Source organism: Equus caballus, chromosome 16 (assembly GCF_041296265.1).
Source record: "Equus caballus isolate H_3958 breed thoroughbred chromosome 16, TB-T2T, whole genome shotgun sequence".
Taxonomy (NCBI): domain Eukaryota; kingdom Metazoa; phylum Chordata; class Mammalia; order Perissodactyla; family Equidae; genus Equus; species Equus caballus.
In genome coordinates this window covers 22,509,786-23,086,501 of record NC_091699.1, presented here as the reverse complement: position 1 = coordinate 23,086,501, position 576,716 = coordinate 22,509,786, and the positions used below count along the sequence as shown (strand labels likewise).

Here is a 576,716-nt window from a genome sequence, read left to right as displayed (position 1 = left end):
CGCGGACATGGCACTGCTCACCGGGCCACGCTGAGGCGGCGTCCCACATGCCACAACTGGAGGGACCCACAACGAAGAATGTACAACTGTGTACCGGGGGGCTTTGGGGAGAAAAAGGAAAAAAATAAAATCTTTAAAAAAAAAAAAAAAAAAGAATAGACACTTGTTTTTCTGAGTGCAACGGTGAGAGTAAATCAAATGATAATGATGCAAGTTATTCCAAATAAATGAGGACCAAAAGACTTTGTCCTAATTCTATTAGGAATATAATAGCTTGTATATTGACTTTAGTTGTGCAGCCACGATTGAGAGCGAAATGCTAAAATCACGTGATATTTGTGAAAGTGTGATGACTAATCAAAACTTAAATGGAGCATATATATATCATAAATAAATAAGTTCAAAATCAAAGGATTCTTTGAAAGAAAGGGCGTTGAGTTAAGAGGTAATAGAAGCAGATGCCCAATATATCACATATAAATATTAGTGCTTCTCAGCTTTTTTTTACGTAGCCCTTCAGGTTGCTAGGACTAAAACACCACATAGAAAAATGCTTGCTTAGAAATGTAGGTGAACCTAAGGCAAAGAAAGTAGCTCAAATACCACTTTTCAATGATACAACAGCCCCACATAGCCAGGTGCTAGCCAATGATATGGAAGATCAACTCATAGAGCAACTAAAGCCAGTCAAGTATTTTTCATTGTTACTATGGCCATTTTTAAACTATATTTGTAATTTTTTTCCAGCTTCACTGCTGATAAGCACAACTAGGTCTGAGCTGCGTAAAATTCTAAGCTGTCAACATTGTCAACACATGTGATTTGAAATTTAAATTTTGTATATGAGTGTGTTCAGATGGCACAGCGCCAATGACAGGAAATGTCTTTGGAATAGCTACTCAGATTAAGGAGTATGAGCCAAAATGTAAATCATCACACCACTTCCTTCACTGAGAAAGTTTTGTTACACCAAAAAAAACATTCGATAGAATTAAACAGTGTGTTTAGTGACACAGTAAAAACCGTGATTCATCATAAAAGCTAATTCATTTAAACCTTATGTTATTCCCTTTTCTTATGTAATAATATAAAAATACTTGTATGTGGAAGTACAGTGGTTATCAACAGGAAAAAGTCTATAAAGAATATTTGAACTCAAAAATGAACTTCTCGTGTTGCTGCAACATAAGAAAGCAGGTTCGTCCCAACTTTTTAAGGATGTAAACTGAACAACCAGACTTCCTTATTTGTCTGATATTTTTGGTATTTTTAATTTTCTTAATATTTCCGTTTCCTTCTTTCCAGAGTAAGAAGGAGTGCAACATATTTTTTTTACGGTAGATAAGATCAAAGGACAAAAACAAAATTTAAAAGCTTAGAAGTATATGACATGTTCTATAACTCAATAATTATCAATAAAACATGTGATGATCTTGATGTTGTACTAAACACTTCTACTTTGATAAAATTTTTGACTTTCAGTTTTCATTAAAAGGAGATCCATTCATAGGAAATTTATGTATTACTTTCATCGATTTAGCTACAACTTTAAATAATCAATTGTTAGAATTAACTACTGATGAAAAACTGAAGATGAATTTTGAAAATATAGGATCACTTGCTCAATTCTGAGTAAAATTTTTAAATGAATATCCTGCGCTTGATGAACTTGTTTTAAAATCTCTTCTTACATATCCTTCAAAGACTTCTGTGCTCTACTAGAGTGTGATCAAAACAAACCATAGAAACAGTTTAGACATACATTATCTCCTGTAAGTAGCATTACCATCAACCTAACCAAGATTAAATAAATTAACAAGCAAAAGCAAGTCATGATGAATTTCAATACAACAGACTTATATTGAAAATGTTAAATTTTGATATACATGGTATTCTTTCAAAGTGGGCATATAGGCATTTAATACAAGGAAACACTGTTTCACTTATAACATTTTGTGTAGTTATGATGGTGGAACAACAAAAACATATAAATGTAATAGAAATCCTCTATGTCAGCTGTTCTCAAACTTTTCGGTCCCTTTACACTTGAAAAATGATTGTGGATCCTGGACCACGATTTAAGGACCACTGCTCTATATTTATCATCTGGACTTTGTATCTTGTATGCCTGTTTAAATTTCATTTTTCTGATAATTTGGTTTTACTGCATTTCACGAAAGTATTGGTCTGCGAAAGACTGGAAATTTTTTGAAAATCTGATTGTTTCACCACAGAGAGTTTGAAAAGAATTGCTCTAATCCAACCCTGCATGACTAAGTTAAACATTTCTATTTTAGCACTAAATGATTCATCAGCCACTTCATTTGACAAAGGAAGTTTATTACTATTACATTGAAATATTATATGAAAGTCGAGATAACCTAAAATAGCTCATTAAAAACCAGGTATGTGAAGAAAATCATCTAAGTGCTCTTAACCTTTTATTCTGTTAATTCATGGTTTCAAAATGTCAAAATTAAAAAGTCTAGCCTCTTTAAGAGGTCAAATATGTGTTTTTCATAGCTGAAAGAATGGAAACAACCTATATGTTCCTCAACAATAAAGCAAATTATGATGTATCCATATGACAGAATACTACAGAGCCATAAAGAATGAGGTAGTTGTGTGTGCTGATGCACAACCATCTCCAAGATATATTAGAAAGTATAGAAGCAAGTTACAGAAGAATATGTGCTATAATCCCACTTATATAAGAAAAAACTAAGGCTGTGTATATATAGCTCTATGCTTATATGCAGAGAATTTTCTGAAAGATTCACAAGAAACTGGGATCACTGGTTGCCTTCTAAAAGGCTGGGGGATTAGATTTTAGAATGGGAGGACACTTACTTTTACTGTATGCTCATTTGTTCTATATATTTATGCATGGGCATTAATTATGGGCATTTGATTTTAAAAAAGCTAATTAATTTTATAAGGTGAATTGACAAATCTTAAAAAATAAAGAGGTTAAATTAGAAATTGAGAGAAAATGCTGCTAAATGAAGAACCCTTAATGAGAGCACAAACATTTACTCAGGACTTTCTCTGAGTCAGACACTATTTTCAAGTTTGGACAACTGTATTACATAAAGAGATATGACAACTAAAGGTAATGTGTGATCCTTGATTTGATCCTGGATCAAAAAAAATTCCTCTTTAAGAACGCTGTTAGGACAACTGGGGAAATTTGCATATGGACTGTATATTTGATAAGAGTATTGCATCAATGTTAAATTTCCTGAGTGTGATAACTATTCAGTGGTTATATGGGAGAATGTCCTTGCTGTTAGGAGATGAAGTATTTAACTGAAGTATTTAGGGGTACTGTGACGATATCTAAATTATTTCAAATGGTTCATTTACAACTGAAAAAATGACACATAGTTATCATACATACATATATGTATAAATATGTATATATATGAGAGAGAAAAAGAGTAAACTAATGTGGCAAAAAATGTTAACGATTATTTAATCTGGGTAAAGGTATACAATTTTTCATTATAGTATTCTTGCAACTTTACAGTAAGCTTGAAATTGTTCAAAATAAAAACTTGGGAAAAAGAAAGAGTCTTCCTTCCAACTTTCTCTTCCATAATTGAGTATAAAAACCATTAGATGGAACTGACTGAGCAATCAGATGTCTGCTTCATGGGGTAAGAAGGTGTTAGAGGAGAAAGAAGTAGCAAGGTCCAGCATGAGGTGTGGAGCCCAAAAGGGGTAAGAAGAGAATCTTCATTGGTGGAAGAGGGCAGCAGCAGTGCTGAGAGATTGGTTACATACAGAAGGGATTGATCAAATAAGTAAATAGACAGAAGATAATGGGAGCCAGATTTCTCACTGTTGGAGAATAGATTATAAATGTGGAAAGGGAAAAAAACAGTGAACCTTCTTGTATGGAACAGAATTGGGAGTATCGGTATAAACTCGTGGCTTTCAAGATAGATAGATAGACAGACAGACAGACAGAGAAATAGATAGATGTATATATATACGGGTATACACATAAATATATTCACGTATATACTTCCTATCTCTGTTCACAGAAAGCCCTGGGAACAGTCATATCCCAAAAGCAATGATCACATCTAGACCCCATATCTTGGTTTAAAAATATCTTTCTCCACTAAAAGAAACCAAGACTCCTTGGAGAAATGGCTAATTATAGGCCTGTAGTAGGAAAAATACAACACAAACACGTAATATCTTTTTTGTGCTAGAAAATAAGTAAGGGCTCAAAGAATGATAGGGATATATCAAGAGAATACAGAAGCCAGTTTGAAGGGGGCTCCTCATAGCCACATCTGAGAATAAATATAAATAATGACGGTAATAAAGTCATTAATCATTAAAATTTAAAAATAAGAATCCATGAGATTATACTTACAAAAATAAATAATGAATAAATCAAAAGGATATTATAAAGCTTTTTCCAACTGATGAACATAGAGGAAATAACGTCATTAGAAAATCACTATTTTTCAACCAACATAATAATAATTAATTCAGCCAAAAAATATCCACTGATGCTAAAAGCAGTGGATAAAAGTTTGATGAATAATCAGACATTTACATAGTTTCAAAGCGCCTGCCTACAAATATTTATTGATTACAAATGAAAAATGAATAACTTTCCAGTGGAGACATTTGGCAAATACTATCTTAACCAAGAGACCAAGATTAACATTACCAATAATCCAGCAAATTGAAGTCAAGCACCACCTGATGGATGCAGCAAGAACATAGGATTGGTTCTGTGATATTCCTGACCAAAAGGCATAACCTATATAATCATAAGATAGAATCATGAGAAAACATCAGAAAACTCAAATTGAAGGACATTCTACTAAATAATTGATCTATAGTCTTCAAAAGTGTCAGTGTCATAAAAGTCAAGGAAAGAAGGAACTATTCCAGATTGAAGGAGACTAAAGACATATGACAACCAAATGCAATGTGTGATACTAGACTTGGTCTTTTTGCTGTAAAGGGCATATTAGAACAAATAGGAAAACTTGAATGGAGTCTGTAGGTTGGATGGCAGTAATGTATAAATTTTAACGTCCATATTTAAATGGTTATATGATAGTTACAGAGAAGAATGTCTTCCTTCGTAGGAATTACATAGTAAAGAACTAAGGTGATTGGGCATCCTGCTGGTAATTTACTCTCAAATGACTCAGAGGGAAAAATCTGTTTGTCTATTCTTGTAAATTTCTGTGTTTGAAATTATTTGGAAAGAAAGAAAGAGAACGGGGAAGAAAAACTAGAAATAAGAGATAGACAATTCTTTCAAGGAGTTTTATTATAAAGAAAGGAGTCAAATAAGGGAACAGAGGACTGGGTATTGGAATCAAGAGAGGAATTTTTAAATAACTCATTTTGAAAACTCTCAAACATACAAAATGAGAATAACAAGACAAGCCCTTGGAACAACTTCATTTTCCCCCCAAAACTCTCCTTCCATTTTTCATATTATTATTGCCTAATATTTTAGTTCTACAACTTTTGATTTTTAATTATGAAACGCTTCAAACAGAAAAATATAACAGATACACTATAACAGATATCTCTGTACCTACCACTAAGACTAAAACAATGTTAACTTTTTGCTAAATTTGCTTCTCATCATACTCTTCAAAAAAAATCATAAACACTACAAAAACTGTTAAAGTTCCACCACCTTCTCCACCTCCATCCTTCTAGAAAGTGTCATCATAAAGTTGATGTTTATCTTTCTCATGCCTATTTTGGTGCTAGTATTACACATATATGTACTCATAAACAGTATAAAGTTAATAGAGTACACTGCTTTTTAATTTATAAAAATACCAGTTGCCAATATTGCCAAAACTTTTGCATTTTGGTTTTTACCTCAATAATACTTATGTTTTTAGAATTTATCTGTGTAGACAAGTGTTTCCTACTCTTTTTTCCATTACAAATAGTGTTACAATAAATCTCCTAGAACGTTCTTCTACATGTACCGTACATGATCCACATACAAAAATCCGTTGTATTTCTATACGTCAGCAATGACTATCTGAAAATGAAATTAAGAAAACAATTCCAGTTAGCATCAAAAATGGATAAAATATTTAACAAAAGAAGTGCAAGATTAGTACCCTAAAAATTACAAACCAATGCTGAAAGAAATTAAAGACCTAAATAAATGGAAAGATATCCCATATTCATTGATTGGAAAATATAATATCTAGATTATTTAAATCTTTGTGACTTTGGATTTGCCAATGATTTCTTAGATATCTAAGAACTTAAAGCATGCAAACGCAAAGGAAAAACAGATAAACTGGATAGCATCAAAATTTAAAACTTTTATACATCAAAAGACACTATCAAGAAAGTAAAAAGACAAGCCACAGAATGGGAGAAAATACTTGTAAATCATATAACTGATAAGAGTCTAGTATCAAGAATAAAGAGCTCTCGGAGCTGGCCCAGTGGTGTTCATGCACTCTGCTTCAGGAGCCTAGGGTTCATGGGTTCAGATCCTGGTAGCAGACCTACACACTGCTCATCAATCCATACTGTGGTGGCATCCCACACACAAAATAGAAGAAGACTGGCACAGATGTTAGCTCAGGGCCAATCTTCCTCAAGCAAAAAGAGGAGGATTGGCAACAGAAGTTAGCTCAGGGCCACTCTTCCTCACCGAAAAACAAAAAAAGAATAAAGTGCTCTCACAACTCAACAATAAAAACACAAATAACTCAATTTAAAATGGCCAGGGGCCAGCTCCGTGGCCGAGTGGTTAAGTTTGCGTGCTCTTCCTCAGTGGCCCAGGGTTTCACTGGTTCAGATCCTGGGCACGGACATGGCATCACTCATCAAGCCATGCTGAGGTAGCATCCCACATGCCACAACTAGAAGGACCCACAACTAAAAATACACAACTATGTACCAGGGGGCTTTGGGAGAAAAAAAGGAAAAATTTAAAAAAAATTTTTTAATTTTAAAAATAAATCTTAAAATGGCTAAAAGATTTGAATAGACATTTCTCCAAAAATGACACACAAATGGCCAATAAACACTTGAAGGTGCTCAGCATCATTAGTCATTAATGAAATGCAAATCAAAGCCACAATGAAATACCACCTCACCTCCACTTGGATAGCTATAATCAAAAAGAAAAAAAAACTACTATGATGTTATATGCCAATTATATCTCAATAAAAAAAGATGCTCAACATCATATGTCATTAGGGAATTGCAAATTGAAACAACGATGAGATATCACGTATACGAATGACTAAAATCCAAAACACTGACAACATCAAATTCTGGGGAGAATGGTAGCATAACAGGAACTCTCGTTCATTTCTGGTGGGAATACAAAATGGTACAGCCACTTTGGAAAAAATTTGGTGGTTTCTTAAAACATTAAGCATACTCTTGCCATACAATCTAGCAATCATGCTCCCCAGCATTTACCTAAAGGAGTTGAAAACTTAAGTCTTCACAAAAATCTGCACACAGATGTTTATGGCAGCATTATTCATAATTGCAAAAACTTAGAAGTAAGATGCCCTTCAGTAGGTGAAGGGATAAATAACCTGTGGTACATCCAGACAGTAGAATATTATTCAGGACTAAAAAGAAATAAGCTATCAAGCCATGAAAAGACATGGAAGAATCTTAAATGCATATTGCTAAGTGAAAGAAGTAAATATGGAAAGGCTACATACTGTATGATTCCAACTATATGACATTCTAGAAAAGGCATAACTATGGAGGCAGCAAAAAGATCAGTGGTTGCCAGGGATTCTAGATGAATAAGTGGAACATAGGGGATTTTTAGGGCGGCGAAACTATTCTGTATGATATTGTAACAGTAGATATATGTCACTATACATGCATCAAATCCTATAGAATGTACAACACCAAGAATGAACCTTAATGCACCAGCCCCAGTGGCCTAGTGGTTAAGTTCGCTGTGCTCCACTTCAGCAGCCCGAGTTCAGTTCCCCAGCATGGACCTACACAACTCATCTATCAGTGGCCATGCTGTGATGGTGGCTCACATACAAAAGAGAGGAAGATTGGCAACAGATTTTAGCTCAGGGCAAATCTTCCTCAGCAAAAAAAAAGCAAAAGAAAGAAAAGAAAAGAAAAAGAAAGGAAAAAAAGAGTGAAACCATGGTCTTTAGTTAACAATAATATATTAATATTGGCTCATCGATTGCAACAAATGTACCACACTAATGCAAGATGTTAATAATAGGGGAAGTAGGGGACAGAGGGAGAGAGAGTGTATGGGAACTCCATTCTTTCTGTCCATTGTTCTATAAATCTAAAATTGCTTTAAAAATTAAATCTATTAATTAAAAAAACAAAAACAAAGCAGGAGACAAGGGGCAGGAATACAAATAAACCTTCCTGAATATATATAGAAAAAAACAAAACAGGTAATAAAAGTGTTGACAAGGATGTGGAAAAAATAAACACCCATACATCACTGGTGGGAATGTAAAATGGTACAGCTGCTCTGGAAAACAGTTTGACAGTTTATCAAAAAATTTAACATAGTGTTTCCATATGACCCAGCACTTCCACTTTTGGAATTGAAAACCTATGTTCACACAAAAACTTGTACACAAATGTCCATAGCAGTATTATTCATAATAGTCAAAAAGTGAAAACAACCCAAATGTCCATCAGCTGATAAATGGATAAACAAAATGTGGTTTCCATACAATGGACTATTATTCCATAAAGAAGGCATGAGGTACATCATGACAAATGCTAAACATGGGTGAACTTTAAAAACATTACGTTAAGTAAAAGATATTAGACACAAAAGGCCACATGATGTATGATTCCGTTTATACGAAATGTCCAGTATAGACAAATCCACAGAGACAGAAAGTAGATTAGTAGTTGCCAAGGGCTGGGGAGAGGGAAGGATAGGGAGTGACTTGATTACTAATGGTACGGAGTGGGTTTTGTTGAGGTAATGAAAACTTTCTGCCATTAGACAGTGGTGATGGTTGCAGAACCTGGTGAATATATTAAAAACCACTGGATCATACCCTTTAAAGGAGGTGAATGGCCTAGTATGTGAATTATATTTCAATAAAATACATAGGAGGTATACTAGATAGATGATAGATGGATAGATAGATAGAGACAATGGGCCCTTGGTAAAGGCTACAAAAAAGTAATAATAGTAATTAGGGCTGGCATTTTGTACCCTGAGTAGACATCATACTAGTCAATGAACTTGCTGACTTTACCCAGTATTATTGGTTAAGGGGAAAGAGCATTAGATAAATCTGGTGTGGTTGGGAGACTGTCGGGTGAAAAACGGCCACCTCTGCTTCCAATCTGGAGTAACCAGTTCCTAATAAGTATGAACAATGGATCCCTTTGTTTGTCCAAGAGTTGGTCAGAGAAAGCAGATGCAACAGGGAGTTACGTTCTTGTTGAGGGTCATCACAGCACAGGACAAAAAGATACCAACTGGGGTCTGCCAGAGAATGTGATGGTGTCCTGTAAGGGACCATTATTGCCTGGGGGACATTAGACTTGAACATACTTGAGAGTGAGACATTTGTCAGTAGAGCCTGCTGAAGCCACCACACTTCCAATGGCGCTCGCTAACTAGAACTGTTAAAGCCAAAACATTGTGAATTAGATATGAGACTGAGGTTTTTAAATGAAAAGGACTAAGCTTTAAAGAAATGGAATGAGGCTGTTCTAACAACAGAGAGTGCCTGCAAAGCTACGCAATTGAGCCGTGACAGCATTCTCTGTGGGAGGTGGAGGTTCATCACGGCAGAGCTGGGGGCAACAAATGCAAAAAAACAAAACCATTTTGTGTTTACACCCTGAGAGGAGGCTCATAATATGAACCGAATTACATATGCCACCTCTGCAGGCTGGAAGATAATTTTTTAAATGGGATCACTTTTTCCCAGCTCTTAGCTTTATTTAGAGAGCCCAATTCCTAAGATTCTCAACTTAAGTATGCATAAAAATTAGTGTACCAGATGGTATACGTCAAAAACCTGCGTGTGCTATCCTCTACGAGATGTTTTTTAAAGATTTTTAAAGGTAATTTTGACAGTAGCTTAAAGATAGCTTTAAAGAATCCTTAAAGTCATATTCTTTAAAGAATGTGACTCAACTGTAGTAAAAACATATACATAAGAGATGACAATAACCACCCATCAAAAAGAACGGTTCGAAGAGGCATTTCATAAACACACTGCTAATGGAACCGAGGATCTAGTCAAGGACACCTCAGGGTTTTAAAAAAGCTTTAGGTTACTTGATTCTCTTAACTTAGGTTTGCTTAGTCTATACTGTGTATTACGAACTATTGGGAATTCAAAGATGAAAGACACAATGCCTGTCCTCAAGTAGCTCAGGGTCTAGAGGTACTTAAAGTACCTTAACTTAAAATTTTTAACAAAGCAAGATAATCTAATAGAGAAAAGAAGAGAGAGAGCACAGAGGCAGGAACCCCTCATGTGGGAGGAAGGCCAGGAAGGTGACATCTGAGACTAAAATGTAAAAGCTTGTGCATTAGTTTCCTGAAGTTGCCAGAGAACGTACCACAAGCTGGTTGGCTTAAACAACAGAAACTTATTGTCTCACAGTTCAGGAGACTAGAAATCTAAGACTAACTTGTCTGCAAGGCCACACTCTCACGGAAGGTACTAGAGAAGGATCTCTTACAGGCTTCTCTCCTAGTTTCTGGGAGTTCCTTGGCTTGTGACACCACAATTCCAATCTTGAAATGGCCTTCACCCTGTGTGTGTGTGTCTGTGTGTCTGTATGTCTGTGTGTCTGTCTCTATGTCCAACTCCCCCTTTTATAAGGACATCATATTGGATTAGGACACATCCTAATAACCTCATTTTAACTTGATCATCTGCAAAGACCCTATTTCCAAACAAGGTCACAGTCCCAGGTACTGGGGGTCAGGACTTCAACATTATTTAGGAGGGGGACACAATCCAATCTACAATAGCTTATCAAGTGGAAAAGCAGGGAATGAGAACTCTGGGCAGGGAGACAAGCACGTGCAGTGGAGCAGGAAAGAGGAATTGCGTAAAATGAGGCTGGACAGGTAAGAAGAGCCTAGATCATGAAGAACGTCACATGCCTTTTGAAGTTTATCCTCTGTGCAGGTGATAGAAGCCACAGAATGACCACTCTACTTGCAGCGTGAAGAATAGACAGGATATACTAAAGAGACAGAGACTATTTGTGAGGTTATTGTAGCTTTAATTCAGGGAACAGATGATGGAAAAGGGTGACTGCACTATGGGAGAGGGAAAAGGAGAAAAAGTGACATTGATTGCCCACCATGGGCTCCTAACTGTAATTACCTCACCTGATCTTCACAGGAACCCTATGCCACAGGAACTGATACTTCCATTTAGCCAGTAAAGTAACTGAGACCCTCAGGTTTAACCCAAGGTCACACACTTAGTAAGCAGTAAAGCCAGAACTCAAATACAGGTCTGTCTGACAAAAAAGCCAAAAAATCTAGGGGATATGTTTATAGTTCAGACGTGAGGGAAAATAATTAAAAGAAATGACAATTAGAAAGATTCAGAACAGTGAACTTTGTGGGGGGAAATGGGGCAAGGGAGAATAAACAAATGTATTTACACAAAGAAAAACTGGAAGAATTTACAAGAAAAAATAAAAGTTGTTACCTGGCAGGTAGAGAGTAGGGCGCACAGAAAGAAGAAAAGTAGGAGTGAGAACTTTACCACCCAGTTTTTGTGTTATTTTGACTTTTTTATCCACGTGATCATACTTCCTTTCCAAAAAGCAGCATAAAATATTTTATAAAGAAAGAACAAATCCAGTAGAATAGCAAAGACAAGCCAGAATGCAGAAGATTATATGGGTACTTAGAAGCTGGCTTTGTTGCCTGATTTGTCATTATCATTACACATTTTATTTAATGTTGTTTAAAGCAAAAAGACAACATCTTTAAAGACTCCATGGAGGTTAAAAAGACAACTAAGTCCAATAACAATGTAGAAAATTTAGAATCAATAATCCTTATTACCATTTTGTAAAACCACTAATCTCCATGAAACATAAAATCAATGTACTTATCTAGCCCATAGAAAAATCACATTCAAATGAGTTTGGCGGTGAGGGGGGAGCTTTATTGCAGTTTTACCAGATGTAATACCAGACCACTAATAAGATTCTTAAGATACAATATTAAGAATTAAAAATCTTCTTTTTTCTAAGGAAGATTCGCCCTGAGCTAACATCCGTGCCAATCTTCCTCCATGTTTTAGTACATGGGCTGCCGACACAGCATGGCCACTAACAGAATAATGTAGGTCCACACCCAGGAACTGAACCCAGGCCGCCAAAGCAGAGCACACTGAACTTAACCACTAGGCAATCAGGCCTGGCCCAAATCTTGCTTTTCGAAGTGAAAAAAGATACAGAGGGAAAGGACGTACAGTTAGTGCACTGCTGTTGTTCGTGCCTGCCCATTTGATTGCCACTCCTAATGACCCTGATACAGCAGAGTGAAACCCTGCCTGGTCTTTTTCCGCCATTCCCTCACCTTCCCGTGCTGTATCAGACAATGCTCCAGTGCTATTCAAAGGGTTTTTAAGGCCAATTTTTCCGGAAGTGGGTGGCCATGTCCTTCTTCCTAGTATGTCTTAGTCTGGAAGTTCCGCTGAAACCTGTCCACCATGGTGACCCTGCTGGTATTTGGAGTACAGGTGGCATAGCTTTCAGCATCACAGCAACACACAGCCACTGTAGTATGACAACAACAGATGGGTAGTGGGGTTCCCTAACCATGAAACAAACCAGGCCACAGTGGTGAGAGTGCCGAATCTTAACCACTAGACCACCAAAGGCACTGTTATTTTATTTAATTTCTACAGTCATTAATTAGAAGTAAAACTTAATTCACACAAACCTTCCACAATTTCTCTACTTCCCAATTCTTGCCTTATCAGAGCAAAGAAATAGAACTACTTGGTACCTAGAGTGGGAGAAAATCCTTATGGCAACATGAATGGCTCTTAAACCACAGTTATTACCATTTCAACCCTTTTATAATAAGTGGCACTTTCAGTGAAAATAATGACACCCGCAGAAGAGTGGAAGGTGAGAGAACTGTTGCTCAGTCAGTTCTTATTTAGAAAAAGATCTTAAAAGAAAATCTTATTTTAATACTTAAAGCACTTCTCCTAAAATAAGGTGTCTGGGTTTTGTCCTGCATCAATCATGTATTCCTTTCTCCCGTGACTGCTTTGGAAACATAATATGTCCAAACATACTGCCAACCAAGCTCCAAAAATGCTTTTATTGATTAGATACTCTGCCCAATGAAAAATTATTTTTTATTGGAAATGGCTGTCAGAGCTATTTTTACAGCTCTCCTAAAGGCTCAATCTATAATCATGTACTACACTTCTCTACTCTGAGAACGAAATGAATTAGATGACTACCTCTTTTCAGATTGCATATTATGCCATTTTAGGAGCTCAGACTGCAGACCTGAAAGTAATTGATGTTCTGCATTTGGAGTCTTTCCCTTGAGGATCTTTAGACTCTTAGAGATAGAGAAATTGCTAAGGAGAGAAGGTTTGCAAATTTGCTACAAGTTGTTCCTTTTAGTTTAAATCTCTTCAGGAAAATTGCCCCCACATTCAACTTCTGGAGGCAACAATAAAGTCTACAAAACCTCATGGAAAAGGAATTTCCACACGCCTATTTGCATTAAAAGACACAAATAGCACCTCTCTCTTCTTCAATTCTTGTCAAAAGACGTATATATTCGACTGGAACTGTCTGTCTGTAGGATGAACTGAGGGGTCTATAATGTTAACCCCCTCTCCAAATACTGTCTCCAAACCATCTGAAAATTTAACATTAAATATTTGTTCTTTATTGGTTAAAGCTTGGCCTCTCCTGAAATTCTTTGTCAAAATTCAAATAGGAGTGAAAGGTTAACAAATTATCCTAAATAACTAACATCTTTGTGGGAATCAGTACATTGGCTTATTTCTAATGTGAGAATAGAGTAAATGTTGAAGGGAGAAAGCATAAGATAAGTCTAAGCACTGGGCACCACCTAAAGAGGGCAGGGGTAGGTGTTACCCACAGGAAAGGGACCCTAGAAAAAATAGCAAAGGGAGCTAATAATAGAAAGTGTTAAAAGAGAAGTAAAAGTACAAGAAATGGGTTTGCCCTCATTTTTCATTTTGCACACAGATGGCCCAGCTATCAACTTTCCATTACCTAGATGTGAATGATCCACTTTAAGTACTCTCTTTGACATATCTTTCACTCCAGCGTGTATTTTCTTGCCACCAAAAATGTCTTTAAGCTGCTCCTCCAAGGAATTCACACTAGTATCAACAATGGTATCAGCAATTACATAAAATTAAAAAACAAGGACGGGAGACAAGTCTACTGGAGGGAAAAATAGATTCCAACACAAAATTTAAAGAAGCAGGGGTCATGTGTTATTTTAGGTCATCTGTGCCATGGTGCTTCTAAACGAAAAAAAGGTAAGAGAAAGGGATTGTTTAATATATTGCTGTTCCTGTAAATGGAATAAATATCTTAAGAAGCAAATGCTACTTCGAATACAAAGATTTAACTGATAACTTTCATGTGGACATACTTTTGATAGTGGATTTGCTAAGCTTTCACTTCTCATGTGTAATACTATCTTCTAAGAATCACCTGATAGTCCTCTTCTCTGAAGTAAAATGAGGCTTGCTTTTTCGTCTGAGTAGAACCTATCACACTCTTAGAACTCCATGAGCGAGAGTCTCATGTCCCTTAAGGTACCAAATGAAGGAGCTGCATTATCTCTTTCAGATCTCTTGGGCACAACTGTAAAATTACTCCTGTAGTCATGGTCAAATTACTATTTTCGATAAGACAACTTATACTTAAAGTAACTTGACCTAAAAACATTTTCTCTTCCAAAATCACTAATAACAAGGACTGCATAGAATATTTGCATTACTCCTAGAACTGTACTCAAAAACGAGTATCTTTCCAAAGCATTTTTCAACAAGGACTACTTAAGGGGCCAGCCTGGTGGCATAGTGGTTAAGTTCACATGTTTGCTTTGGCAGCCCAGGGTTCACAGGTTCACATCCCAGGTGCAGACCTAGCACCACTCGTCCAGCCACATTGTGGTGGCATCCCACATAAAATAGAGGAGGATCAACACAGATGTTAGCTCAGCAACACTCTTCCTCAAGCAAAAAGAGGAGGATTCGCAACAGACGTTAGCTCAGGGTCACTCTTCCTCAAAAAAAAAACAAAACAAAGGTCTACTTAAAATAATGAAGTGGCTAAAGCCAAGCACCAAAATGTTAATGACGGTAATTGTATGTGAAATGACAAGCAATTTTTCTTCTTTGTGATTGTGTGGAGTTTATGAATTTTTCATGATGAGAATACATGATCATAATAAGGAAAAAATATATATGGTTAATTTCAGTTTTGACAATGAAATTTTCAAAACAAAACTAGTATCTCTCAGTGAATGTAAATTGTATGTTATTAACTTCTTTTCTAGTGTTTAGCATTTTCTTCCACATATTTTATTTCCTTGTGTAGATACAGCATAGATTACAAGCTCTCTGAGGAGACATTTTGGGTCTTATACAGATCTGTACTCTCCCATGGTGCCTCATAGTGCCTCATATTTGGTAAGTGATCAGTACCTATCTGAGGAATGAATGATACTTCTAAGAATGCAAAAGGTTAGAGCTGATATATACATCTAATACACACCATAACTGTTAAACATTGAAATACTTCTATACTGATTGGTAAATAATATATCACTTATGCAATAAGCAGAAAAATTAATCAAGAATATAAATCACAATTTAAATTCATTAATTCAAGCTAATTGTTAGGGCACGTCATGAAAATAAATCCTAAATGGGCCTGCCATACTAGTGAGAGATAAGAACAATTTGTAGCATCCACTTCTTGGGCCCACATCACAGCCTGCAGCAAGAATATTCTGCACATTCTTTTTTTTTTTATTAAACAGGGAAAGATTCGCCCTGAGCTAGCATCTGTGGCCAATTTTCCTCTTTTTTTTTTTCCTCCCCAAAGCCCCAGTGCATGGTTATATATCCTAGTTGTAATTCCTTCCAGTTCTATGTGAGCCACTGCTGCAGCATGGCAACTGACAGTCGGCTGGTGCGGTTCCCTGACTGGGAAAGGAACCCAGGCCTCTGAAGCAGTGAGAGCGCCGAGCTTTAATCAAGAGGCATCAGGGCTGGCTCTGCACATTTTATGAGACACCTTAAGAGCATCACCAGTGTATAATATTCCCAAATTACATAATTACTTCTATTTCTAAATTGGTTAGTTTTCTTCTTTTGTTTTATTGTCAGTGCATTACCATTCTTGTGTAAGTAATAAGTGTACAGTTTTTCGGTACTTATAAATGCAAGACTTTATAATAAAATATTAAAAACAAATACTCAGAATAAAAACTAAGCTAAAAAGACTAGGATAGTTTCTTAATGTTCCTTTTGAATATCATAAACATGAATTTTTTTAATCTATAGGAAAACAAAGCAGAAATCACATTAATAAAGAACCAAGGCTGGGAACATATTCTAATACTGTACAAAGTGATAACAGCCTAGAATGTCTTTTGATCTGAGCAGGAATCAGTGCAAAGTGAAACAAATTTTTCTTCCAGAATGAAAAATGACTTACTTGAACAAAAAGTGATTGTCTTATTTTCTTAACAAAATGTTGAATAAAAATATGCTCAAAAGTGTTATTGTTTATAATTCATCTTCATCAGAATAGCAATTATGTTCTGTTAAAACCCATGGTACCAAAAGAAAAAATACCATCAATGACGAAAACATAAAAGAATGTTACAAATAAACTTCACACACTAAAGTATTTAAAATAATTATAAGTTCAAAAGATATTTTATCAGTGTCAGTGAAGCAAATGAAAAATATTAAGATCCATCATAACACTGTGATATCATAACACAACACACATTTAGAAAAAGAACTGCAATCATTAAAAAAAACACATGTAACACTACGTACTATAGATATAAATCATCAAGTATTTTTAGACATGGAATATTCACACAAAACTTAAAAAAAAAAAAGGACATTGCTATGGGTGTATCACTGTGATCCAGATTTAGGTTTTTACTTGTAAACAACGTATCTATTGCAAATGTTCTCAAAGAGGGGCCCAGGGACCTCGGGGATCCCTGAGACAGTTACAGGAGGCTGCAAAGTCAAAGTTGTTTTCATAATAGTACTCAGACATCATTTGCCTCTTGTAACTCGCATTCTCTTACAAGTTTTTCCAGAGGTTGTGTGATGTGTGATGACATCATCTCTCTGACAGCTAACGGAATTATGTGCTTGAGTATTCCTGAGTTTTTAAGTGTTCTCAGTTTTCATTTCTCATGTGTTAAATATTGCTAGATATAACCACAGAACAAAAATGTTTTGGGATCCTCAATAATTTTTAAGAGTATAAAGGAATCCTGAGACCAGAGTCGAGAACCACTGATCTAACAAAATGAGAAGTTAACTTTTTAGAATCAAGGCAGTAAAACATCAGTCATTAGTAACAAAGCTTTGAATGTTATATATTACACTACATATGAAATTTAAAAATTCTGAATACTGTTTTTTGTTGAATATGGTTTTTGTTGATTTTGTGGAGCTGGGAGGAATACTATCTGAAAGAATATATCAAAATTATTTAGTAAGTTCTTAAGAAAATGGTTTCAATGAATAATATCTCATAAAAATCTTACTGGATTTTTATAGTGTAATTCTAGGGAGAAAGTTCAGAATTTCAGCCAAAATTTTCCAGAAATTTTAATTTGAGGCTATCTAAGTCAGCATGTTCAACTACCTCTGGATGATTCAAGAAAAGGGATTAATCAAGTTCTCACTATAATTTTTTCTTATATGCTTTCTATTTATTATCATACTTCAATATGCATCATGCAGAAAATTATATAATATATCTTAAGAGCTCAGAATTGAAAAAAATGAAAAATGGAAGAATATTTAGGCCTTGATCACCAGCATCTCATAGTTCTAGAACTGTAAGATCAATTTGGAAATTGTATCAAACTTTATTTATTCACCTTGATGGAAACTATGAAATGCAACAATTAAATCTAGGAAGTAAATTGTTTTTTTTGGAGATTTGGCTTTAATAAAGAATGTTCTAGCAGAACTCATTTTAGCTCCTTCAGCTAAAGTCTCCCATTATTATAGTTAACATATTATTTTGACAACAATGAAAGTGATTTATAAAGCTGAAAAGAGAATAAAAATGAAGAAATATGATATACCACTAGAAATAAAGTGTCAGTTTCAAGAGAATAACCATTAAATGTGAAAATGCATTGTTTTTTGATGAGAAAAGTGAAAGACATAATGAACTTTTTAAGTTCTTTCAATTTATAGAATTCTAAAACTTGGTCAAATGATATTTGCTAAGCTCCATGGACTAGAAGTGATCAAAAATGAAATTAAGCCAACTTATTAAATATGACTTTCCAATAAATTATTTTCATGATTTACTTGATAACATTGATATTGAATATATAGAAATCTCGGATGGTATTACAACAGTTAGAAAAATTAATGTAAATTCTGCTGGTTCAGCAGAAAAAATTTAGACCATGAACAATATCTTCGACATGAATAAAATTCTCTATTTATTTAGATTAGAAATCAGTTCATTGTTTTGGAAAACAAACTGGCACCATCTACCAAAATGTAAATTGCATGACATCTTTTTGTCTAATAATTCTACTTCTAGGATTTAGACCAACGAAATACTCTCACTTATACAAAAAGATACATGCTATACACATAGGAATATTTATTAAGACATCATTTATAATATGAAAAGCTATAAACAACCTAAATTCCACCATTAAGGAAATAGGTTAAATAAATTATGGTAGATACAGCCAATGGAATTCTACGCAAACATTAAAAAGAATGAGGTAGTCTACAGGTCATATTAACATAACATGATTCCATTTTGGGGAGGGGAAAAAGCATATATGTATATATAGATGTTTCTATATGCAATGAAAAGTTTTAGAAAATAACTTTGAGATATGGGATGGAAGTGAGAAGGAGAATTTTGGTGTTTTGCAATAACTGAATTTTTGCAAGTATATATCACTTTTTATTTTATGGAAAGAAACATATGTACATGTGCGTCAGCCACTAAGACGTTTTCTATACACCTATTTAAAAAGTCTGGAAGTTCTAATACTACAAAATTAGTAATGATTAACAAGGGGAAGGAGTAGAATTATGAGTGATTTTAACTTTTTTCTTTCTGTTTATCTCCTTTTTCTAATTTTTCCACACTATGTATAGAACACTTGTAAAATTAGAAAGTACTAAAATTACTAAATATAATTTTTAATGAAAATATTAGAAGTCTCTCAGATACACTGACTGAAAAGGCAAGATGCAATGTAGTAATATGATCTCATTTTCAGAAAACAGTGACCCTCCTAGCCTCGTATATTTGAATAAATTAATATGTATATATGTCTTATAGAAACACATCCTTTCAAAATATATAAGAATACATACTAGGTAATATCTGATAGGGTTTGGGGAAGTAGAGGGAGGAGGTAGAGGAAAGCTAGCAGAAACAGAAAAGATACTTTTAAAAATAGGTGTATCATTAAATTTGTACATTTAGATAAAATGGAGGAAAAAATACAAAAGCTTTTAAGAAAAAAGGCCATTAAGAAACAATTTTTTAAAATGATTTAAACTATAGGTTGCCAAACTGTTTTGATTCATGGTGACCTTTAATATCTGACTAATTTTTTCAAGACGTCCCTAGGCCAGAAGAAATACATAAGAGCTCTGTGAGATCCAAACAACTTAAGAACTATTTATGTCTCAACCACTTAATAGCCACTTGAAAGGAAAAGTCACATAAATTGAAAAAAGATTTATTTTATTCTTAACCACATTTACTTATTAATGGCATGCCTGTGCCTCCTGGTCACTGCACAACTTCTCAAACCTTGGAATCAGGTTGAACACTGTCACTCTCATTTCCTGTTCCACTTTTTTTTCCTTTTTTTTTTAAGATTGGTACCTGAGCTAACGATTGTTACCAATCTTCTTTTTTTTTTCCTGCTTTTTCTCCCCAAATCCCCCCAGTACATAGTTGTATATTTTAGTTGGGTCCTTGTAGTTGTGGCATGTGGGACGCTGCCTCAATGTGGCCTGATGAGCAGTGCCATGTCCACGCCCATGATTCGAACCCATGAAACCCCGGGCCACCAAAGCAGAGCGTGCAAACTTCACCACTGGGCGCCAGGGCTGGCCCCTCCTGTTCCACTTTGATTGTCGCTGGTGCTTGCTTTGTATCACAGTAATCACCAAAAACCCAGCTTCACAAAGATATGACCCAATCAAAAGGAATGGAGCACGATCTAATGTTGAAAATGTGAACTCTCCCAGAGCTAGTAATTTGCACAGATGTTGAGTATCACTGTTTCCCTTAAATATCCTGCAGCACTCCTGTGAGTTCCCTTTGGTGCCCCAAGGCACTTCAGTGCATTTTGGGAACAACAGATTTAAAGCATAGAGTGCTTTTCCTCAGTCAGTTCTGCATTAGCAAGTTGTTTGTGCTTTAAAAATTCCATTATTATCAACTAAGCAAAGCTTAAAGCAAATTAGTAAATCCTCTAGTATAGGGAAATAGGATGTTTTTGAAGCCTTTCTGATAATTCATGGATTTGGATAATTCATGCTGCTGCTCTGACAAATATGCTTCCTTTTCTCCTCATCTTCTGAGTTCCCTTTCCCAACTCTACAGTGGCTTGAAAAATTTAAAGATGATTCCATGTAAAAGCAAAATAATGACCCCTGAGATTTCAGGTACCTGCTATCTTCAATACAGGTCTACGACCATTTAGAACTATCTCACCAGAAAACACCTAGGGAAGGTGTGGAATATACAATGATATAAACCAAGTTCTTAATTGTCTCATTGTTGATGCATAAATATCACTTTCCTAAACTCAGTGAATATACCTGAGCAGTATGCAAATAGTACTGACAAGTGGAAAAACTACGCATGGACAGAATTTCCCTCTTGGCATAACACAAAAATATCATTAGCTTTAGGCAAAGAATTAAGATGCAGAAATTATGGTTTTGTGTGTCTTTCCACTCAAAAAAATAAATATTCTAAAGCCTTTGGGTGGATGTGGAAGGATTCTGAAAGGATTACTATGATTGACCTCCATCCCAAAACAGCTTTTCCTGTAGGGTTAGCATCTAGTTAGTCCCTCTAACCTAGCTTAGTATTGCAATATAATCATCTCACTCAAAGACTAGAAGTTATGCAGCCCTCTATTTGTAAATAAAGTTTAATTTCCACCTATCAAGGAAGATGGTTTTGGAACTTTGCAAACTTCCTTTTATTTCACTCCTTCCTTATTTACTGTTAATCTATGAGAATCAAGAAGGACCTCATGCCTACAGACTGTTATTGTTCTTTCTACCAACTCTATCTCATTATTCATTGCTATCCAGCTTTTTACGCTACAGTACAGAGCATAAGTTTCTCCTGGTGGGCTATAATGGCATCACACTCAGAGTGAGGGCTATTTTAACCTTACTCCAGTCAAACCAGAACTGAAGTAGATTAAAAGCAACTGAGGGGTTGGGTGGAGATGGGGAGGAGGATCATGAAAGAAAGGCAGCCTGCAAAACTCAGACTGGAGGTGAAAGAGAAGCTGGAGGCGAGGACACTCTCACTTGGGGATGGGGGCAGGAATCTCCAGATCTCCTCCCCAACTTAGCACTTAAAAAGCAGTTTCCAGTTCCCAAAATGCATCCCACATTTCCTGCCTAATTAAATCTTCAGGCCTGTCCAAAGAGACCGGTATTATTATCAGGTGAAGAAACGCCATGGGAGAGCAAGGACCATGTTGGGCCACTGTGGTGGTAACTGGTCACTTACAAATGGTGTGTTGGGGGCATGTTCTTGTATTACTGCTCCAACATTTAGAAACGTGAAATAAGACTAGAAAGAACCTACAAAACAGGGCTTAAGCTCTGGCCTTCAAGCAAATGTGTGTCTTAATTACACCACTTCTGTTCTTGAAGATTTGCTGGGAAGCACCACCCTCTACATTCACCCTCCCTCCATTACCCATTCCAGCGCTTCTTCTGCTATTGTAGACTAGATTTACCATCTGTGTTAATTTAAATCCATTTTCTTTGGTATTATCATCCATATGAAGTAAAATGCATGGTTGTAAAGTTTCTAGCTGGAGCACTCTATGAATTAAATGACCATTTAAAATAGCACCTAGCACAATGGCCAACACACAGCAGATGCTCAATAAACATGTGTTCAGTGATTAAATGAACAAATGCAAAAAGTGAATATTTCTTATTGTAAACGACCCCAGCATCAAATAAATTGTGTCATCAATAAAAACAACACATTTTAAAACTTGTGCTATAATTGATCAATAGTTGCAAAAATGCAACTATTGGCAGATCTAGATATAATGAGATCCAGATACAAAGCATAATAGGCAAATCATGACTGGCACACTGTAGTCATTCAAATCCAGTGAATGAATTTAAATTATGTTGATTTTGGTTTTTCAATCATAGTGAAATTTAAACATACCAAATTCTTAACTCTGAGACAAATACAACATGTTCCCAAGTTTAGTATCTCTGGACAGCATTTTATATCTTTGTCAAATTTATTCACTGAGTCATCTTAGAATTCCAAACCTACTCAAGTTATACCTTAAACATGAATTTCTCTCAGATTGTATATAATCTATCACATCACAGCAAAAGAAAGCATTTCAATGAAATTCCTCATTGCAATTCCTACAACCATTTTTGAACTCTCTGCTTATTTCAACAGAGAAAAACTTCTCGTCCAATTTATGTAAAATGGGTATTTTATCATTTCCATTTAAGTGGAGAAAAGGATAGAGCTATCCCTCCACCTTGTGGACCATTAGGATATTGCTGCTTCAGAGCCAAAATCATATTTTAAAAATGAGTAGAGAACATTGAACAGTGGCTGCTCATGCTTTTCCCATCCCCTCCAGCTCTTCTGTCGCTAATTCCACATCTTCAAATCTTAACCATTCCTCAAAACACTGTTTAAATGTCCCCATCACAGAGCCTTCTCTAACTGCAAATTAAAATTACACAAGACAGCTAAATGAAAATGTCTCTCTGTTCTAAACTTCTATGCCACCTTATACAGTTCCTCTTTTTTTCTAGTTGGTCTTATCTCCCCTACTGGGCTATTAGTATTTTGAGCACATGCAAACAATCACCATCAGTGGTATACTGAAGCTGGCTCATACCTGCTCTTACCGATAGTTTAACATTCAGAAATTTTGCAAGCCAATTGTTAAACTGTTAGTAGCTTGAAATAGGCCATGGTAGGTATATTTACACAGCAGAAATTGGGAAACACTACAAATCAAGACACTTTCAAAAAAAATTTACCAGCTTTAACTTCTCCACATCTCATTTTCTCTACATGTAATATGCAGCGAGGAGGGGTGGTGATCACTCCTGCTTCACAGGGTTGTTCTCAGGATTAAGTAGAATAACTGATGTAAAAGGCTTTGTCTAGTGTCTGGCATATAGTATGTGCTCACCAATACTATAATTATTCCCCATACCCCAACACAGTGCCTTGCAAGTAGTAAATCCTCAATATACTCAATTGCTAAATGACAAATAAAATCAAGAATTTTAACGGGCAATTTTAAGCTATGTTAACACTGATAGTAGTCCCAGGTTAACAATAGGACAAACCATTACCAGAGACATAAACTCTTTATTTATAAATAATCCAGATGTTTTCTTTCTTTCCCTCTTCCTGCTCTAAATCAATCTCTCTCTAGATAGATATGTGGGTGGGTAGGTAGGTAGATAGATAGGTAGATAGATTTGTCTATAGCTATATCTATCTATATTTTTAGAGAGAGAGATCTATATAGAGAGATATCTGTAGATAGAGATTTGGATATAGATATGGATATAGATCTTTGTCTCCTTGTGCATTTCTCTCCCATCCTGATTCACTCTAAAGTGCCTTCCTTTCTCCTTCCTCTTTTCACTTTATTTCATAATGCAAAATAAATAATTTATGCCTCACTTTGTTCCAGAAAAGGTTTGCAGTGAATAATAGATAACTTGGTTTCATGTTTAGCGAATAAGCATTTTATGTTTCTCCAAGGGAAAAAAATGAAGTAGCTTTTTACCACCTCTTTCATTGATCCCATGCTCCTGTTTGATTGGCCCTTGGCAGAAAATGGGTTCTTTATATTGACCTTTATGGAAAGACAAAATTAAGTTTCCAAGTACAAAGTTGAAAATCGAATTGCCGTAAATTCCTGACATTTTCCAAAAAAGGAAGCAAGAAATGTCCTTGTCCTTTAAGGCTGATGTCACTCTCACATCTCTTCATCTTTCTCACCCCAATCCTAATATGGTATTTCTTTATATATAAGACTGCTCCAGTAACTACCTATGATTAAGATCTGCCATAGCTTCATTTACTCACTAAAAAACAAAACCAAAAAATTCAAGCAACTAATTAGTTGCAAAGACAGACTTATGATTTATTCCAGATGGTTTGGAATAAAATTCCAATTGTTCAAATTTAAATTTAATCATCTAAAATAAAACTTTCCTTCCTTATCTATTAATTAGCACAGAGATTTTTTTAATGGAGAAAAAAATAAAGTATTGGATAGTAAAATCTCTAAGATGACTATTAGCCCTAGAATATACAAATTCTGTCCATGATCATTTCTGGTTTAAAAATACTAGGCTGAAACAAATAGCATGTCCACAAGGCAGTGGTTAAATGTAAGGCACTTTGTGTAGTGGAATATCTACTTCAGTGTTGGTCTACACAGTGTCCTTATCCAAGAACACATGGATGACACAGTGTGTGACAAGAAGGGGCTTCCTCCAAGAAGTGGAAATAAGGTGGTGAGTCAGAAATTAAAATCCCGACTAAACTGAAGGCATTTATAAGATGAGGCAACATATTGTATTTGATTCACTTCCTGGTCACTTCCAGAGGACACTGTCAAATATGATTCTTTTTCCCACCAGCTGTCACCACCAAGTTGACTATACATTGTATTTTCCCTTCGTGTTTGAAAGCCAGACCGAGAGCAGAGGGCTGGACTCAGTGCCAGAGCAAAGGGAAGATGAAACTGGTTGTTTCACGTGAAGAGGCACCGCCAGACTTCATTAAGGCAAAAGTCCCAGCAGCAAATACCTACAAAATCTAGGGTCTGGAAAGCATCATCGGAACTTATTTAATTTACCAAGTGAAAACAAAACAATCCACTTTGGGGAAAACTTTATTTAATTTACTAAGAGGTGAAGAGAAGACTCACATATTTCATCTCCAGTGAGAAGTGGTTTCCCATGTCATCAACCCTGTAATTTCCGGGCTCTGTAAAAAAGAAAATTATATTCCTTTTCTTCTAAGCTGAACTCACAGGTGAATTTCAGAACATGAAATTTAATCTTCCAGAGTTGAAATTTTACTAAAGCAAATAGGTTTTAAAATATTTGACTAAAAAAAATACTGCAAATTAAAATTACAAGGGAACAGCTAAATGAAAGGTGAGACTTTCCTACTGAAGAGATTAAAGCTAGAATCAGGATTACAGAAGCGAATCAGAGCTGCAAGATGTGACCAGTCATTCACTAACCACACAGTGTAATTATAACACAAGACTGAAAGTGGAAGAGTTAGAATTAGAACGACACTGAAAAAACTCTCCTACCATTGCAAAGAAAGTTTGATCTCCCGTAAAAATAACCTTTTGGCCTTCCATTCTGAAGCTGAAAAATTCTAGAGTTCAAAAAGCCACCTATTTTGCCTCTCATGAGTGGCACAGGAATAAAGTAATTTGTTGCCTCCATTTACTTATTAAAAATGCCTGAAAAATAAAGAGAGTAGAACTAGAAATCACTTCTACAACCATTCATAAATTGGTGTTTTCCCCTGCATTTTTACTACTACTGAGAGAGACACACACACTCATATATGCAATAGGTTTCTGTTATCCAGCCCCCTCTCTCAGGTAACTCAAAATTAGTAAAATGATAGGAATAACAGTTGACTGTCACAAGGCAGGGTCCTCAGTAGCCTAACAGACTGCTCTCAGGAGTCAGGCTCCAGGATTGATACCCAGCAGTGAGATCAAGATTTCTTTTGAGGCAGACTAATTATGCTGATTGTCTTTTCAAAGCCCAATGGCGCAGCCCTTAAGAAAAACATCTCCCAAGTTATATAAGGTTTCCCTACGTAAACTACCGTACTTTCAAATAAGAAGAAAAACTGCATATATTTTTTAATTTCATGATTTCTAATCCTTTACTTTCTCTACAGCAGCCAGAAGAAGGCAGTCTCTGAATATGGCTAGAGCTTGGGGACACAAACGGTGAGAAATTTTGTCTTCAGAGAAGCAGAGTTTCAGACCTGGGCCCAAATCCCACTCTATCACTTATACATGTGCGATACGTGAAACAACTGACTTAATTCATCTGAATGTCAGTTCCTAGATGGGTGCAATAGAGATAATATCACCTACTTGTTGAAGCTGTTATGAAGATTAAATAAGAAATGTATGTAGTGTTTAGTAAAGAGTCTAGAAATGTGCTGTCCAATACAGTAACCACTAGCTATATGTGACTAGTTAAATTAATTAAAATTAAATAAAATTTAAAACTCAGTTCTTTACTCACACTAGCCATATTTCAAGTAATCAATAGTCACATGTGGCTGGTGGCTACTGTATTGAACAGCATAGGTACAGAATATTTTCATCATCACAGAAATTTTTGGACATTCCTAGAGAATATAGTAAGTGCTCAATAAATGTTCATTTGATCTGTCTGGCATTTTTTTCCTCCTCTTCATCAATTTCCCTAAGTTTTCAGGCTGCCCAAGGTATCTCATTCTCAGGAAGGAAAGCAATATGATAAAATATACAGGGGCCGGCCCCGTGGCCGAGTGGTTAAGTTTGCGAGCTCTGCTTCAGTGGCCCAGGGTTTCGCTGGTTCGGATCCCGGGCACACACATGGCACTGCTCACCAAGCCATGCTGAGGTGGTGTCCCACATGCCACAACTAGAAGGACCCACAACTAAAATATACAACTATGAACTGGGGGGATTTGGGAAGAAAAAGCAGACCAAAAAAAAGAAGATTGGCAACAGTTGTTAACTCAGGTGCCAATCTTTAAAAAAAAAAAGATGCATGTGTTTATCACTTCTTCACTCCTAGGAACATTGGAGTTCTGAAAGAGCACTGCGCTCTTCGACATCAGTCTTTGCAGCATATTTTCAAATGCCATGTCTGACCAGGCAAGGGAAACAAAAGAAAAAAAAAAAAAATGGGAGTACATCAAACTAAAAAGCTTCTGCACAGCAAAGGAAACCAACAAAACGAAAAGACAACCTAACAATTGGAAGAAGATATTTGCAAACCATATATCTGATAAGGGGTTAATATCCAAAATATACAAAGAACTCATACATCTCAACAACAAAAAAACTAACAACCCAATTAAAAAATGGGCAACAGATCTGAACAGAGATTTTTCCAAAGAAGATATAAAGATGGACAACAGGTACATGAAAAGATGTTCAATGTCACTAACTATTAGGGAAATGCAAATCAAAACTACAACGAGATATCACCTCACGCCTGTCAGAATGGCTACAATTAACAAGAAAAGAAATAACAAGTGTTGGAGAAGATGTGGAGAGAAGGGAACTCTCATACACTGCTGGTGGGAATGCAAACTGGTGCAGCTGCTATGGAAAACAGTATGGAAATTCCTTAAAAAATGAAGACTAGAACTGGCATATGATCCAGCTATTCCACTGCTGGGTATTTAGCCAAAGCACATGAATACACAAATGTGTAAAGATATATGCACTCCTATGTTTATTGCAGCATTATTCACAATAGCCAAGACTTAAAAACAACCTAAGTGCCCATCAAGGGACAAATGGATAAAGAAGATGTGGTATATACACAATGGAATACTACTCAGCCATAAGAAAAAGATGAAGAGGCCACCCCAGTGGCACAGCGGTTAAGTTTGCACGTTCTGCTTCAGTGCCCCGAGGTTCACTGGTTTGGATCCCAGGTGTGGACTTATGCAGCACTTATCAAGCCATGCTATGGCAGGGGTCCCACATATAAAGTAGAGGAAGATGGGCATGGATGTTAGCTCAGGGCCAGTCTTCCTCAGCAAAAAGAGAAGAATTAGTGGCAGCTGTTAGCTCAGGACTAATCTTTGTCAAAAAAAAAAACAAAAAAAACAGACAAAATCTTTCCATTTGCAACAAAATGGATGGATCTTGAGGGTATTATGCTGAGCAAAATAAGTCAGAGGGAGAAAGTCAAATACCATATGATCTCACTCATAAACAGAAGATAAAAACAACAACAACAACAAACAAACACACAGATAGAGATTAGATTGGTGGTTCCAAGTGGGGAAGGGGCAAGGGTAACAGGGGTGACTGGGCACATGTGTATGGTGATAGATGGTAATTAGTCTTTGGGTGGTGAACAAGGTGTAATCTACAAAGAACTTGAAATATAGTGATGTACGCCTGAAATTTATATAATATTATAAACCAATGTTACCTCAATAAAAAAAAATAAAATAAAAGAGTACTGCAGAGATAAAGCAATGCTTACCACAAAGGCGACAAGTTCTAATGATAGGGATTTCAGGCATTGCAGTTGGGCGTTGGGGAGGGTCTTTTTGGACTATGAGTGTGGAGAAAGAAAAAGGGTCTCCACAGGACTCCTCAACTCATACCTAAAGATCCACCTACTCACAGAAGGGACATTGACTTTAACACATTAATACTTACTGAGATAATGAAAAAGAAAAGGGCCTTTTCTTTTGAAGAAGTCTCACACCAAATTTTTCCTGGTTGAAATATCTAAAAATAAATATAAGTCATCAACATTCTTCCAGAGATACTTTAAGCAAGTTAGTCTTGGGCACTGGAGCAGAATTCTTTGCATTAGTCTTTTTGTTTCTTTGGTTTCATTTCCTTTCCCCCTCCAAATGTCGGAATTGGAGCTGGGAAGGTAACAGTGAAAATGCTGATTGGGGTCTAGAAGTTGCAGGAATGTAGAATCATAAGAAGCTGAAGTTTAATGTGATCCCCCAAGAAGAATTCTGGTCTCAGATGATACCTGGGGGTATCTGGTGAAATTATCCTGTAGACCCTTGTAGATCTAAGCTTAAATGTTCTAGGCAGATTTCTCTGTAACAGGACATTTATGACTAAACTTCAAAGGATACACGTCTTTGCTTTCAAAACTACAAGCAGAAGAGGCTGGCCCACATGCCTTTTTATAGACAAGAAGGAAGATCTAGTACTTTCTAAAAATCATGACATTCTGCTCATAGGTGGTATCCTTCTAGGTAATATGCAAAGTTTCCTTCCCAAGTCAAAATGAAAACGTGTGAACGCAACTCCTTGAAAGGCTGTGCCTTTCAAGATCAAGTTACACACAGAGCAAGTCTGTTCTTACAGCCTTGGTAATAGTATTTGAATACACCTGGTAATAAATTTGATATGACTTTGATGAGTGAAATTAATTCCTTGCTAGTGACATTTCAGGTTAAATAAATACATAATTCTCTTCTTTCAGCTCTTCACCTATTACCAAACGATCCCTATTTGACTGCATACCATGATGAATTATTACTCTATAATTATCAATCCTGGTTATTTACTTTACAATTAAAGTATTACACTAACAATATTCAGATTGTGATTATATCATGATGTGTTTTGTTGTCATATCAACAGGGGAAATTATAGATTTCATTAAACTACAATGCAATGAGAAAAACATAGGATAAGACGCAAGTTTTTTATTCTGCTGAAAACATATTACTAGCAGTCTAAACACAAAAAACATAAACTACCGTCTTTTGGAAAGCATAAATAGCACTGGATCATAATTTTGTAAAACACAGCTCTCAAGTTATTTTAATCAATTGGCATATTTTTTCTTGTTGCAAAATAATCCACATGCCACACACTTTGACATAAAATTTCAGCTACTAAAAAGACATTTTTTCCATCCAATTTACTTTCTATTTTGCTAGCTTTTTAGCTAGCAAATCGGTGCATTTTATGTGCAATATAACTATTAACTTTACTACTGTATTATTATCCCTTCCACTAGATAGAAATTTCATATTTTTTACTACTTTTTTTTTTAAGATTGGCACCTGAGCTAACAACTGTTGCTGATCTTCTTTTTTGTTTTCTGCTTTTTCTCCCCAAATCCCCCCAATACATAGTTGCATATCTTAGTTGCAGATCCTTCTAGTTGGGGCATGTGGGACGCCGCCTCAACGTGGCCTGATGAGTGGTGCCTTGTCCACGCCCAGGATCCAAACGAGCGAAACCCTGGGCCGCAGAAGCAGAGTGTGCGAACTTAAACCACTCGGCCACGGGGCTGGCTCCTTTTTTACTACTTTTTCTTGTACATTTCTATTCATATTATTTTGGGGAGGCATTCTTTAGTGAAGACATATCAGAAAGGCAAAGTGTGAAAAAAAAACATAGCTTACAAACCTTTAAAATGAACAAAAACTCATAGACATCGACTAACTTCTGTACAGGGCATAGTAGCTGATTATCCAGCCCACACTTTCTAATAATAACAATGGTAATAATGCCATCATAAGGTGAATGGTACCTTCACTGGTTAAAATTCTTTGACTAAAGTAACAGAAACCACACTGACTTAACCTAAACCCAAAGGAAGAATTTGTTGTAAGAATACAAATATGTCATGTGAATCAAAAAGGGTTGGGAACCAGAAATGGATAGGTTCAGGAACTAAGAAGTCCTTTCTCCTTGTCACTTGTCTGCTTTATTTTTCTCTTGGAAGACTTACTTTTCTCTCCTTTCCAGCAATATACTGAAGAAAGCTACCTCTCAGCTCCCAAGTTGTAAATACAGTTTTAGCAGTTTTCTGGTCTCAACTACTCATCAAGAGAATCTGATTGGCCTAGCTTGAATCAGTGTGCATCCAGAGGTCAGAAGCATGGGCCAAGGCTTAGGGGTTGTGTAATATAAACATGACTGCCAGTGAGCCCAGCCCACAGGATGGCCTGTGTGAGGGCTGGCATCTTCTCAGAAGGGAAACAGTTAACAAGTTGAGCAAAAACTGCCAAAAGCATCAACTACTATGCTTTGTTCTCTTCAAAATGATTTAATTTACATAATCTTATTTGATGAGAGGATTCAGTGCTTATGCTAGGCCTACTTAATATCAAGCCATGATAGTTATTATTGGAAAGCTAAGATGCTGTCATTAACACCAATAAATACATAACTTCTGCTGATTTTAGACCTTTCATCACTGGCTAGAAAGTATATCCCAGATTAAGCTCAGATAATGTTAGTGAGACTTTGATGAAGGAAGGGATTCTGAAAAAATCATGCAGAACTTCATTAAAACTGGGGAAAACACATAAGAAAAACATCTCAATTAAAGGCCATTTTTGTTTAAAAAAAAAAAAAAGGGAAGCTCATATACTCACACCCCAGAATTTAGCCAAAGATAATTGAACCTATAGAATGCTAGAGATTTACTATACTGCATTATTTTCTTTTTCATTAATATTTCTTTATTACTGCTCAGATTAGTTTCTCTTCCACCAGTGAAAAAGTCAAAAGAAATGTGAATAATCAATGTAATATTCAGGTCCAAGGCTTATTTATAGAAGTCACCTTGGGCAACTCATTAATGTTCAGGGATACCTTTTTTTCACCATGTAGCTATAATGGTTTTCAGAACAAATTTTGAAGACCTAGGCTCCTGGTCAGTGAAGAGCAAGTATCTAGAGAAAATAAGATAGGTTTATGAGACCTGGAAAAGATGGAAAACTGACTGTTTGGCACTCCAAAGATTGGTTATATCAGCCTGCAAACATCCTCTCATTATTTTTTTTTTTTTTTTTTTTTTTTTTTTAATTTTTTTATTAATGTTATGATAGATTACAACCTTGTGAGATTTCAGTTGTACATTTTTGTTAGTCATGTTGTGGGTACACCACTTCCCCCTCCGTACCCTCCCCCCACCCCCCCTTTTCCCTGGTAACCACCAATCAGATCTCCTTCTCAATATACTAATTTCCACCTATGAGTGGAGTCATATAGAGTTCGTCTTTCTCTGACTGACTTATTTCGCTTAACATAATACCCTCGAGGTCCATCCACATTGTTGTGAATGGGCCAATTTCGTCTTTTTTTATGGCTGAGTAGTATTCCATTGTGTATATATACCACATCTTCTTTATCCAATCATTAGTTTCTGGGCATGTAGGCTGGTTCCACGTCTTGGCTATTGTAAATAATGCTGCAATGAACATAGGGGTGCAACGGACTCTTGAGATATCTGATATCAAGTTCTTAGGATAGATACCCAGTAATGGGATGGCTGGGTCATAGGGTATTTCTATTTTTAACTTTTTGAGAAATCTCCATACTGTTTTCCATAGTGGCTGTACCAGTTTGCATTCCCACCAACAGTGTATGAGGGTTCCTCTTTCTCCACAACCCCTCCAACATTTGTCGTTCTTGGTTTTGGATGTTTTTGCCAATCTAACGGGGGTAAGGTGATATCTTAGTGTAGTTTTGATTTGCATTTCCCTGATGATTAGCGATGATGAACATCTTTTCATGTGTCTATTGGCCATATTCATATCTTCTTTTGAGAAATGTCTGTTCATGTCCTCTGCCCATTTTTTGATCGGGTTGTTTGTTTTTTTGTTGTTAAGCAGTGTGAGTTCTTTGTATATTATGGAGATTAACCCTTTGTCGGATAAGTGGCTTGTAAATATTTTTTCCCAATTAGTGAGCTGTTTTTTTGTTTCAATCCTGTTTTCCCTTGCCTTGAAGAAGCTCTTTAGTCTGATGAAGTCCCATTTGTTTATTCTTTCTATTGTTTCCCTCAACTGAGGAGTTACAGTGTCCGAAAAGATTCTTTTGAAACTGATGTCAAAGAGTGTACTGCCTATATTCTCTTCCAAAAGACTTATTGTCTCAGGCCTAATCTTTAGGTCTTTGATCCATTTTGAGTTTATTTTGGTGTGTGGAGAAAAAGAATGGTCAATTTTCAATCTTTTGCATGTGGCTGTCCAGTTTTCCCAGCACCATTTGTTGAAGAGACTTTCTTTTCTCCATTGTAGGCCCTCTGCTCCTTTGTCGAAGATTAGCTGTCCATAGATGTGTGGTTTTATCTCTGGGCTTTCAATTCTGTTCCATTGATCTGTGGACCTGTTTTTGTACCAGTACCCTGCTGTTTTGATCACTGTAGCTTTGTAGTATGTTTTGAAATCGGGGATTGTGATTCCGCCGGCTTTGTTTTTCTTGCTCAGGATTGCTTTAGCAATTCGCGGTCTTTTGTTGCCCCATATGAATTTTAGGATTGTTTGTTCAATTTCTGTGAAGAATGTTCTTGGGATTCTGATTGGGATAGCATTGAATCTGTATATTGCTTTAGGTAGTATGGACATTTTAACTATGTTTATTCTTCCGATCCATGTGCAAGGGATGTCTTTCCATCTCTTTATGTCATCGCCTATTTCTTTCAAGAGAGTCTTGTAGTTTTCATTGTATAGATCCTTCACTTCCTTGGTTAAGTTTATCCCAAGGTATTTTATTCTTTTCGTTGCTATTGTGAATGGGATAGAGTTCTTGAGTTCTTTTTCTGTTAGTTTATTGTTAGTGTATAGAAATGCTACTGATTTATGCACGTTAATTTTATACCCTGCTACTTTGCTGTAGTTGTTGATTATTTCTAATAGTTTTTCTGTGGATTCTTTGGGGTTTTCTATGTATAAGATCATGTCGTCTGCAAACAACGAGAGTTTTACTTCTTCGTTACCTATTTGGATTCCTTTTATTTCTTTTTCCTGCCGAATTGCTCTGGCCAGCACCTCCAGAACTATGTTGAATAGGAGTGGTGAAAGTGGGCACCCTTGTCTTGTTCCTGTCCTCAGAGGGATGGCTTTCAGCTTTTGTCCATTGAGTATGATGTTGGCTGTGGGTCTATCATAAATGGCCTTTATTATGTTAAGGTACTTTCCTTCTATACCCATTTTACTGAGGGTTTTTATCATAAATGGGTGTTGGATCTTGTCGAATGCTTTCTCTGCATCTATTGAGATGATCATGTGGTTTTTGGTTTTCATTTTGTTAATGTAGTGTATCACGTTGATTGACTTGCGGATGTTGAACCATCCCTGTGTCCCTGGTATAAATCCCACTTGATCATGGTGTATAATCTTTTTGATGTATTGCTGTAATCGGTTTGCCAAAATTTTGTTGAGGATTTTTGCATCTATGTTCATCAGTGATATCGGCCTGTAGTTCTCCTTCTTTGTGTTGTCCTTGTCAGGTTTGGGGATCAGAGTGATGTTGGCTTCATAGAATGTGTTAGGGAGTTCTCCATCTTTCTCAATTTTCTGGAACAGTTTGAGGAGAATAGGTATTAAGTCTTCTTTGAATGTTTGGTAGAATTCTCCAGAGAAGCCGTCTGGTCCTGGACTCTTGTTTTTGGGGAGGTTTTTGATTACCGTTTCTATTTCCTTACTTGTGATTGGTCTATTCAGATTCTCCATTTCTTCCTGATTCAGTTTGGGGAGATTGTAGGAGTCTAGGAATTTGTCCATTTCTTCCAGGTTGTTCAATTTGTTGGCATATAGTTTTTCATAGTATTCTCTTATGATCTCTTGTATTTCATTGGTATCTGTTGTGATTTCTCCTCTGTCATTCCTGATTTTATTAATTTGCGATTTCTCTCTTCTTTTCTTGGTGAGTCTGGCTAGGGGTTTGTCAATTTTGTTAATTCTTTCGAAGAACCAACTCTTTGTTTCATTGATCCTTTCTATTGTCTTTTTTGTTTCAATATCGTTTATTTCTGCTCTTATTTTTATTATTTCCCTCCTTCTACTGACTCTGGGCCTTGTTTGTTCTTCTTTTTCTAGTTCTGTTAGGTGTCGTTTGAGGTTGCTTACGTGAGCTTTTTCTTGTTTAGTGAGGTGAGCCTGTATTGCGATGAATTTCCCTCTTAGGACTGCTTTTGCTGCATCCCAAATGATTTGGTATGTCGTGTTCTCATTTTCATTTGTCTCCAGATAATAATTGATTTCTTCTTTAATTTCTTCAATGATCCATTGTTTGTTGAGAAGCGTGTTGTTTAGTCTCCACATTTTTGCACCTTTCTCTGCTTTTTTCTTGTAGTTGATTTCTAATTTAATAGCGTTATGATCAGAAAAGATGCTTGATATTATTTCAACTCTCTTGTATTTATTGATGTTTGCTTTGGTTCCCAAAATATGGTCAATCCTTGAGAATGTTCCATGTGCACTTGAGAAGAATGTGTAACCTGCTGTTTTTGGATGAAGTGTTCTATATATATCTATTAGGTCCATCTGGTCTAATTTTTCATTTAATTCTATTATTTCCTTGTTGATTTTCTGTCTGGATGTTCTGTCCATTGGTGTTAATGGTGTGTTGAGGTCCCCTACTATTATTGTATTGTTGTTGATGTCTTCTTTTAGTTCTATTAAGAGTTGCTTTACAAATTTTGGTGCTCCTGTGTTGGGTGCGTATATATTTATAAGTGTTATGTCTTCTTGGTGGAGAGTCCCTTTTATCATTATATACTGTCCCTCTTTGTCTTTCTTTATCTGTTTTGCTTTGAAATCTACCTTGTCTGATATTAGTATAGCGACACCTGCTTTCTTTTGTTCATTATTAGCTTGGAGTATTGTTCTCCATCCCTTCACTCTGAGTCTGTGTTTGTCTTTGGGGCTGAGGTGTGTTTCCTGGAGGCAGCATATTGTTGGATCTTGTTCTTTGATCCATCCTGCCACTCTGTGTCTTTTGATTGGGGAGTTCAATCCGTTTACATTTAGAGTGATTATTGAGACGTGGTGGCCTACCACTACCATTTTGTGTCTTGTTTTCCGGTTTTCTTCAGTTTCCTTTGTTTCTCGTCCCATGGTTTAATCTGTTCTGATGTAGAGCTGCTACTCTCTGTTGTTGTCCTTCTACTTATCTCCTCTGCTCTTGGTTTTGTAGTCCCTTTCCTTTTTTGGATTTTTCAGGAATGAGGGTTTTCCTGAGGATTTCCTGAAGAGGAGGTTTTGTGGCAATGAACTCCCTTAATTTTTGTTTATCTGGGAAAGTTTTTATTTCTCCATCGTATTTGAAGGATATTTTCGCTGGGTAGAGAATTCTCGGCTGTAGGTTTTTGTCCTTCAGATTATTGAATATATCATTCCACTCTCTTCTAGCCTGTAAAGTTTCTGCTGAGAAATCTGCTGATAGCCTGATGGGGGTTCCTTTGTAGGTTAGTTTCTTTTGCCTGGCTGTCCTTAATATTTTCTCCTTGTCGTTGACTTTTGCTAGCTTCACTACTATATGCCGTGGAGTTGGTCTTCTTGCATTGATAAAGTTTGGAGATCTATTGGCTTCTGTCACCTGAAGATCCATCTCCCTCACCAGATTTGGGAAGTTCTCAGCCATTATTTCTTTGAATAGGTTTTCTGCCCCTTTCTCCTTCTCTTCTCCCTCTGGTATACCTATAATCCTTACGTTGCATCTCCTAATTGTGTCTGATAATTCTCGGAGAGTTTCTTCATTTCTTTTAAGTCTTGCTTCTCTCTCCTCCTCTGCCTGCAACAATTCTATATTGCCATCTTCCAAATTGCTAATTCTTTCCTCCATATTATCGGCCCTACTGTTCAGAGCATCTAGATTTTTCTTAATCTCCTCTATTGTGTTCTTCATTTCCAGTATTTCTGTTTGGTTCTTCTTTATCGTATCAAACTCTTTTGTGACATAGCTCCTGAACTCGTTGAGTTGTCGGTCAGAATTCTCTCTTAACTCAGTGAGTATTTTAATGATGGCTGTTTTGAAGTCATCTTCATTTAGGTTATATATCTCATTTTCTTTGGGATTGTTTTCTGTGTATTTGTTACTTTCTTTCTGTTCTGGAGATTTGATGTATTTTTTCATATTGCTTGATGATGTTGATTTGTGCCTCCGCATGGAGATAGAGTTTAGTTGCTCCTTTCACTTGTTTCAGCTGCTGCGGTGGGGGGAGCAGCTGTTTATACTTCACCAACCAGGAACCCTGTCCGTAGTTGCTAACTGGGCCTGGGCCCCTCTTCGTAGCCACAGTGGCCCTTTGGATTCCCTCCTCTGCCGTGGGGGCTGTCACGGGGGGCTTCAGACTGCAGGTGCCTACTGTTGTTGCCCACCTAGATGCGCTCTCTCCTTGGGGTCTGCAACGGTGTTATGGGCTTTTCCAGCGGCCAGGGGTGGGATCACTTTTATTTGTCGCTCGGTTGCTGTCGGCACCCACCAAATCTCACTTGTCCTCTATGGGTCGCAGGAGAGCTATTGGCATCTTCTACAGTCTGTGTTTAGTACACCTAGCTATGCTGCTTTTGCCCTGGGGTCTTCCAGCCTTGTGGCTGGCGGCTGGGTGCCTTCTACTGGTGCTGTGCAGAGGCTTTCCCTAAGGCTTCTGTGAGCCTGTAGGGTTTCCCCCTAGGCTACTAAGCTGGGTCTCTGGAACTCTCTCCAGCCCCAGTCCTCTCCGAGATCTCCGGCAATCCCTAGCCTCACCTGGTGGGCAACGGCAGCTGGGGGTCGCCCCGCCCTCTGGGCTTCTCTCCGGGCCTCTGCCGGGAGCTCTGAATGCTCAGCGTGGCCCCTCTGCTACCGGCAGACAGAGAGTTTTGTCTGCTGCCCGGGCGGAGCTCCGGCGCTTCTCCACCGGATCCTCGGACCCGCCTTTGAAAGTTCCCCCGCCCCGGTCCTCTCCGAGATCTCCGGCAATCCCTAGTCCCACGGGGCGGGCAACGGCAGCTGGGCGTCGCCCCGCCCTCTGGGCTTCTCTCCGGGCCTCTGCCGGGAGCTCTGAATGCTCAGCGTGGCCCCTCTGCTACCGGCAGACAGAGAGTTTTGTCTGCTGCCCGGGCGGAGCTCCGGCGCTTCTCCACCGGATCGCCGGACCCGCCTTTGAAAGTTCCCCCGCCCCGGTCCTCTCCGAGATCTCCGGCAATCCCTAGTCCCACGGGGCGGGCAACGGCAGCTGGGGGTCGCCCCGCCCTCTGGGCTTCTGTCCGGGCCTCTGCCGGGAGCCCTGAGTGCTCAGCGTGGCCCCTCTGCTACCGACAGACAGAGAGTTTTGTCTGCTGCCTGGGGGAGCTCCGGCACTTCCCCTCCGGGTCGCCGATCCGGCCTTTGAAAATTCCCCCGCCCCGGTCCTCTCCGAGATCTCCGGCAATCCCTAGTCCCACGGGGCGGGCAACGGCAGCTGGGGGTCGCCCCGCCCTCTGGGCTTCTGTCCGGGCCTCTGCCGGGAGCTCTGAATGCTCAGCGTGGCCCCTCTGCTACCGGCAGACAGAGAGTTTTGTCTGCTGCCTGGTGGAGCTCCGGCGCTTCCCCACCGGGTCGCCGGACCCGCCTTTGAAAGATCCCCCGCCCCGGTCCTCTCCGAGATCTCCGGCAATCCCTAGTCCCACGGGGCGGACAACGGCAGCTGGGGGTCGCCCCGCCCTCTGGGCTTCTCTCCGGGCCTCTGCCGGGAGCTCTGAATGCTCAGCGTGGCCCCTCTGCTACCGGCAGACAGAGAGTTTTGTCTGCTGCCCGGGCGGAGCTCCGGCGCTTCTCCACCGGATCGCCGGACCCGCCTTTGAAAGTTCCCCCGCCCCGGTCCTCTCCGAGATCTCCGGCAATCCCTAGTCCCACGGGGCGGGCAACGGCAGCTGGGGGTCGCCCCGCCCTCTGGGCTTCTGTCCGGGCTTCTGCCGGGAGCCCTGAGTGCTCAGCGTGGCCCCTCTGCTACCGACAGACAGAGAGTTTTGTCTGCTGCCTGGGGGAGCTCCGGCACTTCCCCTCCGGGTCGCCGATCCGGCCTTTGAAAATTCCCCCGCCCCGGTCCTCTCCGAGATCTCCGGCAATCCCTAGTCCCACGGGGCGGGCAACGGCAGCTGGGGGTCGCCCCGCCCTCTGGGCTTCTGTCCGGGCCTCTGCCGGGAGCTCTGAATGCTCAGCGTGGCCCCTCTGCTACCGGCAGACAGAGAGTTTTGTCTGCTGCCTGGCGGAGCTCCGGCGCTTCCCCACCGGGTCGCCGGACCCGCCTTTGAAAGATCCCCCGCCCCGGTCCTCTCCGAGATCTCCGGCAATCCCTAGTCCCACGGGGCGGGCAACGGCAGCTGGGAGACCTCCGTGCCCACCGTGTCTCTCTCTGGGACCCTCCGGGCGCCCCGAGCACCAGGCCGGGTCTCCCCGCCAATGGCGGGGAGAGACTCTCCCCGCGGGCTCAGGTGTGCAACTCCAAAGTTTCCCTCTGCGTTTAGGAGTAATTGCGGGGGGTTTAAGTAGGGTTCTGGTCACCTGTTTCCACCGTCGCTCCTCTGTTGTGTTCTCGCTCCTGCCCTAGATGTGTGTGGATCCTCTGGGGGCGTCCGTTGGAAGAAAGCCGCTTGCGGGTACTAGGCTGCCCGTCGGGGTCGGAGAGTTTTCACCTATTTCCACATCCTCCCGGAGGAAAGTCCGTCCGCCTTCCGATGTATAGTCGCGTGGGTGTCTCAGACGTCCTGAGATGCTGTCTGGATATCCTTTGTCAAGCGATAAGTGTCCAAATAATTGTAGACTCGAAGGGCGAGAGACAAAGAGGACTACTCACGGCGCCATCTTGGAAGAATCCTCTCATTATTTTAATCTCACACTATATAAAATATTTTTGGATCTTTCACCAGCAAGATAAAAACAATTAAACTGAAGGGCTGACATGAACTGAATATTTTATTCTGGAAGCACCATCACTGACAGTTTCAGGAAAAAAAAAAAAACAGAATGGATCTTTCAAAACATTTTTCCAAAGGGCAAACAATATTACCAAGAAAGAGTCAAAAATAAAAACAGCATAATAATCCACAAATATAAAAGTGTGGTTCTCCTCATTGCTCTTATAATTCTTTCAAAACATTCTTATGGGGTCGGCCCTGTGGTAGAGTAGTTAAATTCGTGCACTCCACTTTGGTGGCCTAGGGTTTCGCCGGTTCAATCCTGGGCGCAGACCTAACACCACTCATCAAGCCATGCTGAGGTGACATCCCACATAGCAGAGCCAGAAGGACCTACAACTAGAAGACAACTATGTACTAGGGGGCTTTGGGAGAAGAAGGAAGAAAAAAAAAGAAGATCAGCAACAGATGTTAGCTCAGGTGCCAATCTTTAAAAAAAAAGAGCCATTCTTACAGTTCTTATTAATTTCTGGATGTTTATATTTATTTATTTACTGGTTTGGAAGCTGTCCTCAGGCACCATGTCTTCTTCATGGGTACATTCCCCAAACTGGTAAACATAGTACTGTGCATGTAATCACTGTTTAAAAACTTTTCTTAAAATGAAAGCACTTCATGTTCTTTGGATATTTGCAAAATTTCTTCATTGTTTACAATTTCTGAAAAATCAAAGGAACGTGATCTCCAGCCAATCTGAAATTACTCTTTCCTATACACACCTTTCTCTTTATCCCTCTGCTCCTGCTGTTTCTTCTGCCTGAAACACCCTTTCCTAAATCCTATCCATTCTTCAAGGCCTATGGCAAATAGCCCATTCTCCATGAAGCTTTCTAATCTCCCCAGCTAGAAGTCACCTTTCCCTCAGTTGAAGTTCCATAGCACTCTACCTGAACCTTCCTCACATCTCTTAATTACACTATAGCCAATTGTACTACATAAGTGACTATCTCGTTTTTTAAGTAAGAGCAAGTACACAGCCATGTCTGATAAAATATTGACCAGGGGACTACCGTAAAGCCTGTGGCTCCCATGGAGTGTAAGGCTCCTAATTCAGGATGCTCTCACACCCTATCAATGGGGATCTCTTCTCCTTGCACTTGAGCCATCCTCTGGGAAGACAAAGAATGCTCTGAAGCAACATTGTGACCCGCTGTGTGACAGGTGCAGTCACTATTTCCACAGAAGAACATCTGCAGCCTCTCTCCTGAGGCTGTGGCTCCTATCCTATGACCTTCAAAGTGAACCTAATGCCAAGTGTGGCCTATGAGAGTCCTACAATCTGAACGTTTAGTCGAATCTAAAATGTCCCTTCATGAGTCATTTCAATAAGCTTTCAGGAACCTTATTATGGAAATTAAATGAACTAGTGCTTGTAAAGTTCCTAAATGGTTCTAGCACATAATAACAATTCAATGAATGTTAGCAATTGTGGCCCATGGTCAGAAAATGGCCAAGTAGAATCATGAATGTAAGCATGTCTGATTCCAGATCCTATGCCCCATTACTCTTTGGTACTTTCCTACAGAGTCAACTTCCCACCTTCCCATCTAAATGGGCTCTCAAAAACGTGTTTTTATATTAAACGTGTACTTCAGCGCAAAATTAAGTGACTGTATTACCTCTTCATGAATACACATTATAAGCCTGATCTCAGTGTCTATACCCTATTTGCTATGGACCAAATGTTTGTCTCCCCCTAAAGTTCGTATGTTGAAGGCCTAATGTGATGGTATTCATAAGTGGGGCCTTTGGGAGGTAATTAGGTCATGAGTGTGGAGCCCCCATGGTGGGATTAGCATCCTTATAAGAGGAGGAGAGCTAGCCCTTTCTCTGTTTCCCCCAAGTAAGGATACAAGGACAGCCATCTGCAAGCCAGGAAGAAGGCCTTCAGCAAGACCCCAACTATACCGGCATGCAGATCTCTGACTTCTAGCCTCCAGAACTGTGAGAAACAAATGTTTGTTCTTTAAGCCACCGAGCCTATGGTATTCTGTCATAGCAGCTGGAACTAAGACACTATTAATGCCCGGTACAACTTATTATAATTATCTGAGGAAATGATGATGAACTATTGGTGTAAAGAGTTTCTCCCCTCTTGGAAAACTTAAGTGAAACACTCTGGAAAGACTTGGAGGGGCCAGCACCATGGCCAAGTGGTTAAGTTTGCGCGCTTCGCTTCAGCAGCCCAAAGTTTCACCAGTTCAGATCCTGGGCGCGGACATGGCACTGCTCATCAGGCCACACTGAGGCGGCGTCCCACATGCCACAACTAGAAGGACCTGCAACTAAGATATACAACTATGTACCTGGGGGATTTGGGAAGATAAAGCAGAAAAAAAGAAAAAAAAAAGATTAGCAACAGTTGTTAGCTCAGGTGCCAATCTTTAAAAAAAAAAAAAGACTTGGAAGAAAGTCGAGTCACTAAAAAATGCTGCCATTGAAATGGATGTAAGAAAAGTATAAAAGACTAGGTGAAAAAAACAGATCATGAACTCAGATTGCTTCACTATCTTCTAGTTCCTGCCCCACTTTGAAGACACCCAAAGTAGAACTCAGAGCAAGCATGACATGGAATTCTAATCAGTAGATCCATATACAGAAAAAGACTTGGCCCTATACTAAAGACTTACAAATAAATGTACCAAGATTATTTAAGCTAAAACAAAATGTTCCTTTCTCTCTCTGTCTCTGTTTCTTCCCATGTATACATAATTTTTATGACTTCAATAGTATACTATGAGTATACTAAAGAGCTGCAGGGACAAGGAGAAATGGCTTATATAGTAAAATGGAAGCACAAAGAAAAGGGTAACCAAGGCTATAGGAAACAGGGTTAGGAAAGATATAGAGAAGGGAACACAAGCTGAGTGGACAGACAGTATGAGGAAAAGGCACTGGAGACACAAGAACAATGCGAACAAAGGGACAGAGGCCCAAGTAGTACGGCTTGTTGAGAAAAATCTGAACAGAACAAGAGGTTCAAAACAGAGGCCAAATAAATAGGTAGGGTCTGGCTCTTCAACGGCCTTATAAGCCAGGATTTTGAAGGTGGACTTTGAGAGAAACATAGAGCAAACAGAGGATTTTAAGCAGTGCAGTATAACAACTGGATGTACATCCTCAAAAGATCACTGTAGAAGCAGCGGTAAGGGTGATCTGCTGGTTTGGAGTACGTCAGACTTGAAAAAAGTTGTTTTAAGAGTCCAAGCAAGAAAAGAGAGCCTGAGACTAAGTGAGAAGAAATGAAAATGAAAAACATGATGAAAGCAGAATCAACAAGATTTGGCCAGGAAGTTCTTAGCTATGGAGGTCTAAGGGCCTCGAGGAAGGAATACAGGGAAACGCTTTGGTTTGTTGCTTTGGTAACTCTGGAGATCACGAACAAATTATTCTCCCAGTTTATTTTAAAGGAGAAAAGGATGATTTGCAGAAGAATAAGTCAACTCAGGTGATTTTGAGCTTGAGGTGCATATAAGACAGAAAGTAGAAATGTCCAATAATTGGTTGGATATCCAAACCGGAACTGAGAGGATATGCAAACCGGATATCCATAACTTCTGGGCTGGAGAGGGATGACCTAATACTTTATAGTATATAGTAGTATTTTATATTAGTATTTGAAGCCACGGGAGTAGGTAGACGCTGTGACTGAGGAAGCCCGGAGGAGGTGAGAAAAGGACCCGGGGCAGAAATCTGAGTGACACCCACCCACATAAGGATACTAAGGAGGACAGTCTGCAAGAGGAAAGCGCACCCAGGACAGGGGCCCGCAGAAGCTGTGAGGACTCAGGGTTTCAAGTAGAAGCAGCAGGACCATCGGGTCAGAGCGCTCTGGCAAGGCTGAAAATATCCCCCTGGACTCAGCAATTTCGAGGTTATCAGATTGCTTTGCCGAGCAGGGTTTGTTTTTTTAGGGAAGGGGAAGCCGATAGGGCACAGATACCTGATCAGGGAGCAGGCGTATCCAACACGCATTCCTTGCGGCGCCCTACAAACCCTGTAAGGTTACTGGGCCGCCTGAGCGCGAACCCTATCACACGTCAGGCAACCTTCAGGCAGGTTTCTGGTCTTTAGAACCCGGTGTGCATTTCCCCCCGCAGCTTAGAGCGCGCCCCTCCCCCACTCCGGCGACCGTCTAAGCCCTCGGACACGTGGACAAATGCCCCGGCCTCCAAAGCCCTCCCTGAGGCTCACAGGAAAATTTAAAGTACTTCATTATGTGCTCCCAAAGCTTTGTCCGTACCTTACAAGGTTTTGCATTATTTGTTGTGCTTCTGGCTCAAAACAAACAGCGAGCCAGACCAAAAAGTTAAGGAAACGTGAGGGTCAATGAAGGAGACGCCCTCACAGGCCACTCGTCAAAGCAGAGAAAACAACTACGACTCCCATAAGGCAGCAGGGCCGCGGGATCCACGACTCCCGGCATCCTCTGCGAGGCTCAAGCTAGCCTAGGTGGTAGGTGTGTCGTAACGCGGCGAAATGTCCGCTAAAGCCGTGGAGCAGTGGCCTTGCGGGATGGCAGCGCGTGAGGAGAAGGCTGAGGCCCCGGAAGATGTCGCGCGCGGCTTGGAGAACTTGCCCGTGAGCGCGTGGCCCCCGGGGGCGTGGCCAGAACCCTTCCAGGTAGGGGGCGGGGCTCAGCCGGCGCGAGACCTGCGCGCAGCCCCGGGGGGCGGGGCCGGCATCATTCTGTACGGGGCGGGGCTAGGCGGTCACGAGCGCTGCGCGCGCAGCCTGAGGGCCCAGGCTGGCGCCCTTCCAGGTAGGGCGAGAGGCTAGGTGACCCCGGGGTTCTGGGTGTGCATCTAGCCCAGGCGCGCGTTTATGTCTGTGGATGACTCTCATACTGCAGGTTGTCTCCAGAATTCTCCATCTTTTCACTTGCCTTGTCGCACAGCTATTTGCGCGCGCCGGTAACTCTTAAATGCACAGGTTTTGATCTTTTTCTATTAATCTTCTGTAATGACGTTAGCAAGAGTGTTTCTCTTTTCTGCGCATGGACTGGCAGTTCCCTCTAGGGCAAAACCAGAGGTGTTCTGAGGTCCCTTGGAAAGCGGCCTGAGAACCTGTCTTTTTGTTCTGGTTCTGACAACGGAACTCATTCAGGGATTGGGGCAAATCAGTTCGCCTTGCGGTCTTAGGTATCTCCTATGTAACATAAGGCATGGGGCCTATTAAGGCATCCTAGCTCTTGGAGTCAGACTTAGTTGAGGTCTTCCTCAGGCTGTGAGTGAGCTCTTGGGCAATATAAACTAGCCTCAGGTAAGCCTTGAAGTTCTCCCCAGTACGATTAAAATAATAGTACCTGTCTCCGGATTGCTTTGAGAATTACAAGTAAAATACAGTTGTTGTTTTGCTGAAAGAACTCAAATGTTCATTACTGTTATTACCTCAAAGCCCTTTCTGCTTTCTCACCCCTCTGACCTGCGTGTTGCCTAAGGAATAAGGAATGACCAAAAAAAAACAAGGATCTTAGAGTGGAAAAAGCCCTGGACCTGGAGGTGGGAGAGCGAGGTTCAGGGCTTAGCCATCTTAGCTATGTCTCAGAGCCTGAGTTTCTTCCTCTACAAAATGAAAATAGTTAAAAATGTATAGCCCATTTCACATCCTTTATCAATATTGAATTGAACCCTAGCTGTCCTTCCTTCTTCCTAGGTTTGTTATGGGGATCAGATGAGACAATAGACTCAGTAGCAGTTCTCAAAGTGTAGAGCAGGATATTAACATCAGAAATGGTTGTTTTTGCTCAAACTGCCTTAGGCAGTTTATGGTTAATAATACGGTTGCCTGGCACCAAATCAAACTCTGATCCCTAAAAGCTTATTCAAGACCAAACATTGCCGAATATCAAAAACACTGATATATGTTTTCTTTTTTTTTTTAAAGATTTTATTTTTTATTTTTTTTCCTTTTTCTCCCCAAAGCCCCCCGGTACATAGGTGTATATTCTTCGTTGTGGGTCCTTCTAGTTGTGCCATGTGGGACGCTGCCTCACCGTGGTTTGATGAGCAGTGCCATGTCCACACCCAGGATTCGAACCAACGAAACAGTGGGCCGCCTGCAGCGGAGAGCATGAACTTAACCAATCAGCCATGGGGCCAGCCCCTGATATATGTTTTCTTTATTCAACAAATAATTGAGTGCCTGTAATGTTCTAGGCACCATGTTAAGCTCGGCATAGAAGATAAAATGGTGACAAGATACACCTCCTGCCCTTGAGTTTACAAGTGCCTATGGAAAGCACTTGGTTGCTATAAAAAGCCAGGGAAGCAAACTTTGTGATTGATCCTTACCTGGAGCTGATGGGCATAAGTGAAAATCAGGAGTGTAAGACTCAGTTTCACAGTGTTCTAGCTGCCTGGCTATATGCACACCTCTGGGTAGAGTTGGAGCTACAGAAAGAAGACAAGATCCCTTCCCCAAAGAGCTTATAGTCTTACCAAGAAGATAAAACATGCTTGAAACATTTAAAGGACAAGCCTAAAAGTGCCTTCAACTAGTTTGCTTCCATGTATTCATGGAGCACAGAACCAGTCTTATAAAAGGTCAAAATAGCTTGCTTGCCCCATACCCTGCCTTCACAGGCAAATCCGCAGGTAAGAATTTAGGCATTGTAAAACTCAAGGTAAAAATAACTTTGTGTCTAGTCTGCTTTGGGGTACTGGGTGAAAAGGCAAAAAGAACATTCAAATGTTCAGATTGGGAACAAGCATATCATAATGCCATCAGTGTTGAAGGCCAAGTAGAAAATAAACTGATTTTCTTGAGCGTAGAGTTGGATCTAACCATTTTTCAGGTCACTGAAATCAGCTTCAAACATCCTTTTTAAGATTTCAACTTGGCCTTGACGAGAATTATCTGGCTCACAGTCTCCTAATAGCTGCTTGGAGCAAAAACAAACTCATGGGGCTAGAGGCCAAGTACAGAGATTCTTGTAGCTGGTGTTTCAAAACAACCAAAAAAGGAATGAAGATTTTCACAGCACTTCCTTAAAATTCAGAATCAAGTCCTAGGTTTTAAGCCCAGAGTTTTATGCAGTGTCATATTTTAGTTTCTGGGGCTTCGATACAGAATGTGCTTAAGAAAAGTCAGACTTCCAATCAGAAGTTATCAAGAGCTGCAGTCAGTCAATCAAAAGCTACTTCTTGAGTGCCTGCTCTGTACCTAGAACTATGGATAGGAACCCCACCCCTACCACCATGCCACACCCGAAACCTCATGATCATGTCTTTCCTGGAGACATATATTTGTTAGAAAGATAAGACCTACGTATTTTGTATAACTAGAGAGTCCTACAGTCTATGCCATTTAGATCCCAAAGTTCATGCTATTCATGTAAGTACAGGTCTAGTTGAGAAAAGGGAGAAATTGTGGATGAGAATAGCCAAGGAGGTATATTTGTTCTTCCACATGCTGTCTCCTGTTTCTATTTTGGCTTCTTGGGTAAGTTAAGTTTTATTAAAAGAAATTGTCTCTTTTAAGTTTTCTGTCAAATTTTCCCTGTTTTATAGTTGCTAACCCAAAGTTTAGCAAGTCACTTCCCTAAGTCACAATGCTAATAAGAGCCTGGCTCTGTATGTGTCTCCTTTGGAACATTCCATGTTCTGCATCAAGATGTTCTCCGCTGCTTGCCTAGTGTTGCGGGCCACAGTCAGTTTTCCTGTATGGCCTCCTGCACACTGCTCCAGTCTCACCTCCCATTTGGAGACCTCATTGCTCATTGGCCATTTATTATCTTTGATTAAATTTTCCAGCCATTTCCTGCCACCATTCTCAGCTTCCACTCTGGGTGTATCAGTCAAGACTTGTTTGTTTGCAAGACACATAAATACAACACAAACTAACCCAAGTGAAAAAGGGAAAGAATTGCCTCACATAACACCAAAGGCCAAGAGTGGTGACTATAGGCGTGTCTGGATCCAAGAACTCTAATAGTGTCATCAGATTATTTCTTTCTACCACCTACACCCTTCCCTCCTCTCTGCTCCCCTTTCCTGTGTATGGCTACACACTCAGTAGGTCTTAAGGGTGTGGCAGAATTTGGGAGTGCCACATGAACACTACAGTTTAGCAACCCAAGTAGAAAGAGAATGCCTCTTCCCTAATTGCTTCAGCCAAAGTTCCAGAATTATATTTCATTGATCTGGCTTAGATCCCTGCTCACCCTGTACTCCCATCCAAACTACTGAGACGAGAGTGGGAAGGAAGAGTTGGGGTGCTATTATCAGAAGAAAAGGAATGGATGCTGGGTAGGTAAAAACATATGTCCTCTGTGGTTGCATCCCTCAAGCTTTGATCTCTCCTTGGCTTGGGGTAGGTACAAAAAACCTCAGGGTAACACCCTTTGGGGATCAGTTTGGTCCTGGGCTTTGTACCTGGAAGTAGGGTAGAGATTATGGAAAGAGTGTTACAAATGGGGAGCATTTACCCTCAGGTCAGCTGGCTCCCAATTTGTAACAAGCTTTCCATTAGCTTTCAGATACTCAAAATTTAATGGTTTGCATAGCATATCAATATTTGAATCATGTCAGTGACAGATCATACCTGAAAAGATGGATAATTACATAATCATATATTAAATTAGACCATGGTTTTTAAAAGATTATTCTTTAGGGGATGGCCCTGTGGCCGAGTGGTTAAGTTAGCACACTCCACTTTGGTGGCCCAGGGTTTCACGGGTTCAGATCCTGGGCGCCGACATGGCACCGCTCATCAGGCCATGTTGAGGTGGTGTCCCACATAGCACAGCCAGAGGCTTCACAACTAGAATATACAACTGTGTACTGGGGGGCTTTGGGGAGAAGAAGAAGAAAAGGGAAAAGATAAGAAGATTGGCAACAGGTGTTAGCTCAAGTGCCAATCTTTAAAAAAAAAATAAGATTATTCTTTAGTACAGCCATTTTTCTAAGTCAAGTAAAATATCTTTCTGGAATGGTATTTTGTTAACCTTTTGTGGAGGAGAAAATGGAAACATGGACCTAAAATGATTTGTGATGATTATTGGTATCAGGGTCAATGATTACACCCATGAAAGGAAAAAACAAATGTCCTCTTTAAACAGAAAATTTTATCCAGAAGTTTCTGTTATCCTTTGGGAGGTACCTGCAGCTCATTTGGGATTAGCTACCATTTGTAATCTAAATCTCTAAAGGATCTTAGATTGTGCATCAAGTTTAAATTGCAGAATTTAAAAATACATATATATCACTACGTTCTCCAAAATCTTTTTTAATTATATAAGTAAAAATAAGCAAATAAAAGGATTTTTCCAAACCTATCCACGTGCAAATAAGTTCCACAAGGTAAGAAAACTGCAGTCAGTCACACTTGATTTTAAAAGGAATTATCTGTGTCAAAAAACTCACTTTAAAGTTTAGTGATTTCTATAGTACATTAAAAATATGTGCGCCTTTAAGACCAATCAATTTAAAAGAATTCTTCATGAAAAGTTTAACAAAAAGATAGTAAGATCTTCATTTTACAAGTACTTCTTAAAATGTCTCGATAACCATTTACATTTCAGCGATGACTTAAAAGCTGGAGATGGATTCTGTATGAGACAGCAGTCATTGAATTTGAGTGATAGAGCATCTTTTTCTAAGCCATTCTTTATCCCGTTAGGACATCTCTGCTAAGCTGAAGCTGTAAGAAATGACACAAACAGGAGAAGCTATTTCTGCTCTCCACCCCCAAATCACTTTTTAAGCAGTGTTGGCCTTTCCCCACAGGTACTCCCACTCATCATCCTCCTCATCTTTCACAAGAGGATGTCAATCCTTCCCTCAAGCTCAGCGTTTTTAAAGTATAGGGTTTTGCTCCTAACTGCAAAGCTCCACCAAGGCCTCCTCGGGGAGTGTAAGTACATGCTGTTCAATACCTTTCGCTGGCTTGGCCGGGAGACACAATATTAATGGAGGATTGACTGAAAGATATGAGGTTGGAACATTCCTCTAGGTACTCTAAAATCTGTCCCTGAATTAAAGGCTGTGCGACTGGTCCCTCAGAACTGCTCTTACTGACTTGCTGTGGCAGCATGCCGACAGCCGTTACTGAGGCTCAGAAATGAATGAAATGAAAAACAGCCCATGAAACGGCTTCCTGGAAAAGAATGGTTTAGGATGCACACATTGGTGAAATTTGTCTCTAGTCTCTGTATTGAAAAAAGTCAGTGCTTCTGAACAGTGAGGTGGTTCCTTATGGGCAGCGCAAACTATGCATCTGAGTGTCTTTGACCTGTTTGAAGTGGCTGCTCTCAGGCAGAGCCACATGTCCACTCTACTTAGACACATGTTAGTGTGTCTAAGCTCACTTGACTAGCTTGCTGTCATCTTCCCCTTTGCCTTACTTTTCTTACCATTGTTCATTTATCTCACTTCTTTGTAAGCCTCACTAAATCTTTTATGGAACAAAGCAAGTAAGAATAAATGAATTAGATTCCATATAAGCAAGAATTATTCCACAAATAAGGAAACATGCTGGGCTCATGAGAGAGACTTTAATCTTCAGGGTTGAAAATAAGCTTCATTATGCCAGTAAGGAAATACCCAGAGGTCAGGCTCACATAGAGATTTTAGACCTAGGACTTCTTTTTCTGTAACATTTTATAAATGTAACATTTTGAAAATACAGGGATATTTAAAAGACTGAGAAACTTTTTCATATTATCCCTTTCTTTAATAAGAACAGGATTTCTTACACGTATACAATATAACTACAAGTTTAAATACCCATTAATATCTATGTAAGAAATATAATTTTTGGAATTCTGTCTGCAATTTTTTGGCCAAATGCCTGTTTTTAACATTATGAAGACTCAAATAGAACTATGAGGTAATAGTGTTTTTTTTAAAACATGAGAGAATATTTAAAAATTTAAATAATCTTCATGTAAAAAATTCTTTAAAAAAATCAATGAAAGACTCTCTTACAAAGGCCATTTTTCATTGATTTATCATTTATGACTTTCTTATTCCCGAAAAGAATCTGAGGGAACTCACAATAAAACTACATATACGTGTTTGTAGTATCAGATAAATGTAAAAGAGATCAAAGGCCAAGGAGAGAACACTTAACTGCATTCAGAAACTAAATCCAGCACTGATTTTCCTCACATCCAAAGCTAAGACAAAAACAAAATGGTTATGTAGGTTTCAATTTTTAAGGGAAAAGAATACATATTTTTCCCATTGTAATCCTTATATCTAAAATGAAACCACAGAATTTTAAATCTTAAAAATTAATTTTATTCTTTAAATTGGAAAGAGATGTTGTCAGACAATATTTTAATATAGAATGTTTTGTCATTTTGTTTTGTTCTTTTTATGTGTTAGAATTAGGAAGTGTCTCAGCCAAAAGCTGCTTGAAATATATATGGAATCTGTGACGTGTCCTGCTGACTTAAAGTACTTCTATTTTTTGCAGTATACTCCTGATCACGTGGCAGGACCCGGAGCAGACACTGATCCCACTCAAATAACCTTTCCTGGATGCAGTTGTCTCCAAACTCCCTGCCTCCCTGGGACCTGCTCCTGTCTCCGTAACAAGGAGAACTACGATGCTAATTTACGCCTCAGGGCCATAGGATCGGAAACAGAGCGTGCCGAGCCGGTTTTTGAATGCAACATCCTGTGCCAGTGCAGTGACCAGTGCAAGAACAGGGTGGTCCAGCGGGGTCTGCAGTTCCACCTCCAGGTGTTCAAGACGGAGAAAAAGGGCTGGGGACTTCGCACCTTGGAATTTATACCAAAAGGACAGTTTGTCTGTGAATATGCTGGCGAGGTTTTAGGATTCGCTGAAGTACAGAGAAGAATTCAGTTACAAACAATACACGATTCGAATTACATTATAGCGGTCAGAGAACATGTTTATAATGGGCAGGTAATAGAAACATTTGTTGATCCTGCCCACATAGGAAATATTGGCAGGTTCCTTAACCATTCTTGTGAGCCAAACCTGTTGATGATTCCTGTCCGAATTGACTCAATGGTACCAAAATTGGCACTTTTTGCAGCCAAAGACATTTTGCCAGAAGAAGAGCTTTCTTATGACTATTCAGGAAGATTTCTTAATCTAATGGACAGCAAAAACAAAGAAAGACTAGGTAATGGGAAACCAAGAAAACCTTGTTATTGTGGTGCCAAATCGTGTGCTGCTTTCCTGCCTTATGACAGTTCACTGTACTGTCCCTCAGAAAAGCCAAACGTCAGTTAGGAAGGAACAGCATAGGAGAAACATGTCCGGCCTCGCTCAGTGGCTGAGAACGAGAAGGAACCGAGCATGCTTGGCCCAGCCCCTGCGGCTTCCCCTCTTACCAGAGACTTCTCCTGGAGGTACAGTTCTGCTCTGTGGTATGCAGCTGGCCCCTCACTCTAGGGGAGGCCCGTGATTGTCCAGCTCTGTCTCTGCCTGGCTGTGTAACTCAGGAATGTGGCAAAGATTACAAGTTGTCCAGCAGTACCTCCTCTCCCCTTCTGTAATGGAATTCCTAGTTTTTAACTGGGTACATGACCAGCCAGCTAAAAACTGGGCACTGTTCATGGTTAGATGTGGCTCAGGGATTATGTTCTAGCTAATGGGATATAAGCAAAAATGGTGTGTCCTTAAATGGAGATGTCCCTGTCTTATCCTCCTCTTTCTTCCTGTTGGCTGGAATGTATACATGATGGCTGGAGCTCGAGCATCCATCCTAGACCCCAAGATGACTTTGGAAAAAGAAGCCACACATAGCAAATCAACAAAATTGAAAGGAGTCTGAGCGCTACATACTGCGGAACACTCTCTCAGTGCTGATCTGACACCTCTGGACTTTAGCTGAGAAATAGTCTCTCCCTCATTTATGCCACTGTTATTTTGAGGTTTCTAGCATTAGCATTGAACCTAATCATAATGATCCAAGGAAACCTTGTGGCTGCATAGCTAAGCCCTGCTTTCCAGTCAATTTTATCAGTAATAAAACTGATAGTTTGATTTCTGTCTGTCTGACTCCTGCATCTCATTTCTCATTTGTTTCTAAACACAAATCAAGGAAAGGGCATGACTATCACCTGTGAAAATCCTAATAATTACCACCAATAGTGAAAAATAGAACCATGAGAATGACTTCCATGTATATAACCAAGAGTCATAAAAGGAAACAAATTGTGAAATTTTCACTACACACTTGGCTATACTCTGAAGCTTGTGAATTTATGCTTCAAAACCTCAAACAGCCTCACTTACTCATGTATTAGTAACATAAAAATAACCCTGTCAACACCACAGAAGGGGGTGGGAGTTTTATAATGCCATTTAAACTTCTGGATAGGTAAACGTCTCTAGCTTCCTTAAAGTAAGGATGTTGCAAACACAAAGTTACTATGGAGGTTTATTAGACTTTTTGAAAGCTAAAATAATTATTTGGGCCCTATATTTATCTTTTAGTACCCTACGACCTGGAGACCCTGCACTTTAAAACTTATATCATAGGGACCCATATTATATATAACACTCCTGTATGATATCATAAGTAGGATAGTTGTACACTTTGAATGGAATGTATGGTATGTAAATTAGATCTCAGTAAAACTGTTAATAAGTATGCTAGGGTTTGCATTTTCATATAACATTATTATCTGGAAGGGTTCCATGTGAATAGAAGATGCTAGAGTGCTCATAAAATGGCCCAAACCACCAATGTGCAATGTCTAAAACAGAACAGATTTTTCTTCCAAACTAATCATTTCTCCCTCCCAAACTTCTTCTATAACTGATTTCTCTGAAGCAGTCCTGCTTTTTCTAAGGCAGCTTGTATCCCTCCTTTCAAAAGTCTTTTCCTCCTCACAGACTCTTGTAAGAACTAAGCTACTCCAGAAGCAATAAGGAGAGGGTCAGCAGGAAAATGAATGGCTCCCTGTTTGGTTCTACAGATACTCTTTCCTTCTTCCTTTGGCCCTTTCTCTATTGACTATCACTGTCTGTGAATCAGAGGTACAGAGGACAGCCTCCTTAGGAGGCATGGACGTGAGCAGCACCCTCCATCTTGGTGCCTCTGCCAGAGACAGAACTCAGTGAATATAGACCCTCGGAATGTTTTGTATTCATGCACAAGTTTATTCTTAAATAGCACATAGTCTTGGAAATCAGATTCCTAAGGTCAAAGTTGAAGACTCTATTTTTCCTAGGCACTAAGTTATAACTGCATTTACTTTATTGCCATGTTCTTAAGAATGTTAACAGTTCTACTTTTGAGAGCAAACATTAAACAATATACTTCTGCCTGACTATTATCCTAATATATAAATCTTTTACAATTATAAGTTACTATAAAATCAGAATTTTAGGGGCTGGCCCCGTGGCCGAGTGGTTTAGTTCACGTGCTCTGCTGCAGGCGGCCCAGTGCTTCGTTGGTTCGAATCCTGGGCGTGGACATGGCACTGCTCATCAAGCCACACTGAGGCAGCGTCCCACATGCCACAACTAGAAGGACCCACAATGAAGAATGTGCAACTATGTACCGGGGGGCTTTAGGGAGAAAAAGGAAAAAAATTTAAAAAAAAATCTTTAAAAAAAAAAATCGGAATTTTAAAAGATGCATGTATCTTCATGCAATTAAAACATTCATGAAAATTGGCTTTGAAGTCAATTTCCACTGACTTCATTAAGAATGTGAAAATGTGTACCTTGGAAACTGTTTGGGCCCAAGAATAATAAAGATCATACTTGGAGAACAAAGCTTTTCAAATCCTCTTTAAAGAAGGAATTTTTTAAATTTCAAATTAATATTCACAAAGTATCAGTGGCTGCTATTTGTTCTTGACTAAATGGAAAATTTTGCCTTAATTGAAATGAATATTCAGAGATTTTTTTCTTTTTTCCCCTTGTTTTCAATATTAAGCCCCAGTGCTGGCTAGCTCTGAAGCATAAGACAGGAGTGGATTTAGTTCAGCAACAGGAGACTAACTTGCATAGAACAGAGGATTTTATCTTAAACTCAGGAAGGTCTTATTTAAAAAAGGGGGGAAAATCCCCCCAAGTTGTTTTTATTCCCTTGAATGTTAAAATAGTGTTTTCTTTGTGTAACATGTTCCTAATTATATCTCTGCCACTCTCCAGGGTGTTAGTGTTGAGCAAGTTACTCAGCCACTCTGAGTCTGAATTCCCTTTTCTGGATATAGCATTATTGGGCAGATCGAAGGAGTTAACTCTTATAAAGCATTTAGAACAATGACTCAGCACTAGGATAACTATAATCAAAAAGACAATTGGGGCCAGCCCCATGGCATAGTGGTTAAGTTCAGCACGCTCAGCTTCGGCAGCCCGGGTTCACGGGTTTCGATCCCAGGCATAGACCTACACCACTCATCAGCAATGCTGTGGCAGCGACCCACATACAAAATAGAGGAAGACTGGCACAGATGTTAGCTCAGGGTGAATCTTCCTCAACAGCAACAACAAAGGAAACAATTACAAGTGTTGACAAGGAGGTGGCAAATTGGGAATCTTCACATATTACTAGTGGAGTTGTAAAATTGCACAAGTACTTTGTAAAGCCATTTGGTTAGTTCCTTAAAATGTTAAAGTAACCACATGTCCCAGTAAATCTGTTCCTAGGTATAGACCCAAGAGAAATGAAAAGATGTCCATACAAAAACTTTATGCAAATATTCATAGTGGCTTTATTCATAATAACCAAAAAGTAAACACAATCCAAATGTCCATCAACTGATGAATCAATAAACAAAATGTGGCATCTGTACCATGGAATATTATCCAGCCATAAAAAGGGATGGAGGGAAAATAAAAGCCATGGCCACATGCCACAACACAGATAAACCTTGAAAATATGCTAAATGAAAGAAGCCAGACATAAACTTTTACAGATTGTAGGATTCCTATTTATATGAAATATCCAGAATAGGCAATTCCGTAGAGACATAAAGTAAATTAATGGTTGCCAGGGGCTGGTGGAGAGGGAGGTATAGGAAAAGATTGCTAACGGGTACAGGGTTTCTTTTCAGCCTGAAGGAGTGTGTTTTATGTTACATGAATTCTATCTCCATAAAGCTATTCTAAGAAAAAGAAAGAAGACGTGTGCCTCTCACTTGGAAACTGGTAACCTGCAGCTCTGAACATTGCTCTCAGGAATAACACTATTCAGTTCCCAGAGAAATGCTTCTCCACTTGCTTTAGGCCCTCGAAACACAACATGACTGTGCCCAATGCTGTGATCGTAGCCATTACCACCATCAGAGATGGACACTGCTTCCCAGTGCAGCGAGATTTTGAACATCAGAAGTTCTTAGTCTGCTAAAAACATAGATGAATTAACTAACTTGTCAGAGCCTTCCTCTCAGATAGCATGAATGCAAGTCTTGAATAACAAAGTATAGTTTCCAGGACCAGCCTGGTAGTATAGTAGTTAAGTTTGTGCGCTCCACTTGGGTGGCCCAGGGTTTGCAGGTTTGGATCCCGGGCACAGACCTACACACCACGCATTAAGTCATGCTGTGGCAGCATCCCACATACAAAATAGAGGAAGATTGGCACAGATGTTTGCTCAAGGCCAATCTTCCTCACCAAAGAAAAAATAACAAAGTATAGTTTCCTTGAGTGTTGAATGTCAATTTTCTTGTTTCTCTTTCTGTTCCAGTTTGTGGTTCCAGAGGTACTCAGGAATTAGCACAGTATTTATTACAGTTGCACATGGAGACAGAAATATTTTGCAATATTAAACAATTCATATTACTTTTAAAGTTGTAGATGTATGGGTCTAGAAGCTTGATATTGGTTCTTCACATGACCTCACACTACTTGGTTCTTCTCATTACACTACATTTAAGAGGTAATGAAAACGGCAATATAAGTGATAGCAGTTTATGTGATGAAATTAAAATATTCTGCAATAATAATTCATTCAATGTGATCTCATTACAATGTTTGAACATGATAAGTAAATTTCATGATTTATTTTCAACTCTGTCTCAGCAGAGTAAAGCTTTCTCAAACTGAAATTAATTAAAAAAAAACTACCAGAGAGCTACACTGACTTAAGAAAGATGGTCTCATTTGGTATCATTGTTAACAGAACACCAACTATGTGAAAAATCTTGTTCATAACAAGACAATTTATGATTTTACTGAAAGGAAAACAAGAAAAATAGATTTTTTGGAATAAATATGTAATAATTTATGAATCAGATAGGTCGTTATTTTATTATCCATCCAAACATTTCCAGGTCAGTTGGATGCCCAGGCAGGAGCAAGGATAATTAAATTTAGTCATATTTGATATTCTGCCAACTTTTGGTCAAATAAAAACCCTAACTTTATACATGTTTTCCATTCTTGTGGTTATGAAAGACATTTTTGTCGAAGTAGGAAGATAACTTGACTTATAACTTTTAAATATTTCTAGATATTGCCTGTGGCTCTCCCGCAAGCTGTCCTGGCCTTGATGCTTACAAGGAAGGGAAGGAACTAGCTTCCCTGGCAAGGCTGTTATGGGACTCAAATAAAATAATGAATTTATGTAAGCTAAGTACCATATAAATTTAGTTATCATTACAGGCATATTTCTGGTTTTACACTGTGCTACACAGAACAGAACACACAGCATATCATCATAGAAGTTGTCTTTGGTTACATCGAGATTCATTTAGATTCAATCAGATTCTATATAATGGTAGGCCTTACTTGGTGGTAAAGGTTGTGGATGTATTAGAATAAGCTCCCGAAGGAGGTCTCTGAGTCATTTACATAAAAAGATACCTGTCTTTGATCATTTAAGTAGAGCCAAAATTATAAGCAGAATCTGAAGAATATCCTTGGAGTTCCCTTTTACCTTATGACTATTTGGGACTTCCCTGTGGTGATAGAAATCCTCCCTATTCTTGTGTAAATTGTTACTCAGCTAATAGCATTACTACCTCATTGCCCAAAGCTATGAGTCATCCCTAACTCTTCCTTCTCCTGCCCACAGCTAATCAATCACTAAGTCCTATAAATTCCTTGCCTTACACAACTCTCAAATCTGTTCCATTTTATTCACCCAATATCTTTTTATGCTGCGCTTCTATCATTTCTTCCCTGCACCAGCCTCTGCCTCCAGTCTTGGCATCTCCACATAGCATTCTCCACCTTTAAACCCCTCAGCAACATCTCATCAAATGAGGATGGAGCGCAAACCTCCTAACATGACCATAAGGCCCCTGCCTACCTCTCCACCTCATCTCTCACTCTTCTCTTTTATTTCTCTGAGGTCCACCTGGAAAAGCCAAGCTCTCTCATCCCTAGCCTTGACAGTGGTGTTCCCTTCTGGAAGAAGCATAAGGAGGCAGGTTGGTTAACTTTGCCTTCAGAGGGCATCAGAAGACGTAGGGGGTGAGGGGAGAAAGAGAGAGAGATGTTTTTACTTTAAATTGTTGTTACCCTTGCTTTCTTCGCAGAATACTCTGGATTTTCTTCATCCTGATGTCTTTCTTGGATATTGTTGGGATGTCTTATACTCCATCTTTTATGATACTTTGTTTACATGGCTGCTAGACAGCTAAATTAACAAGAGAGCCAGCAACATATTCTATTTCCCTGTCTCTTCTTCCTGCCTTCCCTCCTTCTGTTTCTGTTTCTGGCTATCCATCACTTCCATCAGTCTGCTGTCTCCTTGTCCTCACTGCCACATACCTGTTGTTGAACAGGGAAAATACAAATTATGTGATCTCCTGGATAACCATCCCTGCCATGTACCACTTTGCTAACTTTTCTTAGTCCTCTGTTCCAGACATATTCAAGGTTCCCTGCTTATTAGTGCAGCCAATTACAAAGTGCTGATGCCACTAATTCCAGCCCCACATGTCCCACAGCCTCTGCTCACTATGGCCCCCTCTGACCAGCCCACACTCCACCCTCCCTCCACTTGTTGACCACTTTTGTCCTTTTTCCTAAACTGCCATCACCTTGAAGCATTTGTGTATAGTAAGTGGACACAGAAAACTGCTACCAAACGAATCTAAAACCTATTTCTCCTAGCTTGTATTTGAACATAATTGAATCCCCTTGAGTAGAGCTTCCATTTGCCCTCAAGGAGTTTTGCAAAGTGGGTTTGTTTTTGTTGTTTTTTTGGAAATGTTTGCTTGCTTGCCAATCTGTTTCTCCTGTCTTCCCTTGAATGTAACCTCTTGAAAATACCTCTTTCCCCTGCCTGCTTTAGTAACCAACTCACCTCTTCCCCACCCCATCCCCAACCGTAGACTCATTGGTATACATCCTTAACTCTTTCGAAGGTGGAAATCAAGGACAGCTCAAAGACTAACCCTTGATCTTCAACAGACGTCAGACCCTCCCGCTATCCTAACTTGCCTTGCAAAACTTGCTCCCAATTTTTTGACTAGTTTAAAACAGTTTTAGCTACTAAATTGTTGACTATTTTGCCTAGTAAGAGTAATTTACAATAAATTAATATTTACTATCACCATCCTTTCAGAAAGACAAGCCATTTTAACACAGAGAAGGGGGGCGCATAATCACTTAAAACCTCTCAGCAGTTCTTAAAATGAAGTCAGTGTAGCTTATAAACAACATGACACCTTGCCCTCATGTTTTCTTTGCAAAGACCAGCACTTGGGAGGTAGTTCTGGTTGAGCCACCTGGTCACCTAGTCAATTCTGTTACTCATTCACTCACTCACCAATGTCTGTCAAGTATCTGGTACACGCTAGGTGGTGTGAAGTCAAGTCTCTAAACTTATGGTTAATTCAGCAATTGTTCCTGAGCACCTACTATGCTACATTCTAGAGAAATCCGGACCACAAGCAACCTGCATTCTCAAAGCATTCGTAAGCCAATAGGCAAAAACCCCAAAAAGTTAGAGTGAGAGGGTCCTAACTTAGGGTCCATGTACTATGCCATACTTTACCAAAACCCTTTACTTTAGTATGGGGGTGCAAACTTGGCATTTGTGTGATTCATTTGTGTCCAGCGCCCCTATTAGTCTGTAAACTCCTTGAGGACTGGGACCAGGTCTGCTTTTGCTCACCAGTGTCTCTCCAGCACTTAATGGGTATTGTTGAATGATTGAACTAATAAACATCAGTGTAATGAACCTGACATTACCTTTAGGATCAAGTCCAAACTCAACTGAAGCACCTTAATGCCTTCCGCAATCTACCTCTTCAGCAAAACCCCACTGCTCCCTTCTCATTCTATGATCTAGCCCATCTGGGTCACTCTCCATTTCCTAAAAAGGCTGAAGATAAATTTGGCTCATGCTGCTTTCCTCCCTCGGGACAATTCCCATCTCCAATCCTTCCACCCCTCCCTTCATTGCTTATTGACTTCTTTCCCACCTTTCTTTAAAGTCTCAACTCAAATCCCATTTCCTCTGTGCAGCACTGTGAGTAGGTTCCCTGGGAAGCATACTCTGAGAGGAAGGTTGGAGTGCAGGAAGATTGTTAACTGTTTGGAGTAACCCCTGTGGAATGGAAGGAAAGGAAGCAGACTGGGCAAAGGGGAAGTTGGGCTGCAATGAAATTTCAACAAAGATTGCAGCCAACCCACCGGGAGCTCTGAAGCTGAGGTGGCCTTTCAAGGTTTCTCTTCTCATTGTAGTGAGAGGTGGGGCTTTATATTCCTGCATCAACCAGTCATTGGATGCAGACCGCCTCTGGAAAGGGGGCACAGTCTTGGGTGAGAGGGCTAACAACACTCCCAGCAGCTAAAGGAAGAAAGTCTTCAGTCCTTCGGGGGGTCTGGGCAGTGTACATAGTGTTCACTACACCAATGTTCTCAAATTCTAGCACCCATCCACATCATTCAGGGTTACTTGTTGAAACACGGATTGTTTGGCTCCAACTCCAGAGTTTTTGAGTTAGTGCATCTGGGGTGGGGCCCAGAGAAGTTACATTTCTAATAAGTTGCCAGGTGATGCTGATGCTGCTGAGCTGGGAACCACACTTTGAGGACCACTACACAATACACTGTAACCACGTAAAGCCCCAACCCATGTAATTTCTAACCACTCACATTGCACTTACCACTTGCCGCCTTGTGCTGTGTTATTTGTGTGTCTTTTTCTGAGTCACATTCTTTTGAGGGTGCAAAGCTCCATAGGCCATGTGGTGGTTTATGTTTGTTATGGACTGATGTTTGTGTCCCACCAGAATTCATACCTTGAAGCCTTAACCCCTAATGTGATGGTACTGGGAAGTGGAAGCTTTGGGTGATAATTAGGTCTAGATGAGGTCATGAGGGTGGGGCTCTCATGATGGAATTAGTGCCCTTATAGGAAGAGGAAAAGGTCTCTCTCCCTCACAAAAAAAGGAAAAGATCTCTCCCTCTCTTTCTCTCTCTCTCTCTCCACAATTTGCACCAGGTAAAGCCATGTGAGCACACAGAGAGAAGGCAGCTGTGTAGAAGCCAGAAAGAGAGTCTCACCAGACACTGATCCAGCCAGCACCTTGATCTTGGACTTCCCAGCCTCCAGAACTGTGGTAAGTTGTTATAGCAACCCAAGCTAACTGAGACAATATTCTTCATGAAAGTAAATGGAAAGCCACTAGTGGAGTTTGAACAGAATGGGGACGTGATCATATTTATATTTCAAAAAGAAATGACTGTAGTTGGGAGAACCGACTGAGGTTGGGGGACAGAGAGTTGTTGTCAGAGAGGATTCAGGTAGACCAATTAGAAGATTGTTTATAGTGGCCCGGGGAAGATCTGCAGCTTGGACTATAGAAGATGGAGAGAAAGGGAGGGATTCAAGGGGAATCTGGGAGACAGTAGTGACAGGCCCTGGAGATGGACTAGCTGCAGGAGATGAGAGAGAGGAGAGGTCAAGAATGACGTTGCTGTTTCTGGCTTTGCAACTGGATGTGCTGAGGCACCATTTCCTGAACACTGCAAGAGAAACAGCTTGTAGGACACCAGGCTTTCAGATACAGAGTTCTGAAAAATTTGAGGGGGTTTGTCTATTTCCAAAAGTATCAAGTTGCACATGCTTAAAAAAAAACATAACGTTAACTTGCTTCATTTTTCTTCTTCCACATAAACTCGATTTTTCTGCACAATATTCCCAGCGTGAGGAGATGTATGTGCTGTAGCTTTTGCTTTCAGGAATGCTTCTTTGAATATTTGACCATCAAAAACCAATTTGAAGTCTCATAAGAGAACATCCTGTTCTGAACTTGCTGTACCCAAAAAAAGTGACAACAACACATGGGCTGGCGTTACTGCCATACAGTACATCAGCATCTTGCCAAGTTTGTTCTCCCACCTCAGACACAGCTCTGGCCATTCTGATGACAAGATAAAAAGGAGAATAATAAGAAGAATGACATAAAGGAGAATACGGTCAAACGGAGTAGCCGTTGCGATTCAATTCAAGCACGCCTCCTATCACGAAGCAGAGGTGCTTAGAACAATGATACTTCTGGGAGGTAAAGGGTATTTTGGTTTTTTAAAAGGAATTTGTTTCCCATTTAAATCAGTTTTTATTATTCTTTCCCATTAAAGTCAGTTTTTATTACTATTATTATTTTTGTAGAGAATATGTTCAAATGTTTTTAATTTTTATTTAATATGTTAGTGTTTAATATTTTGCGGAGTATATTTTAACATGAGAAGGTTTTAGAAAATGAATGTGCCTCATATTACCTTTATATTTGCTTCAAAAACATAAATAACATTCTGTAGTAACTTTTAGATCTAGCCTTTTATCCCACTTTGTGGTCTTTTCTTTTTTTTTTTGAGAAGTAATTGACATATAACAATGTATAAGTTTAAGGTGTACAATGTGTTGATTTGATACACTTAAATACTGCAGTAGGATTATCACCATAGTGTTAGCTAACACCTCCATCACATCACATAATTACCATTTCCTTTTTGTGGTGAGAACATTTCAAATCTACTCTCTTAGCAACTTTGCAGTATACGATACAGTTCTGTTGACTATAATCACAATGCCGTGCACTAGCTCTCCAGAGTTTATTCATCTAAAGCCTAGACGTTAACTTTGAAGATTTAGGAGTCTTTTTCTTGTCCTGCTGTGAATGAATATATAGATTTTCTTTATTTTTTCATTATTATACCAAATAAAAATAGAGTTTTAAAAATTTCAGAAATTTTGGGGACTTAGAAGGCTAAAGCAAGGGAGACTTTTTGGCACCTGTTATTTGAAATGCTTTATGGTCTAACAAGCATTCATTAGGCATTTGTTACTGGACAGAGATCAAATGGATTCACTAACATTTTTAAAATTTTTATTTCCTTTAAAAAGACAATTTCTTTACCAATACACCTATACTTTTGTGGCTGGTTAGAAACCTTCTCCACCTCCCCCGACACTGCTACAAAACATCAAAGGTGATAACAAATGTTATTCACACTTTTTTTTAACTAAGAAGAAATTCAGTTGGGATTCTCCAATTGCAGTTTCAGCTTATTCATTTATAAACAGTGCCACTCTGAGGACGTATAAGGCAAAAAGTAATAATTTATCCCTTACAAAGCCAACTTGATTATAAGAGTCTTGCAAACATTATGGGACATAAAAGTTCCAAAGCTCCGAGTCCATACTCCAAAACTCATAGGTCCCAACAAAGCGAGCACTTGCCAAGGGTAAGGAAAAGGCCACACACCATCGAGAAGCTGCTAGCAGGCTGACTGTAGGTCCTCAGTTCCAGGGACTGTCAGAGACTCAGGTCATTTAGCCAACATTTATACAGCACTCATTACATACGAGATATTGTTTAGGTGCTTCAATACTACAGTAAGCTTTCTGTTGGTGTTGTTTTTTAAAGGTAATATAAAGCAAAAACTACTCAGTTTTATGTGGCTGGTTTCAATTTTGGGTTTACTTCACCCAGGGACCCCAGTCATAGAATTCTGGAGTGGAAGGGTCCTTAAAGATTGCAAAATGAGAGGTGGACAACAGGTCTATGCCAACGGAGGCGCACATATTTTTTAGTCTTGCCTTCCTCCCAACTGGTTTTATGTCATTCCAGAAGGGAGTCAAGAAATAGAGCCTAAAGCAGAAGCAGCACCCACTAGTGTTTCCAGTAACAGGGCCACCAAGGTGGGCACTCTAGTGACTCCTAGGAGCAACTCTCCCAATCTAAAGTCTCCAGGTAGAATTTTCCTGACAACCCTCCTCCTTTCCCCTTTAGGAGAGCTCAAGTAATTCAAGCTCTCAGCTTACAGATAATGCAAAAAAGCTCCCAAGAGGTAGGAGGCCCAAGAGCTCAGGGGGTGAAAATGAGGACTTTGAAAAGTATCTAATCTCAGGCCTCATTTTAGCTCTATTCACTTAGTCTTCTGAGGGCAGGGCTCAGGACTCAACAAGCCAGGCGAGGTCCAGGGACCAGCTCCGAAGACATCAATGGAGTAGGGGGATGGGGGAGAGGAGGCTGATGAGACTAGATAACATGTGAGGTTCCTGACCTTCAAACTATGATTTTTTAACTTTTTTAACTAAGAAGAAATTCCTGGTGAGGTCAGAAGCATCCCCAACCAAGCCATAAGTAGGAAAGGTCAGAATTATTAACTCAAAGAGAGGCTCCAGATCACCAAACCACAAGGACTATGACATGGTAATTACAGGCAGTTAAGAGATCACTGCGGGTTGTGGGCAGGGGTGGGGAGTGGAAACAATTTACTCCTGAAGACTGATTTCATTAACAGTAAGTCACTTTTGCAGACAGGAGTCATTTGCGATCAGGACTGGACCAATTAGCAGACCCCGGGGTACTATTTCAGCCACAGAGGGTGGGGGATGCTCTAGTGCTGAGGCCAGATGAAGACCTCAGGTTGATTTCCTTCATCTCCCCTGACAACGATCCATGAATTCTACAGAAGAATGTCCCCTATGCTGAGCTACCTTGGTTGTTCTCAGATTCATTTTAGACAAAAAACCATTGAAAAGCTGCAGATTCACCGCGCTTGGGAATGTAAACTGGTACAGCCTTGTTGGAGGGCTGTCAATATCCATCACAATTCAAAATACCCATATGCTCTGATACAGGTGTTAGACTCCCAGGAATTTATCCTACAGAAGTCTCTGCACAAACTGGTAAAGATAGAAGCAGGTACAAATAGGTTTATTGAAACTTTTTTTTAACAGTAAAAACTGAAAATAGCCCAACTATTCATCAAAAGGGGAATGATTAAATTAATTGAACTTAATTAATTCTACTATTTTAAAAAGAGCTAGACCTATACAGCACTTTCATGAAGTGTACAAAATATATTAAGTGAATACTATTTATAGCATGATTCCATATTTTTTATAAAAACCAAATATAAGTTGTATATATTGTATATGATTTCTGTGTGTGTATATATGTTATTATTTATAAATCATCTGTATTCGATATATAACAATACACACATGTATAATATATGTTTGTAAATGCACAGAAAAAAGTCTGGAAAGATACACTAACTGTTGATAGTATTCACCTGCTGGCACAGATTCGGGAGAAGAATAGAACTCAAAGAATGAATGGCTTCTAAGGATACTTTGCATATTTTTTACAGTTTCTAGGTTTTAGCCTATACATTTTATTGCTCTTATAATTAAAAAAAAAGAAAAGAAAGAGTTTTCTAATGAAACTTGATGGATGGTCATGAATAAGATAATTATTAATAAAGGCAGTAGAAATTCAGAACATAATCAGAATAAAAAGATGAGAGATCCTTCCAGAGCCTCTCCTCCCTTCTGCAGGTTACATTCTCCGTCTCCATCTCCTCTCTAACAAGCTAGAGATTGGAATGAACAAATACTTCCGAACAATATTTTTCCTATGGAATAAAGGTTTGCATGCCCCTTTTCTATCCCCTCCTCCAGCCTTCCTAAATCCACAGTACCCCTAAATAAAGGTTCTCCAACTCTGGGGGTCATTTGTACAAAAGCAGCAAAAACCAAAAACAATCTGGCCACTAGAGGGGGAACATTACACATGAAACCATTTTAAGTTGGCACTTCATAGGAAAACATGCCCACAGATGGAGGTACAAGGGCTGGCTCCAAAAGAGATTGTCCAAAGCTAACAGCCCACAAGCAATAATCAGTGTGATTCAGCCTTTGGCTTGCCCAATATGTCCTGCAGCAAAAGGTTTCGTTAATAAATAGGAAATTACAAATGTGACTGTGGTTCTCATATTAGTGAGGTTTTTTCCTTCCCCGCTGAACTGAATATTTACAAATGGTCTGGAACAGAGGCAAATGTTGAGCTGGAAGCTGCCCTGAAACTGTGTCTTAAGAAACAATGCCCAGTTTTTAGTCCAGCAGCAGAGTTAGGAGAAGAGAGTGAGAAACTTTAGTCTAGATTCACAAAGACGAGGGGATTTAATCTTATCAAGGAAGCCTTCCCATGTGCCTTCTCAGAATGCTATTTAACAAGCATGAGGGACGCTATGCCTTTCGTTCTTCACACATGATCTCAGTTGTCTTTATCAGCTGTATTCTTTTCATGGATTCGAGCCTGGTACAAATGAGCTGATAACGCACCTTTTGATCTTCATTACTTCCAGCGGATGAATGTTTCCCATAAACCCAGCCTTCTCCCACCTCACCCCTAAAAAAAAAATCCTCTTCTTTATGGGAACGTAACCATTTTGTAAAAAGAAACAGCACATTCTGGGGAAACAAAGGATGTGATGAAATCACGCCTTTTGAAAATATGTAGTCTTAACCTTGGATATCTCATTACCATATTGGGAATAATTACGGCATCGACTTTCAAAGTTTGGAATGGATATAAAACAGGTCAAAGGTTTACACACACGTCACCCTATATGACCATTTTAACCCTCCTGACTCAATTCTACCTTTTCTAGAAGTACTTCCACTTAATTTTGAAAATCTGAAGAACAAATAGGTTTAGTAACTTGCCCCAAATCGCAATACCAGAAAGCAGTAGGACAAGAATTTAAAACCTAGACAGCCTGGCTCCAGAGTCCACGCTCTTAAGCAAGAGTCCATTCTACCTCCTGGCTCTTTGTCTTCTTTCTCCTGGAGGCTCTCTCTTGCCCCAGTAATCTCCCTCGTCAGTCCATCTGTCCTCACCCCAAACTCAAAATAAAACTGCGGGTTTAATGATATAGTAGACAGAACAGAAGTCACAAAAATGGTGTTGAGTCCTGGTTCTGCCTCGCTCCGCCGCGTCGCCTGGGCACCTTGCAAGCACTCTAAGTCCTGGTTTCCAAGAGCACACTGGAAATACCCAAAACAACCGGTTCCTCCAAGATTGCCTGCAGATTAAATTAGATCACGTACATAAAGCAGCCAGCACCGTGCCTGACTGACTAAGGGGTGCCCAAAATTGCTGGCTGGAAGACAAACCAGCTAAGAGAAGACGTAGAACAGTCACAATTTACAGCAAAAGGAAGACAAAATTCCCTAGGAGAAAGTGAGCTGTGTCATGAAAGTAACACTTTGACCCTTCTCACTGGCTTTATAATACACCCACCATCTGAGGGGTCGGACATTGGTGACATGCAGGGTCCCACCACCATGTCACTTTGAGCAGGGGGTGCAACAGTGGGGGATCTTATACTACACGTCCCTAACATTGCAAAGCCCTTTTGGGGAGTCCTTCAATATCGAAGTGATTCCAACCACAGGACTATTTAGGGCAGTCCGTGCACAGACCTGTTTTCAGAGGACCTGGGTCCGTTATCACTTCTGCATTTAATAGGTCTTCTGAAGTGGAAAGCAAGGCAGTGCTTCTTAACAGTTCATTTTACTTTCTTTTGTGGTCATTTAAACTCAGTTCTTCATGACCGTCTTCAGAAGAGCTAGAGAAGGGCTGGTCACTATTCCCAAGACAAATTCAGTCACCGTCAGACTTTGCTTTTCTCCTAGATCAGGAGCTCTCAAAGTTTTTGCTCTCTGGACCCCATAACACACCTAGAAATTACTGAAAACCCCAAAGAGCTTTTGTAATGTGCGTTATATCTAGAGACATTTAGCATATTAAAAATTAAGGCTGGGAAAATTTTAAAACATGAAAATATACAAGCTTATATTCTATGAGCGATCAGGCTATATATCATGTAGTCTCTGGAAAATCCCACCTCACACTCATGAAATAATGAGAATAAAAAAGGCAAATAGCATCTTAATATTGTTATGAAAGTAGTTTTGACTCAACCCCCTTCAGGGGTCTTGGAGATCCCCAGGGTCCCCAGACCGCACTTTGAGAACTGCTCACTACCCCGATCCCTACGAACACTGTCTGCCAAACCCTAAACTATTCTCCTTTGGACATCATCTTGATTTTTTTTTTTTTTTGAGGAAGGTTAGCCCTGAGCTAACATCTGCCACCAATCCTTCTCTTTTTTGCTGAGGACGACTGGCCCTGAGCTAACACCTGTGTCCATCTTCCTCCACTTTAGAAGTGAGACGCCTACCACAGCATGGCTTGACAAGCGGTGCCATGTCTGTTCCCGGGATCCGAACTGGCGAACCCCGGGCCGCCGAAGCGGAACATGCGAACTTAACTACTGCACCACTGGGCCGGCCCCCATCATCTTGATTTTTAAATCTGGTAATTTATGAAGTTAGAATTATATTCTGGACCAATAATCTCACAAGAGGACTAAATGAGACGGAAAAATTTAAGTGACTAAGCAGAATTAGCTAAACAACTATTCTCTAAAACCGAAAACAAATTAGCCTTAAAAGCACCACAGAAAACATTAACAGACTGATCAACATATTATGGGCCAACAGACTGCCCTCCTTTTGTTTTCCTTCTTTTTAATTATTGTTATGCCCAAGAATGACATTTTCATTGGTATTAAACCAGCAGAGGTTCTTTGTGAGGTGGATTCAAGAGGAAAAGCTTCAGAATTATACAACGTATGTAGCCATAATCAGATCTAATTTTCCCCTTGAATGAGAATTCTGTGGGACAGATGGAGCATATAGTATCAGGGCATTTTCAAATTCAAGTATTAACAGAGGTTTGGGGATCAATTATGTGAGCTCTTTTATTTATTTGTTTATTTTAACGTTTGACGTAGAGGCCAAGTTCATGCTTTTATGTTCAGCCTCTTCTTCCTTACTCTTAGCCCATGATGCTCTCGGTTCCACAGCTGTAAACCCTGGCTGACCAGAACCATTGTGTAGCACCTTCCTGCTCTTCTGCCTCTGATAATCATACTTATAACAGGAACAAATACCTAGTAACAAGCACTTACCCAAGTACTTTGTGCTAAACTCTTTACGTTTGCACTATTTCATACCTCTCCACAACCCCAGAGATGGGTACTCTTACTATCCCCATTTTACCTGAGAGGACATTCCTTGCCTAAAGCTCACATAGTTAAGTGTGTGGCGGGGTGGGGATATGATCCCAGACAATCTCATTCCAACGCTCTCTTCTCACAATGCTAAATGGCTTTTTAAAGACAGCAGCTGAAGAGATTAAAGGGGCATCTTTCCAAGTCATTTAAAAGTAAATAAATCAAATTTTATTTGGCAAGTGTCTGGAGCAGAGAAAAATTGCACACTTCAAAACAACAACCACAAAGGGCCCCCTCACAAGCACCAAACCAAATGCAGGTGAACCTCTTATCAGTGCCCCCTGACAAGGACCGGCTTATCTCTTTTCCCCTGATAGTCTGTTAGCTGGTTTCACTTCCCCCTTAGCGTTGATTCAGAGCTTCTAAGGTTACCCTATTGAGGTGCCAAGCTGACATGTTGGAAGAGAGTTGCTCTGATCAGTCTTCCATTCCCTCAGCAAAGAAAACAAGGAGTTTGTCAAACATGGCCCAAACCCAGGGGCGGGAGAGAAATCCTATCCGACCTGCAATTATTCTGAAATGGAATCGCCTTCTTGCCTGACAACTGTGACTAATTCCAAAGGCCCAAGCAGCCTTCTCATAAGGATGACTTGGGGGTCAATTACCATTTGGGGGCAGATTAGAATCTGATCTAAAGCTGAAAGATTCCAGCCCTTCATGCTAATCTTCTGAACTTTCCAATCCTAAATAGGGCAAGTTTCAGAAAAGAGCATTTTTCATTTTATAGCCTACCTGAATATTATCTGTAATAAATTTGCTTAATCAAAAAATTAATTAAACTCCTGCTCCTAACTCTAAATATAAGAGTCAGAGGAAGGAAGCAGTCCTGGCAGCTGCCAAGGCTCCATCTGAGGCTCTTGGAGTTAATCATTTCTATGGCGTTTTAAGTGTTTGAAAGAGCAAAGGCCTGCTTTCACGGATAGCACGACTGATTCTGGCAAACCTATAAAAACAAGGCCTGCTCTGGGGTAGTTTGTATTAGAGAGAATTAAGTTTTAGTAAATGAAATGAAACTAATAGTCAAGAAACTGACCTTTCTGCTATTCTCTGATACATGTTAATCTGCAAAATTAGTAAAGAGTAGCTAAAGTTAATGAAAAGGGACTGTGAATGGCGCTGCTGAGATTACCTGTGGCTGTTAAATGATTTTAGGTGGCATGGGGTGGGGATGGAGGAGAGGAGGCTCAGAAGGCATTTCTGGGTAAGGTGATGTCCTTGGGCAAGCCATGGCCCTTTCTCACACTTGGATATTTCTAAATAGTACATGACTTACTTGACCAGTCATTTTTCAGATAGAAAAACAAGAGATTTTGTGCTCCACGAAATGCATCAACTTTTCATAATCTAGGTTGAAAAGCAGCACCCCATAAGCCCAATCTGGCTGTAGAAGCAATTTATTAGGTCTTCACAGTGTTTGGTTCTTGGTTTTTCTTTCTTTGGTGAGGAAGATTGGCTCTGAGCTAATATCGGTGCCAATCCTCATCTATTTTGTATGTAGGACACCACCACAGCATGGCTTGATGGGCAGTATATAGGTTTATGCCTGGGATCCGAACCTGGGGACCCTGGGCTGCCAAAGCAGAGCATGTGAACTTAACTGCTATGCCACAGGGCCGGCCCCTAGTGTTTGTTTTTTTTCAAATCTGAATTGGTTGCCAATATTAAAAACTCAGAAGACTTCACATGAAAATGCAGATATCCAGCTACTCTCAGAAACTGGCCGAATGAGCAACTCTGGGCTCACATTTTTGTATGGCTGCTCCTTTAGAATGGGCATCACTCACACTCAGCCTGCATCTTGCCTGGCCCCTGTTCCCAGGGTCTGTACCTCCTGTCTTCCTCCTCAGAGCTGGCCTGCAGGTAACTCTCTTATGAGAATATTGCCAATGGTAAGGTTAGTATTTGTTGGAAGGAAGGAGGGAAGAAGAAATGCATGCAAAATACCACCTTATAAAGAAAAGAATAAACCCCACACTAGTCTCTTATATGAACTATCTGAAGTCTCAGAACAGAAAACACCATATTTCTATCTTTCTTTTTTTCAAAATATTCCTTTCAGTAAGTCAAGCATGGATTTTACTACATGCAACAGTTCTATGTATAGCTTGAAAACATCACCTGTTTTGAAAAGGCAATTAGCAAAGGACTAGAATTCTGAGCTTCTCATGGACGAAAGGCCCATTGCTTTATTTTATGTCAACAACAGAATTCTCAGTAAAGAAGTTTATGGAAAATAGAATTTACCAATACACTAGTTTGGAGACAAGACCCCACCACACCCCAGCCCCAAATCAACACTTACTAAAATAAACAGCATCTTCCATTTCTTTTTTTCCTGAAAGGTCATAGGGACAACAGAGTTCTTGGCCAAAAAAAAAGAAGGGGTAGGGGAGAAAAAAACCTCTCAATTAATGCAAATCTGTATTCCATTTTAAGCTGTAGGCTGATCCAGGCAAAGTTTGTGGCATCTCTGTAATGTGATATTTTCCAAGAAGGAAATGTCACTCTGGACCACCACCACCATCATGCCCCATCCCCTACTCCCTTCTAATCATGTTTACAAGGCTTTAAAAAAGAAGATATGACTTGCTTCCCACTCATCCCGTCATGTACACCCCTGAAAACAAAGTAAGATTGTTCAGGATTCAAGACCAAAGCCAATCTGAGAACAAACTTCACATTCCCTCCACGCCTTGATGGGGCAAGAAATAAGAGTTAAAAGTATAGACCCCATATAAGAGCTCCTGAAAAAAAACGAAAAAACAGATCTTCAATACTGGTATTGGCACATCAACCAAATATCTGTTTTGCTATAATATGTATTTCTTTAATTTAAGAATAGCTCATAAGTGATTAGTAAACAGAAAATGGAGGACAGAAGTCATGTCAGGGCATATGCAATTTGAAACATGTTTTAAAACAATTGGGGTGAACTTTCTTGCAATTTAAGAGAAAACCTTAGCATATATGAAAACCTTCAGAAAAAAGAAATTAAAAATCCTATGGATGTGCAAGTAATGGTTTATTTAGTGGTTTCAAGAATTGCCACCCTTTCTACCAGGTTAATTAAACTCTCTGAAAAGCTGAGAGTTCAGATAAAGATGCTACAAAGATACTGCCCCACCCCCCCCCCAAAAAAAACATTTGATGAAGAAGTCTACATTCCAATCAGATCTTTACTTTTGATGGAAGCGGTCTCCATTAAAAGCAAATGCCAGGGACAGCCCCGTGGCCAAGTGGTTAAGTTTGCGTGCTCCACTTCAGCAGTCTAGGGTTTGCTGGTTCAGATCCTGGGTGTGGACCTACATGCTGCTCATCAAGCCATGCTGTGGCGGCATCCCACATAGAACTAGAAGGACTTACAACCAGGATATACATCTGTCCTGGGGCTTTGGGGAGAAAAAAAAAGAGGAAGATGGGCAACAGATGTTAGCTCAGGGGCAATCTTCCTCACCAAAAAGTATACCTTAAAAAAAAAAAAGGCAAATGTCATCAAGGACTTACATCTTGGAGAAGGAAGAAGGGACCCCGGGGCTCAAGGCTGCAAAGGACTGGCTGGCTGTGATGCCGGCTACAAATGCCATTGGAGATTTAATTGAGCTACTAGTTTTATTAGAATAGTTATTATTTTTGTTAGTGCTCTGGTTACAAAGTTCCTTAAGTTTTGAGTCATCTGCCCCAGCCTTATTTTTCCCCTCTATCCCCTATTTTTTATGTGCAATTTTGCAGGTGAGGTTTCTCAGGAATGCATATATGGCATTAAAGCTGAAATTATTATACAGCCATCTTGGTGGTCTGTTCATAAGTCAATATGCAATATTATAAAGTGTAGTGGTGAGGTGGCTGGATTTTGGGGCACTCTTTAGTTGCTAACCTGGAAATGTGGTTCTTAAACAAAAGCCTTGTTAGGATTTCTTTTTAAATGCTTTCCAAAATTATGCTGCTGCTAAAAATGCAGTTCTAAATACTAAACCAAGGGGCAAGCCCGGTGGTGCAGTGGTTAAGTTCACACGTTCTGCTTCGGTGGCCCGGGGTTCGCTTTGGATCCCAGGTGTGGACCTAGGCACCACTTGGCAAGCCATGCTGTGGCAGGCATCCCACATATAAAGTAGAGGAAGATGGGCATGGATGTTAGCTCAGGGCCAATCTTCCTCAGCAAAAAGAGGAGGATTGGCAGCAGATGTTAGCTCAGGGCTAATCTCCCACAAAAAAAAAAAAAAAAAGACTAAGCCAATACACCCCCAAAAATATTTATGCCATAAAACATTAATTAGCAAGAAGAATTCCAAATATATACACTAAAAATATAACTATGTAAAAAAATATAAGCAGGTGGGAGGTAACAGTAAAAACAAAAACTGTACTTGAGTAGTGGTGACTTTAAGAATAAAATACCTTATTTCCTACATCAGCTTTTTCAATTAAGTGAATGCTTTTTTGGTTTGTTTTGCTTGGAGTTAATCATCAATTGGTAAGAGTTTGTAGAGAAACATTTTATATCCACAAAATAACAGATTAACAAATGCGGCTAAACACTTTAGCAACATGACTATTTTTCAAGACATGTTTTTTTTTTTTTAATTTTATTTTTTTCCTTTTCTCCCGAAAGCCCCCCAGTACACAGTTGTATATTCTTCGTTGTGGTTCCTTCTAGTTGTGCCATGTGGGACGCTGCCTCAGCGTGGTTTGATGAGCAGTGCCATGTCCGCGCCCAGGATTCGAACCAACGAAACACTGGGCCGCCTGCAGCGGAGCACGCGAACTTAACCACTCGGCCACGGGGCCAGCCCCCAAGACATGTTTTAATGTTAGGAGGCTATGTATGAAAGAAGCAATCAAGTGTTAGTCGAACACTTATGAATCTTATTTCATAAGTTCATGAGAATATTACTTACTTTTTGAACAACCAACATAAAGACAACCCATTTCTTTCAAATTACCCATTAGAAATGTCTTAGGGGTCTTCAAGGACTGAAAAATCAGGATGGGATTCTGATGACAGGGACCTCAGGTTGAAAGCCATCACTCTAAAACAAGAGGCTTACCTGACATGTGAAGCAGCTGCCGGGTTGTACAGGACCACCAACAGAGGCAGTGTTCTTGTCTCTGACTCATCTACTGAGGCACAAAGAAGCAAGGTCATAATCGGGTTCCCAGCAGAAGAGCCTTGGGTTTTGGAATAAAAATTCCCCAAAACTGCTCAAGCATCAAAGTTATCAAGTAGCTAATGGACATGAAAGTTTCTAGCAAACAAAACACGTACACACCACAAAGTCATTTCTTTTCTTTTTCTTTTTTGCTGAGGAAGATTAGCCCTGAGCTAATAACATCTGTGCCCATCTTCGTCCACTTTATACGTGGGTCACCACCACAGCATGGCTGACGAGTAGTGTAGATCTGCACTCAGGATCCGAACCCGTGAACCCAGGCAGCTGAAGCAGAGTGCGCCGAATTTAACCACTACACCACGGGGCCTGCCCTACAAAGTCATTTCTTTAAAATAAAACACAATGGAGGGACACAGAAAAAAGGAACCCATGAGAGTGAAGCCTGATTTAGCAGATACCAGTTTATTCTATATTATGCATGATTCAAAGCATCTGATTTTCCACAGCCAACAAGATTTCCTACTTCCCTATTACAAAACACTGTGTACCCTGAATATAGTTAATTCAAGGTTCTCATTCTTTTCTCCTACATCTAGAATTAAACAGGTTTCTCTGTTTAGCCCACATTTCACATTCACCAAAGGCTTTGGGGAAAGGGGAAAACTCGGCTTATAATTGCCCCCCTGAACCAAAGGCACTTAATGTTAAAAGATAAAGCACAGTAGAATCACCCCACAGACATTCCTGCGTGTTCAGATTGCTGAACTTGAGTGCACCATCACTGGCCCATGTGGGATTCATCATAACAATGTAAAAGACACTGATTTCCTTGAAAAAACAAAGTGCAGTATGAATATAAAGACTCATCACCAGCACCCCACTATCCTCTTCTGAAAATAATACACAAGAGAACTCTTATCTTACATGATTAGTATCACCAAGGTTCACACATGGAAAAAAATAGCTAAAAAATAATCTGTCATAAATTCTCACTATGAAATCACGATAGAATCTGATATACTCATAGAATTTGGGAGTTGGAGTGAGCCTCAGACATCATGCTGTGCATCCCCTCACTCGATAGATGAGGTCACTGAGGCCCAGGAAGGTCAAGTGTGGGACCCTGGGATCTGACCCTGTGGCAGACCCCAGGCAGAAGGTAGGCCTCCTGCAGCCAAGCTCAGGGTTCCCTCCACGCCCCTTCCTCTTTAAAAGACTCTCAAAGTCAAACATGGCGATGATCTCCAGAGATGCACCACACAATAAAGCGCATATGCTGATGCAGGTCAGCGATTTGGTCTCACAAGGCAGTTCCTTTGGCCACCGGGCAGGTATGGAACCCACCTCGGGGTGGGAATTCACACGAGGTTGTTCAGCGTTCTGAGGGAAGCCGAGTGCAGGGTCGACACGACTTCTTCTTGGACTCGGGAAGGCTCTTCTTGGTTCTTAGCCCGAGGTGGGCAGGCGGTCGGCTGCACAGCGGAATCCCAGATTCGAAGCAGAGCTGTCAGGGGTATTCTGGCTTCGAGCAGCACAGCGGTACCTATAGCAGTAGGACTGGGCAGAAAGAAAAAGAAAGGTCAGCGCTTTCAGACTCTCAGCTGAAGGCTCTACCCTGTCAGATGCATGTTGTACCCAGCACCAGCTGTAGAGAAGTTGCCCACCTGTAGACAGAGCTTCCCCGACAAACACCCCTCACACACACTGAGCATGCATGTCTTGAAAGGGCAGCACATTCAGAGTTCGCCACATGCTATGCAGTGTTTTACCCTATAAACATAGATATTGTACAAAGATGTTCGTGTCAGCATTACTTTTAACAGTAAAAAAAAAAAAGTAACAATCAATAGTTACATAAGTTATGGCATATCTATATGACAGACTAGTAAAAATCCATTAAAAATCATAAAACCATGGAAAATTATGTTTTGATGTAATATTTCATGACAGGAAATTTTCATGATAAAATGTTAAATGAGAAAGTCAAAATACAAAACTGTATATGTGGTATGATCTCAATCGAGATAATTAGGAACACCAAGTAAAAAAAGACTGGGAGAGTCACAATGCACTACAATATGAACAGTTGTTAATCCTCAAGCAATGGGGTTTCAACTTCACACAATAAGTACAATTAACTTTTATAATTTGAAAAGTTACTTTTACATTTAGAATAGTATTTGACATTAAACCAAGTGACAAAGGTAAATGGCAATCGAGCAAACAGTAACTAAGACCAACATTAATGTATTATTCAACATCCAGCAGACTGGCAAAAATTAATCAGCAAGCCTATAAACACCAAGAGTAGGAAAGGCAGTGGAAAACATTTTTTTAATACATTGCTTTTGGAGTGTAAATCATACTAACTCATAAAGATATACATTTGTGGGGGTGGGATTTGTTTTCTGTTTTACTTTATAGGAGCAGAGTAGAACCATGTGCACAAACACACACAGACATTGAGCACCCAGTACACCCCAGGCATGTGCCAGGCACCTCCACCTGTTATTTTATTTGATCATAACAGCCCAGAGAAATTGAATGAGTTACCCAAGATGACAAAGTTGTTGTTAAAGGAAGCAGAATTTGAACCCAGATCTAACTGCTGCGCTTGCCTCGATAGCAAGATTCTAGGCTCCTAGATGGAAAAGTATCACATCTCATGCCTCTTTCCCAGCCCCCCATACACTCGTCCTGCACACACACACATACTTGCACAGATAAGAAAGCCTAACACATATCCAGGGCCACCTACTATGTATTCAGTGAATAACCACAGATTACTTAATTCAAATACTTCAAAAGCTTCCATATTCCAAAAATAGCCATGCATGGAACCCTTATGTCCTAGGACTGCTCTTTGATCCAAAATAACAGAGAATGAAAATAAACTAATTATCCTGTGTACCATGAGCATTAACTCTGAGTTGGCTGGTGAAACTCAAGTCCCTGCCAGCTGGTTAAAGAAACTGCACAGAGAATCATGTAGAATAACTTTGGAACTCATAAAAAAGAGAGAATTTGGTGGGAGGGGTGGGGGAATAGGTCAGCGCAAAAGAGGAGTTTTTTTCCCCTTAATTCTTATTATTCCCCTTTCTCTCACAAAAGTTGAATGTTTCTAATCTTCATAAAATTATCTCTAAAGCTAACACAAATTCTTGGGAGCACTTCCACTATAAAAAGAAAGACACAGTGCTTTGTCTTCTATAGATAATGAAACTATAGCAACCAATTTTCTCATTTTCCCTGTGGCCAGTGAGGAATACACCATATTACCAATGTTCAGGCAGGCAGAGGCAAGATGAATAAGAAATATGCCTGAACAAATAATTTTAAAAAATCAGTCACGTCTGCTACTCCCTGTGGTCAGCATGCAGTGGAAGCTCTAAAATGAGTAGAGGGGACCATGCAGGAAGACGCAGTAGAAACCTCGTTCCACGCAGGGCCGATGCACTAGGCTGCTGGGAAGCAACAGTGCTTTGGTTACTCCACAAACCAAGCTCCTATGGAGAACCTAGGGCCCATGCTCCCAAGCGTGTGTAGTGAATTCTACACTAGAGCAAGAGTTCAGTTTAGAGGGAGGCAGGCAGGCAGACAAGGACATCCTTGTCCACAACTGTCCCACAAGTGACAACAACAATCAAGCGTTTCCTGATTCCTACTGTGTACACCCGGAGAGGAAACCCGAGGCTAGGCATGGTCTTGTCTTGCTGGAGATCAGAGGCTGGTTGAGAAAACAATGATTTCACATCAAACAGCTACAAAACATGCTAGGGTTAAAACATTTTGAGGTTATGACTGATTCAGATAAGAACCCATCCCTTGTGGAGTGCCCGAGTCTTTAGGACCGCCTTTTGGAAGGCAGAACTTGGCTGGGTGGGATTTACATGATTCTGGCAGCGGTTCTCTGACTTGAATGCACATAGGAATAGCCTGGAGAGCTTGTTTAATACATATTCCTAGGCCACACACCTAGAGATTCTGATTCAGTAAGTCTGGCGTGGGGTCCAATATGTATTTCTAACAAGCTTCTCGGTGCTGTTCATGCTATGGGCCCATGGGCCACACTTTGAAAAGCACTGATTTATAGGATTCAAAAAAAAGGAAAGAAGGTATGTTACGTTGAGAAAACAATGACATCAGAGGCTTAAAAACAGAAAACTTCAGAAAGCTTAAGAGGATAGCAATACCATGGCCTGATCATGTCAGAGCATGGTTTATTTATTCATTAAATACTTGAGAGCTTACAATATGCTAGGTGCTATTCTAGGCATGAGGGATACAACACGGAACAAGACAGACAAGGTACCTTTATCAGGTACCTTACATTCAACAGGGAGTAGTCAGACAATAAATAAACTGATAAATCCAAGATTGTTTCTAGTAGTGGTCAGCTTGGAAGAAAATAAAGGAGGACTGAGCGTGACTAAGTGACTACTGTAGATAGGGTGGCCTGGGAAGGCCTCTTGGGAGACGACACATGAGCTGAGTTGGCCAAAGATTTGGAGAACAAGAATTTCAGGCAAAAGAATGATTGGTACAAAGATGGTTAATGCCAAGAAGCAGGAAAGGTGGGTAGATAAACAGGATGAACTCATATTATAGGCTATCTTCTCAACAGAAAGAGGAATTTGGACTTGATTGATACAAATAGAAATCATGACAAACATTTTGCTAATTTGCTCAAAATCCAAGACTCATTAGCTATTTAACCTCAGGCAAAGCCTTTCTGAATCTGTTCCTTCATCAATAAAATGGGGCTATTAATGGAATAATGTCCAAATGCTTCACCTTATCTTTACATAAAAATAGCAAAGCACTAGGGGCCAGCCAGTGGCATACTCCACTTCAGTGGCCCAGGGTTCAGATCTGGGCTCAGACCTACACACCACTCATCAAGCCATGCTGTGGCAGCATCCCACATACAAAATAGAGGAAGACAGGCATGGGTGTTAGCTCAGAGACAATGTTCCTCAAGTGAAAAAGAGGAAGATTAGCAACAGATGTTAGCTCAGGGCTGATCTTCCTCACCAAGAAAAAAAAAAGTAAAGCACTAGACACGTGGAAGGCATTATAACTGTTACTTTATAATGATCATAACACTCTTAATTACAGAAACGAACTTTGCCTGTCTTATCTGACCTCTTTGGGTTAACCTGCTTCCTCACTAAAACAAAAGCATTAACCAGCTTCTCCACAGGTCTTAGAGATCTTGTGTTGGAAAGATGATAATATCCCTGCCAGCATCTGAATGTGGATATACATTTACTACATAAACGAGAAAGTTATTTGCTACATAAATGGGAAAGCTGAGGGATATCTCTGGAGATAAGGCATAGGACTGAGGTCTTTGTTGAATGGTGTATGTCTATATGCAACTTATCTCTCAAATTACATAACAAACTATTTTAAAATAAGTTGTTCATATGCCACAAAACACAGGTTGTAACAACTCAGACAAACTGTGCTTGCCTGGAGCAGTGTGTTCAGAAGGATTCTGAGGCTGTGACATAAGATAGTAGAAAAGAAATCCATGATGTATAAGAGATTTTTACTATAGCTATATTTGAAGACATTGATACATACAAAATAATTCCATTTTGGAAAGAAAAAATAAAAGTGCACCAAAAAGTTTGGTAGAATACTATCAACAGTTTTCTTTAGGAAGAAGAACAAATGATTTTTATTTTCATTTTTATGTTTATTATTTATTTTCTCATTTTTATGGAATGAAAATGTTTTGTTTGTATAACAAAAAAGCTTAAAATCAGTGACAACAGAAGAGCTAGTCCTTTATTAGATCATAGCAGTCCCTAAAACCTTTCATTAACCTAAATGACTATGAAGAACTAAACCCTAAAAGCAAGTCTCACTACAAGTTGGTGTGGAGAGATTTGGACCATCATATGAGAAAAGTCAATTCACATCATCATTCCATTTCAAATGCTTTCATTCACTTAGCAAACATTTATTAATAAGTAGTTCATTTTAAATTCCAAAATGGGCAACTAATGGAAAACGTAATTAAAGAGGTTAATGGCCTAATTATAAATGCCCTCATTACTGTTTCTTTTGTTCCAACTCTACTTTTAGCACGAAAAATGGTTATTAATGATATTAGCTCTTTGAGTGGCTGAAATATGGGTCATTCTATTAATTAAGAACAGACGTAGGGAGAAGGGTCTGTTTTAGCCCTATTTCATCAAAATGGCTAATTAAGGTGTGAAATTGATCTCAATATCTGTGTTAACAATGTGATCCTGGACTCAGGAACAATCGATTTCAGAAAATGACTTACCAGCCTTGGGGCTTCAAAGTCAAGCAAAAAAGGAATATGGTTTTTATGACAGGAAGGTTTTTAGGGATAAAGAGAAGTTTTAAGGTAACTATAGTTGATTATGAACAAAATTATTATAGAAAATCACACAGCAGAACTCAGGTGTCTTGACTTCTCATCCATTGCTCTTGCCACTAACACTAGATCAACACCTTTTGCTAGCAATCCTGGTGTAAAATGGCAGGGGGGTGAGGATTTCCTCAATGCTGTTGGTTGAGCTAAAGACCCCAAGGGGATTAATCTAACAATATTCAGTAACAACTAATATTTCTTGAGTACTTACTATGTGAATGATCAGAACAAGTTCACATGTATTAATTCACTTAATCCTCCCAATAGTCCTATGAAGTAGGTATTATTAGTATCTGTATTGTTTAGATGAGGAAAAATTGAGGCACAAGGATGCTAATAGTGTGCCTAAGGTCACATGCCTTATAAATTGTGGATCCAGGATTACAGCCTTTTTAATCCCATTCCAGAGTCTGTGCTCCTAACCTGACGTCACGTTGCCTCATAGTTTCTCTTTCTATGCCATCATCTCCTTATTGAAGCTGTACTTTGTATGGACTTTCAAAAAGTTATGAATAATCATCAGTTTACTTTAGTCATGCAAAATGGCCCTGGCCCAAGGTCAAAAGTCTACCTTCTAAGCAAGGTGATTTTTTTCAAAATGAATTATAACATTATTCTTTCTTGCTTTTGATTGGTTTCCTTTTATTGATTTTCACCTATGCCATAAGAATCATTTCCTGGATTCTGCCTATCTAGTTAGAAGTTCATTAGCTGGTCCCTTATTCAAAAGAGAAGAAGGGGAAAAATAGCTAATTATAATAAAGATGAAGGTTAAGGATGATAGTGTTAGCAGCAAATGACTTTTACGGAGTCTTTACCATGAGCTAGACAGTGTACAAAGTGCTTATATATTTTGGTCCATTTATTCCTCAGAAGAACCTCAGAGCAGATGCAATTATGATGTGCATTTTACAAATGTGAAAACTGAGGCTTAGAAAGGTTAAGTAATTTGCCCAAGGTCATGTACTAGCAAGGAGCAGTTACAGAACTCCAACCCAGATCTAACTCCAGAGTCCATATCTTAATAATTTAGTTATAGTTGCCACTCTTAATCTTGTGGAAAGGATAAGCACTCTGAAAGTAACTCACAACCAACACTGTGCTATTTTTCTGACCTCAAGAAAATAACTAGACTAATGTTAAAGACCCACATCATCTACAATTAACTTGACCAAGATCCTGGAGCTGCTGTTTTTCTCTGGGAAATCCTGTGTATTCCACTCAGTTTTGTCACTCTGCTATTATCTCTTCTAGAATATTCTATTACTCTGAGCCTGACTAAACCTAGTCAGGTAGACTAGGAATAAAGATGTGTAATATAAACTCTGGATCAACCACTAAAATTTTAAAACAGAAAGTTATAGGTAATAAACTAAAGAAGAAAAAAATGGAGTAATAAAAAATACTTAATCCAAAAGAAGTCCAAAAAAGAGAGAAAAAGAAAGAAAGAACAGATGAGACAAAGAGAAAAACAAGTATCAAGATGACAAATTTAAACCCAACCATATCAATAATCACATTAAATCATGTTAAAAGCCAATAAAAAGCCAGATATTATGCCAATAAATTCAACAACTCAGATGAAATGGATAAACTCTTTGAAAGACACAAACTCCCAGAGCTTAATCAAGAAAAAACACATAATCTGCACAGCCCTGCAGCTATTAACTAAATTAAATTTATGGTTACAACTCGAGGCACCAAATAGTTTCCTTGGGGGAATTCTATCAAATATTTAAGAGCTAATGCTAATTCTACACAAACTCTTCCATAAAATTCAAGATGAGCGGGTATTTTCCAATTCAATCTATGAAGCCAGTGATACCCTGATACCAAAACCAGATAAGAAAACAACAGATCAATATCCATCATGAACATAGACACAAAAGCGCTCAACACTTTTAGCAAATCAAATCCAAAATATATAAAAAGGATTAAGTGGATGTATTCCAGGAATGCAAAGATTGTTTAATATTTGAAAATTAAAAATATTTGAAAATTAAAAATCAATGAGTGTAATTCACCATATTAACAGACAGAAAAAGGAAGACCATATAAACATTGCAATAGATGCAGAAAAAGCATCTGGCAAAATCCATACCCATTGTGGATAAAGCCTCTGAAAAAGCTAGGAATAGAAGGAAACTTCCTCAAGCTGATAAACAGTATCTTTGGAAACACTACAGCTAATATCATACCTAATTTTGAAAAGTTGAATGCTTATCCCCTAAGATTAAAAATGAGGTAAGAATGTTTGTTCTCACCACTCTTATTCACGACTACACTGGAGGTTCTAGCCAATGCAATATAGCAAGAAAAATAAATGGCATCCAGATTAAAAAAATAATAAACAAAATAGTCTATATTCACAGATGGATGACCACCCATGTAGAAAATCCAATAGAATCTACAAAAATATTACTAGAATAGATGAATTTAACAAGGTTGCAGGATATAAGATAAATATACAAAAATCAACTGTACCATATAAATGTATTTATTAAAAACATCTATTATGTTAACAGACATTTTAAAAGAATAAACTAGGAAGCTTGTGAAAATACAGGTTAAAAATAAGCAAAAAGTATGAAATGTTCTTAAAGTAGACACATCCATATGCATGGCATTGGGAGGTTTTAGTGTTCGTGCTTAAAATAATTTTCACAACCTTCATTTTCACCATTTACTCTTACGGAAAAAATCTTCTGGTCCTCAATTCTTACAGAGCAAATGAATTCCCAATTAAGAAAAGTATCATATGTAAGAGACATAACTGATGGCAATTAAGGTTTTGAGATTCATCTGTTTTTCATGGAAGTCTGGTTCCCCAGCATGAGGATGCAGATATACTTGTAGTAACAGCTTGAATTAGAGAAACAATCTGGGACTAAAAACTGATATGTATATGAACATTTAAATATACTGGGTGACCTGGGGCAATGTTTTTAACGTAATATTAAAAGTAGAATTTTAAAGATAAATTTGTGTACATCTTGTTATAAATGTAGGTGTAAGGCATAAAGTAAACTCAACTCCATGAAGTTCCACCTAAGTCAGTGGAGTGGATTAAAAATTCTAAGACATGCAGAAGACAAACACACTACAAATTCACACATATACGTAATCTAAAGAGATTCTCTTTAGGCCAGTGGTTTCTAAACTTTGCTGTATGTTATCATCACCTTAAGAGCTTTAAAATTCTGATGCCCAGGTCACACTCCAGAAAAATCAAATCAGAATGAGGCAAGTGGGGAAACAGGCATCAGTAGTTTTTATAGATCCCAGATGATTCTAATGTGCAATAAAGTTTGAGAACCACTGCTTTAGGGCAAAGTTTGACAATATCTCCATTATCAAATTAGTGACTTAATTTGGAGCCATTATAGGTCATTTTAAGTCTCTAACTGCCTGGATTGAATGAATTACCATGGGTGCTTCTTGCAATAACAATCTGCAAAATGCCATTTTTGTATAGTGATAGAAAGACAGAAGCTGAAGTGCTGGAGACACTAAAAATATATGCTCTGAAGGAAAAAGGGAGAGTGGTGGTATTTGATTTCCAAATTCCTTATAACGTTTACTCATGGAACACTGAGTCACTCCGACTAACCAAGAACAGCCAGTTCTGATTCTGAAATCGTAGCCCAAAGAACAGAAACACTCTCTGAAATTGATGCTTATTTCACAAAGCGGATACTTATACCTACAACACTTGGGATGTTTCTATTAATGTTATAACTCTCCCTTAATCTCAACAGAGAACCCAGAAATTTACAGGAGTCTCAAATAAATTAAGGGTGTGCTTCCAGACTTACACGTTGGAAAAGTATATAGCCCGCCCTGGTTCACGGGACACAAAAGGTCTCTCAAAGGGGCCAGATTTGACAGATGGAATTTGGTTAACAATAGGTCATTCACAACCTCTACTTCTTGGGCCACTTTTCCTCATGCCTGTGCTCAAACTTCAGATGATTATCCTATTTTTTTTCTGGCTTTGATGGGGATAGGTATGTACTAGCAGAAGTAGATGGGACATTTTGGGGCTACTGTTTATAATGGATCCATAACGCTGCTGTTAGAAGACAAAATCAGAGTTTAGTGACATGACTTACCTTATGGCACATGTAGGATCCACCTTTCTTCACCCGGTCTTTCCCAGAAGGGGGCCCTTTCTGTGGATGAAAAGAAGAGAACTCATTAGTCCAGAGAGTACAGGTGCTCTTCACACAGTAGGAGAGTCCAGTTTAATCCAACCAGCTCTCGCATGGTTGCCTAAACTCTCCACATGCACTTCTGCCCCTGGGCCATGTACCTGCATCCATGCATCCTCCTGAATGCCCACCTCTCCAAATCCTACCCACCCTCTAGGGTCCAAGTCAAGTTCCCACTCTTCCATGAAATCTTCATGACTACCATAAGCAATCCTGCCTCTAAGCCCCTATAGCATTTCTTGCCTAGATGACTAATAAGCTGCTTGGCAGCATCTCTTAAATCACCTTCTCATGCTGATATGCAAATTTATCCTGTGTTATAATTGGCTTGCTCAACTAGACTGGCAAGCCTCCTTGAATTATGTTTTTATAATCCTAATGTGCAACACCTAAAAAACCCTTTGCTGACTGAATGAAGGAATTTCCTTTTCTGTTTTTAAAAATTTTTTTGTCAGGTTTATTGAGGCATAATTTACATACAGTAACGCTTTTAACCTTTTTAATTCTTTTTAAATGCACATTTCTGATGACTTTTGACAAATATATAGTCATGTAACCACTACCACAATGAAGATCTAGAATATAGTTTATCTTTTTCAAAAAGATTTATATAGTGCTTACTATGAACCAAGCATGGCTCTATGTACTTTGCAAATATTAACTCATGTAATCTCTGTAACAACTTCCGAAGTAGGTTAAGCAAGTGGCGGAACGAGGATTCACACCCAGGCAACCTGGCTCCTGAGTCCACTGTGTTCTCAGTTTAGAGACTAGGAGGGCAGGAAATTAGGTAGTGCCTAAAAGAAGGCAAGAAGGAAGAGTGGCTATCGCTGTAATGAGAACTGGAGCCAGAAACAGCAGCCAAGAGGTAAGACTATTTCTTCTAGGGAGGGCTCTGGACAAAGGTACAATGGAAATGAACCCCTTAAAGCTTTAGTTGCCAGAATAAGAGCTTCAACATCAGGTAAGTCATGCAAAGAGCATCTGAGAGGTACCAATAAACTCCCACAAACCTGAACGGCATCAGGTAAGGTTGTGGGCGATTTTGTATTTCCTTTGTTATTCAGAAAAACAACCACACAGCTGTGCTCTTTGTTTACTGAAAACAAGAGAAGGTTGGACAATGCCCCTCCTATCTTAGTTTTCCCTTTTCTTGTCAACCACCTATTGTCAAGGGCCCAGACATAAATGGCAGAAGTTAAAAGAACCATATTTTCTCCAAGAATGGCTAACACACTGATTTGCAAGTGTTAACGATGTGGGCAGAAGTTCATGTTTTCTTCTAAGCTTTTCCAGGAAACTGTCACAGACCAAGCCACTGGCCATTCTTCATTCCCCTGCAGGGCCACAGTATTTCCATGGTCTTAAATGCTTAATGTTATACTAATAAACCTACTGATTATAAACGGGCAAGCTGTAAACGTGAAAAGCTACACGTAGAAATAACAACTAACAGCACAGCTTTCTTCCTAGGAATATCTGGAATCTGACAGACATTGCATCAGTACTTGTTGGGTGCGTTTATTACTCTATAAAAGTAAGACAATCACTAAGAATTCACTGAAGCAGAAGTGAAAGCATTGATAACTGTGTAGCTATCCCACACAATGGTTACTCTCCTACATTAAATTTTTTGCTTGGGAATTCTTGTATTACACTGCTTCTGGCAGTTCTCCATGTGCCATGTTACAATGTGCCAAAAGACAGTTAAATGCTGATTAAAGTCTCTCATAGTATCTGCTATCATGCAAGATTTTTGTAACTAGTTAAGATGAGGTCATACTGGATTATGGCGAGCCCTAAACCCAATGACTGGTGGAGAGGACACAGAGACGCACACAGAGAAGGCCACGTGATGATGGAGGCAGAGACAGGAGTGATGCAGCTACAGGCCAAGGATCACCAAGGATTCCTGGGAGCTGGCAGAAGCTGGAAGAGGCAAGGAAAGATTCTCCCCTAGAGACTCTCGAGGTAGAATGGCCCTGCCCAAACCTTGATCTCAGACTTCTAGCCTCCGGAATTGTGAGAGAACACATTTCTGTTGTTTCAAGCCACCAAGTTTGCAGTAACTTATTATGGCAGCCCTAGGAAACTAATCCAAGGGATAAATGTCTCCGTTCTATTTGTTAAAGAAAGGATCGATGAGCAAAATTAATATTGCCTCTCATGATCAATTTGTCACTGCAGGTTAAAACAACTTAAGCAGCTACCATAGGTAGTGTCTGAATACCTCATCTTCCTGCCTACATATCTCACAAGAAAAGAGGCAAAAGTGCCCCATGACCTCAACCACCAGTACTCAAGAGTCTAAGTAAAACACACACAGGGAACATAGGGACTCTGCCCAGAAACAGGCAAGAAGCCACGTAAATTTTTTCTCCAAAGGTACCACCACTCCAAACTGCTCTACTCCAAGACACCAAAATACTAGCAGGTCTCTACTGCTTGGATGATTGCAAGGAACAGCAAATAACACAAGTTTCTAAATGACAGCCCCAATAATCTCAGCTGAAGTTCTCAAGAAAAGAGATAAAGATGCAATGCTCTGAGTGTTAGTGCAGGGAAATAGACCCTCATTTTAAATACCCTGGAAGGCATGAAAGTCCTAAACGATGAAGCAAATTTACAGTAGATGCCACAGAACCAAGCATCAGCAAGACCGGTTTGTTGAAGGGGGAATAAGCCTGCAGGAAGAGGGGTGACCAATCCGCTCAGGGCTGCCAGGACACTTCCACAGGAGCATCAACAATGGCACTCTGTGTGGTCAGGAGAGACACTTCCGTCTCCCTCCTTGCCATACCCAACACAATGACAAGGAAAGCACAAGAAGGGACAGAGAATATGACAAATTTTCATCAATCAGCAGAGAGTCAAAAGCACTACTTTTAAATATGTTATTTGATGCAATCCATAGTATGGAACACTAAGCAGCCATTAAAAAGAATAAAGCATGTTAAAAAAATATGAGGCACTTCTTTATGAGTATTGTACTATCACTTTCACTTAGAAAATAACACTGAATCCAGCATTTATTCAGATTTTCTGATACATTGTGTACCGATGGGGAGTTGGTTACCTGGAGGGAGTGTCTGCACCTGGGGGCGCAGGAGGGTGCCATATGGCACAGAGCACGAGAAAAGCCACACGGCTGTTCCTTGCCCGCTGTGCACTCATCTATATCTTTTCATTTTCACTTTCATTTTCATTCAGTCCAATGTATTGTTTGATTTACCTTGGGACTTCCCTTGTGACTCATGGATGATTTAGAACTGTGTTGTTTAGTTTCCAAGTGTTTGGAGATTTTCCTATTTTATTTCTGTTATTGATTTCTAGTTTGATTCCATTGTGGTTAGAGAACACACTCTATTACGATACGATTTTTAAAAATTTGTTGAGGTTTATGTGATGGTTCAGGATATGGTCTATCTTGGTATATGTTCCATGAGGACTTAAAAAGAAAGGATATTCTGCTGTTGTAGGGCAGAGTGTTCTAGAAGTGTCAATTAGATCCTGTTGGTTGATAGCATTGTTGAGTCCTTCTATATCCTTATTGATTTTCTACCTAACTATACTATCAATTCTTGAAGGAGACCTTAAAGTCTTCAACTACAATTGCAAATTGGTCTGTTTCTCCTTTCAGTTTTATTAGTTTTTGCTTCATATGTTTCAGTTCTATTCATTGGGGCATACACATTTAGTATTACCATGTCCTCTTGGTGGATTACTTTTATCATTAAAGAATGTCCTTCCCTGACTGGTAATTTTCTTTGCTTTGAAGTCTACTTTATATTGTATTAATACAGCCCTTCCTGCTTGCCCTTGATTAATGTTTGCATGATGAATCTTTTTCCACCATTTTGTTTTCAACCCACTTATATCATTATACTTGAAGTGAGTTTTGTGTAGACAGCATATAGTTAGATTACTATTATTTGTGTGTGTGTGTTAAGAAGACTGGCCCTGAGCTAACATCTGTCACCAATCTTCCTCTTTTTGCTTGAGGAAGATTGTCCCCAAGCTAACATGTGTGCCAATTCTCCTCTATGTTTTTGTATGTGGGATGCCACCACAGCATGACTTGATGAGCAGTGTGTAGGTCTGCACCTGGGATCCGAACTTGCAGATCTCAGGCTGCCAAAACGGAGCATACGAACCTAACCACTACACCACTGGGCCGGTCCCATACATTATGTTTTTTAATCCACTCTGCCAATCTGTCTTTTAATTGATTTATTTAGACGATGTACTCTTAATGAAATTATTGATACGACAGGATTAAGTCTGTCATTTTACTTTTTGTTTTCTGTCTGTTCTCTATGATTTTTGTTTCTGTTTTCTTTTTCCTGCCTTCCTGTTACTTGAACTTTCGTTTTAAGAAATTCATTTTTATTTACCTAGAATGCTCTTGAGTGCATCTCTTTATATAGCTTTTTTAGTGGTTGCTCTAGGTACTTATACATATATATATAAAACTGTGATAAGATATAAAACTTATCAGTCTACTGGTGTTATTTTACCAGTTCCAGTGAAGTATAGAAAACTTACCTCCCTTTAGCCTCCCTTGGTTATAATTCTATGAAATATTTCCTCTGAATACATTTAGAACCACATCAGATAATGTTATAATTTCTGCTTTAACTATCAAACAAAATTTAGAAAACTCAAGAGAAGGAAAGCCTATGGTATATACCCATATTTTGCTTACTGTGTTCTTTCTTCCATTGTGATGTTCAAAGCTTCCTTCTTTAATCATTTCCTTTCTGTTAAGAGAACTTTCTCTAGCCATTCTTTTAGGGTAGATCTGCTGGTGACAGATTCTCTCAGTTTTCTTTCATTTGAGAATTTCTTAATTTTCTCTTATTTCTGAAAGATACTTCGCTAGGTAAAGAATTCTGGGCTGGCAGTTCTTTCCTTTCAACACTTGAAAAATATGGTACCCTTTCCTCAGCCTTTTATGTTCTCTGATGAGAAATCCACTGTCATTTGCATTGGGGTTGTTTTCCCTATAGGCAAGGTGTCATGTTGGCTGTTTTCAAGCTTTCTGTCTTTAGTTTTCAGCAGTTTAATTATGATGTGTCTTGATGTGGATTTCTTTGGGATGATGCTATGTTGGGTTTGCTTAGCTTCTTGAATCTACAGATTTAAGTCTGTTCCCAAATTTGGGAAGTTTTCAGCCATTATTTCTTTGAGTATTCTTTCAGCCCCACCTCTTTCTCCTCTCCTCCAGGACTCCCATAACACAAATGTTAGCTCTTTTGTTATAGTCATATACATCCCTGAAGCTCTATTCGTTCATTCATTCATTCATTCGTTTGTTCATTCATTCACTCATTTATTTTCCATTTTCTCTCTGTTGTTCAGATTGGGTAACTTTTTTTTGTTCTAGTTTCCTGTTCATTAATTTTTTCTTTTTCCTTCTGTCCTTTCCATTCTGCTGTTGAACCCATTCACAAAGCTTTTATTTTGGTTATTCTATTTTTCAGTTCTAAAATTTGTATTTAGTTCTTAGTTATAACTTCTATTTTTTTCTGAACATTCTATTTTTTTCATTTGTTTTTAGGTTGTTTCACAAGTTTCAAGGTTCATAATTGCTCACGTGTATTTTTATCATGGCTGCTTTAAAATTTTTGGTGGATAATTCTAACATCTCTGTCATCTCAGTGTTAGCATCTATTGATTATCCTTTTTCATTTAGTTCCTTCATGGTTCTTGGTATGATGAATCATTATTCAATCAAAACCTGGATATACTTTTGTTATGTTACAAGACTCTGGATCTTATTTAAACATCCTGTTTTCACTGACTTTCTCTGACACCACATGGCAGGGGAAGGGAGGGAGCCATCTCATTACTGCCTGGTGGAAGTAGAAGTTCAGGTTCCCCACTCAGACTCCACTGATACCTCAGGAGAGACTCTTGTTTCTTATTGCTGGATGGAGGTGAGTTTCGGCTCTACAACTGGTCTCCACTGACACCATGGTGAAGGTAGCCTCATGATTGCTGGGCAATGATGAAAGGCCTGGTTCCCTATTTGGCCTTCTCTGACACCACCCTGGCAGAGGTATCATGGCACTTCAATAGAGCCTCATGAGGGTGCAAGTCTAGGCTCCTCATTTGGCCTTTGCAGGCATGACTGGGGATACAGTTTTTTCTGTGGTGTTTGGCTGGAGTAGAGGGGTTACTGACTGGGTTGGTGGCTTCTTCTGCTCCAAGTCTGGGATATATGGGGCAAAAAGAAAATCCATGGAACTCACCACCATCTCATTCTTAAGATCCCAAGGTCTGCAGCTACTCTGTCTTCTTTTCACTTTTCAGCATCTTCTTATGTTTCTTTTATACATAGTGTCCTGAGTTTTAGTGGTATTTAGTGACAGAAATAGGGAAATGTATGTCTACTGCATTTTCCCAGAACCAGAAATCAAAGCTCCTTCACCTTCATTTTTGAAGGATAGTTGTATCGGATATAGAATTCCTGGTTGATAGTCATTTGGTGATTTTTTTTTCCAGCACTTGACTATGTCATTTTACAGTCTTCTGGCTTCTATGGTTTCTTTATGAGAAATCAGCCATTAATCACATTGTTGTTGCCCTGAATGTGATGAGTTCTTTTTCTCCTGCTGCTTTCAAGATTTTCTCTTTGTTTATCAACCATGTGACTATGTTTTGTCTAGGAAGATTTCTCTTTGTGTTCATCCTAAAGTTCATTGAACTTCTTGGATCTGTAGATAATTTTCATCAAGTTTGAAAAGTATTTAGATCATTTCTTCAAAAATATTTTGAGGGCCAGCCCCATGGCCAAGTGGTTAAGTTTGCACGCTCAGCTTCGGTGGTCCAGGGTTTCACCAGTTCAGATCCTGGACACGGACATGACACCGCTCATCAGGCCATGCTGAGGTAGTGTCCCACATAGCACAACCAGAGGGACCACAACTACAGTATACAACTATGTCCTAGGGGGCTTTGGGGAGAAAAAGAAGAAAAAAAAAGATTGGTAACAGATGTTAGCTCAGGTGTCAATCTTAAAAAAAAAAACCATTTTGTCCCTTTCTCTCTCTCCTCTCCATCTGGGATTCCCATCACACATGTTTTGGAATTATGTTGAGATGCTCAATATTGTCACACAGGGCTTTGTTGATTTTTCTCCAAATCTTTTTTCCTCTCTGTTCTTTGGTTTGGAATTTTCTCTTGATTTACCTTCACATTCACTGATTCTTTCTTCTACCATTTCTAATCTGCTATTGACTCCATCTAGAAAACTTTTCATTTCAGTTATCATAGTTTTCGATTCTAGAAATTTCACTTGGTTCTTTTTTTATCATTTTCATTTGTCTGTTGTGATTCTCTAGTTGTTGACTCACATCATGTGTTCTAATTCTTTGAATACATTTTCCTTTAGTTCTTAAATATAATTATAGTAGGTGCTTTTAGGTCTTTGTTAAATCCAATATCTGGGCCTACTCAGAGTCAGTTTCTCTTTATCTAACTTTTTTCCTTAGTATGGCTGACACTTTCCTGTTAGTTTGCATGTTTATTACTTTTTAGGTGAAAACTAGACATTTGGATTATATATACACACACCCACATACATACACATACCTACATCTATATAAAAATATATATCTCGGGGCCGGCCCCACAGCCAAGTGGTTAAGTTCACGAGCTCCGCTTTGGCAGCCCAGGGTTTCACGGGTTCAGATCCTGGGCGTGGACATGGCATCACTCATATTGAGGCAATGTCCCACATGCCACAACTAGAGGGACCCATAACTAAAAAATATACAACTATATGGGGGTGTTTGGGGGGAAAAAGCAGAAAAAAAAAAAAGACTGGCAACGGTTGTTAGCTCAGGTGCCAATCTTTAAAAAAGAAAATATATATATATCATGCATATATATACCATGTATATATATATATATATATATATATATATACACGCCACACATGCACACACACACACATATATATACAAAAAATAGCAACTTCAGAATCATTGTGTAAGGTCATATCTCTAATATATTGCTTAATACACACACACGTACACAAGTAGACACACACACACACACACACACATGCTAGTAGTTCTACTTCTGATTGAACCATGACTGACAGAGTTAATAGCTGTTGAAGCTGAGTTACAGTTACGTTCTCTTAACTCTTACTAATTAGCATTTCCATAACAAAATCCTAAAAAAAACCCCATATATTTATATATGCTAGTGTAAGCATAGACTATCTTTATAAAAGGATTCACTAAAGAACTATTGACAATGTGGCCTAAAGAGAAAAGAAGGAAGGGGTTGAAAGACAAAGCTAGGAGTTTTGTACCTTTTGAAATTCACATTCCTGAACTACCTATTCATTTTTCCAGTGAAAAAAAAGAAATGCATTAACTGCAATAAAAACTAAAATGCTCTGGCATGTATTGGTCCTGCTTCAGTGACACTCAGAAATAACACTTTATTGAAGCTTAAAAAAATCTTTTATTTTGTGTATACTATCTCCTCATTATAATCAATTCTTACTACTAAATAGCACAACACATTTCTCAAAGCAGGGAATAAGAGCCTCTGTATAAGGAGTGACCACCACATCGTAGACTTTCCTGTTCATACGCATCAGCCCTTTAAGAATCAAGTAAGTGAGGGATCACTCCACTGGTATTCAGATGCTAGCTGCTAGCCTTTCAGCTACTGTCAGTGTGGGCAGCTTTGGAAAGACTATTTGGTTTAAAACTCTTAAGACTATTCCTTTTAACACTAAAGGGAATCAGAGCTAAACAGAAAAGGTGGGAGCAGTGGATTTACTCCTGGATGACAAGATCCAGGTTGTTCGAAATCGGAAGATGCCTTTGTGATCAGCTAGTCCAAAAGCTCCCCATCTGAGCTCTTTGGATCTGAGAAAACAAAATGAGATCTCTTGAACTTGTTCAAGATTTCAAAGAGACTTTTTAAAGACCTCATACATTTATCTATGAAAAAGTTGCTCTGGCTAACCAAATCAGATGTTTTTTAGGCCCTAGTCAGTCCTTCCTATCTTATTAACATCATTTCTTAACATCACCTGCTACCATGAAGCCACAGGACAACAAATTTTTCATGTCCTCCAACGAGACACTTGATTCTCTCTGCCTAATATGCCCAACCCCACTGTTCATTAAACTCTTATTCATCTTGCAAGATCCACTTTGACTGCTATCTCTTAATGAAGAGCACGGGCTCTGGAGTCACATTACATGCCTGGGTTCAAATCATGGCTCTGACACTGACTGTGAGAGAGGTCTAATTAGGTAACCCCTCTATGTCCCAGGTTCCTCCTCTGTAAAATGGAGATGATAACAGTACGTACTTCATTGGACTGATGTAGGGATTAAATGAGCTAATGCATACAAAGCACTTAACAAGTAATAAACAATAAATACACAGTTGTTGTTGTTGTTGTTACTACTACACATTATTAGCTCATAACTAACTCAGGTTTCCCGAAGATGGCCATTAACTTAATAATCTAGGTGTGGTACATAACTCCTAAAATTCCAAAACCACAGAGATCACTGATCCAGTTTTCCTAAGGACAAACCCCCAGACGGAGTCCAAATTCTAATAAAATAGCTGACATGTTAATAACCTTGTAGAAGGAAGACAGACTATTGCATGTTGCAATGAAATTCACATAGCTAGTCACAGTGTGGAGAGGCTGTCACCACAGCATCACTTAGAAGAGCATGAACATTTTTAATGTAAAACCAACACAAAAACATTCTGGGGGCCATAGAAAGAGTAGAGTGAACTTCACCCCAAGAAGCTTTTAAAAGTCTGAAAATGTGATTTGCCTTTGCACTACTTTCTCTCCCTTTGCCAGGTCCAAATGATGCACAAACACCTGAGGAGAAAATTGAAATTCCTTTTTTTCAATTTGACAATGGTAGCTAGCCTTTATTTAGGAACATTTCTGAGGAGACCCAACAATCCTATGAATATCTTAAAGTGTTTTAAACATTATTTTCATCTACAGATTAGGTACTGCTTAAGACAAACCAACGATAACAATAATAGCTTTGAAAAAGCAATGGACACCCAAAGATCATACCTACTTCTCACTGAGCCTTCCTCCATTTCATTACACTCTATCCAGCTGCTCGCCAGAATCCTGAGGAGTAATTCTCCATTCCTCCCTCTCCCTCACCCCCATGTCCAGCTGGTCTGATTAGCTCTACCTCCAAAGCTGATCTCTAATTGATGGTGGCTCATTATCTCCATGGTAACCACCTTGGTCCAAACCACCATTTCTCACCTGGATTATTACAAGAGCCTCCTAACAGGTCTTGCAGCTTCCAGAATGGTACCTAGTAGGAACACAATATATATTTGTAGAATAAATAAAAGACTATGATATTGTGAAAGAAGCCAGACAAAGAAGAGTACAGACTGTATGATTCCATTTATCTCAACTCTAAAAAATACAAATTAGTCTACTGTGATAGAAGGAGGGTTAGTGGTTGTTTGGGTATGGGAGGCAGAGGGGCAGAGTGGAGGGATTACCACTGGGCGCTGGGTAACTTTTGGGGGATGTACATGTTCACTGTCTAGATTGTGGAGGTTTCATGGATGTGTGTGAGTGTGTGTATATATATATATATATATTTGATCAGTTTATATATATATGTGTATATTCATATATCTGTTTATATACATATATATCTCGATCAGTTATATATATATAATTTGATCAAATTTATATATACAGTTTACACATATACAATTTGATATATATATTTATATATATAAACTAATCAAACTGTACACTTTAGATATGTGAAATTTATTGTATGCCAATTGTACCACAATAAAGCTGTTTTTTAAAATGAAAATAAACAAAAAAGCTGTGGTATTTTTAATAAAATATAAAGTGTGGCATTTGCTTCAAATAATCCAGGGGAGGAATGGGAGCGGGGATGAGTGGGTAGAACTATAGATGAAAACAAGATTAGCCGTGAGTTGATAATTATTAGACCTGGGTTCTAAGGACATGGGAGTTTAATGCATTATTCTCTCTACTTTTGCATACTTGAAATGTCCTATAATAAAAACAATTTGTGTCTGTGTGTGTGAGGAAGATTGGCCCTGAGCTAACATCTATTCAATCTCCCCCTTTTTACTTGAGGAAGACTGTTGCTGAGCTAACAGCTGTTGCCAGTCCTCCTCTGTTTTGTATGTGGGACGCCACCATAGCATGGCTTGATAAGCAGCGTGTAGGTTTGGGCCCAGGATCTGAACCTGCAAACCCCAGGCTGCCAAAGTGAGAACTTAACCACCACACCACCAGGCCAGCCCCAATAAAAACAATTTTTAAGTTAGCAGATAGAAAATCATAAGCCAGGATAAACTACAAGAAGAAAAACAACTATAGCTTCCAGAGCTAGGAGTCAAAGACTTCCTTGGAAGTTTAAGTGCAGGGAAATGTGGAGTTTAAAAGGACAGATTTTATTTTAAACGCTATACCCCTGAGAAGCACGTATGTTCCTGTAAGAGCTAAGTCATCTTTGCCCTGGTTGGCTAAAAGCTGGGCTCTCTTGCACACTTGACTTCTAGTGAAGTCTTCAAACTGTCAGATCACCCGGGCTCCCACGGGAATGGGCCCGGCAGCCTGAAGTTTAGGATAAAAAAGAAAAGATCTTGCCCATCTGAAGCACTCCCTGCTTGCTGAAGTGGCATCCTTGTTAAGTCACCAGGTACTACGGCAATGGGCAGCTCAGAAACACACAAACAGGAGCAGCATTTTATCTTCTTTTTCTTCAAGCTTCTGCTCACGTATCTCCTAAAAGGAGTCTCATTTCCATCACCTTAACCATTTTTAAGAAAAGGAACTCTCTGCCTACCTTTGTTTAAAGCATACTAACTCTTATCATCTCATTTGATCCTCACAATAACCTTAGGAAGCAGGAAGTATCATTATCCTCATTTTAAGGATGAAGAATAATGAAACTGATGGGCTGGCCTGGTGGTGCAGCAGTTAAGTGTGCACGTTCCACTCCGGAGGCCCAGGGTTCACCCGTTTGGATCCTGGGTGTGGACATGGCACCACATGGCAAGCCACGCTGTGGTAGGCATCCCACGTATAAAGTAGAGGAAGATGGGCATGGATGTTAGCTCAGGGCCAGTCTTCCTCAGCAAAAAGAGGAGGATTGGCAGCAGATGTCGGCTCAGGGCTAATCTTCCTCAAAAAAAAAAATAATAATAATGAAACTGAGAGAGACAAAAGAAATGGACTATCCAAGGTCACACAGCTAGCAAGTGACAAAACCAGGCATCGAGGTCCATCCATCTCTCTGCCTGTCCAGCTGACTACCTTCTAGGTGTAGAAGCAACTCAGACCAAGGTGCATAAGTGAAAAAAAGTCAAAATCCCAACAATTCAGTTCTTTTTACCCAATGTCAAACATGACAAAGGATTTTAAAAGTGGGTAGATGAAACCATTACTTCAAATAAAGCATTTTCAATTCTGTGTGATTTTATTTATCCCCTAGCACAAAGACCAATGAAGAAGAAACTGCAATTAGCTTTAGACATTGCACGGGGAGAGGAAAAGGAAGGTGACGCCCAAAGAAAGGTCAAAGAAAGAAAAATAGAGATCAAATTGGAAAGAATAGCACATTAAACACACAAACCAAATTAACAACCCCCGCAGAATTTTCTCTGTAAAACCAGCATGCCCTGTGTGGTGATTATCCTGTTAGTGAAATGAATGAAAACAGTCATTTCCTCCACGCTACTTGTTTCACCCACGTTGGGTTAAAAAAGAAGGGAATTTTCAAAACTGTATTAAACTTGCTCACACTGGGATGGTTCTCCATTTTCCAATAAAAAAATGTCACTTTCATAGCCCAAGGTCTACAGTAACAATTCTTGCTTTACGAGTAATACATAAAACCTGGTATTTAAAACACCAATTTCAGTTGTAGCAGCTAACATTTACTGAGCACATACTATAATCAAGTATTGTTTTTAATGTTTTTAATCTGTAAAGTGATCCTTTGACGTAGGTTCTATTAGTGGTAGGGCAACCATATAATTTATTGTCCAAATACAGATGCTTTTGGGAGAGAAAGGGGAGCTATCAACAATCATGCCAGGCACAGGCATAAACCAGCAATGTTTGGACACCCAATCATTAGCCCCAGGTTGCAAACGGAGAATTGAGGAACAGAAAGGTAAAATAGCCTATCCAAGGTCACATAGCTGGCAAGCCGAGGAGCCAGGGTTCAAGCCCAGGCCATCTGGCTCTGGGCTCACACTCAGCCACTCTGCCATGGGCACCTTGTGAGCTGATATAGTATCATATTTTTTAAATAAAGCATTCCACTGTTCCAGCTTGAAGTGCACAAACTTTTCTGTATTTCACAAGTTCACTGCAAGAAAATGGCTAAAACCCAAGGAGAACTGTGAGTCAAGAGTTTGTATTTTTAACAATAAAGACATTCATTAGCTTTTGAATAGAGTTGAAATATGTCCCTTGTTAGATGTGCTTCTCCTAATGTACTTCTCTCAGCATATGGCATGGCTTATTTCACTTAGGAATAAATATACATTTAAAACAGCAACACCTACCAGTTAAACAGACATCCATACTTAGACTGGTACCACAGATGCCTTCAGTGGTGCTGGCTCAAACCCCACTAGGTTTCTGGGTCGCTCAACCTCATACCATGGAAGCAACTGTTCCATTTCATAGACCTGCTTGTAAAGTCTCATCTTCTCTTGTGTATTACTGGAATGGTTTTCAAAAACCTCCAAGGAAAAATTATGCCCCAGAAATAAAGTGATACAGTTCAACATTTTCCTTTCACTGCAAAATAAACTATAGGCATCATAAAACCTCAATGAGCCACCATGTCAGGTAGGTAGAAAGTGTTTTTGTTGTATATATGAGACTGCTTGTAGACATGCTTCATAAGGCAACATGATGTTGGTGTGTTTCACATTATCCTGTTTCTTGAGTCCCTCAGTGACATCACTGTCCTTTGTCTTACAGTTCTTTCTGCATCTTCCCTCAGACACTACAAGGCTTGCTTCATCACTCCATTTGGTGTCTCTGTCAAGTGACACTTCACCAGAGAGGCTAAAAGATCTACCCTCCCTCCGCCCCCATCACTATCTCCGCTTACCCACTATCTCCCCTTCTTCCTAGCTGTGGTATCAAAAAATACATATTTGGTTTTGTCCTTGGTTCCTGGAACAGAGCTCGTGAAACTCTTGGAATGTCCTGAGCGAGGACTGTCTTTCTTTTCTGGCTATTCCTGAGCTTTATCCTTTATAATTAACCAGTAATCATAAGAAAAATGCTTTCCTGAATTCTAGAGTGAGTTGTTCTGGAGAAGTGCCAAACCTGAGGAAGGGATCATGAGAACCCTCAAATTCATCGTCTGCCAGGCAGAAGTGTGGCTGGACTGGGTAACCCATTTGCAGCTGGCATCTGAAATGGGGGCAATCGTGTAGCACTGAGCCCTTAATCTGTGATGTCTGCGCTAACCCCAAGAGTTAGTATCAAAACCGGATTGAACTGCTCGACACCCAGTTGGTGTTGAAGAATTAAATGTGGAAAAATGGCACGTATTTGGTGTCAGAAAAAACCACACATTTGGTGTCAGAATAGTGCCAGAAAAAACGAAGTACACTAGCACTTAGCACCTTGTGACAAACCACAGATTGATTTCTTTCTCCCACTAGAAGGCAGGCACCTCGACAGCACCGACTTTGCTCTGTTCACTGCTTTATTGCTGGAGCCTTAAATAGTGTCTGAGATTATAGATATCAATAACTATTTGCTGAATTAGTGGATGATCACCCTGAACTTTAGTTTCTATGTAATGACTCTTAGCCAGAGAGTAGAGATTCAGCAAAGAAAGGGGAGAAAGATAGAAGGAAGAGAAAGATGGGAAAGGTCCCTGTGGTACAATGGGAAATACATATTTAATCTTTGTACAGGCTCCTGTTACATAGCTCGTAAAACCCTTAGAATCTCTGGAGTGATGAGTGTCTTCTGTGTGCTAATAAGATGGCTGGTAGTTAAAGGTCCCTAGAGAGCTTCAGGATGGAGGCTGGTCAACCAGAAAGACCAATAATAATGACCAGCCTCCCTTAGTAGTGGGTTGGAACTTTCAGCTCCACCCTGACCTCCAGGGAGGGGAGAGGGGCTGGTGATTGGAGTTAATCACCAATGGCAAATGATTTAATCAATCATACCTACGTAATGAAACCTCCATAAAAAACCCTAAGTGTTGGGCTTGGAAAGTTTCAGAGGTACTACCAGAATGGTAGTACCTCTCAACTTCATGGGGACAGAGCTCCTGTTCTTGAGACCCTTCTGGACCTTGCCCTATCTACCTCTTCATCCAGTTGTTCATCTGTATCCTTTATAATAAACCAGTGATAGTAAGTAAAGTAACTTCCTGAGTTCTGTGAGCTGTTCTGGCAAATTACTGAACCTAAAAGGGATGTTGTGGAAACTCCTGACTTTGAGCCAACTCGGACAGAAGTGGGTACTCTGGGCACCCAATACTTGTGATTGGCATTGAAGTGGGGGCAGACTTGTGGGACTGAGCCCTTAAACCTGTGGAATCTGATGCTAAAGCTGGGTGGTTATGTCAGAATTGAACTGAATTGCAGGACACCTAGTTGATGTCCAGAGAGTTGAAGAGTTGGTTGTTGGTGTGGGAAAAAACCATACACTTGGTGGCAGAAGTATTCTAAGTAAAAACAGTTCAGCCCATTTATGATTCATCAATATAAAAGCACAAAATAAAAAGTCCTGAGCTTAAGATCAACTGTGAGTAGAAAATAACAGTGAAAAAACTGCAGAGACCCAACAGGATGAGCCAAGGCAAGGGAGCATCACCAAGGAGCCACTACACAGGCCAAGAAGGTAGGAGAACCAGCATCTAGTTCTGGCTCTGTCACTTTACTCTTGGCCTGAGTTTTCTCATTTGTGAAATGCGGATTCTGCACTAGAGACCTTATGAGGCCCACCCTTCATCATCCTTCTACACGAGCTGGTGGATACATCCTCAGATCCTTCCATCTTGAAGCTTCCCCATCCCAATCACTTCACTTCCTCCAGGGATCCTTTCCACAGATCCTTGCCAAGATGGGAGATAAGCAACTATAATTTTCTTTCAGGTGCCTCATTCAAGGACCTCAACTTTTTTTAAATTGTGGTGAAATACATATAACATAAAACTTACCATTTTAACCACTTTTAAGTATTAAGTACATTTAGATTGCCATCCAATCAACATCACCACCCACCTCCAGCACTCTTTTCATCTTGCAAAACTGAAACTCTATCCATTAAATACTAACTCCCCATTCTCCCCTCTCCATAGCTCCTGGCAAACTTTCTATCTCTATGAATTTAACTGCTCTAGGTACCTCATATAAGTGGAATCATACAGTATTTGTCTTTTTGTGAATGGCTTATTTCACTTAGCATAATGCCCTCAGGGTTCATCCATGTTGTCACATGTGTCAGAATTTCCTTCCTTTTTAAGGCTGAATAATATTCCATTGTATGTATATACCAAATTTTCATCATCCATTCATCCATCGATGGACACTTAGGTTGCTTCACCTTTTGGCTATTGTGAATGCTGCTGCTATAAACAAGGGTGTACAAATATCTCTTCAAGACCCTGCTTTCAGTTCTTTTGAGTACATACCCAGAAGTGGAATTGCTGGAGCATACAGTTCTATTTTTAATATTCTGAAGAACCACTAGGCTGTTTTCCATAGCAGCTGCACCATTTTACATTCCCATCACAGTGCATAAAACTTCCAATTTCTCCACATCCTTACCAACACTTGTTATTTTACTTTTTAAAATAGTAGCCATCATACTAGGTATGAGGTGGCCAAGGGCCTCAACTTTTACAACCACACTATCCAACTTCCAGGCAGGCAGGAGAGAGAGAAGAAAAAGCAGTGAGGTCGAGGAAAATGGTTAAAACTCTGATCTCTACAATGGTAGATACATACGATCTATTTAAGAGGCATGGGCTATAATAATTGTGAAAAGAAATAGTAGTTTTTCAATACAAGGCCATGAAACATCTGGGTGCTGAAAACTAGTCAACCTAAACACAGAAGAAGCAACTATTAAGAGAAAAGAAGTAGCACACTGCATTTCTGCCACAAAGAACTAGCTTTCTCATCACCTGCAAATAGCCATATACTGCTAAATGAAATTTGTCGTCAAATAATGCAGATGGTTCTTTAATTTCAGAAAGCTTAATATGCTAACGTACAACACAAAAGAACATTCACAGTCTATCGAATCCTGGATGGATTAGTTCTAAAGTACAGAGAAATCAGTTTGTTTCATCCTAAATAATGCATGGTATATAGCAGCAGCAACCTAAAGAAAGGTAACTTCTGGGTCAACTGAAACCAAGCCACCAATATGGCAGGGTACAGACCACATTTGCTGAAAGGTTTGCTCCAGACCCAATCACTTCCATCTCTCAGAACAATGATGTAAAACTGTTCAGTCCTGCTGGCAAAGCCACATATGGCTCTAAGCATTGCTTGAAGTGAGAAAAATAAACACAATTTAGTCTTCCTAAGGATTTCATTTATCACATTCTCTTATACTCACAATCTTCTGTGTTCTTCAGTGACAACTCATTAGCAAGTTATGAGAGTAAAGCAATTAGCTGATACCAAATGGTATTTTTAGTTAAACATTCTTTTCAAAGAATACTTAAAGACTTTCATGATTTCATTTTGGATGTTCTGAAAGTGGACAAGGGCTAAGTGCCCAATTCTGGACGTTCTGCTGCTTCCTTAGAAGCAGTATTTATAACTGCAGGCTACTAGATGACTTATCCCCTTTCCACATCCCTCAAAAGGTCTAGAATAAACGTGGATTAGGTTTCAGAATGAGACGTCATTTCGTAGCTTGTTAGCTTATTGTATTTAAATTTTCATTACACCTAAAATACAGGAGTCATAATTAAGATTTAAAGTGCTTACTACATACCAGCCACTACACTAAACATTTTCTTTGTAGCATCTCACTGAAACCTCTCAATAACTCCACAAAGGATACTACTATTTCCTCACTTACAAATGAGGAAGCTGAGTGAGAGTTTAAGTGACTTGTCCCAGGTTATTTAGCTAGTAGGCAGCGGAACTAGGAAACCAGGTCCAACTCCAAATCTGCATGCTTTCAATCATCATGCTATACTTCCTTCTTACATATCATTAAATACATATGCATGCATATATAATTAGATGCATTTGCTTGACTCCTTAACATCTGTAAGCTCCAGGAGTGCAAGGGGATCGTGTGTGTTCTGGGATATCCAGAACCCAATAACACGAGTCTGGCATTCAGTAGACTGCCAGTGAATTTTGCTGAATGGATAAAAGTATATACTGATAGAGAAATCACACATGTGGATATGTATATACCTCTATTATAAATGTGTCCACATAACCAGATGAAAAAAAATCCCCAGAATAACCTGATAAAAAAGATGATTTAACTGTTCTATTTTTCTCTTCTCAATAACATGGTTTTATTTCCAGATCCTTAGGGAAAGAACAAATGAGTCACACTATAGCATAGGGAGTCATGAAAGGTAAAGCTATGGAAATGGAAAATGACATTACATTATTTTACAGTTCATTAACAAGTCAAAATGTTAGGTACAAAAATCGACTTGCCAAATCAATAATTTTTAAGAACAGTTTAGTGGAAATAAGAGATGAGAAAGGTAAGAAGGACAAGAAACTGACGTAAAATCTCAAGATATAAAAAACCATAGGCATAATTCACTGCCTCTCCCGTGCTTTTGGAAGAAGCTACTGCATGACACAGCAATTCACGTCTTAAATTTATCTTTCATATTTATAACACTTCCTGAAATTCCTGACTTAACGTATGCAGTTTGTGATAAAATACTACAAGGAAGTTAAGTAGCCTTTCACATTTTGTATTTCAAATAACATCTGGAGTCCAGCACAGCGGACAAGTCTCGAGATCAGAAGAACTAGGATTCAGTCTTGACTCTGCAAATCAAACTCAAAATCTGGGGCAAAGTTAAGACCTCTCTCCACTCCAAGAATTACCATAAGAAATGAGACTAAGACCACATGCCTCCTTTTGCACAATCAGGAATATTTGGAGGATGTGAGAAATAAAGAGAGACAGACAGACAGAGAAAACACTTTGAGCTCTTCAGCGGGGGGAAAAGCCTCTATAAATGTAGAGTATAAGCACTTAGACTTGACTCCTCACAAAAGCACTAGGCAGTCTGGGTAAAGTCAGCTGTTACACAAGGATGCAAGGTCTGAGGCATCTCTCTTCTTTAGTAACCCAGAACACATTTTACACTAATAATATAGAAAACTAGAGTGGAGAAGGGCCTGGGGGACCGTCTTCAAGTTGACAGAAACCACACTTTTTCTTCCCAAACAATTTGTAACGATTCCACTTCTGATTTAGGAGTGCAGTGAGAAAACTTTACGAATACGGACTATTGTCAGTGAAAACCTGTAAATAGGAGAATTATTCTGTGCGTTGGAAGATACATGTATGTTAAGTTAGCCTTTGTTGACTGCCAAAGTTGATGAGATAGAGGCCTTAGCTGAAAATGTTAAGCATAGATTAGGGGCTGAGATATTAATTGTAATACCAAGAAAAAAGTCTGTCCAGGGAAACCTCGGAGTATGAAGAAGATGGGAAGGGAGGCCCCCAGAGGTGGAAGACAGGATGCCATGCCTGGTTGAGAGGGTTTGGCCCTGGAAGCACTGCCTAAGCTTATGGCTGTCAATTCATACCTCAAACCACACCAAGACAGGAGATAAAATCCTCAAGCAACTGACCCATAATGGTGGCCTACTTCCACCTAGAATTTGGCAAGTACCCCTCCTCTGCCCAGCAAAGCTGCTCAGACCTGGCCTGTCAGTTGTGGACCCAAATAAATAAGGGAGCCAAGTGACAGAGACTCCGCAAGCCCTCCCACTCTCCTTTCCCCAAGGCCCTTTCCAGGTAAACAGAGGTACAAGGGAAGGAATAAACAACCTTTGAAAGGAAACCAAAAACCCAGGCTTTGGTTCTGACTCCCTAAGCATCAGTGGGGCAAAAACCATGAAACCTTACCATGAAAGTAAGGAACCATAATTAGGGATTTTGAAATTCAAACTCCCTGTAGGCACACTATTGGATGTTTATGTCTGCCCCTAGCACAGAGCAAGCCCTCAGTAAATGCTTATTAAATAAATGAAAGAAAAATAACACAATCTGGTCTAACAAACAACACGAGGAAGTGCTGAAGGGGAGAGGATTTTCAAGAAGGAAACATTCTGACCGAGAGGTGCTTAGAAAAAGAGAGCTAGCTTTCGTTTACAGAGTGCTTACTATGGGGCAGGCACAGTGCGAAGTGCTCTAACCTCTTCTTAATCCTCAGAACAACCCAATGTCCTTAAATTTTATTGTTCCTCCCATATTATAGATGAGGAAACAGAATCAAAAGATGTCATCTCCTTCCTCCAAGGCCACCATGCCATCAAGTAGCAGAACTAAGATGTGGACCTAGGTCTGAATCATTTTAAAACTAGTCCTCTTAACCATGTTACTACCAGCTTCCTCATCCATCTTTGCCTACTTTCCAAGCCAGCACCAGACCCCAGGGCACTTGTCCAGATTTACTGTGCCCACGAATGGCCTGCTACATCCCTCGCAAAATTTACAGATGAAGCACTAAGCCGAACAAGGGAGAGATGACTCACCTACAGCCCTACAACATTTTAAAGCTAAATCTCAGATGGAAACCCAGGCTACCGGCCTCTGCTTTCATCACGTAACAACGGTTCTGGTATTCAGTGCAGCAGGAAGAACTTGACTAAGGACAGCAAATAACCACATTAGCAGACTCTTCACTCCTTCCATTTAACGTTTCTGTTATAACCCCAACCCACCTTCTGCTACCACAATCTTAGAACACGTGGTTCTCCCTTCCCAGGAGTGCCATACACTGTGACAAAAGATAGCTCATAAAAGCCGTTTTATTGAGCATACCAAAGGAAGCAAGACAATTTACAAGTCACTCTCCAAAGCCCCTAGCCGCTGAGCTAACAGAAATTGTTTAGGCAGTTCTAACACTCCCATGAGGAGGGAAAGAATACACTGCAGCAAAACTGAAAGAAACAAGGGCACGAGTGCATGCACACATACAGACATGCACACACACTCTCCTCTCACTGCTTTTACTTTTACTTCGAGCATGGAAAAGCCACGACACTTCAGGACTGAAGGGCAAGTTGAGGGCAGCTGTGGCTTAGGATACCGATGGCTAGACATTTACTTCAAGAAACTGAAAGCAGGCATGGTACTGGTACAAAAACAGGCACACACATCAATGGAACAGAACTGAAAGCCCAGAAATAAAACCACACATCTTCGACAAAGGTGCCAAGCACACACAATGGAGAAAAGACAGTCTCTTCAATAAATGGTGTTGGGAAAACTGGACAGCCACATGCAAAAGAATGAAAGTAGACCATTATCTCATGCCATACACAAAAATAAACTCAAAATGGATCAAAGACTTGAAGATAAGTCCTGAAACTATAAAACTTCTGGAAGATAATATTGGTAGTACACTCTTTGACATCGAACTAAAAAGGATCTTTTCGAATACCATGTCGTCTCAGATAAGGGAAACAAAAGAAAAAATAAACAAGTGGGAGTTCATCAGACTAAAGAGCTTCTGCAAGGCAAAAGAAACTAGAATCAAAACAAAGAGACAACTCACCAATTGGGAGAAAATATTTGCAAATCATATATCTGCCAAGGGATTAATCTCCATAATACATGAGGAACTCATACAACTGAACAATAAAAAAACAAACTGATCAAATAATGGGCAGAGGATATGAACAGGTATTTTTCCAAAGAAGATATACAGATGGCCAATAAACACATGAAAAGATGTTCAACATCACTAATCATCAGGGAAATGCAAATCAAAACTACACTGAGATACCACTTTACGCGTGTTAAAATGGCAATAATCAGTAAGACTAAAAATAAGAAATGTTGGAGAGGGTGTGGAGAGAAGGGAACCCTCATACACTGCTGGTGGGAATGCAAACTGGTGCAGCCACTATGGAAAACAGTATGGAGATTCCTCAAAAAACTAAAAATAGAAATATCATATGACCCAGCTATGCCACTACTGGGTATCTACCCAAACAATTTGGAATCAACAATCCAGAGTAACATAAGCGCCCCTATGTTCGTTGCAGCACTATTCACAATAGCTAAGACATGGAAACAATCCAAGTACCCGTCGACTGATGATTGCATAAAGAAGATGCGGTGTGTGTGTATATATATATATATACATGTTCACACAATGGAATACTACTCAGCCATAAAAAAGACAAAATCATCCCATTTGCAATAACATGGAAGGACCTGGAGGGAATTATGCTAAGCGAAATAAGCCAGTCTGAGAAAGACAAACACCAGATAATTTCACTCATATGTGGAGTATAAACAAACACATGGACAAAGAAAACAGTTCAGTGGTTACCAGGGGAAGGGGAGTAGGGGGCAGGCACAGGGGGTGAAGGGGAACACTTACGTGGTGACAGTCAAGAAATAATGTACAACTGAAATCTCACATTGATGTAAACTATTATGAACCCAATTAAAAAAAGAAAAAGAAAAGAAACAAAGCAGCAGGGAGAGAAAGGACGAAAACCCTTTCTCCGCTTACCAAGAATTTCTCAAAAGGCTGTGCCCTGTCTTTTCTTATGTCTGGATGTCAAGGACCTAGCAGAGTGGCTTCTCCAACTGCTGCCATCCTTTCTAAGGGCGCCTCCTTGGAGAAGGCTTCCCAGCTCCAACCAGCAGAGAGCTGGCAGAGGCTCCCACCTCAACTGTATCAGCAACAATTCTCAGCACAGCGCCTTCTGACTTATCTATCACTACCCAGCTTCTCCCGGGAACTCCAGCTTCCTAACAGCCAGGCCTGTCTCATGCCTCTTACATTCGCAAGAACAGATACAGTCTGATAACACAGGAAGTCCTCAGCAAACGTGGGCTGACCCTAGGGCTGCTGGGCTCTGCTATGAACCTTGTCCCATTCACATTGTATGAATGACAAAAACCCAGCCAAATCTGTCGATTATAATAAGCTGGAAGGGACAGCTACTACCATAAATCACAGCACTGATAGTGGCAATGATGTTTATAAGCTGTCTCTCAAGGTTGAAACCCATAAAAAATTTGAATTTGATGGTGAGAAGAGATAGGCTCTGCATTAAGTTTCAAAATGCAGCTACAAAACATAAAGAGAAAATTCCAGAGAGTTTTTTTTAAACTACTTTTTAAAAAATAGCTGCATACAAAATAGCTGCATAGCAACAATATTTGGGGAGTCTTGGCCTAAAATCAATATATACAGAGGACAATAAGATAAAAGGGATAAAAATAATACACAAATAATAAATTAATTAATTAAAAGGGAACTTTTATTTGGCTACAAGCTGATTAGGGGCCAACAATGAGAGGCTGCTCTTCCTGTTGCTGCTGCTGCTCCTCATAATAACAGTACTAGGACACGCAGGAGTAGTATAGTACTAATAATGATTAAAACAGAAGCTGTCATGTACTGTGTGCTTGCTATCTGCCAAATACTATGCTAAGTGACTACAAACACTCTCTCAGTTCCTCACAACTCTACGAGGCAGGAATCTTCATCTCCATTTAAGAAAGAAGCAAACTGAGTCCCAGAGTAGTTAAGTGACTTGCTCAGGGTCACACAACCGCTAAGCCACAGTTACAGCAACGAAATTCAAACCTAGCTCTATTGGATTACACTGGCTCAACTCTTAACTGCTAACACAATCTGAGACTTGATGAGAGAGAATGATGCAAAAGGACAGCCTTACTATTACTGGTACCTATCAGGGAACATCTAGAACATTGTGTATAATTCTGGGTGCCATTTAGAGAAAGGGACTTTTTTTTTCACTCCTGTTATTCAGAGGAATGTAACCCAGGCTGCCCCAGATTGGAAACCAAGTTATCCAGAATGCAGCTGAAGGGATGGAGATGCTTATCTAGAAAGAGAAAGGCAAAGGAACACATGCTGTGACTCTTTAGGTATCTGAAAAGCTTTCATGTACAAGACAGAAAGAAGACGTGTTCTGTGTTCTCACCAGCTCCAGAATGAGGACCAGTGGGTTGAAGCTCCAGGGAGGAATATTTTGGTTGGCCATAGGAACCTTCAAATGGTGAGAACATCTGATAACACAACATGTTGCTCTAGGTGTTAGAGAGTTCTTGCTCCCCAGCAAGTTTTTAGCTAGAGGATACAGGACCGCAGCTGTCAGGGATATCAATGAAGCGATTCCTGCGGGGATAGAGGCTGGAAGTTTCCATTTCCCACCTTTAAGATCCACTGATCCTCTAAACTAAGAGAGGAGGCCATGATACATTTGAGTGTCCTGCTCTATTTGCTCAAGAAGAGTCAATCGTGATAATGTGAAGCTTTGAAGGTAATTTTATTGTGAAGTAGAAATAGTGTTTTTACGATCTTTGAATAGCAGTTGGAATTAGCATTCACTCTTTTCAAGCAAGAAGCATGTATTCAGAAATATGTTTCCAGGATCTAAATATCTGAGCCATATACATTCACGCTTACTTCTATTTCTCAATTGTTTTTTGTTGTTGCTGTTTCTGGATGATTAATCTCGCTCCAGAACCACAAAGAAAAGTGGCAATGGATAAACATTAGCTCTTCCTCCAGGAAAATTTCCATCTTCCATTAGGGGGAAGAAGATAAAATTCTTTTCCTAAACATAGTCCCAGGAGGCTGACATTTTGATCACCCTGCCTTCCTCTTAGCACTTTACTAAGTACAATTTGCAACTATATTAACCCATTATCAAGTTTAAGTCAACTTCATTACCACTTTCATGCCTTCTTCATTTTGAATACTAGGTTACTTCTCCATCAAACTAATTTATTCACATTCATAAAATGTGCTCATTAAAAATACGTGAACGAAGGCCTTATAGCAGGTAATAATTATCAATCAACTCCTCCTCCTAGCACTAAGTACTCAATGAATGCTTGCTGAATTGATGAGGCTACCTATGGGGTAGTCAATGGGTGTAGCAGTCCCAACTAAGGACAATGTGATATTTGCTGGGTTTTGCCAGGCTCAGACAAGGGCAGTCTCATGCCTGCCATAAGGCAGAGGAGGACCAGGAGACAGGCTAAGCAGGAGTCTACCATTTTTGCTGCACACTGTTCTACATTATGTTGCACATACTACCATTTTGTAGCACATGCAGTGGTGGAAGGCCAGAGGAAGGGTTATTAGGAAGAGAAACGATCAAGTGTGGTGTGTAGAAGATGGACAAAAGTAACCCAAGTCCAATCATCCAAGGGCAAAGAAGTCCGAGCAGGACTGATAAGGTCAACACCTACCAGCATGCTGTACATGCTGACCTCAGGTCAGAGGGCTGACCAGTGTGCCATGTGCGATGGGCAAGGGCTCAGAGGAGTGCCCTTCAAAACAAGCAGAGTACAAACTCTGCAAACCATGGAGGACAGACAAGGAAGGTGTATAACCTCCCCGGTCAATTCTATACAATGTCAAAACAGCCTCGTGAAATAACACACTTCCCAAAATGTCTAGAGCTATACAATCTAATTATACAATCAAATTCCACAATGACAAAAACAAAACAAACAGAATCTTTGGCTAAAAGAATTTGGCAAGCAGCAGGGATTCATTCAGAGGAGGAATACTTTTTGGAAACTTTATTCCCACTGGACCTTAAGGAGCCATGAAGCACAAGTGAGTTTTTCATTGTAAGGATGACTATGTGATATGCCACCAAAGGCTAAGTATAGGAAGAATACCAAGCCCTCATTATTTATAAATACCACTTCTCCTCTGCTTCCAAAGGCCAACATTCCTCATTAACTCTGCTCAGTAGAAGCATATATTATCTGAATTAGGTAGCCAAAATGTAATTCAAACAAAAATAGTAAACAACAACAAAAGCACTTTTGAGGAATAAAGTAATTTCACATACAACATTATCAAATTTAATTTCACAATAATTTTATGAGATAGGTATAATGATTCCCAATTTGTAGAGAAGGAAACTTAAGATATATTCTAAGTTTAGAGGGATTCCTTTAATATTAAGTAGCAGAGCTATAATCCAAGTTACTTTGACAAATTCCAAACTGGAGTTCTTTCCCTTAGAAAAAAAGCTGCCCAAATGAGACTGTGTCCCTCTAAGTTAGAGTGGGAAGGATATTATAGATCACTCCATCCTTTCACCTAACACACTATTCACTATGGATGGTACCTGGATAGTGAGAGCGAATGAGTATGCAGGTATGGGAAATTAGGAAGCTATATAAGTCCATACATTCTTTTACTGAAATCACTACATACTGCCACAGATTAATATGGGTCTTGGGGTTAAGTAACTGAAAAGGAAAAAAAGCACAAATCATCTTTTTTTTGGATTATTTGCTTAAAAAAAAATTTAGAAGCCGTAATGGCCACACTCCAGATGGTGTCTGTTGAAGGGGTGATACATCTTAAGCAGCTCTAGAAAACACATACACATGCACGTGAGCATGCATGCATGCATGCTCCCCACAACCTCCTACCAGCTAAGACCAAACCGACCCTCACTTCGTACAAATACCTCAGCCTCTCTCAGGATTGTGTGTACAAAGCACACAAGGTGTTTCTACCACTTGCTTTTGCCATAAATGACTGCTGAATAAAATAAACACTAATGATTAACTTTTGCTCCCTGGAAGTCACTGAGTAAGAAAAATATATTCTCTAAATAGCCTTTGCATACAGAGCACTAACCTTTTCCAAGCTTTGCAAAGAAGTTTTAAAATGATTTGTCATTTTAAGTTACTCTTGAAGCTAACATATATATATAACACTGAAGAGGTCAGTTCTTGGGTTGAAATGTTTACTAATCACATGGATATTTTGGTTCAAAACTTTCCCTGAAAATGTCTGCTTCTATCCAGCCTTTCCTTTTGAAACACCTGGAATATGAACAATGATCAAACTCCCTCAACTCTAGGTATCTAGAATTGGCTTTACAGGACCAACGATTATGTACCAGGTTCTTTGCTAGGCACAGGAGATAGAGATGTCATTAGGGAAGGAAGGCAAAGAAATTAAGACCTCAAAGAAGGAGGAGTTTTAACCAGAAGAGGTGAGAACTACCATAATTGCGATGAACTGCAGAGCTCAAATCCCAGAGAGAAGGTAAAGTCAGAGAAGTGAACCTGTTTTCCCTAGAAGCCTGTGAATTCAAATGGCAGTCGCTATAAGGCTGAGAAGCTGAACAGAACTTTCAACAGACTCATGGCCTAAGGCAATAAAAAATTGGAGTTCAGGGCCCTTCAAGGAAGAAGAGTCATGGTAAAACCCCCAGACTTTTGGTTGGCACACTAAAGAACTACACCCAGACTGGTCTCCACAGTGACTGAAGTTCAGATTCAAATAATCTCAATTCCTGACTGAAATAAACTAATCTGAAATAAAAGTTTCCAGAAGCAAAGGTAAATCCTCTCTAGAGAACGTTCATACTATCCAGATCTCAAATATTCTCTACAGTTTTTCACATACAATGTCTAGTACTCAATCAAAAATAACCAGGCATGTGAGAAAACAAGAGGTAACCAAAAACTAAGAATGACAGACACAGAAGCAGATCAACAGGGCAGCTGGATATCAGAGTTATCAGATGCAGACTTTAAAACATGACGACTAAAAAATCACAGTGAGGGGCCGGCCCCGTGGCCAAGTGGTTAAGTTCGCGTGTTCCACTTCAGAGGCCCAGGGTTTCACCGGTTCGGATCCTGGGCACCAACATGGCACTGCTCATCAAGCCATGCTGAGGCGGCATCCCACATGGCACAACTAGCAGGACCCACAGCTAAAGATATACAACTATGTACCGGGGGGCTTTGGGGAGAAAAAGGAAAAATAAAATCTTAAAAAAAAAAAAATCACAATGAGATAGTACTATACACTGACCAGAACAGCTTAAATTAAAAATATTGATAATTCCAATTGTTGACTAGGAGAATAGTTTTTGTCCCTTTTCTTTGGTTAAAAAAATACAGTAAATACAGTAAACTGTTAACATTTTTTAAATCTAAATGGTAGGTACATACATATCTGTTATACTATTTTCTGTACTTTTCTGAATTTTTGCAACATTTCATAATTAAAGGTTCAAAGAAGAAAAAAGAGTATGGCCAGAGAGAAACAAGCAAGGGCTAAATTATTTTAGCCTTTGAAGTCATGTTCAAGAGATTGTACCTTATTCTTTAGACAAGAAGGAGCCACTGATGGATTTTGAACAGAGGAGTGACAGTATTCGATCTGATCTCTAGAGAGATCATTCTAGCTGCATTAGAGCCAAGAGAGTGAAGGCAGGGGGCCCAACTGGGAGGCTGATGCAGTAACTCAGATGAGAGAGGAAGGAAATGAGGGAAAGTTGAAAGATTTGAAAGATGGAGTCTGAGTTTTCTAGGGCATTGGGGTTTAGTTCTCAAAACTGTTGAATTTCACCTGAGTCAAATCAGGAAGCAAATGAGGCCACTGTGACAAAGAGAAACCTAAAATGAGAACAATTTGTAGAGTAAGAACAACATCCAAGATACAGCCTGAGATGGGTGAAAACAAGAAAAATGTGAATTTTTCTGCAAATCCTTAGAAGAAACACAAGCCGTTATAAAACTGAACGCTAATAAGCACTCAGCTCGACAACAGATGGCCAGATAGATACATTCACAACTTGCCAGAATTCTGAAGCCTTGTGCACCCCCTTCCAAACATGCAGATGCTTTGATCTGAGGGGAAGAAAATTCTATTTCTGGTTCTGACAGCAAATACCAAGTCACATCTTGCCAGTAGAGAATGGTATCTCCCAACCACAAACCCACCAAGAATTTCACAACCTTAGTCTCATTTTGGAGAGATGGACTGTCTTTGACCACTACTTCCACCAGCCCTGCCAGAAAGTACAAGGAAAATGAAGGCGGAATGACAGTTTCTGAACAACTCAGCTTTTTCATCTGCACCCAAAGAAGTAGATCTGTGTCTCTAGATTATTCATGAGCAGCCCACGTGTTATTCTGTAAAGAAAAATCATGCATATCAAACAAATTTATCCCTACATTCTGAAAAATGGCCTGAGGCACAGAGTCTGACAATTTCTTCAATTACTCTGAGCTGTTTAACTCTCCGAGAAGAGTTGAAGAATTAGTTTCCTTTATTATTACCCTTTGTGCTTTTTCAAAAGGTTAAGGTTTAATATTAAGCATATCAAGTTCCCAGTCTAGCTGGTTTTGATATAAATATACATTCTTGGATCTGACTTATGAATGTCTAGTTTGCTAGAGATAGGATTTTTATGTGGTATTTTTCCCCCAATCTGTTCACGCAACAAAAAATATTCAGAGACATTCTTTTTAAAGGAAGTATTTTCCACACAGTGTCTCAATTTTTGTATATTCTGTTGAGAGAGCTTGGCTTTAGAAACAAAGCAGTATACTAGCTGCATTCAACATTCTTCCCATACCAAAACAGGTACAACTTAGACAAACATGGTTGTCTTAGGTTCCTAAGGCATATGACGCATTGAACTGACATACTGCGGAGGTCAGGAAATAATCACTAAATGATTCAACTTCCTGACTCAACATTCACTCAGAAAGTACCCTTTCTCGTTTTCTCCAAATAACGCTCCTGAATCAAAATTTCAACCTATGAAAACTCAGGCAACCAGATGCATGATAAATATCATCTAGCCGATCTCACTAATTATTAATAAAACATTAATGAATTTTGCATAGTTATTTATATATCTCACTCTGATCAAATTTATGAGATGAAGATAATTTCTAAAGTTATAGACAGATTCCTCAAATAATTATCACCATCACAATCCAGCAGCACATAAAATGCTCATAGACACTTTTATACAATGCTTTAAGTTAAGATAAGAGACGTGTTTAATATCCCTTTGGGGAAATTCCAAGATTAATTTCAAGAGTATATAAATACTCCTCAGAAACACAAGAAATTCTTGCCACAGACTGCCCAGGGGATGGATGTAGCCTTTTCAGACTATGTACTCTGAGAATGATACTCACTGGGTTAAGCGTCTCTTCAACAGAATGGTGAACAGTCCACCAGTCTGAAGTCCACTCCCATGCATTCCCTACTATATTGTATAAGCCATAACCATTGGGAGGAAAGGCATCAACCTAGAAATAAAAAAAGGAAAAATGCTGTCAAACTACTCACCTTGTTTAGAAAACCTCTTAGGTACAGAATTGCACTAAGAGCTATAACTTCAAAGTATGAATATTTATTTTCATTCCAACAGTCTAAATATAATTTGGCCAATGTAAATACAAAGAAAGAGACATTTTTTGGCTTTGAGTTCTCAAAGGAAAAGACACTTTTTGGCTTTGAGCTCTCAAAGGAAGTTTAAAAACCTAAGGAGAGTTTATATTACATGTAGGAAAGCCAGTGAAATTATTCCTAATAGAGAGACTAATAGTGATCATAAATCAAATCTGTACCTGATGGGAAGGGTGGGGGTTGATGACACTTAGACCTTCAAAAGCATAACAGGAACATCCTATTAGACCCAATATGAGTCTTGTCATCAGAACTGAGCTACGCTGCCCACACACTGTCTTTTAGCCCTGAGAGACCCCAAGCCAATTCTTTCCTCTCCACCAGCCCCCTCCAACTCACCATCTTATCTTTAAGCCTCAGTCATCATCATCAAAACACTGAGGGGATTTGTTTTTATAAAGAAATGTGAATTCACTATCTAGCATATTTGTAAGGGAGGGTTTGCAGTCTCTGGAATCTGGAAGTATGAGGCAAAGTGTACACGTGCTTCAGCAAGCAATTATATCACATTCCAAAGGCAGGTCAGACAGTCTGCCACATCATATTGTCACAGACACAGAACCAAAGCATAAAGCTTTTATAAGAAGGAGGATGGGGAGGGGAGCAAGAGAAAAAACTTTAAACAATAGTACATGCAGAACAGTTTTGTTATTTTAGTGACAAATTTTTTTCCAACCTTTTTTAATGGAAATGCTCAAACATAAAGAAAAATTTCATTTTTAAAATTAAAAAAATCAAGTTATCCTTGGGGTTTTCAAAAAATCTTTTTATAAATTCTTATTTTTTCCCATACTAATGAAGCAGGACTTAAGGAATGAATAAACTAAAATTCATCTCTATTTGCCTTGAAGAAGGTTTCAGGTCTTACACATGAATATGGAAACATCTGAGACCTGGGCACTTCAATTCAGAGCACTTCAGTCAAAGTTATGAAGCTACTCCAAAAAGAACTTACTCTGGATAAAGTAGAAAGCTGAAAAATTTTACCACTCTGCTTCCACACTCAGCATCCATTAAGAAAACGGCAGTACTTATTGACTGGTTCATTCAGTAATTCCACGCATGTCAACTAAAGGCAGGAAGGGGTTCAATGACAGAAGACATCGAAGAGCTTAATGAGGGAGAAAAGAAGAATATACCAAAAACAAAAAATCCAGTTCTTAAAGGCAGAGTGGGATGAGTAGGGAAGAGTGTGAAAGAAAATGCTGCAGAAATTCCCAAGAGGGAGAGATTTCTGGCTGGTGTTGTATCCTCCACAAAAGCAGAAGTATCTCTTGGGAATCGAGGTCAGAGTTCAAAGATTAGAGGGACAGTAAAGGAGGGGAGGCCACAGGCATAAACTGTTCTTTCAAGAATGTGGAGATGACCAGAAAGAGCAAGGTGGGATAATAGCTGGAAGGAGTAGGAAAGAAAGAAGAAACTTATTTGTCTCAGGGAAAGAAGGGAAGAAGCCGGGGTGCAAGAGCAATTAAAGATGAAACAAACCTTCTGGAGGAAGCAGCCCTTTCCCAGGTTTCTGGAACTCTCAAGGCAGTCTGCCTGAGGTCCTCTTTATGTGCCAACACTCAGCAGCTGTTGCACACGCAATTTAACCTATCTGGTCCTGTTAAACCAGAAGATGAGGAAATAATAGTATCTACACAAAGGTTTGGGGTTTTTTTTCCCCTTTAAATAATTTGATGTTTAAGTGAGGCAAAATGTGAAGGTCACTCCTCCAAAACTACCATATGTGAGCATGCCACTAAGGAGAATAAAAATTGTAACTGCTTATTGTTACGTTAATCACACTAACCAAAGCTTCCGTCCAGGAACCTCAAAAGGAAACAAATGCACAATATATGAAAAATACTTCAAACACACTTATTTTCAGGTGAATGAGCTGGTAGGCATTAAAACCAAAACACACTAATAACTGTGTAACAGCAGCCAAGCAAAATATGAATCCAATTCTTTAGGTTCACTGTGGTCAGAATAGTTTGCTCAGTTTAAAATCAGATCGGAAATAATAAAATACATAAAACAGCAGGTGAGGGAGCTATTTCGTTGTGGTCCATCCCATCACTGAAGCTGAATTCCTGCTCTCCGCTGACCAGAGAATGTGGACACACAGGGCAGCTGAGGTGGACTTGAAATGATTCTCTGAGTAAACCGCCCCAATTAAAGACAGAGATCTTGTTAAATCTCAATCAAACACAAGCGGAAGTGGCTTGCTGCTGCTTTCTCCTCGGGTCTTGTTTCTCAAATTGGTTCTCTGAGGGCTCCTGGTAACCATTCCAATTTTGTCTCAGGAACTTCCACGGCAACTTCTTCAGGAAAGTTCTGTTAAATATATTCCAAGTAGACATCTGCTAAACTCCCAGTTAAATGTTCTAACTCTAAACATCTGTAAAGTGTCCTTATTTCATATGGAATTTTGTGTTTTCTGAAAAGGTGGACTGACTTGAGAATAAATGACTACTTTCCTTGGAGGCTTAGGCACTTAATTAGTGATATGAAACTCTGCAGCAGTAAATGCAGTAAAATATTCATACCTGTCCAATATAGCCTTCTTGTGGCCCTCTACTAAAACTGACAGGCGCTTATAAAATGTGTCTGGTCCATCAGAAGCCCACGCCTTAAGCCTCAAGGCTTACTGCAGTGGCCCTACTTCTCACAGCCTAGCATCCCTGAGGGGGATCCAGGCTGCTGAGGTGCTTCTCGTACTAGTCTCTCTCATGTGTCCACTGCCAAAGAAGGTATGGGCCCATCACTCCAGGGCCATCCATGTTCAGGGTTAGTGCATCACAGGTGAGTTGTTGACCACTCCTTAGCAGTGTGTAACACTTGGACAGCCACTGTCCTGCTGTGTGCATCAATCAACATCTTTGCTAGGGTCTCATGGGCAGCCTCCCCATCAGGCACCTTAACTGATACTTTCTGTTCATCCTGCAGCACCAGTTCTCAGGACCAAAAGTGGCCCACGAGGTACCAGCTGGGCTTCTTACCCATATGAAGTTTGAGTTTAGTCCCCAAGACCTCTAATCACTTGTTTTACTGAATAAAACTATGTACCTACAAGAACACCAGTATCCTGAAGGAGACTTTGGAGGAACCAACTACAAGATGATCTGATTAGTCCTTTGTCTCTACTGAATAATGCATCCTTTTCCCTTTGGTCTGTCGTGGTTCCTTTATCACATTCCTAATGCATATACACAGAATTTTATATGCACACACATATTCACTCATATACCCATTTAAGGGCTACATATCCTTATGTAATTTATTTTTTACATTAATTCTGCCAGAAATAAAACTATAATGCTTTAACTACGATAGCTCAAAATATTTTTAAATTTCTGGTAGACCAAGTGTCTCCTTACTCTTCATTTTTTCCAAAAATGTCTTGATCTGTCTCTCTCACTTGTTTATTATTTCAGTTGAAATTCTGGAATCATTTGGTCATGTTCTAAATAATGTATCTGTGTTACATTTAGAAATCAACTTTGGAGGAACTATTTTTGTGTGAAACAAAAATACAAATATCAAAAAAAACGACAACTATTTGAAAGACTGTTGAAAGAAAATTATTCTCTGTAACAATAGACCCAGTGAGGTGCTGTTTCCCCACCACAGGACTTCCTTCCTCACTGTACTGAGAGAAATGAAGTGTCTTTAACAGTGCCTCAGTAGTGTATGATTTGCTCGCAGAGAACAGTGAGAGAGGAGCAATCGCGCACTCATGGAGGGAAACACGCCACAGGCTCTCCGGAAAACGATCTGGCCACACACCTAACACTCTTACCAAGAAAGGTTTCTAGCCTTTGACTCATTGATTTCACAGCTGGGAATCCACCTTAAAAAAATCATCAGAGATACAATCTTATGTTTATATTCAAGACGTTCATTGGTGTATTGTTTAGAAAAAAAACAGATATAACCTAAATTCGCAACAATAAGAGGTAAATAAATTAGGGTTCATTCGAATGACAGGTTGGTTACCCAGCTGCTCAGAGACAAGGTATTTGTGGAGAACTGTTAATGACAGATAAAATGTTCCTGTTATTAAGCAGGGAAAAATAGTAGGATTTTAAATATTGTATTCAATATGACCCCAAAGCAATATGTAAAAAATATACAGGTACGTATACACCGGAAACACATATGCTGACATGTATGCTATTTAAGAGCACGGGCTTTGGAAACAAACCGACCTGGTTCAAATCCCAGCTCCACTGCTTTCCAGCTGTGTAACCTTGGGCAAGTTAATTAACTTCTCTGTGCCTTACAGAGTTGAATGGACATTAAATGAGGTAATTCATGCTAATGGCTTAGCACCATGCCTGGCACACCGTGAGCACTCACTACCCACCAGCCATTATTAGCATCAAAACGAACAGGAGGAAACACACCAAAATGCTAACAAGGGTTATCTCTGGGCAGTCGAATTCCAGATCTTTCTAATTTTCTCCTTTATACTCTTCTTGTTTTTCCTAAGTTTCTACAATAAGTATTATGGAATCAGAAAGAAAAATGTGTTATAAAAAAGAACGCTTGATTAATTATTAGTATCTGCCGTGTGCGGTAGTGGATGAACGCAAGAAGTGGCAACACTGGTCAGGGAGTGAGCAATGCCTTCCACTCATTTCTACTCATTTCTCAGCCCTCTGGGGCTGCCGTCCTTCAGACGCCTCGCTACTCACAGGCGCGGTTCCTCGGAAGCCATCCTCTCCAGTGTTGGTCACAGGAAACTCGCCCTGCCAAATGTTGGCATAATGTTGGCCTTTCGGCTGCAGTTTGTTGCCCCAGGGGAAAAGTCTGTCAGAAGAGACACAGGCATCAGCCTGTCAAACAGGCACAGGCTTCTGGATTAAAGTCAAGAGAAGGAATGCAATGTTGTTCTGAGTGAGCTATTTTTCAAAATTTTTAATATATAAATAAACAAAGCTTTTAATCTGGATTTTTTTTTTAACTTCCACATAACTAGCTCATGTCAGGTTCACAACAACCTCAGTCTCTCCCGAGTACTCAGGAGGCCTGAAATAAATGACATAACTAAAAGAAGGCCTGATAGAAGGCTGGGAAAGCAGACATCATTCGGGACTTATATGGTAGCAGGATCGGGCACCATCACGCCACACTGTTTTACACAGCCTTCGCTATTTTAAGGAGCCCTTCCTAGAAGATGTGACCCAAACATGAGTTTTCTGCCTCGTGGCTCTAGAAGCTGAGAAATACCGCAGCTTCAGGGGATGCTGAAAATAAGGAAATATGAAAAGCAAGGCAGCCTGCCAAGAGGCTCTAAGAGGACTGCGTAACACCAGGGGGCAGAGTAAGTGGAGCTGCACGGAGCCCACTTCACCAGACTCTTGGCTTTAGGGGGCTGTGAGGGGCTGGTGACCACGCGTCAGTGTCTCCTAAGCACCATCGTGGAGAAGAGGAAGGCCCAGTAAGAAAGAGCGGTTGTTGCTGCTGCTGTTTTAAATCAACTTTCTAACCAAATTCAGTTCCACAGATTTAGAGAAAGGTCAACATATCGTTGGGCAGGATGAGACCCACCCCCCTCCAGTACCTATTTTGCAGACCTCCGCGACAACTGTATTCCCACTCAGCTTCTGTGGGCAACCGCTTTCCCGCCCATGCACAGTAGGCGACGGCATCGTTCCAGGAGACATGGAGAACGGGATGATCAGGCCTGGGGAAGAGCGAGAGCAGAGTGAAGGGGGCACAAAGTGGAACGGGAACTGTGAACCAGCTTCAGCAAAGCACCCACTATCACCTTCAGTTCACTCTGTGACACTGAGTGGTCCTGGTCCCCAACTCAAGCCCCAGCCATGTCACATCTGTCACCCTCCACCACAGGTTTCTCACATCCCAGGCTCCCAAAAGGGTTATAATTCCTCTTGGAACTAGACTCAAAACATTTCTTCACTTTGCAGGCAGGCCTGGCCCCCCACAGAATCTCAGCTGGTACTGTGGATGTGGAGATGCACCCCTCAGATCCCCCTTTAAGGAACGAGTGCTGTTCCAGCTGCTGGGAGTGCTGTCGGCAGAAGCTTCCAGCTGTCGGCTCCTTCAAGGCTTTCCCACAGCTGCAGACAGCCCACCTCAGAGCCATCAATGATGAAGCACAGCAGAAGCATAAAGGCCCAGCCATGTCGGCACCCGGCAGCTCAACCCTACGGGCCATGTATACCCCAGAGCTCTCTGCGGGATTGGCTGGGACTCACCGGGCCTGCACTGTGGTCTTGGCATCTCCCTCTACCCAATCCTGCTTCCTGCCTACCCTTCCATAGGTATGGATCCCTAACAAATATTCTGCACACCAAACTCTATCACAGTTTCCTGCGATACGGTTATCTCTGTTTCCAGAGAGCCCAAGCAGTGATACTTGGCTTTACACTTCGCATCTTTCTACTACAGATCAGCCAGCTGTATTTGCCTCACTCTAGCAGACTCCAAGTAAGTCTTTATTTTTTCTAAGGGTATAGAGGAGTAGGAAAGGTTAGGGGGAAAATTTGACAATAAGAGGATATACACATTTACCCAGCACCAGATAACTTTAGTACCCTGTTTACTCTTTTTCAAGTAGACCACACATTCCTAGTCCATTCCTTAAACATCTTTGAATTCCCTACAGTAATTACACCGTAACTTTCATTGATTCTTTCAACAAATGCTTACTGAGTATCTATTGTGTGCTAGTCACTGTTTTTAGCACTGATAAGAGATGCACTTTTCTCAGAAGATAGACTCAGTCAGTGGATAAAATACATTCCCCTCTGGGTTTTTCTTCTTCCCTTAGCTTTTTCTTTCACTATTACATTAAGGAAAGAGGGGCTGCCCCGTGGCCAAGTGGTTAAGTCGGCGCACTCGGCTTCAGCGGCCCGGGGTTTCACTGATTCGGGTCCCAGGCGCGGACATGGCACCCATGCTGAAGCGTCAGGCCATGTTGGGGCAACGTTCCACAGGGCACAACCAGAGGCACTCACAACTAGAATATACAGCTATGTAGTGGGGGGCTTTAGGGAGAAGGGGAAAAAAAAGAAAAGAAGATTGGCAACAGTTGTTAGCTCAGGTGTAAATCTTAAAATAATTAATTAAGTAAGTAAGTAAATAAGATATTCATTGGGAGCTAAGAGGCCCAGTCAACTTGTGGTACCCAAGAATCCTATGACTTTCTGCCTTGCAGTCTATTTCCACCACAGTGGCTGCCAACACAGGCTTTGAAAGACTTCTGACATCTGTCAAGGGGCATAGCCCTAAAGCTGAACTTAATGTGCTTCCAGCTCCCTGACAATGAGGGCAATAACCAGGAATGTTGTCAAAAATAGAGGCTCAAAAATCCCGTCTGAAAAACTGGGTTAGGAGAACAGTTTTCTTGGGCTATTGAGATGCTGAGTCCTGACCCAAACCTTTCTCCATCCCCAGGGCTTAAAGTGCTACTCTATTTTTGCTTGAGATAATTATTTCCTTGCCACCCTGGAGACTTGCTGACCGACTTGCCGCTCTGTGGTTTTCCAGTCAGATGGTGGCTTCAAAGTATGTCAGTCCAGGACTGGAGATAACATGGATCCTATAGCCAAGGCCTGAACTTCAACAGTGGCTGCCTGGCAGGACACAACTACTTATACACACGACAGGCTTCTTCCAGTTAATGACCCACTCATGAGAGAGAGCAGACAGACAGGTTGTGAAGACTAAACATGTCACAGATTTGTAATAGGCCTGTCAAAGCAGGAACAAAAATCAGCAAGAAGGAACTCTGACAGGCCAAACAAGGAAGGAAAGAGGCCACTTATTACGAGCCTTCTATGAGCTAGGCACAGTGTTTGCTCTTTACATACATTATTTCCTGCCATTTTATTTTCCTACCAACCAATTGGAATTTTTCATTCTCACGCCTTTACAGATGAAGATGGCCACTGAGTTCCTTTTCAACAGCATGGGAATCTATTTGGAATAAAACATGTCAACCAAGGAAAGAACCACCAGCCTCACCTGTGCAGAACTGTAGAGTCGGGCCCTTCTGGGTGTCTCCAGTTAGCGCCTTTAACAGGTAACCACCAGGGAGCAGCTGCAACCTCAAAGCAACACAGAAGCAGCTGAGTTTAGCTACGATGATTCTAGAAAAACACTGACTCAGCACGTGCAGGAAAAAAATCTCACTTATGGTCTTCAACTTGCATTTGACTTATCCCAATTACCTTTACCAGAATATCAAAAATAAAGATTTGTATGTAAATAAAGCTTTAACAAAAAAATATTATTTCATATCATAAAGCACCACAGTGACTACGTAAGTATGTATTTAAATGGTATATGTCTCCAAGAATTTTAAAAAGATGAACTGCTGGCTAACCCTCTAGAATCCCTAACAAGAGAGACAGGCAGCACTGCTCCTCTTTAAAAGATGGGGAAACAGAGTTAACTCGACAATTAAGTGCTGGGCTGAAGGTCAGTCAGGGTGGTCAGAGATCAAGCTGAAGCACAAGGTAAAAAGCTGGAGTGTGTTTTCAAAAGATCCTGGTTCAATTTCCAGCCCAACATTAGCTGTGTGGCCCTGGGCAAGTTCACTGCTTATCTGGCTCCTCAGAGTCCTCATCTGTGAAATGGGAGCAGGTCCCCCTGCCTCACCTACCTCAGACTACAGAGGAGGTCGAATTACATAAGATTGGGAAATGTTCAGCCACCTGTTCCCAGGACCTTAATCCTACTTTACAGTTCCCTTAACCCAAACAACAATAGCAAGTAGCTCTCATTTAGTGACTGATTAAGAACTTGGTTTGGGAGCCAGTCAAAATGAGATCTGAATCATGGCTGTCACTCATGGTGTGACCCTTGGCAATCTACTGAACCTCCCTAAGCCTGTTTTCCTATTTGTAGATGGAGACAGTAACAATACCTACCTCATGAGTTACTACAAGGAGGAAATATAGCACACATAAAGGGCTTATGACTATGCCTAGCACTTAGCAAGCACTCAGTAAAGGGAACCAGTCTCAACCACGGCCTCACGATAGTCAGGAGCAGAGCCCAAAAAATCATCATCATCATTGTTGCTAATACTAACTAAAGAACAGAAGTTTGCAGATGATCCTTCTACCATAAACTAGAGCAGACTCAAGGTTATCCCCACGACAATGTTACTCTGAAACATTTGCATCCCGATGAGCTGGGCTGAATGGAAAAGAAGGGGGATGTGTTCCCACTAACAATTACAGCAATCACTGAAAACCCTGTTCCTGTTCTTTTTTCACATCAGCACAATCAAAACATTCATGGTATTCCAATCGCAATTTGATGGAAAAAGCCAAATTCTTTTCTATTTCAACGAAAGAGGCACTGTGTCCTTAAAGGACACCACTGCAAGGCGTTTTCTTTTTCAGACAGCAGGAGAGGTGAAAGGCAGGGCTCCTTTCTATTTCCTCTGCGCCACTGCAGGAACTTTAATCTGGGGATGTTCTCACTGACTAGACTTGATGTGAGGTGCCAGTGACAGGTAATTCACTCCGTGTCAAGGGAGGACGTGCACAGAAAGCCCAGGTCATCCCTCTCTTGTGTTTCAGTTCTTCAGATCACTCACCCAAGCCTACCCGGCCCCAAACACTGATAAGATAGGCCACCAGAAGGTTCTATTTCTTAGATTTAAAAAAAAAAAAAGAACTAAAGAAGACAAATATGGCAAAATGTTAACCTTTGTTAAATCTGGGTGGTAGAAACTAGAATGCCTGTTTTTCTTGTACCCTTTTGTGTTTTGAAATATTAGCAATTTTTTTTAAAAGGTCTGAGTTATTTATCTATTCTATTACTGATAGGCGTTGGGGTAGCTTCCAGTTTGGGGCTATTACGAATAGAGCTACTTCTGTGAACATTCTTAAGAGCTCATGATGTTTGGTTAAACATGCATGTGCATCTCTGTTGATCGTACACCATGGAGCAGAACTGCTGGATCACAGGATATACATATGCAGTCTTAGTAAGGACAGCCAAACACAAGCCTTAACGACAGAAGCCCTCAAGGTTTTCTACCCCTTCTTCAAAGTTGGCTTTGTACAGTAGACTCTGCGCCATTACAGAGTTGGCTTATGTACAGTAGACCCTGTGCCACTGCTCCTGGGGCCTCTTAGTCCATTCCATTTCCTTGCCTCTGACCCTCAATTCACTCTGGTTACAAATATTTATTGGGCACCCACTATCTGCCAGGTGCTAAGCCTAGTTCCTAAAGGGGATCTGCAACTCTCAGAATATGATTAAGACAGTTGGCATATTGACAGTTTTTAAATTATTTATTTTACATATTTATCCTCATGGTTAATTGCACAAAGTGGGGTACAAAGTGTGAACCTAGTCACCTCACTGACCTTCAAAGATGTCTGTAAAACTCAAGTTGGGGGGCCAGCCCAGTGGCATAGTGGTTAAGTTTGCACACTCTGCTTAGTGGCCTAAGGTTCATGGGTTTGGATCCTGGTCACAGACCTACACACCGCTCATCAAGCCATGCTGTGTTGGCATCCCACATATAAAATAGAGGAAGATTGGCACAGATGTTAGCTCAGGGCCAATCTTCCTCACACACACACATACAAAAAAACCCTCAAATTAGTGGGTCCAGGTACCACCTTACACACGAGTGCTTTAGTTCTGACTCAGTTTCCTCCCCACCATACACACACACTTTCTCTCATTCTAGATATCTACTTTTCATTTCTCCCAGTATGTCTCTTTTCTGAAATCTTTCACATTATCTTAGCAACCCATCCAAAATAGCCTACTAGCTTACATGACTTGGCATCATGGAGCTACACAATGATCACCTGTCTCAGTGATGTGCACAGTGAAACAGGAAGAACAGACTTTGGCTCGAGCATGGAGAGGCGGACACCATGATAACACCATCCTTGTCCACAGGACACAACCTAGTTTTTCTCCAAAATAGTAAGACCTGAAGTAAGCATTTAAAGATATGTGTACAGTATTATAATATTATTTCTAATTAAAAATTACAACATAACCCATCCTTGGCATCCATCCATCCAAAGGAATACTATATAGTTATAAAAATACACTCCAATGTGAAAATATGTATATAATATGTTATAAAGATAACCTATAGAATTACATATTTGATTCTGTTTCTGTGAAATATATGCATATGAATGTATGTTAGTATAATCAGAAGAAAAATTTGCAAGAATATACATGTACTTAACAGGTGCCAAGGATTGGGGAGTAATATACTTCTTTAGAATGAGTATGTGTTACTATTACAGGATTTCTCAGCCTCAGCACTACTGACACATTAGGTCAGATAATTCCTTGTCGTAGGCGGGCTGTCCCTATAGGATGTGCACTGTAGGATGTTTAGCAGCATCCCTGACGTCTCCTGGCTGAACGCCAGTAGCACCCTCCCCCCACCCAACCGTGGCAACCAAAAATGTCTCCACACATTGCCAAATATCCCCTGGGAGGAGCAAAATAACCTACTGCACTATGATAATCAGGGAAAAAAACAGACTGTTTTTCTTAAATGTTATTATATAGTTCATAGTCGCATAGCGGTAAGGTATCCAACCCTGGACAGCCTACCTGAGTTTGAATAATAGCACTACCGTTTACAAGCTGCATGATTTTGGGCTCCTTATCTAATCTTCCTAGGCCTCAGATTACTTGCCTGTAAAATGGGGATAATAATTCTACTGTCTACTTCCTTGGGTTGTTGTGGGGATTAAATAAGGAAATACATGTAAAGAGTTTAGAACAGTACCCGGTACAGAGTAAGAATTACACAAGTGTTGGCTATCATGAGTAGTAGTATTGATTCATGTTACTGCATGTTGCAATTTTTCTCTTAGAACTTTCAAAGAACACATATTCTAATTAGTGAAAATCTGCCCCGTAAAACTTTTTCAGCATGAGCCCCAAGCACTCACCAGTTCACCCTTTTCAGAAGATTGATAGGCTGAGAAAAGTGTTAGAATATGTCATTCCCAAAGAATTCTCAAGAAGAGTGTGTAGTTCCCATCTTCCATCCCTGTCATGATGTGAAAACTATCTACACGTAAACTAACTCATTTCCTGAAGCAAGTGGCACCATGAAAGTGGGGCGGTGGTAGGGAGAAGGGGACGGTGTGAGGGGTTAATAGAAAGCAGGAGGAATCCACATTCACCAAGCCCCAAACTCGACAAAGCTTAGGGGCCTGTAAGAGTACCACACCACATGCCCATCTGTGAGAGAGACCATAACTCCCCACTGTAATTGTCAGACACAGGGTCAGGGACCATTTCCCGCTCTGACACACATGAAGAAAGAAAGACAAGTAATTAGTCACCTCATAAGAGAGGAGTGATGAAATAAGTGGTAGGACATCATTTATCCTAGCCAAGTTGCCCTGGGAAAACCATGATGTTTTCTGGCCAAATTTATGGCAAATCTCATCCAATGTAACCAAATGCTTTCCTTTTCCAAATGTCACTGTTAACTCCATGTTTTTAAAAACTTGTTCTTGAACTCATGGTTGTGTCTTGAAAATAAACACTATTCTACTATGTTTAGGAACTTATGAAATAAGCAGTTTTTGAGAGCCATACATGAGCCAGTTAATCAAGGTTACAATGCAAATTATGACATCTCTAACTGCTTTTCTTTAACAAGAATAGTCTTCAGGTGTGTTGTTTATGAGTAAAAAAAAAGCAGCAACACGAGCGGACTGGAATCTATGATAAGCCTCATCCTGAGAAGAAAAATTGGGGGGATGTGGTTGCCCACCTACACATTTTCTGTTCGACTGAGACACTTCCAGAGTTACAGCACTCCCTCGTATCCAGGGGGAAAAGGACTTTAACTTGACCTATTTCTAGTCAACCATCTCCATAGCAACTGTCTTGGGTTTAAGTTGAAACAGCTGTACCAGACAGCTAGCGACCAACTACAATGTAAATAGGATCCATGTGAGTATTGACGTCCCCTTGAGAAATGGACTTCGGAAAGCAAAGACATCTTTTCCCACCTGCCCCTGGGGACATAACCAGACTTGTAGTAACAGCTTCAAGAAAAGAAAAGGGGATGATAGCAAAGGTGCCTTTATTCTTGCCAGAAGTGGTAAATTATGCTTCTTATACCCACACAGCCTAGAATAAAGTCAGCAAAGGAAAAAGAGCACTGTGTAATTACGCATATTCAAGTGTAAAGACGTCAACTTCACAACTTTACAAATGTTCTCTTAAAAATTAAATGCTTTTAGACAAGCAAATTAAAAAGATGGACGTTTCTTGAAACATAGTATAAACATGACAGTTACCCCTATAAAAACAGCCCTGGGAGAATTTTTCAACTGGCACCAGTGAACAATGAGAAATTGCACATCTGTTCAAATTCATGAAGTATACATAAAACTGGAGGAGAATCTAGCAACTAAAGGAATTAAATGGAATAGAAAGCACACAGACAGTAAAAATCTTTCTTCAGCACCCAATATAAATGTGGAAAGCAGAAAACTAGGCTTGAATATAGAGTAAAAACAAATTTATCATTAAAATAGATAGGTAGGCAAGTCTGACAGCTTATTTCAAATTAAATCCTGCATCAGGTACCTTGACTACTTAATAGAATGTGTGTGAGAGAAAAATGCATGCTTTTTCAAATAGAGTACAAATATTTATGAAATTTAAGGCAAATCAGAAATTTTTCAATACTTTTTGCTTCAGTTCTGGGTGAAATTCCTCATGTTGGAATCCACTATATTCCCAATGCATCAATCGGTACACTCTAAACATTCACTACATGTCCTTATGAGAGGAGGGGAGACCTTATGCCTAGTCATTCATTATAGACAATGGGCAAAAATGGCCCAAGAAGTTTCTGGGCTCAAAGAACCCTTAAAAGTGATCTGGTTTACTCATTCTCAGTTGAGACCTATATAAATATGGAGAAACTTGATTTGGGGCTTTCCGAAAAATTAATAGAAACAAGAGAAAAGGATTTTTATTGTTTACAAATAACTCTGTACTTCTTTAGGCAAAGAGGTGACTGTGTAAATTGATAAAACCTATCTTGAAAGCAATTTGACAACACCCAGTAAAAGGCTACATCACATGCATACCTAGCGAGGAGACTGGTTGAGTCTCTTACAGTATATCCATATGAAGGAATACAACATAGTCATTAAAAATTATATGCAGGAAAAATTGTAATTACTTGGAGAAATGTTCACCCTCCATAGAAAGTGAGAAAAGCCAGTTACACGTATGTCTGTACAAGTCTCCTCAAATATATTCTACATATAGATACACACCCCCCCCCCAAGAAAAGATTAGTAGTACTTATATCGAAATGACCACAATGGTTATTTTGGGGTGGTGAGATTATGGGTGATATTTAATGTTCTTTTTTTGTGCCATAAATTATCTACAGTGAATATGTTATTTTTTTAATTCAGATTTTCTAAGTTTTTTTATTTTAACTGAACTGAGACTTAACTTTACATTGAAAAAACAAAAGTAAGCAATATTAAATAAATGAAATATTTAATTAAAAATTATTTACATTCGGGGGCTGGCCCCGTGGCCGAGTGGTTAAGTTCGCGCGCTCCGCTGCAGGCGGCCCAGTGTTTCGTTGGTTCGAATCCTGGGCGCGGACATGGCACTGCTCATCAAACCACGCTGAGGCAGCGTCCCACATGCCACAACTAGAAGGACCCACAACAAAGAATATACAACTATGTACTGGGGGGCTTTGGGGAGAAAAAGGAAAAAATAAAATCTTTAAAAAAAAAAAATTATTTACATTCACCATTCTAATGCAAACTTTATTTTTATATTCATTTTAATTTCATCAATAAGCATACACATTTTTACATATTTTTTCCAAATTGTATATTGATTGTTTTCATTGATTTTATTACATACTTCCCTGTGTTATATCTGGACTTCACAACAAACGCATCTAGTGGCTACACAATATTCTGTCATGTTGACGTACCGCAATTTACTAATCTCCTAACATCGAACCACTCAGGTTATGTTCAACTTTGTTGCTCTTTTTGCTATTATAGATAACACGACGGTGAACATCTTCAAACACTTCATGTACAGTTTTTGCTTCTGCTAAATTTCCAGAAGTGGCATCACTATACCTAACAGCATGTCTGTACAGCTCTTGCTAAAAATCATCATTTTTAAATCACCACTTTTAAAAAATCCACAATGGATTTTTAAAAATCAACAAAATTAATAGACGGTATGGCCAGTTTCCCTCTGGCCAAAGGGCTGAGTATATAAAAATCTCGGCTCCCAGAACAAGGTATTTATTACAACTCTTTACACAGAGGCTCCAGTTAGGCTCCTTAAATTACTACTGGCTTACTTAGAGATCTTTTTCAATGTATAAAACAGGGAAATCACAGAAAGTCTGAAGGCCATTTGATCAACTCTATACTTTTCTTTTTCATACCTTACAAGCTCTGAAGCTTCTGAGAAAAAAGGTCAAACAGAAGACAGAACATAGAAAAGGCATCCTAAAAACAGGAAATTCTCTCATGCAGGCTGTTCTGGAGGTAAATCACAATATGAATAATCCCACCTATTATTTGTAAAAGAGGAAAAAGAGGATTGGCATCACCTCATAGAACATCACAATAAAGGGACAGGGACTCCTGCTGCAAAGGCAGCCCAGGCTCACAGTCAGAGATGATCTACTTCCTGCCTGTGGTTAGAGACACGCTCTGCAGAGGGTCACATAGCACCATGGCTCAACTGCCACCCACTTAAACCAAAGGCTGGCACTGGACCAGCCAATCTCAGCCCAGGGCTGCAGGAGTAAGAACAAATTCTGAACACTCCCCAGGGCTCACTTCCTCAGGTCACCGGCCTGGTCCACACACTTCACCCTGTGGCTGGACACTGTGTCAGTGGCAGAATGGTGAGGCAGGACAGTGACTGCTGATTCTCCTCCTGATGACAGCACACTGTGCAGGAGACATTTGCATATTTTTTAACAATACTGTGAATCTTGCAAAGTTCCATGAAAGCTGGTAAAGCAAACACAGGCTTGGCAGGAGGGTGGAAAGCCCGCTCTAACCTTAGGTATTCGATGTTTTCCCAGCATGGCTGCATGCTTAACACAGGCATGCTTACAGTGCCACAGAATTTTAAAGACGGGAAGGATCTCAGAGGCCATCTATTTGAACTCCCTCATTTTACAAATGGAAAAATAAGCCTTGAATGGCAGGTAGTGGCAGAGCCAGGAAAAGAACCCACAGCTGCAGATTTTCAATTCATAACTCTTTTCTTCTGTCCAAGCATTTCCCAACTGCTGTTTCCTAACAGTCTTCCATAAGATGTTAGTAGGTACAGGGGGGAAAAAAGGTTCTGAGGTCAAAGTAGTCAGGAAAGCACTGGGTTAATCAAGTTAAACTAGTTTTTTTATTGCAGAACTTTTCAAAATCTTTAACTGCTAATGTAATGTGTGGTTAAGTTTTGAGTAAGGGGATGTAGCACATACTTCAGCCGAGTGGTTGCCAAAAGATTAGTGGGTTCCAACCCTGACTCTCCTACTACATCCTAGCTATGTAACACTGGGCAAGCTATCAAGCTTCTCTGAGCTTTGGTGTCTTCAATCAGTAAAATTAGTATACTAAGAGAACTTACCTAATAGAACTTACGTATTGTGCGGATTTAGCATAATAAGCACTCAATAGATAGGTACGTATATGTAGAGGTTAGTACATTACTAGAAATCTACAGAACCAATTCATGATGCCATTCATTCATTCAAGAAACATTTGATGAGCATCTGCCCTTGCCAGCCCTGTGCTAAGCCTGGGGGGTAGAGAAGCAAAGCACACAATCTAGGGGTGAAGACAGACAAATGAGCAGATGATTTCAAGTCTGCAGTAAGTACTGTGGCCAACAGGAGCTCACTGAGCTATGGGAGCCCAAGGAGGGGCACCCACCCAAAGTCAGGGGGCGCTACTCTGCAAATGCTTCCCAGAGGAGGTGAAGAGGAGCGACTGAGGTAGCACAGGGATGAGTAGGGCATTCCACATGGGAAGCTGCCTGTACTATAGGTATACTTCAGTTAATCTACCTGTATCATAAGTGTACTTCGCTTAATCCAGAAAAGTTGAGCATCAATATTTTTTGTTAAATAAAATATACCAAAGATCTTCAGAACTTGGAACTGGAAGGATGCCAAGAGGTCACCTTGCTTCAACCTATACTCGAAGGCATCTTCTCTACAGAGTCCCTAGGATGAACATGTAAGGAAGGATAAACATTGGTCCCCACTTGACCTGGGTAGTCTAGATTTACACGTGCTATCCCAGCATAATTAAGAGCATACCATTTCACTCTTGATTTGGACATTTCCCTCAACAATTTAGACAATAAATCACACACACTCTACCAACAGATGCCCCACCCTGCCCCCGCCATCTCAGCTTGAACAATTTGGGTAGCAGACATCTCTTCCTTGCAGGCAGTCTCTCCTGTTCAGATCATTCTAACCAAAAGAGAGTTCCTAATCAGTAGCTAAACTGAAATGCCTCCTAGAGATCTCCCAAGGATCACATGGAATAAATCAAATTCTCTTTGGATCATCTTTCAGACTTTTGTAGAATAATCCTAATTCATTCACCTCTTAGACTTTTCAAGGTTCGGTAATTTATTCAACCTTCCCCAGGCTCTACCATCTCAAGTTAAGGGAATCACCACCTCGCTAGCTGCTCAGGCCAAAACCTAGGAGTCATACTTGGTTCCTCTCTCCTTTCCCCCGACGCTCTCAGATGTACTTCCAAACACCAGAACACTACTTGGTTCCTCTCTCCTTTCCCCCGACGCTCTCAGATGTACTTCCAAACACCAGAACACTTTCAGCATCTCTACTTCTACCACCCTGCTCCACAGACCAATCATGTCTCACCTGGACTGTGACAAAACCCACACAGAAGCCAGAGTCGTCTCTTTAAAATGTTAATTAGATTCAGTGGCTTCTAACTGAAGAAGAAACTCAAACTTCTCTGAGGTCTAGGAAGCCCTATGTAATTCACTTGCTGTCTACTTGTCCAACCTAACCCCATATCACAATTCCCCTTGTTTATCACTCCCTCATTACTGGTCATACAGGCTCCTACTCATCATTTAGGTTTCAGCTCGGACCCCACAAATAAAAGAGCCAACAGTCCAACCACTCTACACTCCAATCACGTTCTATCACATTACTATTTCTTCTTTTATTCACAAGTCACTGGCACAGTCACTTAAAAATTCACTTGTTTAGAATCTGATTCTTAGTAGTTATAACCTCCATGAGAGTGAGGACTTATATCTGGTTCCCTGTTGTATCCACAGCGCTTACACTGCTTGGCAAACAGCACATACGGGATAAACATTTGTTTAATGAATAAATTCACCTGTTCCTGAGATTTCCGTGGTATCCAAACCCCTCCCGACCTTGGGTGACCCTCTTCTGGATAAACATCAATGTTAACTATAGTCTTTAGTGGGACGTTCTTTTGTAGAGAGAGAGAATCAGACCCTGACTTATGGGTTTTCCACAGGGGTCTACAGTGGGAAAGGTTCTAGGCCGGTTCTCAGTACTAAAAGGTGCCACCCTTAACATTACTTAGAAGTGAGGCAAGTCATTTCCCCTCCCAGGCCATGGTTGCCTCAACTATAAGAGGAAGGATTTTTGCCAGATGATTCTGAAAGTTTCATCCATCCTAAATTCTCATTTTTGCATGGTTTTTTCTTAAAACTGGATAGTGCCTGGCCATGACTCCCTATACGATAGTCTATCTTTGTCTCACCATGAAGGTTTACAGCGCAAACACCAACATTTGGGAGAAAAGGGATGTCAGAATTGTTTTTATTTCTTAATCCAAGTCAGACCTCAAAAGATTCATGACTTGAAAAGAAACTTAAGAACACCTTAAACAGATATTTCAAATCTGAGCCTCTGCGACCCAGGATGCCTCACTCACACTCATTCTGATCAGGTGCCTTATTTTGGCACAGGTTAGGAAAAAAGATTGTTCCCTGTTGTCCTATTATGTTGGGCTCTCACCTTCCAGGGTTATCATGCTTTGCTTCCTGAGCCTAAACCACACAGTGACTCCTAAGTCAGGAGGACAACTACTCTTTTCAAACACAGACACAAAATATGGTTGTGTGACCATGTTCCCTTCTTATCTTATCCAATCAGCCAGCCCTGGACCCCTCTTTCCAAATAAAGCAGTGACTGTGAACCCACCTCAACCCTGCTGACCAGGCCAGTGTTCTCTTGCCAAGAAAAAGCTAACTTTCCAACATGAGACGGGTCATACCAGGTCTGAGCTCTTTCAAATACTAAATGTTCCAACAGATGATACCCAGATGGCATTCTTCCATTTTTTGACAAATGTTTATTAAGTGCTTATTAAGTGACAGTTACTATGATGAGGATATGGTGGTGGTAACACAGGTGCATTCCCACTCTCCATTATAGAACATATCCATTAAAGGGAAAGGCATTCAACAAATACCTACACAAATAATTATAAGTGAGATAAATGACATGAAAGGAAGGCACAAGAACAAATAAATGGAAGAATCTACATCTAGAATGTGGGACAACAGAAGGGAATTTTAAATGGACTTCCCAGAGTAAGTTTAGCTGAGACTTGACCATACAAAGCTGCAGGTGGGTAGTCAGAGCACAGAGACATAGCAGGCCCACCACCAGATGCTTTGCCCTAACTGATCCCAAGAGGAGTTCTTCCTTGTCTGCAAGGATTCCATAATGCCGCTTCCTCACACAGGGCTTCTCTGATCAACCTAACAAATTCAGCTTTCCATGCTCTCCCCCAACTTCTCACCGTACTTGTTACCACAGCACCTGCTGATGTCCTTTCTAACACTTTTCTCAATTTGTTATTTCATACTACCTGGACACTCCAGGATGATATGGATTTCATATACTCGTATTCTTCTTGATAATTTTTAAACAGATGATATATGTGTTTTCATTTTTATTTCTCTAACATATTTGATATAGAAATTCATAAATCTGGAAAAAATCTAATTTTGGTTCAGAGTCCATGTTACTGCATTCCCCTAGACTTTAAGCAGCTAAAGAGCAGGAAGGGTATCTTTCACCCCTGTATTCTCAGGAGTAGCATAGTATCTAGCAGACAGTAGGACATCTCTGACTGTTGGCTACACAAACAGACCAGAAAGCAAATCTTCAAACAGAGGGAGCTAGACTCATTTCCATCACTAGAAGAAGTCAAAGAACAGACCCCAGTGATGGACGACAGACAATCAAGAAGGCATGAACCCAAACAACAGCTCAAAATATATGTCATGTGCACACCTCAAAGAATTAAAAGCAGGGACTCAGTCGGATAGTTGTCCACCAAAGTTCATGGCAACATTATTCACAATAGCCAAAACAGCTATTAGCTGTTAAATAGCTGGAAACAACCCAAATGTCCATTGACAGATGAATGGCTAAACAAAATGTGGCAGTATATTCTCAGATAAAGAAAAACTAATGAATTCACTAACATAAGGCTTGCTCTAAAAGAAATGCTAAAGGAAGTCTTTTAGGCTGAAGGGAAATGATACCAGAGGGAAACACGGAATGAAGGATGTTTCAGGAATGTAGGAAAAACAACAGAAATGGTTTGGGTAAATACATTATTTTTCTTCTATAAATTAAAAGAAAGTATGTCTAAGTATTGCAAGCAAAAATTCTAACATTGTCTTGGGTTTTTTCAATGTCTGTAGATGTAGTGTATATGACAACTATCACATAAAGGGTAAAGGAACCTATATGGTTATAAGGCATCTATACTTACTTGAAGTGTTAAAATGTTGACTCTACAGTAGATCGTGAGAAGTTAGGTATGCATATTGTAAGCCTTAGAGCAATGGCTAAAAAATACTACCAAAGATAGAGCCAAAAGCCAACAGAAATTAAAAATGGTGGAGAGAGAGAGAATATATACTATAAACAAACATTAAATATATATAGTATAAAATATATATAGTATAAGATATATAGAGTATAAATATATATATATATGGAATACATATATTCAGAAATGAGGTGAAGAGACATGGAAGAGAGAGTGACAAAGTCTAACCAACACCTAACTGGAACCCCAGAGGGAGATAAGCGAGAACGGGAAAAGGGCACAGTTCAAAAAGATAATGGTTAAGAATAGCCCAGAGTTGTTTTAAAAATACCAGTCCTCAGGTCCAGGAAACCCAATGAAACTCAAGCAGGATAAATGAAAGAAATCAACACCTAGACATATCAAAGTGAAACCATAGAATAAAAAAGGCAGAAGATATTCTTAAAAGCAGCCAAAGCCAGATCACCTAAAAGCAACAGCAATAGATTGATGCCTACTTCTCAATGCAACAATACAATCCAGAAGACAGCGAAATCATCCCTTCAGTGTACTCAGAGAAAATAACTGCTAACCTAAAATTTTTACTTAGTAAAAATATCTTTCAATAATTAAGCAAAATTAAAGATATTTCCAAATAATTAATTAGAAAAACATTTACTATCAAAGGATGTCCTTTAAGCCAAAGAGAAATTCGCTCTGAGATGCAGAAAGGAATGGAGGGCACAGATATTAGTAATTATGGGGTAAACAAATATTGATTACATAGAAATTTGTTAATAATATCTAATTAGTGGAAGAAGAAAACAAATTAGAATGAAATAGTGGACTTCTGGCTACATAGTATACAAGTTGAATGGAGATGATTAGAGCAAGGTCCTAGTATTATACAGCAAAGTTAATGGACTAAATTTTAAATATGAGTATTAAAGTACATAGTTTAACTATTCAATGAAGAGATATAAAGTATATTACTTCTAAGAAGACAGGCAAAGTTGGAATGAGGAAAAGAATAGAAAAAAGAGTCAAGGAATTGAAGAAAAAAGAAGAGGAGAAAATGGGATAAAGAGAAAGTAAAGAATAAAATGGTAGAAATAAATCCAAATATATCACTAATCATAATAAATATAAATGAACTAAACTTTTGACTGAAAGACAAAGAGTGTTAGAATGGACTTTTTAAAAACGCAGCTATATCCTATTTATAGAGATATATCTAAAAACATAAAGACACAGAAAAATTGAAAATGAAAAGATTAAAAAGTATATATTACACAAATAGTAACCAAAACAAAGCTGATGCACCTATGTAGGTATCAGACAAAATCGACTTTAAGATAAAAATCATTAGAGAAAAAGAGAATCCCTATATAATGATAAAAAGTTCAATTCAAGAGGAAGATAGACTTCTAAACGTATGCACTTATACTTCTAAGCTCAATAGCACAGCTTTGAAATATATAAAGCAAAAATGGACAGAATCGCTAAGAGAAATGATCAAATCTACCATCTTAAATGGAGATTTAAACATCTTTGTGAGTAATTACTAAGATCAAGCATAGGAAAAAAAATCAGTAAGGATGTAGAAAATTTGAACAACACAATCAACAACTAATAAACTATTGCACCCAACTAATAAAAAAGGCGTGTTCTTTTCAAATATACTTGGTGCATTTATGAAAGCCAAACCCCAGTAGGCGATAAAGATACACTCAACCAATTTCAAGGACTAATATCAGACAGATCACATTATCTGACTACAGTGCAATCAAGTTCAAATCAGTACCCAAAATGATGATAAAATAACTGCAAGTTGAAAAATAAAACTTACAAACAATGTACAGGTTAAAGAAGAAATTATAGTGGACATTAGAAAATATTTAGCCATAAACAATTACAAATACACTACAAAACTTATTGAACTAAAAGGATCACTTAGAAAGAAATCTGTAGACTAAAATGCTTCCATTTAAAAAGAAGATTTAAATGCTTTAAACTAAGTATCAAACTTAAGAAGTCAAAAAGAGTAGCCGAGAAGTTAAGTGACTTTTCCCAAAACCAGCTGGTGAACAGCAGAGCTTAGATTCAAAACCAGGTCTCTCTGATTCAAAGGCTGTGATATTTTCCTTAAGGATTTTCTGAATAAATAAGTCCCAAAATCAGTTCGGGAAAGAAAAGTCCTGGTGGTCGTATAAAAGAAGCCGAATGGAGGTTGTTCAGGAAAATCTTGGTTAAGCTTCTAGAAAAGTAAAACTTCTAACATCCAAAATGATGCCAAGCAATTTATCCATCAGGCACATGTTTTGAGTTATTTTCATTTACTTTTCCTAGGTACCGGAATTGCCTTTCTGAATACTTTCTGGCTTGGCTGATGCTGTAGTTCACTTACTAAAGCTTTCCTAAGAATTATTTCTGGGATGTGACCTCAGAATCTTGCTGGGCCTCAAGGCATTTCTCATTATAACCCATGCACATTTAGGGAACTGAACCACATCCTTGCTAATGGCTCCATTTCTAGCTTAGTCTTTATCCAGTGTGATTATATAAGAGAGGGTCAGGCTGCCTTATTCCTTGCCTTTCATCCTGGCCCAGCATCATCCAAATAACAAAGCACCCAGCATTACTTGGGCTGGATATGACTGTCTGGAAATTTTTACTTTAAAAAAAGAAGACGACGATGCCATGGTAATTCTGATTCCTCACTGAAATTGGCTTTCAGTTGAAAAGAGCTTCTCAAAATAGCCTACCCTCCTCCTTTATCAAGGACACCTATTCAAGAATTTGTTTCCTTAAACTGTTAACAATTTAGAAAGTGCCAAACTACAAATGACGAGAGAATCATTGTTTCTCAGGCTCCCACCAAGACCTGCTGTTTTCTCCCCACTCCATGGCCATTCCTTGTGTCAAAGATTTATGAGACACACTAATAACAAAATTACAAAAACAAAACATAATTTTTTAGATATTAAATATTTTAAATACTATCTTTTTCAACAATTGTAGGTTATCTAGAGTAAAATACCCCCAAATAAAAAAACAACGCAATAACAAAAACTAGACTTAATCCTTTCTAGGACTTAATACCTATAGCTTTTAAGACCCTCACTTCAAATTGAGCATCCAAATAAAAATAATAATTTACGCCTAAGTAAATTTCAGCATGCATATGTGCTCTGTTTTAAACCATTAAATTCAGGCAGTTTCAGATATTTTTACATGCAAACCCTAAAGCTAGCTCAATGTTTTGTCTGAAAACTTTATATATATATATAAAACTTGCTAAGATGACAACAGAATCAGCATAATTTTTTAATCTCTCCAAACCTATGCATAAAACCAGAGAGGACAACTGGATAGGAACATCAAAACCCAAGAAAAATGTGCACAACCAATCTATGTGACAGGTATCCTCACCAAAACCAGAATACAAGCAAGTGAGGGAAAAATGCTAACAGCCATACAACCTGCATGGTATCTGTGGCTGGGCAGAAGAAGAAAGCAACAGAGCATCAGACCTGTGAAAAGGAAAATCTGAAACTAGCCAATAGATTGCATTGGAAAGCAGGGAAGGACAATGTGAGAAAGCAGCTAAAACTTGAAGGAATTATGCCCACTCCAGTAACAAGTGAGCGTAAGGGGCCTAGAGTGAGAGAGACTGAAAGCCCTGGAGGAGTCTTGCCCCTCCATCTCTTGAAACTGACCTGCCAGGGTTCTCTTCCAGAATAGAGTCCCTCTCCAGGGAGAATCCTCAGGGAACAAAATCAACTCTGGAAAACGAGGGACAAGAGAGAAAAAGAGAGAGAAGTGGTGAAGGGCAAGAGAATAGGAAATGTGAGGAAACAGTAGGCCATATTTGTGAACACTATGTGAGTAAAACTATGAAGTTACAAAAGTTACCCTAAACCACGCCTCCTTCTAAAGGTTCAGAAAAACTTAATTCACACAAAAGTGAGCACCAGAAGAGACTCAAGGTCAAATTCCATCCAAAGTTACTTTAAGGAAAAAGAGAAACAGAACAACGTACCTACAGACAACAAATGCAGTCAGAAAGACATGCTCAAAAAAACCCCGCAGCATACTATTTCAAAATGAAGTAAACAGCATTTAGAAAATGATACATAAGAGAACAAAATAAATCAGAATCTGCAAACCCAGATGAGGTAGAGAAGTCAAGGAACAACTGAAAATAAAAAGTCATTTTAGAACCAACACAAGATTACTCAAGAGACACAGAAGATGAAAAGGAAGAAAATTGTAAAATACAAAAAGAGATGGCAATGATTCAAAATAAAGTGATAAACAGTGAAAATGGATAAAAAGGATCCTACAAATAGATATATTAAAAGTTCCTGAAGGAGAAAACAAAAGTAAGGGCACAGAAAAAATAGCAAAAACTATAAGAAAATTTTCCTGAAATTGGAAAAAAAAAGTTGTGAAACTACATATTGAAAGGACATACCCTATACCTGACAGTATTGACCCATAATGACCAACACAAACATATATTCTAGTAAAATCACTGGATACAAAAGAAAAAAGAAAAAAAACACCTTTGGGTATCCAGGCACTAACAGGAGGTAACTTTCAAGGGAAAGAAAATTTCAACAGCAATGCTTTATTCCAAAAGAAAACAAAACAACGTGTACAAGATACTCATGAAAAAAAAATGTGAACCAAAGATTTCACATCCAGCAAAATTGACTTTAAAGTACAAAGGGCACTGACAAACTGTTAGCAACACTCAAAAACTTGGGGAATATTGTACCCATGACCAGTTCCTGAAGAATCGAGTAGAGAGTCTCTAATCCAAATCACTAGAGAGATATTGAATACAGAAAGCATTAAACATGCAGTTACTGGTAAAACTGAGTACTCCACACAATGGACACATGCTCCAATAATACAGAAATAGTACAACAACTTTTAAACTGGAGAAAAATGGGAAAGCATATGTAAAAGGTGTTTTTCCCCCTACCTGTTCTCAGTAATTACATTGGTGATGGTAGCGTTAGTCTTGTTATTTTGAGCCTACTCTATATGTAACCTGGGATAAAATAAATGAGTAATTGTAGGCTATTCTATCATCCCCTATGCCCTCGAGAACCAGGATTCCTGGTTGTAGAAAAAGGAGACACGTGTATAGTCATCCCTCGATATCCGTGAGGATTGGTTCCAGGACCCCTATGGATACCAAAATCCACAGATGTTCAAGTCCCTTATATAAAACAACACAGTATTTGCATATCCTACCCACATCTTCCCATATACTTTCAATCATCTCTAGAGTACTTATCATACCTAATACAATCTAAATGCTATGTAAATAGTTGTCATACTGTATTGTTTCGGGAATAACAACAAGAAAAAAAGTCTGTATATGTTCAGTACAGATGCAACCATCCTAGGCCTTTGGATCCATGACAGGGAGGGCTGACTATAATACAAAACAGGCTAATTTACAAATCCTGAACTAGAAACACCGGCGTGAACTCCTAGAGCATTTTATCTTAGCTCTGTCCACCACAGAGGCCTACAAACAATGAACCAACCTAAGGCAATAAGCACACCTAGAACCTGGTTACAGTCCTTGAAAGACTATTTTCTACTAAAAGTTACCAGCGCTTCTTAGAAAAATGGCTGATTCCAGGCTGGGAAGTGGGGGTGGAGGGTTAGACCCTGCCATTAAGGAAAGCAAAGAAGCTATGAAAGACTACCAGGGTCACTTCAAAAGGACTCAGCACAGCTGCCTAAGGTTAGGGGTGGGAATGGGGAGCAACTGCAAATGGGTACATGGTTTCTTTTTGGGCTAGTATGTTCTAAAGTTAGATTGTGGTGATGATTGCACAACAATATAAATATACAAAAAACCTGAATGAATTGTACACTTAAACTGGTGAATTTTATGAGTTATAAATTATATCTCAATAAAGCTGTTTAAAAAAGAGAGGGAAAATAGGACTCACAAGAACTCGAAGAGGCACTCAATACCTAAAAATAGGAAAATTTGACCTTCAAAGGGTATGATCCTAAGTGAATAAACCCATAAAATATTTTTAAATCCATAAGCTCATGAGGATATTTTTTAAAAATCTGGTGATTACTCAAATGTATATTTGTGATAAAACTGCATAGAACTAAATACATGCACATGCACACATGAATACATAAAACTGGTGAAATCAGACAAAGATAGTGGATTGTATCAGTTGTCAACTTCCTGGTTGTGAAACTGTACTATGGTTGTACAAGAATTGGAGGAAACCAGGAGAACGGCACACAGGATCTCTCTCTGTTATTTCTTACAATTGCATGCGAATCTAAAATTATCTTTAAATGTTTTACAAAAAAAATCTAATTGGTCCCTTAGGGAGAGTAGTAGGGAGCCAACCCATTTTCCTAAAAGCTAGTAAAGAATCAAGCATTTACTCTATCTTTCCTGTATGAACTGTACCAATGGTTAAGAAAATAGCAGACGGAGGGAATGATCTCTTTATAAAAGTACCTCAATTAATGAAAGAAAAAACCTATTAGATTATCACCATCTTACAACTCCCAATGAATTAATGGTTCTCGGCACTAAGCATTAACAGCAGGGAACATCACAAAAAAAGGGAGAAGCAGACATTCGGTGCCTCCTGGTGAAAGAACGCACCACTAGCTAAGGTCTTGCCGTAGGGTTCAAACATGAGTCTGATCAGGCCTGTGGATCCAGCTACCTCTGCAAGAAACGCAGAAGACAGAGAGAAGAGCTGAGCAGCACTGAGAGGGCCAGCAGCAAAACTCAGACTGTGGGAATGTCTACAGGTTAAACCCCAGCTCAGGATTCTTCCAGAGATAAACCGTTAGGGAAAAAAGGTAGGGGGAGGGGGGCAGTGTGGGTGGGGAAGGGGAAATGAAAGGGAAACCTGTAGATTAAAAGGGTCTTAAAAGACACAACTTTCCTTTAAATGGGCAAGATAAACTACAGTAGTCTTGGGGTGCACACCTGGTGATAACAGTAGAAAGAAATTCAGGGCAATGTCCACTTTAAAAAGCAAGATAGTGGCTACTTTAGGGACAGTGGCGGTGGTGATAGGATGTGGCACATGGATGGGGCTCCAAGGCAGGTAGCCAAGTTCTAATTCCTGACTTAGGTGATGGTTACAAGCACAATCACCTTAAGATAACTCAGTAAGCTATAAATTTGCTTTGTGTGATTTTCTGTATTTGTGTTTTACTTTACAAAAAAAGACTTCTTCTAAAAGGAAAATTTATATCACTAGGGTAACCTGTCATAAATAGAACATTTAAAATAATTACAACATTTATTTAAATTATATGAAACATTTAAAATAATTACATGAAAGTAAACAATATTATTAAATTCTAGCTAGCTCCTGTAGCCTGAGGACGTTTCCGAGGCCCAATTTTTATGTTAAAAAGGAGACTGACAAGTGTTATGGAGTGTTAATGACATGCTAGCACCTAAAGGAGACTTCCCCGAAAAGGGAACAACTTTCTCACTTCGTGATTCAGGATTATTTTATGCTTGGCCATGTACCACCTTAACTCATCTCCTGTTTCACTCAAAGTCACCACATGGACCATCTCACGTCCTACACGTCTGGAAACATTGGGTTAAAAACAGGTCTGGTGGATGAAGGTATGTCAGACCTAAGAGGGCATTGAAAAAACAAAAACCTACCTCTCTCAGATCATCAACAGATTCACTTTATTCGTTCCAATCCTTTCCAAACACGCTTAAAAGGTTTGTTTTTCCATTATGAGCATTTGAGCAAGTGACCAACACTACGATCCAGTGACAGCTGCTTGCTCTCATCCTAGTAACGAGGACACACACTTCACTGTGTACTTACCAGGCCCTTTCAGAGCCCAGCAATAGTCTGCCTCTGACTTTACACCTAATGTGCTCGGAGGGTCTCAAGTGACAAGAGGCCCTATATCTGAAAGCGCACATTACAAAAATAAGAGCAAAGCCCTCGCTCATCTGAACTCTGTTTCTTAAAACAAGGCACCACATCTTGAGTTGCTAGCTCATCAACTAGGCCAATCTGACCTCAAAGCCCTTTAAAAAAAAAAAAAGGTACATCAGATTATATAATAGACTTGTAATATAAACTTGTAATGAGGAAAGAAAACTGTGAAATTCATATGGAGCTCAGTCATGCTTTTAAAACATTTAGCTAAAACACACACAAAAAAGTGGCCTGATTCTCCTATAAATGACTTGAGAACAAGTCTAGTTTTACCTCATCTTTCCCCCACCCAAATTTTGCTATAATTCATTTGAAAAGAAAAAAAACACAAGCCAAGACAGTTTAATTTTTCTGGCACTGCTGCTCACGAGAGAGAAGAACAGTCATGCCAATCCATAAAGATGAAGTTCAGGCAGGAATTGAAAGCGAACTTGTGTAACAAAGGAAGATCAGGGTTGGACTCCTGTCCTCGACGTCTGCATCTTCATCAGTCTCCCTGGAGCCGGCTGACCCGCTTCTTTTCCTTCTCACCACCTCCTGCCTCTTCTGCATTCTCTGCCCTCCTTGTCTTGTGAACCCTCAACTTCCCAGCTTACTCTCATTCCTTCCCTTGTTCTTTTATTTTCTGCCTTCTCATGAGACATGTATGCAGACACACACTCAAACATACACAGACCTGCTAAAATGTCTGCAACGGAAATCCCAAGTTCCACACACCACATGCATGCTTATGGAGGCCCAGTCCACTGTTTCCATGATTTCTGAGAAAAACACACCTAACCACATTCCCTGGATCCTCTCTCTGAGAGCAGGTACACCCCTTGGTGGCAAGGACCAGTTCCCTGGCTCAATTCCCTACCAACATCCAAAGTGAAGAGCCCCTTTCATGAATACCCCTCTGATCACGTGAATGCATAAATGTTCAAATAGGACGTTCTCTCTCCATATCAACACCTGATGAGTTTAAGACTTTAAGAACAGAAGTAAAAAAATATCCACATTTAACCCACTATTCTAGACATGGCTATAAGTCAAAGAAATCCAGAAGTGTCTAGAGCCCAGGTGAGCTCTACTTAGCAACACAATGTGTTACTGGGGTGCACAACACAGCAGCTCAAGTCCAACTCAACACTTCTTCAGATACCATCCTGAACTCATGCCATTTTCCTCAAGATAAGGTGTCCTCGTCCATGGGCCTGCCTTTAGGGGCAATTCTATAGCGGGAGAATGGTTGGGTGTTGCAGGGAAGAGGAGGGTGGCGCTTGTAGTTTGGATTTTTCACCCAAGCCCTTTCCAATGAGCAGTAGAGAAATACGAGAGCCTGTTTAAACATTACTTACTGCCTGTTGGATATCACTCTTCACCTGCTCACTCAACATGCCTTCAAAGACAAAGGAGTCACCAAACTTCTCAGCCTAGAAGGAAGGAAGGAAATAAAAATCCAGAAAAAGTTGTAGTGATGTGTTTCGCATGTGCCATTTTCTTTGCACACTATTCTTTTTTTTAAACAAGTTGGGGTTCTTTTGCTGGGGAAGATTTGCCCTAAGCTAACATCTGTTGCCAATCTTCCTCTTTCTTTTTTTCTTCCCCTAAGCCCCAGTACATAATTGTATAGTCTAGCTGTAAGTCCTTCAAGTTCTTCTATGTGAGCCACTGCCACAGCATGGCTACTGACAGATGAGTGATGTGGTTCTGCGCCCAGGAACTGAACCCAGGTCACTGAAATGGAATGTGCCGAACTTTAACTACTACGCCATCAGGGCTGGCTCTGCATACTATTAAAGTGATTCTTCTTGTTCAAACGAACGTGAGTTTTTCTTATGACTTCCCAGAGGATTCAGAAATGACTTAAAAGCATGCGGCTTTCTATTAAGACAAGTTAATGTCACTTACATGAGATTATTTTCATTTAAGCCCATTTAGCTGATAAGAATGCAGACTGGAAGACATTAGCCTTTGAGAATGTGATTGTTCCTGTTGATGGAAACACATCTTCCCAAGTATTACAAATGACTTTGGAAAATAACAGTATTCTTTACATGTCAGATTATATAATCAAACTTTGTCCTTTGTTCTGCTCCTGGAATCTAGCTAAAAGAATTAAATGGCATTGTTTGCTGATATTCTGACACATTCTAGCTCCACTAAGGTGTCAACTGTGCCTATAAATATTGAGTGGCCAATTCAAGCATCAGATGGAAATCTGCTTTTTAGTTATTTTTATTTAACATTACTATCTCAAGTTCTCATCTGCTTCTCTGTGTTGCATGCAACTACATTCTGCAAACAGCCACCCTAGTCCCTTGGTCTCATGATTCTACTCTTCTAGTTTTCCTGCTCTGTTTGTGACTCTTCTTACTCATCTCCTGAAATACACGGGCTCTTCTTCTAGCCCCTGAAACACTGCTGCTTCCCAGCACTCTGCTGCTGGCTCTCTGCTCTTCTTACTCTACACCAGGGCTCTTGGGCTTTGTGCAGCTGAGATCACCTGGCCAGATTGTTAGCAGTTAAGGCAGCTAACAGTAGAGTACTGCTCCCTAACCCCAGAGATTCTGGTTCTGGAGGTCTTGGGTGAGGCCAAGGATCCTTCATGTATGATCAGCTCAGCTGGTGATTCTTAAGACAGGTGGTCCATGAGATCACACTTTAAGATACACTGACCTACTGCTGGACAACCTCTTTCAATCTCATCACTTTAACAACCACCAGCACTTCAAATGACTCTCACATCTCTACCTCCAGGCCAGTCCTGTCCTTGCTAGATGATATTACCTGCCTACTGGATCCCTATATTTCAGGCCTTACAAGCACCTCAAACTCTTTTTCCTGAATAGACAGCTCATCATCTTTTCTTCACCCTACTCTTCTTCCTGTATTCCCCTGTGGCACCACCATTCCTGAGTACTTAAACCATTCCTTCATTCAACAACATGTATCAAACCCCTACCATGTACCCAGCCTTGGGCTAAATGATGGAGATACGAGGTCAATACTAGGCAGGCATGGTCCCTGTCCTTGCAGTGCTTACATTTGAGGGTACAGACAAAAATCAAGTCAAAGAAAAGATGAAAATAATCACAACTTTACTTGACCAAGAAAAGGCTCCTTTTGATAGAGCAGGCAGAGGAAGCCTCCTTGAGAAAGGGACATAAGCTGAGACGACTCAAGAATGAGAGGAGCCAGCCATGCAAAAAAGACAGGCAAGGGAGCAGGAAATTCCAAGCAGGGGGAAAATACGGGCTGAGCCCCCAAGACAGAAAAGAGTGTTGAGTTTTCAAGGAATAGAACCAAAACCAGCCAGGCCAGAACACAGTAAGCAAGTAGAGTGTGATATAAAATGAGGTTGGAGGGACAGGAAAAAACCATAAAGTGCCATAAAAATATGAAGCATTTTATCCAAAGCAGGGCTTCTTAACCCTTTTTGTGCCCTGGACCCCTTTAACAGTATGGTGAAAGACCTCCTTCTCAGAATGATAGGTTTAAATGTACAAAACAAAATCAATACAATTACAAAGAACAAGCGTTACATCAAAATAGTAATAAAACAAATTTCTGCTATAATAATATATATATATATATATGCTCTTTCTTAATATATTAAATAAGATCTAGTGGCAGGTCTCATAGTTATCACTTTAAAGTGGGGGTTAATGCAAACAACACTTCAAGATATCTACAACAATAATGTGACAAAAAATGTCTCTAATTTCTACTGGTGACAAAATCACAAGTATTGCTACTACTACTATGGTTTGTTGTTTGCTTCATAACTGAAGGAAATGCCAAATTTCAGTTAGAGGGTAGTAAAAATGAGTATGTAATTTTCCCCCATCCAAGTTCCTGGATGCCCTAAATTCCGCTTATTCCACCTTATCTTCACGGAGAACTCTAGTCTAAGAGAGGCTCTTCCCTCGGAAGCCTTCTTCTAACTTAAGCAGACCATCGAGGAACTTGATCTGAGAGTTTCAAGAACAGGGACAAACAGGTACAAAAAAAACAACCACTTTGTATATTTTAGGAAATTCCAAAGAAACGTAACAATGCAAGACCAAATTTGAATGTTGTTTTGCTTTCAGCATTCACTCTCAAGTTATTTTTTGAATAAAAACAGATGGTTTTGGTCTGAAAACAAAAACAAGAACTCCACAAATGAAGGCAAGGGTAAAGTCCTTCCGCGAGAGAAAACGGGAAGCCTAGAGAACAAGTACATTTTAGACACTTACAGAAACTTTCACAAACTAAAAACCCTCCCTCTTCTTATGGCCACTGAGAACAGACATCCAATCTCAGCACCACGCTTTGTGACTCAGTGACCACAAGAGAAAGCCTGGAACTGCCACAGGAAAGCTTATGAGTCGTGAGGCACTGGAATAAAACCACAAAAATGAAAGGCTGCACTTCAGTGTCTGTCACTTAGGAAATACGTAATGCTTCTGGAACAGCCAAACTGCAGTGTTTTGAGTTGGAAGAGTGGCCTTACTTTGCATGCTGTTTTCTCAAAGCCAGAGTGCTAGTGGTACTCTCTGGCATATTAAAGCACTGACACAACAGAGCATAATGGTTAAGAGTACAGGCCCTGGGGTCACACTGGCCAGGCTTGAATCCCAGCTCCACTACTAACTAGCTATGCGACTCAAGGCAAATCACTTTCTTAATCCTCAATTTGCTACCTGAAAAGTAATCTGCCTCAGGGGGTTGCTATGAGAATTAAATTAGATGAAATATACATAAAGTGCTTAGCACAGAGTAAAAAGCGGTTAATTGACGTTAGAAAAGAACAAGTTCTCCCTCCCCATCCTAACCCCATTACCTCTGTCAAATAGCCAGTTGAGTTCACAAACTTCTCAAATTCAGCATTACTGACTTCATAGGCATCCATGTAAAAGGCATCAATAGCGACTCTCCTCGCAGGTGCTTCCCCATCCTGCTTTATCTGAGGATCGTCTGTACCCATGGTAAATACTCCAGCAGGGATGGGGACCATCTGCAGTAAAAGCGGAAACAGGGGAAGTCATGCCATCACAGCCAATGTGAACCTGTGTGAAGTGCAGAGTGCCAGCACACAGGAAGCACCCAATAGTTAAGTAAACCCCCACCACAGAAATCACTGTAAAATCAGTGAAGTCACTCCATACTCCGAAGTGAATGACTAGTCACAAAAAGAAGTGAAAATTCTTTAGGAAAGCAGTTTCTTTAGTCAAAACTCTACGTGATACAAATTTGTACATGCTATGGAAACAGGTCTGGAGCAAAAGTCACCAGGCTGCTAATGGCTGGAGTTCAGAGGCAGGGAGAATATTCTACTTCTTTACACATTTGTGTGTGCTTTTCCTTTAATATGCTCTCATTTCTTTTGAATTATCTTTTACAAATGCAAAAATGCCATACATACTATCTTTAAAAACCCACTGAATGATTTTGGGCCTCCAATGATAATGGAAAAAGACTTAACTCACTGAAATAGAAAATCTAAAGAGTTTACTAAAGGACCATGTCTTGTCCTTATTACATCCTTGTCCTTAATTAATTCCTTATTAAGGTTCAAACTGCAATTACTTTGTTCCTATCTACTGTCCCATATAAACTCTAAACTCCAAGAGAGCAGTGACTGAGGCTGCCTTGTTCACACCTGTATTCCCAGCACTGAACAGGGGGTCTGAACGTTGCACCAAAACTTTTAGTTAAAAACACAAGCCCATGTTCAACCTCATGAGTCACTAGGGAAATGCAAATCAAAACTACAAAGAGATTCTACTTCACACCCACTAGCACGGCTATAACCAAAAAGATGGACAATAACAAGTGTTGATGAGGATGTGGGAAAATTAGAACCCTGATTCATTGCTGGTAGGCTTAGGAAATGGTGCAGTTGCTTTAGAAAACAGTCTCTCAGTTCTTCCAAAAGCTAAATAAAGAATTACCATATGACTCTGAAATTCCAATTATAGGTATATATCCAAGATAAATGAAAACCTATGTCCACGAAAAAATCTTTACAGGAATGTTCATAGCAGCATTATTCATAATAGCCAAAAAGGAGAAACAACCCAAATGTCCATCAACTGATGAACAGACAAAATGTGGTATATCCATAAAATGGAATATTATTCAGCCATAAAAAGGAATGAAGTATCAATATATGCTACAAAACAGATGAACCCTGAAAAAATTATGCTAAGTGAAAGAATTCACTCACAAAAGGCCACATATTGTATGATTGCATTCATATGAAATGCCCAGAATAGGGAAATCCAAAGAGACAGAAAGGAAGGTGAGAATGGGGAATGACTGCCAACGGGTATGGGATTTCTTTTGGGAGTTATGAAATGTTCTGGAATTAATGAGGATGGTTGTGAAACTTTGTGAGTATACTAAAAACCACTGAATTGTACGCTTTAAAGGGTGAATTTTATTGTATGTCACTTCTATCTCAATTTTTTAAAAAAGAACACAATCACATCATCTGTCAGAAATATACTCTGCAGACACAATGTCTTACTTTCTAATCCTTTGAGTGAGAAGTCAATTCACTGACTTCTCAGCACCTTACGAATTGTCAAATCTCTGATTTATAAAACAAGGGTTCAAATTAAGGGAGGAAAGAAAAGAAGTCAAAGAAGACAACCAGTTGGAATAAAAAGAGAATATGGCTTAGCAATAAGAGCAGAAGAGTTAGAAAAACCAGATCAAAAGAAAATAGCAATCAACAATCATTGATTGCTACTTTCTATTTCCACTGGCTGTCTCTGCTAGTAGTTGCCTTCAATTCTGTGCATGTATTTCCCAATGAAAATGGAGGTATTTTTTCTAGGACATATGGGTCACAAATGTCTTATTATTTGTCCAATGTATTACTATTATTCTAAGAAACCACGCTTGACTACTCCCGTCCCCTAATCACATTACACAGGTCACCTAGTCTCACTAGATCTCCTAAATATATATCCCTCTAATCAGTCTCCTCTTTTCTATTCCCAGATAACTGCAGTAACCTCACAATTGGACTCCCTGTCTCCAGTCTCATCCTTTCACATCCCTTGCTGCTCCTAAGCCATCTACTTTCCATTCAATTGTTCATTCAACAAATATTTAAGCCCCTACTGAACTTTCCAAAATGCCAGTCTTCTGTATCCAGTGCAATTTGTTACAGCTCTGTGTGTAACAGAAAAAAACTGGAATCAACCTAAATGTCCATCAGTAGTGGACTGGCTAAGTAAATTGTACGCCATTGGAAAATTAATCAGCCATAAGAAAAGAAAAAGAATGGAAACAAGAGAAAGAAAAGATACTTTTAATATATTGATATGGAGAGATCTCGCCAAGATAAAGAGCTAAGGGAACACAGTACGTGCACCACAGTAAGCGTAGTGTACTACCATCTGTGTGAAAGGAGGTAGAGGGAGAATAGAATCACATATTTTTGTATTCGCTTTTATTTGCAGAACACAGCTCTGAGAACATATACAAGAAACTCATGCAGGGGTTGTTTGAGGGGAAGGTCATTAGGTAAGCGGAAAATTTTTCACTACACACCCTTCTATATTATTTTTATTTTAAATCATAAACATACTGTCTATTCAACAAAATAAACAATAAAATAAAGTGTCAATCTGATCATACCACTTTCCTACTTAAATCCTTCAGGGGTCCTCATCACCTTTCAAGGTAAAATAAAATATCTAAACTCAGTACCTAATCTCTCACCATCTCTCTCACCCTGTACTCCACCTGCACTTTCTTTGTCTCTTTGTAAAGAATGTCAGTGTTTGAGAATCACCTCCTCCAGGAGGCCTTTCCTGCCTGCATTTCCCTGGCTGGGTCATATGCCCCTCATTTGGGTTCCTCTGATGCAGACCTCTATCTGTCCTAACAACGGACACACACAGTATTTTAATGACATGTTTTCACCTTCTCTAGATTCTAGATTCCTTGGGAATCAGAAATAAAGTCTTCATTTCTATACCCCCAGTGCCTAATATGGTGCATAGTTCACAGCAGACACTCAAAAAATCTTTATTGCCTGAATGAGTGAGATCATGAATATAATAAGGAATCTATCATGAATTATTCATAATTATAATTACAAAAATTCTATTTCACTTATAACACAGTCCCAGACATGGTTAGCATGTCTGCATCACAGTGAAATCTGTTTAATAGATTCTGCTCAAAGACTGAACTAGGTTCATGCATTATTCTCATTATTCTCCAAATGTCTGAGACACAAGATTCCTCAGTCCTTAGAAGAGAAGTCAGAATTTTAAGCAGCTCTGCAAAGGAACAGAAAAACAGAATTCAGACAAAAGCTTCAAGAGTAGTCTTAAAATGATTATTAAAACGATCTAATGAAAGGTTTCATAAAGGACTTAAAGGAAAAAAAAAAAGCTTTCTGGCAGCAGACAAGTAGGCCCTATTCTGAGAACAGCTGCTCGTCCCAGTGTGAAGACAAGGCCCACAGGAAGCTGTGCCCATTGCATCTAATGAAGTTTGACAATTAAGGTGAGTACCAACAACACAATCACGGCTAATACAATCACGACTTCCACTGTGGCCTCCTGGCCTAGTTTTTTTTAATTCTTTCATTAACCATCAGAGATAGCCAGCACTGAATAAGCCAAGTTTCCATTCTGGAGGCTACAGATAAAAATAGTTTGCATTGATCTGAGTGGATCCTAATTTCCCATTTTCACTAATGAAGTGAAGTTTTTTGTCCTACAAATGTAAAATATCATTCTATGGAAATCTAGAGCATCTCATCACTCTAAAGGGTCCTGAGCCAAATAAAAAGAACCATTTTAATCAAGTCTTCACTGAAGGTCCAGATTCAAACAATACATTTCTCCTCAAAAGTTAAGTCAAAACCCCCTCTGCCACACCAGTTTCTGCCACTGCCACTCAACCCAGAGGCACAGCTGAAGTCAAGAATGCCTCTATTATCACTAGACCCATACTGGGGCTGCACACTTGAGAGCCAGGTGCAGTGGGCTTCTACCATTTTTGCCCACCCGACACCCATTCCCCCTTGTTCTTGTGAAAGCCTCTGACACCCCTTTGAGAACCACTTCTTCAACTCTCTAAGTGTATGTGGCTCAGGTGGATGACTCCACCTTCCTGAGACTCAGGCCTGGTGAATCATGGCACCCTTTTGACCTCAGAGACATAACTGGGGATAGGCCCATAACCCAATCAAAGTTAATCTCAGAACTTTTGCTGGAGCTATGAGGAAAGGGGAACTCTCTTTGTCTTCCAGCTATTTAATCAGCAGGAGAAGGGACATTACCTGAAAACAGAGATAACACTGAAGAAGAGTCAAGAGATAGCCAAAGAGAGAGCTATGTCTGGGGCCACACTACCACTGAACCCCTACTATGAGAGCCCATAAATGTCCCCTCCCCCAATTTTTTTCTACTTAAGCCAGTTTTATTTTTTTCTACTTTATTTTTTTTAAGATTGGCACCTGGGCTAGCAACTGTTGCCAATCTTTTTTTTTTTTTTTCTGCTTTATCTCCCCAAACCCCCCCGTACACAGTTGTATATCTTAGTTGCAGGTCCTTCTAGTTGTGGGATGTGGGACTCTGCCTCAATGTGGCCTGACGAACGGTGCCATGTCCGCGCCCAGGACCCGAACCCTGGGCCGCCGCAGCAGAGCGCGCGAACTTAACCACTCGGCCACGGAGCCGGCCCCTTAAGCCACTTTTAACTGTCTTTTCTTTCACTCACTATTGTGAAATTTTTGTCATACACAAAAATGAAATGTTTATATGCAACTCTTTTGTGTAGCTCTTCTCCCTTTTCCTTCTTTCCTCTCTTCAAACCTAATATAAAAAGCTAAAGGCTCAGGAGAAAGCCAGGTGAATAACAAGAGAAGCATGCTCTGTGGATCTGTCCACAAAGTGCTGCCTTATTTGTTATACAGGGCTTGTCTATCGATACCATTCTCTCACTCCACGGCCCGCACAGACTAATCTCAGATGCAACAGCATTACAGTTCCTTCAAGCCCTGTGATTTATGATTCTATTAAGCCTCAGTTGCCTCACCTGTAAAGTGGAGGATAACATCTCTCACCAGATTCTTGGGAGGATGAGATACAGCAAAAGAACATTTTGCAAAGGCTTCTTTAAAAAAGTATCTGATATCCATTACTCCCACTCAGTTTCTCAATATTGCATCCACCAAAAAAGGGTGACAGATCACTCAAGAAATTGTTACAGAATGCTTAAAATGTGTAATACAGAGATTAAAACATATCTAAAAATGCTCCCCATGTAGAATGAGGTATCAGACAACTACACAAATAACACTACATTAAAGAAAATACACAGAAGAAGTAAAACTGTACCTATTTGTGGATGACATGACTACATATATAGAAAACCCTACAGAACTCACCAAAAAAACTATTAGAAATAATTAATGAATACAGTAAAGTTGCAGGTTACAAAATCAATATACAAAAATCAGTTGCATTTCTATACACAAACAACAAACTAACAGAAAAAGATATCAAGAACAATCCCATTTACAATCACAACACAATGAATAAAATACCTAGGAACAAATTTAACCAAGGAGGTGAAAGACCTATACACTGAAAACTATAAAATATTGTTGAAAGAAATTGAAAACATAAAAAAATGGAAAGATATTCCATGCTTATGGATTGGAATAATTAACATAGTTAAAACGTCCATACTACCTAAAGCAATCTACAGATTCAATGCAATCCCAACCAGAATTACAATGACAGGGGCCGGCCCCGTGGCGGAGTGGTTAGGTTCACCCACTCTGCTTTGGCAGCCGGGGGTTTGCTGGTTCGGATCTCAGGCATGGACATGGCACCACTCATCGGGCCCTGATGGGGAGGCATCCTACACAGCACAGCCAGAGGCACTCACAACTAGAATATACAACTATATACTGGAGGGCTTTGGGGAGAAGGTAAAAGAAAAAAGAAGAAGAAGATTGGCAACAGTTGTTACCTCAGGTGCCAATCTCTTAAAAAAAAAAAAAGAATTACAATGACATTTTTCACGGAAACAGAACAGAGAATTCTAAAATTTATATGGAATAACCAAAGACCCTGAATAGCCAAAGGAATCCTGAGAAAAAAGAACAAAGCTGGAGGCATCACAATTGCTGGTTTCAAAGCTATAATAATCAAATCAGCATGGTCCTGGCACAAAAACAGACACACAGATCAATGGAACAGAATTGAGAGCCCAGAAATAAACCCACACATCTATGGACAGCTAATTTTGGACAAAGGAGCCAAGAACACACAATGGAGAAAGGAAAGTCTCTTCAATGAATGGTGTTGGGAAAACTGGACAGCCACATGCAAAAGAATGAAATTAGACCATTATCTTACACCATACACAAAAATTAAATCAAATGGACCAAAGACTTGAATGTAAGACCTGAAACCATAAAACTCCCAGAAAAAAACACAGGCAGTATGCTCTTTGACATGAGTCTCAGCAGTATCTTTATGAATATCATGTCTCCCCAGGCAAGGGAAACAAAAGAAAAAATAAACAAATGGGACTATATCAAACTAAAAAGCTTCTGCACGGCAAAGGAAACCATCAACAAAACAAGGAGACAATCTACCAACTGGGATAAAATGTTTGCAATCATTATGCAATAAGGAGTTAACATCCAAAATATATAAAGAACTCATACAACTCAACAACAAAAATACAACACAATCAAAAATTGAGCAGAGGATATGAAGTGACATTTTTCCAAACAAGACATACAAATGGCCAACAGGCACACGAAAAGATGTGGGAATTATTAGGGAAATGCAAATCAAAACTACAATGAGATATCACTTCATGCCCATCAGAATGGTTATTATTAAAAACACAAGAAATACTAAGCGTTGGAGAGGATGTGTTGAAAAGGAACCCTCATACGCTGCTGGTGGGAATGTAAATTGGTGCAGCCACTATGAAAAACAGCATGGAGACTCCTCAAAAATTAAAAATAGAAATACCAGATGATCCAGCTATTCCACATGTGGATATTTATCCAAAGAACATGAAAATGCTAATTTGAAGAGATACATGCACCCCTGCGTTCACTGCAGCACTATTCACAACACCTAAGACTTGGAAGAAACCTAAGTGCCCATTAATGGATGAATGGATAAAGAAGATGTGGGGTGTATGTGTGTGTGTGTGTGTGTGTGTGTGTGTGTGTATACAATGTGTATATATACTATATATATATATAGTATATATACATATGTATATGTACAATGTATACTATATATATTATATATGTGTATATACACACACACACACATATATACAATGGAATATTACTCAGCCATAAAAAGGATGAAATCTTGCCATTTGCAACAACATAGATAGTCCTTGAAGGTATTATGCTCAGTGAAATAAGTCAGATGGAGAAAGACAAATATTACATGATATCACTCATATGTGGAAGATAAACGAACACATAGATAGAGAGACCAGATAGGTGGTTACCAGAGGAGAAGGAGACAGGAGGAGGGCAAGAGGGGTAAATGGGCACATGTATATGGTGAAAGACGGCACTCAGACTTTTGTGGTGAACGCGATGCAGTCTATACAGAAGTCAAAATGCAAAGATGTACATCTGAAATTTATACAATGTTACAAACCAATGTGACCTCAATTTAAAATACATATATATATATGACAAGTTGCCATCAGACAACAACAAAATGCTATGGGAATTTAGATGACAGAAAAACCACTTCTTCCTGGAGGAAAAGTTTCATGGAAGAGATGTGATTCAATCGTGTCTTGACACCTGGGTACACATTACTCAAACAGAAAGTTCCTCAGACAGGAAATCAAGTTGAAATTAGGTATACACACAGACACACCACATACAAGTTTAGCATCCCATGATTCTAAATGCCTTTCAAACAACTGTTTTGAAAGGTACATGGAGATTAAAACGTTTTGCTACCTTGTTACAAAATAATAAGCTGCATAGAAAATTGTTGGGATAATTTTCTCAATGAGAATTCTGTATTATTTAACCAGAGAGAAGTTAAGTAAAATTTTTAAATATCTATATTTTTCCCAGACAATTTTTACTGCCATAACTTTCCAGTGAAACTGTAAATTCCTTGAGTGTAAAGCCCAGCGCTATTTATTTCTTCGTATCCCTCATCTTGCCAAGTGCTCACTAAATGAATTAAAATACAAAAAAAGACTCACACTTGTAAAGTGTCACATTAAAAAGTGTGAAAACGTCCCCCAGAAACCTTACTCATGTTTCCCAGAACACACCACGCGCTTGCACAATGCTTTGTTTGTGCCCATGCTATTTTCCTTCTGGGAATGTCCTTCCTTCTCCTTCCATCCCTAGCTCCTGAAAATGTCTCCTCCAAAGCCCAGCCAAATGTGACCTTTTCTCTGAGGCACTTCCTGACTTGTCCAGGAAGAATAAATCCTTTTTTCCTCTCCAAGTGCTCTGTATACCCTCCTCCTATAGTATTGTCACTATAGAAAAATGATGCTTACATGTGATTGTGATTGTGTGTGTGTGTGTATGAGAGAGAGAGAGAAAAAAAGAGACCCACCAGAGGGGAAATGCCTTGAGGGTACGGCATAGGTCTTTTTCTTTTCTTTACGCCCAGGGCATAGGACAGGGTCCTATGTGCCAAATAAACATCTGTTGAATTAAACTAAATAAACAGGAAACAGAGAAAAAATGGATTCAATACAAGCCCAATCAAAATCCCAGCAAGTTATTTTAGGGATATCAACAAACTGATTCTAAAGTATACGTGGAGAGGCAGAAGACCCAGAATAGCCAACATGATGCTGAAAGTGGAAAACAAAGTTGAGGGAATGGCGCTCTCCAACTTCAAGACTTACTATAAAGCTACAGCAATCAAGACAGTGTGGATTAGTGAAAGAACAGACAAATATATCCATGGAACAGCACAGCGAGCCCAGAAACAAACCTCCATAAATATGGTCAATTGATCTTTGGATCAATGACAAAGGAACAAAGGTAACACACTGGGGCAAAGACAGTCTCTTCAACAAATGCTGGAACCAGACATCCATATGCAAAAAAAATGAATCTAAACACAGACCTTACACCCTTCACAAAAACTAACTCAAAATGGATCATAGACCTAAATGTAAAACACAAAACTATAAAACTTCTAGAAGATAACATAGGAGAAAACAGATGACCTTGGGCATGGTGATGACCTTTTAGATACAACATCAAAGGCAACATCCATGAAGGAAACTGCTAAGCTGGACTTTATTAAAACTAAAAACTTCTGCTCTGCAAACGACAATGTCAAGAAAACAAGAAGACAAGCCACAGACTGGGAGAAAATATCTGTAGAAGACACATCTGATAAAGGACTGTTATCCAACATATACAAAAACTCTTAAAACTCAACAATAAGAAAAAAAAATCCAGTTAAAAAATGGGCCAAAGATCTTGATAGATACCTCACCAAAGATGATAGACAGATGCCAAAGATGCTCCACATCATATGTCAACCAAAAAAATGCAAATTAAAACAACAATGAGATACCACCACATACCTATTAGAATGGCCAAAATCTGGAACACTGACAATACCAAATGCAAGTGAGGAAGCGGAGGAACACGAATTCTCATACATTGCTAATGGGAATACAAAATGGTACAGCCACTTTGGGAGACAGCTTGGCAGTTTCTTACAAAACTCAACTCACACTTGCCATTCAATCCAGCAATCAAGCTCCTTGGTATTTACCCAAAGGAGTTGTAAACTTATCTCCATAAAAAAACCTGCACACGAATGTTTATAGCAGTTTTATTCATAATTGCCAAAACTCAGAAGCAAGCAAGATGCCCTTTAGTAAGTGAATAGATTAATAAACTGTGGTACATCTAGACAAAGGAAGATTATCAGCACTAAAAAGAAATGAGCTATCAAGTCATGAAAAGACATGAAGGAATCTTAAATGCATATTACTAAGTGAAAGAAGCAAATCTAAAAAGGCTACATACTATATGATTCCAACTATAGAACATTCTGGAAAAGGCAAAACTACGGAGACAATAAAAAAATTAGTAGTTGCCAGTGCAGAGGGGGAGGAATGAATAGGCAGAGCACAGAAGATTTTTAGGGCAATGAAAATACTCTACGATATTATAATGGTGGATATATATCATTAGACATTTGTCCAAACCCATAGAATGTACAACATCAAGAGTGAACCCAGGGGGCCAGCCCAGTGGCGCAGCAGGTAAGTGCCCGCGTTCCGCTTCGGCAACCCAGGGTTCGCTGCTTGGGATCCCAGGTGCGGACATGGCACCGCTTGGCAAGCCATGATGTGGTAGGCGTCCCACATATAAAGTAGAGGAAGATGGGCATGGATGTTAGCTCAGGGCCAGTCTTCCTCAGAGAAAGAGAAGGATAGGCAGCAGATGTTAGCTTGGGGCTAATCTTCTTCTTCTTCAAAAAAAGAGTGAACCCAAAGGAAAACTATGGACTTTGGGAAATTATGATGTACCAATGAAGGTTCATCAATTGTAACCTGTAGCATTCTGGGGGGGAAAGTTGATAATGGGGGAGGCTATGCATGTGTGGGGTTTGGGGGTATATGAGAAATCTCTGTACCTTCCTTTCAATTTTATGAACCTAAAACTGCTCTAAAAGAAAGAAAGGGGAAAAAAGAGGCTATCACTACAACGATGTACCTCTCCCATAATATTGGACTTCCCGAATTTAGAATAAATGACTAAGTGTCAGAATTAGACCAAAGTCATCTGCACATAAACTAAAGTCTTTGAAAAGAAGGTAAACAGAGAGATAAAGAACTGCCTGCTATGAAGTCTTTTGTCTTGATAAGAAGGCTACTTCAAGTTCAGTCATTAGGTTAAAAGTCCTTGAAGGCTTGTGGGCTGTGTTCTCAGCAACCCCTAGTTTACTAACAGCTTGGGATGCCTCCACATATTATAGAAAGTGACTGCAGGAACTAGCCAAAGTGACCCCTACAATATCCAGTCTGGACACAAAACCACTCTAAACGGATGAAAAAACGTATATCTTATAAATGTGATTCAAAAGATACTGCCACCCACATCCTATTCTGGAACCAACAGGAAGTTGGAGCATTTAAAATGAGCAATGTTCAGCACGGGCCAGAAGGTTCTAGGCAAAATTTTGAGACAGACCAATGTGCACATGCAAATAAACAGCTACCCTGTTGGTTACAAAGCAGATAAACAGATACAGGGCTCTCTCTCTCTGGAAGAGGGGAGAAACTGATTATCAATTACCATGCAAGTTACAGATGAATTAAAACCAATTATGGCCAATACACACTACAATAGTAACCAGGGCTCCCCACCACACAAAAGATAAACACTAATAATGCAGGTCACCCTCTGAGGAACAATAGGAAAAAGCTAAAAGGCTAATAATTATATAAGATGGAGAAACAATGAGAAGACCAGCTTCCAACCTCCTAACAGTCTTTACCTGAGACACAAATTTATCATCCTGACCCCCCACCACCCTCACAGCCTACTGGGGAGAGACATTAGCAGACAAACATCTTTAATAATTGTGATGTCAGAGTAAATCCTTACTGCTGTGGTAGCATATGCAAATACCGAAAAGGAAGGAAGGGGAGAAGCCCAGGCAAGGCTTGTCGGAGGATGTTACCTCACCTAAATCCTGAAACCTGTCAGAATTAATCCAGAGAAAAGAAAAGTGGGATGGAAAAAGGAGGAGGAAAGGGTGTCCTATGTATACAGAAAGGGCACTTCTTTAAGAGTCAGAAGACCTAGGTTCTAGTTTGTTTCCACAACCAGACCAATATGCAAAGTACTTGGCAGACAGGACGATGTACATAATACTCGTTCTTAATGTTGTTATTTATATATCGTCGTCGCACATAACACATTCAGGCACTATGCCAGGCATAGATAAAAAATAGTAATAAAGCTACTGTTAACTTAGTCCTTCCTATGTGCTGAAGTGCTGGGGATAGCAGGATAAATAAGACATGTCCTTGTCCTCAAGAAACAAAATCTATTGGAAGAGACTACCGGTAAGTGTGCAACAATGTGAGAGACACTGAGACCCAGTGTCCTGATTCCTTCACAGATAACGAGAGGAACCCAGGACTTAAACCCGAATCTATCTGACTTAGAATTATAAGAACCTCATCAAGAAGATAGGGTGGAAGGAGGAGGTAAGAGGTAAGAAAAAAGAGTGACAACTGTCCTCAAACCAAACTCCCTGATGCTCAAAATTAAGCTGAGCCCCAAGACCCAGCCGTTTTCGGGGGCGAGGAGGGAGGAGGAACTCCCCATCAAATCGGATCAGCAGGTGCGCGATCTAGTGTGCGGGTATCATCTTTACTTCCGACCAATCCCTTGCCTTGCCCATTCCAATCCTGTCCAGGAACCTGGTGGCCCCCACCCGCCTCCTGGGAATCGAGAAAGCACCTTGGTGGGCGCGAGAGGCCGCTCTCCGGGGCCCGAGCCCGGGGCGTTCGCCTCCCGCGAGTACCGGTGCGCGGCCGCCGAGCTGCCGTGGGCCCCGGACCGCTGGGGAGTGCCGCAACCGCACGAGCCCCCGAGGGACGCCGCGCCCGAGCCGGCCCCGGCCTCTTCGCTCCCTGCCGCCTGGACCGGCAGCAGGAGCAGCGGCAGCAACAGGACGAAACCTAGGCCGGTGCAGCGGCCACGAGCCGGCCCTCGCGCGGGCGCAGCCATGTTGTCCCGCGAGCCATGTGACCCTTTGGGTCACGTGGCCCTCCCTCCTTAAAGGGGCCAGACCCCAGGTTGACTTGAGTGACTTAAGAAAGTTGCCCCCAATCCACCTCTCTCCAGGTACCTGTCTTTTGAGCGCGCCTCCTTGACTCTGCTGACGTAAAAACACAACAATACCCTACAAAACTCATGGCTTTCGACAGACTGTGGACCCCATTATTATTGCTGCATTGAAAAAATTACAATCGAATTTATTGAGCATTTGCTATATGCCATTCACTATGCTAAGTAAGCACTTCACTTTTTGAATGTCATTTCATCCTCACAACGTCCCTATTGATATTGGGTTCACAGAGCAATTAAGTGACTTGCCCAAGCTCACGTGGCAAATAAGTGTCAAAAACGAGATTTAAACCCAGCCACATTGGATCTCAGTGTCTCTAACATATAGCTTCGAACTCTTGAGTTTTAACCATTATGCTGCATTGTATGTGATTAAATAAGCTTCCCTTAGGGAAAGGAAAATGGAAGATGGATGTGTTGAAGGACGCTTCGCCAAGGGATACAGTGAGAGAAATCCAAACTATGGAATATGTACAACAGTGACGCTCAAAGTGCTGTCCCAGACCAGCAGCATCACTTAGGAACTTGTTAGAAATGCAGTACTGAGTCAGAATCTCTGAGGACAGGACATAGCAATCTGTGTTTTTAACTACTTCCACAGATGATTCTAATGCATACTGATGCACACTGAAGTTTAAGAACCACTGTTTTATAGGACCAAATTTCTTCAGCAAAAAAATAAACGCAAAACAGACAGAAGATGAAGGGGGAACTTGTAGGTTAAAAATAACGTCTCAGCCAACTGTAATATATGAACCTTATCTAAATACTGATTCAAACCTACTGATCTCAAAACTTTTAGGATAATCAGGGAAATATGGCCACTGAATCAAATTATGATATTTGCTAAAATTAAGGAATTACTGTCAATTTGTTTTTAGTTTTTTAGGAGTGATAATGATATTTGTGGTTATGTTTACTAAAGGCATCCCTTCCTTTGAGATATATGTATTGAAATATATATATGGATAAAAAGATATGCCATCAAGGATTTGCTTCCCAAAATATGGATGATCAAGGGGTAGCTGGAGATGAAGCATAGTTGGCCGTGAGTTGATCATTGTTGAACCTGGTTTATGGGTAGTTGAGTGTTTATTGTACTAGTCTCCCTAGTTCATGTTTGAATTTTTTTAATATAAAGAAAAGTCCTGATCATTTTGCAATATATACAAACATCAATTTATTATGTTGTATACCTAAAACTAATATAATGTTATATGTCAATCATATCTCAATTTTTAAAACAGGTGAAATTTAAAAGTCTTCTCCTCCTTGTTGACTGTTTTACAGTTTGTCAAGAGCTTTCACACATTTTCTCATTTGAGATCACAACCACTTGGCAAGAAAACCTATTATTACCATACCCATTTATAATTGATGAGGCTAGAAGGTCAATGCTTTAACCAAGGTTTTATATATTTACTGTGCACAATACAGCTTCTAGGGTCTAGGTTAGAGACAATCTTTGTTAGTCTCATTGCAAAGGTTCAGTCACAGCATGTTCTGTGTCTTCTGCCCTTCCGAGACCCGAACTCCTCTGATTCGTGGTCCTGCTACACTTTTAGGCAGGAAGCCCCATGAAGGCACAGGTCCTGCCTATTTGTGCATCACTGTGTCAGCAAAATTAGGCCAAGGCCTGGCACATAATAAACACGCCGTGAATATTTATTGAATTAATAGATAAATGAATGAATGGCAGTAATCAAGACCTCTTTCTCTTAAAGGGAAGCAAATTGTTGAGAAAATAATACAGATTTTAGACTCAGAAAGAGCCGAGTTTAAAGGAGGCCACTTGCGAGAGGTATGACCAGGTAAATTACTTTACCCTTCTGATCCTCTGTTTCTTCATGTGTGAAAGAGGGATTATAATAGCACCTTCTTAAAGATTTTACGAGGATTAAATGAGATAAAGTATGTAAAAAGCTTAGCATTTAACAATAGCTCAAAAAAATTCCTATTATTAGCAGTCATTATCAAAGATGGAAATTTTGTGAATTTTCCAGGCGGTATCAACCTTATCACTCAATCCATTAAATAATTTCTTATTGGTCACTAAGCAATGAGTAAGTGGAAAAAATTGATGAGAAATCTCTAGGTGAGGAGGCCTGTGCTAGGAATTAGAGTTAAAAGTACAGCTCAGGGGCCGCCCCATGGCCGAGTGATTAAGTTCGCACGCTCTGCTTCAGCGGCCCAGGGTTCCGCAGGTTCGGATCCTGGGTGCAGACATGGCGCCACACATCAGGTCTTGTTGAGGTGGCATCCCATATGGCACAGCCAGAGGCACTCACAACTAGTATATACAACTATGTACCTGGGGGCTTTGGGGAGAAGAAGAAGAAAAAAAAAAAGATTGGCAACAGATATTAACACAGGTGCCAATCTTCGAAAAAAAAAAGTACAGCTCAGTAATCAACTCTCCATAAATTAGGGCAATTTATCTAGAATTTCTCCCACCCTCCATTTCCCATTTGAGATCCTCCTGCTGGTCTTCTTGCCATATAATGAAGCTGGCTGAAAGACTCTAGGCCTGAAGGTGACTTGTGTGTGTTCACTAAACAGCGAGGAGGCCAATATAGCTACAGTAGAGTGAGGGACAGGGAAAAAGGAAGGGAGGTTAGAAAGGTAACAGAGGACCAGATTATGTAGGATCTGGTAAGACTCTACTCTTAGTGACAGGAAGTGCTATTATACAGTTTTGAGAAGACACCTGACACTTTTCCTGCTACTCGTGGGCAATTTCCCTGTCAAGTCGAAAGTGCCCTGATGGCAGCCATGGCTTCTAGTTCAATGAGCTCTTCCTGTGTCCATAGAAAGTGTGCGCTCTCTTGGGGACCAGGAACTCCAACTCTACAGAGCCCAAAGTTTCAGGGATGGGAAGAACAAAGTCCCCAGTGAGTTGTTAGGAGTGGTAATAAGTGGGACCGCTTCTACTTCCACCCTTTGGTTCATGAGCCCATGTATTCGTCCTACTTGGGAATACAGTGCCGTATAGACATCTCTGATTGAATACACATACTGCATTCTTAGAGATGACCCCATCCTTGCAGAGGATGGCCTCCAACTTGGCATTTCCACTGTGCCTTCATTAAGTTATTCCTACTCTCTGTGAAGCCAGCTGCTTTTGGTTGGTGTAGTATGGGATAAGACCATTGGATCCCATGGCCATGATCTACCCCTGCAAATTCCTCACTATGAAGTGGGTCCCCTGATCAAATGCTATGCAGTGTGGGAATATATGCTTGTGGATAAGGTATTCTGCAAGTTCCCAGACAGTGGTTCTGGCTGAGGCTCTTGAAATAGGAAAGGCGCAGTTCAAACTTTATTCATTGTGAAGATTCTCCATTGCCACTGTTTTTCAAGGCAGCTCCTAAGCTTGGCTGTGACACAGTTACCATCCATTTTTGGTTTGCATCCTCATCCTGAGCCCACCCATTCATAAACCCAGCTTGGGCTTTTTCCTCCTCCTTCTGCTGGGCTTACGGGACCCCCTTCAAGACCATAGATGTGAGCAGAGGGTGGGGCACTGGTGCAATGGTGGTTATAAGCAGCTTACTCAGGTTCTCAGGTCTTTCTCGGGCTTGATATTGAATGTAGTATTTCCATCTTATAACACATTGCTGCTGAGCCTGCCTAACTTTGGGACTCGGTGACAGAACCATCCAATGATGGCAGTTCTAGATACATGGTTACTCTGTGTTTTGTAGCCAACCATTCTATCTCTACCAGGGTCCAGTGGCACATAAACAGCTGTCTTTTATAAGGTGCATAATTGTATTAGTCAGGATTCTCCAGAGAAGTAGAACTAATAGGATGTATATATATTTATATAGAGGAAGAGATTTATTATAAAGAATTGGCACACATGATTATAGAGGTGGGCAAGTCCCAAGATCTGCAGGGTGAGTTGGCAAGATGGAGACCCAAGAGAACCAGTGGTGTAAGTACCAGCCTGAGTCCAAAGGCTCAAGAACCAGAAGAGCTGATGGTCTAGTTTCAGTTGGAAGCCTGGCAGGCTCAAGACCCGGGAAGAGTCAATGTTTCAGTTGGAGCCTGAAGGCAGGAAAAAAGCCAATGTCCCAGTTCAAAGGCAGTCAGGAAGAATTCTCTCTTACTCGGGGGAGAGTCAGCTGTTTCATTCTATTCAGGCCTTCAACTGATTGGATGAGGCCCACCCACATTAGGGAGAACAATCTGCCCTGTTCAGTCTACCAATTTAGATGTTAGTCTCATCCAAAAACACTCTCACAGAAACACCAGAATAACGTTTGACCAAATGTCTGGGCACCCCATGGACCAGTTGAGTTGACATAAATTCAACCATCACAGTAGTTCTTTGTTGTGGATGGCACAGCTTTGCTCCAGAATCCCAGGGGCCTGCTGTTATGATTCTCCCAGTGGGGCTTGCTATCATCTCCATTCTGCATCTTCTGCATCACTGATACCTCCAACACCAGGAGGGCTGCCATTGTATGACCCCAGCAGCAGGCTGCTTGCACCACATCCTGGACCTGCTGTAGAGCCTTTTCCTTCTCTCAGCCCCACTCAAACGTGGCCTTCCATGTCGCCTGGTGTATGGGCTGGAGCAGTATTCCTAGGTGTGGAATATGTTGCCCCCAGAACCTGAAAAGACCTCGTGCTTCCTTCTTTGTAGTAGGGATGCACAATGCAGCATTTTGTCTTTTTCTTTTCCTTTCCTTTTCCTCAGCACAGACTTGACCACTGAACCCACCCTTACTGAGGTGGAAAGTCTTTGAATCTTCATGGGTTTATCTCCCATCTCTGGAGTGTGTGTTTCTTACAAAGGCCCCCAGCGTTCTAGCCTCCACCTGCTCATCCTGCCTGCCTAACAATATCGTCAATGTAAGAGAGCGTTATAATATTCTGCTAGATGTCCAGATAGTTTAGTCCAGCTCTTCTCAAACTACATTATCACAGAGGGCAGGAGCAGTGACATGGCCCTGGGGCAAAACCGTAAAGCAGGAGTTGATGAACTTTTTCTATAAAGGGCCAGATAACAACTATTTTAGGCTTTGTGGGACACGTATGATCTCTGTTGCATATTCTTCTTTGATTTTGTTGTTATCATTATTTTATAAACCTTTAAAGGGGCCGGCCCCGTGGTCGAGTGGTTAAGTTTGCGCCCTCCACTTCCATGGCCCAGGATTTTGCCAGTTCAGATCCTGGGTGCGGACCTAGCCCTGCTCATCAGCTGAGCACCGTGCTGAGACGGCGTCCCATATGCCACAACTAGAAGGACCCACAACTAAAATATACAACTATGTACTGGGGGGGATTTGGGGAGAAGGAAAAATTAAATAAATAAATAAAAATCTTTAAAAAAAAAATCTTTAAAAATGTAAAAACTGTTCTTAACTCAATGGCCATAGGAAAACAGGCTATGGGCAACTGTTGGAGGCATTTAGCCCCTGCAGTAAAGTGATATTTTACCTGTTCCATCTTAATGCGAACACTTTCTGATTCTTCTTCCTGACTAGGATAGAAAAAAACACTTTTACCCAATCCATGGCGATGCACTATATGCCTGAAGCTTTACTACTCTCCTCTGGTAACAATGCCATATCCGGCACAGCGCTAAGATTGGGGACTGTGTTGGCTGAGCTTGCCGACGTCTACAGGCACTCTTTTTAGTGGGCTCACCACCCATAGCCTCTCTCTGACTGCAGATGTTAAGCAGCACCCTTCTTGGTTACTCGCCTGTTTTACCATCTGCACATGCCCTGCAGGTCAAGTTTCCTTGGCGACCTGCCTAGCTTGTCTGCTGTTATACCCTTTGTAGCCCCCTGGCTGCTCATGGTAAATGCCACCAGCTGGCTTATATTGCTCCAGGCCCTGCCATCTCCATCACTATTAGCAAGCTCCAGCTCAGTGGCCGCCTCTCCTAGTCAGCACGGCCTGCAGGGACAAGCCTTGGCTGAACTGCCCAGTTGTGCTCGCACCCCTCTGCTCCATGCACACCTGATGGCCTTGGGGAACATGTGTCCTCTGGGCTCTCCTGTGGAACATAGTCTTCAGTGGGTCTCCTGGCCTCTCAGAACAAATCCAAACAGCATTCCTACTTCCCTGAGCTATCGAGTCCTTTCCTCCATTGGCCTCAGCAACCCTGCATTTCACCTTCATTCAGAGCGAGCCACTGCTTTCTCCTGGGTTCTGTGAGCCACCCTGCCACTGAGTTTTCCCCTTTCCCTGGGGTTCTTGCCAAGGCATGAAATCCCATGTCCCAAGTGAGTCCCTCAAAGTCGATACATTCTTGCTCATCCAGTCTTATGTTTTGGACCTTTAATCAAAAACCCAGGAGCAGGCCCTGTGGCCGAGAGGTGAAGTTCACGCGCTCCACTTCGTCGGCCCAAGCTTTCGCCAGTTTGAATCCTGGACGCGGACGCAGCACGGCTCATCAAGCCATGCTGAGGCGGCATCCCACATGCCACAGCTAGAAGGACCCACGACTAAAAATACACAACTGTGTACCGGGAGGTGTTGGGGAGAAAAAGGAAAAATAAAAAAAATCTTAAAAAAAACAAACCCACATGGTCCCAGTCCAGGGTTATGTGTACGTACTAGGTAATTCTTTTTTTAAACAGCTTTATTGAGATATAATTCCCACACCATAAAATTCACCCTTTTAAGGTATATAATTCAATGTTTTTTTAATATAGTCACAGTATGGTATGACCATCACCACAATCTAATTTTGGAACATTTTTATCACCCCCAAAAGAAACTCTAAACCTCATTAATAATCACTTCTTATTTCCTCATTCTTTCATCTCAGCCCTAGATAACACCTAATCTACTTTCTGTCTCTATAGACTGGCCTATTCTGAACATTTCTTATAAATGGCATCATACAAAATGTGACTTTTTATGACTGCTTCTTTCACATGAAATAATGTGTCTGAGGTTCATCCATGTTGAAGCATGAATCAGTACTTTCCTTTTTATGGCCAAAATACCCAATTTTATTTATCCATTCATCAGTTGATGGGCATTTGGATTGTTTCCACTTTTTGGCTATTATGAATAATACTGCTATGAACAGCATATGAGCATCCGTGTATAAGTTTTGTGTGGACATGTGTTTCCATTTCTCTTGGGTATATACTAGCATGGGGTTGTTTGCTCATATGGTAACTCTATGTTTAACTTTTTGAGGGAACTGCCAAAACTGTTTTCCAAAGTGGCTGTACCATTTTACATTCCCATCAACAACGCACAAAGGGTTGTAATTTCTCCACCATGTGATTAATTCTTGCATCTCCTTTAGAATAAAATCTCTTTGCTCCTTTATCAGGCCTAGCATTTACTCCATTTGGCTATACTGGGATTGAACCCTCCTTATAGCCTGGCAGCCACAGAGGAGGTGGTGGCAGCTCCTGGGGGTGGTGGGGGGAAACCTGTTGCCTTGTAAGAGAGGGGGCTCTGCCGTGTCTTCCCACTTGGGGGAACTGTTAGTTCTCATAGAAGGGATAGGCCACCTCCACAGGCTCTGGGGGCTCAGGGAAGTCTGCAGAGCCATACTTCTCAGGGGCGTCCACCTAGATGTCCCTGAGCCACATTTCAGGTCCCAGGTTTTTCCAACCTGATCCCTGACTTTAGCCTGGGAGACCTGCCTTGGCTGAGCATCCAGACATCTGGGGAACTCTGGTTTCTAACAGTTAGATCATCAGTCTGCCACTTAGCTGGGTCTGCTCTTGCACTGCAGTAGGTAAAGGCCTTTTTGCAAGCTACCAAAGAGGCCCTCTGGCTCTCACACTTAATTCTTAACTGTTTGTGAACTGCCCTCAGTTTCTCATTATCCCTCTGTAGGGGGTCAATGCAACTTGGTAATAACCAGCCAATCCCATTATCCTTGGATGCATTGTTCCTCTATACTTTTCAAATTTCTGAATCAACACACTGGCACAGACATTCCTTTCCACATGGATATTTTCCCAGGTCACCACCAGTAAAATTTTTAGCAACTAGGCTGCCACCTTGTGCATGGGACTATCCATACCCTACACACCACTCAAAGATGAATCCTCATTGCCAGCCAAGCAGTGGTTGACCCGGTCCCCAAACCCCATCTTATCACCCGCTTTTTTAGACCACTTCTAGTATGAACTGTGGCAGTGCCATTCCTCTCCAAAACAGATGCCAAAATGCAATTAGAAAGGCAGGAGATTAATTGGTGATAACACCTGTGAAAACTAAAGGGGAGAGGAAATAAGAGGGAGCAGGCAGCGAAAGGTTCTAGACTGCAACTCAGGTCTGAGGCCCGAGAAAGGAAGGCGGCAGGGAGGAGCACTGGGCAGGAAATGCCTGGGAGCCTGGGGCTCAGGATGGTTAATTTATGTGTCAACTTGACTGGGCCGTGGAACGCCTGGATATCTGGATAAACATTGTCTGTGGGTATGTCTGTGAGGGTGTTTCCGGAAGAGATGAGCATCTGAATCGCTGGCTGGACTGGTTAAAACAGATGGCCCTCTCCAATGTGGGTGGGAATCATTTAATCCTTTGAGGGTCTGAAAAGAACAAAAAGGTAGAGGAAGGTTGAATTTGTTCTCTGCCTGACTACTTGAACTGGGACGTTGATCTTTTCTTGCCTTCAGCATTCCTGGTTCTCAGTTCTTCAGACCCAGACTAGAATCTACAACATCGGCCCTCAGGCCTTGGAACGACACCACTGGCTTTCCTGGGTCTCTAGGTAGCAGATGGCAGATTGTAGCACTTTTCAGCCTCCATAATCACGTGAGCCAGTTCCTTATAATAAGTCTCATTTTGTATATATGTATCTCCTGCTGGTTCTACTTCTCTGGAGAACCTATACACAGATGTCTAGGCCAGTCCAACAGGAAGCTCGAGAGTAAAGATTGCTCATTACAGGAGTCTTGCATTGAGCGAAAATGGCTAAACCTTAATCCTCCCACCATGTTCACTCATTGGTTGGAGCTGCCCAGGAAGAGCATGTCCTCAGTTTGAACACTGTGGCTGATCCCACAGGGGCTGCTGCTAGAGGCTGTCAGTTGACTGTCCTTGCAGTAGGTTTGCTCTTGAAGGGGGATCTGAGCACACACTTCCTGGCTACCACTATGGCCTTGCCTCCCTCTCATTTCATCTTCCATCATTTGTGCTGTGCTCACCATGTTCCAGTCGAGGTATTATTCTTACTGCTCCTAGAACACAGCAGCAAAATCCCGCCATGAGCTCTTTGCACTTGCTGCTCCTTCCACCTGCGATGCTCTACGCTTTTCATGGCTGGCTCTTTCTGGTCATTCAGGTCTTGACACAAATGCTTCCTCCTCAGAGAAGTTTTCTCTGATCCCCAAATAGAAAGTAATCCTTCCCCATTATGCTCTGACACATCACCTCTTTTATTGTCTTCATGCCCTTCTCACTATGTCAAATTACTTTGTTTATTTATCTCTATTCCCATGGGGGCAGGTACAACAACTTTAGTGTTCAATGCTCTATCCTCCTAGAACAACACAGGGTATGTATAAGTGCTAAGTAAATATTTGTAGAATAAATGAATGAATCATTGAAAGAATAAAAACCTTCAAACTGGAAAGGATTAAATCTGAACATCAACATTCCTGAAATAGTGCTTCAAAACATTTGCGAGACCAACCCTGGAGATCTGGGTCTTTGTCTCAGCAAAAGCTTGCTGCCTGACAGTGTTATGCTGCCATAGACATTCAAGATGTGACTTTCCATCTTTGTAGCCAGGAGGATCTGCGAGATGGATATAACAGCACCTCCACCCAAGGGTTTTGTGAAGATCCACTTTAATTCATTCAACAAGTCTTTATTGAGTACCGACTAGTTGCCAAGCGTGAGTCCAGACACCGCGGATACAACAGCAAACAAAACAAATGAAAATTCTCGACCTTGTGGAACTGACATGAAATAACCTAAAAAGTGAAATACTTAGAACGTTGCTTAGTACATAGAAATAGCTTAAGAATTATTAGTTATTATGATGATTATGATTATCAACCTATTTAATATCTAAAATGAGCATTCCAAAGTGTTTTTTTTTTTAATGGGATACTTTCCTCTGTATATTTAGATAGTAAAAATGAGAAGTCCAAAGGGGCAGAAACATTTTGCCCTGTGGCTCGTTCCTTAGGCGTTCTTCAGAGTCACTGTGTACTGAAATCACCTGATTGGAAAGCCTATTAATTGAAGCTTTCTAGTTTTGCTAATTTGTGCTGTAGCCAATGAGAAAAACTTATAGAAAGAACTTTTCATTTTTGTTTGTTTTTTTCTTCTTTTCTTGTTCAAAGGGTTTGGTTTTCTCTTCCTCCTTGAAATCACCCTCCCTCCCCCGCAAAAAAAGTCTTCCTTAAAGAAAATGCAAAAAAGAGATAAGTTTTAAGGGTACGCAGAGAGAAGAGGAGCTGCAGAAAATGGAATGATTCTATTTCCGAAGGGACGGGAACACTGTCAAGAACAGAAGCACATCCTGGAGCGTCTGCAGCAGTTCCAAGGACTGCTGACAGTGTTCTTGATCTTCATTCAGGTGCTCTCTCAGTCCACTCCCCACTTCTCCAAGGTCTGCTGTTCCTGTACACTCATTCCTTCTCCTCCAATTGTTTTGCCTTCCTCACTCTCTCCTCAATATCTGTCCCGTTCCCCCCACCCCCAGCTTCACAGCTTCTGCTTAGTCACAGTACAGTTCCTGTTTCCAGTATGCTCTTGACTCTTCGTGGCCTCAACACTGGGGCACAGCCTCATTCAGCTTCAGCCGTGCTGTGAACACTCAAGGTATCACTGTTTCCCTGTTCAGCTGCTAAAAACGGGAAGCCTGGTTTGCCCAGCTCTACTTTCTCACGCCGTAGCATACTGTAGGCCAAGGGGAACCTACCAAGGGTTTAGCTGCCCTTGAGTCAGACAGTCATCTCTGGGTCCAATCAGCTATAATTAGAAGTCCAGGTAAAACTGTAATGTGCATCAGAATCACTTAAGGCAGTGATTGGTGGGCTCACCCCCAGATTCAGCAGGTCTTGGGGTGGGGCCTGAGAATTTGCATTCCTAACAAGGTCCCAGATACTGCTGATCCAAACAGTTGGTAAACTACTGCTTTCATGAAATAAGCCACTAGTGCTACCCATTTAGTATCTGTGCTGGGAGGGGCATTTTTCTGGAGGCATGGCAAGCACTGTGATTCACAACTCCAGTACAACCTACAATTTTCCTTCTCCAAACTTACCATCCATTTAACTTCCTGATGTTCCTGAACAGTAGTGATTGGAGAGAAGGATGAGCAGAAGCTAGAATGGCACGAAAAGAGGTTTAGAGCAAGTAAAACAGGCTTTATGTGCCTTTGGAAAGAGAGAGGAAGGAATAACATAAGAAATCCGAGTCATGTTTCTCTTCTAGATCCTAGCTTTCACAATGTTTTGTCAAATAAAATGAGAGAGAACAACGATTCCCAACTTTTTCAAAATTGAGAGCTTAATTGTAAAGGAGAAATATATAGATGTGTATAATATAAATATATGTATTTATATTTCAGATGGTCATTCAACAGCAGTTTTACTTTTAGTATCCATTTATTTAGAAAATGAAATGTCAAGATGCTGCTGTAAAGGCAGTACCTCAGCAAAGGAAACTGCACGTTAAATCACATCGGCTCCTGTGTATCTTTGGGAGGTGCAAATATATATTACCATTTCAGGCTTCAGCTGATGCTGACATATGAATGAACTCCCAATCGTTGTAATCACTGGTTCCCCAGGGGGCTGTGACCCAAAGCTTGGAGATCACTGAGGAAGTAATGTCTTTCTGGGAAGACTTGACTAACATAATAGAAGGAGCCCTGGAATTAGAGTCAAAGATTGGCTTTGGGTCCTAGCATCTATTTAGGAAACTTCAGGTCATTAAACTTCTATGAGCCTGAGTTTCCTACCTTGCCTTTTTCACAATAGTGCTTTATTGAGATAAAAAATGCAAGTATAAGAAGGGAAATAAACACTAGTTGGTATTATTATGGAATCACTTTGATTCTGAGACACGTTTCCATCTTAGTGTATTGTTTCTGAAACCTGGATGCGTCTTTTGAGCTGTGGATACTTATAATGTGGTGGCGCTTCCTTTTCCCTCAAAAAAAAAATGTTTTCAAAGCAGGAGTATATATTTCAGTAAATGGTCTTGGAATCAAGAAAACATGGCTTTACATATTCCCCTAATTGAAAAATAATAGATGAATTCATTTTGTGTTGTTGTTCCTATCTTTTGAAATTTGCAACTATAGTCTGCAAAAGAGAATGTTGCAGATGAATGGACAGAGAAGATGTGGTATATATACAATAAAATACTACTCAGCCATAAAAAAGATGAAACTGTGCTATTTGCAAAAACATGGATGGACCTTGAGGATATTATGCTAAGCAAAATAAGTTGGATGGAGAAAGATAATTACTGTATAATTTCACTCATATGTGGACAATAACAAATAAACAATCACAGATACAGAGAACATGTTGGTGGTTAACAGAGGGGAAAGGGGTGAGGGGAGGGTGAAAGGGCAAAGGGGCACATACCGATGGATGGAAACTAGACTTTTGGTAGTGAACACAATGCGGTCTATACAGAAGTCTAAATAGAATGATATACAACTGAAATTTACATAATGTTATATAAAGCAATGTCAACTCAATAAAATTAAAGAAAAGAGAGAGAGAATGTTGCCCTGTTCTACAAGAGAAGACTCTGGTAGGCAGAATAATGGCCCCCAAAGATGACCATGTCCTAATCTCAGAACCTGGAAATATGTTACCTTATATGGCAAAAGGGACTTAGTAGAAGTGTTAATTTAAGGTCCTTGAGACAGGGAGATTATCAGGATGGGCCCCATCTAATCACACAGGTCCTTGAAAGCAGAGGAGTCTCTCCTGGCTTTGGTCAGAGGGAGATGTGACTATGAAATAATGCTGAGAAAGATGCAACATTGTTGATTTTGAACATGGAGAAAGGGGACATGAGCCTAGGAGTGCAAGGAGTGTGGATGCTCCTAGAAGCTGGAAAAGACAAGGAAATGGATTCCCACCTAGGGTCCCCCGAAAGGAATGCAGCTCTGCTAGCACTTTGATTTTAGCCCAGTGAGATCCACATTGGACTTCTGATGTACGAAACTATAAGAAAATAAATCTATGTTGCTTAAGCCACTAAGTTTGTGATCATTTGTTACGGCAGTAATAAGAAACTAACACAAATATGTATTTCAATTCTAGCGTTATCACTTGGTGCAGGCTGGAACTCACAGGCAGAAGGTCAGCAGATGCACAGGACATCCTTTGGAGAGTCGGACAATGTTCTTTGGCTGGGGCACAGCCAGACCATGGTGGGTCTGTGCACCAGAGAGGGACTCTGCCCCCCTCCATCTCTCACCCTCACTGCTCTCCCTTATTGCTAGGAAAGTATGAGTGATTTTGCATGAGGTAGGGCTGGGAATTGGAGAGTGATAATAACCATTTGGGACTCAGGCACACACAGGCTGAGCTCAGATGCCAGCTGTTTAGGGGAATTTAGAGAAATGCCAACTACTCAGCCCTTGGAGATCTTGGGGGCCTCCGGAACCATAGGAAGTCTCAGTCCTCCCTCTGAGAGACAGAAAGCCACAGTCCCAGCCAGGTCCTGGCCAGGCAACCCAAAGTTCCTGCAGTCATTTCCCAGACAGACTTCCCACTTCCCCAGTTACAAGTATGAGGGCTTCATGCCTATAAAGCCTAGCATGCTGCAGCTGATTCTCTAACTTCAGCATCCATCAGAATCACCCAGAGGGCTGCTTAAAACACAGATTGCTGGGGCCCACTCCCTGAATTTCTGATTCAGCAGATCTGGGGTGCAGCTTGAGAATTTGCATTTCTAACAATTTCCCAGATAATGCCGATGCTGCTGGTCTGAGGACCACAGTTTGAGAAGCATGGGAACAATGAGTAAGAGCTTAGGACTCAGGCAGTCCTCGCTGCTTACAAGTTGAATGATCTTGGGGAACTTACTTAAATTTTGGAATTCTTAACTTTCTTCATCTATCAAATAGGGTTAATAAAACCTATCTCTTAGGACTGTGATGAAGATTAAATAGAATGATATATGTAAAGCACTTGGCACACAGTAAAGACCTCAATAAATGTTTTCTATTATAATGTGTTTACCATTATTATGAGGATGATTAATGACAAATTATTAAGTGTTAGATACAAGACACCAGAGACACATCCACAGATAAGCCAACAGACAGTAAATGTCACCTCACAAACTGTCCTCCTACAACTGTCCAAACTTTCTCAAAGTCTCCTACCCACAGAGTATCATTTAACTTTCTAACTCAAGAGGACTCCTGGAGAAAAGAGTCTGAAAAAAATGCTTCACCCACAAAACAGAATGAAGAGGAAGCAGAAAGTTTTAAAATCTTTTGAGAAAATTTGTCTAACAATAGAAAGAGGAAACTCATTTGGGTGTGATGCAATGGCTATAGAAATGAATAAAAGTAAACCGGGCCAGAAGCAAATTAATTTAAAAATAATTTCAGAAAAGAAAAAGAACTGTGCCATGCTCGCTCCTCTGGGAAATCCCACAAGACAGTAAGAGTCTGGGTTTGTTTTTGTTTTTTTTTTACCCCTCCCAGTTCTAGGATAATTGGTATTACCATCATGTGAAAAAAAATTAGTCACTCCTGGAAGGACTCTATTGTCCTTCCATGATGAGGAATTCTTTCTCTGGGTCACAGCAACAGAAGAACAGTTTAGGTCATTGGCAACTCAGAACATTCTTGTGATTTTTCCCATAGAAAAGTATCTCTTTCCTGGTGGAATTTGGCCATATGGATGGACAAGCCAATAGCTAAGTGGAATAAAACCTTACTACAATAAATAGTGGATTTAATTTATTATAATTTATATAGTAAAATTTAGAAAATAAAAAAGTAAGTATTCAGGCTTTACTTATGTATCCTATTTTAAAAAAATAATGAAGAGCTTGTTAAAGACTAAGTCGGAAAGTTTGCTAAGTTAATTTAGTAGTTTCAATCCCAGGGATCTGAGAGTCAGTGGACCGAGCTCCAGCCAGGGGGCAGGAAGCATGGCTTCTCATCCCCCCAGAGCCTCTGATTGGCTGTGTGATCTGGAAGGACCATTGAATGTTTAGATATCCATTCCTTCATCAGCAAAAGAAGGGATTGAGTAGTCACTTGTTCCTAAAATTTCCACTATCAAACATCCTTTTATACAATTTATCTTTCAACTAAAGGACTTCATGTTGTAAATAACCTCGTATAACCAGCTATCTAATTAAATGCCTTGTGTACATTAATTTGAAAAAAAAAGACTGCAGTATTAACTAATAATCTCTCTTTTATTGAGTACTTACTATGTGCTGAGCACTTAAATGCAATATCTCATTTTGTTCCTGCAACAATGCAGTGAGGGAAGTTCTATCATGATACCCATTGGACAGATGAGGAGACTAAGGCTCAGAGAGCTCAGGCAAAATGACTTATCTGAAGAGGGGCCAATAGAGTGCCTTGCCCAAAGTCACAGAGCAAATAGGTGGTGAGCCGGGATTTGAATGTGGGCCTTGGACCTCAGGAACACCCCTGCTATTGAGCACTTAGTCACACTGACTTACACAGTGGCACTGGCATATTGCATGGTTACAAATGGCTTGGGATTGGACAAGGGAATTATCAGGAATTCAGGCAGCCATAGGTATTGGCGACCCTCACCTTCACTCATGGCATTTCTCCTTCTGAGCATCTCTTCTGTATTCCCCTCTGTTCCTTCATAGTTATTTCTACTCCTCCATCACTTTGATTTGCATAGAGCTCACCCAACCCCTGTGACCTCGAAAATTTAAGCCTCACAGTCATTTACCCTAGTCTCTCTGTTTCTCCATTTAAATCTAAAGAGCTGGAATTTGATTGACCAAGGTCCCCTTTTCACAAGAGGCTGTGCTGCAGGTTTTGTGGCATGAGGCCTGGGGTGCTCCCTAAATGGCGCAAAATATAGCAGCATGGGCTGTGGATGGAGCAATGCCATTTAGTAATCAATATTAGCTACCACTTATGTGCTTGTTAGGTTTGAGTCTTTTCACCAGGATCATCTCATTTAATCTTTATAGCAACAACCTGGTGAGGTAGACACTATGTTGGTCCCTTTTCAGATAAGTAACTTACCTAAGCTAGTAAGTGACAAGTCGCAGGATTCAAATCCACATTTTATTCTTTTAAGAGTTTTACTGAGAAATAATTCAAATGGCATATGATTCACCCATTTAAAGTGTGTAATTCCATGGTTTCTTGACTAATCACAGAGATGTAAAATCATCATCACAATCAGTTTTGGAACATTTTCATCACCTCAACAAGCGATCCCATCCCCTTTAGCCGTCATCCCCATTTTCCTCCAGCACCCCCACTCCCTGCCAGCCCCTAGACAAACACCTAGCTCCTTTCTGTCCCTATAGATTTGTTTGTTCTGGACCTTTCATGTAAATGGGATTATATCATATGTAGCCTCCTTTCATGTGACTGGCTTCTTTCACTTTGCATGATTCTTCAAGGTTCATCCATGTTATAGCATGTGTCAGTAGTTCATTTGTTTTTATGGCTAAATAATATTCCATTGTAGAGATATTCCACATTTTGTTTATCTGTTTATCAGTTGACGGACATTTGGGTTGTTTCCACTTTTTGCCTGTTAGCAATAATGCTGCCATGAACATTCGTGTACAAGTTTTGTGTGGATGCATATTTTCATTTCTCTGGGTAGACAGATACCTAGGAGTGGAAAAATCCAAGCGTTTTGACTTCACTCTACTTGTAGGCCTGACAGGCTTCTGAAGGCTGGCCTGTCTGGGATACAGATAACCTATTAGTTAGTATTGGCTATATCTTAATCGAATAAAATGTTTAAGTGAATGAGCTTTTCTTAATATATGTAGATGAATATTAAATAACCAAGGCCACTTAGTTTGTTTATAATAGTTTAGGGATCTCCATTATCACTTTCACTGACCCTTAGAGACCCAGATATCCCATGCATGTAAATGATGTGTCTATAAATAAGTATATATTGAATATCCACCATTTGCCAGGCACTGTGGGAGGAGCTGGAGCACCAAAGGCATAAAAGAACACAGCTTTGGAAAGTATTCTGAAGGCCACTCATGTATTCTAAATTCTCCCCAAATCTGCCAACTCTCTTTGCTATTGTGTGCTTTATGGACGCCAGCATTTGCCAAATACACATCTTTATCAGGGTGTCCCATCCTATGAGGAAAAAGTTTCCTATACTTCCTGAGCAGGCTTCTTCTCTATGGGGGAATGATGAAAATCCATGATTTCTTTCCCCCTAAAATAGACTTTTAAGGAAAGCTCTACTGTTTTCCCCAAAGTTTTACCTCTTTTCCCAAGATTTTTCTGGTTCTACTATATTTTAAATGAGATTGTGACACCAAGTAAGACTCATAATTTAATGGCTGTAATTAATCAAAATTTAATTATTTGCTGATTAAGAGTTATTCCATGAAACAGATGAAAACTTTTTCTCCTTCCTTTACTTTGTAGTATGGATTGATATTTCACTAAGTGCCACTGCATTGCTTCGAAAGATTGTTCCAAAATAGGTTAGCACTATAAAAAAATCTTTTTTTCCTTTTCTTTTTAATATTGGTGCCTCTTCCCATGTGATAATGTTCTGAAAATAAGTTAAGTGGAAGAGAAATACAGGCTAATTTAATCTGAGAACCTAATTTCTAATACTGATTTGGGGTCAGACTATTCCCACTCTTCTTCTATTTTTTTTTTTTTTTAAAGCAAGAGCAACAAACAATACACAAATTTTCTAATAGTAGCTTTTAATCCTGCTTCTCGAGTCAAGTGAACTTTTCCAAAACCGGATGAACTTAAACATTTTGCTTTTTCTGAAGATCAAATGATCGTTCAATAATGCACAAGTTAAAAATAATTAGCAAATTCTTACCTGAATCATTTTGGGGTAAGACCAGGTTTACTTGCTAACTACACAGAAACCTTTTCGTTGAGCCTTTTTACATTTCCTTAGTCAGGTACAAAACACAATATTCAGAAACTTAGAAAGAAAGACTTGCTTTTCCTATGAGTGAGAGTCTTTTGGAAACAACAATCTTTCTCTTTTAAATATCCTCATTTATTTTTGATCATATGAGTACTATAGGCTTGTTTAATTTTTTTTCTAATGAACACTGATCTTTACAGAACGGCTCACTTGCTCCAGAGATAGCTAGTTTCGCCTGTCTCTGCACAGTATTTCAGGTGTTGGGGGAGACTCAGACTGCCTTTATGGTAGATGCACTTTCTGCTTCCTCCTTCTTTTCCTCCTAAGAAGTAGCACAGTTATCAATGTAAATAAAGGGCTTGTTTGAGGGGGAGTTGAGTAGAGAAGCTACTCAGAAGCAGCTACTTCTCGCCCTCAGTTGCTATATTATATGCAATATAAGTGTTCCAGTGACAAAGGATCATCTTGATCATGTGTACCTTTAATGGAGAAATATTCCAGTGTGAACCATCAGGTGCCTGGATGGTGGTGAAGTAATTAAGGAAGACCAGAGGACCTGCACAGCATCTAGGCAATTTCCTAGGTCACAGCTGCCAGAGCTGCAAAATATTACCAGAAAAAAGAAACAGTGAAGGAAACGGAATGAAAGACCAGCTGAGCACTACGACCTATGATTAAAAAGCAGTCAATCTTCTTATTTGTTACCATCTAAACACCACATTTGAAATTCCTCTGGAAGGAAGGCAGTGATTAAGAAAAAGGCAGACAGCAAAAGCCATTGCATTCATCTCAGTCTTTGCCACTCTCCCTGGAGCCCTGCACAGCACCTAGCAGAGTCTGTAGGCACCCTTTACATATCAGTTTAATACTGACAGCCAGGCACGCAAGTAATGAAAAAAGCAGTCCTGAATAGATCCCTCTTCCCCACCCTGTACCCCTCCGATCCCCCTTCTCTGGCTGACCCTGCCTAACTGACCTCTTTCATTAAGGACTGACCTCAAACTCTCCATCTGGGTTGAACTCGATAGAGGTTACTCATATCCTAAAACCACAATTAGAGGAAAATACTACTTTAAATCTGGGAACAGAATTAAGCAGGAACAAAAGGAAGCAGTTAGTTTTCTTGAGTCTGGATACACTGATATAGCATAGGAAGTGAAAAAACTACCAGTTCCACTTGCTGGGTAACTGAATTAAGTGGAATACAGTGCCTGGTTTAGGGGCTAGGTCTATTGATCATTAAATAATTTTCCCAGGAGAAGGAGAAAATGAAGCCTATAAAAATTCTCAAGTTTTCCACTTCCCTTTTCTCATGCATAATTCCCTTTGCTTTTCTGGTTGACTTGAAAAGATCCTGAGAAGGATATATTGCAACAAATAGAATTACTCATACTTGGAGACTGTTGACACAGAAGCTGCCTAGTTATAGTAACTAGCTTGTTTTGCATTTTACCTAAAAACTTAAATGTATATTTTTAAATAATTTATTGCACTTAACTATCCCCTTCGAAGGTATAAAAGAATTCTCCAGTGTAACTCTGAAATAATCACAAAAATGGGCATAGAAATATCTATGTGGCAAGATTTTATATAGTTTTTTGAGTAAGATTCACAAGTACAAGTACCTAAACATATACTTTTTTAGATTAAATAGATATGCAATTTTTGAGAGTGAGTTTTAGACAGCATGAGATTCACTACTAAATACTTTTGAGTACATCTCCTAAGGACCAGGGCATAACCACAATACCATTATCACACCTAAGAATAATTCCACAATTTTCTTTAATATATAATCTAGATTCAAATTTTTCCAATTGCCGAAAAATGACTTCTATAGATTTATTTTTTCTTTCTTTCAATCCAGGATCCAGTCAAGGGTCACATGCTGCATTTAGTTGTCATGTTTGTTTTAGTCTTTTTAAATCTAGAGAGTCCTCTTGCCATTTTTCTTCAATGACACTGATTTATCTGAAGAGTCTAAGCCAATGGTCTTGTGGAATGCCCCACATTCTGGGTTTGTTTGATTGTTTTCTCAAATATTTTTGACAAGAGCATTTCATGTGATGTTGTGTGCTTCTTATAGAATCATATCAGGATGCAAATAGCGTCTAGTTGATGGTAAATTGGATCACTTGGTCTAATGTGGGTGATTGCCATACTTCTTCATTGTAAAAGTCCATTTTCCACTTCATAATTAGTGGGTAATATGTGGGGTGATTTTTAAGACCATATGAATATCTTGTTCACCATCAACCTTTGCCCTGGGGGTTTGGAATCTATTGATATCTTTGTCTAAATAAGTTATTACACTGGAAGCTCCAAAATGGTGATTTTCTAATTTTATTATTCCCTCTACATGTATTAGTTGAATTCTTCTGTAAAGAAGAGCTTTCTGTTTTTCTTTTGACAAACAGATTTCCTTTCAGTTCAAACACTAGGATAAGGTAACGAGGCCTTTCCCAAGATTTCTTCAAGTCTCCAGATCTCGCTCAGCCACCAGATGACAGTCTTGCAGATGTGAAGCAGGAAACGGGGGAAATGTCTGAATTGATAATAAACCCCTGGTTCTGCTTCTTTCACAGGAAGATAATGTATAAGAAAATAATAGTGCTCTTTATTTGCTCGCATGGTTCTAGACACTGTTGGCAGCAATCATCAGAGATGACGTAGCTGTCACTTCTGTAGTATAAACTAGTAGTAACTGCTTAATTTTTGCATTCTTCTCTAACTATTATGTTGCCTTTAGGATCTTGAATTATTGGCAGTTTGCCCATGTTCACTCCAAGTACAAGGTTACTGACCAGCAGTCTCTAGATTCTAAACTCCAGAGACAGGACAACTAATATAGGGCCTCTCCCTGTTAATGCCTTCTGTTAGCCTCACAGGATACCCAGAGTCTGGGCTCAGGAAAAACATCTTACTTCTCCTAGCTCCACACCAAACTGCTCTCTCTTCTGCTCTCGTCCAAACACCAGCTGCACTTTTCCATCTCAAGCAGGGCTGCGATGTGTCTGTGCGTCATTTCTTCTACCACCCTTGAGGTTCCACAGTAAATTAGCCAGTAAATGCTGTGCATCCACTCTGTCTCCAGAGCGGAGCTAAATGCTACAAAGCATACACAAATATAGGACCTAGTCCCTATGTTCAAAGAGTTTATCTGTTGAAGAGACAGTATCACAGGAAGATGGAGTTAAAAGATATTCTAGTCTTTCTGGAGTGCTTATGAATGAGTTTTGGGAGGTTGGTACAAGAAATTCTAAGAACTGGTGCTAAAATTGTGAGTATCTGTGTTGTGGTGGGGCAAACATCCATGGGTTTTATAAGATTATCAGAGGGCTGTGACTTCCTCTCTCCACCACAAAAAGTTAACAATGACCAGGACAGACTAGTTGGAAAAGTGGCTACACGGTAGCTATTTCTCTTTACTGATAGTTCTTGTGTTGGATGGCATACGTAGGAAACACATCACACCAAAAAATAGATTGAATTCTCTGACTTCACTGCCTGGCTATTTAAGAGTGATTTGGAGAAGCTCTAAATTATAGCACTCAGGCTCATTGTGACATTCATAGGCAATTAAAATCTTTTGCCTGGGAGAAAATTGGGACTAGTGCTGCCCCAATAATCTGAAGTTTGGTCTGGAGTTGAGAACTATATCATGACACATCAATGTTTTCTCCATGCCAGTTGAAAATGTTCTCTTACTTTGGTATAACTAGGGTGAACTTGCAAAGTCCTTCGTGTCAAATGACTCATTGGATCTGGTCAGGTAGGCAGGGCAAGGATTATCGGCTTCGCTCTATCAAAAAACAGCCTCTGCAAGGTTAGGTGACTAGCCACAGTTACATGGATATTAAGGGCAGAGCTGGATGGCAAGCCCACTTTTTCTGATCCCTGCTTTCTCCAGTGTATCTTGCTGTCTTAATCAGGGCAGCATTTGAGGGTGGGCTTCTATGCAGATTAATTCTGTAGCAGTTTTCAGCTGTATACTGCTGACGAAAACCTATTTCTATTTGTAGGGTTTCCCTGGGGGTAGGCTGGTGTGCTAGTTTTGGATGTTCTTCAGACTTCTGCTCAGTCTATGATACTATCCTGACTCTGCAAAGTCCTCCCACTTCCCTGCATAGGCATTTCAAGGGCAAAGTCATAAATGGCAATTTTCAGGGCTGGTTGTCATCTTGAATTGGATCTTGAGAATCAGATTCTTGGTTTTCTAGACCAGTGCTGTCCAATAGCATATAATATGAGCCACACATGTAATTTTTAATATCATAGCAGTACATTAAGTAAAAATAAGCAGTGAAATTAATTTTAATGATCAATTTTATTTAATCCAATAGATCCAAAATATCATTTCAACATGTGATCAATATGAAATATTGACGAGATATTTTGATTTTTTTTGGACTAAGTCTTTGAAATTCAACATGTATTTTATACCTACTTTATATCTCACTTAGAACTAGCCATATTGTAAGTGCCTAAATGGCTAGTGGCGACTGTATTGGAAACCACAGTTGTAGAAAATTCTTCCAGGAAAAAAATACAGTGAAGAAAAACAAGTCCCCTTCCCTCTATTGATAATGAAGAATGAGTTGGGTAGTGACCCTTTTATTATGATACACTTCACCATCAATCATCAATCATACATCATCATAGAGAACCTCTTAGCATCATAGCAAATTTAGCAAAACTACTTTCTAGTGACCTAGGAGCTTCCAGAACCTGGTGCCAGTTGCAAAATGTTGAATAGGACCATTCACACACACATGGGGAGGAAACAGTCTATTATGTGACTGGGTCACAAGGCTTGCGTGCTCAAAAAATATGCTCATCTAGGCTGCCTATGCCAGATACACCTATTAAGACACTTTTTTCAACAAAATTTTTTTTTAGATATCTATTAAAATGTGCAGACAGAGGACTAGGGCCTGCTGGGTTAGGGGAGGTAGGGATAAAAGCACGAATAAAACATACTCCCTGCCTACAATGAAACTTGTGGTCTGGGAGGGAAGACAGTGGCTAAAGCAGAGAAGGGTCAAGTGTCCACTGTATGGTGAGGATGAAAATCACCCATCTCCAGCTCTCAATCAAGCCTAAGTTTTCTTCAGAAAACCTCTGTTGGAATTCCATTGTTTTTCCAAATTAGGAGCACAAGAAATAATTACCCTTTAGTTTACCAGTTAAATTGGCATAGACTTAGTCATTGAATTTATTTGAAAAGTAGAGCCAAAAACCCTTTAGAAATGGAACAGATTGTTTTCACGGGGGAAAAGAAGAGAGGGGACAGATGGGAAAGGTGTGGATCCCTTTGTTGTGACAAGATGGGGAAATTTCTTGATGATGAGGAGTGGTAGCTTGAGGCCTTAGGTAGAAGGTTTTAGTGCCCTGTGAGTAGGGGGTAGTGTCAAAAGAGAGGAAGGGCGGTAGTGAACGGAAGGACCACAAACTTTGTCTACTTCAGAGCTTTGCTCATTCTTGGAGTGGTATTAAATGCTTATATGAGCAAATAAATACAATGCATATGTTTACACTGGGGAAGCAGTGGAGGGTAGTGGTTAAGGTCCAGAGTTTGGGACTCAGGCAGCCCAGCCACCTGTATGACTTGGGGGAAGTTATTTAACCTCTCTTTGCCTCAGTTTTCTCATTAGTAAAAAAACGGTTTGTTATAGGATTTGATGATATAACGTACATAAGGAGCTTAGGATAATGCCTGGAACATGGCATGTACCTCATAAATGTCAGTAATTATTATTAGTTTTGGCATTTTATATCAGTAATAATTACTAGCTATGGTGCTCCCCTAATTTGTTCCTGAAGTTTCACAAGACTGCTGACTCTATATCAAGCAATCTTGATAGAAAGTAGGCAAATTCTCATGATTATCTCCCTCTACAATGGCAAAAGTGGGGCAAAGAGATGAAAATGACTTGCCCAAAGGCTCAGAGGCTGCTCCTAAACTGGGGAGGGAGACCATTTAAGGCAGTGGTGATGGATTTCCCCAAAGACAAGGCTTTAGAACATTTATAGGCTGGAATTAGATTCCAGGATGCACCACTTAATTCAGTGTCATCTTGGGAAGTTACCTGATTTCTGAGCCCTCAGTTGTTCACCTGTCAAACAGGGATAATAAATATGCCAAGGGTTGTTAAGACTCAATGGCGTGATGCATGAAAAATGTATGTGGTCTGAGCTTAATAAAATCAGCCTCAATTATTGTTGCCACTATTGTTGTTATGGCAGATCCTATGCCTGTCAGGCAGTGCCTGACTGGGATGCTGTGATGGGTTTTGGCTCACTACTGTGCCCCAGCGCCTGGCATAGTGCTTGGCACCCAGTAGACACTTAGGAAACGTTTGTGGAATGAATGCATTTCTGAAGCAGGAAGGCAGCCGGCTGACTTGGCCTCGGAGGTTAGCCCTTGCTCTCCTTCCAAAAGCCAGAGCCTAAAGTGGCTTATAGCCTGGGAGCCCAGGCACTAGTTAGCTGTGAGCTGCAACCCACTCTGTCCCCGAACTCCTGTCGGAGCTGCTGGAGGTTACCCCGTCTGGACATGCATCTTTGTGTGAGCGGCTCTCTCCGAAGCCCTTATTTTTCTGGTTTGCGGTTTATTTACTTAAGCATTTACAGCTCCCGGGAGCAGAGGGGCTGCTTGAAGCAGGGTCAAGACCGAGGTCGCGGTCTCTATTTTCTGCATCCCAACCTCAGGGCTGGCAAGTCACAACACGGCTCCGTTATTGTGCACAGGAGAGGCTTGCGTTTCTTTACCTCCTGCCGGGCAAGGAAAGACAAGCGGAGTTCAGACACAGAAAAGTGCTCTCAAGCCGCTTGCCCGTGTCCCCGCTTGCGTGGACCGTCGCTCCCAGACTTAGTTTTCTGTGCAAACCAGAGCAAGGCGGAGCAGATTAAACAAAGACAACCTCGCGCCTTTAATCCTTGACCGCAAACACAGGCGTTTTTGTGCCCTGGATTTCTGAAATTCTTGGCTCGGGGACTCAACGCGGGGGGAGGGTGGGTACAGCTTGTAAAAACTTCCCAAAGCAGAAATCCGAGCTCCTCCCTGCCCCCTGCTCCCAGCGATACCTGGATTCAAGGCAAATGGGGCAGCCGGAGGAGAGTCCCCAAGGGTTGGGGGCGCCCCCCACGGGTGGCTTTGGGTCACGGGCTCCAAATCAGCCCGCTCTCTGTGAAGAGATGGATTTGAAAGCCCGGACTCCCCGCAAGACGCCCCGCCCTCGTCCCGGCGCGCGGTCTATTTAGAGCCCAGCCCGGGAGCCCAGGGGATTCTGGGATTTGTAGTCCTTACCCGCAGCCCCAGGCGCCGCCACGACCTCGGACTCGGACTACATTGCCCAGGGAGCTTCCCGGCCTATATAAGCCACCGGGAGCCGCTTCAAAGTGCAGTAACCATGTGGATGTGCTGCTGAAGTGTTTCCTCTGGCTCGCTGGGGTGGGAGGAGAGGAGGAGGTGGTGGTGGTGGAGGAGGAGGAGGCAGAGGGTGGAGAGAAAGAGCACGCCGAGAGGAGGTGTGGGTGTTCCGCTTCCATCCTAACGGAACGAGCTCCCTCTTCGCGAACATGGGATTACCCAGCGGCTGCTAACCCCTCTCCTCGCCCTGCTCCCCCAAACCGGCGTGGCTCCCCGGGCACCAAGGTAGCGGCTGGGGCCGGGAAGAGGGCGTGGGGAGTTGGTGCTGTCCCCCTGGGCGCAGAAGTTTTCGCCCCGCTCTCCGGGAGTTCTTGGTGGATTTGCATGCACTTGCATGCATTTGGGGGTTCTTTTACTGCGGGCATTTTTAAGGGGTTAATTTGAGGTAAAAAAAAAAAAAAATGTTCGACTCCAGTGACTGGCTTTGAGGGCTACCCATTCGAGACTGGATTGGCATTCCCTCAAGTTGGAAACTGTTGTAGCAACTGCAGGAAATAGTTTTTTTGGGGGTGGGGGTGGGGGTGTCATATGTGAGTCCATTCAAGGAAACAATCTTTCTTAAAGTGTAGCCTTCCCTCGAGCTGCCTGGTTGGGAGAATAATGCCTGTGTAGGGGCCCCAGTGGGGAGGGTTTTAAAAAACGGAAGAAAACCCGGGGAGCGGTGAGGGATGAAGTGTGGACGAAGCTCACGCCCAATGAGGATGCGGGCTTCGGATACTTGGCCTCCGCTCCGGGAAACAAGTGCTTTGGGATCTGCCAAAGACTTCCCTTAGTTCCAGCTCTCCGGCATGTTCGAAGTTTGTGCGTGCCTCATTTCACTTGTCAGTTACATACTGGAAATAAGTAAGCGAAGTTACCTGTAATCTTTGCCCAAGTGATCCCACCAACCTGCTTGTCAAATACGGGGGGAGACATCTCGAGGAAGGAGGCTGAGGAAGTTGGCAGCGTGGAATTTGGAGCATTTCTGTTAGGGAAACTTCGTGGTCTCATACTCAGTCTTCTTTCTTTCTAAATACTCAGGAGCTGATTACAGAGGAGCAAGATTCGCACCCCTGGCTTGGCGGGTATTGGCAGTGGAGTGCCTGACCTGGGTCAGGTGAGTGTGGAAGCCTGAGTGCTGTAGTCAGTAAGGAGTTTTTCTCCTAAGTCTATTTTAAGTTCTTTCTAAAGAGCCATCGAGATGGGGAGGAGAAAAGAAAAGGAAACTCCGTGGCTCAGTCTCCAAAATTTGTCACTGCCTTTGGTGAGGGCTCTCGGCAGCAGATGAGATCCAGGGGGCAGTCCTACCTCGCACTTTTGGCTGTGGTTCAGAATCGAAGCAGCCTGAAGGTTTGTGAGAGGAGGGGAAAAAGGCCTTTAAATGAAAGGGATGCCCATTGGTGGCCTGAGAATGGAACTTGCCAGGCAGCGTATTGATGATTTAAATTCTGAAGGATGCAGTGCATTTCATCTGCCAAGATATGTAAGCAAAAATTAACTGCCTCTCTCTCAAAAATAGTCACTTTCTTTTTTCTTACTGTGAATGGGTGTTTAATCAGAGTAGGTTGGATTGCAAGAAATGAAAGTGGTTGCTGGCAAATTGAAAGAATTAGAACTTTAAAAAGGGAAGTTAGTTCTTGAAGCAAAAGTTAGTAACATCCAGCCCTTGACTTGCAGCCACTTGGATGTCAAGGAATCTGATGAGTTCCTGTTGTTGAGGTACCTGTCATGGGATATGAGCAGAGGGCAGCATTTATCTGTGAACACAAGCAGCTCCTATTTTTTTCCCCAAAATGGTCAGACTTCACTGCAAGAAAGGGAGGTTTTAACGGGTGCACGTACATCCCCATTGCTGTAGAATTGGTCATCAAAAGTTTTTTCTTCTGAAGTGGTCAGGAACGGGGTAAACAACAGGCTCAAGGGGAGGGGGACTGGGTTTTGGTAACTTCAACATTCTAAATATTTAGCTGTTCCCTGGACTACAATCTTTGGGCTTTTCTAATTAAGAAATGAAAGTCAGACACTTCGTTATAGTAGTATAGTGCTTTTGTTTCCTGTTGATAAGATCCTCAGGAGCGCTGGTGGAGTGGGAAGCATTTGGATGTGTGCGCTCTGGTTCCTTCTTGGAATTCTCTTGACTTGCATGGCCACATGGGCACTCAAAAGGCCAATGATTGGGTTCACGACCCCTCCTTTGAGTAAGCTGCAGACAAGGAGAAACTGGTCCACAGACTCATCTCCAACTTGTTGCTAAAAATAACAATACTGACACATTAAGTAGTTGTATGTCAAGTCTAGAGTCGTATGTCACAGAAACCCTGTGAGTCAGGTACAGATGAAGAAGCTGAGGTGCAGAGAGTGAAATCACTTGCCCTGTAGCTGGCACACTGTGGAAGCAAGGTATCACCCCAGGGGGCTGTCTTGTCTTTTGTCCCATAGGTGCACCTAAGTTGAGGGGGAGCAGTGAGGGAGAAGCTAGGAAAAATGATAAACTTATTGCTGTTGATGAAATAACTCTTGCTTGTGTCCCCCCAATGATGAATGAACAATACTTATCTTGATGTAAGAAGGAAATGATGTAGCTCTGAGGTAGGGATGAAAGAGTGTGGATATTTGAGGAGGTGTTAGGTGTTGTACTCAGTTTGTTTTGGAAAGCTGTGTGCTGAAAGCCTGAAAGAGGAGAGTAAAAGAAACCAAACCAAACCGCGAGGAACATTGTCTGAGTTCAGCATTAGGTTCATTTCATACCTGAAATCCATCTTGATTGTCTACATCAAGGCATCTGAGCAGGTTAAAAGAATCAGGCATTTCTCCATCTGAATCATTCGAAAGTTTAAATTGCAGTGAGTGTGGACTGTGATCTTTTCCTCTACCCTTCAGTTTGCTTTGCGGCTGCTTGTGCAGAACACTTTTCTTTTTCATTTCTTTCTTTCGTGTGTGTGTGTGTGTTGAAAGTACAATCTGCTCTTCGAATAATTCAAATCAAAACAGAGGAGCCTATCAAGATTTCCCTTTGCTCAGCAGGGAAAGTTCTGCACGCTGTAAATGAATTACTTCTGGCCTCCACTTTGAGACCCATGAAAGTTGTTTGGGGTTGACACTGGTACTATCCGTTTCAACAATGTGGTTGCCATTTATGTGGAGGGAATTGGCATCTTTTCTTTAGGAACAAGAAATGGAACGGTTGCTTAGAGGAGAAGGAATAGATGAATTCAACAAGACACATCTGTTGCCTTTTCCTAAAAATGGTTTCAGTTGAGGAAGACTAATATATTAGAGATAAAGAAAACTTCGAATCCAATGGTGTACAAGCAGCTGACTTCCAGAGAAAAAAATCACGTGGATTTTTAGCTCTTTTATAATGATCTCATGGAAACTCTGATTTCTTTAGAAGCAGTTCTTAAAAAACAAATCAAAATGAGACAACAAACACCAAATATGAACAACAGAAAAAAAACAAAAGTAGGGCTGGAGTTAGGTTTCTAGGTCAAGCTGTCCTTGGATACGTCTAATTAAGGAGTCTACACGAGGCCAGTGTCCCATCTTGTTTGCTGTTGGCTTGATCTTTTAAAATAAAATGCATTGCATTTGCGGGCTCTATATTAACTGGAAGTGCATGCAAGTTTTTAGTTCACTTTTACTGTTATAAGTTTTTGCATGTCTCTTTTGGTGAAATCAGTCAAGGCTTGAAGTTAGTGCCAGGAATGACTTAATTTCTATGATTCCTACAAATTCTCATGGTGTCTGTGGTTCTGAGGTTATTGCTAATGAGGATGAGCTAAGAAAAAGCACTGAAACCATCACCTATTGAGCTAGTCCTCATATTGAACTATGTCCAGGTTCCTCCCTAAAGTGGACATAGCTTAAGGCATTTGATGTGATAAATCATTCAGGAAGTCTAATAATTGTTAAACTTGTTAGGATCTGAGTGTTTATTCCTTCATTCAACAAATTTCTTGAGCACTTGCTGTGCACCAGGGTGTGTTCTCGGTGCTGGGGGTACATCGATGAAAGTCCTGCTCCCAAGAGGCTTAAATCCTTGGTGGGGGAAGGCAGCCAGTCTAAATAAGCAAGTATGACAGGTCGTAAGTGCTATGGTGAAAAATAAAGCAGAGTAAGGGGGAACAGAAAATAGCAAGTGTTGGTGAGGATCTGGAGAAATTGGAACCCTCGTGCACTGGTGATGGGAATGTAAAATGGTGCAGCCACCGTGGAAGACCCTATGGTGGATCCTCAAAAATGAAGCATACAATTACCAGATGATCCATCAATTCCACTGCTGGGTATATACCCCAAAGAATTGAAAGCAGGGACTTGAACAAATAATTGTAACACTCATTTTCATAGCGGCATTATTCACAGTAGCCAAAAGGTGGAAACAACCCCAATGTCCATCAACAGATGAATGGATAAACAAAGGTGGTATATCCATACGGTGGAATATTATTCAGCCTTAAAAAGGAAGGAATTTCTGATACATGCTGCAACACGGATGAAGCTTGAAAACATTATGCTAAGAGAAATAAGCCAGACACAAAAGGATAAGTAGTATATGATGCCACTTATATGGGGTCCCTAGAGCAGTCAAATTCAGAGACAGAAAGTAGAATGGTGGTTGCCAGGGGTTGGGGGTGGGAGAATGGGGAATTTGTTTAATGGGTACAGACTTTCATTTTGCACTTCATTGTGAATGTACTTAATGCCTCTGAATTGTACACTTAAAAATGGTTAAAGTGGTAAATTCTATGTTATGTATGTATATTTTACCACAATAGAAAAAAAAAGAAAATGACAACAAGAGAACAGGGTAAAGGAGTACTCCGGTGGGGATTGGGAATGGGGGAAGGGCTCTTTAATCTGGTGCATTTGAGCAGAGATCTGAAGGAAGCGAGCGGGTTAGCCATGTAGCTATCTGGAGAAAAGGATGTTGTGAAGGGCCAGAACAGCAAGTGCAAAGGCCCTGAGATGGGAGCAGGTGCAACCTGTTTCGGGAAGGGCAATGAGGCCTGGGTGGCTCTGGTTGAGGGAGAGTGCTGAGCATTCAGGTGCAAGAGGGCATCAAGGTCAAATCGTTAGGGCCCAGGTTGTTGCAGGTAAGGAATGAGTATTTCCCCGGGGATTTCTTAACTCTCACAGAATTCTCAGCGTAGTTCTCAATATCGTCCTTCTGAAGATGCTGGTAAAATCACATACGAGATTGGAACTTGATGGGGGGCAAAACCCAGATTTCTAGACTGTCTGGTTAATCACTTGACTTACCTGGGATTGTAATTTGCTTCAGTAAGAAAGGACTCTTCTTTGATAAATAGGTGAACCTTCGGTTGGTTTGAACAACAAATTCTAAGAGCTTAATGATATTTCTGGGGATTTATCTTTAACACAAACCTTCTCCGCCTTGCTGCACCCTGTAGTCTGTGCAGTTCCACCAGGACTCACGGTCTGCTGTCTAGCGTCATCCTTAGGGAATATGAAGTTCCACATAAGTGATTCTCCCCAATAAGTGGACCCCTTCATGTGTACAAACTTATAAAAGCATACATTTTGTTACTTACTGTGTAAGCTATGCATATTCAGTTATAGTAAAACATTAGGAAATAAGGATAAGCAACAAAACCAGTCATCCCCAATCCCACCATCCAAGATTAGGGTTCCAGACTTCCTATGTGTATATATATAAAAATTATGCAGGGGCTGGCCTGGTGGCACAGCGGTTAAGTTCGCACATTCCGCTTTGGCAGCCCAGGGTTCACCAGTTCGGATCCCAGGTGCAGACCTACACACCACTTGTCAAGCCATGCTATGGCAGGCATCCCACATATAAAGTAGAGGAAGATGGACACAGGTGTTAGCTCAGGGCCAGTCTTCCTTAGTGAAAAAGAGGACGATTGGTAGAGGATGTGAGCTTAGGGCTAATCTTCCTCAAAAAAAAAAAAAAAATATATATATATATATGTATGAAAATAAAATTATGTATATATTTAAATTTCTTGAAAAGGGACTTGGCCAGTACTTCCTGTTTGGTACTTTGCCTTTTGCACTCTATATCTTGAAAGTCTTTTCTTATTAATAGACATCTGTATCTTCATGTTCCCAAAGGTGGCTCTGCCTTTGATGGGATTTCATTTGACTGATGATATATATGGAATCACTAGGGTAAAGTACTTCATTCAGGTTTCATCACCATTGTCGAGTCCAGGTTTTCTCATTCAGTTTATACTGTTTTTTTAAGAAAACTAGATGGAAGGTAAAGTGTTACTCAGATGTTAGTTATCTTATTATAGGGGTAGAGCCTAGTAATCATTCCTTTCAATAGATCATTTCTCATTTGTTCTTCAGAGTAAGCTAGTCCAATGAGGTAGGGAGGACCAAGTGCTCCTTTCTGTTTGTTTGCACTATATAGAAAATTTGTGTACACGTAACGTAGAGATCTTACTATAATGAGCCCCTCTTTAATCATCACCTACCCTCCATGGTTATCAGTTCATGGCCCATCTTGTTTCATCTGTATTTTCATACACTCTCCCCTCTTGTCTTGGGTAACTTTGAAGCAAATCCCAGACATACCAGTTCATCTGTATTTTAGCATGTATTTCTAGTATTAGGATTCTTTAAAAAAAAAAAAAAAATATGATACTATTATCCATCTCAAGAAAAGACAAAACAAATTTTGTTATTGAGTCTATGTTCTCACTTAAAAATACATACAGCAGTGTATATATAAGCATATTTAACAGTTTGTTTGAATTAAGATCCAGAAAAAATTACAGATAGTTGGTGTGTCTTTTAATCTGTATGTTTCCTCTGTACCTCTTTTTTTCCATGCATTTTTTGGTTGTTATTGAAGAAACTAGGTGATATATTTTCCCACAGTTTGGATTTCACTGGCTGCATCAGTGTGGTGTAGTTGAGCATGTTTCTCTGTCCCCAGTATTTACCATAATTTGGTAGTCAAAAGTAGAGGCTCAGAATCTGGCCAATCAGAGTCAGGTTCGTTTTTCTTTGGTCAAGGCTGTTTTGTGAACTTCACTCAGGCGAGTGTATGATATGTCTGGCTATGTCTTCTTGTGATATTAGCAACCACTGATGCTCATTGCCTCAATCGACTAGTTCATTTGGAGTTGCAAAATTCCTGATTCTGTTTTTCCTTCCTCATCTATTAGCTGGAATATTTTAAAGAAAGAAATTTCCTTCACTTAGGTTTTGGCTCTCTGGGGGTATAGTTTATATAAGACAGACAAGATCAGTACTTGAATCTCTCTCTGTATTTTACCAGTTTTCAAAAATAACAAGTTGATTCCCTAGCATGTTCCATGGCAGTCATTCTCAATGGGGGGACATTGGACAACAACTGGAGGCATTTTTGATCATTACAACTGGGGAGAGGGTGCTACTGGCATGCAATGGTTAGAGGCCAGAGTTGCTGCTAAACAGCCTATGATACATTGCATAGCCCTCCACAACACAGAATTATACATTCCAAATATCAGCAGTGCCACTGTTGAAAATCCTGTACCAAGAGGACTAATGGGTATTTATTTAAGTATCATTATGAATTTATGGATTTAAACATATTTTATACATTTCACTTTGTATAGTTATCCTTATTGATGTTCAAATTGTCCATCTTTGCTCAGCGAGAGAGGCTATTCAAGTTGGTTCAAAAGACACACCCTACTAGTCTTTGATCACTTTCTTGCTTTCTTTATGACAAGATGTTCCGGGCTCATCTTCTGTGTTTCTTGTCCAAGACCTGGAATAAGCCTTTTCTCCAAGAAGCCTGAGTTCTTTTGAGAGGAAAATGACATTTAGACCTCTGCTCAGCACCAGATAGGTGCTCTTGTCATTCTCATCATACAGATCAGAAAACAAATTAAAATGAAGAAAACTTAAAACCTGAATATTTTTAATGGAAGTTTTCCAAAATGCAGTGGACACATCCTTGCCTTTTAAAAAAGAATTTTGAACATACTCAACTTTTTAAATTAATTTAAATTTTAGCCTTAGTATCCTGGGGCTAAGATACAGCAGTACTCCCCAGAGAAACAAAAATGTTTCTTTCATTCTATATCTTTGTGTTTCAAACTATGTGGTAACTGGTTAAGAGGTTGTGAAATCAATTTAATGGGCCTTGATCAATGGCTTTTTAATGAGGTAGACTAGCATAGAAAACATCAAAGTATATTGATTGCATGGATACCTAAAAAGAATGGTGTATATTGCAACAAACTTTCTGGTTCTCTCTTATTCTTTCTCTCTTTCTCATGCACTCACACAGAGTGAAGGATGGGTTGTAAATTCAGTGTATTTCTTTCTGTAGGTTGCAGTGAAAAGTTTGAGAAACATTGTGCTACATCTTTGCAACTCTGTGGTCACCAGAGCAGCATCCGTGGCTTCAAATGGGAGCTTGTTAGAAATGCAGACTCTCAGGCCCCACCTCAGACCCACTGAATCAGAACCTGCATTTTAGCAAGATCCCCTGGGGATTCATACACATGTGAAAATAGGAGAAGATCTCTAGGGGAGGGTGCTTGCCTCTAGGGCTTTTTCAGTACTTGTCTTATTTTTATGGTTACTTTGTTTTTTTCGTGACTGTCTCTCACCTCTTGAAACTGACCTTCGTACTTCCCCCAGCAGCCTTCCCATTTTTAGTTAAATAGAAAGGTAGGCTAAATCACCAACCTAAGGCGAGAGTACATAGGTCTGGTAGGGTTCTCTCTTACAAAAATGGGAGCTTACATTTGGGGATTTTTTTTTTTATTGGCTGTTCCAATAGAGGTAGAAAGAGACTTTAAACTACATGTAAAACCTACTTAGGATTGTGAAGTCACAGATATAAACAAAGCCTCATTTTAATCTGCTGTTGTCAGATACTTTGAGGAACTCATGTTTTATGACCCATCAGATCAGCAGAACTTCTGGTATAAAGTTCGCATAAATTTGCTCATAAGAAAAAGATGAACACGAGAAAAATATCACTAGCCTCCAAATTCCTTCAAGTTCATTTGCATTTCAGGAGGAGCTCTATCTGGGAAGTGATTTTGTTTTGTAAAAACAGCTTAAAAGCATCCCCATGCACATGTTTCTGAACAGAAAAAGCTGATACAACACGCAGACTTAGGGACATTCATTGATTTGCCTTGGTGTGTGGAGGGGTGTGTGTGTGTGTGTGTGTGTGAGAGAGAGAGAGAGAGAGAGAGAGAGAGAGATCAATCTTGTCCTGCCTCTGTGCCTTGGCACATGTCCTTGTTGCCTCCCCCTTCCCCCCACCCCCATCCACCTTGCCAGATCCTTCTGTTCCCAGGCCAAATGTTTCCTCTTCTGGGAAGCCTTTCCTGGTACTTGAAAATCTGTGTCATTTGAAACCCCCCTGGCACTTTGCATCTCTTTTCCTCATGGGCCTTTTTGATTTTTGACCTACAAGAGTACCTGACACATAGTAAGTGCTCACAAAGTATTTCTCAAAGTTATTTTTCTGCAAGTTTTCTCTCGCTTTGAAGGCTATAGGCTGTTTCTTAGAAGATCTGCTTTTTGTCCCTCTGCCCTGATTAACTATTTCTTGCACTGGAGTACTGCTTTGAAAAGCCCCTTTTGCTGTGGGGAGTGAAGTGAGGCCTGTGAGAAACGCGTTAAGCAGTTTTTTTGGACACCTTTGAGATGTTGCTCAGAACAGCTCTCTGGAGTGCATTAGGCTTGGGAAGTTGTTGAGTGTTACTAAAAGGGAGTGGAGGTGAGAAATCAGGTAGTGAAACAAAGCCGGTCGCGGTGGTATTGCCCTGTTGGACTGCAGGATGGGGACTCCCGCTGACTGTGTTGACTGCCTTTTTGGTACAGGCAAAACATGTAACATCTGTGTGTCTGTTTCCTCTTCCGTAGAATAGGTATAAAAATACCTGCTTTGGGTCATTGCTGCCAAGTTGTAGAATAATAAATGCTTTCAAATGGTCTTAAAGATAAAACAAAACCAAACCTATGTCCTAGAACAGTAGTTCTCAACCAGTGGGGTGATTTTGTCCTCTGGGGACATTTGGCGATGTCTGGAGATGTTTTTATTGTCACAACTGAGGGGGAGAGGGTGCTGCTGACTTCTAGCGGCTAGAGGCCAGGGATGCTGCTAATCATCCTACAGTGCACAGGATGATCCCCCGCAACAATTTTCTGCCCCAAATGTCAATAGCCCTGAGGTTGAGAACCCCTGTCCTAGAGTAGTTTTTCTAGACTTAGTGAGATTTTTCTCTCTCTGAGAATATTAACCTACCTTGCTAGGCTGGTGTTTTTTTTTTTTTTTTTTTTGTGGTTCAGGCTGTGGGCAAAGGGGCGTCTTCGCAGGCTGGGACTGACTTTAACTTTTTAACAAAATGAACACCCTCTCCCATGCCCCTGAGCACTCGCCTTGGTTTCTGGAGGCCTGTGGTCTACTAGCTTGAGACACTAATCGGCTGTGTGACCTCCAAGAAATTACTGAGAGGGGTTTTTTCCACCTATAAAATGAGGAATTTTGGCTAAGTGATCTCTACCCACCAACTGTACAGTTTTCTGACTGCCAGCTTTGAGCTTTTGGTTGGCTTCTCTTACACTGGCCTTGAGGAATAGGACACGGGAGCGCATGTCAGTATTGACATCTTTTCTGAAAAAAATAACTGTGTAGATAGTGTATCTGTTTCGAGAATTGGCTTTTTAGTGGACGTGTTTGTGAAAAGGTAAGTAAGTTTATCTTTGTGTGTGTGTAAGATGTCTACCGAGCAACATTGCAACTGGAGAATCGCTCCAGACTTCAGATTTACAACTGCTGTTTCTGAGATTCTCACAGAGGGCCATGCCTAACCTTGAAACTTCTGAGCTGGTGACTTCCTTTGGGACTGGCTGAAAACGAAAGCAGAATACTATTTTCTATGCTCTGAGAGCAGTGGTTTTTTTGCGGTAGAATAAATTCTCTCTTGATGGGGACACGCTGCATTTCTGAGGACAATCTGATTAGCCGCTAATGGGACAAGAAGGCAAGGAGGGACTGCATGTAAATATGTATGGTGGGGGGCAGCTGCCGAGTGTCCAACTCAAAAATGTGGTGCTGCTCATCCTCATTTCACAATATAGATGATATCATCAAGAGTCTTTGCTCAAAGGAAGTTCCAGAGTTAACCGTGAGAGTCCGCAGTAACAGAAGCAGAGACAGTTGTAAAGAGAACCTTTTTCCTTCTCTTGGAAGAGTCAATCCTGTTCTTGACTCTCGGTGGTTCTCTCTCCCCCTATTTACAGCCGTATTACCATATATGTACCTGGGTGAGGGCATCTTAAGGAGGCTTGTGCTCCTCAGGAAGGAGTGTCCTTGGCCTCCAGCCAGGAGATTGATCAAATGCCAGCAACTCTTCCTTTTTCTGTGCATACTCTTGTTTTCCCTCTAAAAGGCCTCACGGTTTGCCTGGCTTTGCAGGCCACTGGGGGCTGCTTGACCTAAAAGTGAAGTGGTGCATTTTTGTGTAGGTGGTGGCTGTAGGTCTCCCCAGGCCTTGTTCGCATTTCTGAGGGACGAGCTGCCCATGACTTCTTGGATGTCCAGGCACTTTTAAGCCTTGGTGCAGAAGTCTTGCTCTTTGCAGCCTAACTTAAAAGGAAGCTTTTTGATTTTCTCCTTTTTAAACAATCATTTTTAAAGCAAGCAGCAATAACACCAGTGCTAAAAGACTTTGGCAAAGGCCCTTTGTTTCTCAGGGGGTGGAGGTGATGTGGCTATGCCAAGAAAGAACAGGCGAGGCTGATGGCTTTCCATTGGCTGCATTGTCCAGCAGAAGAATGACTTTCCAAGCGCATTGTACTCTGGAGCCAAGAGGCAAAACTTGGTGACTGAAGGGTAGACCCAGTGGGCGCGGTGTAGATGCGATGTAGTCATCCACTCTTCACCTAGTGGTGCTTTGGGTTTTACTAGGAATAGTGGGGAGAATGTTCTGCTGGAGTTGGCATTGACGTGTTCAGATAAATGCCTCTCATGATGTGTCCCTTGTCTGCATTCACTCATCATTTGGACTTGCTGGTTGATGGGACTCATCCTCAACTGATCATAAGCCCTAAAACGTTTACTAAGAGGAGTCTACGCCAGTAGGAAACAGAGCAGATTAGAAGGTGGCGTAACAGCAAGCAGGAATGTTTCCTGAGTTGTGCTCATATGTGCTGAGTAAGCCCATTATTTCCTTTTTCTCGTTTAATCCTCAACACAACTTTCTGAGGTAAGCCCTCTTGCTGCCCATTCTGCAGATGAGGAAATTGAGGCCCAGAAAGAGTCAGTAACTTGGTCAAGGTTCCGAACTTCCCCTCACACTTAGAGTGAAAGCTACACTTTTTACACTTGTGAAGTCCCACTGGCCCTGGCTTCTCTCTTGACCTTACCCCATACTTTCTTCCTTTCTCCATTAATTCTGTAGACGTTGCCTGGCTTTCTGTTTCTGGAACTTGCCAAGCTCTTTTCTACCATAGAGCCTTTGTATTAGCTGTTTGCTCTGCCTAAAATGCTCTTCCGCCTAATTTTTTTGCATGACTGCCTCTTTCTTGACTTTCAGGTCTTTAGCTTAAATGTCTTAACTTATTCTTTCTGACCAGCCAAAATGAAGTTGTCACCCAGTCAGTTTTAGTTCTCTGTGTAGTATGTCTCAGTATCTGAGACGTCTCACTTGTTTTATCTTTTTGTTTGTTTACTGTCTATCTGCCTTCACTAGAATATGCATATCATGAGAGCAGGGACCTTGACTAGATGTCTTCTTTTGACCTACATCCCCTGCACTGGATTAGGGGTAGCACATAGTAGGTACTCAATAAATGTGTTGAATGAAAAGGAGGATTTAGATTTCAAATCAAGGAGTCCTCCCTAACGCCCTGGCTGCTCGGTTGTACGTTTTGCATCTTAATCCTATTCTATCCAGTTTTTGATATTTATGCAATGTGAATCCAAAGCACACAGCCAGCCAGTGCCAAAGCAAATCTTAAACCAAAGAAAACTGATAGCAGCATTTTTCAAATGTTTGGGTCTCAGGAGCTCTTCACATGCTTGAAAATTATTGAGGACCCCCAAAGAACTTCTGTTGATATGAGTTATAGCAGTCTGTATTTATCATATTAGAAATTAACACCAAGAAAATTAACACCAAGAAAACATAAAAAAACCCCATTTAGACATTAACACAGTATCATATTTTTTGTGAACAATAACTATATTTTCCAAAACAAAAAAATGCAGTGAGAAGAGTGACATTGTTTTACATTTTTGCAAATTACTTTAAGATCTGACTTAGTAGAAGATAGCTGGAGTCACATATCATGTATCTGCTTCTGCCTTCAGTCACTTGTGACATGGAGATCCAAGAAGTCATGGGCAGCTCGTCCCTCAGAAATGCGAACAAGGCCTGGGGGGACCTACAGCCACCACCTACACAAAAATGCACCACTTCACTTTTAGGTCAAGCAGCCCCCAGTGGCCTGCAAAGCCAGGCAAACCATGAGGCCTTTTAGAGGGAAAACAAGAGTATGCACAGAAAAGGAAGAGTTGCTGGCATTGGATTACAGCCTCTGGAAAACTCTACCTTACACGTGTGAGAGACTGAATGAAAAGGCAAATGGCACCTTGATGTTATTATGAAAAATAGTTTTGACTTTGACGATCCATTGAAAGGGTCTTAGGAGCCCCCAGGAGTCTCTGGGGCACCATTAAGAACCACTGGCTTATGGGATAGATAGTAGTTTGGAAGGTTTGGTGGTGGCATGGAACATTGGAGAGAGGGAGAAGTTGAAGGCTTAAGTGGCAGGATGCAATTGAATGCCCCTAAGTCTGGGTATTGTTTCAGATCTTTCTGTTCAAAAATACATGCATGGCGATGCATTTAAGTTGTTTTTGCAAAACAAAATTCCTTTTCAGCTGAAGCTCTTCCTGAATTGCAAAGCAACACGGAGAACTTGGAAGCTAGGGTACTTGTCTTATGTTCATCTTTTTCAGATGAGCAAGATTATACCATGCAGTCCAGAAGTTCTGCAGTGGGAAGGGTCATTAAAAAATGATAAGGCGTGGGTTCCTCTCCCCGTCTGGACATAGTAGCTTCAAATGCAACTTCCTTCGTACTATTACTCTGCAACCTACTTGGTTCTTCCTGTAGCTTTTGGCCTCAGATGAAGTTGTGTCCTGTCATAGAAATTAGCTTGTCTTGAAGCTTTTTTGCTATCAGGCTCTGTCACAACTGGTGTTAAAGGCATCAAGATGGAAGCTGTTAAAAATAGATGAGATATGCTATGCTAGCCAATTTAACTGTTTAAGAAAGGTAAATGATTACAAATCCAGGCCTCCGGGGAATATTTTGCATGTATCTTGGGTGATGTATGTAAGATTGTCAAAGTTAAGGTAATTGAGTGGTAAAACACGTGGGGAGCTTGGACGTCAGGAAATGAATGGTGCCCCGGGGGGCAGGTGTCCTTAGTGCCTGACATCAGAGCTTGGTTGGAAGGGCCTGATTTAAGGGCAGTGTCAGTGGGGCTCCCCCACCCCATTACTGAAAATCAGGATGTTCAGCCCCAAAGTCCAAGTGGCTTCATCTTAATTAAATACAGGACGCTTTCTTCTATGTGACAGTAAAAAAATCTCTGGGTCGTGGTTTTGGGGTCCATGAATGGGTGTAAAGTAAGGCTTCTGATTTCTTCTGTCCACCCTTGAAGATTAAGTGATACCTTAGGTAACTTCTTGGTTAATGGAAGTGTTCTAATTTAGTCTCATTTCGGGAGTTGATAACTTTTAAGTTCTGAATTGTGTGTAGGCGAAAGTTGAGATTTTTTTTTTAGAAAAATGAATATAATGCAATTAGTTAAGTGTGTGCAGGAGAAATAGATGGGAAAAATTACAATAAGTGAGTTTTCTGCCGCAAAGCTTTTAGCAAAAAATTAAAAAGAAAAATCTAAAACCAATCCTGAGCTATTTAAAATGAAATGAACACGCTTCTTTTCCAGTGAGGCTGCGCCTTAGCCTGTCTTAACACCAGAGTGGAAGAGGTTCTAAATGGTGAATTATCATTCCTTGGGAGAGGTTCCCCCTACCCCCACCCAGCAGGGGCCTGGTTTGCTGTTGGAAGAAGGGGGCGTGGAGTTCTGTCTGGCTGTCTTCGGGGTTGTGAATCTAGGGGCTGAAAAGCAACAATACCTTAGGTGACCTGTGGGAGTATCAGCCGCTGCCTAGGCTGACAGAGGATTTAAACATTCCTGGGACCTTTGTTTATGTGGATGTGTTTCTAGCAGCGCTGACCAAGTAAGAAGCGTATATCCAGTTGAAGAATCGCAAGTTATGGACAGAAGTAAGTGAAGACTTTGAAGGAAGAAAAGTGAATGTTTTCATTTCAGTCTCATTTGAAAATACAGAAAATGAGCCCTAGGGAAGGGCCGGTTATTGTGCCAAGCACTTTGTGTGGATTATTGGATTTGCCCCTCACAGTGACCCTGAGAGAGAGGAAGTGTTGCCCCTGCTCACCCCCCCCACCTTTTTCCCCCCAAAGATGAGGGAGCTGAAGTTCAGAGAAGTTATGTAAATTGCTTAAGAACACACAGCTGGTAATTGATGAAGCTGGTATTTGAACCCAGGTGGTTCTGAGTCTGTGGTTCTAGCCTTTTTGGACGTACAGAGGAGGTGGTCAGTCAGGGAGGGGTACTTCTTTCCAGGAATAGAATTTAGAAATTTTGTTTCTGGTTCCCAAATTTGAAAAGGGCTAATAGGCCCCTACTCTCTATTCCTGATCCAACAGTATAAACTTGGCATTAATTAGTTTTAGGAAAACAGTCACCTGAAAACTGTATAAGTTCTTCTAGGCAGCAGATAATGTGACACTAAAGTACATTGAACCCAAATTTGACTGCTTGCATGTCCCAGGCCCTGTACTAGGGACTGCAATGTGCCAGGGAAGAAGAATTCTGCCGTCCTCACCCTCATGGGCTCACAGTCTAGTGGTGAAGACAAGCAAATAAGCAAACAAATGAATAAGCAATTTTAGGACAGTGCTCATGGGCCCAGGTAGGGTGATTGGGGTGCTATATAGAGAAATGTGTTGGGGACATATAATCCAGAGTTGAGTCAGAGAGGACTTCCCAGAGGCAATGACGTCAAACTGGGATTGCAAAGGTGACTGGGAATTATCCACAAGTGGTGATGTGGGAGGGGAGGAACATCAGGCTGCAGGGACAGCATGTGCAAAGGCCTGGGGGACAGAGAGGCACACGCATGTTGGGGGTTCCAGAACAAGTTCATTATGCCTTGAGTGTAGAAGGCAGGGGGGAGAGTACAGAGAGATGAGGATGGAGAGGTAGGCAGGGACCAGATTATGAAGAGCCCCAAAGAGATTTTGGAAGGTTTTAAGCAGAGGAATGACATGGTTTGATTTATGTTTCTGAAAGATCACACTGGCTGTGTGTGTAGAATAGATTGAGGGGGAAAGATGGATTCAGAGATTAATAGGAGGGCTTTCTGGAGCTCAGTCAGAAATGATACTGGCTGAGATTTGAGTGGGGGCAGAGGAGTTAAAAAGAATTGGAGGAGGGGCTGGCCCCGGGGTGGAGTGGTTAAGTTCATGCACTGTGCTTCAGCAGCCTAGGTTTGCAAGTTTGGATCCTGGGCTCAAACATACACCATACGTCAGCCATGCTGTGGCAGCAACCCACATATAAAGTGGAGGAAGATTGGCACAGGTGTTAGCTCATGGCTAATCTTCCTCAAGCAAAAAAAGAAAAGGAAGATTGACAATACATGTTAGCTTAGAGCTAATCTTCCTCAGCAAAAAAGCAAAAAAAAAAAAAAAATTGGAGCATTTAAGAGATATATTAAAGCTTACAATCAGGGAGATTTGATGTTCAATTAGACTTTTCATTCATGTATTTGCTAAATATTTACTGAGCACCTACCATATGCTAGGCACTGGTGATGGAAATACAGTGGTATGCAAAACAGATCTCGGCTTTAACCAGAGCAAGGAGTGGGATTGGGATGAGTGTGTTCTAGACCTGAAGGAACAGTATGGGTAAAGGCCCTGTGGCAGGGATAAGGACAAAAGGAAGACTGGAGGTGCCACCAGGCTTTGTGGTGGTTGATGAAGTGGGTATGGAGGAGGAGAAGCAGATTGGGCAGACAGGTGAGTTCTTTTCATACATTGAGATACTGTGGGCATCTGGGAGCTGAATCCCAGTAGCTGTTGGCCATGAGATACAGCTTTGGGGATTCTCATCATATAGAAGGCACTGGAGCCAGCAGAGTAGATGAGATGACCAGGGAGGTTTAGAAAAGGCAAAGAGCAACACCGATTCTGAGACCACTGATTGGGAGGACCAGCACCTCTGGTTTCTGTTCTCCAAGGAGATTTTTGAATTTGTGTGTTTTTATTCCCACCTTTCTTATGGATAGAATCGAAGATCCTCCTTTCTCTGCCCTGGTCAAGCCACCCTGGAAGAACCCTATTTTACCAGATGCATCAACCCTTCAGAGTGGTGGTGGTCTAATGCCAGCTTTCGTCCATTGCTCGCGTACCTCCTGCCAGCTACCTTGCCGAGTGCTTTATAAACGCCATCTTACTGAACCTCATGACAGCCTGCTGGGGGAGCTGCTCTTATCCCCATTTTACAGATGGGGAAAGTGAGGTTTAGGGAAGTTATGGAACTGGCCTGCAGTCCTACAGTGACAGGGTGGCAGAGCTGGGATTTGAACCCTGGTGTACTGGCTGTGGGGCCTCAGCTCCTGCCTGCCCTGGGGTGAGGAGTGCTCTAGAGGCTGGGCAGTGTCAGCCTGTGTCAGGGGAGGATGGTGATACTTTGCAGACAGAAGCAATGTCTTCAGGGGAAATCAGATAGAGAGTATTCGGTATTTCGAGGTCTTTTTGCATCAGAGGACAGGTCAGTAGCAAAAGTTCTGGAAGGTGGTTGTCCCTGTGTGGGGGTAGGGGAGGGGGAAGGAGTGTTTTCTAACTGGGCTCTTTGAAGCTGGAAGAGGTCCCATTGCCAGGTGTTGAAGCAGAAGGCAAGACCATCCAGAGTAGACGTGGTGGGGGATTGCGTTATTGGACAGGAGATAGAATTAGATGCTTTACAGGGTTCCTGCCAACCGTTATTCTGATTCTGTATATTTGGAAAGGCCAGAAGGCTCTGTGGTTGGGAGCTGAGCATAATTCCATAGAGTTCAGCTTTTTCTCAACTGGTGAATTAGGGAGGATAATAATTTTCCCTAAAGCAGAATATGTTGTCATGGGTGGCACAGCAGCTCATTTCTTCTGATACCCAACTGAATTTTTGTAAAGGGGATCCTTTCCTTTACTGAGTTTAAATTTTGAAGCCCTAGAGTCATCCAGAATTCCATTTCATTTCATTAAAAAATAATAAAAAAGTAGCCAGCATTGGGCAGGGAAAGTCTGCCAGTCACTGTACTGGGCACTTTTCATGCACTGTTTCATCTATTCCTCACAACAACCCCTTGAAGTAAGAATTATCCCCATTTTACAGATGAAACGAAAGCGAGAGGTTTAAGTGGGCTGGGTGGCAGTGGTGGGCTAGTAATAATAGCTTGCACACAGAGAGCAAGCTATTATTACTGGTTCTGGAGCGGACTGTCGGAGCCTGTTCTCTTATGTCAAGTGACCAACTCAGGTTGTTAGCAAGGGGCCCTGAATGTCCATATAGCATTTGATGTCCCAGGGTCATGCAGATGGCAGAATGTTCTTAGGTGATCCCCAGCCATTGTGTGAGTGACACAGGAACTCTGGGTACAGCTGTGAGAAGTTTGCAGGCACAAATGGTCCAGGATCAGATAAAGAGGCAATCTTTCCCACTCTGCATCTGGACAACAGGAAGTCTTCCAGAAGATTGCTCCCAGGCTCATCGCTCACAGGCAGACTTTCCACCTCCTCCCCTCCAGGCCCTAGAGGCCTCTTCTGTTGACTTTCCCTGCCTTTGTTTTTCCTCTCAGGACACACTGATGATTGCACCAGGGCCTCTCCTCCTCCCACCTGCACTTCTCCTTCTCTTCACTAATGGTAGTGAGGGGAGACCACCAGAGGTTTCTAACCAGACCAGAAAGGCTTCTGCCTCATCCTTTGTAAGGGGACTTATTGCTTGAGACCCCTGGGGAAAAATCTGTTTCTCCTCACCCTCCCCCCGCTTTTTGTCTGTTTTCTTTTTTTTTAATTAGGACCCCTGGCAGATTGCCTAGTTAAGGATTATTAACTGGTGGATGTACTGGTCTGTGTTTTCGGAGGGAAATGTAAAATATGACTAAAATTTACTCATTCAATTGTCTACTTAAGCATGTTGGTTAGGAAGAAGATACTGATATTTTTTTCTGACTTATCAAAATGTTGTGTGGCTGCAGGAGAAAAATTAGGAAATAAAATTGTGCATAAAGAAGAAAATCAGTTCTCCGTAATCTTACCATCCAGAGAATAAGAACGGTTGACGTTTGAGCCCGTGTTCCAGCGATCATCATTGATGAGAAGCTCTGCTTAGGAGTCAAGTTACCTGGGTTATAACCCTGGCCTTCATGCTCATTATATGTGACATGGGCATCTTAACCTTTGTGTACCTTGGTTTCCCCAACAATAAAATGGAAATAATGGTAGTGCCTGCCTCGTGCTGTGGTCGTGAGGATTCAGTAAGAGAACATTTGTAAAGCCCTCAGCACAATGGTGGGCATGTTGATGCTTGGTAAATGTTAGCCATTATTATTAGAAATGGTAATAAGGCAGAACCGTGCTGTAGGAACAGGGTGTCCAGACAGCTGTTGCAGTTATCAACTGCAGGCAACTTTGAGTACCTCATGCTTTGTCATTCCAGAACACTGAACTGTGTCTGCTTCTTTCCATTAAGGGCCTGGAACCTTTCAGTAAGGTAACCAGTTGATGAGGAAAGTTCTGAAAACAGGTCACACTGCTATTTCCTGGCCTCATCGCCGTTGGGGCCAAATGCTCATTCGGAAGGGCAAACTCGAAAGGAGCGAGTTAGTCACGTTGGACAAGGTGCTCTTGCCCGAGCATAAACCTGCTGCTCTCCTCCGTTCGGCAACTCCCCAGAGTCCTGGGAGGCCGGAGTGTGTAGACACAAATTTGGTCTGACTCAAAATTCAAACAAAACTTGTTTTCCAATAATCAGTCCCAGAAGTACACTGACTTCCTGACCCTTTATGATAAGGCTTTTAAATAGAGCATATAAGGGAAGTATTAATCCCCCTTAATGTTTTTCATTTGTGCAGCTTTTTTGGATGTCATTTAAAACATCAGCTTGCCTTTAGGTATAAAACATCCAGTTAGAAAGAAACGGCCTGATGACAGACTTGATTCCAGAGAGCGGTACTTGGCGAATTGTCCCTCTGCACGTTATTTGTGTGTCTTTCCTCAAGGTCTAGAGATGCTGTCACTTTTGTTTGAGAGTTTGTTTCCTCGGTTGCTGTCTCTCCCTATAAATCAGTTCATGTTCAATGAAATGCTCTTTATCTCTCTTGCAACAACTGGGTTGTTTGGGGAGATAAATGAGTTTTTCCCTGCTGTTTCTCACCAGCAGTGAACTGAGGTCCTTTCACAGTTCGTTTTCAGCACCTGGCACTCCTTCTAAGCTAGGAGAAATGCTTCCTGAGGTTTTCTGCTGATCATAGTCACATAATTCTTCTGAAAAGAAAACTTGGCACCCAAAAAGCAATTTCGAGAGAGAATACTTTTACAAGCTATTACAACTCTTGTGGTTTTACGAGGTGAACGATTTCTGGCAGGGAAAGTTGAGTAAAGAGATGGGAAAAGATGTTTAAGGGGGTCTGGGTTTGGAAGAGAGGTCTTGGAAAGATCTGGGTTACTCTGAGCCTCTGCACACCAGGTGCCTGAGGAGACGATGGGGTGTTAGCTGCAGTCCACACCAGCACACTGTCTTCCCACGTAACTGAGCTTGTTCTTTAAAAGTCAGTTTAGCTTTTTATAATTGGCTCCCACTCCTCAATATTTATGGCCCTGGGGAAAGCTGTTTCTATGAGTTGTTTCACTATTTTTGTTGATATGTGTGCCTGCGTGTGTAATGATTTCTGGGCAGTGTAGAGATTTCCTGGAACTAAAGAGCATTTTCTAGGACTGCCCCTAACTAGCTGTGTGTATTCCTGACTAGGGTTCTTAACTGACCTGAGCTACCTATTCTTGCCTGCGTCAGGAAGGGTTTAAGCAGGAGCTAAGATCCTTTCTCCCTCTGCAAGTGTTTCTTGGTGAAAGATGAGAAGGAAAGACACTGAAATAGCATTTGGGTAAAGTGCGTACAGTTGCTGAATTCTTGAAAGCCCACTCGAGCGTTGTGGTATTTGTTCCGAAGTTTCCTTGTATTAATTTCACTTTGTTGCTTTGGTACCTCAGCGGGCACCGCCAGACCCCAGTTTTACACCAGGTGTTTCCTTCTGACTTAACGTTCCCTGAGGCAGATTGAATATGTTAATGTTTCCTAAGTCAGACTTTCCAACTCCTTAATCACTGCAAAGTTCTTGGCCGACTTCCCTGCTGTCTTCATATTTACTATTTATTATCGAGGGTCCTCAACTTGCAGAATGGGATTCAGGCATGGTTTTGTTAGAAACACGCGATATTGTGGTTGGAATATCCTGTAATTAAATAATATATGGAAAAAAATGTTGTTGCATATGTCCTTACTTGGCTCATTTAATTGCCTGCCTGTCACACTCTTGTTTAAATTTGACTTTTAAGTAGAGTGCTTTGGAAAATTGAGCTAAGCCAACTCTCAGTGACTTTTTCCCCCCTGAGCATTTCTTTCCTTCTAATAACTTTGCATATTTTACTTTGTCTAGGATTTTCAAGAAAGACATGTCTGACAAGATGTCTAGTTTCCTACATATTGGGGACATTTGTTCTCTGTACGCGGAGGGATCGACAAATGGATTTATTAGCACCTTGGGGTAAGAGCACCCGATTTCTTGTGTGGCGGGGTTTGTTTAAGACCTCATAGCATCAGCTTAAGAACTGTGATTTTTCTAAGATAAGAATGTTACCATTTCCTTGGCTTTTCCAGGGCCGGGTGGATTCATGAATACCAAATCGCATGTGAGCCACGTGTCACCCCTTACACAGAAATACTGTTTTCCTGTCAGTTCTAGAAGAGTGAAATCTCATTAGTTAGGAATCTGTTATTTCAGAATTTATTATAGTTTCCTCTTCCTTCATGTATAAGGGGGAAAGTGCTAAGTATATGGGATGAAATTTTAAGATTAATATTTACAGATCCCAAAGAACTTTTTTGCTTCATAAAAACTCATATTGTCAAATGGTGACTTGTTTGTCACATAAGCAAAGACCAGAACTTCTCAGATGCCTTTCTTCTTTGAAGCAGAACCTTTCCTACTTTAAATTGCTGTATGTATTTGACAGTTACAAATTGCACAAAGTTCTGTAAATCAGAGTTTTGCTCTTTTGTGCTTTCTTCCATTTTTATCCAACTTTTAAGGGTATAAATATATTCCATAATGTACTCATTTGATTATCTTCTCCTTTCTCCTCCTACTCCTATTGTCTAGAAGAGGAAATGAGACGTGAAATAGCCCGAAGGCAGACAGAAGCAGAAGGGAGAATCAAGATGGTTAATTCCAGAATAGTCAGGAATGGTCTATATTGTCTTTGTGTAGAAAAGAGTAGTTAGACCCTGGGGTGGCATTGTTGCATTTGGCAAGAGCTAGTTTTAAATGGGGGGAAGGAAGGCCAGCAGCTTTTCCAAGAACCTCATTCCTATAGCAGCCAGAACCTTCCTTCTAATCATAGCTATTATTTAAAGCATGGTTGTTCTCTGGTATTTGTGCAGAGTATTTCCAGGCTCTCATTCAAGTTACTCCAGCCTCAAGTTATTTCAGATATAGAATTATAGCTCAACTGGACCTCACTGCAAAAAAATTTTGTTTTAAAAAGTCAACCAATAAAAAGAAGTCACCTGCGATTGTCTGATCACCAAATCCAGTGACTGTTTCTCAGTCCTTACCTTTCTTTAACCTTTCTACGCTGAAGACCCACCTGCCACAATTTATCTCCTGTGGTTTTTGGCAAAGAGGCCTTCCGTGGCTTGTGCCTCTCTGTTCCTTTTTTCTTCGTGGCTGGCTCCTTCCTTTTCCATCCCTCATGGTTGAACATTTTATCCTCCTCTTATTTTTCAGCAATAACAGCAACAATCATAAATAGCAGTGGTAACCACTTATATGAGTCCTATGGGTGTTTGCAGTGCTGTGCTAATACTGTACATACATCATCCCTTTAATCCCCAAACAGCTCTTTATGGCGAGCACTCTCATTATCAGTGTTTATGGAGGTGAAACCTGTGAGCATCAGAGAGGTGAACTACCTGCCCAAGGCTTCACAGCTTCAAAGACTCAGGACTCCAAGACCAGTGCTCCTAACAGTGCCCTTGGCATGGCAGACTTTCCTTTCCCTGGCTTTCCTGACTACCTCTCTGGCTGAATTTGGTTGTCATCCTCGCTGTCTGCCCACAGTTCTTATCTGGATGCCCTGTTAAACCTCAACCCCACCTTATGCCCCATCTTTCTTCTGTGGCCCTTATTTCTTTTAATGGCACCACTGTCTTCATCATACTCAGGCTCGCTTCCAGTCAGTTGCTGAGCGCACTCTGTACCAGCCCCTGAAATCTTAGTGCCTCCTTTTCTTCTAGAGCATCCACTCTTAGAATTCCTATAAGGAACAAATTCTTTGCTTTATAAGAGTTTTCCTCAAGTATTACAAACAAATTAATGATAAGGTCCCCTCCTTTTTCTACAATGTGAGGATGGCTGTTTTTTGAATTTTGAGCTCTAATACTTCAAGCGAGTATTTTATTTCCTTGGTTCCTTGCATATATTTGGAGATAACTGATTAAAAATGTATTTGGAAAATTAAGTTTGATCTTCTTTTTGCTTTTAATGTTTTTAACACACATGGAGCACCAGTTGTGGATGAGATGAGTGACTGCCGGTTTTGTGGAACTCTGTGTCTAGCTCCCCAGTCCGGTTCCATTTATGTAGATGGTGATTACCTCCGAATGGCTTTATTGACTCACTGAACATTAGATCTCCAGTAGGACCTTGGAAAGCGCATGAGCGTGCATGTGCAGCATCAGAGATGTACTTCTGAATCACTTGCGGAACTTGTGAAAAATAAAGCTTCTTGGATCCCATCCTGGAAGATGTCTTTAGGAGGCCTAGGGATGATGGGGACCTGGAATCAATATATTTTAGAAACAAAAAGTCTGATGAACATCTCCCTCCTTGAGAATCCTTGAGACCAACTCTTTGATTTTGTGGATGAAGAAACTGAGACCAGGAGGAGTAAAGTGGTGTAGTCACTGTCATGCTGCCAGTAGTGGCAGAGTGCCATCTACAATTCCTTTTACTTCTAGCCTAAACTGAGGCCCTTTCTCCTGCCCCTTCCTCCTTGTTTGAGAACTTGATGATTAGTCAACCCAGCCTGCATTGGATTCCAAGGCATCCACCTCCTTTCACATATTATGTTAGATCTGATGGCTTTACTGTATTTACGCTCACAGGGACTCGGGTCGGGGGTTATACATGCACATTCTGCTCTTGATTTTTGCATAAAAACTCAAGTCATTGACCACACTGTCCCTCTTGTTGATGCAGAGGGGTCTTGTGTCTTGGAGTCAAAAGAGCAAACTGCTGGTGTGCTATTCTGGATATTTTGATCCACCCACCAAATAAATAACCAAGCACCTAGCCTGGGCAGGAAAATGTACTAGCCCTGGGCATCTTCTGGACCACAAAGCAGGCAGCTCTCTGCCCTCATGGAGCTTGTAGCCTAGTACACTGTTTGTGCTTCAGCCTAGTGAGATTGGGAGGACAGAGGAGGAGATGCAGAGAGGGCCTGGAGCAGGAAAGGTTTGTGGAGCCTTTGTGGAGAAGGCGGGGGCTCTGAAGCAGGGCCTGGAAAGACAGGCAGCACCTTAGGAGGTAAAAGTGAATTTTGGAGGAAGGAGCAGCAAGAAGAGAGGCCAAGTATTTAATGGTACCTTGCCTTCGGGATAAGCAGCAGCCCAGAATAATGGAAGAAACCCTGGAAACCCATAGCGTATTAACTGGGAGCAAGTTCTGTGGTCATTTGGAAAATGAGCCAATCCTACCAATATCAGTTTTAGGAATTGAACAGGTCATTTAAACTTCTCAGAGCCTCAATTTTCCTCATCTGTTCAAAAAATATACATATATATTTTAAAAAATTGCTTCTTCTAAAAGAATTGTACAAGTTAGCTTGGTCAGTCAGGACTTTAAATGCTGGATCTTTATGTAATTTGGGGCTGGTTAATTGTAATTTTTTGCGCTTTCACCACTACCTGCTTTTGAAGCTCCAAAGTCTGTCCTTATTTCTATCCGTTTGCTCTTGCGGTTCCCTCTACGTGAACAGGTTCCCCTCTTCCTCATCCTCCCCCTCTGTTTCAACTTCCAGTAGTTCCAAGATGACCTCTCCTGCCAGCAGCTTCTCAGATGGCCTCAGGCACAGTTAGTTTCTGGCTGTATTTTCTTCCTTCTCTTCCAGCCCTTAGGTTATATTCTCCTGATCAGTTTGCTTTTGTGGCTCCTGCACTAGCTTTGAGCTCCCTAAGGGCAGGGACATGACTCATTTTCATCCTCACATCCCAGAGTCTAGCACGGTACCTGGCACAAAGTGGGCCCCTCAGCTACCATTAGTTGAAGGCACTGACCCTTTGCAATGCCTCCCGACTTCAGCGTTATTGGATGTTGTGCTCAAATCCATTATGGATGTGGTTAAGGGAAAGGAGCCACAGAAAACAGTAGCTTAATGTGCCCACTGCAGAAGCAGAACCTTGGGCTTTGGATTCGGTTTAGGTCCCTGCATAGGAAACCTGTAGTGTAAACAGGTCCCTGACAGGAGAATATGGCAGCCCAAGTTTTGCACAAGAACAGCCCTGGTATTTGATTTTTGCGTAGTGCTTAGGTTTTATTTGCTTAGACTTGGCTTGATGTCACCTTTATCTTTGTCTTCTTTGCAGCCTTGTTGATGATCGTTGTGTTGTACAGCCAGAAACCGGGGACCTTAACAATCCACCCAAGAAATTCAGAGGTAAGCTGGTGATTTTCCTGGAGTGGGTACTTTGCCTCGCTTGAAAATTTATGAAATGTGTTGCTGTGTGTGGTCTTTTTTTTTTAAAGCAATTGTAAGTTTATTTACTTATGTATTTTTCTAAAGTGTGATTTCATTTCTGAGATTATGACCTCTTGAAAATGCATAAGTAAGTTTACTGTCAAGACTGGGATGGCTTTTATTAGGGCCTTAATTTGTCTATTGAGTACATGTTGGTAAGTGCTAATTCAGCTTAAAGCCTTATGTTTGTGCAGAAACGTCTCCAAGCAAATAGGATTTATGGATCTAGTCACAGGGCACATGTTACTTCTGGAGATCTCTCTGCTCCTTTGGGGGCTCTCCTGTTCTTAAATACCTCAACTTGGAGTGAGAAATTCTTTTTTTTTTTTTTTTTTTTTGAGGAAGATTAGCCCTGAACTAACTACTGACAGTCCTTCTCTTTTTGCTGAGGAAGCCTGGCCCTGAGCTAACATCCGTGCCCATCTTCCTCCACTTTATATGTGGGATGCCTTCCACAGCATGGTGTGCCAAGCGGTGCCATGTCCGCACCTGGGATCCAAACCGGTGAACCCCAGGCTGCCGAGAAGTGGAACGCGTGAACTTAATCGCTGCGCCACCGGGCCGGCCCCCCGAGAAATTCTTGATGATTGCACTTTTTGGGTTAAATCACGCAGGCAGGACAGCCTTCCCACCAGTAGCCTACTAGTGTTGGCTTTCATTTTAGGCCTCTTGCATTTGGTGTCTTCCTCAGAGGGTAGCTTAGTTTATTCCAAGAGGTGTTTAAAATATAGTTGGTACCTTAAGATGATAAACATTGTGTTTTTATTTTTTGTTGTGGTGGTGGTTAGTGGTTTTCAGCTGTAGCTGCGTAGTGGGAGAGATTATCTGAGAGAGATTTTAAATTAAGCAGATACTCAGGGCCCTACTCCAGACCAATTAAATGATCTCTGCAGGTTGGAGCCCGGGTACTGGCATTTTTTAAGGCCTCCCAAGTGATTTTTATATACAGCCAGGGTTGAGAATCCGTTGGGTTATGTATTTGACTAATGGCCTCAGTCCCAAAGGGCTCAAATCTTGCCATTTGCAAATTATATCAATTGAGTTATACCTTCTTATTATCAGGTGAATTAGAAACTGTTTGACCTTTTTTGAATGAAATGGAAGGCAGACGTTCAGGTGGAGAGAAGCCATTTGGAAGCTGTTTGGTGTTGAGAAGCATCCCGTTGGCATGAGGCTGTCAGGAGAATGTTCTCACCTGGGGAAGGGGCTTTTCAAAAAAAGAATTGTTGACATGAGTGCTGTGTGACAGGAACCTGAGGTAGCTGTTGCCTCTGCTGTCTTTTCTTTGCAATCCCTCCTTCATACCTTTTTCCAAAACAGAATCCTGAATGCAGCAGAAGTGAAAGATTTGAGCTAATGATCCTAATCCAGTCACTTGTAGCATTAATTCCTTACTCTGAATAATAGATTGTGCCTCGTTTATCTTTTAACAGAGCCGAGATCAATAGACTTGGTGCCAGGCACTGTGCTCAGGGCTCTGCCTGCACTTTTAACTCATGGAGTTGTCTGTCCACCCTGTAAGGGGATCGACCCCCTCAAAGGTTGAGGTTAAGTAGCTTATCTGGGATCACACAGCTGGCGATGATGCAGCGGGAGCAATAGTTCTCAACTTTGCCTGCACAGAGAAATCAGCTGGGGGACTTTAAAAAATACTGACGTCTGAGTTTCACCCCCAGGGATTCTGAGTTAATTGGGCTTCGAGAGTTTTGAAAGCTCCCCAGGTGTTTCTCTTGTGCAGGCAAGGTTAAGAACCAGTGCTGCTAAAACCTGGGCTATAAACTCCCAGCTCTGTTACTTAGGGGTGAGCTGGTCCAGGCTTGGCTTTTGCAGCTGGGACCAGGTGGAGGGCTGAGAGTCAGGAGTCATTGCTCGGGTCCAGTGTGAGCTCATATCCCATTCTACACACAGGCCTTGGGTGTTGGGAAAGGGACCTGGGAAGGATGTTAAAGCACTGTATGAAGTTAATCAGTAGCTATTTGAATACAAGGTTAGAACGTTAAAATAAATAGGACTGTAGCCAGGGGAAGTCAGAAGAGATATATATGTTTTCCTGGCACTGGGGTAAAGTACTTAGATGTATATCTGGTGGCTGATTTGAAGGGACTGTTGTGAAATGAAAGCAACACTCTGTGGAGGCCCTTTGGAATGAAGTAAACTCCGTTAATGGCCTGGCCCAGCTCTATAGGTTGTTACGTGACAGTGGCTTGATTTGTTGATTGGCTTTCACCGTCAATTAAAGATAAAGGTTTGTAGGTTGTGAGGTGCTTTGTACTTGTGGGAAAATCTGGTTCAAAACAAGCTCTGCTGCAGGCTTCGAGAATGTAGGTCAGGACTGCCTCATTGCTCGTGCTGAACGGGGGGCCCTCTGTGCACAGGTGAGGAGCCCAAGCAGACTCCCTTTGCGAGCAGGGGGCCAGGAGGGGCTCTTCCACCTTAAAACCTGGGCAGAGAGGATTTAAACATTTTCCAAAGCATCCCTCCAATTCTCATGCAGCATACTTAAAAAAATTTTTTTTCTAAAATAAAGTAAAAGATCTCTCTTCTGGAAGAAGGGAGTCCTGCCTTTCCAAATGCAAGTGTATTTTGAAGTTGAAGTCATTTTGATGTTCAGCAATTGTGCATATGGCAGTTGGGCAATTTGGAGGCTTTTCTGGTCCGTTTTCTTGCCGTGCCTTTGCACCCTGGAGTTTAACAAACACATATGGAAAAGTGAGATGCTGGCAAGCAGCCGGATGGCATGATGGAGTCTTTATCTGGGCAATCAGCAGAGCTACATTTAGTCATTTGGCTTTGCTGTTGCTTCCATTGTTTCCTTGCCAAGTTATTTCCTATATTGAGAACCATCGTAACCTGTTCCTAAGTAAATGGAAACTAAAGGCCTGTTTATGCAATACTCCCTGTGGCTTCTGACTTTGGGTTTTTAGTTTTGTGAGCCCCTCTTGGTATCTGTCACCCTAGTGCTTAATAACGTAGACCTTAGGATCGGGCTTGTGGTGTTCACGTCCAACTTCCACTAATTCTTAGCTAAGTGACCCTGACAAATTGCTTAACCTCCATGAGCCTTGGTTTTGTCATCTGTAAAATGTGAGATGATGATAGTCCCTGCCTCATAAGGTTATTGTGAAGATTAAATGTATGTTTAGAATTTAGTACTGAGGGAGACTGGCCCTTAGTTACGGGTTCAGTAAGCCTTAGTTATTCTTTTCTAGTCCCAACGCTTAATACAGACCCTGGCACTATAAGTAGTGGCAGAAGGGAAAGAAACTATTTGTGACTCCTTTAATGCTATGAGAGTAATTATGTAGTGTTTTTCTTTTTGTCTTTATTTTTTTTATTTTTATCTTTTGAGGAAGATTAGCCCTGAGCTGATATCTGCTGCCAAGCCTCCTCTCTTTTTTTTTTTTTTTTTTTGCTGAGGAAGATTGGCCATGAGCTAACATCCCTGCTCATCTTCCTCTACTTTATATGCGGGACACCTGCTACAGCACGCCTTGATAAACTGTGCGTAGGTCTGCACCTGGGATCCCAACCAGCGTACCCCAGGCAGCTGAAGCGGAGCACGTGCGCTTATCTGCTGTGCCACTGGGCTGGTCCCTCTTTTTGTCTTTAAATGCTTTTGTGGGTAGGGGTATGCACATGGATCCCATGGGCCCAGATTTGAGGCCCACTGTTCCCATATTCAAGCTGAGTGACCTTGATAGATTAATTTTTCTGAGCTTGTGTCTTCACCTATAAAATGGGGGAAAATAATTTCTTCCCTATAAAGATAATACGATTGAAGAAAATAGGGGTAAAGAGCCAAATGGAGTGGTTGGTACACAAGCCTTGCTCAGTGACTGGTAGCTATTATTTTTCACAGTAGATGCTGAAGAATTGAACTATTGAACACTCTTGCTTCTTTCTGATGGGTAAAAGTACATTTCCAAGTGAATTTCTTTTTTTGTAATTCCCTGGAATATATCTCCTGCTCCTCACTTTTTCTATAGGAGGAAAAGATTGGCCGCACATCTGTTTCACATAAGCCAAGTCTTTTTCATTATCCAAATGAATTTTGGACAGCATCCCTGTCCTCTAGGTGATGAGAAGAGCTGAGATGTAGAATAATTCATTTACTTTAGTCCCTTTGTTCATGTGGTACCATTTTAAAGCACCAGTGTCCATGGAAGGTAAGGCAGAGTCTCTTTTCTCCCTGATGTGCTGGCTCTGCCCATAATCGTAAAAAAATAGGAAAGGCAAACATCACATTGAAACTAGGAACAGAAACTTTGTGGTTGGTGAATTCCTTCTTCTATATTATCTTTTCCTCTTCCACTCCTACCCATCTATTCCTCCTACTAAATATAATGGCATCTTGCACAAAGAAAAGATGGAAACCAACAACCAGTCTCCATATTGATCTCAGAATCTCTGCTGTTTGAAATACAACCTCCAGGGTTGTTGGAGTAGAATTAAGGACTGGGGCTTTCAGGAAATAAGATAGACTTTAGCGTTGATCATGCCGTTTATTGTGTGATCTCCTTTTTTAGATTGGGGCAACAGTCAAGTTCTTGCCCTCAAAACTTGATCTTCTCCATTCAGTTCAACAGGCTGATCTTGGCCCCAGATTCTTAGTGTGAGAGATTTTTAATGTTGCAGGAACCCCTTAGTTTCAGAAGAAAAGCTATTTGAAGGGAAACACAGTTTAAGATGGGGAGAAGTTTGGGCAGGGAACGGTGAGGAGAAAGGAAGCATTATGATGTCATTCAGTGGTTTATATGGATTGGGGAAGAGGTCATAGATCAGGCTGAAAGTGTGGATGAGCTAGGTAAGTATTCCTTGTCCCCTGTATTTCTTCTCTCCCCTCAAGTCAAGTTGGTTTCAAGCACAGCAATCCACTAAGCTATTGTATTGTGAAAATGAGTGTTCAGCTCAACAAGCATTGAAGCCCTACTGTGTACCAGCTGTTGGCCTTGGTTACGGGTGGAAAGCAAGATGAGTTAAACACAGCCCCCTTTGTTTTCAGGAGTCATAGATTTTCATGGAGAAACAGGCCCACATCATAAATAAAAGTAGCCAACATTAATAGAGCATTTACTTTATACAAAGTGCTTCCCATAAATTCTCTCTCTCTCTTTTTTTTCTCCCCAAATCTCCCCACTATATAGTTGTATATTTCTTTTTAGTTGTTGGTCCTTCTAGTTGTGGCATGTGGGACACCACCTGAACATGACCTGATGAGCAGTGCCATGTCCACGCCCAGGATCCAAACCCGTGGAACCCTGGGCCGGCAAAGCGGAGGGCACGAACTTAACCACTAACCACCCCCTAACTTCTCTCTTTTAATCTGTGTAGCCTACCTATGTTCTCACTATGGACATGAGGAAGTGCAGGCTCTAGTTCTCCATTGGGGGTACAGAAGAAATTGAGTAATTTACCCATAGTCGGTTAAATGTCACTTAGAAATGATGATCATTCATTCCACAGACATTTATTGGACACCTCCTATGTGCCAGCCATCTATCCTCCAGGGAGGAAAGATGCAGGAATTCTCAAGGAAGTCAGTGCCACTACACAGTTAAAATCTTTAAGGAACTTGCTTAGAGTAATTTGTTGTCCACACAGTAGCTGTTTATGTGCACGTAGAAGCAAAGCGAGTGAACTATCTTCCTACATAGTGTAAAAATTGTCCCTGCAATCTCCTGGTTTGCTGGGGCCAAGTAGATGATGACGCTTTTCATGTGCATTTTCTCCTTGAGCTTTGCAAATGCTTCCTCAGCCCAGGGTGCATCTGTTTTATGCCTGATGCCATTTTGGCTGTTAAGAATTGAGCATCTTGGCCCAGTGTCACATGACTTGTGAGTGTCCAAGTCAGGCCAGAACCCTCTCCCAAAGGCCTGGGCCCAGTGCTTCCCCTCTGTGCCCTAGGGACCCTTCTCCACACAAAGCACAAGAGTTCTTTCAAGCCATAGCCTTTGTCACCTCCAGTCTCTAAATGAGAATGGGCCAAGTTATTACTTTTCTGTTATCTGCTGAAGCTCTTTAAATGAGGAAGAAAGCCAAGTGGGAAGATGGAAACCCCAGACCCTGTTGACTTAATGTATTTTTAACTATCATCAGGACAAGCTGTGGGATATGCGATATGTTACCTGCAATATGATTTGAGTCGTGTTTGTAGTGCGAATGAGAGTCTGGACTGGGGCAGTGTAACCTGGTCTCTGGGCATCCCCACGTTGGCTGATGACTTCTGATTGCTCAGCATGTGTCCTGCTTAAAACAATGACAGCCCAGAATCGTGCTCTCAGGATGATACTGGGAAGAGGAGGAGGATGTAGGTTGCCTATGACAAGCCAGTCTTGGACCTAAAGTGTAGCCATGAATTTGAGGATCAGACTTGTGGCCTTGTTATTTTTACTGGACCCTTCTTCCCTTAGTCCTAGAGTGCTTGTACTCTGTCAACCCATCTGTTAGGGGCCTTGTGGATTTAGTAGGATGGCTTGGTTGAGAGAGAGGGAGAACAGTTTCACATCCCATGCAAGCTCTTTGTGAATTGGCCCTGACCCTTCCAGCAGCTTTGAAAGGGGCTTCAAATAAGAATGGCATTTTTCATGATTGAGTGATAAGAAGTACTTGAGTACCAACAATCTACTTATCTGATCATAATTTTGCCTGTAATTTTAATTAAACTAGGGGCTGGTCCTTAGCAGGTGTAGCAAAACTGCTAAGAAAGGAGTAAGGAGCACTATCTGACATCAGAGCTAGTGTCCAGCTCAGTGTCTGCCACCAACTGCTCTGATACTTTGGGGGAATCTTTTCATCTCTCCAGACCTCAGTTTCCCCATCTGTTAAATGGAGTTTAAGTGAAGCGACTTCCAAGATCCCTTCCAGCTTGAAACTTTGTGCTGAGTGCCAGAAATAGGCTGGTTAACGTTTTGTAAGAAAGCGTTGATGTTCAGGAGCTTTGTGCAGTCCGGAAGTCGGTTTCTATTCCTTTGGGATTACAGTCTTCTTTGTCAAGTTAAGATGAATAGATGGAACCCGCCAGGCCTTACTCTGAGGCCAGATGGGGACATAGTCAGGATCTTGGTTTGCAAAGGTCATCTGGACTTGGGTGGCCATAACAGACTCACTGGCTTAGCTTTCTTTCAAACTACCCTGTTTGCTGCACGTTGTCTTAATTGTTGCTAAGGAACATTGTTTCTTCCTTTTTTATGGCAAGGTCTTGAAGGAATGAACCCATATCTTATTTATTTTTAAATACCCACATGCAAAATGGTGGGCCTAACTTAAACTGTGTTTGTTCTTTTGATTCTAATTCATGGCAGGCCTTTCCCAGTGGGGTACAGAACTTAGTTTCTGCCTGTCTTGTTAAATAAGGCAGAAAAATCAGTCTATTTAAGGTGCTTGTCAAGTCTGTGCCTTGAGGCATACTGAAGGTTTGCACTGCAGCTTTGTAGGAAAGCCTCTTGCAACTTGTTCTGTATTCATAAAATCAATTCAAATTTAATAAAAAGATTAATAGGTTTTTTATAATCTTCATTTCAGATTTACCAGCTTATCTCAATCTTGCACCAACAGACTCCATTTAAAGGGAGCAACACTGTAATTTAAATCAATTCCCCGGGCAACACAGAATGCTCACAGTGTGTTACACAATCACCGGGATGGTGCCTGCTGCTTGATTATGCTGGAGTCCCACACACTGCGCGTGTGCCTTTCTGGATGTCTGCCTACTTGCTCTAAGCTTTGAGATCCCTGTCTGAAGGCTCTGGGTATCCTGCGCATGGGCACGAGAGAGCTTCTGCTTACTCTGATGCCCTGGGCAGCTTCCTCTTTGAATACCTGAGTCACTCATGGAAAGTAGACCCCAGACCCCTATTTTATATTCATTTACTCATAATAATTCATTTGCTAATGGAGAACAAATTTCAGCTCTATATGCATAAAATGCTTCCAGTGCAATGCATATGTTTACCTTGTCATCTAATTGAATCTCAGTATTGCTGTTGTGACTTCCTCCATTAAGCACAAAATCACTTTGGACATGGAGCAAGTGTAATGGGGTCATATTGTCATACTGTTATATGGTTCTCCTGAAAGCAGGACAGAGTGGTTGATTAAGGACTTTTTCTTTTGGCGAAGGCTCTCATAATCCTGTCTTGAGAGCATTGATGAAGATATGTGGTGAATCACTTGAGCTTATGACAACTCTTTCTCTTCCTTTTCTGACAGATGAGGAAATTAAAGAGATTTTAGGAAGTTTCCTGGGGTCAGAGAGCAATTCCGTGTCAAAATTGGGGTTGGTACACACCCTGGGTTTCCACCAACACTGTTGTTCAGGCTGCTGTGTTTGGACCATGGATTAAAAATTTTTTTGTCCCATCACCCTAGGTAATTAATGATAATTTTTTTTTGAGGAAGATTAGGATTGAGCTAACATCTGCCACCAATCCTCCTCCTTTTGCTGAGGAAGATTGCCCTGGGCTAACATCTATACCCATCTTCCTCTACTTTATGTGTGTGACGCATGCCACACCATGGCTTGATAAGCAGTGCTAGGTCTGTGCCCAGGATCCAAACCGGTGAACCCTGGGCCGCTGAAGCAGAGAGCATGAACTTAACTGCTATGCCACTGGGCCTGCCCCAATAATGTTTTTTGTAAATGCAAATGATAGTGAACACCTTGTGTAGTGCTTACATGCATTAATTAATTTAATCTTATTTAATTTGTTTAGTTTCCTTTACATACGTTAATTTATTTAACCTTCATAACAACCCCAAAAGGCAGCTACAGTGCTATAAAAGCTTACCTTCCTTTTGTAGATGAGGAAACTGACATGCAAAATGTTGAGTATTTGGTCCAAGATTACATAGCTAGAAGTGGCAGAGCCAGGATTTGAACCCAGACATTGTGACATCAGAAACACTCCTTTAGAACGTTTAATTTCAACTCTAAACTGCCTTTAGAAGGGGACTGGCCTTAAAGTATCCCTTTACTGGATTTCTTAATCAGTTTTCTCCTCTACTATCCCAAAATATGTCATTGGGAGATGTGTTGACACAGGAGCAAATGTCTATACACTAGAGATGCACACTAACTGCCTTCTTAACAACCTTGAGTATAGTATTTGTCACAGCTGTCTTCTATTTTTGTCTCCTCAGCTGGATTTTGGAGCCCCTGGAGGGAGCAAATCTTACCCTACACTCCTGGCTCAGTGCCTGCCATAACGCTAGTCTTTGGTTAAAAACTAGTTGAAAAGGAATTAATTTTTTTTCTAAAATGTTTTTCACTGTTTCCAATTCTAGCAGTGTTTTCACCGATGACATTTTAGGTCAACCGACAGCTTTTTTTTTCTTCTTTTTTTTACATCGATGCCTTATGCTGTCCTATAATCTCTTTCCAAACTACTTGAGTCTGGTACTTCTAAAAAGATTTCTTACAGTTGACTTGTCTTTTCCCTGGAAAGTAGACTGGCTTCATCCTCTGAGAGTGTCTTCTCCTTGACCCCCCAGTGTTTGATCTTTTTTCTCTCTTTTATGCCTGTAGTTTTAAGATTCCTTGGCTTCATTCAATATGCGATCATGAAAAGCGAATAATTATGAAGTACCTCCCTCCTTTGTGTCTGGCCTTTTGCTCTTGACCATTGGAGTACCCCTGTGGTCTGGGTGGTATTATGATCCCCACTATACAGTTGGGCACCCTGAGCCCAGAAAGGGTCAGTAGCCAAACTGGACCCAGGATTTGAACCCACCTCTGGAGGTCTACGAAGTCTCTACTTAACCACTCAAGTGAATTAATGGAGGTGAGCTGCTCAGGAAACACCTGGGGCCTCTTATCACATCCTGGAGTCCTCATTTAAGAGGCATATTGCTCAGTGGGACTAAAACTGAAGGTGGGGTAACTAGGAGGACGTCTCAAAACGATTATGTTCATGTTGAACGATGAATCATTGAGAGAACTGCAGACATTTTAGACCAGCTGGGGCAACAGCGTTCCTCTCCTAAGTTGCCGCAGCCACCTCCTGGCTGGTTTCTGCATTTCCCCTTTTGCCCCTGCATATGGGCACCCCCTCCAATCCACCACTCACTGCTGCTAGAGTAATCATGCAAATTTGATGATGTCACTTGGCTGCTTGGAGCCCTCGGTGGTTCCCCAGTGATGCTTAGGATAAAGGACGTACTTTCAGGGTTCGCATGGCCCTGCATGAGTTACCCTCATCTGCAGTCCCCACCCCATGTTCTGTGCTCCAACCAGACTGATTTTTTGCCTTCTGGCAGTCAGTGTACTTGCTCTGCTCTCTGGGCCCTTGCATGCCCTTTTTCTTCTGAAATGATCTCCCCATCTGTGCCATTCCTCCTGGGATTCCCAGTCTTTCTAATGCGCATTCATCCTTCAAACCTCAGACATCCGCCCTGGAGTGTCTTTGCTGACTCCTTGTGTGCAGATAAGCTGCTCCTCCCTCTACACAGACTCTGAAGCCAGACTGCTTGGGTTTGACTCTCACTTCTGCTTTTTTTGCTGGTTATATCATCTTGGACACATTATTTAACCTCTCAGTGCCTCCATTTGCTCATCTTCAAAATGGGCAGATTATTATCTGCACCTCACAGCGTTTTTGTGAGGATCAAAGGAGATAATTCCTGTTAAGCACTTAAAGGATACCTGGACCATATTAAATGCCGTAAAACTGCATCATTGCTGGTGTATGACCTTGCTGTTACCCGACTCCATTAACTGTGAAGTCAGAAACTGTGCTTGTCTCCCCTAAGGCTTTGCATTGGCTGTGGCCTATAGTAGGTACTTAGATATTTGTAGAATAAATGAAAAGAGACCCATAAGGCATTGCTTGTGAAACGAATGTGCAGGGAATCACCTGGGGATCTTGTTAAAACATGGACTCCTAATTCAGTAGGTCTGGGGTAAAGGCTGAGATTCTGCATTTCTAACAAGTTGCCATGCTCATGCAAAGCTGTAAGGAGCAACTGACAGTTGTCTCCCCTTATTTTAGGGCTGTCATATTGTGAGATCCGTTCAGAGCCCAGAACAATAGAGAATTAGGGCCAGCAGATCAAAGTGACCAGAGGCAATGTTTTAGATTTCTGGGACTTGCTTCTGACTGTGAGTGCTGAGCGATGGCTCAGGGAAGAGGCCTGCTTCTAATTATCGTTTCCCCTCATTCAAAGGGGACTGACCATTTGCCAGGGATGTTGGAGAGGGAATTTCTGCTGTGGGACAGAGGTTAGGTAGATGATCCCATTTGACTGTGAGTGTCTGTGTTTTCCCACCAAAGGACCCAGCTGTTCCTTCTGTTTTTGCTTCCTGTGGAAGCCCCGTGGTTGGGGGTGTTGGGTCAGCTAGCAGCTGGGGAACGTACAGATACGCTTTCCCAATGAGAACCTCTCAGGGAGCCAAATGTGTTCAGTCCAGCTGGTAGAGAACACTGCAAAGCAGTGGAAGGATGGAATTATTGAATATTTGAAAAGGTGAATAAATACGAAAAATAAAATCCTTTCTGTTCACCTTTCTGAATATTTTAAAAGTGAACAAATATAGAAAAGCAAAAACAAAAAGGTCCTGTTGAATATCTGGTTTTAATGAGTAGGTCAGATGTACTGGGGAGGCCGTAGAGCATAGAGGTTAGGAGTGCTGGCTCTGGAGTGAGATACGGGTTCGAGTCCCTGCTGTGTGACCGTGGGCAAATTATTTACCCTCTTGACACCTTAGTTTCTCCACCTGAGGACTAGGGTTAATAACAGTATGGAATGGATGGGACTGTTTTAGGATGAGATGATGCATGTATATAGCGCAGTGAGCAACATGCCTAGCACAACCCAGGCACTCAATAAGTAGTAGCTGAGTAGCTGTTGTGACTAAATCTCCAATTAGCAGTTTTGAGGACATCACTTAGGAAGATCAAACATGGCCCTTGCCATCTCGTAAAACATTGATATGTCTGTTTTAAAATTTCAGTACATGGAGTATACAAAGGTATCCATAGCCAGCCCGCTTTAACCTTTCTGAGTTTCTTAAGATTTTGTCGCGTGTGCCTCATCATTGAGAGGGAGCTGTGGAGCTTGTGGCCTTTTGAAGAGAAGTCATCGGCCTTTTCTCTAATTGCACAAGCCCCGATCAGTTACTAATGGGGCATTTGCTCAAGATGGTAATCCTGCCTTGTGTATAGAATGACAAGCCTAGCGAAGAGAGGAAGTTGTGTTTATCTTAACCCAAGCAGCAGGCATTCCAACCACTCTTGACAGACAGGAGGAAGATATTGCCAACCTGCTGCTTTCCTGAACGCTGCCCCTCCCCTGCCACTGTGTGTTTTTTGTAAGTTCGAAGGGGTTTCTGCCAGTTGGCCTGCAAGAATGCCTTTCTCTACCTGGCTTTGTAGACAGTTGAGCTCCCAGGAGAAAGATGTCCAGTGGCTACTTCCTTGGTAGTATTGGCCAGGGTGGAGACACTTCTCCCTAAGGTGAGAGGCCAGCATAACGCCTGTAGAAGGCAAAAATTGTGCTTGTGTCCATTGGCACTGGTTTGGGGAGATAAGTGGAGAGTGGCCACAGATATGGGGAGAATAGTCCCTTCAAAGAGCTGGTCTTTTTTCCTTTACAAAGCAATAGCTGGAGGTCAGTGCAGAAAAACTCCAATTTGAGCAGTTGCAATAATGGAGAAAATAAGTTGGGCAATTATTCCTCTTATTGAGATTTAAAAGTTCCTTTTTTCATCTGGTATTTTTCCGGGTACATTTATGTTCCAATTTGGGTGCTTCTGAAATGTCGGGATGTTTTGTGCTGCTAAAATTATATGTGTCTAAAACTGTTAACAGTGATGACACTTACATATAAGCTCACTTGGACTTAACACTAGCAAATTTCTCTGACTGAAGTTCCCTCTCTCCCCAATAACTATTCCCAGAAATTTGGGATTTCAGGTAAAAGTAGCAAAGAGAATAGTCTAGCCTAGCTTTAGCCATCAAGTGGAGACCTGCCTCTTGAGAACTTTGCTTCAGTCTTGTCGACAGAGAATACTGGGGTTTTGTTGCCATAGTTTCAGTGAAAAATTTGACCTTAGCTACAATAACATACTGTTAGAAAGAACTAGCTAATCGGTTTTCTAAAATTAGTGTTCTCTAGTACATAAACCAGTAGGAACAGAGTATTTAATTAAATATTATACAAGAATATAAAAACCCAAGGGAATGCTGTCCCTTGATCTGGGCAGGGGGAGGGAGGAAAACCCATAATCATCCTTTACTGGTCTCTTGTAATGTAGAAGAACTTTTCTTCCTTTCTTTTTTTTTTTAAAGTTAGCATTGACTTTATTTTCAGATCGTTCAGGAATGAATATGTAAAGCTTGTTGAGAGCAAAACAGAACATTCAGCATTATTTCCAGTTGTTCCCTACAGCGTGCAGGGTACCGACTAACAAAGCAAAAGGTGAAAATGATGTTGGGCTAGGATTCTGACAAGGAGACTTGTTGGTGACCTCATAGTCTGCTTGATGAGAAGGAGAGGCATTTGAAAAGTTATTTCCTGCCCAAAAGCTGGGTGTTTTTGAACTACTAGATTCTAGACTCTTGTTCCCTTGAATGCTTAATATTTGACTGAGGAGCTACCACCTCCTTGTTGGCCTCTCATCCTGAGTTCTGAGTACAGCTGTTTCTCTTTCCCTCAACCCAGGGTCCATTAGTCTTTGAGTGCTGACTTAGCGCCAAGCAATGATCTGTATGTAGATTATGTAAAATTTGGCGTGTCTTGTCACCTGCCTATTAAGAACTCCTGCAATAGCTCATCTTTTTTGTCAATGGCTGAAAATGTTACCAATATTATGTCAACCCGAAAAGCTGTGGTTCCATTTCTGGAGCAAAGTAGGTTTCAGGTTTTGTGGTTTCAGGACATATGTTCAAGTCCCTAGTTGACATTATTGTCTAATTTTTCCGTCGCCTGCCGTGGGTGCTGCAGAGGTGCAATTGAGTTCATCTGTTTGCCAGGCTCATTACTGATTAGAAACATTGCTCAGGATTTTCTGGAACTCCCATTGTTGTATCTCCTTGTCAATTACATCTTGATAAATGTTCCCTCAATTTCATTTTTATGATTTTAGCATTTTTTTTTTACCTTAAAACAATTCTTCAATAGGATTTGAAGCATTGGGTGCATATAAGGGAATATAAACTTTTTCCATTTGATTTTTTTCACCATTTTGCATGTTTCTGTATTGGCTTCTTAACTATCACAATGGAAAGTATGCTCTTGGCAAGACTCTTAGAAACATAGTCCCAAAGGTCATTGGATTGTGCCAGCTTCTTGACTATTTGCAAGGTCATCTACCTGAACGAGTAGAAATGGTCCCTGCCTTTAAGGAATTTGCAGCCTTATGAGGAGAGATGAGTGAGAACCACTTTGAAGATTATTCTTGGAGAAATTGAATCCTAGACATGTTTTTATTCCCCTGATGCTCATTTGTTTCCATCTATTCTAATTTGAATTCATCTTAATAGCTTAAGAAAAAATGCAGTCAGAGAGCTTGCTGGAAAGGTGACAGCATAAATTTTAAAGTACTTGTGGTTGACCTGGCTTTCGCTACCCCTATGTCCTCAGGCCTTTGCATTAATATGGATAACTGAGCTGATGATAGTTAGCAAATATCATTGAAGAGGTTGGATGTGTCAGATTCGTTGGTAGAATGGTGAACTAGTCAGGACTCTTGATTTCGGTGATAGCCAGCTTGAACTAGCTTCAACAAAAAGGGATTTTATTGGCTCAGAGGATCCTGGCTGAATAACTGAATTGCACGAAGGGGGGGGGATGCAGCAGGGGCTCAGGAACAGACCCATTCAGGCACTGAGTACCTTCAGCAGCCTATGTCCATCTCTCAGCTCTTCCTCTCTACGCACATCTACCACTTTGTGTTCTTGTCCTGTTCTCATCTAGTTTGGGTGTCAAGGTTATACTAAAATGAGTTATGAAGTATTCCCTATTTTTCTGTTCTCTGGGAGAGTTTGTGTAGCATTGGAATTTTCTGTTTTTGGGTGAGTAAAGTGATCTCAGCCATATGTTTTCTTTATGATTCAGTTTCCTTATGACTTTAAAGAGCTATTTCTTCTTAAGTCAGGTTTTTAAGTTCTGTTTTTCTAGAAATATATCCACGTTATCTAAGTTTTCAAAACCTGTAATATCCTCTTTTTATCTTGCTAATCCCTGGAGTGTCTGGTTTGGTCCCTGTGATAGGTTTAAGAATGTCCCCTCTGCCCTGTGATGTCCACTTTGTAATCCCCAGAACCTTTAAATATATTACTTTATCTGGTAAAAGGGAATTCACAAATGTGATCAAGTTAAGGATTTTGAGATGGGAGGATTATCCGGGATTTCCAGGTCTGCCTGATGTAATCATGAGGGTCTTTATGGGAGGGAAGCAGGAGGATTAGCGTTAGTAGCAGGAGATGTGAGGTTGGAAGCAACAGGTTGGAGTGATGCGGCCATGAGCCAAGGAGTGCAGGAAGCTGGAAAAGGCAAGGAAATGGATTCTCCCCTGAAGAGGATTCCAGAAGGAATGCACCTGTGCTGACACTTTGATTTTAGATTTCATGACATTAAGAGAATAAAATTGTGTTGCTTTAAGCCACTAAGTTTTTGGTAATTTGTTACAACATCAACAGGATTACTATAGTAATGTTCCTAATATTATGTATTTGTGTGTTCTTTTTTCTGCATAAGTATTGACACATGTTTTTCTGTCTTATTAGTCTTCAAGGAAAAACATTTTGGCTTTATTGATGCTATTGTAGGTTGGTTTTGAAATTCGCTAGTTTCTGCCCTTTATTATTTTCTTCTACCTTCCTCAGATTTTTCTACTCTTCCTTTATTACTGTTTTGAGTTAGATAATCAACTCCAAATTTTGAGCCCTTATTGAGAAAATTGTAACAGAAGCATCTAAAGCTATAAATTCCCTTTAAATATTGCTTTAGTTATATCCTACATATTTTGATAAGGTAGTATGTTTTTGTTCTTATTGAGTTCTAAATATTTTCTTATATCTTCTATCATTTCTTATATCTATGAGTTATTTAGAAGTGTTTTATATTTCCAACTGTATGGGGGATTTCTAGTTCTCTTTTTAAAACAATGTTTTATGACTCAGTTTTATGTTGTTCAGATAATATGATCTGTATCATATCAGTCCTTTAAAACTGGAGAGGCTTGTTTTATGGCTTAGCAAGTGACCAATTTTTATCATGTTCTGCTGTGCTTGAAAGAATATGCATTTTCCAGCTTGGGGTGCAATAGCCTATATATGAGTTTATTTATTTATTTTTTGTCTGCTTGATATATCAATTGTTGAAATTTCCTGCTATTAATTTTTGGGGGTTATGAAACTTCTATATTCTGACTATGGTGTTGGTTATGCAATATATATACATATTAAAACTCTTAGAACTGTATACTAAAGAAAAAAGGGAATTTTGCCGTATGTAAACATTTAAAAAGGTTTAAAAATTTCCCACTATGACAGTGGATTTGCAGGTTTAAGGTATTTTTAGTTTTTCTTTTCCTGAAGTTATGTTAGTAAAGGCTAACTCTTGTGAAATTGTCATAGCTTTCTGGTGGACTAAGCATTTGTTCATTGTATAGGGAACATTTTTATCTGTTTTATGTCTTGAAGTCTGTTTTGTGTGTTATTAGTATATCCACACTAGAATAGTTTTAGTTAGTATTTATTTGGTATAACTTTTTCTTAACTTTTAAATTATCTGCCATTATGTTTTAGAGAAGTCTCTCATAAACTACACATAACCAGATTTTTAAAACTATTCTGAAGGACCCACAACTAAAATATACAACTATATACTGGGGGGATTTGGGGAGAAAAAAGCAGAAAGAAAAAAAGAAAAAAAAAAGAAGATTGGCAACAGTTTTTAGCTCAGGTACCCATCTTTAAAAAAAAATTTAAAAAAAACCTATTCTGACCATCATTGTCTATTAATTGGAATATTTAGTCCATATATATTTGTTATAATTACTGATGGTTTTAGATTTACAATCTTAGTTTGTGGTTTTCTCTTTTCCCTCAACATTTTTTTATGTGTATTTTTTCCTTTCTTGCCTTCTTTAAGTTTCATTGAAGGTGTTTTTTTTTTGTTCTCCATTTCATTTTTTCCCTCTACTAGCTTGAGGGTTATATTTTATATATATATAGCAGTTACCCCAGATATTTTAATATATCTATTTAATTAAGTCTAGTGTTAATAACTGTCATTATTCTCTGCTCCAATACAAAGACCTTAGAACATTTGAATTCCTGTCACCCTCTCTCAGTATATACTCTTGTTGTTCCTAATGTTATTACTTTATTTTTAACTTAAACCTGCATATTAGATATGATTTTGATTTATATTGTCATTTTTTATTGACTTTTATATTAGTATTTACTAAATCATCTATCTAGGATATTTATCTTTCTGCCTCAAAAACATCCTATAGAATTTAGAGGATCTGTTAGTAGTAAATTTTCTTATTTTGTCTGAAAATATTCATTTTATTTTTTTGGAAAATTTCACTTTTACAGTCACGTGCCACATAATGTTTTGGTCAACAGCAGACTGCATATATGATAGTGGTTCCATATATGCAATTAGTATCATATAGCCTAGGTGTGTAGTAGGCTATACCATCCAGGTTTGTGTAAGTACAGTCTATGATGTTGCTCACAATGATGAAATTGCCTAGTGACGCATTTCTCAGAGTGTATCCCCATCATTAAGTGATACAAGTGATAGTTTTGCTTGGTATAAAATTATAGGTGGATGGATACTTTTCTTGGCATAACTGTTTTTTGGGGTCCCATTTTTGCTGTTAAAAGCAATTAGCAGAGACTTTGCTCTGTATTTTGCTCTATGGTTGACTTTAGGATTTTCTTTCAGCCTTTGATTTTCTGCGCTTTTATTGGTATGCGTCCAGGTGTTGATTTGTTTTCATTTATCCTGCATGATATTTGTTAGATTCTTAGATTTGAGATTGTTTTTTGCTAACGATCATGGAAAATTCTGAGCCTTTATCTGTTGGAGTACGCCGTTTCCCAGTCTGTCTGTTATCTTCTGGAACTTTAGTTAGGCTATGTTTCTTAACCTCTTCCTCTTTTCCATCTTTACTCTCTAGGCTGCGCTCTGGATAATTTCTTCTGATCTGTGTTTGTTTACTAATTCTGTTTTATTCCAATCTGTTCTTTATTCTTTGAGAGTTTAATTTCAGTTATATTTTTCATTTCTAAAACTTCTATTTGTGTCTTCTAAAAATGTTTGGTCAGTCTCATTCCTCCATATTTTCAAGCCTCTGTTTTACTTCCTGTTACTTAAAAACCATAGTTTCAGAATATTTTATCTGTGAAAATTCCAGTCAGTGAAATATCTGCAGATCATTTATTCTGTTTTCTGTAGAGGCTGGTTCTGAAAATGATGTCTTATTTCCCTGTGTGTGTTGTGATTTTTGAGCATCAGCTTTGTTTCTTGGAATTTCATTTGTGGGAATTCTTTGAGGCCTGGGTTAAAGCTACGTTGCTCCAGAGAAAATTGTTTCCTTTTGCTAGTTGTCTGAGGTGCCATAACTCAGAACTACTTGAAATCAAATTCTCTGCCTAAAGTTTTCTTTAGTTTTATTTTGTTTCTTGTCTGCTTAAAGTTCAAGGATTTTCACACAATATGAATCTTGGTGATAAACTAGTATGAGGGCCCACTTGTGTATATGAATTATTAGGGGAATTTTCTCTCGTATACCCAGAGTCAAAGTCAAGATGGACAACTTATCTTACCCTCCCATTTTCCAGGGTGGGTTTGTTTCTTTTTCACCTTTGCTTTGAAGCTGTAACTACTTGGGGGCCAACGCTTTATGCAAGGGTCTCCTAGGAGACTTTTGATCTTGAGTAGGCTTAAAGCTTTATCTTCTGTACCTAGCACAGGTATCAAAATGGAAGCTTAAGGTTCTGATAACCACAGAGGGAATGCTGGTTTTAGGACAGACTTAACTGCTAGGAGTCTTGATTTTATTATTTCATAATTGGCTTCTTTGGATTCCCTGCTAGCTAACTACTACAGTAGATGATTTTAAAATGTGATTTAATATTTCATCTAGGCTTTTTTGTGTTTTAGCCGAGGGACTCGTTCAGGTCTGTCATACTGTAAGAAGTAAAAATACACACCTGCTACTTTTGTCTCACTACAAACTGTCATTTTCTGTGAGATGGAAAACATGGCTGCCAGTAGCTCCTGTTTATGATTTTACACCTTTAACCATTAGAGAGAGACTGGTCTTTGTTGTTTTAATATTCAGAAATTCCCAGAATAGGACTCTGTGGCTAAGCTCAGGTCAGATTTCTTCCTCTGGATCAATCACCTTAGGCTGTGGGGTTAGGGTTACCTGTGTTAACATGGAAGCTCTCAAGAAAATTATCTGAGCTAGAGCTAGTTCCTAAAGAAAGAAATACTGGGTACACAATCCAGGTGGTCCACTATGGTGTTAATCAGGGAATAAGGAATGATATTTGAGCCTGTTAGGAATGATTTTGACTGCAAGTAAGAGAAGAATCCACTTAACATTGGTTTAAAAGATAAGGACATTTGTTGTTCACTTAATCAAAAATCCAGAGATAGGCAGTAGCAGGTATAGTAAAGGATTTTAAAGTCTTTTTTTGCTCCACATCCTCAGGATATGGGCTTTTCTTTTCATGGTCTTGTCACCTCATGCTTACAGAATGGCTGCTGTGTCACCAGGTGACCTATTTGCATTCATGGCAAGAAAAAAGACCTCGGGGGCAACACAGTGAGCTCTCCTTTCATTCCTATCTTTTTCATAAAGCAGCAAAAGCTTATCTTCATGCTCCCCAGGAGTCTACTTTTATTTCATTAGTCGATATTAGATTCCATGCTTACTCCTAGCTGCAAATAATTTGGGGAAAGTTACACTCTATCTTTTCAGCCTCTGTATTAGGAAACAGCCAGAGAGAGAGGTGTTGGAAATGGTTTGGGTAGACAACAGGGTTCTGTATTGTGGTATATTGATTGCACATAGATAGTTCCACATGATTTTCCTTCCATCTAATTTTTAGTGTCTTGGTGACTGAAGAATACTGGCTTTTGTCAACAGTAAATAATGTATCTGTCCATAAGAACAAGCAGATTTTTTCCCCAGTTGAAGTTAGCTATGAAAAGGCACCTTAAATGGATGCAAGCTACTATGTGTGTTCACCAGATGCCAGTGTCCACTATTAATAGTATGACTATTAGTGAAAGCAGATTTAACTTGAATAATAGCCACTTGATTTGTTTTATTGGCTTACATATGAGAAGTATGCCCCCAAGCTAGTAATTTCTGCTTTTTGTTTGTAATTCCTTAGTTTGGCTAGATAAGTGGGGCTAGGTGAAGAAAAGCATTTCGTGCACGTGACTGGGTTTCCGTTGACAAAGTCTGGGAGTCATCCATCTGTCATTGTGGAACGACTCTGCCAGTTTGCAAAGGGAAATGGAGAGTCCTAGATTTTATCTTTATCTGTCCTTCCTCTTATGTGATGGTGATGTCAGAGAGTCATTCTATGAGCCTGCCTGTAGGTTTGTTTTCACTGGAACAGCTTCTCAAGAACCAAAAGCTTACTTGCAGTATCCAAAACCGTTTTTCTAATAACTTTCATTCTCAAAAAGATTAAGCTTGAGAGAAAGACCTGAAATAAATTACATCTATTTTAAATTCAGTACTTTTTCCCTTTTCTTCCTAAGGGGAAAGTAGTTTCTCCTGGAGATGGATGGGGCACCTTTCCTTTCTTATTTCTAGTACTTGTGTATGGTATAGTAAAGAGTTTGGCTCTGGAAGCATCTCTGTTGGGTTCAAATCCAATTAATTTGGCTAATGCGTGATGCTGGGCAGAGTATTGAACTTTTCTGTGTCTTGATTTGCTCATAAGTGAAATGGTAACAGCAATTTGCGAGAGTTTAGGGGACTAAAGGATGTAAGAAATGCTTTTAGAGCAATGCCAGGTCCATTGTGAGTGTGGAGTTAATGCTCAACATTATTATTATCATGAGGAGGATAATGATGTAAATTTTTTTCCTTCTCTTTTGAGTTCTGCCTCTGAGTTGGAAAAGAAATTCTCCTTTTCTTTAGAAGGATCGGAGTTGGAGAGCAGAAAGTGTCTTCTCCAGGCACCATAAGAAGATGTTAGGATCTCTGGGGCATTAGAGTATGTGTGGATACTCAAACCTTTCATGAACCCTTATGTCAGTTGAGCGTCATCTCAACTCTGTGAAGTTGGTGGGTTATAACCATTTTCTAGGTGAGGGAAGATGACTTTATAGCTTAGGAAACTTGCCAAACCCCGAATTCTAGCAAATAGTAGAACCAGGGCTTGAAGCTAAGCGGTGGCTGCCTTGCCTCCTCTCTGGAACTTCTTGCCTCAGAGCTCATGCATTGGCTTCAGCTTACTCTCCAGGTGGAGTTCTCTGTCCACTCAGTGCATGTGCTCTGCCTCAGCACACAGAATCTGAAAGCTACGTTACACTTTTTGTTGTTTCCTCTTAAACTTCATCTGCTTAACAGGGTTGTATGTCTGTGTTAAGAGTGGGCAAATATGGTGACTGAGGAATAAAGCAACATGGGGATTTCCCATGGACTGGTTGGGATCTTAAAAAAAAAAAGAAAAAAGTGTGGGCAAATAATTTAATGGCAGAGAGGTAGAGTGATGCTTAAAACTCAGTGAAATGAACCAGGTATTAGGAGAACTTTGGCTTTTTTCCCTTTTGAATTGTGATGTGCTGCATTCTGTAGTAAATCTTGAGAGAGCCCCTGGCGTAAGTGCTGTAGGGAAGTGTGAGCATGAAGAATAGGACGAGGGGACCAGAGGGCTGAACTTGAGGGTCCAGAAAGTAGCTCAGGTTTAGGAGTTGAAGGACCTGAGTCCCAGCCTTGGCTTTGTCCCTGACTAGCAGTGTGATCTCTGGGCAATGCTCTTGACCTGTCTGGGCCTTTGCTGCTTCATCTGTGATGTATGTTGGACTAGATAATGAAGCCCAGCAAAACTTTTATGGAGCCTCTCTCGCGTGCAAGGCGTAGGCTAGGCACAATTTGTGTTATGATTATGTTTACAACCTCTTAACTCACTCAGCTTCCTTCTATGTCTCTGATTAATTTTAATCTCTATTTTATGAAAGATTAGTTCTAACATTTTGTTCTTGCATCTCAGTTGTAGGCAGCACATAATCTCTCAGATTTATCACCCACATCTACTTTTTTTTTTAAATTTTTATTGAGTTAATGATAGGTTACAATCTTGTGAAATTTCAGTTTTACATTATTGTTTGTCAGTTGTGTTGTAGGTGCACCCCTTCATCCTTTGTGCCCACCCCCACCCCATCTTTCCCCTGGTAGCCACTAATCTGTTCTCTTTGTCTACATTTTTAAATTCCTCATATGAGTGGAGTCATACAGAGATTGTCCTTCTCTATCTGGCTTATTTCACTTAACATAATTCCCTCAAGGTCCATCCATGTTGTTGCAAATGGGAAGACTGTGTTCTGTTTTACGGCTGAGTAGTATTCCATTGTGTATATATACCACATCTTCTTTATCCAGTCATCTGTTGATGGGCACTTAGGTTGCTTCCATGTCTTGGCTATTGTAAATAATGCTGCAGTAAACATTGGGGTGCATAGGACTTTTGGAATTGCTGACTTCAAGCTCTTTGGATAGACACCCAGTAGTGGGATAGCTGGGTCGTAACCCACATCTACTTTTATGAATAGACACCATATGTGCATTTGCTAAAACCGTTTGGCTAAGAAGTTATAACAGTGTCTAAACTTATCCATAGTGGAAAGCTTTAATATAAGCAATAAAAAGACCGATCTTCACCTGTCCCTTGTATTCTTGCTTCTGGATTTGCTACCTCCGTTTCCCCCTAGCTGACATAGATTTGTTTCTCTTAATTGTACCCTGGTCCAGTATGGCTTCAAAGGACTTTGGTATGTTGGCAGGCAGGGTGGCTTGGTGACGATATCAAAGACTTTACAGTCTGACCTGGGTTCAGGTATTAGCTTTGCCACTTACTACGTGCTAATGTCTGTGAAGCTCAGTTACTGAAGCTGTAAAATAATAACCCCATCAAAAAAGGTAGTCTGTTATGCATCTTGTAGCCACACAGTGTATGTTAATTCTCGACTGTCTTCCTATTCAATTACACTTGGGGGCATAAGTCACTTACCCAAATCCAAGGAGTTGAGCCTCAAATGCACAAAAATCTTCTTCCTCCCCCTGAAGACTTACAGTGGTAGTGTGGTAGGTGGGATATGAAAAAGGATATGAACTTGTTTCTTTGCAAGAGGACCTTCAATATCGTGTAGATCATTTTATTTCACTCTATTAAATTCACATTTTCTTCTGTACCCACTTATGGAGCACAGCTGTAAGATTGGCTCAGTCTGAGTACCTGCCTGTGAGTAAGCCATCCTACTTCCTTCTTTCTCATGTTGGATTAATAACCAGACCTTCTCTTAACTGCAAGCACTGGTCAGGATTATGCAGAGGGATTGGGTAAGCGCTGGCTGAGAGGTTATTAGAAAACATCATTTTTTTATTCCTCTAAATGAAGTCTGTTCCCAACTCTGCTCAGGTTTGTTTTTAGTAGCGGATAAAGTTAATAAGACTTTAATCTGACTGTAAATCGAAAGACACTGCCAAGATTAAATTGCAGTTGAATTAAAACCAGTGGAATTGAATTTGGTTAATTAATTGAGAATTACATCTCTGTCAGTGTTCATCTTCGGTTTTTCACCTCTGATTATGCTGCCATCAAACACCAAGTTTGGGTTGGTTACACATTTGGATTTCCTTTTCCACGTTTTCTAGCCACATTAACCAAGAACTTGTAAGGTAAAATTGAGGAATGTGTGTGAAACTAGGATATTCTTGCCTTTTGAGTAAATTGCCCTTTATTTCTCATTTCTCCGATGGCATTTAAGTTTAATACAGTTCATCAAGTTTAGCAGCTAATTTCCTTCATGCAGAAAATAAATCTCAGCACCTTTTCCCAAAGCCCGTATGCCTCCTCGTGAAATGTACAGGTAGTGATGAATGACCCCTTTGTCCTGTTGTAGTTGTGCCAGTGACCTCTTCTCACTGGTCACTTCAGTTCTTTCAAGGTGACGTGAAAGACATTTTAGGAGGGGAAGAGGACCAGGGAGTGTCTCGTTCAAGTCATGAGTTTCATTTTGGGGCTAAATTTTGGAACTAGCAGCTAAGTGAACTTTTAATCTGAAAGAACTTCTTAGAACCCCACATTCTCTGTAAGTCAGAGAAACAAGTTTCAGGTAAGCGTTTGCATTTCACACTTGCAGTAAAACTTCTAATTCTCACCTAATCTGAAAACCTTATTAAGAAAATCTGGGTTGTTAACTTGCCCTTGTCAGCAAAAAATGACTTCTTGAGACAGAAAGCTGATGTGTGTTCTCATGTTACTAAGGAATCGCTTTTCAGGAGAGCACAACTTGTTTTTCTTCTTGATCACAGACAGCAAGTAACACCAGACCACTCCTGGTTGTCAAGTTTGCAGAAAAAAAATCTTAGGCCCTCTTGATTTTCTAATTTTTAGAAATTATAAGTTAATAAGAGGATTACAACATGAAAATATTAAAAGGAACTTCCAAATACTAATTTACTCTATCATAATATAATACTTTGTTTTTCATAATAGACAAATGCACTCACAGGACTATTTAGTAATCCTCCTTCCGTATTTTTATCACAAGAAGATTTAAAACTGAAGTCACAGGCAACTTAAAGATTCTCCAGGGCTGTTTAAAGCAGGGGGGCTTGAAAGTTTTTTCTCTTGCAAAAAATAAAAAAAGGACTTCCAAGCTTCTAAAATCCTGACAGCTTCACCGTGAATGAAGCATTAAAGTACTTTGTTCATTTCTCATAAACATCTGTCTTGAAGTTTGAGGGTTTTTTTTAACCTGGAACATTTTGGAGTGTGTGAACAGGTGATTTTCCCCACGTGTGTTCTGTCTCTTCCATCTGCAAAGGCAGCTGCTGTACTCCCCGCCAAGGTGAGCTGCCCTCTCCTCTGGGGCACACACAGGGAACCCAAGTCTTTGATCCCTGACCTTGTGTTTTCATCAGTAGCCTCCGACTCCTTTTTTTCCCCAAAACTTATAACTTGGATTGCTGAGAAGTAGCACATTGTCAGTGTCAACTGTTTCTTTCTCTTGGCCGTTTCTCTGCCTTTTCTCCCATGAGGTGGAGTCTAGTCTCGTGAATGCCCCACACTTTGCGAGCACTTGGAGGAAGGAAGTGGGAGAAAGAAAGGGACGTGGATATTTCTACCAACTGAAACCCAACGGTGGTGGTTTTTTCCTCGCTCTCGAGAAAACAAAACAAGACTTTCTTGAGACAACCCTTCAATGCCCCTGTGTTCTCTGGAGGACTGTTTTTGCTGATGAAATCAGTGTCTGCAGAGTTTCCTGCGCTTTCCATCCCTTCCTTTATAGTTATAACATTGACCTGTCATTGAATCTGCTAACAACTTGGCACATACCAGAAAGAAAACTCTTCTTGGGAATGTTGATTTCTTGCTATTAAAAATTTCCCAAGACCCCATAACTCTCTGAATAGGGCCATATTGGAGATTTCCAGTACCTGTGATATTTAGACCCTCCTCCAAAGGGCCACTGCAGGGAGCTGCACACGGTAGGAACACTATAGGTGCAGATGCCCCAAGCACAAGTGACAGCAAAAGGGCACTGACATGTCTGCCACCAGAGAGCACCGTAACCATCTAACCCACTGACATGCTGTCATCTACCTGATGGGGTTGTGGCATTGATTTTATTGGTTGCTTCATAGAAATCACTTAGCTCCTGGTGCATGATAAATAATTGCAGACTGTTGTCTTCCTTAGTGCCTGGCACAAAATAAATGTTCGTAAACTGTTAAAAGAAAAAAAAAATTCCCTGAGCACATAATTGGACCAGTTATCTTTAAGTTAGATTTCATCTATGATAGAAGTGACAAGCCTTGCCAACACGGGCTTGAAGAAGTAAATACGAAACACTGACTTGTTGAAGATTAAGACGACACTGCTAGGAACCAAAATGGCTGGAGAAGAGGAGGAAGATTGAGAATAGAAGAGTGATGTCTGGCTTTGTGTTTGCGTCGTACATGGAGCTGCTTCCCCCTGCGTGGAGACGACAGCTGTAGTGCTCGTGTGTATGTATGTAAGGGGGTGGCGACTTGGAAGAGAAGAAGCCAGCTGTGGCTTCTGGCAGCGGAGGTTTGGAGACCGAGGATGGGGCTGCAGGGAAGTATGTGTTCTACAAGGTGTTTTGTTGGTTTCATTCTGGTCTCGGTCTGCATGTAACAACAATAAGAAAAAGAGACCAGCTAGAGTCTAGGAGGGAAGAGTAATGAGAATGGGGAGAGTGTTAGAGTTGCCCCAGCAGTGCTGTATTTATGAGATGAACTCTTACTTGCTCCTCACTTCCTCACTGTCGATGCTGAGATTGAGAGATGTGAAGTCATGGAAGGATTCAGAAATGCTTCCTTAGGAAAACACTGTCTTCTGATCGCTTCAGCATACAGGGCTTTTTATGAGAACGGATCTTTCTAATCTCTCAGCATTGCCAAGAAATGCCTGTGCTTCTTATCTAGAGAGTTTATTCCATGTCTTAATTATAAAGGAGTGAGTAGATGTTTCAGGGTTGACGTTGGTCCTTACTCAGGAAACAAGGTCATAACAGAGCTAGCCCCTGGCCTCGGCCAGTGATTTAACACTCATTTAATAAATATTTCCCAAATTCTTGCTATAGTTACAATGTGTACTAATTGTAGTGGGGTAGAGACAAAGATAATATTCCCTGTGTGGTGCTCTTAGTTTCTAAAGGCTTATTCTCGTAGACCAATGAGGAATTTGAAAATCAGGTCAGGCCAAGGTTATATCGCTGGTTAGGCAAAGAGCTATGGCTGCAACTAACCTTATCTTGTTCTTTTTCTCTGACCTCTCAGACCTGGTCCCTACTCTCAACCAACTTTACTTTTAATAGAAAAGATAATTTGGTTGACTCCAATGAGCGTTTACTAAGTACATTCTGGAAGTGCTATGTTAAAAAAGACTTGCCTTTAATCTGGGCCTCAAGATAGAAGTAATCCTATTTGTATTTTTATGTGTTTTGTTTAAGATGCTTATCACAATTTTAATTAAGAAATTATTTGGATAATTATTTATCCTATGTGTTCCTCCCCTGCGAGATTATGGGCGGGGACTGTGTCTTTCTTGTTGACCCAGCATCCTCAACACAAAATGAAGTATCGCAAAACAGGCCTTCAACAAAAGCTTGTTGAATCACTGCACTGTAAGGAATAGGGAAGGTGTGATTCTAGGGATGGGATAAATGTTATGGGAACATAGACGGAGACTGTTGGGGCGAGGGTTGCTGACAAGAGTAGGGAAAGCTCTAGAGAAGACATGTTAAGCTGGGCCCTGAAGGATGGGTGGAGTTAGAGATGAATGCAGTGAGGAGGGTCAGGGTGGATGGAGGGGAGGGGCATTCCTGTGCAGTGACTTTTAGGACCAAAGCTAGAGATGGGCAGAATTCAGAGGGATCTTTTTTGACTGGATGTGTGAAGTTGAGGCTGAAGTGGTAGATTGGTGCCAGAGTTTGAAGCCCTTGATTGACTCAATAAGACAGTTTGATTTTGTTCGTACTACTATTATTAATTTAAGAGAAGAACATTTATTAGTTTCTTGCTATGCTGAATGCATTATATACATTACCTCATTTAGCTGTTAGGTCAGTCCCATGAGGCATCTTAGAGATGAAAAAACTGGCGCCCAGAGAGTTTAAGCAACTTGCACCAGATGACACAGTCCTTGTCTTTGTCTGTTCAGGCTGCTATAACAAAAATACTGTAGACTGGGTAGCTTTTAAACAAAAGAAATTTATTTCTCATGGTCCTAGAGTCTGGGAAGTCCAAGATCAGGGTGCCAGCAGAGTCAGTGTCTGGTGGGAGCTTGCTTTTGGGTTCATAGATGGCACCTTCTAGCTGTTCCTCAGTGGACGGAAGGGGCGAGCTCTCTCCTTTCTTTTGTAAGGGCACTAATCCCATTCATGAGGGCTCCACTCTCCTGACCAGATCACTTCCTAAAGGCCCTGCCTCCTAGTACTATCACATTGGGCAGTAGGTTTCAACATGTAGTTTTGGGAGGACACAAACATTCAGACCATAGCAGTCAGTGAGCAGTAGAGTTAGTGATAAACTCTCTTCTTTCCCACTGAAATCTGTGAGCCTAGCATTTCTCTGTGAAGGTGGGAGTGATATGTCATTCTTTATATTGTCAGAAATGAGCACCATACTTGGCACATTTTAGATGTTCCAGGGTTTGAGAGAATGAATTTTTGCCCAGTCACTGATGTAATCAGTGCTCTCCTTTAGGAACCTTAGTCTGGTAATAGAATGTATTGACTCAGTTAATAGATATATTTTTTTGTGGCATGAATGTGTTGAACTAATATTTTTGATGCTTGCTTTGTGCCGGGCACTGTCCTAGGCGCTGGGGACCTACGGTGGTGAGCTCAATGGTGGGTTGGGCTGGAGGGGGACAGTTTGTAGTGAGGCAGGTAAGGCCAGGTGGGAAGGAGTGAGGGTGAGGTTGCAGGTCTCTTCAGTGAGAGAGGATGGGTGGTAAATGAGATTGAGGACTGAGGTTCCGGTTCACTCAGCAGTGAGCAAGAATCATGATAGGTGTCAGTGACAGAAAGTGGCTCTCTCAGTGGTCATTGGGTGGGTGATGGGAACATGACCCTGCTTTTAAAACAGCAATTTCTTGTCTTCCTGTTTATGGGTAAATTATTTGGGTTACATATGTCTGTGAATGATGGTATGAATGTATTTCTGATGACAATCAGGAGAAAAAGCAAAAATGGCAATAAAGGAACTGCTGCTCATATATCAATGGGTAAAGCAGCTCTCTTCTGTAGGAACACATGGCGCCAGTGAGGGGGCTGGGAGTGAAGAGAGATTTTGTTGCTGAGAGCATGATCTGGGGATGGAACTGTACCCACACAGAATGGTTTCCATCTGGCACGGGCTGTGCTTTTGAAACAATGCACCCTGTTCCATAGAGTTTCTAATAAATACCGAGCAGGATAGAGTGTTGGAGAATGCAGTATTTTTATTTATAGAAAGCACCAGAATCCCATAATCAAAGTCAGGGTATTAGGGGCTTGGAATTGATTGGAGGGATTACTGAATCCAGTCATCTCTCACTCCTCTTTTTAAGGTGAGGAAACTATCCTTGGGTGTTTTCTCAGTTGTATCAGCTAGCCAAGGTGGTACAGCTGGTTATTGTAGAGACAGAACCAGAACCTAGGTCTTCAGAGTAACTGATCGTTTTTAGAATTTGGGTGTCTATCTTTCCAGAATGTTTCCTATTCATTTGAAGGCATATATATGTATATAAAAATGTACATTTTTATGAGTTTTCTGAAACCTGCAATTATTCTCTTGCAACTTTTTTTTTTTCACCTAACAGTGCTTCTCCCCACCCCCACCACCTTTTTTTTTTTTTAAGTCAGTGCCTAGTTCTTTTCAGTTGTTGAGGATTGTTCCATGGTATGGAATTGCCAGAGTGTAAGTAGCCATTCTCTGAATGATAAACATAGAAGCTCCTTATTTATTTATGTATTTATTTATTTTATTATCGTGAGCAATATAGTCATCCCTCAGTATCCTCAGGGGATTGGTTCCAGGGCTCCCATGGATACCAAAATCTGCGGATGTTCAAGTCCCTTATATAAAATGGTGTCGTATTTGCATATAACCTACGCACATCCTCCCATATACTTTAAATCATCTCTGGATTACTTATAATACCTAATACAATGTAAGTTCTATGTAAATAGTTATACTGTATTGTTTAGGGAATAATGACGAGAAAAAAAGTTTTTACATGTTCAGTACAGACAACCATCATAGGTCTTCTGATCCCAAAGTTGGTTGAATCCCTAGATGCAGAACCCGTGGATACGGAGGGCTAATTGTACTGCAATTTATTTATCAAACATTTGTACAGCCCCTACTTTGTGCCAGATCCTCTACAGGTATTAACTAATTTAATTCTTGTAACTGCCTAATGAGGCTTATCTCTCTTATAGATGAAGAAACTGAGACAGGAAAGAAGTTAAATAATTTGCTTACCACCACATGGCTTGAAGCCAGGATTTGAACACACAGTCCAGCCCCAGAGCCTGTGTTCTTTGTGTTCAGTTGGGCCTCCATTTGATGAAATATTTTGGCTAAAGCTTTTTTTTTTTTGAGAAAGAGTAGCCCTGAGCTAACATCTGCCACCAATCCTCCTCTTTTTGCTGAGGAAGACTGGCCCTGATCTAACATCCGTGCCCATCTTTCTCTGCTTTGTATGTGGGATGCCTGCCACAGCATGGCTTTGACAAGCGGTACACAGGTCCGCACCTGGGATCTGAACCGGCGAACCCCAGGCCGTGGGCAGCATGTGCGAACTTCACTGCTGTGACAGCAGGCGAGCCCCTTGGCTAAAGCTTTCACTGGACTTCTAAATAGTCATCTGTGGCTTTCTAACTTGAAAAAAATTACGTTCCTTTAGCATTTGGAATTAAGCTTACAAAGTAGAGTATTCTGTTTGAGGTTTCCTTTTCCTTCAGATGATTTTTGCAGATTTGTTGGGTTTTTTTTCCCTCTATCAAAGTTATAGTGTTAGGGATATGACTCAGAAGCCCAGGTGAGGGTAGTGGTGTTCCCAGTTATTCTAAATGTAAATAGAAATTGGGTTTCATGTGGATACATACCTCACTTCTATAAAAATGCGATTATTTCAGCATTCATTGTAAATTCACTGATGTTCTTAAATTTATGGCATGAATCCATCGAGTTTTAAAGTAAGCTTTCTTACAACCACATAAGCTGCTCCCCCACACCTCCTTTCTTACAAGAACGTTCTCTGCCTACTCTGAATAAGTTTATAAAAAAGTTTGGACAGTCCTCAAACCTGTCAGCTTCTTAATTCAGTTTAAAGACTGGGAAAATATGCTTTGGAATAGATGCTCTGAGTGACAATTTCTCCTGTCATCTGACAAGTTTAGTATGTGTAAAACATAGGAGGAAGAAATTCTAATTGGCATAAAGCCATCCAATAGAATGTCCAATCTGATGAAGAGTTTGAAGAAAGTTGAGGATGTACTAAGACAAATGGTGGAAGGAAAAAAAAAAAGAGCAGTTGGAAACTGTAGGAAAAACTAAAACTGAACTAAAAAGGAAATGTATTCATATTACATTATTTGCTATCCTTTGAGCAGTATTTACATGGTCATAATATAAACAGTCAATTTATAGACACAACAAGAAGCTCATGCTTAGAAAACAACTTTGAGGAGGTAAAAGTAAAGTTATATAAGGTAGATGGTAAGAGGTGGAAAGATGTGGAAAGGTGAAGGAGGAGCACATTAATCTCAAAGTTGGACTGTTAAGAGCTACTGTAGGTGATGCAACTGGAATTAAAAGGGCCTACATTTAAAAAATTTTTTTATTCAGGTCATAATAGTTTATAACATTGTGAAATTTCAGTTGTATATTATTATTTGTCAGTCACCACATTTATGTGCCCCTTCACCCCTTGTGCCCACTCCCCAACCCCCTTCCCCTCTGGTGACCACTAATCTGTTCTCTTTGTCCATGTATTTTTTTACCTTTCACATATGAGTGAAATCATATGGTGTTTGTCTTTCTCTGTCTGGCTCATCTCACTTAACATAATACCCTCCAAGTCCATCCATGCTGTTGCAAATGGGATCATTTTGTCTTTTTTTATGGCTGAGTAGTATTCCATCGTATATCTATATACAGTATCTTCTTTATCCAATCATCGGTCGATGGGCACTTGGGTTGCTTCTACTTCTTGGCTAGAGTGGATAATGCTGCAATGAACATAGGGGTGCCTAAGTCTCCTTGAATTGTTGATTTCAAGTTCTTTGGATAAATACCCAGTAGTGAGATAGCTGGGTCATATGGTATTTTTATTTTTAATCTTTTGAGAAATCTCCATACTGTTTTCCACAGTAGCTGTACCAGTTTGCATTCCATCAAGCAGTGTATGAGGGTTCCCTTTTCTCCAGTTCTCTCCAACATTTGTTATTTTTTGTCTTGGTCATTGTAGCCATTCTAACACATATAAGGTAATATCTTAACGTAGTTTTGATTTGCATTTCCCTGATGATAAGTGACGTTGAACATCTTTTCATGTGCTTATTGGCCATCTGTATATCTTCTTTAGAAAAATGTCTGTTCGTATTCTCTGCCCATTTTTTGATTGGGCAGTTTGTTTTGTTGTTGTTGAGTTGTATGAATTTTTTATATATTTTGGAGATTAACCCCATGTTGGATATATGATTTGTAAATATTTTCTCCCAGTTGGTGGGTTATCTTTTCATTTTGTTCCTGGTTTCCTTTGGCTTGCAGAAGCTCTTTAGTCTGATGAAATCCCACTTGTTTATTTTTTCTTTTGTTTCCCTTGTCCAAGTAGACATGGTATTCGAGAAGATCCTTCTAAGACCAATGTCAAAGAGTGTACTGCCTATGTTTTCTTCTAGGGGTTTTATGGTTTCATGTCTTACCTTTAAGTCTTTGATCCATTTTGAGTTAATTTTTGTGTATGGCAAAAGATAATGGTCTACTTTCATTCTTTTGCATGTGGCTGTCCAGTTTTCCCAAGACCATTTATTGGAGAGACTTTCCTTTCTCCCTTGTATGTTCTTAGCTCCTTTGTTGAAGATTAGCTGTCTGTAGATGTATGATTTTATTCCTGGGCTTTCAATTCTGTTCTACTGATCTGTGTGTCTGTTTTTGTACCCATACCATGCTGTTTTGATTACTATAGCATTGTAGTATATTTTGAAGTCATGGATTGTGATGCCTCCAGCTTTGTTCTTTGTTCTCAGGATTGCTTTAGCTATTCGGGGTCTTTTGTTGCCCCATGTGAATTTTAGGAAGAATGTCATTGGGATTCTAATTGGGATTGCATTGATTCTGTAGATTGCTTTAGGTAGTATGGTCATTTTAACTATATTTATTCTTCCAGTCCATGTGAATGGAATATCTTTCCATTTCTTTATGTCCTCGCTGGTTTCTTTCAATATTTTATCATTTTAATTGTATAGTTCTTTCATCTCCTTGGTTAAATTTATTCCTAGATATTTTATTCTTTTTGTTGTGATTGTAAAAGGGATTGTATTCTTGAGTTCTCTTTCTGTTAGTTTATTGGAGTATAGAAATTGATTTTTCTGAGTTGATTTTGTATGCTGCAACTTTGCTGTAGTTGTTTATTTCTAATAGTTTTCTGATGGATTCTTTAGGGTTTTCTACATATAAAATCATGTTGCCTGCCAACAGCAAGAATTTCACTTCTTCACTGCTTATTTAGACTCCTTTTATTTCTTTTTCTTGCCTAATTGCTCTGGCCAAAACCTCCAGTACTATGTTGAATAAAAGTCGTGAGAGTGGGCACCTTTGTCTTGTTCCTGTTCTCAGAGGGATGGCTTTCAGTTTTTCACCATTGAGTATGATGTTGGCTGTAGGTTTGTCATATATGGCCTTTGTTATGTTGAAGTACTTTCCTTCTATACTCATTTTATTGAGAGTTTTTATTGTAAATGGATGTTGGATCTTGTCAAATGATTTTTCTGCATCTATTGAGATGATCATGTGATTTTTATTCCTCATTTTGTTAATGTGTATCACATTGATTGATTTGCGGATGTTGAACCATCTCTGTATTGCTGGTATAAATCCAACTGTATTATGATGTATGATCTTTTTAATGTATTGCTGTATTTGATTTGCAAATATTTTGTTGAGGATTTTTGCATTTATGTTCATCAGTGGTATTGGCCTGTAATTTTCCTTCTTTGGGTTGTCCTTGTCTGACTTTGGTATCAGGGTGATGTTGGCCTCATAGAATGTATTAGGAAGTATTCCATCTTCTTCAATTTTTTGGAATAGTTTGAGAAGGATGGATATTAAATCTTTGAATGTTTGGTAGAATTCTCCAGAGAAGCCGTCTGGTCCTGAACTTTTATTTTTTGGGAGGTTTTGATTACCATTTCTATCTCTTTACTTGTGATTGGTCTATTCAGATTCTCTGTTTCTTCTTGGTTCAGTTTTGGGAGGTTGTATGAGTCTAAGAACTTATCCATTTCTTGTAGTTTGTCTAATTTGTTGGCATATAGTTTTTCATAGTATTCTCTTATCCTTTATATTTCTGTGGTCTCCATTGTAATTTCTCCTCTTTCATTTCTAATTTTATTTATTTGAGCCTTTTTTTTTTTTTCCTTAGTGAGTCTGGCTAAGGGTTTGCCAATTTTGTTTATCTTCTCAAGGAACCAGCTGTTTGTTTCTTTAATCCTTTCTACTGTTTTGTTGTTGTTGTTGTTGTTACTTCAATTTCATTTATTTCTGCTCTAATTTTTATTATTTTCCTCCTTCTGCTGACTTTGGGCTTTGTTCTTCTTTTTCTAATTCTGTTAAGTGTAGTTTAAGATTGCTTATTTGAGATTTTCCTTGTTTGTTAAAGTGCTATGAATTTCCCTCTTAAGACCACTTTTCCTGTACCCCATATGAGTTGGTATGGGGTATTTTCATTCTCATTTGTCTACAGATTTTTCTTTTACAGTTTTTTTAGTGAGAGATTTAATTGTTTATGAAAACAATGCACATAAGCAAGAAAATTGTTCTCATCAAAACTGTAGCTTGAACATGTGAAATGAAATGCTTACACCTTCATATCCCTTACTAAATGAAAACCTAATTACCAATACAAACAATGGGAATGAAAAAGAGAATTATTCAAATCAAACTCACAATTTGAAAAAATCAAATGTAATTTTGACCTCATTGGAAAAAAAAGAAAATTACATTCATGAAATTGGTAAATTTCATGGCTGAGGAAGACTAAACCTCTTGCACTTTATTAGATGAAGATCTTAGAATATGGCCATCACATCCTTTTGATATCATATGTATATTTTGAGCACACCAGAATTCAGTTCAAATTAATGTGTCTATGACAGAATTATCTCCAGATATTTTTTTATTTCTTCTTTAATTTCTTCAATGATCCATTGGTTGTTCAGTAGCATGTTGCTTAGTCTCCACATATTTGTCACTTTCCCAGCTTTTTTATTTTAGTTGATTTCTAGTTTCATAGCATTCTGGTTGGAAAAGGTGCTTGATATGATTTCAGTCTTCTTAAGTTTATTGAGGCTTGCCTTGCTTCCCAACATATGGTCTATCCTTGAGAATGTTCCATGTGCACTTGAAAAGAATGTGTATTCTGCTGTTTTGGGATGAAGTGTTCTATATATATAGATATCTATATATATAGATAGATAGATATATAGATATATCTCTATTAAGTCCATCTGGTCTAGTTTTTCATTTAAATCCACTATTTTCTTATTGGCTTTGTCTGGATGATCTATCCATTGATGTAAGTGGGCTGCCCTACTAATAAGGGACTACATTTTTTAAAATAAAAAGTTAAATATATAGGCAAGGAAATATCAATCTTTTTAAAAGAGGATAATAACTACTAAGAAGTAACAAATAGGTAAGAGCATGTCTTCTCTGGAGAGGCCTTGGGGGAAAGCAGCTTCTGGTGCAGGACAAGGGACTGTTGCTTTTCGTTTTAAGCTAATGTGATTTTAAAAACCTTTTTTCCAATGGGAATTTCCAAATTCAAAGAAACAGAGACAGTGAATCCCCACGGACCTATCTACCAGACTCAACAACACTCCACATTTTACCATTTTTGTTTCATCTATTTTTTTTTTCGCTAGTGTACTTAAAATATCATGCCATTTCACCTCTAAATACTTTCAAATGCATCTCAAAATAAAAAAGACATCTTCGTAGATAACCCTATACCATTATCACACCTAATAAAACTAACAATTCCTATCATTACTATGTTGAATTTTCTCTGATTATCTGAAAAAAAATTTTTTAGTAGTTATTATGTTCAAATGAGGTCCCAAATAAGGCCTCCTTCTTGTATATGGGCATTATGTCTCAATTTCTTTTAATCTAGAACAGTCCCCTTTTTTATCATGCCGTTGACTTACTGAACAATATTTATAGTAAAAGTATGTGCTTGTATTAATTTGATTAAAGTTTTTAATGTGCTTGTATTAATTTGATTAAAAGATTTCAATGTGATTAAATATTAATGAGGTTAAAGTACAGATGACGTTGTTTATTTTTAAAGGCCGTATTATGTTATTCTTTATATTTTATTAAAAATTCTTTTTTAATGCCTAAGTTTAAACCTCACCAACACAGGAGCATTTATTTATCAACTATTTTGGGCACTATTCTTTGCATATAAAGGTAAATAAGAATTACTGTTTTCCTCAAGGATTTTTCATTTTAGTCATAGAGGGCAGTTTGTGGGCATCCCTGCTGAGGCATTTTGCCATATGGAATTGTAATTATTTTTTTAAGCTAACTGCTAATAGATTCCGTATTAGATGCCAGCTGCTAAGTGCTTCAAATGTATTATTTTATTAATCCTTACCATACCTTGTGGGAAAATCTCCAGTGTACAGACAAGGAAACTGAGACCAGAGGAGATTTTTTTTTTTTTTTAAAGATTGGCACCTGGGCTAACATCTGTTGCCAATCTTTTTTTTTTTTTTCTGCTTTATCTCCCCAAACCCCTGCTGTACGCAGTTGTATATCTTAGTTGCAGGTCCTTCTAGTTGTGGGATGTGAGACGCCGCCTCAACATGGCCTGATGAGTGGTGCCATGTCCGCGCCCAGGATCTGATCCCGGGCCGCCGCAGCGGAGCGCGCGAACTTAACCACTCGGCCATGGAGCCGGCCCCCCAGAGGAGATTAAGGTGACTCTCTGTGTAGAGTCACCTAGCTAGAAAGTGACTCAGGCTGTACATATGTGAACAAGGTCTTTCTGATGCTGGACCCTGAGCTCTTAATCACTAACCCGTATAGGGCCCCCCAATTTTGACATGCAAGTCACCCCTCCTAACAGGCAGCATCGTGTACTGGTTCAAAGTATGGACTCTGGAGCCAGACTGCCTGGTTTCAATCTTGGCTCTGACACTTAATTGCTCTGTGACCTTGGGTGAGTTACTTAATCTTTCTGTGTCTCAGTTTCTCCATCTGTAAAATGAGGATAATAGTCCTGCCTCATAGGTCGTTATGAGGGTTAAATGACCTCCTATTTGTAAAGACCTTGGAATAGCACTTGGCGCACACATAAACAGAAAAATATTTAAATAACTGCAGCCGGGAAACACTGTGCCTGGCATAAATGTGGGTGGATGGATGGATGACGAATGGAAAGATGGAGAAATAAGAAAAAGTGGAAGCAAGTTGTAGGCTATTGTTCCATATATTTCATCGGTGAAGGGAATCTCTTTATGTAATAAGATTCCCCAGTAGGTCCCGTGATATTTTGTTGTTAGATTTCTGGATGCTTAATGTTCATATCAACTTTCTGACCATTCCTTTTTTATTTCTTTTTTACTTCTTTCTTCAAATCATATGAATAATCAGGAATCATAAAAGGTGACTCTCACGTTAGACTTTCTGTAGAAGGAGAGAGAACAAGGTTTGGGCTTTCCTCTCAAAGAGAAAGAGAAAAGTGTTGGTCACCTTACAGCATTGGAAAATCTCAAAACGTTCCAGAGGACCAGGTTAACTTTAGTGCATGGGTAGTAGATGCAGTAACTTAGCCTCTGCCACATAATCTATCCCCAAGTTCTCATGAAGGGCAGTAGAGGCAACAGTGGATTATGATGCTGTGACTGAGTGGTTAATGATGGCTCCAGAACTCTTTGCTTGGTTTGACTGACTTCTTTTTTGGACCTTTTGAACTTTGCTAAAACATAATTCTTTATAACCTAGGAGGCTAGAGCAACTTGGAGGCCAGTGAATTGCTTCCAGGATGGCACTTTGCTACTTTGAGAATGCAGGCTGATATGACTTTAGGTCCCTATTGATTCTGCTGGAGATATACATGGAATGAGGTGGAGAATATTGTGTTAAGTGCCTTGTGATCCATTTTCAGCAGCTGACCTGGTTGGTTGTGATTTGCTGATTACTCTTGTGTAATAGGTGTTAGTAATGCCAAGTAGTTTTGGGTAAGTAGTCTCAGATGAAAGGGGATGATCTGATTAGCTAATTCTTCCTGTAGTTGGTAGTGATGTGAGTGAAATTCCATCTTAACAAATGCAACAACTTCCCTAATTGAGAAGGATGACATGGAATTTCCCACTGTCTTCCTTTATTCTCTGAATAACATATGACCAATTCTAGTGACCATAATGATAATGTGACTGAGTGGTTAATGATGGCTCCAGAAATCCTAGCTTGGTTTTACTGTATTTTTTTTTTAAACTTTTGAACTTTACTAATACATAGTTGTTTAGAACCCAAACTCATTAAAGTATGTTTCTAGGTTCAAACTTAAGGATGTTTTTTTGAGGAAGATTAGTCCTGATAGCTAATGTCCGCTGCCAATCCTCCTCTTTTTGCTGAGGAAGCTTGGCTCTGAGCTAACATCCATGCCCATCTTCCTCTATTTTATGTGTGGGATGCCTACTACAGCATGGCTTGAGAAGCATTGTGTAAGTCTGCACCCAGGATATGAACTGGCGAACCCCAGGCTGCCGAAGCAGAGTGCATGAACTTAACTGCTATGCCATGGGGCCGGCCCCAAAACTTAGGGACTTTTTTGAGTCCAGTTTGATACACTGACAAAAAGAATGTGTAGTAGTTATTTTTACCTCTCATTTTTGAATCTGGAATGGATTTGGGACAGTGTTACATTTGCTTAGGGACTTTGGGGTTTTTTTATTCACAGCATTGGCTTGTAATATTGATGGTTTAACCTGAATGACTTAAAAGTTTTTTTTTTTTTTAATGTGGGATAAAAGAACATGAGTAATAGAGCTACCAATAACTATTTTAAAATATAAACAGATGTTTGTTTTGCTATAAAGGTCACCTTCAGGAGTCAGAGCTCGTGACTCTTAGAATGGCTATTTTTCTTCAGGGAATGATTTAGACAAGTTGAATTGAATAGCTCCTAGGTCACTGACATTTATTCAACTTTGTTTTTAATGCTTGTTTACTTTCTAAACATGTAAAAGATTGGGATTTAGATACATCTTATCAAAATATCTTGATACTCTAAAAAATTCTTTATTATGTTTTTATAAGAAAAATTGTTAGATTGAAATGTTAAGCTACAACAAGTAGCTTTGCATTTGGGTTGTAATAGTCTCCAGTTTTATTAAAAGCTTGTCTTGTAGTAACCATAATTTTTTTTTCTGATAGTGTATGAAAAAAATACTGAGTGGGCGAAGCAGTTAGACTAATTGTTTAAACTGAGATTACTTAGGAAGGGATATCTGACATGTTTATATTCCATTGAGCAAATTGTTTATAGTAGGTATCATTTAAATATGCATTACCAATATCTTAGGTTTTAGATTTGCCAACTCTCTATGTTGAGACTTTCCAGAATCTTATAATTGCACCAGCTAATGCAATTGAATAAACTCCCTTGAATAAATGGCAGGACTTTGCACCTAGCTGAAAATAGCTCACCTTTGAAAGTGGTACTCATTTATTCATTAAAAAAAAATTGCCTGCAATGCACTGTGCACCGTGCTAAGCACTGGAGATATAGTGGTGAATGGGACAAATGAAGTCTCTGCCCTCGTAGAACTTGCATTCTGGTAGGGAAGACAGACACCAAGCAAGTAAACAATAAATAATATACAAGGTGCATCAGAGAGTGATCAATGCTGTGAAGGGTATAAAATAAGATGATAGGATGCAGTGTGACTAGGGTGGAGTGGTGTGGCCAGCAAAATAGGGTGGTGAGGGAATGTCTAGAGAAGATAATGTAAGAGTTGATACTCTATAAGGAGCCAGCCATGTGAACCTGTGGAGGACGGTTTTCCAGGCACCAGGAATATGGAGGGTAAAAGTTGTGATGTGTGTGCATGGAGTGTTGAAGAAATAGGAAGAAAGCTTGGATGGCAGGGAGCCCATCAACATGTCCTATCCCATTCCCACTATATGGAGTGGTCAAGACCATGTAAGGAGTAATTTTGCCTCTCTATACTGGATATTGAGAAGTATGTAAATTGGGTTTTGATAAGCCATGCAAAGATGAGGTGACCAGAGTTTGATTTCCTAGCAATCTGCGGGAGCACTGTTCCCAGTTCCCTGGAGTGTGGATTTCCAGGGCTCCCGTTGCTATTCTGCCTACTCTTCTTTGGCAAGGAGAGGAGACTGTGCTGGATTTATTCATTCAGGATGTTTTGGGCATCTATGGATCGAGAGACCAATATCCTTGCATTTGGAGTTTGGTTCATAGTTGTTTATTAAACAAAATTGACTTTATTTAGAGGCTAAATTAATTTGCAAGGGCTACTATAGCAAAGCATCATAAACCGGGTGGCTTAAACAACAGAAACTGTCTCACCTAAATTAAGGTATTGGCAGCCTTCTGAAAGCAAGAGGCAGAATCTTTCCTCAGCGTCTCTCTCTCAGCCTCTGGTGATCTGCTGGCAATCTTCGGTGTTCCTTGGCTTCTGTTACATCACCCTGATCTCTGCCTTCATGTTCACAAGGTGTTCTCCCCATGTGTGTCCGTGTCCAAGTATCCCCTTTTTGTAAGGCTCCCGTTATGTTGGATTAGGGGCCTACCCTATTCCAGTATGGCTTCATCTTAACTAATTACATCTGCAGTGACCCTATAGGAGAGGTGTATGTAACGGGGCTAAATTCATTCCACAAAGAGAAAAATGGACAATGCCTGCAAATTCCCTGAAGCTCTTAACCCGTTTTTCAGCTTAGGCACTTGGAAGACATGGCCACCTTTCATTTGTAACAACTAGTGTTTATTGAGTGCTTACCAGGCACTAGGCCCCTCTGTGCTGAGGTCTTGACAGGGGTTAGCCTGTTGAATCCTTATAAGCATCCTCTGGAGACAGTTCTATAATGAACCTTGCTTTTAGTGAGGGAACTGAGGCTTAGTTCTGTAAGGGACCTTTGGCCTTGTCACCACATCAGCTCTAGTTTCAACACTATTTTTCATATTGATTTTAACCTGCCAGACTTGGTGGAGTACAAGAGCCTGGAATAACCACTAATAGCACCTCCAGGTGAAAGGAGATTCTTATCTTCTGAATTCCACTGCCTGGATGTTTAATGCCTCCCTTGGTCTTTATCCTTGAAAGATCTTATGTCATCGTGTAGCAGTACTGTGAAGATTAATTAGTTAATATTTGTGAAGCACTTTGAAGATGAAAAGCTCATGAACACTAAGTAAAATTAAATTTTGTCTCCTGGTGCCAAGAAATAAACAGCTTTTTCTTTCCTGCTTGGGGTCAAAAGCTCCCCTTAGCATGCAAGAGAGCTTGTCCTCACGGGGAGCAGGCTGTATTGATTATCCACCCCGGGGGAAGGTCTGAATGGTTAAATTCTCTTTTACTCTAGATTGGATTCTGCAGACTATTGAACAGTTGACTCTCTGCTAAATAGAAATATGATTGATATTGAAACAGGTTTTAAATTTTAACTTCTAGGGAATTAAATTGAGTGCAACCCCAGAAATTTGGAGATGAATGTCAAAGTATCTCGAAAAGTGATTCTGATGGTCGACTAAGTAGGCTCACACCAGAAGTGATATTGATGATTCAGAACATTAGGGTTCACTTGTTTCCTTGTCCTTTTCTTTTGCTACCATTTTGGCCTAAGATTTGTGCCAGGAAGTTCAGATGTCTCATTCTTCATGAATCTGAGTGGCATAATGTTGCCTCTGTCTTGCCCTTTGCTCTTGCTAGTAGCCAAATCTCTATACAATGAGCTGTGACATATCCTCAAGTAAACTTCATAAAGATGTGTTGGAGATTGGCGAGAAGATAAATTCACAGGACAAATAAATTAAAAAAATCATGACTTGTAAGAATCTGTAAGCCAAATTAGGAGCTAAATTGGAAACTGAATCTTGGATTTTTAAAAGACTATTTTTTCCTTCATCTGTTGGATGGATCTTCTAAGCACTGCCCTCAACTCGTGAGTTTAACAGTTGCTTTTCAAAAGGACACTTTGTTTAATGAACCCTGACTATACATATGAGCAATATTTTGTTGCATGAGAGTTGTTTCCCCAGAACATATTGACCTTTATTCCAGTGTCTCCTATGAGCAAGCCTTTGTTGAATTCAGCTTCTAGAACCTCAGCTCTGAAGAGATAGGTAAGATAAGCAGTAGATGACTCAGTTCAGCCAAGAGTGAAGCCAGGTAAGCTCAGAGTTTAGAGCCAGCTCAGAGTTGGGAGGGCAGAGGAAGAGCCAGCAGTGTTTGGCCCAAGAGACAGACAGACAAGATACATACACTGCCAACTGAGAGGAGTTTCCCAAGTTCTTAACCTCCTGAGTGCAGTACAGATGCCCCCTCCTTCCCTTCCCTGCATTGTGCCACCTGTCTAACCCGTGTGACTTTGGACAATAACCAACCCTGCCTTGGGCAATGGCCACTACTAGATAACCTCCTCGCACCAAGAACCGTTGAGACCATTTTTCCTTCTCTTAATTTCTCCTCAGGAGAGTTGAGTTTATGTCAGGTTTCATTCCTTACCTCTGCCTTCCTCTGTTCCCAGTTTGGGTAATCCTCCCTTCCACTGTCTCTCCTAGATGTGTATCTTGAGAGGTGATACAGTGTAGGTTAGAGACCGGCTGCGTTTGAATCCTGCCTCTGCCACTGATAACCTATATGACCTTGGGAAAGGTGTTTAGTCTCTCTTTGCCTCAGTTTCCTCATCGGTAAAATGGGGGATATTAATAATACCTATTTGATCACCCTGTTGTGAGGATTAAATGAGTAAACATGTGTTAAACTCTTAGAATGTGGCCTATAATGTGTTCAGTTAGTGTTAATTGAAGAGGGAGTGAATTTTCCTCTTTATTCCCTTCAATTCTTACTAGATAACATTGAACAATTGCTATCTATTTTTCTTTAGTTCTTCCTCTTCTTATTCATTCTCATAGCACTAGTGATAAGGAAAACAGGCCTAATTGCTGATAGATCAATTCCTTGTTGAATTCTTGTAGTGCTCCAGGTTGGAGGTGAAAAGATAAAGTATAAGAAGATAAATTCTCTTTTCATGGAACTTAAAGTGTAGTGGGAGACGAGACATGCCAACAAGGGATTATAGTATAGTGTAGAAGGTGCTAGATCCCAAGTACAACTAAGATTAGAGATAGGACAAAGGAAGACAGTGGTCAACTATATGGAGTATGCTTGGGGTCAAGGGTTAATCATGGAAGGCTTCACAGAGGAGGTGACACTTGAACTAATTCTTAGAGGATGATGAAGCATTTTCCAGGTGCACAAGATAGGAAGAAGAATTCCAGAAAGAAATAACCTCACATGTGAAAGAATGGAGATACAAACAGCATTGGGAGGACTGTGCAAGGGGTTCACCATGGCAAGAGGGAGGGTTGAGGGGTCCTGCTGCAGGGAAGGTGAAGCTGGATGATTGGAGACCAAAGTCATGGAGAGTCTTGTGGGCAATGAAGCAGCTTGCGTTGTACCTTTACGAGGGCTGTTGAAGGGCTCTAGCAGAGGAGTGAGTCTGGTATATTTGCATTTTAGGAGGACAGCTCTGCCAGTATTGTGGATAGATGTGTTGTGTGGAGAGGGGGTGATTTAGAAAGATCAGTTATTCTCCAGTATGGGTGAGAGATGGCAAGCAACCTGGGCTGTGGGGATGGAGAGGAGGGAAATCTAAGTACTTCCAAAGGACTTGGTATCTGATTGGCTGTGAGCACAGATGGAGAGGGAGGGTCTGGGAACATTCCGCGCAGAGCTTGCTAGGGCAGTGGGCAGACTTGCATGGCTGGGGTGGAGGGTGCCTGGGGTCAGGCAGCAGTGGTTCCAGATGAGGGTGGAAATGCTATTTTATGCCCTCTTCAAGGCATACGGACTTCATCTGGTAGAGTCCAGGGACTCCGTGAGAGTTTTTAAGCCAGAAAGTGACTTAAAATGATTAAATTTGTTTTTAATTTTTTTTTAGAAAGTTAATTCTGGTGATAGTCTAGAAGAGTTTCCTTACTTCCAATCTTTCATATAAAATTTAAATTTGATTTTTAAAACGTTTTATTTAATTTATAACAGTATAACAATGTAGCATTATAACGATACTGTTATACATTTTTAAACAAATGAAATTTTAAAAGTATCTATAAATGAAGTCATTTCTGTGACCACTCTTTCTATGGAAAAATGAATATTGAGTGTCAAAGGACAAAACTTGGTGTGTGAGAACTTTAAGCTAAAGAATCTTAAACTCAGATCTCTGGTGCCTTTTAAAAAATGCTTTCCTTTCTTTTTGTGTATTATGAGAGATTCCAGAACCCACAATCCGAGAACTGGGAACCGGGGTTTCCGCGTGTTTGCTAGCATAGGTAACACAACCGTTTCATAGATGCCTTTAAAAGGGTGTGTGAATATTTTGGTATTTAAGAAAAAGGTCTTTGAGCTTGTAGTGGGAGTTGCATGGTTTTGGAAACCAGTTTTAAACTTAAATTTTGTTCTTATTGAACTCTAAAATAACTGTGGTTTTTGAAGACCAGCTATTGAATGCATTCACGTATATTTAATTAAGTTTTTTCTGAATGGCTACTAAAGATCTAAAGGCAATTATATTCAAGTTCAAGGAAAGGACTTCCTGTGGGAATTTAATATTTTTAAACTGTGTCTGACCAAGGACTGGTATTTACTGATATTCTTGACTTCAGGAGTCCCAAGTATAACAGCTAAGGGTTATATTGCTATTCATTTTCTCTCTTCTCTCAACTCTACAATTGAGCTACCCTTCAATTTCAGGCGTTGCGTATTTTCACACTCCAACTTTGAAGCTTGCTGTTTCAATGTACAATGCAAATAGAGTTGCTGAGAGAAAACGACAAGATTTCAAAATTTATCTGAGGCAAATATGAAGTTGTTAGTAGGCTTCTTTCAAACTTCTTAGGCTCCTGAGCCTCCGGTTATTATCAAATTAAAAGTATGGACTATTGACATATTAATTTCAGTTCATTGAGAACTTCAACACTTCTCGTAAAATAGCCAGCTCTGTGTGTTCACAATTTCTTATAATCTATGAGTAGCATTTTTGAGAGCTATGCTAACTTGAATTTGTGTAAAATCATTCTCTAAGTAATGCTTTTAGAATTGATGTACAGTTTAGCCTAACAAGACAAGTAGACTATGTAACTGCTCCCTTTAGATGAATGATGTTTTTATGCTGAAAGAATAAAAGACTGTTTATTAAAAGAAAATGAGACCACTTTTTGGGTTTTTACCACTGTATAGCAAATGGTGAATAGAGGCGTCTAAATGCCTGATAGTCTTCCATATTATTTTATTTGCTTGCCTATTTATTTGTTTGTTTATTTTACAATAAACCTTAAAATTATAGCTAATTCTAAAGTAGTTGATGATAGATCAGGCAGGTCTTGTATTGTCTAGATCTTTTTGCAGCTCTCTTTTTTGCTCTATCAGTTACATTTTGTCCATGTTTGGCTATTTGTGGGGGCCAAGTTGATCCTCGCTTATCAGTGGTGATAACTGTGGATAGGAAATAAGTTGATCAAATCCAATCAGTGTTTTTATGCATGATGGATCAGTTATCTTTGCTCCATAGAAATTACAAAGCCTCAGGGGCATACAATAATAAGTGTTCATTGCTCATGTCTGGGGTCACAGAGGTTCTGCTCATCATGGGTGATCCTACCCACATGTCTAGTGGTTGGCTGGCTGTCCAATGGGGTGAGGTGACTGGCTGACTTGGTTCTGCTCCACATGTCTCATTCTCCAGCTGTCACAGTGGTAGCTCTAGAGAGCAAGCCGCAATTCACAAGCCCCGAAGCCTCTGCTTGCATCATGTCTGCGGACCAAAGCATGTCACTCTCGGCTAAGCCCAAAGTCAAGAGGCAGAGCAGGCCACCCCACCCACTGTAGATCGGCACTGCAAAGTCACATAGCAAAGGGCATGGATATAGGAAGGAGTGAAGAACTGGGGCTCAATGTGGCCATCCCCCAAGTGAGGTATAGAATTTCTATTGACTTCTTCTTCTTATCCACCACATATGTTGTCTCCTTTCTTTAGAATGTCATCAGGGGTTATTAGGTGGTAAAGAACAGAAACCAACTCAAGTTGGCTTGAAGGTTATTATAAACATAACAGACAAGTTCACAAACATATAAAAGCAGAAAACCAATAATAGACAGATCCCACTGATACTGGAACTGCTAGATGTTATACTTTGAGGTTATTCTCTTTTGTCTGTGACAGTGCACATGGCTTCTCTCATCTCTGCTCCTCTCTATTTCTTCTCTATTGCTTGTGACCCAGCGTGGGCATCTCAACCCCAATTCTGTGTGGCCTTTTAGCTCAAGTACCTACCACCATCTCACCATTTGGGTCTGTCAGTCTCAAATTTATGTCCCCAAATCCTCCCTCATGGATTGGTTATTCTTGGTCTGCTCTTTGAGTCTTCCAGGGCTGAGTTCTCAGACTTCATCTGTTTCTTTACTTCTTCACTTACTGATCTGGTCCAGTCCCATTACTTTAAGTGCTGTCTTGATTCTGATGACTCATAAATTTCTGTCTCCAGGCTAGATTTTCCCTTTAACTCCAGACTCACATATACCATGTCCTATTCCACATCTTCATGTGGATACATCTCATAGGCTTCTCAAACTTATACCCCAAATGGAACACTTGATTCCCCCTCATACATCTGCACTCCTCACTCTTTTCTCAGTAAATGGCAATTCCAATTTCCCATTAGTTTAAGCCTTAGAATCTTTTTTTTAATGTTTGGTTATATATTTTTAAATTATGTGGATATACTACAGTTCTAATATAGTATATACATTATAAAAGAGAGAAAATTTACAAGCAATATGATGTAGAAGAAATAAAATGGATCTTAAAAGATTTGCTAATTAGGATCATATTTTCATTTACTGTTATCTTAAACACAATAGATACTTAACATGAATTTCATTTTTTATTGTGGTAAAAAACACCATAAAATTTACTATCTTAACTATTTTTAAGTATACAATTAAGTAATGTTAAGTACATTCACATTGTTGTGACACAGATCTTCAAAACTTTTTCATTTTGTAAATCTGAAACTCTATACCCATTAAACAACAACCCTCTTTTCCCCCTTCCCTCCAGCCCCTGGTAACCACCGTTGTACTTTCTGTTCCTATGAATTTGACTACTTTAGATATCTCATATGAGTGGAATCATATGGTATTTGTCTTTTTGTGACTGGTTTATTTCACTTAGCATAATGTACTCAAAATTCATTCATGTTGTAGCATGTCACAGGACTTCCTTCCTTTTTAAGGCTGAATAATATTCCATTGTATGCATATACCACATTTTATTTATCCATTCATCTGTCCATCTGTCCATGGACACTTGGGTTGCATCCACTTCTTGGATATTGTGAATAGTGGTGCAAATCTCTGTCTTAATTCTTTTGGATATATATACCCAGAAGTGGGATCTTTGGAGCATATAGTGGTTCTATTTTTAATTTTTTGAAGAACCTCCATAATGTTTTCCATAGTAGTTGCACCATTTTACAGTCCCACCCATAGTGCACAAGGATTCCAATTTCTCCACATACAAGATTTGGAGTCTTTTTGAACTTCTCTCTCAATTTAAGTTAGATTGCTAATCGAATCCATTGCAAATCTTGATTTGTGTTCAAAATATATCTTCCAGCTGACTGCTGCTCACCTGGTCCATCATTGTCACCCTTTTCCCAATTGCCATTGGCTCTTGTTTGGACCACGGCATGAGTCTTCTAATTGAGCTCCCTGTTTCCATGCATGACCCCTGAAGTCTCTTCTCCACAGAGCAACCAGAGTGATAATTTTAAAACATAGAACAGATTTTATCACTCCTCTGCTCAGAACCCTCTAATGGCTCCCATCACATGGGGGATAAGATACAAAGTCTGTCCTTTGGTATATGATGTGCTAAAAATTCTTATCCCTTTACTCACATGGCTTTAGACACACTGATCTCCTATTGTGCCTTAAAACGCTAAGATTGTTCCTGCCTCAGGGCCTTTGCACTTGATGAACACTCAACCTGGGTGGCTTTATTCACAGACATTTGATTTATTCTTTCCTTCACTTAATTGGGGTGTCTACACAGTTGTGACCTATTCAGAGAGGCCTTTCCAAACCACCTTATCTAAAAAGCCACTCACTGTCAACCTTTGAGCATTTTACCACTATCTGACATCATACTGTATCTGTTTGTGACTTTATTATTGGCTTTCTCCTCCAAGGGAATATAAGCACCATGAATGTAGAGATTCTATCTCAGCATCTGATTATCTGATACTTCAAAGATGCTCAGTAAATATTTGTTGAATGAATGAATGAATAAAAGAATACTTTGTGTTTAAACAGCTTTGGCCAAACAGATGGCTAAACAGAGATACCTAGTATACACCTTCTAGGTGGGGGTGACTTCCAGGGAAAGTGCCCGTGGTGTATCTTCCACCTCCAGCTGATTTCTCCAGCTCTTATTCACTTGTGGGCTGCTGCTCTCAAGATCTGAGAGGGAAAGTAATGATGTCTCATCCAACCTCTTATTGAAAAAAACAGTGCAGGGGTTGATGGGAATTATTTGCCTCTGTCCTCTTGACCCCAGATCACCTTCCTAAATGAGTGTTGGCTGCTCCTTATTACCTGCAATCACATTTCTTATTGTAATGTGAGGGCAGTGCCTCATGTGCACAATGAATGCTGGAAATGGGTTTTAAAGCATAAAGTACAGCCAGACGTTCCTCCTGCAGGGGAGATGGTAGCTTGACAAGTCTGTGAATTATATAATGGACTCTCCTCTTACCCTCCTTATAAAAGGTGCCAAAATATCAAAAACAATGGGCTTTTCTTCCCAGGTTGTTTGGGATATTCCTGGCACTCTCTTACCTGCCATCTTGTACTTTGGGAGCTCTGGGATTAGAATTATGTGTAACAGCTTTGTTTTCCTCTAGCTGGGTTTGTGATGAAATTATTCTAATGGAAACATTCAGTTAATTCTAAAGGATCTGCACACGCTTGCTGAGCAGAGCGCTTCTACCTTAAATGGTCTTCCATGCTGTGGAAGAGAGCTTCTGATGCATCAGTCACAGTGATAATGTCCTAGGGTTGGAACATCATCTTTGCCTGTTCACGCCTCCTCATGGGCTTGAGAAGTCTGTTTCACTCTTACTAGTCTGTTAGAAACAGTGATATTTAGAACAGGTCTGTAGAATCCTGGGGTCTTTAGATAAGCAACCAGGGGTCTGTCAATTGCAAGAGATTCAAAGATGATTGCAAATGCAGTGTTTGGTTTCTCGATTTGAGTGTTGCTTACACAATTGTGTTCAGTTTGTGAAGATTCAGGTTCTCTACTTACGATTTGTATGCTTTTCTGTATGGATGTTATACTTCAGTGAAAAAGCTTTCTTAAGAAAACAAACCAACCATAATTCTTACCTGCAAGAAGATCTCCTGGTGCAGATATTTAAGTAGATCACATACTCAGACTGGTGCTAGGATTAAGGAAAGCACATTATAGGAGCACAAATAAAAGGGATCAAACATCTTTTAAGGGGAGGATGGAGGAAAATCAGAAGATTTAAATGGAATTTATCTATCACCTTTTCCTGGCTTCCTCCATACCTGATAGGATATATAGAGGGAAACCAGATGAAATAGGTTAGATTCTAGTTCTGTGATGGCATGCTTGGAAGATAAAATATAGTTGCCTACAAAAGCAAAAACTACATTGAAAATATCATTGCTCTCAGGGAGCTTGTTGATGGTTGTCTTCCCCAGATCTACATCACTATTGGCAGGGATAACTAGATGAGTGAGTGAGTAAGAGTGGAAACATGACTGTGGGTTGTCCATTTGTTTTTGTGAAATATTTAATATTATTATTAGTATTTTTTTAAAGATTGGCACCTGAGCTAACAGCTGTTGCCAATCTTCTTCTTTTTATTCTTCTCCTCAAATCCCCCCAGTACATAGTTGTATATTTTAGTTGTGGGTCCTTCTAGCTGTGGCATGTGGGATGCTGCCTCAGTGTGGCCTGATGAACGGTGCCATGTCCACGCCCAGGATCCAAATTGGCGACACCCTGGGTGGCTGAAGCAGAGCTCACCAAGTCAACCACTCGGCCACGGGGCTGGCCCCAAATATTTAATATTATTAATGGCTGTGAGTGACCTTGTATTGGAAGAGAGTGGTGTTGATGTTGTATATGTAAGGAGTGGTGGGGTAGTAATGGCTAAAAAAAAAATTAACCACTATTTTTAGATAGTGAGTCACAAAGTGGTTTTATTGTTTCTTTTCATCATCATAATTGAAAAAAAATCCTAATAGGCAATAATTAGCAAGCATTGCAAGGTAGTATAAAGCTAATGTCTGTAGTGTAAATGCATTGAGCTCATAGAAGGAACTGATCGGTAGGGAATGGAACTGTTGGGCAATTGGAGTCATGAGAGTAGATAGTACCCAAATTGGTCTTTAAACAGTGGGTTCCAGACTTGCGGGTGCATAAGAAATACCTCGGTAACAAGTTTAAAATGTGGATTCCTAGGTCCTGTGCCCAGATTCCGTGGGTTTGGGGAAAGCCTAGCATTATACTGGTGTAGGTGGTTCACACACTGTGCTGTGAAAAGTGATGACGGGAAATGATGGTAGGGAGAAAGAAGGATTGGTGGAAGGCAGATGCTTGGCAGGAAAAAACGATTGCATTCCGTAAGGAGGCAGGCTGATTCCCAAGACAGAAACAGAAAATTTATCTAGAAGGAGCACATGTTGCAGACATTTGCTATCACTGGAGGGACTGAGGTCGGAACAGATAATAGCAATTGAATCTGTTATCCTTAGAATGCTTTGGGCCATACTTAATATTTTTGTTTGAATGTGGCTTAGCATGAGGTTAATATTTAAGTGAAAATGTCACTCTAGAGGGATTTGTGTTTCAGCACATCAGAACTGGAGCTAATCTCAGACAGTAGCTTCTTGTTCCATCATTTAAGAGAGGAGAAGACTGGGAGCCCCAGAGCCAGGGGAGTAAGTTGTGAGGGGGTCAGCAGAGCTTTGGCTAAAATTCGGAGATCTCCAAGGAGTAATCATTCCACTTATTTGTTATTTCATCCAACGCTGAGATTCCTCTGTGGAAAAAAAAAAAGAATTGATACAGTCCCTACTTTCATGGAGTTGACAGTCTAAAGAAGGTGTCAGTTGTACAAGAAGTACGGGAATTTCTGCTACTGTTAGTTCTTTTTCCCACGATGCCAGTTGTTTTATAAGGAAACAAGCTTTGCATTACGCAGACTCCTATCCATTACAAGATGACTGAAATGAGGATCTGGGTACACAATTAGCTGTGCAGCTCTCTACGCAGCTGCACTGTTTGAGTGACAGCTTGCTGGCTGGCCCTCAGTTCTTTCATTTAATGCAACCTTTTGTGATTTATTTGGATACTATACAGCTGTGCTTCTCAAACTTTGCCATGCAAGGCTATCACCCAGGGATCTTGTTAAAAATGCAGATTCTGTGAGGTTAGAGTGAGGGCTCAGGTCCTGAGTTTCCAACAAACCCCCAGGGATGCTGACGCTGCCAGTATGTGGACCATACTGAGTAGCAGGAGTCTAGAAACGTGGAGGTACTAGAGGGTCTTCTGAGTCACTGAAGATCTCCTCCATGAAAATTAGTTTGATTTTCATTGGTTTTGATCAACTGATTTGTTTTCTTCCAGCTTGTAATAACAAGGTGCACTATAACTACAAAAATACCTGTGCCGTTGAAATTCCTCCAGAAAAACGACTTCATGACTGCAGGTCCTCCTCTCTCTAAGGCTTTTTTACCTCATAGAAAAAATTGTAACATCATTTTGGATAAAACAAGATTTCTTGAGTTCACCAACTGTCAAATGTAACAGAACAGACTGTAATTACAAGTGTGATAAATGTTATAGAGGAAATGGGAAGGACACTAGGGGTGTCTATATTGGGGTATTCTAACTGCAGTACATTGGATAGAAGCCATATTGGTTTCTTATTCTCCTCTCCCTCCCCCAGTCTTACATTAGTGCATAAAATAGCATATCCTGGTGCAGACAGTCCTGAAGGGTAACAGCGTTATTACCGGAAGCTCATCCAACAACCAATGCCAATGAGACTGCACATTCCATATGCATCTTGAAATATTAGCCCTTTTACTTCCGGCTCATAGTTTGTCTATAGCAAAGAGGAGGAGAAAAATTATTACTTTCAGATTGCTACTGCTTGACACCATTGGGCTTTTTAAAGGTCACAAGTGAATAAATTGAGCTTTTGTATAGGCGTGCTTCTTTTTTTAAATTGTTTGATATGAGGTTACAAACTTAATTACATAAGATTCTATAGAAAACAGATTTTCTCTGCTGCTTTTTTTAGAAGTGAATTTTTTATCTTTTGAGTGACTGTATCGGAGAAGACAAAAAATCATAGGAGGGATAAGTTCAGTTTGACCTTCTTGATTAGTTTCCTTCCATTGTGTATTGGCATCCATGTTCAAATTAGAAATTTCCGTGGCTGACAACAAGGGCATTCATCTAGTTATTATTCCATATTTCTTTGCTACTTAGAATTGTGGAACTTGTAATATCTCCAGAGCAAGAAGAGGCCTTGGTACTTACCCATTCTCTAGGGGTTCTGTGTTCCGTGGTGGACTTCCTCAGTGTTTGAGTGACCATTGCTCCTATCTCCTTCCCCCGAGGGCCCTTGTGTTCAGTAATCTTCCGATCAACATTTGTGTGTGAAATTTGACCATTGAGGGCTCTCCTGATTGCCATGATGAAATGTGTAGAGTTTCCAGGGAACAACAAAAGAATTATAAATGACCAAACCTCAAAAAGTTTTTCTATGGTGGATTTTTTTTTTATGGCCTTTACGTTTTGTCTCTGTGAGCACAGAGTCCTTACTACTGGTCTGTGTGGAGACAGACCAAATGAAGTAGATAACAGCAAACTTTGCAGTGTCATTGAGAGGGTAGGACTCAAGGGCTCAGGCATCTTTTGTTTCTTATCTTGTAATTTTGAGGCTTCTACAATTCTGCCTAGAAAAAAATTTGACTGACGCACGTGATACTGCCAATTTTGACCTACTAAAATGTTTCATTTGGTTCTGCCTAACCATTTGTATGAGTTATTCTATGGCTATCGTGATCTGAGCATTCCGATAAAGAGATGCTCCATTTGGGCAGTGACTTCCTGTGGTAGGCTTGGGGTCCGATTGCCTGGGTTTGATTCCCAGCCCCGCAGCTAATCAGCTGTGTGGAATTGGGAAGATTACTTACCTCTCCCAGCCTTGGTTTCTTCTTCTAAAAGATGTGTTACTCTGATGATAGAATGAGATGATATCGTAAAGTACTTACATAGTACACAGAACATTGTAAGCACTTAATAATAGTAATACAACTGAGCATTTGTTGAGCTCTGTAAATATTAGTTATCATATAATGATTATAATACCCCATTAATATCAATAAATATTTCTAAATAGTTGTTTTATGTATTATATAGATGCCATATATAATTTATATTATATAGCTTAAAAGTTTAGAATAATAGCTTACAGGAGGTATCACGTAGATCCTGTAACCTGACCAAGAACTGTCTTCATGGAAATCTGTTTTCTCCTTTTAGGATAAATGGTTGTGAAATGATTGGTTGCTGAGTTGGATGTACTTAGAGAAAGGAAATACTGGTCCATCACTGACAGTGTGTCCATCTTTGGTGGTTTCCCTTTAAATAGAGCCTATTACTGATCTAAGTTCCTTTCTGCAGGAAAGTTCATATTAGCCAGTGGCACTGAGCTAGAGTTTTTGTTTGTGACAGAGAATTGAAATGTGGCATTCTCAGATGGCATAGTGGGTTCTTCTTGGTGCTCTATGAAGTGTGGTTGGACATAGACTTTATGTGGAATTGTTTTTTCTTTAAAGCACATCCTCCGCTTTGCAGATTACAGGCATATTTTATCTGGATTGGATAAGTAGATATAAGTGCATTTTGAATGTTAAATCAAATCAAGCCTTCTTTTTTTAAAACCATATGAAATGTTGCAAGACCCCCTGAAGGAGAATCTTAACAGTATTAAGTATTCAGGAGTGAAGAGGAAGGTTAAAGTTCTGGTTAGTTAAATAAGGAATTGGTTGGTTGATGGTTCAGAGAAGTGGTTTTTCAAACTTACTCATCCAGCTATTCCTTATGACCCATCTCACAGTTTCAAAGAACAAGAGAACTCCACGAATCCCCCACATTTTGCTTTATTAAAAACTACCAAGCCAGTTATTCAGATCAGCATAGTTATCTAATCTCCTGATATCCTGGCAGCGAGAACAATTGTTACAGGGAGGTTATAGATGAGCAGCATGGAGAGCTTGCTGCGCCCGTGTTCTATAGCTCACTGACAAAGCACATGAAGGATGTGGCTTTAGCCCTGCTGTCCCACGGGCTTGTTAATAGTCCCCCACAACTGTCCTTATCCTCAGCCCCTTACAGGGACAGTTTCCATGGCTGAGCTAATCAAAACAGACCCTCTCTGTGGGCAAGCCACAGGGGCTGAACTGAGCATGCCTAGCCTTCCCCAGCCCCTCCAATCACTGAATTGGGACTTCCTCCCACTGGGTGGATGGATTGAGGGGGGTTGGAGAGAGGCTGGGAGTGTTAACCCTTGGGCAGATTCCTCCAACAATGGAAACATCAGGCAAGAGGAGATAAGGTTCTCACCTTGTCCCAGCAAATATTTATTGTTTCTATAAATACCAAGTAGTATATTAGGTGCCAGAGCAGTTAATTAAACTCTATACCTCTGGACTTCATAGCTCATAGGACTTAACTGCGTCGACCCTGGGATATACACCAATCCCTACCCCCCACCCCCAACTCAAACGTTGCAGAGACTTAAAGTACCATCTGTTTCAGGTACTGGTAAAATTTAAAAATAATTCCCCTGTGAACCATTTAGAAGCGACCCACGTCCATCCAGCTGGCCCAGCCATCTTGGAGAATGTTTTTGCTGAGTCCACATTAGCAAGATAGAGGAGGAATGTCAAATGACAGCCCCTCCTTGCCAATGAGAGGCCTGCATGGATGAAACACATCTACTGTGATGCTGTGGCCTCGTGTCCCGAGTTTAGCCATCTGTTGGAGGATTCAAAACTCCCAGGAAAGGCTTCTTTGTTGTTCCCAGACCAGTGTTGTATATGTCGGTCACTTTTACATAATTTTAGGTTGCTTGCCATATTCTATATAAACCTCTGTTAGGAAAATTTAGGATGGTAGTCGCAGTCTATATTGGGAACCGTCCTTGCTCAGTATTAAATGAGTCTGGGACAACAAGCAACGCCCACCCCATTACAAATTTTATATGAAGCAAACGTCTATTTTTGCTTTGTGCAGACTCCACTGTATGAAGTGCTAAAAATAACCAAATGCTCAGAAGCCGTTTGTGATGCAAAAATGACTGCAGGGGGAACCGTGTTGTTTTCTGCCCTGGTTATAACTAAATAGTATGGGCCAGAAATTGTGCCCTAGAACCAGTTTTGCTAGGTCATTCCAAGGCTTTTATGGTGTTGGAGGGACCTGCAGTTTTCCTTGTGGACTTAAAATGTCATCTTGCCCACACGAACTATTAAAGAAATTTAAAATAATTTAGATAGGCTTTTATTTTTTTTAATCGTCTAAAAGAAATGGTCTATTTGGGTCTTGAAGACTTCATGAGTTTCTTTTAGGACTTAAAAAAAGGAGAGAAATGGAAATAAACAGATCACAGGTTAAAGTAACCAAACGACAGGGTTGTTATGCCTTTTAAACTCTTCACTGCATTTCCTAATGCTGACGTCGTTTCTTCAGCTATGCTACACATGAGACTTTCGTGAATACTCCAGTACTTTCGTGAATACTCCAGTACTCCTGTGCTGGCCTGAGTCACATTACCAAGAAGTATATTTGCCAATGTTGTCAACCTGGCATCAGAAATCGAGCTCTGAACTCAGAGGTTAAACATCTCTTGTTTTTATCAAGTAGACAATTTCCCTTTCCCTCTAGCAAATAAACACACTTTCAGATCCAGAAACTCTGGAGCATGCCAAAGGAACAGCTGGTTAATTTAATGCCTAAAGGCTGTGTTCCTGTTGCGTCTAGAGGAAAATGCTCTCCCCCGACTCTGAGCATGTCCAGGATGAGCCCAGTTGACCCACTTCTCAGTGTGCTGTGAAGAGTCAGTCACCAACTCCTTGCCCCACCCGCCAGCAGAGGTGCATTTAGAGAAGGAAGTAGTCTGTGTGCCTCTCTTTACCGTTGTGGGTTGTGTTATCTTCTCCAAACTTTAAGGGGAAAAAAAAAAAGATCCAGGATGGTAAGTGACTGATCATGTTGCATTAAAAAGAAGCAGACAGAGAGAGGATGCACATTCTGGATTTAAAGGGACTAGCAATTGACTGGACAATGCATTTTCTCTGAGCCTCTTAACCCTTGGAATGCATCTCTTCCTGACTATGGAAGTTTCTTACCATCTGTTTGATTTTTCTGTGAGATGATTAGCTTTCAGAAACCTAAATGACTCAAGGAAAGTGAAAGCAATGCTAGAATTTGTGGAAAAATTTATGGAATGTGTCGTCCTTTTCCCAGCGATGTATGTGTTTGTGGGAAGCCACCTCCTCTGCTGTAAGATGTCCATACTCTTTGGGCTGGTGGCATGTCTGAAAACCTGTGAAAGAGAGTGGTGAAGTCTAAATCAGAGCCCTAGAAAGAAATTTTTTTCTACCCCCAGCCTTTATTTTAGTAGTCTTTCTCTCCAATATTTATTTAAATTCGTCTTCAGCCTATAAAAGACTCATGGCATAAGGAGGGAAGGAAAAGAGTTTTTAAAAATCAAGCCATTTCTCCAATAAGGGTGTTTTGCTAAAACAGGAAATTGGATTTGGAGCTTCTTTGGAAGCAAAAAAATACAATTAAATAAACATTTAAATACAAGTAGTCTCATGAATATTTTCATTTTGAAAAATGAAAATTCATTGAATGACCTCACCTATAATGATGTCTAATTATGTTATATCTGAACTTTGTGCTACAAAACTATACATACACGATATGGAAGAAAACAAAGTTAGGGATCGAATCATAGCACTGACTTGTTCCAGTTTGAATTACGAGTTTCACAAGAGAACGTTCAGCAGCTCAGCGGGTTTGAACTTCCTGAAAGTTTCATGGGCTGGGATCAGTCCATTACAGGCCTCTCCTTGGCAAAATATTCTTTCCTTTGTAGCTTCTTCGCATTTTCTCTTCCCGTTTGCAATCCATGCTGGTCGAATCGGGATCCTCACATTTCTGTCATCCAGCTGGCTGGTTTTAGGAAAGATACAGCTTGAGCCTGTTCTTCCTTGGCTTTTTGCTTTCACTTGCCTTATTTGGTAAAGCTGTGGGCTTCGTTGTTCCTGGAAAGGGCTGTTTCACCAGTTTCAAGGACTATTTCCCACTTTCATCTAGTTTTGAGCTGGGAAGCAGAGCTTGCTTGCAGCTCTGTGGTGTCTGTTTTGAACTGGGGCAATTGCGGGGTTGGAGTATCCTTGAGAAGTCTCAGTGTATACAGGGCTGATGGTGTTATATCCCTCACTAAGGAGAAATTTACATGTAATATATATAGTGCAGAATAAACTTCCTTTTGAAACTAGGGACTTGTGAAAGATGCTGGCTTTTTGGCTTTGTCCCCGGCCTGGGATGGGCATGCCCTTCTCATTTTCCCCAGTATCTTCCTGTCTAGATTGCCTTTCCTTTAATTATTATTTTCAGTTCTGCTTTCTCTCTACTTCTTTTGGGGCTTTTTCCTATCCCTTTTAAGGAATAGATAATTTTGCTCACACGAGAGCTCTGCATCCCAAGTTTAATAGAGTTCACCATCTGTTATTCTTTAAGTACCTCTTTTCATGTTATTTCTAAGAAAACTTATTCTTACCATGTTCATTATATATGAAGTCATCTTCTTAGCACTGCCCCCCCCCCCCCCACTCCTCCCTTCCTTGACCAAGTGGAGTCTAGAATTCTGACAACATACCCTTCCCTGGTTTCTAAATAGCATTGTTTTAAAAATAATTAGCGTAAGTTGTAGAGAGATGAGGTGTGGCTTAATTCTTGGAGCTTTTATTTGTTTAGTGTTTTAGCCTAAAAAGGAAATTTGTAGACTCCCATTCTCAGAAAGATAGTTATATTCTTCCTGATAAAAGATGGGGATAGAGAAGGAAGGGAGGAGAGGAAGCGAGGTTGATGTAAGTTAATCCATCACTCTTTGCCAAAAGAATTGTCGTTCTGGGGGTGGGGGGGTGGATTTTTTGTTTGTTTTTGTTTTCTTTAAGTATAAGGAAGTTGAATTCATTAAGGATTTGGAAGGAGGGGGCTGAAGGAGATGTTTTCACCTCCCAGAATGCAGAGGCTGCCGCTCAGTGGGAGAAGCAGTGAAGCTCCTCGAACTCACTTTCATTTTCAAGGGCTTGCTAGGGGAGCATTTTTTCATCTTTGCTGCATGTCTCTCTTCCGGCTCTGCCTGTCACGGAAAGACTTCCTATTCTTCTTCCTTACCTTGCAGTACATTTCTGGTGTGTGTGGAGTTAAGGGATGCGAGTACCATAGGGCATCCCGAGAGGCTAATGAGGAGGCACATGTGTGACGTCTAGAAATTTACGGGGATGGAAAGCCAGAAGGAGAAAAACAGAAGGGCGGCCTCTGAATGTTAAATACTAGAATTAAAACTGACCTTAACGCTGTCAGAATGTATTACTTGCCTAGCCAACCACTTAGAGGCATGCTGGTGTACTCTGCCGTCCTTAGGTACTAATTCTGTGCCGTTCCCTGACTGGGCAATTGTTTTGGCACCTGGATGCTCAGTTCAGTCCTGTCAGGTTTGGGCATTTCTGTTTTCTCTTTAGAAAATAACAAGCAAGTGTGAGAAGATTCAAGGCAATATCCTAGGTACATTATGAACGAGTTTGCCTAATGCTGGGTTAAGCACATAAAGCCATCCAATTATGTGACTCTACAGGAATTTATTATTTTATTTTACTTTTGCTGAGGAAGATTAGCCCTGAGCTAACATCTGTTGCCAGTCTTCCTCTTTTTGTTTGAGGAAGATTTTCCCTGAGCTGACATCTGTGACAGTCTTCCTCTATTTTATGTGGGATGCTGCCACAGCTTGGCTTGATGAGTGGTGTGTAGGTCTGCGCCTAGAATCCGAACCTGTGAACCCTGGGCTGCTGAAGTGGAGCATGGAAACTTAACCACTACACCGCCGGGCCAGCCCCATACGGGAGTATTTTGATTTAACTACTAGTAGTCCTTCTGCACTAGAGATTAATGTCTCTTAGCTGAAGTTAGTTCCTTGCTCCTTCTTCTTCTTCATTCTGTCCTGGGGCACAGAACTCTTTGTCATACTAATAATGATTGCTACTAACACGTATCAAGTGCTTGCAGTGTACCTGGTTTGTACTGAAAGCTTTACCCACATTTTCCCATTTCTTGCTCACAGTGACACTGTGAGGCTGGTGCTGGTTATATCTTTGTTTTACTATTGAGGAAACTGAGGCTTAGGAAATTAACATGCCCAAAGTGATACAGTTGGCTAGAAATGCGCTACCTGCCAACAGCTTTGCTATCCTGCCTCCTAACACTGTTTAAGTCACTATCCACCTGCCCAGAGCCGTGAGTGCTTTTTTGTTTAGTTCCTGGAGATCATGATGCAATGACTGCCTAGATTAGATGCACAGAAGTTGTTTGCTGTGATTGCTGTTTCTTCGAGAAGGTCGTCTTTGTCCTGCTTTGTTGCCATGCTGTCTTTTAAACTTCATTGCCCTTGTTTACCTTATTGTGTTTTTCTCTAACTCTGGTTCATCTACTTCTCAAGTAGGTCTCAGTTGTGTGGGTGCTCTGTGGCATTGGTTCCTCAGCTTGACAGTACCTTGGAATCACCTGGGAGAATCAAAAAATGAGATTCCCTGGCTCCATCCCTCAGTTGGGTTAGGGTTTGGGAATACATTTTTTTTTTTTTTTTACATTTCCCTGGAGATTGTGATCACCAACTAGCTTGGCTTTAAGACAGTGTTTCTTAAACTTTACTGTACAGGTGAAGTACGCAGTGATCTTGTTAAAATACAGATTCTGAGTCAGTCTGCTGGTTGCCATGTATCTGCCCAAGATCCTGCATTTCTAACAAGCACCCAGTGATGCTGAAAAGGACAGGAAGCAGCTGGCGCCTAGACTGTGCATCTTAACTGTGCTTCCTGTCCTTTTCAAATCAATTTAGTGAATTGTAGCTCATAGTGGCTGGAATTTGTGACTTCCAACAACCTCCTGGAGGTAATTGCCTCTGGGATAAAGTGAGAAAAAGGAGCAAAATGAAAGGGTATTGAAAGAGAAACTGTCCCGATTTGGAAAAGACTTGTTAAAAAGGCAGGCATTCTTAATTAGTAGCTTAGTATCTAATCTTTGTCACTGAAGGCTGCAAATCAAGCTGCCTAGAGTCTTCTTGAAGACAGCTTCTAGCTGCAGAGGTTTTTCACACCTCTCATCTGACTCTGTTAAATAGCCTGCTGGAATCCAAAATAGAAGCTGTGTAGGGAGATTCTCCCTAAGCATATCTCAGCTGCCAAGCATGCTCTGTAAGGTTGCATGGATTTTTTTTCTTGGTATGAAATCAGTCCCTAAAAATCTCAAAGCCCTCCAAGGCGTCAGGTTCAATCTGATATTTGACCCTGGAGTGTGTCCCCTTGAGCATTCCGATCCAGTGATCCCTAGACTGGGCTGCCGAGCAGAATCATTTAAGAGGTTTAAAAAAAGGTTTTTTTCCATTATACCAGGAATAGATAAATACAATCTCTTCATAAAGAAAGAAGGTATTGATGCAAAGCAATGATTATCAGGTGGCTCTGTAACCTTGCAGACTCCTTTTCTCTGCATTTAATCACATACGTATATACCAGTTTTTCTTCAAGTCTATTATTGAGGGAGTATTTTAACATTACACTGGGTTGTTAAAACTGTATGCAAAACAGCGATGCTGTCCTTTTCTCACTTGGCTTTGCAGACACCCTATTCTACTGGTTCTTCAGAACTTCCCTGGCTGCTCCTTCTGGGTCTCCCTGACAACCTCTTCCTCTTTCTCCCTTCTAAATCTTGGTCTGGTCCAGGGCTTCGTTCTAGGCCCTCATCTCTTCTCTATATTCACTCTAGATGATCTCATGGAGGCCAGCGAGGTTGAATGTGCTGATGCCTAACAAATGTGTTTCTCCACCCCCTGTCTGTCTCTTGAGAGCTAAGCACTCACATCCAACTTTCTAAGTGACTCTTCCACTTGAATGGATCTCAACGGCTTCTTAAACTTTGAATCTGTCTCAAACTGGCAGGTTCTTCCTGCCCCAAATCTGCTCCACCCCTGGTCTTCCCAATCCCAGTGTATGATGACTCTTTTGGCTCAGGCCAAAACCTTTGACTGTTTAATTCCTCTCCATCCCTCACACATCATGCCTTAGCCAGCTGAGGCCGTGCTCTGCCTTCAGTTATACTCCAAATCTGCCTACTTTCCACCACCTAGTCTACAGCTCCCGTCACCTGTTGTTACTCAGACTAGTGTTTCTCAGACTTCTTTGACTGGACCTCATAGCCAGAAATATATTTCATATTGCAACCCAGCAGACATATTCATATGTATATGTGTATGTATTTGTATATCTGTCTGAAACAAAAGGTTGACAAAACAGTACTTAACTTTACTGTTTGTAGTATACCCTATTTCATTTTCTTTTATTTCATGAAAAAAAAGCTAGTTGAGACCCACTAAATTGATTTCATGACCCAGTTTCAATCATGATCCTCAGTTTAAAAAACTCTGATCTTGATCCTTGCTGTTTAAGGTGATCCACCGAGCCAGCAGCCTTGACATTGACTGGGAGCTTTTTAGAAATGCAAATCTCAGCCCCTCTCCTACCCCACTGAATCGCAGTCTGCCATTTGCCAGCACTTGAGTTTAAGTGGCACTAGGCTAGAATGACGGCTGTGGTCTTCCAGTAGCTTTCTGGTTTTCAGGCGTGCCCCCCTCAGTCCTTTCCACTGTGCTCGGAGCTGGAGTGGTCCTCATGAAACCACTCAGGCCAAGCTGTTCCCTTGCCTACAGGGCTTCCACCTCCTGTAGAATAAAATCCTGCAGGACACTGTGTCATGCCAGGTTCTCAACCCTGGCTGGCTGCCCATTAAGATCATCTGGAGAAATTAAAAAACAAACAAAAAAAACCCAAGTGCTGGGGATGCATCACGGAATAATTGTGTCAGAATATCTGCATATGCTGGGATGGAGAACCGCTGTTTGATGTGATCTGGCCCCTGTCTACCGCTTGAAATTTACCTGTGTGAGGCTCTTCTGGCTTGCTCAGCTCTACCCGTATTGGTTACTTTACTGTTCCTTGCCCATAGCTAATTTCTGTCCCAGGACCTTTGCCTTGCTTGGAATTTTCTTCTGTATTTTTGCAGGGCTCACACCCTGACTTCCTTCATGTGTCTGCACAGATGTCACCACCACCTCCTCTGACCTTCCTGTCTTATCACCTTTATCCTTTTAGCTGTTTCATCTCTTTTTGTCCTTCCACCTTGCTTTATTCTCCTTCATAGCAGTTATTATTCCCACTATATTTTGCATTGTTTCTTTACTTTACTCTTTCTCTCCTCTAAGATTTAAGCTATGTGAGGACGGAGACCATGTCTGTCTTGCTCACTATCGTATCCCCAGTACCTAGAATGCTCTCTGGCTCAAAGGAGATGCTTAATTAGTATTTATGAATGAATGAGAGTCAGCAGAATAAGTGGATGTTTGTGTCATGGTTTTTGTGGCTTTTTACCACTGAATCTGTCCTCGCTGTGTTAAGACAATGGGGCAGGAGGAATGCCTCGTCCTCCTACACTATGGTCTGATCCTCTCCTGATATTTTGATTCAGGACAATGTTTCCTTGTTTCTTCCCAGAGGAAGAATGTAGAGAGGAAAAAGAAAGAATGACAGGATAACCTGGTTATTTTCCTGAAGAGACTTCACGGTCTTCAGATCACCGGATCTTAGCCTTAGCCTTGAACTGGTTTTGCCTTTTTGGTAGGATTTGGAGGACTTTTTCATTTAACCTGGACATTTAAAATTTTTTTGGAAGAGAAGCCTGTGATTGAACAAGAGAAGCCTACAGCACTTAGGACTCAGACCACAGTGTTAAATGTCAGCTGTTGTTCTGGCTTGGATTTGGAGGTGAGGTATTTAAATGAAATTAATCTCAACTTAGTTGATTTTTTTTTGAGTCCTCATTTGTCAGTTTAACAGTCAGATCTGACATAACTGTATTACATAAGCAGACTTTTTAAGGATGCAAATTGAAAAGGCATGGCACTTAGGTTTTAGAACTTCTTTTATTTCACACGCTTTGAGGATCAGATTGGTCTTTATGCTTTTGATCTTTTACTCTTGATCCCTATTTCTTCGGTAGGTTAATTCAGAGCTGGGGTTCTAAGGAATTGTTCAACTGAAAAAAGAACACAGTGAGAATAACGTCCATGTGTAATAATGACAAGATTTGAGTGAAGGCAGAGGACTGTCTGGTTTAAGAAGTATCACTATAACCTCCCTACCCTCCCAGGAATGCCAGAAAGGTGCTTGAGTGACAGTGGTTAAGAGGCAAGGGTCTTGGAGGCCGGCCCCGTGGCTGAGTGGTTAAGTTTGCGTGCTCCGCTTCTGTGGCCCAGGGTTTCGCTGGTTCGAATCCTGGTCACGGACATGGCACCACTCATCAAGCTGTGCTGAGGCTGCATTCCACATGCCACAACTGGAAGGACCCACAACTAAATATACACAACTATGTACCGGGGGTCTTTGGGGAGAAAAAGGAAAAAAAAAATCTAAAAAAAAAGAGGCAAGGCTCAGTATCTGTACTCACGTTGATAAATTTAATAACACTTGGTCTCTGTTTTGCACGTTGTCTTTGAGTTTCAATGCATTGGTGATATCAATTGTACATTAAGTGTTTGCATCAACTTTTGCTCATTACTTGTAAAGTACATAGTCTTTCATCTACTGTGAGACCCATTTCTGGCTGTTTAAGCGAAGTGGTTCCTGCTGCTTTCCCCTCATGGTCTTTATATTAATCTTGATACTTTAGGGTACAGCTGAAAGCCCTGCTCATGTGAGAATTTGTTGGCTCATGTAACCATCTGGAGCCCAGAGGCTGAAATGTCATTGAGTCTTCAGGGGCTGTACTCTGCCACTTTCTCCATGTTTCATCTCTTCTTCCCTTGCTCTTCCCATGCTATTCCCAGCCATGCCAAGGAAAGGAAGATGTCTCTGCCCAGTTCCTCCAGCTGATTAACTCCCACTAACTCTGAGGCCATGGGCTCTTCTGTGGCCAGTGGAGTGGTCCCTTCGTTGACCAAGGCTGGGTCACAGGCCCACCTTTGGAGCAGGGAGGCTCAGTGAGCTCCACCCAAACACTGGACTCGGGAGTGGCCAGAGGCTGGTTCCCTTAGGAAATATGAGTCATGTCATCAGAAGAGTAGGGGATTGGTCTTAGCTGGGCATGATAAGAACACTCGGCTTCTCTGGTGTAATCACTGAAAAGTGACCTGTGGTCTGATAACTCAGCAAATGCTGTGTGTGGGAAGAGAACTTGCTCAAAGTCAGGAAACTTCAGCTCTTCTGATCCTTCCTTTCATACTTGGTACCATGTCTAACAGTGTCAGTTGTCGATGCTTTACCCATAGCTTCCACATGTGGTATTTGCATGTTTTATGAACTTAGACATATCATTTCTCTTCTCTTAGTAACTTTTTAAAATTACTTGTAAACAGGAGGCTTAGACAAGGTCACTTTTAGCTCTAAAACTTTATGATGTCATTTAGGCCACTCCCTCCATTTTCAGATAAGGAATGTGAGACTCCAAGTGGGTGAGTGGCTGGAGCCAGTGGCAGAGTTTGGTTTGCATTTTATATTTTATCTAAGAGCTGAGATTAGAAAGAAGTGAACGCAATAGGAAGAGGGCTGGTGACAGATTTTTTTCCCTAAAGCTTTGCATTTGATTCAGCAATATAAATCGAGTAATTATGTGTAAAGTTCTGATGCTGGTTCCTTGGGAGAATATAAAAGTGAGTAAGACGGCCGTGCTTCCCTTTAGGCGTATAGAATACTGGAGAAGAGAAAAGGCAGCTAAATTCTATTGTAGTTCCATTATAAGGCATGAGAAAGTATACACTAAACAGACTTGTGTGATATACCAGGAAAGCCCAGAGCAACAGAAAGTTTAAGATGTGGTGTTATAGATGTGCAGGATAATGTGGAAGATGCAACCGGAAATGTAGATTGAGACCCCATCACCTTGGCTGCTGGTTTAAGGAGCGCAGGCCTTTATTCTTGGCAATGAAAACCTTTGAAGATTTCTAGGTAGAGGAAGATATGGTCAGTAAGTGTTTCAGAAAGCCAGCTCTGGTGGAGAGGTGGGAGACTGGAGCCAATGAGGCTACCGCGAGAGTCCTTATGGGACACGTTGGGACTGAAAACCATGGCAGAGGCAGCACTAAAGATGGGGGTGACTATAGGTAGAAGGTAGACTCTTTAGGGTCTGCTCACTGGCTTTGGGAGATGTTTGAAAGGAGAGAGAAGTTGAAGGTAATTTAAGCATTCCTTCCTGATTTACTAGGAGGGTAGTGGCACTATTAATTAAGACAGATGCTTAGGAGAAGGAATGGATTTAGGTTGGGGACAGAGGCAGAGGATGATTTGACACTGGTTCATGTTGCCATGGCCATGGGGCAGATGTCAGCTGCCTAGATCCTTGAAGAAGCCAGATGAGGTATGAACAAATGTGGATACATACCACGCACCTTAATTCTGGCCTGGAGTTCAGGAGCACCATTAGAGCTGGAGATACAAATGTGGATGTGTTCAGCCAAGAAGTTGCATCACTCAGGATTAAGTCTGGCTGTTAGAGAACAGAAGTACAAATCATCGGGACTTAAAACAGATGGATGTTGTAGTGGCTGCTCTCGCTCAGTGCTCTGCCTGGATCCTCTGGGATGCCCACGTGTTCCTCCTGGATTTTGTGGGCATTTGCCTTCTATAACCTGAGCTCCTGGCTTGTCATCATAAGATTGCCCTTGGGCTGTGGGAGCCACTTTGCCGTAAGACACGGAAAACCCAAAATGCCTCAGAGTCTCCACCATTCCCCACCCTCACCAAGGACTTACTGATACAGAAAAATGAAAGCCCAGCAACCCAGCCTCAGGTCAGGATAACAGGAGCATCCTTTATACTCCAGCGTTCCTCATAGGATCAGGCTGAAGTCATCCTCTGTAGAGCTTTGCCTAACAGTCCACGCTCATGTGCTTTTCTCCCTTCCCTATCCTGCTTCCCCACCTCCTTACAGGTTTATCCTGGGAGCTCTTCCTTAGTCGTTTGTCTATGAATTCTTGTCCCAGTGTCCCCTTCGGGGAGACCCAGCCCAAGATAGGGGTTCATCTTTATCTCAGGTAAACGAAGTCCAGATATAGATGTTCCAGGTCTGGTTTGGCAGCTACATGGTTAACAAGAGCCGGGCCCCTTTCTGCTCTCCCATCCCTAGTGTGTGCCTATCCTCAGGTTGTCTCTTTGTCAGAAGATGGCTATTCTAGTTCCAGCCATCATCTTCACGTTCTAGGAGGTAGGAAAGAGGAAAGGGTAAAAGGATGCATCTACCCACTGATTGAGCCTCATTTAAAAGCCTTGGCCATGGGGGTCAGCTCCGTGGCCGAGTGGTTCGCGTACTCCACTTTGGTGGCCCAGGGTTTCGCTGGTTCGGATCCTGGGCACAGACGTGGCACCGCTCATCAAGCCACGCTGAGGCAGCATCCTACATAGTACGACTAGAAGGACCTACAGCTAGAATATACAACTATGTACTGGGGGGCTTTGAGGAGAAGGAGAAGAAGGACAAAAAGTATTGGCAACTATGTTGGCTCAGGTACCAATCTTTAAAAAAAAAAGGAACTTTATCTTGAGAGTTTTATTTAAAAAAATTAAAAGAAATAAAAGCCTTGGCCAAAAGCCCTTCCCTATGGCCCTCTCGCTGGGAGGCTGGGAAATGTCCGTGTATGGCTTTGTATGTATGTTTAAATCTGGGTTCATTGCTTCCCCCAGTGATAAATTGTTCTGTTAGTGAGAAGGAAGAGGGGAAATGGGTACTGCGTAAGCAGCAAACGATCCCTGCTGCAGAAGTTAAGATCAAAACTGAGTGTGTAGATGGTGTTGCTCGTGGAAGGAGAGGAGGGAGGAGAGTAGAGTGGTTAAGGATTTGGGCTCTGGATTTAGACCTGTTTTAAAACCCCTCCTCTGTTCTAATCTTTACCTGATATATGTAACTTATGCCAATTGCTAAGCCTCAGTTTATTCATCTGAAGAATGAGGACGGTGATAATAATGGAACTTAGCTTAAAAGGTAATTATGAGAATTTAAGGTAGATATTGTACGTGAAACTATTAGCATAGTACCTGGTATATATTACAGCTACTTTAGGCCATTATATACGAGGAACAGGGGCATTGGCTTAGGGATTTTTTTTTTTTTTTTTTTTTTTGGTGAGGAAGATTGCCCCATAAACTAACATCTGTGGCAGTCTTCCTTTATTCTGTGTGTGGGATGCCGCCACAGCATGGCTTGATGAGTGGTGTGGATCCACGCCCAGGTTCCAAACTTGCAAACCCCAGGCCACCAAAGTGGAGCATGTGAACTTAACCATTACACTGCCAGGCTGGCCCCTTAGGGATGTTTTTCAGAGCAGAGAAAGAGGAATTAGTGAGGAGGCTTAAAGAGGGACATTGAGGCAGAGAGTGGGAGCTTGGAAATTGCCAGGGAGGTGAGTGCTTCAAGGGGAGGTTGATGGAGAGTGTCAGATGGCGCCAAGATTGGGGAGGATGAGATCTGAAAAGCCAGCTGAATGTAGAGGTTAGATCATTGATGACCTTTGGGAGAGTTTTGGTAGCTGGCTGGGGCAGAATGTTCTTATGAAATTAGAAGGACCAGGTATGACCCTCAATTCATAGATGAAAAACTACAGCATATGTTTGTTTTTCTTTGGGATTTGCCTCAGCACGCCCTGCCCTGCCATCACACCCCCAGTTGATTAAGATGAAAGCAGAAATGAAATCCCTATCCCATACTTATGAAGGCCTTGCTATGAATGCCGGCAGCATTTACAACATTGTGATAAGCCCAGATTACAGACAAACACTGTTCTAAAAAGTTCTCCACATTTCAGAAAGCTTCACCAAGCTTAAATCTGTATTTCGGGTTAAGTCTCTATAGTAAAATTCCGTCATGAACCAAGAATTGAGAAAAAGTCCCTTAGGGTTTGTTATAAAGGGTCTACCTTTGTGGTTGAAAACCAAGTCCATAAACAAACAGAGAAACTCTTCCCATGAGTTTCTTTCCTGCTTTTAAAATATTAGTTTTTAATGTTTATACCTGTTCTCTATTTCATCCTCTTTGGTTCCAAATCTCGAACTTAGTAACTGAGTGAAATAATAGTCTATTATCTGTGCAAAGTGGTGTTTGTGCTCTGCTGATCCCTTGTTGAGAGGTGGCAGAGGTGGGACATGGGCTTTATTTACGGTCTGAAGGGTTTAGTAACTTGTCACAGGCGGGTTTTCAGTTCTCCAAACCAGGTTGTTATTTTAATAAAGGTATGAGTTCAGTGGCACCCTTCCAGTTTGGGATTATGTGGGTTAAATGACTACCTCTTTGCTAGAATCCTTTTAATTCTGACATATGGAAATCTCTCTCCTCCCTGAAATCAGACAGCTTCTTATGATCAGAACTCCTTGTCTTTCCACAATCACCTGCTTGTTTACCTTGTCAGTGTTGAAACGAGCAACTATTCCATGCTTATTATAAGAACAAAACAGAAGACACCCTAAGGGGGAATGGGAATGTGGTTGTAGTTCACATTAAAACTAGTTGACTTTGTATTGTTTTTCTGGGTCTGTAAAAGTATGTAACATCTTAGAGGCTGATATTCTCAGTTTGTTGCTATGTCAACACAGGTTTGTGACTTACATATATTCAGCAAGTATGGGTTAGGACTGTAGAGCAATAAATGAATAAATTAGCTCAGAGTGGACCAGAGCAAATAAGTGTTATGTCCTGTCTGAAGGGATCCTCTTAGTCACTTCCAACTACTTGCTGCCATGTGGAAATATGAGCCCAATATTGCCAAATCCTGTTTTAGTCTCTTTGTCTTTTAATAAAAGCTGGAGAGGTGGATTTTCGTATGAAATTGCCTGCTTTTAAAATAGTGGCAATTAGTATCAGTCTGTTTAAAGCATTGAGCAAGCCAGCTAGAACATTGTGGGCTGGATTTGGCCTTAAGTCCACCAGCTGGCAACTTTTGCTTCGGATAATGTTTTTAGTTGAAGCTGCTTTTCATTCAGTAAACGTGTCCATATGTACAGAGCAGTTAGCAAGGTTTTGAGGGGCTGGGGATCTATGTAGGTGACGATGATGTCACCTGAGCCCCCATGGAGCTTACAGTGCAGTAGAGAAATGAGACAGTAGTCTAGGGCCATACCTAAAAGTGCTTTGGGATTTCCCAAGTTGGAGAGGTGACTTCTCACTGGTGTCACCGAGGAATTGGGGGGCACTGAGTTCTGCTGTGAAGGTGATGGGGCCAGGGACTATTCTTGGTGCTGAGGAGCATGAGTAAAGTTATAGAAATGAGAGAGAGAACAGGCGGTGTTCAGGACACAGTCCATGACCTGGTTTGGCTACAGGTAAACTACTAGTTAATTTTTGTCTGGAGATTCTGGCCTGGTGTGATGTGTGATCCCGTTTAGCTACTGCTCATCAGAGGCTGTCCCTCCTAGCTTGGCAGGCCATTTCTGGCTGTCTGATAGGAGTCTACAGCACGCACAGTCACAGTGGTCTTCTCTCTTAGGTTAATCCTTGCACTTGGTTTTGCAAACACCTGCAGAGACCCATGCATTGGGAGGCTGATAGTGTTAGAAGACTCTCAGAGGGCTGGGTTGATAAACCATCCTGGAGCTCTCCTGGCGTGTGACTCCATGGCTGAATCTTATCAGTGAGGCAAATGGCATGAGTTTTCTGCACCCATCCGAGGTCTGCATGACCTCGCACAGCTCTGGATAGTGAGGCATGCTGAGCTTAAATTCCTCTCCCGGTTGAGGTTTACCCCAGTCCACCTCCCCTGGTTGCAAGGAAGCAAGGCCTCCTTCTGTGACCTGTCATTGCACTTTTTCTGCACATGGCATATGGCAGTCAAATCGCTATAACTGGGATGTATGATTCTTGAAGGCAGCAAGGACATCTTTTTCCTACTTGCTTCCCTAGGCATGTTTCAGGAAACCCTAGTTTGACCAGAGAATTAAAAAATAAAGGCAGAAAACTTTTAGGAAACATTATTATTACATCCACCTTTAAGATGCTCGTTAAGCATGGGAGTTATATTAAAGATTCTGTCAAATCTTGCAATAAAGAAATTGTTTTAACTTTATCCAAATGAAGTTTTCGAGAAGTAGGCCTAAAGTTTGACTCTGGATTTGATCTTCAGGTGTGACCTCATGTATGTTGCTTAGCTTCTCTGAGCCTCACTTGCCTCTGAGAACATTGTCAAGTCCACTGGGTGTCCTTGTACCTCTCTCTGGCTATATCAAGCTATGTCTCCTGCAGCGTGGCTTCCAAAACTAAAGGTCCTATTCTAGGTGGGGTTCAATCAGTGCACAGGATCATTACTAATGAGTTTTTTCTCCCTGGCCATCATGTTTTGGTGCCACATAACAGTGACACATTCCACTCATATCCCTCAAACTCCTTCCTGAGGTGCATGTTTCCTATGTCTTACTTGGGAAGTTAGGTTTTGCTGCCTATGTACACAACTTTACACTTAAAACTGTGTTGAAGTGTGATGAGGTTTCCTCTGGCCTGTTGAAGGTCGTTTGCCATTATCTAGGGTTCTCATGATCACTCCAAGCTTCATGCCATCTGCAGCTTCAATATGAAAGAGAAATCTGTTTTTGGAAAAATCTTTTGAAATGAAGCATCCTCTCGTTTGGAGAAGAATATTGATAGTATTTGCCGAGGGTTTTCTATGTGTAAAATATTCCTCTTTACTACAACCCTCAGATGTGGATCCTTTATTGTTAGCCCTGTTTTGCTGGTGAGCATGTGGGCTCTTAGAGAGGTTGAGTAAGTTACCTAAGTTTGCAGAGCAAGTAGGGATAGAGCTGGTCTTGAACCCAGAGCCTGTGTCTGTAGCCTCTTTGTCCACCGTTGCAAATCAGCAACCCATCGGCTGACCCCTGCTCACACTTGTTGTTTAACTTGCATGATGCTTTAAAAACTGAGTTAGTTGGTTCACCCTTAAAAGTTGCAGATTTTACATAAAAACACAAAATTCTGGCTTTTTTGGGGAAAATTCAGATGATCTAGTCACATTGGATTGGCAGTTCCAGATGGCAACAATTGTCAGAAGCTGAGCAGCAGTTTTCCTCTCTTTGGGGGGCAGGCACTCCACGGTTTGCTCACGTCCCCCCATTTCCTATAGGGCCCTCCCCTCCTTACAGCCCTTGAGTGGCGGCTGCAGGCAGTTGGGTTTGGGATGCTGTACTGGAGTGCTGAAAACCAGGGACAAGAGAGGTAATGAACCCTAAAAGTGGAAATTGTTAAATAAAAGTAATTGGCTGAAGCCCTCACCCATCCAGACAGTGGCTGTGTTTCTACAGTTAGATTCCTTGGGGTCTTGGCTTTACTTCTGTGGCACTAGGACAAGCTGGATCTCATCTGCACTGAATCCGTCTTAGACCAGATGTATTCAGGTTGGCATGTCAGTATGCACTGTTGTAAGGTTGTGGATATAGTTTTGTGTTGTTGTTTTAATAAATAGCTTTATTGAGATATAATTGGCATATAATAAGCTCTGCATTTTTATGTACAATTTGATGTTTTGACACATGTATACACCGTGAAACCATCACCACAATTAGGATAATGAAGATATTCACCACCCCTAAAAGGCTAATCCTGCAGCTTTGTAATCCATATTCTCTCCTTCCTTACCCCGCCTCCCACTCCCAACCCAGGGAACCTTCATCACTTTGGATTAATTTTCATTTCCTAGAATTTTATAGTTAAATGGAGTCATAGAGCATGTACTCTCTCTCTCTCTTTTTTTTTTTTTTTGAGGAAGATTAGCCCTCAGCTAACTACTGCCAACCTCCTCTTTATGCTGAGGAAGACTGGCCCTGAGCTAACATCCGTGCCCATCTTCCTCTACTTTATATGTGGGACACCTACTACAGCATGCCTTTTGCCAAGTGGTGCCATGTCCACACCCGGGATCTGAACCAGCGAACCCTGGGCCGCTGAGAAGCAGAACGTGTGAACTTAACCACTGCATCACGGAGCCGGCCCCTGCACTCTCTTTTGTCTGACCTCTTATGCAGCATTTTAATGTTAAGATTCATTCATATTGTTGGTTCTATAAACAGTCTGGTCTTTTTTACTGCTGAGCACAATTCCATTGTATACCTCAGTTTGTTTATCCACTCAAGGCAGATTTTTGGACATTATGGCCCTGGTTTCTGGCCACTCATCATGCTCCCTCAAGCTCTCCCCCATGGGAGAGTGAGAATTGGTGTCCAGGATATCTAAGGTCTTAAGTGGTTCTGTGTTTCTAAGGAGATGCCACCCTTGGGTCTTGTTGTGGATGGCCTTGCTGGAGGAACGCAGCTCTTTGAAGGTCTATGGGCTGGAGCTCAGAAAGAATACCATCTCTGCAGACCTTCCTGTTTTGGTTTTTTGAGAAGAATTTAAATAGCTTTAACTTTTAGCTTCTAAATTAAGGACACTTTCCCGGCATTTGTCAAATATTTGTGAATGTTTATGTGTCTTCTATGTAAAATGATAGTCTGTGGGCTGTTTAGAAATTGTAATGTGGAGATTATGGTGTGAAGGTTGGTATTCTGGGAATTTAAAATTAATGGTAGTAGACACATTCCTTGGAGGAAGGTCAAGATTGTGTCATACAAGCTAATTTCTAGGGCTGTCCCTCTAAGCCTAATTTGCTCCCCAAAAGTGAATTCCACAGAGTGTCAGTAGCCATCACAACACAGGAATGGAGAAATAAAAATATGAATGCCACTTAATTTCTTGGTTGAGTGGTATGGCTCATGAAACCACATCGTGATTTCGTGGTCTGCAGAGAAATTCATTCAGTGTTACAAGTTGCATTTGTTCCTGGAAGAGAACTAGATCAAAGCTATCTTCACCAAATATGGTATCTGCATTGTTTAAGAAGTCACTGACAGTAAAAAAAGTGGCCTGGGAAAGTCATCTAACACTATCTTATATGTCAACAAGACCCATTTTGAAGACCTTCCTTCCTTTTTCTGTATTTGAGTAGCTGGATTTTCAGACCCAAGTGTATCACTTCACATTCTTACATACTAGAGCGCATTATAGATGGTGGTTTTTGTTCTTGCATGATATGTTCGTTAAACTTTTAGAGAAGTTATGCTAATTTTACAGTTTCAAATGTTCTTAATTATATTTGTAGAATTTCTTGGTCAGTTTCTAGAACAATGTTTTGGAGTAGATAATTGAGAAGTTTTTAATTTTCTTTTGTTGGTGGTAGTTGGGTGTGGGAATGGTTAGGTGGACATTAATTACCTCTTAGAAGTAAAGGGGAAGGAAATCCATAATTTCTAGTCAATTGATTTTTGACATAGGTACCGAAACAGTTAAATGGGTAAAAACAGTCTTTTCAGTAAGTGGTACTGGGACAACTGGATTTCCACATGCATAAGAATGAAGTTGGACCCCTACCTCACACTGTATACACTAGTTAACACAAAATGGATCAAAGGTCTAAATACAAGAGCTAAAACTATAAACCTCCTAGAATTTGCTCCTAGGTGTAAATCTTCATGACCTTGGATTAGGCAGTAGTTTCTTGATATGAGACCAAAAGCATAAGCAACAAAATAAAAATAGATAAATTGGACTTAATGAAACTTAAAAACTTTTGTGCTTCAAAAGACAATATCAACAAGGTGAAGAGAGAACTTACAGATAGGGAGAAAATATTTGCAAATCATTTTTCTGATAAAGGACTAATATCTAGGAATTCTTCCAACCTCACAATAAAAAACCTCTTACAACTCCACAATTAAAAAAAAACCTCAATTTAAAAATGGGGAAAGGATTTGAATAGACATTTCTCCATAGAAAATATACAAATGGCCAATAAGCATGTGAAAAGATGCTCAATATCATCCATCATTAGGGAAATGCAAATGGAAACCACAATGAGACACCACTAGGATGATGGACAACAGTAAGTGTTGATGAGGATGTAGAGAAATTGGAATCCTCATACTGCTGGGATTGTAAAATTATGCAACCACTTTGTAAAACAGTTGAGCAGTTCCTCCAAAGATTGAACATAGTTACCATCTTGCCCAGCAATTCCACTCTAGGTACATGCTCAAGAGAATTGAAAACATGTCTGTGTAAAAACTTGTACGTGAATGTTCGTAGCAGCATTATTCATAATGGTTAAAAAGTGGAAATAACTCAAATGTCCATCACCTGGTGAACGGATAAACAAAATGTGGTATATCTACACAGTGGACCATTATTCAGCCATTCAAAGGAATGAAGTATTAATACATTCCACCACACAGAGAAACCTTCCAAGCATTATGCTAAGTGAAAGAAGCCAGTCACAAAAGGCCGTGTATTTTATGTTTCTATTTATGTGAAATGTCTAGAATCCATAGAGACAGAAAGTAGATTGGTAGTTGCTAGGTGCTGAGGGGAGATGAGAATAGGGAGTGACTGCTAGTTGGTATGAAGTTTCTTTTTGGGATGACACAAATATTTTGGAATTGGATAGCGGTGATAGTTACATCAACTCTGAATTTTCTTAAAAACTGTTGAATTGTATACTTTAAATTTTGTATAAATTTTGTTGGATGTGAATATCTCAATTAAAAAAATGTACATGTAAAACATTTCAAGCTTACTGGCAATAAAATATATGAAAATAAAACAGACATATCCAGTAAAATAATAAAGCATAATAAATGCTTATTTTTTATTCTTATTAAAATATAAAAAAATTTTATATTTTTTAAAAATATAAAAATAAAGCATCAACTTTTGACTAAGAAAGAAACAAGTGAGAAAAGAAGCAAAGGAGAAGGAAATAAAGGCAAGACCTACTTTTTGGATGACAGTTTTTGACTGTGTCTGAGGATATATTCCGGTGGGAGGTACACTGTAATTCACCTCACAAAGGTTATTGAAGGCTTAGCTAGGCCCTTTGGAACACAGCAATGAATAAGACCCAGGACTGACATTTGTAGGCATTCCCAGAGTTGTGGAGGTGGGAGGCAGGTCAGGTAGATAAGATGGAAGTTAGAAGTCTCTGCTGAGGCATCAGGACACAAAGGGTGATGCATTCCTGAGGATAGGCCTGAGCATTTATAAAGGCATTAGCTGAAAAAAGTTACAACTGGATTGCTTGGATAGCTGAGTGTGTGTCTCCTCTGCCTGGGGAGGGTTGGGGGTGTCTGATTCCAACCAGGGAATGAATGAGGCTGTTTGGCTGTGTAGGTAGCAGAGTGAAAGAGCATTTCTGTTACATTAGTCTCAGTTTGTCTGGACAAAGAATTCATGATTTTTCCATTGGGTACATATGGGCCGTGTGTGAGGGAGCTGGTATAGGGGTCATCTTACCTGGAAAGGGGGCCTCCACAGAGAAGAACATAGGGGTGAAGTCAGGATCTTCAGTGGCTGAGGAGGGACTGTGACTGCCAGAATAGATTCTTTTCCCCCTGAAGAGGGAATGCAGGGGAGGGACCTCTAGCATTGGCAGGCTAACCTCCAAGATGCCTATTGAAGCGTCAACGAAAGCAGATGGATCCCCTGTACCTCCAGATGTGATGCCCTGAGGACGTGATATCCCTTGTGCAGTATTCCATCTGGAATTGAACCATGAGGAAATGCCAGGCAAACCCCAAATGAGGAATATTCTATTTTTTTCTGAAAAATGGGGGACCATATTCTCCAAAAATTTCATGGTCATAAAAGACAAAGAACAACTGTAGAAACATTACAACTAAATGCAGTCCCTGATCCTAAACTGAATCCTGGACTGGAGAGGGGAAGTACTAGAGAGGACGTTATTGGGTCAAATGACAAAATGGGAATGTGGACCAGTGTTTAGATAAAAGTATGAGATCACTGTTACATTTACTGAAGCTGATTATTGTACTGTGGTCATCTCAGAGAATATCCTTATTCTTAGGAAGTAGATGTTGAAATAAGTGTAAAGGACATAATGTATGCAACTTAGTCCCAAATGTTTCAGGAAATCATTTCATATGTCTGTATTGTATGAAATGTTATATTTTATATGTGTACATGTAGAGAGAACATGAATGGTAAAGCAAATGGACAAAATGTTAATAATAGGTGACTTTGGGTAAAGAGTAGTTGATATATTATTATTACTCTTGCAACTTCTCTGTAAGTTTGCAGTTATTTGCAAATAAAAATCTGGAGAAAAGTGCCCATGAATGAGAAAGTCAACTTAAAGCATCTGTCATCTAGGGCTGGAATATGAAGCCAGCTTGATACTTCCAGCCGAGTAAGAACTTTGCTGCTCTCCTTGTCACTCCTCTCTCCCCACATCCTCTGCTTCCCACCCAGGTGGATCCAAAAGTGAAGTAGGCATGACGGGAATCAGGTGGGGAGGATGGCGGTATGAGGCAGGAAGGAAAGAGGGGGAGCGGATTCTTAGCTTGAAATAACAGTGGGAGCTTTGATCGTTCTATGGGTCTAGATACTTTTAATTTCTGAATTGGCACTGTTTGCAACTTAGGGTAGTCCATGTCTACTGCTACCGGAGTCTTGCCCAATTTTTTATCCAGGGGCATAGGAAAGAACTTTCCCCCCTGAATAAGTTTTAAAATAACAGTGGAAGATAGATGTTTTCTGATTGTATCATGAGTCCTTAATGGTCAACATACCCATTACATAGACAGATCTTAAGTAAGGACTAGAAGAAAGGCACTGTTTGGGATCCTGGGGAAGGAATGATGACTCCACATGGAAGGATGGGAGAGGATGGAGGGACAGGGAGCTGAACTTTGAAGTGAACTTAAAGCATGAGAGATGAAGAGTGGCCTCAGCAGAAAATGGCGATGATGCTAGTCGAGATGGTGACATGGGAATACGATTTCTGGCAGAGGAAATGACTTGGTAAAGATACAGAAGAGTGACATAGGGCACATGTTTGTAAGAATTGTTAAGTGGTTTGGAATGGCCGGAGAGAGGATGTTGGTGGAAGAGCATTTTAAGAAAATGAAACTGGAGAGGTGCAGGGGCCAAATGAAGGCTACCCATTCCTGGACGGTGTTCTTTCCATCACACCTGAACGTTTGAGGTGTCTGAACAGTTTTGTTGCTAAGTTCTTTGAGACATGTACCAACAGGGCTGGGAATCCAAGCTGCTGGCAGTGACTTGAGTCTGTTAGAACCTTGCTACTTAGAGTGGTCCCCAGACCAGCAGCTTCCAAATCACCTGGGAGCTTGTTAGAAATGCAGATTCTCAGACCCCTCCCCAGACCTGCTGAATCAGTGCCTGCGTTTTAACAAGATCCTCAGATGATTGGTCTGCATATTAAAGTTTGAGAAGCGCTGTTTTTAGAATTCATTTATTCTGCAGGTCAGTGTTTCTTAGAGTGTGGTTGGTGGCAATTCACATTAGAATCACCTGGAGAACTTGTTAGAAATGAGGATTCCTAGACCCCCACCTGCCATCCAGGCATCTGTATTGTGGTAAAGTCCCCTGGCAATTATGATATACTGTACTCCTAAATTTGAGCACAACTGCTGTGATGTGAAATCCTAAAGGAGTAGTTCTCAGTTGAAATCACCTGGGGAGGTTGGGCAGGACCCCATGCTCATGCCCCACCTCCAAGGAATTAGAATCTCAGAGGGAGGGGCCAGAGGACTGCATTATTTTTAAAAATAATACAGTTTTTAAAAAACTTTTTAAAAAACTTCCCGCGTGATACTGTAACTATGAAGAGTAGCCAGGGCTGAGAATCATAACCCCAAAGGGTTTAGGCAGGGGACTCAGTTTTAGAAAGAGAATTCCAGCCATCAAGTAGAAGTTCAAATATAGCAAACAAAGAAGCTGCTTTCCAGACATAATTCAGAAGGGTCTGGAATCTTTTTGTCCCCCTCTGTTGTTTTTATCAGTCCATCTTGTCACTTTTGGTAACTTCAGGGCATTGATTCTCAAGAAGGATGGGAAGGAAGGTTTAATCCTGTGGTTCTTAATAGGGGGCGATTCTGCCCCCTAGAAGACATTTGGCACCATCTTGAGACATTTTTGATTGTAAGGACTTGGGAACGAGATGCTACTGACAACTTAAGTGTAGAGGCCAGGGATGCTACTAAGCATCCTGCAATGCATAGGATAGCCCCGCCCCCGCCCCCGCCAACAAAGAATTATAGATGATGCCCACATTGTCAATAGTGATGCGGAGAAACTCTGGTATAATCACCTTTTTTGAGGGGAGGGGTCGTCCTTTAGGTGCCTTCCCTGGAGCGTCTCTACTAAAAAGCTACTATTTTGGGTGGGAATTTGTTGTATCTTTCAGGTAGGTGTTCTGGGAGAGAGAAAAAGCTTAATAATCATTGTTTGTGGCAGATATTTTGACTTAAAAAGGCAGTTTGATGGTAGGCTGTGTTTACTAGGATAAAAATAAAGTGTAAGGAAAGGAAACGTAGGTCATGAAGTAAATTAAGAAAGCGACTTTTCATTTAGGGTAAATATACAACATCTTTGACTTGATTTGTTAGTTCCTTTTTGCTGGGTTAGGGTCAGTGAAAGGTTATCTTTGGAAGGAATCTGTTCATAAAGGGTATGCTTAATATGTAAAAAGTCAAAGCTGTATGGGGGGAATGGCCCAGCTCACACAGAGTAGGGGCTGTTTGGGAAATCCTGGGATGGGGGGAAGCACTGAGGGGCTCACAGTTGGGCCACTAAGTCTTTAATGGAGACCAGGAAAGAGAGGAACAGAGCAAGACAAATGGGGCTGTGTCTTCCTTTGGTCAGCGGTGTCCACTTGCCTTCTTGTCTCTCCACAGAGAAATGGGTCCAAATTGGCAATGACAGCTTTGCTCAGTCCACTGTGGTGCCTTGAACACCACGTGGAGATCATGTGAGGAAAGGGCACTGTTGTGGTTGAACAGCGACGTGCTGTCTAGTCTGTGGGCCATTTTGGGAGATCTGGCCCGCTTCATAGAAAAGTATGTTAATTCTGGGGCTGATGTGCTGCCCATAATGGAACAGATTTCTCTGGCTTCTCATTCTTTCTCTAATGCCCATCCTTCTTCCTGCCCCACCCATTGGCTTTCAAAAGTTGAGGAGGCCTTCTCTCACTGTCTCTCCCATCTCTTTCCAGGTTGAGTTAGGTTCCCCTCTGCTCCAAACACAGTGGAGTCATCTGTTGACTCCTCTGTCTCACCAAGGACACTCAGGGACCAGGTTTTACCGACTTTGTATCTCCAGCACACAGGCGCTTAAAAAATGTTTGCTGAATGAAGGAGAAGTCAAATTACTTCAAGAGAAACAGCCAACTTTTCCTTTGTGTAATGGGAGTTTCTGATGGGAAAAGTATTTTTCCAGGAGGATCCTGGGATGACCAACCTAATAGCTTATGTAACTCTTTTCAGATCACACCTTCTACTTCTACTGTATGCATTCTTCTGAATGCCCTTTTGTAGATGTGACATACCCTCAGAGGTTCACAAGTGCTGTAATTTTTTAAATAGCTGGGGCTGTGCACGGTGAAATTTCATTTTCCTTTAACTCTGAAAGGTGCTAAGGATGTAGAGTTCTATACAGCAAGTCTTTTTAACCCAAAGTCCACAATATTGTTTGCTATTCACCCATCTAACTTACAGCTGGGTATCCTCTCTCATTTTTTTGTGCACTTCTGTCTGTTGTATTTCTTATTTGACAAGTCCACCCAGCTATTTCCTCCTTTCCAGAATGTATTTGTTTTCAGGTAGATTGGCAAATTGGACCAGGTTACATATGTAGCAGGGTTTCCTTTCTTTTTTAAAAAAATTAGGATTTAAATTAAAATGACCTTGTTTTGAACTTGATGAATGCTTGCGTGTTTTTTTTTAAGAATTTCATACTTTAAAATAAGTTTCATAGATGATTTTAAAGACTTTTTATTATATACAATTTTGTGCCTATATATAAGTCGAGAGAATAATAGTATGATGAACCTCCATGTACCCAACACCCACCTTTAACAGCTATCAACAGCTAGCCAATCTTGTTTTATCTATACCCCTCCCCTTCCCTAATTATTTTGAAGCAAATATCAGACATCATGGCATTTCGTTACAGATTACATTTTAAAACTGCTGCCTATTAATGGTATAAAACTATTTGTATGGAAGAGGGAATCAGCAGGGAAAAGCTGCCCTCTGTCGCAGTCCCTCTGGGCATTAGGCTTTGGGCCAGGGAACGCTCATTGCCAGAGTGTCCTGTGGTTAATGCAAATAACTGAGACCGTTTGTGGAGTCAGTGATGTAATCTCTCTCTCTTCCACCCTTCCTCCTCTCCATTATAAACCAGCAAATGCCTAACCCAAAACCCTGACAAAACAAAGCGTGTTTTCCCAGCCGTGGAATTCAGACACTATTGTTAACCTTTTACATGAAGGGAAAATTTGCTTTTCTGTTATCAGCAAGATCCTCCTCCTTTTTGTGAGAACAGCTATTTCATTTTCATTTTTTATTGAAGTATTACACACACACACACACACAGTAAATGCACAGCTTGATGAAGTTTTAAATACGTATATACCCCCTACCCAGACTGAAATAGAGAACATTTCCAGAACCCCAGAAAATGCCCCTTTTCAGGAAATACCAACCCCCATCCGAAGGTGGTACCGCTGCCGCTATTCTGACTCTATAGATAAGATTTCCCTCTTCTTGAACATCATATAAATGGATTCATTCAGTGTAAATGGACTCTTTTTGCTTTGGCTTCTTTCATTCAAGATAATGTTTATGAAATCCATCCATGTTGTTATGTGTAACAGTAGTTTATTTTCCATTGCAGTGTAGCATGAATAGGACGTTTTGTTTATTCATTCTATCATAGCAGCTAATATTTATTGTTTACTCTGTGCTAGGATCTGTACTAAGTGCTTTAAGTGAAGCAGTTAATTTAATCTTGCAAGTTAGTTTGTGAGTTACCCATTGTGGTTATTGCCCTTTTATAGACAAGAAACGAAAACTTACAGAGATTAGATTATTTTCCCTAAGATCACACAACTAACATGTGATGGAGCTGAGGTTTAAATCCAGTCAGCCAGATTGCAGATCAGTGTACACTTTGGCGCTTCAAAGTTTGGGTTTTCTATGAGTTACCTGACATGGAATGTAAGCTGTTACATATTCATCAGGTCTTAGGGCTCTGCGGTCCCTTCGGGATGGTGCATTTTCTAGAGGAAGACATGGAGACACAGAGAACTTTAGACCTGGCCGAGGATGCTCAGCTAGTGAGTGACAGAACCAGTGCCAGAGCCCAGGTTTCCAGATTCCCTGTCTCCTATTTTTTTGGCATTCTCTTTGGTAATGATGAAAGCCTTTGTTTGTTTCCATTGCCAGCAGAATGCAATATGTTTTATCACTCTACAGTTCAGCTAGGACTCTTGGTTGCAAACAACAGAAACCGACTAACATAAGCCACAGAGGCAACCATTGGAAGACTATCGATAGCTCACAGGATCAATAGGAAGGTGGGGAACCAGGCTTAGGTGCTGAGGGAGGCAGACTCTCCATATTGACCCTGGACTTCTGGCCCTGTTGAACTGGTGCTGGGTCTTTCTTTGTATCCATCTTTCCAGACACAGAGGCCGGGGCAGAGTCTCCAACTGTCCAAGTGTAGGCAGATGCCTGTGTTCGGGCTGCCGCTGGAAGGAACTTCTGGTCCCTTTTGTCTTTCACAGTGGGAAGGTGTTGCCACACTAATGATGTGATTATCATTAGTTGCCTTCCCAACTAATTTTTTACTTCCCTTCTCTGGGTTAAATTTGACCCATATTCAATAATCCTTGCAAATAGGTAAATAAAAATTTAATTGGCCGATCTTAAGTAGGTCAAAAAGGAAGTTTCTACCCACATTTCTGGTTTATTAATGTATTTCTAATGATGGTCCTGCAACCAGGAAAGATGATAAAGGCAAAGGGTAGCAACCTTGGGTGTTTTCTACTCAGAAATAGCAAATGGTCACCTAAGTGGGGAAAAATTACCTTGTTGTCCTTCGTCTTTTAGTAGCAATGTCTGTGTTTTCTGCAGACAGGTAATGGAAGGTTTATTTGGCAGTCCCAATTGGAAAATGTCACTTAACTTCAAAGGGCTCCTGTCATGGCTTGGGAAATGTGATTATCATGCAACAGACACAACAACGTGCTGTACTGGTTTCCTCTTATAGTGAACTGGAGTTAATTATTTGTTCATGGAAGGCTTTTGTTGGAAGTATGAGTAGGTTTTCCTTTTGTGAACTGTGTTTTAGACTGTCTTCCACCTTGAATATCCACTCATTTATTCATTGGTGCCATATTTACTAAATGCACTGAGACAGGATAATTAATAAGACAGATAAGCCCTACTCTTGTGAACCTTTTAATCTAGTAAGTTTGAGTTGGGAGAGTCCTTAAAATATGGATTATTTTGTATTCCTCTTTTATTACTTTTAAATCTTAACTCCCTTGTTTGGGAAATTAATACTCCCCCTTCTTTTTGTTAATTATATTGTCTGTTCCTTCTGAAATTTTTATTTGGTTGCCTCTTTTTCAAAAAAAAGCAAGATATGTATGATCAATACGTAAATTTTTCATATTTGTAGCTCATATAAATCTATCTTTGACTTCTCCTATATAAAATTGCATTTATATATGCTGGCTGAATGAAGAATTTTTAAAAAATGATAGCTTGTTTGTTGTCTTTCTGGTCAATGAAATGGATTTGAAGAGCTCAAATTCTGTGAGAGGAGGGACTGTGTTTGTCTAGTTAACTGCCACAACGCGAGCCAGTGGATGGGGGTAGGAGAGAGTGAAATGGATAATTGGCAGCTGAAGGACAGGCGGCAGGAGAGGTTGGCTAGGCACACAGCAAACTCATTTCTTCTTCCCGGACACACAGCTGAACTACATCTCTTAGCTCCTTTGTATTATGGTGGGGTTGTGTGACTGGTTATCACTGATGATCTGTGAGTACATGTTTTATATTGCTTCCAGGCCAATACAGTTAAGAGTAGATTTGCCTTTTCATGGCTCTCTTCCCTAGAAAATCCTCCTACATGTGGAAGTGTGAGATCTGGGGATCTCTTAGAGGTTTCTTTGGAATGTATGCCCAGTAGAGAATTGCTGGATTGTATGTTATAGGTTATACGTGTCTACTTAATTTGACTCTTTGCCATCCAGAGTAGCCACACCCATCAATAGTGCAGAAAGGTTTCTATATCCCCCGCTGATCCTTGGCATTATCCAGCTTGTTGCCTTTTATCACTCTGTAGTTGTAAGGTGATATCTCAGTAAGATATTGAACAGTGATTGAGTATAAAAAGGTTGTTTAAAAAAGTTACAGATTTTCAATGATACATCCATATCCTTTAGAAAGTGAAATATTGGAGGTTGGCGGGGGGCGCTGCTTCATAGATACAGGGGTTCCTTTTAAGGGTAATAAAAAGGTTTTGGAACTAGATAGAGGTGGTGGTTGCACAACGTTGTGAATGTACTAAATGCCACCAAATCGTTCACTTTAAAATGATTAACGTTTTTATTATATGAATTTGAACTAAAAAAAAGTCAAGTATTGATAAAACGCAGAATAAAAATAGCAATCCTATGTCTGACATACCTTCCCACATTTCAGAGACAACAATTTAAAATATTTTAACATTTTCTTCTGGTATTTACTACTGTATTTCTAGATGATGTGTATCTCTTGATGTCTGTAGATTAGTTTATTTTAAATATCATCTGTTGATTTCCTGTTATTGTAGATGAGGTTGGCTTTCTGACACTTTCCTGTTCCTCCTCCATCTTTCCATTAGAGTTATATTAATTTCTTTTTGGCTAAACTAATATTCAGTCTTAGATTTTCATTACTATGTAAATATCGTTCACTGTTGAGCTAAAGACATATCAATTTTAATATGTACCTTTCCCTTGGAATTAGTAATGATCCTATTTTTCTTTATTTGTATGGCTTTGTAGCGTTTATTAAGTCTTCTCTGCCTCCGAAAGACTCAGTACGTTTCCATGTGGCAGGTGGATGGGATGATCTGTCACTCCTGGGCCTTACCACCATCTTTAGCCCCTGGAGCTCTTTGCCCCTGCTCTCGGTTGGGTGGTGCCACGCCCTGCACAGTGTCATCATGGATTTCTGAGCCTTTGCGGGCTCAGCAGGGCAGATAGGCTTGCTTGTCATTGGTATCCCCTCTGCAGACACATAGGCTTCACTTCGCTCCGTCTCTCAGGTTCCACCCTCTATCCTTTTTCCATCTTCATTTATTGCAACTTGGGAAGATGTAGTTAGTTTCATAGAAGATGGATTTGGGTTTTTCGTTTATAATTTTCCTTGTGTTGGTTTTTTTTCAGGTTGGGGTGAGAGGGAAGAGGGGGAGGAAAGGTCTTTATTCCGCCCTATGAAAACTTTGAATCAAGTTCAAGCTTTTGTAAGCCTCTCTTAACATCCTCTCTAGATTTGGATGGATCTCCCTGGTCACAGATGGGCATCTTCATTGTATTTGTAATACTGAGTTCCTCAACTTTGCATTCCTCTCCAGTGTCCCCATCCTTCCTCTTCTTCTGCCTCCCATCAACCTCGTAAATAACTGACTGCTCTATATTTTCAACCTACTGGTTGATGGACGGCCTACTCAACATTTCAGCTTTGATGTTTCATAGGCACGTCAAACTAAGCATAGCTCTAATAAAATTCTTGGTTTCTACTCCTCTCTGCCAAATCCATCTGTCCCCTGCCAGCCTTCCCTTTCTTGGTAAGCACCATCACCAAAAAGAAAGCCCCCTTCGAAACATAAACCAGATTCTTCTTTGCTTAAAGCCCTTTGGTAGCTTCCCATTGCTGTAGAATGACAGATGCTTCACCATGGCCTCCACAACCCTGCAGGATGCAACCTCTGCTTGCTTCTCCAGCTGCGTCTCTGATAACTCGCCCTTTGCCCACTACCATCAGGCCCCTCTTTTCTACAGTTTTTAACCTCATCAAGTTTTCTTCCAACTCAGGACCTTTGCACTTGATATTCCCTCTGTGTGGAACTTTGCCTCTAGATTTTTTATCAAGGTTGGCTCCTTGTCATCCTTCAGCTGTCCATTCAGAAGCCTTGGTGCTGGAGATGCCATTCCTGGTGACTGTGTGTAAAATGCTGCTCTTCCACATGAACTATATTGTGTCAATATATAGTTCTTGCCTCCGTAGTACTTTTGACTTGCTGTAATTCAACTTGTGTATTTGACTGGTTTTTCGCTGTCACTAGGATTGTATTAAGAAGCTTGTGCATCTGGTTCCCTGTTAGAGTTTCAGCACCCAGTAGTGTGCCCAGCACACAGTAGGCACTTTAATAAATAGTAGTTGAATCCATGAATAGACCCCTGGGGGCTTAGAGATGGAAGTGACTTCAGAGACACACCTGCCACTGCTTCTGGAGTCCTAGGGATTACGGTATGATTTATTCATTAATTCAACAGCCATCACTGTGCTTCTACTCGGCGCGTGGGCTCTGGGTTATCAGAGAGAACAAAACAGACACAGGTCTCTGCCGTCAGTGATCTTGTATTGTTGAGTTTAAAATTCTAGGGATGTGGAGAACAATCTGGCGATCGTGGGGTTGTAGCTGTTCTTCCAGCATCCTTTATTCTCTGAGTCCCTGATGTCTGGCTTCTTCTGAGGTCATCTGCTTTGCTTTCTCATTCCCCTTCAGACCCCGTTGCAGAGTGCTCCAAGCAGACTTGTGGCTCCTCTTGCTCCCATCTTCTCTTAATTGTGCATCAAAAGTCTTGATGTCATAGTTAACGCATCTACTAAGCGGCCGAGCGTTCTCCCTCCAACCAAGTTCTAAAATGCCATTGAAATCATGGAAGATCACCTGTGGCCGGTTCTGTCTGGTTTCCAGCCTACACAGCCCTTTAACACTTTACTCAACCCCTCTATTCAGCTAACTTCTCCTTTGCTATCCCAGTGTAGCATCTGCTATAGCTTAGGAATATTCCAAAGTAATTTTTTGAAAGCTTAGTTTAGTTTATTCTTAAAGGCCTAAAATAACACTTGTCACATAAGATATTCTTTGTGGCATTTCTTTGGGTAGAGATCAAACCACAGGGTGTGTATGTGCGTGTGTGTGTGTGCACGCGTGCGCACATGGACATATATATACACACAAACATACTTCTTTACCCAAAATAGATATTGTATATATTCTTCTCCTGGATTTCCTGTATTTGTATATTTCTATACTTAGCACGATATTAGGATCCAGTGGAACTTTGATTTTGTCCTGATGTGCCATCCAAATAGCAAAGGGCTATATGGAGCTGCTGAACTGCAAAATTTCGGAAGGATACTTAACATCACATTTGAATTGCTTAATTTAATTTTCACTTCGAGTCAGTTGCTAAGCAACTAGGAAGACAGGGAAAAATCAGCAAGGCTAATTTGGTTCTGTTACTAGAATGTTAGCATTTCTTGTATTTACATAGACGGTTGGTTGTAAATATGCCTAATCCAATGCCATGCTCTGTTTTGCCCAAGGGAAATAGTTGGTGTGGAAGTTATAGCAAAGTTTTGATTGGATTGACGGTGCTTAAATTCATGCTTTCACCTTAGGCGAAGGTAAAATTATCTGGAGTTTGTGCCAGCATTGTAGTCCATTTATTTGTTAAGTAGGGTGCATGACTCTGCTATACCATGAACCGCTGTAAAATTGTCCTTTCCATTGCATGATAATGCCTTGGCATTATGGATCCAGCGTGATTGTTCCCCAAAACAACTTAAGTCAAATATTTTTGGGAGGAATGCACACCATTTAGCTATCATCATATGAATTGTGTTGGAGGAAAAAAATACATCATTTTGCTCAATATCTTATTATTATTGATGAAATTTGAAATTGCTAATCCCATTTAATTCATAAAGTAAGTCATGTTGCAAATATTAATACTGGTAATTTAAATATTTTGAGTGGGTTTTTTTTGTATTAAGTCATGTGATTACCAAGGAAGTCACCCTGGCCCAGCCCAGATGCCACCCTCTGTCCTTTGTCAAAGACAGGACATTTGACGCTGGCCAAATGTTTCATGGGGTGAATGGAGAGTTCACATATATCAAGCTGGTCTCTCAATGTTGTCGTTAAGTTGCCAATGATATAGTAAATGACTGCGACCTGTGGCTTTCATGCGAGGTGAGGAAAGCAGCTCTGTCTTTAAACTGGTTTCCTGCTATGTCCTTTGTTCTCTAAAGACCCAGATAATGCACTAATCGTATGCACTAATAATTGCTTTCAGTAGATGGATTGTATTCTTGATAAAGATGGATATCGATGGTCTTATGTTTACCTTGTAACCAGGTAGAAATACTTAGTGAAGGAGATTATAGACATGAGAAAGTACCTTTTATTTTTACAATTAAATGATCTTTTATTTTTTTTCTGAACGATGTCAAGTATTTGTGTCTGTGGTACTTGGTAAAAATCCATTGATGCTGACTAGAAGAAAGGGAGATCTGAGTTAGAGGAAAGTCCTGTTGTCTAAGTGCTTGATGGCAAATGAATTTTTTCTATTTTGAGACTGTTATTTGGCTAAGACAATGACTAGGTGTTTACCTGTTCAAGGTCCTTTAAGGGAATCTGTATAAATAAACAGATGAGAACAAGTGTACAGTTAGTAGATTAAATTTCCTTAAAAGCTTGTTTTGACCTACCTTCAGGGTGTAATTTTTCCAATCTGGATATTCATTCCAAATTTATTAATTTTATTCTACAAATATTTACCATTTGAAAACCCAATATGTCAAAATGTAAACTTTTTAGGGAGTATCAATTTTAAATATTAGTTTCCTAGAGCATTTATTTCTAATTTTTTTGATGGCATATCTGTATCAAAAAAATTTGACAGGGCTGACCTGGTGGCGTAGTAGGTTAAGTTCATGCACTCCACTTTGGTGGCCCAGGGTTTTTGGGTTTAGATCTCAGACGTGGACCCGCACAATGCTTGTCAAGCCATGCTGTGGCAGTGTCCCACATATAGAATGCAGGAAGATTGGCAAGGATGTTGGCTCGGGGACAATCTTCCTCAGGCAAAAAGAGGAAGATTGGCAATGATGTTAGCTCAGGGCCCATCTTACATACACACACAAAAATAAATTGACCCGTATACCCCTCTAAATTATGTATATATATATATTTAAAAGTTATATAATGTGTTACTGTACTGATATATTGTATATATTATAAAAACAAGCAGGAAAATAGAAGTTGATGAAAAAGATTAAGATTAAGCAATAATGTAGTGTCCTGTTAATCATGATTAGCATGTTGTCATTAAGACCCTAAGGCATATAGGTGCTTTAGGATAAAGTTCTTCATTAAAGAAAATATTTTAAATGGTTTTCTTTATGATTTTTAATATCTGGGTGACTTTTTTCAGATCTGATTAGATTGTCATTTTTATCTGATAGCAGCTGACAAGAGGAATAAGAGGAGGATAGATTCTGCCTTGTTCTTGTTTCCTGGGTTTGCATGACGGCTATCTTCAGTGTTTTGATTTCTTTGCAGAGACCTTTTGAAGCCACTAGTCCATTTTGCGAGGGGTAGTTCTACTACGTAAGACAGTGTATAAAGTCATGAGCGCAGGCCTGCCTAAGCAGACACACATCACGATGCACTGAGAGTGAGGGACAGGGTATGGACTGTCTCAATCCAAGTTCAGATAGTTTCTTTCTGCTCCCCAGAGAATCATCCTGTACATGACACTCGAGACCGGTGCCCTAGGAGACCCCTCCAAATAAGCTTCTGTAGTATGTTTTTAAAATGTAGTGGAGTGAACAGAGTTCAACTGATATATGAAAATGCTTGTAGGTATTGTTGCATCTAGCAGGGATATTTGTCCCTCTGTCTGTCTGTCATAAAAGAAAGGAAATGACTCTGGGGCAGCATTAAGAACCCCGGCTGTGGACTCTGAGTCCCAGCTCTGCCACTAACTGGCTATGTGACAATTGACTGACTTTCTAAGAGCCTCCAGTTTCCTCTCTATAACCTCACATGGTGGTGGTGAGGAGTGAAGGCCAAAGGAGAGGCTTGTGAAAGGGGCTTGTAGCTTATCATTTATACTTAAGTTTATAATTCCTTATATAAATAAAAGGGGAAAGGTTTTTTCATGGGTTGAGTGTGTATACTTCCTCAGTAACAATTTTCCTTTGTTTGTTTCACTTCTAGATTGCCTCTTTAAACTATGTCCTATGAATCGATACTCTGCCCAGAAGCAGTTCTGGAAAGCCGCTAAGCCAGGGGCTAACAGCACAACAGATGCCGTACTGCTCAACAAACTACATGTACGTATTGAGATGGGGCTATCCACGAGGGTCTCGTGAGCGGCCCCTTGGGTTGTGCCTGAGTGTAATGGGTTGGGGGCATTAGTTCTGCAACCCTCCAACTCTGGGTACTGGCTGGCATATGTTCTTCAACAAAGGGATAAAAGAGAGCTGACCCTAAGGTGAGATGGGCCATAGTCATCTTGAGATGTCTTGTGAGGTACTTTTTTCTCAGCCATTCCCTTTCTGGGATGGCTTTGGGTAGAGGACTGGTTATGAGCAGTTATGAACTGGTTAGGAACAAGCTCTGAAAGCGAACTGCCTAGATTTGAATCCTGGCTCCACCACTCACTAACTGGTGATCTTAGGTAAGTTACTTAGCAATTTTGTGCCTCTGTTACCTCTTCTGTAAAATGGGATTGATGATAATATCCACCTGAGGAGGTTGTTGTGAGGATTGCATGAGATGAAACATAAAAGGCACATGCACAGTGCCTGGCACATAGTAAGTGTTTAATAAATTTTAGCTATTATGGTTGTATTTATCTTCACTGTTACTTGGCATATAGGAGAGGTTCTCATTCCATTGCTGATGTGCTGTGTGACTATAAGCAAGTTTCTGAACCTCTCTGACTCTGTTTCTCCATCTGTAAAATGATGACATAATTTTTCTAGTGTCTGGTGTCTAGAAGACAATTCTACCATGAAGCTAATCTGCATGGAACTTCTTTGAGATGTTTAGAAGAAGGACGTGACGTATGTCCAATGTAGTAGTATTGAAGTTGGAACCCATTTCCCAATCCCTTTGTCCCGCTTTATTTTTCTCAGTGTCACTTATCATGGTCTATCTAATTTGTTTATCGGCTGTGTCCCCCCCACTAGAATATAGACTGTGCAAGGGCAGAAATTTGTGTCAGGTTCACTCATGGCTGTATCCCTCATACATAAATGTGTCGTAGGCACTCAGATATTTACTAACTGAATGAAAAAAAGTGTTCTTTCTTGGGACTTAGTGATAATAGTTGAAGGCACAGAATATCTCTGAGTCCCGAGGAGCTCACAACGTCATCCATCATGCTTGCTCTCTTTTTGCTAACGTATGGCAGTCACAACCAGCTGCATTTGGTAAGGTAGGGGTCGTGTGAAGGCTCTCCTTTATTCAGTACATGCTGTGTTAGACGAAGGTTAGGTACTCCAGGTATGATGAAAAGACCAGGATGCTAACCTCAGGGAGCTTATCGTCCAGTGTGAGGACACATAGTCACTCCCACTGCGCTTATAATGGAATCCAGACTTTGTGTCTGCTGGACCCTGCTTTCCCTGCTGAGGCTTCCAAACTACATTCACTACACTCTAGTCACAGTGGCTTTATTTTTTTAAGCATCACAGATCTTAACAGTCTTACAACCTTTGCACTTTCAATTTGTTCTGTTTAGAATATTCTTCTCCTGGCTCTTCCTAAGCTAAGACCTTTGCCTCCTTTGTATCTCAGTTTAAGTGTCATCTCAGCGAGATCTTCCCCACCTCCTTATCTAAGCGATGTCCGCTTGCTGTCCTCTCTCACAGCACCTTGGTTATATCTTTCTCAGAGCCCATCATCGTCTGCAGTTATATTTAGTAGTTTCCTTAATTATCATCTGTCACTCATTAGAATGACAGCTTCACAAGATGAAGAGCAATGTCAGTCTTGTTCACCTCTGTATCCCAGTACCTGTAATAGTGTCTGGCACGTAGTAGGTGCTCAAGAAATATTTGTTGAATGAATGAGCACTCTGCTAGGTGATAGTCACAAAACTGTGACAGCGTCTTAACCCTCTGGGAGCCTAATAGCTAATAAAGAATAAGGAGGCAGTGACTAGACAGTGTGGCAAGTCCTATTCCAGGGTAAACCATGAAGGTTGTGGGAGCATGTAGAAGGGGCACCCACATCCATCTTTGTGGTGGTCAGGGAGGGCTTCCTGGAGGAAGAGGAAATGACAAAGAAGCCTCAGTCTGAGGCATCTGTGAGAGTCGGAGGGCAGGAGAAGAAGAAACAATGGGAACAAAGAGACTGCTTAGAAGACTTGTATCATTATTTCAGTGGTTTCAGGGCAGGCATCCCCAACCTCCACAGACCTATTGCTCCCTCTTAATAGCAAATGTTATGTAATTGTATGCACAGGAAATAAAATTCATAAATAGCATAAACTCCCTAGGTAGCAAAGTTTAAAGAATGAATTATAAATTACTATACTTTAGTAAGTTCATGCTCAGGCACAACCGCTCTAAGGACGTAAGGAGGTAAATGCTTCCCCCTATTTGTTTAAACCCCCTGAATGAGGCAGTGAAGGCTGTGACTAACATAGGTGTGTGGTACTGGCGACCCAAAAAGCGTGTTTTCCGTATGCGATTTTCCAAAATGGTCAGCAGCTCTTGGTAGTGTTATGAATGATGCAAGTACACTCTTCCCTGTTTTAAACAGCACTTGCATTTTTGGAAAATGTATTAATCATAGTGTTAATAAAACCATGCAAATCCGTGCTTTGTGTTGATATGTAAAGTGGAGTCAGGGGCTAGGCTCAGATAATTGCAGACAGATTTTTAACCTATGTGAATGTCCACCAGACATAAAACTGCACAGGATGAGCAATACTTCATCCTTGTGCGGGATTGTACCATGCATTACAGGGCATCCTGCATCCCTGGCTTCTGGCCTTGGAACCTTCAGTAGCAGCCCCACCTCCTCCCCCAGTCATTTTGCAAAGATCCAGAATCCCCCTGAAGTCTGTGCTGAGAGCCTAGGAATCCAGCTGAATGGATGGGGAAGGTTGCTGCATCCTGCCCAGCTCCCTGGAGAGCCCTTCAGTGCATATGCCTGTGGGGTTATTGATGGATGAAGCGCATATCTTTAGTAGTCCTGCCTTTCCTTTTCTGGTGTGAAAATCATTCTGTTCAATGAGATCTTATTAGTGCATCTCAAACTCTTTCTTTTCCTACACTTTTGACAGCAGGGGTTGTAAATTCAGATTTCTCTTGGCCAAGCAGGAAGCCAGCCAGAATAAAGGGGACTTGGTGGGCCAGGTTGCTAAGTGGAGTGTGCCTGTGTGCAGGCCCAGGGGGCAGCTCCACTTCCTTGCTGTTGCTGCGTGGGAAGGTGGGCTGAGAGCTGCTACCATGTCTTCTGCTTTTTCAAGAGAAGCTAAAAACCCATGCTTTTATGTATAATATCTCAATTTTTAAAAAATATTAGCAATTAACTAATGAAGGCTTAAAACATTCACTCAACACTAACACAAAATGGCTCACGCTGGATGAGGTTCTTTAGCCACCTGTTTGGAACCCGTGATATACATGTTATGTTTTATCAGCAATTCCTTTCAATGTACCTCCCACAAATGAACTGTGAAAAAGACTGCACAGTTGAAAAAATGTATTGCTAAAGGTGATCAAGAACTTTAAAGTCCTTATTAGAAAAAGAGAAAAAAAAAATCAATGCATTCTCTCTTTCATACTGTTTGTGCCTTAAAAAAATTTTAAAGGAAACCAGTCCTTCCCCTGATTTAGGAAGACTGATTTGACTTTCAGGTCATGGGTGTTGACTTCATGTGGTTCCTACTTTCCTGCTCAGCTGGCCCTTTTTTCCCCTAGTGTCTGAAAGTCATTTCCATGTTTTAGTGCAGTCATTAAAATGTTGTATTTTGGGCAGCTGCTTGCCTTTCGGGGCTGGTGACTAGTCTCTAGTGGGTTTTCATTTTTATTTTTGTCAACTACTGTGCAGCACCCCAGTCAAAGGTCAGATTATTTTAAATTAATGCCATTTAAGGAATTAGTTGTCTAGACCACTTGACTTCCTTTTGCAACATATAAACAGCAATCTGAAGGAGAATGACATCTAGTGGTTGGTTACTGTGTGTGTTCATTCCTTCTGCAGGCATAACTGGATTCTAACTCTACTGGTCATGATTTCCTCAAGGTCTCGTGGTGGAACGAGCTTCCCTCACCCACACTCGAGTCACGTAATTTGTTACCCAGGTCTTCGCTACCATTTCTGGACAGCATTTTTACCTTCTGCCTTGAAACAGCACCTACATTGTTTTGGTTCTGAGAAATGGTCGATTACACTAAGCTGTAGCTTTGAGGAGCTAGCAGGAACCAGAGGAGTGAGAAGTCTTTATTGTCTTCTAAAGCCTGTATCCTGCGTTGCTTGTTTTCAGAACCCTTAATTCAATATCACGTTACGTAATTCAGAGCTTGTTGACCTTAAATAAACTTTCCCCACTGTTCCAGTGACCCTTCTGTAGTAATTTAATAATGGTTTCTCTATTTCCGAAATAAAATAACAGGTGACTAAGATGGAGTTGACCTTGATGTTGCTTGGGGAACGTGGAAACATTTGTGGTGAATAATGGTGGTAGAGACCATAGCATAGAGAGTGATTTTTCTTCTTTAGAAATTCAAAACAGTCCTTGACTCATTGTGTAAGGGAAAAGAGCAACAGGTATTTAAATTAATCAGGATTTTTAAATATTGAAAAGGTAACACATTATAATGACTTTTTAAAAATCCAAGCTTCTTGCCACAGAGACACGATGAAGATGTTTTTGAAGAAAGGACACACATGAGTAATTTAGGGAAAGACTTCCAAAATATGCATGTGTAAGAAAAGGAAAAAAAAGATCCCTAAATTTTACTCCTCAAGGATAGCCTTGGTTCATATTTGGTGCGTGCCCCACTCTTCCACCCTCTTCTATTCCTACATCTCTGTGGTTTAAAGTATCAATGGGAGCATGCTCTCTTACTTGTCTTTCTTTAACCTGGCTTCACTCACTATGTCATGAGTAAATAGGAATCTCTATCTTCATTCTTAATGGCTTTTTGGTTACTCCATTGTATGGCAGTACAGTAATTTTTGATCACCAAGCCCTGTGGGGGTGGATGGTATTCAGGATCCTGACATATTTTGCCATTCTGAAAAAAGAAGTTATGACCTTGTGCATGTGACAGATTATCTTCTTAGGAGAAACTCCTAGAAATGGAATTGCAAAGTCAAAGTTAAGCCCTTTGAACAACTTTTTGATAGACATTGCTGGATTATCCTTCAGAAAGATTGTACCAGTTCACTGCCTTTCAATATGGGCCCATCATTAGAATATACTTGAGGAATTTAACAGACCACATCTCATTCCTTTCAAGGGTGGAAGCAGCCTTGGCCATTGGGCCCAGGTATAGTTCGAACCTTATTTCCTTTTTTTGTTTTTTCTTTTGCTGAGGAAGATTCAACCTAAGCTAACATCTTTGCCAATCTTCCTCTATTTTGTATGTAGGTTGTTGCCACAACATGGCTGCCACCAAGTGGTGTAGGTGTGCACCTGGATACTGAACCTGGGCTGCCGAAGTGGAGTGCACCAAACTTAACCACTAGGCAACAGGGCCAGCTCTCTTATTTCCTTTTTATCTACCTTTTGCCTCACCTGTTGAACCTAAAAATCGTGATGGATGATTTTGTCTAGAAGCTGAATTTGACAGTGCTGTATGTCAGTTGTATCTCAACAAAATTGGGAGAAAAATCAGAATTTGGTTTTGTGGGGGGAGTTATCTAAGGACTGATGTGTGAATTCAAATGAACACATTTGGCATTTATGCATTTAGTTAAAGGTGAAATGAATTGGGGAGTTTTCTCCTCAAACAAAGAGAGCTTATAGGAGATGTGAATTCTTAGAATGGTCCATAAGCTTAATGCACTGAATGTTAATTCAGTAGTTATGTGTAGGCTTGGTCATCATTAAACCTTTTAACATTTTCAGATGTGATATTTAATATTTTAAGAGAAGTTCTTAGATATTTATTCTCCCATTTTGTTTTATTTTCTGTTCTAATTTTACCTTTTGTTATGTGTTTAGACAAATGCCCTTTGACATTTAGGGCTGCTGGTGGTTAGTCTTAAATATGGAATATGTGCCTTCTTGATGACTAATTTGACAGTTCTTTTTAGGTATGCCAGTGACCACTGGGTTGCCACTTCTATGCTTAGTCTAAGAGTAGCAGAAACTTAATATTTTAGATTAATGTTTCTTAAATTGAGGCTACTGGCTATTCTTGAGAGTAGGAGGAATGTCCATGAGAATTTTTCCTCCTAAACAGGAACCTTTATATATCATTTAAGTCCAAGAACTACTACTTTATAATTCTGTAAAAGTGGATCATTTCAGTATGATGTTTTGAGCAGAGAATAGCTATATTTGTTTGTTGGAAAATGTTATGTTTTATTTTACTGAATCTCTTGATTTTTCCCCCTTGAACATTTTTTCTCTCTTGAATTTCCTGTCTATATCAGCTGAGAACTGCTTAGCAGAAGGAACAAATGGCTCTCTACAAAGTATGAACCAACCTTCCAAGTGGATTTGGTCCAGTGTTTTGTTTGGAAAACTACCTGCAGAACCTCTGGGTACTGTAGAGATCTCTGGAGGAGGTGAAGCTCCGGCATGAGAATAGGGAGAAGAGAGATGGGAGGAGAAGAGGGGAGAGAGTTTATGGAGGGGAGAGCTACGGAGAACTGTGCTGAGGGCAGTTTGGATGCCAAAGATTGCCATGTTGTCTGCACTGGTATTGTTTCTGGATGCATCTTAAATCCAGTGGATTTTATCCTTTTGTAACTGAGAATAGCAGACTGGTAACTAATTCTAAAAGAGAGAGCAGGAAGCCTCTGAATAGACCGTTGTTTTAAAGAGTTGGAACAGAGACAGTAAACTTGCAATGATCTACACTAAGGTAGGCAGATCCTTTGCTTCTTATAGAGTAGTTTCTCTTTGGTTTGGGATTGGTTCTTGCACCTTATTTTCCTCAAATGATGTACCTTCCTAAAAACACCTATACTCCAGGTAGACGTGTGGAGCAGATGCTGAATTTGACAGAAACTGAAAGATTTTTAACCCAGCCAATTTGGTTCCCCTTTTGAAATTCTCATCATTAGAACACTTCTTAGTTTCAGAAACTTGTGTGTGATAATAATGGTTAAATTTATTGAATGCCTGTTATGTGTCTGGCATATGTTTTCTCTGATCTTCACAACAGCCCTAAAAGGCTTGCATTGTTTCCATTTTGTGGATGAGAATTCTGAGTGAGGCTTGGTGAGACTAAGTGACCCGGCCAGGGTGATAAAGCTAGTATGTGGTGGAACCAAGACCAAGTCCAGAAGGGTCCTGTGGAAATGCAGACATGTTTCCTGGGAAAGAGGCCCACTAACCATTGGCATCTGGTAGCGTCTGACCTCAGGGAAAGGAGAAATTTGAGGAAGAGAACATTGGGAACAGTTCTGAAGTACGCAGCTGGTCATCAGAGTTTTATCCTCCATTAGATTAGGTCCTGATTTCCTCCTGTTGGTTTACTTCTGTTTCACTCAGTCTAGGTTTGGGAGACAGGGACTGGAACAACGCTTTCCTCATTGCCTAGGATGAAACTGGTTCCTTTTAGCATTGTTGTCTTATGGTAACAGTAGTTTCAGAGTTGTACAGGTCAATGAATGAAAAATGACTGTTCAGCTTGGTAGCCTTGGCACATTATTCCGGAACCTTCTGTTCAATTTCATCATGTTCCCTGCCATGCCAAATTTGGACTGGTAGTGTCTCTCAGCCTGATTTGTAACTGTACAAATCTGGAGTTAACCCAAATATGAGTTTGAGGATTATCTTTGCTACTTAATAGATGTGATTTTTTTAAAAAAGACATTATTAAGCAAAATTTCAAATGTACACAGAAATAGGGAAAATAATATAACAAACCCTTTTTGTATCCATCGTCCAACTAGCTATGCAGTGTCTACCAAACTTTTTAATCTCTCGATCTATTTTTCCTCTTCTTTAAGATTGGTATAATGATCTTCCCCTCCAGGAACTACTATGAAAATTAAATTATAATTAATATCCAACAATAATAACTAACACTTCATGAATGTTGTAATGACTGGGCACTATGTTACATGATTCCTATGAGGTGTAGGTACTATTTTTATCCTCATTTTACAAAACTGGAAACTGAGGCTCACAGATGTTAAATAATATATTCCAGGTCACAAAACCAGAAACCGCCCCAAACCAGCATTTAAATTCAGTTTTATTTTACTCCAGAACCTTAAAAGAGGACTTTTACAATTCATAAAGGGGCTGTGCAAATTCCTTCCCACCTCTACCCTATTTTCTTTAAAAGTATATAAGCTTTTGACTTAGTCTTACCCTAAGCAGATGTTCATGAATTCCTTAAAGAAAATAATAACATTTTTAAAAAGCCAAAAAGCAGGCCAGCCCTGTGGCCAAGTGGTTAAGTTCGTGCCCTCTGCTTCAGCAGCAGCCCAGGGTTTACGCCAATTCAGATCCTGGGTGTGGACATAGCACCGCTCATCAAGCCATGCTGAGGTGGTGCCCCACAGAGCACAACCAGAAGGACCTACAACAATAGAATATACAGCTATGTACTGGGAGGCTTTGGGGAGAAGAAGAAGAAGAAAAGATTGGCAACAGATGTTAACTCAGGTGCCAATCTTAAAAAAATAAATAAATAAAAATAAAAAGCCAAAAAGGCCAAGAAAGCAAAGGCATAGTGGGTTGGATTCTTGACCTTGTTGCTCATTTCCCTTAGCCTCAGGATATGCTTAGATATTTGCTGATTTCTGTGGTTCTTGTCTGAACTTGCAACATTGGTTTTCCATTGCTGCAGAGAAACATAACCCATTGTTTCCTCTTTGTGACCAGTCTTTCTTCTTCATGTGCAGCATGCTGCAGACTTGGAAAAGAAGCAGAATGAAACAGAAAACAGGAAATTGCTGGGGACCATAATCCAGTATGGCAACGTGATCCAGGTAGGTCAAGACCGCTGTTCTCTTCTGGAGCTGTAGCATTACAAAGAACAAAACTGAAGAAACACACACACGAAACTGAGTTTGGGTACCTTTCCAGTAGGACTCCATGGAGACAACCAGTTTGTTGCAAAGAGTCTAGTGTTTCTTGTTATATGTGTTGGACTGTTGGGCTTTTTAGTTGGTTCTCTCTAAGTGCGAGAATCCACTTCTCTCCCCCTGTAGCTGATAATTTAAGATATGTCCAAATATTTTGGGCTTCCTACCTGAGAGAAGCCTGGCTGTTGCATTTTTGTTTAACTTGCATTGCTTGGAAGTTCTTTCTATTCGGTGAAAATTGGCTTCCCTGTAACTTTTATTTATTAATTCAAGAGCTGGTCACCAGAGGTAATAAGAGCAATTCTCTACCTTCAGATAGAATGTTTGATGATAGGTCTCATGTCATATCTCACATGTTGTGAGGCTTATTTGTCTCTTGTGCCTGTAATTTGGCATGGGGATGAAACACAATCTAAGAAAGAGTGACTGCAGGTTTTGCTGAGAAAATCCATCTGGGTCTATCCTTGAAGAAAGTAGTGTGTGAGGAAGTCTGGTGCCAAACGTGGCTTCTCTTGATTTGTCCAGTTACTAGATCATTTTGGCCCAGGCACAGAGGGTAGTAGTTGCCAACTTTTGAGGACCTGACCCGTTTGCTTGTCTTGCTTCATTATTTCCTTTTTCGAAGGATTTTGCTTATGTAAACCTTACTGATGACAAAGGAATTCCTTACCAGTTTTATTTCTATTAGGAATACATCAGTGCTAATCAGAAACATGGAAAACTAGAATTGCAAATTGGTAAAAACAACCTTTTATGTTTAAATGGGTTATTACTTTTATGCTCTTTGAAATAGTAAAAGAAGCTTTCAAAATCTGTTTGAACATTAGGTCCTGCCAGTCTCATTCCTCCTCCCTTTCAGGTTCTATCTAATTGAGAATGGACACAGGGGCCAGGTGGGCTCAAAGTTCAGTATCAGCTTTATTACCAGGCCAGGCCAGCGCCTTGAAACTCACAGTACAAGACTCCCTGGTTTGCTTAGATTGGAGGATGGCTTGAACAAAAGATGAAAGAGGGGCACAGGGGCTAAGAACATAAACTCTTAAATGCATTCCAATTCAGATTTTGCAACTTACAGACTGTCATATTTTGGGCAAGAAATCTTGCCATGCCCCAGTTTGCTTACTAGCAAAATGAGAATAAAAATGGTATCTGCTTTTTAGCTAATATTGCTTATTATTACTTCTCCCAAGTGTGGATCTTTCGCTTCACATCTAGGTAATGTCGGCTTATAAACTAACTGAGTCTAGCACCTGGACAGGTGCATGGAGGGCCACGGGCCACTCACCAGGGTAACAATGAGAGCTTGGGAGGGCATTGCTTTCTCCTTATTTATCATGGCCAGGGGATGTCAGGGGCTCGTACATCAGATAAGTTACTCCTCTACCCCCAACAACTCTGATAGAAGATTTATAGACCTTTATAGACCTCCTAGGACTGTTTTAGAAACCGTATCTGTTAACATATGAAAAAGGGGATATTGGCAGTTAGCAATGGAATCCTATGCTGGTCTTACCATTTCTGAGGGGGTTGGGCAGACTTTCATATTCCCTTCCATCTTCTGTTACATCTTGTTGAATTGGGAAGGCTTGGTCAATGCTTCCTGGTCTAGACCTACTATGAGACAAGTTGTTTCCCATCTAGATCTTTGGTCTTTCCATCCCCTTCATGTAACCATTACTCAAGAATTAAGAATAAAGTGCTTAGAAATTCAAGGTGGAAATCTGTAGCAGCCACATTCTTCCAAATGAAATGACAATCCCCTGATGGGGTCACCTATTAAAGTGGACTGTTTCTTAGGCTCAGAAGTGCCCTTCCTTGGCTGCACCTGTGTGTGAGGCTGTATTTAGACTGCACTTCCTCAGCTCCTTCACACTGGGTTAGGCCCCTTCTCACTAACAGATGGCAGAGTGCTGTGCCTAGCTGGTGGTGCACTTGACCTCAGCAACAGCTCTCTTGTGCAAGGCAATGCTGGGGAAAAAAATACTTCTTCTTCTCTCTACTTCTGCTCCCTTTGCTCTTGCTCATTTTCTAATTATCCCCTGCCTTAGGCACTTTTGTGATTCTCTAACTTCACAGGAAGCTCAGTGGTGGGAGGAATGTTTGATACATATTTTATATGACAGAGAGACATGGTAGAGATTCAGAGGCTTGCTGACAGTCACCTTATTCTCTTGGTGGGTTTTCAGCTCCTGCATTTGAAAAGTAATAAATACCTAACTGTAAATAAGAGGCTTCCAGCTCTGCTGGAGAAGAATGCCATGAGAGTGACATTGGACGAGGCTGGAAATGAAGGGTCCTGGTTTTATATTCAGCCATTCTACAAGCTGCGATCCATCGGAGACAGTGTAAGTGCAAATTCCCAGCCTGGGGAGTGTTCTGTGCCATGCTTCCAACCATAACTCTATATTAAAGTCATCTCAGAGAACTTTAAAGTTGAAACCTGAGGATTATCCTGTATGAAGAAAAGAAGGGAATCACTATGGAAACCAGTGTTTGGGAAACAGGGAAATTTGGAGAGGTGTGACCTAAATACAGTAACGGTGTTTTTCCTACTGGGCTTCTGAAAAAATTGTATGAAGAGCCCATGGCCTCTGTAACTTTACCATGAAAACAGCTATCGTATGTCATTGTCCTGGGGAGTGTCCCTCTCCTTCTAGATCATTAGTGGAATAGAAATGCCACTCTATTTTGGAAATAAAGTTAGTAAAGGAGGATGGAAAGGAAGTAGGTATAGCAGGAAAGGAGAGTGGATTTGAGGATTATCCTCCCTTGTTCCTTTGTCAGTAAGCCTGCAGGCTCCCCATCCCATTTCAGCGACTGCAGTTGGTCCTGAGTTGACCCCTCTCCTGAGGAGTCATTAAGATGTATAAAGCCTGACTTAGAACAGTTCTGAACTTGTTAGCTACATTAGTAAGTGGTATACTTAACAATGAATATGTTTAAATACTATCAGCTATATTTCTGACCTTGTTAAGTTTCTGACATAGTTGTTTTTTACCCAAAAGAAATATATGCCTTTAAACAGAGTGAAATCTTGTCAGAATGCTCAATGAACTTTTCCATTTTCAGTATTGCCATTTAAGTTTACAAGTTTTGGGCAATTTAAATATATATGAGTTTTTGTGTCTTTATTACAGTATATGTTTGTGTCTTTATCATAGTATATATAATATTCCTGAAGCATCCAGTTTCAGAACATTCCATCCCAGTTGATGTACGGTAAATATTGGTCCTCAACTGAGTATAGAAAAACAAGTCCAGTAAAGCTTAGCTTTTAGCAAAAGTGCTGGATTTTTTGAGGCATTTAACTTATATTCATTTGGAGTTAGAGCAAATTTAATTGTATATGTTCCCCAAATGTGTCAAACTGAAAATAGATGGGTTTTACATGTTAGGAAACCATCATTTTCACTCCTCTTCCTTCCATCCCCCATAAAAAATGACAGGGTGTTTTGTTTTGAATTTCGTTTTCAAGAAGTCCTTAGCTTTCCTCTCCTTTAAACTTATCTGTTTAGCTATGCCTTAGTTGAGAAGGTAAGATGAACTTGAATAATTATCCTTGTAGAATAGTGTTTTTCAAATCACTGGTGTTGATCCGTTCATGGGCCCTGAGATCAATTTAGTGGCTTGTGACTATTGTTTTGGAAAGTGGACTAAAATAGGAAGTGTTAGGCTATCTTAAACATAATGAGGATAAATATTGTTTTGGGGGTTAACTTTTGTTTTAGATAAATATAGATATCTATATATACTCACATATACATATATACACACACATACATATACACAGATATATGCACATAAGCATGTGAGACTGTGTGACTGAGTCATAATAGAAAACATATTAATGTGGCTTGTAGTAAAAAAAGCATGAAAGTCATTACTTTAGATATATAAAATTATGCCTTTACTCTTTCAAAGATAATGAATAAGATAAAGATACTTCAGACAATATTCTTCTTCTACTCTTAAAATTTATTTAGAGCTTATTTATATAAATGCCTTAACTGAACCTAACAGAGATAAGATTTTTTTCTTCCTGTTCTGGATTGACTTTGAAGATATCTTTGTATAATGACTGATAATCATGGACCAAAATTCACCCTTAGCCTTGTAAACATCTTCCCTCTTGCTCAGGGTCAGGCTTTTAAAGATGTGCAGGTGTCCTGCATCCTCCTACTTGCCAGAGACTGAGTATTGGCTCCTGTATACAGGCTCCTGTGGCTCCTCCGAGAACTACCCAGTGATCAGTCTGCAGTCCTGACCAGTTTTGTGAAAGGCTCTGTTGCTCCTTTCTTTTCCAGGTGGTCATAGGTGACAAGGTTGTTCTGAATCCTGTCAATGCTGGCCAGCCGCTACATGCCAGCAGCCATCAGCTGGTGGACAACCCAGGCTGCAATGAGGTAAGCGAACCCAAGTTACAGTTCGTGAGTGGGCATATGCTGCAGGAGCAGGCCTTCTGGGGGTCAGAGCATGTGCCTGCTGAAAGTGACTTTAGTAGTGACTTGGGGTAGTGTGTCCGTTCTGCAGGTGGGGCAACTGAGGCCCAGAGTTGAGAGGTTGTGCAAGTCTGTGCAGTGAATGATGGGTAGGGGCCAGTAGTCAGCCCAGGGCTGTTTGCTAAGCCTTATGTCGCTGGGGGATTGTTTTCTGATTTGTTAAGCCAAAGAAGGGCCCCTATTACTAAATTTTTCTGGCCAGAGGGCACCTTTTTCTAATTTATCTCCCTAAAGAGAGTGCCTTCTGTTCATTCCTAAGAGGGGTACATTATAGTTGATCAGTAGCCCTGCAAGAGTGCTATCTTGCTTTTGGCAATACAGCTACTGAGCCTCTAAATTGGCAATTGTAGGACACAAAGCCAGAAACTTGATTGTGACATGTAGTTGAGGTCACAGACTCTAGAGTCAGACAGGTGTGGATTCCAATCCGAAGTCTGCCTCTCCCCAGCTCTGTGACTGAAGGTTAGTTGCTCAGTCTCCCTGTGCATCAGTTTTCCTGTCTCTGAAAGGGGGGTGATGGTCATACCTATTTTTAAGGATGTTGCTGAGGATTAAATGAAATAGTGGACATTAGTACTTAGCCCAGTGCCTGGCATATATTTAGTGTACAATGGCTGTTCCTGTTAGTGATTATCGTTAGTATTTTAGATCGTTTACAGTGGACTCCTTTTTGCCTTTGTAACTCATCTCATTTTATAAGTGTTTGTTTTCATTGGGTCTTTACTTTCTGGCTACAGAAGAAGAGACTTGGAGAAGAAGGAAGATACCATTCCAGAAGGGCAGGAAGCTTGGTTCCTGTAGCCATAGTTGGAGCATACCTAGTGATTCGTTCAAATGAACCATTTATTATCAAACACTTCTGATAGGCCAATGAATTTGCAAGTCCTGTGATCTTAGTGGTGTCAATCTGTAGGGTTTGGGGGCTGAAGCACAGCCTTGCTCCTTGGGCAGTGGCGACGAATTTTGGGGCTGAAAGACATAGTTATTGTGAGGGATATGTGAAAAAATAACTCTAATTTCTTTTCCAGGTCAATTCCGTCAACTGCAATACAAGCTGGAAAATAGTCCTTTTCATGAAATGGAGTGATAACAAAGATGACATATTAAAGGGGGTGAGTTTGATACTTTATGGACTGGGCAGTGCTAGGCTCTTCTTGGGGCAGCAGTTTAGTTCTCTTTTTAAATTTATTTTCCTTAATTCTTCTGTGTGTTGATTTTTAGGGTGACGTGGTGAGGCTGTTCCATGCTGAGCAGGAGAAGTTTCTCACCTGTGACGAGCACAGGAAGAAGCAGCACGTCTTCCTGAGAACTACTGGCCGGCAGTCGGCCACATCTGCCACCAGTTCAAAAGCCCTGTGGGAGGTGGAGGTAAGGGGTGGGACAGGGGAGGCGGGGAGATAGGATTCGTGGGTTTATAGGAATAAGTCACATTCCTAGGTCCGCACCTAGGATCCAAACCAGTGAACACTGGGCCAGCCCCTTTTGGTCTGGTTTTTTTTTCATTCAGCATAATTATTTTGAGATTCATTCACATTGTTGCATGTATCACATAGTTCATTCCTTTCTATTGCTGAGTAGTATTCCACCGGATGGCTGCACCACAGTTTGTCTGTCTGTTTACTGTGATGGAGATTTCAGTTGTTCCCAACTTGGGCTATTACAAATGAAGTTTCTATGGACATATGTGTACAAGTCTCTGTATTGACATAAGCTTTCATGTCTCTTAGCTAAATTCCTAGGAATGGAATAGCTGCGTCATATGGCAGGTGTATGTTTACGTTTAAAAGAAGCTGCCGCACTGTTTTCCAACATGATTGTACTATGTTAACGTTCCCACCAGCAGAGTATGAGAGTTCCCGCTCTTCCACATCCTCACTAACACTTGGTGTGGTCAGTCTTTTTTATGTTAGCCATTTTAATAGATGTGTAGTGAAATTTTGTGATGGTTTTGATCTACATCTCCCTTATGGCTAATGATGTTGAGCATTTTTATGTGCTTATTTGCCATCAGTGTGTCTTCTCTGGTGAAGTGTCTGTTGCAATGTTTTGCCCATTTTAAAAATTGTCTTAGCTCTCCTTTAACATGGAGAGTGTAATAATCAGGTTTTTCGTGGCTATTGCATAGAAAAATTTCTACAGTTTTCATGATTCAAGGATTCTACATAAAGTTCTTAATTTCTACCCTCTGCCTATTTTCTTCTTTTCCTCCTTCTCTCCAGACGCATAGCATTTGCTTTTGATTTACTGTCTACTTGGGACACTGTCAATCCTACTAGATTATGAACCCCTTGAGAACTAGAACTTTGTCATTGATGCCCCCATTGTACCCACCACAGAGTTTTATACATTCGAAACATTCTTTGAGAGTCACTTTTCATGTGTGATTTTAATACTGGTGCCAAAAAAAAAAATCCAAAGATTTTCTTTTTTCTCAGTGTTGAAGTAATAAATGACGCAAACTAGAGAAAAATTGAAAATAGAGAAAACAAGGGAAGAAGTGGACTGTCATTTCTTTAATTTAATGTGACTGCTTCCATTGAGCTATCTAGTTTATGCGTAGAATTTTTGTTTAGTTGATGTCATTTTACAAACAATTTTGCACCTTGCTTTAACATGCTGTCGTAAACCAAACAAGTGTTATAAATGTCAGAATTGTACAGAAGTCACTGTGATTGACTTTAGTACCTTAATAGCAGGTACCAGGCCTTCACTCAAAAATTGATTGGAATGAATTAAAGATGACAACTTTTTGTGGAGTTTTCGAAGTATGGACTTCTTTAAGTACTTAACTCAGAAGTCCACTTCAGAGCATCTTCTATTTTTTTTTTCTTCTGAGAAGAAACAACTGTCTAATTCTTGCTCCTTAAAAGATCGTTTCCTGCCAATTTTTTTCATGAATATTCTAGGAAAACATCGAGTGTCTTCCTTTTTTATTTATTTCTTGAAGATTTTGGAAACTTTAAGTGTCCCTTCAAAATAAAGGGAGGAAGACAACACTACGTATTTTATATCTGTAGTAGCGATCTAGGATTTACATTATCTATCTTTAGCTTATTGCCAATCCATTTTACATAATGCTGTATCTTAACACATGACGTAAGAACCTTACAATAGTATACTTCTATTTCCCCCTCTTGTCCTTTGTGTTGTTATCATGCACTTTACTTCTGCAGATGTTTTAATCTTCATAGTGCATTTTTATTTATTTTGCTTTGTTTGAGCAGTCACTTATATTTTTAAAATGTAAAAATGAGAGAACAGGAGTCTTTTACCCACATAGTTATCGTTTCCAGATCCTTTGTATAGATCCAAGTTTTCATCTGGTATCATTTTTCTTCAGCCTAAAGATCTTAATCTTTTCTTGTAGTACAGGTCTGCCAGTGACCAATTTTCTTAGCTCTAATTTGAAAATGAGAAGATCTTTATTTTACTTTCATTTGAAAAATCTCCGTTTTCCTTTTTAAAAAAATAATAGCTTTATTGAGATACAATTCACAAATTAAAAGTATACAATTCAGTAGTTGTTAGTAGGTCCATAGGGCTGTATAACCATTACCACAACCAATTTTAGAACATTTTCACCACTCCAAAAGAAGTCCTGAATTCATAGCAATCACATCTCATTTCTTTTCAAACCTTGCCTCAAACCAACCCTGGCAACCACTGATCTACTTTCCATCTCTATAGATTTGCCTGTGCTGGACATTTCCTATAAATGGTGTCCTGTAGTATGTGATCCTTTGTATCTGACTTCTTTCACCTAGCATGATATTTTTCAAAGTTCAGCCATATTGCCACGTGTCAGTACTTTATTTCTTTTTATTGCCAAATAATATTCCATTGTATGGATATACCATATTTTATTTATCATTCACTGGCATTTGGATTGTTTCCACTTTTTGGCTCTTCTGAATAGTGATGCTATGAACATCCATGTACAAGTTTTTGTGAGGGACATATGTTTTCAGTTCTCTTGGGAGTGGAATTGTGGGTGATATGGTAACTTTATGTTTAACCTTTCAAGGAACTGACAGATTGCACTAGTTTATCTTCCCACCTGTGGTATGTTAAGGTTCCAATTTCTCCATGTGGCCATTTATGAAGGATATTTTTGTTGGATATAGAATTCTAGGTAGACAGTTTTTTTCTTTCTGTACTTTAAAGATGTTCATCCATTATTGTCTTGTGTGCATTGTTTCTGATGTGAATTAAGTGGTTTCCTAGCTTTCTTCCCTGTATATAGTGTCTTTTCTTTTTCCCCTGGCTGCTTTTAAGATTTTCTTTTTATTTGTGGTTTGCATTAATCTAATTATGATGTGTCTTGGTGTGTGTGTATTTATCCTACTTTGAGTTCATTGAGTTTCTTGAATCTGTGGGTATGTATCAAAAAGGGAAAATTTCGGGTCATTATTTTTCTAATATATTTCCTGCCCCCACCAATGCACAGATATGCTGGATCATTTGATATTGTCTGACAGGTCACTGAGTTTATGGGTCACATTTTCCTTATTCTTGCCTGTCCAGTGCTTTATGATTATATGCTAAACATTGTGGTGCTACTTTGTTGAGTGTCTGAATTCTGTTGCCTTCCTTTAAGAGTACTGGATTTTGTTTTGTCAGACAGTAAAGTTACTTGTGGATCAGTTTGATCCTTTGGAGACTTGTTTTAAAGCTTCATTAGGTCAAGTGTATTGTAGCTTTTTTTCAGGGCTAGATTAGCCCTACTACTAAGGTGTGACCCTTTTGACTTCTCTACTGAATGCCCCAGGTGTTCCATGGCATCTCTCCTCTGGCTTGTCAGAATCAGAATACCTCCTAGCCCTGAGTAAGTTCTTGGAACGTTGAGCTGACAGCTCACTTGTGGGGTCTTGCCTTACACATATGCAGCTTGGTATTCAGCCAAAGACTCGAGGAGGCCCCTTATATAGCTTTCTGGAGCTTTTGCTCTGGGTGGCCCTGTGTTCTGCCCCTACAAATTCCAGCCACCTCAGTCTCCCTAAATTCTGATCTATCTCTTCAACTCAGTGAGATCAGTGTCCCCTGCTTGGATTATCCTTCCTAATACTAGCATCCAGAGAGAACCCTCAGGCAGAAAGCTAGAATAATCAGAGAGATTGCCTTGTTTGTTTCTCTCAGAGATCATATTTGTGGACCGCCTGTTGTCCAATAACTGAACACAGTTTCATATATTTTATCCAGTTTTCTGCATGGCAAGTTCATATATTTTGTGCAGTGTCTAGTTGTTTATGGCACCATCTGCCAGTGCCAATTATTCCATCATGACCAAAAGATGAATTTACAGTTAGTTTTATGGTAAATTGGTCTAGGTTCTGTAAGTTTCAAGTTTCAGAGCACAGTCCTGTGTAGGTATTTCAGCACATGATTATATGTATAGAATGCTTTTACAGTTTTCCATGAAATTCCTTTTTATTTGTTGTGCCTTTTGTGGATGAATTTCAGAATCTTAACTTCTACTTCATTATGATTAAGGCAAATAATCTGAAAACCATTGAACTTTCTACTACAACCATTTCATGTTAACTGAGAGTCTAATTCTTCTTTGGAGAAACCTTACTTAACACTTCCGTATGTTTGAGTTCTGACATTACATATGACACTTGCAATGAGTTTGTTGGCAGATAATGATTTTTTTCAGCTAAGAAATATCACTCTTGAACTGTCACTTCTGTGCAATATCTCAGATTCAGTGTTGTCCTAGTATGGGTTGACAATTCTTCTACTCCTGTTGATCATTCCTCCTCTTGCAGGTGGTCCAACATGACCCGTGTCGGGGTGGAGCGGGATACTGGAACAGCCTCTTCCGTTTCAAGCATCTTGCTACAGGGCATTACTTAGCAGCAGAGGTAAGTAGCAGCCCCGTATTTTTCTCTTTCAAGGCTGATGCACTCCCCTTTCCTCACTTACCTGTAGCCATTGAGTGGTTAGAGGCTTAGGGTAATGCTCAGTCCCCTTGCTTTTTCTTCTGCTTTTCTGTTTCCTTCTGCCTCATTTCCCTGCTTATAGACAAGAAAAGATAAAAATGACTAACACATTTTAGTACTTCACAGGGATTTTGATCAAGATGTGGGGAGAAAGTAAGTTAGAAAATAATGCTGTCATGGGGATCTAATGTACAGCATGGTGACTATAGTTACTAATACTGTATTGTATATTTGAAAGTTACCAAGAAAGTAGATCTCAAAAAAAAGAAAAGAAAGAAATGCTAATCTGGGTTTTAGGATTATCTTTCTGTTTTCTTCTCACATACTGCTCTCCCCACATCTTACCTACCAACCCTGCTCTTAACATGATTGACCGAGACTTGGCCTTTCCGCCTGAAGGTCCTTTCTGGTGTGTAAAACCAGAAGCATTAAGACTCATAAACAATTAGACTTTATAGAGCATTCTGGTTCCCAGAGCATTAGTGGAATAGACAGTGTCTTGTCTTTTACTTATAGGAATGTCAAAAATCAAAGAAATTAACTTTACCTTAAATGTCTGTAAAGCTTTTGAGGAAAGACAAGACGCAACGCTGAAGGATAGAGGAATTTACTTGTTAATTTTTGTATTAAATTAAGGGGCCATCCTGCTGTGTGACAGATGTTGAGTTTTACCCTCGTATCCTGGAAGATGTACGATACATATTCATATCAGGTTCTAGTCGTACATCAAAAGACACCTCTTCTTGCCTGATACCACTGATGAGACTGTTCAGAGATTTTCAAGGTGATGCGTGGGTATCAGTACTGCTTCTGCAGCTGACCCTGAGGAAGGCTGAATCTAAATGTACTGAACCCCCTGGGATGCCTGGCACTTGTATGAACTGATGATTTTGAAATATTTAAGAATCAAAGATCAAGACTAAGTTGAAATTTAAAATGGAACCGGGGGGAATTAGGGACCTAGCTAACCAGCTGTAAGAAATGTTGATTACATGGTTTGCCAAAGATCAGTGGTGGTTGCATTATCTGTTATGTTCTGAGGCAAATGTATCTCTTGCTGGAGGCCACACATTTTTTATTTCTAACTAAAAATAAGGAGGATTATCAATGACTGGACACTGTTCTTTTATTTATCTCAGGCTTTTACCTGTTGCTTTGCTAGTGAATTCATTATGTTCCTTTGTCTACACTTGAGAGCTGTCTATCGGTGATTGGTAGATTGTTTCGTGTGTATTGTACTCGTGTGACATGTGTTGTTGTTGTGGCATGCTGGTTTCGTGAACAGAGGGAAGGGTCAAGTTCTTAGCTGTTCAAAGATGTTCGCAGGCCTTGAAGTCTTCTGCAAGTGGGGCCGAGTCCTTGAGAAGCAATGGATGTTTTAATTTCCTAATGATTCTTTTTCATCAGGTAGACCCTGACTTTGAGGAAGAATGCCTGGAGTTTCAGCCCTCAGTAAGTATGGGCAAGAGCCTTCTTGTCTTCATCTGGTAGGGTGAGGCCAAATGATCTGGAACCCCATTTAAGAAACTGCTACTGTGGTCATTGAGTGCTGGGAAAGGGGAAACCCTAGGATGCCTAAAAAGAGTGTCTTGTTCTATGCCTCCCTTGAGGGTAGTGATGTCTCCTTGTGTCCTGATTGGTCCAAGGAACTGTCAGTCATGATGCTCTTTCTGTGTGCTTAGTCAAGGGGTGTCCACTTCTAAGTTGCAGAAGTTCACAGTATCTCTTGGAATTCCCTTAGGTTGGAGACAGTATGGCCCCTATGGAAGTCAGCCTTTTACAAATGAATGTCCTATTGCTTTGACCTCAACCTATGATGCACTCAGATTTTTTGAGGAATGAGTGTATGAGGTGGATAGTGTCATTTAGACAATGGAGGTAACATATGAGGAGGCACGGAGCACCTGATATCTGATTAGGCACTCAATTGTCTAACCATCTGTCCTTGCTTTCTGCAAAGTCAGATATAGCCTTTATAATGTGGTTTGGAATTTTAATGCCAACTGGATCTTTCTTTGGAGGCCATATTGCCAATTAATGCTGATATGGAGGCACTTGAGGGTTTAGGTGTCTACGATTATGGATTGAAGGAGGCAGTGGTTGTGTTACATGGAAATGATGGGTATAAGTAACGCAGCTCTCTCATGGAATTCTTCACTCTGGTCTAGGATTAGAACAAAACAAAACAAAAATCCAGACACTTACTGTGCTGTTTGATTGTGTGTCCATGTGGTCATCTCAGTGGTGGATATGGTGAGTGGTATTGAGGATATTTCTTTTTTTAAGTAAAATTTTGGACTTTAAAGTAGGCACATTAATGAAGGGAATTGGGGTGGAAATAATACAGAATGTAATTGTCTTTGAAAAGTGTTGTGAATTCTGCAGTAGTGATGAACCTTCTGGTTTTGTCGGGGGAGAATGTTAGCTCCGGAAGAGATGCAGGAGAGGGTGTGCTTGCCCTTAAGTAGGAGTGCTAGCTGAGGGTGTCTCGCCATTAAGTAGGAACTACTAATGGACTTGCTTGGGGAGTGCATCTCCTCTTTCCAGCTCCTTGAGGGAGCATCCAAGGGTCCTATTCCTTCCTTTCATCCTTTTCGCCTTCACTTCTGGAGCCCATTTTGAAAACTTACCTTCCACAGTTAATGTGCCTTGGAAACGAGTGACTTAGTCCAACTTTCTGCAAATGTGCAAAGAAATCTTTGCACGTCATCGCTGCATAGTGTTCATGTGGTTAGTATTTGAAGACTTGAATTGGCAGGAACCATATTTTTCAAAGGACAGTTTTCATCCTTGCTCCTTCTTTATTTTGAGAGAAAGAACTGCCTTTGTGTGACTTGCATTTGTTGGTCTTAGTGCTACCTTCTGAGCTAACACAGAGTAAGTCTCCTCTCAGAGATTACTTTGAAGGAGAGCCATGGCTTCTTTCAGTGAGAGCAGACGTTCAAGTAACCTGGAGCTCTGTGGGGAATGGAGCTGCTCTCCTGGGCTGTAGATATGTGAGGGAAGACTGGCATTTGTAGCGCAAAAGGAAGACAGGAGTGCCGCAGAGAGGCAGACCTGGGTTTAAATAGCAGAGCCACTGCTTGTGAGCTGTGTGACTCGGAACAAGATACTTTCCTTCTGAGCTTCAATTTCCTTTTCTGGAGAAGTGGCGGGTATTCTTGTTGTAAGGACAAAGTAAGATGTTGTGTAAGTGAAGTGCCTGGCCCATAGTAAGCTCTTAATAAATGATATTTTTGTAAGTTGCACAAGATCATTAGCATTTTAGTGACTCGACGTCCACCAGTTCATCTGGGTTGCACAGCAGCTGTGCGAAAGGAGTTAGGAAAGGTTTTACGGTCTTCCTTTTACAGAAGAGGAAACAGCCGTTGAGAGTTGTCCTGACTCATCACGCATCTCAGGGTCTCTCAGAGTTCAGTTGTCTTTTGACTTTTTCATGCTTCTCCATGCCAGGGTAGCAGGATAGACGAGCAGGCTTGGGTGCAGATGTAGACTGCATTGCTCTGGTTACTCTGGATGCTGCTCGGGTGGTGATCGTCCTCATGAGGAGAAGGGTGTGTGGGGGGCCCACCCTGCACCCACAAGGCCAGCAGCGCAGCTCCTGCCACTCAGGGGACCGTGTTAGCATTGAGAGGGTCCTGACCCCTTCACCCTCTTCTTGGCTTTGAAAACTTAGGTGGAAAACTAGGGTTGTATAAGTTTGGGAGAGGATGCCGCTCGTTCTGTTCTGCTCATAGATCTTGTATTTCTCTGAGATTGGCATGTAGTGCCTGTGTTCCTGCCTGGGACCTCATTCAGCTTCGTGGTGCTCATCCTACTAAATTCAGTGGCACCCTCAAGCCACAGGCTTGATGCCAGAGGGAGAAAAAGGACAACCCCAGGCTGGCGCTTGTCTGACAGCCTTTTGCACATGTGTCTGTCCTCCCACTAGGTGGCAAACGCCGACTGCACAATGAAAGAACGTGAGGACGCGGTTTCTCAGGCACATTTCCAGATACAGTGGACTTAATGCAATTTTAATTGTTCTGTAGAGTTCTGGCGGATCTGAAATTTCACTGCCAGCCTGTAGCTGAGCCCTGTGTCTTAAACCAGAATTGAATCAGGGTTTATTTGGAAAGTGGTGTGTGAGAGACTTTGAGAGTAATAGTAGTTAGAAGAGGACAAATTCTGTTCAAAGTTCTTTCTCCTAAACTGAGTTTTTGGTGCTTTCCAGTTGATTCTTCCTTTAGCGTAGAGAGAGTAACGAGTCATGGATTTGTTGAGGGAGAGCTTCAAGGTATTAGAGGAAGGAGCGTGAGAGGGAGGAGGCAGAGGTTTGCGGTATTAAAAGAACCATTTGATTTTTTCTCTTTTTTACAGGTAAGAGTTGGGGCTGCTGATGACCTGATAAAGCAGACTATTGCCTACAGTCCTAAAACTCAGGCCCCATGGAGTCAAATTCTCTCACGCTCTCTCCTTTGCCTGTCCGATTTGATTTCCTTTTCTCCATTCCCTACTTGGAAAGGTAGCAGTGCCTCAGCCTAAGCAAAGCAAGTTAGTGACAAAGGAAATGTGGTTTTCCCAGTAGATGCAGGTGGATATTGTCAACTTACAAGGATGTTAAACATTAAAAATAATCCCCTGTAGAGTCACAGCGCTGAGAGAAACCTTGCAGAGCCTATCCGAGCAGGCGCTAGTCTAAGCACTGTGCTTAAATCTTCCTAGGCAAATGGGCTTTGGAACCTCAAATGTGTTTTTACAGTTTCTCAGGAAAGCCTTCGTCATCGTTCATTAGTCTTCACTGTAGAGATTTCTTCAGTCTCAGCCAAATCCCTGATGTAGCAGGAGAGGCCCTTTATTCCCTGAATTGTCGTCGGCAGCCCTCCTTGATTAATGATGAACGTTTTTTTCAGGGCTAGTCTGACTTCTCAGATATTTGTCTTGGCCACACTTGGATCACTGCTTACGAACACTTGGATTCAGGTTTATTTTATTTTATTTTTTTCTCCCGGGATGTAGCTGTATTGTGTTATTGCTAGACAGTTTCACTGTAGAGTAACACAATGACCCATAAGCAAATCCACAGGATAAATTTTCTCAAAGCACTTCTCCTCTCTCCCAACTACTACAGATGGATGTTGTCATACGGAGTTCTTTATCACCGATAGTACTCTTCCCACGGACGTCTATCATTGTAACCTCACATTGTTTAAACATTTTTATTGCAACACAAGGAGGTAGAGTGTAAATATTCTTGGCATGGGTGGCCGATTATCCTCTTTTATGACTGCTCTGAAACTGTGGTGCTTTTCCTGCCAACTGCTGACGTTCACTGCTGTTTCTTCCCTGTTCCTGTGGAATGTGCAGTGATTGTGGTGAGTGAAAGCTTTAGCACGAGAATCCTTGACTTTATGACTTTTCCTCCTCAGGTGGACGCTGATCAGGATGCCTCTCGAAGCAGATTGCGAAATGCCCAAGAAAAGATGGTGTACTCCCTAGTCTCCGTGCCCGAAGGCAATGACATCTCCTCCATTTTTGAGTTAGACCCCACCACTCTCCGTGGAGGTGATAGCCTTGTCCCAAGGTATGATTCTAAAATGGCTTATCCCAAGTGAGTCAGCACTGGTATAGGTCACCTGGCTGGGTTTCTTAGAATCCAACTTATCATTGCCTTTCTTGAATTTTTTGTATAGGATTTGGTGAAGGATATGCTCTCGCTGCCCATTGGAATGACATCTGACTTTTTTATAGCTCATCAGTGATAAATTCTTAGTAGTTGAATAAGAAGTATTATATTTAGGTAACAAGCCAAACCTCAAGCTCAAGTAGCTCAATATTTCTTGTTTCTTTTACTTTCTTCCTCCTTCCCAAACCTGAGAGATCTCCTGGTCAATTGAATAAACAATTGAAAAGAAATTCTAGAACATGGAATATTTGAAATTCACTGAGTACGTAGTAAATTTTATTAAAAGTGTTGAGAAGTCAGACCATTCTTCTTTGGTTACTTTATTAAATTTAACTCTTAGTTTTGTTGCATAAGAATGCATTTTGAGGGGGAAATAACTGGACTATAAATGGGACAAAAGCTTATTCTTAACAAAATCAACAACAATATTATTGATATTAATAATAATTTATTGAGTGCTGCCTACGTGCTATTTCACTTGTTATATAATTTCATCTTCACAAAAACTCCTGTGCAATAGATTTTATTATCCACCCCTTCTTATAGATAAAGAAACCGAGGCTCAGAGAGTTTAAGCAACCTATCACAAGTCAGCGAGTCCCGTTGCAGAGCCCCAAATCTTAAATATGTAAGCCAGATAGGGTTGTTCGGGTAATTCGGACTCTTCAACACAGCATTGGTTAGTGCAGATCTCTCTGGCTTTTGTAGGTTTCACACATGGCCCCTCTGAGTATTACTTTGTGTTTCATTATTCATATCTATCATTGCTGTTTAGCTGCTCAGCCTGAGCTCGGCTAGGATGCTGATAAGGGTAGCTTGGGTGCTGTCACAATTAGAGGAGAACCTTCTCTGTGCTGGGTACTATTCCTGTCCTTCTCAGGGTGATATACGTAAGGCAGTGTCCACATAGAAGAGAACTTTATAATGCAAGAAGAAGGCCTTTCATTGCCTTTCAATAAAATGATCACTGGTTCTTACAATTTGCCTGGTTGTAAACTTCTTGAGAATCTGGGGAAAGCTAGAGATGTTCTCCTAGAAAATCTGAAGTATGTACACAGGTTTGCATACTCCAAGTTTTCCTTGATTTAGACTGCCTTTTTAAAAATAACAGACTTACTGAGATGTAATTCACATACCATATACTGTACCTACTTAAAGTGCTCAAGTCAATGGTTTTTAGTAGACTAGCAGAGTTGAGCAACCATCGTCTCATCACAATCAATTTTAGAAGAGTTTCGTCACCCAAGAAGGAACACCATACCCAATAGCAGACACTCTTCATTTCCCCATGCTCCACCCTAGCCTTAGCCTAATCTGCTTTCTGTCTCTATTGATCTGCCTATTCTGAACATTTCATATAAATGGAATCATATTATGTGGTCATTTGTGACTAGCTTCTTTCACTTAGTAATTTTAGGATTCATCCATGTTGTAGCATATATTAGTACTTCATTTCATTCTGTGGCTGAGTAATATTCCATTATATGGTTATATCACATCATATTTATCCACTTCTTAGATGATGGCCATTTGGGTTGTTTTCCCTTTTTGGCTATTATGAAGAATGCTGCTGCAAACATTCATGAACACATTTTTATGTGGATTACATTTTTATTTCTCTTGGGTTTATACCTAGGAGTGAAATGACTGGGTCATATGGTAACTCTATGTCCAACGTTTTAAGGAACTGCCAGACTGTTTCTTCATACGCACACACCATTTTACATTCCCACTAGCAGTATATGAGGGTTCTAACTTTTCTACATTCTCCATAACACTTTTTAATTGTCTGTCTTTTTTCATTTGAGCCATCCTACTAAGTGTGAATGTTATCTCGTGTGGTTTCGATTTGTGTATCTTTAATGGCTACTGCTATTGATCTTTTCCTGCACTTGTTGGTCATTTATATATCTTCTTTGGAGATATATCTATTCAGATCGTTTGCCCCATATTTTTTGCCCATTTAGAAAAATTGGATTATTTATCTTTTTATTACTGAGTTTTAAGTGTTCTTCATTCTAGATACAGGCCCTTTATCAGATATATGATTTGCAAATATTTTCTTCCATTCTGTAGATTCTTTTCACTTTCTTGATGATGTCTCTTGAAGTACAAAAGTTTATAATTTTGTCAAAGTTCAGTTTATCTGTTTTTTCTTTGATTGCTTATGCTTTTGGTCTCTTACTTTAGAAATCATTACCTAATCCAAGGTCACAAAGATTTCTGCTGATGTTTTCCTCTAAGAGTTTCATAGACTTTGATCCATTTTGAAATCATTTTTTAATAGAATTTAAAGTAGGATAGATTGCTTTTTAAAAGCTTTCTTTCTCGTTGACTGCCTGCTTGTTACCTAGATAGATACAGGTCTGTAGAACCCAATTGTATTTCAGTTTAAGTAATTTTCCGTATGTTTTGTCTTCTGTTCTGGAAGTTATTTAATGAATTTTTTTAGATTCCCAAAAGACAAGGGGATGACATTTATATGCTAAATGTTTTAATTTGTAAGGGATAGCAAAGAAAAGAACCATGCAATTTAAAATATCACATTGTTCAGAAGGTGCTACGTGGCATTCCTTCGGTGAAGAGGAAGGAGGTGTTGGTTGGCCATTTTCCTCAATGGGTTAAAAATCCCCGTGATCCTGTGGGAAACGGAAGTTTAAACGTGTAGGTCAGCTGCCCAAGCAAGCTGGTTAGAGATCCCTGCTTCTGTATCCCCTCTATTCATTACTGTTTCTTTGTTGGAAAACTTTCTTGGTGGACAATTGTCCTTAAGTAAACTGATTCTAAACTCATAAGCAAGGGAAGCCTTGTGTTCACTTGGAAAAAGTGTCTGGCACGGTCTACCAGTGTGTTTACTACTAGTTATGATCTTGGACTAGGTCTTAGCTTTTTCAATTTTTACTCTTTCTTGCCCTTGACCATCAACCTCAGCCAGAAGTGAACAGGGCCTCTTATTCATTGATCCTATGGAGTCATAAAAAACCTTAAGAATAGTACAGTCATTTTCCTCAATCTTAAAGTTGTGCTAGATTTTGCTTGCTTGGAGATCAAAAAGTCTGGAAGTAGATATATGAATGTCCCTGCAATGTTATCAGCGAAGGAATTTTTGTGATAGTCACTGGTTAAAAGAATCTTTCCAAGCCAAAGTGAAAGGGATAATGGCAAATTCTGGATATACTAAACAAGATGATAAAATTGCAATATACATAAATTAGATGTATTAAATGAACATTGAGGGAGCATCTAGCTTTGTAGCTCTTTAGTAATTGTCTTGATATCATTCATGGCTTTTGAGTTAAGGATTGAGAATGTGACTTTAGATGAATGGATAGAGTGATCTTTGTGTCTTGAATGAAATTTGATATAGAACTGTATAGAATGGAATCATCCAATTAAAAGCTAAGCTTCAAGCTTTGGTTATACTTTGCAAAGAAGAAAATGAGTCCAAGTCACTCTGTAGAAAAAACACAAATCTCTGTCAAAGTTCTTGCTCATGTTGTTTAATTTGTATTCATGCTAGTTAAAGTAAGGATCACTGTGGTTAACCTTACTTGTAATGTTCAGGATGGTTATAATGAAGGAAGGCGGAAGGCAGAGGACCTACTGAAGAGGTGTACCTGGTGTGATGTCACCTTTTACCTCTTTCCCATGAATTTGGGATGCCATTGTTCCAAATTCCTTTTAATGCAGACGACTTCCACGCTCCCCTCTCTGCCCAAGTCCCACCAATGTTTAAAGTTCCAGCTCAAGTTTTCTGTTATAGAAAATTTCTGTGACTCTCTGAGGCCTGCTTGGTCTTCTCCTCTGACAGTCCTTCAGTATTTCCCTTGACCGTCTCCCAACATAATGCTTTTTAATGTGCACCTCCCGTTATTTACTATTGCTTGGCATTCGTGCATCTTGTCCCACTAATGGGACAGTAGATTCCTTAAGTGCAAGAATTATGTCATTGCTTCTACTGCTTTTTTAAACAAAAGCAAAATTGAAAACCATTGTAAAATGATCCATGCTCACTGTAAAAAGAAACAACAATGTTTTAAAACCCCATGGAGAACAAAGAAGCAAGGAAAAGTCTAATAAAATTCAATCATTCAGAGGTAACTACTGTTAACATTTTGGTTTATGTAGTTTCAGACAGATCTCTGGGCACACTGTTAACCTGTGTGTTAATTTATTTAATTGATCATAAATGGGATTTTAAACTATTTTTAATGTTTGTTTTCACTGTGCAATATATTCTGTACATATTTCCAAGTAAATGATTATCGCCTGTCATCATTTTAAATAACTGTGTAGCATTCTATTGTATGTACTAAAATTAACTAGTCCGTTATTGAGACATTGGATTGTTTATAATTTTTTACTATTGTAAATAATGCTTTGTTGAACATCTTTATGCCTCAGTTTGTACCTGTGCTATCATCTCTTAAGGGAAAAATCTAAAAATGGGATTGCTAGATGAAAAGATAGATACATTTTACCTGTTATACAAAGTGCCAGACTCCCTTCTAGAGTTTCACTTGTTTACACTCTCACCGTGTGTGCAGGAGAACTCATTTCCCTAAGCTCTTGTGGATACTGGGTTATATCAGTTTTTCAGATCTTTGGAGTACGGTACAATAAAATTATATATTGTTTTCATTTGTGTAAATTGTATACTAAGGAGGTTGAATGTATACTTTGAGTTTATAGACCATTTATATTGCTTTATCAAATTCTTGGTTTGTGTCCTTGTCCCATTTTCATTTCCAATATTCATGTTTTTCTTATTGATTTTTAAGATCTCTTTATATATGTGGATTAATAACCTTTTAATGCTATGTGTTACTCTTTTATTTTCTCAGCTTGTCATTTTTATTTCTACTTTGTTCATGGTGTCTTTTTGCTGTACTGAAGATATAAAATTTAACTAATAAGACATATCCATCTTTTAAAATTTAGGGATTTTGTATTTTGTTACATGCTTCAAAGTCTTTCCCTACCACAAGGTTATTAATTATTTAATCATATTTTCTTCCAGGAATTTTATTTTATTTTTTGCTTTATTGATCCATATGAAAATTTCAATTATTGCTTTATCATCTCACATGATGAGCACTAATATACACTCAGTGAATACTTCTTGTTATTCTGTCTAATGCTCAGCTTGTTCTGAGATATTCATTCATAGGATATAATGTTATATTTAGAAATATAGCATATCACAATAATGTTAGAATCATTATGAATGATTTGCTATTGTTAATACATCAGAATGTATCTTGGACCAGAACCATTTGTTCTTAAGTTTATATTATCTTTTGTCTGTAGCAGAAAACCATTTTGGTATCCCTTTTTCATTTTGATAGAATATATTCTAGGCCAGTGGCTATAGAGCACCTAAATATTCCTGTCCCTAAAGTCCTTCTTTTTTTCCTTTAGAAACTCCTATGTCCGGCTCCGACACCTGTGTACTAATACCTGGGTTCACAGCACAAATATCCCCATTGACAAAGAAGAAGAAAAGCCCGTAATGCTGAAAGTAAGTCCCGGAACTTGGCTTGCTCCTCTTGGTCCCATGCTCCCTAATGAAAGGGCTCCTTTGAGGACAAATGGAGGAGTGTGGAGCTCTGAAATTTTGTTGCTTTGGCAAGAGTGTGGTCATGGACAAACTTGAGTGCGATGAAAGAATTCTTTCCAAGGGACCTGGCTAAAGCAAGACCAGGGCTTTTGAAATAACTAGAACCTTTTATTTTCTTCCATGGCTTCTGCCCTAAAGGTTGAGCAATTGTTTGGATTTCATGTCTGTCCGAAGGATGATTCTGGCTGGGGGAATGTTTGCTTGTGCCTTGAGGGACATCAAATACCTAGTTGATTTCCCCCCAATCTTTATTATTTCTTTATTTCTCTGTGTACTTGAATATACAGTTTTTTTTCTTAAAAATTTTCCCAGCTCTTTTAATTTATCTCCCTGAAGTCCCCTTCTCCTTTCCCACCTTCTCTAGGATCATAGAGCATAAATACACAAAATAAGGATTTTCTTTTTTTAAGATGGGATAATACTCTTGCATAATTTTTTTTTTTTTGGTGATGGGGAGGTTATTGGAATTTGTTTCTTCTACTTTTATAAATGTTTGCAGGTATATAGAAAAATTGAAAGAATGGTACAGAGTCTACCCTTATAATACTCTCACTTAGGGTCAGTTACCATTTTGCATATTTGCTTTTTCCCTATGCATTTACAAACATATTTTTTAATTGTAAGACTCTTACATGCTCCCTGTAACAATGAAGCTATAAATGATAGTAGTGCCCCATTTCCTGCCTCACCGTTCCCACAATACCAATCTCTAGAGGTAACAACTGTTAACAATTTAGGGTACTTTCTTCCATATGTTTTTCTGTGTCTAGGTGATTTTAATGCCAAGATAGCTCCAAGATTTTTGGATAGCCCAGTGTCCCGTAAATATAGTGTTTGATTAGTGTGTTGCCCTCTCAGTCCAAGAGACTGTCCCACAAAGACCATCTTGCATTTCAGATTGGCACCTCCCCTGTGAAGGAGGATAAGGAAGCATTTGCCATAGTTCCAGTTTCTCCTGCTGAGGTTCGGGACCTGGACTTTGCCAACGATGCCAGCAAGGTGCTGGGCTCCATAGCTGGGAAGCTGGAGAAGGGCACCATTACCCAGAACGAAAGAAGGTGAGAGCTACCTGTGAGAACTGGACACACTCATCCTCATCCACTGGGGATTTTTAAAGTCTCTTGCAGAGAGAAAGAATGCTCTGAACAGCCATGTGTGAGAGCAGCAGGCCTTAGCATTTATGAATGGCTTCAACTTGTGGTTTTAAAGAAACAGTTATTTTGCATTCACTTTTTTGAAAGTCTCTGAAGTTGTAAAGGTCTTTCTCTTTCACTGTCTCCAATTCAGTCTCTGGAACTACCTTACTAAGTGATGGGGGTTGAGGTTACTCTGAGAAAAAATTTGATGGCTAATATTTTCTGAAGGTGATAATCCTTTTGTCAATGATAATGTGTCGTCTATATTTCAGTCTTTTTGGTAATTGGCCTCAGTTGTCAATTTTGAGGAAATTAAGAATGTGCCTGCTTTTGTTTAACTGGTTCATTAGACCTGAGGCTTCCAGCCTGTTGAACATTGAACACTTCCCATCTCTAATAGCTTCTTTCCCCCTAAGGTCTGTAACCAAGCTGCTGGAAGACTTGGTTTACTTTGTCACTGGTGGAACTAACTCTGGTCAAGACGTGCTTGAAGTGGTCTTCTCCAAGCCCAACAGAGAAAGGCAGAAGCTGATGAGAGAACAGAATATTCTCAAGCAGGTCGGTGAGATGTGACATATTGGATTGCGTTTGTAAGAAATCACTTACACTGCTGGGATCACTGCTCTTAGAGACGGACATGGACGATTCCCACCTGGAAGACTCGATCAACTGATGTTTTTAAAGAATAGACTTTATTTTTTAAAGCAGTTTTTAGTTCACAGCAATAATGAGTGGAAAGTACAGAGTTTGCATATACCATATACCCCAGACATGCATAGCTTTCCTCATTATTAACATCCCCCACTAAAGTAGTACATTTGTTACAATTGATGAACCTACATTAAGTCTATAGTTTACATTAGGGTTCACTCTTGGTGGTGTATCTTTTATGGATTTGGACAAATGTATAATCACATATATCTATCATTATAATATCGTACAGAGTAGTTTCACTGCCCTAAAAATCCTCTGTGCTCCATCCATTCATCCTTCCCTCTCCCTAACCTCTGGCAACCACTGATCTTTTTACTGTCGCTAGAATTTTGCCTTTTCCGCAATGTCGTATAGTTGGAGTTATACATTGTGTAGCCTTTCAGATTGGCTTCTTTCACTTAGTAATATGTACCCAAGGTTCCTCCATGTCTTTTTATGGCTTGATAGCTCAGTTCAATGGAAAACACACTTGTTGAATATCAACCGTGTGAGAATTCATGTTAGAAACTCCAAGAAGAGTTCAGTTGACAACTTTCTTTTCCTCAAAAATAATATCAAGTCCTATGTGTCCTTAAGGTTATTTCATATGTCTGGGAGATTTAGGGTATTTGATCAACTTGGGTCTATATAGGCTCTTACAGGGACCCCTATAAATCACCACAAATCTTACCATAAAGAATGAGTAATGGCTTACAGGAAATATATAAATGGTATTATCTGGTATAAATTTAAATAAACTGGTGTAAAGACACATTAGAGGGAGGAAAGTGACAAAGCTAGAGTAGATGGAGTGCCCAGAAATGCATACCATATAGTTCTCTAAAGCTATGGGATATTGGGCCGCAGGCTTGGCTTAAAAATTCCTGGCCACTGAAGCCAAAAGAAAACATATTAGTTACCAGTCCCACAGTTCTCTATAGGAACTTGGGATTTGAGAATTCTTTCTTCTGTCAGTCTATGAAAGACGAAATTTGTTAATACTTCATAATGTTTCAACAAGGATTTCCAGTCCAAGAATAAATTATGTCCAGCTGTTTCATGTGATGACTCCCAGAATTAGACCTCTGGCTTAATGCCCATGCTCATTTCCGCAACAGCACTTCCTTGAGGGGCCAAAATGATCTGATTCAATGGCAGAAGCCTTCACTGAGCACTGTACTTATGTAAATGACAATTATTATCTTCTGTCACCCTACAACATCCTTGTGAGCTAGGTATGATTCTTTCCATTTTACCGATGAGAAAACCGAAGGTTACCTTGACTGTAATCTATGTCAGTAGGACGTAATAAAGGTGTGTGATTTTAACCTAGAATCTCCTGATTCCAGAGTCTGTACTCTTAACCACTGCTCTAAACACTGCTCTTTCAGTATTTGAGGACGAGTTAGGTCCAGGTGGACTGAGTTCAGTGAGTAGCCAGTCCCAGTTGATGGAGTGGGTGCAGTCTTCAGGTTATTGATGTGTTTGGACAGAGAACCTTCCTGTGAGTGCAGCCACCCCTGAGGTTGTATTACTTCCAGACAGAGAGTTAGTCATTAACACACTAGGTGATGACAGTATTTCCTCTTTCTTTTCACAAACAGATCTTCAAGTTGTTACAGGCCCCATTCACAGACTGTGGCGATGGCCCAATGCTGCGGCTTGAGGAGCTTGGGGACCAGCGGCACGCTCCTTTCAGACATATCTGCCGGCTCTGCTACAGGGTCCTGAGACACTCACAGCAAGACTACAGGAAGAACCAGGTTGGGATTAAGGATTGATGGGAAGTGATTGGCAGTTTCCTCCCTGAAGTTCGTATATTTTCCTCATGAGTTTTAAGTGTTAACATACATATTTATTTAATGGCTAGAGAATAGTTTGTTGTTAAGTTTGCTCTTAGAAAGGAAACAGATTTTTGTAAGCCTGGGAAGAAGATGTATTACAGAGTCCTTTGGAAGGATACCATGAGAATTCCCCTTCTGCAGCCACCTTTCAAAAAGATTTCTATTTTTTTTGACATTAATATTACATTCATATTTTGTTGTTGTTTTTTGGGATTTTTTGGTGAGGAAGATTGTCCCTGAGCTAACCTCTGTTGCCAATTGTTCTCTTTTTGATTGAGGAAGATTATTGCTGAGCTAGCATCTGTGCCAATCTTTCTCTATTTTATGTGGGATGCTGCCACAGCATGGCTTGATGAGTAGTGCATAGGTCCGTGCCTGGGATCTGAACTGGCAAGCCCTGGACCACTGAAACGGAACATGCGAACTTAACCACTATGCCTCTGGGCCAGCCCCACATTGATAGTATTTTTAATGGCATGTTCTCTAACGCCTAGGGATGATTGTATGTGTTTATATTGAACATAGAGTGGAATCTTTTCTTCCTGCCCGCCTCCGTATCCTGCATCTCTGCTGATAACTTTCACTTTATTTTGGTTCTGGCTCGTGTTTTATGACATTTTGAGTCATCATCTATGTCATCACACTAAATATATATATTACATTCTTCCCATGAAATAAATATCTAGCCTCTTTGGGGGTTCCAAACAATTTGAGATTCTAAGGAAACCTGAGAACTGTGTGGCTGCATCAGTGGTTCTCAACTGGCAGTAATTTTGTCTCCCAGGGGACGTTTGGCAATATCAGGAGGCCATTTTGAGTATCATAACTTGGAGGTGCTCCTGGCATTTAGTGGGTCAAGGCCAGGGATATTATTAAATATCCAGCAATGGACAGGACATCCCCCTACAACAAAGAATTATCCAGCCCAGAGAGTCAGTAGCTCTGAGGTTAAGAAAGTCTGTGCTACATAAAGTGCTCTAGGCACACAGAATCATGCTTGTTAGAACTTTGACTCCAATCCATACGTTGTGTTAAAAAAGGCTTTTGTTTTTAAGCTTTTGACTGCCACTGTTTCTGGCCTTTAAATTTAAACTTTTCTCTGTAAAGTTTTTTGTTTGTCATCATAAAGATAGTGTTTATATTAAGCAATGCTTTAAAGAATTAGATTTAACCTTGTTAGCAAATATTTCTAAACCTTGGCCTTTGCCTTTGCTGCTGTTTGCATATAAAGTATCATGTCCCTGTGACGCTATGTTCATTAGTCTGGACAGGATTACCTTTGGGCTCTATGGTTGCTTTAAATTCACCTCCAGTGCATTAATACCATACTCAAATAGTGCCAAAGAGATTTTGTTCTGCTCCTGTCTTCCATCTTTGAATGAGGATACATAAGAGCCTGTAATGTGTGCTGGGACATTTTGCTTGTACGTGAGGAGTCTAAACCAGTCCCTGCATCAGCTGTCTTTGCTTGGTTGTTTGTGAACCCCCTATCAGTTGGCAGAAGTATATCCCTGAAGGCTCATGAATTCTCAAACATATATCCTTGTTGAATATGGGCTGAAGAGTGGCCCATGCCCACTGTGTTCGTCCTGGGTAGTGTTTAGGATTTTGGAATTAATAAAAAATCCCAAAATTAAACCAGGTTTCAAGGGCTCCTTGAACTTTGAGCAAGCAAATAGTCTATCTTGGGCCAGAAAGTATCTTTGAATAGAAATAAATATTCATAAGAGGCTTCCTTGAATTCTCAAATATTCCTATGGAATATGATGTCTGATTCCAAAAAAGAGAAGCCAAAGATGTTTTCATACGTTCTTTGAATATGATTGACTGGCTTAGGTATTTCTAACTTGCTTCTGCTACCTATTGACTTTAAAAATATATTTTCATCCCAGATAAAGAAAACAAACTGGTTTAACATTGTTCTAAATATCCAGGTAGGTTTACCTGTGTTTTATTCAGCAGCACAGAGCAGTAAGGCACAGTTAAATCCTCTTGAATTAGTAATAAAATCAGAGCTGAAAAACAGCTTTTGACCTTTTAGAAAAAATAAGTCGCTACATTAAAATTTATACTGTACACTTAATAAAATGCCCATCTGTCAATACAGGATATTTTGCTTGATTACATTTGTGTGGCAGGTTTAGTAAAATAAAGGATGCGAGAGAGTCTGCGCCTGTTGCCCTCGCTTAGAAAGTTGTGGAAAGATGCTCTCCTGTGATTCCCCTTAAGAGCAGTAATTCCCATCAGGGAATGTTGCTCCTCTCCCTGTTTTTAGATTGACCATATTGTCTTTTGTCTTCTGTGCTGACCTCTCTGTTCTTCCTTCAAAGGAGTACATAGCCAAGCAGTTTGGCTTCATGCAGAAGCAGATTGGCTATGATGTGCTGGCTGAAGACACGATCACTGCCCTGCTCCACAATAACCGAAAACTCCTGGAAAAACACATCACCGCTGCGGAGATCGACACATTTGTCAGTCTGGTGCGAAAGAACAGGGAGCCCAGGTGAGGCAAAAGTGGGGTTGATTGGCAGAAGGTGTCTACACATTTAAGATACGGGCACTGAGCTGGTCTTGGTGCTTTTTGCTGGATTTCCTTTTTAGGGGCTGCTAGTGACAGATTTTGGTTGGACAGGTCTTGAGAGACTCTTGGATAAGTGGTAGAAAGAACATAGTATTGGAATGAGACCTGGGGTGGAGTCCTAGCTCTAGTGTTTTTATGCTAGGAGACCTTGGTTTTCCCCTGAGCTTTAATTTCCTCACCTGCTAAATGTGTAGTTAGGAAAATTAAAGGAGGGTAAATGCATAGGCAGTGCCTGGCACTTAGGAGATGCACAGTAAATACCAATTAGAGTTGACTGCTCATTCACTTTTTGCACCCCCGATTATCAGAACACTACCTACAAATATCAGTAAGAGTCTTTTGCAAACTTAATTGTTACTTGAATTTTTTATTATATATTAGTGACTTCTATCAATTCTATTTCATTTACACAGATCTCCCCCCCCACCGCCGGCCCACTCTGTTTCCTCTTTTCTTCTCTTTCTGATTAAATCCATACCATTTCAGGTGCCGTGGGGAATAGTTAACAATGTGGGTATCACAGGCTGTCACTCTGGAGAGCTGATAGTGTTGTTCTAAAATGACTGCCCCCACCCATAAAAATAACTAACGTTATGAGCATTCTCCTGTGCCAGGCAGTGAGCTAATTAAGCACTTCGCTTGAATTATCTCATTTAATCCTCTGAGATTACACATCCTCCCCTTCTATAGATGGGAAAGCTGGAGCACAGTGAGGTTAAATAATTTCCCCAAATAACAGGCCATATCAGAACATAGCTAATACAAATCAGAACCGGCATTCCAACTCGCACAGTCCAGCATCAGAGCCTTGTCCCTAACCTCTCTGGTTACCCTGCGTCTTCACCATTCTTCCTTATGTGAATTTCTTTCTTGTGTTGTTCCTTCTTTTCATTTTCTCCTCATCACCTCTTCATCTACTATCAGTTCATCTACATCCACTGCCGTCTTTCCTCTTTTGCTTCTTTCTTTCTTCTGTCTGCCGACTAGTGGTACCATAGTCACTGGCACCAACACCTAAACTGTTGCTGACTTCTTTTGTTAAGGTATGTTGGTTCTGTCGTCTTGAGGAAGAGTCAGGCTCCGAGAGCCAAACCTCTACTCTGTCTACAGAAAATGTTTTGTTTGGTTTTCATTTCTCAATAGATTCTTAGATTACCTCTCTGACCTGTGTGTGTCCATGAACAAATCGATTCCAGTGACCCAGGAACTGATATGTAAAGCTGTGCTGAATCCAACTAATGCTGACATCCTGATTGAGACCAAGTGAGTGGGGGTCTTGTAATTTAAGATAAAGACGAGAAAGGGATGTAGGTGGGAAACGTGTGGTTCAGTGGATGTTTGTGCTCCTGAGTAAGAAAACCTAACTCTTCGGTGACTTCAAACTTTGTCTGAAGTCAGGTTAGCTGGCGTTTGATCTTTGTCTTGCAAAGGTCTTGGTTAGGGGAATTATTAGGTTTGCTTTTAGTGTGGCCTCCTCTGCACATGGTGTCACTTACTCTGTATACAGGATTAAAAGTAATGGGAACTCACACCAAGGAACGTTTTAAACACTTGGTTTAATTTTAAGAGTTTAAAGTTCTCTAAGTATGATCATCAATTTTAAATTTGAAAGGAGATAATTCAGTGTTGAGATTAAGTCAGCGTAGGGAAGAGCTGTTTGAATGACCACTGTTCAAAAAGTAGTTATTGGTCCACAGAAGTTTTGGTAATAGTAGTGATTCATTCTCAAAAAGGGAGCAGTTTTCCTGATAAATATAGTGTCAGAAATATGGGCAATGCTAAAAAAAAAAAAAAACCCACTAAATTATGCCCTAAAATAGTGATACTTTTTTTTTTCTCAGGTATAACTTAATTTGGGGCTTGGGCTAATGCAGGATTTCTCAGCCTTGGCATTTTGACACTTGGACCAAATAATTTTTGTTGTGGGGGGCTGTCCTGTGCATTGTAGGATGCTTAGCAGCAGCCCTGGCTGCTACCCACTAGCTGTCAGTAGTACCCCTCTCACTTACTTGGGACAACCAAGACATTGCCAAATGTCTCCTGGAGGGCAAAATCACTCTGGTTGAGAACAACCCCATTAAAGTATATGAAGAAGTTAATTTTTGGCTCTTTGTGGTTCTACCAATGGGAGAAGCAAAATGGCTTTCTGAGTGAGTCTTTCTGCTGAAAGTGAAGCTAGAGTTCAATACATTGTTGTAGTTGATCAGAGCTTAGCAAGGATTTCAAACATAGTGAGTTCTGCTTCCTTTAATTTTCTAGGTTGGTACTTTCTCGTTTTGAATTTGAAGGTGTTTCTACTGGAGAGAATGCTCTGGAGGCAGGAGAAGATGAGGAAGAGGTGTGGCTATTTTGGAGGGACAGCAACAAAGAAATTCGCAGCAAGAGTGTCAGGGAACTGGCACAAGATGCTAAAGAAGGTCAAAAGGAAGACCGAGATGTTCTCAGCTACTACAGGTGAGTGGGAATCGTGTCCAGCCTGGTTTGGGGTGCTCCAAAAGGGTGGCGATTAGGAATTGATTGCTAGTTTGTTGATTGCTCCAAGGAATCATAAGGTGTCATCTGATTGTCTAGCAAAAAGACAGATGTGTATTTTAGTAGTTTAGAGTGTAAGATTTTATCGATACTTAGATAGTAAGTTGATATCTGGATGTGGCTGGGTCAAAAGAAGGATGAATGCTTGCATCAGCCTCTGGGTATGGGGTCATAACTTTGTGGGCTCAGACTGCTTGGGTTCAAATCCTGATCTTTCTACTTACTAGCTTTTTTACTTCAGTCAAGTTATATACCTCTTTATGCCCCAGTTTCTTTATCTGCAATATAGAGATAATAGCACCAACCTCATAGAGCTAGGAAATGTGTTGTGTGTACGTACACACAGATATCTATATTTATATTCTATATATGCATACACACATCCATCTACTTCTATATCCGTCTATACAAATATGTGCTAAAAACCGTGAGTTCACATCCGTACTTCCAGTTCCATTCCAATACCATGGATTATTCTGATCTTCACCCTTTCCATATTTGTAACTCCCTTCTCTGATGATGAGAAGCCCAGCTGGCTTTATCCCCTGTATGTTTACCTGTTTGCTCAGTCTCCGCCTCTGCCGGTTGCCTCCTCCATCCCCAGTATCTCCTCGGTCCTAGCACTAAGGCCTACTGGCCCTGCCATCTCAAGGGAACGGAATGGAAAGGAACAGAAGGAAGAGTGCCAAAAAATACTTGAGAAGCAAAGGGAAGAAATGATGGAAAAGTGCTTACAGCATTTTTTAATAAAATAAATAAAACTTTGCAGTTACATACCTTTTGTTACCTCTTGTGTTCTAGTCTCTCCAGTTCATTCACGTGGGGTGTATCCTTCCACACACTCTGTGCATTTGTATTTTACTACATTTGTATACATTCATAAATAATATGTAGTAATTTATTTGTCCTTAAAGTTTTATGTAGATGGTACCATATTCTTAAGTTCCATTCTGAAACCTGCCTTATTTATTCAGTATTCTTTCTAAAGTGTATTCATGCTAATGGAGGGAGATCCATTTCTTTAATTTAGACTTGAATGGTATTCTATTTTATTAATGTGCCACATTTTCTTTGCTCTTTGATTTCATTGTATGCCGTAATTTAGTTCTTCATGTCAGGAAACATCCTTGTTCAAATTTGTGCACCTGTGTAAGAGTTTCCATTCCACACCAGGAGTGGAATTATTCAGTTGGAGAGAATGCATATTTTAAACTTTACTAAGCAATCCTGAATTGGATACTCTGGTGCATACTCCCACCAGTTGTAAATGAGAACTTTTGTTTCTCTTTGTCTTTGCTAACTCTGAATGTTGGGATGCTTTTTAATTTTTGTTTCTCTTATGAGCATGAAATAGAATCATATTTTAATTTACATTTCACTGATATCTGGTGAGGTTGAGAATATTTTCAACTCATGGTTATTGGTAATAAATAGGGCTTTAAATCAAAGCCACTATTTGCCCCTTTGGAAGCTATAGCTTTCTTATTTCACGTTATAAGTGTGTTTACTTGTTTAATGCTTGATGAGTCTGCTCCTCAAGAATGAATGAGAAAGAGTGCTTCGCTGGCCAAGTTCACCAACCAGAAGTTACAAAGATCATGTCTAATTGGATGAGGAAGAAAGCATAAGACATTTTGAGGAGCCTCTCCTTTTTACACCATGGTTTTCACAAATGTGTAAAAGTCAAGAGTAGACTCATATGAGATAAGATACCAAAAGTATTATAAAATTTCTCCTTAAAGGCAGTATGAATGATATCTTTAACATTTCCTACTTAGTCTTTAATGTGAAGAAATAGACAACATTCTTGGCTTAATAGTTTTCCCCCACTTATAATACATCAAGGGCAAAATGGAATCAAGTAGTCACATAATCATTTTAACAGCAGGATAGGCATGTGTGACTGTTGGCGTAGCTTGAACTGTTCCTGTCTCTGCTCGGAACGAAAGCTGAAGTTTGGTGTACAAAAGCTCTTTAAGGGTGTTGATGTGTAAGTTCAGATGGCCAAATATCACTCCTATGAAAGTCGAGGCCACTTAGACTATCCTGCTATGAGTTTCTGTTCATCCTCAATGATTTCTAGAGAGTGAGCTTTATGTAACATTTCTCTTCTCCAGGTATCAGCTGAACCTTTTTGCTCGAATGTGTCTGGACCGCCAGTACCTCGCCATTAATGAAATATCAGGCCAGCTGGATGTAGATCTCATTCTCCGCTGCATGTCTGATGAGAACCTACCCTACGACCTGAGGGCATCCTTCTGTCGTCTTATGCTTCATATGCACGTGGACCGAGATCCCCAGGAGCAAGTCACTCCCGTGAAATATGCCCGCCTCTGGTCCGAGATTCCCTCTGAGATCGCCATCGATGAGTGAGCCTGGCTCCTTCTCCCTGTCAAGACCTTGTGTCGTTTAAAACCTCTTATTTATAATGTTCTGTGTAACAGTAGACAAACCACTTATGATCAGGTTAAGTCTAGTTAAATCAGAGAAGAAAGATGAGATTATTTTTTTCTTTGAGCTTAAAATAAAGTGGATGGAAAATATTATTTCTTTCCTCAAGAACATAAGAGATGGCATGATTGTATTTTTATATCTTGTTTATCTCTTTCTTTCATTCCACAAATATTTAAGTGTCTGCTCTGTGCTAGGCTTAAGGGATATGTCAGTAAACAAACCAGAAAACTATCTCTGCACTAGTGGGGAAAGATAGACAATAAACAAGATAAGTCACTAAAATATATCTTGATGATAGGTGTTAAGGAAGGAAAACTAAAGTAGGGAAACGGGGGGATAGGAAGTGTTGGGAGGGAGGTGTTAGCTTTTGAGCCTGAGCAGTGAGGAAGACCTCGCCGGAGGGAACTTGAAATTTGACTTCCTTTTCTTTCCTCCTTCCTTTTAGTTATGATAATAGTGGAACTTCCAAAGATGAAATTAAAGAGAGGTTCGCTCAGACCATGGAATTTGTGGAGGAGTATTTAAGAGACGTCGTTTGTCAGAGGTTTCCTTTCTCTGATAAGGAGAAAAATAAGCTTACATTTGAGGTAACTCATGATGAAATGATTTATGAGTTCTGTCTGCTTTTCATGGGTCGTTTTCCTATGGGGTTAATATAAAATATTTCAGTACATGGTGATTTTTATCACAATGTTCTGGTTTTGTAAGAAAAAGGAATTTAGCTCAGTTTTGTTCCAGAATAAAATAGAATTGATACCAGTCAGTTGGCTTAATGTGGTTATGCTCTTAGAAGAAATACTCAGGGTGAATTGAATTGTGTAAAACGCTAGAAGATTACGTATACTCTGTACTTTATATTAAAAATGACAGGAAAGAAACAGGCTGTGCTTGGGACCTGTCAGAGATTAATCACTGGAGGGACATAAATTCTTATTACCTTTGAGTCAAATGTCTCTCTTCGAGACCACTTTTCCTTTTGAGGAGTTATGTTTCTGAGGATTACAGTGTTGCTCTCTGTGTCTTTGTTGGGTATAACTTGGCTTGCCCTGTATTATCTCTGGGAAGCTGCACAGACTAAATGGTTAGGTCAGTTTTTTATTATCTAGTCATCAAAGCAGATCAGTAGCTTTGCAGGTTTTCGTTTCTTATTTTTCTTATCTTCAAATTTCAAAATGAAATTTGATCAGAAATTGCAAGCAAAATATATGCCTTCTGTTACCATAAGGAAGATCAGAATCAGTCATTTGTAAACTAGTCAACATGAAATAGAACTGAAGGATACAGTGTATTTAACACCATCTTGCTTTTTTTTTTTTTTTTTTAATACAATAGGTTGTAAATTTAGCTAGAAATCTCATCTACTTTGGTTTCTACAACTTCTCTGACCTCCTACGATTAACCAAAATCCTCCTGGCCATACTGGACTGTGTACACGTGACGACAATCTTCCCCATTAGCAAGATGGCAAAAGGAGAAGAGAATAAAGGTGAGAATGATGTGGAGAAGCTGAAAAGTGAGACCTGATGTTACCCACACATCCAGCACACGCCCTCCAGCCTCTCCTGTTACTCCTCTTGTCATACTTTACCGTGTGATGTCCTGTCGTTTCCTACCCAACTTTTCATTAGGGACTTTTTCAAATGTAAAGAAAAGCTGGAAGAAAAGTGCAGTGGACACCCATATACCTACAACTTAGGGTCAATGATGATTAACATTTGCCATACTTCCTTTATATTCAAGTATGAGTCTGTGTGTATATTTTGCTGAACCTTTTGAAAGTCACCTAATATCCTGAATGCCTGTCTCAAAAATACATGTCTTGTCATTGTTGTTGATGTGTCATGAGGCCCTCAATGATAGTATTAGTGTATGATGAAATAAAATCCAGGCTTGTATCTGGGTATCCTATTTCCAATTTGTGTATGGGACAATCTGCCTTTGTATGCTTGTTTTTTCCTCATTTTTAGGGCCAGAGTAGGCACATATTAGGTACTCAGGAATGGATTATTGTTTAACTGGTCTCTGCAGCTTGAATGGATAAAGCACATTTACTTACCTCTTGCTATCTGCTAGATCTTGCTCATTTTACCATTTAATCCTGTCCTTGAGCAGCTTTATTCTCATTTTATAGATGAAAAACTGAGCCTCAAAGGTAACATCTTGTACCCAAGATCAAGTGGCTCTTGGTAGCAGCACCAGATTTGTGTCTTATTAACGTCTGTATCCCTAGTTCTGTGCACAGCAACAAGCACATAGTAGGTGACCAATAAAATTTGGTAGGTGAATTAATATACAAAAGTGCTCTTTTGGGGACTTCAAAGCCCACACTCTTTCTGCTTCTCCGTGAAGCTCCAAATTTTTGGTATTAAACTTTTCAGGTTCCTCAGGTCCTGAAAATGGATCAGAACAGGAGCCTGTTAAATAATCTGTCTCAAAGAGCCTGTGCCCCTTGTCAGGTGTCTCAGAGCGCTCTGTAGGGATGTTGTCGTGATGGAAGTCCGTCCTGGCCCTTTCCAGGCAGTAACGTCATGCGGTCCATCCATGGGGTTGGAGAGCTGATGACCCAGGTGGTGCTCCGGGGAGGAGGCTTTTTGCCCATGACTCCTATGGCTGCCGCCCCTGAAGGCAATGTGAAGCAGGCAGAGCCAGAGAAGGAGGACATCATGGTCATGGACACCAAGTTGAAGATCATTGAAATACTCCAGGTAACCATCAGCCAGAGGTAGGGGGCAGGAGTGTGCTTCATAGGGATACCATTTAGATCCAGTGTCTCTGCTTTGATGGAGCCCTAGGCTATCTAGGAAGTGAATGGAGGTAAATTCTTAGCTCAGCCTCAAGCACCATTTCTGAACTGGCCCTCTTCATCCCTCTGCTGTCACCTCCTCTCCCTCCCCAGCGTGCTCTTATCCCTCTAGCCATGCCAGAACTTCCCGTGGTTACCTTAGCTCTATGGAATCCTTGGCCTCTGTGTCTTCACCCATGCTGTTCCCTTTGCTTAGAATTCACTCACTTATGCTGCTGTGTACAGCTGAATTCTCTGCCTATTGTCCATAACTCAGTTCAAGTTTCTATTAACTTTGCGATGTCTGCCTCCCTCCCTCCTTTTTGATTCATTCATTCAACAAATATTTATTGATGCTGTGCCAAGTACTTTTAAGCATTGGACATCCAGCAATGAACAAAATAAATTAAATTCCTGCTTCTAAAAAGCTTACATTTTGATAGGAGGCATTCGCATATTTAAAAAAAGTGTACATACTCTGGTCGGATAATGAGAAGTGCCAAGGATGTTAAAGTGTAAAGGAGGGTCAGGATGATTTGGAGCCCATTAGGGGTAGGGGCCAGGGATATTGGGTTTGCTGGGGTTGTCAGAGAAGGTCTCCCGAGTAAGATGATGTGATCAGAGACCTGAATGAAGTGAGAAAGCGAGTATATGGATATCTAGGAAAAGGGTCTCCAAGACAGAGGGAACAGCAGATGCAAAGACCTTGAGGTGGGAGCATACTTGGCAAGTTTGGAAACAGGTTGGGTTCAAGAATAAATGGGAGAACATGAGTGGGGGGTAGTAAATGCAACTCTTTTGAAGGGATTTGCTGTAAAGATGCACAGAGAAGTGGAGAGAGGTGGCTAGAGGGTGATTTTTGGTAATAGGAAGGTTTTGTTTTTGTTGCAGTATTTTTTAAGTTGGGAGATTATAGCCAGTTTGTATGCTGAATGGGAATGATCGTGTAGAGAGAGAAAACTTACTGACATAGGAGAGAGAGGATAATCGTAGGAGCAAAGTCCTTGCAAGAGGGGGTGGGAGCCAGTCTAAGGGAGAGGGCTTGGTCTTAGTGATGAGAACCCTCCTAGCCTCCCAACAACCTGGATTTTCCTCTTTCCTCTCTATGTGGATAATTTTTATTCATCAACAAAATCATCTCCTTAATGGAAAGCATCCTGTTATCACATTTCTCTTTTATCCCGTGCTGCCTAATCTCAACTCCATAACATGTAGTAGACATTTATAAGTGTTTATAGACTTAAAGATCTTTTTTGAGTCTGAAATCACATTTTACCAATGGTTTGAAGGCATCAGTGGGAGTCCTGAAAGTAATTTACTTACGACAGTAAAGAATGACATAAGTAAAGCAGAAACCTTACTGAATTTGTGCCTGACCAAAAGGAGAGGATTTCTTAAGCTACTGCTTATGCATCCCAAGTATGTTAGTATCATCAATGTTTATCAGAAGTGACGTGATGCAAAACTTGTTTGCATCTTGAGGTCCACTCCCTATAGTAATCTGAGGACAACTGGTTGATGGATTTATTCTTTCAACAAATACTTATTGACCCCCTACAATTGACCTCCTACCATATGCGAGGCATTTTGCTGGGCACTGTGAGGATTGCCCAGATGATTCTGACAGGGGCTATATCCGCTAGAGGTTTATAGTTTAATAGGAAAATAAGGTGCTATGAAGCTGTGTGCACATGGAAATTAAACCACCAAAAAAGTGTTCTTCTGAGATGCAGTTGTGGGTTGTGTGATCCGATTCAGTAAGGACCAGAGCAAGTTTTACAGAGGAGGTAGGATTTCATCTGAGTATTTAGGCATAGATGGGATTTATCATATAGAAACAAAGGGACATTCTCAGGTGGACGGAGCAGCTTGAACCAGGGCATCATGGCACGCAGTCAGTAAGCAGTTCTTCTTTGGCAGGCAAACAGAGTGTGTTGAAGGGAAGTTGTCAGAAATGAGGTTGGAGAGGAGGACCAGGCCATGTTCTAGAGAGCTCTGGGTGCCTAAAGTGTTAGGACTTTACTCTGTAGTGAGCCTTTGAGAATTTTCAAGGAGAAGGCTAACATAAAAATAAGCATGTTTGGGAGGTGGATATGGTAGATCTGATTCTGTAATGGCCAAGGCAGGAGATAATGAGGACATGAGCAGGGGTAAGCGTCAGTGGGGAAGAGATCCATGAGAAGTGTTGGAGGTAGAACCATCAAGACTTAGTCCCTGATTAGATGTGTGTATCAAGGAAGGAGGAGCCAATAATCCTGAGGTTGAGAGAACCCAGGCAGGACTGATATTGTTAGTTTTGTACAATACTGAGTTTAAAGCTCTGGGAAGACACCAAATGGGATGTCCATCAGTCAGTAGGTGACATAGGCCAAGAGCTTGGAGAGCAAGCTGAGGATCTGTCTCAAACTGGGAGAGGTGATCGCCCTGGGATTAAGTAAGGTAACCAAGAGGGCAAGGCAGAGATGAGGGGAGAATAGAAGGGAGAATGTCAGTAAGGCCCTCAGATAACGCCAGCTGGTTGATCTTTCTTATGGCTCTAGCAACAATCATGGGAAAAGTGACTTTGTGTTGAAGTAGAGGATGAGGAAATATAGGAAGTGAAAGAAGAGGGAGCCTAAGAGTTTGCAGCTAAATCAAAGGAAACAATCAGAAATAGAAAATATGAATTAAGCTAATTTTCAGTAGTAAAAACACTGTCTTTTCTCTGTCAGTTCTCTTAAAAACAGCCAGCTTTGGGTGGTGAACATGTTATAATCTACATAGGAATTGAAATATAATGATGTATACCTGAAATTTATATAATGTTATAAACCAATGTTACCACAGTAAAAAGGGGGGAAAAAAAGTAAGCAACTTCACTCTTCTTAAGGCCAAGAGTTGGCATTCAATACTTACTGAAATAAAGTGATGTTTTATAGAGGATGGAGTAGTGATTTATTGCTGCAGTTATTAAATTAATTGCCAGGATGCTGAAGTTTACACTAGAAGCTAAGGTGCTGAGGGCAGACTTGATATACCCCATGGAAGTCTGTTGTTAAAGTGACTATTGAAATCTAAGCCAAATATTTGGCTTAGTGCCTAAGGTAATTGATGCAGCGTATACCAGCACCAACTAGAGTGCAGTGGCTTGGCAAAGTGTTACAGGTGGTATGCTAATATAACCAATCTGTTTCCATTTCCACTTGAATCTTTAGTTTATTTTGAATGTGAGGTTGGATTATAGGATCTCCTGCCTCCTGTGTATATTTAAACGCGAGTTTGATGAAAGCAATTCCCAGACTTCAGAAACTTCCTCTGGAAACAGCAGCCAAGAAGGGCCAAGTAATGTACCAGGTTAGTGATTCCAGGATGGGATTTCAGCCATAGAATGGGATCTGGGTCTAATGAAAACTGGGAGTCCAAAGGGTGCCTTCTAGAAAAAAGGTCAAATGGGAATGTTTTCGAGGATTATGATATTTTAAAATGAGGTCCTGAGAGTTATCCTTTTTCGGCAGAGAAATAATTATAAGAGCCCAGATCCCTTCTGGGATAGATCTTGTTTCCTTCCATCTTGGAGTGTCTTCCTCATAAGACAGCTGAGGGTCCTACTGTTGTGGTTATATGAAATGCCAAAAAAACCCACAGAAAAACGCCACAACCCACAAAACAAACAAAACAAAACCCTCTAAGAAAACTTATTGTCCCTTAGCAGCTTTTACTCCTGGTGGAAGTTTTTCCCTGCCCAGGAAATAGTGTGAAGGATAAGGCAAGGGTGGTGGTAGGAATAATCCCGCCTACCGAGGCCTGAGCGTCCATGGGATGAGGTCATCTCTCTGTTATAACATGGGATCATGCAGGAAGTAGAAAGCCAGCAGACGTATGAAACACTGTGTACCAGAGCCATTGAATAGTGTGGTCTGAGTTGATATGGCTTCAGAGCTTTGCAGTATATGGTTCTGGAAGACTTGAGGTTAACCCATGGGCCAAGGGTAGGGCTATTTAGAGGAAGTTCACCAGCAGCGTATTTTGAGAACGTCCTGCATCTGATATTACGTTCTGTAACTTTTTAGGTGCTCTTGACTTTGAACACATTGAAGAGCAAGCAGAAGGCATCTTTGGAGGAAGGAAAGTATATTTTCAGTTTCTATTTTGTAGATGGTTCTACGATTTGGAAGGCTGTTCTTTTCTAGCTCTCAAAGGCTTTTCCTTCACTGTACCAGGAAAGGTCTAGTCTTTGGGTTTAGGTTGTTTAGTGCTCTCTTTGAACTCTTAGTTTTCAGGTCAGAACCATCTTAGTTGGGTTCGTGTGTGTGTGTCTGTGTGTTTCCTGCTTACAACAGAAAGGATTTAAGGAGGTTTCCCAAAATATACACATTACAAGATTTTTTTTTAAGTGAGGAAATAGGGTCAAAAGAAAGAGAGGGCTCAAAATAGTGAGGTTAGTAAGATCATGTACTTCTGCTACTGATAGCCTGATACTTTTATCCATGAGCTCTTTAGAGGCCATGCAACAATAACAGCAACACATGTGCTCTTCTTTCATTGTCCCTAATGTCAGGTTAATGTATGAATCCCTTTTTACAAGATCAGATTGCTCAATGTTGGCTTAGAACATTATTATGAGACTTAAATACCTATAAAACTCAAATACCTACAAACTTAGTATAAACACCCTATGCACAGAGTTCTTATAAGGTACACACTTAGTTATCTATTACTGTGTAACAAACTACTTCAAACACTTAATGGATTAAAATAACAACAATTGTATTGCCTCTCACAGTTCTATGGGTTCACTGGGGCTAAGCTGGTGGTTCTTGCTGGTCACTGTTGAGTCTATTGTCCGGGTGCAGTGAGCTGGTGCCTGGGGCTGGCACATCCAAGTTGCTTTACTTACGTTTCTGCTGCTTGGTGGGTTACTTGAAAGGCTGGGACCTCTCTCTCTCTCTGCACATGACTGAGCTTCTTTATGGCCTAGTGACTGGCTTTAAGTGCAAAGGTCCCAAGAGGATAGGCCAATAATGTGCAAGCATTAATCAAGCCTCTGCTTGCATCACGTTGCTCTTGTCCTTTTGGTCAAGGCAAATCATATGGCTGAGGCCAGGGTCAGTGTGGGAGGAGCCTCCATAAAGGTGTATATACCAGGAGGGCCCACTTTTTTGGCGTCCAGCAATGTTAACAGTCTACCTCAACGCTTAAGATAAAGCCTGTGAAATTTAAATTAGCAACATTATTTACTATGATGGAAGATGCTGTTTTTCTGAAAGATACACAGGATATTTTGAGTTCAGCATAATGACACTTCTGTGTGCCGTGTGGTGGCTCATCTTTCCTTATACTGAACAGCAGTGAGCCGTCCTCACACCTCTTTGGAGCACACAGAATGAACACAGTTGCATGTTAAGCCCTCTCTGTCCTTTTCTTGCTGGCCTGCAACTGTGAGGTTCTCACCATTTGGCATTCATTTTATTGTAAACACAATGCAGTTACTGACACAATAGTTGAGTGGCAGTGCCCAGTTATGTGGTGGCCTGCCATTTGATTCAGGGCATACTTGTTAATTTTCTGGTTATTTAAATAGCACACAGCCAAGTTATCATAGATGTTGAGATAACCCCTGACAATAGGCTGATTAACCCCACTGTGAAGAACACTGAGTTGTAATGGTTCATGGCAACACTCCTCAAAGTGCGGTCTGCAAGACTGAACTGCTTGCTACCAGTTTGTGACAAGATAAATAGAGAACCCCCGAATAAGCATTTGGATATGTTTATGGCAATTTGACACCACTTCGACATCCAAGTGCATTGTCAGTGGACGTGGTATAGAGTAAGGCATCAGTTGGCTACAAACTGGAAATAAAAAAAGCTAGTCGTTCACTAGCTTCAAACTTCAAAGCTAGTTTGGTAGGCATTGAGTTACAGCATCTTAAATAAAAAATAAACTAATAACTTCGGAGAAAAACAATGGAGTGCCGTTCTCAGACCACAGAAGGGGCCAAGCAAAAGAACACCCTCATCTACGAGTCAGGAGTCTGGTTGCAAAGTCAGTCCTGTCACTGTGGGAGAGCAGGGACTTTGGTTTAAAACTGAGCAATTGTGACATCTTGATTGTCCCCTCACTTCACAATATAGTTGAGATAAAACAAGATTGTATTGTTAAAGGAGCTAATTAAAAGTCACGTCACCCGAGGTGACTACCCTGTTGGCAATCTAACTAGTTGAGGAGTGTCTGGGCCCAAGGTGCATGAGAGAAGGGTGTCTGCAGTTCATTGGACCTTTCCCCTCCCATGTGCTCCTTTAGTGAGGAGAACACCCCACTGGACTTGGACGATCATGGCGGCAGAACCTTCCTCCGAGTCCTGCTCCATTTGACGATGCACGACTACCCACCCCTGGTGTCGGGGGCCCTGCAGCTCCTCTTTCGGCACTTCAGTCAGAGGCAGGAGGTCCTGCAGGCCTTCAAACAGGTAGCTAACCTTGCCCTGTGTGTGTGTGTTGTGTGTCCAAGAGGCTGTTGTGTGCCACTAATGGATTGTATTCATTCAGGTTCAACTACTTGTCACCAGCCAAGATGTCGACAACTACAAACAGATAAAACAAGACTTGGATCAACTGAGATCCATCGTGGAAAAGTCAGAGCTTTGGGTGTACAAAGGGCAGGGCCCCGATGAGGCCATGGATGGTGCATCTGGTGAAAACGAACATAAGAAAACAGAGGTGCGTGAAACACAAGTTACACTGCCAGGGGAGGTGGATGGGCTCCTCAAAACAAGTGAACATCCGCCTCTGGTTTTAGATGTAAATGCATGGGACTTATTCTCAAGAGATCTGCTTGTTATGTAGCCAGAGTAACAGCCGTTCTCCTAGGAAATAAGCTACAAACTAGAGTTCAGCTGTATCTCCATGCCATCTTGGAGCATTTGGAATACACTTTGTTGTTGAGTGAATTAGCACAGGTTTCCCTTGTGGACCCATGTGGGAAAGAACCTGCTCTCCAGGTGTGGCCTGGTCCACCATCCTCTCCCACATCAGTGAAATATTGTCAACCAGAAGGGAGTTGAGTGTGAGCAAGTAAATGCCTCGGGCGTAAACCCAGCACGACTGTTGGAAAATACTGCAAAACTTCCATTCTTTTGTAAAGGAGGCCAAGAATTGTACAAACCACACTCATTTTCATTTTGATCCCTAGGAAGGGAATAACAAGTCGCAAAAGCATGAAAGCACCAGCAGCTACAACTACAGGGTAGTAAAAGAGGTAAGTCCCCCTCCTGCCTTTTTTTTTTTCCTTCTTTATTGCTTCTCTAAGGAGCTTTGGTCTGTGATAGTCAAGTTGAAGGTGCAAACACTTTAGCTTTTTTCTTCATGTGAAGTTTTAACAAGGAGAAAGTAGAACCCAAAGCTTAAGCACATGTGTTTCAGTGTCAGAACTGGATTTGAAAACAGCTCAGCCCCACCTATTATTTCTGTGTCCTGTTTCATCACCTTTTATAGGTGCAGCCAGCACCTGTACTTCTTAAGGTTTACAGTTGAATGAAAGATTAAGCAATAAAATTATCAAGGACTTATCTAGGTGACTGGCACGTAGTGTCCACCAGTGAGAGCTGTGGATCTTTAGAAATCTTTGCATGGGTGATTCAAAGTTGGGAGGTTGGGAGCGTTGTTTTTTATCCCAGAGCAAACTCTTCCCAAGTCCTTGGCAATAATACTGAGTCATACCATTATTAACGATCTGTCTGAAACTACCCCACTTGCTGTTGAAGCCATAATCCACTGGTTATTCTGGAGGACATGTTCTTAGCCATACATGGATTTAGTTTGATGCAATCAACAGGGATACAAATATTAGAAAAATTTCCTTCATTTTAGGTTTTTAATGTATTGTGATCCCTTTTGCCTCACTGCCCACCACTGCCCCCTGCAAGCTTTTTCCAATTGTATTTCCTAGTTTTTTGAGATTGATTTCTTTCTTTCCTTTTTTAAGAATTTTTTTCCAGGTTTATTGAGATATAATTGGCAAAACTAAGATATTTAGAGTGTACAATGTGATGATTTGATATATGTATACATTGTGAGATGATTGCAACAATCAAGTTAATTAACACATCCATCGCTCATATAGTTAGCTTTCAGGGGAGAATGCTTAAGATCTAGTCTCAGCAAATTTCAAGTATATAATACAAAATAGTGTTATCATCTACAGTCACCAGGCTGTATGTTAAATGCTCAGAGCTGAGATGTGGGTCCAAGGGCACAAATTTCGATTCTTTGTTTCTACCAGATTTTGATTCGGCTCAGCAAACTCTGTGTTCAAGAGAGCGCCTCTGTGAGGAAGAGCAGGAAGCAGCAGCAACGCCTGCTCCGGAACATGGGCGCACACGCTGTGGTGCTGGAGCTGCTGCAGATTCCCTACGAGAAGGTGAGCGGCTCCCTCACACTGGGCTGATGCCCCCGAGGGTGTGGCGGGTCCCTGGGTTCCCCCAAACCCTTCACATTTGGATATTGTTGGTGAAGAAATGAAGCTGCTGTGGCGATTGTAACTATAAAGCGATTTTAGGTAATTTACATGAAACAAACAGCATCAGAAAAATAAAATCACCCATAACCCTTCTCCAATTTGAAGATTCTAGAAAAAAGGAAGAGTCCATTTATTCTCCCCTTACTCTCATGCCACATTGGATAGGACGGCTTGGTCTGTATGTGGAGGTCCCATAGAGGGGGCTATATCCACACCTGGCTTGTGCCGTACCAGTGTCGTCTACATTGCTATTCCAGCAATTTCAGCTCAACAGATTACTAAATGCATGTGAGAATGTGAGACTTGCTCTCTTTTGAGGTCCTTACTAGTATGCTGTCATCTGGTTAAGTATTTGGATCTATCAGATCCAAATTTTTTTTTTGCTCTAAGTCATCTTTTCTGTTGTTAGAAGTTAAACTTTGTCCCCATTTTTCATGGTAGCCTTTGTCGTTGATAGTGACAGGATTTAGGGAAGTGGGGTAACAGTGCTTTGCATCTATGTGGCCTAAAAAGGTATTTTTGAAAACATCCATTGAAGCCTCTAAAACCCAGTGTGGCAGTTGTGTTGTTCCCAGGTGACAGATGAGTAGACTGAGGCTGGGGGACGTTTAGAGTCCAAGGGCATAGACTCAGGTCTCCTGAGTTCACCAGTGACTGCCAGAGAGACTTACGTGTGAAGAGCTGCCTGCTGAAGCGTCGCTGCCAATGCTGGCAGAGTGCCAGCCCCTGGGCTAACGCCTTTACGCTCATTAGCTCTTTGAATCCCCAAGACACCCAGATGAGATGGGCATTACTACTAAGAGCCCCATTTCAGATAAGAAAACTGTGGCCACAGAGGTTCAGTCACTTGCCTGGATGGCCCAGCTCACAGGGTTATTGTCTAGACCAGGGTGGGCAAACCCAAGATGTGGACCAAACCCAGCCGACCACCTGTTTTTGTACAGCATATGAGCTAAGAATGGTTGTTACCTTTTTAAATAGTTATATTTTTAGTGGTTATAGAAGCACCTGCATAATGTCCTCTCTTTTGCTTCTTGACTCACAAAGCCTAAAGTATTTATCTAGCCCTTTAAGAAAAAGTTTGCTGACCCTTGGTTTAGATCAGAACCGATAGCTAACATTTTTTGAGTAATTACTAAGCATTTGACATGAATTTTCTCATTTAATCTTCTTAACAACCATATGAAGTGTGCACTTTTATTATCTCCATTTATTAGGAAACCAGGGCTCAGGAAGGTTGAGTAATTTGCCCAAGGTCACACAGCTAGGAAGTTGTGGATCTGGGAGAAGAGCTAGGCAGTCTATTTCAGGGCCTGCATTGCTAACTTACGCTCTCTGGCCTCCGAAATGAGGTGATGTATGTTAGAAGACTTAGGAAGACTATTGTGGGCTATATGAATGTGAGGGATGATTTCTGTTTTGGGATCCTCATTTTGTTTCTACTGCCTTAAATGTTTGCTTGTTTAGAATTGGGCAAAATGGCAGTAGGTTTTATGTAATTGTCTTATCACAAGGCATCTAACTCTTTACAAATACTGAGTGTATGTTTTTAATATGTGAAATGAGAATCACATGATCAACCATGTGAAATGTCTGGGGTAGGTATTATCCCCATTTTGTAGATGGGAAAACTAAGTTTTATGTTAAATAATGTGCCTGAGGTGACAGGGAAAGGAGTCATGGCAGATATATTTGCCCTAACTGATAATCTAAAGAGAGCTCCACTCTGTCATGCTATCTACCCCAAAAGTTAGTGCCTCCATAGGTTAAAAGGTGAGCCTGAGAGCTGGTGAAATGTGGACTCCCCTCCATGGTGGAGTCGGCCCCTGTCAGTCCCAGTCTTCAGAAGTGCGGGGTTAAGAAGTTCCAGCCAATGCTACACAATGGAATCCCACAGACTTTCTCTTAACTTTCGCTCTGTATTGCTCTGTATTGCCTCAGTAAAATCTTTTCGTTTCTGCCCAAGGTTAGTAGGAGAGAATTCATTTTCGTCGATGAGTTATGAACAAGTTACTGGCTTGTTTTCAGGGTGAGAAGTGCAGTACCTCAATATTTTCACACAGCAGGCCCTCAGCCAACACCTCCAGACCCCACATTAGTAGGAGGTGGTGGGAGTGTCGTGGCACCGGGTCTTTGGGCCTAGAAATCAGTGCTTTCTCTTGTCTGCAGCATAGCCCTGTTGTCAACCTGTTTTTTGTCTGTCTCCTCCCACACAGGCCGAAGATACCAAGATGCAGGAGATAATGAGGCTGGCTCATGAATTTCTGCAGAATTTCTGTGCAGGCAACCAGCAGAATCAAGCTTTGCTACACAAACACATAAACCTGTTTCTCAACCCGGGGGTAAGACTTGAGGCCTGTCTGGAAATCTGTGCAAGGAGGAGGGTGGGGAAGCGTAAGAGGAACTGGTTGTTCTTTTGCTGTTATGGCCCCTGGGACCTGTTCTAATGCAACGTTCATTCCAAGGGGGAACATTCTGATCAACTCTCAGGAGGACATAGATACTCCCCATGTTTTGAGGGGAGAAGGCAGGGGAGGGGTAGGAGGTTAATAGGGTCAAGGTAGAATATACTCACATTTTTTCCCAATAACATTCCTCATTATGTCAAACTTCAGCAATAGAGAAGTGCTCATTCTCACTCTCCAGCCACATCCTCCTGAACCCCCACGTTAGGGGTTCTGATATCATGCATAAATTTTTCTTTGTTAATACAAATATGTAATATATTCATATAAAACATAGCCATGTTACATTTTAGTTTGTTAAATATGTTTTTAAAATATATATTGTGCATTTTTTAACAAAAAATGGTGGCACACTCTACGCATTGTTTTCCACTTAACACATCATGGCTGCCTTTGCATGTCAGAGGTTTATAGTTTTCTTTTGTTTTGATAGCCACATGGCATTCCACAGAATGTAACTTTTAAAAAATCATTCCTATATTAATAGACAATTAGGCAATGTCTAACTTTTGGCTTTGTAAGCAATGTTGCAAAAGACATCCTTGTACATATGTGCACATGTACACTCACTCATTTGTATTGCAAGAGCTTTCCCAAAAAGGACTGCTGCGTTGTAGGGTAATATTCCCTCTTTGTCATATTAAGAGAAAGAAAAGGCAAAAGATAAAACGTTAAAGCCCCCTGCATTACACCAAACATAAAACTCAATAACTCTAGAAGATAGCATAAGAATGTCTTCATGGCCTTATGGTAAGCAAAGTTGTGTTACAAAGTATGCAAAGAGCACTCATCATAAAAGAAAATATCAATAAATTGGACTTCTTTAAAGTTAAGAACTTCTGTTCACAAATGATACCATTAAGAGTGAGTAAAAGCAAACCAGAGTGGGAGAAGACATTTGTAATAAATATGTCCAACAAAGAATACATACCCAGAATACATAACAAACACAGAAAAGTCAATCAGGAAAAAGACAGCCCAGTTTTTAAAATGGGCAAAAAACTTTAAAATGGGACACTCCATAGTAGAGGATATCCAAATGGCCAATAAATGTGACAAGGTCCTCAACATGATTAATCATCGGAGAAATGCAAATTAAGTAAGATATGTACAACAAGGTACGACTGAAATTAAGAGACTGACAATGCTGAGTATTGTCAAGGATATGGAATAGCTATAATGTAGAATGTAAATTGTTAACATCTTTCAAAAGCTGTTTAGAAGTATCTTCTAAAGCCAGACATAGTTAAACTCTGGGACCCAGCAATTCTGCTCTTAGGTATAAATCCAACAGAAATGCGTAAATTAGGTTTACCAGAAGACACGCATGCAACAACATGGATGACAACATGGCAAATGTAATGTTGAACAAAAAAAAGCCAGATGGAAAAAATGCACTAGGTTCAAGAGCAGGCAAAATGAATCTGTGGTTATAGAAGTCAAAATAGATGTTAAATTGGGAGGTGGGGCGTTAGGGAGGCCTGTTTTGTTTCTTGATCTGGGTGCTGATGTTCCCTTTGTAATTGATTTAGCTGAATACTAATGATTTGTTTACTTTTCTGTGTATGTATTATACATGATGGAAAAAGTTTACTAAAGAAGACAATACAGAAGTGAGAATGAAGAAACATGTCTTCATGGATTTAAATGCTTCTCTCTCTGTGTTTTTAGTGGACTCTTCTTTTTCTCACTTTGTCATCTCCTCTAGCCTTCTTCTGACCATTTCCCCGTGCTTCTGCCCTCCCTCTTGTGCCAGATCCTGGAGGCGGTAACGATGCAGCACATCTTCATGAACAATTTCCAGCTCTGCAGTGAGATCAATGAGAGAGTCGTCCAGCACTTCGTCCACTGCATCGAGACTCATGGTCGAAACGTCCAGTACATAAAGTTCTTACAGACGATTGTCAAGGCGGAAGGGAAATTCATTAAAAAGTGCCAAGACATGGTCATGGCTGAGGTGACAACTATATATTTGTATATACCTTTATCTGGTGTTCCATAGAAATTTTTAAATTATTGAATCTTATCTGTGTGAACTGGCATCCTCTCCTGGAGCCATATGAAGGGACAAAAAGTAATTGTATATGTGTGTGTTCGTGATCTCATGTTTGTGAACTTAAACTATAGAGATAGGCAAGAGTCTGTTCTGGTTTTTCATAGCAGTAAATCTACTTGTTTTAAGGAAGTTTGGCCCAGATTCTTCTGAGGGGGCGAAAAAAGACCCCCAGGAATAATGAACCAAAATATAGTGAATGGAGATTAAATGTGGATAGAACCCAGTGAGCCAGAACAGTTTCCCTTCTTGTGGATTATATGGCTTTTTCTTTAATTATTCACATGATTAAGTAGCTAGAAAGATTTTTGCTTGATGATTCATGAGAAGACTCTGGCCAGTGGAACTGGGGCAAAGTCCCCATTGGTTCTCTGGGGGGGGTCACTGCCCCGTGGATGCAATCCAACCAGGAAGGCCCTCTGCCACACCTGTGACTTTGGCTTTTACATATACTCAGTTTAATCTTTCCACCTTTTTAAAAAATGAAAACTTAAGTAAATCCACTTAACACTTGAATTTATAATCCCATCTACATATAGGATTCCAGTAGAAGGTGATGTAGTGTAATTAAAAGAGTTGGCTCAGCCTGGGATGCAAATATCTGCTGTACCACTTTACATGTCCCATGTGATTTGGGATGTGTTACTTGACTTCTCACACTCTCAGCATGCATTTCTGTAAAACAAAGGGACAGTAGTATTCACTTAAGGAGCGGGTATGCAAATTAAATGAGATAATGATGACAGTAGTAGCTAACATTTATTGGAAGCCTACCATACTCTGGTCACTGTTTTAAGCAATTTGTATATAATCTTTTATGTAGTCTACATGACACCACCATGAATTAGGTATCATATTTGTCTTCAGTTTTACAGACAAACTGGAGGCACAGTGAGTTTAGGTAATCCCTCTAAAGTGTTTCTCATGAAATCTGGCGCATCATTAGAGTTCGTAAGGTTAGTTGTTATTAAGTACATATCGACCATCTTTGCTTTGATTTCTGACCCTTTTTGGATCTTTTCTGTTTCATGCAGTGCTGAAATTGATTTATTCTGAAGTAGATTTATGAGAAGCTATAGTCCTGGGGCACAAATTATGATTAGGAATGCCTTGACTATTTGACGAGTGTTAAAAAGAGGGCATGTCTTAATCAGAAGTGGATAATTTGTGATTGTGAAGAGATAAGGCAGTGTATGAAAGAGTTCTAAGAGGGATACTTTTAAAGCATAAAAAGAAGATGGAAACTTTTTTTTTTTTTTAAAGATTGGCACCTGAGCTAACAACTGTTGCCAATCTTCTTTTTTTTTCCTGCTTTTTCTCCCCAAATCCCCACAGTACACAGTTGTATATTTTTAGTTGTGGGTCCTTTTAGTTGTGACATGTGGGATGCCACCTCAGCATGGCCTAATGAGCAGTGCCATGTCCCTGCCCAGGATCCAAACTGGTGAAACCCTGGGCCGCCGAAGTGGACCGTGCAAACTTAACCACTCAGCCATGGGGCTGGCCCCAGATGGAAACATTTTTAAAAGGAAAAATCATAGCCTAATTATTAGGTTTGGAAATATAAGTCTAAGCTTGCAATCTACATTTTCACTTGACACATGAATGGTGGTATGCAGACTTGATCTTCCTCTAACAGTTTTTTAGGACCACTGTCGTATTTCTGTATCTGTGGATTAAAATGATGCTGCTGAAGATTTTTAGCTGTTTAGTAATATCAGTGAATGAAATCTAGATGACTTTAGTAATATAGGTGAGACTGGTTTGGGAAGGTAAATACTAACAGAACACCCCTTTTTCTCTGCAAAGAGATTTTTTTAATGATGTCTCCACCCTGCAAGCATGTGGTGTAAACAAGCCCTATTCTTTTTATAGCTGGTTAATTCAGGAGAGGATGTCCTCGTGTTCTACAATGACAGAGCCTCTTTCCAGACTCTAATCCAGATGATGAGGTCGGAACGGGACCGGATGGATGAGAACAGCCCTCTCATGTACCACATCCACCTGGTCGAGCTCTTGGCTGTGTGCACAGAGGGCAAGAACGTCTACACAGAGATAAAGTGCAACTCTCTGCTCCCGCTGGATGACATCGTCCGCGTGGTGACCCATGAGGACTGCATCCCCGAGGTGAGCGAGCCCAGGATGGGGTGTGCCCTGTTCATGTCTTTCCACATAGTATGTGGGGCCGCGGCTGGGTGGGAGGCTTCCTGGTGGTGGCGTGGCACAGTTTTGAGCCCTGCAGCTCTTTGTGTAGAGAGATTTCAGTTGGCTGAAATAACATTTTCTTGACTGTTGATTTTGCACTAAGGGAATGTGGGGGGATATTAGTCTTTTCTTCTGTCTCCCTGAGAAGAGTGGGAACACTGCTGCAGTGCGTCAGCTCTGTGGAACTCATAATTCATCCTCTTGAGCAAAGAGGATTTGATCAGACTGGACTTCTCAGAAATGAGATTAAGAGTAAATTGAGATACAGTTCTTGCGAACGTAAGACCTATTCTGTAAGTTCATTCTTTAAAATGAAAACTTGTAGTGCAAAAATAATGAATGACAGTTAGAAAATATGTAGGAGCTATAGGTAACCAATAAGAAAATTAAAATAATCTATAATTCCACCACTCATAATAAATACCTGTAGGATTTTTGAAATAAATCTTTCCAGGCTTTCTTTTTCCCTGTTCATGCATATTGAATAGTAACAAAAAAATGGATCATACTGTGTATATTTTACTGTTGTATGTTTTAAAATATATATTATTAGTTTATATTTTAAACTATATATATTTTTATATATAGCATATGTAGTATTTATCAAATACATGTACTCTTATGTTTTTAGATTAACTTTTTAAAAAGTTAACACCTTCTTAAAAGTTCAAATAGCAGAGACTATAAAGGAGTAAACTATGAAAAATCTCCTCATCTGTTCCTCCCCATCCCACAGAAAATCATTTATTATGTTCTTGTATGTCCTCCAAAGTTTTGCATATAAACAAATACAAATATATATACTTTATTCCCCTACCTGCTTTTTTAATGCAAAAGGTGGCATTCTAAGTACACTATTCTTCTTTTTGTATCAGACCCTAGAGTCCACATTCCTTTTTTATTGTTACATAAAATTCCATTGTACTGATGTACCATAATTGCCCTCCACTAATGTTCAGCAAGCTCATCATAATATAATGAGATGATAATTATAATAAGAAAATAACAAGATTGCGTTTTTCTCACAGTCTTGTTCATACAATATGTTACCAGACTTTTGGATTCTTCTATATCAGATAGATGAAAATGTATTTTGATGTAGTTTTAATTGGCATTTCTCTTATTATAGATAAGGGAGGTATAATAGCTTATTTTTTACCCATTTTTATTTGAAATACAATGTAAATATAGAAAAGTACATGAATCTGGATTGTATAGTATAAGAATAATTATGAAGAGAAAAGCTGTGTAACCACCACCCAGGTTAAGAAATATGACAAATTCCTCCCCTTGTCCTTTCCCAGTCCCCAACCTCCCCCAAAGGGCTCCCTCCTAGAGGTAGCCATGAGCTAACTTTTATGTAATCCCTTAGTTGCTTTTGTTTATACATCCCTTAGTAATATAATTTAGTTTGGCTAGTTTTTGAACTTCCTTTATCTATGGTCTCGTGCCTCTTAGAGTTCAGCTTTACAGTGTTAAGATTCATCCTTTGTTTTGGAGCATTCCCCTGTGTCATTGTACCACAGTAAGATTTTCTGTACAGCCATACATCACTTAGTGATGGGGATACATTCTGAGAACTACGGCGTTAGGTGATTTTCTCATTGTGCAAACATCATAGACTGTACTTACACAAACCTAGATGGTATAACCTGCTACACACTATATGGTATAATGGTACTAATCTTATGGGACCACCGTCATATATGCGGCCTGTGATTGACTGAAATGTCACTATGTGGTACATGACTGCACTTCTGTTGATGCTCATTTTGGTTTCAAGTTTTTGGCTGTTAGGACCAATGCATGTGTCCTGACCCACATGTGTGTACACATCTCTCCAGGGTGTACACTTAGAAGTGGAAGTGCTGTGTTGTATGGGGGATGCATTTCTTCCATTTGACTTGATAATGCCAAGTGGTTTTCCAGCATAGTTGCTGCAGCAGCCATCCCTCCCCCAAGAGCTCTTGTTGCTTCACAACCCTGCCAACTGTTGGTATTATCAGACCCTCTATTTTATTTTTTTCAGTCTGTTGGATGTGTAGTGGTTTCTCATAGTGGGTTTAATTTCTGTGTCCTTGATTACTAAATGTGGTTGAACTCCTTTCCATGTTTTTTCTTTTTTTCGACATTTTATATTCCTTTAAGAAAATATCAGATCAAAATTTTTGCCTAGTTTTTCTTTGGAAGGTCCATCTTATATGTACAGATCTGTAGGAATTCTTCATTGGGATATGCATTGCAAACAGCTTCTACAACTCATGACACTAAACTCTTTTTAATGGTGCCTTTGCATGAACAGAAATTCCTCATTTTCATGTTGTCAGACTTACCCATCTTCTCTTCTGTGGTCAAACTTTTTTGTTCCATTCTTTACCTTGAGGTCATGAAAATATTCTCTTCCAAAAGCTTTGTTTTTGAATTTTGTAATTGTGAATTCTGACTATCAAAAAATCATAGAAATTAAAGGTGTCAGGGAAAAATGGAATAACCATATTTGTCCATCCTTCTCACTCTTGAGATGAGGCAGCTAACCAATTCCACATACACCAAGCTGGTTTTTCAGAAAAGCCTCTTTCTATCTTCCAGGTTAAAATTGCGTACATTAACTTCCTGAATCACTGCTATGTGGATACTGAGGTGGAAATGAAGGAGATTTACACCAGCAATCACATGTGGAAATTGTTTGAGAATTTCCTCGTAGACATCTGCAGGGTAAGGCTTTCTGGAACTAAGAAGGTGCAGGGCATCCCTGTGCAAACGTAAGGGAAACAGTCCCATAATTTCAACTTCCTAATTCATGGCTCAAAGGAGGCAGATATGGCTCTTATCTTTTCACACATCTCATTTCTTTTTACCTTTTGCTCTTAGCTGAGAATAGGTTTTATTTGTCAGGCTTCGGGGAAGATAGATTATTTCTGGTTTTCATTTCATCCTTAATGGATTGATTTGTGAATTGATAACCTGGGACATATTAAAATCAAACTTGTAAAGTTTTCTTTCCTTTGACAATATGTCTCTCCTCAAAGGATGCCTTCCTCAGTTTGAGCATTCATCTCCTACAGATTGGTGTCAAGGATTCTGCAAAGCACTTCACTTTCCGTCTGTTGCTTTCCTGACCTAGCAGTTGGGGTGGGCTGCATATTCTTGATTTGGTTTTGCTCTGAGCTTAATATTCATTGTAAAGCCACAAGAGTACTACCTAGTAAGGCACACTGTGGGTTTAGTATGAGTTTTGTGGTGGTGGAGTTTGGGAGAGGCCAAGTAACAAGGTTCTTCAGAGAATAATTGTGAGATGAATCCCAATTTCAGAAATAGTGGGATGTTAAAAAGAAATAAAGATGCGTTGTAGAATCCTAGAATGTGATATTTTCTGCCTGACTGTACAATTACCAGTGTGAGACAAGGAGCCTGCAAGAACTTATTTTCTTTCTAACCACAGACTATATTTAATAGTACTCAGGTGTTAGTGTCACGGACATATATATACATAGATTTTTTAATCTCAGATTTCTCCTACTCTTTTAAACCTGCAAGTCTGGGGTTTTTGGCTTGGAATGGAAGGCCTGCTTTGTTTCTTTAAAACAGGGCTTAGCAAAGTTTTCTGTAAAGGGTCAGGTAGTAAATATATTTGGCTTTGTGGGCCATCCAGTTTCTGTCACAATACTCAACTCTGCCCTGGCAGCATGAGAGCAGCCATGACAATATATAAACAAACGGGTATGACTGTGTTCCAATAAAATTTATATACGAAAGCAGCCACCAGCCCTTAACTTTGCTGACCCCTGCATTGAATTGTTCAGAAATGCTGTAAATTCAGTTACTAGTTTCATTCTCTGAATGTGTCCACAGACTGCCCAGTATTGAGCTCAGAACATGATATTCAGTTATTAAAACTTGATTTTTTTTTGCCTTTTCCTTCATAATTTTTTTATTATAAGCAATTTTATATCTCAAATGATAGGACTGATGAATTTGGTAGTAAAATTTGATTTTAAAAAATGTATTTTCTAAACTTGTTCTTCTAAATGTCTAATCTTACTCTAAGCAGCAAAATTAAGTGGTATCTAAAGTGAAATCCTAAGTCTCTTCTCACCCCAAAACCTGTACAGGTGGTTTTCTGAATCATGGCCACTTTTTTCAACACCCTGCATGTCAGTAACGTTTTTATTGAATGCAAAGAGTGTTGTAGGTTTGGAGAATATGAAGCACAATGGACCTCAGTGATATGTTTGATTCTCTTGATTGTATGGATTAGGAAACCACGGCCTCGAGCAGACGAATGCCTTAACCAGGAGGACGGAGGACAGTTTACTTTTTGGGGAAAATTTAGACAGCTGTGGTTATCCTATGCCTCTTACTGTCTTTTGGGGTTTTAGATTTGCCACACGTGGGTAGGAATTTGGAAGTGGTGACCTTGTGGGTCCCATACCAATTTTACGTTTTTTTTAGTGAGAAAGATTTGCCCTGAGCTAACATCTGTGCCAGTCTGCCTCCAGTTTGTATGTGGATTGCCACCACAGCATGGCTGACGAGTGGTGTAGGTCCATGTCTGGGATCTGAACCTGTGAACCCCTTGCTGCCAAAGTGGAGCGCACCAAACTTAACCACTACACCACAGGGCAGGCCCCCCCATACCACTTTTAATGTTTTGTGATTCTACCCCGTGATATCCATGCTGATCTGCTTCTCTTTTTCTACGATTCATTTTTTGTCATTGTTATCTCTTAAGGGGAGAAATGTTGACCTGCAGGTCTTTACCATTTGTTTGTCAAAGGTAATCAGCAAAAATGGTCACAGATATCTTAATTTCCCAACTGACGTGCAGGCTTTGGAATAATGTCTAAAGTGTCCAATTGTCTTCCAGGCCTGTAACAACACAAGTGACAGGAAACATGCAGACTCAATTTTGGAGAAGTACGTTACCGAAATTGTCATGAGTATTGTTACTACCTTCTTCAGTTCTCCCTTCTCAGACCAGAGTACAACTTTGCAGGTAAGAAGTACAAACGTGGACACAGGGTATTCACAGCAGGTCTTTAGCAGCAGAGCTGGTGCTGATTTGGGAGTGAGCAGCTGTAGATGAGCCGCTCTGCAGGGCATTCCTCCAGGATGCTTCTCTCTTTGTGGAGGATAACTTTTACAGGATCCATGGGATAAAGAAGTACCCAAGAATGTTTTTCTATACCAGATGGTTTTATTGGTTGTTGATTTTCTCCTTAAAATGCCTTCTTTTTTTTCCCCCCTCTTCAATCTTGTTGATTCTTCCCCTCCAATCTTAGAAAGAGAAGCAGCTTTCAGATAGGAACTAGCATGTTATTAATACTTTTCAAAAAAATACCTGGAAGTGTTTTAACTCCGAATGTGTGCTCAGAGTTCATCAGAAGAAGCCTCTCGCTGGAGTGAGAAGTTCTTTAGCCATGACAGCAGGACCACTACATCGCACAGCTCCCAGGCACCGTAGGCACCATTCATGTGGAATCCTGTGTGCGTGGCGCCTCCTGGAGTTGTGTGGTGTAGCAGCTCTGCATGATGATTCTCAGTGTACTTATAGTTTCAAAGCCTGGAATCCATGGATCTGGGAGATGTTTTCATTATTCTTTTACTTGGAAAAATCACTCTACCTTTTATAGCTTATATCTAGGTCAGTTGCTGTGGGAGTCTTACTGCAGGTCCACTTGTACAGCCTGCAGAATGAGACCTAGACTGGGTCTCCAGTGGCCAGAACAGAGATATTAACCATCCTTCCTGTGGAAGGAGATGGAGGCTGTCCCGGGGCTGATGGGTGGCCAGGGGGTAGATGGGGTCCAATTACAGACAACCTGAAATCAGGTAAATTCTCCAAGGGAAGAGTGATTCATGACCAATCTAATACTCATTGGTACATTTATTAGATGCTGTTATATTTCATTAACTGTGTGAAGGAATGCATGTAAGCTTAGTATAGCCTATAGATAGATGGCATTATCCCCATTTTGCAGTTCAGTATGCTGAGGCTTAGAGGGTTTAATTACTGTGCTTCCCAGTAGCACAGTAATTGCTACATGGTCACAGCTATTAAGTGGCATAACCATGATTTCAACCCAATGCTGTCTGACGTTAAAACTCGAATTATGGAATTTTTTGTGGGATATCTTTTCCTAGGGAGGGTAGGTAACCTTCTCTTTAGTTTAGAAATAACTATAAAAGCTAGCAGTTAAAGTATCGTACAGTTAGAGTGCTGCCTTTAGAATGTCTGTATATGCTTTAGTAATTTGGGTAAAAGGAACTTGTCAGATGCCAGGCACATAAGTTACTGGAGGCAGAACGTGCTCCTTACCAAGTACTATTATGCTAAGAGTCGGCCAGGAAAGCTGCTTTGGGTAGTATGGTTGGACTTGCTTCTCTTGCAATTTAAAGTGACAGTCACCGTGGCAATGCCCATTCTCCTATAGATTGTGAAACCGTATTGCAAGACCAAAATTTCAAAGTAAATCAACCAAATTAATTGGAAAACCATTAAAAAGGAACTTGTGTTTTTGGTTTTTCATCTTAGTCACTACTCTTTACTTAAACTGCTTTGCTCTGAAACTAATTTTTTACCCAGTTAATAAACAGAAATTGTCATAGAGATGAATCTTCAGCATAAATATTGTCAGTCCCCAGCAAGTCCCAGATTGTCTATATATATTTAGAATACAAAGTCCAAGTTGGATTTTTAGAGGTTTTTTTAAGGGGTTGCTTAAGGATTTCTAGAACTTTTACTGTCAGAGAATACTATTTTTTGAGCTCTCATAGCCTCTTATTTTATCTGTTGAAAAGCATGTGTCTTATTTTCTTAGATTTCTACCTCCTTCCTTTCTTTCTTCAACCCACTTTTATGAGGGAGGAAAATAGTGAACTTGGGGTTGACTGTGTTGTATTTAAAGTGCTAGTGGAATGTCTGGAGACAGCTGGAAATGTGGGATCCAGGGAGGAAGAACAGAATTTTGAGGGACAGAGTTGAGTTCAAATCCCCCTTCTGCCCCTTATCAGAGTGAACTTGGGTAGGTCACAGAACTTTGGAACCTCTTTTCTTACATGTCAAACAGGGATATAATATCAACCTTGCAAGTTATTGTGAGCGTTAGGGATAATGTTTATGGAACATCTAGCATAATGCCTGGGACATCGCAGGCACTTAATAAATGGTAGTTTATACCATGCCCTGCTGGACTGTAAGCTACAGCGATGAGGACAAAGTTATGTCTTATGTGCACGGTTATCTCAGATATGCTCTATCCCTGGCACCTAACACTGTGCCTTGTGGATGCTAATTTGTTGAGTGAGTAAATGAATCAGTGAGACTCCTGAGAGCTGACTGGCAAAGTTTAAATATAAACATTTGCTAGTTGAAGTCTTGGCCAGGAAAATGAAGTGGTTGACTAGAACGAAACTGGCAGGGCACAGATAATTAAGGACAAGATGTAAAAGAGGCCAGAGGAAGATAAAGGAGGTATCATGCAGGCAGGATGAAATTCAGGAGGAAGCAGGATCTCAGGAACTAAGAAAGGTGAGAATTTTAGGAAGAAGATGATAGGCACCCATGGTCTTTAGCCCTAGAGGTTGAGTGAGCTGATGCCTCCAGATTGCCCTTTGAAATCGGTAATTGGGAAGCAGCTACTGTGGCCTATTTATTAATTTTTGTTCATCCAGGTGTCAGATGGGAGCAGAGTGGATGCTCGATAAATATTGGTTCAATTGAATTAATTTAGTCACTTGTTTCTCAAAGCTAGGTTGTTAGATTCCCATCCCAACTCCAGCACATACTATCCAGTAGGGCAGTCAGTAATACCACTGTGTATTTCATAGGGTCATGGCGAGAGTTAAATGGGTTATCTGTAAAGCATTTAACACAGAGCCTGGCATGTAGTAAGTATCCTCAATAAACAGCTGCTCTCATTGGGCCCACTGTGCTCACGGACTAAATGTCAGGGTTTCTTGGCCAATTTCTCAAGCTCCCTATGCTCCTGTCCTCTGTTAGTAACACAGTTTACTGTCTTGGATGGCTGTGAGATGTAGAACAGAAAATACTTCCTGAAGAAGACAATGAGATTCTGGTTCCAAGGAGAACTTAGTGGAAAGAGCATGGATTTTTGGCATCAGAGGGCCCTGAAGCTGACTCAGTGCTCTGCCATCACTTCATAGTTCTTTTGTATATTTCCTTTTAACATTTCTGGGCCTTCGCTTTTCATTTATGGCGTTAAGATAACTCTTATGTCCTAGGATTGTTATCGAGGCCCAAATGAGATCTCACGTGAAGTGTGTGACACTTAATAAATGAAAGTTATCTGAGCAATGTTTATAGGCGAGGTTCTGAATTTTTATATGCCTGTTTTATTTGCTTGTAATAGACTTCCTTTTTCCCTAGCACTTTCAATGGTGTTTCTTTGATCTTGGAACCCTCTCTAGAATTTTTCAATACTTTTTTTCTTTTCTATGTTAACTCCCACTTTTTTTTGGAAGGTCTGTGCGAGTCGTCTCTCCTATAATTAAAGACCAGTGGCGTAGCTCACCATACACAGTGCTCTTTGCCTTTCAGGTCCAAAGTTACCCTAACCCAGGTAGCTTTGGATGGACACCAAAATTATATGCATTCAGACAGTCAGTATCAAATTGATTAAGTGGATGTTTGAGTTCTCTTATTTTAGAATGAGTACAAATTGATACTGTCAAAGAGAGGAATAAATCCTACCATGTAGTTATCATCTAAGTACTTGTTTGTAGTAAGTGAATACTTATAAAGAGTAGCCATCAGGACTGTCTTCTCTTTATATCGTTGAAGACACTGCCAGAAATAAGGAAGTAAGGAACATTCCAGGTGAGATCCACTTATCAGTTTGTTTTTGCTGATTAAGAATGTAGGTTCTACTCTTAAGATATAATGTCTAGAAAGGACTTTGGGGCTAATCTGCCTCAATCCACTTTATTTTGTATATTGGATGAAGTTAAAGCTCAGAGATGTGAAGTAATTTCCCTAAAGTCATACAGCCAGTTGATAACTGGACAAGAATACCAACTTTCAAGCTTTGGTTCTGCTGCTCCTTCTTGTGGCCAGACTTTGATAGATAGCATCAAGTTGGTGCATTGCCTTAAAATGCTTCTGACTTTTTCTCCCTTGAATAGGCAGCTTCTGGAATCCGGCTCTTAACCAGTCACCCTTTCCCTCTCTTGCATGAGGGTCCATCAACCCAAGGTTCAAGGCAATATCTATTTCTGATCTGTGTATCAGTAATTTACAGTTAAAAGTCTTCCTATCACCTCTCTCTTGGCCTCTCTTTCTTGCAGACTCGCCAACCTGTCTTTGTGCAGCTGCTGCAAGGTGTGTTCAGGGTTTACCACTGCAACTGGTTAATGCCAAGCCAAAAAGCCTCCGTGGAGAGCTGTATTCGAGTGCTCTCTGATGTAGGTAAGGTAGCAGTTCAGTTTGGATTTCACATGATGAAAATGAATTGTCTAACGGGAATAAAGGTCACCACTTATTGAGCGCTTGCTAGAGTTCTCCTAAGGCTCCACACACAGGAAGTTGCAGAGCCAGAACCAGAGTGGAGGTCTTCTTGATTCCTAAACCTCGCTTTCATCTAGTAGGCCAGCATCTCCCAAAGTCAAAAGCCAGTAAGTTCCAAAGAAAGCTAGTCTTTGAAAAACAAGATTCCAGGCTTAAATTTTAGGCAACGCTTGCTAAGTCACAGTGCACACAGCTTACTCAAGGCCCTGGGAAGTCTGTTATTCAAGAAACTCACTTGTTGAATCCAGTAAACGTATTTGACCATATGGAAACTTTTTTCCCCTGCAAAGCACATGTCCAAGCCCAAGGAATACCTTTTCTCAGAAATGCATACACCCTTTCTCAGTCTTCTCTTGAACCAGAGAAAATCCAAGATTGGCCATAGAGAGATGTCAGCGCTGTGAGTGGATAGTCAAACATAATAATGTGTGCACTAGGAGTGTGCAGCTACTTAGGAAGAGAAAAAGTCATGGTCTTTAAAGGTGCTCTACTCCCTTTTGCCTCAGTGATAACTGGTTCTCCATTCCCTTCTCCCTTCCCCTCACTTGTCACCTCTCGTAGGTGGCTTTGAAAGGAAGATATGAGAATTGCTGCTTCTTTCACCCTGACTTGATCAGACTCTGTTACTTTGCCCTGTTCCCATCCATAAATGCTATGCAAAGGAATCATCTACCTGCCTGAATTTGAGAAGAATTATCTGCCCATAGTAGCTATTTAGATTTATAGGAAAGTTGCCAAGATAACACAGAGAGTTCTGGTATACCCATTACCCAGTTTCCCCGACTGTCAGCATCCTATATTACCCCCTAGGGTACCTTTGTCAAAACTCAGAAACTAATGTTGGCCCATTGTAATGAACTAAACTCCAGACTTGATTTGATTTTCACCACCTTTTCCACTAATGTCCTTTTTCTGTTCGAGGGTTCAAACTAACTACTACATTGCATTTTGTTGTCATGTCTCCCTAGTCTCCTCTGGTCTGTGACAGTTTCTCAGACTTTCCTTTTTTTTTTTTTTATGACTGTGACAGTGTGAGAAGTATTGGTCAGGAGTCCTGTAGAATGTCTGCCATTGTGGGATTGACTGAAGTTTTTCTCATGATTAGACTGGGGTTATTTTTTTTAGAGGGGAAAAGAAGAGCCTGTATAGAAAGAATAGCTTAGGTAATTGTAAATGTTATCTTTTATATTATGTTTGGCTTAAATTGGCATTTTTTAGATTACTATATAGAACACCAAACTTGAGAGAGAATTTTTGGGAAAAAATTCATTGGCCAAACGAGTTCGCTGTTTTGATAATTTTTAAAATATATGAACACGTCAGAGACCCTAAGAAGCCATTCATTGAGGAAACCCATTGAACTTTAACTTTGACTTTATGACCTTAGAGCATTTTAACATCCCTCAGTGCTGCTGTTGCCCCCACCCCCTAATTCACGTTGAAAAACCCTAACTGAAAGGATGATAGAGTTGAGTTGAGCTCCTCACTATTCACACTCAATACTGTGCAAGCTGACACATTATGGGCATGGAAACATCTCCCTGATGGGTGATGGGGGAGAGTTAAATCTGAATCTAGAGTGTGTCCCATGAAAGTTGTAGGCTCATGAATTATCTTTCTTCTGTGCAGCCAAGAGCCGGGCCATCGCCATTCCTGTGGACCTGGACAGCCAAGTCAATAACCTCTTTCTGAAGTCCCACAACATTGTACAGAAGACTGCCATGAACTGGCGGCTGACGGCCCGCAATGCAGCTCGCAGAGACTCTGTTCTGGCAGCTTCCAGAGACTACCGGAATATCATTGAGAGATTGCAGGTAATGGCTGGTGCTAAGAGAAGTGAACCTTAACCTGGCCTAAGGTGGTTCCCACTCACGGCGGTGCTTCCTTGAGCCAGTGAAAATCCAAGGTTGGCCATAGGGAGATGTTAGAGTGGTGAGTGAATAGTCAAATATATTAATGTATGTGGGACCAGGAGTGTGAAGCTACTTAGGAAGAGAAAAACTCCTGAAAAAGTCATGGTCTTTAAAAGTTATTCATAGATTTACAGATTTCTTTATGAAGAATGGGGACTCTGCTCTTATTAGGAAGCAATATTTCAGTGTTACAAGAGGCTGCTTCGAACAAGGACATAAGGGTTCCATTTTTTCCATCATCAGCAGGTGAACAAGTGCAATAATGCCTGAGAGATGAGTTGTATATCAGGATGAGCCAAATGAAAGTGAAAGTATTAAATTCTAGTTGGATTATACTCTCTTTTTCCTGGCACCTATGAAGAGATCTGCTCTCCCTTTGTTAAAGAGTAGAGTAGCCAGTATTAGATTAATGGTAAACACTTAAACATACATCTTAACATTAACGTTGTCTTTTAACAAGCACCTCAAGTTATTCTCTCACAAGTAGTACATGGACCACAGTTTGAGAATCACAGCTCCTTCAGATGAGCTTAGCGCAGTGGTTAAGAGCAGGATCTCAGGCCAGCACCTGGGTTCAAATCCTGGCTCCACTGCTTAGAGATGGTGAAACCTTGGGAAAGTTACTTCAGTTCTCTGTGCTTCGGTTTCCTAATTTGTAAAACAGGATAATAGTAACACCTGCCTCATGGGGTTGCTGTGAGGATCAAGTGAGTTGAGAACATGTTCTAGTTATCCATGCCTGTGTAACAAATCACAAAAGCAATTGCTTTGTTCTCTTTTATTACTCTGGAGGTTGGCTGGGCTCAGTGAAGTGTTTATTGTTCAGGGTCTTCCATGTAGTTTCAGTCAGATGGTGGACATGGTTGGACTCATCTTGAAATCTTACTCACTCATGTGTTTGGCAGTTGATGCTGTTGTCAGCTGGGACCTCTGCTGGAGTTGTTGACTGAAACGTCCATATGTAACCTCCCCAAGTGGTCTGGGCTTCTTCACAATATGGCAGCTGGGTCCCAAGATGAATATTTCTAGAGAGAGACAAGTGAAAGCTGTATTGCCTTTACGACATAGCTTTAGAAGTCACATAGCATCACTTCTGTCATACTCTGTTGATTGAGGCAGTCACAGAGGTCCACTCAGGTTCAAGGGGATGGGACATAGACCACCATTTGATGGGAGGCATGTCAGTGACACCTTGTAAGAAGAATGTTTGAGATAGAATATATTGTAGTGGCCATCTTTGGAAAACAGAATACACATAAAGCGCATAGAAAAGTGCCTGGCATGTAGTGAGCACTCAATCAATGAGACCTGCTATTATAGTTATTACAACTATTATTATTGTCATTACTGTCATTACTATATTATCATTATTAGATGAAAGAAATGAGACTGTGAGGTTACATAACTTACCTAAAGACAAGTGAATTAACTGATTAATTTATCAGCTCCATGCTAGACACTGGGGTTACAGCGTGAGAAAAACCAGAAATGATCTTTGCCTTCATAGAGTCTTGAGTGTTGGGAGACAGACATTAACCAGCTAATCACACAGGCAAAAGTAAAATGGCAAGAAGATAAAAGCTACAGAGAAGTGAGTAGTGCTATAAAAGACTAATGAGCAACCTAATCTTGCCTGGGTTTGGGGATGGTAGTCAAGGAAGGCTTTGCTGAGGAAGTAACATGTGAACCAAGGTCAGGGAAATGTAGGACTTATTTAAAAAGAAAAAATGGAAGGGAGGGAAATAGCACACATAAAGACCTTATACAAAAGAGAATATGGGGCATTCAAAGACCAAAGTTACGTTAGTGTGGCTTGAGCCCGTGGAGCTGGGGAGGTAGCCGGGGCTTTGCAGGTCAAGGAAAGACTTGTAACCTTATCATGGCAGAGCCAGTTCTTAAACAAGGGTAATTTGGTTCTTAATGGAGTGCTTCCTGGCCTCACTATGCTTTTAGAAAAGGGAGGGACATTTTAGACTCTTAACTGTATGAATACACAGTATTTTCTTGCCTGCTCCAACTAAATAATCTGCAGCCAAACACCAGTTTCTTGTGCTCTTCTTAGATTTATTATGCATATTCGTGGGGAATGGAACAAAATACATAACTATAGGTAATGCTTATTGTAAAGACTTGGTCAATGGCTAAAAAGTCCCTCATTATATAATGTTATTGTCTGAGTCTCTGTAGTTGTGAAATTGCCCAGGACAGCAATATTTGTCACAAAGTAAGAACATTGACTTGCAGACTGACTGCTTATATAATTAATCCCCATTTAGACATTCCCTCACTTAACACTAGCATCTTTCCCTGCCCATCGCTTCGCCATCCTTGTCTTTTGGTCTCTCCCTGATTGCCGAATGTTATACATTTGACAATACGGTGCAAATCAATTGCAATGTAAAGTTCAAAGCTTGCAAAAGATGCAGGATTTCATGAACATGATGTTGAAGAACTTCTTCAATCCCATGCAAATGCTGTAGACAAAGATTTGCCAGAGTTAGAACCAGTAACTACCTAAGAAAAGAACATTGGGTGCTTTCAAAGGGAAAACTGATGAGACCCTCAGAGGATTTTGTAAAAATGACCCTCTTTTTGACTTTGTTGTGAAAGTCAATATGCATTAAGGGATGTTGCAATATACTCTTACAATCTTTTTTGGAAAATTCCTGCCCTCAAGGAAACAGTTGGATTCATTCATGCATTCTTTATGTATCCTAAATATTATTATTGAGTGATTACAATTATCACGCGAATTTTGTTAAATAGAAGATAAAATAAAATTATATTCATATGTTTTAGTTTTAGTTTCTGGCTAAAAGATCAATGAATTCTTTACTGACCAACACCCATGTAATTTGGGTCCCCAGTTGAGGTGAAGGCAATTTAAGTGGCCTTTCCATGCAAATCTCCTTGGTTAACCAGACCCCCCTGTATTATCCAGCATGCTGTGTTCTGCCCGTCTTAGCCCCTAGTTAGCTTCTGAGTTACCAAGCCCTATACAGCAAACTTTAGCATCTTTTGAAGATAATTTCTCATCCGTTTTCTGCCATTTGCCTTTATATGGTGTTTGTTGTGTTGGTTTTGCTGCTCTTTCAACTTCTCTCTGTTTTCCTTTCCTACAGCTATGTGTTTTGCATTTGAAGACCATCATGCTATCAGGGTACATGTATTTAGCATGTTGATATAGCATGTTCATTCATTTGTGTTTTCATCTTTATATGACTTTATTATATCAATAATTCATGCTCATTGGAAATAATTTGACAATACTCACAAGTACGGATATATAGAAGAAAATTAGAATCACCTTAATCCCACCACCCAGAGAAAACCACTAGTGATGTTTTAATAATATTTGGTGTATATCCTTTAGATATTGATGTTGTTTATAAAAATCGAATCATATAGTCCATACTATTGTTTGACCATTTTTTACACTCATATTGTAGACGTCTTTCCACATTGTCGAATGTATTTTTTGCATCGAATTTTAAAATATATGGAATGATCCCTTGAGTAGCATAAAAATCATCTCAAAAGAAGGGCTGGTGGGAATATTGACTCGTTTCTACTTTGTTTTCTGCATCAGGGGCTAACGCTTCAGGTAACCATTGGGTAATGTCTAATAATTTGAGATGAATGTCGGACAGCACTAGTTACTCTAACCTAGCCTAGCCTGTGGTCATGTTTTAGGTCAGAAGTGAATGTTCTCACCCTCCTGTAGTCAGCCTTGGCCTGAGCTGCTCACCAAGGCTGGGCTTCCATTCCAGGACATCGTCTCAGCACTGGAGGACCGTCTGAGGCCACTGGTACAGGCTGAGTTATCTGTGCTCGTGGACGTTCTCCACAGACCTGAGCTGCTTTTCCCAGAGAACACAGATGCCAGAAGAAAGTGTGAAAGTGGAGGCTTCATTTGCAAGTAAGCAGCCTCTCTCTCTGGGGTGGTCAGTCACAGAGCCCCGGTGACCAGGCAGAGCATTTGTGCCTGAAGGAGACGCAGGCCTGGTTTTTGACTTTGTTGAGTACGAGGTCATGTGCTGGGGATCTATTCTAACATTCCCCTTGTAAGTTCAGTCCTACTTACTGACACTGTTGTTGTTGTTTTGGTGAGAATTTCTCCTTTTAAGGGCGTGCCTGTTCTTTTATCTTCCGTTCAACAAGTGCTGACACAGCGCCCACCATGGGCTGTGATGCAGACCTAAAAAAGTCATGATCCTTCTGCCCTCCAAAAGGTTGGGCCTACCAGGACACCACAATCTTTTAAAACCTAACAACTTTGTTGTTTCTTAGTTTACGCCGTGAGGCATAATGTAAAAGAAACAGCTGCTTCCGTCACTGGAAATCTCCATTTGATTTTTACCTAAGGTTGTTTTTTGCTTAAGAGTGGATTCTGCCCCTTTGAGTTTCTTACTTTTCTAAGCCCCTCAAAGGACAGGACTGTGGATAAGGAAGCAATGTGTGTTCACCCCAATCATCATCTTTATGAGATGTTTTTACACTGCTGGCGTGTTTTAGCAGCGTTACCAGCAATCCTCAGTGGATAAGTAGCCATGCTTTAAAACGAGCCGGGTAAGCGGACCTCTGTGCGATTTCTCCTCTCCCTGTAGAGACCCCTGCCCAGTGAGCTTGTTTGCTGTTTCTAACCAGCAGGTGTCGCTATTGAGACACCGTTGCTAACAAGCCCTTCTCAGTGCCGTGAACGCCCTAATGCCTGTTTAACCCAGGAGCCCTTGATAAATATTTGTTCTTTAACTGACTAGTTATGGTAAGTTGCGTGTGAGGTGTTTTTTTTTAATTTAAAGATTGTTTCAGGGACGTAATGCATGGTTTCCCCCATTCAGGTTAATAAAGCATACCAAACAGCTGCTGGAGGAGAATGAGGAGAAGCTCTGCATTAAGGTCCTCCAGACCCTGAGAGAAATGATGACCAAAGATAGAGGCTATGGAGAAAAGGTACTGCATTTTACTCTCATGTTAAACCAGGTTTTGCTCTTAAATTGAAGGGACGGGGTGATTAGAAATCCCCCTTATTTCAGGCAGTGTTGACTTAGGGGTTAACTTTTTTTCCTTTAATCTATTTATCCTGCCCCCAAAGATAGCTAAATCATATGACTGTCTCTTTGAAAAGTCAAATATACTTAGTTGTCCTCTATAGGCTGCTTGCCCATAATCTGTTGTCAGAGAAATAGTAATAACAAGATTATCTATTTAAATTCCCAATGCGAATGCAAATGCCTCTTGTGTATTAAGGTGTGTGTTCCTGAATTTTGGGTTCCGGCTAAGCATACCTGTGGGTTTACTTCTTTCTGGTGAGATGTTGCACAATCCTTCCAGTGTATTAAGAAACGCCCTCCAGTTCTAACTGGAATGAAAGCAGGTAAACATGTCACCATTTCTAATTGAGATTGTGAAACGGACAGTCCTTGGGACCCGATACTTCTTAGCATATGCGTGAGGGAAGACGTGCAGAGAACATTTCTCACACCTCCGATTTTGGTCTAAGTGGGATGCAAACAATCCTATGGCCCCTCCTTTCTGCCTTCAGCAAAAAAGCATGGGCCTGAGTTTAAATCTCACTAGTTTTTATTTGAAGGTAATAATGTTCACTAATTATCTCCTAGCCACTTTTAGCAGCATTTTCTGGGTAGGTGAAGACACTGATATCATTGACTTGTCAAAATACCTGGTAACCCATTTATTCATCTCCATGAAGAAGCCTTGATAATGAAATCACCGCCTTCTTTGTCAAAATAGATGGTGACAACCAGATTATTGCTAAGTATAAAAGTCTGCTGGAATTATGCATTCTGACGTAAGCAATTTAATATGTGAGAGTCTTTGCATAAGAAAAAATAAAGAAGAAAAGTAGACAGTCCTTTTTTGCAGCATATTTCTCTACTTTCTCCAAACCACAAGGCTTTTAAATCCCCCTCTGAACTTCTAAAGTAGATAAATTAAAAGATGAATAAATATTGAGTAATTAGAAAAAAAGTATCTATAGCTCAGTAGGAATTTTGTGGTGGAAATCTGCCAGAAAATAGCTTATAAATATAAATAATAAAGCAAAGAACCCTGGTACAAGTGAGAAATGATGAGACTATTTGTTCATACAAACACCTGTGTAGGCACCTAGGTAGGTCTTACTTTAAAAAAAAAAAAAAAAAGGAAAGAAAAAAAAGAAATGGCTAATAGCAAAGAATGCATGTACCAGACAAGTAAATAATAGCCGTTTATTCTACAAGATCTTTATTTTTCTTAATGTGAATTTTAAATATTTTAAAATATGATTCTAGTTAGAGAAATTCACTCTTTATAGTGAGGTACAATCCACCAAGAGGTCATAACCATCTGTGAATATATTTGCACCTTTAGGTTATAAAATGGGACTTTAACATGTGGAGACCACAATTTTTTCTTCTTTAGAATGTCTGTTCCTTTCTATGCCCGAGGTTTTTAAAGTAAACTTCGTGTTTCTATTCCAGTGAATGTTGCAAGTTGTGATTACACTTTCATTTCTCTTAAGTTTTCTTTTTATAACATGGAAAGTGGAAGCAGTAGAAGATGGTTGAGTCTCTGTCACTTGGCAGATAAGTACGATAGGGTCTTTGGGGCCACGTGGAAGGCATGCTTCCCCCATGCCTTGCCCTACCCATAAGTGCCAACTGGGAGGACATCGTCTCAGACCCTGGCAGAGAGTGGACCTGAGATGTTGGAACACTGCCTGTTTTAAAGCTCATGGAGAATGACAGGGTGCAGGCTTTAAGAGGGCAGTAGATGGAGGTCACTATGAAATAGTAAATTCTCAGAGTTTAGAAGAGGTTCTTAGACTATAGCTCAAATCTCTTGTCAGTTGCTCAAGAAATTAGCCACACCCAAACAGACAGAGGCTTGGAGGCAAGATGGCATTTTTTTTCAGTTTGGTTGGAGCTGTCATCCCCCCCATGAAAGTGAAAATACTATAGGCAAGTATGGGAAATGCCATGCAACAGAGGAAGACATTCTAGAAACCCATGTTAGTGAGCAGCTCCAGCACCTACAGCACATACTTGCAGTGCTTCTGGCCCCGTGCTCTGACTGTTGGAAAATGCTGCTTAACCATTCACATTAATTGAACTTTAAAAGAGAAGGGACTGCTGAATGACTGTTTCTTCCAATCTGGTAGTTGGTATCAACTTGGTCCTAAGGCTTTTTTTTTTTTTTAAAGATTTTATTTTTTTCCTTTTTCTCCCCAAAGCCCCCCAGTGCATAGTTGTATATTCTTCCTTTTGGGTCCTTCTAGTTGTGGCATGTGGGATGCCGCCTCAGCGTGGTTTGATGAGCAGCGCCATGTCCGCGCCCAGGATTCAAACCAACGAAACACTGGGCCGCCTGCAGCAGAGCACGTGAACTTAACCACTCGGCCACGGGGCCAGCCCCGGTCCTAAGGCTTTTTGAAAATGCTTTTGATGGTTTACTGCCTGTCCCTGTTTGACGAAAGAAGCATGATGTACAGGGCAGGCCAGCTTTTTTAAGAGTGGAAGGAACCCAGAGTCAAAGAACTAACCTTATTCAGGCAAACCAGTTGGTTTTAGTCAATAAAATAAATGTGATGGTCTTTGATCTGGGTGCCAAGGACACAAGGGCAAGTGTTGAAGCCATTTCCGTCTTCCTTGCCCAGTTTTCCTATTAGTTATCTCTTAAGTGGAACTTGTCCCATGACTAACACCCTCGTAGGATGTCCAGGATTGTTCTGCCTCCCTGCCCTCTCCTGAGTCTTTGTGGTCATAGAATATGCTCTGGTGGGCTCTCGCATGGCCCCGTCCAATCCTGCCTCAGCACACAAGGAAGCCATGGTGGAGAGCTGAAGTGACGTCCCAAGGTCATGTGGCAGCATCAAGACCAGAACCCAGTGCAGTGTCCTTTTCTGTCTTCTCAGGTGGTGCCCACCATGTCTGTAGGCCAAGTTTTCTTGTCTTTTTTTTAAGCCATAATCCTTAAAGATGATAAAACTTGGGTGTTTTTACTCATCTCTGCTTTTTCATTCAACATTTAGCATTTAGTCAAAGTCACAGATCAAGAAGAAAGTTAAAATCGTTCTTTATTATCCTGTCAGAAACGTTGGGTGCTTACATAGGTCTACTTGTCTGAAAAGCCATTGAGAACTGCCTCTCATATACCAAACAGACTAAAACGTAACAGAATCACTTTAAGACTGACTTAAACTTTTTAAATGCCATATATACTCACTAGTGTCCTAAAGTATGTCTTAAATAACAATGATAACATTTATTGACTTCTTGTTATGTGCCAGCCACTATACTAAGCACATCTTCTGCCTTACATCAGGTCAGCCTCAGACATAGATATTACTATTGTTCTTAACTATTTTATACATGGAGGAGAAAAGACAGTCTCAGAGAGGTTCAGAAACTTGCCTATGGTCACATAGCTAATAACAAGGGAGCCAGGAATTCAAACCCAGACAGTCTGATTCCAGAGTCATATCCCTTTACCACTGCATCATCAGTGAATGGATCGACACCATTTGAATGTTTTGAAATCCACCTACAAGTCTAAGTTTCGACTGTGTTATATGATAATATAAATGACATGAGACAGTGGCCCTGAAAGCACTGAACATAGCAGAACTTAAATATCTAGTCTTTGCCTCAATTCTGATTTCTCACCCAATTGAAAACACTCTCCAATTAATGCCAAGTGACTTTCCAAGTTGTGATTGTCCCAAGGTCATCCAAATTCTGTGGTTTGGGTTGGGCCCCATTTGAAAGAGTCAATGAGTAGCCAGTGGTCAGTCCACTTGTCTTGGTCCACTGCCTACGAAGTGCCCACTGAGAACTATCACACATGATGTTAAGGTAGGGGCTGGTCGAAGGAGACTGTCACAAAATTTAATCATGATCATTTAGGAATTAAAAAAAAAAAATCTTTAATTATTACGTCTCTAAAATTCACAGTACCAGCAATGCATATTGTTCTCAGAGAGTGCTAAATATAAAGTAAGAAATAATAAAAATGACCACCAAAATAACGGTGAAATACATTTTTGTATGGTACTTATAATGTCTTTCTAACTTCTGCTTTCAAAGTTAATAAACTTTAAAATTATATAAGGACTTTATAACCACTCTTGTGTGCAATGCCTATAAACTCTGCTTTTAATCTACAGATTAAACCAGGTCCATGTTTTAAAAAAATAACCTTCCCATAGATAAACATCTCTAAAATTGAACGTGAATCTCTCTGTAACTCATAAAATATCTTCGAGCCCTTGGACCCTGCTTGAAAAAGGAACATAGTTATTTTATGCATTGGCAACTCTGTAGTCCCCTATAGGCTTTTTATTAAGCTGCTGTTACTTAAGTGAGTAGTCAAAGAGCTTTGAAAAGAAATTCAGAAGCCAAGAATTGATATAAAAAGATATCTCAGAATTTATTTAAAATCCATTTTCTCTTCTAAATAGTAGTAGCTGGTTTACTACCATAGAGTTTTGACCTCAAGAAATGTCAGGGTTTTCATTTCATACAAATGGTCAGTCCTCTGTTAATTCCCAAGGCTTCTTTCTCTAGGTGAATAAGGTATTAGCATTTCGTTTCTAATAGGAAGTTAAATTTGCAAGAAACCAGTGTTTCCGTTAGGAACTTAAAATTGCAAAATGTACCAGATATTAATGAAATATAATAAAGATCAGTTGAAGATCAGCCATCTCTCCTCAAACAACCATAATTATGGTTAATGCTCTTTTTTTTTTCTTGAGCTTTATGCTAATAAATTGTTTACTTGTTACTAATGTCACTTGAGTTGGCACTAATCATCTTAGGGGAAAAGTGTTTTCTTTAAGTATCAACGGTACCAGGATTTGGAGCTTCTGGGGTTGGGATATGTTGGTCTTATTACTTGCTGAGATTGACGCTGGTTCTGATTTAGCCCAACTGTGGTTTGGACCCCAGACCCCCTATTGAACGGTAAAATGAGTCTAAAGAAAGAATTTTCTCCTCAGCTGAGTTGATCCGACTATAGTCCTTTACCCTCCTCTTTCCCATCCTCTTCTGAAAGAACATGATTCTTGACTGGGGAATTTGCCCTTGCTCTCCTGTTGGTTCAAGTTTTCACGTCTGCAAGAAAGCGCACAGGCGCAGTTCTGGGCCCTTGATTAAGTGACCTGCTAGGTTTGACATTTGGCACGTGCACAAAACATGGCAGCATCCTGCCTGTTTTGTTCCAAAGCAGAACATTTCAGAGCAGATGTCACTGTGAGGTGCGGTAGTGTCCACAATGCTTGCACCCCTTAAGAGGGTCACCATCTAAGAGTGCTTCAGCCTGAAAGAGTCAGCAATACAAGTACATGTATGAAGTTTCTAACACTTAGCTCGCTTGTATTTCCTTTCCTAACATTGCCTTCTTTCTCTCCCTCCTTTTTTCTTTTCCAGCTAATTTCCATTGATGAATTGGATAATGCTGAGGTCCTAATTTCATTTTCTTTTACATGTCCCATGGTGATGTTTCCATGACACTCTTCCAGTGAACACTGTGATCTGTCCCCTAGTCTCTACAGTGTCTAGTACCTGACTTTGTGTAGTGTGCCTTCTGGGAGTGAGTCAAGTCCTTCGTGTCTGTGTTAGCATTTCCCATGAGTTTGTTTGCCATTTGTGCTTGGAGATCCTGTCTGAGTCTAGATAAAGATTTTCTAAACTGCAATAAGATTTCAATCATTCACTCTAGAATCTCAACTGAATTTGTGGTTGATGTTGGCCGTTAACCTCTCTCTGAAACTCAATGTTGATGTTATTATAAGGAGCTTTTCTGTCTGTATGTACAGCACCGATACAAAAAGAAATAACAGCTTTGGTGTAGCTTGAAAGTAGTAAAAAACAAACAAACAAACAAAAAAAAACACCACTACTCTCTTGGTCCACATGTTGGAAAGTATTGAGCATGAGGGGGTCATATAAAATTTTGTCAAAGTGCAGTGTGAATTCAAAGTGCCAGTTGAGACTTTCAGCTGCAGACTTGCAGTGAGATTAGAAATGTACTGTATCTGTGTCTTCCCATCTAGGAAAACTACCTAGAGATCAAGAAATTGAAATGTCAGCCGATGGCTTCTGTATTTATGTCTCAAATTGGTTTCGCTTACCCAAAGTTACCCTGGAGACTGATGAGTGGTCATTTTCTTTGGGATTTGGGGCCTCTTAAATATTTTCTGTTTTTTGTGAATATTTTTCAACATTTCTTGCCATAGTTTTAGGATGTGATACATGCTTGGTAAGTGGTGCTAGAAAGGATTAATTTGGGGAATTAATGTATATAATTGAGGAAATTTAATTGTTTGGCAAATTAAGCACACTGAAAAAAATATTCTATTTGACTTTAAAAAAATAGCTTTTCTGGTTTACTTCTTTAGATAGCTATTCCTTCATTTGGTAGATCAATTATTACCTTATTTTGAGTGGGATAGAGCTACCAAATAGAATATGTTGTCTGTTCTAGTTATCTCCCACCATCATTTTAGATATGGTAAGAGATGGTTCAAATATACCTAAGGGGAGTTTGAATTACAGACTTAAAACTGAAAGTGATATGAGTGGTTATGACTTTGGCTTGGCTCTTTCAGGAATGGAACTCAGAGAGGTTAAGTGACTGGTCTTAGCCCACACAGATATAGAGAGCCTAAACTAGGACTCGAACAGTGCCAGCGCCTCTCCTGGCCTGGTGTGCTTACTGCTCTGCCACAGTCAATTCCGTAAGCACAGACTTTTCCTTATATTACCAACATGAGCAGGTCAGGAGGCCATACCCTCTGGGATGAATAGAAAGTGAGAAAAACAAAAGGTTGTGCAGGGGCTTAATTAACTGCTTTAACTACAGTGATTTTTGCCATTTTCTGTTTAGTTTTCTCTCTTCTGGGTTATTTGTATGCCAGAAAAAAAAACATGTAATGCTGAATTTGCATGTTGACACCCTTCGACACTCTTGTTTCAACCTAGAGTTGTAAATGCCTCACTGATTTGAATTTTTCCTCTGAAATACTAAGGTTGAGTTTCTGTTTGCTGAAGTAAAAATTAAGTCAGGAAAAACCTTCCCTAATCGGAGTCTGCAGTGTTATTAATATACTGTTTTGCACCATAGTAATCAGTTGATGTGTTTGCTTGCTCAAGATAGAACTTGGGTCTCCTGGCTGGGAGTTTATTGCTCGCTTATGGAAAGATTCCACAGTTGGAGCAGGTGTGTTTATAATTATACTCTAGGAAACAGAATACTGTCTGTTTATAAAAGAAGAATGTTCTGGCAACCACTTGGATTCTTTGAAAATTCCCTGAGGAAGCAACTGTGGATCCCCTCTTCGTTGTTACCCCTGGCAACCATCACAGCCCTGGGACACCAACTCTCTGTCCCTAGTCCTCAGGCTATCGGATCTGGCCCTCTGAGTAGAGATGCCCTATTGGCCTTAATCACTGAGGACTGTTCTGGAAACTGTCGCAGCTCCTGCCGTTTCTCCCCCACCAAGCCTTTTGTCAGAGTGTGCTGGTGCGAACCTGCAGCCCACAGCTGGAGTTCTGCAGAAGCTTAATGAGAGTTCATGCTGGCCCAGGATATGGGCAAGACCGCACACCTGAATTGCAAACCAGTGTTCCAGTTTCTAAACATGGTGGGAAATAGCCCCTGAGACAGGGTAAGGCGTATCTGGGGACCCTGTGATCCTCTGATTGGGGAAAGGCCACCGCCCTTTGATGATAAAGGCCAGTTGGGCATCTCAGGAGAGGAGATGTGCAGTGAACGACTTAGAAAGCAACACAGTGTCTTCTGAGTCTCTGTCAGTGCGCTGAGAAATCAGGGTGAAATGAGGACAGAGTCACAGAGGCCCTGCAAGACAAGTGTATGGTATAGGGCCTTCCCAGCTGTCTTCTAGAATAAAATTTCATTTGAACCCAGGAAGAAGGGTTTTTTCTTTTCGTTCTTTTTTTAGCAAATAAAGAGGCAGAGTCTTCATCCTTACCCCCAGGTTTACCTTTTCCTTGGGGGTTGCCATGGAGGGGGAGACATGCACGGGGTGGAGAAGAAAAGGGAACACCTTGCGTTCATCTCCTTTCGGCTCATTCCTAAGTTCATAGCTTGCTGGATTGTTACACGTATATGCACACACGAGTCAAGATATGGAATGTTTCCATCACGCCAGAAAGTTCATTCCTGTACCCATTCTTGGCTTTAAATGGACGCTGAATGATGCTAAAGACATCCATTTATATGACTAATATTTGAGAGCCTGTTCCATTCCAGGCACTGTGCTAGGGAATTTGGATACAGTGATGCCCCAAATATACAGTGTCGGCCCTTCTGGAGTTTATGGTTATATGGGGGAGATGGAAAACAGTACAAATTAATGTTAGGTGACAGCCGTCAGCCCGGACAAGTGTAGAAAGGAGAAGCACGTGAGGTCGTGAGAACATGTAATTTGGGGACTTCTACCTGAGCAGGGAGGTCAGGTAACAGCTTAAGATGTCAGGTAACAACAGGCAAGGGGCGCCACCAGGTGATCATGTGAGTCACTTTTCTAAACTGTAAAGTGAGGTGCTAACCAGAGGGATGATTCTGATGAAGTACTCAGACTTCAGGGCGAGGTGGTGGGCGGAACAGTAATCCACTTTATTTTGGCATATGTGTCTTTGGAAAGGCATGGTGTGTTTAGAAAGTGTGTGCTCAGTGGACGTATTGCATTTCTACATATTTGAGATGTGATCCCCATTTAATCACTGTCACTTTGGAAGCATGAAATCTCCAGAGCCGCGAGTGTCAACTAGCAACTTCCCCTTCCTACACGGCAACAGAGAAGCAAGGTTGACATTTCCACTTGTTCAGGGTGGCTACAGCCTACCTGTATTGAGTCCTCAACTTCTCCTACTGTGAGCTGCTTCTGCAAGCAAAGGATGCCACTGACAGGGAACTTTGTAAAATTCAGGGGGAAAAAGGGGAGGGAAACAAGAGAAACACAAGAATTATTAAATTTCACCTTCAGGGGGCGTTCTCATGACGTCCAACCCAGGGTGGAGGTGTCCTACTTTCTTGTATTGCTGTGAACTGCTGGGTTGGGCACCTGCCAACATTCAGGCGGCAGTTACATAAGAGCTTCTTTTTTTCCTGGAATTTAGGCTCACTGCTGATGTGTGACCTTCAGCAGTAATTGCCAATAAATGCAGCGGGCCTGTTTACTGTTAGACACTGGCAACCATAGAGCAAGCAAGCTCAACCCAGAGCATACAGAAGCTGTTGCAGAATCTGGGGAGGGTTTTTTTTTTAATGCTGAGATTATTCCCTAATGACTGAAGTTGTATAATTTAGTCAGAATGCGTTTTTTTTAAATGAATTTCACAATTGAGTTCTGATGAACTTATTCTGTAAAATATAGGTGAAATTGCATCATTGGAACTAAGTAATTTTTACTTCTTATTTTGTTTCTAAAAACAAATGCCATTAGTAAAGGGCATTGTGTTAGCAGATGTGAAGAGTTAATGTTGTTCTGCTAAAATGCTAGATAACTTCTATTTTAGCAGAATTTTCTGCAAAGCGTTCTGTTGGCTTATTGTGGGTTTTCAAAGGCTGTTGAAGGACAGGGCCCAGCAAACGTATTTGCAAGTCCATTTACTGTTTGTTTGTTTGTTTCCCTCCTCTGAGGTCATGATTGGGTGAAAAGGAACTGAAGACTGGTTCAGGGAGATTATAGATCATAAATTCCCTTTTATTTACTGATAACAAGATCTATAATACAGCTGCATTTCTTGAACTGCATTCAACTTCTGCCAGGGGTGGTCCATGGAAGAAGACATCTTACTTCAAAGGAAAATTCTAGAAGCCCAGGGCTGGTAGAAGAATTCATGTTGTTAGCAGATGTTTACATGGCTGTTCTCTGTGCTGGACTTTAATAGACACACACGAAACGGATATATGTAGGTATATAAGTATGTGAGTGGGTAGGTGCTGTTATGCATACACCAGAAATAGTAACCTAGGAAGTCAAGAATGACAAAGTATGATTTCCTTCATTTATAGTAGAAATTTGTCCTTTGGAAAAATGTTAAGTACATTATGTATCAAAAGTGTGTGTATCAGTGTCTCATCTGCACATATCTAGTTACTACTCAGGTACCGTAGTTATGATGCCCTGACTTGTGGCATCCTCCAGGAAGGACACTTCGGATTCAGTGACTAGAGATTCATTTTGAGCTTTTATTTCAAAGTGAACCATTTGAAATCTTTTTCTACTAAGTTTGATTTTGCTGACCTCAAAAAGCACTGGGAAGATTTAAGATCAAAAAAGAAATATGAAGAGGCAACAGAGGGCAATAGTTGGTTTCCAAGTTCAAAACTAGGCAACATCAGATTACTGTCAGTTGCCTGGTCGGTTTAGGAGACTTTGCCTTGCACTGGTGGGGTCAGCACCTGAGTATAGTGACTGATCCTGCGACTAAGGTAGAAGGAGACAAGACTTGTGACATTTAGACATGCCCATTTTCTCAAAACATTCTCCTTAAGATGTGGTCATTGAAAAAAAAAATTAACTTCTATAATAAAAACGTGCTGAGAAAATCAAGATATTCACTTATAAAGCATTATATTTTGCTTTGGATATTATATATTGCGTTTAGGTAGCTGTTATCTTATTCAAACCTATGTAGCTTATCAATATGCTTATATTTTTCAAAATTGTAGCTTACTGACATAAAATAACCTTATCCTCAAGGAAGTCTGGCTGAAGTCCTCACAGCGGGAGGTGCTAGCATAAAGCTGTTGGTTATTTTACCAAATTGCATGCCAGGTATGGTTGGGCCTTTTCCCTGCCTGAAATCATTTTGTGTCCTAGCAGGTTGTATTGTTTAGGGAACTTGCCTGTTAGATATTATGAAATAAGGTTTACAGAAAATATACCAAGCATTGCTTAATGTTTTAGCTGGAAGGAATCCTAAAGAATATCTGCTTTGGTCTGCTTAAACTACAGTTCAGGAGGTGGAGGCTCAGAGAGGTTAGTGACTGGCTCAGGGTCACACAGAGCCGGAACTTCGATGAGCCATGGTCACACGACGTTTGTCCAGTGCTCTTGGTTTTTCCATTCTGTTCCGTGAATGGATAGCATTAAAAAATTGTCCTTTTGTTTAAATAGTGGTTCCTGAAGCCAAAAGCATACTTGGTTGTCCCAAAAGGCTTCATGAAATGTTCAAGGAAAAAAGATAATTTAAATTTAATTTTTCTTTTAAAAAATCTATTAATTTAAAACAAGTGTGACATCATTTTAGGGAGGCAATCAAGTGTCAGTGTAATCATGAAACATATCAGAAAGTACTGGTCTCTGAGTGATTAAGAAACAGCTATGTGGTACCTATGATGACTCTATAAGAATTCAAGTTGCTTCTTTGGACAAGGAGATCTCAGACAAGAGAATTTAAAAAAAAAAAAAAGAAAGAAACGAAGAGGCACACCAGTTCCAGTTCCATCATCTTTATTTCCTTTAGCTTTTGTTTTGAGTGGCAGGGGAATAGGAAGGTAGCTCTGGGGGTTCCTGCGGTAAATCCTTGCCTGTAATCTTTTTATTCTAATCACATAGGATCAATATAAAGGATATATTAGTGGGCATGTGACAAATGGAAATAGTAGAAGATAATACTTTTTTCCATCAGTATCTCTAACTGCTCTAAAATGCATGGGAAATTGCTTTAATTCTGCTTTATCTCGTGTGTTCTTTTTGCTCTAAAGGCAGATAGCGCAGATGTTTGCACAATTTTAATTCTTCAGCCTGAAGCATATAGAACGTAAGCATAGAGGTGAAATGCATTCTAGGATCATAATATTATTTATATGATCTTGAAAAGACATATAACTGAGCTCCGGCTTTGCTTTCCTTGCCCTATTCTTTCTACCACAATATGCCTCCCGACTCCACAGGAAGCTAAATGCTTCAGAGGGAAATTTTCTGCCTGAGGCTAGTGGAGTTGCACTCATGCCTGAAAGCTCCTCTGTCCAGAACTGAGCGAGCAGCCCTCCAGATGTGCCTCCTTGTCCTTGGTGAATTAGTTTAGTCTTTGTGCTTAAAGAGATCCCCTGTATTTTTACTTCATTTTACCTGTTGAGAAATAGAAAGAAATCGTTAGCTTATGTGATAGCAGTCTCATATTAAGAGCATTTTTTTCCATCTTGGGGATCAAACCACTAAAGGGGTAGTGTTGAGTTGGATTGAGATACTACCAGATTTCACAGCTGCAGTCCTCCCATGCTTTCAACACCTGCTCTGGCTCGCCAGTGACAGCCACAGTCTGGCCTCAGGGTGTGCTGTGTCGCTGGAGGCTGGAGCACCACCGAAGGAGGCCAAGGTCTCTATGTTGCAGTATGAGCCTTGGCCTCATTCCATGCCGTCAGACCACACCTTGAAGCAAGCCAGCCGTGCCTGGTGCGTGACTTTGGTCGAGGGTGGCCTGGGTAGGGTCCAGCGGTTACATCTGACGTCAGTTTCCTGTTCTGAGCATGTGCTCTTTGGAGGACAGATTCGCGGTGCTGTCTCCACATGGAACCGTGGACTTTTCTCTGGCCACACCTTCTTTTAGCCACCACTTGCACTCTCACAATTACCCTTTATTTCCTTTGAGGGCATCATCTTGTCTCTCATATGTGGGTTGGAAATAATGAAATCAAGGAGGCGGGTGGAGGAGGTGGGTATCTTATGGTGTGGCAGGAGTGGGGCCAGGGGACGCAGTCCATGGAGCCCCTGAGGGAAGTGCGTGGGTGGGACGGTAACCAGCCAGGGCACCCTGCACTCAGGAGCCACCATGTCTCCTCACAGAGATGCTGGAGGGGGGAGGCTTCTGTCCACGAGCCAGAGCCTCGGGTTTTACCGTCTGATGCAGGGTCAAGATGCGGCAAAAGGAGGGACCCAGGGAGATGCATCTACCCACAGGAAGAGCTGGTGTCAGGAGAGTGGTGGCGCAGAGCTTTCACAGCTCTGGGCCCTTGGGGCGGGGACTGCACCTGAGGCTTCTGTTGTCATCACCCACCGCCTCCTCCCTCCCTGAGCCCCTGGGTAGCACTGTGCTGAACAAAACACAGCTATATGGTGGTTCTTCCTTTGACATCTTTTTTTAAAGACGTATTTCCTTCTTGGTCAGTGGTAGACGTTTTGTTTCTATATTTTAAATATGTTTCCCCATCTCAGGCCAGTTGTCTCGCCAGCACAACCACGTTCAGTTCCATTTAGAATAGAAAGTGTCTCCTCACCTCGGTTGCTGAAGCCCCTTCTGCAGGTGGTACAGCAGTCACCTCACCTTTGATCTTGCCTTCCACGTCTTGTCCTTGACTGTTGGTCTCTGGACTTCTTTGTGGCCCGTGAGATGCACATGCCATCACTAACATGCTTCGTTTTACTCCCAACCAGCTGCCACAAGCTCCGGATTCTGAGAACTCCACAGAGGTGTGTGTTGCCCACCTGTATTTGCGGTGCCAGCAAATATGGGTGCTTCTCAGTTGTCCTGGTTGAGTGTCTGAGTAGTTGTGGTGAAATGTCTGTCCCGGTGGGTGGTAGATGTGGGAGGGAAGTGTGTAGCCTGGCTTGGAACTGATCATTGCTGTAACTGAGGTGAGGCTTGGTGTAGAAAGAAAATTCTGAGGAGCCGGAGCTAAACCAAACTGCCCCTGTAGGCAAGGGCCTGTGGCTCTCTGAAGGCTTCCACACAGAACTGTCATCTCAGTCTGGAGATGTGCAGTTGAGAAATTCTGGAATGTCAGGACCTTTCCGTTGTACATAATAGACTCTGGGTCTTGTACAGAGATGACGTGAACTTGAAGTTCTAGATATTAATGTATAGTTTTGGTGAAAGCTGCTAATAAAGTTATAGTTTCACGATGTACTCTTTCTGTTCTTGCTGTCACTAACTAAACTTGTTAAATGAGGGACTAGAATTAATTAAGGCGTCGAAATTCATAGAGAAGGTTTTTGGGGAGGCATATTTCCAAGTATCAATTTACTTTCAGAAACTGTTCTAAAATCACAGTAGTTAAAGTGAGAATGAAGCACACTTTGAAAGAAGTCTATGGAAAATCCTAAAAATGAAACAGATCATTGAATGGCTGAATTGCAATATGGATGCTTTACAATGATCAGTCTCTAAAATTCTAATCAGAGTTCTTCATCGTTGATGGCTTTGATTAGAACGCTGTGTCCTGGTGGGCTGGGGAGAGCCAAGGTCCCATGTGTGTGTCTGCTCAGAAGCGTATGCGTTGATGTTCTTATGCATGCGCTGTGCAATAACGCATGAATGAATCCTAAGGACCTGCCCAGTTGAGTCTTGCATTATAACCCCTTTTGGGTTCATGTAAAAGTACATAATGTGGAACTTCCTTTTCATATTCTTTGCAAAAAATAACTTTGGCCAGAAAAGTCATACGCCCTGCTCGTCTTAAACAGTGCACTAGGGTTGGGAGATGGGGTGGTTGTTAAGCAGTATCCAAAGTAACCGAGCATTACTCTTTGGGGAAAAACAAAAACAGGCCTCTGCTCCTTTTGTGTAACTCTTCGTTGTATGAGCTCTGAGTGTATTTTATTTGCGACTGATGCTGAAGATGGTAGTATCTCCTAGTGTCGTGCTTAAAATGCAATTTCTGCATGCTTAGCAGGAGCTTGAACCGAGTCCACCCCTGAGGCAACTGGAAGACCATAAAAGGGTACGTAGTCTTGGGTGCTGGGAGCCAATGATCGTAACCCTGCCCTCAGCCACACCCTATGACCGAAAGATAGTTTTTGTTGTTGTTGATGTTGTTAAAGTACTAATTGGCTCATGACCAGTCACAGCCAATTATATAAATGAAACTAACTGGTGATTCCACCTGTTATCTACCTGCTCACGCCCGTGCACCCAGCCAGCCTCAAAATAATGAAGGAGTGAGCTCCTCGTGTCCTTTTATCTTTTTCTGTGGTGGCCTTCTACTTAGGCGAAGGCTTAAAAAATTTCCTTTTGTGTAAGTAACTGATGATTATTATGGATATAAAAACTTATATAAACAAAAAAGTATAATGACAAAAATGTTCACAATTTATACTACCTAGCTATGAAAGCTGCTAATGATTCAATATTTCCTTCTCTCTACTCTTTTTACAAATGGGAGAATGTCTGTCAACAAACACACTCATTGTCATGAGATTATTCGAGTGTACAACTTTTGTTCCCTGCTTTTGTCATTTAATATTACATCTGAGCATTTTCTTTGAAAGTCTTTGAAAGTTACAGCTGTCTAAAGTTCTACAAAGTAACAAGTAGTTTGTAATTTTTTCCTTTGGCAAGGAAATGAACCAGTGTGTGTATCTTTGGTTAGACTCTTAGAAGGAGAATTGCTAGGCCAAAGGGTAGATACTTTCTTAAGGTGCTGATTATGCATTGCTAAACCATTTTCTAGAAGGCTATGTACATCATTAGCATGCTGACCAGCATTGATTTCATGTAATGCATTTTTGGAAGATAACCAGATGTCCTGGTTTTCTGAGCGCTTATCATATGCCGATTACTGTGCTAAGACTTGTACATATGTTAACTCATCAATTTTTATTAATATTGACACTGACCTGGTAACACAAGCCTTCATCCCCATTTCACAGATTAGGAAACTGAGAACCAGAGAGGTTAGATGCCTTACTCAAGGTCATGGGGTTAGAAAATGAGCAGTCATTGCAAAGACTGCCTTGAAATTGTCATCAGTGTCGAAAGTCTGCCTGAGATAAATTGGTGTCCTGGTGCACGTTTGTTCCTCTCACACACCCCAGTCCCACCACATCCCAAGTCCTTTCCTTTCCCTTGTGATTGGGATTTCTTAGGGCTTGACCGAAGAATAGCTCCCAAGTAGTTAGCATTTAGCCCTTCTCCAGCTTCGAGTATCTCCTGCAGTTTGTTGACCCAAGACACCTTACATTCCTATATTTTCCATCTTTGCCTATCCTTTAAGAATTATCCTAGGTCTTAGAAGTAGTTGGTATAGCCACGTTGCTGTCCCTGGTGCCCTAAACTCTCCGGAGACACGGTATTGAATGTTGCCTAAGCACATGAGCTTTGGAATTACAAACAGGTTCAAGTCCCTTTGCCAGCCCCCAGCTGTGGATTTGGGGCTAGTTATTTAATTTCCCTGTGTCTCCGTTTCTTCTGCTGTAAAATGGGGATGATAATAGTCTCCATCCCTTAGGACTGTTCTTTGGAGCCGTGCGCATGAAGAACCTAGCACAGTAGCTGGACTCTGATAAGGGACAGTAACTACTGTATTGTCGTCACCATGCAGATTGAGATGCTTCAGTAATTTGGTGGACAACAGGACTAGGAAAAGGAAGTATTTTTAAATCAAGGCGCTACCCTAGTGCTGACTAAGGTGTGAAAGGCTCACCTCTCATGTGAGAGGGTGATCTTTCCTGAAGCACATGACTTTTAAGTGGCTACAGCCTGGGAAGCCGAAAGGTCACTTTTTCTCTCCTTTGCGTGCAGCGCTATTAGCTTCTAAGTTCCTTGTTCAATGCTTGGCCATATTCCCACACAGTTCATCAGCCGCTGCTTTAGTTGATAGACTGAAACTTATCTTTGAACCGAGGTTCCAGGCAGGAGCTTGGTTTCATGACTCCATCACCAATCTTCCATTTTCACTCTTTTAACCTGACACTTATTGCAAAGGAAACTCTTTGCCTTTTCTCAGTCTTAGGTAAGAATGTGTGTGGAATTTCTTACCAGAGACAAACATCTGATATTTGTTTGCATACTGTAGGTGTAAACTGATGGGAAAAAAAAAAACAAACAGCAACTAGTATTATCTTTTAAAAAGGGCTGCATGACCAAATGTTAAATGACGTTATTTGGGAAGTCAGGTTTTTTTTTTCCCTTCTCCGCAATCAGGTTTCTCAGCCTGGTACACTGTGAACCGCTTAGTGCTGTTGAGTAATTTATATCAAGATGATTAGGAAGACTTTTCTCTGCAGATTTTAATTTTTCCTAAATTAAACCACTGGCTCAGAAAAACACAGAATTTTCCTTGAACCTAAGTTTTCACACTAGGGATTTGCATAACTTTTAATAATGATTATCCACTTTCTCTTTCTATTCCCTTTTACCTAAAATTCTCAATCTTTATTCTTTCAGAAAAGAAATGGATCTCCTCTTGTCAAAAAAAAAAAAAAAAAAGAAATCCCTGTGGGTTTTTTTTTCTCTTGCATTTTATTTATTTATTTATTTTTTGTGGATAGAAGGTGAGATGAATATGTGCCAAAAACCTTATAATTAAGAGGAAGAAAACTAAAAGTTTGTGGGGTAGAATGTGTGTGTTTCTTTTTCCATAATGAGCACATTTCATGATATTCTCTTATGGGGAAAGATGTACCATTTGATGCATCAGTTGCTATGGTAACTGCTAGGGTTTTTCTGTGGAAGGAGAGGCAGAATGGTAAAATGAGATCCCTTTGTAACTTCAGTTTGGCATCCAGGCTGCATAAATGTAAAGTTCCTGTTCCTGGAGTCCACGTGTTCCCGGATGGCATGTGTTCCCTTCTTTACCTTCTGCATGCTTTACTGCAGACTGACCAGCTCTTGCTGATTACCCTCAAAACCCTGAGGAGCAGAAAATCGAGCCGAGTTGCTCTGGCCCTAAGTGGAATTGTAGTGCTGGGGATCTGGTTGAGACTTCCCTAAAGGATACGTGGTTGTCGGCTGGTCACAGTCACCATGCCTTTGACCCTTGAACCGTATGATCCTCCAGATTCTTGGCTGTCTTCTGTGGCTGTGGCTTACCTGCCATCTACCTCTCAAACAATGTTCTTGTGGTGCCAAAGCGGATCCAGTTAGAGAATTAGGATGGTTTACTGCCAACCATTCCTATTGTGGAATCTCAAAGTGTGTATCTTTTTGAAAGAAGATCAGACGATGCATCATTATGCTACAAAAGGGAAATTGCATTTAATCTCCTATTATATTCAACATGGAGGTAACCTTTTCTTTCCCCTTTTTCTTTCCCAGTAGGCTTTCTTGAATGTTCCTTTGAAATTTGTGTTTCTCTTATGAAGTCATCCTTTTAAATCACTATCTTCTCAATGATGGCTTTAGAGAGTGTTTATGTGTTTGTACTGGTGCCGGAGACTTGAACACCAGCAAAACTATATCTTTATACCAAAATATGGTTTTCTAAACCATTTAAGGATATTGTACTGAAAACAGTTTACTTAAAAAGTCCTTGAAAACATCACAAATAACGTACCCTGTTGGATGCACTCTCAGAATTTTGAATGTTGGTCGAGATAGGAAATGAATTTCATAGCTAAGAGAAGCACCCTCCTTTGCTGAACTACAATGTGAGACATATTTATGGGTGGAATGCAGAGAGGAAAATTGAGATCTTTCATTTCCTGAGCTTTCACTTAAGTATCAGTCCTGCGCCCCATCCCCTCCTGTTTTGTCTCACCCCGTCCCATTTTGTCCCTGGAGTCTTTGACCAGTAGCATGAATAACAAAGGAGAAAAACCTGACAGTGCAGCCCTGGAACCTTACAGGAGTGCCCTTTGCCTCCCCACCACCCTCAGGGCGCCCCTCCTCTTCCTCTCCCTTCCCTCCCGTCTTGTTTTTCAAACACCCCACTTGAAGTCTCCAGACCTATTCTCGGAGCTTATTAACAGATCACCTTAGATTCTGCTGACTCATATTACAGTTGCAGATCTCTTCAGAAGAACCCTTGAGTCTCTATTTTAGAGACCTGCTATATTTCAACACCTCTTCTCTCTGCTAGACTTCTCACTTACCTCTCTTGATGGTGTCCCAGAGGACTGCATGCCTTACTACTTTGTCCCTGGGAAAGAGTCCGGGGGAAATCCACACAGCCTTTGACTCTTAGAAACTTCCAGACTGGGAGATGGTCGGAGAGTCCCTTAGCATGACTGCAAGTGGAATAGAGCTGAGAATTAATCCTGCTTCTTTGTGTTGCTTTGCCAATGTCTCCTAGTATTAGAGAACAAATCAAAGTTTTATTTATTTATTTTTTTGATTGGAATTATGGGAAAGAGTTATTAAACCCCCAGTCCAGGATTCCTTTGATGTGTATATTTTTAAAACTTTTTATGGAAATATTCAAATATATATGAAAGAAGGTTCAAGAGAACCTTCCTTCATGACTCAGCTTCAACAACTATCAATTCGCGCCCACTCTTTTCTCGTTTGTACCCCTTCCTGTTCCCCTCCTCCCATATTATTTCAAAGCAAGTCCCAAATGTCATTTCATCCATAGTGCTTATTTTTGATTGACATTTCTGATATCTTCCACTAATTTATTTTCTATAGCATTATTTTTTCTTCAACATTTGGCCTATTAACTATTTCTGTAAGAAAGACTTACTTTCAGCTTATTTTATTATTATACTCTATTACTCTGGTATCTTAATATTTTCTTAGGATCTTGGGAATAAACCATGTGCTTGGTGTAACATTTTTCTGTTGCTATATGGAAGGTGACCTGTAAAATTTTCAATTTGTCCAAATTTTATTGGCTTACCCCTAGGGACTTTTTTGTTTGTTTTTGTTATTGTTAGTTGACCTTCAAAATTAATGTTCTATCTTTATTAAAACTGTGTGAGAGAGTTCTTCAGATATTTAATATTCTAGATTGATGGGGTTTTTTTGTGATCTAGTTTTCTGAGAAAATATTGGAGAAGTTAACTTTAGAGTTTCCAAATGCTTTTATTAATAATTTGTTTTTTCACTGAGTGAAACTGAGCCAATTATAACTGAGTACCCCTGTATTTTTTTAATATTAGTTGCTCAGTTATGCATTAAATTCAGAACCTGATTTCATTATCCTGTTTGAATTAAGGGTGAGGCGCTCAGGCAAATTTTGGTCAACCGTTACTATGGAAACATCAGACCTTCAGGAAGAAGAGAGAGCCTTACCAGCTTTGGCAATGGCCCGCTGTCACCAGGAGGACCCAGCAAGCCTGGGGGAGGAGGTAGGCTGTGTGGTGTGCTAATTAGCTGCACGTGTGAATTGAGTGCGCCCCGTGAGAGCTGAGTGTTTCTACTTAACAGGTTGAAACTCTAACAGATGAATTTGGGTTGCTAGTGTATTTTTTAGCAACTTGTTTTGTCTTTGGCCTACCATCAAACTGATGTCTAAAAATATTTCCCCGTGAGGAGATATTGGCTAAGCCTTTTGCCCCTCTTTCCCATGCTGCATCCCTCTTGGTGATATTTGAATGACTCAAGGAACTTGATTTTACTGCACATTTTCTTGTGATCATTAGGACTCATGTTTTCCCATAAAAGGATGATGATGTTGGCAGTGAGGATGGTCAAAGCTACCATTTATTGTACACTTTCCAAGTACCAAAGACTCTCCCAAGCATTTTACGTTCTCGATCTTATTTTCTCCTCCAAGTGACCTGTTATATGGTCAGTACTGTTGTTACCCCAGTTTAGCAGAGGAAATGGAAGTAGTGACAGGTCTATAATTTGAACCCTGGTATATCTAATTATAATGCTTGTGCTGTGTGCCTCCCCAAACTCTTAGGGGAGTTTACTAAAAAAAATCCCTGTATAGAATTGTTTAAAAGCATTGTAATCACAATTAAAGGTAACAGTTGCAACAAGGTTCAACTCAGTTGTGGGTGTTGATTTTAAGGGAGGCCAGGAGCTCAGTGCTTGAAGCACAAATGTGAGCAGCCTGATTCCCTGTCTGTAAAGATGGCTGGTAGGCACTGCAGACCCTTGGTGGGTTCTGTAGGTGGCAAAATACTTGATGCTTAATAAATTTCTCCTAGCAACTTCTGGGGAGGGATCTTGGGTTTCTCACCAGATGAAAACTTGAAGCATATTTGCTCATTCATGGAGCTGTGCAACTTCAGGGAAGATGCAGTTCTCAGGGCATCCCAGAAATGAGACCTTAGCTTTTCGTCCAAAAGTTCCCAGGGAGTCTCAAGCAGAAGTTCCTCACACAACATCTCAAAACTATTTCTCTTTACTTTCCGTAGTGAGGTCACTCAACAAATTTGTGAGGCCCTGGGGAGGCATCACATGGTGGGTTTGGAAATGCGTCAGAGACAGATTCTGCTTTAAGAAGCTGTGGGAGAGAAGATGTGCAACCCAGTTTCTCCCTTGTGCTGTAGATATAATAGATCTAGATAGTCAAGGATGAGCAGCATAAGGGAGAGGCCATTTGAATTGAGCTCTGCAGGGAAGGACTGAGAGATGATTTTCTATTTTTCTGAAATTGATCAGCCCCTTTCCCCATGTACATTAATATTTCAGTTATTGCCAATAATAATGTAAAGCAAGGTCTTGAATAAGCACTTGCTATACACAGTCGGAATCCATTCCACTAAATGGTATAAAGCCTCACATATATTCATCTCATATGAAGCTCAGGGGGGATGGGAACATCATTTATTTTGTTCACTCCCCTATCCCCAGCTCTTGGCTCCGTGCCAAGCACTCAGTAAATATTTGTTGAATGAATGAATGAATAGATAAGTTATGTGAAAGGGTGAGTTTGGGGCTAGGGTGGATTTGTTTGAAAGAGGGCTAAAGTGATTGTTATAGGCTATGCCTTCTTAGGCGTGTTCTAAGAAGTGTTTAAGTTCAGTTTGTCTCTTAAATTCAAAGCCATTCTTAATAATTCTGCCCCAAGTCATTGTATTTTAATGTAAAGGCGAGTCTTGGCTGGATGGCTTTAGGTATCTCACTGGAAAAGTATCATTCTTTCTTCATCTTCTCTGCCTGCATTCAAATACCATCTCTATTACTTATAAACTGGGTATCCTTGGACAAGTGACTTCATCTGTGTTAATAATCGTTATCTTCCATTGGAGTTAAGAAGGTTAAAAGAGATGATACCGTTAAAGTGTTGGGTGCATAACGTGCTGGTGATACGAAGTGTGCTATAAATGTTAGCTGCTCTGATTGCGGTTAATAAGAACAATGTTCCATCTTCCTAGGAGGAGGTTCCGGGTCCAGCTCCATGAGCAGGGGTGAGATGAGCCTGGCTGAGGTCCAGTGCCACCTCGACAAGGAGGGGGCCTCCAATCTAGTCATCGATCTCATAATGAATGCATCCAGTGACCGAGTGTTCCATGAAAGCATTCTCCTGGCCATCGCCCTTCTGGAAGGAGGCAACACCACTATACAGGTAGGAAGGTGGCGTGGCCGCTGGTGCGACATCCCTGCTGAGCCTGAGGAGACTCCGTTCTGGGAGCCAGATAGCCAGGTGGTGCCAGGGCTCTTGTGTGAGGGACAGCTCATTCTTAGAACACAAAATTCTGTTGTTCTGAAAAACAAATTCTGTTGATATCTTGCTGTGGTCATTCAGTTATAATTCAGACTTGGTTCCAAAACATGAGTTACATTTGAAAATTGATAAAATGCTGAGGCTCTGCAAAGAAAACTGGCCTAGGATCAGGGGCATAGTAGCTACTCTGTAAAACTTTGTTCAATGAATGATTGGATGAAGTATATTTACAGTTTTTGTCCAGGATCATGGAGGATCCCATCACAAGATGGGAGTTTGGACTATGTGTGCTATTTAGATTTGATTTTTATATCTATAGACACTGCAGCTATTGATCACTGTAAATTTCTCTTCCTTTTAACTGAAATGTTCAAGAAAACCAAACCAATTTGAATTAATAGAGAAAAGCCAGGCCAGGTTAGTCAAAGATGAGTAGATGATTTTTTGTAAGCTGTGTACGATATATATTTAAAGATAATAAAAACTTGAATTCTTGGGAGAAATCTTAAAGAAGCAATTTTAATAATACATATATAAGATAATTTTCATGGAGAAATGGCAATTAAAATGATTCCTTTAAGTCTTTGTAATACCCCCTTCGTGCATGCCTCCTTTTTTGTGGCTCTCTGAATAAGGGTTTACTTAGCTGTATGTGTGTTTGTGTTTCTCTCTGGTCCTCAAGAAGTTTTACATAGAAAAGAAATTGTACTCCGTTGTTTCCCTTCGTTGATTTAAACAGTGAACCTATATTAACGGAAAGCACACAAACACCCGTATTTTGATAACAGCTTTATTGAGATATAATTTACATATCATACTCACCCTTATGTATGTATTTGACTTGACATTGTGTTATTGGTCTTGAATTTAAATTCAGAGTCTGGATTAATGAAGTCTTGGTTCTTTGTGCAGTTTAGAAAAGGGCGTGGGTAGGTTTGCCCTGGGCCAGGGCACCTGGATTTCAGCCCCAACTCACTCTTCCTACCAGGCGCCCTGTGCCTTGAACAACCTGCACAGCCAACTGCAGTGGCCCTGTCTTTTGCCCTCCAATCCCCGCTTGCCCCAATACACACTTGTGAAGTCATTGTGCACTGCACTAAGTTGAAATTTGTGCCAATGGCAGAGTCTGAGTTGTCAGCTGTCACGTGTTGGAGTTGTTGTTTGATTTTGTCACACATGAGTCTGACAGTGAGCCTGGGTAACTTCTGCAGCCCTTCTCATCATTAGGATTTGCCCACCCCCTGCTGTGTCCTTGGTGTTGGGGTGAGTGTGTCAGAATGCCAGCAGTGCTGAAACGCTCCTTGTCTTTGAACCATGTGATTTCCAGTGACTAGATCAGTTGAACTAAACATTTATTGAGCACTTTGTGTGTACACGGTACTTTACTAGGGCCTGCAGGACAGTGGTTTCCAGACACAGGAACCAGTCTGTTCATAAGTATTTTCTTCAGGCATAGCCAGGTGTGAAAACTGAGGGCAGTGTGGTAAGTTTTTTGTAAACCAAATGTATTGGTTGAAGGACCATCTGACCGTTTTATTCTGAGATTATATTCTCTCCATTTTTTTTTTTAAGCTCCAATGTCTTTCTTTAATGAAATGGTGTTAATAGTGGATGACAGTTTTGAATTTTTTCTCTATTGGCCAAGTAAGAATTTGGAAACCCTATGTTGTTCCCTTCCCTCTCCCAAATTTTTTTTAAAGCTTTAGTAATTTGAGAAATCTCAGAATCCCAGAAGCTTGGTCTTGAAGAAATTGAAAATCTAGCAAAGATATAAGAATGATGTGTATATTGTGCACATAGGAAGTTATGCCTCAAGAATGGTGTGTACTGCCATCCAAGAGGTAGGAACAGAACTGTGGGCCCTCTGAGGAAGACGTAATGCTATCTGTGTGAGGAGCTGGTGAAAGATGTTTCGATGAGGTGGGCTTTGAACGATGGGTATGGGTCTGAAAGGTGGAAATTGGGCGTGGAGCTGGGGCATGGGAAGGCTCGGTCATGCTGCGTGGAAGGGAAGGCCCAGAGGCACAAGAGCAGCAGGTGTGCTGGCAGAACTGGGACTGGGCCCTTCAGACTGGGCAGAGCTGGTGCAGGAAGGTGCGAGGGGACAGGGGGATGGGTACTGGGGTCTGTATACAGCAGCATGGCAGCCCTCCACGAGGCCTCAAGCCTGTGATTTAGCACCATAAATCTGTCAGTGTAGAACAGGTACACTGAGGAGAGCAGAGTCCAGAAGGAGGCAGTCCAACAATCAAAAAGTTAATTAGCAGTGATTTAGGAGAGAGCTAATGAGAGCCTGAACTCAAAACAAATGTATGATAGAATTGGTCCTAACTTGGGAGGTGTGGGGCACAAGGGAGCCCTTTGGGGTGATGGAGACATTCTACATCTTGGTCTATGTGGTGGTAACAATGGGTCTACACCTATTTCAAACTCAGTGAGCCACACAGTTCAAATTGGTGTGTTTTACTGTACATGAGTTACACCTCAATAACAAAGAAAAAAAAGAGAGAAAAAGAGGTCCTGAACCTGGTGGGGTAAGGGGATGAGGGACAGGATATCATGAATGGAGACTCTCCTACACCCCGTGCTCAAGGCCCAGGCCTTGGACCTGTTCATAGTTAGTGTAAATGTTGGCCAAAATGGCGGCTGATCGGATGTGGGAGACAAGAAGGTCAGAGCTCCAGTTGGCTCTCAAGGCTTTAAAAAGTCTGGATGCCTAGACACAAGAAGACCGTTAGTTAGAGAATAATGAAGCATGGAGAGGGCTTGCGGGGGCTGAGGGCTGCCAGCGCTAAGGCTGGCTGGCAAGATGAAGTCTGAGGTTCTGGCGAGATGCCGTGTTTTTCACAGTGTACCCCTGATGGTGATGGCAAGGCACACAGAAGCTGTTTTTCCTTCAAGTTCTTTATCTTGTAAAGTAATTATGAATATTAGTTTCATGTTTTCACACATTTATTACTCATATGCTCAGGCTCCAGAAGAAATGCCACGATGGAGTTCGAGTAGTTTAGCCTCTCAGGGAGTGGAGCTGTTTTCTCTTGACGGAGCGGGTGTGCTCATGAGTGGGTGGGCCTGCACGTGGCCCTCTGGATGTGGTGGCCTATGGACCCCCGGACTGGATGAGAAGGCACAGCACTGAGAGCACGTGCACGCGCTCTCTCTCTCCTTCTCCTCCTCCTGAGCTCTTGGGGGTTGGAGGGGCAAATCTAACCCATCACCTCATTAGAGACCTGTGGTTCCAGGAAAATTTATTCTAGCCTAGGGCTGATTTGTGAGATCCCCTTGGCCCTGAGCTTCTCTTTCTCTGGAGAAAATGATGTAGAACTCGACTCGTCTGGGGCCAGTTAAGGACAAACACCCTGAAGCCCCAGGGAGCGTGATTCAAAGTTTCATCTTGCCTTAGAGATGCCGGTTCAAAGTAGTAAATGACCAGCTGGGAAGTTAATTTGAGTTGAGTAAAGACTGCAGTTTTGGCTATTAATGATTGCTGAAATGCTGTAATCCATTAAAGACAGGGTAGGTTCCAGCTGGAACTCACTGCCCATTATCACTTCCTGTTCCACGTGATGTGTTACAGTCTCAGGAAGGGAAATTGGTCTGTGGTCAGGTGGGCTTCCCTAGATTCAGGTTTCTCAGTGACAGGTAGTAGAAAGGGCAATCGCAGGGGAGTATGCAGGGCTGCACGGTTCCAGAACAGTGTCTTATCTGTCCAAGAAAAGGGCAGCAGAGGGCCATTATGTGTATTACCACCTCCTCCCAGGATTTGGGGCATGTTTCACATAGAAAAGAGGGGAAATGAGACCTGCTGCCCAGTCTGGTTGTGTGTGGGATTAGGGAAGTTATGTTCATGTGTCTATAAAGTGTGAGACGTAAGTGTGGACTCCTGGGTTCCTTGCAGCTTTGAACCAGGACTTTTTAGCAATTATTAGGTATTTTCCCAGGAGTTCTTAGAACCCGGTGGCAATGGCTGGCTGGTTCCATTTCTGAAGTCTTCTCTGTCTTGTGAAAATAGTTATTTAAAATATAGTGATTGGACAAACTATGTTACATCCATACAACAGAATACCACTCAGCAATAAAGAGGAGTGAGCTACTGATAAATACAGTAACTTCATTGCATCTCAAAAGCATTACGCTGAGTGAAAGAAGCCAATCTCAAAAGGTGACACACTGTATGGTTCTATTTATATGACATTCTCAAAAGGACAAGACTATTGTGATGGAGAACAGATCAATGTTTGCCACAGTAGGAGTGAGGGGACGGTTTGAGTATAAAGGAATAGCACAAAGAAGTTTTTTGGGTGATGACACTGTTGTGTGTCCTGCTTTTGGTGGTGGACACACAAATCGATATATGTATGAAAATTTGTAGAACTCTATACCAAAAAAGTCAATTTTACTTTCTGATCATTTGAAAAATTAAAGTAAAAACTATACTGATGATGATGACAGCCAACCTTTATTAAGTGCTTACTGTGGGCCAGGAATTGTGCTTAAGTGCTTTTCATGCATCATCTCATTTAATCCTCACAATCTCCCTGTGAGGTGGGTGCCATGATTATCCATTTTTATAGATGAGGAAACTAAAACACAAAATCGTTAAGGAACTTGCCCCAAATCCTACAAGCAATAAGTAGCAGAGCCAAGATTTGAACCAAGGCAGCTTGTCTCCCCAAACTCCTCCTTGCCTGTAATGGGCTTCATTCTTCAGGATGATAGTAAAGACCTGAGGAAGAAGGCAGGAGCTTTATAAAGGTAGATGACTTTCTCCTTCTTACAAGGTAACTCCTTGTCATCTCCCAAGACAGAGGGGTAAGTGGGCCAGGGATGGGTTCATGCCTGCAGAGCTCAGTAGAGAAGACAAATGAGACCAGTATCCAAATTCTGTTGAATTGGTCATTCACTGTTTATGAAGTTCTTTCACTCAAGCAATCTCATTTGAGTCTCCAGTTGCCCTGTGAGGTATGCTGGTCATGCATTGTCCCGTCACAGAGTTGGGGAGACAGAAGTTCAGCGAGGGTTATGACTCACTGAGAGCTACAGAGCTACACAAAATCTGGTGAATATCACATGCCTCTTGTCCCCTCCCCCATTTTAGCTATCTATCACTGAATAACCAACTCAAAACTTAATGGCTCAAAAGCAATGGCCATTCTGATACTTGTCACAATTCTATGAGCTTGGGCTCAGCTGGGTGGTTCTTCTGCTATGTGTGATCATGGATGGGCTACAGTCATCAGGGGCTTGATTGGGCTGGAACAGCCAAGGTGACCACTTGTATGGCTGTGGCACTTAGTGCTAGCTCTCAGCTGGAGCTCAGCTGGGGCTATTCCCTGGAACAGCTTGGTTCTCCTCCATGTGACCTTGCCATGTGTGTTTGGCCTTCTTAGAATGTAGCTGAGTTCTAAGAAGTAGTGTTTCATGAAGCAGGAAGTGGAAGCTACCAGTCTTTTTAAGGCCTGAGCTTGGAATTCCTAGCACGTCACCTCTGCCACGTTCTATTGGTCAAAACCAGTCATGAGGCCAGCCTAGTTTCAGAGGGAGGGGAGAAAAGCTCCACCTCTTGTTGCAAGGAGGCTTGTGTATAAAAGGAGAGAGGGAATTCTGGGGGGCCACCTTTAGAGACTGGCTCCCACTCCCCCATTATAATTGATTGAGCACCTACCACAGGTCAGTCAAGCCTCTGAGTTGGGTGCTACAGCTTGGTTCTCCCTGGGAATTCAGTCCCATTTTCGTACAACTGTTGACACATGTCCTTCCCCTTTTGGAAGATTTGTAAAAATTCAGTCTTGCCCTGAAGATAAGGTCACTGGGGACCTTAGCTTTCCAGAAGTTGCCTAGACCTTAGAGGATTCAGTTTATGGAAATCTAAAAATAAGGACATACTGTGCTTGCTAGGAACCCTAATGGAGAGGATTATCTGTCACATCATCATCTTGTTATCTATCACATCATCACCTAAAGCCCTGAAATGCCTGGAAGCAAACTTGAGGCTATGGCCTGGCCCTAATAAACTCCAAGGGATGGTGTCCCCAAGTCTTCCAGCATCTTCTGATAGTAGTAACGCCTGAGGATGGATATTGCCTCCAAAACTTCTCCTACCTGGGTGCCATCAAAGCAGCTCAGATTTCATGGTGGACCCTCTGCTTATAGGAACAAGGAGATAGTACCACCTCCCTTGGGTTCCCTGGGAATGGTGGCACCTTGTTGAGCCATGGAATCAAGCTTCTCTTTAAGAGTAATTCCTGCTTTTTTTCTCCCCACTCTGGTGCCACCCTCTTCCTGCCAGCCTCCAGAAGAAATCTTTCTTTTCTGCTTGATGTTTTGTAGCAAGTGGGAAACTATAAAATAAGCATTTGCTTATGAATTAATTTTTGGCACACTCAGGGCTCAGCAAGCCTCATGGCACTTGCATATCCGTCCTTCGAGTCCTTGCCAATTTCTGTGTTCCTTCCTCCTGAGATGTTCCCACCAGCACCCGGGGGAAGTTCCCTTCACTTCCTCTTCCCAGCAGGACAGAGGCTGTCCTCACCTGAGGAGGAGGTGGTGTAGAGTGTATCACTGAACATGCCTAGTGTTTGGTGGTTTTTTTAAGCAAATACAGATATTTGGGGATAGATGTGCTGACGTGACCATAGAGAACTTCATATCAAATTAAGGGGACAGATATAAAAAGAGAAAATTTTTTTGGACTAATTGCTTCCGGTTGCAGAAGCAAAGTCGATTTTATGTATCAAATAGCTGCCCACGGCTAACCCTATGCCAAGTCTAGCCTAGAGACACACCCAAAAAGAGTTTTCTTTTCTGCACGTACGCAGCTGGAGTTGGAAAATGTGAGAAGTGCTCTGTCAGGAAACTGGCTTGCAAATTCAGCTGAGAAAGATCCCTAGTCCATGGGGCCTTTCCCCCACCCCACACTTATTTTTTGAGGTTGGCTTAAGAAATCAACCCGAGAGCCAATATTAGATACGAAATCTCCCACCTCTTCCAGAGGAAGTCACTGCAAGAATGCCCTGTGGGAGGAGCACATTGGTTTGGCCACCTCTGACCCCGGTTAGCAGAGAGACGAAGCCGGAAAGGGTGATTTGATTTGCCTTTGCTGGAAATGGAAGGCCAGTTTGAGAGGAAGATCAGCCTTGGGTTGACAGGGCAGTCACCCCGAGGAGGAGGGAGAGATTGGTGTGTGAGCAAGTTACGTAAAAGGGTGTTGTTTTTGGCAGAGAAGTCAGAAATGAGTCACTTCTGAGTGGTGTTTTCTGACCTCAGGTTTTTATCCATGTGGGAAACGAATGTAGCCAGCAGTAGAGTCAGAAGACTGCTTTCTCCCCCAGGGGGCTGGGGAGGGGATGTTGGCATTAAAATAAAAGGGAGGCAGGTGGCCTGGCCCCAGGAGGCTCCCTTCGACACTGTGCCATTCAGCTGAAGCCATGAGGGGTCCAAACAGCAAAGCTGCCCCAACGTGGTTCGTGGCTGGGGGTACGTACCCCTCCTGTTGGCCCTTCTTTGGAAGTTGGTAACATAGGGTTGGGGACTTTGAGGAGACCCTGAGAAGGGAAGCCTATGGCATGGGAAGGAGCTTGGCCTCCAGAGTGGAAAAACCTCCACTGGAATCCCAGCTCTGTCCCCTGCCAACTGGATGACCTAGGACTTTCCCAGGACTCTTTGAAACTCAGTTTTCTCATCTGTAAGATGAGAGTTAGAAAAACCAGTGCCTTCCTCAAGGAGTTGTTGAGATGATTAACAGAGGATCGTGGGGGTAAAGTGCATGACCCAGTAGATGCCGCAGAAATGCGAGCAGCTGCTGTGAGTGCTGATTTCGTGGAGTGAGGAAGGCTGGGGTTTGAGCCCTGCCTTGGCCACATCCCACCTCAGGGCTCAGGGCAGAGTCCTTGACCTCCCTGAGCCCGGTTCCCGATGGGAGAGCAGGATGGTGACAGGTGTCAGTGCCACCTCCCAGGCTTCCTGGGATGGTTAAACAAAGTGATTCACAGAAGGTGCCTCATGCAGTGTCGGGGTCATAGAAAGATCTCCAAATGTGGTGGTGATTATTTTTATTAGTGAAATTTTTATTGTTTAAGAACGGACTTCATTTTATTAGATTTGTTTTCTGTCAAAAACCCTACTTCTGATATTTCACTTTTGTGTAGTGGTTTACGATCCTTTGGGGCTGGGGGTGCTGTTTCATGTTGTTTTCACGCGCAGTTCCCCTCAGTCCCTCTGTTTGCATGTTTGAAGTGATTTTAGAGGTCTGGATGCAGGGTACTCACACTGACATATTCTGGGTGAAGCCTAAACCAAAGAGCAGTCCAGTCACTCTGTGGTTTTAAGTGATTCCTGACCCAGGCCTTTTTCTTTCCTTTCTGTTTTTTTGTGCAAATAATTCCTTGGACATACACTGTCCCCTCCCTCTCCATTCCCAGGAAACTGGCATGTCATTGAACAAGAGTCTTATAGGATTATTGGTCTAAATCCAGGTTTTGAGGTGGAAACTCAAAATTTAAAAGTAGTTATCATTCTTGGGAATGTAAGACTTGAACGAACTTTGCTGCATGGGAGAATGGCCGCTCCCACAGCTCAGTCTTGGTCGTCCATCCTTGGTGCAACTCTTCAAGTGGTGGTGCGGACTAGATAACGCATGCACCTACTGGCTCTCGGTTTTGCAGTTCAGGGCAAGAAATGAGTGCAGGGATTGTCAGCACGTTCTTTTGTGGCTCCTTCTCAGCTGGGTTATAACAGTCCTGATGCGGTGGGCCGAGGGGAAGGTGTGCACCCTGGCTCATGCTTTTAGAGGAATTGGAGACCCAATATTATTTCCCTTCTTTCTTGAGTAGCAAAGCTGGCGGTTTAGGCAGAGGTAGACAGTTGCGTCTATCTGCTCTTCTGGCCTTCCATAGGAGGACTGTAGGGGCTGAGGGATGACAGGGAGATCTTTGGCAGCCAAGTGTTAATCTCCTTCCTTCCTGTAAACCTAGGAGCACGAATTAGTTTCTAAGAGGAGATGTCTTCAAAGGAAACCTCAGGTTTTTCACGGTCAGAGAAGACTTGAAAATAGTTGTAAATTGAGCCTTCATTTCATTTTATCTTATTAAATCCACAGCAAGCACAGATTTTCCTTCTTTCTTATTTTTCCTTCAAGTCTAACAGGAAGCCTAACTTTCCTTAATGACTTCTGAGTATGGAATGCCTCTTAGAAACTTCCAGGCTGACCAAATTCTCTGCTGGCTGGTGGCATGTTAATCTAGGAGTTGGCAAACTGTGGCGGCCATGTCACATCCAGCCGGCTGCCTGCTTTTGTTTGGTTGTTTTACAGCTTTATTGGAACACAGCCACCTTATTCCTTTAGTATCATCTCTGGCTGCTTTCGCGCTACCAGGGCAGAGTTGAGAAGTGGCAACAGAGACAGAATGGACTGCAAAGCCTAGAATATTTACCATCTGGCCTTTTACAGAAAACCGTTGCCAGCCACCGTGTTTGTTGAATCCTTACTGTCTAGATATTAAGCTCCTTGAGGAAAACAGCCATGTCTTTTCTCCTTTGTTCTGTGCTTTTCACTCCCTGGCTTGGCAATGATAGGTTTTAGGTAAATATTCACCTCGTGACTAATATCCTAAGTTCCAAGGTATTTTGGCCACTTACTCAGCTATTAATGGGAATTCAGGGAAAGAGAAGTCTCTTTCTCTTTCATTCTTTTGTGGTAAGGGGGTGGGCACAGGCAAGTCAGACTCTTCCTGAGAAGACTTTTCCTTCCCAGTGGAGATCTGCCGTTTTCCTTTGCTGTCTCTACCAGGAGGTTTTTCCATCCTGTTGGCCACCTTTCAACGCAGATTTGGAGGGCAGACTAAGGCACCTCATTCCTCTGGGGATTTGTGTATGTGACTCAAGAGTCCAAACACCTGAGACGACAGATTTTTCATCTGTGAACCCTCTCTGACCTCCCTGCCCCAGGCACTACATTTTGAGTTAGTCACTTCCCTGTGGCCTAATGCTGTGCTATTTCTCTGCCTTTGACAAAGGTTTTCCTGGTGGCAAACACAAGGCCTCCTCATGGTATATACAGTAGTCCCCCCTTATCTGCGGGGGATGCATTCCAAGACCCCCAGTGGATGCCTGAAACCACAGATAGTACTGAACTGTATGTGTACTATGTTTTTTTCCTATACATACATACCTATAATAAAGTTTAATTTATATTAGGCACAGTAAGAGATTAACAATAACTAACAATAAAATAGAACAATTATAACAATGTACAGTAATAAAAGTTGTGTGAATGTGGTCTCTCTCTCTCTCAAAATATCTTATTGCCCTGTACTCACCCTTCTTTTTGTGATGATGTGAGATGATAAAATGCCTATGTGGTGGGATGAAGTGAGGTGAATGATGCAGGCATTGTGAGGTAGCATTAGGCTCCTGTTGACCTTCTCATGATATGTCCAGAAGGAGGATCATCTGCTTTCAGACAGCAGTTGCCCGCGGGTAACTGAAACTGCAGAAAGCGAAACTATGGCTAAGGGGGCCTACCATACAGTTAACCTTAAAATATCTGAAATACTGGAGTCTGGTCTCCAGCCTGTTTGTCTTCTCTTTCTCCAAACTCCCTGGGTGATCTTATCCACTCCCATGGCTTCCAGCTACCAACTGTGCCAACAACTCCCAAAGGTATGGCTCCTGGCTCCACCTCTCTGCTGATTTCTCTGTAAACCTCTGTTGGGCATCTCCACCTGTGTTAACTCTGAGTTAGCATGACCCCTAGCACACCTATCATCTCCCCTCCTCCGCCCCATTTGCCCTCTTGTATTCCGTCTCTTGTTCAATGGGCTCACCACCACCACCCCTCTACTCACCCAGGCTCAAAACCTTGATGTCGTCGGTCTCCCTCTCTTGCTTTTCACTAGGAACTCATTCTATGCCCAGTCTACCTCCCAGTAGTTTCATAGTCAGCGTTCACTTAGGACTTGTAATGAGCCAGACACTGGGTACCTTGAGGTTAAATGATGTGCCCAAAGCAGCCCAGCTGGGGGTGGAGGAGCTGGGACTTGGAATAAGGCACTCTGGCTTCAGAACTCCTGCTCCTGCTCACTGTGGTACCCTGTCTGCCTACATGGGGCTGTCTGAGTTCTCAGCCTGCTTGCCTTTCACCTGAATCACTGAGCAAGCCTCTTAAAGGCCTCCCTGCCTTGGCATGTCTCTCTTCCACACTGCTGCCGTTGATGTCGCCTAAATGGAAGCCTGACTACCTCATTCCCTGTCTTAACAGCCTTCCGCGGAGGATGGAATCCATTGCCACCCTAATGAAATCTGCTGGCACCCGTGTGTCCCGGCCCTGCCTCGGTTCCTACACTCACACCCCCACCCTCATTGTCCTGCAGCTGCACCTGCTCATTTGGCATTCCCTGTCCATGTACTGAGATGCCTCTGCTCCATGTGGGCTGTGCCCTCGTCCCCTTTGCCTGGCATACTCCCCAAGCCCTGTTCGAAATGTCTCCTGCTCTGGAAACTTCCTCTTGATCCCCTGAGGCAGAGGTAGTTGTCTCCATCTCTGGGTGGTTTATTTACCATTATAATAATCACCAGGCTTTATATGGAGGTTCATTGTAAGACCCAAGGGGCCTGAGACCAAGTCTGTCTTTCCCGACTGCACCCCGACTTCCCTAGAGAAGTCTCTATGTGTGTTACATGAAGGGCACTCAGTCTGTACGTAATGAATCAGTGTAGAGAATCCTACCCTGTAGGGTTATTCTGGGAATTAAATGAGATAGTGTATGGAGAGCACTCAGCTCAGCATGGTGCTTAACGTAGTAAATTAGCTCATGGTTCCTTTTGGGTTGTATGTCTTTCTCTCCCCCACCTCCACCCACCCAAGAGTGTGATTTCTTCCGCAGTTCAGCCTTTATCTTACTCCCCAGCACGTGGACCATGGTAGGTGCTCAGTAAGTGTTCACTGAATGAATTGAAGTCCTGACCGAGGTGCCCACTGTGTTACTTTAGCCTTCTTATCCTTTTCTGAATGTGAACATGAGGAGGTGAGATGTGAAAATGTGTTGTTAAAGGTTATTACAATTTTAAAGGAGTATCTTCTTTAGGAGTGGGAGGGAGTTAAGTTGGTCTGAGCCCAAGGGAAGTACATAATGTCGTTTTGGAAAAATATCCTTGTGATGCCAGAGATACTTGATGGGTCTTTTTCCTCTTCTTGTCTTCTTAATGGTAACTATAGCAAGTAGTAATAATAATGAGTACCACAATCTGAGTGCTCACGTGCCAGGAGCTAGGCTAGATGCCTTCTCCACATGATGTCATTTACTATTCATGGGATCCTGTGTGAGTAGGTACTGCCGTGATCCCTTTCTGCTGAGGTGGAAGTAGAGGATCTGCGAGGTCAGGTTACTTGCTCAGGGTCACAGAACCAGGTGGTAGTGGTGTCCGGGTTTGTTTCCTGTCGGATCTTGAGTTCTTAGCCTCTCTGCAGTGCTATCTCCTTGTACAAGAAGCCTCCACCAATTTCCCTGGCACACATGTGGCCCACAGCCCACACCCTGGGGACCGCGGGCACGGGCTATGCACCCTCTTCAAGGACCTTGCTTCTCTTTGTCAGACGAATTAGAATTTGTGGCTTCCCTCTTTGTTCATTTTGTTGGTGGGCTCTTTGTGGAGGGTGCTCTGCCTTCCAGATACGTCGGAAGACAGCTTGTGTGGCCAGTGTCTTTGCTTTGGTTATAACATCACCCTGTGAATGATGGAGGAGAAAACCGTGAAAGGCTGGGCATCTCGCCTGCTAAATAAAGTTACATGTACTACCCATGCTGCTTCACCTCTAGCAAGTTCTAGGTTCTCAGGTCTATGGAAGTTAATGGCAAGGAAACTCTCTTGCATAACTTCCTCTCTGTGGAGGTGGAGGGCAGCTCATTTAATTAAGGCTCTTATGAAAAGTTAGATTATATTACTAACAGTTTTGCTTTTTACTTGCATCTATAGGAGAACATGTACTTTGGTATAATGTGAGGCTTATTAGGTCTCAGCTTTTGCCCATTTCGCACGAAGAATCTCAGTGCACCAGATTCTCCCCATATTCGTCTTTGGCTGGTTGAAGAATATTCATGTTTTGGGAAAGGAAAAGGAAGGGACTTCTTGCCTTTATAAAGTGCCCATCCTAGGGCAGGCACTGTGCCTAGTGCTGTTATGCACTTTCTCTGAGCTAGGTGGGATATCCCCAGTTATAGATGACACTGTGTCTGAAAGATCCAAGGGTCTTTCCCCAAAGGCACCCAATTAGCAGAGCTGAGATTTAAACCCAAGTCTGTCTCCCTCGACTTCCTACCATGCTGGACAGCCTTTAGTTGCATGGGTCCCATGTCAGGGAGCTATTCAGTACTTGCTTATAGCCACTTTGGTGCTGTGCATACTGGAGAGCAGCATCTATCTTGTTATTGTTGGGGGTGGGAGTGGGCAGCACTGGTTATTTGATATGAGAAGCGAGTAGTCACTGCTTGGGTATCCAATGAATTTGAAAAGCAGACTTGTGAACCCACAGAATGCAAGCATATTCAGTTTTATAGTAATATATGAGCTTTGCTTTAGTTTCCACTGTTGTCCTTTTTATAAGTAGCTTTCTCTGGTCAGAGGTGACCTTGTTCCTGACATCAGAAAGGCTCTTTCTTCGCTATGTTTCTTTGGGTTTTCTGGAATTCGGGTTGGGGGGAGGAGAGTGAAAGCCACGGTGCATTGCAGATGACTGCTGCAAACCCCTCTACTACTTCCAATTAGAGGATGCATGTGTGAGTTGTATGCCTGTCTTATATTTACAAGAGGAAGTATCCCGTTTAATTTTATTTTCACACCACAAGCCCGAGTGTTAAGAGAACATGGTGTTTTAACACTCCCTCGGTTATCAGCTGCAAAGCGGAGGTTGTATATTGTCACATACAGTTTTCTGAGTATATTTCTACATTTGTTACCTGGCAACATTGCTGCATCAAGACGTGGAGATGTGTTGGTTCCTACCAGATCCTTACTGTTCATATCATAGAAGGTAGAGCCTGTTTTCCTTGCAGGAATTTTGAGGAGGAGAAGGCACTGGCTGATGGGGCTTAGTTCAGAGATGGGCTGATGGGCTTCAGTGACTGACCCAGGACCAGGGGTTGGGCAGGGAATGTGGACTCTTGTCTTGCCTGAATTTATGCATTATTGTGTTTTTCACCACCAACCAGTTCTGATGAGAAAATAAATCTCATAGTAGGGATGACAGCCACAGTATCTCTTTCTGTGGTTAGCCTTTGAGCTGCTTTTGCCCTATAGGGTCATGTGTTTAGCTAATATCATGCATTAAAAACACCGTGCACAGAATTGGAATACATAGTGGGGCCTGAGTATAGTCTCAGGCCATCACAGCAAACGCCTGCCCCCCACCCCCCATGCCTTGTGTGATTCACCCCGTCCCTTGAAGACATTTGCATTAGAAACCCTTGCATCATAGGTTTGACAGTCCTCTCCATTGTACCCACACGTTCGGAGACTCAGAGAATGCTTCCTGAGACCAAGGGCACTGAATTCTCCAGCAGCTGTAACATTTCTTGACGAATGCTTGAGAGGGAAAAGTTCCCATGGTAACAATTTTTAGAAGAGTTTTGTAGCATCAACAGGCTAGACAAGATATCAGTCTTGGGGCTCGGCAGTGTATTCTACGAGCACACACCTTTTAAACTCCCTCCTTTGGCGAAGACCCCAAAGCAAGAGTGTGTTCGGAAGCCGCAGCAGGCACTGCGGGGTCTAGCCAGCGTGGGCTGGATTTCAGGGCGCTCCGTTTGTGTTTCCCTCTGCAGTTCTCTTGTCGGGGTGTCCAAGGAGGAGGGCTGTGCAGTCCACTCGACTCTTCCTGTCTTGCCTGTTAAGAAAGAGAAAGACAACTGATTATGCTTGGAGGTATTTAGAAACTAGCATATAGCTTTAAATGTATATATTTTTAAGTGTTCTGACCTTCTTTAGAATACCCAAGAAGCCATTTGATTAATGATTCTTTGCTCTTGGGTATCAATATCACTCCTGGCCTCATCAGCAAATGTTCTAAAAGGAAGCCACAAAATTTCTCAAAATTTTACTTTATAGCAAGTGGATATTATTTTTATACATGACAAAGACTTGACCCTGAGGGTTCCCAACTTGGACAATCATCCTGAGTAGCCTTAACTAGGAAATCTATATCCTGCTGTTTAAACTTTAAGATGATCTCTAACTGGATTGAAGTCCTCAACCAACAGGCCAAGGAAAATGCTTCAGAAAAAACAAGGTCATGCAGCATTTTTTTGGTAAGCACAGGAATCAACAAAGAGATGTTATATAACTTCTATTTATATCCTCCTTGCTCACTATCTGCAGGCAGACAAGAGTCGCTGAGAAGGGATTTAATGAGCTCTCTGGGTTTGCTCACCTTCCTGAGCTGGTAGGAACCAGCTTGTTCTCAAGTGCGTCAGCAAAGAATCTGGCTGTGGGTGGGCGGCTGGGGTAGGTGGACAGACTTGTTGCCATGGTGTTCTTTAATTCCCCTGTCTCTCAGAGATCTCACCCTCCCCTTCCCTGACTCCTTCCTTTCCCTCCTTCTCCTCTTTCTTTCTTTCTTCTTAATCTATAGGCTTTCTTGTTTCTCACACATCCTCGTGATTCTTGGAGCTCTCTCCGGAAACAATATTTTTCCTTTCCCCTCTAAGAGCTTCCCATTGTGTAGCTTCAGGACATCAGAAGAGTATTTGCTAAGGTGTATTTTTCCCCACCCTCACCTATCTCTTTTCCCGTGATTTTTTAATACCAGCCCCTCCATTATGGGGACCTATCCCAGAAGTCTTTGATCTTGCCTGATAGAAGCTTACTCTTCCGTATTGGATTGCCCCCAAACCAGGTAGATTCCATTGCCGGTTGGACAAACAGGCTCTGTGCCCCAGAGGAAAAGGGCTGTTTGTATTTCCATACATCCTCCTTTGTGTTCTCACCTTATGTGGGGTGATGTCTCCTATCTCATCTAGCACCTTATAAAATAGAACCACATAAAAACAAGAGAATGTATTTGTCCCACAGTGATAATTCCTGGAGCTTGGGCATCTTCTGTTACCTCAAGGCTGCAGGTTGAAATCATTACTCAGCCTGCATTAAAAGCAACAGCAACAACAAAAAGCGGCTGCTCCATTCAATTCTCAGCAGGGAAGCAGGACTGCCATTCTGAGAACCCCTCTGTGGCAGCTCTGGCCATTCTGATGGTGGCCACACAGCCTTCTGAGATGGCTTCCCGTTGTCGGCCACATTCCCACCAGAACAGAGACATTTAAAAGATGTGAATAGGGAGGTTATGATGAAGTGTTCTTAGAAAAGAATAAGTAGTTCCCATGAGGACAGGCTTTAAAAAAAAACCCAAAACCCACCCCTGCCTTGCCCAAGAGTTGTGCAATTCTTAATAGCAGTAGCCTGTTTGAATAATCAAAGGCAAGCTGACTTCCCCTTATTAACTTCTGTTAGAGACATCTGCATAAAATGTCCCCGGATTCCAGACCAAGAAGGTAATTTTTTTCTCTCTCTCTGAGTAACTGGAGGGACTTTCCCTTTGGAATTCTTCCAGCAGAGTTAACTTCAGGGTTGAGAATGCTTCTCGTTAGAAACTGCCAGCAGCCTGAGTCCTGACATGGGGGCATTAATGACACCTCATGCACAAGCTCGGAGTCCAAGCCTCTGAGAACCTGCTTGATATTCACAGCTGGCTGTGGCACTTCTGCCATGACCTTCCTTTTCAGAGAGAAACGTGTGCCCCCTTATGTTTCCTGAGGTTCCCTCAGTTCCTTTTCGAGAGTGTCAGAGGCTCTCTTGATGTTTCTGCCCGTTTCCTACGCCTAGATTTTAAACTTGTCATCAAGATATCCCAGACGCTGAAGTGGCTGGTCCTGTGGACCATCCAGTGTCTTCAAGCCACTTGTTTCCCTTTGAATTCAGGACTTAAAAAAAAAAAATTATATTGCTCTTGGAGGAGTATGTGTGTCAGTTGCCCTCACCATACGGTGTTTGAGAAATGGGTTTTTATTAGCCTCTCTGCAACACAGGCCCACAAACTGTTCAGCCTAGAGCTTGTAGTTATCAAGTCAGGGGTGAGACATTCTGAGATGGAAGGCCCACAAATGATTGTCCTTCCTGCTCCATAGTTAATAATGTAGATGTCAGCGGGGCCAGGGTAGTTAACAGTTAACTAGATGGATGGCAGATCCCCAGCCAGACTGAGCCCATCACAGAGTCATGTGCACAAACCTGATAAGCCTCTGAGAGGCGAGAACGCCACATCAGCCACCTTCAGCTGGTCTTTGGCATGCTGCGTTTTCCCCATTTGGCAGGACTTTGAGCTTTCACAGACAGGGATCTTCGGGTTATTGAGTTAAACTTCAGCTGTCATAGATGCAAGGCTTGACTGGGTTTAAGTTTTTTGGAATGACACCTCCTTGAGGACTATTGTGCATTCATTAAGATAGCAAATATTTACTGAGCACCAACTGGGTGCCAGACACCATATGAGTTGCTGTGAGACAGTCAAGGATGAGATCAATATGGGCCTGCCCTCTAGAAGCTTACAGTCTAGCAGGGGAGATGGATCATAAACCAGTTAACAATTAAATAAATAGCAAATTGGGAGAAGTGTGACAGGGGAAGCAACCAGGGTGCAGAATGTCATGGCAAACCGACTAGAGTGGTCAGGGAAGGCTTCTCTAAGGAGGTGCCAGTTAAGCCCAGACCTAACAGATGAGAACTAGCCATGTGAAGAGCAGAGGGAAAGAGCGTTCAGACAGGTTGGCATGGGCTTGGCATGTTGCAGGAGCTGAAGGAGGCCAAAGTAGTCAGAGCATAGCAACTGGGAGGGGTGGGGGAGCAGGGCATGAAATGACTGCTTGACTCAGGTAATACGCTTGTCGTCAGGTGGGAGGCTGGATTGGGTGATCTCCACAGCCCCTGCCAACCCCTAGTCAGTGCTTCTAAAGGGCACCAAGTTGTCTTGGGCTGTAACCTGCTTAGATACACATTGCTGATGCCAAAGCCATAATATATTAAGCAGCACTTACACAGATGAGTGTTGTGTAATTTCATCCCGCCATCTCCATCCATTTGGCCATCTGTATATTTTACTGTAAGATGCCAAGGATGTTCTCTGCAGCCATATGGAAGCTACTTGACAGGCCAGTACCCAGTGAAATGGGTGTGCAGGGTTGGGAGAAATGAAAGTTCTGGAGCACGTCCTTTGGGATCCAGACTGGGGCTGTGACCTGAGAGTTAGTTGGATTCAGCAGAGGACTTAGGTGACTGTGGGTCCTCCATGAGGCAGGCACTCACTTTGGTTGATGTTTTGCTATTTGCCAGCCAGTGTCCTTGCCCCTGGCAGGCCAGGGTATATTTATTTTTCTTTGGATTTTTATGGTCGAGTGGGTTTGTCACGGTTAGGTTTGTTGAGAGCAGGGAAGGGAAAATGGCTGGTATAAAATACCTACCGGGTGCCCAGCCCTGTGCTGGGCTTTCACTGTGTTACCTCCTTTGCTCCATCCAGCAGGCCTCTCAGGTGGCACTCTCTCTCTTCCTTCCCTCCTTACAGGTGAGGAAACTGGGGCTGCAAGTTAATAAATGATCTATCCAACCTCCCTGCCCCAGCTCCTTAGTCACTCCTATTCATTGATCTCTACCTTGCTAAGTATGCAGAATATTGAGCCCTTTCTCTGAGGCCCTGCCACTCGGTACAAGTACAGAAGATGGGCATGCAAAGGATTTTTCTTGACATCCATGTAAAACTCAAATTGGATACCCTGGGGAACCTTGGAGCTTCTAGGGCAGGAAAAGTCAGTCAGTATTGATTAATTGTCCCTCAGGCACACAGAATGGAAATAAAACCAAAGATCAAAGTTCTTCCCCTCCAACTCCTGTGTCAGTCGTTTCCTGAGAACACAGATGCCTGATAACTTCCCTGAGTGAAGTGGGAAGGGACAGTAGCCCCGTCACCACCAGGCTCTCAGCACGGGACCCACCTCACATGCTGCGGGCTCAGGTTCCCCCTGCCCTCCGATGCTAATGCATTTCTTGGTGATGGAGTTTTCTCTGCACCTCTTGTGTCCTTATTTTGGGTCTCATGGTACAGGTTGGAGGCTTATTGAGAAGGCCTTCGTGTCACAGATCCCATGGTCAGTCTGTGGGCGAGCCGACATGGGACCTGAGAGTTTCACCCCCAGACTGCCAGAAGATACTTTTCATTGAATCATAGTGTCAGCCCTGGAGGGCACCCTCGGAGGCTAGTGTGTGTCTCCTGCAGGCCTGGACATGCGCTTTAGGTTGTTTTTCATCATCATCTTCTCGAGTTGAGTGGATGTCCACGGCCTGAGATTCTAAAACCTTCCTGAGCACTTTAACAAAAGTCCTTCCTGGGGTCTAACCAAAGTCTCCTTTGCTATACAGTGGCTTTCTTTTTTAAAAGCCTCGTGTTGGCTTGAAGAGCAACCAAAACGCCTTCTTGCACTTGAGGAAGATTCCCAAGGAGGTCCCTACCTCAGTCCTCTGCTCTTCAAGCACGTTTTGGGGTTGCATCTATTTCACATTCTACTGGTCAGCTTTGTTTTTCTCTAGAGGTTTTCTGTTTTTCTCTTCCCATCTTTGGCTGGAAGAGACAGACAGGCTGTGCCAGTGCACTCCTGCAAAAGATGCTGGCCTTTGTCATCCATAAGGAAGTTTGAGAATTAAACCCAGAGAAAATTTGGAGTCTCTTTAACATCTTTTCCCTGGCTCACAGGCCCAGCATCTTCTAGAATGATGCCTGAGCTACCTCCCTGAAATCTGTTTGATTTTGTAAATATTGCTAGAGATATTATTGCTGACAGTTTACCTACACATTACAGGGACTTTGTAAGATAACAGCTGTAAAAATTTTTTTTAGGAAGTAGTTTGTTGTTCATGTTGATGAAGATGTGAGAAACTGTTAGCGTTCTGATCCACACCGGGGAACCAGACTGCTTACCGGATAGGGCAGAGCTTCCCCACAAGTGCCAATTCCTGTGGGCACTGGGAGAAGGAAAAGGAGAGGTGTTAAGCTTTCTGTCTCAGGAGAAAAGTGGTTCTCATGGAACAAGTTGGACTTCACTGTTTGCTAAAAAAAAGAATTCAACTTGAAAATCACCCTGAAGACCTACTGCTTTGCCCTAAACCTTGGAGCCCAGGACCAGGCTAATTCGAGTGAGGTCTCCTTGTCTTCCACCCCTCCTCTCAGGCATTAGGAGTCAGCGATGAGCCAGAAGGTGGCCTCCGTCCAACCCTGGCACAGCAGGGTAGTTGAAACACAGTGTTTGTCTTTATCAAGAGATGGCCCCACAGAAGCTGAGACCTTCTTTCAGAAAAAATGAAGTTGAAATGTGGATGCTTTTCTATCCCAGACTTGGTTCACTTCATCATTTCCTTCTTTTCTGCTTTGAAGTGTGTATTGTTTCTGACCTCATCATAGCTGGCAACATCCTCAGAGAGGTGGGTGAGCTGCAAGCTCCAGGTGTTTACTGGTTGAAATCCACCAAACCTTGCAAAGAATTTTTTTTTGTAGAGTGAGTGGTAATTTATACCAGGGGAGTGCTTGTGATTCTTAATGTCCATGTTATTAATTATTAGTTTTTTTCATACATTTTACTTATCCTGGAGTCAAGAATGGTTGAAAGTATTGGAAAAACAGTTCGTGTTGAAAGATTTGAGACTGTCCAGGAAGAGGGTTTCACACCAAGCTTGTATTCTTCCTTTGAGTATGTTAAACTTTGAGAACTGGATACAAGATTGTTTATTTCTGTATCTAAAGGAATCTGAATGACTCCTATAACTAGTGAAATTCCATCTAAATTTTTTAAAAGTTTCCGTCACTGTGATGGTTACTGGGAATTGCTATTCAGTAAGTTTATGCTGTCAATTTAGAGGCCATCTTGACCTCCGAATACCAGCTAGAATTGTTTATTGTTGGATTTATTTTGGACACTAGACTTGGGTCATCAGGTAACACCCAGCACATTAGTTGATCCACCTATCTTACATTCTTATGCCTTTCCTTTGAAAGGGGTATTGATAGATCACAACAGCACCTTGGATTTGAATAGTTTCCTATAGTGATCAAAGGTTTTTTTTGTACATAGTGTTTCATAACTGCAACCTTGATGAGCTCCCAACTTCCATGTGATGCACACAAGGCAAGTGGTAAGAGTCTCATTTTTCAGATAGGGAACCCAGGGCACAAATGCAGTTAAGCAGGTTGCCCAAGACCATGTGGCTGGTTAGTGAGGCACTAAGGCTAAAATTTAGGTTTCCAGACTTCCAGGCTCCTATGCCCAGCCCGTGTGTTGTACCACCTCGTTCCTGGTTCATGATCTTTGGATTTTAATTGTTCTCATTGGTTTCTAAGAAAAGGACTGAAGACCTGTAGCAGTTATTGTGTGATAATGGTTTTGTTAATAATATGGATGCCCAGCCCTGGCAAATCTTCAACTAGCAGAAGGGGCTCGTTTGGGAGCCCATATAAATAAGTGCGTCAGGTGTCATAGGGAAGTTGCAGCATTCACTCGGGTACCTACAACAGCTGTTCTTTACTGTGAGAATAGTCTGTGTTTGTGCAGCTAAGAGACTTGGGATGGTGGGTGGGGGAGTGGATTATAAAAAGCCAAAAGGTGTTTAGAGTTTGACAAACTCTTGCTCAGGTGAAAGAGGTTTAACAAAACAGGGTGGTTGAGAGCATGGGCTGAGGCATCAGACAAGTGGGGCTTGAGTCCTAGGGCACCACCACCACTTCCTCACTGTATGACTTGGCAAGTTATTTAACCTCTTTGAGCCTCAGTTTCCTCATCTGTAATGTGGGGATAATGGTAACACCCACCTAATGGGGTAGTTACAAGGGTTAGATGTTACAGTGTGTATGAAGCACTTAGGCAGTGCCTGGCAAATAGGAAACATTCAGTTACCACTCACTAAACCATAATTTCCAGAGAAGGGGTCCCCAGGAAGTGGTGAACTCTCAGTTAATCACAGGCATAGGAAGAGAACCCCACAAGGTAAACCCCACACCTTGGTAGCCATTGACATCACTCCGTTACCTACAGAACATCTGTTTGAGCTGGGCAGGAATGGGTTGGTCTGGGTGGAGATGTCCCCTCAAGTCCTGGAGACTCCAGGGTCTAGGCTGAGGTCCTCATCTGTAAGAGGCAGAGTGAAAAGAGAAAAATCAGATGCCAGGGAAGTATTTCCATCAGCTCCTAGAAGCTCAAGCCTTCAGCACTGTTCAGCAATCACATTTTTCAAATTCTTGGACTTAGCCTGAGAACTTAATTCATTTTGCAGAGATAAGTGAGCATCCACAGTGAATGTCATAGGCTGTATGGGTCAGGGTCATGTTGTATGAGGCAGTCAAATGGAAAAGCTCATTCTCTGGATTCTCTCAAGGCCCAGTACGAGGGCTTCTAGAAGGTGGACCACCCGCAGAGTAGAAATGCTTTCCTTTGGAGAAGGGATCAAAGTCTCAAAGCTGTCCCATTATCTCTGGGGACTGTTCCCCCAAAACTATCCCCGCTCCCACCAAGCTCCATCCTGGATCACCTCCCCCCTGCTTCCTGCCGCTGCCCGTTCCTTTAGCTGAGATGCCCGTGAAGGACTCCTCCCATCAGAATGGCCTCGTGTTCCTGCAGGTACAGGCTAGCTGGCTCTGTGTTCTGGAGTACAAAGCCTGTCTTTGCCCCCCAAGTCTCTGAACTCTGAGGAAGATGGCTTTTTGACAGGTGCTCATTCACTTCCCTTCCCTGGTAGGGGTTCCAGTGAATAGGGAAGACCTGTGTCTCTCGTTCCTCTCCCCAGAGTCCTTGCTTGCACAGTATGATTGGGGCTGGGACCCTTTGTACCTCAAGAAAGGAGTGTCCACCTCACCCCTCCTGCGCACAGCCTGCCTGTTGTCTATAGAGGAGCTGCCGCTGTCTGCTACTCTCTAACTTCAGGGTGCCTCTTATTTCAGAAGCTGGACAGGCTTGTCATCAACCATGCTCCGTTTCTTTGCAAGGACTTGGGTGGGCATAGTGGGTGGCTGCCAGACTAATTAAGCAATATCTTATTATTTTTCAAGACTGATCTGAAAGGGTGGTTTCATTATTATTTTAATTAAGGCCTCTGCTCATTAGTCCCTGTACAGCTCAAGCAGCCCAAGGAGGGCAAACTGTGTCCACTTGACAGTTATCCCAGGGCCAGAATGTAAACTCAGGTTTGTGTGTCAGCCAGCCACAACCCAGCGTGGTCAGAAGGGACTGGCTTGGGCAGTTAGGAGACAAGGGTTCTGTGTGGCCTTAGCAAGTCCCTTGCCCCTTCTGGGTCTCAGTTTCCTCCTCTGTAAAACATGAGGGGCTGGACTAAATTTGTAGTTTCCAAACAATGTTGTGTGGAGCCCTGGAGTTCCAAGGAGAAGTTCCTGTGGCAAGAGGGCGGGTCCTCCCCACTCCCTTCCAGCCTTAGCAGTTCTGACTGTGTCTCTCCTATCCGTGGGGTCTTTATCTAAGATGATGTTTGGGGAGGGAGGAGGAGCAAGGCTTCCCTGCTGAGAAAAACATTTGGAAACTGCTGGAATAGAGTACTTCCAGCTTTAACATTCTGTGATCTGTAGTCTCTCTCTTTTTTTTTTTCCTTTGCTTTGTTCTTAAGCTTGGCTTACAACGGCCATACCTAGTTCCTGTCCTGCCACTGCCCTCCAGAGCCGCCACAGAGACGGCCACTGCTAAGGGGTCACTTTCTCACATCCCCTGACCCACGACTTCCTTCCGTAAAGCTATGCCAAATGCAGACCTGTGGTCAGTGATGTCTGGTATTGGTGCTGTGTGTCTGCCACCAAACCAGCCTTCATTTCCTCTGAGTTCCCTGTCCGACCACTGGGGCTGGTCTTCTGTGTGTTTGTTAAAAAGGTAGGACGCTAGGAAGGACCCTGGGCAGGGAAGCGAGGAGCTAGTTGTGGCTCTGCCACAAGTCACCCGCCCTCGCCTAACCCCAGCTCTCTCCTCTATAATGTGATGGACTTATGAATGATGATATCTGTCTTGGCAATCTCCTAAGATGCTGATGAGACAGCTTATATGAAAAGGGCTTCGGAATCAAATGTGATTTGGAGATAGACGCAGATGCAAATCCATCTGCTGAGGAGGTGGCCTCTGCAGGTGGCCTCTTGTCTAGACAACTTTACATAGTTCTCTAGCTTTCTGGGGACAAAGTAGGGTTATTTTTCCTCTTTCTTTTTTCATTGTGATATAATTTACGTACAATAACATGCATAGATTTTAAGCGTACAGTTTGATCAGATTTAACAAATGTTTATTTCTGTTGTATCTGTTTTCTATGGCTTCTGTAACAAATTACTAGCAACTTAGTGGCTTAAAACAACCAGCTTTTTTATCTTACAAGTGTGACATGAGTGTTAGCTAGACCAAAATCACAGTGTCTGCAGGGCTGCATTCCTCTCTGGACACTCTAGGGAAGAGTCCATTTTCTTGCCTTTTCCAGTTTCTAGAGGCTGCCCACATTCCTTGGCTCATGGCCCCTTCCTCTGTCTTTAAAGCCAGCAGTGGTGCGTGGAGTCTTTCTCAATGCATCTCTCCACCCTCGCCTGCCTCCTTCTTCCATTTTTAAGGACCCCTGTGATTACATTGGCCCCTCTGAATAGTCCAAGATAATCTCCCTATTTTGAGGTCAGCTGATTAGGAACCCCATTTCCATCTGCAACTTTATTCCCCTTTGCCATGTAAGGTGACATATGCACAGGTTCCAGGGGCTAGGACGTGGACATCTTTTTTGGGGGGACGGGGGTAGGCATTATTTTGTCTACCACACCTGTCTAACCAACACCTTAATCAAGACATTTCCTTCACTCCAGAAAGTTCTCGTTTCCCTTTTAGTCACTTCCCACTCATACCCCCAGAGGCTGCCACTGTTTTGACTTCTCTAACCATCAACTAATGCCTCCTGCTCTAGGACAGATTTATTTTGAAGGGTTCCCTCAAACCTGCCAGGTGGGGTGGAACGAAGAGTTTGGAAAAGTAAAACAATCTTGGTTTGGCTCTTGCTTTGTGAGAGGGGACCATAGGTTCAGAGAGGAAAGTAGGCAAGTAGCTTGTGGAAAAGCCCTGAGTCAAGAGCTCGAGGGCTGGGGGGTAGAGTAACCCCCTGCTCTGGTCTGAGGTCCCACCTGCATTTGGGGAAATGGTCATGAGGAGGGTGCCTCCTCTTTCCCTCGCAAGCCCTCCGAACACATTATTACAGAAAGAGGTTTAATGAACAGGGCTGTGAACTGTGTGTGGGGCCTGGTCTTGCCAATTCCAGACCATGCTGGGCACCTGAGAGGGGAAGTGACTATCTCCAGGAGCCCCTGTTCCTCAGCCCCTCGTTTCTCCCCATGGCACATCCTGCCTTTATAGAGGAGGTATCTTAGTTCTTCCACAGTGCCATCATTTTTCCACTTCTCCTCTTGTATGAGATCCCACTGCTTCCCTTCTGGAGACCAAACTTCTTCCTTCTGGAACATCTTTGTTTAGATTCTCAGTCAGCAGGCCTGAAGCAGTAGAGCTTGCCTCTCCTCTCTGTTGTAGCACCTCCTTGCCTCACCCCTCACGTGGGCGTCCTGGTGAGATGACATTTGTCAGAGTTAATGTGGGCGTCTCAGGGGTGTGCTAAACACTTGATGCATGTTATCCTTTAGGGTCCCCTAATCTCTCAAAAAGGAGCAATACACAGTGGAATACTACCCAGCCATAAGAAATGATGAAATCCGGCCATTTGTGACAATGTGGATGGACCTAGAGGGTATCATGCTAAGTGAATAAGTCAGAGGGAAAAAGTCAAATACCATATGATCTCACTCATAAGTAGAAGATAAAAACAAGGACAAACAAACACATAGACAGAGATTGGATTGGTGGTTACCAGAGGGGATAGGGAGGAGGAGGATGAAAGGGGAGATTAGGCACATGTACGTGGTGATGGATTGTAATTAGTCTGGGTGGTGAGCATGATGTAATCTACACAGAATTTGAAATATATTATGATGTACACCTGAAATTTATATAATGTTATAAACCAATGTTACCGCAGTAAAAAAAAAATAAAAATGCATACAAATTTTTTTAAAAAGGAGTAATAATAACTACTTTAACAGAGTTTTGTGTGCAGTAACGCATATTCAGGTTGACCCCAAGTTTCTGGCACTTTGTAAGCAGTCAGGAAACGTTAGCCATTGTGAGTAATATTGTGATGATCTCATTGGATCTTCATAACCACTCATGATGTCCTGTTATTGTGCCCATTTTACAGATGAGAAAATTTGGGTTCCAGAGACGCTGTTACTTTCTAAGGTGACACTAGGTAGTAAGTGGCAGAGCTGAAATCCAAGTCTCTCTGACCCTGGAGACAGAGTTCTCACCACTTGACTGTCCAGCCCTAGCTGCCCGTAGGGACGCCTTCACTCTGGGATTTCACATTGTACTTATGTTATGGCGGCACAAAAACAAAGCCAACACACTCAGTGGGCACTGTGCTGAGTGCTTTGTGTGAGCCGCGGCAGCATTTCCACATGGGTTCAGAGAGGCTGCATAACTTGCCCAGCGTCACAGAGCCAGTGGGTGAGGGACCTGGGACTTGAACCTGGGTCATCTGACTGGAAAGGCTGCCCTGCCAACCCGTCCATTAAGAAACACTTTCCCTCCTTGTGGCACTGGTGGTGTTTCTCCTTTTGATCCTTACTAAAGTGTGATGGAGTGTGCCTCTCGTTTCAGCTTGATGGCCAGGTGCCTCGGAGCCAAGCCCAAGGTGCCCTGAATCATCTCTCACATCTTCCAACCACCAACCTTGTCTAGTTCTGGTTCCCTGTTCTTGCTTATGTCACTGTACCCTACTGTGCACTTTATTATTTTATTGACCCCATCTATTTATAAAGCTGTTTCAAATCCTTGGGACTGAGGACTGGTATAAATAATGCAAAATAAACATACTGACACCATTCCTTGCCCTTCTCTCATTTCATAAGAGGTTTCCTTCCCCTGACCCTATCAGTTGACATCCATTGGGTTTAGCAGCCGGACATTAAGGAGTATGATTTGTAGCAGGTGATCTGTGTGCACTGTGTTGCGCTGTGAGAGATGACAGACGGTGGGCTTTAGTTGTTTATTTACTTACTTAAAGAGCATTTGTCTTCTTGAATGACCAGATTGCCCCAGGATGCATTTTAAGCTGTCTCCATGCAATGAGAAGACTGCTGGGGTACCGACTAAAATTAATTGCTGGGAGCGGTGACCTCTGGTGCAGTTTCCCCTTGACCCCATGTGGATGCGACGTTGTATGACTTGACTTGGTGGAAATTTAGTCAACACCATTAGGTGGCTGTAGGTTGAGTTCCTAGTCCCCACACAACTCCTTTTGTTTGTTTGTGGATGCATTGGCTCTCAAAGAAGTAAATAATTAGAACTTGGTTTCTCATATTTGAGCAATTTTCCAGAACTAATCTGTGCTGGGGCTTTATTTCTTTCGTGGCCACTGAATGTGAAGACAGGATCTGATTGGGGGGGATCCATTTAAGAGGAGCCATAAAATGTTGGGTTGTGGTCACTTAGTCATCACATAATTATGGAGTGCCTTCCGTGTGCTGGGCCTCCTCTGGGTGCTCAGGAGACAGCTGTGCACAAGACAGGTAGGGCACCGGCCCTCATAGAGCTTACACTCTGCATGAGATGGGCAGTACGTAGGTGAACAATAACTACAGCAGTGTCATTTCAGAGGTCAGTTGCTCTGAAGAGAATAAAACAGGGCATGTGAGAATAAGCACTTGGCTTGGGTAGGATGATCAGGGATGGCCTCACTGAGGAGCTGATGTTTGTGGTGAGACCTAAGGATAAGAGGACCCTAGCCATGGGAAGAGCCAAGAAAAGCAAGAAAGAACGAGGCAGTGGCGCTGAGTGCCTGCCACAGTACAGTTTACCAGCAGTCTCTTGTGTTGGTTTCATAGAGATGAAAAGCTATTTTAATAAATAGTCATTAGGGTGATTATTGAATTACTGTGTCTTTTCCTCACAAGTTTAATGCCAGTTTAATGATGAACAGGGTTCAGGCCCCTTTTTGCATAACAAGTGAATAGTAGATAGTGAACGAATGGATGGATGGATGGACAGATAGATGAATAGATGGAATGATGGTTGGATGGATACATGTGTGCATGGATGCAATAGTAAGAAACCTAAAAGAAAATAAGAGGCAATAAAGGACAATGGAGGACACTAAAGACCTGAAGTTGGTTCAGAGAGTTGGCATGTTGGGAGATTTAGTGACACACAGAATGATAAGGCCAAGCATAGGCAGGTAGTGACTTGCCTACTGGCATTTAGGAGTGGTTGGAGGAGAAGCGATAGAACCAGGGAGCAAAGTAGGAAGGACGGATCCTGTGTTGTATGTTGGAAGCAAGCAGAGGTAAAGAGGAGCAGTGAGAGGGAGAGGAAAGTGCACAATCAAGAAGTTCTTTGCGGGCAAATGGGACAGACATTTGTCAGCGTAGCATGTGGGCTGGCAGCTGGAGGAAGGGTCAGAGTGACTCATGTTGCATGTTAGCAGATGGAAACATGGTGGCTTTCTGGGGGACTGCTGAATCAGGCACTGGGTGTGTGGCGGGGTGAGAGATGGGAGGAGTTAAGGGGCTTCAAGAGGCTGGTAAGATTTTAGGTTTTTTTCTGGGATTGCAAGCCTAGGGTTACCTTCTGTAGGAAAGTGCCATCTCTCCAAATGGGGGAGGATGTGAAATTGGCAGAAAGATCCAACTGAGAGAAGCAAGTATATTGTTTGGAGCTTTGTTTTATTTTTCTGGAAATGACCGTATTGTATTTTTATGTAAATAATTCACAACAGCGTGGTGTTTGCAAAGGGGTGAAAAGCGAACACTCATAAATGAAGTTGAGACACCATATTGTGTTTTCATATCAACAATGTATACTATTGCTTGCAGTGGGTCCAAAAACAAATGTGTATCCAAGAGGCGAGCTACCTGTTAATATTGAGCTTCTTCATCTAACCATCCTTTACCTGTCCTTTGAGACCTGATTTGAAAATCACCTTTTCATGAAGATTTTGGGATCACTCCAGCCCAATGTCATCCTTGGCAGCTCTGAGCTTCTATAGTATAATTGTCTGTGTAGCTTCTGGAGCACTTTTCACTTACATGTTTTAGTCTTACTTATGGACATGTCATCCTAATCTAGTATGGAGCCCTATAAGGGCAGGTAGCACATCTTACTCATCTGTATATTCACAGGGTTGTGCAAAGTGGATGGGCTTACAGAGGTCCTTAAACACGACTGGCCCTGCAGTAATCACCAAAAATACATTCCATTATCATTATTAATCGAGTTGTTTTGTGTGTGGGGGGGGAGGGGGGGTTGTTCTTAGTTGGCTAAAATCTGCCCACTATCCTTTAGCATTCTTCCCAAGCCTGTAGGCTCCAGCAAAGACATGCCGCAGCAGTTTGCTTTAAAGACTCTGTGTAGAAAACCTTAGGCCATAGGATCCAGAGAACGGTAGTGTGTGGAACAGTGTTTAACCTTGGTCCAAAGTTAGACCATTTGTGAGGTTTTGTGTCTGACTCAGATCTCTGCGAGGTTTTGGTGTCTTGAGTGGGATTCAGTATCTGGTCTGTCAGAGTTTTGAAAATCTGTGGGTTTTCCTTGGCAGCACTCCTTTTTCTGCCGGTTGACAGAAGATAAGAAGTCGGAGAAATTTTTCAAGGTCTTCTATGACCGAATGAAGGTGGCCCAGCAAGAAATCAAGGCAACAGTGACGGTGAACACCAGTGACTTGGGAAATAAAAAGAAAGATGATGAGATAGACAGGGATGCCCCATCACGGAAAAAAGGTAAATGCTCCCCCACAGGCAGCTCTTCAATCGGTTGGACTGTGAATACCGCAGGAGTCCCTTATTTTCCTTTAGTCTTTTCATTACTTCTGGACTCCAAACTGTACTCTGACTGCGGCTTTCAGAAGGAGAAATCAATCTGGTTGTGATGTAATTCTTCCTAAGTAACCTGAGCTGAATTCCTGCTGCTTTGAAGGTTCTTCTTGTTTAATAAATTAACATACATTCTTCTTGGTCAAACTCAGGTTTTTATTGGCAGGAAATCCATGAATAATCTTTTAATGTAATTTTTAATTTAATGTTAGAAAAACTTGAGGAAGATAGACACTTTAAAACTGGATGTTCGTCTTGTCAGCTAATTCTCCCTTATTTTCTAAAATATTTGAAAGTTTCTAAAGCTTTTTATTTATTTATTATCTGACTTGAAGAGAAGCAATACTGGAGAGTGGTAGACCCACAAGTGCTGGGGTCAAATGGCCTTGAGCAAGTTAATTAACCACTTTAAGCCTCATTTTTCAAGTTTAGAGCTGGGTTTCTCAACCACGGCACATTTGACAGCTGGAGAATTTGTTGCTGTAGGGGCTGTCCTGCGCTTTGTAGGATATTTAGCAGTGTATCTGGCCTCTACTCCACAGATGCCAATAGCCCAACCCCACCCCCACCCAAAATGTCTCCCGATATTGCCTATTGTCCCCTGGGTGGGGATGGGGGCAAAATCACCCCTCGTTGATTACCACTGGTCTAGAATGGGGATGAAGAGAAGACAAAAAAGAATGGCTAACGTTTACTAACCACTCCTATAAACCAGGCATCGCCCAAAGTCCTTTACATGTGTTACTTTATTTAGAACTCAAGTCAATCCTGTAAAATAGAAAACGTTGTTATCCCCATTTCACAGATGAGGAAACTGAGGCATCAAGATGTTAATTAACTTGTTAAGGACATGCACCTAGTAGGCCGCAGAGCCAGGATTTGAACCCAGGCAATCTGGCTGTGGAGTCTAATGCTCCTCGCTCTAATGCCTGGTTACGCTGCAGGGTTAGCCTGAGAGTTAGATGAGATAATACATGTCAAGCACTTAATCATGGCGTGCTGGCACTTAGTAAAGGGCTCAGTGAATTGTCACTACCATGACAATAGTTACTTTTGTGATTAGCGTTATGTTGAACCTCTTAGGAACCTTCTTTAGGTGGAATTCACTGATGCTCTCCCCATTTACAGATGGGGAAGCTGAGGCCCAGAGCCATAGATTTGTGAGGTTGACAGAGCCTGTCCTAAGGCTTTTCCTCTAAAACACAAGCAAGCGTAAATGAAATGTCAGAGCCATAAGCAAGATGGCAGCGCTTGACTCAGTTTTCCTCCTATCTAAGGACTGAGACAAGATGGTGACTTCTTGAAGGGGTTTGCTGACCTCGAACATCTCTAGTGAACACAGAAACTTAGTTTCTGAACATCTTTGGTGTGCGACTAGCACTCCTGAGGATTCAGCAGCATTGATGGTCTTACGTTTGCGTTCTAGCCAAAGAGCCCACAACACAAATAACAGAAGAGGTCCGAGATCAGCTCCTGGAAGCCTCTGCTGCCACCAGGAAAGCCTTCACCACCTTCAGGAGGGAGGCTGACCCAGACGACCACTACCAGTCTGGGGAGGGTGCCCAGGCCACAGCAGACAAGACCAAGGATGACCTGGAGATGAGTGCGGTCATCACCATCATGCAGCCCATCCTCCGCTTCCTGCAGCTCCTGTGTGAAAACCACAACCGGGACCTGCAGGTGAGGGCAGGGGCAGCCCGGGTGACAGCTCCTCACAGCTGCCACAGCTTACTCTGACATTTCAGTTCCTCTCACTTCAGCCACTTTCCTGGAGTTGAGGACCCAGGTTGGTTCTCCAGGTCTGGGCAATGGACATGTTTCTCTGTCTTCCCCACTATTGCCACAGGAACAGGAGCCATATCTCCTGCTCGCTAGTGTAGGTGCCTACTCCATATTATAAAGTGTGTGTATGTGCCTGTGTGTGTGTATTGGTAGTCTGCCACTGTCTGACATATAGGGGCAAGGTAAAACTGGATGGATGGATGATTAAATATACTAGACGTACAAAATCTGGCACATAGAAAGTTCTAATTAAATATTTGTTGTTTGTATGAATGAAGTGGTCTTCCAGGCTTTTACCCAAATAAGTGCTCAAATGTATTTGTTGAACTGATTATTCCTTTGTTCACATTTTTGTTGTTGTTGGAATGATAACAATGGCCAAGGTTTGTTGGGCACTTAGGTATCCTGGACACTAAGTGTTGCTTATATTATTATACTCATTTTACAGATGAAGGAACTGAGGTTCGGGGCACACACTTAGGGAGTGCAGAACTGAGACTTGAACCTAGGCCCTCTGATGATAGAGCTCATGCTGTCCCCCACCACATTAAGACAGAGGGCATCTTCTCCCTTGCAGTTTCCCCACCAGCAAAGACTATTTAGGAAGGGCCTGGGATGGATTCCTGAGACACGCTTCTTTCTGCTGAGTGGACATGGTATGTGGGGCCCATCACTGCCCAGGAGAAGCACGGTAGAGCTCCGGGTCCTGGGCCATTGCCTGATTTTGCTGCTGACTCTTGAGGTAACACTCCTCTCTGCCGAAAAGGCACGAGGATGAACAAGAAAACCGTGTCTGAACAGCTCCTCTAAGTTAGAATGCTTCCTCCTAAAATAAACAAGTTGGCAGCAGTAGTTTTGTTTATTTGAATAATGATGATATGAAAAGGAAATAATTCTGGTCCGAATGTGGCAAGGAAAAGGCACAGCCTTTAAATACTGGCATTGCTGACTTTATCCACCAGATAATTTGATGGCCTTTCACAAGTCAGCTGTGGCCAGACCATTCGGTGCTGCCACCGTAAATTGCTCACACTTAAAACCTGTCACAGAATCTATGCCTGGATAAATTGAGTAAGAAATTATGTTTTTAAACAGTAAGACAGAACAATGGAATGGAACTGGGTGAAGTCTGCAGGGTTAGTACCTTCTACGCTGGTTTTTATTTTTAATCAAATTGGTTTGAAGAGCTTGAGCTTTGAAAAAGCATCTAAATCCAAGATCATCAACTGGCCAGGTCTGGCCCATATTTAAAATGACAGGATTTCCCATAAGCCCCACTGTTGGCCACACTGGGGCTTGGACTCTTTGTTCCGCTTTGCTGTGCACTCATTTCCTCCATTGACTTTCCAGCTTGAACCCTGTCAGTGTCTGAGTGTGGGATCCCAGCTATCAGTTTTCTTTTCTTGCCTGTTGCTCAAACTTTTTTACTTTGGACTTGGAGCACCTTGGCCCTAGATCCACTTCCCTGGGGCTGCCTAGCTCAGCTGGGTAGATCAAAGCACCTGTGACCCAAAGGTCTAGGTTAGGTTGCTGTCTCATTGGCTGATGTTCCCCGTCTGAAAGCCAACTGCGTCCGCTCCACCTTCTGTATCTACACCGTTATCCATGAGGGAGACAGGACAAGGGGGTGTGAATGACACAGGCTGTCCCAGAAGCAGGAAAGCAAAGCCTACAGCTCAATTCTGGGATCTTTGTGGATGGGAGGCCCCAGCCTGCTACTGGGGCTATTTCTAGGCTGAGCGTGATGCTCAGTGCCCTGTACTGTCCCCTATACCAGTGTCACTGGTCTCCACCAACCTTGGGCTCCAAAGGGAAAGTAGGTTGAGACTACACCTGTGCATGTGTATGTTCACTTCATCATCTTGGTGAATAACGGCTCTGTGCCCGACACTGGCAGTGACGGAGACCTCACCTCTGCCCTCACAGAGCTGAGCGTCTCAGGCAGGAGCCAATCTGGCAAACCGGAGATGGCAGTGCAGCAGTGGTGTCATCTTAAGGGTTTTGTGGTTTCAGAGTAGAACCACCAAACCAGTGTGCTGGGTCCAAGAAGGTTTCTCAGAGGAGCTGATATGTGCTGAGTTCTGAACTAACAAAACACAAGACTACCTTGAGTAGAATCCCTCCGTGAATGTCAGAGGAGCAGCCCCGATGTGCTTGTTCCTGAGCATGGCTCTGGTTTCATGGACCTGTTCTCCTTCCACCCCGTCTTTGACCTCTCTCCTTCAGCAGCACACTCACCTTGCACTGTGGAAGCAGAGGAAGGCTTTCATTGCACGAGTTTGCCATTGCTTGTTTGGAAGTCTGCACAGTTTTAGTTTTGTACCTCAGCTCTTTGCAAAACTCTCCTTCGAACTAATGCCCTAAGAATCCCATGGGTGGGAGTGCCTTTGAATGAGTCCTTCCAAAACTTGATCCTCCGGACACTGCTCTGTGGAAAACAGTGGTATTGGGGGAAGAGGGAGTGTATAGCATGTTTTTTTTGAAAGACTTAGCAACTTAACCTTTAAGGTACCATAAAGACTATCCAAGTCAGTCGTTTTAAACTTTTTTGGTTTTGGCTACAGAAGCCTTTGTTTGAACATCTTATGCAGAAATGTCTGAAGTAAAGTAGATGAGAGCAAAACTGCTCTGTTCAGAGTAGAAACTACAGAGTACTAGAACTTTCCTTTCCTCCTTCACCTACAAGAGCCCTGAGAGGTGGTGATATTCCAGGGTTCTGCAGGGCCCAGTTGGAAAACCAATGATATAGACCAGTAGTTTGCAAGGATGAAGATTAGAATCATCTTTAAGATTCCCACTGAGTCATTCACACTGAGGTGGTGATACAATTGCTCTGATATAATTATGTTTATAGGAATCCTGTCAGTTCTCAAAATGATGGTTTTCAGCGGGATTCAAAAACTCTGAATACCACCCTGTTGACAGTGTTCCAGAACAGATGGTGGATCTCTAGGTCAGGGTTTCCTTGTGGATCCGAGGGAGGAGAAGACATTCTCACAAGGAAGGAATTAATTGGGATCCTGATATAAAGAAGTGCAGATGAGCTCAAGAGAGAAGGAATCCGGCCTTTTGAAGTTGCCCAAGGTTTCTTGTCATATTTATAACCTTAACTTTCCTGTTGGTAAATGTTCAATAGAGATAAAGCCACTGCATTTGACTTTGCCAGACAGGCGTTTGCTGCCTTAAGCAAGCTTTGTTGACAATAGTGAGAAACTGGATGGGGAGGACTATTCTTCACCCACTTGGCATGTGCATTTTTGAGCCCTCCTCTGAGAGGCTGGCTTTGCTTCTCCCTTGGGTTAAGGAATGCAGGTCCTGATCTCTCTCCACTGAAGACTTCAGCACAGATTTGAAGTCTTTCATTTCCTTAATCCATTCATCTCAACTTGGTCTCTCACTCTCCAAAGAAGACCACAAGAACAGGATTTCTCTAGTAGCTTAGATGAGGCCGGGTGGTAAGTGCTAAGGGTGGACTCCATTCCCTGAGAATAGAAAGAGCTCCTGGGGGCCTCTGAGCAAGTGGCATGCCTCTGTTTTTGAAGAGGACAGGAGCAAATGGATCTGATTTAGAGAAGGAGATGTCTAGCCAGACACTCTGCAAAAACCATTAGAAACGGGAGAGGCTTTCAAGAAAGGGCAGCCGACTATCCTTCATGGTGGCCTTTGAAACATGTCTGCCTTGAGGACTTCCCAAGTCCCCTTTCTTCTATCCATTCAGTTTAATTCAGATTACTTCAGTGAGTGTTTTTGCAGCACCTGACGCGTGCCAGTCCCTGTGCTGACCGTCAGGTACCCAGTGCTGTCAGCGTGGTCCTGGGCAGAGACGACAGACATCTCTAAAAGCACATCGCTAAGTGTGAGGAGGGTCAAGAGAGGTGCCTGCTGTGCTCTGATCTCATTGGAGTCAGGATGGAGGGTCTGAGAGGGCTTCCTGGAAGAAGTGACTAGAGACGTTATCCTGAAGAAAGAGAAGTGTGTCAGGGTGGAGATGGGGAGAGTGACAGGCAGAGGGAATGGCATGGCTGAAACCCCAGAGGTGAGAGAATGAAGAGTGCTTGAAGAGCAGAAAGAAGTTCGTTACTGCCAGGCAGAGAGGGGCGTGGTGGGAGAGATGATGCCACTGAGCAGAGAGGAGCATGGTGGGAACGATGACACAGGAGTATGGGAAGCAAATGGGCCTTGAGAGCCGTGCTGTGGATTTCAGCCTTGGACAGCAAGCCCTCTCCTGCCCTCTTCCTGAATACTCCTCTACCCCCTGCTGCATGGTGAGGAACTCAGCCAGGCCCTCACACAAGTAGCATCTTCCCTGAGGAGCTGGAGGGACGAATGGCTGTGGAACCCTCCTCTGGCTTCCCGTGGCTTTTAGAAAAATAGTCACCTTCTTAGTCACCTTCTGAAAGCCCACATGGTGCCAAGTTATCTGTCCTTCCTCCACCTCCCACCCAGACCTGAATGATTGTTCAATTTTCAGACTAGTTAGGAAGGCTTGAGCATAAGGAACTGAAGTTAAGTTGTGGGGGCAGGGGTTAGTTTGATAAGTCAGGCATTAAAGTTGGTTACCAACTTTTAATCTGTGTACTTATATATGTTTTAATTATACATGGAATACATGAATATATTCTTTCTATTAAGGTTCAAATGAAATAAGTATTTAGTTAGAAAGAAATCTCTCTCTCCCCATTCCTACCTTTCTACCCAGAGAACTGTTGTGGGTTTGGATTGCATCTTTTCTAGTCCTTTTTCTATGTATTTGGATGGGAGTGTTGGATACATATGAATCTTCTATTGCCTTTTTGGTTTTTTAACTTAACATTATGTCCTAGAGATCTTTCCATATTGGCACTATGGACCTATCTCAGTGTTTCTAATTTGCAATATTAAATGATATTGATATATTATAATTTATTTAATTACTCTCCAGTTGGTGGGCATTTAGGTTGTTTCCAGTTCTTCACTGTTACAAACAGTGCTGTCATGAGCATCCAATATATACTTTGTGAGTAGAAGTCAATATTTCATAGAAGTGGAATTACCAGGCCGAAGGGTTACATTCATTTTATCTTTTGATTATATCTTTTTGTAGTACCAATTTTCTACAGTAAACGTGTAACTTTTATAACTATGAGCAAAAGAATGTTTGCTTCTTTTTAAGAAGAGATGACTGGAGTCTCTGACAAAAATCTCCGCTTCATGAAAATAGACTCTACTGTATGAAATGATTGAATGTGACTTTCTTTATTTTGTTGAGGAGGTGAGGTACCTACTCTTATGTCTCTTGTTAACATTACGAGTTTACCTGGAGAGTACATAGTTGGGCATGTGCACACAAGCACTCACACATTTACTCACTTTCGCTCCTTCCTTTAATAATGGAAATGGCCAAACAAGATAATCCAGGTTCCTGCCATGGCACTGGACTTAAGCCAGCCTGTAACACCTTATTTTGTGATGATCCATCCCGAGTACTAGGATCTAGGCATTCAGAATCCACACCACACCATCATCTTTCAAACATAACCATTGCCCTTGGAAATTTCAAATGCCTCTGAACTTAACACCTGGTAGGAGGTGAGGGGCGTGGGCTGGAGTGAGAAAGAGAGAAATGGAAACTCAAAAAGACTATAGGAGTCTGAAGTGGGTTGTCAAAGACCAACCCTCCTCTGCTGCATCCCATATAAAAGCACCTTGGTGAGCAAGCCACAGTATTGGTGGCCATTGCCATAGACCAGGTCCACAGATTGGCTGTCATGGGGGGCCATACTGACTCTTCTGTTCTGTCCAATGCTGCGTCTCTCTGCATAACTGCTAATCAATCCAGGGCACCAACCTGTTAGAGGCTATCAAAATGGCAGGATGAATGACCTTTTCCCTCTTCTCTCTGCCTTTGCTCCTCCAACCTGGGGACTGCCCAATTGCAGAACTTCCTTCGTTGCCAAAATAACAAGACCAATTACAATTTGGTATGTGAGACATTGCAGTTTCTGGACTGTATTTGTGGAAGCACAACTGGAGGCCTTGGTCTTCTTGGACTCTATATAAATGAGAAGAACGTAGCACTTATCAACCAAACCCTGGAAAGTCTGACTGAATACTGTCAAGGACCTTGCCATGAGAACCAGGTATTCCATTTTTATTTGGGGGATAGAAAAAAAGTTTACCATTTTGGAAATGTAATTGACAGGGACTAGTTCAGAAGTCACATAGCATCTGCCTTTCAGCCTATGGAGTCAGTAGAACTGGAGACCTTCCAACAGTCAAGAAGGAGCCACGGTGCTTAATTTCACTCAGGACTCTACCTAATCTCAGGCATGCTTGGTCTCCATGCTTGGCTTGGTTTCATTTGAATGTCCAACTCTAACTTGACTAGGAATAGATATTACAGTTGGAGTTCAGTTAGGGCTAGAAGACTGGGCTCTGTTTTAAATGCTAGGAAAGACTCAAAAAGTGGCTACTTAATGGAGGGAGGTTTAAACCTAGCTAGGGAGAAAAACCTTGCTACACATGACACAGCTTGAAAGTAGTATGAGAAAATTGATGGTTGAGGTTTTAACCCCATAGACATTCAAAGAAGAGAAAGACCCATTAGTCTTAACTTTGCCCTCTCAAGAAGTATATTTTTGGAGTGGAACCCTATAGTTTCTTTTCATGTGTAGAGTCATCGCTTGTCCATGGCATCTTGCAGATTTTGTGAGTTTTTGCATTGGTGCTAGGATGAGTATGATTTTTAACTCTAAATTATAGCTCTGTCCTGGTGGGAGGGAGTAGGTTTAAGTGGCCGGTTCGAAACCTACTGGCCAGGTAAGCTATGATATGCTGTGTTACTTGGGGAGCAAAGCCAGGACCTTCATTTAGAGGAGAAGAATGGCTTACAAGAGGGACAACTCTCTGTGTTTTAAAAACCAGGTCCTAGTTGTCTATGAAATATGACACTAGCTTTTGTTAGATCCACTTCCTCTCTTGGTTCCCTGATGAGACAGATGGTATCGTCCGAGTTAAAATGAAAAGGAATGAGAAAATTACAACAGGCTTGGGGGGAAAGGCTTTATCGGACATGTAAGTGAATTTCCTTGTAACCTCGTGTTTGCTTTTCTGCCAAACACAGAGGTCTGTTAAAAGGAACATACTGGAATGGATTGAGCTGCAAATGGGGATCTTACCTGGGGGAAGATGATTAATTTTGATATTGTGTGAATTAAACAGGAAACTTGCTTTCCAAGCTTAAGCCTTAAGCAGAAGTATGCGATACGAAAACCCAGTAATGTAGAGAGAATGGAACACACCTTTAGAGGGGAAAACAGGGCTCAAAACCCAGAATCAGTCACACACCATATTTTCCCTTAAGAACAAAAGCCGACTGCGCTGCACTATTTGGATTAGACACGACCAATTTATCAGTTACAGTGCATGGGGACTTTCCTGCTGTTTACTGTTAATTCTGAAACTAGAGATTTTCATCTGTCTTTTATTTTTACCACTTTCTCACGGAAAATTTGCAGCTCTCCCCTAGAGACATTACTGGGAGTGGCAAGCATTGTGTTGAAATAGCAGTTCAGCCTGTTGGCCTTTGACGTTGATTTATGACCAGCATTTGTGTAAATGTCTGTGTGTCTTTCCTCAGAATTGCATAGCCACCCATGAATCGAATGGCATTGACATCATCACAGCCCTGATCCTCAATGACATCAATCCCTTGGGAAAGAAGAGGATGGACCTTGTATTGGAACTGAAGGCAAGTAGGAATTGAAAGCAAAAGATGATAACATTTGGAAACAGTCACTTTTGTGTTTTGCCTCAACACGTGACATGGTCAATATTGAGAAACTAAATATTAAAGACAGTTCTTTTAAACTAAATGAATGATTCACGTTGCAAGTTCTGACTAAAACGCAGAACTTCAGTCTTTCCCTTCCCAATAGAGGTCTCATGACAGGATACCAGCTTTTCAACTCTAGGTCACGTTGAATGAGAACTCATCACTCAAAGCTGAGAAACGAATTCAAACAGCATCCAAGAATGAAAAGCCTTAACTCTAAAAGTCGCAGGCAGAGAAACAGTGGAAACTCCATTCCCTCTATGGTCTCTGATGTTCCCCCCTTTGAGGAAAAAGGGCCTGTTGAAGAATAGTACAACTAAGCAGATGTACAACAAAAAAATTCTACTTTTACTTTATCAGGGAACACCTTTTTCTGTCATTGATTTAGCAGAAGGGTGGTTTATAAAGATTGGTTTAACATGAGGAAAGTTATACTGACCAATAATGTGCCTACAGGCCCTAATGAGTTTCTTTGAATTGTGTGCAAATGGTGGACTACAGATGACTAAGGTAGAAGCACCACTGACATTTTGACTCCTGATAATGCCAAAATAGTTTTATGGAGTGAAAGTAGTGACTTCAAAGTGTACATAAGCTGCTGTGTTTATACACCAGCCCCTTGGGTATTTGAGAAGCTGATATACCACTCCTTAGGTTGATTTCTTAAGTGTAAAAAAAACCGTAAAAACCAATCCTCACTCCTATTTAGGGGTTCCAAAGATTCTCCAAGAATCCAAAGATTCAATTCTGAGAATTGAATTTGCAACCCATCCTGGTGTCTAAAGTGTATTTCGAAAACTCACTGAGCTGCACCGAACACATTTCCTTTTTAACTGTTCCCATGTTGAGATGAGTCCTCTATCTTAAACCCCTACACAGCAGTGAGCACTTTATCATTGTCATGGAAGAGCCTAGAACTACAGGGTTTAGCTGAAAAGCTGATCTGTATTTATTGCATAAACAGTCATAGGAAAGAAAGGCTATTCAGGAAGGTACTAAAACAGAAGCCCACAGGAATTGAAGTTGTTTTTATTTTTCCTTTAGTACTTAGAGCTGAGAGTCCAAACAGTTGATTTGGGTATATGGTTTCAATGGATTTTTAATTATTTTTGCTATTTTTAATGCCTTTGACAAACTTTGTTGTAGAATTGACTTGAACGTCATTCAAGCTCATGTTCCTGGTTACCATTTATTAGAATGTATATGATGACAGCCTGAAATAAACTGAGAATTTCTTGTGCTCCTGGTCAGCATTTCAGTGACTTTTTCAACAAATATTAGAGAAATCTCTGCCGTATGAAAAGTCACCATTTGATAGCATAGCAACCTGATTGAACTGCTGTGACCTATACTTGGGGAGGAAAAAAATACTGTCCCCTCTCACCCAAAACAACAACAACAACTTCTGAGTCCTATACACAGAGAAGCATACAGATGATCATAGGCCTAGGACCTAAAGTCAGGTCAAGCCAAGAAGTGCAGGGTGTGGGCACAGGAAAACTTTGAATGTGATGGGAATTATGGTTTGGCATGCATACAGTGCTCTTGTGGGTCACTTTTGTTAACTGGTATCAGCTGTACTCTTGTTAAGGGTTATGAGAACTGATAGAAATACTTTAAAACAGGAGGAATTACTTTCATTGCCTGCCTTCTCTGGCCTGCAAGGCTGAATAACAGTGTTTGTAGCCACACCTACCCTGAAGGCATCATGGGTCTATATAGCATCTTCTTCCTGACCATTGTCATCATAAGGATGTCAGTGTCCCCACAAGTGCTCATGTTTAAGTTTCCACTTTCTGCCAGGACTTGTACCAAGTAACGTTAGTGAGAAACTATACCCAAGCAAATATATGCCTCTTTCACCCAAATCAGATTCTGCAGACATGTTTCTGGGGTCTGAAGTGGCACATTCTCTGTCTGGTGAAGGTGGTTTTTGATGCTCTTGACCCATGGCTCTCCATGGGGTGAAATATCTGTCCGTTTAGCCAGGATGCAACTCTTGCGTCAACAGGGCACATGCATTCAGTCTGGCCACCCTAAGCAGCTCCTCTCCATTTCCCCCTCCCTTTGTTTCTCCAATTAGAACAATGCTTCGAAGTTGCTCCTGGCCATCATGGAGAGCAGGCACGACAGCGAAAATGCGGAGAGGATACTTTATAACATGAGACCAAAAGAACTGGTGAGTTGGATGGCTCATCCCCTGGCCGTAGCACCAAGTAGAGTCAGAGCAGTATTTGTGACAGAACAAGGAGTGTGCTTCCCTGAGCTTTCCTAAAGATGCCAAAAATCAGAAGTAGAAAGAGAACGTTTAATTCAGGCCTCTGCCCAGGGTAGAGAAGCGAAGTATTGCATTGAATAAGTGGGATTCTGCCCTCTCTCCTCAGCACACCCAATGTGGAGGCCTCCCCCGCCCGTTTCCCCTCGTGGGAGCCAGGGCGCCAGGGCAGGGAGTGGTCTGGGGCCCAGCAGACTCAGGTCTGTAGCTCTGCTTTTTTCGCTGTGTCACCTTGGGCAGGCACTTGAACTCTCTGAGCTGCATTTTCCTCATCCCTAAAAGAAACATGAGAATATTACTAGTCTAGAGGATGATTAGACAAAACAACTCATGTCAGACCCTTAACACAGTGCCTGGCACACGATAAACCCTTGGTGAATTCCAGCTCCTTTTCTTCTCTCTCATTCACGGCTGCTCTTTTTGCCGTGTCTTGTCCAAAGCTAAAGAATTCATCGCTCTTCTTGGTGCCAATAGTCTGGGCAATAGATGTGGGTTTTTTGGATGCCGACATTTTATGTTTTTTTTTTTTAAGAAAACACAATCTTGTTTATTTTTGAGGAGTGATGTTCAAAAATGGCTGTGACTTCCAATTGGGAGTTAGTGCTGCAACCCGTGAGACAAGCAGCTATCAGAGACAGTGACATGAGCTGAGGACGGAACTCTCTATTTGGACTTTTTCCCACGCAAATAAACTGTAACTGACAGACCTAAATGAGGGCACTAAAACTTTTCTGCCGCCTGGTGACCTAATGTGCACTTGGGGCCAGGCTAAAGTCCCTTTATGTATTCCTTTAAATAAAGTGAACAGCGAGCCCAGCTCTTTGATCTCTGAGGTCAGGAGTGAGTTCTCAGACTGAGATGGAAGTCCTCTCTGAGTTTACATAACAGCTTATGTAACTGGGGGTGGAGAGGCTAGAACTTGTCACTCTCGAGTTGGGATGGAATGATTTCTCAGAGACCCCATTCCAATATTCATGAATCAAGAATGTGCTGCCATGTCGAGTGGGGGAGATGTCAGCACCCATGGCTGTGGGTGCCACTGGTTCCTGGGTGGCCCCCTTGTGGTTGGAGAGCATCATTCCTGGCTCATGAGCAAGAATTAGAGGCTTCCGGGAAGAAACATGGTCCTAAGAATCCAAATAGCAGAGAAACTAATGTCCAGAACACGTGTGTGCATACATGTGTGAGCACACACGCATGTGTGTGTGTGTGTTCTGGCCCCCACATACTATGCAATGTGCTGTCTGTTCGACTTGGTATTAGAGGGAACTGACAGGAAAACAAGCTCAGAGAGTGAGGATCTTGTCTCCAAAATTATTTCCTGGGCCTGACCTGATGTCACTACAGAAATGTGTGGCCCTCTGCATGCTTAGTCTTGGATAATAAGAAATAATTCAGAGTAATAGCCTTGTGGCAGTGCGGGAGGCCGAAATGACATCTGATTCATCAAAGAAAATGATTAATTTTTAGTACAACTCAGAGGTTGAAGGCATTTTGTTCTTATTCTTTGAATGATTAAATCTTGAATGATATGTTCATTTGATAAATATTGGCCAAGCCCTACTTTGTCCAGGGTGTTGTACTGGGCACCAAGGAGGCACTGAGAAATGAACAGACCCAGCCCCTGCTCTTAGGGAGCTGAGGTAAGTGAGTAAGACGGGTACCAAACATGCTCTAAGCAAGAGATGAGCCTCGTGCCTGGGTCCTCTGGGTAGCAGAGCTGGCTGGTTAACTGGAGGTCAAATCCCAGCTGACTGGCTCTGTGACGTTAGGAATGCCCCTTTCCCTCTCTGAGTCTGTTTCCTCATCCATAATAAATGGGAATCTTTGATGCCTCATAAAATGTTTTTGAGCATTAAGTTTTCTGAAAGAATTTTAAAACACTAAGCACCATGCTTGGCACATGGTGAGCGCTCAGTAGATATTTCTTGTTAATGGTATTATTTACATGTGGATTAGACTCAGGGGGACAAGGAAAAATTTGGAATTGGAGGAAATAGTTTCACCAGCTATTCTAAAGGCTAATGGATTTCTCATTTTTCCTGAAATGGCAAAGACAGGGGATGGGGAACGTTGGCAGGAACAAATGTACAGATAGGAAAAGCATGGCTTCTAGTCAACATCTGTATCATATATTATTGTTTCAAAGCACGTTTATAGCCATTGTCTCCTTCCAAGGTAGAGAAGGACATGAACCAGATACAGAATGTCTCTTGGTCTAGGTAGAGCAAATGGTTTTCATTTCTCATGTCAGTGGAGGTTGCTTGGTAGTGACTGCCTGTGACAGTATTGAAAAGGATTCTGAGGCTGTGTCCACACCTGATAGGAAAGAGTGCTGAGCTTGATGAGCAGTGTCTGCCCCAGGACGGGAGACTGATAGGGTGTGTGCTGTAGATGCCGGTTCTGTGTGGGTCTTCCTTGAAACCAGAGCTTTGTTTGCTTGGCCCTTCTTGCAGGTGGAAGTGATCAAGAAAGCCTACATGCAAGGTGAAGTGGAATTTGAGGATGGAGAAAACGGGGAGGATGGAGCTGCCTCCCCCAGGAATGTGGGGCACAACATCTACATATTAGCTCATCAGGTATGACCCTCCCTGGCTGCCCTGCAAGACATTGCTTACCTAAAGTGCCAGAATTCCAGGCTGGATGTGCCCTCACACTTGCTTTTCCTGTAAGGTCATAACCTAGGGTTGTTTGTGTTCATGACAGTGTGGCTCACGGGTACTCTTGGCAACCTCACCCAGTGTGCTGAGTTCTAGGACTCTTCCATTCTTCCACTAGGGTAGAGTCATGTCCTTGGAAATCCCCATGTTTCTTAAAAGCATTCACATGGAGTGGTGACACTTAGATAGTTTATGACTGTCTGGAGATGGCTGAAAGGAATCTTAGGCTTTTCATAAATATTGATGAGTCTGTCTTAACAATCTAAAGAAATAAACCTCAGCTGCCTTGCCTATCGTATTTGGAAATCTTTGGGAACCAACTTGTCATTGTGACTTCTTTCTGTTTGCCTTGTGGGGATGTGGTAATACTTCCTACCCTGGCACCACAATGCCCTGTTTTGTAAGTCTCTTCCCAAGTGGCTGGGCTTTTGAAGATACTTCCTCTTTCTGGAGGTTGATGTGCCCCGAGCTTGCTGATGTGGGTGGGGAGCCTGTAACTCTGCTGCAGGCTTGTGTTTCCTGTCCCTTTCACCTCTTTGAGGAATTAGATAGAAGACAATGATGGCATTGGGCTGGAGGTTCATGTGCCCTGCCACGGCATGCTGGCAGAAGGATAGGAAACAGTCTCCTGCCCTTCTATCTCCTCCATTTCTGGCATTTAGCCACTGAGAGGGTTTCGGGACATTCCGAATGGAGGCTCCGTGGGGCTGTACAGAAAGTCCTGTCTCCCTCCTGCCTGGCTAAAGAAATTGGGGAAAAGTGGGACCTCGTGTGGGCATGAGTTTGCCATGCTGTTCTGCCAAGCTCCCAAAATAGCTGCTCTGCAAAGCACACCTTGATGGAAGGCGGAAAGCCTCCTGCCACCTCTGCCCTGAAGCTGGCCGCTGTTATTCTGTGTCTTTTATACCCAAAGTTGGAAAGGAACTCATGTGTTCCTGTTGCAAAGAGATATTGATTCTCCTGTTTTCTGTGCTTGTGTTCCAGTTGGCTCGGCATAACAAAGAACTTCAGAACATGCTGAAACCTGGTGGCCAAGTGGATGGAGATGAAGCTCTGGAGTTTTATGCCAAGCACACAGCCCAGATAGAGGTAAAAGCAGAGTAAACTCAGGGCATGGGCCTGCATTGAGGGCCTTCAGGGTACACTGCCCTGTGCTAGGCCGGCATGCAGTCCTTCATCTAAGCAATAAAATTGTAGTGAGCATCTACCACATACCAGGTCCAGCACTCAGTGCTGACTATCCACTGATGGCCAAGACAGTCCTGATTCTTTCCTAAGGCCCAGTGAGGAGGCAGACACTGAGCACACCCACACAAGGAGAGCTCATTCATTGCAAATTCTGACAAGGCCATAAGGACAAGTAGAAGGTATTATAAGAAAGTCCAGCAGAGGGACCTGCTGTAGATTGTGGTGGTCAAGGAGGCCTCTTCTGAAGAAGGATCTCTAAGCACAGACCTTAAGGAAAATAGGAATGAAATAGGCAGAGCCTAGAAGGAAGAGCTTTTGAGACATGGGGAATAATAGCGAATCAAAGCCCTGAGGTGGGAAATGCTAGGTGAGGGTGAGGAGCCAGAATTCAGTGAGCAAGAGGGAGAGCAGTGCAAGACCACAAAAGCAAGACAGGGAGCCCCAGATCCCGCAGAATCATGTCAGCCATCCGCTTCAAGTCTGGACTTTAACCTAAGAGCAATGCGGAACCACTGGAGAGTTTTACACAGAGGAGTGATACGATCAGACCTGCATTAAAAAAGACAAACAGCAGACCTTTCTAATCCTCTGTGGACTAAATGGTATCATCTCCATTTTGCAGATGGGAACTCTGAAATAAGACTCAGAGAAGTTGTATCACTCATCCAATTATCAGTGGCAGAGCTGAAATTTTATTTCAGGGCTGGCTGGCCCCAGAGCACATGGGTGCATTTTATTGTTACCTACATTGTCTCTTAGCATCCAAGAGAACACAGGCATCTGTCTCCAGGTTCTAGGCAGTAAGGGATGGTGGGTCTTGTTTGGCTAATAAGGAAATGCACAAATTCGGTATCAGTGTTGGAACAAAGATTTTGAAGGACTAACAGACTCCTTTGGGTGATATAAAATGTTTCAGGATGGAGACTTTTTAAGAATATATTATTACCTGATGTCTCAAGTCTCTGGGCTGTCCTAATAAAATGCATCATTTCACTGATTAGTCGACCATGACAGTGTATGTGGGCAAATACTCTTGATTTACTGTTAATGACTAGAAGCTTGATGGAAGGGCCAGCTCTGTCCTTTGGAGCCCTTAAAAGACAAGCTTTAGGTGTCTGTAGTGTAGAATGTCAGAGGAGGATGGAACCTTGGAGATCATCTCATTGATGATCATCCCCTTGGTAGAGTGGGGAGAAGAGTGAAGCTTGATCAGGTTAAGAGTGTGAACAAGGTCACCCAGCACATTAGAGGTGGGAGAAGGACTGAAATGTGTTCTCCTTACTCCCAGTTGTAAGTCTGCTGAAAAAGAGGTGCGGACAGATCTTAAATGATAGAGAGAAATAGCCAGGCATGGTGTCTCTAGCTCTCAAATCCTGCCCTTGGCCAGCCACTCATCTCTTTCAGCTTCCCACAGGTGTTATCTATGCAAAGCCAGAGAACACTGGGGCTTCCTCGTAGACCCTAGTCCCTTCACTCTGGTGAGTTAGGGTGGGTAACACTGGAGTCTGCGACTCAGTACTTGCCAGAAGGCCTCCTGTCTGCTCCTCCATTCCCTCCCGAGCCCAGCTGCACTTCTCAGGTCATATTCCTTCAGTGTAGGGAGGGACTGATCCAGAGCTCACTTGACTGTGTGAAACAGGCAGGCTCTTGACAGCGTGAGACTGCAGAGTTGATCCTGGAGCTTGTGTACACACCAGCATCACCTGGGGAGCTGGTTCTTGGGCAGGTTCTAGTCACTAACTCCTACATCATAATTCCAGTTAAATGAGATTGCTGTAGGGACCAGAATCAGTATGATGATGAAGCTTCCCATAAACTGATCTCCAGCTAGATTTGGGAACCATTGGTCCAAAGACAGCATTTCCCAGAATTTATGGAACCAGGGCTGTGGGAACCTGCCTCACCTCTGAGTTTCTCACTAAACTTGACCTGAGTCACCTCTCTTGCCGCATCAGGGAAAAAACGTGTTTGGAGAGCAAGATCTTCTTATGGGGAGTGTCGGCCCTGGGTCTCACCTGACTTCTCCAGCCTCTGAGGAGGAAGACTAAGAGGGGCTGTGCCCCTATTGTACTGCCATCTGCACCCTTGTTGAAATCTCTACCCCCCAGGACTGTGACTTAGCACAGTGCCGTAGAGTCTGAACAATCCCAACTAAACTACTTCCTCTCTGGGGATTGAGCCAGTCTAGGAAGGGCCTGGTGAAAACCTGTGAAGTGTTCACCTTGGGGCCCAACAAAGCTAGTTGAAAGAACAGTGAGTGCTATACCAGCGTTAAATGAGCAAACTGGTTAATGCAGTATATGTTTTAGATGCTGTGACAAGAGGTGGGAGGTCACTGCAACTGGATAAACCAAGATCTCTTTTTAAAGTTCCTAGCTAGGAAAAACTGCAACTTTGCTATCAGGGAAAGGATCTTGGGTGAGGTTTACATGACGGTCTAGCGCTGCGCTGTCCGGTATGGTATCCGCTAGCCACGTGGCTAGTTCAAATTAAAATTAAATATTCAGCTCCTCAGTTGCGCCAGACACTTGTGCTAGTGCTCAATGGCCACATGTGACTAGCGGCCATGCTTTTGGACAGGGTAGATACACAGAGAACCATTCCATCGTTACAGAAAGTTCTATTGGACATCCCCAGCCTAGAGCCTCATCTGAATATGTGCACAAAACACAGTTTAAATTGTTCCAGATAAAAGTTGGTCACAGTAAAATTAATGGGTCTGAGGTTAGAAAAATGCTCCTACAGACTTGCCAAAACTGTTATTTATATAAATCTATGAGACACAGCCCACTCTAGGGTTATAAAATCAGAGAAGATTCAGGAACAAAGTCTGTATTATGCTTGATCTTGAATACTGAGTCTGTGGCTGATAGCAAAGATCCTTAGTAAAAGGTTTTTGAAGATGCTGAAGCTCATTTATTTTTTCACACTAGATTGTCAGATTAGACCGAACGATGGAACAGATTGTCTTCCCCGTGCCCAGCATATGTGAATTCCTAACCAAGGAGTCAAAACTACGAATCTACTACACTACAGAGAGGGATGAGCAAGGCAGCAAGATCAACGATTTCTTCCTGCGGTCCGAAGACCTCTTCAATGAAATGAACTGGCAAAAGAAACTGAGAGGTGGGTCAGCAACGCCCCCCCAGCCCTGCAGAGAGGTATAGTTCTGGGGTTTCACAAACCTGGGCTTGATGGTGTGCGCGTGTCTCTGAGTAGGGGCAGAGCTGGTGTCATTTATCATACCTTCCTTCTCTGAACATCAGGAAGTCCTAGACACCTTTGTAGCTGATAAAGGGGCTCCAGCCTCAGGGAGGCACCTCCCCTGAAGCGGCTTCCTTCATGCAGGATTTGACTCGATTTGGTTGGAAAACTCCATGAAGACTGTTAGAATGGCTTTTTTGGTATCTTGATGTAGAAAATAAAAGGAAGAGAGAAAAGGCCAGGCCTTGAGCTCACAGGATGGTGCACTGGAGCAGGAAATTCAGCCAGCTTGACTGCTCATTTACTAGCACACCTGCTCCGAAGACGCTAGTCTTTCCCCTTTTATAGGGCAGCTCGCATTTTAGACTCTAGTATCATTTTATAGGCAGTGGACTCATTTGCCACATAAGATGCATCATTGCTCACCAGCAAGTCCCGTTGCAAAGCCCAGCCAGTTGGGTTGAAATTACTCCTCTAAAACACTTTTATAGGGCTGCCCCAGAGGGCTTCTCAGCTCCTGGTTTTCATTAGGGTTTTAATGTGATCCTTCAGTACCGACCGTATGCTCGGCACCAACTGTTGTGACCAGCTTAGAAAGGATCGCGCTCTATTTCTGCTAGTCAGGAGGCAGGTTTTTTATTTGAAACCCAGGATTCCAGCTGCAGTTGTGATCTTTTGGGCTTGCTCTGCGGGGTGGGGCTGCAGGAGGGGAAGCTGTGTTGGAGGTCAGTTTCTGGGAGCTTTTGTCCTCTTTCGGCCCACCCCCTAGTCTGCAGTGGAACAGAGCAGCATCCTTTACTGCATGCTACTTCTCCTTCACCACTGTTTTCCCTCCCTCTCTGCCCCGCTAGATTTGGCTATTGTGCGAACAGTTTGGCCAGAAAGCCCTGTTCTCACCTCACCCCACCCCCACTCCATTCTCACTCATCTCTAAGGGGCACCTCATCGTCCAGCACTTTAAAACTTTATAAAATGTTTTGCTGGGCCAAGCCCATTCCTCACCCAGCCCCAGGCTTGGTGTCTGACAGAGGGGCCAGGAGGACTTGAGCAGAACAGCATGCATGTCCTCCTTGGTATGGATCTCAGAAGACTTACGGTACAATTCTACTCAATATCAGTGTGTCCTTGTAGCCTACTATAGCGTCATCTAAGCTCCTCCAGCTTGAGCATTATGAGCAGTATTGAATGTCTACACAGCACCACGCTCAGGCAATCAGAGACAAAAAGATTCCAAAAAAAAGATAGACATAGACCCCATCCATTTGGTACTCTTGTATTTTCAGCTATTATGTAAATAGAAGAGAACTTCCTCTTATTTGTTGCTTTTGTCCTTCACTGGAGTAGTCCATGATTCCAGCGTTAGAAGATAAACCTGAATTCATACATCTAAACCTCCATACTACTAGCCAGTAAAACTGTGGTTTCATTCTTGTCAACATATGGCTCTACTAAGACTGGTCAGATATAGTCATTCTCTCTGAATTGTCTTATCAAATATACATACATATATATATGTACACATACATACACATGCGTGTGCACACACACACATCGTAGGCTCTCCAAGAGGCTTATGAGCTGACAGAAAGGTTTTTGCTTCCTGTGGTGAGGTCAGATATCACATCATCCCTCTTTCTGAGATGTTGTCTTCAGCCTAGCCTAGCAGGAATGCCTCGGCCTCAAGTGGTGGGGGATCTGAGTTTCATTCTACTTCTGCCACCCACTGCTCTGTGGCCCTGGGCAGATGACTTAACTGCTCCCAGATCCTCACCTATAACGTGAGGAATTAAGACTACCTGACTGATGTTGCAGGATGACCATTTCATCATTCCAAGATTTATATTGCATTGTGACTAATGCCTTCTCGTATTCAGTCTCTTTATTTCAAAAACAGTTTTTGTTTCAGTGAAGCTTAAACACAGCTATAGTTGTCAACTGAAAAATTTTAATTGGCTTCAAAGCAATCTGCTGGTAAGAGAAAAATTGAGAATAATAACTGAATTAAACATGATTTGCATTTTTAGGGAGGGGAGAAATGTACTCAGAAGTATAATTAAAATGAAATACATTTTCCCCTCTAAGTAGCTTATTTTTCTTCTAATAAATCTGCAGAAAAGATTTTTATGGCTTACTCATGGCACTTCTTTACCTTTTCCTGAAACTGTCATGAGAATCACCTGTGCTTTGGTCAATCAAAGCTAGGACTCAGATTCTCAGTGAGGTGTGTCTGACACTGACGTTGCTTAGTATGTCCTTCTGCAAGTATTAAAATACTCAGTTTCTATGCTCTCTTGAGACCCTCTTCCCTGCCTTGCTCATACAACACACACATACACACATATACACACATGCACATACACACGCATGCACATACACACACACACACAAACACCCTTCTGTGCATTCACATCCTCTCTTGACTCTGCCTCTCTGACGTCTTCTCCTGAAGATCCTGGCCCCAGTGAAGTGAAAACTCCAGGCCAAGAAAACTAGAAGACAGTGAAAGAAGACATCATGGCAGAGTTGCATATGCCAACACTTTCTTGCTTGGGCTTTCTCCTCGTGGTCATCACACGCATCAGAGTTGAGCTGGGAGATCCTCTTGCTATAATATACATGGAGTCCAAGTCATCAAGCAAGGCCTAGATCCTTTAAAAAAACAAACAAATAAAAAATTCGGAAAGAGTGTTACCAAGAGATGCCCTGGGTTGTAGTTACTGAAATTGCCCCGCCTCTCTGGGATCATGGCACTCTGTCTTTTCGCTGTAATGTAGCAGGTGTATTGATCCAGCCAACTTTCAGCCCCTAGAAACGTGCTACAATGTGCTGTGGGGAATTCAGCAATGTGTAAGCTGTGATTCCTTCCTGTGAGAGCCTACCATCTGATGGGGGCACACAGCACAGGCAGATTTTCAGGTGGCTGTAACTCAAGTGGCCACTTATGAGCAGGGCTGCAATCATGCAGTGACACACTGTGGAAGTTTGGGAAAGGACCAGCTTCCGAGGAAAGATGGGATCTGAATAGCATCTAGAAGGCTGGGTAAGACTTGGATAAACACGAGCTTGAGAGACTGGGGAAAGGGAGGGTGTATTACTCTCCTGGTGCTGCTGTAACAAATCACCACGAGCTTGGAGGCTTTCAACATAAATTTCTCATCTTCTAGTTCTGGAGGCCAGAAATCTCAAAGGGTTCTCACTGGGCTAAAATCAAGGTATTGGCAGGGCTGCATGCCTTCTAGAGACTCTAGCCTTTTTCAGCTTCTAGAGGCTTCTTGTGTTCCATGGCTCCTGCCCCCTTCCTCCATCTTCAAAGCCAGCAGTGACTAGGAGAGCCTTTCTCATGCTACATCACTCTGACTCTGACACTCCGACCTCCCTCTTTACTTATAAAGACCCTGGGATTACGTCTCGCACACCGGGATCACCCAGGATAATCTCCCATCTCAAGAGCCTTCGCTTCGTCACATCTGCAAAGTCCCTTTTGTGGTGTAAGGTAACGTTCACAGGTTCCAGGGACTAGGACATCTTTGGGGGCCATTATTTTGCCCACCACAGAAGGGCAAATGTTAGTTTGCATTCTATTGTGGGTAAGAAATTATCCCAAAATTTAGTGGCTTAAAACACTAAATATTTATCTTCTCATCATTTTTCAGGGTCAGGAATTTGGGAGTGGCTTAGCTGGGTGGTTCTGACTCAGGGTCTTTCATTAGGTTGCAGTCAAGATGTCAGCCAGGCCTGTCATCATCTGAAGGCTTGACTGGAGGATTTGCTTCTTTGCTCACTCACATGGCTGTCAGTGGGAGGCTTCTGCTCCTTTCCACATAGACCCCTCTGTAGGCTGCTTGAGTGTCCTCACAACATGGCAGTTGGTTTCTTCAGAGCGAATGACTGATATGAGAGAGAGAAGGAGAGAGAGCGCATGCGTCTGTGCAAGGAGGAAGCTGCAGTGCCTACTATGACCTAGTCTCAGGAGGTGTGCCCATCACTTCTGCTGTATTCTGCTTCTTAGAAGCAAGTAACTAAGTCCAGCCCACACTCAAGGGAAGGAAATTAAGCTGCATCCCTTGAAGAGAAGACTATCAAAGAATTTGTGGACATATTTTTAAATTGCCACAGAGGGAGAGCACAGAGGCTGGAGAGTGCAGGGTGTGTTCAGGGAACCATCACTAGACTGGGATGCAAAGAGAGAGTATATAGGGAATGGATGTGGGAGGAGAGTCGGGAAAGGTAGACAGGGACATAGTTTGAGGTGCTGCAGGAAATAGAAGCCATTGCACATCAAGGTTGGTCTCTAAGTATCTTCTTGCACCTAGATAGACACCCAGTTAATTTGAAGGACTGAATGTTTGTTCATATTCAAAATAAATGTTAGCGTTATAAAAATAAGATTTATTTGTGAACTGTATCCCATAGCTGAAGACCATTTATTACAATGGTATTAAAAGCATCCTACCGTGGCTGCTCTCACATTTGGTGTTGAGAGCTCCGCCTGAGGAGGATTCTGGCTTACATAGACCATCACTGATCTTTGCCATTTCTTCTTTGTTCTTTTAACTTCTTATGAGCTTCTCATACATACAGTAATGTGGAGAGGATGTTATAAATGCCCATGTACCCATGACTCAGCTTCAACGATTAGCAACCCTTTGCCATTCTTGCCACCCATCTCTTCTCTCTTCATCTGGGGTTTTCATATCCAGGTCAGAAATGGGCTTCAGTCCCAGCAGAGATACCAATAAGCTATTGTTTCCAGAACAGATATTTCTCATCTTAAATTTGCTTCAGCAATTAACTTTTAAAAAGTCAGTTGTTTTTGTTGTTTTTAAAGATTTTATTTTTTCCTTTTTCTCCCAAAGCCCCCCAGTACATGGTTGTATATTTTAGTTGTGGGTCCTTCTAGTTGTGGCATGTGGGATGCCGCCTCAGCGTGGCTTGATGAGTGGTGCCATGTCCGTGCCCAGGATTCGAACCGGCGAAATCCTGCAAAAGTGGAGTGCGCAAACTTAACCACTCGGTCATGGGGCCGGCCCCTAAAAGTCAGTTGTTAACTGGAAGTTGACTGAATCCTGATCACCTCCTCTATTGAGTGGTGTCATTAGCCACTTATCTTTATCCCTGTCACTGACCTGGGTGATGAGATCTCCATAGCTTCTACCCTCTGCTAGGCCTCAGTTTCTCTCATTTATAAAATGAGAGAGATTAAACTAGATGATGGTGGTAGCTCTAAAACTCTATAATTTGCCTGGAAACATTGCCTGTTACCAAGTGCAAACATGGAACGAGCAATTATTAAATTACCCAGGCTCCATTTAATTGTGCCATAACTTTAGTTTGAATAGAAGCTTCCAAAGGCTTGGCTGCTGCTATAGGCATTGTTATAGGGCCCATTGGATTTTTGTCGGTGGCTCCTGTCCTAAGGTTAAGTGATGACTTCATTGGGAAAGAGAAATACACGATAGAGATCCATTCTCACCTACTCCACACTTTTCCTTGGAGGGGGATAATGTTGAATGAGACTGTCTTTTGGAAACTTTGCCTGGCGTCAAGTCTTAAATTATTTCTACCACATCTATTTTTGAGCATCATCCTAAGTGTAAGGTACCACTGAAGAAGAGTTCAGGGGAAAAGGAAGCACCACTGCACACAGTGTGGCCGCAGGCTTATTGTTCTAACACTGAGAATGCCTAACCAGTGTGATATCACCTACAGGTAAGAGTGGATTAAGATGGCAGCAATATCAAAAGTGTCTCTCACCCCTTAGTGATAGCTTTGGTATCACCTCCTTTCTCCACTGCAGCCTTTGGAAATGCGAACTCTACTGCTGATTATCGAGTTATCAACTCTCATTCCTAGTTCCCTTGCCCCGGAGGGATCGTCAGACTTCAGGAAAATGGAAAGTGACTTAGTGTCAGGAAAGGGATCATTGTCTTGTTTTTAGGCACCAGCGAGTTAGTAGAGAATTTTGAGCAAAGGAGGAGTGTGGAAATGGTAGCAGTTCTACTCTGGGGCCCGGCTGGGCCAACTCTGAATGCTATATGTCCCCCCCTCCACCAGTGCCCACGCTTCTAAAAGGCTAATTGAATTCTTGGGTCTTTCTGGGCATCTCATCTGGTCCCGGAGCCTGGGGGGAACTAAGGACTCAGCGCGTGAACTCTGGCTAACCCTCAGATTCCATAACTGGTGGTGGTGACTAGGGCATGCAGGGATTTTAGATGCTCCAGCTTTTCTCGTTTTCTTTTCTTCCTTGTCCCCAAATACATCTTCTGTTCCAGTAAGTACTCCAAACAGAAATAAACCAATGTGATGTCGTTATGAGTCCATGAGTCAACTTCAAAACAAATGATCGTTTTTACTGTTGTGGTAAAACAGGGAACAAAAGTGGACTTGTAGAGGCAGAGCGGGAGGAAGGGCCGTGCGGAATTCCCAGCGTCTGACTTGTGGTCTTGAACCTCACATGGCTTCGTCTTTGTTTTCACAGCCCAGCCCGTTCTCTATTGGTGTGCCCGCAATATGTCTGTCTGGAGCAGCATTTCATTTAACCTGGCTGTCCTGATGAATCTGCTTGTGGCGTTTTTCTACCCATTTAAAGGAGTCCGAGGAGGTACCCATGTCTTTAATTTTAAGGAAACTACTAGAAGCAGCTAGAAGGCTATGACTTGATCCCTGGAAGTATTGGTGAAATGTATGGAATCCCGATTGACTATTTACAGACAAGATGAGATTATGGCTTTTACCATGGGTTTAGTTCTACATCTAAATTAAAATTAATATGAATTTTGTGTCCATGTTATTTACCAAGAAAGAAAGAGAAGAAGCTATACAGTATTAAACCTGTCAGAAATCGTCTTGCAGCCTCTTAGTTTTATATGTTGGAAAACTATGTCTCAGAGAAGTTGAGAGATTTAGTCAAAGTTGCACAGCCAGTCAGTGGTAGAGCTAACCCTAGAACATAAATACTTTGCTCAGTCCAGTAGAATTTTTCCCCTATACCATACTTCTGGAATTAATTTCAGACTAAAGAATTTGTAGGAAATCTCTGGATTTTTTAATTTTTTATTTTTTGGCAATGGGTTAGGGGAGGCAGGCTTGAATGACTGTAGACTGTACGTCCTTCAATGTTTAGTCTATTAAGAGCTACATGACATTATTCACATAATAAACCATGATGTCCATGGTCTTAATGGATTTCCCCCACCACCATCTCCTTCCACATTTTGCGTATTTTGCTGAGAACAGGCAAACCATTCTGGAGGGGTATTTTTCTGTTTGGGGCTCCTCAGTTCACTTGATGGCATTCACATTTGTGGCATCCTGGGGGCCAGCAGAAGCTCCTCTTCCATTATACATCCACGGCCTGCTTGCTGACACCCGCTGCAGCCTCGTGGGAAGTCTACTTTTCAGCTAAATTTTTCTTCAGAGCTTTTTGGCAGGTCACCTCACATATGTATGTAACCACCTGCCAGGAGCCACCTTGTGTGAAACATATGGGATGGAGAGCCCAGAAGTAAGACACAAAAGCGGTACAGGATAAGTTCCAGACTTAGCTCTTGAGCCTAATAATGCACATGTGTGTACGTAATAAAACAGCATGTGTATACTTCATTAAAGTAAATTCAAGATCCACTTTGAAAGTGATGACGTGTTAGGTGATGCTTATGTATCTAACTTACCCATTTGGGGAGTTAGCTTTTCTCTTTGGCCTTAGGTTACATTGAAAGCTCCATTTGAGTGATTTTTTCCCCCAAAAAGCACTACCTAAACACAAGTCCAGACTTTCAGTGCTATCTCAGGAATCATAAGTGCCCTTGTCTGAAAAGACTTGGTAGGTCCACAGGGCTGCAAGATTTTCTCCAAGGGGACATCTGCCCTAGCCAGGCTGCCAGTCAACAGAGGTCAGTGTGAAGCAGTCAGCCCAGAACTCAGTCGGAGGTGACAAAGCCCAGGCCTCCTTTCACCTCGGGGGAGTCATCGTGTTCATCACAGCACATTCTTCAGCCATTACTGTGGATGTGTTTTCATTCACCCTCCACTTCTTTAAAAATATTTAAAATCGATTTTTTTATACACCTGGATCATTATTTTCTTCACTGGTCACTTGTAGCAGCATTGAGGCCCGTGCCTGGGAACAGTTAGTAGACAGCTCCCCTCCCCTTCAGGGTTAAGCCTTGTCCAGTGGAATACCTAGACTCACGAAGCCCAGACTTGGTGTCCAGGCCTGGTTCTGCCACTCATCTGCCATGTACCTCTGGGCAAGCTGCCTCAGTTAGTCCTCCTTATCCTCTCTATCAAGAGGCGCTTAAATTGACCCAGTGGTTATGAAACCTTGTTGTAGATTTGGAAATTCCTATAGAGTTCGGGGGAAAAACAGTTGTTGACCCAATCAGGGTCTCTGGGGCGTCCTGTTTCTTGCCCATCCAAGTTTGAGACCCACTGTGTGAGATGATAGGGAAAGGTCCTTCCAACTCTACAATGGTTGTTCTCAATGTGACATCAACCGTGGCTGATCTTAGGAGCCCAGGCTTCCTATTTTGGCAGCATGGGCTTTAGAACTGTGTGTTCGTAGACTAAATGGAAAGCATAGTTAAGATCTCCTGAGAGAGAAGGAAGGTTGATCTGACCTAAGGAAGCCCTTTCCTCTGTATAGTGACTGAGGTTGCCTCACACACATCAGTTCACTCTCAGAGGGATTTATTTTTTTCTTTTGTAAGCCATGTTGGGGGCATCTTCTCTACTCACTGTTAACCATCTTCAAGAGGAGGATTGTACTGCCCCTGCCTAGAAATAAGATCTGGTTGGTGATCCGAAAGTAGTCTTTGAGATCAGTATTTGTTTTTGTTGAATCCTAAAACCAGGATTTCTAAAATGTCCCTCTTGCAGGTATGTAATAATCTTGTTATGTGTGCTAAGGTGGCTCTGTGGCTTACAAGGCCTGTGGCTGCCCAGAATGCCGGTGGCCTTAAAAGCTCCTTTTCAAAAGTATCATTTTCCTCCTTTATTTCAGAAATGCTGAATCACACAGTCTTTCGAAGCATGAAACTTGAGCAGCTTCAGATTTCTTACTGAATTTATAAGCCTGCCATGATGATTAAAGCAAATATAGTACTACTTTTTAAACTTTTTATTATTGAAATTTTCAAATATACATACAAGTAGAGAGAACAGTGTAATCTGCCATATACCCATCAGCCCAGATTTAACAATTATAATATTTTGTCAATCTTATTTTATTTATCCTCCTACTATATTTTCTTCAAGATTTTTAAAAAGTCTAGACATCTTGTTGTTTTGCTCATAAGTACTGTTTTTTGGGAATACAGTATTATTTTTTAACACCGCTTTTGTAGTAGAGAGACAGCAGGATTTTATATTGGCCCCTTCAGGACATGCATTGTGCTGGTCACATTTATTATAGTGAGATCTTAAGAGGCAGTTTAAAATGGTCATTAAGCACTTAAGAAAATAAAAGGCAAGCCACAGACTGGGAGAAAATATTTACAAAACATACATCTGACAAAACGCTTATATCCAGAATATATAAAGAACTCTTACAACTCAGTAATGAGAAGACTACTCAATTAAAATAAGGGGCAAAAGATTTGATCAGATGCTTCACCAAAGATGATATATGAATTGCCAATAAGCACATAAAAAGATATTCAACATCAGTAGTTATCAGGGAAAGGCAAATGAAAACCACAATGACATACTACTAGAAACCTACTAGAATGGCTAAAATTAGAAAGACTGACAATACCAAGTATTGGTGATGATGTGGAGCGAGTGGAACTCCCATATATTATTGATGGGAAGGAAAAATGGTACAGTCTCTTTGGAAAACAGTATGGTAGTATCTTATAAAGTTATACATATGTTTAGGATCCAAAAATCGATTTCCATATATTTGTCCAAGAGAAATAAAAACATACAGCTACTCCAAGATTTGTATTTGAATGTTTCCAGTAGTGTTATTTGTAATAACTCCAAACTGCAAACGACTCAAATATCTGTTAATTATTGAGTAGATAAATGAATTGTGGTATATGCTTATTATAAAAGACTACTCAGCAATAGAAAGAACAAAATGTTAATATACACAATAACCAAAATGAATTAAATTTGCTAAGTGAAAGAATTAAGAAGACTACCTACTAATAGGGTTTTTTCCCCATTTTTATGAAATTCTAGGAAATGCACAGCAACAGTGATAGAAAGCACATCAGTCATTGCCTGGGGGTAGAGATGGGGCAGGATATCAACTTCAAGGGCACAAGGAAACCTTTCAGGGTGATGAAAGCGTTCATATCTGATTGTGTCGGCAGTTACATGTAGTTATATGACTGCATAAACTGCTACAATTCATCGGATTGTACACTTAAAATGGATGGGTTTTATGGGTTTTTTAAAAAATGGTGGTTAAGGACCATCGACTTCAGAAGCATATATTCTCCAGCCATTTGCTGTGTCACCTTTGGGAGGATGTGTAACCCAAGACTCAGTTTTCTCTAGAGTAAAGTGGAGATAACAGTACCAACCTCAGAGCGTGGTCTAGAGGATTAAATAAATCATAATCAACATAAAGAGATTAATATGACATCTAACAATTTTTTAATGCACAAGAAGTGACACATATGCCCCAGTATCTACTTCTTCCTGCATTTCTGAAAAGCTTCTGCCTCTTTGTGCCCATTTCTAATCAGGTTTTCCTTTTGAAGGATATCAAAAGGGAAGATGTAAGCAGCTAGGGCTGGGAGAATGGTTTTTAGAGAGAAAGTGAGTCTCGGCGGGTGTGGACCAAATGAACTAGGGCAGCCAGCAGGCTCGTGGAAGAGCTGTAACCCGCGAGGCTGTCCCTTTCCTGGGTGGTGCTGCCATGCTAGCAGTTCTGGAGAAGTGAAACTCCTTTATATAAGTGGCCTTAATCATGTAGTGCTGCTTGTTTACATCTGAAGGAGACTCAAAATGTGATAGCATTTGAAATAGGGGTGTTTTTTTTTTTAATGAGTGTTTTACAGAACTATATTTTTAGCCATGTTGGCTCATGTTATATAACCAGGCCATCTCGTGGGACACTCTAAATAGAACTTGCAATAGCAAGAGATGACAAACACTGGTATAAGCTCTTTGACTACAAGGATAGTCTAATTGTAGGATGATGCTAACGATACGGAAGTTGTCTTCTTCCTCCCCTGGAAGAAATCTGATTCAGGCGGGGGACGTACAATTTCCCTTTGCGTACTTTTAATAAAAATTAGAAGTTTAGGCTTCCAGTTCACCTTTCCTAACAATGAGGTGTGACACATGTATGAGTTTTGTTTATTGAACAAGCATTTGATGACTGCCACCTGGGTGCCAAGAGCTTCCCTTGTGGAATTTGGAGTCTGATGGGGGTGGAGGAGGCGGCAGGGGAGAGAAGGACAAGTAGACTGACCACTAGGAAATAGTGTCCTATAGGGATGACCAAGGGGGACAGAGAACTCAGGGAAGGATGGAGCACGTGGCAAGTTTTGTGAGGAAGAAGGGGATGGGGGAGGGTTCCTAGAAAAGGTAATAGCAAAGCTAAACCGAAGATGAACAGGAAAGAAAGAAGAATTTCTTGGGTAGAGGGAACATGTGTAAAGGCTCAGAGTTCAGAAAACACGGATGTGACCAGTTATTTCTGGGGCAGAGAACTGGAGATGAGAGCTGAGACAAATAAGCCCAGAGAGGTGATTGAAGAAAGTGTAATTAAACCCAGTTTGGTCTGTCACCTCTACTCGGTGAAAACTCTGATCTGTGAACACCCTGCCTTGTCCTTCCAGGAACACTGGAGCCGCACTGGTCGGGACTACTGTGGACAGCCATGCTTATCTCTCTGGCCATCGTCATTGCCCTCCCCAAGCCCCATGGCATCCGAGCCTTAATTGCTTCCACGATCCTGCGGTTGATATTTTCAGTTGGGTTACAACCTACATTGTTTCTTCTGGGAGCTTTCAACGTAAGTATGAATAACTTCATAGCTGCTTTTTTGTTTATGTGAAAACAGGAATGCCTTCCATTCTGGTCCCTAGAATCTTGGCTTTCAATGCAGAAAAATAGTGTTTGGGTCAACTGTTAAAATAGCAGGAGCAAGAGAGAGTTGTGGGTGGACATCTCCCTCTTAACCATCTCACGGTACCGTGAACGTCTTAATGTGTTAGTCAGGCATCAACAATCTCGTTTTTAGGGAATATCCCTCTTAGAAGTTAGGCAGGAGGAGGAAGAACAGTTGTGATTTAAATTAGTTTTGCCAATCTGGCCAAAAGTTTGCTGGAACAGGAGATTTTAGCCAATAAGTCAAACGATCAAACATTGAGGGCCACACAGAACAGAGAGGAGAGGCCAGAAGAATTGTTCAAACACAGAGATGAAGCAGGTACAGAGGTTAGAGACTCAGAGAGAGTTCTTTAAAAGTCAGTGGTGATGTTTGGAAATGCTATTTCACTATAGAATCCAAGCTCATCTCTAGGAGAGTTCTTAGGGAGTGGAGACAGCTGATGTAAGAGATAAGATATATTGGGGAGAGGTTTCCTGGTAAAAGGGAGGAGGCAGCTGGGACATGTGAGGCACTGTTGGGGTCTAAAATGGCCTGCCAGCAGTTTCTGCCCTGAGCATATAAGGAAGCTGAGGTCAGTGTACAAAAATGGAAATCACATTGCAAAATAAGGTTAATATAGTAATTCATTGCAACAAAAAATGGCCCCAAATGGGTACTCAGATGACAAAGTCAGCAAGGACATCAGAGGAGAAGAGACACTCCAAGCTGACAAGCTTAGGAGGAGACAGGGCTGAAGTTCTGTGTTAAAGAATGGAACGGACCTGGCCAGGAAGCCAGGATTGAGAAGAGCATTTTTCCCATAGGCTCCATAGGCCAAAGCAGTAGGGAAGCCCAGGACAGTCTCGAGAGACAGTAAACAGTTGAGTTTCACCTCCACGTGGTTCATGCAGTGACATGTAGGACCTGATCCTGTACAAGTCACCTGGGCACTGAATTTCAGGATAATGCACTTGGGCTTCATGCTGCAGGCCAGCGTTTCTAAAATATGTTCACAATTGATAAATCTTAGGTGAAAATGTGGTTCCATAGTTAAATCAATGTGGGAAATGCTGGGTTAAACAAAATTAAAAGTTTTCTACTGCAGGATTTCTGAGACTTTAACACACTGGTATGGGTCATGAATTTCCAAGAAAGCAAAATGGCGTATCTATGTCTCCCAAACATATTTAAAAAAACAGTTTTTATTTTTAAGTATCCCTTGGGATTAGTGTGGTACAGAATATAGGTTGGGAAAGTCTTTTCCCAGAAGTGGGAAATGTCTCAAGGTTTTTTGAGCAAAGAAATGGTATATACAAAGAGGTATTCTTGAGAAAATTCATTCAGTAGTGGCACATTATGTGGATTCAAGTGGAAGGGACTGGAGGCAGGGGGACCATTTAGGGCCTCTAGCAGAGCTTTTGATTAGATGTGACAAGCCTACATCTTGGTCATAGCTTAGAAGAAAGAAGGAAGGTACACATGTCAGAGCTGCAACAGAAATAGTAACATGTGGCAGGCATAGAGTCAGAGGCTTACACCTGAAAGCAAGGTAGGGTCTTGGTCTAGGGCCTCTTCTCCAGGCAAAGAAGGTAATACTGTCTTGAGTGGGTGATGAAGGAGGCAACTCTCACTCCAGATTTTCAGTCATGGATAAGTGGGAGAATAATAAATGCATCCAGCTAAAATGAAGTCATGCAAAGACCTAGTTTTCAGGGTGAAAATACACTTAAATTGTTGATTTACTGGACTTGAGGTGACAAGTTATTAATCTTAGCTCTGGCATTTGGAAATGCTTGACTAGAGTGACAAAGACACACCAGTGTTGGAGATGGGAATGTAGGCATCGCCTGCAGTGAGTAGAAGCTATTAAGAAGGAAACAGAATAAACAAACGAAAAAGAGGAAAACCTCTCAGTGTTTCAGAGGTTGTCTTCTGTAGGCTGTCTGGTTCTTTTGTTTCCCCGGCCTTTAATCATTCGACGGTTATCCCTTCTTGAACATAAATCAGTTGGGGGAAGACTCAAGTTAGATAATTTCTACCACTTATAATAACATTAGCTGGGGGCAGATAAAACAACTAGAATAATTATTTAGAGGGAATGAAAAAAGAGCAACACCCACATGGAGCATATGGGAGAAGAAAGAGGAGCTCTGGACAGAGAGAAGGCATGTTGGAGATCTGAGAGCTAGCGAAGCAGGCCAGGATGGTGTCCTGGCGGCCAAGGCGAGGAGACTGGTGACAAGGACTGGGTGGAAAGCCCTGTCGTGCCGCGGGAGCTGGGGTAGGTGCTCAGAGCAGACAGGGGAAGACTGCTGCATGTCCCTTGCAGAACAGGACTTGGGGAGAGCTGCCCCAGTGGAGGTGGGATGAAGGCCAGATCCAAGGTTGATCAAGCAGGGTCAGTAGGCAGTGGGGCCAGCAGACTAAGACCATGAATAGGGGATATTTGCTGGTGGAGCAATGGGGAAATGAGGGCAGGAGGTAAAGGGGAGACTGGATTCAAGTGAAGTGGATTACTCTGTTGTTTAGATAGCAAGAGCCTGGGCATGTTTGACGTCCTGGAATGTCAACCAGAGCGTGGCCTTTTTTTTTTTCCTGAAACCCCATCACCACAGTTCATCCAGAGTCGACGATACTTTCTCACCCTATGAAAGATCCTACACTGGCGAAGCTTAGAATATTGGGAAAAAACAAAACAAAACAACTGGTGGGTTGAAGGTTTAGTCTGTCTGAGAAAGCCGAATGTTCTCTATGGGTGTTGGCTTCCTCGCTTATCTGATTGCTGAGAAGCTCGCTTACACTGACCCACCAGATTAGCTGGCAGAATTTCCCCAGCACCTGTGGCCAAGCTAGCTAGGGTAGCAGAAGATGGTTTTACCAAGTGTATCCGAAAAGCATTCTCTCCAGCCTTCTCCTGATTCAAGTTTTTCCATCAACATGTTGCTGGAGACAGACTTCTAGGCATGGGTTTCTGTCAAAAGTGGAACTAAATCATGCAGTGGAACAACCTTCCATTGCAAGTGTCAGAAAACCTTATCCATACTAGTTTAAGCAAAAAAGAAAATGTATCGGTTTATGTGACTGAGAAATCAAGAACCTTCAGGTGTAGCTGAATACAGGTGCACAGATAAGAGCATCAGGGCCCAGTTCCTTTTTCCCATCTTTTGGCTCTGCACTGGTGGTACTCTAAGGCTCCATGGTATGGCAGGATGCATGCCAACAGCTTCAGAGCTTACTTTCTGGCAAGTTCAAGGTCGGGGGAAAGAACAAAATTGTCTTTTGCTGCAGTGCCAGGGAAGACCTCAGTGGGTATCATTGGCTCCGTTTGGTCACTTGCCTATCCCTGAACCAATCGTTATTGCCAGGGGAATATAATGTTCCGATTGGAGGGAGGGAGCACACCCCCCAGCCTCCCACTCCCAGCCCGACATCAAGGACTGATACGTGGAAAAGGATGGATCCCTGGAGGAAAAGTAGAAGTTATTCCCAAAAGAGGGGGCAGGGGAATAGGACCCATCCTGAAGTCCCTTACTGTTTTTTTGTTTTCCCAAGAAAATTCTCATTTTCCCTGTGAAATTAGGAGCAATGAAAGACAAGAACTGGTTGCTTCTCGTTAAGTTGCAACCCTATAATGCCTAGAACGTAACAGAAATTCAGAAAACGCTCTTAATCATGCTGATCACAGGGTTTGTGGATTGAGGTGACTTCTGTGTTTGACTAACTCAGAATGTTAGAAATGATTCATATCTCATTTTGAAAATCATAATTTCAGTATGTGTTAATTTTGTTTTTGTCATACACAAATGCCACTTGATTACTCTTGCACACAAAGTTATTTGACTACCACGTAACTTGTAATATGCCTGAAAAGCAAAGTAATGAAATTACTTAGAGCTGCAAAAAATAGTTCTTAGCGGGCTTGGTGGGCACTTGATGCAAAAGGAAGCTTTAGTTTGGGCACAATTACTGAAATACGTTTGGGTGAGAATTGCCCTTAGCTCTCCTGAAGAGTCTGAAGTGTGGCATAGTCCATGCTTATCTGACTGTTCCTGTCATTGTTCTCAGGTCTGCAATAAAATCATCTTTCTAATGAGCTTTGTGGGCAACTGTGGAACATTCACCAGAGGCTACCGAGCCATGGTTCTGGATGTGGAGTTCCTTTATCATTTGTTGTATCTGCTGATCTGCGCCATGGGACTCTTTGTGCATGAATTCTTCTACAGTTTGCTGGTGAGTTCCTGGTGTTGAAAGATTTTACCTGTTGAAAACCAGGAGAGTGTCCAGCATCCTCCCTCTCATCACAGACCACTTCTTTTAATGGTGATGGGTGTGCCTGGCCTAACAAGGTCATAGCTCCCCTGCACACAAGGTTTGGGGGATCTGGAGAGGAAAGTTACCCCGGGAGCAGGTCAGCTACTAGGAGCCCTGGAGGTGCACGGTCCCACCGCGTGTGTGCACATCAGACCTTTTACTTTTCAGTAATGGATGATGCCTGCCATCTGGATCAGGAGATATTCTTCCCCTTATACCTTTGTTTTTCTTTATTTCTTGGACTCAGCCAGGGCTTACCAGGGAGAATATTTTTCAGACTGTCGTCTTCTTACGATTCTCATGGGATCTATTTTCCAGTGAAAACACGTGGTGAAAATAAGAGCAGGAGCTATTTTCAAAATCCAGAGATCCATGATAAGGAGCTTGATGGATTTGTTGGTTCTGGAGACCTTTTCAGTAGAAGTTATTTTGTTACAATCTGAGCCAAGTGGTCAATGTCTTGATAGTCTATAAAATGAGTTGGTTCTGTCACCTTCCTCCTGAGCAGGTTTTTAAATTATCCAGACCTGTAGAGTTGTAGATAAGACACCATTTTCTCGTATCTACATCAAACGACAGGAAGCATAAAACTGACCTCTCTGCAAGCAAAACCAGCCATAATGGAACTAGAAGTATTAAAATGTTTACGAGGATAAAAAATGGTCAAGACCTCAGTGTTGTCTTCAGACGAGGGACTTACTTGCAAAAGGCAGAACAAGGAAAGCTCTTCGAGGAGGTGCTCTCCATGTGGTCTCTGAGCTGGTTACTTAGCTGTTCCGTGCCTCAGTTTCCCCATCTACAAAATGAGAACAATATATCTCCCTTACAGGGCTGTTTTAGGGATTATCTGCAACTGTGTGTGTCAGGGTCTTAGAATAGCGCTGCCACAGAGTAAATGCTTTGCAATTGCTAGCTATTATTGTTGTCTTTGTCATCACATATTCGCTGTCCCATCTAAAGCACCATATAAAGAATTCACCATTCAGGTCATCCGGATTAGCTCATTCCATTAGCGGTGGGTGTTGGCAGACTGAGGGGAATGGATTCTTCTCCCTCATTTTAAAATAGGTCTGGCTATACTTTGAGGTTTTAGGCAAAGAGGTCTCTGGCTGTACTTGTGGTTGCCATTATGCGGCCTATTTTGGTCACTCTGTGGCACAACTCTTTAGAACTCCGTGTATATTTCTGAGCTTTTTTGTCTCATGCAGTAATGTCCCTGGACGAGGTTCTGGGTTGTGAGTCAGGGAGACCCGTGTCTGCCAATCCAACTAATTCCTGTCCTCGGTCGGCAGGGAGGCAGAGTTCAGTCGGAGTCTCCCTCATCCCTGCTGAGGGGTCTGCCAAGATGCTGGCGATTCCCCTTCAGACAATGCCATCTCTCGTGGGGACAGTTTGACTTCTCCTACAGTCTACATCCAGTTGGCTCCCTTTCCTTTTCTGCTCATTCGAACCCTCTTCTTTTGGTCACTCGCAATGCCAGGTGGTGCCAGTGCTAGATGTGGGGGGTGTCATGACGAGACAAACCAGTATCGTCCCTGCCCTGACGGACCTCACAGTCTAGAAAATAATAGTTACTACTATTTATTGAGTGTTCGCTGTGTGCTCTTTTCATACTCTTTCTCACAACTACCTTTGAGGTAGATGGTATCTCCAAATTACAGATGGTGAAACTGGCGCTTGGTGAGGTTAAGGTAAATTGCCTGGGGTCACACAGTGAGTAAGTGGCAGAGATAGGATAGCGACTCAACTCTCTTGACTCCCAAGTCTAAGTTCTTAAGCACAGCCCTGAACTGCTTTTCATTTGAGCTTGTGAAAAAGTCCCTGCTTCAAAGAAACTGGTTTTTCCCATTTCAGTTTGCATTCGTGCCCTCAAATCTCTAATCTGTCACAGAAGGATAGAGTAACTCAGAGCTTCCCACCATGTTACCTGAGCTCAGTTCACTTTCAGAAAAACTTAATAGCATCAAACCAAATTGTAGCTGGACACCTCTCATATGTGCTTCTGGATGTTTTCTAAGCTGTCTCAGCCTTGACTTGTCTGTGACCTCAAGTGATGTGTTCTTGTTGGTGTCAAAAGCAGTATTTAACGTGTCTGTTGAGAACCACAGACAAATACTGAAACCATTCAAATTATTCCACAAATAATGAAAGCCAGCGAGAGAAAGGAATTGGACAGAGACCTCCAGCAGGGAAGACCCACACTGGGTTGTGAAAGGTCCAGGCCAACAGGCCAGGAAGGGAGAGTAGGAAACTGTGGCCTAATCGAAGTGCTGGGCCCCCGAGACTGGCTGAAGCCTGCATCCAAGCTGTGTCCTTAGAAAAATATTAACACCCTAAGATGGCAATGTGCAAAGTTCATAGGCAGGTAGCTAACAAAAGGAGACATCCAGATGGTCACTAAACATGGAAAAATGTTCGTTCTTAATAGTAAACAAAAACATGTTAATTAAAACAACAGCGTGGAGCTAGCCCTGATGGCCAGTGGTTAAAGTTCGGCCCTCTCATCGCTTTGGTGGCCCAGGTTCAGTTCCCCAGCATGGAACCACACCACTCATCTGTTGAAGGCCATGCTGTGGCGGCAGCTCACATAGAAGAACCAGAAGGACTGACAACTAGAATATACAACCATTCACTGGAGCTGTGAGGAGGAGGAGGGGAAAACAAAGAGGAAGAGTGGCAACAGATGTTAGCTCAGGGCGAATCTTCCCCAGCAAAACAAACAAACAGCAGCATGATCCCGTGTTGTACCTGTGACATTAGGAAAGGGTCAAAAGCATGATCATGCCCGGTTCTAGTGACAGTGTCCTAAAATGGGCACCGTTCTCTAACAGTGGTGAGTATAAATTGGTACAACCTTTCTGGAAGGCAATGGGGTAATAAGTTTGTATTATAACATTTGATCCAACAATTCCATTTCTGGAAATTCACCAAAAAGAAGTAACTGGACAAGTATGTATAGAGGCAAGTACAGAGGGGTTCATCACAGCATTATTTTTAATGACATATAATTGAAAATATCATGATTGTTTAAAAAAAAAGAAAAGATATTGGTTAAGTAAACTGTGACTTTCCATACAGTGAAATACTAGGTGATCCTTTTTTACAGGAAATTGTTTATGACTTCTTGGTGAAAGAGGCTGACTATATGCCAATGTTATGGTATAATATTTTTGTAAGAATGTGTATATATTAGATTTTTTCAAATAATTCTTTAAAATTATTTTGGAAGGAAATAACTGGTTGAGTAGATGTCTATAGATGGCAGGGTTATTAGTCATTTTTGTTTTTCTTTGTGCTTTTCTGTGTTTTCAAAGTTTTCTCCATGGAACATGTGTAGTTTTCTAATTGGAGGAAAGCTTTTTCTTTATAAAGTAACACATGTCCATTGTTTTAAAATAGGGAATTATAGATGTATGAAAAGAAAAAAAATCACTTGTCATTTCAGTGATTTGGGGGCTGTATAATCTCTACCGTTCTTACTCAGAAAACAAGTGTCATTTCTTGTCGTCTGAAGTTGCTCTTACTTACCGCTCTATAGTGTGTTGCTGGGAAATATTTAACCAACATTACCAGTACCATTAGCCTTTTGTACTCTTATGTTGACTAAACGCCTCTTCCTTGCTTCCTTGGAAGTATCCTACTTTACTGGTACCCTTCACACTGGTCTCAGGACACAGATTGGCGTTATGGAGGCAGAAGGGCTAATGGACCAGAAAATGAACTCAGATGTACAATTCTAAATGGAAAGGGACTGGGGGATCAGCTAGTTCAGTCCAGTGATTTTACAGAGGAGGAAACTGAGGTCCAGAGAGGTTACATGGTTCCATCAACATCGTGCAACAAATTAAAAACAGACTCAGGATTTAAATCCTTGTTCCCTGACTCACGTCACTGTACACAGTCATTCCCCAAAGCCACAGTGGAGGCAGAACCTTCAGGAGAGGATTAGATGTCAGCTCAGAGGCCATATTAACCTAGCTCCCAGGTCCAAGAATAACCCCAGAGAGCTCTCCTCCCATCACCCTGCACCATTCCTCCAGCCAGATGTCTGAGACGGTAGTTCTTAGAAAGCCAGCCATCGGTCCTCACATACCTATAAGCACCTACAGGGATCCTCCATTTCTCAGGAGGCCAACTTCTTAGCAGAGGGCAAGCCTAGACTGTGAACACATTGTGAACTGCAGGGGGTCGCTGCCCCCACTAGGGGGATGGGAAGGGTTTAGGCTGCCTCGTGGGTAACCACCACCAGTGTCCCTGCCCATACTCTGTTGTGACCTTGGCCCAGTCTCTTCATCAGGAAATTAATGATAATTACCATTTCTTGTGTACTTAGCCAGCACATAAGTGTAACTGTATGCAAAGTACTGTATGTACATGGTCTATTTATTCTTCACATTAACTCTCTGTCCTCCAGTCTGCACATGAGGACACTGAGGCTCAGAGGGGAAGGAGAAAGTTCCTAGCCCACGGTCCTGATGGCAACAAGTAGTTGAGCTAAGATTTAAACCTCTGTCCGACTCCACAGTCCTTGCTCCCTGCACTGGCCTGTTGTACGTTGGCCTTCCAGAGACTCTAAGCTCCAGGAGGGCAAGGACCAGGACTTGTGTAATCCTATAGGCAGAGTGGTCGGCCCTTAATAGAAACTCAGTAAATACTCCCTAAATGATTGCGTCCCAGGACCCTCGTCACTTCCCTCTCCCTCGCTCTCTGCGACTCACCGGTACAGCTCTGTATTTTCTCTATTTCCAGGACCTCTAAATTGTATGTACACTACTTGAAATTGCTACTGTTTCCTGCTCTCCTTTTCTTTGTTTATTTTTCCTCCATTTTACCATCTCAATTTTCACCATGAAGACATGCAAGATGTTGTGTTAAGATAATAGCATGTTGTTTTTGAGTTTCCAAGAGGTGAATTCTCTATAAATCAAGTTTTCATCGTGGGATATTGATGTCCATCTAATATAGAGGCTTCTTAAAATTGTCCCCTTGTCTTCTTTTTGTTTGTTTTTAAAGCTTTTTGATTTAGTGTACAGAGAAGAGACTCTGCTTAATGTCATTAAAAGCGTCACTCGCAATGGACGGTCCATCATCCTGACAGCGGTTCTGGCTTTGATCCTGGTTTACCTGTTCTCAATAGTGGGCTATCTTTTTTTCAAGGATGATTTCATCTTGGAAGTAGATAGGCTGCCCAATGAAACAGCTCTTCCAGGTGGGTTTGGGATCGTCTCATCTTTTTTTTAATGTTAAAAGAATATTTCCTGATTGTAACTGACCTAAAGAAAACAATGACTTTAGGAATCTCTCTGTTGTATTTTCCTAAATCCCAGAGCATGAATTTTGAATACAGGGCTTAGTTCTTTATTCAGAGGGTGTGTATGGTGTATCACATGCTAAGCGTGAGTGTCCAGATCCTACATTTAATTTATTCACTAAAGTCATATTTTAAACTAGTACAACTTTTTCTTAAACAATTTGACTGGATATATTGAAAGCACAGTATGCATCCCTGTGGCTTAGGAAATCTACTTCTAGGAATTTATCCTTAAAGGGGAAACCTGCTGACTATGCATGTAGAAACACAAGTACATGGAAGCGTGTTCACAAGCAGTGTGAAAGTGGAAGCAATCTAAGTATAAGGGAGGGGTTCGTCTTGCATTAGCGTATGGTCCGTTCATGGGGTGGTGTGCCCCGCAGACATGGTACATCTTTATAAACTTTCATGGAAAAATACCCACAAGATATCGTGGGAAACTGCAAAAGAATAACTACAGTAGGATCCATGTATATTTTTTAAAAATTAAAAAGCTCATATATGTCTTTTAAAATATGGAAGAATATACCCCCAAATTGTTGGCAGTGGCTATCTCTGGGGCTTTCTTACTACTTGCATGTTTTATAGTGAGCTTCTATTATTTTCATTTAAGGCAGGAATGGAAGAGATTTCCAATTCTGAGAATGAAAAAAATGACCATATAATTGAGTGACACATCCAAGGGCTTTTTCCTTCAGTGAAAATCTTTGACACTACTTAGCACAATATTACTGGTTTTTCATCAGGTAGCCAGGCACCCTGAGTCCAAGGAACAAACTAGAATTATTGTGACTAACTAAGCCAGGCAGCCTACTACTGCCTCCCAGATACTGCGTTCTTGGCGTGCATCTCCTGCTCCACTGAATGTCATTTCCTGCCGACCATCCTAGGGTTCTGAACTAAACGGGTCTGGACCTCAGGCATCCGCTAATGCCCACTGATGCTGCTCATGCAGGCTTGGAATAAGTCTTGCTGGAGTCTGTATGTTCAGTAGTAGTTGTCGAAGAGTTTCAGCTGTTTGTCTTTAAAGTTGGAGAGGTGCTATTTAAGTGCGATATTTCTAGTAAGCCTAGAGGAATTGACATTTCTGGCTTTTTTCCCATCCAGATCACCAAATGAAAGTGTAAATTACATCTCTGCTTTGAATTTCTATGCAGGATCGTAGGGTGTTATTTATGTAAAGAATTGTTTAATCAGCCGTGAATCGGGGACTTGAAACATTTTAACCATATGCTGCCGGATTGTTCATCGTGAAATTTCCTTCCCTTCCCCAGATGCCAGGGAGAGTTTGGCGAGTGAGTTCCTGTACTCTGACGTGTGTAGGGTGGAGACTGGGGAGAATTGCTCCTCTCCTGCACCCAAAGAAGGTAGGACCTTGTAGCCTTAAGCCCCACGTTGTGCCAGGCTCCTCTAGAAGCTTAGACGGTGCCCAGGACGTTGGAAGCAGATGAAAGCAGATTCACTGCTCAGAAGTAGTGCTAGTAGCAATGGGGAAAGGCTGGGAAAGAGGAGGGAGATGAAGGGAAAAGAATGCTACGTGGGAAGAAGATATCTGCTTGCTTGAGTGAGCCAATATTTACTGAGTGCCCACTATCTTTCAGGGATTGTGTTGTCCTCTAAGATACAGTAATATAGTGGGAGGGCAGGCAAGCACATTGATGGTCTCTAGAGAGTATGCTAAATGCTGGGAGTAAGGATGGAATACAGAACATAGGCACCCAGCCTAATACTGGAGTAAGAGTATTACTAAGGATGTGATAGTTAAACTAAAACAGTAGAATCTTAGGTGAAGAAGGAGGGGTAGGTATTCCAGTTGGACGGAATAGCATGTCTAAAGGCTTGGAGGTAGGGAGATACTGATCATGAAGAGGAAGAGTAGCAAGAAGTGAAGTCAGAGAGGCCGACAAAGGGCCAGATCATGAAAGGTCTTACATGTCAGGCTATGGAGGTTAAACTTCATCCAAAGGATGATTGGAAGTTGTTGCAAGGGGAGTGATATGATGAGATCTGTGTTTTAGCAAGACCATTCTCACCACAGCTGGAGAAAAGAACAAGGTGGGCAGCAAGGCATGGTTCTTCCTTCAAAAACCAGTAACAATGGACAGCCTCAAATATAAAGCAATTTATCCAGAGGACCTGCTATAAAATGTTGCTGGATTTGGCCCTCAAACCCTCCCCAGTGAGGAGCCTGGGTCCTGTGGCATTACCCTCAGCTGAGAAGAGATGCTCATGACTCAGAGTATTTAGCAACTTATGTAAGGTCAAACACCTATTCAGAGCTGGGACCGGAGTTTAAAATCTGGAAAGGATAGGGAAAATTTAGATTTAATAGAGGGAAGGGCAATTCTGACATGGCTCGAGAAATTAGGAGGGCTTAGTGATGAAAACAGAATTGCCAAGCCGACTTCAGCTTTTTGAAAGCAACTATTTGACACTTGATTCCTTAATGTTATTCTTTCTTGTTCCCATCTGTCAGCTTGTGAGATGGCATTCGGGAAACATAATCTCAAAATCACGGCATCTCATTTCCCTCACGTTTTAAATCTGTTATTCCTTGCTGTGTTCGTAGAGCTGGTCCCTGCCGAAGAGACAGAGCAAGATAAAGAGCACACGTGCGAGACGCTGCTCATGTGCATCGTCACGGTGCTGAGTCACGGGCTACGGAGCGGGGGCGGAGTCGGAGATGTGCTCAGGAAGCCTTCCAAAGAGGTAGGAATCCCGAGGGGAAGGAAGAGGAACGGGGCGGGGGTGGGTGGTGAGAGCACAACGCAGTGGGCCTGAGCGTAAACTGAAGACGCGAAGGCAGAGCCGGGAGTGGCGAGCAGCAGACGCGCAGAAGGAGCTCGTTAAGGCTGCGTTCCTCTCGTTCATCACGCCGAGACAGTGCGGGGAGCCCAGCTGCCTGGAGAGGGGCGGCGACAGTCCCCCACTCAGTGTATTCATGGTTATTTCCTTCAGGTGGGTCTGGCCCACCTGAACGTATTTCCAAAACATCTTAGAAACCAGGAAGCTACCCTCCTGCACGTGCCACACAACACTTGGAGAATCCACAGTTTAGACACAGGGTATGAAAAGAGGTGGCAGTTGTGGCTTTGAAAGTTTGATGCCCAGTTAGCTGCCACCAAAGTAGACCGATGCGTGCTAGGGGGTTCAGGGTAACCGGGAGTGTTGGGACATCTGACCTCGGTGCAAGTCGTCCTCCTCCTGCCCTGAGCTCTGTGGACCGAAGGGTAGTGGGGTAACCAGACTGACGGAAACCCCACTTTTCCAGGAACCCCTCTTTGCTGCTAGAGTGATCTATGACCTCTTGTTCTTCTTCATGGTCATCATCATCGTCCTTAATCTGATTTTCGGGGTCATCATTGACACCTTTGCTGACCTGAGGAGTGAAAAGCAGAAGAAAGAGGAGATCTTAAAGACCACATGCTTTATCTGTGGTGAGTGTTGCCGCCCGGCTGTAGCAGGGAAGCCAGGCCCGACAGAGCAGGGGGGCGGGGGTGACAGGATTGCGTGCTGCCCGGCTCTTCACTAGAGGGGCGCTGCGGTGTTCTCGAGCATCTCTGCCCCTGGTGTTGAGTGGGCCTGTGCTCTGCCTCTCTTCTGCTGGGAAGTACTTGCAGTGCCCGTGGATTCTGTGCGGCAGTAACCAGTTTGTTTGAAGGAATAGAGTGTTGGATAGAAGAATGTCATCACACGTTATTTGAAATGAATATGTCTTGGGGTCTTTTGGTTGTTGGGCTGCCCGAGCATCTCTTAGTCCCATTCTAAATGACTAGAATGGAGATCTTTCATCCAGCTCCAGCCTGTGGATGTCCTCAGTGCAGCTGGTATCAGGCTTTAAGTGAAAAAATATTCCTCTTAGAGCATATGGTGAAAACATTCAGAGCTTGGGCTCAAGAGTCAGACCTGGGTTCTGATTAAGCTTCTGCCACTTACTAGCTGTGTAACCTTGGTATAGTCAATTGACTTCTCTGAACCTTCATTGCTTATCTATAAAATGGGTACAGTCATATGCACATCTCTGTAATATTGTGGAACTTGGGAGAGCTAGTTTCTGTAACACTCCTAGCGTAAAACCTGCATGTGGTAGCTGCTCGATGATAAACTGCTCCATAAGAGAGGTACCCGGGGCATCAAAGGAATCGTTTTCAGTATAACTACAGGGAAATACATGTCGATGTAAACTAATCAGGTAGGAATCTGGGAGCTGAGTAATCAATTCCGGATCATTCATAATACAGTTACTAAATATCTAAATTTCCTACTGGTACGTCAACTCAAAAAATGAGCATTTTCCATTTAAATACTTAAATTCTTTGCTTTTTGCCTCCTTAAAACTATTTGACTTTTTTATTTTGACATAATTCCAGAATTACAGAAAATTCAAAAGAATAGTACAAAGAATTTCTATATATTCTTCACCCAGATTTCCCAAATATTAATATCATACTTCATTTACTTTATTCATACACACATACTGTTTTTCTGAATTTGAAAGTGGCCAGCATGATGCCCCTTTATCCCTAAATATTTCAATATATATTTCCTAAAAACAAGAGCCTTCTCTTATACATATGCAATGTAATTATCGAGATTGGGAAATTAACCAAGACATAATACTATTATCTAATGCATAGACTCTATTCAATTTCATCCTTTATCCGAATAATGTCTTTATAGCAAATGAAAGTCCCAGGTTATGTGTTACATTCAGTCATCATGCCTCTTTACCCTCCACTGACATTTTTGAAAAATATAGGTCAGTTATCTTGTAGAATGTTCCTTGATTTGAGTTTGTCTGATGTTTCCTCATGGCAAGATTGAGGTTATGCATTTTTTTATAGGAACATCAAAAAAAGTTGTATTCTCCTCGGTGCATCGTATCAGGAGGCGCATGATGCCAGTTCATCTTATAACTGTTCGTATGAACTTTGACCACTTGGTTAGTGTTTCTACACTAAAGTTCTGTCTTTTCTCTTTGTAATAAGAACTATTTTATGGAGAGATACTTTGAGACTATGTAAATATCCTATTATTCCTCAAATTAAATGTTAACCCGCTAGTTTTAGCATCCATCAATGATTCCTGCCTGAGTCTACTATTATGATGGTTGCCAAATGATGATTTTCTTATTTTCGTATTCCTTCTACATTTGTTAGTTGGCTTTTTGCTTCAAGAACTTTCTCTTCCCCCCGTGTATGTGTGTATATTTGTACTTTTGTATTTGTAACATGGATTTTTATTCAGTACATTATAATCCTTTACTGTCATTATTTATTTTAACGCTCAGAATGCACCAGATTTGTCCAGCAACAGCCCCTTCATGCTGGCTTCTGTGCTGGTCATGAGACCATCATTTTTTTAATGTACTTTCTTACTTTTTTAGTACCATGTGCTGTTCCAGGCTCAAGCCCACCTTGTACCCTCTCTGACCGAGTCCTGGTATCAGCCATTTCTTCAAAGAACCCTGGTTCTTTTTAGTGGAGGAGGGTATTTAGAAGCCAAGATCTGGGTGTGCTCATTCCTGTTGGCGTGCCACTGCTCCCAGGGCTTATTAGGGCACAGATCTAGAGGATACATACATGTGTATCCACACACTCCTGTGTCGATTTTATTATACATATGAAAAAGGATGAGTTTGTACCCATACCTCTAATTCCAGTTCAACATTACAGCGTCTGTTCTATCTTCCTCTCTTTCTGTATCTGTGCATATCTGACAGTGAGAAATCTGGCTCCCGTTATCCACCGTGTATTTATTTATTTGCTCAATCCAAGAATACACAGAAACGAGTTCCAGAATTACTCACCCAGAGCTCGGCAAAATATAAACTTACCAGCTAGAATTCAAAATGTGTTTCAAGTTCTTTTTGTCCTTATTCTGTCTCCTCAAAAACCTTTGAACACGCCTACATTTGGGCCTTTACCTGGGAGAAGGGACCCCCACACTCACTGGTTGCCTGTTATGTGTGAGCACGTCAGGCCCACATCCCTTGAACCCCCGAACACTCCTGGAAGCCCGACGGCAGCCTTCCGCTTCCCTGCCCAGGCAAGCGAGGCATGTGGAGACCAAACAGTGACCGGTAAGTGGCAGAGGCGGGATTCAAACCCAGGTCCGTGTGATTCATAGCCTGTGTTTTCCTATTCTGCTGTCAAAGTGAACGCATTTAGGAGGCGAGCAGAATCGAGCTCTTTAGAAAGATCAGAGTGAAACCGCAGCCTCCTGTCCTCTGTAGGGACGGTTCTTGGTGGATTTTTCTGCACCATGGCTGCTTACTTGGAGCCGGGGGCTTTCTGTCTCTCTCTAGGCTTGGAAAGGGACAAGTTTGACAACAAGACAGTCACCTTTGAAGAGCACATCAAGGAGGAACACAACATGTGGCACTACCTGTGCTTCATCGTGCTGGTGAAAGTGAAGGACTCCACGGAGTACACCGGGCCCGAGAGTTACGTGGCAGAAATGATCAAGGTGAGCGGCAAGGGCCCCCGGAGGCAGGTCCCACTTGGCCTGCCGGCCTGGCCTCTCAGGTCAGAGCATGGGACTGGGAGCCAGTGGGGAAGTTACACAGCAGAAAAATAACACCTGACGTTGACTGAGCCCTTGTCACAGGCGAGGCGCTAGTCTCTGGAGTTTCATGTGTCCTTGCAAGTGATCGTCAGAAGCACCAGGCAAGTGGTGTTATCCCCATTTTAAAGAAGGAAACACTGAGGCCCAGAGAGATGAGCACGTGGCCGCCTAATGGGGCTAGGGTTTTAACCTAGATCTGACTCCACAGCCTGGCTTCCCATCTTTATATACTCAGTCGTGCTTCTTGATAATGGATGGTGGTTTTTTTCTCTTTATATAAAACCTGCTATCTAAGAGGCATCTTAAAAAATGATCACTTGGTGTAGTTCAGCATGGTTTGTTTTTTTGGCCTTGGCCTAGCCTTTCTGGGAGACGCTTTACTAATCATCAGGAAGGGATCATATGATGGAGGGATTTGAGTCCCAGATTAATCTCCTTGCTGATGGGGAGTGTGACCGCCATGTGCCAGGAAGAGGCGAAGCCGCCACAGGTTTGCAGCATGCTCTTCTCAGGCAGAGCTCCGTGGAGGCACCAGACGTGCGCTGGGGGAGTCCCAGGCCAGCTGTGCTTTCACACCTGTGATCTCTGAACTTCATTACAGTGTTCAAGGGCGTACGGTAGAGTGAGGAGGCATGAACTGTGAAGTCTGGGGAGTCTGATTTACATAGCGCGCTCTGAGGAGAGGGGGGCCAGTAGCTGTTAAGGAAGACTCCACAGCTCACTGACTCTCCTCCCGGTCGTCAAGGACTTGAGCACTCTGCCCAATAATGAGTTATCCTAAGTGACCCCTGCTGTGTTTTTTATGCAGATATGACTTTAAAGCTTTTTATGTAAAGAAACCCCAAGTGATGTCTGTTCATATAAGGATCATTCGTGTGTGTGGACGCAGGCAGCCTTTCAGCTTCACTGCTGCCCCATCTAACACAGGCTCAGAGGCTCCTACAGGTTCTGAAGGGCTTTTTGGGGATTCTGTGCCATCTGTACCCTTGAGGCCCTTGAAGTCTAATTCTGTGCTTCTCAAATTTTAATGTACATATGAATCATCTGGAGATCTGGTTAAAATTCAGATTCTGATTCAGCAGTCACTGGCAGGACTTGATTCTGCATTTCCAACAAGCTTCCGGGGGATGCCGAAGCTGCTGGTCCGTGAATCACGCTTTGAGTAGTGAGAGTCTAACAGAAGACACAAAACAGACACCGATTTAAGAAATGATCATCCAAACTGGTTATGTGAGTGCTGAGACGAAGTATTCCTAATCTGCTGTGTGTGTGTAGCCCTCTGTGGTTTGTAAAGCTCTTTCACATCTCTTACTGTATTTGAGAATTGAAATTACCCTAAGTGGGGAACTAGTAAGAGAGAACTTTGAGAGTGAGGAGAAATGGAGGTTTCACAGCAGAGATGACTTTTGAAAAGGGTTTTGAAAGAGAAAAGGGTGAAGAGACCAGGGTGATAGATTAGCAGAGAGGAAGGAGGAAAAATTGACACAGAGAGAAGAGGAGAAAAAGACACGCGTTTCAGAGTGAGGGGACGAGGAACCTCTCTTACTGATGAAAGCCAGACTCGGGGTTAAGTAACTTGCCTGGGAAGAGCCCAGAAGAAGCGGAGCCAGGATGCAAGTCCAGCTTTAAGGACTAGGAATGTACTCCATAATCACGGCGTTGGGAGGAAGTGGGAGGGCGCTGGTGGCCCTGGGCTAGGTGGATGCAGGATCCGTTTTTAAGGAGATTGGGAATTCTCATGGTCGCCAGTGCAGATTTTCACAGGTTCGGTTTCCAGGGTCAGGACACATTAATTGAAAAGTCCTCAGATCCTTCATTTCCTCCAATTGTCGATTCTGCCAAATGAAACCATATTTTATCAGCACTCGTGCTGACACAAACCTGTCTGCATACACATACAATGATCTTCATTTGCATTCGATCTCTTAATGTATAGAAGAGATGGCCTGTAGTTTTCACCCTTGTCATGCATTCCTCTTCACCCCCACTTTGTTTTCTTCTCTCTGAAGTGTGCAAATGAGCCCTATCTTTAAATCTTTCAGGGGCCAGTTTTGAAGTTTTCTGTTAATCACCTTACTTTCGGTCACAGAAAACTCTGGCACACTCGGGTTTCTGCCTCAATCATGAAGACTTAAAGGAGCCTTGTGAGCAGTCACCTGATGAAGACTGAGAGCCAGAAGTCACCCCCAGCCTGCCGCCCAGCCGGCTCAGAGCCCACTGCGTGGTGTTTTGAGAAACGTAACGTTCGGTGTGCTTTCCCCATCCACATCACTCTTTGATTGTCTGAGCACTTCTTGTCCAAAAGCTTACAGATCTGTTGCATCAAAGAATTCTTAACTCTGAATGTCAAAGTGCTGCGGAACCAGATGTTTCGTGTGCTTAGCTGAGGGCTCAGGGAAGCGTGAGATCCACTGGCTGGAAGGCGGTCTTTTTGCCGACACCATTTTCAATGGTGTCTCTTCTGGAGGCCACATGACTCCCTGCGGGGAACTCCCTGGTGAGCACTGGCCGCAGCAGCTTAGGAACTGGGGGTGCTCAGCTGAATCATTCAGTGGGGGTCTGCAACCCCCTGGAACTCAGAGGTGCGGTGGAGCAGGCTGCGTGCCCATGTCATGGACCCACTTAGTCACGCCTAGGGGGCAGCCACAGCCGAGAGAGGAGGTCCTCCCAGCATTTCTCCTGGGGAGGCGGGCATCCTACCCACCATTCCGGGAGGCAGAGGCAGGTGATCTTGAGAAGCCAACCCCGGGAGGCTGCAGTTACTCCACCGCTGAGGAGAGGGAAGGCGCAGCCCATGAGCGCTGTCCAAGATGGAAGGGGCTCGCCTGCTCTTTTGCTTAGTTATGTCCCAAAAGAAATCACTGAGACAGGCTCTTTTGGGACTTGTGCTCCTCGAGGAAAACCGCCTCTCGCCTAGTGGCGGAGGCTGGGAGTGTTTCATTCTTCTCTGGCTCTCCTTCAGCCCATTATTTGACCTCCCAGAGACTCTCGAAGCACAGTGACGGAACATTTGCCAAAGGGCGACCCAACAGAACCAAGTGGAAGAGGCCCCAGGTAGCCATTTGGAAGGTGGAGGAGCTCCGCAGCTGCCCTGGAAACAATTCCCTGCAGACACGGTGTCAGGGATGGCAAATGGGTTTTCCTCTCAAAAAACCCACAATAGTTAGGAGATTCTGCCTGGGACTCTGTATTGAGAAGGGTGCTTGGAAGCCCGCGTTGACTTTGACTTTAAGAGAAGGACGTCTGACTAGTCACGAACGAAAGGCGTGAGGAACTGGCTGCAGGCCCAGCATTTGCCCTCCGTGCCTAGACCCGTGTCCCAAAGGTGCATTTCCTCCTTTGGTGGCTTCCTGGCTGTATGAAAACACAAACAGCCTTGCTAGATCACATACATCACCTTTCCTAATTCCCTCTGGAACTGGCTTACAGTTAAGATGCCGGGTCCTCTTCTCTCTATAAATGGAATCGAGGCGTTTCTTGCCATCTCTGAAGGGAGAAAGGAACATTCAAAGAAGCCAGAAGCTCTGTCTCACAGTTGAGAACTTAGCAACCAGATGTTTACCCAGTAATTAATTTTTGTTTAAACAAAACAGAAGATTGTATATTCTCTTCACTCTCCTGCTGGTCATCCCTCTTCTCTTTTCCCTGGAGATGGGAATATCCCTGGCAAAGCCAGGGCCAGACTGATGCCCACTATGAAGTCATCACTACCTAAGAACTAGATTTGGAGGCAGAAAATCCAAGGTGTGGGTTTTGGCTCTGCTCCTTCCTAGCCATTTAACCCCAGCAAGTCACGGGACTTCCCTGACCTCAGCTACTGTCTGTAAATAGGATTAGTACCACTTCACACATCCATCGGGTGGCGGAAATGAGAGAAACGTGTGGGACTCGGGGGGTGGTAGCGCTCATGGAGGGAGGGGGTAGACAACAGAAGGACCAGATGAACAGACAGAGAGCAGTCAGCCGGGAAGCAGCGGGGCTGTGGCGCTGACAGAGAGCTGACGCAAGCATCGTTTCCTACAGTTCCAAGACTGTGTAAGACGTCTTGGCTGTTGGCATGCTGTTGCTAAGAAAAGTCAGAATGGGCATCTTGACTCCAAGAGCTTCCTCGCATGGAAAATTCCTATGTCTTTCTCTCTCTTAAATTAAAATTTTTTAAGTGTCCTTAAATGTTGAGGCAGGGCAAGGTTGACATTATCATTCTTTCTCCATCAAATCACTCACAGATAGCTGTGACTTCTATCCATGTGTTTAGTGGCGGCCTCCACTCACGTTCACTGCCCGGGACCAGGGCTTCAGGGGACTTGGGGAGTGGACCCTGAGTTCTGTATATTAGCTTCTATCATGATTACACTTGGTTCGCTGCTAGATTGGTCCCTTGACTCCGCTCACGTGATTGAAAGTGGCAGTGTCACTAGCGTGGCTGCAGGAGTTAAGCGTCCTGTGTAACTCTGTAAGGTACAGGACTTACAGCGCCACTCAGTACTGGAGCTGCGGGCTCAGATTCGTTGACTCAGGCCCCAGACAGGGCTGTACTTTCAGAGAAATGTGACTACAGAGTGACCTCACTTAGCCCTGGCAGTTCAAGGCAGGAGAAAAAACCCTGAGTTTCCGCTCCCCAGAGGAACTTGAATCTGGTGCTATCATGTAGAGTTTTGGTGAAAGCACTTATAATAAGCAAACTTTTATTAACCCTGAGCTACACTTAAGTTTCCACGATAATTTATGTACCGCACACACCCTTTTTTGAATAATTTTAGCACTCTTTGGCTTTTCTCCAGTGCCAACTGAAATGAGAATTTGTTAGTCTATAGATAATGAGTTGAGAGGCCATGTAGTCAGACATATTTAGCCCGAATAAGTGGTAAATTAGTTGTGAGTATCTTTGCCTTGAAGGAATTTAAATTTGCACAGTGGGCATGTTGTAGGTAAAAGATACGTGATTCCCAGCAAAGTCTCACCATCCCAATTTTCTACAACAGTCAGGCTCAGGAGAAGCCAATCCTGAATTTGATAAGCAAACTAAGTTATTTTTGAAAGTTAGAAACTCAAGAAGCATTAAGAAGGAAGCTTCATGAAGAAGACCCAATGATTTAAATACAAGGCATCTCTTTTGCTAATGAAGTGGAGATTTCACTCCTCTGTCTCGGCATTCTACCTTATTCCCATCAGTCCTGTATTTTCTGAGGTATGTTTTTGAGGGAATTGCATGTAAAGACAGGGTGATCAGAGGGAATGTTACTCATCCATATTTGGGCTGCTCCAGCTCCTTCTCCTCTCCAAGACAGTGTGTTAACTGCCTACTACCCAGAACAGTGGAATACCTGGGGAGAACCTCCGTCCCCCTGGCCTGAACGTCCTGAGACAGGCCGCTGCTTCGCCATAACAAGGGCAGTTTGGATAATAACTCTAATAATAGGTCATGCCTAATCAGTATGTACTGACATAAATGCTTTGCGTGCGTGATCCCGTTTAATCCCCATGGCAGCATTGCAGGTGGCACTGTTACCATTGTATAGACGGGAATCTAAAGCTGAGGAAGTTTGAGCAGCTTCTCCAGGGCCACACCTCTGGGAAGTGCTAGAGCAGAGATTCACATCCAGGTCTGCCGAAGCAGAGCCCACCCTGGAGCGGCCCCGACACCTGCATACACAACGAGGTTCCATCTGTGCTCACACACAACCCTCAGTGTCAAGAACCTGCAGTCGTCGGTCATCTGGCTTGCATCTAGGTTTCCTGACTTGGACTGGCTCCTCTCCCAGGCCACCCCCTCCCCCAGTGGTGTTGAATTAGCCACCTTCAACAGAGGCAAGTCCCCACTGGGGATGGGAGATGAGTGGGAAAGAGGATCTCCTAGGTAATGCTGACTGGCTAATGCATAAATCAACAAGACGGGAGCTCTGTGCATTAGATGGGGTTTAACTCTCCGAGCTCCGCCAGCACTACTAGTTAGGCAACCACCTCGAGTCAGGTACTACAGGGGGTTGTTGAAAGGACTGGAGTTTGAGAGAGGCAGAGCACAGCCGTTCCAAAGGATGTGTCAGAAATATTTGGTAATTTTGACTTGCCAAAATCTGATAAACTTCATTGTCCTCACCTAAGCTGGCAACAAGGAATGATATATCCTTTGGTGGCCATATTTGGGAAGAGAGAGATGTTAAAGGGGAAGGACAGTTCACCAGAACCACAGCCAGACATGGGCTTCCACACCCAGGTGACTCATCTGAATGGGTTTAACTCCCTGATAATTAAACATGAGAACGTCTGATCCATCATCCTTTAAGCCTACTGCTGACTTTTTCTCACAGCTTCAGTAGACAATTCTCTATTTTTTTCTCTTTTTCCTCTCTCTCTCTTTTTACTCTCTTTTTTTCCTCTCTCTCTCTCTCACCCACACACACACATAAACACACACAATATTCCATAGATTTTCCAATTTGTTCTATCTTTTATTAGTTCACTTGACCTCTTCAGAAACTAGCTGTACAGGGATATGAAAGCAAAGAAGCAATTTTGCAAATCAAAAGTAGTGTCGCCGTGGCAGCTAGTGGACTGCTCTCAGAAGATAGTGGGGTGCTTTCTTTCACATAGGAGGGGAGAGAACAGAAGCTGCATTCCTGGAAAATTCTTTGCTGAAAGCCCTTGGCAGTTTGCATCCCAAGAGCCACGTAAGAGAGAGCCTTTTTGCCTGAAAATACCTCCTGGGTAAATTTTCCAAGCAAATAAGTTATATTAGCAATTTAAGCAGCAGTAAACATCAACTATAAGGAAACATCGTAGGAAGATTTCAAAAGCAATAGGGTATCTGGACCCAGTGCTTGCATTTATCTGTATTTGATAAGACGACACAGGAAGCAAGCGCAGTCAGAAAGCAGTCTGTTAACAAAGATCAAATGGGAACGGAACACCTAGATGTCACTGCCTCTGTGTGAAAGAGGAACTGGCTGAAGTCTTGCACCCTTCCTGACTATAAAATCAGCAGACAGGCACTTTGCAAAGGGAAGACAGCAGCTTTCTGCCAGAGGCAGTCCGAGGAAGCGAGTGAAGGGGCTAGAGGGAATAACTCAGGACCTGAATGGAGACGGAGAGGTACCTGTAGATCATAATCAGATAAAAGTGAGACCCTGGACATCGGGGGCAAGGGGTGGTGGCAGTGGTGACACAAGTAGAACAGTGAACATAGAAGTTCACGCAGCCATCGTGAGGGTGTCATTTCAAGGAAATGAGAAATCGGGAGTCCCCAGCAGACGGAACTTAGAGTGCAAGAGAGAGGAGGGGAGAGTTCAGCAGGGCGTGCCTCTAGCTCTCCCCTCACCTCTCCTGCCGCCGACTTTCCACATCCTCTGCTTCATTAGCTGCCACGTAGGCCGGCGCCAGCTGCTGAAAGTGACATGGAAACCCTGGGCTTCCACGCAGACGGACAGGAATGGGTTCGGACTTTTATTCTGGAATTCTGGTGAGGATGCTGGGAGGAAGGGAGTGCCTCGATCAGTTCCTGGGACAGAGAGATTTCAGCGTTGGTCGTGCTGTATCATCAGCTTCCCTGCCTAACCTGGGAGGCCACAAGTGTCGGTTAAAACATTCCCTGGGCTCCGAAAGCCCTTAACCGCGGTTGAGGATACAGCTTGTGCTGCCCTCTAATATGATTCCCAGAATGCTTTCTGAAGTTCACTGACACCATGGCAGAGTTCAAGAATATCGGAGCGAGGGAGAAGTCAAGAGGGATTTGGCACTCGCTTTTCGGTGGCTGGAAACAGCGTGTCAGCATCATTGGACTCGCCTCCCAGCCAGTCAGGCATGCTCTCACCCCACCCTCTGCACTTGAGCTTGGGTTCGTGTTAGTGGCAGCTGCACAGAGCAGCTGCTGAGCTTAAGTTTCCCCACCCAGGCTTATAACACATTCTGCTCTCTAGTCTAGAGGGTATGAAGTCACCCTTTGTCCTACTGTGCACTTCACAGGCAGCTTCCTTTTTATTATAAAGCTCTTGGCATTGGGACCCCAGGTCTGCACTGACCTCCCGGCGCTCTCCTCTGAATTTTCCACATTCTGAGCTTCACGGAGGGTGTGGTAGGCACTGTTTGTAACAGCGAGTGGGGCAGAGCCATAATCTGCCTGAGAGGAACCCACGTGCTAAAACAGAGCACAAGGAATCAGATATATCCAAGAGTGTGGTCCATGAGCTGTGCAGAATACAAGGGTTATGCCCAGCAATTGTTAGATCTGTCAACTGAAGTTTGGGTTCCCAGCGTGTGAGAGGCTCCCCACTGGTGAGTTAGTCCAAGGATGTAGGTAGGAATTTCTGTGTTTGTACATGCTTGTATATGTTTATAAAATATTTGCTTACACACACATTTCCCCCAGTTTAACAGATTTGATAAACTCCAAAAATGCATTTTTCTCCCCTCCATAACTTGAAGCCATCTCCTGCTCCTTTCCCCGCTGCAGACCCCACTGGGCTGCCCTACTTGCCCCCTTCAATCCCAGACACCCAACTACACTTGGAACTCCTTGGCCTTCATGCCTTCATTTCCTCTTTACTCTAAATATTAATAGTGTCTGATAGAGTTAGACTGTCACTGAAAGGTATGTGACCATCTGGCCTTTATAAAAATGCTCTAACTTGGAAAATATTCTGAATGTGACAGTCTTTATCAAGTACATACATTCAGGATTCTTTAAAACTTCTCTCTTAAGAATGAAGCCCACTAGCATGTCTCTAGCAATGTGAGAATGAGAAAAAGATATTAGTATTCAGGGAGAGTCACTTGTATTTCAAGGTTATACAGGTGGACGTGTCTCTGAATTTCTCCTTTCACAAACCCGCTTCTTTCCAGGGCTTCAATTTTACCATCTAGAAAATGAGAAAGTTGAACCAAAGGGTCTCTTCTGCCATCTTTAGCTCTACAATCCCATAAAGCAACTTTCAAAGTGGTGGTAGGAGTTCATGGACTATTAAAGAGCATCCTTGTCAGAAGCAGGGGTGTGGATGTCAGGAGGCAGAAGGGGAGACCTAAGTGGACAAGCTAGTCAGTCTTTGGGGTCAGAGTGCAAGGGGCAGGTTAGTAAAATGGGGGATTTCGAGAGGATTAAGGAATTTGCAGAATCTGCACATGGCAGATGATCTCCTTGACCCTGAAGAGGTCCAGCTGTGTGGCACCTTCCTTCCAAACCACTCTCGAGTCTGTGACTGCACTGGTGACTTTCTCCTCAACTCCTACTGAAGTCTCAGACCGTGACAAAGATGACACCTTCCTATCATGTCTGTCTTAGAGTGCGTCTTGGCAGGGCTGACCTTAAGTAAAAGCATTTCAATCAAGAGGCGTTTCCAACATAAAAACCCATCAGAGGATAAAGGTTGGACGGAACACTGTTGTGTGTGGAGTAGCTTAGTGAGGCTTCAGGTGTGCATACGTGTTTGTTCAAAGAGAAATGCGAATTTTTCCTTGAAACAACAGCAAAGAACTTTAGAAAGCTGTTTAAGTAGGCTTAAAACAAACAAACAAAAAACCATTATTGTATGGAGGCAATAAGAGCTCAAAGTTTAATGGACTCCAGAAAAGAATAGACAAAAAGGGATAGAAATTGCTAAAATCCACACCTAACCACTGGGAAGGTTCTGGTAGATTTCTGAGCTGATTGAAAATGCAGGGAAATTACCTAACCAAAATGTCCTGAGCCTGCTTGTTCTCTCTTGGAATCTCCAATGGCCGGCCCCGCCCTTGTCCGGCACAGGCGGCCAGCCCCACCTTTCTCTCCTCCTCTGTGACCTCTGGCGTCCCCTGCCTGGCAGCCCAAGGTGCCCAGGACTCAGCTGCGCCATGCTTAGTGGCGAGTGCTGCCTTCTCACGGTCCCAGCACGGCCCAGATGTCACTTCACCTGAGGGCCCAGAATGACTTACAAGAGTGATTCTGCAGCTGGCTTCTTGTAGGGATTTCATCAGAAATGGGTGCGGTTCTCTCTGCTGGCAAGGGCTCATCTTTGTTACACTGTAGCATCCAAGAATAACTATTAACTGAGTCTGGGAAGGGTAAGTGGTCATTCCAGCCCAGCTGAAGATTATATAACGTGGCCATTTTGGTAATGTCATTCAGAGCCCAAGAGCAGACCTCACTGACACCTCAACTGGGGAGCAGCTTGAGCATCCTTCACATGGCTCCACTCTTAAGAGAGAAACCTGCGTCTCGATGATGGTATCCCGAGCAAGGGAGGGAACTCGCTTCCCGTGGGAGTCACGCGCTACCCCCGGGGTCGAGATCGGGACTGCAGGGCTGGCTCTGGACTAGCTCTGTGACCTTGGGCAGATGACACTGATTTATAACACTTGCATAATTCTTCCCAGCTTATGGGACACTTTCTCACAGCCATTAATCCTTACAATAACCCTGTGAGGTAGTCTGTGATTTCTTTCTCAAAGAAAAAAAAAAAGGAAACAGAGACCCCAGGTTGGTTAGCTGACTCCTTCACTTGCTCAGTGTCAGTAAACATTGGGACACCATGACTTGAACTCCTTAGCTCCTGATTCCAGGCCATCGCTCTTCCTCCTGACACGCACATCACAAGGCTGCTGCAGAAAGGTACCCGTGAAGTATAAGGATAGCGTGTGTGGTTTGAGTTCATTGTACTTTTGGAACAGAGAGAACTGGATCCTTGAATTTGGGGCTGGCCAACAAATTCCAAGTGTGGGATGTATTTTTTTTTAATTAGTAGATGTTATTTTTTTACAGTAGTTACAGGTTTACAGAAAAACTGAGCAGAAAGTACCAAGTTCCCACACACTCCCTCCCCCTACCCCACCCCTGCAGTTTCCCTTATTACTAACATTTTGTATTACTGTGGTGTATTTGTTACAATTGAGGAACCAACACACGTGTGTTATTATTACCTAAAGTCCTTAATTTACATTAGGGTTCCCTCTTGGTGGGGTACATTCTATAGGCTTTGACAAGTGTATAATGACATGTATCCACCATTACAGCAGCAAACAGGACAGTTTCACTCTCCTAAAAATCCCTCCCTCCACTAACCCCTGGTCTTTTTACCGTGTCCATAGCTGAGATCCATTTTTTTTCGTTTAGCTTCTTTTTTAATGTATAACATATACTATAAATGACAACTTGAGAGTCAATGAGCATAGAGATCATTATCACCATTTTTCAACCAAAGCAACAGATTCTGGTTTTTTATGTTTTTTGTTTTCGCTGTGATCTTAGAAAAGTGAGCTCTAAAGATTAATTGTTTTCTTCCTCTTCAATGGAAATAATCACCCTGACTCACAAAAGGGGCAAATGATTTAAAGTTTATTGAGTGTCCTGTATCCCTGCTTTGAAAAGTTAAGTATTATCTTCACTCTTGTCCCTCCACCTCCTCCAGGCATTTTCGGAGGGTTTGGCTGCATAGGGAGTATCTGTTTCCAGGAGTCCCCCTCTCAGCACCCCCTCTAGTCACTCCTGTCACCTAAGCATCCCCAGGCATTCTGGGAAAATCCAGTTTGTTGTCTTGCTGGGGAAGATAGTAGAAACGCAGCTGCCATTTGAGTTGAAAGGACAGCCTTTGCCTCCTTGAATCTTCCCAGAGGGGATTCTGGAGGGTTGCGAAGCAACAAGTACATTTTTCCTAGACCCATCTTCTCTCCCATGACCCTTTTACCCTTATGCCCCTCACCAAAACAATCTCTATTCTCTAGTCTGGCTATAAAAGTGTAAGGGATTCAGCAATAAATGTTCTGTTGTTTACATGGTAAACAACACTCTGTACCTGAGCGGACTTTCTCTGAGGGGGTGATCGATTACCTCAGTGGTCTTTCTTAGAAGGGCCTCTTCAGTTGAACCTGGGAGGAAAGAAATTGCTTCTCAGAATGATTAGCATTTGCATCACACAATCCAACTTCCTCTCCTCCTCCTCTCTGTCTCTGTCTCTGTCTCTCTCACACACACATACGCACGCACACGCACACACACCCTCACCCTCCCTCTTTCCAGTCAAGGACATTACAAGAGGTCAGTGCCGCCCCCGTGTCTAAAATTTCAGTGTTTGCCTTTGCAGGGACTTTTCCAACTTTACCTAGAAAAGAACTAACCAGAATCTTAGCACTTGTGGTCAGCCTGCTTCCGGCTGTGGCTTCAGTCAGTTTGTGTGCTCTGACAGAGGAAGCGCTTGCTGTGACGGGAACTGCACTGGCTGGATTGTAGGAGGATCAGGGCAGACAGTGCCTAATGACATTGGTATGTAAGATGCCAGCAGCAAGGAGAGCGAAGGAAGCACAGAGGGGCGTCTCAGCCCCAGAGTGACAGATGCAGCCGGCAGACGCTCAATGAACCCACAAGCCTCCTCCCAACCGGGAGCACACACACACATACACACCCCAAGATGAATTCATGTATAAACAGAATGTTTTAGTTGAAGATGACTTTCTCAAAAATGCAATAGAAGCCAAGACACTGAGACGTGTTTTTGATCTTGAACAGGCAGAGAGGCAGGATTCTGCAAACATTTACAGGCCTTCAGATTCTGACTGGCTGGAGAGCCATGGGCGACAGGCCTCACTGGAGTTATTTAGTACTCCAGCAAGCTCAGCATTTTGTATGAAAGGCTGAGCTAAATAAAAAGTAATTGGATTCAGGTGTTCTCTCTCTGCTCCTATACTCGTAATTGGTATAGTCTAAACATTTTCATTTAAAGATTTAGATTCTCTGTGCAGAGAGGGATCCTGTTGGTGAGGAACCTTATACTACATCGGAGCTTATCCTACTGCGCAGGGTGCAAAACCCAGTGGAAACTGAGAGAACAGTTTGGCTGGAATTGCTGATTAAATTTAACTACTAGGTCCTCTTTGGTAATTTGAGATTTGACTTAACGGCCCGGGATGATTATTTAATTAAAATACTGGCAACACCTAGGATCTCAAATTTGGGGATCTCCCCACCTCAGTGCAGAAAAGACAGCAACACGTGCCATGCAGAGTACTCATATTCTCTGCAGCTGAGCTTGTTTCATATGGCTTAGGATTTTTGTGGGGTCCCCCCAGCTCAGATTTCCTTGTTAGATATTAAGCCTGGAGGAAAGCAATGAGGAGAACCTGTGTGGTGGTAACTGGTAAATATCGACACCACGACATCCTTTTCCCACCTTTGTACTGAACAACTCTCATGAAATGGAGAGTGAAGGCTTATCCCTGGGATTGGGGCATATGCCCAAAGTGGCCTTGACAAGTATGACATTTCTCTAAAATCTTGGGTTTTATCTTTAAAATTTGACTCAATTTCATGTTCTGCTCCAGGGTGTTATTTTGAGTTTAATATAAAAATGTTTTCAATCGTTTACCATTGACTAAAATGGGCATTCTAAAAAGACGCATTTTTTCTGCCTCTGACTTTGTGTTCCCCATGGGCAAGGCCTTCATGCCTCAGGATTACAGGTATCCCATCGGTAGACGCACAAATCAGAAACAAATACAGGATCTGAACGCATCTCCTTAGCCTTTGGGGTGAGGAGCGCAGACGCCAATAGCAGCCGTCTTAACGTCAGGGGACTCCATTCATTCATCCAGCACATACTCACTGGGTGCTCACAACTTGGAGCTGGGGCTAGAGTGGAGCTCCACAAAAGCGAAGCACAGTACCCAGAGATCCCCGTGACCGCAGTCCTTCCGCTAAAGCACCTTGGGGGCAGGGACCTTGCCTTTCTCATCTTGACCGTCAGCACTCAGCCCAGTGCTGGGCACAGACATTGTCAATGTTCAGGAAACGGTTGTTGGATGAATCCGTGCATTTGGCATTTGTTCAGAGACCTCTCTGAAACCATGCTTGGGAGGCCAGGAATCACATATGCCACGAGAGAAGGTAGGAATCTGCCACGGGAAGATTCACATGTTAATCTGTAGTCATTTGGTCACTTGTTATTAGAATAAGGAAGAGAAGCTGTTCCTTAAACTTGAAGCTATGTGCAGACTCTTGCATCAACTCTGTATTCTTTTGAAGACCTCATTAACGTGGACTCTGTTTGGAAATCTGTGTTTTCTATTTTTATGGAGGGTTTGCTAAGCAAGTGAACATATGAAAGATTTGAGAGCCAGATTTTGGATGAATTCTCTAGCCATTTTAGGCAGTTTAGCATTCATTTGCATGTCAGTAATAAGTTAGCTTACAGGTGAGTTCTAGCTCCTCGCTAAAGCAGCACCCACATGTCCTCTCTCTGCCAGCACCTCAGGCAGGCAGGCTGGGCCTTCGCGGGGACGCCACATCACTTCCTTCCTTCCCTTTCCCTCTGCAGCCCCGTTGTCCAGGCTCTCTTCATTCTGTGCCCACTTTACTCCTGTCTCTCTCCCACGCTAGTCCGTCCCACAGCTCACTCTGCTGTTCGACAGTCTGAGCTCCCCTACCCATCTGCCCTCAGCCCCAACTCCAGCCAAACTGGATTCCTCACCATGCCAGGCCCCTCTGGAGAATGCCCTCGTGCTTGCCCCTAGTTTGGCCAAGCACTAATCTGCCTTCAGGCCCATGCCTTTCACAAAGAGGATTCCAGCCACTCATCACTGGTCGTCAGTTCTGACTTTGACCCCGCTCTCTACTGGTCAATTTACACAGCATGGCCTGCTTTAGTCCATTCTTTCTTCTTCTTTTAATCTAAATGTTCCCTCTCCTTAACTAAATTCCAAGTGTTTTGATGGCAGGAACCATATTTCATACTTAGGTATCACAGCCATCTCCACTTTAAAGAGGTCCAGGAGGCAGGGACCACATGTGTGTGGCTCTCTGCTGTATCCTCAGCACCAAGCACATAAGGTAAGTGCTCTTTAAGAATTTGTTGGCTCTGTTATGTTTTCAAAAATATTTTTTTCCAAGAGATCTAACAGTGTTTACACTTTTGATTTGAATCCAAAGAACTATCAAATATTTCCCCCAAAATTATACTCAGTAATAGCAGTTTACAATTTATAAAGACCAGATCATTCTCCAGATCCCCCTTGAAAGATAGGAATTTGTCCCCCCTCCCTCCCCCTAAGGACAAATGACTTTCCCTTCTGGGCTCAGTGGTCTGCATTATAGATAGCACAGTGGGATTAGTGGTCTCTCAGCCCCTCCAGGCATGACAGTCTGTCATACCCGATTGATGGTGTGTCCCTATGCTCCTCAGAGTCTCACAGTTTAACTGGGACTTTGGATCTTTCTTCTTTGGCTTGTTCTTCTCCCCTGGGTCAGTCTTCAGAAATTTGTCACAGTCTTCGAGGATACCTGGGGCCTCTAATTGCTGTGCCAGCCTTGTGCCGTGTGATCTCCCTGCCGTCGTGCTTTGGGTTCATGGCTTCAGAGCCCAGCCCACACCGTCTCTCCTCCCTTCACGGGAGCCGGTTTGCCCGAGTGAAAGTGAGCAATCGCCAACCACCGGTCCCCTACGTGTGTCGTCTTCTGAACAATTAGGTTCATTCCTCCCTTAGAGTTGCACGGACCTTGAACCTATGCTATTTCCTCAGCAGGAAGGTGACAGAGTTTGAAGGACTGACACAGGAGCAGTGGATATAATCAGTGATACGTTACCTCAGCTGCCGTCCAGTGTTGATAGCATGCTTCCTTGTTCTCACATGTCTGCTCTCTCCCTCTCCTTCGCTGTAGACACACAACAGAAAACCACTTACGGACATGGCAACACTTCAGATTTTTAGGCTGGTCATCTTTGAACTGGGATATTTTATCAAATGGTCTTTTGCCCATTATTCTGTGGTGGGAAATTGAAGAAAAGGAATGTAGGCTACCATTAGGTCACATGTGAATGAAGGGTTTGTCACAGTGTCTTTGGTTTAGGAAGGTAGAGACTGCCGTTTCAAGCAGCTGGGGTTTACCATTTAAGCATTCGTTAGCAGGGCCCATGAGGGAAACAGAGCTGATCCTCATCCCTCCCTCCCACTAATATTTATCAAGTGGCTAGTGAGTTTCTACCTACTAGACTCCCCGGATGTCTGAAGCAAACGCTCTAAAGTAGATGTGATGCCATATTGCCAGTGTGGTGCAGGATGCCTTCTTTGTAATATTTTTCAACTGGTTCTTGTTTGGCTTCTATATTGCTAGATTTGTAGTAGTCACTGTGGATATCTGGAGCCAAGACACAGTTTGTCTCACTTGCTTTTTAATATTTAGACATTTCTTGTGGAATTTTGTGTTTTATTTTAAGTAAAATCAAAGTAAGTAATGCTGGCCTGCTACCAGAATTTGTAAATAAAGTTTTATTGAAACACAGCTACACCCATTCATTTATGTATTTTCTGTGGTTCTTTGGGGGCTACAGTGGCAGAGTCGTTTTGACAGAGACTATATGGTCTGCAAAGCTGAAGATATTTATTATCAGAAAATATTTACTATACAGAAAAATTCTGCTGACCCCTGGTGTACACAAAGCAACAATAACGAAATTCTGTGCGTGTGTGTGTATTGATGGGGGATAGGCATGATTTGTGTTAGAATATCTATTAGATTTTATCCTGATGAGATCAAAATGGTCCAGGTGAGAAGTGATACCAGAAAGATGTAGAATGAGTAATGAGTCAGTTTTCTTCCCCTTATCTCATGCTGATTGAGCTTTCTTACTGTTCATTCCTGCCTCTCTATACAGAACTTACCTATGAGGCATACTTTTCAGAAGAAAGGCATATGTGGGCAGAAGGAAGCGAGGTGGGAGGAGGAGTCTTGTCACGTTCTGTTAACTAGAAGTGAGGAACACTGTTTACAGGTATAAGCTATAGACATCAAAAGAAAAGGATGGAGATGGACAGGCTGAGGAGATTGAGTGGGCCTTTCATATACCAATTGACAGCACCCATCAACCATTTCAGGCTGGAAGGAAAAAGAAACAAAAGTAGAGGAGTGGTTTCCATAAGCTCACAAACAGGAAAAGTGAACAAGGAGCCCATTCCCATTTTCAATCTTAACAATCCCTACTAAGCAAATACACACATATACATATCTGGTAAATGCCAGAACCTTCCGGATCTTAAAATTCATTTCTCTTCCATAGTGTTTGGAAATGATTTTCCAAGTATAATGCTTTTAAAAATACACAGCACAGTATGAGGTATGTAGAGTAGTCAAATTCAGAGACAGTAAATAGAAGGTGGTTGCCAGGGATGGGAGAGTTACTGTTTAATGGGATGGAGTTTCAGTGGGGAAAGAGGAAAGAAGTTCCTGAGGTGGATGGTGATGATGGTTGCCCAACAGTGTGAATACACTTAATGCCACTGAATGATACACTTAAAGATGATTCAAATGACAAACTTAATGTTATGTATATTTTCCACAATTTTTAAAACCCAAAACTTATTAGCCATGTGATTTGCAAAAATCAGAGACACAGTGGCAGTATTCGTTTCGGCAGATTAGGAATCTTGTTTGGAAATCTACTTTTCCCCTATATTTAATTTTAAAGTGACTTCTTCTAAGAATTAAGAGAGTTTAATTGTATTCAGTTAGAAAGATATTTACTGAGTGGTTAAAAAAATATATATAGCACATTAGTTCTGTGAGATAGCCTAAGGAAACTTGGCCCAAAGAAAAGATGACATGGTAAGATTGCCTTTCTTATCTCTATTCCTAGAAATGACTTCCACTGTTTTTTAATGTGGATTCTAGGAAAGAAACCTTGACTGGTTCCCCAGGATGAGAGCCATGTCTTTGGTCAGCAGCGATTCTGAAGGAGAACAGAATGAGCTGCGGAACCTACAGGAGAAGCTGGAGTCCACCATGAAGCTTGTCACGAATCTTTCCGGCCAGCTGTCAGAATTAAAAGATCAGGTAAAGAAAAGAAATCCCCTCTGCCTACACACACACACCCACCCACCCCCCACCACAATCATACATACACACCGGATTTGATGAGGAGAAAATCAGTAGTGCTCATGTTAAGATGTTGAAGTTCCTATCACCTGGATGCATAGAAAAGGGATCTGGACAACAGAGGACAAACTCATTTAGTCCACCAGTTTCCCCTCCAACCCCCCTTCACTGCTGTTTTCCAGCATAGGCCCATGAAACTACTTTCAGTGCTGTTAAGGACAAGGTTTTAATAGGAAAAAACAATAAAATTGGAAAATGCAGACTACCTGAATGAAGTGCTGTCCTACAACAAACACAACGTGTAAAGCCATACACCTTTTACTTTATTCCTTGACAGAAGATTAAATGCTGTTGCTGGTTTTGCTTCCTAGCCCTCAAATCTATCAACTCCTCACTTAAGATATTTAAATTCAGGATCCTGGAATAAACCACAGTTGTGGAAATGCTCCTTTTGGTTCATTCATTGGCCAAATCCTTATGAGTGGCTACCATAGTCCAGGCATTATGCCAGGTGCTGGAGATAAAACAGCGAACCATGTAGACATAGCCCAGCTCCCACAGAGCTTAACAGTGTGCAGAAATACTGCTTCATTCTGCTCCGCATCCAGAAGACAGACGCTTTGCCCCTTTAAGTAAGTGGGGGGCAGGTTTGTACAAACCCTATGTACTCTTTTGACCCCCTTAAAATGAACACTCAGTCACCAGGGGCTTATCGAGTGACAGAGGCAGCTGTGTCCAGGGACTTTGCCCTGATGGTGAGAAGGTGCTCTGCCATAGCTGACTGGGATCATTCTGTACAGACATGGCGACCGTTCAGCATTCTGTACGGGTTTCTGAAAGCTTTTTAATCAACTCCACAGTCAAGATTATCAATTTTGCACAGCAGTAGGTATCAGGCAAGGCTGCCCCGGAGGTAAGTTGCAAAGTATACCCACAGGTGATTTATTATGCTCAGGTACGTAATAACTAGTGAAGACCTCGTCTAGAATGAGCTCTTCTTGGAGATGGTTTACACAGCCCTTTTAACAATCTTACTTTGAATTATATTTCTTTTCCAACTAAATTACTCCGAATTGTGCCCCAAGATACCATTTGGCCTTAAGTTCTTTTCTTTCACATGTATTAAGATGCAAATAAAAAAGACTAATGAGAACAGAAGGCCTTATTTATGAAGACCGTCTACAGTGCTGAGCTTGGTAGCCACCTAAAATGAGTAATAACCTAAATAAGTAAAACTAATGAAGACCCGACTAGATTACTTTGCTTCTTACTTTATTAACTTTTTACCCCCGCTGTGAAACATTTGAGGATTCATGAGTACACTGTCTGCTACAGCTGCTTTTGTTACCCCCCTGAAGAGTGAGGGGAACTTCTTGAAGCATTTAGCAATGCTTTAGTTACCTTCTCACTTTTGAGCGAGCTGTGGCTACAAGAATCTCAGTTAAATTAAGTGTTTTAAATTAGATGCCAAAAAATCTTAAAGAAATGGATCTAATACAGACTCAAATAAAAGGAACTGTTCAGCTATCCATAAAATGGTACCATTTTTAAATATGTCTGAAAGAAACTGTTATTGGGAATTCTGTGGGGGTAATACCATGGGAGCCCTTCCCTGGAGGCTTGGCCCGTCTTGTCAATGCTAAGAATCTCTTCTTTTGAATTGCTCGCTGAGGGTTAACTGAAGCTGCTGCGGTGCACACTTTGCAAATCAGTGAATGTGGTCCAAGGAGCGAGTTGAGCTGAGGAATTAGCAGAAAAAATCACAAGTGTAGATGGTACCTGAGGCCGCAGATGTCAGCTCCCCTAATTCCCTCATTTTATTAGGGATGATGTGAAGGTACACAGGAGGCTCTTGGGACATTTATCCAACTCAACGTGACAACGCCAGGGCTGGAAGTCCTGACCCTGTGGTCTGGGTTGGATTCTTTTGTGTTGTATGTGTTTTTGTTTTCACTTGTTTTGTTTTCACCTGTTTGACTTTCATGGTTGACTATTTAAATCCTTATTCTTTTTTTAAAAAAAGAGGCTTAAAGTTTCAGAAGTCACATCACACACTTAAACAGCCTGGAGGACACTTTCATTGCCATTTCACACAACCGAGTGTAGTAGACACCTGGCATTTTTAAAATCCAAGGTAGAATTGTTTCTATTAAGCCAAAATTTTGGCTTAAACAAAATATGTACTACTTGATTAGATATGGACTAAGGGTCATTAAATGACATTAAAACCAGTATGGTTTAAACTGCTTGGTTTCAGCCCTTTTTATATTTTTTGTGTTAAAGTTGGCAGTTGGAACCACTCTTCAGAAAACCTTTCCCCTGTGGATGAATTTGAAATTGAACCATTTTTTCTTAGAAGATATTATAGGCTAAAAACAAGTATGAGAAAGCCAGTAACATATTCTTTAGTGCCTTTTCCAGGACTGATCTGCTTAGGTTTTAAGGTGCCCAGAATTACAGGAAAAATTCAGCATAGCTGCTTTTATTGGGGAAAATTTGCTTCTTTCAAAAAGAATTAGTCAACATTTTCTTTTGATTATGTAAATTCTAATAAACTGTTAATGCATTTGTTTGAGAATCACCTTGTTGAAATTATTTGAATTTTATTAAATTTGGTGTATAACAATCATAAAGATTTCTTAAATTGTTATGCATAAAAAATCATGCAGATATATTAAAGAGCTGCTGGTTCTTGAATGGTAATTGTGAAAATTCCTACCCTCCAAAGGGAAAAATTTCTTGAATTAAAAATAAAAACCCCATAAATGATTAATGAGCAAGAAATTCTGTGATATTTTTTTAAAACAGCTATGAAAGAATACCATTCAGTGGTAAAAGCTGGAAAATAAAAAAATTGCTTCATCACTTAGATATTTTTGCAGATCTTCTGGTCCAAAAACCAGAATAATGGAGCAATGATAGTTTAAATGTGAATGTCCTTGGTTGTAATCTTTGTTATTGACCTCTTTGGTGGTTGTTTTCTTAAAATACCAATTTTAGGAGAAAACGTTCTTATCAAGGGTATTAGTAAAAATCTGATTAGTGGTGTTACTTTTTCTATTATTGCCAAGAACAGTTGATTAAAATTGCTTTTCTGCATGTTACTTAATGATGTATCTCATCTTGAAGTTTCCCCTCCCAAGAGATTCTGAATACTAAATTTGATTCTCTTACGTTCTTATTCCAAGGAGGAGAACTAATGTAAGAACTTAAAATTTTTTTGCATGTTTTCTTCATAATGCAAAAGAGCAAATATTGAGAGAAAGTTTCACTTTCTTGAAAATGTGACTGGCTTCCTATAGGACAGTGACCTTTATTTGTTGTTGTTAGGAATACAAGAAATGCTTGAAAACTCAGATCATATTAGCATGTTACAGCGTTTGGCATTTTTCACGCAAGAGGGTTATCTCCTTAACGTTAGCTGCGAAAGGAAGGAAGGAATAACAAAAAGTTAGAATAATTTCCTAGAGGTGGAAAATGGAATATTAAACAAAACTTACTGAATATCTGTGTTCCTTACTCTGTGCTGGAACCACAAAAGAGGACTAAGGTAACTTCTGAAGCCCATCATCTAGCAAGAAAGAAGTAGCCCTCAAACAACATGATACAGAATGAAAAATTCTAGGACCGGAGGCATGAATTAAGCATCGTGGAGCACAGAGGAGGAGGCACTTAGTCCTGTGTGAGGTGTGGTGTGTAAAGGAGTTTAGCTTCTACGTTCTCACGAGCAGGTGACTTCCAAGTTGGAAGAGAAATGCAGTAGGGGGCATCCCAGGAAAGGAATCAGCATGAGCAAAGGCATGAAAACGCACGGCATGCTCAAGGAATGGCACTGTATTCCAGTTAATTCAGCTCGTTCTTTGAACCACCATTTATGAAATAGCTATTGACCAGGGGCAGCCCTAGCTACTAGGGTTACAAAGATGAATAAATATTCTCTTTCGTCAAAGAACTAAAAGTATAGAGTGGGAGACAAATAAGTAAGCAAATAAATTATAATTCAACATGGTAAGTATGTAACAGAAGTATGAACAGATTGCTCTGGAAGTGAAGAAAAAGGGGGCCATTCATTCAACCTGATCTTAGGAAGAGGATTAGAGTGATTGCCACAGAAACCCTCTCAGAGGTGGTAATGAAGAGCTTGCTTTAAAAGCTTAAGAGTTTGCCGGGTGAAACAGAGAGGAACAGAATATTAGGGATCAACTCTAAGAATGTGAACAATATGTGTACATTTATATTAAGTCAATATAATTGTATTCCAGAGATGCTTTGGTTTTATTTCTCAGTGTTTTAGGCTCATTGTTGTGAGCATGACTGATTTTATAGGACTTCAAAAATTAATTCTGATCACTAGAGTTTCCTGGCTGTTTAGAATCTGAGTAACCAAGACGATATTGGGACATGAAAGCAGTTTTTCAGACTGTTAAGATCTGTTATAAACCCGATTGTAGCCTTCGTGAGCTGTTAATGGACCTTCTGTCCTGTCCCAGCCTGCCATGGTTTAGAGGTCAATACTGGTAGATTAAAATATGCTCATCTACACTCTACACTTAGTGTTTTCAGGAAAGATTTTTCAGACGTTTGGCTGCCTCTGACTTGTAAAGCCACAGTATTCCTTGCTTCTTATATAGACTGAGTCAAAAGAAGGAATGCTGAAATTCAAGCTAGGCTTTGTATTTATATAGGTATGAAGAAGGGCATTGCTTCAAATGTTCAGTCTCAGCTAAATGGGAATTCTGAGGATTTTAAATGTGTCTGCTACAAATGGGACATTTCACACTGTTCAAAATAGATTTTTCAGTATTAGAATTTTGAATATAGTTACTTACCTTAGATCTGAATCTGATGGATATTTTCATCCAGTCAATTTTGTTTCACATTTCCAGAGAGAATACTATGTGAGAATATGCTAAGTATAGAGTCTGGTCATTATTTCTATTTGTTTTGATATAAGTAACAATAACAGATAATATTGATGCCTTAAATAAGATCTATGGATATAGATATATATATAGTGTTTGTGTGTGTGAGAATGTATGTAGATAGGTAGGTAGGTAGAACTGAGCTCATAAAGCCAGAAATCACGTGAGAGAATATGCACTAATGAGCCAGAGGAAACCTAGCTGGCCTGCACTGTTGACCTTGGTTTCTTACAGGCCAGATTTAGTCCTTGGGGGTTTTGGTTTTTTCCCTTAGAATTGTAACTGGATGATGACCACTGCCAAAAGGGCCAAGTATTTCAGCAGTTGTTCCTGTTCATTTATTAGTCACTTAAATGACATCAAATTTGCGTGCTCAACTGCGGAGATCTTATGTCACTTGAGAAAAATGATCTATGGACCCAAAATATGTTTCTTAAAAAAAAGTATTCAAGTATATCGTATATACCCACAGTGATCTTGGCCTGTTTCAGAGATATTCAATGAAAAGCTCTTCTAGAGCAGCAGTGTGGTCCCAGACCAGCAACAGCAACATCACGTGGGAACTTGTTAGAAATGTACATTCATGGGCCCCACCCTAGGCCTACTGACTCGGAAACTCTGTTTGTGGGTAGGCCCTTCAATGTGATTTAACAAACCTTCTGGGTGATTCTGTGCATGCCAAAGCTTAAGAACCATTGTTCTAGAGAAATAGAAAACAAAATTAGAGAGGTATGTACTAGGTACTTGAAATTGCCAGGAATATGACTGCCTGAGCAAAGAATTTGGCCACTGACCAACATCAGTAGGGAGCTTTACGGTTTATGAGGGAGGGAGGGTGATGTGATCATTATCTTAGGAAGACAAACCTAGAAAGTTAGAATAGGGCCACCAGTGAGGTAGCAGGTGACGGCTGTGGAAGTGGGAAGGCAGGCGTGCCCTCAGTTGAAGACTCATTGGCTGCAGGGAATACAGTTTTAGAGGCTTTTAAGTTGAGAGAATAACTGAATAACTGACAGATTGTAAAGTCAAGAAAAGCTGATTTAACAAATAGGCATGAAGATATGCCTACATAAAAGGTTATCTCAAATATAATTATTTATAGAAAAATTACAGAAAAAGCTTTAAAGGACAACTTTGACAGTTGAAAGATCTCAGCAGCTTTAAATGGAAGCATTGAATAAAGTATCTTTCAATAGGAGTTGAGCCCACCAGGATTCCTAAATCCATTAGATTGCTTGAGATTATTAAATTTAGTTACGTTTTACTGGATTCCCTCTCAATGTTATCTGCCAAGGAAATAGTTGAGGGAAAAATTCTGAGCAAAGTATCTGAAATATCGGGCAGTAAAAGGAAGGAACTGCTCCTTACATTGTAATCTAATTGTGAATTTATGCCAAGTGTCACATTAGGTTCTCCTTCCTCAGCTGAATCTGTGAAATATAGTGTAGTGTGTAACACTCCCTTTAAAGATTTGTCACTCATCTACGAAACTTTACAGGCTAGCTGGAATATCCTAATTCAATTCTTTATAAAAAGCTTTATTAAAAGCTAGCTTTTGGAAATGTTCACTCCATGTGAACTTCTCTTCTAAATTATAACAGAAGGCATTTCACAAAGGCCTAAAAACAGTGTCTTGATTTGAAAGGAAAACGGCTATGTTTTGAATAAGAAAAAATAACCACTTTAAAACTGAACCTAGGTAAGTTATTCCTACTTTATGTTTTCTCAGGATATTTTATACCAAAAATTAGTCCAAGTGAAAGCTGAGATTTAAGCATCTACTATGTGACAGACACTGTACTAAGAATTTACATACATCCTCGCAATTCTCCACCCGTGAGATAGGAATTATCATCCTAATTATATGAATGGAGAAACACACTTTGAGAAGTTAAATAACATGAAACCATAAGGAAATAGGTCTGTCTGATTCCAAAGCCCACATTCTTTTTACTACTATAAGCTGATTTCTCTCTGATTTTAGGAAGCCAAAAATCTAGAAGCCAGACCTTAAGGCACTTGCAGACGACAATTTTATCTAAAATGTATTTCATATAGCCCGTTTATGTTAGTTGAGTTAAATGCCCAGCAGCAAATCCAGAGCTAGGACTGACTGGGTTAATTGGTAATGCAGAGGAGGAAGATGCCCAGAACAGAGCGAGATACCCGTCAATATGAGAACTGATTCAGTTCAGCAGCCAAACGAATAGTACTAACCTTTTGTTTTGGGTTTGAAAGCACTTTTTCTTTGGCCAGTCTTAGGAATGGTCTTTCCTGACCTTAAGCAATCAGTGTCTGCGGGTGGCAAGGAGCAGTCACCACCAAGCGCCGGAGCCGTACTGATGGTATTTAGTCACTCTGGATCTCAGGGAGATGTGAGGACATTTCCCATCTTTCTAGATGTGCTCCATAACTCTTTCCTCTCAAACCTAAACTATTCAAGAGTCATTGGAGAGAGGGACAGGACCCCCTGAAGACCATGGACTTAATCCCTCTCAAACCTGGGATTCTAAACACACTGCTTTTCTCAAGTTTGATGTGTTGTTACTATCATACAAAGCCACTATTTTCCAATGAGTCTTTAAATCATTTGGAAATGGATGTGGGAGACAATCCAGAATCCTGTGCCTTTACTGTTTTTTCTTTCTTTATGAAATAAGTAGGAAGCAATACTTCTGAATGTCACATTGCATGACTAGGTCACAGAATTCCCCAGTCTGCCTAAGAAGATGTCCTTTTTGAAGTTCTGTGTGTTTGATACAGTGATGGTATACTATTTGTAGAAAGTGGGTTTCAGTATAAACCATAACCACAGAGGTAAATCTATGGTTCAGTATATGATTTGACGTACAGGAAATGTCTGGGTCTAATGATGAAACTTTTTAACTTTCCAGATGACAGAACAAAGGAAGCAGAAACAAAGAATTGGTCTTCTAGGACATCCTCCTCACATGAATGTCAACCCACAGCAACCAGCATAAGCAAATGAAATAAAGAGAACGTATTTACCTTTTTTAATTATTATTAGTGTGGGTATGGCTAATTAGTTCTGATTCACCCACAAAGGTTACATTTATGCTTAGTACATTTGTAAATACTCAGTTTTATACTGTATGTATATGATTGCTACTCTCAAGGTTTGGATATATGTATTGTAATTAGAATTGTTGGCATGATGAAATTTCAGTTGTGCCAAAAAATATTAAAAATGCCTTTTTTGGAAGGACTAAAGAAAGCACCTGATTTGCACTTGAACCAGATTATAGTTTAAAAGTATATGACATGTATTTTGTATTTAAAACTAGAATAGCCAGTATTTATGTTTTTTACAAAACTGTGCAATACGAATTATGCAATCACAATAAATTTGTAACTCCTGAGTATCCTAAGGGAGTGCACATCTTTGAAGCTGGTGTGTTAATACTATGTAATAAATGGTTAAATATCAAATGATGCTGCTGCCAAAATCATATTAATAGTGAGTTTCAGGCCCCTGGGCATTTTGTACCCTATAATTACCCTGTGGTGATACTGTTTCTCGTTGCTAGTGGCATTAGTGCCTCTGTCTTAAAGCAACAGTGCTCCAAGTCTATGAACTGTCAAGTCAGCATTCATTTTAAGAAAAGCAACTTTAGTTTCAAAGATACTTTTAAGCTTCTGAATTGATCATTTAAACTATTTCTTTAAATAAGAGAGCTAAATTAGAGGCTCAGACTTTAGCTTGTGAAGTTAATGAATTTTTTAAAGGGAACTTTTTATGCAACGTTTGGGATAAACGCATACTGCTGGCCAACAATGTCATCTCCTAGGTGAATGTTGGTGTCACATTATGAAGAAATGAATAATTGATGGTCTCTAGATTATCTAGTCTGAACAGTAGAGTTGATTTTTTCTTCATCTGAACCAACATGCTACAGTAGCTAAGAAGTATTAAACTATATACATCCATATAAAGATGAAATATGATCTATCCCGTTAGAACTCATAGTTGAACACTGACATGTTATTCTTGTGAAAGAGCCACGTTTTGGTTTTATTTCTTTGTCACATGATTTCTTTTCTTGATGGATGAAAAGTATGAAAGGAAACTTTTATATCTGTTGCCTAGTTTTGTACATGGATCTCATTTTACAAGAGAATCTCTCTACAAAAAAGTTTAAAAATGTATTGAAAGCAGAGTTCTGAAATGAGTACTTAAAGTTTGTAAATGCATATATAAAAATAAATATTTAATAAATGATGCAGAATAATATACAGTGACCAACTGGTGGCTTCTGTTTTGGCATTTCTTCGTGTCTTAACAACTATTCCAATTATATATATTCTTTAGGACCAATTTAAAGTACAACTGGTTTGTTTACCAGATTAAATCAGAAAATGCTCACCTGATTAATGATAACTCTGAGGAGACTGAGCAAATACTGGGAGTGTTTATACAGTGTTGATTCATTCTCCTGGATGAGTGACTGGCCGCACGCTGTGCTGGGCACGGGGGCGCACCATGGTAGCCGGGAGTGCTTGCTCTGCAAATGCGCCCGCCTCCTGTGCTTTCCCTGGGGAGCTTTAACTTGTTGTCTGCCGTGTGGAAGAACCCCTAAACACTCGAGTTGTTTTCGTTCATGCCCCGTGGTCAGAGTCCTTCAGCAAGACAACCTAGATGTTTTACAAAGCTAACTCTTCTACCTAAAGGTAGTGAAACTTGTTCCCCTTCAAAGCAATGCTCACCCAGGTTGTTTTTTAACACCGATTTTCTCTGGGCTTTGGTAAATAAGAATAATTACCACCCAACATCGGGAACTAGGTCAGGATTAAATTCCAGTTCAATGACTAGTTTTACAACCAATGCTTTCTGCTTTATAAATTTGATAACTTAAAAAAACAAGGGAATAATGTTCCAGTCAGTGCAGCGTATCTCCACAAAATTTTTTCCATAATGAGGCGAGTTCCAGATAGATACACACTTGTATCTATGAACACCATGGCAGTTTCCCCACCACACACGCTTCAGCCAGCAAGGACTTGCTCTTTCACGGGTTCCTCTTTCATCTCCCATGCTGCCCAACATGACACGGCAATGTGTGTGCTTCGTCTCCTGAGTCCCATCCAGTGCACTGGAAAGTTCTGCGTTGACATGTCCAGGTTGCAGCTTTTACAGGTTTGTCATGTTTCATTTGAATCCTGTCACTTAAGATATAAATCTTCATTCAATTTGGCAGCTTCAGCAGAAAATAAATGGAATTGGAATGCCACTCCACCCTACATGGGGCAGATCCCACCCTTGGAGTTTGGGTGTGAACACAAAGCTTGTATAATTGAAACATAAAATTTGAAGTGAAAACTTCTATGGCCTTTGATGTGTAATTGTGCTTTCACCTTTCTCCAGACATCGCTTTTTCAACACCTCTATTTCAAGGAGCATGGCCCAAGTCACCTTCAAACTTACCTACTTAGATGAAGCATTAGTGTTATCAGGCTTAGTAACAAGTGTGGTAGTATAGTGCTAACATGCAAGAAAGCCTTTTTGGCTTTTATTATTCAATTTTAAAAGTTTGCTATACCAGCAATTCAAATTTCAAGATTTTGCCAATTTCTTTAAGTAAAACAAACATTTGTTAAATCAAAAGGTCTGGGAAACTCCACTCCACTTTTCTAATATTTATGCTATCTTGCCATTTTCTATTTCTGTCCCTAAAATCATGTAGTGATAAACACTTTTTCCACCTACACATAAAGCTTCCACTCTTCGTTTGCTGGGTCCTAAAGCTTTAAATGATAGTCCATCCTGTACAATTTTCCTTAGAACCGTATCTGTCTCTACTCCCTCCATAGACATACAAAATACAACTTCTTTCATTTCATTCTTTAAAAATTTGGTTCAGCTTAACTTGGTTCGCTTCCAAGTTCATGTTCCTTACCCATTGTTCTTCATTCAGCCAATTTTTTTATTTGGTTTTACTTTCTGAAATTGGGTTTCTTGATTTTGCTCCTGTAGAAACTGCTCTTTCACCCTGTTTAAATATTTCCTAACATCAATTAGAAAGCAAGCATACTTTATTTGTGGAAACCAGCAACTCGGTCTTTGCAGTAGCAAACTAAACAAAGCTTGACTTATGATGTGCTAGTGGGAAATTATCAAGATCGTCACAGTAATTAACTCATTAAGAACTCAACTCGAGATTTCTGTATCCTCCTACCGTGGATAGTTTGGATAATGCCTTAGTGAGAAACAGCCTGCAAGTTTCTGATGATAGTCATTTTAAGGCTAATCATGAGACTGTTAGTCTGACTTCTGGGCTGCACAGACGGAAATTGACTCCTTCAAAAATATTATATAAAACAAACAAAAACAAAAATATTAAGTACAAAAGGAGCATGACAACATACTTGGAGAGTTGGTTTTTGCAGCTTTTAAAAATCAAAATACATACTTGAGAGCAGGCTTAAATGATATGACAATAAAAATCACCAAGGGCTGCTATATGCTGTATCTACCAAGCCCTACAGCAGGGGTGAAACTTTAAAGATAAGACATTGAGCCTTCGAGAGGTAAAGTAACTTGCCCAGAGACTCAGCTCCAGAATAAACAGAGGTCTCCCGACTTAGCCAAATACTGAGAGAGCTCTTGCCACATGCTACGGCCCTTCTAGAAAAGGACTGTAGCATCTTATCTGTAATCAGTTTCCCATAACAGTTCCCCTTTACAGAAAGTTCTTATGTGGAATTGTATTTTGTCCTACAATACAAATTGATTTGCTTTTCTTTTCAAATCTTGTTCATAAGATGATCTACAAATTAGAAAATATTGAACATGAATACTTTTTCAAGACCGAAAACTTTGTGGCAAAGATAAGCTCCTTAAACTCTCTATCTTTTATGACTACAAATCTCATATAAATACCTCTTATTTAACTGCATTTTTCAAAAGGAGAATCTGTCCTCTCAATCAAGGTGGCTTTCTCCAAGTGAAAATATTCAGGTATAGACTGCATCCTATCCCACCACGGAAGTCAACGTTTATTAGCAAACTCTGCTTTGTCCTTCCTCATTATACTGATCATTTGTGAACAATCAACTAGAATGTTGGAAAACCCCCATACAAGATTTCGATTTTACAGAAAGTACCCAAAATTCCACCAGTTTTGCATCACAAAGTAGTGGTTAAAGTAAAGTTTTGAGTAAAATGCCATGTGTGTGGTTTTTGTGGGTGGTTGCAGCTCAAAATGAGTATTAGACCTCACCGGTTATCTACAGGGGAGAGCCATGATGGCAATTATAAATTAAGACAACGATGATCATCATAACAAACATTTTTACATCTTTGGTACCATAAGCCACAATTAGCAACGCTTGCAACCTAAAGGCTGATTCAGAAGCATAACTAGCCTTCAGGTCTGCACTCCAAAACCTACCAAAATTAAGAAAATAAAGACAGAGACCACTGGCAGGTTTTTATACTTGGTCAACTCAGCCAATGCTTATGGACTGTGGACTCTCCAGCTGCTGGTGTTTTAAGCTCATTTGGTAAAACAAATCTCTAACTCACCGGTGTACTACATTAAAAAAAAATTACCAAAGGAGAAACTTAAAATACTTTAAGGTCATGACAAACCAGTGTGAAAGAGAATCCTAACACCTAGAAGTGAAACTGCATCATCCACCCAACCTGGAAAGAAAAAGAAAGCTTAAAACCACTGTAGAAGAAGAATGCAGAGTTTGAGAAAACCCCTAAGGTGAATTCTGAACAACAACAAAAAAAAGAGTTCCACAACATAAGAAGTGCATACTGTATGCAAGAACCACTAATGGAAAGAGTTTGCCAGCGTTTCTGTAATTACTTCACATAAGATGGTGGGTCCCATGTAAAGAATGGAACTTTAGACAATCCAGGAATTTAACCTGTTTACACTGGAACTTAAGCATGTTATTTCATCCTTTTTCACATACTTGTCACCTACAGCATTTCATAAAGTCTGGTCAGAAGCTTTCTGTAAAAGTTCTCTGGGAGAAAAACAATTATGATTCGGTTTGAAACTGGGACAAGGAGACCAGAACCACACAAGGCGTGAGTGCTAAGTATTAGTTTCCTTTGGAGCCCACATGGCAGCATGGTGGGATGAAAAGAACATGGACCTTGAAGGTGGTGAGAGTCTTCATACCAGCTCTACCACTTGAATGCTATGACTTTAAGCACGTTCTTTAATCACTGAGATTTTTCAGCCCCCATCTAAAGAGTGGAGGTACTACCACTGCCCTGGGGAGTAATGAGCATTAAGACAGACAATATATGTCAAATGTCTAGTATATACCCAATACATGTTATTTCCCATTTCTTCGCAACATAATCATTTCCTTTTTCTCATACCTATCCATAATCTCAGCTAAATATTGCATGACCAAAGCTACTTTCTGTTCCTACTAAATGGGCCTGATGTTATTACTGTGGGATCCTAAATCCCCATGTCCTAACATAACATGGTTGGGTCACATTGAGCCATTTTTTTAAATTGTAGCTCTAACATCCAAATTACAGTCAAGTGTCACTTAATGATGGGGATACGTTCTGAGAAATGCATTGTTAGGTGATTTCGCTGTTGTGCAAACATCATAAAGTGTACTTACACAAACCTAGATGGTATAGCCCACTACGCACCTAGGCTATATGGTACTAATTTTATGGGACCACCACCATATATGCAGTCCATCATTGACCAAAACGTCATTATGCAGCGCATGATTGTATGTATGTTTTAATTATCAGTTTGAACTGGATTCATAAAGAAAGAAAACTATCATACAGCTCATGACTTCCAGATAACTATTCTCATATTAGTGATCCATATTGAATTAAAATTTCACTTCTTTTTAAAAAAATTTCTATAGAAAGATGTTTTATCTTAGGGATGATGATGTATTTCCTTAGTTTATGAAGTGATTTTACCTACATCCTCATCTAAACCTCCCAACCCTGTTAAGTAGATATTATCCCTGATATCTGCATGGTCCTAAATTGTACTCTTTCCTTTAACATTGCAAATTTTAGACCATATCTCACATAACTGTAGGAATTACGGAGAGTCCTGAATAATTTCAAGGATCCTAAGGAGAGTGCTTACAACTTTCTAATGATTTCTTTTCAGTTTTTGATCCTAAATTCTGACTGCAACCCAGTTCTCATTACCTCCCCTCTCTCTATTTCACTTCACTCAGTGTACCCACAGCCCTCTCTGTCTCCAAAACACATTAACATCTGCGTGTTGTGAAGAGCAGATCTTTACTGGAGAAAAATTCTAACAATGAATAGGAAACTATTTAAAACCGAGAATCAGACATCAAAGCTCTCTGCCCCTTCCTTCTGTGCCACCAGAGTAACAATTTGTCATCTCTAGCCTAATGCTAGGACCCACTTTCTCTCACCACCCTTGCCCAAACAAAATCAAAATAAAAACAAAATATTTTCCCTCCAGCTTCAAGGAAAAACTAAAAATTCTTGTTTCTTCATTATGTAGACCAGTTCTACAGGAGTTCTACAGGAGTACCACTCCTATGTAGATTAGCCCTTGATCCTGACAAACGAAAAAGGACTATAATTCGGCTGTCCTTAGCTTTCACTGAAAAGAGCAACCAGATTTTAAAATAGCATATTTCTCTTCCTGAGACATCCCTCTCACAGAGAAGAAGAAATCAACTGAGAAAGGTGAAGTGATTTGGCCAAACTAGAACATCAGGCCGGGGATTCAAAGGCAGGTCCTCTGATCATATGTCATATGCGTTTTCTCCAGGCCACTGCTTCAACTCTGCCAGGCCCGTGCTGCCAATAACGTGCTGGGACCTCCACCTCTACCAAGCCCACCTTTTGAGGGAAGATTTGTAAATACCAGATAAGAATTAAGATACAAAGGAAAGTAAGAGTTCTTAAGGATAATGGCTGCAACTCGTTCACTTCATTCAGTACCTAGCACAGTTCCTGCCAAATAAAGGGGCTCAATACATTTGAGGGAGAAAAAAGGTTCCTCGCAAACCTTCACTTAATCTGCCGGAGGGTTCTGGAGCCAAGGCTAATTAGGAGTCTTTCATTCAGGAAGGAATATCTAGCAGTGGCCCAAAAGGAGCTGCACAAAGAACAGAAGATCAGGCAGTCACTACTGCTTCTGCTGCTAACTGACCATTTAATCTTACCAATAATCAATAATCGTAATGCCTCGGGCTCCAATAGTCCTGCTTCACAACTCAAAACCATCCTCCATTGCTCCCTCTAACCAGGCACCCCCAATCTCTCTCCCCATTCTTTCAATTCTTAGAACAGATAAAAGCTGTCATTGTCCAGACTCTCGTGCACCTCCCGCCTCCTCTCTCCATCCCATCCCCTTGTCTAACGATGCTAAAAGACAGCCCCTCAACAATCCAGCGAGGATTGTGGCAGTTCTCCAATTATACCTGAAGAGACAAAACATATTTTCGGCAGCATAAGGAAATTATGGCTATTTGGGTAACAAAGAATTATGGTTTACATACGAACATACATACAACATGGATAAATCTCAAAAGCATTAAGTAAATTAAGTCAGACTCAAAAGGCTACTTAATGTGTCATTCCATGTGTATGACATTTTGGAAAAGGCAAAACTATAGGAACAGAAATCAGATCAGTGGTTGCCAGAGACAGGTTACAGAAAGGGCGTTTATTACAAAGGGGCACTAGGGAAATCATTCGGGTGATGGAAATATCTTCAGTGTGTTGGTGATTACATGACTATATAAGCATCTCAAAATTCACAGAACTGTAACCTAAAAAAGGTAAATTTTACTATATGTAAATTATCTCTCCGTAAACTTGACTTAAAAAAAAACAACTACTGGGAGGGGTAAAGGGGCAAGCCCAAGAATTTGCATTTTGAACCTGCTACCCTGGTAATTCTGATGCAGGCTGCCCACAGTCCACATTCTCAGAAGCACGGCTAATGTTTGGGTTGTGTCACAATACCTTTCTCCTTTTAAGCACAAACAATGAGCACACTTTGTGAAACTGAGCATCATTTCACAGAGCTGGGTAGAAGGGTAAGGGCAAAAAGCCTGCCCACTGGGCAGTGAGACTTTAAAAAAAAAAAAAGGATAGGGTGTGCTTCTGCTTTAAAAAAAGTTGTCTGTGTTTTAGAACTTGCAAATGGAACAGTCCTGTGGGGATATTGCATTAGTTTCCTATTGCTCCAGTAACAAATTACCAAAAACAGAGTGGCCTAAAACAGTAAATGTTATCTTACATTTCTAGGTGTCAAACTCTAAAATGGGTTGGCAGGGCTGCATTCCTTCTGGGACACTAGGGGAGAAGCCAATTCTTTGCCTTTTTCAGCTTCTAGAAGCTGCCTGCATTCCTTGGCTTCTGGCCTGCTCCCATCCTCAAAACCAGAAATGGCCACTCAAGCTCTTTTGCATATGATATCACACTGACTCTGATGCTTCTGCCTCCCTCTTTCACTTATAAGGTCCCTTGTGATTCCAGTGGTCCCACTGGATAACCCAGGAAATCTCCCCATCTCAAAATCCTTAACATAATCACACCTGCAAAATCTCTTTGCCATGTAAGGTAACATATTCACAGGGTTCGGGCATTAGGACATGGCCATCTTGCCTAAGCAGAATCTAGGCAGTGCTTAGGTTTAAGACAAGAAAGACAAATCACTTGTTTTCAAGCTTGACTGATTTGAATACAGTGAGGAAGGTCACATTTTCTTACGGTCCAAACAGGCTGAACAAGTCAGTTCATTAACATGAACACATAAACTGATAACGCTATATATGATTGCCTAAAGAGTCTGTTGCTTCCTCTTACCTTCACTGTTGATACGCTTGGATAACCAGAAACAACTATAAAGAGGATGTGTTTACTTTTACCCACACACACGTCTTATTAGAGATTTTTTCCCTCAGGTTTTATTTGTGAGGATTTACACTTCAAAAATAAATAAGATCCAGTGAGGTACAAAGAAAACAAAAGTGGACAATAACTTCTCAACCAGATGAGCTCTGTGGATTAAAAACAAACAAAAAACCAGCCAATACATACCTGTATAAGATTAGAAAATTTAAATAATATGCCATCCAGATCTCTTCTTCCATGAAGTAGCTGTTCAAATGTTTTGCTCACTTTTTTCTTTTGTTATTATTGAATTTTGAAAGTTTTGTTTTTTATATTTTGGTTGCCAGTTAACACATATGTTTTGCAAATATTTTTTTCCTTGTCTGTGGCTTGTCTTTTCTTAGCAGAGCATTTTAAAGACCCAAAGTTATTAATTTTGATGAAACCTAATTTGTCAATTTTTTCTTTTATGGTTCATGTTTTTTGTGTCCGAAGAAATATTTATCTAAGATCCCAAAGATTTTCTCCTACAGGAGTGTACAATAGAGCTTTCTGCAATGATGACAATATGCTATAATCTGAGCTAATCGATACACTAGCTATAGCTAGCCACATATGGCTCCTGATGACTTCACATGTGGCTAGAACAACCAATAAGCTGAATTTCTACATTGTACTTAGTTTTAATTATTTAAATTTAAATAGCCACATGTGGCTATCAGATGGGACAGGAAGTTCTAGAAGTGCTAGTTTTAGATTTTACATTTTTGTCTATGATACATTTTGATTTAATTTTTATATATATACAATGTATGGATCAAGGTTCATTTTTTTAAAAATATGGATGTCTAATTATTCCAGAACCATTTTGTGAAAAGACTATCTTTACTCCAATGAGTTGTCTTGGCACCATTGTCCAAAAACAGTTGATCAGGCTTGTATGGTCTGTTTCTGGACTCTGTATTCTGTTCCATTGACCTATGTATGTGTCTTTCCTTTCACCAGTATCACATTGTCCTCATATATGGTCAACTGATCTTTGACAAGCGTACCAAGAATACACATCGGGGAAAGGATAGTCTCTTCAACAGATGGTGCTGGGAAAATTGGATATCCACATGCAAAAGAATGAAACTGGACACTTACCTTACATGATACACAAAAACCAACTCAAAATGGATTAAAAACTTAAATATAAGACCTGAAACTGCAAAACTCCAAAAGAAAACAGGGGAAAAGCTTCATGACATTGGTCTTGGCTATCATTTCCTGAACACCAAAAGAGAACAAAAGCAAAAAACGACAAGTAGGACTACATCAAACTGAAAAGCTTCTGCACAGCAAAGGAAACAATTAACAGAGTGAAAAGGCAACCTGTACAAAGGGAGAAAATATTTGCAAACTGATAAGGGATTAATATCCAAAATATACAAGGAACTCCTCCAACTCAATAGCAAAAAAAGAAATAACCTCATTGAAAAATGGGCAAAAGACTTGAGTAGACGTTTCTCCAAAGATGATACACAAATGGCTAACAGGTATATGAAAAGATGCTCAACATCACTAATTACGAGGGAAAAGCAAATCAAAACCACAATGAGCTGTCACCTCACACCTGTGAGGAAGGCCATTATCAAGAAAACAGAAAATAACAAATGTTGGTGAAGATATAGAGAAACTGGAACTCTGTGCACTCTTGGTGGGAATGTAAAATGGTACAGCCACTATAGAGAACAGAATGGAGGTTCCTCAGAAAGCTACCACATGATTCAACAATCCCATTTCTGGGTATTTATCCAAAAGAATTGAAATCAAGATCTCAAAGAGATATCTGCATTCTCATGTCTATTGCATCATTGTTCACAATATTCAAGAGGTGGAAACAACCTAAATATCTGTCAACAGATGAATGGATAAAGAAAATATGGCGCATACATACAGTGGAATATTATTCAGCCATATAAGGAAGGAAATCCTGTCATATGCTTCAACATGGATGAAACTTGACAACATTATGCAAAGTGAAATAAGCCAGTCACGGAAGGACAAATATTGCATGACTCCACTTATGTGAGGTAGCTAAAGTAGTCAAAGTCACCAAAGCAGAAAGTAGAATGGTGGTTGCCTGGGGCTGAGGGTAGAGGGAATAGGGTATTCAATGAATATAAAGTTCCAGTTATGCAAGAGTTCTAGAGATGTCCTGTACAACATCATGCTTATAGTTAACAATACTGTGCTGTACACTTTTTTATTAAGAGGGTAGATCTCATGTTACATGTATGCTTTTACCATAGTTTTAAAAAATCACATTGTCTTGGTTACTGTAACTTTATAGCAAATCTTGAAATCACATAATGTGAGTCCCCCAACTTTGTTTTTCTTTTTCAAAATTGTTTTGGTTATTTCAAGTTCTTTGTTTCTCTATAGAAATTTTAGAAATAGCCTATCAATTTCCACAAAGAAGACTGCTGAGATTGTGATTGTAATTTCATTAAATCTATACATCAATTTGGGAACAAATAACATTTTGACAATATTGAGTCTTCCAACCAGTGACCACAGTACATCTCATCACTAATTTAGGTCTTCTTAAATTTCTCCATCAACTTTGTAGTTTTTAGCATACAAATCTTGCACATATTTTGTTATATTTATTCCTAAGTATTTAAATAGTTTGGATGCTATTGTAAAAATCCCTTTTAAAACTTTTCAAGTTCAAAATGATTGCTGTTAGAAAAGTATGATTAATTTTCATATATTGACCTTGTATCTTGTGACCTTGCTAAACTTACCTACTAGATCCAGTAGGTTTTTTGTAGATTCTCTGGGATTTCCTACATAGACCATCATGGTATCTACAAACATAGGCATTTTTATTTCTTCCTTTCCAATCTGTATGCACCTATTTCTTTTTCTTGCCTTACTGCACTAGCTAGGACTTCTAGAAAAATGTTGAATAGGAGTGGTGAGAGCCAACATCCTTGCTTTGTTCTGATTTTAGGAGGAAAGCATTCAGTCTTTCACTATTAAGCATGATGTTAGCTGTAGGTTTTCCATACATGCCCTTGATCAGGTGAGGAAGTTCACTTTTATTCCTAGTCTTCTAAGAATTTTATCAGGAATGAATGATAGACGTTTGTAAAATGCTTTTTCTGCATCTATTGAGAGGATATGTTTTTTCTTATTTACTCTGTTGATATAGTGAATCACATTGATTGATTCATGAATAGTGAACCAACCTTGCATCTTGTGATAAACTCCATTTGGTCATGATGTATTTTCCATTTTTATAGAAAATGCACTCGATTTTTTTTTTCAATTTTTTAAATTGTGATAAAATACTCATAAGATAAAATTTACTATCTTAACCATTTTTAAATGTACAGTTCAGTGGTGTTAAATATATTCATATTGTGTGCATCCATCTCCTCTATCCACTTCCATAGCTCTTTTTATCCTGGAAAACTGAAACCCTGTACCAATTAAACAATAACTCCCTATTCCCCCTCCCTCCAGCCCCTGCAAACCACCATGCTACTTTCTGTCTCTATGATTCAGACTACTCTAAGTATCTCATATAAGTGCAATCATACAGTGTTTGTTTCTTTGTGATTGGCTTATTTCATTTAGCGTAGGGTCCTCAAGGTACATCCACATTGTAGCATATCTCAGAATTCATTCCTTTTTAAGGCTGAATAATATTACATTGTACGTATATACCACATTTTGTCTATCCACTCATCTGTCAATGTACACTTTGGCTGCTTCCACGTTTTTGGCTATCATGAATGATGCTATGAATATGGGTGTACAAATATCTCTTTGAACCCCTGCTTTCATTCCTTTGTGTATAAACCCAGAAGTGGAATTGCTGGATCATAATGGTAATTCTATTTTTAATTTTTTGAGGAACCACCATACTATTTTCCATAGCAGCTATATCATTTTACATTCCCATCAACAGCACACAAGGGTTCCAAGTTCTCCACAACCTTGTCAACACTTATTATTTTCTGTTTTTTAAATAGTAGCCACCCTAATGGGGATGAGGTGTAATGCCAGCCTCATAAAATTAGTTGGAAAGTGTTCACTCCTTTTCTATTTCTGGAAGAGTTTGCGTAGAATTGGTATTATTTCTTCCTTAAATACTTGTAGAATTGGCGAGTGAAGCCAACATATTTTCCCTGTGGGAAAGTTTTTAAATTATCTACTACTTGTTAAGTAAGCTTTGGTAGTTAGTCTTTCAAGGATTTTTCCCATTTCATCTAAGTTATCAAATTTATTAACATAAAAAATTGTTCATAACAATCCCTATTATCATTTTAATGTCTGTAGGATCCAGAGTGATGTCCTCTTTTTCATTCTTGATATTGATATTTGTATCTTCTCTCTTTTCTCCTGATAAGTCTAGGTAGAGGAACATCAATTTTATCTTTCAAATACCAGTTTTTGGTTTTAGTGACTTTCTCTGTTTTTGCTTTTAATTTTATTTATGCTCTTATCTTTATTATTTCCTATTTTCTGCTTATTTGGGGTTTAATTTGCTCTTCTATTGATAATTTCTTAAGGTGGAGGCTGAGATCATTGATTTCAAGCCTTTTTGTTTGTTTGTTTTCTAATATAAGCATTTAATGCTATACATTTCCCTCTAAGCACTGCTTTGGCTTAGTGCCACACAGTTTTATGTGTTGGATTTTCATCATCATTCCATTCAAAAGAGTTTTAATTCCCCTTTTGCCTTTCTCTTTGACTCATGGGTTACTTAGAAGTGTGTTGCATCATTTCCAAATAGTTGAAAATTGTCCAGATACTGTTATTAATTTCTAGTTTAATTCTATTGTAATCAGAAAACACATTTGATATGATTTCTTTAAATTTGTTGGTTTGTTTTATGACCCAGAATATGATCTAACTTGGTGATTTTCCCACGTACACTTGAAAAAAACGTGTATTCTGCTGTTGTTGGATGGAGCATTCTCTAAAAGCCAATTCGATCCAGTTGTTTGATAGGGCTATTTAGGTTTTCTACATTCCCACTCATTTTCTGTCTACTGGTTCTATGGATTACTGAAGGAGGAAAGTTGAAGTCTCCAACTAAAATTGTGAATTTGTCTATTTCACCTTTTAGTTTTCAGTTGTTGTATTAGGTGTATTCACATTTGTAATTGTTATGTGTTCTTGATGAATTGACCCCTTATTAAATTTGTAATGCCCTTCTTCTTTCTTGGTAATATCCATTGTTCTGAAGTCTACATTGTCTGGTATTAAAATAGACAAATCACCTTTCTTTGGTTAGTGTGTTGCATGGCATATGTTTTTTCCATCCTTTTACTTTTAATGTATCTGTCTTTATGTCTAAGGTAGGTTTGTTGTAGACAGCATATAGAGTTGGTTCTTGATTTTTTTAAAATCCAATCTGACAATCTCTGCTGTATTTTTTTAAATAAGATAAATCCTCCAAGTACTCATTTTTTTAAAGAAAATTTGTGTCTTCACATATTAAGAAAATTTTCAAGTCACTAGCTCTGATTCTATGAGACATAATGTTTCCTTGTGCTGATATTTATAGGGTTGTTTATAGACTTGTCATGCAAATTAAACATAATACCTTTCTTCAAAAAGAGCTTGAAGTAGCTCATTAAAAGAAATAATAGCAGAGAACTTCCCAAACTTGGATAAGGAGATGGAAATCCATTTGAAAGAAGCTGTCAGGTCTCCTAAATATGTCAACGTAAAAAGACCTGCTGCAAGGCATCTAGTAGTGAAACTGGCAAAAGTGAATGACAAAGAAAAAATACTAAGGGCAGCAGGGTAGAAGAAAATAACTTACAAAGGAACCCCCATCAGGCTTTCAGCAGATTTCTCTGCAGAAATCTTACAAGCCAGGAGAGAGTGGAATGACATATTCAAATCTTTGAAGGACAAAAACTTTCAGCCAAAAATACTCTATCCAATGAAAGTATCCTTCAGATATGATGGAGAATTAAAAATTTTCCCAGATAAACAAAAGCTAAGGGAGTTCATACCCACAAGACCCACACACACACAAGAAATCTTCAAGAAGGCCCTCATACCTGAACAAAAAAGGGATAAAGGGGTTACAAAGCCTCGAGTAAGGAGATAAACAGGTAGACAAAATCAGAAAACTGTAGCTGTACATCAGAACAGGTTAGCAAATATTCAAGTATAACATTAAACATAAAGGGAAGGAAAACACCAAAACCAAAGATAATCATGTCACTTCAACCACAAACTCAAACACAAGATGGAACAGGATGTGAGAAAAATAACTTAGGAGGGGAAGAGAAAAGGGACTGAATCAGTTTAGTGCAAGGAAATAAGAGGCCATCAGAAAATGGACTATCTTATCTATGAGATTTTGAATACAAACCTCATGGTAACCACAAAACAAAAAAGCAGAACAGAGACACAAATAATAATTAAGGAGAAAACAAAGAAACACAACATAAAAAACTATGTAACTCAATGGTAGACCAAAACACCTGGGACAAGAAACAAAGGAAATGCAGGAGAACCAGAAAACAAGTGATAAAATGGCAGTATTAAGCTGTCATCTTTCGATAATCACCCTAAATGTAAATGGATTGAATTCTCCAATAAAAAGACACTGAGTGATGAGACGGATTAAAGAACAAGACCCAATAATATGCTGCCTCCAGGAAACACATCTCAGTTCCAACCACAAACACAGGCTCAGAGTGAAGGGATGGAAGGCGATACTCCAAGCTAATGGCCAACAAAAGAAAGCAGGTGTTGAAATACTTATATCAGACAAAGTAGACTTCAAGATAAGACAGGTAAAGAGAGACAAAGAGGGGCAGTATATAATGATCAAAGGGACAGTCCACCAAGAAGACATAACACTTATAAATATCTATGCAACCAACACAGGAGCACTAAAGGACACACAGCAACTATGAAATCTAAAAGGAGATATTAATAATAACACAATAATAGTAGGGGACCTCAACACTCCACTCACATCAATGGATAGATCATCCAAACAGAAAATCAACAAGGAAACAGTGGAATCAAATGAAAAGCTAGACCAGTTGGACTTACTAGACATATATAGAATACTCCATCAAAAACAGCAGAATACGATAGAGGGAGATCCAAGATGGCGCCATGAGTAGTCCTCTTTGTCTCTCCCGCTTCAAGTCTACAATTATTTGGACACTTATCGCTTGACAAAGGATATCCAGACAGCATCTCAGGACGTCTGAGAGACCCACGCGACTATACATCGGAAGGCGGATGGACTTTCCTCCGGGAGGATGTGGAAATAGGTGAAAACTCTCCGACCCCGACGAGCAGCCTAGTACCCGCAAGCGGCTTTCTTCCAACGGACGCCCCCAGAGGATCTACACACATCTAGGGCAGGAGCGAGCACACAACAGAGGAGCGACTGTGGAAACAGGTGACCAGAACCCTACCTAAACCCCCCGCAATTACTCCTAAACGCAGAGGGAAACTTTGGAGTTGCACACCTGAGCCCGCGGGGAGAGTCTCTCCCCGCCATTGGCGGGGAGTCCCCGCCGGGTGTTCGTGGCACCCGGCGGGTCCCAGAGAGAGTCGCTGAGGGTACGGAGGTCTCCCAGCTGCCGTTGCCCGCCCCGTGGAACTAGGGATTGCCGGAGATCTCAGAGAGGACCGGGGCTGGGGGAAGTTTCAAAGGCCGGCTCTGCGACCTGGACGGGAAGCACCGGAGTTCCGCCCGGGCAGCAGACAAAACCCTCTGTCTACCATTAGCAGAGGGGCCACGCCGAGCATTCATGGCTCCGGGAGAGGCCCGGAGAGAATCCCAGAGGGCGGGGCGACCCCCAGCTGCCGTTGCCCACCCCGTGGGACTAGGGATTGCCGGAGATCTCGGAGAGGACCGGGGCTGGGGGAAGTTTCAAAGGCCGGCTCTGCGACCCGGACGGGAAGCGCCGGAGTTCCGCCCGGGCAGCAGACAAAACTCTCTGTCTGCCATTAGCAGAGGGGCCACGCCGAGCGTTCACGGCTCCGGGAGAGGCCTGGAGAGAATCCCAGAGGGAGGGGCGACCCCCAGCTGCCATTGCCCGCCCCGTGGGACTAGGGATAGCCGGAGATCTCGGAGAGGACCGGGGCTGGGGGAAGTTTCAAAGGCCAGCTCTGCGACCCGGACGGGAAGCGCCAAAGTTCCGCCCGGGCAGCAGACAAAACTCTCTGTCTGCCATTAGCAGAGGGGCCACGCCGAGCATTCACGGCTCCGGGAGAGGCCTGGAGAGAATCCCAGAGGGCAGGGCGACCGCCAGCTGCCGTTGCCCGCCCCGTGGGACTAGGGATAGACGGAGATCTCAGAGAGGACTGGGGCTGGGGGGAGTTCCAGAGACCCAGCTTCGTAGCCTAGGGGGAAACCCTACAGGCTCACAGCAGCCTTAGGGAAAGCCTCTGCACAGCACCAGTAGAAGGCACCCAGCCACCAGCCACAAGGCTGGAAGATGCCAGGGCAAAAGCAGCATAGCTAGGTGAACTAACCACAGACTGTAGAAGATGCCAATAGCTCTCCTACGACCCATAGAGGACAAGTGAGATTTTGTGGGTGCCGACAGCAACGGAGCGACAAATATAAGTGATCCCACCCATGGCTGCTGGAAAAGCCCATAACACCGTTGCAGACCCCAAGGAGAGAGCACATCTAGGTGGGCTGCAACAGGAGGCACCAGCAGCCTGAAGCCCCCCTGTGACGGCCCCCACAGCAGAGGAGGGAATCCAAAGGGCCACTGTGGCTACGAGGAGGGGCCCAGGCCCAGTTAGCAACTGCGGACAGGGTTCCTGGTTGGTGCAGTATAAACAGCTGCTCCCCCACCGCAGCAGCTGAAACAAGTGAAAGGAGCAACTAAACTCTATCTCCATGCGGAGGCACAAATCAACAACATCAAGCAATATGAAAAAATACATTAAATCTCCAGAACAGAAAGAAAGAAACAAATACACAGAAAACAATCCCAAAGAAAATGAGATATATAACCTAAATGATGATGACTTCAAAACAGCCATCATTAAAATTCTCAATGAGTTAAGAGAGAGTTCTGACCGTCAACTCAACGAGTTCAGGAGCTATGTCACAAAAGAGTTTGATACGATAAAGAAGAACCAAACAGAAATATTGGAAATGAAGAACACAATAGAGGAGATTAAGAAAAATCTAGATGCTCTGAACAGTAGGGCCGATAATATGGAGGAAAGAATTAGCAATTTGGAAGATGGCAATATAGAATTGCTGCAGGCAGAGGAGGAGAGAGAAGCAAGACTAAAAAGAAATGAAGAAACTCTCCGAGAATTATCAGACACAATTAGGAGATGCAACATAAGGATTATAGGTATACCAGAGGGAGAAGAGAAGGAGAAAGGGGCAGAAAGCCTATTCAAAGAAATAATGGCTAAGAACTTCCCAAATCTGGTGAGGGAGATGGATCTTCAGGTGACAGAAGCCAATAGATCTCCAAACTTTATCAATGCAAGAAGACCAACTCCACGCCATATAGTAGTGAAGCTAGCAAAAGTCAACGACAAGGAGAAAATACTAAGGACAGCCAGGCAAAAGAAACTAACCTACAAAGGAACCCCCATCAGGCTATCAGCAGATTTCTCAGCAGAAACTTTACAGGCTAGAAGAGAGTGGAATGATATATTCAAAAATCTGAAGGACAAAAATCTACAGCCGAGAATTCTCTACCCAGCGAAAATATCCTTCAAATACGATGGAGAAATAAAAACTTTCGCAGATAGACAAAAATTAAGGGAGTTCATTGCCACAAAACCTCCTCTTCAGGAAATCCTCAGGAAAACCTTCATTCCTGAAAAATCCAAAAAAGGAAAGGGGCTACAAAACCAAGAGCAGAGGAGATAAGTAGAAGGACAACAACAGAGAGTAGCAGCTCTACATCAGAACAGATTAAACCATGGGACGAGAAACAAAGGAAACTGAAGAAAACCGGAAAACAAGACACAAAATGGTAGTGGTAGGCCCCCACATCTCAATAATCACTCTAAATGTAAATGGATTGAACTCCCCAATCAAAAGACACAGAGTGGCAGGATGGATCAAAGAACAAGATCCAACAATATGCTGCCTCCAGGAAACACACCTCAGCCCCAAAGACAAACACAGACTCAGAGTGAAGGGATGGAGAACAATACTCCAAGCTAATAATGAACAAAAGAAAGCAGGTGTCGCTATACTAATATCAGACAAGGTAGATTTCAAAGCAAAACAGATAAAGAAAGATAAAGAGGGACAGTATATAATGATAAAAGGGACTCTCCACCAAGAAGACATAACACTTATAAATATATACGCACCCAACACAGGAGCACCAAAATTTGTAAAGCAACTCTTAATAGAACTAAAAGAAGACATCAACAACAATACAATAATAGTAGGGGACCTCAACACACCATTAACACCAATGGACAGAACATCCAGACAGAAAATCAACAAGGAAATAATAGAATTAAATGAAAAATTAGACCAGATGGACTTAATAGATATATATAGAACACTTCATCCAAAAACAGCAGGTTACACATTCTTCTCAAGTGCACATGGAACATTCTCAAGGATTGACCATATTTTGGGAACCAAAGCAAACATCAATAAATACAAGAGAGTTGAAATAATATCAAGAATCTTTTCTGATCATAATGCTATTAAACTAGAAATCAACTACAAGAAAAAAGCAGAGAAAGGTGCAAAAATGTGGAGACTAAACAACACACTTCTCAACAAACAATGGATCATTGAAGAAATTAAAGAAGAAATCAAATTTTATCTGGAGACTAATGAAAATGAGAACACGACATACCAAAACATTTGGGATGCAGCAAAAGCAGTCCTAAGAGGGAAATTCATCGCAATACAGGCCCACCTCACTAAACAAGAAAAAGCTCACATAAGCAACCTCAAACGACACCTAACAGAACTAGAAAAAGAAGAACAAACAAAGCCCAGAGTCAGTAGAAGGAGGGAAATAATAAAAATAAGAGCAGAAATAAACGATATTGAAACAAAAAAGACAATAGAAAGGATCAATGAAACAAAGAGTTGGTTCTTCGAAAGAATTAACAAAATTGACAAACCCCTAGCCAGACTCACCAAGAAAAGAAGAGAGAAATCGCAAATTAATAAAATTAGGAATGACAGAGGAGAAATCACAACAGATACCAATGAAATACAAGAGATCATAAGAGAATACTATGAAAAACTATATGCCAACAAATTGAACAACCTGGAAGAAATGGACAAATTCCTAGACTCCTACAATCTCCCCAAACTGAATCAGGAAGAAATGGAGAATCTGAATAGGCCAATCACAAGTAAGGAAATAGAAACGGTAATCAAAAACCTCCCCAAAAATAAGAGTCCAGGACCAGACGGCTTCTCTGGAGAATTCTACCAAACATTCAAAGAAGACTTAATACCTATTCTCCTCAAACTGTTCCAGAAAATTGAGAAAGATGGAGAACTCCCTAACACATTCTATGAAGCCAACATCACCCTGATCCCCAAACCTGACAAGGACAACACAAAGAAGGAGAACTACAGGCCGATATCACTGATGAACATAGATGCAAAAATCCTCAACAAAATTTTGGCAAACCGATTACAGCAATACATCAAAAAGATTATACACCATGATCAAGAGGGATTTATACCAGGGACACAGGGATGGTTCAACATCCGCAAGTCAATCAACGTGATACACTACATCAACAAAATGAAAAACAAAAACCACATGATCATCTCAATAGATGCAGAGAAAGCATTCGACAAGATCCAACACCCATTTATGATAAAAACCCTCAGTAAAATGGGTATAGAAGGAAAGTACCTCAACATAATAAAGGCCATATATGATAGACCCACAGCCAACATCATACTCAATGGGTAAAAACTGAAAGCCATCCCTCTGAGGACAGGAACAAGACAAGGGTGCCCACTTTCACCACTCCTATTCAACATAGTACTGGAGGTGCTGGCCAGAGCAATTTGGCAGGAAAAAGAAATAAAAGGAATCCAAATAGGTAACGAAGAAGTAAAACTCTCGTTGTTTGCAGACGACATGATCTTATATATAGAAAACCCCAAAGAATCCACAGAAAAACTATTAGAAATAATCAACAACTACAGCAAAGTAGCAGGGTATAAAATTAACATGCATAAATCAGTAGCATTTCTATACACTAACAATGAACTAACAGAAAAAGAACTCAAGAACTCAATCCCATTCACAATCACAACGAAAAGAATAAAATACCTTGGGATAAACTTAACCAAGGAAGTGAAGGATCTAGACAATGAAAACTACAAGACTTTCTTGAAAGAAATTGACGATGACATAAAGAGATGGAAAGACATTCCTTGCACATGGATTGGAAGAATAAACACAGTTAAAATGTCCATACTACCTAAAGCAATATACAGATTCAATGCTATCCCAATCAGAATCCCAAGAACATTCTTCACAGATATTGAACAAACAATCCTAAAATTCATATGGGGCAACAAAAGACCGCGAATTGCTAAAGCAATCCTGAGCAAGAAAAACAAAGCCGGCGGAATCACAATCCCCGATTTCAAAACATACTACAAAGCTACAGTGATCAAAACAGCATGGTACTGGTACAAAAACAAGTCCACAGATCAATGGAACAGAATTGAAAGCCCAGAGATAAAACCACACATCTATGGACAGCTAATCTTCGACAAAGGAGCAGAGGGCCTACAATGGAGAAAAGAAAGTCTCTTCAACAAATGGTGCTGGGAAAACTGGACAGCCACATGCAAAAGATTGAAAATTGACCAGTCTTTTTCACCACACACCAAAATAAATTCAAAATGGATCAAAGACCTAAAGATTAGGCCTGAGACAATAAGTCTTTTGGAAGAGAATATAGGCAGTACACTCTTTGACATCAGTTTCAAAAGAATCTTTTCGGACACTGTAACTCCTCAGTTGAGGGAAACAATAGAAAGAATAAACAAATGGGACTTCATCAGACTAAAGAGCTTCTTCAAGGCAAGGGAAAACAGGATTGAAACAAAAAAACAGCTCACTAATTGGGAAAAAATATTCACAAGCCACTTATCCGACAAAGGGTTAATCCCCATAATATACAAAGAACTCACACGGCTTAACAGCAAAAAAACAAACAACCCGATCAAAAAATGGGCAGAGGACATGAACAGACATTTCTCAAAAGAAGATATGAATATGGCCAATAGACACATGAAAAGATGTTCATCATCGCTAATCATCAGGGACATGCAAATCAAAACTACACTAAGATATCACCTTACACCCGTTAGATTGGCAAAAACATCCAAAACCAAGAGTGACAAATGTTGGAGAGGTTGTGGAGAAAGAGGAACCCTCATACACTGTTGGTGGGAATGCAAACTGGTACAGCCACTATGGAAAACAGTATGGAGATTTCTCAAAAAGTTAAAAATAGAAATACCCTATGACCCAGCCATCCCATTACTGGGTATCTATCCTAAGAACCTGATATCAGAAATCTCAAGAGTCCGTTGCACCCCTATGTTCATCGCAGCATTATTTACAATAGCCAAGACGTGGAACCAGCCTACATGCCCAGAAACTGATGATTGGATAAAGAAGATGTGGTATATATACACAATGGAATACTACTCAGCCATAAAAAAAGACAAAATTGGCCCATTCACAACAACGTGGATGGACCTCGAGGGTATTATGTTAAGCGAAATAAGCCAGTCAGAGAAAGACGAACTCTATATGACTCCACTCATAGGTGGAATTTAGTATATTGATAAGGAGATCTGATCGGTGGTTACTAGGGAAAAGGTGGGGGTGGGGGGAGGGCACAGAGGGGGAAGTGGTGTACCCACAACATGACTAACAAAAATGTACAACTGAAATCTCACAAGGTTGTAATCTATCATAACATTAATAAAAAAAAAAAAAACAGCAGAATACACATTCTTCTCAAGTGCACATGGAACATTCTCAGGATAGACCATATGTTGGGAAACAAGGCAAGGCTCAATAAATTTAAGAAGACTGAAATAATAATAAGCATCTTTTCCAATCACAATGCTAGAAATACAGAAATTAATTACAAGAAAAAAGCTGAGAAAGGGACAAACGTGGAGACTAAACAACATGCTATTGAACAACCAATGGATCATTGAAGAAATTAAAGGAGAAATAAAAAAATATCTGGAGACAAATGAAAATGAAAACATACCATACCAACTCATATGGGATGCAGCAAAAGTGGTACTAAGAGGGAAATTCATCACAATACACACCCACTTTAACAAACAAGAAAAATCCCAAATAAGCAATCTCAAACTACACCTAACTGAATTATAAAAAGAAAGAAGCCCAAAGTCAGCAGAAGGAGAGAAATAATAAAAATCAGAGCAGAAATAAATGCAATTAAAACAAAAAAGGCAGTAGAAAGTATCAAGGAAACAAAGAGCTGGTTCTTTGAGAAGACAAATAAAATTGACAAACCCCTAGCCAGACTTACAAAGAAAATAAGAGAGAAACCTCAGATAAATAAAATTAGAAATGAAAGAGAAGAAATAACAATGGACACCACAGAAATACAAAGTATCATAAGAGAATACTATGAAAAGCTATATGCCAACAAAAAAATGGACAATCTAGAAGAAATGGATAAATTCTTAGATTCTTACAACCTCCCAAAGCTGAATCAAGAATAAATAGATAATCTGAATAGACTAATCACAAGTAAAGAGATTGAAACAGTAATCAAAAGCATCCCAAAAAATAAACACCCAGGACCAGATGGCTTCCCTGGAGAATTCTACCAAACTTTCACAGAAGATTTAATACCTATCCTTCTCAAGCTATTCCAAAAACAGGGAAGATGGAATGCTTCCTAACACATTCTACGAGGCCAACATTACCCTGATACCAAAGCCTGACAAGGACAACACAAAAAAGGAAAACTACAGGCCAATATCACTGATGAACACAAACAGATGCAAAAATCCTCCACAAAATATTGGCAACCCGAATTCAGCAGTATGTCAAAAGGATCATACATCATGATCAAATGGGATTTATACCAGGGACACAGGGTTGGTTCAACATCCACAAATCAATCAATGTGATACACCACGTTAACAAAATGAGGAATAAAAACCACACGATCATCTCAATAGATGCAGAGAAAGCATTTGACAAGATCTAACAGCCATTTATGATACAAAAAAAAAAAAACACTTAAAAAATGGGGATAGAACGAAATTACCTCAACATAATAAAGGTCATATATGACAAACCCACAGCCAACATCATACTCAGTGGGGAAAACTGAACACCATCCCTCTGAGAACAGGAACAAGACAAGGATGCCCACTATCACCACTCTTATTCAACATAGTACTGGAGGTTTTGGCGAGAGCAATTAGGCAAGAGAAAGGAACAAAAGGAATCCAAATGGGGAATGAAGAAGTGAAACTCTTGCTGTTTGCAGATGACATGATCTTACACATAGAAAACCCTAAAGAATCCATCAGAAAACTATTAGAAATAATTAACAATTACAGTAGAGTTGCAGGGTACAGAATCAACTTACCAAAATCAGTTGCATTTCTATACTCTAATAACGAACTTACAGAAAGAGAACTCAAGAATAAAATTCCATTTATAATCACAACAAAAAGAATGAAAGATCTAGGAACAAACTGAACCAAGGAGGTGAAGGACTTATACAATGAAAACTATAAGACATTACTGAAAGAAATAGACGATGACATAAAGAAATGGAAAGATATTCCATGCACATGGGTCAGAAGAATAAACATAGTTAAAATGACCATACTATGCAAAACAATCTACAGATTCAATGCGACCCCAATCAGATCCCAATGACATTCTTCACAGAAATAGAACAAAGAATCCTAAAATTCACATGGGGCAACCAAAGACCCCGAATTGCTAAAGCAATCCTGAGAAAAACGAACAAAGCTGGAGGCATCACAATCCCTGACTTCAAAATGTACTACAAAGCCATAGTGACCAAAACAGCATGGTACTTATACAAAAACAGGCACACAGATCAATGGAACAGAACGGAAAGTCCAGAAATAAAACCGCGCATCTACAGACAGCTAATCCTCGACAAAGATGCCAAGAACATACAATGGAGAAAAGATAGTCTCCTCAGTAAATGGTGTTGGGAAATCTGGACAACCACTTGCAAAAGAATGACAGTGGACCATTATCTCATGCCTTACACAAAAATAAACTCAAAGTGGATCAAAGACTTGAAGATAAGTCCTGAAACCATAAAACTCCTGGAAGATAATATAGGTAGTACACTCTTTGATATCGAACTAAAAAAGATCTTTTCAAATACCATGTCTACTTCGACAAGGGAAACAAAAGAAAAAATAAACAAGTAAGACTTCATCAGACTAAAGAGCTTCTGGAAGCCAAAAGAAACTAGGATCAAAACAAAAAGATAACCCACCAATTAGGAGAAAATATTTGCAAATCATACATCCGACAAGGGGTTAATCTCCATTATATATAAGGAACTTACACAGTTGAACCACAAAAAAACAAACAGCCCCATCAAAAAGTGGGCAGAGGATATGAACAGACATTTTTCCAAAGAAGATATACAGATGGCAAATAAGCATGTGAAAAGATGTTCAACATCACTAATCATCAGGGAAATGCAAATCAAAACTACACTAAGATATCACCTAACACCCGTTAAAATGGCTATAATCACTAAGACTAAAAGTAACAAATGCTGGGGAGGATGTGGAGAAAAGGAAGCCCCCTTACACTGCTGGTGGGAATGCAAACTGGTGCAGCCGCTATGGAAAACAGTATGGAGTTTCCTCAAAAAACTAAAAATAGAAATACCATATGACCCAGCTAGCCAACTACTGGATATCTACCCAAACAACTTGAAATCAACAATCCAAAGTAACATATGCACCCCTACGTTCATTGCAGCACTATTCACAATAGCCAAGACATGGAAACAACCCAAGTAACCACTGACTGATGATTGGATAAAGAAGATGTGGTGTAGATATACAATGAAATATTACTCAGCCATAAAAAAAGACAAAATCATCTCATTCACAACAACATGGATGGACCTGGAGGGTATTATCCTTAGCAAAATAAGCCAGACTGAGAAAGACAAACACCAGATGATTTCACTCATATGTGGAATATAAACAAGCGCATGGACAAAGAAAACAGTTCAGTGGTTACCAGGGGAAGGAGGGTGAGGTGTGGGCATGGGGGTGAAGGGGCGCACATATATGGTGATGGACAATAAATAATGTACAACCAAAATTTCAGAATGATGTAAACTATTATGAACTCAATTAAGAAAAAAGAGCTTGAAGTGTACTTCGTATTTCTAATATTCTCTCAATCCTAATGAGATAACTGAAAGCAAATATCATCCCCCTGGTGATTCCCAAATCTCTGGCGTCAACTCAAATCTCTCAAGTCATCATCAGACCTGCTAAGCTACTACTCTACTTAACATCTTGAGTTTGATATTTAGACTCAACAGGTCTAAAACTGAATCTTTATCTTGCCCTTCACATTCTTCCTCTCAAATTTGTTCCCGTTTTATATCCCTTCTCTCAGTGAGTAGCAGTACTCTCCTCCCAATCGCCAAACAGAAACCCAAGCATTACTCTCTCTTCTCCCTTCATCCAACCTATCACAAAACCCCATTAATTCTACTCATACATATTTTTTCAAATTTCTTCCCTTTTCCTTCCTCATCTTATCTGCAATGTGACTACTCTTTTCCAGGCAACCATCATCTCTCACCTGGACTTCTGCAATGGTCTCTTAAAGGTTGTTCCCCCTACCTGCAGTCTTGAAGCTCCCAGCATTTTCTTACCCTACTCTCTAAAACCTTCATTCACAGACTCAAAGTCCTTTGACTCCTTCCTTATCTATCCTCCTCTCTCACAACTTCTTCCTTCACCAAAGCCATTGCCCCCAACACACACATAAATCTATAATAATTAACATTGTACCCTCCAGGTCCTGGAACAATGGATGCTCTTATTTGCATCATGTCTTTTCACTTGCTGTTCCTTTACTCAGAAAGTCGATCTCCTTCTGCCTTCACTGACATGTACTTATCCTTCAGGTCTCAATTAAGGTACCCTTTTCCTGGGAGTCTTTACATGACACTCTAATCAGGGTTATGTGCTCTTTATCATTTTAGCACTTAACATACTAAAATTATTTTGCTTTCTGTATCTCCCTCTAAATTGTAACTTCCGTGGGAGCTGGGGCTGCTTTACATCTGGGTCATCACTCTATTCCTGTTACTGTCAAATTCAGAAATCCTTATTTTATTAATAGAAACAGGTATAAATCAATGCAGAGGAGTCAATGGCAGAGGAATAATTATAATTTAGGTATACTGACGGCACTGTCCATGGACTCAGTCAAAAATATTCAGTGCCCACCATGTCTTTTTATTATTGTGCAAGAATTATAGGGCTTAGACTCAGAAGACCATGAGCAATTTCCCTTCACCTTTTCTGAAATTTTTTCTTCATCTTTTAAACGGGTTAAGCAATACCTATATCAAAGTGGTATAAGAGAACTAGATGAGAGGAGATAAAGTGAAAGCAGTTTGTAAATCAAATAACGGTACATTTACATGTATATCATTATATACATATGTGTATCATTATACATATACATATATGTATCATTCACAATCCATGGTGCCCAAGTCTAATGGCTTATTTTTATCCATCAGTGCTCTCTACTAATACTAATTTCCTACATTTTCAAATTTATTTTAATGAAGCACAAGAGAAACACAAATTTACCTTTCCTTTCCTTAAGTCTAAAACCCTTGTTTTAAAACCCTCATCATCCAATATCAATGTTATGAGCAGATTCTTAACTACTGGCTATGTGTCAGATTAAAATTCTTGATCTCTTTATTAAAGTAAGAAATTATCAGTTTCGGCTAAGGGCCACACTAACACTGTAAGATTTAGTTATTTCATTTGAAACAAAGGAAAAAAACCAACAAAAATGTTAAAGAAACCGGTATTTCTCAATAAAACATTATAAATATGCAGGAATTTGATCACAATTAAAAGGCATAACTTTTGAGGAAGATTCTTTTGTCTTAAAAAAAAAGAAAACAATGTCATAAATTTCCTGCGGTGGAAGAACATATAATAAACACTGTTTTATTCCCCAGTGTCCAATATGGTGAAGTGAAATAATGCAAATAAATGATATATACAAATATTAAATATAAATGGTCATTCTCAACAAGTGTTTATTATGTTTGTTATTCAGCATATTATACTTTCTCTTAAATAATGTATATTGAACTGAAATAGTGAGACCAAGGACCATTAGCTCTTTCAGCCAATGTCAAGAAATTGGAACATTAGTGGGTAAACTCTGCCACAGCTGTTTAAAATACTGAAATGACAAACTGAAAGCAAACAAAAAAGTCAAACCTTGGAATCTCTCATATGCTTTCAATATTTTAACATTATTACTCATAGATAACATTAATCAAACGGCTACTTTTTCCAACAAGGAGCTACGTGTGGGCAGACTACTGACGTTAGCGAGTACCTGTCAGTTACGCCAGGGGGTCAGGATCAATCAGGAATTTGTATATATTTTAGACGCAAGGCATCACATACTGTGTGCAGTCGTAGGTAGTAAGGGAGGCTTACTAAAAGCTAGTCACATTCTGGCAAAGCACGTTGTCTAATAAACAGACCATAAACAGAAGCTATCCCTGGCACCCAGGCAAAATCCAGCTGCGTTTCTTTATCCTAATCTCAGTTTCAGCTGCAGGTTTTCTCCGGAAAGAACAGTAGTTGGATTTACTCAACACTCTGTAGAAGTCAGGGTGTGGTCATCCTTCTCTAAATAATATTACAAATGGATTTTCCCTGAACTCTTGTAGCAACAGGGTCTTAAAAGTGGTTACCGGTAGGAAGAGGTGAGATTAAAGTAAAAAATGCCTGTCTACAAAAACAGTAATAAATAATACACTTTAAGGACCACCCTAGAGACAACGGAGGCAAGGGTATTATTGAGACAAAAAAAAAAAAAAGGTAATATAGCACAGAACACTAATGTTCTTCAGCCTTTTAACACGGAGCCACAGAAACAGTTGAGGAACATTTGATTTTGCCAGCTCTGTTAAGTACTGACAATTTTATCCCAAATTATTCCAGTCCGCTAATAACTGCCCCAAATGCAGATCAATCACATTTCCTTCTTGATCATCAAAACAGGAGTAAATGTAAGAGTGAATTCAGAAAAATCAATGAAACGTTTCCTTCGCCCTTTCTAAAACACTACCAACTAGAGAGGTGGGGAAAGTAAGGCTGAGGAAGCCTTTTCTAAGGCAGGGGTAAATGGGAGTGAGCTTACTCAATTAATAATTGCATTCCTTCTCCCTGGCTAGACGACAGAGTGGAAATCCACCTCCGTCCTGCTGGCGTGCTCGCATTCCCCCAGCCATCCCGGCTGCTCTGGAATGAACAACTCCACAGAGACGCCCGCTGCGCTGCCTGAAGCCTGTAACCAGTGTCAGGAGCCACTATGTGCCAGCGACGACGCTCAGCACTGCACACCCTCTTTTCACCACCTTTGAAGCACGTTCCACGCCCTAACGAGGAAACTGAGGCCCAAGTTCACACAGGCAGTGCGGCCAGGCTACTAGGCGGGCCCATGCCGGAGCCCTGGCACTACACCACCTAGAAATTTCGTCTTGCACCATGCCCGCACTAGACACGCGGCTCCCTCAGGGCAAGGTCGTGACTTAGGTGCTCTAAATACTCACTAGGCAAGCAGTGATTGGGATGTGAACTCTTTTCTTCTTGGCCATTCTCCGGCCGGCCGCAAGCCCTCTAGAAGAGTGGGGAAACTGAGGGCCGGGCTAAGTGACTTGCCAGAGGTCAGAGAACCGGCAGTGGGCAGAGAGGGGTCTCGGGTCTTTGGAGAAGGTTGGTCTTTGGGATTCTCAACGTCCCTTTGTAACATTGCCTGGCTACCTGGCCCTCGGCTCCCGCAGACTTTCAGGGGAGGGGGCCTGGCCGGGGCGCTTCCCTCCCGGGTCGTTTTCCCGTCAGCAGCCTTCGTCGACAGGGGAAAGCGGCGGCCCGCCCGGCGGGCCCCACCCGCCGCCAGCTGCAAGGCACCTCGCCAGGCATCTGCTGCCTGTTCCCAGGCACTCCCTCCCCCGCCTTCACCTCTTCGCCATCTCCGCCCTCGCCTCAGCCCCGCTGTGCGCCTGCGCGCGGGGCCCGGCGGCCGGTGGGCCGGCGGCTCACGTGGACCTCTAGAGGACCCGGCTGCAGCCAATGGCAAGGTGGGGCCTCGCGCTCGCCACGCCCCCTGGTGCCCCGCCCCCTCGAGGGAGCGCCGGAGCCTCAGCTCGCGCGTGCGCTTCCCCGCCCCGCTGGCGTCGCCTGTTTTGCCGCGTGCTGTGTGCGCGAGCGCGCGGTAGGGTTTGGCAGTGGTCGGAAGACGTTTGAGGCAGCTGAGGCTGCAAGCTCCAGGGGGTGGCGGGGGAGGAGGAGTGTCGGGACAGGCCTCGATGGGGGAGGGGGCGTTTCCCCGGAAAAGGAAGGAAGTGGGTGTCACGGGTTGCACACACTTCCCTTTTGGCGTTGTCGGGGGAAGTCAGAAAGAAGTGGTCTAGATTTTCCCATTTTATGGCTAACTGCAAATCACCCTCACTAACTCTGCTCTACCAGGGACTTCAGCAACTCCCTCGGAGTGGCTGCGCATGCTGCAGTGATGATCATCTCTTGAGCACTGCCGTGGACGAGGTCTCTCATCTTCCAGTAGCAGGCTCAGAGAGATCGTCGCATCCGAGGGCACCCACCTGGCCAGTGGCCTGTTCTGGAGACTAGTCCTGGGCGCTTAGAACTTGAGTGACTCTTAGACTTCTTCCATGAACTGAGTTACAGGTATTCTTGTGCAGCTTTCTTGTGGATGGTTTTTGTGAAGAAAAGATAAGGCTCTATCTAGACTGCGTTACTATATTCAAGACCAACAATATGTACCTTATGTCAGTTGTGTAAATTCTTGTGCCCTGGGTCCCTCAGTTAAGCCACATGTTTCTTGAGAACAGGAAGTTTTTTGTTTTTGTTTTTAACACCACTTAGAAGCTGTCATGATGGCCTGTGGTAAGACGGGGCATTCCTGATACAGGACTTGGCTGAACGTATGTCCCACATCTGTCACCTTTGGCAGCATATAGTTGTGCTTGATTATGAGTTCCTATGGACAGTTCTTTACGTTAATACCTGGGTGCAAACACCATCAGGAAGTAGTTCCAGATCTACCACTCTACCCCCGAATTTCATTTTTTGTTAGTAAAGAATTGCTGCTACTCCTGGTTTTCTTTCTACCTGCCCTTAGAGTGGGTAGTTTTACTGAAGATTATTGTCGGAAGGTTGTAAAGAGGATGGCAGAAGGATTAAGGAACATGAGAAGTGAACAAATAACAAAAATGCTTTACTGATTTGACACCTTGAAGTTCTGGTTCCTCTTTGCCACCCTCTGTGCCAAAGATTTTAGAACTCAGTAACAATTGACCGATTGATTTTCATCACATCTTTCTTCATAACGTTTGAAAGAATATCTTTCCTGCATTTAGACTTATTTGGCCTAAATTGAAGTTTGGACAGAATAGAAGCACTGGAAATAGAGTATGGGGCAGGAAGGGGAGGACAGTGTAGGGTATTCAGGAAAGGAGGATAAGAAGATCCTGGCTAGGGGAGATGACAGCAAGAGCTTAGAGAAAGAATGAAGACAAAAAGTAGAGTGGGTGGCAGATCTAGATTATTCTATGTTCTAATAGTAATGATAGGTTACATTCTTGAGCATGAGGATTTATATATTGCTTATGGTGACCAAAAAACATTACCCTTTCTTCATGTGAGGAGTCCTTTTGGTTAAACAGGGTCTGAGAGTTCTGGCAATAAAGTAACAAGGACATAGGGAGGGGATGATAGTTTAGTGTCTGAAAGATAACCTGGGGTCGAGTAGATCTCAGTGCACATTGTTTGAGTGTCTCCACCCCACCCCCAAATTGAAAATCAAAGACTATGGTAAAGGAGTAACTGGGTAAGTACACAGGACTCTGCCTGAATCTGAGGGCTGTTGCTGAAATTCCTGGAGCAGATACAATCAGTAAGGGCTCACACAGTGCTGTGTCTAACTTAGGCCCACAAATCAGAAGGCACCAGAAAATTTCTGAATGATGAGCACCTTAAGGTAGAGACCCTGTGCATCTACCATGGGTCTTATATATACTGAACCTCACCAAATAATGATCAAAGATCTACTTCAGAGGGTCCTTGTGTCAATTTATTGTCTTCCTAAAATGAAGTTTTTTAGAAGAATTGCTGAAAGAATTATATATTTCAAGATTATAAAACCTATAGTTGAAGATTTTTAAACACAAATTATCTATTTCAGTTCACGTTGTCAGGGGGAGGTCTCATCTTGCAACAGTTGCAGACTATTTGACACAGTGTTTATAGAGGTAGTCAATTGGCTAGATTCTTTTGTCAAATCCTAGTTCCACGATCTCTACTGCAACTTCCTGTGGAGCCCTAATATTTCCTGCTCCCTGTAAAAGATAATGACTTAGCTGTAAAACTGAACAGTATTTTGAGGTGGAAGAGGAGGAAGGGGAGGGTAGTAGGTTGTAACGAGCAAAGTCCTGAAGACAGAAGAATAGGCCTCAAAAGCTGAGATCATATGATTGATTAGGGAGATGTCACAAGGATAGTTAGCCAATTCACAGCTAAAAGTTAAACACGGGTTAACAACAGCCCAGGAGAGAACAATTGGGCAATTCATTAATTCTGTTTACATCCCCTCCCACCCTCCACCTTCTTGGCTAACGTAGGTTCTGCTTTGCTTAGAGGCAATTTTTGGAACTAGACAGGATCTTGGAACTCACAGCTCATTCTCCTCACTTGGCGTGTGAGCAAACAGGTTAAGCATTAACAGGTGACTTGGCCAACACCACACAACTAGTTAGTAGCAGAGCTAGGATTAGAACCACTCTCTCTCTCTTCAGAGCCAATTATTCTTCCCATTTGTCTCCAGAACAGCCATCAATTTCTTCCCGTTCTGTGCATGACACACCATCTGTCAAGAGGTGGAGTCTCTTTTCCCTCCCTTGACCTCGTTTATGACTTTGTTTGACCAATATCTATTGGTTGCAGTAGAAGCGACATTCTGGGACTTTCAGGCTGAGGCCCTAAGAGGTCTGGCAGCTTCTGCTTCCCCCTCTGGAGAGCTAGCCTCCAGGCTTTAAAGAACCTTGGGCTAGATTTCTGAGTGATGAGACATAGCACGTGGACAGAAAGAGAGGCCACATGGAAGAGCAGCAGACATGTGAGGGAAGCCTTTGTGGACCTTCCAGGCCAGCCCAGCCACAAGCTGAACACAGCTGAATGAATGACCCCCACCAAATCACGTGGAGCAGAACTACTCAGCCAAACTCTACCCCAGTTCCTCACCCAGAGAATCATGAGAAGTAGACAACTGAAAGACCACTATAGCCTCTGCCTTGTTCTATTAAATTGATTATCAGAATTAAGAAATTAGGACATGAGACTGTGGTTAGGTTTCAGAAATCCTAGTAAGGAACCCAGTCAACCAACACGTCCATGCACGTTAACACTTTAAGACAAGGTGGATTTCTCCTTTAAATTAGCTTGAATGCTAAAACTGTAATTTTTAGTTTTAGTTTTAAACTGGGTATATTAACTTAGTATTTAACTGTAACAAAGTTTCTCCAAATCCCAGTGTTCTAGTTATCTAATGCTGGCATTTCAGACCACCAAAAAACAGTGGCTCAAGACAACACTACTTATTTTGCTCACTACTCTGCAGTTGGGGCAGGGCTCCATGAGGGCATCAGGTAGGGCTGGCTTGAAGGCTGGCTCTCTCGTGTCTAGAGGTTGGTGGTGGAAAGAAGACTCAAACAGATGGAGGCTAGAACAGCTGGGCTCCTCGGGGATTACTATGTCTATGGAGCCTCCCACGTGGTCTTTCCAGCATGGTGGCTTCACACTGGCTGGCACTGTTCAGTTGGCTCAGGGATCCTAAGACACAGTCCCAAGAAAGAGATCCCAGCAGAAGCTGATCATATTTCTTGACTTAGCTTTGGAAGTCAGATGGCATTCCTTCTGTCCTGCTATTGGCCCACCCATAGCCTAGGAAACCGGACATAGGCTCCACCTCTTGATGGAGGAGTGCCAACAACATACTGTTAGAGGAGCATTGGGAGGGGATAGCTTGGTGCTGCCATATTTGGAAAACGCAGTCCAGCCTCACCCAGCTTCCAAACTCTGATTTTCATACTAGGGATAAAATCCTGATCAAAAAGCTAATTCCAAGAGCTTTGATTTAAACAAAAAGTTACTAGGGCCGGCGCCATGGCCCAGTGGTTAAGCTGGCACACTCCGTGTCGGTAGCCTGCGGTTTTGCTGGATGGGATCCTGGGCACGGACATGGTACCGCTCATCAGGCCACTCTGAGGTGGTGTCCCACATGCCACAACTAGAAGACCCACAACTAGAACACACAACTATGTACCGGGGGGATTTGGGGAGAAAAAGCAGGGAAAAAAAAGTTACTGCTAATTGCGACACTGGCAAGTGAATTCATTTTCCTTATAGATGACTTGGTTTGGGGTCTATAGTTTATCTCCCTCTTGCCCAGGGATTTGGGATATGAACTGGGGAGAGGGGAATATGAATAATCTACTGTTAATGCTGTTTATAAACCTCTCTCTCCTAAAAAATATAGATTCACTGCTTAAAATTGAAACAAGTAGGGTATTCATAGCAAGGTTGAGACATTATGCATTTAATCTGGGTCTGGCAAGCACATATTTTAAAGAAAATTAGTTCTGAATGCTCTGTAACAAGTTTTGGATGAATACTAATAACTGACGTTTCTGCACGCACACGCATGCACGCACACACACCACACTCATTCAGTATCTTTTATTCCTAAAAGATTTCCAGCTTCTCAGCCTGGTTTATGTGGTATCTTTTCTTTCAAATGTGGCAGTGCCACACGAAAGGTATGTGGTACCTTTCTACCTGTTGCCTAGCAACACCCAAATGCTCAGGACAGGAAGTAGAGTGTGCAGTATCTCACTGTAATTCTGGTAGGGATCATGTTATGCCTAAGACTTAATTAACCAAATTGAAGTTTCTGTATGAATGGCAAAACTAACATTTCTTTTATCACAAAAACGTGCCCTGTTTTTTATACCACCCGGAGAAGAGCTGCTATACATCTATGGCATTTTGCAGACATTTTGTGAGGCAGCCTCTTAAAATCGTTACAAGTAAAAATAATCTTCCAATAAAAATTATCCATATATTCCTTGAAGATTATAATACCTATATTAAATACTTCTCTATCTGTGGTCTGACTTCTAAGCCTAGTTTTTCCAGCTTATTTTCCTAAACTATGTTTTCATCCTAATCCGAAGATATGATTTTATGAATCTTTTAATGTTGGCTTTCCAGACTGTCCCTGTAGATTCTGCTTTGAAGTTTACCAAATAGCTGTATTACCGAAAACTTGGTATGTATCAAATGTTGGCATTTAAGTTGTCTTCTCAACAATGAGAATTCAGAGATTTGATAGATTTTGCTAGTCAACTAACTCCTAAAATTTCATGCCTGTAAATTGAATGTATCACTAACAGAATCCATCAGTGAACAAAGAAGTCTTTTATAATGCGGATTATCACCCTTTAATCTTTTATTGGGAACTTTTCACTTTCCTAGTTTGTCTCTTTTAAAGCTGAGCATCCAAGGATATTTTAGCAGGAAGCGTAACAATAGAATGAGGGATGAAATTGTTGCTAGCAAAAACATTTTAACATTTCAATTCATTTTTAAAAGAATGAATTTGTTTTAAAAACTGTTTGTTAGGAAACAGAAAATTGGGTCACATGCCAAAGAAGGGTAAAGAGTGTTGCAAGGAGGTAACTTTAACCTAGTAAAAGAAATAAAGTTGCTAAGAAGAAATCACAGAGTGCATCTTTGTCAGAAGCTGACGACATGCATTACTTTTCAAGTAGCTTGAAAAAGGAGCCCTGTCATAAAAAGCCACTGGATCAACACATCTGGCCAAATAAGGCAAGGGCCAGCCAGCACCCTGCGGTTCCCATCCTCTGTGTATGCCCCTTTTGCAAAGCCACAGTAACCGAGGAGGCTGAGTTCTGAAAGTAGCTACACACTCACAGAAATTCTCAGACAAGTAATTTTCATTTAGAGATGAGAAAGTTACTGAAATTCATACAATTTATTTTCATCACCAGCCCCCACTCGCCCAAAAAAGTGAAAAATGCTTTGAACCTGCCCTGTTAACGTTCAGCTCAAGATGAACTTTAGGCCATCAGCTCTGTGACTATATAGAATATCTGACAGTGACACATCTTCAGGAGTTCTCTTAACCCCACAGAGTGGTTCAACGGGTGTTTCAGGTTCCCTGTGTGTTTGCTCCACCCTAGAGAAAGATCGCCATGAACTCACCTGATGGCCCTTTCCAGGCCTGGCATTAGGACTGCAATTGAAACTCGGTTTAAAACCTACAGAATCACTTGTCATTTCACCTAATCTCTCTGAGCACTATTTTCCTCTTTGGTAAAATGCAGATAATCCCACATGTCCTACTTTTTTGCAAGAGTGTTGTGAGGAAAAAGAAAGTCAGACAGTAAGTAACATGAATTGAACATTTCCCATGACCTAGACTCTCTAAGTGCATTATTTGCATTGTTCCACCAGATCCTTGTATTCTCTTTATGAGATGGGTACAGAGAGCAAACTGAGGCTCAGAGAAGTTCAATGCCTTGCCCAAGCCATATCTGGGATGTGGCAGAGGCAAGATGTGAACTGACTCCTAAATAGTAAGCTATTCCACTTCCAATATAAGAAATATGAAACAAGTTTTACATGGTAAAATGATAGGTTAACATCAGATATCACTATTATTAAAACATCTAGCTGTGAACTTTCATTTAAAAATTATATTTTATATATATATATATCTCTCTCCATACACCATTTTTTAAAGTCTCCATTTTTGTCAATTTGGGAGACATGATGTTTTTATTCAGAGGATTTTTTTAAAAGCAGTAGTATATGATCAGTGTGGAAAATACAAAAAATTCTAAAGAAAAAGTGCAATGGCAAGTGACACACAGAAGCATGTTGGATAAGCAGCCATCCCCATTTCCCAAAAAAGAAGTAAGCCCATATAGCACTTCTCTCGGAGGAAGAATAGAGCATTTTAGTACCAGCACATGGTTAGAATGCTGGCATTTGTTAAGTGAGGGTCAGGATGACATACTGACCATACCAAGTTGTCGTAAGTTTTCAGCCATAATGAGAGAAAAAGAATCAGGAGATTAGCTGGCTAAGCACCAAAAGGCTGGAGGAGGTGATTTGGCAGATATCTTGAGACTCTAGATTTGCTAATATCCCAGAAGAAACATTCATTTCTAGAAAATCCAGATCTAGAAGAAAGATCCCAGTAGTATAATAGTTTGTATAGGGTGGATTAGAATGTGTTTATTTGTAAAGAATGACCTGAGTATTGATTCAGGCAAATGTACATTCTGGGACCAGAGCAAAGGATCAGAGAAAGCCTAGAATTCAGAGTTGTACCTTGGACTTTTGAGGGACATTTCAGGCAGAAATGTGAGTAGAAAGCAGGAGACTGGACTCTGAACATAAGGGGTTCTATTTCAAAGGAAGATGTTATTACTAGAAATGAGCAGTCAGGAATATCAGTTACTGTGCTTTTAGTTAATTGCTAGAAGGAAGAAATCTAAGACAGAAAGCAGAAGATCCCAGAGGGCTGGAAAGACTTCCAGGGAGCCTGCTGAGAACGTATTCAGAGGAAAGAATCTCACAGAGACGTCAAAGGTATCTGCCCCATCTCCATGCCTATCAAACACGGAGGCCCTTTTTTGTCTCTCCCTGTGCTATCCTGAATTCCCTTTGAATGTCACCTCCTCTCACACTGAGAGGGACTACATTTTCATATTGTTATTCTGGTCAGTTGTCCCCTTAAAGACCTTTCCCCAGATTCGAGGCCTGCAACGAACCCCCTGAAACCACTACTTTCTTGTTCAGGCCTAATCCTAACCATCCTCTGTACCACCTCCCCTCCCTCTATGGCATCTTCAGCCACTAAGTTCAGGAAAGGGAAAATCCCAGGAAAAAATGATTGGGGTGGGGAACACATACACACAAACACCCCACATCCTCCATGGCCCCAATGAAAAGCAAGTTTCCCAAGATTACATACAAAGTTCTTGAATCCATGAATACGTGAACAATCTAATTCTTGGATTCCTGGCCATTTATAGGCAACATATGGAAGCAGAGAAAAGAACTGACGTTAATCTCTTTCAGGAAAACTTTTCTGAGCTGCTAGTTCACGTAGTCTTCCTCTTTCTGAAATTCTGTGACCTGAATCGTCTCAGACATTTAATATAGACTTAACTATTGCATATAAGGGAGCATAAACTTTTTTTTTTAAAGATTTTATTTTTTTCCTTTTTCTCCCCAAAGCCCCCCGGTACATAGTTGTGTATTCTTCATTGTGGGTCCTTCTAGTTGTGGCATGTGGGACGCTGCCTCAGCGTGGTTTGATGAGCAGTGCCATGTCCGCATCCAGGATTCGAACCAACGAAACAGTGGGCCGCCTGCAGCGGAGAGCACGAACTTAACCACTCGGCCACTGGGCCAGCCCCAGGGAGCATAAACTTTGTCACTCAGATGAAATAATTTGCTTAAAGGATAGGAACCAAGTCTCATCCCCTTAAGCATAAAACGTGCTTAATAAATCCGTTAATTGAAAAAAAGCACAAACCCTAAAATGTCTGAAGTCTCAGGAAAGGAAGTTTTAAATTAATGTAATTGTATTCTGTTATACATCAATCAAACAGTAGTTTGACCTTATCCCCAGTCCTATCTTCCTTTAAAAAAAAAAAGCCCTTTTCAGGGGCTGGCCCCGTGGCCGAGTGGTTAAGTTCGCGCGCTCAGCTGCAGGCGGCCCACTGTTTCGTTGGTTTGAATTCTGGGCGCGGACATGGCACACTGCTCATCAGACCACGCTGAGGCAGCGTCCCACATGCCACAACTAGAAGGACCCACAACGAAGAATACACAACTATGTACCGGGGGGCTTTGGGGAGAAAAAGGAAAAAATAAAATCTTTAAAAAAAATAAAACAAAGCCTTTTCAATTTTCATTTCTCACATGCGATGTTAATGAAGAACCACTGAAAAGGAATCAAACGGGGAGATTCATGTTGCTCAGGCAACAAAATCTGCAAACAATGAAAGCCACACTAGGCATTGAAGGTTATAAAAAGAAATACAAGGGACTGGCCTAGTGGCGCAGCAGTTAAGTTCGCATGTTCTCCTTCGGCAGCCCGGGGTTCGCCAGTTCGAATCCCGGGTGCAAACATGGCACTGCCTGGCAAGCCATGCTATGACAGGCGTCCCACATATTAAGTAGAGGAGGATGGGCACAGATGTTAGCTCAGGGCCAGTCTTCCTCAGCAAAAAAGAGGAGGATTGGCAGCAGATGTTAGCTCAGGGCTGATCTTCCTCAAAAAAAGAAAAAAAATAGTATAAAAAAATAAAAGAAATACAAGCTGTCACCCTTGCCTTCATAATGCTTTACCAGAAAATATTCACTCTTATCCAATGTTTCATTCATTCTTTGCTTCATATTATCAACTTTACAGCTCCTTTCTCCTTCCCCTTTATTCCAGTAATTTCTTCATTCATCAATGGTAACTGTTCACTTCGTATCAACTGTATAGTTACTGTATCGTTATCCCGGGTCACCTTCTATAGGGTGTTTTGACGTTGTGTAGGTAAGCCCAACAAAGTGCTATTTGTAGAGTATAGAAGAACATTCAATTAGACATACCATTTAAATCATCCAGCCTCCTGATCCCCAATTTGATTTGCCTATTTCATTATTCTCAGAAAAAAATTCACACATTCGTCAATTATTTCACACAAGAAAGTAATTCAGTGCTCATATTCAAGAAACTTTTTTAAAAGAAATTTGGATATTTTCTCAGTAATGTGTATTGTTTCCTCTTTTAGACTATGAAAAATATAGAGCTATACATTTCCTGAACAAGTTTCAAGTTAATTTTGACTCCATGTATTTATGTTTACACGTGTTGCTGTTTATGGGCAAAAACTGCTCAGTGAAGTCACTGAGATTTTTCTCAACTGATCCTATTGTGTTTCCGATGAAGAGACTGGACTTGCATTTTTGATGTGTTCATCTTAATTTCAGGATCAATATTCTGAAGAAGAAAGATATTCTGGTACAAACTTAAAAAGTAACTTTGATTTCTTTTTTTATTTCCATTTTGGATGTAAAATCCAGCAGACTAAATTCTATCCTACATCTGATAGTAATGAAACTGCTTTCTCTTTTTTCCAGCATACTACGTAATTCTTTCCCCATTGTCAAATAGTCATTGTATTGTTATAAATAGCCATGTCTATATAAAGTCAATGTATATTTTGAAAATAATTCAATAAACTCTATAAAACACTGGTGTTGACATCTTCCCCAGGAAGCGTCAGAGAGCTGACTTAGGTTTGGGCCATTTATGGTGACAACCTAGCAAAATAATCAGGAAAAAAAAAGCATTCCAAGTTCCTGTTCTATTGATTTCATTTACAGGATGCCAGCTGGCTTCAGCATTTCCCTGTTTATACGAATACTAATTTCAGGCTTTTTGAATGGATCTTATTTGATTAAGGAAAATCAGGAACAGAACATGAGGAAGGTTGTCCAGTGTCAAATGCAGCCTATAGGCCTCAAGCTTACCACTGACTCATGAGATTCTGGTGTCTGGGGGATATCTATTTGATCTCTTATTCTCAGCAATATAATCTTCCAGATTAAATTGCACCAGAAATAATCTGTGTACACCCCAGAGTAAATAATCAAACAGACATATCTCTGCTCCTCCCTGTTTTTCACTCTCACACATGACATTTCATGTGATTATCTAAAACCTGCAGTCCTGAAATTTCCACTAAAATCCTGCAAGTATTATATAACCAGCCCGCTGTTGTTTCCAGTTTTAAAATATTCCTTAAAAATGACAAAACCAGCCTGAGGGCTTCTAATGTAGATCTAAAACACTTTCTTCCAACTCTTTGCCCAGTTGATCCATCTTTTGCTTTAAAATACATTATTTATAATCAAAAAACATTTCTGGTCTGAGTATACGGAGGTTCCCTGGGATTGAGGGAATTTCACTTGAAATAGATTTTTCTTTTTCACAAGATTTCAGCTTTTGCAGAATTAGCTCTGATGTGAATAATATTTTCACATAATTGCAAACACACTTTTCATTCTGTATAACTTTCTAAAGATGTTGCTCAAGGAAGCAACTAATGCAAGCTTTATTAACAGGAAAAACCATATTTAAAATAAAAAATTAAACACTTGCAGTTACCTAAAAAGAGCCTAAGTACAGAGACAGCATAGGAACATTTTTAAGTGTTGAAACATGTAAAAATAGGCATATTTTTAAAAAGTTCAGAAGTTAATCCAAATAGATATGAGATAAAAATGACAGTGCAGAAATAGGGACAATTCGATACTTGATATTGAGATAATTGGGTAGCATTTTAGGGGAAAAGTTCATATCTTACACCAGGACAAATTTTAAATGAATAAAAAATGTGGAGACAAACAATGAAAACTACTCAAGCCTTAGAAGAAAAACAGGATACTCTCTTAATGATGTTGGAGTATAGTTGTCCTTTCCAAATATAAGTTAAATCCAAAAGCCATAAAAGAAAATATTGATAAATTCAACTAAATAAAAATAAAACTGTGGCAAAAGCCACCACAAACAAGTCAAAAAATAAATGATAAAGTGAGATAAAAATATTTGCAATTCATATTACTAATGAAGATCTTATCTTAATATAAAGGAGCTTCTTCAAATTGAGAAAAAGACTAACAGTCTAATAGAAAATCTTAAAAGAGATAAACAATGAAAAAAATGAGATGCCATTTTTCTCTGATCATTCACAAAACAAACCCCCTAAAAGAGTGATAACAGCAAGCAGAAAATAAACGTTATCATATATTGCTGGTGGGAGTGTAAATTAGTACAAGCTTTATGGCAGAGTATTTTGGCAATATCTACTAAAATTATTAGTGATTATTTCCTTTGACTGGCAATTCTGCCTCTGTGAATATACTTGTGAAATGACGGTGCACAAATCGTTCATTGAAGAATTGGTCATTCAAACAACCCAAATATCTAGCCATAGGAGACTGGTTAAGTAAATTATGGCACATTCATGCAGTGGAATACTATACCGCAGTAAAAAAAAAAGTGAAAAGATTTGCATCCTGATACAAAAAGATCTCCAGGAAATAACGTTCAGGGAAAAAAAGTGGAGGCACAACAGTGTGTGTAGTACTTTACCTTTTGTGTAGAAAGAGACAAGCCTATATGGAGATTTGCTGGTCTGTGCTGAAGAACCTGTGTATACACACACAGTAATAATGAATTCAAGTGTGTGGTTGTCTGTGTGTGGTCTAGGATGTAGGGAACTAGGCAGATGAGGAACAGGATTGGGAGAGAGACATTTTAATTTTTGGATTCCTTGATTTTTTTTCAATAATGTACATTACCTACTCAAAAATTAAATGGACATTAATATTTTAACCTAATCTAAGCCTACTAGATGATTACCTTTACTTTACTTCTGATTATCTAGCTCTCTAATGACACATTTTCTAAAATTGCATGTTGTGCTGGAAATTTAAAATTAATTAAGTTTCGTCGAAATCCATTACTGAAAGAGTAAATTGCAAAGAATATTTTAATCACATACTTGACTTTTCTTAGTCAATTTAGGCTTGCTTTGTACAACTCTGTCCTTATGTTTCAGCTTCAAATATAATCACTTCATTTTGCTTAGAAATATGTGAGAATGTTCACTGATCAAGGAGCCTAACCTTGTTACTGAAGAATTTTAATCAATTTGAAGCTTTTATAAGAATATAAGCATGTTAAAGTTTTTTTTTATGTTAAACTTTACATTTTTTATCACGTGCATGAAGTTTGACTGAAGAAGTTAATTGGCCATCTGTATTTCTTATCCATTTTTTCTCCTTCTAAAGTGGAATATAATATCTTACTTTTATCCCGAGGTTAAAAATCATTACTTCAAGTGCTAAGATGTCTTCAGCACATGCAAGGATATTTGCCTGCCTATCTAAGATTCTCACCAAACTACGCCATAGTTCTCTTAGAGATCTTTTGGCTCCTTACCTTTAAACATAAGAACTCTTCTTTTTTTCAAATTTGACACGAGTAAGATTTTACCCCAGTTCATTCCAAACACAAGTTAAACTTCAAGAACTCCCTTAAAACACAGCTTGCTCCTCCATCCGCCTCCAGTTATCTGCCCTCAACCCACTCTGTAGGTATCTTTTGAAATACTTCCCACAATTATTAAATAATTAATTGTATAATTTGTTGTTTCGTGTTTATCTCCCTGAGAGAATGCAAGGAAATGAACCAAATCTCTCCTATTCCACAGGGTATTCCCCAAGCCCCCCAAAAGTATAACAATGTGCCTTGTACATAGTAGATTCTCAAATATGTATTTGGTGAATAAATGAACAAATGAATTGCCTTGGTTTCCTGGCAACAACTTTTCCTCTGTTAGAAATGCAAACTCCAAGAGGTAAGAGACTGTTTCAAAGGAGTTGGTTAGGTATAGTTAACTGAACCCAACTGTATACCTTCTTCATTTATTACTAACGTAGCAATCGTATGTCAGTGGCAACACAAATATTGACAGGTCCAGTAATTCAACATCCTGGAAGTAAAACAACTTGGCTGGCTTGATTAAAAAATAATGATAAAATTTTCAAAATATATTTTGCACCAAAAATCCTGACAACTAGTATTTCTTACACTTTACTAAGAATATTAACCAGAGCAATAAGGGGCTACCCATCTCCATGGTGAGTTCTAGAAGGAGTACAGTTTACCTCCAATGGGCAGTATTTTCAGAAGACCAGCAAAATTTAGGCAGCATTGGATATGAAAAATATTTACAGTATGTACAAATGGAAGGTATATCATCTATTCAAAACAGTTTAATTTTCCTTGGGTCGTTAGCATGACAATTTCTTTAACCTGATAAGATAACAGATTTTTAAAAATGTAATCATGTATTTATTTTATGGTTTGCACAAGATGTACCTTTAGTACATCCAGATTTTCATAACCCATCAAACAGTTTTTCAGTATGTGTTCTGGCAGGATATTCTAGAACTGCCAAGAAAAGTAAATTCACAGAGCTGCCTGCAACTCTCTAACTATAACAAATTAGCATAAGCAGCCCCATTTTAGAAGGAATGGCTTTTACAAGTTACACAGAAAAATAATGTGATCTCGCATTTATATCATTAAAAACTGTCCATGTGGTATATGGTTTCATCACGAATATTAAACAGCGCAGACAATTTAACATAGCTAGTTAGTCTGTTGGAGGTAGAACTCCTTCATACACGGAACTGGTTATGATCTTAAGACTAACAGGAAAACTAGCTCACAAGTACCTATTTTTACGGATTTTTTCTACTTAAAAAAAATGCATATCAAATAAAACCTCTCAACACTTGTCAGCTCTCCTGTGAACATACCATATAAATGGACTGGCACCGACTGCCAGGAAAAACGAAAGGCCAAATGACTCTCTTCCACCCATGCTGTGAGGTTCAGACAGAAATCTGTCCTAGACCCGTACTATCCAGATAGCAGACAATGAGCCATTTAGAAAGAAGTGAAGAATGGATAAAATTCTTCAGATTTCTCTGCTCAATAGCAAAGATCTTATTTTCTTAGTCACCCTCACAATTAAAAATGCCTCTGGCTGGTTGTTCACAGCACACAACAAAGGTGAGTATTCTCAAATAGAGCTTAAACTCTATTAATTGCAGCAAAAGGAATGAATAACTCCAAAAGGCAAAGAAAACTGTGGCTGCAGCCTTACCTTGTTTCAAATATGTCCACAGTGCAGTCGGTTGCCCGTGTGATACTAAGAGGTGTCATCAGTACCCAGAATAAATTTAGAGTCCATTCTGTAGACTCTTCTGGTAAACATGGAACCATTTGGTAATCGTATATAACCACCATAAGAGGATTATCTTTTTACGGAACCTGATACACCATTGGCCAGCTACTGAATTTTGTAAATGCAGCAGCTTGTAATGCGGGACCAACTGTTCACCCCTTCCACTCACAGGGGTGAAGAAAGGTTGAAAGGACTGTTATTACCAGACTGCTTTAGAAGGGGTGGGATAACGTGGGGGTGGGAAAAAAGTAGGGGTGGAGGCAGAGATGCAATCTAAGGGAGGTTTAGAAGGAACTTAGGAGATGCCTGGCCTGCCTTTGACCACCACCAACCGACTCATTTCTCAGTCGGACATCAGACTTTAATTTAGCTATTTGTTCTCTCTTCTACAAACTCAAAATGGCAGATTCATGCTTCGCTCTACCAAATGCCTTTCCCCAAAGTGCTTTCCCACCTGTGTTCCCTCCTGGAGTGAAAACCACCTCACTGCCCATGCAAGAAATTTGGGAGTGTCCTGGTTACATCCCCTGTCAATCAATCGCCAAGTCTTGCTGAATCTACCTTTTAAATAACTTCAAAGTGTTTCCCCTTTCTTCCATCCCTACGATGGACATCTAATTCAGGCCATTCCTGTCTCTTTTGACAGCAACCTCCTAAAATTATCTTCCCACCTCTATTCTCACCCTCTTCCAATTAATTTTTTTTAAACTCAAAATCCATTTTTTACATTGATTATATTATTCCAAAACTGACTACCTGACTTTCAGAGCCATCATATCTTTTCTGGTCTTATTTTGACCTCAGTTTACCTCCCTTGTGTCACCTTGAGTGTCTCCTGCACACAATACCAAAATGCTTTACTTTTTGATTGCCTGAGGGCAGCATGCTGGATCAAAACTTGGGATCTTTGCATTTTTCATTTTCTCTCTTCCAGGAATACTTTCCTTCTCCTTTTGCCCAATGCACTGCCTCATCATTGTTTTTGCCTCAGTGTGGAAATCCTTTCCTCCCAGAAGCCTTCACTCACCTCCAGTGCCAGTGAGCTGCTTTGGACGCGATGCACACCTTTCTCCCAGCACTGGGGCTGAATGGCTCTTTGGTCTATCAGACTGTGAGCTCCTGTGAGCTGGGATCATTGTTCACCACTGGCTAGCCTGGGCACATAATAGGCCGATGTAAATAATGGTTTAATGAATGAATCTAAGTGTACTATCCAGGACAGAATCCAAGTAAATGCATTTCAGACACCTCATGCATAACCAAGTGAATTTTTCTAGCTGTTCTTACTTATTATGATAGACTTAGGGTGCCCCAAACACACCATATGATAAGAATGATCTGAGTCACTTGTTAAAATGACAGAGTCCTATCTCTGAAAAGAGACACACAGGAAACTGGTAAAAGTGTTTGAATCTGAAGAGGAGAACTGGAGATCAGGACCAGGAATGAACTTGCTTTTTTACTGTATACTCTTTTGATGTTTGATTTGCTTTAAAATACACACACACAGATATACACACATATTAGTAAAATAAATGTATTTACCTATGTTTTGTATATTCATATTTTGCTGGAAGAATACACACACACAAAACAGTAACATTGATCACCTCCTCCAGGGAGGTGAATCTGGATGCCAGGAGGACAAGTTTGGGAAAGAGACTTTTCAATGGCATTCTTTTATACCCCTTGGAATTTCCAATCATGTTGAATCTATGACCTGGTCAAAAGTTAAGCAGAACTATAGAGTTTTAGGCCCCTCCCTGGAGGTTCTGCTTCATGAAGCTGGAGGTGGAGTCTAGAAATCTGTATCTTTAACAAACTCCCTGGGTAACATCTATGATCAGGAAAGTTTGGGGAAGACAGTTAAGGTTGGACTTGACCTTAATCGTTGAATCCAGTAGTTCCCAAACCTGGGCATCATCCCTGGTTTAATCAGAATATCTGAGAAAGGGGCCAGGGAAACCAGTGTTGTTTAACCCACCTCAGGTGATTCTGATGTGGGCACTGGCTTGCAGCTTGCACTGGGACCACTGATCGAGTGCAATCACCCAATCAGTCCATGAACTTCTTCAGCTTATATGCACAGAAATGTCTCTATCATTATGGTGGTCAGCCTCCAAGATAGCCCCTGATGATTCCCACCTCCTGGTATTCACCCCCTTCTGTCATCTCCTGCCACACTGAATAGGGATGACCTGTATAAACAATAGGATACTGGGGAAATGATGGAGTATGACTTCCAATGCTAGACACAAAAGACACTGGGACTTCTCTCTTGCTCTCTCTTGAGTTGTCCATTCTGGTGAAGCTAGCTGTTACATTGTGAGGACACTTAGGAAGCCACATGGAGAACAATTAAATCTTCTTGCCAATAGCCAGCACTGACTTGCCGGTTATGTGAATAAACCATCTTGAAAGGGGATTTTCCAGCCCCGGTCAAGCCTTCAGATGACTGTAGCCTCAGCTGTTATCTGAACTGCAAACTCATAAGACGTCTTGAGACAGAACCAACAAGCGAAGGCACACCTCAATTCCAGACCCACTGAAACTGTGCGAAGTAATAAATATTTGTTATTGTTTTAAACAGCTAAGTTTTGGGGGAAGTTTTACACAGCCTTAGATAACAAATATAATCATATTTTCCCATACATGTAGTTCTTACCACTGGCCCCATGTCCATTTCATTTTCATCTCCCAGCTGGCAAAAATTTTGTAGTCCTTTTTCCTAAGTCTGCAACGAAGGTGTTGTGACATGAAATTTGTTTTCGCAGGTTGCGTGTCAGTTCGGAGAGCCATCATAAGACTTTCTGAACTACTTCTTAAATAATGTCAGTCACCAGTGTAAAGACTTGAAAGTTCTACTTCAGTGTGGTTCTCTGAGGTTTGTTTGAGTGGATGAGGAAAAAAATCAAAGAATCTTTTTTGTAGTGGTGAAGTACGGTGAGCTTGTCCACTGCAGGCCCAATTCTGGCATTCTCCTTGTGTACTGAAGCCTCTCTCTGACCTTTCCCTAGAAACAGAGGGCAGGAGGACTGTACGTGACTTTTGCTTGTGATGCAGGATCTATTCATTGTACTCTGCTAAACTCTGGAGACTGACCTGAAAACATCAGTCTCTATTTTGACAGAGGAGATATACACCTGATTTTCATCCAGCAAATTATATATGTGCAAAATCATCAGTATCAGAAAGAGTATTCCATATACTATTACCCTCCAAGTCCTAGGAGTGCTTTGGAAGGAAGCGAGCACCCTCTCTCTCCTTGATGTCACCTTGAAGAATCACATTTGATTTCCCTAATGACTTATCAGCCAAAGTCTTAAAACAAATATATGCATTTGCCTTATACCAGCTCTTCTTCTTTTCTGCCATTTCCTGATAGTTATGGTCATTTGGCTTTGATCTGAGTGGAAACTTCATTACTTAAAAATCCAAAATCCTAAACCCACTGGTGTGATTCTGCTTGCATATAAAGGCAAAGGTCCATTTGCAAAACATCAAGTGGAATTAGGAGTATGTGGGATGTGTGTTGCTTGGTGTTGCCTAGCAATATGGTTAGGGCACAGGAATCACAGAGAGGATGAAATTCACACCCACAAGGAAATCATATTATTCATAAACACATGCACTCACACACACATACACACACATCTGACTTCTCTGGAAGAATGTTATAAACTATGAGTACAGAATTCTAGTCACAAGCAGAATAGTCAGAGCATCGTAGAATAAACAGGCTCGGCGATCCGTTGTTTATATTTCAGTGTCTACATGAGGATATCTGGCATTTAAAGGAAAGAATATTATATGCCTGTGAATGGAGTTTACAACATCCCTCATAGACATGAGCCCTGCCAATATAAGTAAAACCCACATGTTTATAATGAATATGTTTATGTGTAAAATCATAGAAAGAAGTACTTAGTATATAGAAACAACTTTAACCTCTTTGCTCATCCTTATTTCAAAATATTGAGGTTTGTCATTAATTTTCATAAGAACCAAGTGTGGTAAAAAGCATGGTCATCAAAGTCAGACACTTGCTTTCAAATCCTGACTCTGGCTTTTGCCATGTTATTTAATTTCACTGAATCTGACTTTTCTTGTCTGTGAATTGGAAATAATAGTAATACATATTCAATTTATAGGGCTGTTGCAGGATAAAAATAAAGGAATCCATGTAAAGGACAGAGACAGGGCTTGGAATTCCAAATACAGTAGCCTTTCTACTCCTTATTAGCGTTATTATGCCAAAGGCCTCTTGGCTGCCTTTCAATAAATATAGAGACCACCAGTTAACCCAAGCAATGTGATCAGTAGGGGTTTTGCCTATAAAAAGGCTGTTCAGGTGTCTGGAAGAGGAGATTATGGCCTCCAGTCCCTCTCCTGCTTGAAAGGAGAGGTGAGAAGTTACCCTTGTCTTTCCTCTCCCAGCCCTGGAATTGGTAGTTCTTCCAAAGTCAGACAGCCAACCCACCAGTCCTAAGAATGAGACCCATGACTCTAATGCGGCCACTCGCTAAAGGAAAACGTCTCCGTAAGGCTACACAGCCCAGTGTCTTCCAGCTCCAGGCTCCCGTCCCAGACCAACTTACTCCTCCATCCTGCATCCTCCCAGGTTACAAATCTGGAAGTCCTCTAAAAAGACTTTCCTCTTTCTTCTTTCCAGCTCACCTTGGGAACGCTCTCAGTTCTGAGCAGAGCTGTGATTTCGGAGATACCTATTGCTTTCCCAGGCTATGTTGAGAGGACCTGGCAGGTGGGGGAAGGAGGGAGGCATCAGCCATCTCTTCTGCTTGAGTTGCAAGCTCTAGTTCCCAGCAGCGTTTGTCTCTTAGGCTCTAGGTGAGAAAGAATCAGAATAGCTGACCTGCCAGCCTTCCCCTGGGGAGAGGTAAGCAATTAGCAGAGCGCCCTGAGAAGCACCAAGTAAAAACAATTTGTGTACCCCACTAGGCAAAATATGAACTGTGAGTGATTTGTGAGAAAGAGAAAATTATATGGATTCTGCTTTAAGATTAAAACATGAGTCAAGAAACAATTTTTAAAAGATATTTTAGTTTATTCCTAATATCCTTTTGCTTGTATGAATTTGGGAATTTTTTTCCTTTTGAACTATTTTGAACAGAATTAAATTACAAGTGCTATGATTATTTATTATGATCTGGAAACTTCCATTTATTGAGACAAGAATAAAATTTTTTTTGGTTTTAAAAAATTTTGAAACAACATTCAGTTAGAAAATATAATGAAAGGAAATCTTTTTGTATTCGCAATAAAAAGATTAAATACCTATGAATAAAGTTAACAAGAAGTCAGCAAGAGCTAGATGAAGAAGACTTTTAAAGCTACGAGGGTCAAAAAGAAGACTTGAACAAAGGGAGGGACAGCCATGTTTTTAGATAAAAAGATTACCAAAAAAGTCAATTCTCTCATATTATCCATAAATGTAAAAAAAAAAATTTTAATTAAAAAAAAGATTTTTTTTAAACTATCCAAGCTGATAACATTAATATGGAAAAATAAACAAGCAAGAGTATGAAGGGAAATCCTGACAAATAAAAACGGGGTTGCCTAGCCGTAATAGATATTAAAATATAAAGCTACAATACTTGAAAGAGCACTGTACATGAATAGACAGGTAGCTCAATTTAGCATATGATGAAGAAATTTAATATATGATAAAATGGCCTCTCTTACCAGCAAAAGATCTGCCCTCTGGGGATGTGAAATTAAAGTTGGATCCAAACCTTACACCTTTCACCATGATAAATTCCAGATGGATTAACATTTTTAGAAATAAAGAAAGAGAAAGAAAGTCCTGAGCATGCCAGAATAAATTGTTAGATAATCTTTTATATAATCTTGGAGTGCTGGAGGCCCTTTGAAGTATAGAATAAAAGCCACAATCCATAAAAGATTGATTTATACATAAAATTAAACATTTCTATATGGCAAACAACAACAAAACATTGTCAAAGTTGAAGGACAGACAACAAATGTTTAAAAAATTGCAATTCATATAACAGATAAAGGATTCCTGCAAATTATTAAGAAAAAGATCAACATTTCAATTTAAAAAAAGACAGTTTACAGAAAAAGAAATAAATGGGAAAAAAACTTCTGGTTCTCTCATAATAAGGTATCATTTTCACCCAATAAACTGGGAAAGATCAAGTGAAATTCACTGTTGGAGAAAGCATGGTCTAACAGGCACTCCAATTTTACTGCTGAAAGTTTAAATTGATACAATATCATCACAAGCAATTTGACAATATGTATCAAAATTATAAATGGACATATATTTTGATGCAGCAATTCCACTTTCAGGAATTTATCCTGCATGTGTGCTTGAGCAAGTGTGAAATAATGTGGGTACTAACTTATTTAATACAAAACTTTTTTTTTTTTGGTGAAGAAGATTGTCCCTGAGCTAACATCTGTTCCAGTCTTCCTCTATTTGAATGTGGGGCACCACCACAACATGGCTTGATGAGTGGTGTGTAGGCCCATGCCTGTGATCTGAACCTGTGAACCCTGGGCCACTGAAGTGAAGTGTGAGAAGTTAACCACTATGCCACCAGGTCAGCCCCAATATGTAACTTCTTGTAATAGCAAAAGATTAGAAACATTCTAAATGCTTATCAATAGGAGATTTGTTAAATAAACTGTGCTACATCTATACAATGGAATATTATGCAGCTGTTAAAAAGTATGAGGAAGCTCTTTATGTACTAATGTGAAATGATTTCCGTAATCTATTGCAAAATAAAAGGTAAACAAGAAACTAGTCATCAGTTATTTCCAGAAAAGAGACAACTGGGGCAGAGATTTTCACTGCATATCCCTTTATCTTTGGAAATGTGAACCCTGCGAGTGTATTACTTGGTCCAGAAATAAATAAATAAGATAAAAAAAAATAAAAGCTTTTGCTACTTTGATCATTTTTATGTAAACAGTTCAGTATGTGATTTGGTATTTTGACAATCTTGCTATAGTGAATAGCTATAGATCTTTCAGGACTTTCATATTATCTTTGTTTTTATAGAGTTGTGTTTTAAATATAAATTCTCCAAGCAAGGAGGATACCAAATAAAGCATAATTTTTCCAGATGTGTAATTTGCCACTGTGATAATACCTGATTTAATTCTTCAGGTTAGAGGTGGTAGGCAGAATTCTGAGATGACCCCCAAGTTCACTTAGTTTTCTTAGAACACAGCCACGTTCGTTTGTTTACATATTGTCCACAGCTTCTTTTGTGCTGTAAAGCAGAATAGAATAGTCAAGATGAGCACATGTATGCTCTGCAAAATCTACAATCTGTACTATGCGTCCCTTTTCAGGGAAAGTTTGCCAACCCCTGGCTTAACCCATTTTGAGTTGGGTCTTGATGAAGATTCTCGCCTTAACCAAACTCTATCTAGGTTCTTCTGAGCCCTTTCTCAACTGGGCCTCTACTTGGCCTAGAAAGACCTGAACAAAACACTAACGCAGTTTCTAACAGCTCAAAGCCCCATCCCTAGGATGACCTTCATCTCCCTTAAAGTGCCTGCCTGAGAAAACTCAAGGCTGCCAAGAGAATTTGTGGTAGTCCCCCCTTATCCACAGGGGACGCCTTCCAAGACCCCTGGTGGATGCCTGAAACCATGGATACTACCAAACCCTATATATACTATGTTTTTTTCCTTTACATACATAGCTATAATAAAGTTTAATTTATAAATTAGGCGCTGTACGAGATTAACAATAACTAATAATAAAATAGAACAATTATTACAAAATACTGTAATAAGTTATGTGAATGTGGTCTCTCTCTCTCTCAAAATATCTTATTGCCCTGTACTTCCCCTTCTTTTAGTGATGATATGAGATGATAAAATGCCTACGTGATGAGATGAAGTGAGGTGAGTGATATAGGCATTACCATGTAGCTTTAGGCTATTATTGACCTTCTGATCCGTCAGAAGGAGGATCATCTGCTTCAGGACTGCTGTACTGTTTGTTCCAGCTGACACCTGTAGATAGGGCTTCCGCCTTCCAGTCTCTGTGGGAGGGAAGGAGAGACAAGCTTTGACAAGCGCCAGTTAGCAAACCCAGATGGGTGTCACATGGACCAACCTCCCCTTCCCACTGTTTGTAATTTTCACTTCCCTGACTTTACTGAGACCCTGCTCACCCCTTCCCTACTTCTTCATTCTCTCTTTAAAACACCCAGTCACCTCTGTACAAATTGGACTTCAGTTCACAATGGACTTTTTTCCCTGTTGTAATAGTACATTACTGATTAAAATCTGTCCTCACCATTTTAACTAGTATCAGGCTTTATCTTTGACAGTATCCTGGGGTACATGCCACGTGTAATCCCCTCCCCTTGAAGTTGGGCAGGACCTGTGAATATAACGGGATATCACTCCCTTGATTAGCGTACATTATGAGATCCTCTTAGCAGATTGCAGACAGCCATTCTCCTCCTGGCCTTGAAGAAGTGAGGTGTCATATTGTGAGGGACCTGTGAGAAGCTCAGAACAGTGAAAGGCATCTAGGAGTTGAGAACAGCCTTGAGCCAACCGCCAGCAAAAAAAAACCAAGGACCTCAGTCCTACAGCTGCAAGGAACTAAATTCTGTTGACTTGGGAAACTCTGAGCAGAGGACCTTAAGCCTTGGCTGGACTCCTGACCCACAGAAGCTGTGCAGTTTTTTTAAGATTTAATTTTTTTTTAATTTTTCCTTTTTCTCCCCAAAATCCCCCACTACATGGTTGTATATTTTAGTTATGGGTCCTTCTAGTTGTGGCATGTGGGACACAGCCTCAGGATGGCTTGATGAGCAGTGCTAGGTCTGCGGCCAGGATCCGAACTGGTGAAACCCTAGGCCCCTGAAGCAGAGCGTAGGAACTTAACCACTGGCCGGCCCCTGTTTGTTTTTTTAAGCTGCTAAATTTGTGGTAATTTGTTACATAGCCATAGAAAACTAATGTGGATCATAATGTGGGTTGCCTGCCTAAAAGCAACCACTCACACACATCTCATCCTCTTTCCCAGTCTTGGGACGTGAATCAAGTCTCTCATCTTAGGAGGCATCTATAGAAGTTTTCCTTGCTCCTAAAAGAGGACGCAAGAAAGAGATTTCTGGCCTTTGGACACTTGTGTGAAGATATAATACTTTGAGCTGCTGTAGCCATGACTGGGAGGGGCCGAGACTGAGGACATGGCCAGCACAAAGCTGAGCAGAACAGAGGAGATAGAAAGAATCTAGATCCTCGATTAAGTTGTGGAGCTGCTGAACTAACCAACCCAGAAGTTAACTCTCCCCTGGACCTTATTGTTACTTATAAGGTAATAAATTCACTTACTGTTTAAACCAGGGGTCAGAGAACTACAAATCCAGCTCATTGCCTGTTTTTATAAATAAAGTTTTATTAGAACACAGCCCCGCCCATTTGTTTGCATAACGTCTATGGCTGCTTTCATGCTACAACAGAGTTGAGGAGTTGGGACAAGAAGATACCTGACCCAAAAAACCTAAAGTCTTCGCTATTTGACTCCATATGGGAAAAGTTTGCCAACCCCTGGTTTAAACCATTTTGGGTTGGCTCTCCTGTTACTGGCAGCTTAGAAACATTCACACAATTTTGACCTCTTTCATTCTGATGAAAAGTGAGGCAACCCTAAACTGAAACTGATAATAATGACTATGCATGTTTTTAAGTAAACCTTCATTGAATTCTATCACACATATGTAAAAGTTTACAAATCCTTATTGTACAGCTCAATGAATTTTCACAAAGCAAATATCTTGTATAGTCATCACCAAACCCCCAAAGCTCCCTTGTGCCCGCTTCAGTCACTATATCCCCCTCAAGGTTACCCACTGTTCAGACTCCTATCAGAATAGATCTCCATAGACTGATTTGACTGTTTATAATCTTCACATAAATGGATTCACAGTATATGTCCTTTCGTGTCTGGCTTCTTTCACTCAGCGTTTTGTTTGTGAAGTTCACCTATGTTGTATGCAGCAGTAGTTATTTTTCTCATTGCTATGTAATATCCCATTGTATGAGTATGTCACAATTTATCCATTCTACAGTTGAGTTGTTCCCCTTTTTTGACTATTATGAACAGCACTGCCGTGAATAATGTTTTTGCTGCATGTATATACACCTTTATATATAAGTTATATATATGTATATAAGTTAGATATACATGTGTAAATAACATATATACACTGTTGGAGTGGAATTATGGGTCATTCATGCGTGATTTTTATTATGGATCTGCAAGTGATTCAGTGTCAAAAAGCACATAGTTTCACCGAATAAAAATTTGGTCTTGTTCCCATTTTACATTCACATCAAGATTAATTTAGCAGAGTACCAGGCTCAAAAGATCGCACACAACCAGATGCATAACTAATTAATTGAAAAGTTAAAACAATCACCAACAAGCTGATTTCCCCTCCACAACCTGCACCATGACTTTAAGGAAGTTTCAAGCTGCCTGCTTAGAGGCTAATTGTTTAAGCAGCTGAATTCACATCGATGCTTCCTTTGGAACGTTGGGAAGGCTCAGATGGCCTTGGCATGTTGCTAAGTCACAGAGGTGCATTTTCTGGGACATGTTCCTCACTTTGAGGAAAAAGTGATGAAAAGTTATAGATGGATGGTGTGGCAGGGAGCCTCAGTAACTGAGAGCTCCAAAAACTAAGAAAGGCAGAATTGCAGCAGTCGAGTTCCACTGACTTCCTACTTAGCAACCCTGTTGGAAGAAAAGCCACAGAAAATCAAGATTTCATTAGAGGCACTTTCTCCTATTCCAGCCACCTCTGACTGTTAACTTCTGCCTTGTTGTTCCCTTCTTCACTCAGGCAGCATTCTCCAAGGGCCTGAAAACAGTTTATCTCCGTTTTCTTTCCAAGCAGTACCCAAGGAGTGCATGCATAGCATAGCATAGCACGGTCTTAGAGAAATTGGGAAATTCAAGAGAACCGTGAAAGAGTCTACAAGGGTAATAAGGAGACCGATTATTAGGCAGGCACATTTGATTGAAGTTCTTTTTCCACTCACCAGTTCTTATCAGACCAGTAGAGAAGATTCAATCCGATAATTATGAAGATGAGTCATCAGCGGCCACAGAGTTCTAGGGTCAAATTCAGGGCTCTGTGGTTTTGAGCTGCTGTCCTCCTAATAAGACAGCAAACTGCAAATTGGACTATTTTGGCCTATCTCTTCTGTGTCGCCAACTATAAGGTAAAGATTTCTTTAAGAAAGAAAGACAGAGAGAGCACAAGTGAGGGGAAGGAAGGAGGAGTAGGAAGAGAAGGAGAGGAGGAGGAGGTGGGGAAGAGAGAGAGAGAGAGAGAGAAGGATACAAAGGCATGCGTTGTAGGCAGGATCCTGAGAAATATTTCACCACACACATTTTCCACAGCAGAGCAGAGCATGTCTTCTATCCCCACTGCTCTGTTCCAAGTGTGGTGTGGGCATATCTCAGGGTTGGTTCTTCAACTTTCTTAAGAAACTGAAGTATCTCCCTCAGTCTCCAAGGGCCAATGACAGACTGCTAGCCACCAGGCAGCCCTTGGGTTGTAGACCCTGCCAGAGTCCCTTTCCAGAAAAGGTTACAAAAGTCTGAAGAGAAAAGAAGGTGGAGAAAGGGATTTTTCCCTCTCCACCTTCATAGCAAAATCATACCCAGGAGAATTGGGCAGAATATTCCAAGCTTTGGAAGCACAGATACAACAGCCATAGTTGGTCACCGTGTCTAGGGAAGTGCTGTCCGATTTTCAATATTCTTTCCCACCATTAAACCAAAACCAATTGTGTCCTAATTTTAATTTGGAGAAGACCATCACGGAAGTCTACTGGTAGTTTATGGGTACCTTTATCAATCTGTCGGCTCTGTATCATCTATCGAGAATCATTTCTGTTTTGCAAAGCTCTTGGCTCTTAGAAGCTATAAACAGCATCCTATTTTAATTTTGAAAATCTCATTTTTTTTCACCCAACTCTTGAAAGAGAACTTTTCCTTCCTCGGTTTCCAGGAGCACTTATCTTGAAAGCTTGCTGCAGACATTTATAACTCTTCGTCACTCTCCTATGAGGTGGCTAAGGTCTGTTATCCCCATTTTATTGCTGAGGGAATTGAGATAGTGAGAACTTGAATGCTTCACCGAAGGTCACACACTGAGTCAGGGGCAAACTCAGAGGCAGAACTCGGTGTTCTTGGCAGCCTCACCAACCTCGGCTACCCCGCCTGTGTTTGACCTGCGTTGAAAATAGGGTTTTGAAGAATTCTGATGAGTAGATCGAAACTCTGCAGTGCTTTAGTTGTTAATGGTGACTTAGTAATTGCATATATTAATGTTATTCATTGACTTACAGCCAGAAGCCATTCATTTACTAGATGCACAGACTAAGAGGGACTATTTTCCTCATTTTTCACTGGTTATAATAAAACACTTCTCTGTAACCGTATGAGACGATGGTTACATCAGACACCATTAGAGCGTGAATGCTTGCCCTTTTGGCCTCTAAGAGAATTTGGCCTCTAAGAGAATGAATCTCTTGCTTCCATGCAAACTCCTTATCATGGCCTTATGTCACTTTTTTGCCTGGGAGGCCACCCTCCAGCCAGCCAGGTGCTTCTAAAAGTGAACCAGCCACCGGTTCCAGAACACACCCCTGCATTCCCGCCTCTCCGACCCCCTCGTCACTCCACCCACCTCTATCCTTCAAAATCTCTTGTTATCTTCAAGGTTCATCTTAAGAATCACCTCCCTAATAAGCCACTCCCTGTTTCCCCACCAACCCTGGTGTGTCTTCCTTTGAAGCCCTTATCTGTCAACATCTTCTTTTATAGTCTAGCTTACTAGTCCTATGCCCCTTATGTCTAGGTTATAAACTACTTATAGGCAGGGAAGGTTTTACTCATCTTTGCACAGCCTGAGCCGGAAAATGCAGTTACAACAGGGGTGGACAAACTTTCTGCAAAGGACTGGGTGGTAAATATTTTAGGCTTTGCCAGCCACAAACCGTTGCTGTTAATTCTTCTTTGCTTTCTTTGTTACAACCCTTTAAAAATATAAAAACCATCCTTAGCTCCCAGGTCAGCTGGGGCTGGATTTGGCCCTTGGGCCTATAGTTTGCCTGACCCCTGACTTACTAAATATTTCTTGGATTGTCATCCATCGTCTTGAGTTATGTTGGAAATTACTTATTTCATATTTATAGAAATTTTATCATAACTGATGACTTTTGTACTGGTTTAAAAATAACAGTATTTATAATGGAGAATGCTTTCTTCTATTTTTCTAATATTGTGAAAGATCAGCTGTGGCACACAGCCCAAATACATTGTATACTCTTAACTTTTTGTACTTTTAAAAGAGATCCCAAAGCATCTGGGTCCCACAGATACATAGTATCTGAATTTATTTTATTTTAGAAGTCCAAACAGTTAAAACATGGGTGAAACTCAGCATTTATGTATGTGGAAGTATGACCGTGCAAAATCCATGCATGCATCTTTTTGAGTCATTAAAGGGCCCAATTCCATCACCTTTACTAAAGGTTCCACCGGAACTATTGAGGCCTCCTGGCTTTTTTAGGACATGGGATAATAAAACTAGCCCTGCCTCCTGATAGGATTGTTTTTTTAAGGTGTTGCAAAACGTTTCATTTGTCCTGTCAATGATTGCTCTGAAGCAGGATCTTGGACAAGTTAATATTTATAATGCCTGAAACTCTAGAAAGAAGGACAAAGAAGTGGTTGCTTTCAAGTCTCACTGACCTGGGCTACCGTTTAGTGCCCAGACAATGCCATCCCCACCACCTCCCTGGCCCCAGGAATACTGGAAAGTAATAAGCATTAAATGTTTAGTCATTTCCTGCATCACGTTTGTCAGACATCATAGCCTTCCCCTATTAACATATCTAACTGAGTTATAGTTCAAACAGCCGGTTTCCATATCAGCAGCTGTTAGGTTTAATAGCTTTTTAGCAAAGGTGCCATAGGGAGCCTTTCGGAAAACCTCATGTTAATACTCAAGCCTGTTTTCCTGAGCAGTTCCAGCTGAGAGTAGCGTTGACGCCTATTGCTGATAATTTGCCAGAGTGTGCGATTTGTAAAACTCTCGCGGATGACATTGTCTTAAAGATGTCACGTCTGAAAACCTCTGAACTTCAGTGAAATTTCAGCGTGTGTTGAAGGGCGTGTGATGATTTTATTAGTACGCAGAAGGTTAGTCCACCTTGGGAGAGCGCACACACACTGTAATGGGTTGTTGCTCTGCCTACATGAGAGAAAGACAGACAGGAGTACAGTAATCCCAGCCTTGAAGACAGCGTTAATTACGGCATGTTGACCCCTCCCTTTTGACAGGGAAAGCCATGTTTCAAATAGAAAGTTCCATTAGCTGGGTGACCAATTAAGGATTCGGAAAACAGCAAGAAGGAAGGTATAAAACTTATTTGTAGACATACTCTTTAAAATCAGAGCTATTTAACACATAATAAGAATATACGGTCTAACACAGTAGAGAATTTTATTAAAAATAATCTTGTGCTGTAAAAGTGAAGCTGATATATGACAAACTTTTAAGATATTTTTGTCTCATTAAAAGACAGTGGGTTTTCATGCTAGAAATAACCATAATTTTAAAAAATATATTTTATATTTAGAAAATGTCATTTCCTATATCTTAGATGGCTCTTGGAGGTGGAAAAATAAAACAAACTGAAATTGTGCTGAATTAATTGTACTTTCTAAACTTTGAACAACCCCGGTGAATCACTATTTTCTGCTCTGTTGATTATCTTTTGCTATATGTTTGTTTCATATGTTTTGGAAGTAAGTGAGAAGAAATAATAGAAAATGTGTTGTCTCTTGGTTTTTAATTCTTAGCCTGGATGTTTTGGATTCAGAGTCTATCAAGTTGAATCCTATGAAATTGCTACTTATGTTGGTCAAAAATCATCAAATATTGGCAATTTCATAAGTAGCTATTGGCTTCTACTTCGATGTTTCTTGTTTGTTGTGCCTGTGCTTCTGTCTTTGACCCTTGTCAATTGGCCATAAGTAAATGAGATAAAGTTTTAATTACAGGATAAAAATTTATTCTTGCATAATAGACGGGATAATAGACATTAATAGGTAATACATAAAAGATAGAAAATATGTAGAGGATAGATAGTAGACAGATAGTAAGAATAGATAATAATCATACATGATAGACAGAATTTCTGGCTCCAAGCATTGTGCACCTACAAAAAAGCATTTTATCCCTTCCAATCTTTTGAAAAAAATAATAGAAACTTTCTCTTTTTCAAAGTAAAGCACCCTATTACGAGCATTCTTTCAACCTACCCCAAATCAGGGATTTTGAAGTCTTCCATTTCTTTCCTCTATGAGCTGATTGTAGTGATAATAATAGTTAACATTTATTGAATATCTACTAAGTGCCAGTTTCTGTAATGAAGTCTTTATGTTTTCTCATTTCCTCCTCAAAACAACTCTATGAGGTAAGTATTATAATCCCCATTTTACAGATGAAATTTTGGGAGAGCAAGACACCTCGAAACTTGTTTTTGAGCCTACATCGTATTTGATTAAGTGAGGAAAGATGGGAGAGATGGAGAAAAATTTAGCCAGTCCATCTGCATATCCTTATGTCAAATAAACACAGCCTTGGTATCAAAATTGGGAAATCGCTATTGACGTGGTTTGGTAGCAAATTATACTTCTTATCCCTGAATTTGAAATTTAAAATCTTACTTTAGGGCACAGCGATATGACCTCAGAACTTAATTAACCTCTCAGTACATCATTATCCTTATCTATAAAATAACATAAGATTATCTACCTCATAGAGGCATTGAGATTTCCACGGATACTTGACATCTTCAGATGAAGATGCATACAAAGTAGTGTAACCTATTCCGAAACAGGAGAGAGTCATTCTTTGGTTATTCTGCTCTCATAATAATCGCTATCTCTCCTTTGTAAGTTTGCGGCAACAGATGGACAAGAGAAAAATTAGAATGTGTAGAAAACATTCTGATAGATAGCAATTTTATGGATGTATAGTTTCTTTTCTTAAACTGTACTGTTCAACAAAAGTCTTTCGAATATGAGACATTTTTAAAGGTATGCAGGATTTTAGTAATTTATAGCCCCTGTACATCCTCCACATTCGATATTACAAAGAATAGGAAAGAAAAACAGACAGAATCACTGCCACTCTCCAAAGAGCATATATTCATGAAAAGCTTGCTACAAAACCTAATCAGAAACCGATTTACTTCCCTGAAGATTGCACATGAGTCAACAGTGAGCTAGACAATGTTGTTTTAATTCTCCAACTTGCAGAATTATCCAAAGGAAAGAGAGCTGATTTTTTTTAATGATAGCTAAAGACATCTTTGAAGACAGTTGAATCTGGGTTGGCAAGGCAAAAAGTCAAACAGCAGATCAAAACAAGAGAAGAAAACTGTGACTAAAATAAAAGTGATGATATGTTCATGTAATTCAAACATTCAAGTCTGTGGAAGTGAATTAAAGAATTTTCTCTGAAAGGTTCTGGTAATTTCTCACCAGTTGTTAGATAGACCAAATAGTTTAAAACAAACAATTTGTAAATGTTGAATTAAGGTCCTGATTTTGAAACATTATTAGTAAGGCAGATGGTGACAAAAAATTGTCACAAAGTAATGGTTATAGACATAGCCAAATCAAGCCGTCCAACTGGTGTCGCCCATTCTGTGCCTGCTTTGCAGGTCTCAGTCTCACCTCCCTGGCACACCCATTGTCCTCCCATTTCACAGTTCTTTCTTCCAGCAGGGAGTGAGGTTGCTTATATAACACAGCTGTCAAAAAGGAACACCTGAAGAGAGAAGAAAATCCAAGAGATAGGATGCAAGGACAAAGACCTGTTCCTAAAATTCCATGACCACTCGTACCCTTCACGTTCACAACCTCAACTCCAGTTTAGAGAAGCACTTCTCGTGAAAACATTATTTTACAATGATTTAAGCACTTGTCTTTTCCAAATTAGCTAACTCACTTTTCTTCAGATTTGCTAGTTTACAAAAGAGTATAATTGATTAGTGATAAAACAGACTTGACTAATGAGTGAGCTCTGGGAGTAGGCTTCTGGGCATCTGAGAAGCATTTAACTCATACAAATAAGTTGGAACAATGACTCCAGCTGGGAAAAGAACAGAGATGGAATAAGCAGTTGCCTCGGGCAGTGAATTACCAGGGGCAGCAGACTCTCCGAGTGACTTCCATGGGGGCAAACACAGCCCTTGAACTTGGATATTACCCACTTTGCTCCAGGTAGCAGCATCTGTAGATCGGGTACTCATTGGAGAAGTTAAGCAGCCACTCTACTGGGCTGAGTGGGTGGATGACAGATGGATGTTTGAAAAGTGAATATTCAGAGTTCAGGGTGCAATTTAATGCATTCACTAATATGGCTCCATAGGAGTATGCTACATTGGCTATAAGCCAAGCTTGCCGTCTGTCCTTCCCTCCAGCCCGGCACAGGCTGCTAAGTATAAATCAAATGACAATCACAGGTAGCAAAGATTTGCCTTTGCTCTGACTTCTAGAAAGTTTTTTTTTTTTTCCTTTTCTCTTTTTCCCCACTGCTGGCGACTGAGTTCGGCTATTGGGTATATATGTCCGGCAATTCATGAGATTTCCTTATCCATATTTTTTTTTCTTTCTCCAAACTCATTCCACTTTATTCTTGGATAGAGCATTTATTTGTATGCTCCAAATTCCTCTGTAGAAAGGGGCAAACAGACAAATACCTGAAATAGAGTATAGAAAGAATGTTAATATGATAGAGCATAAGATCTCAGAGTCTTTTGTCAAAGCAAAGACATCACTCATTTAAATCATTAACCCTGGAGACTCTATCTAGCTAAAACTTGAGCAAATACTCAAGTATTTAAGTTGCAGGACTTGTAAACTCAGGGAAAAGGAGAATTTAGGGAAGGTCTGAAGAAGAGAATGATTTGTTAGAGGGCCGTGATATTAATGCAAGTCCACAAGAAATGATTTTAATTTCCTTCATGAACTTCCCAGTCCCTCTTTGAGCATTTTTCTTTTCTTTAGCTCAAAAGCAAAAGAGTGCTGGAAACTGTTTTTAAAATGGGCCTCATTTGGCTGGATTGTTCATACCGATCTCTCTTGGCATTGTATATAATGTTTTATTACATTTGGGGCATCATTTTAAGAGGATGGTAGAATCCAGTGTTCATACAGAGCTTCGTCAGGCGGTCGTTGAATAAATCTAGCAAATCTTGTGGCCGTTTTAAACGTAATTCTGAATCTCTGTCCTGGAGGCTGACCTTCCCCGTTCTCAAGAAAGGGAAGCTCTACCTGTTGCTAATAGACTTGAGGAAATCACTCAGCGGCTCCTGGCTAACTGATCTTTAAACCGAGGGACATGAAATAGATATGAGAATGGGGCTGTAGCATTCACCCTCTGCTTTCACAATCATTAGCTCGTTTGATCTTCAGAGCAACCCCGAAAGGTAGGGGAGTAGTTTAACAGACAAGGAAATGGAGGCTCTGAGATTAAACAACATGTTTAAGATCTTAGAGCAATTAAAATAGAACACCTGAGACCAGAACAGAGTTCTAACTCCAGAGATCCGTTTTCTTGCGGTTTTAGCACAATACAGTTCTACTGGAATCTCCTACCTCACCTAATACAGGGAAGAAGAAAGACAGAAAAACATCCCTAGTGCCAACACTGCGGCGAACACCAGGCTGAACACACTACTCGTCTGGTCCCTTGAGGATTGACTTTTGATCTTGGAAAAGAATGTATAGTCTAACAATAGCAAGAGTCAGCTAAACTGACAGTTCTCGGGGCGTCACAGGTTTGGGGTGAGAATGGGTTGAACCAGCACTGCCTTACTTTAGGTGGGGCGCTCAGCAGCACTGCTAGCCCAGGTGGTTCCACACTGTAGCATATGTTCAACCTTTTAGTAAAGGCCACGGTCTGATTTAAAAACAAAATATCCAAAATTTCTATTATGAGCTTCCTAAATCCCCATTAAATGAAAATGCAGTATTTTCCTCACTCTCCTTCCTATGCTGACATTTTAAAATACCATTTTCCTATTTCATTTCCTATCTTTAGAGAGGAAACTATGTAACGCAGCAGAAAGAACCCCATTTGTAATTCAAGAAAACCGGGTCCTCAGCCTTGCTCAACTCAGCTCTGTGACTTTGGGCAAGTGACTTAACCTTTCGGGGCCTATTTCTGCACAGGAAATCTAGGGGTTTTCCTATCTCAGCTTTGAGATCTTGTCTAACTCTCAAATTCTATGATTCATTTCTAACTTAGGTTTCTCTTATTTAATGTTTGCTGTTTGTTCTGTTGGGTGTTAATTTACTCTCGGAAGCCTAGTTTAATTTCTAGCTGGTAATATTTTTATGATCACACTCTCCAATTAATCACTAGTAACAGGATCCCATCTCTGATGAACTCTGCTTTGTTCTTCAGCATAAACTTTATATCATTTATCATATTCTGACCAGTGGTCCAGGTATCCATGTGCTTGTCACCTGCATCAATTAGGATGAGAAGCGCCAACTCAAACTGCCTTAAACAATAAAAAGATCTACTGAGTCGTATAACTAAAATTAAGTAGCAGTGCAGGTTCAGGCAAAGTTTGATCAGTGTTCTCCATCCATTTCTCTGTGATTTTGTGGACTACTGATCTTCGTTTACAACTTTTATCCTCAGACAAACTGCAAGAGACTGCAGGGGTCTGGGCCTTGTATCTGTACTCAACAGGAGCTCTGGGAAGACTCCCCTACCGTCTATTCTCTGTTTTAGGAACCAACAAATTTGCCTTGGAACCCTCAGAAAACTTTTAGTGCTTCATTGGCCTAAACTGAGTCACACAATCATTTCTGAACCAAACACGGTGACTTGAAGAATATTAGTTCAGGCTTAGGCGGGGTGTCTGAGCCAATCATGGGTGAGAGGGTGGGGCTACAATGACAGGCTTAGACCAATCAGAACCCACCCCTGGAACTAAAGTCCAAGCCCTAAACTACATCATGACGTCATAATGGTGGAGGAGAGGAGGTAGGGAGTCAGTCTTACGGTTCCTTTACCTCCTGCCTGTTCAACTCTAAAAACGTGCTTTTTCTGACCCTCTGCATGCTGGGCACCCGGTTAATGCCTGTTCACTTGAATTGAATTCCAGGTAGTGATGCAGACAAACAAAACAGAGAACGACACCCCGTTCCCCTTCCCTCTTCCTCCCTATTCTATTCTTATAATGGCTGCTGTTCATGCTCCCTAACTTTTCCCACTATTTATATTTTACCCCTCTTATTTTTAGCCATAAGTTTTACTTAGTCTGAAGATAACCAAATATTTCCTGAATAATAAGTCTCTGAATATGCATATTCTCTAAATATGAATATAAGCCTATTTGCAAATCTAGCACTTACATTTAGAGTGTTGTTGGCAGGACTCTGAAAATCAGTTTTTCTTTTTTTTTTAATGGAAAAATGTACTACACCAGAAGGATTTATTTTCCACAAAGCAGAACGAACCTTTTTGATTTCAATGATTTTGATACTTCCATATACACTTACATACTCAGAAGTATTTGATAAATAAGTACAAATAACAAATTACTCGTTATATAATACTCTGCTACTAAAAATTGACTTTAGTACTGACAAGTCCACCTCGAGAAAGAGAAGAGGTTGTAGGAGAGGTGGATGTGCTTTTTCTTTCAACCCTGTCACCAACCAAGGCTGGAGCACCCGCGTTTACCCAGCCCCTCTCTCCCATTACTGCTCCTCATGCAGCCCTGGGCTCTCAGAAGGCTCAAAGGGTACTGGGGCCTGGCAGCGAGTAACACTGTTAAATGACAAAGAACAGGAAGCTCCCTGTCTATATGGGTTTAGTAGCACCCCTCTTCCAAAACAAGACCACAGCAACTGCTTAATCAGGGCTAGACATCAGGGAGTGCAAGACCCAGAGCCACCCAATTCAACAATTCGGTTTAGTCCTTTATGAGACTTTACTGAGCACATACTGTCTGTCAAGTTCAGCCTCATAAGATGTAGTCTCTGCCCTTGTGGAGGGGAGGTGGACGAGGAAACAGCCAGTTACAATCTGGCTGGGTAAAGTCGGCGGAAGAGGTAAGCCTAGGGTGCTGTGACAGTGCGTAAGAGGGGCACGGTGGGAGGGCTGCCTCATTGCCTTAACTCCAGGAGGCACCAGCCACTTAAAACACAGTGTGAATGGTGCCCCTGCAGGTGTGCAACATGGCAGCCTGGCCCATGCCCTGTCTCGGGCTCGTTGACAAAGGCTTCCCAATGGAAGGGATAGTTAAGCTGAGATTTGAAAGAAGGAAGGAGAGATCATTTGGACAATTCACACCAGGTTCAGAAGGGTGCGTGCACACACACACACTGTAAGCATCACCCAATCCTTTGAAATGTGGACAGCACGTCCTCAGGTGAGTAGATACAAAAGGAGCGCTCCCATCTTTGCCTCTCCTAGTGCTAGGTGAGATGAAGGATGTGGTTATGGGCTGCTTGGATGTATACAAGACTTGGGTCTTTTGGGTACTAGCTGGTACTTTGTCAGCAATAGTCATCCTGAGTCTCTGTTCATCTGCTAACACTGGAGAGTTTAGGGAAGAAGAGTCCAAGATCAGGGCATGTCTTGGGGTGTCTTAAGACAGATTGTCACTGTCAACAAAACAGTAATAGCTGACTGTATTAAATAGCTCATCCCTCCCCCTTTTTATAAAGTCTACTGAGCTTGTATTTGGAAGCCCAAACTACCCATAAAATAATAAAAGAAATGGATTAGTAAATATCAAAATAATTCTGTTTTCCGGATATGTGAACTTTGAGAAACTCACTTTCATAATTCAAGAACCCAACTCAATGCAGGTTTTAATAGAAGCAGTTGGATCTGAACAAAATCAAGTAAGTGGAACAATGTTCAGTACACACTGATGGATGTCTTGAATAACCTGAACTGGCAGATATGAAATGAGATCATAAAAATGTTGGCATTTTTAAAATGTGTTACTTACATCATTTTTGAAGCCAAACATTGTAATGCCATATCATTATTAGAAAATCTGGAATCAGATTAAATTTGATCACTGGTTATTATCATGTTTGTGACATAAGTCATAGTCCTGCTTATGTCTTTTTGGGTTTTGAAAATGGAACTGCCAGAGTTGGGCTCTTAGGATGCACACTTGAAAAGACAAATTATGGACCATGGAGTCATTTTCAGAACCATTCGCGAGAAAAGTGCTGACAGTTTCAGGAGCATCCCTAAAGAAAAGACAATTTTTATGGAATAAATTTTTCCCCTGGACGAATGCCTCCTTCGGTGTTTATTGGAACTTCCATAAGACTAGGTGAAGGCAATATTTTAGGCGAATAGTGTCAAAGTCATGTCCCTTGGGCTCATAGGGGTTCATTTCGGTTTTCATTTGTTTGTCTTTGTAACACTGTAAATCTGAAGAGGAAAATCTGAAGTCTCCGTTCTTCCCATACCACTGTAAAAGTTGAGCATTGTGGGGGCTGGCCCCGTGGCCGAGTGGTTACGTTCGCGCGCTTCGCTGCAGGCGGCCCAGTGTTTCGTCGGTTCGAATCCTGGGCGCGGACATGGCACCGCTCATCAGACCACGCTGAGGCAGCGTCCCACATGCCACAACTAGAGGAACCCACAACGAAGAATACACAACTATGTACCGGGGGGCTTTGGGGAGAAAAAGGAAAAAATAAAATCTTAAAAGAAAAAAAAAAAAAGTTGAGCATTGTGTCTAACATCTGAGTAAGGATTTTTCACTCCAAACTATGTGCCCAAGCAAATCGCTCTAATTTCACCACAGGTGTAAAAGTTCTGTTGTGGCCCTGTGACATCTAGACTGCCTTGATGACCACAGTAGTCTTGAGAATGAATACAAGCTCCTCATTTATCTCCGTCACTTTACCTTTTGAAAAAGAGAATTGTTTTAAAACCTTTATTTTTGCAAGATGAGCTTCTTTTCAGGCAGAAAATTTTGCTTACATTTACACAGGGCATTGATTGCAGGCATGCAGATATATGTGAACTTCTGCTCATCAATAAGTATAAAAATCCATTATTGTCCCCTCTTTACTCATATCCATCAACTCTCTGGTTAAGTACTCTGTTCTTACCACAGTACATCATCAAAGACATGGATAGTTACATTTTTTTCAATACCAAAGCCAGACTTGTTTGTTAGGTTTGCAAAATGATTTTGTTGTTAAAAATCACCGATGAAGGCTTATGTCAGAATGTCAACCTCGAAAGGTCATATTTGAAAAATTCATGCGAGCACTATCTACTTATGCCATTATTCATGTCAGACTGATAGCATTTTATAAATGGAAGGAAGCATAGTGATCATCAGGGCACTGGTGAGGAAATTCTTTGAAAGTATAACAATTGATACTGTTAGAAGAGATGAAGCAATGTTTATGAAACCACTAGATCCATGCAGTCTTCTGAAACCACTCATCTGAACCAAACAAAAGCATTTCGCATCTGTGTGCTTTTTAAACACTTACGGAAGGATAACGTGTATTGAAAGCTCCACATTCTAAGACTATGGTAAACCTCAGAAATGAATGGAAATCTTTAGCAGATTGTCTGTATCTTTCAGAAGTCTTTTCTACTTAACTGAGTCCCTTTATATCTTCCTAGGGCAGATATCTTGCTGGATATCCATATAGGAAATGTGAGCAATTATTGAGATTTTTTTCGCAAAAGTCTGACTGTAATTTTTTGGTATTGTAGATGCGACCATATGGATGTGGAGACAACTAAGATATTTAAATTCAGTTAGAGAATAATGAGTTCTAGTCTGTCTCCTTGGTATCAAGAGTCCAATCTATGGAAAGGATGAGGTTAGCATTCACATACACGTGCCTTACATGTGCACAAACCTACCAGAAACACAACAGCAGCAAAGTACACCATGAATGGCTCAGAAAACATGTCTGGCCTGAGATTGAATTTGCAAAAAAAGGAAAAAGAGATCTTTTTGACCTGGTCAGGGTTCTGACATTTATACAAGAGAAATCTTGTTATTTCTGTACTTTCCCTATAAGCTGTTATAATTTCTTAAGGAATTGATGACCAGACCAAGGATGCCAAGTGTATGAATTTACTAAAGCTGCCTAACAAAGCACCACAAACTGAGTGACTTAAACAACAGAAAGTTAGTGTCTCAGTTCTGGGGGCTGGAAGTCCAAGATCAAGGTGTCGACAAGGATGGTTCCTTCTGAAAGCTATGAAGGAGAATTTGTTCCAGGCCTCTTGCCTATTTTCTGGCAGTTTATTGGCAATCTCTGGCATTCCTAGGCTTGTAGATATGTCACCTCAATCTCTGCCTTCATCTTCACGTGGCATTCTCCCTGTGTCTGTGTCTCTATGTCCAAATATCCCCTTTTTATGGTGACATCAGTCACATTGGATTAAGCCCTACCCTAATGACCTCAATTTAACTTAATTAATTACATCTGCAACAACCCTATTGCCAAATAAGGTCACATTTTGAGGTACTGGGGGTTAGGACTTGACCATATGAGTTTGGGGGGGTGGGGCGGGGATACTATTCAACGCATAGGACTGAGAAAAAGTAACCTAGCTTCCCAACAATTTTCTTGGGTCATAGAGAATAAAAGAAAACAATACAAATAAAATAAAACATAATAAATAGTAAAACAAAATAAAAGGCCATTCATCAAAACTAGTATCCTGGTTTACAGGAATACTTATTGAGCACCTACATGGACATGGAGTAGGCATTTCCTAATCATGGGATTAATTTCTCATTATACATAAAGCAAAGATGGCAAAACATTAACAATTGATGAATCTAGGTAATTATTATTTGAGTTTCCTTGTATAATTCTTTCAACTCTCCTGTGTGTTTGAAATTTGGAAAGTTGGAAGAAATAGGGTTCAAGTTTCTGCTGGAATATTTCTATAACAAAAGTGAGAAAATGAAGTTCCCTAGGCAATAGTAGGGGTTAAATAAATAGTAGGAGTTAAATAAATGTTTGCTGATTTTGAATTCATGTGATCAATACTGCCTATCCTTCAATAGGGGATTGATTAAATATATTATGGCCCATCCATACAATGAAGAACTAAACAACCGTTTAGAAAAATAAGGAAATTATTTAAGTACTAATTTAGAAAGAACTCCAAGATAAAAAATGCAAGGTGCAGACCAGTGTACACAGGCTAACATTTATGTTAAAGTATATTTTCTTATACATGAATACACTATCTCTGCAAGAACGTGCAAAAACCTTTGTGCTGCATCTATGAAAACCCACAGCTAACATCATACCTAAAGGTGAAAGATAGAAAGCTTTCTTCCCCAGATCAAGATCAAGATAAAGGTGTCCACTCTCACCACTTCTATTCGACATTGTATTGGAAGTTCTAACTAGCGCAATTAGGCAAGAAAAAGAAGTCAAGAGGCATTGAGATTGGGAAGGAAGGAGTAAAACTATCTCTATTCACAGATAACCTGATCATATATATCGAAACTGCTAAAAATATCCACCAAAAAATCTATTAGAGCTAATAAATAAAATCAGCAAAGTTACAGAATATGAGATCAATATATAAAAATCAGTTGTATTTCCACTCACTAGCAGTGAACACTCATTAGGAAGGCTAAAAAAAAAAAAAAAACCCAGAAAATAACAAGTGTTGGAGAGGATGCAGAGAAATTGGAACCTTCATACATTGTTGGTGGGAATATGAAATGGCACAGCCACTGTGGAAAGCATCTTAGCAGTTCCTCAAAAAAGCTAAACATAGAGTTACCATGTGACCTAGCAATTCCACTCCTAGGAATATAGTACTCAAGAGAATCGAAAACATATGTCCACACAAAAACTTGTACGCAAACATTCACAGCAGTGTTATCCATAATAGCCAAAAAGAGGAAGTAACCCAAATAACCGTCAGTGGAAGAATGGACAAACAGAACGTGTTATATCCATACAATGGAATATTATTGAGCCACAAGAAGGAATGAAGTTCTGATACGTGCTACAGCATAGCATGTGTGGCAAATCCACAGAATATCAAGGAGATTAGTGGTTGTCAGGGAGAGGGGGAATTGGGATGTCTACAGGGTTTTGTTTTGGGGTAATGGAGATATTCTGGAATTAGATAGGGAAGATGGTTGCAAAACACTGTGAATATACTAAAAACCACTGAATTACACACTTTAAAATGG

At 41.0% G+C, this 576,716-nt stretch overlaps 3 protein-coding genes and 3 long non-coding RNA genes across 21 annotated transcripts; 2 read left to right on the top strand and 4 right to left on the bottom strand.

Annotated features, from left to right (window-relative positions):
- The first annotated feature begins 44,387 nt into the window (after positions 1-44,387).
- LOC100059905 (histone-lysine N-methyltransferase SETMAR) lies at positions 44,388-62,485 on the top strand. Of its 2 annotated transcripts, XR_011427225.1 has the most exons (4): positions 44,411-44,607; positions 51,406-52,313; positions 61,328-61,445; positions 62,031-62,485. XR_011427225.1 is itself a non-coding variant. In XM_005600415.4 (2 exons), exons 1-2 carry the CDS (start codon positions 44,464-44,466, stop codon positions 52,192-52,194), a joined length of 933 nt encoding a protein of 310 aa, XP_005600472.2. In that variant the 5' UTR covers positions 44,388-44,463; the 3' UTR covers positions 52,195-54,242. The 2 variants fall into 2 exon arrangements, 1 of the variants encoding a protein (XP_005600472.2); XM_005600415.4 differs by lacking the exons at positions 61,328-61,445; positions 62,031-62,485 and having other exon boundaries at positions 44,388-44,607; positions 51,406-54,242.
- A 12,330-nt stretch (positions 62,486-74,815) lies between these two features.
- On the bottom strand, positions 74,816-162,152 carry SUMF1 (sulfatase modifying factor 1). 5 transcript variants are annotated; one of them, XM_005600412.4, is made up of 10 exons: positions 161,833-162,132; positions 149,164-149,337; positions 145,694-145,768; positions 123,485-123,567; positions 121,056-121,178; positions 120,187-120,301; positions 115,231-115,344; positions 95,287-95,338; positions 84,897-84,956; positions 74,816-75,929 (listed from the first exon to the last, which is right to left on the bottom strand). In XM_005600412.4, the coding sequence occupies exons 1-9, from the start codon at positions 162,100-162,102 to the stop codon at positions 84,898-84,900; spliced, it is 1,065 nt and encodes a 354-aa protein (XP_005600469.1). In that variant the 5' UTR covers positions 162,103-162,132; the 3' UTR covers positions 74,816-75,929; position 84,897. The 5 variants fall into 5 exon arrangements, with proteins under 5 accessions (XP_005600469.1, XP_001496626.1, XP_070094663.1 ...); XM_001496576.5 differs by lacking the exon at positions 95,287-95,338 and having other exon boundaries at positions 161,833-162,152; XM_070238562.1 differs by lacking the exon at positions 145,694-145,768 and having other exon boundaries at positions 161,833-162,120.
- A 25,399-nt stretch (positions 162,153-187,551) lies between these two features.
- Positions 187,552-506,530, top strand: ITPR1 (inositol 1,4,5-trisphosphate receptor type 1). 10 transcript variants are annotated; one of them, XM_023620049.2, is made up of 62 exons: positions 187,661-187,917; positions 188,713-188,788; positions 209,486-209,593; positions 213,694-213,764; positions 303,673-303,788; positions 312,511-312,597; positions 314,880-315,038; positions 316,998-317,096; positions 318,221-318,304; positions 318,414-318,560; positions 322,961-323,056; positions 324,542-324,586; positions 328,543-328,697; positions 334,221-334,320; positions 335,317-335,477; positions 335,972-336,113; positions 337,853-338,011; positions 340,423-340,595; positions 341,817-341,936; positions 342,933-343,127; positions 345,323-345,574; positions 346,105-346,246; positions 346,992-347,145; positions 348,177-348,364; positions 351,636-351,774; positions 352,491-352,545; positions 354,724-354,889; positions 354,969-355,139; positions 355,612-355,677; positions 356,701-356,838; positions 359,154-359,279; positions 361,159-361,359; positions 363,331-363,582; positions 366,250-366,375; positions 368,528-368,656; positions 372,967-373,087; positions 374,816-375,000; positions 378,870-379,018; positions 379,941-380,052; positions 385,527-385,559; positions 393,506-393,541; positions 394,741-394,791; positions 399,946-400,078; positions 402,062-402,252; positions 432,091-432,271; positions 433,791-434,044; positions 440,065-440,265; positions 441,765-441,875; positions 444,043-444,138; positions 446,691-446,813; positions 447,879-447,983; positions 451,016-451,208; positions 457,765-457,887; positions 463,085-463,260; positions 467,404-467,568; positions 472,663-472,858; positions 474,235-474,327; positions 475,530-475,669; positions 476,232-476,397; positions 479,268-479,428; positions 497,145-497,306; positions 505,165-506,530. In XM_023620049.2, exons 3-62 carry the CDS (start codon positions 209,502-209,504, stop codon positions 505,249-505,251), a joined length of 8,250 nt encoding a protein of 2,749 aa, XP_023475817.2. In that variant the 5' UTR covers positions 187,661-187,917; positions 188,713-188,788; positions 209,486-209,501; the 3' UTR covers positions 505,252-506,530. The 10 variants fall into 10 exon arrangements, with proteins under 10 accessions (XP_023475819.2, XP_023475817.2, XP_023475818.2 ...); XM_023620050.2 differs by having other exon boundaries at positions 187,664-187,917; positions 394,744-394,791; XM_023620051.2 differs by lacking the exon at positions 324,542-324,586 and having other exon boundaries at positions 187,552-187,917.
- On the bottom strand, positions 264,320-266,259 carry LOC138918200 (uncharacterized). Its single transcript, XR_011427222.1, has 3 exons — positions 266,166-266,259; positions 265,814-265,943; positions 264,320-265,189 (listed from the first exon to the last, which is right to left on the bottom strand). It is a non-coding gene; the product is annotated as an uncharacterized lncRNA (long non-coding RNA).
- Positions 491,222-535,481, bottom strand: LOC111768300 (uncharacterized). Of its 2 annotated transcripts, XR_011427224.1 has the most exons (3): positions 535,026-535,481; positions 495,063-495,131; positions 491,222-491,356 (listed from the first exon to the last, which is right to left on the bottom strand). It is a non-coding gene; the product is annotated as an uncharacterized lncRNA (long non-coding RNA). The 2 variants fall into 2 exon arrangements; XR_011427223.1 differs by lacking the exon at positions 491,222-491,356 and having other exon boundaries at positions 494,436-495,131.
- A 19,966-nt stretch (positions 535,482-555,447) lies between these two features.
- Positions 555,448-558,453, bottom strand: LOC138918199 (uncharacterized). Its single transcript, XR_011427221.1, has 2 exons — positions 558,332-558,453; positions 555,448-557,668 (listed from the first exon to the last, which is right to left on the bottom strand). It is a non-coding gene; the product is annotated as an uncharacterized lncRNA (long non-coding RNA).
- Positions 558,454-576,716: the final 18,263 nt, after the last annotated feature.

Excerpts from the sequence above, each read along its gene's own strand:
- LOC100059905 (XM_005600415.4), top strand. The coding sequence starts at position 44,464 with ATGTCCGCTAAAGCCGTGGAGCAGTGGCCTTGCGGGATGGCAGCGCGT. Across the intron at positions 44,608-51,405 it reads CGTGGCCAGAACCCTTCCAG|TATACTCCTGATCACGTGGC; the intron begins GTAGGGGGCGGG and ends TATTTTTTGCAG.
- SUMF1 (XM_001496576.5), bottom strand. The coding sequence starts at position 162,102 with ATGGCTGCGCCCGCGCGAGGGCCGGCTCGTGGCCGCTGCACCGGCCTA. Across the intron at positions 145,769-149,163 it reads CAACTGGCTATTTGACAGAG|GCTGAGAAGTTTGGTGACTC; the intron begins GTAATGGGGTTA and ends CCTTCCTTCTAG. Across the intron at positions 123,568-145,693 it reads AGAGTGATATCCAACAGGCA|GTTGCAGCTGCTCCCTGGTG; the intron begins GTAAGTAATGTT and ends TGTTGCTTTGAG.
- ITPR1 (XM_023620049.2), top strand. The coding sequence starts at position 209,502 with ATGTCTGACAAGATGTCTAGTTTCCTACATATTGGGGACATTTGTTCT. Across the intron at positions 355,140-355,611 it reads ACGAACATAAGAAAACAGAG|GAAGGGAATAACAAGTCGCA; the intron begins GTGCGTGAAACA and ends TTTGATCCCTAG. Across the intron at positions 467,569-472,662 it reads AATTCTTCTACAGTTTGCTG|CTTTTTGATTTAGTGTACAG; the intron begins GTGAGTTCCTGG and ends TTGTTTTTAAAG.